This window comes from Dama dama, chromosome 25 (assembly GCF_033118175.1).
Source record: "Dama dama isolate Ldn47 chromosome 25, ASM3311817v1, whole genome shotgun sequence".
NCBI classification, from domain to species: Eukaryota; Metazoa; Chordata; class Mammalia; order Artiodactyla; family Cervidae; genus Dama; species Dama dama.
Genome location: NC_083705.1, coordinates 36758630 through 37335345, shown reverse-complemented (window position 1 = coordinate 37335345; position 576716 = coordinate 36758630). Strand labels below are relative to the sequence as shown.

Genomic DNA, 576716 nt, shown 5'->3' with positions numbered 1-576716 from the left:
GAAAAATGCCTTTGGTAGCTTGATAGGGATTGCATTGAATCTATAGATTGCTTTGGGTAGAATAGCCATTTTGACAATATTGATTCTTCCAATCCATGAACACGGTATGTTTCTCCATCTGTTTGTGTCCTCTTTGATTTCTTTCATCAGTGTTTTATAGTTTTCTATGTATAGGTCTTTTGTTTCTTTAGGTAGATGTACTCCTAAGTATTTTATTCTTTTTGTTGCAATGGTAAATGGTATTGTTTCCTTAATTTCTCTTTCTGTTTTTTCATTGTTAGTATATAGGAATGCAAGGGATTTCTGTGTGTTAATTTTATATCCTGCAACTTTACTATATTCAGTGATTAGCTCTAGTAATTTTCTGGTAGAGTCTTTAGGGTTTTCTATGTAGAGGATCATGTCATCTGCAAACAGTGAGAGTTTCACTTCTTCTTTTCCTATCTGGATTCCTTTTACTTCTTTTTCTGCTCTGATTGCTGTGGCCAAAACTTCCAACACTATGTTGAATAGTAGTGGTGAGAGTGGGCACCCTTGTCTTGTTCCTGATTTCAGGGGAAATGCTTTCAATTTTTCACCATTGAGGGTGATGCTTGCTGTGGGTTTGTCATATATAGCTTTTATTATGTTGAGGTATGTTCCTTCTATTCCTGCTTTTTGGAGAGTTTTAATCATAAATGAGTGTTGAATTTTGTCAAAGGCTTTCTCTGCATCTATTGAGATAATTATATGGTTTTTATCTTTCAATTTGTTAATGTGGTGTATTACATTAATTGATTTGCGGATATTAAAGAATCCTTGCATTCCTGGGATAAAGCCCACTTGGTCATGGTGTATGATTTTTTTAATATGTTGTTGGATTCTGTTTGCTAGAATTTTGTTAAGGATTTTTGCATCTATGTTCATCAGTGATATTGGCCTGTAGTTTTCTTTTTTTGTGGCATCTTTGTCTGGTTTTGGAATGAGGGTGATGGTGGCCTCATAGAATGAGTTTGGAAGCTTACCTTCATCTGCAATTTTCTGGAAGAGTTTGAGTAAGATAGGTGTTAGCTCTTCTCTAAATTTTTGGTAGAATTCAGCTGTGAAGCCATCTGGTCCTGGGCTTTTGTTTGCTGGAAGGTTTTTGATTACAGTTTCGATTTCCTTGCTTGTGATGGGTCTGTTAAGATCTTCAATTTCTTCCTGGTTCAGTTTTGGAAAGTTATACTTTTCTAAGAATTTGTCCATTTCATCCAAGTTGTCCATTTTATTGGCATAGAGCTGCTGGTAGTAGTCTCTTATGATCCTTTGTATTTCAGTGTTGTCTGTTGTGATCTCTCCATTTTCATTTCTAATTTTGTTAATTTGGTTCTTCTCTCTTTGTTTCCTAATGAGTCTTGCTAATGGTTTGTCAATTTTGTTTATTTTTTCAAAAAACCAGCTTTTAGCTTTGTTGATTTTTGCTAAGGTCTCTTTAGTTTCTATTGCATTTATTTCTGCCCTGATTTTTAAGATTTCTTTCCTTCTGCTAACCCTGGGGTTCTTCATTTCTTCCTTCTCTAATTGCTTTAGGTGTAGAGTTAGGTTATTTATTTGGCTTTTTTCTTGTTTCTTGATGTAAGCCTGTAATGCTATGAACCTTCCCCTTAGCACTGCTTTTACAGTGTCCCATAGGTTTTGGGTTGTTATGTTTTCATTTTCATTCGTTTCTATACATATTTTGATTTCTTTTTTGATTTCTTCTATGATTTGTTGGTTATTCAGAAGCGTGTTATTTAGCCTCCATATGTTTGAATTTTTAACAATTTTTTTCCTGTAATTGAGATCTAATCTTCCTGCACTGTGGTCAGAAAAGATGACTGGAATGATTTCAATTTTTTTGAATTTTCCAAGACCAGATTTATGGCCCAGGATATGATCTATTCTGGAGAAGGTTCCGTGTGCACTTGAGAAAAAGGTGAAGTTGATTGTTTTGGGGTGAAATGTCCTATAGATATCAATTAGGTCTAGCTGGTCCATTGTGTCATTTAAGGTTTGTGTTTCCTTGTTAATTTTCTGTTTAGTTGATTTATCCATAGTTGTGAGTGGGGTATTAAAGTCTCCCACTATTATTGTGTTACTATTAATTTCCTCTTTCATACACGTTAGTGTTTGCCGTACATATTGCGGTGCTCCTATGTTGGGTGCATATATATTTATAATTGTTATATCTTCTTCTTGGATTGATCCTTTGATCATTATGTAGTTTCCTTCTTTGTCTCTTTTCACATCCTTTATTTGAAAGTCTATTTTATCTGATATGAGTATTGCGACTCCTGCTTTCTTTTGGTCTCCGTTTGTGTGAAATATTTTTTCCCAGCCCTTCACTTTTAGTCTGTATGTGTCTCTTGTTTTGAGGTGGGTCTCTTGTAGACAGCATATATAGGGGTCTTGTTTTTGTATCCATTCAGCCAATCTTTGTCTTTTGGTTGGGGCATTCAACCCATTTACATTTAAGGTAATTATTGATAGGTGTGGTCCTGTTGCCATTTACTTTGTTGTTTTGGGTTCGCGTTTATACAACCTTTCTGCATTTCCTGTCTAGAGAAGATCCTTTAGCATTTGTTGAAGAGCTGGTTTGGTGGTGCTGAATTCTCTCAGCTTTTGCTTATCTGTAAAGCTTTTGAATTCTCCTTCATATCTGAATGAGATCCTTGCTGGATACAGTAATCTAGGTTGTAGGTTATTCTCTTTCATTACTTTCAGTATGTCCTGCCATTCCCTTCTGGCCTGGAGGGTTTCTATTGATAGATCAGCTGTTATCCTTATGGGAATCCTTTTGTGTGTTATTTGTTGTTTCTCCCTTGCTGCTTTTAATATTTGTTCTTTGTGTTTGATCTTTGTTAATTTGATTAATATGTGTCTTGGGGTGTTTCGCCTTGGGTTTATCCTGTTTGGGACTCTCTGGGTTTCTTGGACTTGGCTGGCTATTTCCTTCCCAATTTTAGAGAAGTTTTCAGCTATTATCTCCTCGAGTATTTTCTCATGGCCTTTCTTTTTGTCTTCTTCTTCTGGGACTCCTATGATTCGAATGTTGGGGCGTTTCACATTGTCCCAGAGGTCCCTGAGGTTGTCCTCATTTCTTTTGATCCTTTTTTCCTCTCTGCTTCATTTATTTCCACCATTTTATCTTCTACCTCACTTATCCTAATCTTCTGCCTCTGTTATTCTACTCTTAGTTCCCTCCAAAGTGTTTTTGATCTCACTCATTGCATCATTCATTTTTAATTGACTCTTTTTTATTTCTTCTAGGTCTTTATTAAACATTTCTTGTATCTTTTCAATCTTTGTCTCCAGGCTATTTATCTGTAACTCCATTTTGTTTTCAAGATTTTGGATCATTTTTATTATCATTATTCTAAATTCTTTTTCAGGTAGATTCCCTATCTCCTCCTCTTTTGTTTGACTTGGTGGGCATTTTTCATGTTCCTTTACCTGTTGGGTATTTCTTTGCCTTTTCATCTTGTTTAGATTGCTGTATCTGGAGTGAGCTTTCTGTATTCTGGAGGTCTGTGGTTCCTTTTTATTGTGGAGGATTTACCCAGTGGGTGGGGTTAGACAATTGGCTTGTCAAGGTTTCCTGGTTAGGGATGCTTGTGTCAGTGTTCTGGTGCATGGAACTTGATTTCTTCTCTTTGGAGAGCAATGGAGTGCCCAGTAATGAGTTTTGAGATGGGTCTATGTGTTAGGTGTGACCTTGGGCAGCCTGTATGTTGGCGTTCAGGGCTATGTTCCTGCGTTGCTGGAGAATTTGTGTGGTATGTCTTGCTCTAAAACTTATTGGCTCTTGGGTGGTGGTTGATTTCAGTGTAGGTATGGAGGCTTTTGCACAGTCACTTATTACTTAAAGTTCCATGTAGTCAGGAGTTTTCTGGTGTTCTCAGGTTTTGGGCTTAAGTCTCCTGCCTCTGGATTTCAGTTTTATTCTTCCTGTAGTCTCAGGACTTCTCCAACTATACAGCACTGATAATAAAACTTCTAGGTTAATGGTGAAAAGATTCTCCCCCGTTAGGGACACCCAGAGAGGTTCACAGAGTTACATGAAGAAGAGGAGAGGGAGGAGGGAGATAGAGATGAGCAGGAGGAGAAAAAGGGGGACTCAAGAGGAGAGAGACAGATCTACGCAGCTGTCTGTTCCCAGAGTGTTCTCCGTAGCCCAGACACCTACAAAGATTCACAGAATTGGATTGGGAAGAGAAGGGGAAAGGAGGAAATAGAGGTGTTCTGAGGTAGAAAACAGAGAGTCAAGATCGGGAGAGAATAATCTTCAGTTTAAAAATGGGCTTCTCTTCTTTCTTTTTTTTTTTGTAAGGTTATAGTATATTGAAAATGAAAATTAAAGAGTAGTAGAGGAGTACTAGAGGGCTTTAAAAGAAATAAGAGAAAAAGAAAAATAGAAGAGAAAAAGGAAAGAAAAAAAAGAAGAAAAAAGAAAAAAAAGAAAGAAAAAAAAAATTTTTTCCCCTAATTAAAAAAATCGTAAAAATCTATGAAAATGAAAGTTACAGAGTAATGGGGGAGTAATAGGGAATTTTAAAGGAAAATAAAAGAGAAAAAATAAAAAAATAAATTTTTTTTTTCTTACTTAAAAAAAAAAAAAAGTAAAAATATATCTAGGAATTTCTCTGGAGCTGTTGCGGTCAGTGTGGGTTCGGCTCAGTTTCAGATAGCTCCTCGTTCCAGCTTACACTTCTCGATGTCTACAGGCCCCTTCCGGTGTAGTCGGTGTTTTCTATAAGGATTTTAACCTGTTGCACCAGTCCCTTCTGAAGCGGTTCCCTTTGTTTATTTGGCTTCTGTTTGCCGGTCTCTTCAGAGCCTCATTTCCGCCCTGACACAGGTGGGCGGAGGAGGACTCTTATTCAGGTAGCTAGTTCCGTCGCTCTGCGGGGACAGGCTGGCGCTGCCGGGAGGGGCTGACGCTGCTTTCTCCGTCTGCGCTGCTCAGGCTCCCGGCTGCTCTATATGGAGCGCGCCCCACGGTGCGCGAGGTTCCAGCCCTCGGGTGTTCCACAAAAGCGTGGAACAAAAAGCTGCGCCTGCTCTCTGTGCCTTCCCCTTCAGAGCGGTCCAGGCAGCCAGGGGCTCGGTGGGCGCACTCTCCCCAGGTGTGGCGCGCCCCCTCCCTTCCACGGACCCAGTCTCAGTTTCCGCTGGCGCCAGTCGGGTGCGCGCGCCTTCTGCCCTCCGCGTCCCCAGCCCCAGTCCCTGCCCGGGCCCTTTGTCTTCCCCTCCCCCCTGCCTCCTGCCTCCGGCGGGGCTGGGCCGGTCCACAGCCTGCGAGCTCTTCTCTGGGCTTTCTCGGTCCCTTTGTTCTGCAAACGGCTGGCAGTGTGTTCGGGCCAGTTAATTTTCTCTCTCTCTTTCGGTCTCCCACAGTTCAAGTTGGCAACTCACAGAAGCTCCCTCCGATTGTCCTCAGGGCACTCAGGCCCGGATCCTACCCCAAGCAATGCCGCCTAAGACTCCCTTCCTGGGACGGATCTCCATCCTTAGCTCTTTTGTCTCACTTTTTATCTTTTATATTTTGTCCTACCTCCTTTCGAAGACAATGGGCTGCTTTTCTGGGCGCCTGATGACCTCAGCTAGCGATCAGAAGTTGTTTTGTGAAGTTTGCTCTGCGTTCAGTTATTCTTTTGATGAAATTGTAGGAGAGAAAGTGGTCTCCCCATCCTACTCCTCCGCCATCTTGGCTCCTCCCCTCTCTTTTTTTTTTTTAAATTGAGGTATAGTTGCTTTACAATGTTGTGTCCATTTCTGCTATACAACAAAGTGAATCGGCTATGAAAGTGAAAGTGTTAGTCAGTCCATTGTGCCGACTCTTGTAACCCCGTGGCTCTCTGTCCTTGGAGTTCTCCAGGCAAAAATACTAGAGTGGGTTGCCATTCCCTTCTTCAGGCGATCTCCCTGACCCAGGGATCAAACTCGGGTCTCCTGCATTACAGAAAGACTCTTTACTCTCTGAGCCATCACTTACATCTTCTTCTCCTCCCCCCCCCCCCCCCGCCCCCCGTTCTCCATGGGGGACCCTCTAGGTCCCTGCACTATACTGTAGCTTCCCACGAGCTATCTATTTTACACATGGTAGTGTATATATGTCCATGCTTATCTCCGAATTCATCCCACCTCCCCTCGCTCAGCCCCCATGTCCACATGGACGTTCTCTACCTTTGTGCCTCAATTCCTGCCATGCAAATAGGTTCATCTGTACCATTTTTCTAGATTCCAGTAATATGTGTTAATATATGATTTTGTTTTTCTTTTTCTGACTTAGCTTCACTTGTTGACTAATATTCCATTGTATATATGTAATGCATTTTATTTATCCATTCATCTTTAGATGGATATTTAAGTGTCTTCCATATCTTGGTTATTGTAAATAGTGCTGCAATGAATACTAGGATACATGTATCCTTTTGAACCACATTTTTCTCTGGATATATGCCCAGAAATGGGATTGCTGGATCGTATGGCTGCTCTATTTTTAGTTTTTCAAGAAACCTCCATACTGTTCTCCATAGTGGCTGTTAACTGATTTATGTTCCCACCAACATTGTAGGAGAGTTCCCTTTTCTCCACACCCTCTCCAGCATTTACTGTTTGCAGACTATTTGATGATGGCTGTTCTGACCGACATAAGGTGGTCTCATTGCAGTTCTGATTTGAATAATTATGGATGTTGAACATATTTTCATGTGCTTCTTGGTCATGTGTATGTCTTCTTTGGAGAAATGTCTATTTAAGTCTTCTGCCCAGTTTTTGATTGGGTTGTTTCTTTTGATGATATTGAGCTGCAAGAGCTATTTGTAAATTTTGGAGACTAATCCACTGTCGGTGGTATTGTTTGCAAATATCTTCTTCCATTCTGTGGGTTGTCTTTTTGTTTTATTATTTCCTTTGCTGTGCCAAAGATTTTGAGCTTAACTATGCCCTATTTGTTTATTATTTTTATTTCCATTACTCTGGGAGACAAGACAGATCAAGAAAGATATTGTTGTGATTTATGTCAGAGAGCATTCTGCCTATGTTTCCCTCTAAAAGTTTTATGTTTATAGTATCATCCTGCATTTAGGTCTCACAGACTCAGAGAAGGAACTTATGATTACCAGGGGAAGAAAATTGGGGGGAAGGATATACTGGGAGTTTGGGATTGACATGTACACACTGTTATATTTAAAATATTAATAGATAACCAATGAGGACCTACTGTATAGCACAAGGAACTCTGTTCAATATTCTCTAATAATCTAAATGGGAAAAGAATTTGAACAAGAACAGATATATATATATATATATATATATATATATATATATACACACACACACACACACATATACATATACATATACATACATATTAACATACATATGTGGTGGTGATGCAGTCATTAAGTCATGTCCATCCCTTGTGACCCCATGGACTGTAGCCCATCAGGCTCCTCTGTCCATGGGATTCTCCAGGCAAAAATACTGGAGTGGGTTGCCATTTCCTTCTCCAGGGGATCTTCCCAACCCAGGGATCAAACCCTGGTCTCCTGCATTGAAGGCAAATTCTTTACTGACTGAGCTATGAGGGAAGCCCCCATATATATATACTATCTATTCATAAAACTGAAATGATTCGGTTATATATATCACTTTGCTATATACCTGAAACTAACACATTATTAATCAACTATACTCCAATATAAAATAAAAATTTTAAAGAAAAAATTATAAAAAAAAAAAACAAAAACAAAAACATAGTCATTTTGGGGGCTAGGCTTCTGCCCATGAAATTTTCAGGGGACACAATTCAGCTCATAACATGTCCTACTCGTAAAACTTGCTCATTGATAAACACCTACCTGTAGATGTCTCACTGTTGTAATAAAAAAGCAAATCATGCGACTTGAATTCACTTTAAAGAGTCTTCAAGGATTATAGTATTCTTTGAAACAACCTGTACTGTGTGTTAATGGTAACTTTGGTCCTTTCTGTGACTATGTATCTGTGTGTGTCAGGGTTTTTAGCATATGTTGCAAAAAAGTGAAAATTTATTAGATATAAAAATAAGTGGACACTGCCAAGACATAGACTATTCTACAATTGCAATTTTTATTATAGATAAATAAAAATATAAAACAAAATTAAGAGATTTGGCAAGTGACCATTACATTTACATTAAAACAGAAGAAAAGAGAAAAAAATCAAACTCATAGAAACAGAGGAGAGTAGTGGTTGTCAGTGGCTGAGTGATGGGGGAAATTGGGAAATATTGATCCAAGGGTACAAACTTTTATTTATAAGTTGAATAAATTCCAGGGTCTAATGTACAGCACAGTGACTACAGTTAACAATATGGTATTGTATACTTGAAAGTTGCTTAGAGAATAGATCTTAAATGTTTTCACTAAACACATACACAAAGGTAACTGTATGAAGTGATGAATGCATAGCTAACTTTTATTGTGGTAATCATTTCATAATATACACATAAATCAAATGATCATCTAGTATACCTCAAATTTATTTATCAATTATACCTCAATAAAGCTAGGAAAACAGATATTACTTTGGAAAGATTATTTTTACATTCAATCTTATGAAAGGGATACACTTCTACTATGATGAAATCAATTGCGTACAAAATTTTATGTATCTACAGCCGTCACTGCTGCTTGTCATTTCCCGTAATTGCTGTTCTTGAACGCATTCTAATGTAACAGCAGCTCACTTCGTTTCTGTATCACATAGACATACTTCCACTTGGTTCTAATTAGCGAACAATCACTCCAAAGGTTTCTCATTAGTAATCAGAGAAAAATCTTCAACTTTATTCGGAGCTGTGTTTGAGATTTTAGAAGTGTAATTGGATTCCTCTGGATAATTGGTTTATCTTACAAGAATTGGGCTTTTCTCTAGCAGACGCTCATACAGCTCTAGCATGCTTACAATCACATCTTAGCCTCCTTAATTATTTAATTTTGCATGGATGTAGATTCATAGTAATTACATCAGATCAGATATACATGTTCGGTCATTTTTCACATGATTTAATAGTCATTGAACTGTCTAATCTTTGTGTTCCTACAGTTTTCAGAGTTGAAAAGCCAATTTAATTGGATAACATAGTCACTGTTTTTATACTTATGAAATAGTTTAGACATATAAAGAGGCAGAGAGCACATAAATTTAGCAAAACATGTCATATGTGAGTGGTGTGAGGGTTCTGTGATCTCGGCACAGTGAGGTTGAAAACTAATCCTTCAATTGTAGTAGCTTGAGCCTCATTTTTTTCTGTCTTTCTGCTGCAAAAGATGAGTCTTTTTCTATATTTCCAAAGAGGTCCCCTGGCTTTCATCATTCATCTTAAATTGATCACCCTCAGCCTAAACTTGTTTTTCTCCTATGACTTAATCATCTACATAGCCATCTAACTCCCTAGTATTTAAAGTGAATACTTTCACCAGTCTCCTCAGTTGTCTGGTATTTCTCAAATTATTCAATTATATCTTATTTTAATACCAATGAAAGTTTTAATAATTGCACTATTACAGTATTTCACATAGTATCTGTATTCTAAGTCAAATCACGGGCTAGAGGGTGATCTGATTCCAAAATCTGATTTTATAGTTTGCTTCTTAGAATCACTTCCGTTGCCAACTTTCTTTCTAGCTTTGGGGATTTTAAAACAGTTGTTTCTGTTTTTGTTTTTCCCCAGTCAAGTGATTCTGTAAAGGAAATATGTATGTAGGAGATTTATTAGTATATATTTTTGGAAACAAAACCTTTGAGGAAATGAGGGACTTGGGCTTGAAAGATAAGGTGAACTTTTGTAAAATTAAATAGAAGCAACCAATCCCTCAGGAAACTCTAGGACTGGAATGTCTCTTCATAGTGGTTCTAACTTGAGGGAAAGTGGATAGACCTTTTAACCAAACATCTCTCAGTTGTTGGATGTTGCCTTCACCAGAAAGGAAACATAATTTGTGGCAAGATGTCTCTCTAGCTGACAGAAATTCCTAGAGATAGACTCGATCTTGAACTATTACAAAGTATCATTCCTAGAAGTTGTGGAGACGAGTGACTTGACCTATAAGAAGTAATCTAAGTAGTGGATCACATTATCCACTATATATGGCTGCAGGGTAAAAAATATATATATATATTATATAAAAGGTCATATTTTTAACAAAGAATAAAATTACCTTGTTTGGGAAACAAAATATCTTGAGAACTGAAACCCTAAGACAGCTAGCTTTTATAGCTATGTGTAGCTGTTGTTGTGTATAATTACAAACTAGTAATTTTTTATTATAATGGAGTCTGCTTCAGCAATTGGAGAAAGCTGTATGTGAATGAAACTAATTTAGCATACATAATGCAACCACTACAGTCGTACTTTCGTGGCAATTTATTTGGCTTATCACATCACATATACTGTAAAGTAATATGCATATTAAAAGTCAGGCCAAATATCAAACATTCATGTAAGACATGCTTTTAAAAATTCAAGATAAATTGGCTCTAATAAAAAAATAACTGTGTGTGTACAAGTTTGCTAGAACTTCCACAATGAAATACCTCAGAGTGGGTGGCTAAACAACAGTAAATTATTTTCTCATAATTCTAGAGGCTGAAAATCCAAGATCAAAGTGTTGGCATATTTGATTTCTCCTGAGGCCTCTCTCCTTGGTTCACAGATGGCTTCTGTCTTGCTGTATCCTCACACCGAGTCTTCTCTGTGCATGTATACTCCTGGTGTCTATTCCTTCTCTTATAGAGGCAACAGTCTTCATTTATCCTTTAAAGTCTTAATCTACAAATATAGTCTTTATCTCCAAACTGGTTTTAGGCCTTTAAGATATGAACTTTGGGAAGACCTAATTCAGTCTATAGCATTGTAAGATTATACTAATGCATTCATTTTCCCCAGAGAGGCTTCTATACATGTTGGTAATCCTCTCACCCACAGAGATAAATTCTGGGTCCTTCTGGTAATATAATAAGAATGAAGAATTCCATTTCTCTTTGCTTTCCTATTCCACCACTGTGCTTTCTTGATATACTAACACATATTTTTTTAGGTCAAAAGCAGATTGAGAAGTGACAGTACAAAGTCATCAAAACTGGAAAAGAAAAGGGCAAAGAAAGAAATCAGGAACTGACTGGTCTCATTATACTACCAAACTAAGGCAATATAAGGAATTTATCTATCAGTCAGTCAGTCAGTTCAGTCGCTCAGTCATGTCTGCCTCTTTGCAACCCCATGTATCGCAGCACACCAGGCCTCCCTGTCCATCACCAACTCCTGGAGTTTACTCAAACTCATGCCTATCAAGTCGGTGATGCCATCCAGCCATCTCATCCTCTGTCATCCCCTTCTCCTCCTGCCCCCAATCCCTCCCAGCATCAGGGTCTTTTCCAATGAGTCAACTCTTCCCATGAGGTGGCCAAAGTATTGGAGTTTCAGCTTCAGCATCAGTCCTTCCAGTGAACACCCAGGACTGATCTCCTTTAGGATGGACTGGTTGGATCTCCTTGCAGTTCAAGGGACTCTCAAGAGTCTTCTCTAACACCACAGTTCAAAAGCATCAATTTTTCCGCACTCAACTTTCTTCACAGTCCAACTCTCACATCCATACATGACCACTGGAAAAACCATAGCCTTGACCAGACGGACCTTTGTTGGCAAAGTAATGTCTCTGCGTTTTAATATGCTATCTAGGTTGGTCATAACTTTCCTTTGAAGGAGTAAGCATCTTTTAATTTCATGGCTTCAATCACCATCTGCAGCGATTTTGGAGCCACTGTTTCTCCATCTATTTCCCATGAAGTGATGGGACCAGATGCCATGATCTTAGTTTTCTGAATGTGAGCTTTAAGCCAGCTTTTTCACTCTCCTCTTTCACTTTCATCAAGAGGCTTTTTAGCTCCTCTTCACTTTCTGCCATAAAGGTGGTGTCATCTGCAATTTATCTATAGCCCCTTGTCAATTATATAATTCTCAGAATTAAAGAAACAGTTTTCACACACTTAAATAGTAAGTCCCTGCCATGACTTAGGGATCTAAAGGGATGACACAGCTAGTTCCAAAAACATTTTGAAAAAAATCTCATTATAATTTATATTTTTTAAAAAATGGTGCTTCCAGTTCAAGATGGCAGAGTAGAAGGACATGTACTCATCTCCCCCTGAGAAAGCACCAAAATCACATCTAGCTATTGAACAACCATCAACAGGAGGACACTGGAACCTACCAAACAAAGATACCCCAATTCCAAAAACAAGAAGTCACAGTGAGATGGTAAGAAGGGCATAATCATGATAAAATCAAATTGCATACCCACTGAGTCATGACCCATGAACTGGAAAACAATAATACCAAAGAACTCCTCCCACTGTTGTGAAGGTTTGGAACCCCACGTCAGGCTTCCCAGCCTGGGGACCTGACAAAGGGACTGGGAATCCTCAAGGAATCTGACCTTAAAGGCCAGTGGGACTTGATTATAAGACTTCCACAGGACCAGGGAAAACAGAGACTCCAGTCTTGGAGGGCACAAACCCAACCTTGAGTGCACCAAGTCTCAGAGAAATAGAACAGTGAATCAAAGCTACCTGCTAGTGTTGGAGGATCTCTTGTGGAGGCGTGGGTCAGCAGGGTCTCACCACAGGGACCTGGGAACTGGCAGCAGTTGTCTGGGAAGGTCCCCTTTTGTATAAACCCTTTTGGAGGTGCCATTAACCCAGTCATAGAACTGATAGACTCTTGAGGGCCGAGTCACCTCAGGCCAAAAAACTACCAGGAAGGAAGTGCAACTCCACCCATCAGCTGATAATTGGATTAAAGTTTTCATGAGCAAGGCCCACCAAAGCAAGATCCAGTTTCTCCCACCACCAGTCCCTCCCATCAGGAAACTTACACAAGCCTCTTAGTCTTCTCCATCAGAGGGCAGACAGAAAAAGCAAGAAGAACCCACAGTCCCACAGGGACTAAAACAAAACCTCATTACAGAAAGTTAATCAGCATGAAAAAGCAGAAAGTTACATCCCAGATGAAGAGACAAGATAAAAACCCCAGAAAAACAACTTAATGAAGTAAAGATAGGCAACCTTCCAGAAAAAGAATTCAGAAAAATGATAGTGAATATGATTCAGGATCTTGGAAAAAGAATGGATGGAAAGATTGAGACGATGCAAGAAATGTTTGCTAAAGACCTATAAGAACTAAAGAACAAATGAACAGAAATGAATAATACACTGGAAGGAATCCATAGCAGAATAACTGAGGCAGAAGCATGGATAAATGACCTGGAGGACAGAATGGTGGAAATCACTGCCACAGAACAGAATATAGAAAAAAGGATGAAAAGAAACGAAGAGACCCTAAGATACCCCTGGGACAACACAAATGCAGGAACATTCACATTATAAGGGTCCCAGAAGTAGAAGAGAGAGAGAGAAAGGACCTGAGAAAATATTTGAAGATATAATAGTTGAAAACTTCCCCAACATGGGAAAGGAAATAATCAACCAAATCCAGAAAGCACAGAGAGTCCCAGGCAGGATAACCCCAAGGAAGAACACACCAAGACACATAATAATCAAACTGACAAAAATTAAAGACAGAGACAAAGTATTAAAAGCAACAAGGAAAAAAAATGACAAATAATATATAAGGGAACTCCCATCAGGCCATCAGCTGATTTCTCAACAGAAACTCTACAAGCCAGACGGGAACAGAATGATATATTTAAAGTGATAAAAGGGAAGCGCCTACAACCAAGAATACTCTACCTAACAGAACTCTCCTTCAGATTTGATGAAGAAACCAAAAGCTTTCCAGATATGCCAAAGTTTAGAGAATTCAGCACCACCAAACCAACTTTACGACAAATGGTAAAGTAACTTCTCTAGGCAGAAAACAAGGGAAAACATGAAAGCAAAAGAAAAAGAAAGAAAAAATAAGAAAGAAAGATAGTTAGAGAGCAAAAGAAAGCAAGCAAACAAGAAAGTTGCTCAATCGTGTCTGACACTTTGTGACTCCATGGACTGTAGCCAGCCAGGCTCCTCTGTCCATGGGATTTTCCAGGCAAGAATACTGGAGTGGGTTGCCATTTCCCTCTCCACAGGATCTTCCAGACCCAGGGATTGAACCTAGGTCTTCTGCACTGTAGGCAGACTCTTTACCATCTGAACCACCAGGGAAGCTCACCTACAGAAAATAAAGCCAAAACACTTAAGAAAGTGGTAATAGTATCATACTTATCGATAATTACCTTAAATGTAAATGAATTAAATGCACCAACCAAAAGACAATGACTGGCTGAGCAGATGAAAATGTGCAGGTATGCACTTCCACTTACCACATCACTCTGCTTGACCCCCCAACAATATAAAAAAATATAATAATTTTATATTGTTAGTTGAATCATGTTCCCATTATGGCTTGCAATTGTAACTATCTTTTATTTATTTTTTGTCTGGCTATTGATTGTGAAAACTGATAAATATCTTTTACTATTGTGATTATGTAACTATTACTCAATACCATTGTATCATGACTGGTCAACAAAAAATTATAGAATTCTATATTACCAAAACTACCACTTAATAGAAAAACCATAATCACTTTTTAAAATCCAGATGCATATCAGAATTATCATGGAATTTTTTGAAAAATACAAATGCCCAGGTATTTTGTTTGTTTGTTTGTTTTGGCCAGAGCTCCAGATATTTTTCTAACGAACAGTCATGTTTAAAAACAACTGGACTATATGAGGATCTTTTAATTTTATCTAGTTTCACTTTTTCTGTTTCATATTCAGTGCTTCCATTTCATTTAGCTTATGTTTTCCAACTTCTCCATCTCTTCTTTTTTTCTGATGTTCTCTCTTAAGCCTTTATCAAGAGTAGTAGAAAAAGCTTATATATACATATATATAAATAATATGTATAGTATACATATTTAGAAAACTTATGAATTTTGACCTAACTAAAAAATTTATGATTCTACTTGTTTGACTTTGTATGAATAGAATGCAAGATTTCTAATTTTTAAAAAATAGATATGCCACAAGCAACAGGCAATAAAGGTTTACTGTATAGTTTAACATACATAAAGTGAGAGTTGCTCAGTCATGTCCAACTCTTTGAAACCCCATGGTCTATATAGCTCATGGAATTCTCTAGGCCAGAATACTGGAGTGGGTAGTTGTTGCCTTCTCCAGGGGATCTTTCCAACCCAGGAGTCAAACCCAGGGATCAGATCTCCCACATTGCAGGTGGATTCTTTACCAGCTGAGCCACAAGGGAAGCCCTACTGTATGGCACAGGAAACTATAGTCAATACCTTGCAATAACATAGTGGAAGATAATTTCAAAAATAACACATGTATACATATAACTGAATCACACACAAAAAAGAATTCTACTTTTTGAAATTTAGTAATATTTATCCTTTTGCCAGCTTTTCTAAATGTCTTATGGATATCTAATAACAAAATTTTAAATATACTCATGTAGGATATGATTAATATAAATTAATAAACATATATCTCTCATATTTAAATTATTAATGACATCATCCAAGATGCTCTTTTTCTTTTTTTTTTCTGCACTTGATAAAATATTCTCAAATAAATATTTATATGTCTCATTATGATTATATATTATTTCTTTTCCCTTTTATTTCTTCTGATTTTTGCTTTATGTATTTTTGTTTCTTTGTTGTTAAGGTGCCTAATGGTTTATGATGCCTATCTTCTTTGTGAATTGTACCTCTTATCATTAAAAATATTTATCTTTGTTTCATTTAAAATAAATAAATTTTAAAACTGAATTTTGAAATACAATGTTAAAGTACTACAAAATCGATTAATTACCTACAAGAGCAATAAGTATAACTTTTAATGCAATCTTCTTTAATAGAAAGAAAAAGAAAATCACTGCATTTTACCACTTTTTTAATCCATTCTAGAGTTTAGAAATGTCTAGACAGTCAATAGTAAGTAGTATATTATACAAAGTTACAATTCCCTGAAGAGTAAGATGAACTGAGGTAGGCCAGTTACACAATACTGTAGGATGACATTAAACGTTTAAACAATTATTTTTTTCCTCATTTCCTATACTGGAATATTTGTTTATTTAATACTGTGGCATCATCTCTATGTAATCCAACCAAAATGTGGCCAAAATTACGGAGCAAGAAAACATCAAAATGTTCTTGTTTAATCTATTGTGATAGGCCTAGATTCTTATCTGGAGAAGAAAATGACAACCCACCCCATTATTCTTGCCTGGAGAATTCCATGGACAGGGGAGCCCGGTGGCTAGAGTCCATGGGGTCACAAGGAGTCAGACACAAATGAGTGACTAGCACTTAGATTCATATCATTGCCACCAAAGAGACTGTCATTACCTTGTAATTATAGCTGATTAATTTTGAAATAAATAGTTCAGCCATGTTTACATTGGTAGAACTGTATAATCTAAATATTCTTCCTCCACATTATACATACTGTTCCTACTGACAACAATATTGAATATATTATAATAACCATTAAGAATTAAGGGCATATGCACATCTATTTTACTGCTTTATAATGATTGAATTTAGCCCTGTAAAATATTGAAAGTAGATCACTGGAAAAAATCCCCACAACCAATTGAGTGCAGTATATTTTAAAAATTTAAGAAGTCATTGACCAGATGGCCTTCACATTTCCCTCAGCTTGACTAAACTTCAGATGGATTTCTTTCTGTCTCTAAGTAACTGATATCCCTCTCATCCTGGTTTTATAAGAATTCTGTAAGAATTCAGATGACTTACACACTGAGGCCCTTCTCCTCCCTTCACCTAGAAAATTGTTTTAGAAAGCTTATGATTTTGTTATTTCTCTGCCCCAACGAAAACTAAATATTTTTAAAAGCCTCTTACCAGTTTTCAACTAAAGGAATGTCTCTCCATGGCCAGGGAGCCATCACATTAAAATGTTATCAGCAAGGAAGAGAGCATCTATATCTCTCAGTCTTTGTGTAATACTAGGAGCCTATATGGGCTTCCCTGGCGGCTCAATGGTAAAGAATCTAATGCAATACAGAAGACATGGGTTTGATCCCTGGGTCAGAAAGATCCCTTGGAGGAGGGAGTGGCAACCCACCCTGGTACTCTTGCCTAGAGAATTCCGTGGACAGAAGAGCCTGATAAGCTGCAGTCCACAGGGGAAGTACAGAAAGTTGGACATGAGTGAAGCGAATAAAACAGCAGCAGCAGCAGCAAGAACCTTTTTTTTTTAATTTAGCTCCATAAACTGGGGCCCACCAGGCTCCTCTGTCCATGGGATTTCCAGGCAAGAATATTGGAGTGGGTTACCATTTTTCTTCTCCAGGAGATCTTCCTGATCCAGGAATTGAACCCAGGTCTCCTGCATTGCAGGCAGAGTCTTTACCAACTGAGCTACAAGGGAATCCCATATTTCATAGACCCTGATTAACAAACACAGATGGTATAATCACAGAGAAAAATGTTTGCAAATTCAGGAAATAACTCAATATACTCAACACATGCCTTTGATCAACTTCCTTTCTGACAACTTCCAATACTTTTCCATTAGCTCATCCCTGCCTGTGGAATCTCTCCCATGTTGTTGTTTTTTTTTTTTTTTTTTTTCAATGAATTCAGATTGAGTTCTTTCCTCTCTACCTATGACAATAGCTTTGCATAAAATTTTCCTTGCATATTTAATTTGGATGAAATTTTTGTTTTGACACTATTTTCTATGATGGCCTCCTCATTCCCCAAGTAACACATTTCTAATATTGCTCTGTAAGTTTTCTATCTCCCTTTCTGTAGACTAAATCAGAGTAAAATATTAAATCAACCTTTTCCCTTACCTTTTATTCATAGGAAAGAAAATCCTCTTGATGGGCTGGGTCAATGTTGTGATGCTTATTACTTGAGAAAAGTAACTTCTGAAGATGCATCTTTGATATTCTAACTCTAAAATGACAGGGGAAGGAAATTTTAAAGCTTATTTGAATCAGTTGATTCTTTAAGTTAAACTCACAAAGACAAAAACATATAGTATGGCAAAAAATTATTTTTCCATAATTTTAACTCAAAAATAAAGTAAATTTTTCACTTGATCTTTTTTTCCCCAGAGATTTTTGAAAGTAGCATGTTCCATTTAAAGATATACCAGATGATTGCAAGGTTATTAAATTTACAGTTGGTTGAATATTATAAAATAATAAATTTTCACCCTTGAAAATTAAGAGAATATATGTGATTTTAATGATTTTGCAAATTTTTGAAAGAAAGAGTAATGTCTAAAGAAAGAAATGCTGATGGTTCAGTTATTCATTCTTATGAAAAGTTAATAGACTTTACAGAAATTGCAATAAAAATGTTCAACATCACTAATCACCAGGGAAATGCAAATCAAGACCACAAAGAGATATGACTTCACACCTGTCAGAATTGCTATTATGAAAAAGAACATAAATAAGAAATGTTGGTGAGCATGTGGAACAAAAGGTATCCTCATACACTGATGGTGGGAATGCAAATTGGTGTAGCCAATGTGGAAAATAGTATGGAGTTTTCTTTTAAAACAAAAAATAGAACTATGTTATGACCCAGCAATTCCACTCCTGGGTATATATCTCAAAGAAAGAAAAATATTAATAAAAAAGATATAGTTTGTACAAAGTATCTTTGTAACAAAGATAAAGTTTGTAGCAATATTATCTGTAATTGCCAAGATATGAAAGCAACCTAAGTGCCCATAACAGATGAATGGAAAAATAAGATGTGGTATATATGTAAAATGATAAAATACTCAGCCATAACAAAGAATGAAATTTTGCCATTTGCAGAAATATGGCTGGACTTAGAAGATATTATGCTAAGTAAAATCAATCAGAGAAAGACAAATACTGTACAATATCATTTATATGTGGAATCTAAGTAACACAACAAACCCAGTGAATAAAGCAAAAAAGCTGACTCACAGATATGGAGAACAAACTTGTGGTTACCAGTGGGTAAGAGAGAAGGAGAGAGGGGAAATATAAGGCTTGGGAGTGAAGAATTACAAACAGTTAAGTTTAAAATAAGCTACTAGGATATATTGTACAACACAGGGAATAAAGCCAACATTTTATAATATCTATAAATGAAATATAATCCTTAAAATTGTTAAACTCTATATTGTACTCCTGCAACATATAATATTGTACATCAATTCACTTAAATTAAAAAAAGGTATTACCCATTTCATATCTTCTCCAATTCATGGCAAAAAGAAAAAAAGCTCAATGAATAGAATCAAGCTTCTCTATCATTAAAGTGGCAGATATGTTATTAAAACAACTGATTTGGAAAAATTGAACACTGACCATTTCATTACATTAAAAAGAACTCAAACCAGCAGGGATTCTTTAAATAGCATGTTCTTCTATTGTATTAAAAATGTTTACACATCATTAACTTCTTGAAAGAGAATAAGGCCTAGGGAAACTTAACATTTAAAAATTAAGAACCACTGCTATGTAGAGATAAAAGCGAGCAATTGGTCATATAATGCTTCTTAGTGTTAAAAAGAGTAAATTCACAGATAGTCCATTTATACCCAACTTTACAGACAGTAAAGTTGGTACAGTTTCTAATATTTTGGCATTAGCATTGATTTTGTGTCTCTGCTTTATAGTTAGTAAGTTTGTAGCAGGTAACCAGAGGCCATCACTTACATAATCTTTATAAAGTATTTCACTAGAATACTGGAAATTAGTTTTCTTTCATGTTCACCATGCTTCCCCATGAAAACAGACAAAGACTTGATCTCTATTTCATTCAACCACTTAATATATATTTATTGAATATCTACTATGTGTGAAGAATGTTCTGGAGAATCTATAGCAGTAAAAAAAGAAAGAGCAACATCCGTGTTATGCTTATATGCTATAGGTGATATCTATCACCTTTATATAGTGAAAATGAAGTCTCTCAGTCATGTCTTTGGGACCCCATGGACTATAGCCTATAGTCCTACAGACTATAGCCTATCTCCATCCATCCATGGGATTTTCCAGGCAAGAGTACTGGAGTGGGTTGCCATTTCCTTCTCCAGGGGGATCTTCCCAACCCGGGGATCAAACCCAGGTCTCCCACGTTGTAGGCAGATGCTTTTACCGTCTGAACCACCAGGGAAGTCAGTCAAAGTTAAGAAGAGATATAGAGCAAGGAAGTGTGAGATGGAGCTGCTATTTTAGGTCAGGTGATCAGAGGAAGCTTCTCTTACCAAGTGGTATTTGAGCAGAACTTTGAATGGAATGAGTGAGGAAGACCCCAGATAACTGGGGAAGAGTGTTCAGACAGAGGGAAGAAGTCCTAAAGAGGAGCCCAACATATTTGAGAAACAGAAAAGGAGTCAAGTCTTCCTAGAAGCTCATTATATTAGCTTCCTGTGGCTACTAAAATAAATTAACATCCATCTAAATATTATGTATTATTTGGGCAGTGTTGTATTGCTTCCCTTGTGGCTCAGCTGGTAAAGAATCTGCCTGCAATGCGGGAGACCTGAGTTTGATCCCTGGGTTGGGACGATCCCCTGGGGAAGGGGAGGCCACCCACTCCAGTATTCTGGCCTGGAGAATTCCATGGACTGTATAGTCCATGAGATCACAAAGAGTTGGACACGACTGAGTGACTTTCACTTGGGCGGTAAAAAATGGTATCTCTTCTCCAAAGTTGACATACACACTCGTGCCCCAGACATACATTATATATGATGCGTGTGTTCTTCACATAGTTAAAACTATGAAAGTTTGGATTTTCTTACTTGTGTATATTTGAGTTAAGCAAGTCAACGCAGAGTAATATTATTTTCTCTTAGTTCATAGCATGTCAAAAGTTGATAGAACCATTTTTTTTTCCAGAGGGGCAACATAAACAATGCTATGAGAGATTATTTATTACTCAAATAAATTTCCCCAAAGAAGTTTGAGATTTATTTCATTTCTAACAAGAATTTATCATGAAATATGTATAATTACCCCTTTTACTTGTAGTTTTAATCAGTAAAGAGAACACTAAGTACAACTTTAATACTAAAGGTAAGAATTCAGACTCAAGCAAGAGCAAGGGTTGGGGAGACTCAGGGAGGGTGGAAGCCTTGCCGATGTTCAGCCGACCCATGGTACAAAATGTCCTTTTGACAATTGCATGATAAAGTAGAAATACATGAAATTGTTTTTAGATTGTTTATTGAACTTTATGTATTCAATTTAACTGTATAAATATTAAACTGTGGCTCAAAGAATAAAAAATTGTAATTTTACAGGATTATAGGCTTAGGAAAGAAAAAAAAATGGACCTAAGATATACAGGTTAGTTAAACTTCAGAAGTCATGTTAATATGAATACATTTTCTTAATCTTAATTTCAGAAATTAAAAATAAATTTAAGTGTAAGTGAAAATCATCTTGAGCCCATTTGGTGCTAGCATATTCTTTCACAAAGTTATCTAAAAATTATTGCTAACAATCAATCTAAGTGGTCAATAGAGACAGGAAATATAGGAAAAGTAATAAAATATGCTTTTTCAATCAATAATTACTTATGAAACTTTGTCCAGAATGATGGCCAAAGCACTATGCTTCTTCCTATGGGATTCTGTAGTTCATATGCACTCAATAAAATTGAGTTTCTTTTTAAATGTAGGACTGTACATTAGCTGGACATATAAAGTATGTAAATAACTCTGAAGTTCTAGTAAAAAAGAGAGATCAAATGCAACAAAATGATACAAATGAATAAGGTATATGTGTTTCAGTGGCCAAAGCAATGTGAGTTAATAAAAAGAGAGAGGGAATCAGATACTTCCCTGAAATTTAGCAGCAGCAAATTATATTTCAAGACTTTAGAGAGATACAAAAATTTAGCAAAACTGTGTATTGCACCAGTGGACTATTGGATTTGCATATTTCTACATCTTAGGTAAGTTATGGAATGTCTCAGTATCTGAAAGAAAGCAGACTTTAAATTGCAGGTAGATCCAGCCTGGAGATAAAGGCAGAATACTTATAATTCTGCCATATATTTTTGGACTAACTCCCTCACAGTCCATTTTCAGAACTGGTTTATTTCAAATTTGTTCACCACTTTATTTCCATTAAGACAATGTGTGTGCACACAGTAGTATTCAACTGTGTGACCCTATGGACTGTAGCCCACCATACTCCTTTGTCCATGGAATTTTCCAGGCAAAATCATTGGAGTGGGTTGCCATTTCCTGCTCCAGGGGAGCTTCCCAATCCAGGGACTGAACCCACGTCTCTTGTGTCTCCTGCATTGGCAGGTGGATTCTTTACCAGCTGAGCCACCAGGGAAGCCCCTCCTTTAAGACCAAAAGAAGACAAAAGACATGTTGGACATAAGAGGAGAGATTCCATAGAATGTTGGTTAGTTTTCACAGGTTCTTTAGGTGGGCTTCCTTAAAAATTAAAATTATTAAAACTATGAAAACCAGAAGCAACCAAGATGTTCTTCAATAGTTGAATGGATAACAAACTTCTTGTCTCTGCTACCTGAGAGGGTCTTAGAAATAATACCTCCATAGCAACAAACACAGATCTCACTCAAATCTTTTTTCTAATATCACTTTCCAATAAAGTAAACGAAGGGTCTTTGAAGAAATGGCTGGTTCTAATGCTAGAGCAATAAATAAATAGGCTCGAAACATCAGACATTGTCTGAAAATATTGACATATTCAAAAAATTACATTGATGGGAGTATGTCAAAAGAACACAGGAATCAAATGTAAGAGCTCCCATTGGCCAATTGGCCAAGAAGGAATAATTTGAGCAACAAAATAAACATAGTGGCAGTAAATTATAAACCAGAGTATAAGTGTCAATTAGTTCAAACTTATATAAATGTGTGACTGAATAAATAAATAGAGAGACTAAACAAATCTCCCATGGAGAAGAATTCAAACAAATTTTTGTAAATGTTCTGTTCTCACAAAGGTGGAATGTAGCTACTCATCCCTTCAGTGTAGGCTATGCATACTGATTTCTTTCCATAGAGGATGGTATGAGAAAGGAGAAAAGAAATGGTGCAATACCCCAATGTTCATCACAGCACTGTTTATAATTGCCAGGACATGGAAGCAACCTAGATGCCCATCAGCAGACGAATGGATAAGGAAGCTGTGGTACATATACACCATGGAATATTAATCAGCCATTTAAAAGAATTCATTTGAATTAGTTCTAATGAGATGGATGAAACTGGAGCCCATTATACAGAGTGAAGTAAGCCAGAAAGATAAAGACCAATACAGTATACTAATGCACATATATGAAATTTTAAAAGATGGTGACGATAACCCTATATGCAAAACAGAAAAAGAGACACAGATATACAGAACAGACTTTTGGACTCTGTGGGAGAAGGCGAGGGTGGGATGTTCTGAGAGAATAGCATTGAAACAAGTATACTATCAAGGGTGAAACAGATCACCAGCCCAGGCCGGATGCATGAGACAAGTGCTTAGGGCTGGTACACTGGGAAGACCCAGAGGGATGGGATGGAGAGGGAGGCGGGAAGGGGGATCGGGATGGGGAACTCATGTAAATCCATGGCTGATTCATATCAATGTATGGCAAAAACCACTACAATATTGTAAAGTAATTAGCCTCCAACTAATAAAAATAAATGAAAAAAAAAAAAAAAAGAAAGAAAGAAATGGTGCAATAATCTGTCAAGTACCACCTCAAGCCATGTGATCAAAGTTCACATCAACAGTGATAAGTCATGTTGAAAATATATACCCTTGATGTGATATGATGAGAATGATACTTTATCTCTGTGGTCATCCACATGAACACATATAAACCCACTATAATCATGAGATAAATATCAGATAAATTCCAGTTAAGGGGCATTCTACAAAATACCTGACCAATATGGTTCAAAACTGTCAAGTTCATCAAAAACAAGAAAACTCAGAAACTGTCACAGTCAAGTGGAGTTTGAAGGAGTCGTGATGACAATACGTAATATGGTATCATTAAGTAAAGGGCACAGTAGATAAAAACAAAGGAAAGCATGGGCTTTAGTTAATAATAATATGTCATTATTGTTTCACTAGTTGTGACAAATATGTTGTTCAGTCACCCAGTCATGTCCGACTCTTTGGGACTCCATGGACTGCAGCATGCCAGGCCTCCCTATCCCTCATGATCTCCCGAAGTTTTCCCAAGTTCATGTCCATTGCATCAGTGATGTCATCCAGACATCTCATCCTCTGATGCTCTGTTCTCCTTCTGCCCTCAATCTTTCCCAGCACTGGGGACTTTTCAGATGAGTCTGTTTTTCGCATCAGATGACCAAAATACCGGAGTTTCAGCTTCAACATCAGTCCTTCCAAAGAGTATTGAGGGTTAATTTCCCTTAAGGTTGACTGGTTTGAATCCCTTCCTGTCTAAGGGACTCTGAGGAGTCTTCACCAGCACCACAGTTCAAAGGCATCAGTTCTTTGACACTCTGCCTTCTTTACAGTTCAGCTCTCACAACTGAACCTGACCACTAGAAAGACCATAGTGTTGACTATACAGACCTTTGTTGGTGGAGTAATGTCTCTGTTTTTCAATATACTGTCTAGGTTTATCGTAGCTTTCCTGCCAAGAAGCAAATGTCTTTTGATTTCATGGCTGCAGTCACCATCCGCAGTGATTTTAGAGCCCAAGAAGAAGAAATCTGTCAGTACTTCCACCTTTTCCCCCTCTATTTGCCATGCAGTAAATGGGGCCAGATGCCATGATCTTAGTTTTTTTAATATTTAGTCTTAAGCCGCCTCTTTACTCCTTCACCCTCATCAAGAGACTATTTAGTTTCTCTTTGCTTTCTGCCATTAGAGTGGTATCATTCACATATTGTAGGTTATTGATGCTTCTCCTGCCTATCTTATTTCCAGTTTGTAACTCATCCAGCCCAGCACTTCTGATGATGTGCTCCGCATATACATCAAATAAATAGGGTGACAGCAGACGACATTGTTCTGCTCTTTACTTAGTCTTAAACCAATCACTTGTTCCATACAGGGTTCTAAATATTGCTTCTTCACCCGCATAGAGGTTTCTCGGGAGACAGGTAAGATGGTCTGGTATTCCCATCTCTTTAAGAGCTTTCCACAGTTGATTATGATCCACACAGTCAAGGCTTTGGTGTAGTCAATGAAACAGAGGTAGATTGTTTTGTGGAATTCACTAGATTTCTCTACAATCCAGCATAGTATTAATAATATAAGATGTTAATAACAGGGGAAACTGGGTTTGAGGTATAAAGAATGTCTCAGTAACTTTTCTGTAGTCCTAAAACTTTTTAAATAAAAATGTATTAATAAATAAAACTGTGGTTATGCCCTATAAGGCTGTTTGTTTAAAAGTACAGAATAAAATTCCAAAAGTACTAGAAAATAATTATTATTTCCAACTTATTTAATATACAAGAATCTCTTAATATATATTTGATATTGAAAAGAACACCTGCTATATATGAAAAAGTCTCAATTATTTTTAACAAACGTATTGGAAATCTCAATAGAGAACAACAATAATTTTTGAGGATGACTAAATAAATAATGAAATCTCCAAACATCTCTAGTCATACATATTCATAATCTGTTCTTTATTCTGACCTGTGAGTGTAAAATTTAAATGCAAATGTCTTGACTTTCTGATTAAAGTATGCACAGTTCATGCTGTTTGGTTATTAAATAATTGCATTCCATCTTCTGGGTAAGTGCTAAACATGTTGCACCAAATTACCTTTAGACACTTAAAGTGGTGACTCTAGGGATCACTTAATTAGTGAAAACTCTTACAATCAATTCAAAAAGATTATTTTTTGCCCTGAGTAAGTAAAAAATGCTGACTTTACCCAGGGAAAATAAACTGAGGTAAGAGGTTGATTTACAGTAATTCAGTTTTCACCCAGTTGTCTAACTGTGTTGACAGGGTTGAAGAGGCCAAATTACTTGTCACACCACAACGATCCAGTGGGATTTCCTTTAATGAAGGGTGAAGCCCTCTCAAAGATTTCTGAGCAACTGCAAAATGGCAGTGAGAAGGCTGAGAAAATTTCCTTTTCATTTAATGATACATTTTATGATCCTCGAATAAAACATGTCTACTAAAAGTGTTCCCTATGAGTCTATTTCGCTCACTACAGTCTAAAGTAAAAGTTTCAGGTGTTTAAATATTTAAGTATTGAAACGTTTAGAAGATATCCTTGGTGAACTGCATCTAACTTTTGAGTTGGGAAGTCACTTGTGGTATAAGTTGTGCATTCTTTGCAGCCAAATTCAATTACCTAAACAAACATTTAACAAGGGCTTCCCTGGTGGCTTAGAGGGTAAAGTGTCCGCCTGCAATGCAGGAGACCTGGGTTCAATCCCTGAGTCGGGACGATCCCCTGGAGAAGGAAATGGCAACCCACTTTGTACTCTTGCCTGGAAAATCCCATGGACGGAGGAGCCTAGGAGGCTGCAGTCCATGGGGTCGCAAAGAGTCGGACATGACTGAGCGACTTCACTTTCACTTTCCTTTCCTTTCTGCTAGGCAGGAGCTATACACCTTCATGAACTAAGAAATCAACAAAGAAGATATGCAGATGGCAATGACACATGAAAGGATGCTTTACATCAAATGTCATCAAAAAAAATTCAATTTAAAACAACAATGAAATACCACTATACCCCTATTAGAATGGCCAAAAGCTAGGACACTGACAACTCCAAATGCTGGCAAGGATGTGAAGCAACAGGAAATTTCATTCATTGCTGGTGGGAATGCAAAATGGTACAGCTGCTTCAGAAGATAGTGTAATGCTTCTTATAAAAGTAAACATACTTTTATCATATAATCCAGCAATTTCACTCATTATTTAAATAAAGGAGTTAAAATCTTATCTCTACACAACAACCTGCACATATGTTTCTAGCAGCTTTATTCACAATGCTAAAACCTGGAAGCCACCACAGTGTCCTTAAGGAGGTGGATAGATAGATAAACCAAAACACATCCAGACAGCGGAATTTTATTCAGATATGAGCTATCAGGCCATGTAAAGACATGGAGGAAATTTAAATGCATATTACTAAGTGAAAGAGATCAACCTGAAAAGGTCTTTCACTGATTCTAACTATATGACTTTCTGGAACAGGCAAAACCTATGAAGACAGTAAAAAGTTCAGTAGTTGCCAGGAGTTAGGGGTGAAGGAAGGATATATAGGTGGAGCACAAAGGATTTTTAGGGCAGTGAAACAACTCTGTATGTTACTGTAATTGTAGATACAGGATTTCATATACTTATCCAAACCTGTAAAATATACAACATGAAGAATGAACCCTAGTGCAAACTATGGACTTGGGGTGATTATGATGTGTGAGGTAAGTTCATCTTTTGTAAAAATTATACCACTCTGATGGGGGATGTTGAGAAAAGGGTGAAATTATACAGGAATGATGTCAGGGCATATATGGAAAAATTCTACATCTTCCATTCAATTTGCTGTAAATCTAAAATTGCCCTAACAAATAAAGTCAAATTTGTAAAAAGAAAAGGAAAAAAAAATCTGCTAATTTTTGCTGTAAATATTTGGACTTACTGGCATGGGTAAACCATGGACTACATTACACCCTCTATGATATTGTTGACAAAAATTTCACAGGCCTTTTCTTTAAAAAGCAGCCCATAAATTTTTTGTTGCCATTAGTCCTTCCAGCCCCCTTATGAAACTATAAACTCTTTAACAATATATTAAAGGCATAAGTGGGTGTGAAATTCGCTCAGTTATGTCTGACTCTTTGAGACCCCGTGAACTATACAGTCCATGGAATTCTCCAAGCCAGAATACTGGAATGGCTTGCTATTCCAGTATATGCCCTCCTCCAAGGGATCTTTGGAGAAGGCAATGGCACCCCACTCCAGTACTCTTGCCTGGAAAATCCCATGGATGGAGGAGCCTGGTAGGCTGCAGTCCATGAGGCTGCTAAGAGTTGGACACGACTGAGCGACTTCACTTTCAATTTTCACTTTCATGCATTGGAGAAGGAAATGGCAACCCACTCCAGTGTTCTTGCCTGAAGAATCCCAGGGACAGAGGAGCCTGGTGGGCTGCATCTATGGGGTCGCACAGAGTCGGACAAGACTGAAGTACTTTAGCAGCAGTAGCAGCCAAGGGATCTTCCCAACCCAGGGATCAAACCCAGGTCTCCTTCATTACAAGCAGATTCTTTACCAACTGAGCCACCAGGGAAGCCTTAAAGGCATAAAGTCAAGAATACAAACCAATTATGGTGACATCATCATCAAAATATTTTAAGATATTTTTAACAGTAACATATATGCTATTTTTATTAAAACATAAATAGTAATACTTAGCAACAGACATAATACATACTTTAATTTTGAAGTAATGAGCATAAATATTATTTAAATGTAGCAGCAAAAACCATAATTTAATAGAAAACGGTGTTATTTCTAATGAAAACAAAATAAGACACTTCAAACAATCATTGCTGAAAATGATAGATTTCAGGTGTGCTGCCCTCCTTTTATTTGCTATGACAAAACAAGTTCTTCACCAGAAAACTGTACTCACTGCTCATCCTGCTTTGAATGCTCTTTCTCTAAAATCAGTAGAACTGATTCCCACTTGCCCTTCACATCTGAGCTTCAGCTTGTGTCCCTCAAAGAGGCTTTCCTTGACTCCAAAACTAAAGCAACAATTCAATTATTCCCTATACATGACCCGCCCTAAATCCTCTCCACTTACTCATTCCTCAGTGAGTTTGGTCTGTCTCTTTCACCTCTATAGCTCCAATACTTAGAAAGTTTCCTGGCATGTTGTAGTAACTCAGTGAATATTTGTTGAATGAATAAATGGACAGTTATCTTCCCATTGTGACCTAGAGTTCATAGCTGCCCCCTAAAATTATTACGTGATAATCTAAGAAGGCTAATGCATAGTGGGAGGAAAAGAGAAAAATCAGCATGCTCCCATCATGGTCTCCAGTAGAAAACACTCTTTTAGACACATGTATTTCATTTTTCTTTGCCGTTTACTCCAGCAGCACTGCCCTCTTCCAGGAGATCTCCCCAACCCAGGGATCGAACCCAGGTCTTCCACATTGCAGGCGGATTTTATTTACCAAGCCACCAGAGAATCCCAAGAATCCTGAAGTGGAGTGCCATTTTCTCCTCCAGGGAATCTTCCCAATCAAAAAATTGAACCAGCATCTCTTATGTCTCCTGAATTGGCAGGCAGGTTCTTTACCACTAGCACCACCTGGGAAGCACCTAGTTCACAAAGTTTATCTATGCATAATCTTTTTTTTTTTTTTTTTTTGACCTCACCATTTGGCACACAGGATCTTCCTCAACCAGGGATTGAACCCACAACTCCTGCACTGGGAGCACAGAGCCTTAACCACTGGACCACCAGGGAAACATCATTGACTATCCTGAAAACTTTTACTGTGGAACATTCTTAAAAAGATGAGAATACCAGACCATCTTACCTGCCTCCTAAGAAACCTGAAAGAAGGTCAAGAAGCAACAGTTAGAACCAGACATGGAACAATGGACTGGTTCCAAATTGGGAAAGGAGTACTTCAAGTCTGTATATTGTCACCCTGCTTATTTAACTTATATGAAGAGCACATCATGTGAAATTCTGGGCTGTATGAAGAACAAGCTGGAATCAAGATTGTCGGGAGAAGTATCAATAATCTCAGATATACAGATGACACCATACTTATGGCAGAAAACGAAGAACAAAAAAACCTCTTGATGAAGGTGACAGAGAAGAGTGAAAAAGCTGGTTTAAAACTCAACTTTAAAAAAACTAAGATCATGGCATCCAGTCCCATCACTTCATGGCAAATATGGAAACAGTGACAGACGTTATTTTTTTGAGCTCCTAAATCATTGCAGATGGTGACTGTAGCCATGAAATTAAAAGATGTTTGCCCCTTGGAAGAAAAGCAATGACAAACTTAGTTGGCCTATTAAGAAGCAGAGACATTATTTTGCCAACAGAGGTCTGCATAGTCAAATATACAGTTTTTCCAGTAGTCGTGTACAGATGTAAGAACTGGACAGTAAAAAAGGCTGAGCACTGAAGAATAGATGCCTTTGAATTGTGGTGTTGGAGAAGACTCTTAAGAGTCCCTTGGATAGAAAAGAGATCAAACCAGTCAATCCTAAAGGAAATCAACCCTGAATATTCATCGGAAGGACTAATGCTGAAGCTGAAGCTCCAACACTTTGGCCACCTGGTGCTAAGAGCTGGCTCACTGGAAAAGACCCTGAAACTGGGAAAATTGAAGGCAGAAAGAGATGGGGATGACAGAGGATGAGACGGTTGTATGGTAGCACCAACTCAATGGACATGCGTAAGCAAACTCCAGGAGATGTTGAAGGATAGGGAAGCCTGGTGTGCTGCAGTTCATGAGGTCTCAAAGAGTCAAACATGACTGAGAGACTGAACAACAAAATCCAAACAATTATATACTAAAAATAGAAATGCTATGGAATCCACATGTATCTCAACATGTGTTTTCTTTCTTTAATTTGCCTTTTCCTCAAGGGTTTGAAAGAACTACATCAAGAAATAGAAAAACATTAAAACTCATTGATACCATGATTCCACTTCTATAAAGTTAAAGAAATAATAGTTAATATAAGAAAAACTTTCTGTATGTATATGATGGCAGCAGTGTGAGTGATACCAGGAAGGATAAGGTGAATCTAGATAACAATTTGGAAATGGCTAAATAAATAAAGAATATGTACATAGCAAAATAAAAATACATGTGTGAGGGCTCAGTGACTCAGTCGTGTCTGACTCTTTGTGACCCCATGGACTCTAGCCCACCAGACACTTCTATCCATAGGATTCTCCAGGCAACAATCAAACTCACATGTCCTTCTTTGACAGGAGAATTGGAAACTCCTCACAACAGAACAATAAGCCTCACTCACAACAATAAGCACATCAAAATTTTAATTATCTTCGGTTGGTAGAAATACAGATGCTTTTATCTTTTACTTGCTCCTTTTTAGAACCCTTTGAATTTTCTGAGTCTACAGTGTATTATAGTGTAAAAATATATCTGTCAGAGGCAGTATTAAGATGTTTATGGGTCACATCCTTTTCCCTGATCCATTATTACTGTCATCTTGTTCTGAGATGGTGTGGCCTGAAAAAGATAATAGAAGTCTTGATTTTACATGTTAATTTATACATGGGATTGTTTGGAAGGAGCCCCTGAGGAAGAATGCCAGCAGAGAGTGGCTCTGAGTGGCCAAAAGATGACATCAAAGCAGCTGCTCCACCATGCGTATTAAAACTAAAAAGTGTGCCCAGGAGATTCAAGGACAAATGTGATTCTTGCGTTTATATCTTGAAGTTTCTAAACCCTTTTTATTATATCTATTTTATTCACTCTTTAGATCTTGGTTCCTGAAATTAAGGGGGGAAAAAAATCCCTACTTTTTCTCTCTTAGTCTATGTGTTTAGATGACAGAATCAAAAGTTATCAGAAATGATATTGAGCAATGCTGAAATCCTGGCCTCTCTGATCATGTCTGTGTCTTCTCTTGAGCTCATCTCCAATCATAACCCCAGAGCCCTTAAGCACTGAGACATATCTTTTGAAGATATCTTGCATTTAAGATGAGTTTGTCATTATTGACTCCTGGTGATTCCTAAGTAGGAAATGGAAAGATGGGAAACTTGAATCAATCCACTGTACTCATCTATGATGGGAAAGTATTAAGTCTATACCTAAAATGATACATAATTATAGACTTTATTTCTGTCTATAAAACTATCCTCAGTCACTGGCAAATGGAAGATGTCAAATTGAGTGAAAGGCTTACATATAAAACCTGAAAAGCTACAGCTCCGATATTTGTAAGATCATCTCTCAAATACCTTCTTCTGTGCATGCTAAGTCACTTCAGTCGTGTCCTGCTCTTTGCAACACTATGGACTGTAGCCTGCAAGCTCCTCTGTCCATGGAACTCTCCAGGCAAGAAGACTGAAATGGGCTGCCATTCCCTTCTCCAGGGGATCTTCCTGACCCAGGGATTGAACCCAGGTCTCTTGCATTGCAGGAAAATTCTTTACTGTCTGAACCACCTGCCTCTAGAAGTGAAGAAAGATGAGTTTTAGTTGATGGAATCAAGTCAATAGATCCCAGTGTAGACTCTGTCTTTAAATCACAGGAAAAAAATTTTTTAAACATAGAATTTTCAAATGTACTGAATCACTAGTACTCAGAAGATAGAACTATAACATATTTAATTTTTTAAGTCTCCACAGGGGATTCTGTTATGGTCCATTCAGAGACTGGTACTTGAGAATTACAGTTCAGTTCAGTCACTCAGTCATGTCTGACTCTTTGCGACTCCATGATGTAAAGAGAGCTGATACACTATGATACAATTCTAACCCCTGTGACTAAGTTTGGGTCAGAAAATTCTTAGACTTAAGACTGATGTGCAACTCTAAGAACATTTTGATAAAGTCAATAAGTTCTTGAGCCAAGGTTGGAGCCAAAGGAGCCCTATATTGCCTAGGAATCGGCCTGCCTTACTATCTCTTCCTGTTAGTTATTGAGAATTATCAGCCATTGAGAAAGGTAGACTTCTTGCAAACTCACTGATGAGTTTCTGAAAGAAAAGTATAGACACTTTCAGATACTCTCAAACAAAAATTTTCTAGGCAAGAGTACTGGAGTGGGTTGCCATTTCCTTCTCCAGGGGATCTTCCCGACCCAGGGATCGAACCAAGGTCTCCTGCATTGCGGGCAGACGCTTTACTGTCTGAGCCACCAGGTAATCCCCTGAAAACACCTATACCTATACATATAATCTGTATCTGTATATAGAAAGAGAGAGAGAAAGGGATTTATTATAAGGAGTCGTTTTGCATAATTATGGAGGCTGAGAAGCCCTAAGCTCTCCAGGCGATCAGTGAACTAAAGATCACGCATGTCAATGATGTAGTTCTCTTTGAGTCAAAGGCCTGAGAAGTAAAGCAGTTTATCTAAGTTCCAGTCTGAAAACCTGCACACTCTGAACCCCAGAAGTACCAGTGTTTCCATTTGAGACAAAAGGCAGGAAAGGACTAATATATCAGCTTTATCAGTCAGGCCTTTTGTTGATTAGTTGGGACCCACTCACACCAGGAAGGACAATCTTCTTTACTCAGTCTACTGACTCAAATGTTACTATCATCCAGAAACATCTTCACAGACACACCTAGACTAATGTTTTGCTAAATGTCTGGGCACTCCATGGCCCAGTCAAGTTAACACACAAAATTAAGCATTATGCATAGATTTAATTTACTGTTCTGCCTCTGTAGAATCTAAATGAATCCAAGAGAGTGACTATGGAATAAAAACTAGTATAGGCTTAACTAAGTAGAAGCCCTGGTTACATCTATTGCACTAAATGTGGTGTTATTGCCTAGAGTATACTCTTCTTAAGAAACAGTCCCTGGTGTATAACAGGACCCTGATAAAGAGAGAACACTTGACCCGTGTATGTGCAAGAAATTCACTATCACCTGGCTCTTATAAGCCCCTATTCTAACTGGGTGACTGTAGTGATGCTTTGGTTCTCTGTGTATCAGCTCAGACACCTGGTCTAATCATCTTGGGAATGTCTGGATATTCTTTCCCCAGGTAAAGTCACCTAAGTAAAGAACCATAGGGTCCTTTGATGAAGAACTGAGAGAATCATCACAGAATCTTTTTGCCATGGTGTTTTATGTTGCTTCCTCTTAGTGAAACAACCACCTCTTCTGTCAGTCAGTTCTGGACTTGAAAATTGGCTTAGTTCTATGGTCTAAGCAAGAGATTACCACTTTTTATCACTTCAGTCTCCTGTTCCTCCATTCTTGCATTTTTTTTTTTAAGTTACTGATGCTAACCTTAAAAAAAATACTTGGCCCTCTACAAGAAAGTAGGGACACCAAGTTCTACTGGGGGCTTCCCAGATGGCTCAGTTGTAAAGAATTCACCTACCAATGCAGGAGATAGACACAAGATACACAGGAGACTCAGGTTCGATCCCTGGGTCTGGAAGATCCCCTGGAATAGGAAATGGCAACTCACTCCAGTAGTCTTGTCTGAAAAATCCCATGGACAGATCAGCCTGGTGGGCTACAGTCCACAAGGTCACAAAGAGTCAGGCATGACTGAGCACATATGCACAACAAGAGCACATACACACAACTCTGTGTGAGTCAGCAAAGCCCACTGATGTCCTCTCAAACTTGTTGGTCATTACAGAAATTGTTAGAGAGTTATGCACCAACATTTGGCCTCCATTACTTTGGGGCCTCATCATCTCCGTGGATGTTAATGATCCCATGTCTGTAACTGCTTTCCGTACCATCAGCCCCGACCTGCAGAGCCACCACTAGATTTCTTAGTGCTGCTAATTTTCTCTTACACCAGGTCATTTCTGATGACATAGTGTGTCCTCTGAGCACTTCCATGGCACACAATCCTCTGGAAAATTTTCTTGATTTCTGTAATATTCTTGCCTACCCTCTTCATCAATCTCTTTATTCCTTCACTACCACCTTCCTGGGCAGCTCAGACTTCCTACTTTGCTCAGCATTGGCCCAGTCTTTCTTCAGACCTCTAAGAGCCACATTTCTGCAGGTTTTTGCCAGAATTTCTTTTAAAACTATTGCATCTTGAGAAGGCACCCTCAAGACAAGTATTGCTTATCCAGTCTTATATTCTGCCCTTTCACCCCAATGTATTTCCAGGGATATTCCCCTAGTTCCTATTAAGCAAACAAAAAACCATGAAATAGTTATATTGCCAGGGTTCAAATCTTAGTTCCATTACTTAGTTGTGTGGAATTGAGTGAGTTGCCTAATTTCCCTACATCTCAATTTCCTCACATGAAGATGATACTATCAGTACCTATCTCATGCACTAAAGCTAATAATACATGCAAAGGGCTTAGTGCTGTGTTTATACACAGTAAATACAGAAGAGATATTAAATGCTGGTGGTGTTATGGTTCCCATATAAAGGAGAAACCTTTATATATGTGGCCTTTCTATTGCCTACCATAAATGAGATACTGGGATTTGAAATGAATGGCTAATTCAACCACCTACCTAAATTACTGGACCACATACTAACCTATTAATAACTCCATTCTAAGAATTTGGTACCCACCTAAAACACTGGACTGCAAAATAATCTACTAATGACTGCATTCTGAGAACTTGGTGATGGTTAGTACAAAAAAATAAAAAAGCTGATATTTGTAATTTGCAGTCACTTTGAAAAACATCACAGAGTGGCACTGCTGCCATGGTGGCTCAGGCTTCTAACCCTTTGCAGCCAGTTCTCACTTTGAGGGAACATGATGTGTTTTAGAAGATTCTGTCAGTTTTCCTCAGGAGTTGGTGGGTTTTGCTCCATTCTAAGGCTGCAAACCATGAACTATCTGTCTCTTTGATCTCATGGCCAACTGATCTTTCCCATACAGTAGGGCCTTCCAGCTGTGTACTTCTGAAGATTACACTGAGAATTTGAGCAAGATAGATCTGTCAGGAAAAAAACATACAGATTGCATGTGAAATGACACAGCCCAAGAGCAGAGAATGCCAGGAAAAAATTATGTATCTCTAATACCAGACCACCTGACCTGCCTCTTGAGAAACCTGTATGCAGGTCAGGAAGCAACAGTTAGAACTGGACATGGAACAACAGACTGGCTCCAAATAGGAAAAGGAGTACATCAAGGCTGTATATTGTCATCCTGCTTATTTAACTTATATGCAGAGTACATCATGAGAAACGCTGGGCTGGATGAAGCACAAGCTCAAATCAAGATTGTCAGGAGAAATATCAATAGCCTCAGATATGCAGATGACACCACCCTTATGGCAGAGAGTGAAGAGGAACTGAAAAGCCTCTTGATGAAAGTGAAAGAGGAGAGTGAAAAAGTTGGCTTAAAGCTCAACATTCAGAAAACTAAGATCATGGCATCTGGTCCCATCACCTCATGGGAAATAGATGGGGAGACAGTGGAAACAGTGTCAGACTTTATTTTTCGGGGCTCCAAAATCACTGCAGATAGTGGCTGCAGCCATGAAATTAAAAGACGCTTACTCCTTGGAAGGAAAGTTATGACCAACCTAGATAGCATATTAAAAAGCAGAGACATTACTTTGCTAACAAAGGTCCATCTGGTCAAGGCTATGGTTTTTCCAGTGGTCATGTATGGATGTGAGAGTTGGACTGTGAGGAAAGTTGAGTGCGGAAAAATTGATGCTTTTGAACTGTGGTGTTAGAGAAGACTCTTGAGAGTCCCTTGGACTGCAAGGAGATCCAACCAGTCCATCCTAAAGGAAATCAGTCCTGGGTGTTCACTGGAAGGACTGATGCTGAAGCTGAAACTCCAATACTTTGACCACCTCATGCAAAGAGTTGACTCATTGGAAAAGACCCTGATGCTGGGAGGGATTGGGGGCAGAAGGAGAAGGGGACGACAGAGGATGAGATGGCTGGATGGCATCACCGACTTGATGGGCATGAGTTTGAGTAAACTCCGGGAGTTGGTGATGCACAGGGAGGCCTGGCATGCTGCGATTCATGGGGTCGCAAAGAGTCGGACATGACTGAGCAACTGAACTGAACTGAACAGAGTACAAGAAGAGGACATCCATAGAAACAGGAGTAACTAAGTGTTATGGTGCCTAAAGAACTATGGATGGAAGCTCATAACATTGTATTTGAGGCAGTGACCAAAACCATCCCCAAGAATAAAGAAATGCAAGAAGGCAAAGTGCTTGCCCCAGGAGGCTTTACAAGTAGCTGCAAAAAGAAGGGAAATGAAAGGCAAGAGAGAAAGGGAAAGATATATTCATCTGAATGCAGAGTTCCAGAGAATAGCAAGGAGAAATAGGCCTTCCTAAATGGAAAATGCAAAGAAATAGAGGAAAACAATGTGTGCTCAGTCACCCAGTCATGTTGAACTCTGCAACCCCATGGATTGTAGCCCACCAGGCTCCTCTGTACATGGAATTTCCCAAGCAAGAATACTGGAGTGGGTTGCCATTTCCTTCTCCAGGGGATCTTCCAGACCCAGGGACTGAACCTCCATCTTTTGTGTCTCCTGCATTGGCAGGTAGATTCTTTACCACCATGCCACCTGTGAACCCCCAAACAATAGAACAGGAAAGACTAAAGGGCTCTTCAAGAGAACTGGAGATATTGAGGGAACATTTCATGCAAGGATGGGCACACTAAAGGACAGAAATGGTAAGACCTAACAGAAGCAGAAGAGATTAAGAAGAGATAGCAAGAATACACAGATATATACAAGAAAGGTCTCAAAGACCTCGATAACAATGATGGCATAATCACTCACCTAGTGCCAGACATCCTGGAGTGTGAAGTCAAGTGGACCTTAGAAAGCATTACTAGGAACAAAAAGCTAGTGGAGGTGACAGAATTCTAGCTGAGCTATTTAAAATCCTGAAAGATGATGGTGTTAAAGTGCTGCATTCAATATGTCAGCAAATTTGGAAAACTCAGCAGTGGCCACAGGACTGGAAAAGATGTTTTTATTACAATCCCAAAGAAGGGCAATGCCAAAAAATTTTAAACTACTGTACAGTTGCACTCAGCTCACATGCTAGCGAGGTTATGCTCAAAATCCTTCAAGCTAGTTTCAGCAGTAGGTGAACCGAGAAATTCCAGATATACAAACTGTGTTTAGAATATGCAGAAGAACTAGAGATCAAATTGCCAACATTCGATGGATTATAGACAAAGCAAGGGAATTTCAGAAAAATGTCTACTTCTGCTTCATTGACTAAGCTAAAGCCTTTGACTGTGTGGATCACAACAAACTGTGGAAAATGCTAAAAGTGATGGGGTTACCAGACCACCTTACCTGTATCCTGAGAAACCTGTATGCAGGTCAAGAAGTAACAGAACCAAACATGAAACAACTGACTGGTTCAAAATTGGAAAGGAGTATAACAAAGCTGTGTATTGTCACCCTGCTTATTCAAATTCTATGCAGACTACATCATATGAAATGCCAGGCTGGATGAATAACAAACTGGAATCAAGATTGCCAACAGAAATATTAACAACCTCAGAAATGCAACACTACCACTCTAAGGCAGAAAGTGAAGAGGAACTAAAGAGCCTCTTGAAGAGGGTAAAAGAGAATAGTGAAAAAGCTGGCATGAAAATCAACATTCAAAAAACTAAGATCATGGCATCTGGTCCCATCACTTCATGGCAAATTGATGGGGGAAAAGTGTGGCAGCAGTGACAGATTTTCTTTTCTTGGGCTCCAAAATCACTGCACACAGTGACTGCAGCCAAAAAATTAAAAGATGCTTGCTTCTTGGAAGGAAAGCTATGACAAACCTAGATAGCATATTAAAAAGCAGAGATATCACCTTGCTGACAGAAGTTCGTATAATTAAAGGTACAGCTTTTCCAGTAGTCATGTACAGCTGTGAGAGCTGGACCATAAAGAAGGCTGAGCACAGAAGAATTGATGGTTTTGAACTGTGGTGCTGGAGAAGACTCTCGAGAGTCCCTCGGACAGAAAGGAGATCAAACCAGCCAATCCTAAAGGAGATCAACCCTGAATATTCATTGGAAGGACTGATGCTGAAGCTGAAGCTCCAATACCATGGCCACCTGATGCAAAGAGCTAGCTCACTGGAAAAGACACTGATGCTGGGGAAGATTTAAGGCAAGTGGAGAAGACCATGGCAGAGGATCAGGTGGTTAGATAGCATCACAGACTCAGTGGACCTGAATTTGAGCAAACTTGAGAAGACAGTGGAGGACAGAGGACCCTCGCCTGCTGCAGTTCATGGGGTCGCAAGGAGTTGGACCCAACTTAGCTACTGAAAAACAACAACAACAACAAATATTATGAATTAAGTTTCAAAAGATATGGGTGTAGGAAACACACAAAGGTGCACTAGAGCATATCTCCAGGCGCTCCAAATAGGACTTCTTCTTTGATAGATACAGTGGCACCAGCCAAACTGGACTGGCATGGACAAAATTGGATATAAACAGTGAGGCTTCTGGGAGGCTACTAGGAAAGACTTGCAATGAAAATGCTAGTAAAATAAACTGTGTGTATTTCCAGAATTACTTTGGAGGACTATGATCTTGTTGGCTACACTAAGCTCCCTAACAACTCTACACTCAACAGATAGCTGTGTATTTAGTAAATATTTGAGGGCATACTGCACACGCACTAGTAAGGAGTAACGAATGACTTTTACATGATTTTGTATCTCAACTCCACTATTTACTAACTGTGTGAATTAATTTCTCCACATTTCTGCTTCACCAATAAAAATATAACCATCCCTCATAGAACTGTTGTGAAGATTAAATGACCTAATATATGTCAAGTATCTAATATTTTACCCTGTATAATAAACTTTTGATAAACGCAGCAGTTAACATCATTATGATTATTCCTTTGGCACTAAATTCTGAATGATCCATCCCATTTGATAACCCATCAAAATGAATAACAATCTAATAGTTCAGTAAGGGCTATGGTACAACAGAACTCTTTAGAACTATTTTAGCCAGGGATAAACAGATGGCTTGTTAGATTGATTAGCTTGATGAGCAAGAATGGCTGTAAGAAGGGAAAATGTCAAGATAAACTTTGATAAGAAAAGTTGAAATTTTCTTTTTCTTGTACAAGAAGGAAATTATGGAAGGATCTGTCACATAAAGAGAAGGCAATGGCAACCCACTCCAGTACTCTTGCCTGGAAAATCCCATGGACAGAGGAGCCTGGTAGGCTGTAAGTCCACGGGGTCACTAAGAGTTGGACACGACTGAGCGACTTCACTTTCACTTTCCCCTTTCATGCACTGGAGAAGGAAATGGCAACCCACTCCAGTGTTCTTGCGTAGAGAATCCCAGGGATGGGGGAGTCTGGTGGGCTGCCGTCTATGGGGTCGCACAGTCGGACACAACTGCAATGCCTTAGCAGCAGCAGCAGCTGTCAAATAAAGCTGTCAGAAATTGGAACTTCTTTTCTTTTTTCCTAAAGAGGTCCAAAGAGAGATATCACTTTGCATACAGAGAGAGATGGTTAGATAGCTTCACCAACTCAATGGGCATGAATCTGAACAAACTCCAGGAGATAACAGAGGACAGAGAACCCTGGCATGCTGCAGTCCCTGGAGTCGTGAAGAGTTGGACATGACTTGGCAACTGAACAACACTACTTAGTTACTAGATACAAGTGTTGGTTTTTAAGTCAGCATCCTGAATTGTACTTTTCCTTATATTTTATTACTTATTGAGTGTGGGGAAAATTATTCCCCAAACTGTAGAGCCCAAAATTTAAGAACTGAGAAATGACTATAGAGAAACATTTTACTAACACTAAAGACACACTAAGTAAGCCAAAATCTAAGGAGCATCTGATAACTCAGTCTGGGTATGGTTCATAGCTTTTAATGGTACTTTGCAAAAAGAAGTATAACACTTCTCCCTGCACTGGGCACCCTGCCAGACCGTTGAGAGCATGTGTACATTTACATGTTGGACTAAATCAAGGAGCCCCTCCCGGAGGCTGGAGGGCAGTGTGGTGCCGCTGGGCTCTTAGGATCTTGGAAGCTGATCCTTTGTCCAAGGACCTCTGTGTGGTCCAGATTATCCACAGGAAGTCTGAATGGGTCCTGAAGTCACAGTCAATCTTTAAAAGACAGTTCAAGTCAGTGTTTATCATTGGGTTGGGAAAAAAAAACTTGTATCTCATGGAGCCTGCTCAAGGCCCTCTTCACACTGCTTCTATAGCTTTACAGAAGACAGAAAGTTATTTTTAAATTGGACCTTGAGATGGAAGACACTCTGGCAGGCCTTGCTGTTCCACTTAGCTGTGCCCTTTTGATGAGAAAATTATCATCCCCTCTGACCAAAAAGTTAAAATTGTGTCTCCAGTGAAATGAGGAGCAAATTGATTTTTTTTATAATTTTATTAAATTTCAAATTATCATCCAATAGGACACACTGGCTTTATATTTGATTTTGGGATCTAAGCTTTCTCATAATCTCATTTTTAATGATTAGAAGGAAAAGTCCACAGCTTTTCTCAAAACATCTACACAGTTATGCAAGAAAGTATAATAATAAGGCTGTCCCATTTGTTTATTTCTTTGGGGCGGCGGTTGATTTTCAGAGTTCTAATAAGAAAAACAAATTTTGACTGGTTGTCAAATTCATGCCTTCATTAATGCATTTATTCATTCAATAGATATTTAATTGAGTGCAGATTCTTTTTCAGGGGAGATGATCATACAAGCCAACGTTGATTTCTGTGCTTGTAGGTCCATGTGTGTGCTTATTATGATGAGATGGCTGGATGGCATCACCGACTCGATGGACATGAGTTTGAGTAGACTCCAGGAGTTGGTGATGGACAGGGAGGCCTGGCGTGCTGTGATTCATGGGGTTGCAAAGAGTCAGACACGACTGAGCAACTGAACTGAACTAAACTGAAGAAAACAAATGTGTATGACAAAGCAAACCATTATATTTTTCAGCCGTTTTTGTAATTCATCTCTCCAGCTAGGTCATTTACCTTTTATTCAGCAAATATTATTTAATGTCCACAGAGTTTGAGACACTGCTTTAGGCACTGGGATTGCAATAATAGATAAAACCCGAGTCCTTGCTCTTATTTTGAGGGAGAGGAGGATGGAGACAAACAGCTGAATAACAAAATATAGCATAATAGATCTGGTCATGAAAATACTAAGAACATTAAAGCAGAGTAAGGAGATAGAGAATCATATATCTACTTAGGTGATTAAAATAGAATATTTCATTGAAAGATAGTCTATTCTAGAATGGCTGACAAGGCAAGGTGACAAAGGTAAGTGACATAATCTAGAGTAGTGAGAATGGAATTAGAACCTCATCCACTGCCCAGAATTATTCCTGAGAGGGGAGGGGATCAACAAGGTTATGCATGGTTATCCTTTCCTGTCTGAGTTCTCAGGGACTTCACATGAGCAACGAGATCTCATTATTAATGTAGCATTATTCTGCTCAAGAATCTCCTCTTCCACCAGAGAAGTGAATGTTAATTCCTCTTGGGGAGGAAATACTGATGGTAGTCAGAGAAGCCAGCCCTGGCTAGCCTGTAGAGCCAAACAGGGGCGGAGTGAAGCTGTGCAAGCTTTGCAGAGGAAAAGTCATTCTTGAGAAATTCTAGTCTCTTCCAAACAGACTAAACTCGTTTATTATCTCAGTCTTCTGAGTCAAAGCTGTGAGAAGGGAACATGTCAAGATAGCAAAGGAACAAGATAATGGGTGTAAAATGACAAAGAACAGGAAACCTCTTCTTGAATGATTTCAAGTATTGTCACAAGGAAAAAGAAGTCTGTTAAGCATGGGAAAGGCAACTAAAACTGTGGTTCGGCACCTGTGAAATGATTCGTTAACTTTGCTTGGGTAAGAGTTCTGATGAGTTACTAGCACACAAAAAAGTGTTTACTGGCACAAATTGTATGCAATTAACACAATAGCAAGGTTGGGGGGACCAGCTCGACAAGCTGGGTTTCCGAAAGCGCGATAATGCGAGAGAACGAGAAACGAGACATAAGAATTCAGAGAAAAGCGAGGATCAGGGGACCAACACGGCTCCAAGGTGAAGGTGCCGAAACTGAATCCAAGCCAGCTTTATTATACTTTCAGCCGTGAATGAAAGAATATGCAGGGAGTTAAACTATAACTCATGCGGCCTTCAGGGCCAAAGAACAAAATGATCATTAACCATTGAGTGATTAGGAAACAGTAATCAATAACAAATCAGTAACAGAGTAATACTCTTATCTATAGATTTTCCACCAGATATGTAAAGCATGTGACTCTGAGACACCAGTTGAGAAACAGGGGTTGGTTTTCCGACCCCATGATCGTATCTTGTTTTCAAGATTATGAACTGTTCCCTCTGGACTTGTTCCAAGAGTCTTATGCCTTATAGCATCCAGTTTATCAATAATTATAAATTTCTTTTGCAGGCCTTGCCAGGGCCAGCTTTTCTTTTATTCTTCCTGTCTCCTACAGTGGTGGATATAATGAATCAGTGCCGTAGAACTTCAAATGACATACTTTTAGTTAATGATTATCTGGGAGGCACCTCTACCTACATTATCATAATCTTTATTTTAAACTAAGACAAAAATGGATTCTCAATGACAGAATGTTAGTGTTCTGTTCTAAACTATAAATCATTTTATACAGGATATATATTTTATAGAGCTTCCCTGTGACTCAGTGGTAAAGAATCTGCTTGCAATGCAGGAGATGCGGGTTCAACTTCTGGGTGGGGAAAAGCCCCTGGAGAAGGAAATGGCAACCCACTCTAGTATTTCTTGCCTGGAAAATCCCATGGACAGAGGAGCCTGGAGGGCTACATACAGTCCATGGGGTCGCAAAGAGTTGGACACAACTAAGCAATGAAGTAACAACAAATATATGTTATACAGGATTACTGATTGTCAGAGAATAAAAACATTGTCATTTTAATTCGTCTGGTGAGATTGAGGGTCAATAGTTGCATATTTAATGATATACAGGAACAAAATAATTCTCACTTCAACAAAGTAGACTCCATTGTGACAAGACAGACTAATAAGGATAGTTACATTTATCATGGGCATTCTCAAATTTTCCTGTCATTTTTGTTTAGCTTAGTGATAGCTGGAATATAACTTCTCATCTGTTCTCAAATTCAATAAGAAAACTGAGTGTGAAAAATAATGTGAAGAGCCTCTAACAATGAAATAAATTTTAATAAATAACTTTTAAGTGTTTCCAGAGGAAAATGTTTTCATATCCCTGGGATTATGCAAAATTCTTTTTCCTTTGAACTTCTCTCAAGTTTTCAAAATTTCTGCTGTATATAACTATTGGTTTTATTATTTTCAATGTTTATATTAGAAAACAATAAAATTTTTCCATATTATGATTCAAGTCTGTCCAATTAAATTCCTTCTGCTTGTTCAGATTCAAACTCAGGTATACAACTAATTCTTCTAGGCCACTTAAATATTTGAAGGGAATTCTCTATTTTCTCAAGTTTCCTCTGACTAATAATGGTTTATGAATCAGAATATTTTTAGTAACATAATTAGCACTTTGAAAAGACCCTGATGCTGGGAGAGATTGAAGGTGGAAGGAGAAGGGGATGACAGAGGATGAAATTATTGGATGGCATCACCAATTTGATGGACACAAGTTTGAGTAAGCTCTGGGAGTTGGTGATGGACAGGGAAGCCTGGTGTGCTGCAGTCCGTGGGGTTGCAAAGAGTCAGTTATAACTTAGGACTGAACTGAACTGATCTGAATTAGCACTTACTAATGATTGCCCTTGCAAGTGACATAACAACTTTAAAAATAGTAGTGGAGAATACCCACCCCATTTCTTAGGAGAAAATCAAAGCGTTAAGATATAAGATTGGTTCCAAATCTAGGTGTTCTGACCCCAATAGATTTTTAACTTCTGTCATCCATAGCTGTCAATGGTTTTTCCCCTTAATTCTGGCTTTGCATCATCAGATACCTCTGTTGCTTTGCTTCTTATCTTGCTTGTCCAGTTTCTTTCTCTTAAAACTGGTTTAGCTCCCATCCACTGCTTTGTAACTTTTCTATAAAAGACAAACATGTTAGGCTATTCTGAAAATGAGGTCATGTTGCAACATCTGTCCATCTTGATTTAGGAATTAAATATATTTGCATAAGACAAAGAACACGCTAGATTCAGTCAGAGCTCCCTGTTGAAGCTTCGTAACATTGAAATCTGTAGCTGCTGATCTGAGACATAAGGGAGAATAAAAACCATCTGGACAGAGTCCATATTGAAAAAATATCCACATAGAAAAATAACCAAGTAACCAGATCAGACACCTAGAGAATGAAAGTATTTGGAGTCTTCTGCTATCTGACTGGAGAAACAACCCAACACTGTTCAGTTAGCATACCTGGGAGACTGAGTGGAACAATTAGCTTTTGATAACAGTTGAAAAAGATGCTTCCAGCTGGTGCTAGAGAAGAGCATTTGCTCAATGCATCCCTTCACTTCTTTACCTGTTTCCAGAGTTCTTCAGAATCTTTCTGCCCCAAATCTCCAACCATAATCTCTGCCTCCGGGTTCTCCTCCAAACCACTCATTTCTGCACAGAAGTCACAGGAGTGGAAATGCATGGGAAGATGGATCAAACCAGGAAATCCAGGGCAGAAGCCAATTGACTACAGGGCAACAAGGATCACAGGAATCACACCTCATCAGTGAGAGTGCAGTGGATAACTTTGACATTCTTTTTAAAAAATGTAATGTTTTCAAAAATTCAGTCATGAATGAAACAGAATGTTTTTGTTTATGAGACAAATTTTATTTTTTTCAAGTTCATCCTTCATATTAATACCTGAAAATTTGACATCTTTCATATTAATACCTGAGATTTGATCATATATTGATGGTTGTGGTTTCAGATTCTGGATATTGATAAAGAAGTGAAGAAAAATATGTAAAAGGATATCTGTATTTAATACGCACATATGCCTTTGTCCATCAGTCCTGAGTATATTGAAGTCACACAAAAAAATTCCCAGAAGTGAAATAATGTCTCTGGGTCATCATCCTGCAGAAGTGCAAGCAGCCAAGCTGTATCCAAATTATTGACTCCGCCGTGTGATAACTAAGAGAGAGAGGAAAGGTCTTAGAGTATGCCATCAAACAGCTTATAGTTTCAGATCCCCCCCGGACACTAGAGTTCTCACATGTAAAGGCAGTGTATAGACATCACTATTACCACCATCTAGCCAGAAATTCACACTGTTATCTGAAGATTATCTATTCTGTCATATTGTACAGCCTCTATGGTAGGCAACAAGATCGAAGTGTCAGAATAGCTCACTGCCTCCTCCAATTTTTTGTAGGCTTCTGACTCATTCCCTCAACCCCACCCCTCTCTAGAAGTTCTGTGTTCTCCATTATGATGGTGAGATCCTTACCTGTCTTAACATTGCCTGGGGCTACTTGCCTTATTTAACAAACAAGCCTGTAGCTTATCAGAAGGTAAGGTCTATGGTCTCCCTCTCTGTGTCATAGTGCCCTGGACTGAGCCTCAACTCAGGATAGAAATACAGTCTCTGTTCTTACCTCCTTTGTGGCAATTTAATTAGCAAATTCATTCCCATATTTTTTTTCTTCAAGGAACTACATTCCAAACACTGAAAAAATGATGGGGGATATATTCTATATTATATATATATATATATATATATATAACTTCATTAAAATAGTTTTGAAATTTGGTATCCTGAGTAACATATTTAATGCTAATTTGAGACTTAGAAATTCAAGAAAGATGCTCTTAATCCTGATTTCACTTGATTGTCTCTTCCTTGGGACATGAATTCAAACAGTGCAGTAGAAATAAATACACCATGATCATCGTATTTATGTTTGTTTTCTGCGTAATTTAGTATGATGGGGAAAGACCCTTCTTTTTCCTTATATAGTTATGTTCTTTTGGCATTCCTGTTTAGACTAGTGATTTCCCTTAAGACTCACAAATAGTTAATTTTCATTTTTATACAGCTATCCTAATGTGATTGTCTATTTTCCCAAGATTGAGACTTTTCTTCTCTTGGCAGATATGCATCATATTAAACAGTTCTCCTAGCTTTTTTAAGGCATAAGCACACACATTTAACAAGAAGGAATTAAAAACAAAAAGTGTCAAATTAACTGCTTTCATTTCTGCAAACAATTTTCCCACACTACAAAGTCATATAATGTACTGTAAAGAGAAAATAGAAAAGATGAAACTACAAGTAATGTTGGAAATGTTTCATTATTAAACCAGTGACATCTTTTCCATTTTTCCTGCCATAATGGAAAGAAAGGATCATATTCAATTCTAATTTAAAATTTTTGAAAAATATGTTAAATTTTGTTTTACCAATTTTTTATTTGTAACAAATAATCTTACCTCAAGTTTTCTTTCAGTTTTGGAAACAAAGGAGAAACATGAGACTGTATTTATAATTTTTCTTCTCCACTCATCCTCCTCTTGTTATCCAATGAACAGTTATAACAAAAATACATGGGATAAGAAGAGGACTTAAAATATTATTTTTAATTTGGCTCATGGAAAAGGGCCCTATTGTTATTGGAAGCCTTAGCATCTCAAGTTAAGGAAAAGGGATACTCCTCACATAAATCTAAAGTGGAAGTGTGGAAATGATCTATGAAACCAGTTGAGTGCCTCCTCTACTTCCCTGCTTCCAGTTAGATAGAGTGGGAGATATGGAATGATCACTAGGTGTTCTGTGTTGCAGAAGGTTTTAGCAACATCTGCTCCATTTTCATCCCTGCTGCATAGCAGTTTGTTGTTTGGCTGAGAGGGACCCCAACATAAACTTTAGTGAGAGATATTTTAAGTAAGCCTAAGATAACAATAGTGCATGAACCGAGAACCCAGAACTTCCAGATGTTCAAGCTGGATTTAGAACAGGCAGAGGAACCAGAGATCAAATTGCCATCATCTGTTGGATCATCAAAAAAGCAAGAAAATTTCAGAAAAATATCTACTTTTGCTTCATTGACTACGCTAAAGCCTTTGACTGTGTAAATCACAACAAACTGTGGAAAATTCTTAAAGAGAATACCAGACCACCTTACCTGCCTCCTGAGAAATCTGTAAGCAAGTCAAGAAGCAACAGTTAGAACCTGACATGGAACAATGGACTGGTTCCAAATCAGGAAAGAAGAATATCAAGGCTGCATATTGTCACCTTGCTTATTTAACTTATATGCACAGTACGTCATGCAAGATGCCAGGCTATATAAAGCACAAACTAGAATCAAGATTGCTAGGAGATATAACAATAGCCTCAGATATGCAGATGTATCCATCCTTATGACAGAAAGTGAAGAAGTGCTAAAGAGCCTCTTGATGAAAGTGAAAGAGGAGAGTAAAAAAGTTGGCTGAAAACGCAACATTCAGAAAACTAAGATCATGGCATCTGGTCCCATCACTTCATGGAAAATAGACGGGGAAACACTGAGAGACTTTATTTTTTTGAACTCCAAAATCACTGCAGATGGTGACTGCAGCCATGAAATTAAAAGACACTTGCTCCTTGGAAGAAAAGCTATGACCAACCTAGACAGCATATTAAAAAGCAGAGACATTACTTTGCTGACAAAGTCCATCTAGTCAAAGTTATGGTTTTTCAAGTAGTCACATATGGATGTGAGAGATGGACCATAAAGAAAGTTGAGTGCTGAAAAATTTAAACTTTTGAACTCTGGTATTGTACAAAACTCCTGAGAGCCCCTTGGACAGCAAGGAAATTAAACCAGTCAATACTAAAGGAAATCAGTCCTGAATATTCATTGGAAGGACTGATGCTGAAGCTGAAGTGCCAATACTTTGGCCACCTGATGTGACGAATTGACTTACTAGAAAAGACCCTGATGCTAGGAAGGATTGAAGGCAGGAGGAGCAGGGGACAGCAGAGGATGAGATGGTTGGATGGCACCACTGACTCAATGGACATGAGTTTGAGCAAGCTCTGAAAGGAAGCCTGGTGTGCTGAAGTCCGTGGGGTCACAGAACCGGACACGACTGAGTGGCTGAACTGAACTGAAGACAACAAGTGTGTGCAATCATCTGGCTATATTGTCTGATTCAACGTGGAAATGTAATCTAAGTTGACCCAGAGTGAAGCATGAAGCTATTGCTTGATATTTAATGTATGGGATGTAATCTCTCCTGCAAGGTGAACAAACAAGAACAAAGTGAGTAGTGAGTCATGTTTACTGCTTGGAGATATTTTGCAAACATGTTAGTTAAAAAAATATATATACTATTTACAGTAAAGAAGAGAAACAGAAGAAGTTAGTTCATTGGATCAAGTCTTTTCCCCAAAATGGAAACTTCTTTTTATTTTCCCACCATCAGCTAAGATCCTCTTATTTTCCTTAATTTTATGTTTTATATTGGCATACCCTGGTTAGCAATGGTGTGATAGTTTCAGGTGAATAGCAAAGGGACTCAGAGCATACATACACATATATCTATTCTCCCCTAAATTCCTCTCCCATCAAAACCGTCACACAACATTGAGCACATTACTTGTGCTATAAAATAGGACCTTGTTGGTTACCCATTTTTAATAAAGCAGTGTGTACATGAAGATCCTCTGTTTTAAAACCAATTTTTATTGGTGTATAGTTGATTTACAAAACAGGGTTAGTTTCTGCTCAAGCTTCAGACTTATTTGAGTCAATAAATTCCGTTTTTTTTGTTGTTTAATCTGACTTGTGCTCTGTGTTGTTACTTGAAGACGCATGTATCTTTATTATACAATGGGCATAGACTACTGATCCCAGCTAGAAGACACTTCTCCAGAACAGTGGTCTTGACCTATCTTTATCTGTCTGTGGGGTCACCTCACCCTACAGAATTCTTACTTAAGAATCCCTTAACAAGTGAAGAGGTTTTTTAATTTGGTAATATAGCTGATATGATTCAGCTTACCATTAAAATTTTTTTTGATGTGGACCATTTTAAAATTCTTTATTGAATTTGTTACTGTTTATTGAATTGTTTCTGTTTTATGGTTTGGTTTTTTGGCTGCAAGGCATGTGGGATCTTAGCTTCCTGACTAGGGATCAAACTTGCACCCCTGCACTGGAAGGTAAAGTCTTAACCACCAGATCATCAGGAAAGTCCTGATTCAGCTTAATTTTAATTTTAATATCTTTAACCTATTTTTCAGACTCTATTTTATTAATTTGCAGAAGCATTATATGTATATGTATTAATATATAAAATGTATAATATGCAATATATTTAATACACTATATGACTACTATAATATACTATGTAATATATTATATAATATATATATACAAATATATAAACTTGGATATAAATTGGATATAGGCTGCTTTACTCTTTCTCTTAAGTAACAATAGTTCCTGTTATTGCTATTGTCCAGTTGTATGCCTAGCTTCAATTATTTCAGTAAATATTTTGTCCACTCCCCTATAACTAGCAGAAATCTGAAGGATAAGGCTTCTGAAAAATGTTGGGAACAATGTGAATTTCCAGAAAGTGTTTAAATAATCTATTGTACATCCACTCAATAGAATACAATGCTGCTCTGTAATGAAAAATGGTGCATTTCTATAAATAAATGGGAATAATTTCTAGGATATGTTTTAAAGTGAAAAACATAAAGATAAAAAAATACCAAAATAAGTCGTTTTGTAGAAGAAAAACATTATGAAAAAATAGAAATATCTCTTATCCTTTGTCCAAAATCTCAGAAAAGATAAACCACAAATTAATGAAATATGTTGTCCATAGACAGTAAGAATGAGGTGGAAAGAATGAAGGATGGATATAGGATAGAAAGAATAGGATGAGAGACACTTTTTTTTTCCATTTATTTTTATTAGTTGGAGGCTAATTACTTTACAATATTGTAGTGGTTTTTGCCATACATTGACATGAATCAGCCATGGATTTACATGTGTTCCCCACCCCGATCCCCGCCTCCCGCCTCCCACTTCCCTCTCCATCCCATCCCTCTGGGTCTTCCCAGTGCACCAGCCCTGAGCACTGAGAGACACTTTTTGTTTGTATTCCTTTTTGCACAGTATTGAGTTTTAGAAACATGCTACTTATCCACATACTCAAAAAATGTAAAAGAATTAGAGCAAACACAACTATTCAGGTTAGGAGAAAATCTGAAAATGAAAAACTGATGAATGAAATAATCTGTGCTTTAAAAATCATAACCTTCATTTAGATGGGAATTAAGTGAGTGAACTCTAGCAGATGAACTTGTGATAAGAAATAGGATATTTACCATCACACAGAATCTCTTCACAAAGTATTTATTAATCACAAAGAGTTATAACAATCTTGTGATTCATCCAGCCTGGCATTTCACATGACCAGGTGGTGCTAGTGGTAAAGAACCTGCCTGCCAGTGCAGGAGACATAAGAGACATGGGTTCGATCCCTGCGTTGGGAAGATACCCTGGAGGAGGAGATGGCAATCCACTTTAGTATCTTTTCCTGGAGAATCAGGTTGACAGAGGAGTCTAATGGGCTATATAGTCCATGCAGTTGTGAAGGGTCAGCCATGACCGAAGGCAAAATGTGAAGAGGGCGGCAGAAGATAAGATGGTTGGATAGCATCACCGACTCAATGGACATGAGTTTGAGCAGACTCTGGGAGTTAGTGAAGCCTGCTGTGCTGCCATCCATGGGGTTTCAAAGAGTTAGAAATGACTTAGTGACTGAAGAACAACAACATAACAATCTTACTGTGCACAAATCTGGTAGACACCACCTAACCAAGTGGTCAGAGTCACACAGTAATGAGACAATCAATGTGAGGCGCTGCCTGATATCATTCACTAAAAAGAACATGTTTCACTTGTGGGATACTCTTGCCCAAAATGCAAATACTGAATCAAATCATAAGAGAACTTCAAAACACACACCCCTAAGAGATAGTCTACATATAGTCTGGTCTGAACTCATCAAACATGTCAGGGAGGTTCAAGAGGGAGAGAATGTATGTGCACATATGGCTGATTCATGTTTATGTTTGATAGAAAACAACAAAATTCTGTAAAGCAATTATCCTTCAATTTAAAAATAAATTAAAAATTTTTATTTAAAAAAAAATTGTTGAGATCAAGTAACATCAAGGAAGATTTTTCCAGGTTAAAGATATGTAAATATTCATGACCTACAAATGCATTTTGTGATTTTAGATTTCAGATTGAAAATTGGACCAAGAATTCTTTTATTATAAAGGTGACTAGTAAGATAATCGGTGGAAATGTTAAATAAGGCTAATAAATTAGATAATAATGATGTATCAAGTAACTTCTTATTTTGTCATTGTAGTATCATGTTCAAGAATGTCCTTGTTTTTAAGAAATATACATTGAAGTATTTAGGAATTAAAAAGTCTGCCTCAGGTTTAGGAAATAAGGAATGGTCAGCATCTTTATTTCTACCTTGTTTATTCTCTACCTAAGAAACGGCCTTTGGCTCTACCAGGGATGAAACAGGAGAGGGGAATGATATTAGGGACAAATAATATCTTTTTAAATTGCTACCAGTGTAATCTGCATTCATGCTTTCTGGGTTTAGAGGATTCAAGAGAGAACAGATGCTTTTATCACTTCACTAGAAACCTTCCTCTAGGACCATGTGAGTGTGCTTCTGAAGAAGGGGGCTGTGCATTTTCATCCAGCTGACTAAGTACATTTCTTCTTTCAGTCCCTGAAATTTAGTACTTCAACACGTATACTGATGTTACATCCCACTTCCTAAGAGTACCATCAAGCGGGGTTTAAAGTCCCTCCATATTCTTCCGTGAAATGAAAGTCCTTGGTTTGTGGTCTTATAAACTATCTTCTGTCTTGTCTTTTATCAATACTGCATAAGATTTCTACTACCTCTCTCTGAAATGTGAGAATAGTTGCCATCTATTTGAGAAATAAGAGTATTTCCTGTCATTTCAGTAAACAATTACTTCACAGTCATCAGCAATTCCAGTGCTCCAAATGTGAGTTCCTGAGCCCTAAAGGCACTCAGCAAGAAAAAGAATACTTGCAGAATCTGGCAGCCATCAGGCACAGAGGAACTCAGGATGTGAAAAATGCAGGATACTGGCCCAAGATATCTGAGATGCACATGAAAGGAATGATTCACTGATTCATATCAATGTATGACAAAACCCACTGGAAAAAAAAAATAAAAAAAAAAAAAGAAAAGATACTTATTAACAAAAAAAAAAAGAAGGGAATGATTTCAGTGAGCCCAGACTCTTCCCATACATAGAAAACTGCTAAATTTCTCAGCTTGGGATATCTGGTTTTTGTTTAATTCACAAAGTATTTTGATGTTCAGACTACCTGCCCTTTGTTGCAAACCTCTATATAACCTGATTCCCCCCCCAAATTGCCTCAGAGCAGTTCTCCCTTAACTCTCTTGAGATGTTTTCTCTTGGGCTTGAAGTCTTAAAAATCCTCACTGAGTAAGCTGGGACTCTCATCTTTTAGGTTGTAACTGTTTTTTAAGTTGAGGTATTTTTGTTGGTTTAGCTTTCTCATACCTTGGCTAAACTGAGAAAAAAGTTCCATCTCAACATCTTACTGTGTGTGCTATAATAATGGTCATCAGAAAAAGCAGCAGAATCTCCTGGAAATTGAAGTTGTATGTACATTGAGAGATGGTCTAGAGCACATATTTGTTTCTTAAAATGCCTTAAATAGTAATTGTATCATGTCTCTTGGGATTTGGTGCTTTGTTCTACATAGTTTTTATGTGAAACACAGATGAAGATAGAGTGTCTAGTGGAGATAAATAACCATATTGTCTCAAATGAGACGATCTCCATTTTTATGGCTGAATAATATTCCATTGTCCTAGCATTCTCTTAATGGATACTTGAACAAATCTTTAAAGAATATTTAATGAATTCAAGTTTTCAGCTGCCCCAGGCACCAAAGTATTAGTCTGCTTGGAGTTTTTATTGTTTTGTCCCCTCCTTTGTTGTGATAAATTTCATCAGTCATCTTCCCTTCCAGGAATTAATTAAACTTAGGCTCTTTCTCCTTTCTCTTTACACACACACACACACACACACACACACACACACACATACACTTGTACATATTCCTTGTTAAATCTTGCTGGCAGCAAACAATAGCAGAAGAAAGGCTCTGATAAAGCAATTAACACCAGGGTGTAAATAGCTGACAAAACTTGAAATGTGTTAAGTAGTCAGACATATTGGCATGATAATAAAGGACAGAACATTTTCCCAAAAGACAGAAGTTTTAATGTAGAAATCTAAGAAGGAAAATAAGGACAATTTTGGAATTAACGTCTGTCTAGGTTATCCTTAGATCTGTTCGATCCAACAGATAAATACTGAGCAACAGGAAAATGACAGGTTTAGAAAATTCAGAGATCTGTACAACCCAGTTCCAGCTTCCAACAACTCATAATCTAATGGCAAAAGCAGCTATAACATAATATAATAATTGCCATAATGAGTAGAGAAGTATAAAAGACTGCTAAAGAATGGGGAAAAGGAAACTAATCAGCCTTGGAAATTAAAAAAAAAGAAAAAACTTCTATGACAAGGCAATATTTGTAGAATGAATATCAATTAGCAAATAGAACGAAAGTTGGAGAGCAAGAGAGAATTAGGATGGGGAAAACTACCTTGCATTCCTGGGATAAACCCTACTTGCCCATTATGTATTATTATTGGTACATATACACTTTTATAAAATATTCAATTTTATATTGGATTGCTTTTGCTAAAATTTTAAAAGTATCTTTCATGTATGTTCATGAAGGATATTGGCCTGAAGTATCTTCTCTGTAATATTTCTATCAGGTTTTGGGATCAGAGTGTTACCAGTCTCAAAGTGTTTGCTTCAGTGTTTGTGGTAAACAAACATTTAACCTATTGTGATAGTCTACCTTTAATATCAATACAACACTTCCAATATCAACTCCAGAGCTGGAGCAAGGATCAAATGCATTAATACTTGTAAAACATTAGAATATCTCTTGATGCATAATAAATGCTGTTTGTTTGCTAATATATACATACATTTTAAAATTGTTTGCCTTTCACCAGTAGATTATAAGCTTCAGGAAAGAGGCATTTTCTCTATTTTGCTCAATGTTGTATTCTGAATGCCTAGAACATTTTGCTGACAAATTTCATTTGTTTATTTGTTTATGTATTTATTATGTTGACTGCATCAGGCCTTGGTTGTGGCATACGGGGTCTTTGTTGCAGGCTTCTCTCTAGTTATGGTGTAAGGGCTTCATAGTTCACTGGTTCAGTAGTTGCAGTGAGCAGGCAAGGCATGTGAGATCTTAGTTCCCTGACCAGGGATCAAACTCATGTGTCTTGCATTGGAAGATGGATTCTTAATCACTGGACCACCAGACAAGTCCCTTTGTTGACTAATTATAATCAGTATTTTAGTTTCAAAGATATTGATTGAGCTCAAATGCTTAGGGAACAATCTGTTTTATAATTCTTCTCTTGAAATTCTTACTATCACTTGTCTCATAGTGATACAGTGAAAATGAATTTAGTTCAACCTACAATCTAAGAAACTGGTTGTCAGGAAAACTTAAAGCTGTAGATAAACTTTGAAAGGAGAAAAAATCCTTTGTGTTGGCATGCTTTTCCTTAAGCTTGTCTTTCCTTAGATTTAGCTTCCCTTGCCTGTAGATATAGAGCTTAAAAATGAGTATCTGCCTTTAGCAAGAGTTTTTTTTGTCTACTTCTTCAGTCTTTCTAATATAGGATAGAGGACCCTTGCATTATCATGTGAACAGTCTAGAAGACCCAATTTCTAGTTGATTTTAAAGGATTAATATTCCTTATCCTCCCTCGTTTCACCCCCTGCCTTCCCTTCAGCCTGCCAGTCAATATGTTATCTGTAATAAACCTTGCAAGAATTCAAAAACTAGACTAACTTTTGGAAAGTGATATACTTCATACCTTAGACTGACCAAAATATGAAATTGACACCCTAGTATATAAGGTAGTTTCAGTATAATTTTAATAACAAAAATTCATTCAAGCAATACCTCATAACTTGTATAGTAACCTACTTATTCTTTACTGGGCTTCTCTGATAGCTCAGTTGGTAAAGAATTTGCCTGCAATTCAGGAGACCATGGCTCGATTCCTGGGTAGGAAAGGTGGACACAAAGCCAAGTGACTGAGTTATCATTGTTATCACTCATAGCAGTGAGTTATTGATACTCATTGATAACTCAATATCATTGAGGAATCCTTATCAAGTCTCTTCAGTATTCCAATTCTAAAAAAAGCAGCAGTGAAAATAGTCCACAGCAACTCTAATTTACTTTCTAAATGAAGGAAAAGTTTTGCCTATGTTCTCCTCTAGGAGTTTTATAGTTTCTGGTCTTACATTTAGATCTTTAATCCATTTTGAGTTTATTTTTGTGTATAGTGTTAGAAGGTGTTCTAGTTTCATTGTTTTACAAGTGGTTGACCAGTTTTCCCAGCACCACTTGTTAAAGAGGTTGTCTTTTTTCCCTTGTATATCCTTGCCTCCTTTGTAGAAGATAAGGTGTCCATAGGTTCGTGGATTTATCTCTGGGCTTTCTATTCTGTTCCATTGATCTATATTTCTGTCTTTGTGCCAGTCCCATACTGTCTTGATGACTGTGGCTTTGAATCAGTTTTAATGAGATGGATGAAACTGGAACCCATTATACGGAGTGAAGTAAGCCAGAAAGATAAAGACCAATACAGTATACTAATGCACATATATGGAATTTAAAAAGATGGTAACGATAACCCTATATGCAAAACAGAAAAAGAGACACAGATGTACAGAACAGACTTTGGGACTCTGTGGGAGAAGGTGAGGGTGGGATGTTGAGAGAGAACAGTATTGAAACAAGTATACTATCAAGGGTGAAACAGATCACCAGCCCAGGTTGGATGCATGAGACAAGTGCTCAGGGCTGGTGCACTGGGAAGACCCAGAGGGATGGGATGGGGAGGGAGGTGGGAGAGGGGATCGGGATGGGGAACACATGTAAATCCACGGCTGATTCATGTCAACGTATGGCAAAAACCACTACAATATTGTAAAGTAATTAGCCTCCAACTAATAAAAATAAATGAAAAAAATAAAATAAATGAAGGAAATGGTAAGTTATAATCTTGGACATCCCTGCAGTTCAACCATTATTTATTTTTGAGTGCTTTGGGGTCCAAATATAGTTAACTGATAGGAGAATGTTAGCACATACAACTTTACTTTTAATCCTTCAACTTGTGCTTCTTCTTTCACTCCCCATATTTTAAAAATATTGTGCATAGGTAATAAGGAGAGTATGTTTGACCATACACAATGACATCTCCAAGGAGATCAAACAAGTGAATTTAGCACTCATCCAAAATTAAACTTTTATCATAGAGCTATAGTGCATCTGTGTGAATATGCATGTTACCACACTTTAAATCAATTTTCATTACCAAATATTACTTAAGCAATGATTATTTTTCATCACTCATCTCTCAGAATCCATAAACTAATATTGAGATTATGGCCCATGACCTTCTGGTAACTTGCTTTCTGTTCTGCCAGCATCCTGCATTTAGAACATCAGTCTCATTCATGCCACCTTCCTAAGCCAAGATTTCCATTAGGTCAAGATTAATGTAACTAATGAGCATTCCATGCCTGTGTATAAACCCCACTCCCCAACCCCAGCTCATCATTTGTACTCCCCCTTTGTGATCTGTCATTATGACACAGTCACCTTTGAGATAATGGATGTTGAGCCAAGTTTAGAAATCCTGTCACAGGCTTGATTCTCCTTTTTCTCCTCCACCTCACTTCATCAGCCACCACGCTCTAGCATTTATACTGTGACTTTTGATTAAAATAATAAATTCTCCTTTAAGAGCTCAGGATAAGATAAAGCATTTATTTAAATGTTACAAGCTTTGACCTTAATTTACCTGGTTTCCTGGTTATTTTCAAATCCTTCCTGCATATAGTAGGACATGCTAATGAAAACAACTACTGTACTCCCAAAATAAGTCTGACTAGTTGGGAAGTTTGCAAAATTAATTGCAAGGAATTTTCCCAAAAATTACTTGTCCTAGAAATGATCAGGAATTTAGTGACATAAATGCACAGTTTTGAATTTTAATCCATTGAGAGTGTAAAGCTACCACGTCCATTTCTTTAGTACATGTGGGCATACAATCCACTTTAGAAAGCAGTAAACTAGGCAGCGGCTGTACGTAGTTGAATTAATTGTATGATCTGATCTGATAAAGAGTAAGCGCTTCCTGAAAATGACATGTAAAGTACGGGAGCAAAATCATACAAACTAGCTTGCAAACATATAACACATTTATTCCTGGAAATAAACAATCTTAGATCTTGGCTTTTTTTCAGTCTTCCTTCAAAATGCCCTCCATCTCTTTAGGTGTTAAAAGGTTAATATAGAAATTGTGTCTGCTTTCTTCAAAATGAACAAATCCAGATGAAGGAAATAATTATCTTGAAATCTTCCTAGAAACTCCTTATTTCTAGTCTTGTTATTTCCCTTGAAGAACTCAGATGCTGCAATGATAGAAGATGAAGTGAGAGGGGAAGAGCAAAGTGGCCTTGTTGATCCTTACGCAACTCTCCCCATTTCTCACTTGCTTTCTGCCTCACTATAAAAGCACCTGGAATGGGAACTTGTCTGAAAGGCTTATCTGTGGATAACTTAAGTATGGAGGACATTCAATAATTAACCTAAAGCATCATTTCCATTAAGTATCTATTCCTGCAGGTGCATATCATTCTACTAAACCCCAAACCTTTTCACTTTTCTTCTTTTCCACTTACCTAAAATCCTGATGTGAATTGAGTGTCAGAAAATTAAAATTCAACACTTAAACCGATGCTGTATTGTATAGTTACCTAATTAATTCTTAGTTAAATGTATCATTGTTCTGAGTCTATTAAAGCTCATTGAGGGGAGGTTATACTGTCAATAGCACTGAGATAGTGTAGGTAATTAATAAATGCATGTATTCAATTGATTGAACAATATGGAGTAAAAGATATAATTTCTGTTTTCCCTTTTCAGGTCTTTACAAGTACTACTTTACTCTTATGAAGTAAAATACTTGTATCAGGAATTCACAGTGAAAAACCAGAAGAAAATAGAAATGTAGTGGATTTCTTTTCAGGCTCTAGAGCATTGAAACAGCATAAGGGTAGAAAGGAAAAAAAATGGTGGTGGGAAGCAAATCAAGTTATCCTGCTGTCTTTTAAGGTCGTAAAATATCTTCTATGGTTTTGTTTGTATATTACACCTATCAATTTAAATATTGCTCTCATTTTCAGAGTGGAAAGCAGTGAAATGAAAAATCCCTGACTTCAAATATTCCTTTAAGCCACTGAGTATAAGAGCAAATTACTGAGTTTAGGATGTCAATATTATAACACTTTTAACTCAAATGTGTAAATTCAAGTCTCATCAAACTATCTGCTAGGCCTCTGGCCAGACTTTCTTAGTGTCATCCATTTGCAGATCAATTAAGTTAACTGCTCAGAATAACTTATGAACATTCAGCAGCTCTTTAATGAATGCCCAGGCATAAATATTTCTTTAAACTATTTTCAGACACTACCCCATCAATAATTAGTGTAATATTAGAAAGCCTTCTCTTTAGCCTAAAAATATCAGGATATCAGGTCCACAGATCATGTATATTTTCATTTGGAAAATGAGAGGATGTAACCATTAAAAATTTCCCATCTGTCTTTTATGATTTAAGAATTGTTTGTATGTCAATGTAGACATTAATTAGTTCCATGTGTATAATTTCACACTGGTTTGATTTTCCCAAGGATTTTTTTTTCCCCTAGTTTCTACATGGATGTAAAACGATAGATTATATCTGATAAAAGATTGATAATGCCCCTCTAAACTATTTTGCCTGGTTAAAACAGGCTTCTCCTAGTTTACCCTTCTAATAGTTCAGAGGGCTCACAGGATTGCCTTGAGAGATTAGCCAAGCACACTTGCTAATGTTTTAGAAAGCAAGTTTTCTGTCAATCCAGGAATGAGACTCAAAATTCATTTGACTTTTCTATGACCACATGAAATGTTGAACCACACATAGAATCATAGTTATATACCTCCACCTGCTATCACACTGTTCTGATTAAGAGGTATTTCTGCCATTCTATCATTTTTGTCTTTGCTTTCTCCCCTAAATTCCCTTATTCAGTTTGCACATGTATTATCATGAATACTTTATTCTCCCTCAGACAATATTCTATTAAATATTTTTCAGTTTTATATCTCAGTGTCAGGAAACCAGTCCATGATCTAAAATCTTCATATGTGTATATATATTATGTATATTGCATGAGTAATTGATCTTCTATTTGTAAAGACAGTTCTGGTTTTTGACATTTATTCTTCCTTGGTGGGAGGGTCCTAGTGAAGGGTTCTTTATATGTCCAGATTCAGGCAATGAAGAAGGGTGGGAGACTGAGATGGGACAGCCTGTACCTTCTTTTTTTTTTTTTTCCATTTATTTTTATTAGTTGGAGGCTAATTACTTTACAATATTGTAGTGGTTTTTGCCATACATTGACATGAATCAGCCATGGATTTGCATGTGTTCCCCATCCCGATCCCCCCTCCTGCCTCCCTCCCCATCCCATCCCTCTTCTTTATCTTCAATCTCATTCTTTTTTTCCTCTTGCAAACTCCTGTGATTTCAGTATCACCTGTAAGCTTTCAAAACATAGATTTATCAGCTATTTCCCTGAAATTTCTGATTCAGTGAATTTGAAATGATGCTTGAAATCATCTTTTCAAGAAATAATCCTGACCTTAGGACTAATACTCTCTTAGATATGTTCAGGTTGATAATCTCAGTCCTTGGCACAGTGATTATTCAGTGAATGACTAAATTAGCTAGAAATTGAAGCATTACCTACTCCTCAATGCTATAACTACTTTTTGAGTGATTGAAAGTTTAAGGAAGCCTCCAGTCATCCATTCTGCTTAGTTGCTCAGTCATGTCTGACTCTGTGTGACCCCATACGCTGTTGCTTGCCCTGCACCTCTGTCCATGGGTTTCTCCAGGCAAGAATATCAGAATGGGTTACCATGCATTCCTCCAGGGGATCTTCCCAATCCAGGGATTGAACCCAGATCTCCCACATTGCAGGCGGATTCATTACTATCTGAGTCACCAGGGAAGCCTGCACTCATCCATTGTTAAGCACCTACTATGGGTGAAGCTAAGGGTTTCCCAGATGGGAAGCCTACCAGTGTAGGAGACGCGAGTTCCACCCCTTGGTCAGGAAGATCTTCTGGAGAAGGAAATGGCAATCCACTTGAATCGGTTCTGTACATGGGATTTCTAGCCTGGGAAATTTTATGGACAGAAGAGCCTGATGGGCTACAGTCCACGGGGTCAGAAAAGAGTGGGACACGACTCACTGACTAAACAGCAATGACCATCAGTGAATCTAGTTTTGGGGAATCTGGAAAGAATCAGACAAAAAGTCTAACTTTCAGAAATTCTTAGGCTAATACGAGATGAACATTTAAAGTAATAAATAATGCTATAATATCAGCAAAATTCTATGGGAAATTAGAGAAGGGAAAGATTATTTGTGTTTGTGGTGGCAGTTCCTTTCGTACTGTTCATGGACATTACTTTGCCAACAAATATCCATCTAGTCAAAGCTATGGTTTTTCCAGTGGTCGTGTATGGATGTGAGAGTTGGACTGCAAAGAAAACTGAGCACCAAAGTATTGATGCTTTTGAACTGCGGTGTTGGAGAAGACTCTTGAGAGTCCTTTGGACTGCAAGGAGATCGAACTAGTCAATCTTAAAGGAAATCAGTCCTGAATATTCTTTGGAAGGACTGATGGTGATGCTGAAACTCCAATATTTTGGCCACCTGACTGGAAGAACTGACTCATTAGAAAAGACCCTGATGCTGGCAAAGATTAAAGGCAGGAGGAGAAGGGGATGACAGAGGATGAGATGGTTGGATGGCATCACTGATTCGAGGAACATGAGTTTGAGCAAGCTCCAGGAGTTGGTGATGGACAGGGAATCTCACTGTGCTGCAGTCCATGGGGTTGCAAAGAGTCAGACATGACTGAGCAACTGAGCTGAACTGAACTATGGTGGTAGTGATGGAATTCAAGGATGGCTTCATAGGAGAGGCTGTAAGTGAATCACATTATTAAATTTTTAGAAGTACAGGGTCAATTGTGCTTCAGTACTACTAGTATTTCCTGGATAAATTTGCATGCAACCTTTCTCTACTTGAATTTGGGGAATCCCAAGGAGATAGTAGGTCATTTAAGCATCATTCCTGCCTTTACAGATTTAGAAATGTCAAGTGCTGAGGACTGATATTTCCAAACTCTTACACATATGTAAGTTTTTGTATCACCTCTAAAGACTACTTGAAATGTAGTTTCAAATCAGTTATAAACAAGATTATTCCATTTTGAAATGAATTTATAATGCTATTGTTAAGGTTGTAGATTAACACAATCCCAACCAATTGAGAAGGATCACAGATTATTCTGGCCAGTGAGTTATGTGGTAAACAGTAGTTATGAGGTGAGGACATATTCCAAGTTAAGAGTACATAATATAACTTAACAGGTTTTAAAGTAGTTAAAGGAAGATATATCATTCTACATAGGAAAGAACCTCTTTTTTTTTTTTTAGTTATTACAGCTATAGTTTAAGAATATTATTGTCAAGGTACTTAACCTATTAGTGTAAAAACTCAACCACTAAAAACTCCTCAGTCAGTCTAACATCTCCCACAGGGTTTCATGTGATGGAAGGGTTAATATAAGCATAGCTTGACAAGTGTAACACTGTTTGGGAGCTGGAGTGAAGAGGAAAAAGAGGAGGTTACCTTAGAAATAATAATATTTTCAAAATGGAGTCCGTTATGAAGGTATAAGCTTTATGTATGTGTGGGGAATTCTCTATGGAATAGTAATATTGCACTTTTGGGCAACTTTGGCATATTAATGAAATTGATATAGTCTGCTTTCTTCAAGACAGCTCACCCTGTCTTGAATGAAAGCAGAATTTTTTATAGAGCATTTTAGCTATGTGGTGATATAGCAGAAAGAAATTAAGCAAGATAAGAATGCTTAACAAGGACATAGGTTATCAAGAGAGGCTCTTTAATCTTATTTCTGAATATTTTTAAGAGTAAGATTGACTAGGGAGTAGGGAATGTAACAGAGAGATAAGACAGGTAGCCTAGGTCTAGTCACAGTATGGGAGACTTAAATACAGCTGAGAGGATTAACATTTTATTCTATAGGTAACTGGAGAGTGACTGCATGTTTCTGATCAGGGAAAATGATAGAATTGAAGCTGGACTTTACTTGTGTTATTTTATTAAGACAAGAATAACAATAAAATCTTTTCTGTGTTTTATTTAAGTAGCTCTTACAATAATGTTTAAGAAATTGTCACAATTAAATATTTAAGAAGCTCAATTATAGTCTTTTAAATATAGCCTTCCTGGCAGAGTTTAAGATTTAAAATTTTCAAATAGAATCTCTAAGATCTAAGCCTATAGATAACTGTATTTCTAAGATAATCAAAACTAGCCTAGAGAGAGAGTCTTGCTCTCTACTCGTTTTCTATGTAAGCTGACATTTCAGTTCAGGTTTAAATTAGGGTTTATTTTTCATATAAGTTGAATTTAAGTTATTCAGGACATAGAATAGGAGTGTTAATCGCTCAGTAGTGTCTGGCTCTTTGCAACCCCATGGACTGTAGCCTGCTAGGCTCTTCTGTCCATGGGATTCTCCAGGCAAGAACACTGGAGTGGGTAGTCATTGCCTTTTCAAGGGAATCTTTCCCACCCAGAGATTGAACCCAGGTCTCCTGCATTGTAAGCAGATGTTTTACTGTCTGAGCCACCAGTACTAGTGGGAAGAGAAGGAGTTAAATGTGAAACACTTTAAGGCTAAAAGGAAATATTGACAGCATTATTCAGTAACAATGTTTGATCTGCTGTTCAGCATTGGTAATGAGCTTTTTTTTTTTTAACCAAATATAGGCCATTTTTGTTTTATAAAATACAGCCTTGCAAGAACAAGAATTGCAGAAGCCGTAACAGGGAAATGGAATTCATTCATGGCTATAAAGTCACGATACTTCCTAGAGAAGCATCTTCAGAATGCATATCATGAGTTTGCTGACACAAGGGTTGTGTTTGTGCATCCAAAGCTGGTATGTTGTGAAATAATCAGGAAAATTACTTGCATCTGTGCAGCCACTTTTTAAATCAATATTTGCTTGACCCTTAACATGAAAACTTGAGGCAAGTAATTATTATCATTTTATTTTTCAAGTTAAAACTAGAGGAAAAAATGCTTTTAGTTAATTGTGGTGACCTGAGGCATATTTGAAGCATTGCGGCAGAGAGGACAGTTCCAGATTCTCTCTAAAATAAAGAAATTGTATTAAACATCCTTTGACTTAAGATGTCAAAGGATCAGGGGGCATCATCGCGTTACAGTAAGCATGATCCACAATAGCTGTCATCTCTTCAGCACATGCCTTTGGTTTCTTTCAATCTGGGGTCTTAGGGTAGAAGGTTGTGTGATGAGGAGAAGACGGTTATTAGAGCCATCATTTCAGGAAGTAAGGGAAGTGCCTGATAAATGGTCAGCAGTGAATACGTAAGGGATCATAGCAAAACATAGATAATCATAACTTGTCCAACCTGCATAACCTTTAATCTAATTTGGGAAAGGAAAATTGACAGGCTTAAGTTCAACAGACTTTGTATAATGTAGCTTTTAACAGGAATGCATCTTGTCTTTTCTCAGGGAAAGAGAAAGGATTTTTTTTTAATTTTCTATATAATTTTTAAGATTTCCCATGTTGTACAATACATCCTTGTAACCTATCTTCACCTAGAAGTTTTTGTACCTCCTACTCCCCAAACCCTATACAGCCCCTTCTCCTCCCCATCAGTAACCACCAGTTTGTTCTCTGTGTCTGTGATTCTGCTTATTTTATGTTACATTCAATAGTTTGTTGTAGTTTTTAGAATCCACATAAGTGGCACAGAGGGTAAAGAATCTACCTGAAATGCAGGAGACCCAGGTTCAATCCCTGGGCCAGAGATCCCCTGGAGAAGGGAATGGTTACCCATTCGAGTATTCTTGCCTGGAGAATTCCATGGATAGAGGATCCTGATGGGTTATGGTTCATGGGGTCCCAAAGAGTTGGACATGATGGAGAGACTAACACTTTCACTTTTCATAAGCAATATCTTATGGCATTTATCTGATAAAGAGAACTTTGACTTCAATTCCTAAATGATTTAAGTGAATGGAATGCACAAGAAAGGACATTCCTATATTTGGCACCAATACTTTGACCTTGGTATTGTCCAAAATAAATAGGTATAACTCAGGAGGTATCAATTTTAATTTTGTCTATGTGTGATCAGCTTCTTTTATAAAGACATTGATTAGATATTCATCAATTCGTAAGATATATCTCTGATATATCAAATTTCTCTTAAAAAATGCTTATAAATAGTTTGGCAATGCTCATTTTGGTAGACAGCAATTCATTGGTTATTTCTTTGTATTTCAAAGATAGCCTCATTCATATCAGCATTCTGTAACAAGGACAAGATAATTGAAGTAAATATGTAAAGACATTTTATTAACTGAGATGCTTAATAAACATCCTGAACTATAGAGAAATACAAACCCACCATTTTCCTATGAAAATATCAAAGCAAGCAAACAAAATCAAAACAAAAGCAATAGGTAAAAAGAAACACACCAACTTGAAATGTCAGAAAGTGAAAGTGAAATATCCTGAAGCTTGTCTGGAAGGGGTGCCAGACATCAGCCTATAACAACATATTTTGCCAGAAATGCAGTGGGTTTGCTGTAAAAGATGTTTTCAGCTCTCTAAAGCAACATTATTTCAAGAGTTCATTTGAGTACAACAAACATATTATTGACAAAAACATTAGGCACATAACTGCCTTTGACTGACGGTATTGTTCCGTACTTTGCTTTCAACTACAAAATATAGTCATTTATTTTACCCTCTGCCAGAAAACTGTCATGGTCAAGGAAGAAAAACTGAACGCAGACTCTGAGTTTAAATCTTTCCTTTTTCACTGGTATCTTTGGTCAAGTTTTAACCTTTTCATGCTTTGGTTTCCTCAATAGTGTAATAGAGAAAAGAATACTTTCTTTATTGTTATAATGATTAGATGAATTAATAACTGTGAAGGGCTTGCAACAGTGTTTGGCATGTGATAAATGCTCAAAAGTAGTCAACAGTAATTACTCATAAATCCGACATTACATGAGTGCGATATGCAAGTTAGATTGTAAAGATCTGTGCCAATTTATTAATGTAGCTAAAATCTATGTCCTTCATTTCTTAAATATGGATTCCAGTGTAATGGTCACTAGCCATTTATGGCTACTGAACACTTGCAATGTGACTAGTTCCAACAGAGATGCACTGTAAATATAAAATTCATGCCTGATTTTGAACATTTAAGTTACCCCTTCCAAAAAAGACTGTAAAAGATCTCAACAATTTTCAATACCGGTTTCATATTGAAGTAATAATATTTTGGCTGTATTAGCTAAATAAATATATTTTTATATTAATTTAATTTGTTTCTTTTTTACTTATATTAATATGGATACCAGATAATTTAAAATTACATGTGTGGCTCATCTTAAATTTCTATTGGACAGGACTGGTTTAGAGAATCTCAGGCTGTCTTTAGTATACCAGAACAGCCTGATTCCATTTCAACTTGACATATGAATTGCATATTTTCTAAACAAACCAGATAAATACAGATGGATAATGTAAATGCCTTTTACAATCATTCATAGGTCAAATTTTTATTCTAAAATTTCAAGAAATTAGGAAATTATGAAATCACCAGCCCATTCCTAAAGTGAGAAATGTTGGGTCAATTCAATTTCTCAAATCCTTCAACTTCATACTTCAAAGAGAGACATTTGTAAATCTTTTTATAAATGCAGTCAATTCTTTTGTTAGAAGAACATTAAATGCCTTCATACTATGTTTTCCTTAATGAAAAAGTTTATTTTTTATATGTATTTCACTGATATTATAAATTTCATTAGGAAAATTCAATCTGTTTGGTTCTACTTAGAGAAGGCATTATTTTGGAACCCTAATCGCTCACCTTCCAAGGCTAATTTAAGGTATTTTTTTTTTTTTTATTAGTTGGAGGCTAATTACTGGAGGGAGGTGGAGGTGGGGATCGGGATGGGGAATATGTGTGGATCTATGGCTGATTTGTGTCAATGTATGACAAAACCCACTGAAATGTTGTGAAGTAATTTAAGGTATTTTACAATGCAGACCCTAATAAATTCTAATATATGCTACATATTAGTGTATATTAGAAGTAAAAACTGAATCATTCTTTATAAGTGCTTAGCTTGTATGAAGGCTGAAAGTCACAGTGACCTGAAGATTACAGTGAAAATGGAATCAGTACTTCCAGCTGGCCCATTACCCATTCAGAGAGAGAATGCTCACTTGCTGTTTGAGAAAATACAATAATCCAACTCCAGGGTGAATCTTCAGCTAGCTAGAGAGTTAAGGCATTAATGGGACATACATGAAGAAGAGGGGCAAACCTTAGTGTATGCTACGTCTTTATTTATTTTTAATTGGAGCATAATTGCTTTACAACATTGTGTAGGTTTCTGCCATACATCCACATGAGTCAGCTGGGTGTATGTATATCCCCTCCCTCTGGAGCCTCCCTCCCTCCCACCTCCTCGTATGCTACTTCTGAATGCCCGTTTCCCTGTCAACCTAGCGAATTCTCTGATACTCCCAATACTCAGATGTAGCACTCATTCATTCCAAAGTTATTTACTAAGAAGCTACATATCAGATGATCTTTGTTACTTTCTCTCTCTGCCCTACTTCAACATCTAACTTTCAGCCAGTCCTGTAATTGTAAATTTTAAATACCTCTAAAACCCATCCTAAATCTGCTCTCTTCCCTCTATTTTAAGTCCCACTAACCTAGACCCAATCACCATTATTTAACATCTATATATTAAATAATATATATATCTACATACATATATCTATAGATACCTATAGATATATATCTCTCTATATATTAAATATATTTTTGTTAGAAGAACATTATTTAACATATAATTTATTTAATACATTTATTTTATATTTATATATTTATTAATATATATAAATTATTATATATAAATATTTAAAATATATTATATAAAAATATACTATTATGCATATTTTAGAAAATATATATGATATATAAATATAAATATATTATTTATAAATGTATCACTTATAAATATAAATATATAAATATCTATATATAAATAAATATAAAATATATATTATATTTAATATATTTCATATAGATATATATTTATATGAAATATATTAAATTTTTATATATTAAATAATATATGAAAATTACATATATAATAAATAGGAAATAATATATATCTAGATACATATATATAAATATCTATAAATTAACTCTTTCTGCTTTCACTATCCTTCTATATTCTCCATAACAAAACAGTAATAAAATCACTTAAAATGGAAACTAAATTATTTGCTCTCCTACCCAAAACTGCTGAGAATGAAGTCTCAGTTCCTAATTTTCTCTGGCTTTACATAGTCTAGCTCCTGCTTACTTTTTTGTCTTCATTATATGATACTCTCCTTTTTATACAAGTTTGGCTCCAACCTCAAAGGTCTTTCTTGGCTACATCTGTGGAGCTGTTTCTCAGTCCCTAAGACAAAACACTACTACATTTTAATTACAGAACTTAACACTAGTTGATATTTTGATTACTGTCTGACTATCCCAACGGAATTAAAACACCTGGAAATAAGAATCTGGTATTTTTTTTTAAATTTTAAGTCAATACCTAAAATAGTGCCTGACACATAACAGATACTTAATAAATATTGTTGAATAAATACTGAATGTAAGTCCAATCTTTGGTACCATGAGAGTCTTTTACACAACAGTTGTATCTAAAAAGAAGGTGTCTGATGTTAACACGCTTCTTCTTTTCAAAGCACTTTTACATGCATTAACTTATTTGATTATGAAAACCCTTGGAAACAAATAAACTATTGAACTGTTCTGGCCTTTGTAGATAATGAAAATGAATTACTGAAGGGAGTCTTAATTTTTAATTTATATATTCCATCATCTTAACTAAACTCAAATATTTATTATTTGTTATTGTTCACTCACAAATTCATGTCCAACTCTTTACAATTCCATGAACTACAGCACATCAGGCTTCCCCATCCTTAACTATTTCCTGGAGTTTGCTCAAACTCATTTTCATTGTGTCAATGGTGTCAATCAACCATCTCATCCTCTGTTGCCCCTTTGTCCTCCTGCCTTCAATCTTTCTCAGCATCAGGGTTTTTTCCAATGAGTTAGCTCTTCACATCAACTGGCCAAAGTATTGGAGTTTCAGCTTCAGCATCAGTCTTTCCAATGAATACTCAATGTTGATTTCCTTTGTGATGGACTGGTTTGATCTCCTTGCTGTCCAGGGGACTCACTAGAGTCTTCTTTAGCACCACAATTCAAAAGCATGAATTCTTCAGTGCTCAGCCTTCTTTATGGTCCAGCTCATCCATACATGACTACTGAAAAAAACATGGCTTTGAATATGGACCTTTGTTGGCAAAGTGATGTCTCTGCTTTTTAATAACCTTTCTAGGTTTTTCATAGCTTCTCATCCAAGGAGCAAATGTCTTTTAATTTCATGGCTGCCATCACCATCTGCAGTGATTTTGGAGCACAAGAAAATAAAATCCCTCACTGCTTCCACTTTTTCCCCATCTATTTGTATGAAGTGATGGGACCAGATGCCATGATCTTGGTTTTTTGAATGTTGTCTTATGCCAGCTTTTTCACTCTCCTCTTTCACCCTCCTCACGAGGCTCTTAAGTTCCCCTTCACCTTCTGCCATTACATTGGTGTCATCTGCATATCTGAGGTTATTAATATTTCTCTTAGTTATCTTGATCCCAGCTTGTGCTTCAAACAACCCAGCATTTCCCATGATGTACTCTGCATATAAGTTAAATAAGTAGGGTGACAATATACAGCCTTGACATACTCCTTTGCCAATTGTGAACCAGTCTGTTGTTCCATGCCCATTTCTAACTGTTGCTTCTTGACCTGAATATAGGTTTCTCAGGAGACAGGTAAGGTGGTCTGATATTCCCACTCTTTAAGAATTTTTCAGTTTATTTTGATCCAAACAATCAAAGCCTTTAGCAAAGTCAATGAAGCAGAAGTAGGTGTTTTTCTAGAATTCCCTTGCTTTTTCTATGATCCAGTAGATGTTGGCATTTTGATCTCTGGTTCCTCTGCCTTTTCTAAATTCAGCTCATACATTTGGAATTTCTTGGTTCACATACTGCTGAAGCCTAGGCTGAAAGATTTTGAGCATTAACTTGCTAGTATGTGAAATGAGTACAAATGTGTGGTAGTTTGAACATTTTCTGCCATTGCCCTTCTTTGGGATTGGAATGAAAACAGACCTTTTCCAGTCCTGCAGCCATTGCTGAGTTTTCTAAAGTTGGGTGCAGCCCTTTAACAGCATCATCTTTTAGAATTTTAAATAGCTCACCTGGAATTCCATCACCTCTACTAGCTTTGTTCACAGCAGTTCTTCCTAAGGTCCACCTGACTTCACCCTCCAGGATGTCTGGCTCTAGGTAAGTGACCACACCATCATGGTTATCTGAGTCATTAAGACCTTTGTTGTACAGTTCTGTGTATTCTTGATACCCAGTCTTATTCTCTTCTGTTTCTGTTAGTTCCTCACTGTTTCTGTCCTTTATTGTGCCCATCTTTGCATGAAATGTTCCCTTGGTATCTCCAATATTCTTTAAGCGATCTCTAGTCTGTCCCATTCTGTTGTTTTCCTCTATTTCTTTGCATGGTCCACTTAAGAAGGCTTTCTTATCTCTCCTTGCTCTTTTTTGGAGCTCTGCATTCAGTTGGGTATATCTTTCCCATTCTTCTTTGCCTTTTGCTCCTCTTCCTTTCTCAGCTACTTATAAGGCCTCCTCAGGCAACCACTTTGCCTTCTTGCATTTCTTTTTCTGTGGGATGGTTACTGCTAAGTTAATGATGCAGGAAAGAATAACTGCCTTCACTCACATGCCTTCACAACCAGAGAGTGTTATTTTTAGAATAGTACCAGTGGAACTTCCCCGGTGATCTAGTGGTTAAGAATCCACCTACCAAGAACTCGAAGGGGACATGAGTTCAATCCCTAGTCAAGGAAGATTACACATGCCATAACTACTTAGTCCCTGCCTGAGAGTCCGTGCTCTGCAACAAGAGAAGTCATGGCAAGGAGAAGCCTGCACACTGCAACTAGAGAATAGCACCCCCGCCACAACTAGAGAAAGCTTGCACGCAGCAATGAAGAGCCAGCATAGCCAATAAATAAATTAATAACAATTTAAATGCAGAACAATACTTAAAAAATAGAGTAGACGTGATTAAGAACTGAGAGAGAATTTAATGACATTTTCCTTAATCTTCCCACATGCAATCACTGAAATTGAAGTCCAAAGAAGGTAATTTACTTTTTCACATATGTTAGTGACAGTGAAGACTTGTTTTCCATGCTCCCTATTATTCCTTCCTCATTACCAATTAACCTATCTTAGAATTGATATCTGATTTTATGACAAAAATCATGCTCTGATTCTAATTTATTTTAAAATGCCTTCATGGATTGCATACACCAAAGCTCTTAGAAGTATCTGTAGCAGAAAGCACTAGATAAAACTTTGGTGTTTTTCAGTCTGTTTGAAATATTTCTACCCATTTTTAAAACAAAAACTTTCCAAAATAAATTCAGATTTTTTTTCTGTCATCCTGTATAGTCAAACTTATTGATTGGATTTTCCTAAATATCTTTTAAATCATCATTTCATCTTCACTGCCATAGAAGATGTTCTCATTCTTTTTTATGTAGAATCTTTCAATAGCTTGGTCTTCATTTTAAGTCCCTCAAATGCAAGTTTGATATCATTGCCAGACTCTCATTATAAAACAGCAATATTATGTTACTACTCTCTAACATATTTCAATAATGCTGCAATGCTTACAAGAAAAATTAAACTCCATTATATGGCACATAGTACATTTAAATACATTATTACCCTACTCAAATTCCTTTTATTTGTGGCCTGCTTGCAAACTTGTCATTTCTTCTCATATTTGGTACTTAAGTGCTTATGTTGATTTATGCCATCACAACTTTTTTGATACCTTTTGTAGATTTTTGTTTTATTTTTCTCTGATGCCATAGAATATTGTGGACAGTTCTGTGACATGATGATTGTGCATGGGTGCTAATTTGCTTCAGTTGTGTTCAACTCTTTGTGGCCCTATGGCTGTAGCCTTCGAGGTTCCTCTGTCCATGGGATCTCTAGGCAAGAATATTGGAGTGGGCTGCCATTTCCTACTCCAGGGGATCTTCCCAACCCAGGGATCAAACCCACATCTCTTATGTCTCCTGCATTGGCAGGCGGGTTCTTTACCACTAGAGCTGCTTGGGAAGCCCTCATGTGAATAATATATGATGGTTGTTTTATATAAAGTCTTATAACATTCAGGTTTCTCCGATGGCTCAGTCAGTAAAGAATCTGCCTGCAATGCAGGAGACATGGGTTCAATCCCTGGGCCAAGGAAGATCCCCCAGAGAAGGGACTGGCTACCCACTCCATTATTCTTGCCTGGAGAATCCCATAGACTGAGGAGCCTAGTGGGTTCCAGTGCATATGGTCAAAAAGTGTTGGACTCTACTGAAACGACTGAGCATGCATGCTTATATTATTCGTTAAGTTCAGTTGTGGATATTTGTTCGTAGTTTTATTTCACTTGCTAGAATATTGTCTCAAGGTCAAAGGCTATGTCTTCTGCTTTTTTGTAGACAACAAATTTTTAGTTTAGGGCTCTCCAGGTGGTAGAGTAGTAGAGAATCTGCCTGTCGAGGCAAGAGAAGCAAGACGTGTGCATCCCATCCCTGGGTCAGGAAGATCCAGTGGAGTAAGAAATGGCAACACACTCCAATATTGCTCCCTGGAAAATTCCATGGACAGAGGAGCCTGGATGGCTACAGTCCATGGGGCTGCACAACTGAGCATGCACAACCTTCCAAACTTTTAGTGTAGAAAGCTTAGGTTGTATTTTAATTCTAGACAAAAATGATCTGAATTTGTTTCAGTGCCAGTTGCTTCCAGTACACTCTTTGGTTTCTAAATCTGTTAGTTTCTTTTTTAATCTGAAAAACCGAGATGATATTTTATGATAGTGTTGAGAAAATTAAATAAGTGAGCAGATGTGAAATGTTTAGTGTAGTATGTGCGTGTGCTCAGTTGTGTCCGACTCTTTGCGACCCAATGGGCTGTAGTTCATGTAGATTCCCTACTTCCAGAGATCGAATCCGTGGTTCCTGCATTGGCAGGCAGATTTTTTTTACTGCTGCGCCACCAGGGAAGCCCGTTAGTGTAGTACATAGAATCAAATTTTGTTCTTTCCTTTGTTAATGGTGATTAACATGAATAACGCCTTAATAAGCAAAGGGTCGTTCTATTCCCATACAACTTGATTGAAATGTAATCGTATGAAAGCCTTGAAGTTGGGATTACATTTGCATGTTAGTGATAAATACTGATCAAGAGTTTTTTTCTTTTCCATTCCATATATCATGTTTATTGATCAATTTTACTACCAGTTGGTTTTCCGTGTATAAGCTTTCTCACTAATCTGCTACAATTTTCTCCACTGCAACATTTACAGCTTCCATCATTGACTTCTTTGGATCAAATGAGGCGTTGTCTTGCTTGAGGATGACTGATTACAGTGACTAAAGTACTTAAAACTAGAAAAAGATACCAAATAAAGTGATAAAATAGTATTCTTATTTTCTAAATTTAACTTCTATCAAAGGTAAAACATTTTCTCAATATTAAGAGAATGTACAATCACAAATTATTCTAAAGGGGAAATATACACTTTATATTTAAATATGTTTATTTTATAAATATTTATTTTTTGAATTTATTTTTGAATGTGCTGACTCTTCATTGCTCTGTGCGGGCTTTTTTCTAGTTGCAGCGAGGGGGGCCACACCTTGTTGAGGTGCACCGGCTTCTTATTGTGGTGGCTTCTCTTGCTGCAGAGCAGGGGCTCTAAGGCAATGGGGCTCAGTAACTGCGACGCAGGGGCTTAGTTGCCCCATGGCATATGGGATCTTCCTGGGCCAGGGATAGAATCCTTGTCTCCAACATTGGCAGATGTATTCTCAACACTGAACCACCAGGGAAGTCTGATTTTATAAATATTTCTTAAGGTGAAGTCTATCCTGGTTTATCAAATCAAGTTTTGCACTGTTTTTGACAGTTTCATGACTTTAGTATTAGAATATGTACTTTATATTATTCTCTGGTGGCTTAGCAGTAAAGAATCTGCTTGCCAATGCAGGAGATGTGGGTTGTGTCCCTGAATTAGGAAGATGCCCTGGTGAAGGAAGTGGCAACCCACTCCAGTATTCTTGCCTGGGAAATCCCATAGACAGAGGAGCCTGGAAGGCTACAGTCCACGGGGTCACAAAAAGACCACAACTTACAGACTGAACAGTAACAATAATACATACACTAACTGAGGTCTTTTAGACTTTGAAGGATGCCTCGCTACCCTTTTAATCCACTTAAAAGCTCAAATAATGGATTTTCTTGGGTACAGAGTGAATTTAGGAGTGGAAGGTTTATTTGTTTCTTTTAAGTTCATTTATTCCAAACTTGATCAAAACCAAAATAAACTTGGGAGTAAAAATAGAGAACATTTCTTCTGAGAGTTCTATATTTATTCTCCCTTTCAAATAAAGAAAATGCATTCTCTATATTGGTGATCCTAATTTGGTTATCATGCCCTTCCTAGACGTTCAGCTGAAATAGCTCTATACATATTTAGTTTCATCATTTTCTGTGTAATCTGACTCTTTTAGATAATGTGATGGTAGAAATAATTTTTCCACTCATCACAGAGTGCTCAAAAGTCTATTTCATGAAGCCTTAAAATGTTGGATCAACTTTTACCAACTTGCACACTTTGCAGACATAATCAGAGATGCTGATATTAACTCTGTGGCCTAGTGCCACCAAAGATCTATTAATCAGAATTTGCTCCTTATATGAAATGGCAGAGACTCCTTGTTATACTTGGATGGTCTACCAGCAAAACTTGTCTCCCTAAGAAACAAAATTCCAATCCATATAAAGTAGTTCCAGCTTCTGAAAATAAAATGGAGATGCAGGTTAGTTTATAAAGCATCACCAGTATTAGAGTTAAAGGGAACCCAGGAGCATGTAATCACATACTGACAAAAAGAGAGATGACGTACTGAGTGTGATGTAGTTCCAGCCTTTGACACCACTCAAATCTATAAGATGCCCCTACTAGCAATTAGCTCTACCATCTGGATCTACAGCATGTGCAGGCCAAAGTATTTCAAAACTAGATCTTCTTATTTTAGAATCCTGTTCTAAAAATAAGAATTTCAATACATCCAGCTGGAGAGATCTGGTGAACTTCAGTTTAAATGAGCAATTTGAAGATACTATGAAATAAGATAATTCAAAATGCGTTTTCCAATCTTTGATATATCAAATAGCCTTGACACTGGTAGAGTTATACATAGTGTGGATAGACAATGTCATATCACTTTTGAAGATGGATTCTCTTCAGTACATGCCTATTTTCATTTGCACGATTGCCCACAGATGGTCCCATGGAAACATGGCAAGCATGAAAAATACTCTGGCAGCAAATTCCCATCAGCACTGACTTTTTCCTTGTGCCTTTTTTTGGAAAATATTGTTCAGGGTCTTCTTCTCTTCTTTGAGTGAGCCAAAAAATTAGCTCATGGCCGATGATAAGTACACTAGAAAAAAAGTAATCTGACATATGGAAATGAAAGCCTCATTACTTCCTTAAAGTTTCCTGGGGTACATCTTTATAACGTACTCAGTGAGAAAGCCTGAAATTGAAATTCTGAAAGGATCACTCTTTTAATTACCCTCAAGGCTAGCCAAATATGGTTTCTAGAGCCATTATCATCCTAGAGAATTGTATTTCTTTCCATAGTAAATCAATGATCATTATTCACATTTGATGGAGGCTTTAGAAAAACAAACAATTTGATAATAGTATTATATATAATATGTTACATATAATATTAATAATGTAAGTAATATTTGAAACACACACCAAAAAATCTTATCTATTTTGCTTAAAAGACCAGTTTAAATTTTAAACTCTTCATTTGTAGGAAAGTTTCAAGTAAGGATATGAAGGCAAGTGGTGCTAACTGACTGCTATCATTATGTAACTTGATAATTTTCACATTGGTTAATAACACATAATAATGGTGGTAATCAGGCCCACAGATGGATACTTATCCACATCAGGAAACATAACCAATTTTAATTTAACTCTATGGGGAATGAGTGCAAGGGGAATCCATTCCCACAAGAGAGGCGGGTGGTAAGTAGATAAACTCTGTACAAGATTACTAAAATGCATCTATTATATCGGGTGGTTGTGCTCACTGTTTTTTAATATTTAATTACTGTATGTGACACAGGGAAATGTCCCTGTTTACTATTTTAACTTTGAAACTTATAGAAGCTATTCATCTCAGAGTGAACTTTTAGAGCCCATTGTGGAGACAAGGCATACTGACACAGTGTGAACGAAAATAATCTTTACTCCTCATACGTCCATTGCAGTTTGCATGGTTTCTGAGAAAAAAAGAAAACGAAACTAAGTATGGTATGCCTTTTTATTTCATTAAGAAATTTAGCAGGAGAGAAAGATGTAGAAATTATGTATTGTGTATTGAAGCTCCTTGCATGTCTCATACTGCTCTCTAAGGAAGCTTTCAACCTGGAAAATATTCATCACAAAAGACCTCTAAGTTTACTTACATAAGTGTGTACAGCTGAATATTAGTAATAGTGTATATTAATGCTCTTTTTACTGAATAGCACTAGTGGTAGCATGATATCTGAGGTGATAATATTATCTTTCCTACATTATTGCCTTTCTGCTACCATGTGAAACCTGTGGTCCAGGTAACCTAAACTGACACATTTGAGCCTGTCGCTTTCATGATTTATTTCCTGCTATTTCCTCCATAGATGGTTCACATCTACTCCCATATGCTAATTCTGTTCCTACCAATTCCTCAAATCTTTCACAAAGTTTATAAAGCCCTGCCGTAGCTTCCCAGTTCTTGGCACCCTGTCTCTAGAGACAAAAAAAAAAAAAGAAATAAATGAAAAATAAAGTCCAGCTATTAAAAGAACCAGTCACCATCCTTCCATTCCCTCAAAACAAACAAACAAACAAAAAACAACACAGCAATCATTAGAAAAAACAAAACCATAAATATACCAGGGTGATGTTAGTATTTTTTTTAAAAATAACAAACAGATATATCAGTCTCTTCATGTGATTATGCTGTATATATTTTTAAGAGCTGTATATCTTCAAAAATACATTGCAGAATTAAAGAACAGATTTGTTTTTACAAGGACATTATTACCTTTCAAGAAAAAAAAGGCTCAAACTTTCAGTAATTTAGGGGCTAGTTCTAGATAGGATGGCTCTGTTCCTGTTTGCTGATTTGCTTGTATTTATTTCAAAAATAAAGAGTACTACGTTTCTATTACTAAGCTGTTTTTTACTTTGGTATTGATGTGCTTAACTATAATGGGAGCAGAGAACAAGTCAGCTTTGCTTACTCAGTTTCTAGAGCTTTTATTATTGTAATAATCATTTGGAATAAAACTATGATTATTAGTATTATAATTGATGTTTTGTATTTTACGTGTTTTGCATTTTTACAATTGTAATAATACATTATATACTCTTTTATGTGCTTTTTTTTTTTTTTTTTTTGCTCACCATTGTGTCTGTGAGATGAATCCATAATGTTACTTATTGTATTGATCACTTTTAATTTAAGGGTGTCCCTCATTTATGTCTTAAATATATTTATTTTAAAATCCCTGTCAGGCTACTCCATAACATACATTTTATCAGGAATACTGAGTACATAATTCTGCATCAATTTGAATTTCTTACCATTACATTTCTTCAAGTGTTTGAGAATTTTGTTTCATGGTTAGTTTGAGAGAGAAATTTTCTTAGTTTATTCCTCTTTCTTCTCCTATTTAAAGGTGAGTTGGTTGTAAGAGGGCCTTAAGAAGATCTTTAAGCCTCCAGTTTGAATCTAAATCTCCCATAATGTTTTATCACTCCTACTCAGTGGAGTGATGGTTTTAACTAGTGATTTTGATCTTACAAAAATAATTGTTTCGTAACTTTACCACTGGTGACTCAGTGGTAGAATCTGCCTGCAATTCAGGAGATATGGATTCAATCCTTAGGTTGTGATGGTCCCGTTGAGGAAGAGATGGCAACCCACTCCAGTATTCTTGCCTGGAGAATCCCATGGACAGAGGAGCCTGGTGGGCTACAGTCCACGGGGTCGTAGAAAGATGGACACGATTTAATGACTAAACAACAAAAACAAGAACCCTGATGAGAGCTCTTGAAATGGTAGTATGGTGCTTTTTAAAAGGGTTATCTAAAGAGTTATTGGCCATATTTTGAATTCTGATATGTGTTAATGGGATGCCAAGCAAATGAGAGCTATTACTCAGTAGTAGGGCAACAATACTGAAAAAATAACGGCATGTACTGATATTAGGATGAGTCATATCATGTGAGTCTATACTCCAAAGAAGCAATGGTGATTAGACAATCTGATCAAAGCCACCAGAATTACCTTTTATGTTTGCTTTTTACCACTTCTCTCTGCTTCCCTCACCATAACTCAAGTGGTTGAATACTGCTTCCTTCTCCAAACATAGTGTTCATGACTTGTTAGAATAAATTTGCTAAGTAGAAATTCTCAGTATTAATTTGTATGTATGTACAAGATAAGAAATTTAATTCAATTTAACTTAATCTTTTTTTTTTTTCCTGTGGTTTAAAACAGTGAGATCAAGGTAAAAATTCTCTAGAGGAACCAAAGAATCATGAAGCTTTGCAAAACTTAAGGAAATAGAAATATCAAGCCAAGAGAAAGTAAGACAAGTTATTTAGAGGTAGTGAGAGCAATATAAACAGTAGACAGAGATAAGAGGACTGAGTTGTCCATGGAGGCAGCACATTGGAGTAAAGACCAACAGAATATTCTGATATATGACTTACATCCTTGGAAAATCTGAAAAGGAGGCCTGCTCTACAATATCTTTACTCACAAAAATATTCATATCAACTAAATAAAGTTGATCCTCTCGTCCCTGTTACCTGAAAGAGACTACAATAGGGAAGAACAAATCTGACTCCATATTAGATGTGTTCTATTACCTGTGATTTGTCATGCTGGCTTTGCATCTTTTATAAAAGAATGTTGCCTATAGCCTGAAGTATATATGACATTCCATTCTCAGTGCTCTGACCTTAAGGGTCCACTCATATAGAGATGAAAAGTTGCATAACAGAGAACAATTTTCTTGTTGGAGGTTTCTAGGCACATGGGCTGCTGCAAGAACAAAAGATTCTGATACCAAGAAATTTGCAACAACTAACCCTGCCCCTCCCTCACCTTGCTGTTAAAAGTGCTTTGTTGAAGCCCTTGAAGAGTTTGGGGCACTCAGCACCCATCTCCTTGCATGGCACTGCAATGAAACTTTATCTGCTTCAAACTCTGGTGTTTTTAGTTTGTTTCACTTCACTGTGGGCTTTCCTGGTGTCTCAGAGAGTAAAGAATCCACCTGCAAAGCAGAATCCCTTTGTCGGAAAGATCCCCTGGATAAGGAAATGGCAACCCACTCCAGTATTTTTGCCTGGATAATTCCATGGACAGAGGCTCCTGGAGTGCTACACTCCATGGGTTCGCCAAGAGTTGGACACAGCTGAGTGACAAACACTTTTCACTTCACAGTCAGGCATAGAAACTTGCTTCAGGTATCAAAATTATCACAGACCAAAAGTTAATTTCATCAAACATTAAAACTTTTTCATTGGGTCAGGAATGCTGCGACATCAGTCAGTATGCTTATTTAATGAACAGCTATTTGCTTACTGATTCAATTAAAACCTCAATGCTGAGAACAAATATAGGTTAAAAGTGTTAGTGTTTGTCATCAAAATGTATAAGACAGATAAGGAAACAAAGAAATATAGTGGGAAAGGGTAGTATGTTGAAAGTTGACATGGACTGGTATGGAAATACATAGAATGGATATTTAACTTCCTCTGAAGAGTGATGGAAGCATTTCTGGAGGAGATGACATCTGAACTGGTCCTAAAATGATGCAGAGTGGTCACATAGTTGCAGGGGAAAAGCACTTCTGACCACGTTAGAACTGCTGTTTGACTGGCTTTTTGTTGCTTTTGTTATTACAATTATACACAATGGCCTCCTTCATAGAATCCTGTTCCTCTGCTGGACTGTTAAATGAAAAGTGTCATTGTTCAGGATTCTGTTCACCTGTGGATATCAGGAAGGAAAAAATTAACACATTCCCTGCCTGAGGCTTGACATTCTAGGAGATAATCGCAAGACTAATGGCCTTTTTGTTCCCTTAACTCCTGGTCTTTATTCTATAAAAGAACCTGACATCCAGACCGCGTAAGATGGTTATTTTGAGACACTAGCCAGCCATCTTCTTGGTCAGCTGGCTTTCCAAATAGTTGTATTCCTTCCTGGTCTCAACACATCTACAATTCAGTTGGCGGGCAGAGGGAGCTTGGATTTGGTAACAACCTGTGAAGAAGGGGGCATTTCTTTAGTAAATTATTCATGCCATTTTTTAACACCAACTTTTCACAGGTACTATAGGGCAAGTATATTGCTTAACACTACAGAACTGCTACTCTAGTTAGAGAGCAATTTAGAAAGAAACAAAGTGCATTCTATTAATTTCAATTCTTCTGTAATCTATATCAGTCTCTTCTCATTTTCTTCTTGGTAAAAACAGGGACTTCGTCAGACCTGAAGAGAATGCAGCTTGCTTGGGAAGCACTGCTCATTTTCTTAAGTTTCAGAATTTCCCACAGTTTGTGGTGATCCGCACAGTCAAAAGCTTTGATATAGTCAATAAAGCAGAGATAGACATTTTTCTGAAATTCTCTTGCTTTTTCAGTGATCTAACGGATGTTGGCAATTTGATCTCTGGTTCTTCTGCCTTTTTAAAATCGAGCTTGAACATCTGGAAGTTCACGATTCACGTACTGCTGAAGCCTGGCTTGGAGAATTTTGAGCATTACTTTGCTAGCATGTGAGATGAGTGCAATTGTGCAATAGTTTGAACATTCTTTGGCATTGCCTTTCTTTGGGATTGGAATGAAAACTGACCTTTTCCAGTCCTGTGGCCACTGCTGAGTTTTCCAAATTTGCTGGCATATTGAGTGTAGCACTTCAACTGCATCAACTTCTAGGATTTTAAATAGCTCAAATGAAATTCCATCACCTCCACTAGTTTTATCGGAGAAGGCAATGTAACACTCCTAGATAGAAGATTCAGGCCCACAGTCTATCATCTGCATGTGTGAAATTAAAAAAGTTCTGAAATATTTTGGTCTCTCATTTAAGAGAAAGGACTTCCCTTGTGGCTCAGCTGGTAAAGAATCTGCCAGCAGAGCAGGAGACCTGGGTTTGAGTTTGATCCCTGGGCTGGGAAGATCCCCTGGACAAGGGAAAGGCCAACCACTCCAGTATTCTGGCCTGGAGAATTCCATGGACTATATATAGTCCATGGGGTCGCAAAGAGTCAGACACGACTAAACAAACAGCTTTCACTTTCACTTAAGAGAAAAACTTGACCTGACAGGAATTAATGGGAAGTTAATTATAATCTTTATTTATCCCATGTGTTATAATGTCGACATATTGGAAAGTTTTTGTTTTAAAAATGGGTAGAAATATTTCAAATAGACTGAAGAACACCAAAGTTTTATCTAGTGTTTTCTGCTACAGATACTTCTAAGAGCTTTGATGCATGCAATCCATGAAGGCATTTTAAAATAAATTAGAATCAGAGCATGATTTTTGTCATAAAATCAGATATCAATTCTAAGATAGGTTAATTGGTAATGAGGAAGGAATAATAGGGAGCATGGAAAACAAGTCTTCACTGTCACTAACATATGTGAAAAAGTAAATTACCTTCTTTGGACTTCAATTTCAGTGATTGCATGTGGGTAGATTAAGGAAAATGTCATTAAATTCTCTTTCAGTTCTTAATCATGTGTACTCTATTTTTTAAGTATTGTTCTGCATTTAAATTTTTAAAATTTTTATTAATTTATTTATTGGCTATGCTGGCTCTTCATTGCTGCGTGTAAGCTTTCTCTAGTTGTGGCGGGGGGGGGGGCTATTCTCTAGTTGCAGTGTTCAGGCTTCTCCTTGCCATGGCTTCTCTTGTTGCCATGCCTCTCAGGCAGGGACTAAGTAGTTATGGCACGTGTAATCTTCTTTGACTAGGGATCTAACTCATGTCCCCTTCGAGTTCTTGGTAGGTGGATTCTTAACCACTAGATCACCAGGGAAGTTCCACTGGTACTATTCTAAAAATAGCACTCTCTGGTTGTGAAGGCATGTGAGTGAAGGCAGTTATTCTTTCCTGCATCATTAACTTAGCAGTAACCATCTCACAGAAAAAGAAATGCAAGAAGGCAAAGTGCTTGCCTAAGGAGCCCTTGCAAGTAGCTGAGAAAGGAAGAGAAGCCAAAGGCAAAGAAGAATGGGAAAGATATACCCAACTGAATGCAGAGTTCCAAAAAAAGAGCAAGGAGAGATAAGAAAGCCTTCTTAAGTGGACCATGCAAAGAAATAGAGGAAAACAACAGAACGGGACAGACTAGAGATCCCTTCAAGAAAATTAGAGATACCAAGGGAACATTTCATGCAAAGATGGACACAATAAAGGACAGAAACGGTATGGACTTAACAGAAGCAGAAGATATTAAAGAAGAGGTGGCAAGAATACACAGAAGAACTATACCAAAAAAAAAAAAAATCTTAATGACCTAGATAACCACGATGCTGTGATCATTCACCTAGAGCCAGACATCCTAGAATGTGAAGTCAAGTGGGCCTTAGGAAGCACCACTATGAACAAAGCTAGTGAAGGTGATGGCATTATAGTTGAGCTATTTAAAATCCTAGAAGTTGATGCAGTTAAAGTGCTACACTCAATATGCCAGCAAATTTGGAAAATTCAGTAGTGGCCATAGGACTGGAAAAGGTCAATTTTCATTCCAATCCCAAAGAAAGGCAATGCCAAAGAATGCTCAAACTACCGCACAACTGTACTCATCTCACACGTTAGCAAAGTAATGCTCAAAATTCTCCAAGCCAGGCTTCAGCAGTACGTGAATCGTGAACTTCCAGATGTTCAAGCTCGATTTTAAAAAGGCAGAAGAACCAGAGATCAAATTGCCAACATCCGTTAGATCACTGAAAAAGCAAGAGAGTTTCAGAAGAACGTCTATCTCTGCTTTATTGACTATATCAAAGCTTTTGACTGTGTGGATCACAAAAACTGTGGGAAATTCTGAAAGAGGTGGGAATACCAGACCACCTGACCTGCCTCCTGAGAAATCTGTATGCAGGTCAAGAAGCAACAGTTAGAACTGGACTTGGCACAACACACTGGTTCCAAATTGGGAAAGGAGTATGTCAAGGCTGTATATTGTCACCCTGCTTATTTAACTTATATGCAGAGCACATCATGAGAAATGCCGGATGTGCTGGATGAAGCACAGCTGGAATCAAGGTTGCCAGGATATATATCAATAACCTCAGATAGGCAGATGACACCACCCTTATGACAGAAAGCAAAGAAGAACTAAAGAGCCTCCTGAAAAAAACTAAAGAGGAGAGTGAAAAAGTTGGCTTAATACTCAATATTCGGAAAACTAAGATCATGGCATCTGCTCCCATCACTTCATAGCAAAAGATGGGGAAACATTGGAAACACTGAGAGACTTTATTATTTTGGGCTCCAAAATCACTGCAGATGGTGACTGCAGCCATGAATTTAAAAGATGCTTGCTCCTTGGAAGATAAGCTATTGCCTACCTAGGCAGCATATTAAAAAGCAGAGGCATTACTTTGCCACCAAAGCTCCATCTAGTCAAAGCTATGCTTTTCCCAGCAGTCATGAACACATGTGAGAGTAGGACTATAAAGAGAGCTGAGCATTGAAGAATTGATGCTTTTGACCTGTGATGTTGGAGAAGACTCTTGTATTCCTTTGGACTGCAAGATCAAACCAGTTAATCCTAAAGGAAATCAGTCCTGAATATACATTGGAAGGACTGATGTTGAAGCTGAAACTCCAATATTTTGGCCACCTGATGTGAAGAACTGACTCATTTGAAAAGACCCTGATGCTGGGAAAGATTGAAGGCAGGAAGGAGAAGTGGATGACAGAGGATGAGATGGTTGGATGGCATCACCAACTTGATGGACATGAGTATAAGTACATTCTGGGAGTTGGTGATGGACAGGGAGGCCTGGCATGCTGCAGTCATGGGGTCGTAAAGAGTCTGTCACAACTGAGTGACAGAACTGAACTAATTACATTATTACCCATGGTCTTCTGGAATGTAATGCCATCAAGCACAAAACTTTAAGGTGACCAATCAATGCCTAAAGGGAAAAAAAATGACAAAAATGCAGGCTCTTGGATAGGCTGACTTCTTCTAATTGCTCTGTAAAGCTTGACAAAGGATAATAATCCGGAAATTTTCCTTACTTTTGGTTCAAGTCAAAGGTAAGTGTTGAATAAATGTCCATTAAGTGTATTAAATAACTTTTTTCATTTAAAACTAGAGGAATGAGGTAGCTCAAATCCAAGTGCAAAATTTAAATGTTATCTTACCTCATAACAACGTCAATTGAATTTACCATTTTCCTTGGCTTGTTTGGTTTTGTTTAATTTAAAGCAATAATTAGGAAATAAGAAGTCCTTGAAAATTGGAGTGGAAAATACATAGAAAAAATGAGAACAAATCTAACTATCCCAAATCTTTAATATATTGTCAACTAAAATCATTCTCTTACTTAAAATCTTGATTGAGATAATTATTTTGCAAGATAAGGTTATTTCCTATATGACCAAACTGCATCATCCATCAATATCTCAAGCTTTAAATACTAAATACTATTAGATCTCCAGTAGCATATTGAGTACCTACCAACCTGGGGAGTTCATCTTTCAGTGTCCTATCTTTTTGCCTTTTCATACTGTTCATGGGGCTCTCAAGGCAAGAATACTGAAGCGGTTTGCCATTCCCTTCTCCAGTGAACCACATTCTGTCAGATGCTTAAAATTCTCCAAACCAGGCTTCAGCAATACGTGAACCATGAACTTCCAGATGGTCAAGCTGGTTTTAGAAAAGGCAGAGCAACCAGAGATGAAATTGCCAACATCTGCTGGATCATCGAAAGGGCAAGAGAGTTCCAGAAAAACATCTATTTCTGCTTTATTGACTATGCTGAAGCCTTTGACTGTGTGGATCACAATAAACTATAGAAAATACTGAAAGAGATGGGAATGCCAGATCACCTGACCTGCCTCTTGAGAAATCTGTATGCAGGTCAGGAAGCAACAGTTAGAGCTGGACATGGAACAACAGACTGGTTCCAAACAGGAAAAAGAGTACATCAAGGCTGTATATTGTCACCCTGCTTATTTAACATATATGCAGAGTACATCATGAGAAACGCTGGGCTGGAAGAAGCATAAGCTGGAATCAAGAATGCCAGGGGAAATATCAATAACCTCAGATATGCAGATGACACCATCCTTATGGCAGAAAGTGAAGAAGAACTTAGATGAAAGGGAAAGAGGAGGATGAAAAAGTTGGCTTAAAGCTCAACATTCAGAAAACTAAGATCATGGCATCTGGTCCCATCACTTCATGGCAAATAGATGGGGAAACAGTGGAAACACTGGCTGATTTTATTTTTGGGGGCTCCAAAATCACTGCAGATGGTGACTGCAGCCATGAAATTAAAAGACGCTTACTCCTTGGAAGGAAAGTTATGACCAACCTAGATAGCATATTAAAAAGCAGAGATATTACTTTGCCAACAAAAGTCCATCTAGTCAAGGCTATGGTTTTTTTAGTGGTCATGTGTGGATGCGAGAGTTGGACTATAAAGAAAACAGTGCCGAAGAACTGATGCTTTTGAACTGTGGTGTTGGAGAAGACTCTTGAGAGTCCCTTGGACTGCAAAGAGATCCAACCAGTCTGTCCTAAAGGAAATCAGTCCTAGGTGTTCATTGGAAGGACTGATGTTGAAGTTGAAACTCCAATAATTTGGCCACCTGATGCGAAGAGCTGACTCATTGGAAAAGACCCTGATGCTGGGAAAGATTGAAGGCAGGAGGTCAAGGGGATGACAGAGGATGAGATGGCTGGATGTCATCACCAACTCAATGGACATGGGTTTGGGTGGACTCCAGGAGATGGACAGGGAGGCTTGGTGTGCTGTGGTTCACAGGGTCGCAAAGAGTTGGACACGACTGAGCAACTGAACTGAACTGACTATTAGATCTCCTTGTGGTGTGTGTGTGTGTGTTTGTGTGTGTGTGTGTGGTCAGTAAAGCCCACATCAGATGAAGAAGTATTCACATCAAAAAGAATCTAAGACATTGATAAAGAAAGTGAAAGTGAAGTCACTTAGTTGTGTCCTACTCTTTGCGACCCCATGGTCTGTAGCCTGTGAGGTTCCTCCATCCATGGAATTTTCCAGGCAAGAGTACTGGAGTGGGTTGCTGCTTCCTTTTGTAAAAATCAGGAAAATACATGTGTAACTTGCTCAGAAAGTATTATTTTTCAGTCACTCAGTCCTGTCCAACTCTTTGTGACCCCATGGACTGCAGCATGCCAGGTTTCCCTGTCCTTTACCATCTCCTGGAGTTTGCTCAAACTCATGTCCATTGAGTTGTTGATGCCATCCAACCATCTTGGCCTCTATTGTCCCCTTCTCCTCCTGCCTTGAATTTTTTCCAGCATCAGGGATTTTTCCAGTGAGTTGACTCTTCACATGAGATGGCCAAATATCAGAGCTTCAGCTTCAGCATCAGTCCTTCCAAAGAATATTCAGGACTGATTTCCTTTAGGAATGATTGGTTTGATCTCCTTGCAGTCCAAGGGATTCTCAAGAGTCTTCTCAATACCACAGTTCAAAAGTATCAATTCTTCAGCGCTCAGCCTTCTTTATGGTCTAGCTCTCACATCTGTCTATGACTACTGGAAAAACCATAGCTTTGGCTCTACAGATCTTTGATGGCAAAGTAATATCTCTCTCTCTCTCTTTTTTTAATATGCTAAGTTTGTCATAGCTTTTCTTCCAAGAAGCAAGTGTCTTTTAATTCATTTCAGAAAGTGTTGATCCTGGTGAAGGAGAATGCAATTGTCAAGTGAATTTTGCTTATTGAAATATTACCTGAGATTTTAGGTCAAATGATCAAATGATCTTTGCTAAGCAGTTTAAAGATATCTCTAATTTTCATCTTGATTGATTGATCAAAACCTGAATTCAGTAGTGACCTACTCTAAAAGAATTTGAAATGTCAGAAGTTTTGTTATATTCTGGAAACACAGATCTAAAAATTTTGATGCTAAGGCACAGCTATCCTGCATTGCTCTTCTCTCCATCTCCCAATCATGACCATGAGAAGTACCTTAATCAGACTAGGGAGCCTACCATCTGTGAAATACATTTTAGTGACTGTTCTCTAAACACCGGCACTCCTTTGTAGTTAAAACAGGTTGTCTCATTTATTGTTGTGATCTTAAATGAGTTTCTTATCCTCTTTGTGCTTCAGTTTGCTCATCTATAAAGTGGGTGGGTAGTAGTGGCTACCTCACAGGGGTGTCATGAGAATTATATAAATTAATATTTGCAAAACACATAAAAATGACTGACATATAGTAAGCAGTATAAGAGAGTTGATAAATAAAATAATATAGCTTTGGACTTCTGCTCCAGGTCAAGATGGAGTAACAAGTACCAAATACATCTGCTCACCTCAAATGATTAAAATATTGGGAAAACTATATGAGAGAAATCCCATTCAAGTCTCTGAACAGCAGGCAAGCAAGGACAGCAATCCCTGAGAAATAGGAAACAAAGGAGGTGAGACCTGTAATTACCCACTGTTATTGCCTGAGGAAAGTTTCCCAGTAAGGACCCTGGAAGGAGATCCCAGACAGAGCCAGGTGGAGCTCTTCAGTTTAGGAGATAGCGCTGTGAATCCGGGGATGACAGGGCGGCTAGAATTTATAGGTCAGAGTATTGGAGAGAAGGAAGATGCAACCAAAGACAACTGCAGACAACTGCCGTCACCCTCAAGCACTCAGATAAAGATCAGAGCTTGCAGGTGAGAAACTATTCTGGGCTGGGGATACATAGCTGAAAACACTAGAGGGAAAAGTACTAGAAGCTCTCATAGAAGGAAATTGATAAAAGATGAAAACCTAGATCTACATAAAAGTATAAAGAGAATCAGAAATAGTTAATACATACTGAATTACATTTTTTTCTTATTTTATCCCTTCCATAGATAATCAACTGTTCAGAGAAAAGACAGGAACAATGTATGGGAAGTTTATTGCATATATAGAAGTTAAAAGTATAAATAATAAGAGCACAAAGTCTTGGAGAAAAGAAATGAAAGTATTATGAGAGTTTTGAATACTCAGTATTATGAGAATATTATGAAATAATTATGTGAGTCCCCTACTGTATGTGAGGGGCTTCCTTGGTGGCTCAGATGGTAAAAAATCTGCCTGCAATGCAGGATACCCAGGTTGGATCTGTGAGTTGGGAAGATCCCCTGGAGAAGGGAATGGCAACCCACTCCAGTATTCTTGCTTAGAGGATTTCATGGACAGAGGAACCTGGTGGGCTGCAGTCCATGGGGTTGCAAGAGTCAGACACAACTGAGTGACTAACATTTTCACGTTTTTCACTTTTCACTATATGTGAAATAGTGTAATAAAACTTGAAAAGTGTAGGTGATTAGTTAAATATATATCATAAATACATAAATAAAAATCATAAAGCAACCACTTAAGTAGAGCAATAAAAAGATAAAGTTAGTAAGCCAAAAGAGGAGATGAAAGACAATCAGAGAGACTTAATCCAAAATAAAGCAATGAAAGGGGAAAATCAGTAAAACTACAAGAAATATCAGAAGCTCTCACTTTCTATCTTACTCCATTTTAGCTCCTTGGATAAACTTTTTTTCTATGTACTTTCTGTTTACTAGTTCAAAGTATTTAGAGTAGGTGGGCTCATGAAAATTTCTACAACAACTCCATTGTTTAGTGTTGATAGCTTCTTAAGAGTCTTTCTTGATCCTGGAGTAACAGAGCAGTGAAGTGAAAATTCATTCCTTGATATCCCAAGTCTCCTTGTCCTCACATTACTTTGTTGCTACTAATCCACACAAAGGGGACTTTTGACCTTGGTTATATTTCCAAGCCTTACTATTTTCACTTATAGTCTCTTCCTCAGGCAGGGTGCCTTTTACTTCAGCCACTTTACTGTGTGTGTGGTGTGCTCAGTCATATCACTCTTTGCAACCCAACGGACTGTACCCCTCCAGGGTCCTCTGTCCGTGGTATTTTCCAGGCAAGAATACTGGGGTGGGTTGCCATTTCCTACTCCAGGGGATTTCTTGATGCAGGAATGCACCTGCGTTGGCAGGCAGATTCTTTACCACTGTGCCACCTGGGAAGCCCTGGAGTGAAAGCAAATGAAAATAGAACCAAGTACAGATAAACAAATCTGAGACAGAGTGTTTGTTGTCAATTTTTTGGTGTTTTTTTTTAAATCTATCTTGTCCATTGCTAGTTCCCCCAAACCTATAGCATTCATGAAATGTTTAATTCTGCATAATTTTGAATAAATGAATGAATCTTAGATTACACAGTTTATATAGTTTCAATGTTGTAGTTTCTTTTTCATGCCCCATGAATTTGTAATCCTTACTCTAGTTCTTTTTTGGTAGAAATGAACAAAGATGAAATTTGTGCTTAAATATTGAAATTACATGTAGTAGCCACATGAACTTGAATGAACTGTTTAACTTAACTGAGTCTTAGATTCCTCATTGCAAATAGAAAACTATTTAAAAATAAGCTAATGCATATTACAAAGAAATTAAGAGTTTATTTGGGCAAAAATTATTGGAATTGGCTAACAGAGCCAAGGGGTTTCCTGGTAGCACAGACGGTAAAGAATTCACCTGCAATGCAAGAGACCTGGGTTTGATCCCTGGGTCAGGAAGATACCCTGCAGAAGGGAATGGCTATCCACTCCAGTATTCTTGCCTGGAGAATTCTTGCTCATGGACAAATGAGCCTGGCTGGCTATAGTCCATGGGGTCACAGAGTCAGACATGACTGAGCTACTAATGGTGTTAGTTTCAACAGAGCAAAACTGGAAGCAGTTAGGAGCACTTCCTGGACAGAAGCTAGTGAAAAGACTTATAGAGAGGAGGAGTAAGCAAAGCCAGGAAATAATCTGATTGGCTACATCTTCAACATTTGCCTTATTTCAAAAAGCCTAGCTGTCTGTGATTGTTTGTCTTTAGGTTTTGAATTTTAACCTTAAGTCATTGACATACTTAAGTTTCAGTTTGCTTGCTAGGCTGCTACAGTATTAGAACCAACTCTGTCTAATGACCTCCTTGTTTAATTAATTTAACAGACCATTATAATTACCTTAAAGAGTGGTTGGAAGGGTAAAAGTGGATTATGTACTTAAATGCAATGGCAACTATGAATGAAAACAACAATAAACACATTCCTTTTACAAATATTTCTTTTACTTTTCTTTTGTATCTGGTCCATGAAGGACTAAGAAAAAGAAATATATATATATATATATATATATATATATATATATATAGTGTCTTCATTCTCCTATGTCACTAAGACAAAATTAAGTCAATTTCTCACTCTCTAGAGTTTACAGTTTATGGAACACTTCAGTTAGCTTTTAATGCCCCAACTCCTCATATATTTTCCACTTGCCTCATTAATGTTCTGTCTTCTACCTTCTGACTCACAGAGAGCTTAATTAACTCAGTTCTGGGGTTACCTATTTGCTGACTCATTTTATCTTTTACAGTCCCCTAACCTTCAATCCTTTGACTTTGCACTTTGCTTCAGTTTATCTCTCTAGGTTTATTTTGTTTCCTTGAGGACGCATGTGGTATATTCTTCAGAAAGAAACATATATTCATGTTTAAGCATAAATTTATAAAATTTTAGGTGATCAGAGGTTGACTAAGAGAACCACTCCTCTTTAGAAACAAAAGTTAAAGTTTTCTCAATAGTGAAAATTAAAAAAAAAAATAGGAGTTCGTGTTATGAGGGAAGTTTGAGAGACAGAGAATGCCAGCAAGAAAACATGCTAAGAACATGGAGCAGAGAAAATGGGCTTGAAGAGTGTTCACTAGTAGAGAGAAGTCTGGAATTAAAGGAATAAAAAGAAGAAACTGTTGGAGTCATGGAAAAGTAGGTATTTCTGCATGACTTCTGATTCAGTTCTTGAATGTCTAAATAAAGCATATTTAACAGTTAAGGTGTGGGTTGTGTCCAACATGGAAAAGTTCTGCCAGACATAATTTGAGGTTCTGATTTGAAGACATATAGAAGCTATAAAGTGAAGTGAAGTGAAAGTTGCTCAGTCATGTCCGACTCTTTGCAACCCCATGGGCTATACAGTCAATGGAATTCTCCAGGCCAGAATACTGGAAGGGGTAGCCTTTCCCTTCTCCTGGGGATCTTCCCAACCCAGGAATTGAACCAAGGTCTCCTGCATTGCAGGCAGATTGTTTACTAACTGATCCACAAGGGAAGCCCAAGAATATAGGAGTGGGTAGCCTAGAGGATACCTATAGAATTATAGTCTAGGGGATACCTATAGAATATAGAATATGAGTGGGTATCCAGTGGCTCTTCCTGACACAGGAATTGAACTGGGTTCTTCTGCATTGCAGGTAGATTCTTTACCAACTGAACTATCAGGGAAGCCCTGTAGAAGCTATAGCTACAGGTTCTATATCTAAGGTTGAAGGGTAGCCATTTTAAATAATTTCTGTGATTGCACATAAGTACATCTTAAGTAATGTGGATTTTCTGCCATTACCACATTAAAAGATTAGCCTGGAAATGTCAATAGAACTTTTTAGTGGCTTTCCCATAGAGCATAATTAAGCCCAGAAAGTTTTAACTCAAATGAGAATGCACAATTCAAGAGAATCAATATCCAGAAACCAACTCCATTTTATTTCTCCTTAAGGCGTTGCTTCTCAGAGTGTTGTCTACCACCTACCTGCTACACCCTGGATGTTTGTTAAAGATGTGGATTTCTAAGCTCTACCTAAGTCTCACAGAATCACTGACCTAAAACATAAAAACAAACAAACAAAAAAAAGATTCCTCAATTAAGGTAGTAGCTCTATGAGTCTAATGCTCAAAGTACCCAAAGACATCTGACTGTTGAAATACTGATGATACACTTGGTTTAAGCTATTTTTAGTTTAGTAAATGAGCAAAACATCATATTCTAGCCATAATTATGCTAGCAGGTGTGCATCAGGTAATCAACTTGACTGAATATACATCTTGGCTTCATACAGGCTGTATGAAAATTACTAAGGGAAAACTGCTGGCCTTCCTATCATGATCATAGGGTTGGGGAGGGGACATCATAGAAAACAGTGTTCAATTAGAGAGTATTTGTTAGGGGAAGATCTGCTTGTCTCATTAGTTATATTTTAAGATGACACTTCATGGTCATAACGTAGGAACCTATGCTCAGATGTAGGTACAAAGTTTGATGTAAAAAGTCAGATCCCTAATAAGACAAAGAACATTACTAGATACTCTGAATGTGGGAGGATTATATATAGTTTAATAAAATGAATATTTAGTCATATAATTCTGCTATCTTGAGCCAGTGCAAGTAAACTTACTTCTTAGATACTTGTACTTTTGGTCCAGCTCTATGAGTGAAATGGTTCCAGTTATGATTAGCCTTTTTAATATCATATGATTTTCACTTCAACAAAAATTTTGGGGGTACTTGTTCTCTAGGCATTGGGGAAACTGGTGGATAAGAGAGAAAATTCTTAATGATTTAGTAAAGCTTGAATTGAATGGAAGACATATCATTCCTGGTTACTCCCTTCTCATACTCATCAGAAAATAATATGCTAGTGATAGCACTTCTGTTCTGGACAAACACATATATTAGGTTGTTAGCATCATTGGCAACCATAGCAGCCTTGTTCTGTTAATCTTATGGTCAGCTAATAACTCTGGTGGTCCAAGTTCAAAAATCAGAGGATCATTGATAGAGCAGCTAATGTAGTCTGGGAATTAGATTCTTCCCAAAGAGGGCAATAAAAACATTGAAGAGATTGATTGAGTACATACTGAAAAAGAATGCAGTCTACTTTGGATAGAATGGTTTCCAAAGTGTCTTAGTCAGGAGTCATTTTATTCTCAAGTAATAGAACTCATATTGGGTCCAAATGTTAAGAGATCAAGGTCTCTGATTTATACTTTGTTCATGTGGAAGATGCATTTATTCTTTCTGCTCATGCACAGTCTTCACTCTATTAAATAAAGGATTAATCCATCTCCAGCTTCATCTTGCCTTTTTAAAGCTTTATTAAGATATCATTGATACACAAGAAGTTGCATACATTTAATTTACACCTCTAGATGAGTTTGGATATACGCGTATATCCTTGACACCATCACTACAATCAAGGTACTAAACATAGCCAATACCTTCACAATTTTTCTTGTGTTCTTTGTTTGTTGTGTGTGTGTGTAGGTGGGTGGGTGGCATAAGAATACTTAATATGAGATCTATCTTCTTAACATTTTGAAGTGCACAAACATTATGTTAACTATAGATACTATGTTGTTTAGCAGATCTCTAGAACTTATTCATCTTGCAAAGCTGCAACTTTATACTCATTAAACAATAACTCCAAATCCCCTCTTCTTACCAACTCTATTTTCTGTCCCCTTGCATCTGATTATTTGAGAAACTCAATAAAAGTGGAATCATGATGTACTTATCCTATCAAATACCCAACAGAACTTATATAGCCAGTCTCAGGTGAGAAATCAGTCCAGTTGACAAGTGTTTACCCCTGAATCATCTAATTCAGGATGATCATAGTGACAAGGTGTAAACATTCCATACATCAACGATATTTGGCAAAATGCCAACCCTAGATAAGCCTTATTGTCTTGACTTCTCTATACCTACAGGTAGTAGTTGATATTTGCTGAGGAAAATGATACAACTATGCCAAATATTTTCTGATTGAAATATGTCATCAGAAAAGTCAAAAGACACTTGAATGTGACCAGTGTAATAATGGATCTTCTACAAGTCTTCCCTTTCTGCGTTCCAAGATTTCGTATATTCTCTCTCCATAAACAATCCTCTTTCCTTCTTCACCCTCACTTAGGAATGACAGGCTGGTCTCAAAGTTGATTATGGAAACAGAAATCATCTGCATCTCCAGGCCACCCTGGACATCACCATTAACATCATCATCATCGTCATCATCGTTGTCATCAATTATAATGCTAGTAATGGCATCAGCAATAACAACAGCAATTGTGCCTGTATCATTTTTTTTACATTTGTTACAATGGAAAATGTCACCTATCAATTCTACTATAACTTATGTTTCCATCTCCTTTCACTTTTTAAGATACCTTTTTCCTGCAGCTACACTCAATTGCTGTGAAAATATGAGATAATACAAATTCTTCTTAGATTCCCTGACCCAGAATATTTGGGAAACTACAGAGATTCATGGTTCACATAAGCATTTTAACAGGTCTAACACCATATACAAAAATAAACTCAAAATGGATTAAAGACCTAAATGTAGGACCAGATACTATATAATTCCTAGGAAAATAGAGGCAGAACACTCTTTGACATGAACTGCAGCAATAATTTTTTTTTAATCCATCTCCTAAAGTAAAAGAAAGAAAAACAAAAAATAAACAAATCAGACCTAAATAAACTTAAAAACTTTTGCACAACAAAAGAAACCATTGACAAAACAAAAAGACAACCTAATAAACAGGAAAGATACTTGCGAATGATATGACTAGTAAGGAGTTAGTATACAAAGTATGTAATCAGCTCAACAAATAAAACAGTTCATACAAGTCAATATCAAAAAACAAAATGAAACTCACATTTTAAAAAATGGACAGAATAATTGAATAGACATTTTTTTAAAGACAAAATGCAGATGGTCAACAAGCAAATGAAAAGATGCTCAACATCACTAATCATCAGGGAAATACAACTCAAAACCACATGAGATATCACCTTATGCCTATCAGAATGCCTACCATCAAATTAATACAAATAGCAAATTTGGGGGAGGATATGGACAAAAGGGAATCCTCTTATACTGTTGGCAGAAATGTAAATTGGTGTAGCTACTGTGAAAAACAGTATGGAGGGTTTTTTTTGTTTTTTGTTGTTTTTTTTTTAAAAGCTAGAAATGGAATTACGGTATGACCAAGCAGTTCCATTCCTGGGTATATATACCCAAAACAAAGGCAAAAATACTTAATCAGAAAGATACATGCACCCCAAACTTCATAGCAGCATTATCTAATTATCTACACTCACCAAGACACAGAAGCAACCTAAGTGTCCATCAACAGATGATTGGATAAAGATTTGGTGTGTGTGTGTGTGTGTGTGTGTGTGTGTGTGTGTGTGTGTGTGTGTGTGTGCACGCGCGTGCGCACACACACGTTCAGTAGCTCAGTTGTGTCTGACTCTTTGTGACTCCATGGACTATAGTCCACCAGGCTCCTCTGTCCATGGAATTTTCCAGGCAGGAATACTGGAATGTGTTGCCAGTCCCTTTTCCAGGGTCATTTACTTTCATTTAAGCTTTATTCCGTTTCACCTGCAAATGTTTTTCTCTGCACAGTTAGACACCTGGGTTTATATGTACTCATATGCTACCAATTTGACAATCTAAGACAAAGACAGTATCTTCCTCCCAGTTCCAGTTGAATATGTTCCAAGGAAGAACTTGTGCTGATCTGGCTTGGTCTAACCCATGTAATCAGTCACAGTAGCTGCGGAAGTGAGACTTTATCTATTAACTCTTGATGTAAAACAGTCAACCCCAAAAGTTAGTGGATTAAATTGCAGTCATTCATTTCTAATATAATTCTGTAGTGCAGTCATTTTGAATTGGGTTTACTGGGTAGTTTTTCTGGTCTTGGCTGGGCTTATGTGTATAGTTGGGGTCAGCTGCTGATCACTGGAAACTTGCTGGCCTACAGTGGCCTTAACTAACATGTGATGTCTCTGCTGAATGTGGTTTCTCATATTTTAGCAGGTTATTTTGGGCTTCATATATTGTAACTGGACAGGGCTCCAAAAGAGAGAGTAGAAATATGCAAGGATTCTTGAGGCCTCTGCTTGGATTTGGACTTTACCAAATTGTACTGTGTCTTACTAGTCAAAAATATCATAAGGCCAGGTCAGATGGAAGAGGGAGAAAGAGGTAGGTTTAATGGCAGGTTAATGGCAGAACTTGCAACTAGATAAGGGGAAAGGCAAAGGATGTCAACATCTATGCAGTCACCCACAGAGGTAGCGTGTTGAGAAGAAATAGCATAGCACGCACACAGCTCGTGAGATAATCCCTTTGGCTTCACTTTTATTTCTGTTTCTGTCACCTATCTTCTATGATGACTCATTGGAAAAGTCCCTGATGCTGGAAAAGATTGAGGGCAGGAGGAGAAGAGGGCATCAGAGGATGAGATGGCTGGATGGCATCACCGATACAATGAACATGAAGTTGGGCAAACTCCAGGAGATTGTGAGGGACAGGGAGGCCTGGCATGTTGCAGTACATGGGGTCACAAAGAGTCAGACACAACTGGGCAACTGAAAAACAAAAATAACAACATGCATTGCTCAACAAATATTGCTAGTGCTTTCCTGCCTTAGTACTGAGCTTTGGCTAACTGCCCATGGTTCTGATGTTCCTGACACCTCGCTGCATATCTTTTAGCTCTCTGGCCTTTAAACTCATTTCGAGTGGTGGTCTATGGAAAACCCACCACCTCTGGGAAACTTCATATGATTACTCCAGGTGAAGGAAACTTCTTCTCCTCAGGACCTGTAGCAGTGGCTCTCAGTTTCAGTGGCACATTAAAATTTTGTGGGAAAAAAATTAATGCCTAGGTTATTGCTGCTACTGCTGTTTATTTGCTAAGTCATGTCCAGCTCTTTGTGACTCTATGGACTGTATGTAGCCTACCAGGCTCCTCTGTCCATGGGATTCTCCAGGCAAGGATGTTGGAGTGGGTTGCCATTTCCTTCTCCAGGGGATCTTCCTGACCCAGGGATCGGAACCATGTTTCCTGTGTCTCCTGCATTGGCAAGCAGATTCTTTATGACTGAGCCACCTGGGAAGCCCCTATGTGACACCTTAGACCAATTAACCAGGATCTCTGGGAGAAGAGATCCTATCATCAGCTCCCCTGGTGATTCTAATGTACAACAAAGGTAAAGAGCCCCTTTTCCAGAATAATTTCTGATAAAGTTACTCATTTATTAATTGCCAATGCAGGATTACAGTGGTTTGTTTCCTTTTATACTGTGAGCTCTTTAGGGCAGGCATCTTGCTTGTTGCTTTGTACCTAGCTGGCACTCAATATGGGATTGCTGATAAAGTGAGCTAGAATTAAGATCCATTTTTATAATATAATTTAAAATGGTCATATAAATTTTAAATGAAGCCTCTTTTAAAAGCTCATACATATTCTTATTTTATAAAGTCAGTAGATGAATTAATTTCTCAGAATTATTTATAAAGTCAACCAAATTTTTAACATTAAGAAACTGATGTGTATTTTTAATATATTAGTTTGCAAATCTATTTTTTTTCACATAGATATACTTGATTTTTTCTTCCCAGCTACTATTACATTACAGGAAGTCTTTATTTTACGTTTCTTTTCAATGATTCCCCTCTGTGGCCCAGCATAGTGCTAAGTGATTGCTATATTTATTGGTATATTTTAAAAATAATTTTTAACTAGATTACAAATAATTCCTGTGTATATAAAACTTCCATAGAATTAAACATTGATTGTTGCAGTGGCAGCATGGATGACTAGAAAAACGTGAGTTATACTTGCCTCCAGACATTAGAAAACAATATTCAGCTAAGCAGGAAATCAATTCTAAAATACAAATGTTCCTTAACAGTAGCAGTAGATGAAGCAATGACTGACTTGAATTGCTAAGTCATTTCACACAATGATAGCAGGGTAAAATATTTCAAAATTGTTCTCACTGAATATTCTTCTATTCCTCCCACATACACGGAAGAAAAAGAAATCACTATACAGTCAAAGTAAATTTACATACATATATACAATCTGAACTCCCTCAGAGGAATGAGAACAAGAAAAATTGTCTTTATTTCTTTGGAATATATTTGCTTAAAGAACAGAGACCTTGTTCCTATTACACTGAGTACTCATTCTTCTGTAGCTGGAGTATAAAGGTGGATAAGATAATAAAGAGGAAGGGCAAATAGAAGATTTCTTTATGTAAGAGTGTCTGTAGGTGGAGTATGTGTTTACACATATTTGACCTACACTTTAAAAAGACATTAATTCATCACTCAGTAAACATTGTACTGTTTCAACTTCCCTCAAAGGAAAAAAGTAAAAAGCAGCAACAAAGACCAAGTTAGGTATATCTAACAAAAGGGCAGAGAAGGATTGATGTCCTTGAAAAGAAAAAATTGTCCTTACTCACAAAGGCCGTGAACTATAAGCAGCAGCTTTAACATGTGTCAAACTTGACTCACGACTTTCAGATTTCATAACCAAGAATGAAAAAGTTCTATCTAGACTCACCCACCTAGACTCAGAAAGAGATAGGCAAAGTGACTCAGCTATATTTACAACTATTTAACTTGCTGTTTGCTGGTATCGTTTGATTTTCCTATTATTTTGAACTAATTAGTGATCAACATGAAAAGAGCAGATTTGGGAAGACTAGTGGGGAGACACATCAGGAAAATTAAATACTTTATAAAAAACCCTGTTTTTCTTTATTTTGTGAGAGGGAGAAAATAAATATATAAATTATGAGTTTTTATAATCCCCTCCCTTTTCTCCCTCATAGAAGAGAGTTTGCTAGTACTTGATCACTCAGGTTTTAGTTATACAGAATCAAGTTAGTGGGTGATGGAGGAAAATACAAAAGATTAGTAGATTTCAATTTGGAAAGAGCTTTTGCTCAGAGAGGTTGTCTTGAAGTAGAGAAAGGGAATCCAAAAAACAGTAATAGAGTAGAACTGCTAATATTATACTAATGGAATTGTTGACTGTGTGAGGCCAAAGGAAAGGAAGTGTGGGTACGATTTTCAGATTCATGGGTTGGGCACCTATGGTATGTGTGTATGTGTGCGAAGTTGCTTCAGGCATGTACGACTCTTTGTAACACTATGGACTGTAGCCTGCCAGGCTCTTCTGTCCATGGGATTTCCCAGGCAAGAATACTGGAGTGGGTTGACATTTTCTTCTCCAGGGGATCTTCCCGACCCAGGGATCAAACCCATGTCTTTTGCATCTCCTACACTGGCAGGCATGTTCTTTACCACTATTGCTACCTGGGAAGCTATCATGGTATAGTAGTATTAAAATGAAAAATATAGGAAGAACAGTAGGTTTGAGCATAAAATATAGAGTTTAGTTTTGGATGTGTTTGGATAATTGTGGAATAAACATATGGAGAAAGCATTGGATGGGTGAGTCTGAAGTCAGAAAGAAGATTAAGTGGAGCTGGAGACTTGGGAGTCTTCAGTATCATAACAACTAACACTTGAATAGCGTGTGCTGTGTTTTAGATACTTCAGTAACATTCACATCAGAGATCCCGTCATTGCAGTACAGGAATCTTGTGAAGAAGATGCATCACTATTATCATCATCTCCATTTCAAAGATGACCAAATTTAGGCTCAGAGAGGTTGAGTAACTTGCTGTAAACTATTGAGGTAGGACATGGCAATGGGAATGGAAATTGTTGGGTAAAATTAATTTAAAAAAGGAAGATATGAATATGTCTATACAGAATAACTTAAAAGAGATTAACTCAATTAAGTTGGAGATCCCCTCCAACCTGGACATCAAAGTGACACAGTGGTATATGAGGAAGATTATGTGGAGTGTAAAGAGGTAGAATGGTGTAGGTCGAGGGAAAGTTTTACAGAAACTGAAGATGAAAAACCAGAGTTAGAGACAAGGGCTTTGATTTGGGAAAACAATAGTGAAAATGGAGTTGGCTGACTGAATATAAGACAATTTGGAGGATAAGAGTAAAAAAGGAAATGTGACAAATTGTATTTAGGCATAAAACCAGGAAGGGTAAAAAGAGTAATTGTAAACTTAGTTTCTAGCTTGGGTATCAGTAAAAATCTCGTACCACTAAAGAATGTAGGAATATTGAATAGGAAACTTGTGGTTTAAGAGAGTGAAATAATTCAACCTTTAATACTTTAAAATTGAAGGAGATAAAAGACAACAACAACAGAAAGGGTGCTTTAACTAACGTATTAGAAAATTGAATCATGGAAGTCAAGGGAGAAATCTCAAGAAAGAAGTGTATTGTTTTACTGGTGGAATAGAAGATAGCTTCAAAAGAAAAGAGAGATTGATAAAAATGTGAACTGTGAAAAAAGCTAAATGAGGCAATAAGTAAACTTTTGTAACATAATAGCGGTAGAATTTTAGAAAATGAGGCAAGAATAATGATGAAAATGCAAAGGAAACAGGTCTGAAATGAAATGAGAGAGAAAGGGACAGGACTGGATTGCAGCTACAATGTATAAAAGAAAAATTTTACCTGACCAGTGAACTGGTCAAGTTTAACTTTGATACTATTGTAGTAGAGAGAATGAACACAACTTTGCTGAAAGAATAGGTGGGAGCATTTTTAAATGCTAGGATAAGCTCCTGGAAAAGTAATATTGCAGAAAGTTTGGTCAATGTGATTAGGCCATCCGTGTGTTTGTTAGCTGGCATTTATTGAAATTAGGTTCCTACCCTTCCTCAGAGACTAGGAGGTAGGAGCTCTAATTTTCTTGATGATTATATTTCAAAAGAGATGACCTCTAGTTTTTTTGAGAAAGACATTCCAGGTTTATAGATTTACATCTCAAAAAAAGAGACAAAGAATTTACAAAGCAAGATTTCTAAAACAAAGCAATGCTCTTAGAAAAGAAAGTCAGGGGCCCACCATTAGGAAGAAGGCTAATTAAAGTTTAGTTAAGCTTAAGAAAGACATTGAGGATATCTTAGTCAATTGGGATCCACAGGTAGATTTGCTTTATTTAAGATGAAAAATATAACTTGATAGTTAACTTTGCATGGTGATGTCTGACTAATGATAATTTTCTTTGGCACAAAAATTTAGAAGCTATACTTCCATGAGATGATTCAACAGTTATTATTGTAGAAGTTCTCAAGTTATAGAAAGTTATTATTATTTTATATATAGCTGTTTTTGAAGCACTTAATTTCAGATTTACCCATTATTTTAGATTCAAGACACAATTTTTGGAAGCTAACTTATGTTGCCAAAAATGCTGAACATTAAAGGATTGTGCACTATCTTAAAGAATTTTGGTTTTATAGGTAATCTTACATGGCAATATTCCTCCAGTTATTCTTTAAGACAAAGAAGCAAAAATTTTTCATACAGATACCAAATATTTTTTAATTTCTTCTAATATGATATTTAGAATAGTTATCCTTCATTCATTCAATCAATCATTATATAAAGAGTAGCTACTATGTAGTTGACACAGGCTTCAGTTTTAAAAATTTGTGATTTATACAAATCACAATATCATTTGTATAAATCACTAACTTCATTGTAGTTCAAATCACAAATTGAACCTCATGTCAGGAGCTCTGCACAAATTTGTTAACTTTTCCATAATATTCAGGCCTCTGCCACCTAATTCATCCTTTACAGTCATCCCTTGGTATCTGTGGGAGATTTGTTCCAGGGATCCCCAGCAGAAACCAAAATTGGAAGATGCTGAAGTCTCTTGCATATAACCTATACAGTTTCCTTCTGTATACTTTAAATCATTTCTAGATTACCTTTAACACAACGTAACACCTAATACAATGTAAATGCTATGTACATAGTTGCCAGCATGTGGCAAATTCATTTTGCTTTATAGAACTTTCTGGATTGTTAAAAATATTTTAATCCAAATTTATGGAGTCCACAGATTTGGAAATCATGGATACAGAGGGCTGACTGTGGAATGACATTGCTTCTAAAAGGTTTTGGTTTTCTACTCAAAGGCCATCAGTGGCATTTGCCTACCAAGATTGAAAGTTTTCAGGGTTATAATGAAGTCTTTCCTTATTAGTCTAATACCTCTTCTCTATAAAATTTCTTCCCTCCAGTCAAATACACCTGGAGGAATTAAGAGCTAATTAACTCACTTTAAGTTTTTAGTGGTAGCAGATCTATTTTACTGCTGGTAAAAGTACTGAAAGACTGCAGAACAGTGGACTGCTACAGAACAGGGTAGTTTGATGATTCAGAGATGAATTCACTTTTATCATTTCTACACTAAAATATAAACTGTAGGTTTTGCTTATGCATGACAGGAAGGAACTTATCACTGAGGTAAGAAGTGTGCTAGCAAAAATGACTCAAGTGGTAATAATTGGCTAGGGCCAAGAGGAATCAGACATGATAAGAGCACAGGAAACATTTAAACTTGTCATGTCACGCTTAATGTCAAAATTCACACCTATAGGTTTTAGGTGATGCTGGGAGGGATTAGGGGCAGAAGGAGAAGGGGACGACAGAGGATGAGATGGCTGGATGGCATCACCGACTCGATGGGCATGAGTTTGAGTAAACTCCGGGAGTTTGTGATGGACAGGGAGGCCTGGCGTGCTGTGATTCATGGGGTTGCAAAGAGTTGGACACAACTGAGCGACTGAACTGAACTGAACTGAAACTGCTAGCCTGTACAAGCACCTTATTTTAAGACAAAAAAGGCAAAAAAAGTCACAATACTGTGATTGGTGTGTATAGTAAATTACCTCCCTTAAAAATAGCATGTCTCTTTCATAGTTTATAGTTACATAGTAACTAAATTTAATGTTTGGAAGTAAAGGTAAATTTACTTTCTTCTCTTTTTTGCCCTAACAGAGGTTCATTTTCCCCACCCTAATCTATTAAACCTTAATGTCTATTTTAGCAATAAACAGTCCATGAAGTGAACAGGTCTGGTCTTCTACCGACAGGTCAAGTATTTGATTCAATAAATGGAGCTAATTTGAAATTCCTAATAGTTTTGATTTTCTTTTTTTTTTTTTTAATAGTTTTGATTTTCAAATTTCATAATTCTTTGATAATTTTAGTTCTATACTTTTATCACCTATCTACAGATCTCTAACACAATGTTCACCCAATAACGCTAATGCATTCTGACATGAGATGGATATTTTCATATATATATATATCACAAAATAATAGTGAGAAGTTTAGATCTCAGCTCCTGCTGGGAACAAAGCTTTAAGGACTGAGTCCAGATAATTTCCTGCAGAGTTTCCTCGCTCAAAAGATGTTATGGTTTTGTAACTACAGTAGGAGATTTTAAAGTATCAGTTCTAAAAAATGGTCTTATAACTAACCCTGATGATCTTGCTGCCCAGCCAAGAGCCTGAATTTAAAGGAAAGGGCAGAACAAAAGGTCAGATTCTTAGGGGCAGGATGCTTGCCTTCTGCTGGATGAACTGAACTACACTTAGACACCTACAGAGCTCCAGTTCTACAGTTGTAATCTCTCCCAGAACATCAAATAGAAATAGGCACTAGATACTTTAACTGGATCTGTACTTCAAAGAGGAGAGTACTTGGGGTGTGATGTCTTTCAGAAACCTTCCTCTTCCTAAATACATCAAAAAAGACAAGGCTTTATATGTGTAACCAAACTCCTGTGTGTGTGTGTGTGTGTGTGTGTGTATGTACTCTCACATTCTGATCATCATCAACTTTAACAACAACATGGTGACTACTGGCATCATATTACAGTTTCTTCCTTTAAAGAGGTAAGATTATAATAATGCATAAAACATCTCATGTACCATCCATGCTGTCCCATCTGGAGCTTCTCCTTCCAGGCACCATGCCTACCTGGCAATCGGATGAATCCGACAGTCACAAGGTTTATGTTAGGATCAGGTTCATGCTACCATCTCTGCTTCATGTCTCATGGAGAATCTCTCTGGGACCAGTGTGACAGTGGAGGGTCACTGCCCTTCTGCTATATTACCCATTACAGGACAGATATAAGAAAGAAACCTAATCAGTAGTAGGATTGATTGATGTTGAAAACACTGGAGATATGGTTGTCAGCCGTTTACAGAGGGCATCTGAAAATTCCAGCTGCCTAAAACCTGGGTTTCCCTGGGAGCTCAGACGGTAAAGAATCCACCTGCAATGCGGGAGACCTGGGTTCAATCCCTGGATTGTAAGATCCCCTGGAGGAGGGCTTAGCAACCCAACCAGTATTCTTGCCTGGAGAATCCCCATGGGCAGAGGAGACTGGTGGGTTACAGTCCATGGGGTCGCAGAGAGTTGGACACACCTAAGCAACCAAGAACACACACACAATGCCTGCAAGTCTTGGGTCATGAGGAATGGTGTAGTAATTAGAAGCATGACTTCCCATAGAAAATTAAGATTGCATACATACGTAGTTCCTTCCTCTGGGAAAGCTGGGCACGAGATATCAGATTCATCTAGTTCATATTCCAAGTAGCCCAGCATGACTTAGAAAATTCTGTTCTTTGCAACTAGAATGTTTGATGTGAGTCAAGAGTTGGGAAAAACGTTTTTGAAAAGTTTATCTCATTTAATACTCCTAATCACCCCGGCAAGCAGAAAGTATTTCAATTCTTACTTGTCCAATTATGGAAACTGAAATATAACAGTTTATATAATTCTACCATGGCTCCACAGTGAGGACAGCCAGTTTTGTACCTGAAAACTGAAAAAGCACTGAAGATGCTTCATGAATCTTCAGTGAATAGAAGCTCATTTATAAAGCATTGTCCAAGTTTATTTATTTTTACAGTGTTAACATGGTATTGTTAGCATTAAAAATATTACAAAAAGCACTAAACATGTTGGATTAATGTGAGATCAAGAAACATGGCTGGCTATGGCACAAAAATTCATCTCAAAAAAGGAAATGGTAATATCGAACATGTATGAATTGCTTCCTATTTCTAACTAAGAAGTGCCAGGAGGCAGACGAGGAAAGTCAGTGTGACCAACAGTAAGTACATGGATCAGTTCAGTTCAGTTGCTCAGTCGTATCCCTGTCTTTGCGACCCCATGGATCACAGCACGCCAGGCCTCCCTGTCCATCACCAACTCCCAGAGTTTACCCAAAGTCATGTCCATTGAGTTGGTGATGCCATCCAACCATCTCATCCTCTGTCATCCCCTTCTCCTCCTGCCTTAAATCTTTCCCAGCATCAGGTCTTTTCAAATGAGTCAGCTCTTCGCATCAGGTGGTCAGAGTATTGGAGTTTCAGCTTCAACTTCAGTCCTTCCGATGAACACTTAGGACTGATCTCCTTTAGGATGGACTGGTTGGATCTCCTTGCAGTTCAAGGGACTCTCAAGAGTCTTCTTCAATACCACAGTTCAAAAGCATCAATTCTTTGGTGTTCAGCTTTCTTTATAGTCCAACTCTCACATCCATACATGACTACTGGAAAAGCCATAGCCTTGACTAGACAGACCTTTGTTGGCAAAGTAATGTCTCTGCTTTTTAATATGCTGTCTAAGTTGGTCATAACTTTCCTTTCAAGGAGTAAGTGTCTTTCAATTTCCTGGCTGCAGTCACCATCTGCAGTGATTTTGGAGCCCCCCCCAAATAAAGTCAGCCATTGTTTCCACTGTTTCCCCATCTATTTGCCATGAAGTGATGGGACCGGATGCCATGATCTTAGTTTTCTAAATGTTGAGTTTTAAGCCAACTTTTTTACTCTCCTCTTTCACTTTCATCAAGAAGTTCTTTAGTTCATCTTTGCTTTCTGCCATAAGGATGGTGTCATCTGCATATCTGAGGTTATTGATATATCTCCTGGTAACCTTGATTCCAGCTTGTGCTTCATCCAGCACATCCGACATTTCTCATGATGTACTCTGCATATAAGTTAAATAAGCAGGGTGACAATATACAGCCTTGACGTACTCCTTTCCCGATTTGGAACCAGTCTGCTGTTCCATGTCCAGTTGTAACTGTTGTTTCCTGACCTGCATACAGATTTCCCAAGAGGAAGGTCAGGGATAGTCATGGGTAAAATTATTAAATAGGGAGTTTGTCATCAGTTTCAATGTCTTCATAAAAAACTTCAAAATTCTTGCCATGGATGACTCTGTCCATCAACCTCCTAATCCTTCACACTGAGATTCAACTAAACTCTAGCGTGACTTCTCTTGGCCCAAGTTCATCTCCCTAGGATTCCAGGTCCTTTCAAAATATCTGCCTGAGAAAATTCAGCATTGCCAAAGGGATTTACTGTTTATTCCAGCCAAAACATGACTATGGGCCTCTCTCCTCCTTTTTCATAGAGTAGCTACTTCAAAAAACTTGCAACTATAAATCCTTTCTCTCCCCTTCGAGACATTAATGCTCTACCAAACCAGAAATATTTCCTCAAAGACTTAGAAGTCACCTCTTTAAAATGTAGGCATCTAGAGACATAACTCTCCTGTCTCCTAGTTCCTGGGAGAGGGTAAGAATGAATGAACCTACTTTAAGTAGCAAGGCACAGGAGGATGCCTAATTATACTGACTGATAAGTCCCTTTTGGCCAGAAAGGACTGATAAATCCCTTTTAAACTATGGTGCACATGGCTTCAATTGCAAAATTAAATTCTCTCCTAAAGATATAAAAGTTGTTTCTCTATCAAATAAGTGCCAATCAGCAAACTACATTGACTACCTCTACCCCTCTTAACATCCTTACTGTTTTTCTTTAGCAAGTATATGTATATGTACATGGCTCAGTTGCTTAATCATGTCCAACTCTTTGGGACCCCAAGATCTATAGTCCACCATGATCTGTAGTCCTCTGTCCACAGGATTATCCCAGCCAGAAAACCAGAATGGGTTGTCATTTCCTCCTCCAAGGGGTCTTCCCAACCCCAGGGATCAAATCCGTCCATGTCTCGTACATCTTCTGCATTGGTGGGCAGACTGTTTTCCATTGAGCCACCTGGGAAGCACACTTTGGCATTTAAAAAGGCTCCCACCTTTTTCTTTACCCCGGTGGAGTTTGAGTGAGCTCAGTTTACACTGAGTCTCTTTCTCTCCTACTCTATTTGTCTGAATGAAATTTGACTTACTGGCAGTTCTCTAAAATGCCCTTATAATTTATTTACCTCTTCTAAAACTTTATTTGCCCTGTACTTTTCAAATATTAATCCACATATGGATCACCTGGGGATCTTGTTAAAATTCTAAATCTTGCTTGTAGATACAGGGTAGGCATAGGATTCTATATGTCCTTCAATCTCCCACATGATACAGATGAATGAACCTACTTTAAGTAGCAAGACACAGGAGGATGCCTAATTATACAGACTGATAAATCCCTTTTGGCCATTGTTTAATATTCAACTCAATGATAATCTTGCTGAGCATGCTGCTTAAAATAGTAAACCCTCCCAAACTCCCATCCTGATGCTCCCTTCTCTCTTTCCTGCACTGTTTTTCTCTAAAGCTCTTTCACCATCTGAATTATTATGCATTTTCTTATTTATTTATGATGCATCCCCTCCCAGAAGGATATAAGCTTCACAAAGGAACACATTTATGTCCTTCTTGTCCACAGCCATACCACATTATCCAGAATATGTCTCACCACAGCATAGGTGCTCAGGGAATGATTTTGGTGAACTCATAGACCATCTAAATTATACATAGAACTAATGGCTTAGTATGATTGAACCACTAAGGCAACATGTATACAAAAAATGCAAGCAAATGGAGTGATTAAACAGCAAGGATTCTAAGCAACACGGGGGAAATATTATGGATAAAAGGACTAACAGATCTTCCTTAGGTGTCACCATCCAGGTAAGTCCTCTGGCTCTTCAAAGTATCAGCTGCTACTGGGCAGTTGCAAGGTAGAGTGGTTGATTGTTTAATTAATTATTGCAAAATAAGGCCCATGTTCCTTCTTTTTTTTAAAATGTAAACATGTTTACTCGATCCAGTTGTTCCTTCTATTTTTGGTTATTTTTAATAACTATATTCTGCTTTTTAAATTTTATAAATCTGAAAATAGGAAACCTGTAGGAAATAGAGTCCAATTCTTATTTTCAAATTAATCTGACAACTTTTCCTTTGCTGCTGCCTATGCTTACTCATATTTATTCTTCCTAATTCCAAATATCTACTAATACTTTCTATGATAAAATGCACAATTATATAAAAATTAGAAGTCCATTTAGCAGTGAGGCTATCACAGAGAATGCAGCACAAATCCCTGTGCATGCACACGTGCTTGCTTAATCATTTCAGTTGTGTCCGACCCTCTGCGATTCCATGGACTGTAGCCCGCCAGGCCCCTCGGTCCATCAGATTCTCCAGACAAAAATACTGGAGTGGGTTGCCATGCCCTCCTCCACAAATCCCTATACACATCAGTATTTAGGACAATGATTCTTAACCCTATCTATACTTTCTTTTTATAACTAGTATTTTGTAATAGCCCCATTACTCTTCTGAAATGAGTGTTATTGCTAGAATAGAAAAATTAAATGAACACATTTTTTGTGTGTAATGTGAATCAGACCTAATAAAAAGATGTTTGTAGTAAAAGAATTTTAAAATTAATGTATAAATACTAATACATAGTTAGGGCAGATTTTATATCTCTTTCTTCCTATACAAACCCATACACTCTAAGGGTTGATACCCATTAGATTGGAACTCTTTACAAAAAGAATTCTGCTGTTGTACGTACAGGTGATACATATCTTTGATAGTATGCAATTTTGTGTGAGTGTACTTAGGATTAGTGGATTTCTTGTGTTTAAATTCTGTAATCCCCTGACAACCTTTCACTCTTGAGTGCTCCAATAGTAGCAGATTCTGTGCATCCTGCCCTAATCTCCCAGAGTTCCCTTTCTGCTGAGTCATTACTTGTCCACCAGTGGGTTTGCTACTCTTTCAGTTGAAAGCTGCACTTTGGTTCTTTCCTATTTCTGAATAGACTGCATTTTCAGACCTTTTCACACTCATAGTTCAATCCACACCCTCTCCTTTCCAATAGTGACTTTTTTTTTGAAGTACCCAGTATTTATATTGATGCTATTCTTAATATCTCATAGATAAGAAGTAAGAGTAGTTCTGAAACATAGGCATAAAAATAACTCAATGTTTTTCAAAACTTTCCTCCTTCCTAATGTACCCTAGATTTTTAATATATTGAAACGGAATTCCTACAACCTGTGACTTCTCCCTTCACTTTCACCATTATAAGCTAACTAGCTCTGCTTCATAGTTGTATTTGTTACTTATAAAAGCTTTGTGACTTCTTTTGAAATGCACATCTTCACTTAAGGCATACATTTTTAGCTATATACACAAGAGCACATGATTATTTGAGATAATAATCATAAAAAAATGTCACTTGTCACAAAAAAATAAGATTACTAGGTGCTTTGTTAAAAAGGTCCATAGGAAATATCTTTAAAGAGACTGAGCCATCTATGAAAATATGACAGAGGGAAAGTAGGAAAAAATGTGGTACTAAATGAAGACAACAATCTCATAATGACCCAAATTCTATGCCACGTATTGTAAAGTAGATCTTCATGAGCTCTTCAATGTCACATTCCTTTTTGTTATTTAGAACTAAAAAGGTGACACTCTTCACTATCAAAATGAATATTTAAAACTCTTCTCATGTATATTTTTTATCTCCTTCAGTGTCATTTTTCCTCTTTTCATGCTCTGAACTTGAATTGCTTCTCCAATGTATATTGATGGCCAAGTTTGTTTCCTTGTGGATCCAAGGCCCTGTAGCCCCTTTGAATCTTAAAACAATATAAAGTGGGGATGTAGAAGTCTTGAATTGTGTTTATGTACAGAAGATTATATTAGGATAGCTTAAGAACTGAGATGTGAAGTGTTTTTGGCTGATGATCAATTCTAATTTTTCTTGCTCTCAGATCTAAAATAAATGAATAAAAGTCAGTTTTCAAAATTCCCAGTCATGATCTCCTTATATAACATAAGCCTTTGAGTCTGGCAAATACTTCAGAATCTGGAGAGATAAAGCATCTTTAGAAATATCACAACTTTTTTTTTTTGTTTTTTGGTTAAGAAACTTTGCTATTTTTGTCATCAGAGAAACACTTGTTTTGAGAAATAAGCTGAGACAATAGGTAGGAATTACTTATGGATTATTGCAGATGCTTAACATTTTGCAGCTATAAACCCACTGGGAAAAAAAAAAAAATAAAGACTTCTTCCTGGTTCTTGTGAAAAAAAAAACAAAAAACTAATTCCTTAGGTAGATATTATAGACTGAAGTCACTTTAAAGTGTGTGCAGACCCCAATGTTCATCTCAGCACTGTTTATGATAGCCAGGACATGGAAGCAACCTAGATGCCCATCGGCAGACGAATGGATAAGGAAGGTGTGGTACATATACACCATGGAATATTACTCAGCCATCAAAAAGAATTCATTTGAATTAGTTCTAATGAGATGGATGAAACTGGAGCCCATTATACAGAGTGAAGTAAGCCAGAAAGATAAAGATCATTACAGCATACTAACACATATATATGGAATTTAGAAAGATGGTAATGATAACCCTATATGCAAAACAGAAAAAGAGACACAGAAGTACAGAACAGACTTTTGGACTCTGTGGGAGAAGGCGAGGGTGGGATGTTTTGAGAGAACAGCATGTATATTATCTATAGTGAAACAGATCACCAGCCCAGGTGGGATGCATGAGACAAGTGCTCTGGCCTGGTGCACTGGGAATTCCCAGAGGAATCGGGTGGAGAGGGAGGTGGGAGGGGGATCGAGATGGGGAATACATGTAACTCCATGGCTGATTCATGTCAATGTATGACAAAACCCACTGAAATGTTGTGAAGTAATTAGCCTCCAACTAATAAAAATAAATGAAAAAAACAAACAAACAAACAAAAAAAATAAAGTGTGTGCAGAAAAGTTTATCATTTATTGTCATACAATGTATTTTACAAGTTAAATGAAAAAGATATTTCTCAAACCTACTTAGGTAAAGCCTGCCTGCAATGCAGGAGACACAGGTTCAATCCCTGGATCAGGAAGATCCCCTGGAGAAGGAAATGGCAACCCACTCCAGTACTTTTGCCTGGAGAATCCCATGGACAGAGGAGCCTGGTGGGCTCCATGGGGTCACAAAAAGTCAGACAGAACTGAGTGACTAACACTTAGGACCAAAACTTTTTCTGGGACGTATTTCACCGTCTTTCTGGAAAACAGTTAATATTCATGGTAAAATGAGCAATTTTCTAACAGACTTTCAAGAAATTAAGATCTTTACTGGGAATATGTCCTCACCCACTAGACTCAGACTTATAAAGGGGTTAATAACCTTTAACCAGGGGCTTCCTAGGTGGCTCCAGTGGTAAAGAATCTGCTTGCCAATGCAGGAGACATGAGACACAAGTTTGATCCCTGGGTCAGGAAGATTCCCCTGGAGGAGAGCATGGAAACCTTTTCCAGAATTCTTGCTTGGAGAATTCCATGGACAGAAGAGCCTGGTGTGTTACAGTCCATAGGGTCACAAAGAGTCAGACACAACTGAAGTGACTTAGCACACACACACACATACTCACTCTTTATTTAACCAGATAAGTTTCTAAACAAACTATTTTTGAAATTATATTTTAATTTTTACTTACAAAATAGTTCTATCTAGATGGAATCTTTGAACTGGCTTACCCAGAACTCTCTTGTCAAGTTTGAGCTAAATTTTTTACATACATTTGTTATTCATTTATGTGACAAATTATTTTAATAAAAATATAAAGTCTCAGAGCTTGTCAACATTCATATCTTGGGGTAATTAGCAAAATTATATAGTAGATTTCTGTTTATGTTGTTTACATAAAGGCTAATAATAAACTAACTTGGGAAAGACTAAGATTTCATTAGAGGTTTCAGTTTAAGAAGCTATTATCTGAGAGTTTCAAATATGGAGAAATTAAAATTTAATACCATTTATTCACAGAAATATATGATGTCATATGTATGGTAAATAATCATCCCTTCAAAAAGAACCATGCAAAACAAGCCCAAATGAATAGATTTGATCATTGTTTTTCTATTAGTGTAAAAACAGATGCTTATGCTGGATTTAAAGCTACAGTTGTTTAGTTGCTAAGTCATTCCAACTCTTTGAGACCCCAGACTTATAGCTGGCCAGGCTCCTCTATCCATGAGATTTTCCATGCAAGAATATTGAAGTGGCTGCCATTTCCTTCTCCAGGGGATCTTTCCAACCCGGGGATCGAACCTGTGTCTCTTATGTCTCTTGCATTGGCAGGCAGATTCTTTATCACTGAGCCACCAGGGAAGCAAACGTTTAGAATCTAGACAGTCTGAATTTGGGAAGCTATACACATTTAAAGGGTCATGGAACATGCCCAGGCGGCCTTCAAAGATCACTTATGAGCCACACACATAAAAGTAACCACAATTGTTTTTGATCACAAAAGTGATGCCAAACTAGGCGCTTTATTGTATTAAGAAAATTGAACTTCAAATGAGTTTTGACTGCTTTCCAAAATGGAATTTACTGTTACCAAGTAGAAGTAAACCACAGTTGGGGATATTTGCATCAACTTGCTACCAGTCCTTAGATTGTTCTGAACTGGGGGTCAAGCATATTTTGATTCGTTCTACTGGCTTTGTGATATATGTTTAGTGTTTTAAGGTAATTACTGTGAAAAGTACAATCACTGGAATCTTTCCATACGCTTGTTTACAAGCCAATATTGTTAATAAAGACTTGATTTTTGGCATGGAGTTATATGCAGACTATATGCTATATAGTGTATATAAGTTTTTCATCCATTTAATACTATTTAATATTTCTCAAATGAAATACTTCATTATGTTAAATACCTTAATATCACACTTTGAGCAACTCAGAACTATATGTACCTTCTCAATACAATTGAAGGAGTAATCAAGTCTGAAAAGCAATCAAGTATTACAAAATCACTAAGATTTTCTTCTAAAAAATTGTAATAAAATTATCTTCTGGGGGCAGATTTGTGAATATGCCATAAAATTTTTCCTGTAAAGAAAAGTTCATGATTTTCATACCCTAAAGCTATGAAGGAAATGATGAAGAACAAAATGACATATTAATGGAAATGTCAATTGTTCCCAGCTAAGGAAGGAATGTGGCCTCTGGTGAAAAACTCCAAAATGGGAGAAGGAGAAGAGAAATACAGCCAGTCTGTTTCTAAATCCTTCATGAATTTAGGCAAGGTATTTCCTGCTTTCTTTGTTCTCTTTTAAAAGCAGACATTCTCATCATTATTAACTTCACTGTTGGCCAGTATATAAATCATAGATGTTATTTTTATAAAAAGGAAAGAATCAAAATTATGTAAGAAAGTCACTGCTTTCAAGTGGCAGTAGCAGGTATACCTAACCCTGAATACAGCAAATCTTTGTTTCATTCTGTTTTCCTGGAAAAAGGACAGAGTGAATAAAGTTATAGAACAATTCAGTGCATGCAGCCAGTCACATTTTTTAAAATTTCTGACCATTCTTTTCAGCTATTGATGCTCAGCATCCAATTATCCTTTAAGTACCTCATTTCGTTCATATTGTACAATATAAGTAATTTTTCAAATAGAGCATGTAGTTACAAGCAAAATAATCACACCTGGGTTTCATGGCACATATTCTAGAAGGAGGGGAAGGAAATGGCAACCCACTCCAGTATTCCTGCCTGGAGACTCCTGTGGATGGAGGAGCCTGGTGGGCTCCTGTCCATGGGGTCTCACAGAGTTGGGCACGACTGGGGCAACTTGGCATGCATGGCATTCTCGAAGGATGGAGGCAGAAGGGAGAGAAACCTTGTTCAAAGAGCTTAATGTTGCAAATGATGATAGTGAGATCCACAGCAGCAAAGCAGCATAGTGAAATTAACACATATAAACACACAAGGTGAAAAAGGAGGTGTGTGGAGTCTTTAAAAATAGGCTTGAAAGATAGTACAGATCATTTGCATTTTGAAGCGTAAATAATTCAGGATTTGAAATAATACATCTAAAATTCAAAACACATCACATTGTTTAAATCACCCAAGTCCATTAATTTGACTGAGTACTTTGTAGTGTCTTGCAGATGTTACGTTCTTTTTTTTTGTAAATGGAAAAACAGCCACCTACGGAAAGGGAAGCAGCATTCACTTAAGGAGTGGTGACAGAGACGGGGAGACAGGCCATTTACTTGATAACTATAATCTATTTCCACTTCTGCTAATTTTGTTTAACACTTTTGAGAATCCTTCACTCATTGTAATATACTCTGTCTCAAGCTTTTAGGTCTGATTCAAAATTCATTCATTGCATACGGAGGTTCTGTCACTATCCAAAGTCTTTAGAAGGCTGATGGCTATCATAAAATAGGTTTGCATATGTAAATTATAGGGCAATGATTTCTCATCCCCATATCCAATAAAGCACAGAAATATTTGTGTTTTGAAATTGGATAAAACCACATGCTAAGAAAGTACAGCGTGAAGAAGAAAAAAAACTCAACTTGTACATTATAGAAGAGGAAAAAAACACAGGGATAGCTGGAAAATCCATGTTCTATTTAAGTTCTTTTCTTTCTATAGTGAGAGAATACCTATAATTAATTTTATGATGATTATCAAGTAAAAGCCTTCTTGGACATCTTATGACATAAAGACAGAAAGACAGGGGCAAATCTATACTCTTAAATAAAGTGTTTGACTAGTGTATATTGATAAAATAAAATATTCATGATTTTAGTTTATTTTTTGTTGAATTTATTAATAATCTTTATATATATTTATATATGTATGGCTTTGAGCAAAGACAAAAGAAATTCTCTAATTCATCCCTGATCATACAGTTGTTGTAAGAATCAGCTATTCTACTATTTTCCCAGCAGCAGAAAGATCAGTCTTTTCAGTAATACATTTCTTTCTGTACAATTTAAAACTCCATACTTATGGGCTTAACTATGTACAGAGAAAAGTGGTCACTTTTCAACTAGTAATGAACTTTTATGTTACAGGAATGTGAGTCAATTTTCTTCTTAACCTAAGTATATATATTCATACATATATATGTATATAATTTACCCTGTACCACTTTATTAGTTTAACATATAAACCTTAGGGTTTTTTTTTGTCCATTCTATTACAAAGTGAATAAAAACTTTATGGTTGCACTGAAAGACCATGCAATTCAATTTTGCTTATGTTTCTCAATAGTGCTCAAAATAAAAAACCAAACATTTATATATATAAAAATATTTCACTACCAAACCCATTGGTTCTATCAAATGTAAACCTTTAATAATTTAAAGGACCAATAATGATCTTAATAAATTGAAGTTAATTATCAGTATTTTAATAAAATAAAGGAGTTTTGTACTGATATGTAAATGGTCTTGCAGCTTCCCCATAGGTCCTAGGTAGACTAAACAAGCCCTTTCTTACACCACTCCTTACACTCCATCATAGGTCACCAGCATGTTCACAATTACACATTGTCTAGCACTGTTGATTCCTTTCACACAAGCTATAATTTGTTAGAAATTAAACATAACAACTCATTTTGGTATTATAAGTAGTATATCCATAAAAGGCATAACAGGCAGCATGGATCCGTTTTAGAGTTTTGCTTTTGTTTTCTGTCCTCAAGTCTATCTGGAGGCCCTGCCCCATTTCATGCATGATTTTTGTTAAGTTCTTCTTAAATGCATTGCCAGTGTCAGAGACACGGAAGACCTCCACTTTAGGTCATTCTCTTAACTTGGGTTATTTACAGAAGTCTGTTATTGGGAATCTTCCAATTGTGTTCCAGTCATCCACCATATCCGAGGGGTGTGTTAGGCACAAATGATTTCTAAGGGACTTCTTTGAGAAGGAGCAGATGTTCACAGATCATGAACAGAGTTAAGGAAACATACAAATAAACAAACAAAAATACCCAATGCTCGCAGACATTGACTTTGACCTCCTGCTTGATGTCACCAGGTCTGTACTTTTTTTCAGCACATTTAAAATAACAAACCTTGTTTCTAAGGACTATGTTAGTCACCACATTCCTTAAGATTTACTAACCATTTAGTTAACAATACACAAAGAGCAAAGTGTATGTTCCCAAACAGGTGATGCTATAGTGTATTTATTTTTTTAAATTAACACCACAGTAAACTACCAACTACAGTGAAAGACACAGAACACACTGGCAACTCCAAATCAAGCTGTAGTTTACAAATTGTCATTTAAATGATAAAGATAATAATAACATTAAATGAAAGTGAAAACCTCACTTCTAGACTTAAGTCAGAGATCCAAGTCAGCCTTATAGGAATTTTAAGATAGGCAATTAATGAATGGTTATACTTTTCTAGAAATGAGAAATACTGTAAGCTTTCCCCTACAATGACTGCTTTGAACCTACTTTTTTCCCCCCAAAGCATGCAGGGCCTATTTTCAGATGCTTGATTATGGCAAGAAAGAAGAAAAGTAATGATTTTTGGTATCATACAAGCAATTTGTAGAACCAAGCATACAATTTTGCATAAAACATTGCAGGTTAAAATAATATTGTAGGTTTCAAGCCATTGCATTACAGTTGAATAGTTGTCACAATTAGGTTTTGTAAAATTTAAAACTCTAAGTTTTGAAGTGAAGCAGTAAAACTAAATTCTTAAACAATGACTTTTACCTTCATACAGCACAGAAGAACTATTTTTATTTGGGTTGAAACAGTTATTTACAGCTAACATTGATTGAGTCTTGGTAAAAGTCTGATAACACTTGAAGAGAAATATCCCTTCAGCTTTCTGAAAGATCAGTGAACATGTTTGAGGTTAGAGATAGTCATATCTCTATGACTATAGAGATCATAGCCAATGCTAGTCTCCTACCATGGCCAAGCATATGGTGTGTTCTTTAACCTAATTTAAAATTCAAAGCACCAAAATACAATTTAGATTTAGAAAATGGGATCTGCTATTTAATCCTACATAATTAATGATTAACAATTTAGATGCAGAGACACAGCTAATGAGAAAAGTTTTGATTGGTGCTATTCAGCTCACTTGAGTTGCCTTTTTAAAATCAGAGTTTTGTTTCCACAGAATCCAAGAACTCTTCATAAAATAGAGAAATACATGTATCAAAGGAATTAAGTAAAAGTAGGTTAAAAATAAATAATCTTACAACAACATTTGAAATCCTTTAATGATTTAAAGAAAGGAAGACATATAACACTGAATGCTAAACAAGTCTTTTGAACTTCTCTTGAGATTTTCAGATATAGACTTAATAGCATATGTATATATATATATATATATATATATATTTTACATTTTGCATGTAGGCCAGAGCTGTCTAAAATATCTCTTCATAGTAGGCTAGAGGGATCTATCAGGAGATAGAATAAAATCAGATCTGAGAAGCGCCTCAGTTCGTTAGAGTATTTCTTTCTGCTTTGACAATCAGCAGGGATCATAAATTTGAAGCAAATCGTGGCTTTTCTGCCTCTGGGTCTGTCGTTAAGACTGAGGGCGCCTCCCTCGGATGAGCGGCTGCTGGTGGAGGGGGGGCCGGGGGGACTCCTCGGTTGGGGGGGATGGCGCCCGACGACATCTGTCGGAACAGGGTGACCCGCTGGGGGACGGTGCCCCTGCCCCCTGCCTGTAGGCCCGAGCCGTGGACCGTGGTCACGGGTTGAGGGATGGAGGCCAGGGACTCGCCCACAGTGGGATGCGGTCTGGAGATCAGGGTGGAGACCTCATGGGGCAGCGAGGGCTGCGAGGCAGAGAGGGGCCTGACTTCTCGGCTCAGGCTGGTGTTGTGGAGCGCCTGCGTGCTCTTGTGCACTTCGTTTTTCGGTGTGGAGCTGCCGGGGGTCTGTGGAGGCTGGGGCGGCTGCTGGGGCTGCGGTGGCTGCTGAACCTGCTGCTGCTGAATGAGGGACAACTGCGACGCCGTGGGGGAGGCATAGTGGAAAGTTCGAGTGGCTAGCGGGCTCTGGACAGGCGGGCTGCAGACAGCGGTGGTGTAGGAGCAGGGCGAGAGGACGGCTGACGGCTGGGGGGTCTGGGTGCTGGGGCTGGGGGAGTGCAGGTTGCTATGAGACAGGCTGGAGGCTGCGTACACCGGCGGCGACTGTGTCCTCACGCGAGAGGTCGGGGTAGTAGTTGAAGAGGTGGAATTCAGGGCGGTCATCTGAGGGTAACTGAGGGGAGGGATTGCCTGTACCATTTCCCTGTCGTGTTTCACGATCTGCTTCAGGATCTCGTTCTCCTGATTGTTGAAAACACCCGTGTTCAGATCCTTCTGGAACTTTTGCAGGAGAATTGAATTTTTCTTCCCTGTCAGCGAAAGGAAGATAGGCACTTAGAACATCTACAAATGACTGATGACAACTCCAAGCACCAGGGGCGCCTGCAAACAGGATGATGGCAGTGTTTCATTGAAGAGGCTTCAAAGTGGAGCACTTACCTTTAGACACCAAGTAGAAACGCGGCTCCTGCCTCTCATGCTTCCTGTCTCTTTCTGGTAAGGCTTACCTTTCCAGGAGTCAAGTTGAAAAGTCTGTAATATGGCGAAAGCCATCTTACTGAAGAAATGGAGAGATTAGCCCGAGGGCTACCCTGAGAGAAAAACAGGGCGCTTGGAGCAGGATGGGTCTGACATCAAGATTTCAGTTTCAAGTTCCTTTTTCAAGAAAGGTCAATGGAAAACATACTATGTGACAAGCACTCTACCCAAGGCTTTTGTTGTTGTCCAGTTGCCAAGTCCTGTCTGACTCTTTGTGATCCTGTGGAGTGCGGCACGCCAGCCTTCCCTGTCTTTAGGCAGATTTATTTTATTTAATCCTCAACTCTTTGAGGTAGGTGTGCTCACGATTCTACTTCATCTAAAAGGAGACTGTAACATAGAAAGGTTAAGACCAATGCCCAAGAAAACATGGTTCGTAAGTGACAGAGCTGGGCAAGGAAACCAGAAGATCTGATCATAGAGTGCCTACAGACTAGGAAGCAGCAGCACGTGAGTATTTGCTGGGAATGAAGTCTCCTGGGTCTCACCCACTTGTTGCACTGGTGCCGCCTTTCACTCTGATGTCTGGGGGACTGTTACATGCATGTTTGAGAAACAAAGGCCTTTGCTTTTGACCAGCGCCCTACTCCAGTGATTATCTGCTCTACCTGAATATTTATCTCATGGCTGGATTGATAAGAGTTACTGATTTCCAGCTGCATCCTAACAGCTAAATGAGAATAACCAGGCAAGGGTCCAGATTTTGGTACTTTATAATCAGATTTTGTCAGGGGATTCTTATGTGCAGCCAGATTGAGAACTTTTTCATAATCTTTCCTCTTCTGAGAGGTTGTTGTGAGGATCAAAGGGCACTGATGTATGGCAAGCGCTTAGCTCCCTCTAGAACCTCAATAAGCACTCTCTCTTCTTGCTATTGTCTCTGGTTTGCATTACAAGACATTCTTTGGAAAAATAACAATTAGCATCAATTGTAGGTTGATGAAAAGGGGGAAAATTAGTGATTTTTTAAATGACATCAATAAAATAATACCTTTGTAAATACGGTAACTGAAAAGTAAATCAATTTGCCATATCACTAAATAAAGTATCATATCTAAACTAACAAGGAATATCTTTGAATAGAAATGTGGTGTTATAATTTACTTGGCTGCTGGAAAGGCAATCATTTTAAATGAATGCCAATACGAAGTTACTTTTCTTTTTACAGAATTGTCCTAATTTCCCAAAGAACAAAGACTTCTATATTAGTCGAAAATATAAATTCTTACTTAGCATAGTCACTTTAACTAGAGTGTATGCATTTATAAGCAATGAGCCCAAAACTGAGAAGGATACTTTTTGTGGTCATGTGAACAGTCAACATTTCATAATCTGAGTATCTGGGCCCTTGTGGAAAAATATTATTAACTTTTAATGCACTGCTGGAATTTTGTGAAGATTAAAAATGCAAATATTGGTGCTTACTTGCAATTTTATTGCCTGCATTATGGAATGAAAATAACTTCATGCAAATTTTTCTTATAAAAATTAATTGTAGTAAATTATATGAGATGCTCTATCAGAGTAACAGAAAGTCTCTATTGAAATAATACCTTGATTTTGATGCTTTTCTAAATATGGTTAGTTGGCTTAGGAAAAAACTCATATGTTCAGAAATCAGTCTCTGATTCTACCATGAACACTCACATACCACAAAGAGGGAAGTTATTTTCAAATTAAGTAAAGATGCTTTCAGGAATACTCACGTCTTTCATGGGCACTGTCTCCTGGACACTCCGTTCTGTTACAGCCTCTAAGTTATCAATATGATTTTTAATATGTGTGTTGTGTCTAGTGTGCATGTGTGCTCAGTCATGTCTGACTCTTTCCAACCCCATGGACTGTAGCCCTCCCGGCTCCTCTGTCCATGGAACTTCCCTGGCAAGAATACTGGAGTGGGTTGCCATTTCCTTCTCCTGGGGATCTTCCTGACTCAGGGATTGCATTGACAGGTAGATTCTATTACTCATTACTAGTGTGCTACCTGGGAAGCCTTGTTGTGTCTAACTAATGGTAATGTACAAATACTACCTTTGCTTTTCCTAACCAAATTTCAGATCCTTATGAAGTCTTCTGTCCTACTAATATAGAGGAAAAGAAAGAGGTAAAGTGCAGAAGAAAAGCTAACATAACCATAACACCAATCAAAAGTCCTTACCTTTAATAAGAATGAAGCAGTTGAAGTACCTCTTTCTTTACTTTTCAGTGATCCCAACCCCATCTCCTTTGAGTTCATTGATTCCTTCATCCCTCCCTAACTCTCTTCAGCAATATTCATTGTGTACTAGGTACTGTGAATGTAATAGTGAATTAGACATGATCTCTTCCTTCATAAAGCTTAGCATCTCTAGAGAAATTTAAATAATAAAAGCTGTACTGTGATGGAGGAACGTCCCAGGGGTACGGGAGAACGTATCCAGGGTGCTCAAACTAATAAGGAGGAGTGGATGGTCATAGGTTTCTACAGGGAAATGATGTCTAAATTGAAATATGAAGGCTAGTAGAATTAAGCTTTTAATCATTAAGCTGGGAAAGGGAGCAGAGAAGGATCTGGTCGGGGAGGAGAATTTGGGTGTGGAAAAGGAATGCATACCACCTTCTGACATCAGAATGTTCCAGCATATCTTGGGAAGTTAACAGCAAGCCAATCTGATCTAATTTTACTATGGCAATTATTCAAATGTTTAAACTAGTGTAACTAGTAAGGCCTTATATATCAATATTTTAATTTGAGAGCAGAAAAAATTTTAAAATAAGTTGATGTTTGCAAAATAAAGCATCTATGTGGGCATTTCTATTAAGGCTTTTTCTGTTTGAGTCTATATTACAAACATTAAAATTTCTACTGTGACAAGTAAAATGCACAGGTTTTCAAATCTTAATGTAAGAATAAATGTAAAGTAGATCCTTAAGATTTAAAAAAAAAACAAAACTTGTGATAAAATATAGTTTGTAATGTAGACCCATACTATTGTATTTTTAGTTCTATTTTAATGCCATCTAGAATTTGTAATCATTGTTTTTACCTTTTGGTATCACTGAGGAAATCAGACTGTGTAGCTAGTAAAAACAGAGATGAATAAACAAACCTAGAATACTTAGAAGAGAAAGTTAGTGCCTCAGATCTTTCTAGAAATATGACTACAGCTAATTGCTATTTCTATGCTAGTTAATAAGCAGTCAGTAAACCAGCATTTGGGACTTATGACTGCAAATATATACTCAACCACTAGATTAAAAGTGAATTGTAAGTAAAGAAGAAAATAAACAGTACCTATTCTATCTAATCGGTCAATGGCAACCGTCTCAAAGGCTCTTCTCATCATTGGATATTCCTCCAGGACCTCATTGAAATTGTCCACAGAAAGTGAGTAAAGACGACAATATGTATCAGCTCGAACACTGGCAGTGCGCCGTCCCTTGGTCAGCAAGCAAATCTCTATAAAAACAAAGAAGAAAGATATGTTAGGTAATTTTCTTTAAAAGGTCATTAAGACCTACCTCAAAAAAAAGTCTCATGGTTTGAGAAACCAATGATTAGCAACATTTTATATTTTATCAGAAAATCCCTTTTGATAATTAAAAGTACACAATTGATAATACTTAATCTTAAAATATTCTTTTTTTTAAACAATTGAGAAAAGCCGAAACAAATTTATCTCCCCCAGCTCTCATTTCGATTCCCCCCAAATAACAAAAAGTTGCAGAAAAAAGAATAATAAATGTAAAATGGAGTTGAAAACAGGAAGAGACCATGCTCAGATAAAAGTGTTTATGAATTCTGGAAGGCAGAGAGGAGATGGTATGTTATAGACAGAAACCAAGTGCTCAAAGTTTTAGTTGCTCAGTCATGTCTGACCCTTTATAACCCCATGGACTGTAGCCCTCCAGGCTCCTCTGTCTATGGAATTCTCCAAGCAAGAATACTTGAGTGGGTTGCCATTCCCTTCTCCAGGGAATCTTCCCAACCCAGGGTTCGAACCTGGGTCTCTTACATTGCAGGCAGATTCTTTACCATCTGAGCCACCAGGGAACTGAGCACCAAATCATTGGCTTAGAAAGTCCTATGATCAAGCAAAGTTGGATCGCAGGGTCAGATGTATGCATTATAGGAATGCTTTAAGTAGTTCATATATTCCAAATAAGATCAATATAAAAATTATGTTCCAAATGCATAGAGGAATTTTTCAATTATGTAATTTCTAAGGAAAATCCTTTGTTGAAATTTTGATTCCCAATATATGGTAAGCAAATATTTGCAAATTTGGATTTTTGTATTAGGTAAAATCAATGATAGAAGTGATGATTTTTTATTTCATTTTCCAAAATTTATTTATTAAAATTCTGTAGATTTTACTTCTTTAAAAAATTTAAAATAATAGAAAAACATTGCTTCAAAATAATGTATTAGAAAAAAAAAGGAATGGGAGTATTTCTGAAATACACACTCCCAACAAAAGGAAATATAGCAAAATCATTATTGCAAAGGGCCTAAATTCACACTCCTCTGAACTTATTTAAAGAATTTCAGTTCATGTTGATAAACACCATAAGTAAATTATGTGGTAGGCATTATGTCCTTGATGTTAGAATTGGAAACATTAATCAAACAATATCTTCTTTTGTATTAATTATATGCTGGTAATAAAAAGAAAAAAATAATTTTAGTTAAGAATTCACTTAAACTCAATCTGGTAAGAATAATAATATGCAGGCACTGTGGGAGTACTAAAGATGTGCATCTGAACCAATCTGGCAATTGAGAAGATTTTAGGAAATGCCACCTAAGCCATCAGTTACACTGTTATTGTTCATACTGGTAGATGTTTCAAATTTAATAAACAATATTGTGGTGTGTGTGGCCAAGGTGTCAAAAGAGGAAGTCACTGAGGTCACCTCCTCCTTCAGGCACACCAAAATTACAACTGCTTACAGAGCAATTATTGATGTGAATGACCAGAAGACTAGCAGGAAAGATCTTCTACAACTAAAGATATAAAGAAGGAATTAGAGCAAGATGGGTAGAAGAGGCAGACACGCTGTGCAGTCAAGTCCCATAACCCTGGGTAGGTGACCCACAAACACGATAATCAAAATGGCAGAGATTCCTTTTAAGGAGAGAGAAGCCTGCACCTGATGGTAGGCTCCCCAGCCTGTGAGTCCTGAAATAGATCCCCAGAAAGTCTAGCCTTAAGGCCAGTGGAACTTGCATTCTGGAGAGTGGGGGTGCTGTGGGAAATAGACTCCAGTCTTTAAGAGTATCTGAAAAACCTCATACCCTCCAACATTGAGTGCAAAAGCAGTAATTTGAAGGATCCGGCGTCAAACCTACTAGCTGATCTTTTAGAGTCTCCTGGATTGGCAGGAGGCAACTGGGACATACCCTGAGGACACAGATACTGCTGGCATCCATTTTTGAGAGCTCATAATACCCTAAGGTCACTGGTGCTGGCAAGCGCCATTTTGGAATCCTCCTTATATCTTATCAACACTAGAACCCAGCCCCATCCACTAACTGGTCAGCACTAGCCCTGGGACTCTCTGGCCATGCAGCCAGCCATGCTGGGATCAAACCTAGACAAAGCAGCAGCCAGCAACCTCTATAGTAGCAGGAGTAAAAGGTACATTAGATGATACAGAGGCCTGAATCAGCAAACTGGAAAAAAGAGCAGTAAGACATAACTCAGTCTGAACAGAAAAAGGGAAAAAAAAAGTTTTTTTTTTTTTTAAAGTATAGTTTAAGAGACCTTTGGTACATCATTAAGCTTACTAACATTTGCATTATTAGAGTCCCAGAAGGAGAAGAGAGGAAAAGGGGGCAGAGACCACATTTGAAGAAATAATAGCTGAAAAATTCCCTAACTTGGGAAAGGAAATAGACAGTCCAGGTCCAGGAAGCACAGAGAGTTCCAGGGATGATCAACCCAAGGGGGACCACCCTGAGACACATTATAATTAAAAAGGCAAAAATTAAAGACAGAATATGAAAAGCAGCAAACTAAAAGCAACTAGTTACATACAAGGGAACTCCCATAAGATCATCAGCTGAGTTTTCAGCAAAACCTTTGCAGGGCAGAAGGGAGTAGCACAATATATATAAAGTGATGAAAGGAAGAAACCTACAACCAAGAATACTCTATCCAGCAAAGTTATCATTCAAATTAGAAAGAGACACAGAGATTTCTTCCAACAAGAAAAAGGTGAGAGTTCAGCACCACAAACCAGTTTTACAAGAAATGTTAAAGGGACTTCTCTAAGCAAAAAAGAAAAGGACAGAAAGATAAATACAAAAGCTATGAAAGAAAAAAATCTCATTCATAAAGGCAAATATACAATAAAGATAGTAGATCAACCAAATATAAATCTAGTAGAAATGTTAAAAGAATTGTGCATTTAGAAATAACATAGTGTTGTACGTTAATTGTACTTCAATTATTTAAAAAAAATGTGTAGACATGGAAGAAATGCATCAACACGCTAATGGTAGTTATTTCTGGAGGATGGGGCTTCTAGGTGATTGTCCTTTTTTTACATCATGCTTTTATGTAGTTCTATTTGTTTGCAATGAACATTCCTTACTTGTAAAATTAGAAAGAAATAAATGTGTTTAAATTGAAAAAAATAATATTGTGAACTGTTCACATTTGTGTGCATGTTTGTGTGTGTGTACCTTTGGTGTGTGTAGGAAGACAAATCTCTATTGGTCATTGTTTAAGTGTAAAGTATATTATTATACCATGGAATCTAGGCTTTTCTAATCTAAAAAATGTAATAAAAAGTATTTTAAACCCTATCTTAAAATTAAGCTCCTGTGTCACTATGGTGCTAGTGTTATATACAACATATGATTGCTAAATTATGTCAAACAAACTGATGAGAAATATTTTTATTGCTAAGTATTGCTTTCCAATCTGTATTAAGTTGTTGTATAGAATGATTATAAGCCTCATGGAAAATAACTCAATGACACATAACGAAGACCTTAGAGTGTATCCATACTCTAACCAGAAATTTCACTTGACAATCTAGCCTAAGGAAATAGTCTGTAATCAGAACACTGATATGGTGATATACATTATGTATTTATGAATGCATCTGAAAATATGGAATTGCCTTAAATAAACCAAGAATCAGAATCAACAATGTAGTAGTTATTAAAAGTAAAGCTTTTAAGGTCTCTGTTAATAATAGAATGGTCTTGAAAGCTGGAATGAGAAAATCAGGATACAACATTGTAATTATAGCATGATAAAAACGATCACATATAGTGCGAGTAATAAAATCTACCAATGACAAGAAAATCTACAATATGCACTGCTCTAGTTGGAAAATATTTCTTTATGTAGATATACTGTTTATATTTTTTCTTTTTTTGACTTTCCTTTATCTAAATTGGTTCTTTTTATTTTTTTTTATTGAAGGATAGTTGCTTTACATAATTTTGTTGTTTTCTGTCAAATCTCAACATGAATCAGCCATAGGTATACATATATCCCCTCCCTTTTGAAACACCCTCCCTCCCCATCCCATGAAATATTTATTTTTTAAATGTTACTTAAAAATTAATATCTAAGTGCACAGAATGGAAAAAGAAAACAAGATAGGAAGGAATAAAAACAAACCTAATAATGGTGAATTTCTAGTGTGGGAGATTTCCTCATTTTTACCTTTCATTATTTTTAATGTATTTTTATTTTGGCACTTACATTTTTATTTACAAATGCTTTTCATTTTCCTATGTCTGTGGCTTTTTCATTATATCTTCCTCTTTTGTTGGGGATGTAATACCATCTTATCTTCCAGTAGTTGTTAAGAGTTCTAGTTGATTTTTTTTTCCATTTATTTTTATTAGTTGGAGGCTAATTACTTTACAATACTGTCCATACATTGACATGAATCAGCCATGGATTTATATGTATTCCCCATCCCGATCCCTGCTCCCACCTCCCTCTCACCCGATCCCTCTGGGTCTTCCCAGGGCATCAGCCCCGAGTTCTAGTTTTTTTTTTTTTTTCCATTTATTTTTATTAGTTGGAGGCTAAGTACTTTACAATTTTTTTTTTTTTTTTCCAGTGGGTTTTGTCATACATTGATATGAATCAGCCATGGATTTACATGTATTCCCAATCCCGATCCCCCCTCCCACCTCCCTCTCCACCCGATTCCTCTGGGTCTTCCCAGTGCACCAGGCCGGAGCACTTGTCTCATGCATCCCACCTGGGCTGGTGATCTGTTTCACCATAGATAGCATACATGCTGTTCTTTTGAAATATCCCACCCTCACATTCTCCCACAAAGTTCAAAAGTCTGTTCTGTATTTCTGTGTCTCTTTTTCTGTTCTGCATATAGGGTTATCATTATCACCTTTGCTGGATTGCTGGGTCATATGGCAGTTCTATTTCCAGTTTTTTAAGAAATCTCCACACTGTTTTCCATAGCGGCTGTACTAGTTTGCATTCCCACCAACAGTGTAAGAGGGTTCCCTTTTCTCCACACCCTCTCCAGCATTTATTGCTTGTAGACTTTTGGATAGCAGCCATCCTGACTGGCGTGTAATGGTACCTCATTGTGGTTTTGATTTGCATTTCTCTAATAATGAGTGATGTTGAGCATCTTTTCATGTGTTTGTTAGCCATCTGTATGTCTTCTTTGGAGAAATGTCTGTTTAGTTCTTTGGCCCATTTTTTGATTGGGTCATTTATTTTTCTGGAATTGAGCTGCAGGAGTTGCTTGTATATTTTTGAGATTAATCCTTTGTCTGTTTCTTCATTTGCTATTATTTTCTCCCAATCTGAGGGCTGTCTTTTCACCTTACTTATAGTTTCCTTTGTAGTGCAAAAGCTTTTAAGTTTCATTAGGTCCCATTTGTTTAGTTTTGCTTTTATTTCCAATATTCTGGGAGGTGGGTCATAGAGGATCTTGCTTTGATTTATGTCGGAGAGTGTTTTGCCTATGTTCTCCTCTAGGAGTTTTATAGTTTCTGGTCTTACATTTAGATCTTTAATCCATTGACATGATCTTCTACATAGAAAACCCTAAAGACTCTACCAGAAAATTACTAGAGCTAATCAGTGAATATAGTAAAGTTGCAGGATATAAAATTAACACACAGAAATCCCTTGCATTCCTATATACTGACAATGAAAAAACAGACAGAGAAATTAAGGAAACAATACCATTCACCATTGCAACAAAAAGAATAAAATACTTAGGAGTATATCTACCTAAAGAAACAAAGGACCTATACATAGAAAACTATAAAACACTGATGAAAGAAATCAAAGAGGACACAAACAGATGGAGAAACATACCGTGTTCATGGATTGGAAGAATTAATATTGTCAAAATGGCTATTCTACCCAAAGCAGTCTATAGATTCAATGCAATCCCTATCAAGCTACCAACGGTATTTTTCACAGAACTAGACCAAAGAATTTCACAATTTGTATGGAAATACAAAAAACCTCGAATAGCCAAAGTAATCTTGAGAAAGAAGAATGGAGCTGGAGGAATCAACCTGCCTGACTTCAGACTCTACTACAAAGCCACAGTCATCAAGACAGTATGGTACTGGCACAAAGACAGAAATATAGATCAATGGAACAGAATAGAAAGCCCAGAGATAAATCCACGAACCTATGGACACCTTATCTTTGACAAAGGAGGCAAGGATATACAATGGAAAAAAGACAACCTCTTTAACAAGTGGTGCTGGGAAAACTGGTCAACCACTTGTAAAAGAATGAAACTAGAACACTTTCTAACACCGAGTTCTAGTTTTGAACAATGGACATATGCTACAATATGGATGAACCTCAGAATATTTCACAAACATAATGAAAGAAGCAAGACATGACAGTCCACATAGTACATGCTACCACTGATATAAATAGCAAATCTATAGGGACATATAACAGATTAATCCTGGAGAAGGAAAGGTCACCACACGCCAGTATTCTTGCCTGGAGAATTCCGTGGGCAGAGGAGCCTGGAGGGCTACAGTACATGGGGTCGCAAGAGTCGGACACGACTTAGTGACTAAATCAACAGATTAGTGGTTGCTTGGGGAAGTGGGTGGAAAAGGAGATTAACAGTAAGTGGGAAGGAAGAACATTATGGGGATGATAAAAACTTGAACCTGTTTGGTTTGCATAGTGTTGGCTTCTTAATTTGGGGAATTTCTAAAAAGATTGAATTGTTTACTATAAATGACTGAATTATATATGTAAAACATGTTGCAATAACAATGTAAAAGAAAAAAATCCAAAAAGTTTTAAAATATATTTTATCTTTGTTATATTTTATATTTAATTTCTGTTCTGTTTTCTGAATTCTTTCTTCTTACTCTAGAATCATTATTTCTGTCTCTGCGTTTAGATTTTCCCCTTATAATATATTGAATGCTTTTTTTAAGGAACCTATTGATGTTCATTTCTACTTGAGGATGAAAACTCCAGTGATGTGGCAGAATATGTGAATTTGGAGTTTTTCTTTAAGGGTGAAGTTTATTCTTACATTTCCCTAAATGCTACAATGAGGAAGGTTGTACTCCAAGGTTATCAATATCTCTCTTACTTGTTCTAGGTGTCTGCTTTGTTCAGTTGCTTTAGAGAAGAACCACTGGCTTTTTTCTCCACTCAGGAAAACAAATGCTTGGTTACAGGCTGTTTTGCAATGTGGAGGGAGGGACAGAGAGTCTGTTGTACCGTATATAGGCCTTCCATAAATCACTGTTGTCCGCTTCACTTTTCAGGTGGCCCTCTGTTTCTTGGTAGCGGCTTTTCTAGTGTTCTGCCAGGAGCTTTGCTCTCTCTTTGGTCACAGCTCTGAGCTTATATATTCCAAGCTCCCTCTACTTTTCCTTCAAGTTTCATCAGTAACCACCAGCATAATTAGAAAGAAAAAAAAATGTCCCCAACATCAGAAATTTATTTCTTCACAGTTCTGGAGGCTGGAGGTCCCAAATCAGGGTGACTGTATAGCTGAGTTCTGGTGAGAGCGCTCCTGGCTTGCAGATGGCCACGTTCATATTGTGTCCTCACATGGCAGAGAGGGGAGAGCTCCCATCTTTTCCTTGATGAATATGCTCATCAATCCCACCAGGAAGACACCATGCCTATCACTGCAACAAATACTCAATGTGCTCAGTCATGTCTGACTCTTTGTGACCTCATGAACTGCAGCCCACCAGGCTCCTCTGTCCATGGGATTTCCCACACAAGAATACTGGAGTGGGTTGCCATTTCCTTTTCCAGGGGATCTTCCTGACCCAGGGATCAAAACTCATGTCTCTGACATCTCCTGCATTGGCAGGCAGATTCTTTTCCACTGCACCACCTGAGAAGCCCCCATCACCTCATCTAACTCTCATTATTTAAGTTTCCACTTCCAAATTCCATCTCATTGCAGGGTAGGGGTTCAACTTAACTGAATTTGGATTTGGTTGGATGCATGGACACTGAGTTCATAACACCATTTCTCTTGTCCTGAAATACAATTTATATCCTTATTGTTCTTTAAAAAAAAAAAATCCAAATCCAGCTTTATTGAGGTATAATTGATATGCAAAAAAACCTGCACATATTTAATGCATACGGTGTGATGAGTTTGGACACCTACATGTACCTCTGAAAACTTCAGCATATCCTCTCACTTCCAAGTTTTCTTAACTGCATGTTACAGAATACCTGAATTATACTGGTTTACCAATGAAATATCTTAATTATATTACAAAGCAAAAATCTGGGAGTAGGTGGGGCTAGTGCTAAGTTAGCATCTCAGTGATGCCAATGCACTGTGCTGACATGACTTTATTTTTTTGGTTGACTTCTCATGATCACAGGCTGAAAGCAGCAGCTATAAGAATCTACATCTTCACATAAATGGCGTCCATACAGGGAGAGACTTCCTTCCCACATTTGTTTCTTTTAATTGTGAAGGTAAAACTTCACAATACTCTTTTGCTGCTTTTAATTTTGTTTCTAGAAAGGGAAGATATAAAGATATGGTAACAAGTAAGAAATGGATTTTTATTTACTTTTTTGTATGATGAAAAATTATTTGAATACTTTTTACAATGAGTATGTGTTTCTATATTTTGTGTTTTAAAAAATACATATAAAGATTAGAAAAAATATAGCTACTCAATACTTATACTCATTTTGGAGATACAGTAAAAATAGTTTTACTTCAGCAGAGATATAAATGTATTCATGATTTCTCTAAATTATTCTCTAATGATTGTTGGCCTCTATCATCTGGAGTTTTCATATAATGAATGTACAATATATGTAGCTAAATGAAGCAAAAGGACATGCATTACATGGTAAAGGTGCCCATTACTTACTGATGAATCAGATAAATACTGCCTTTGGTAAGAAAAGAAATCTTAATGGAGGATGCTTTTTAAATAAAAATGAATACATGTGTTATTATTAGACCTTACTGTTTTTATGACATTGTTCACAGTCTTTTTTCCCTGATTGCTCAAGTTGGTAAAGAATCTGCCTGAAATGCAGGACACCCCAGTTTGATTCCTAGATTGGGAAGACCCCCTGGAGAAGAAATAGGCTTCCTACTCCAGTATTCTTAAGCTTCCCTTGTGGCTCAGCTGGTAAAGAATTCGCCTGCAATGTGTGAGACCTGGGTTCGATCCCTGGGTTGGGAAGATCCCCAGGAGAAGGGAAAGGGTACTCACTCCAATATTCCGGCCTGGAGAACTGCATGGACTACAGTCCATGGGGTCACAAAGAGTTGGACATGACTGAGTGACTTTCACTTTTCAATCTCTTTTAACCCTAAAATTCCTATATTGCTATCTCAGTAAAACTTCAGAGATGTTATTGTCCAGCAAATCTTACCTCTTTAGTTCAGTCAGTTCAGTTCAGTTGCTCAGTCATGTCTGACTCATTGAGACCCCATGAACCACAGCACACCAGGCCTCCCTGTCCATCACCAACTCTCAGCGTTTACTCAAACTCATGTCCATAGAGTTGGTGATGCCATCCAACCATCTCATCCTCTGTCAACCCCTTCTTCTCCCACCTTCAATCTTTCCCAGCATCAGGGTCTTTTCAAATGAGTCAGTTCTCCTCATCAGGTGGCCAAAGTATTAGAGTTTCAGCTTCAACATCAGTCATTCCAATGAATATTCAGGTCTGATCTCCTTTAGGATGGACTGGCTGGATCTCCTTGCAGTCCAAAGGACTCTCAAGAGTCTTCTCCAACACCACAGTTCAAAAGCATCAATTCTTCAGTGCTCAGCTTTCTTTATAGTCCAACTCTCACATCCATACATGACCACTGGAAAAACCAAAGTTTGGACTAGACAGACTTTTGTTGGCAAAGTAATGTCTCTGCTTTTTAATATACTGTCTAGGTTGGTCATAACTTTTCTTCCAAGGAGCAAGTGTCTTAATTTCATGGCTGCAGTCACCATCTGCAGTGATTTGGAAGCCCCCCAAAATAAAGTCTGACACTGTTTCCACTGTCTCCCCATCTATTTGCCATTAAGTGATGGGACCAGATGCCATGATCTTAGTTTTCTGAATGTTGAGTTGTAAGCCAACTTTTTCACTCTCCTCTTTCACTTTCATCAAGAAGCTTTTTAGTTCCTCTCCAATTTCTGCCATAAGGATGGTATCATCTGCATGTCTGAGGTTATTGATATTTCTCCCAGCAATCTTGATTCCAGCTTGTGCTTCATCCAGCCCAGCATTTCTCATGATATACTCTGCATATAAGTTAAATAAGCAGGGTGTCAATATACAGCCTTGATGTACTCCTTTCCCGATTTGGAACCAGTCTGTTGTTCCATGTCTAGTTCTAACTGATGCTTCTTGACCTGCATACAGATTTCTCAGGAGGCAGGTCAGGTGGCCTGGTATTCCCATCTCTTTCAGAATTTTCCAGTTTATTGTAATCCACACAGTCAAAAGCTTTGGCATAGTCAATAAAGCAGAAATAGATGTTTTTCTGAAACTCTCTTACTTCTTCGATGACCTAAAGGATGTTGGCAATTTGATTGCTGGTTCCTCTCACTTCTTAATTAAATTTTATTGAAAATAAATGCAATTATGTAATTCTTTATCTTTTGTAATTTTTGAATCAAAACTAATTTTTCAGTTTGGTCGATTTCTTGCCAACTAATGAAGTAGAGTGCTTTCTTGGTGATTATCTGCAGCAGTGATGGTCACCTGCTGATTCAGCTATATGCATGCATGCTCAGTCATATTCATGTCCAACTCTTTGTGGATCCATGGATAGCTCACCAGGCTTCTCTGTCCATGAGATTTTCCAGGGAAGAATACAGGAGTGGGTTGCCATTTTCTCTGATAGGGATCTTCCTGACCCAGGATTTGAGCCTGCATCTCCTGCACTGAAAGTGGATTCTTTACCATGGAGCCACCAGGCAAGCCCCAGTTCAGCTATATACATGCGTTCAATTTCTTAGGTTATTTCAGAGTTTGTTTTTTTTTGGATGTAGTATAAAGAGTATTGGCTTGGGGGTTAGGAGTCCTGTGTTACTCTTTCAAACTGACTGATCTCGGGTGTGAAGATTTGAACAAATACTTATATTCTCTGGACCTTCATCTATTCATCTGTAAAATGTAAAATGCAATTGCATCTCTATAGTTAAATCAACATTTAATCTATAATTTCAGACTTCAGTCATATTTTATATCTAAAGTTCCATTGGTTTTTATATCTTTAGTTCCTCCATGGTATCTGGTAGGTGCTTAATGTTTGCTGAATTGAATCACTGAACCAACATACAACATGTTCTACAAAATGGATTTCAATTACCCATGGAAAAACTAAGGGCTAAAGATAGATTTATAGTAGCAAAGTCCTTTCAGAAGTTATCTAATGAGCTGTGTTCATTCCCAGCATAAAACTCCTTTGCCATTCTCTCTCAGCATCTCAATAATTTCTTAGTGAGAAACAGAACAAATTAGAGTATATTCATGAGGTATATTCTAGAAATAGTCACTGGTTAGTGTGGAAAAAAAAACAATTTAAATAGTTTTTTTTGTGTTTAATGCCTCCAAACACTTTGTTTCATGAACTGAAATAAACAATGCCACACATTTAGCAATGAGAAAAATTAAACTTGGTCTTAAAAGTCTTAGATTTCATGAACTGAATTTCCAGGTTCCATATGAATGGAGTAGGTCTTTTTTTTTTTAATTAATTTTCTCTTGATTTTAAGTTATTTTGGGTATCCACTTAATAAGTGAAGATGGTCCTGTTTAGATCCTTTGCCACTGAGCTACCAGGTAAGCAACATGATATATCTTTGGGGATTTTGTGCAGTGTGTATAATGGAGAAAGTATCTAGAAGGTTTGATAATGTTTTCTTCAATGTAGATATGGTCCTACTCACCAAGTGGAAAATTAACTTGCTTTTGTGTTCAGATTACTACACAAGGAAAATAAAACAAAATGGAATTGAAAAATGAAATAAAATTGAACTCCAAAAGAATAAGCAGAGTGTAGCTTACAGATGTAACCTTTTAAAACAGATTTTCTAGCATATTTTCTAGATCCTGTTGCTTGATTCAATCTTTCTGCTTATTTTCCTTGTTTGTTTACTCTCTGAGAACTCAGCTAGGAATTTCCTAGAAGTGTAATCACTGCTTTTAGAATTTCAGTGCAAACTTACTTGGAAATACATCCTTTCATCAGGATACACATTTCTAAATGATAATTAAGTGCACAAGTAATGGAAACTTGGAATATTAATTTTAATTCTGCATGATTTTCCTGTTTTTCTTTACAAAATAAGTTATTTTCTTCACACGTTAAGTTATTTCACTTATCTAAGAGAAAAACTGGGGCTTCCCTGGTGGCTCAGTTGGTAATGAATCCGTCTGCAATGCAGGAGACCTGGGTTTGATCCCTGGGTTGGGTAGATCCCCTGGAGGAGGGCAAGGCAACCCACTCCAGTATTCCTGCCTGGAGAATCCCCATGGACAGAGGAGCCTGGCGGGCTACAGTCCATGGGGTCACACAGAGTCAGACACGACAGCAACTAAGCACAGCAAAAGGGAAACTGAGAGTAATGCAACCATTACAGGAGTGTCAGAAATCTGTTTCCCATTTCAGTATCATAAGAAGTGTGTCCAGGCAGATTAAATCTGGCCTCCCACACTACACACACACACACATGCCTGCTAAGCCACTTCAGTCCCGTCCAACTCTTTGCAACCCTATGAACTGTAGCCCACCAGACTTCTTTGTCCATGGTGTTCTCCAGCCAGGAAGACTGGAGTGGGCTGCCATGCCCTCCTCCAAGGGATCTTCCTGACCCAACGATCAGACTCATGTCTCTTAAGTCTCCTATATTGCCAGGTGAGTTCTTTACCACTAGCGCCACCTGGGAAGCCCGTGTGTGTGTGTGTGTGTGTGTGTGTGTGTGTGTGTGTGTTATTCACTCAGTCGTGTCTGACTCTTTGCAACCCCATGGACTTAGCCCCCCCAAGCTCCTCTGTTCATGGGATTCTACAGTAAGAATACTGGAGTGGGTTGCCATTCACTTCTCCAGGGGATTGTCTCAACCCAGAGATTGAAACTGGATCTCCTGAACTGCAGCCTGATTCTTTACCCTCTGAGCCATATACCACATATATACATATGCATACTTTCAATGAGCTTCCCTGGTGGCTTAGATGGTAAAGAATCCACCTGCAATGCAGGAGACCTGGATTCAATCCCTGGGTTGGGAAGATCCCCTGGAGGAGGGCAAGGCAACCCACTCCAGTATTCTTGCCTGGAGAATCCCCCTGGACAGAGGAGTCTGGTGAGCATAGTCCATGGGGTCACACAGAGTCGGACATGACTGAGTGACTAAGCACAGCACAGCACACCTACTTTCAATAATCTTTAGGGTATGTATCAACCACCCAGTGCTATTTTTGCAGACATTAGTTAACCCTGATTATAAACATTTCAGTCCACCTGACATTACTATCACCTATATAAACAGTCATTTTATAAGGTAAGTCAAATGGCCTCAAATATTTTGCAATTCAGCACTATTTCTCTGATCTCTAAAACAGAACTTGACAACACTGTAAATAGAGTTAATCAGGAACTCATGACGGAAATTTCTAAGTCAATTAAAATTTTTCACCTGAGTTTCTAGAATTTATGGGAAAACCTGTACTTGGTTGATTATATTAACCTTATATTAACCTTTTATTAACCTAAGCAAGAGCTGCTTCCTTCTTTTGCACCCAATATGAGGAAATAAAAGTAATTCTGTTGTGTCTTAAAATACTAAGTTCCTAGAATTTACTTTGGTTTCTATTCCAGTGTCTCATAATAATGTGTGAGAGGAAATATCACTTCTTTGTTTTCTATTTGTGTTTATAATCTTTCCATATTCATACCAGTGAATTAGTAAATTGGCATAGGATACGGTAACATCTGGCTTAAATCAATTTGTATATAAAGCATGGTGATAGAAGCACTTTAAGTGTCAAATGGACCTGAATATAAGGAGCTAAAGAAATTTAGAGTAGGATAAAACATGGGGGTTCAATCCCTGGGCTGGGGAGATCCTCTAGAGAAGATGGAGTATTTTGGCCTGGGAAATTCTGGGACAGAGGAGCCTGGAGGGCTATAGTCCATGGGGTCACAAAGAACCAGACAAGACTGAGCGTGCATGCGTGTGAAAGCATAAAATAGATGTAAATTTTGTGGTATTTAATGTATTTTGAAAAATTTTACTTTTTATAATTTTCTGAAACAGAGACTAGATATAATGTATTTTGATATACAGATTGTATTATATGTAGATAGATTTTACAGCATGATAAATATCCTAAGAAACCGAACAACCAATTTTGCTTTTTTCTAAAGATCTGATTATTTTAATCCCGAAGACACAGTCATACTTGCACAGTTAATAGTGTCCTCTGCTGCTGCTTATTCTGTTATTTAGTCATTTAAAGTTATTGCCTTGTAATATGAGCTCTCCCCATATGTTTGGTCAATTTATTTCTTTTAAAAACTAGGAATAGGGTGATCACCTGGGGCTGTGAGTATTGACTCCAGTAGTGACACCGCAGACAAGTTATGCCTGGGCAAAATTATTATGAGGTTTACCTAAAACAATGTCTATAAAGTGCCTGGTACAAGCTTAGTACAGTATGGACCCTCTCACAACATGAGTTCCCTTCCTTTTTCTTTTAGGTTGCTTCTCCTATCTCTGAATTTTTTCCTGTGATTTTGTTTCTAAGTGCTAGAACCAGGAAGAAGTGATGCTTCATATATTCAATAACCTTCTAAATTGGTGAAAGATAATGACCATCTCCCACACCCACCAAATTGTTTATGAAGCAATTTGTTCACAATCTAATCATCCCAATTCTTTAGATTTGTCTCAAATAAGATGGCTTCATATGGATGGATATCTTTTTCTTAATTACCCAGGGAGAATTCACCTTTTTGCCTCCAAACAGTTTTGATCCTCTTGCAACATAGCCTTTACAGCACATTATTGCCCTTATTTGTTTATGTGATATTTCTCGATGCTAAACTATGAGGTATTTAAAGAAAAGTACACCAATCTAATTTGCAATGTCAAGCCCTTACCACATAATATCACACAATAGTCTAAGTCATGCAATATAACCTGGTTCACGAAATGAGGAATCAAAGAGTCAACTGATAAGGAGCAGGAAGTCTTAGACCAGGTTGGAAGCATTCTTCATAAAACAAGGTGCTCACATTTGAACACAACATCCCAAAGAGCCAGACTTTTTTGACAGGCATTGATGCTATTCACCAGATGCTACATTGCTCTTCTCTTTTATCTGGTTCCTATTGATTCCAAATACTTGAGAACATTATTATTTTATTCTGTTGGATACATGGAAGTTTCTATTAAGGTTTATAGTTTTCACTCCTTAACTCCTCTTCCCTTCCCCTTCCTTAGGATCAGTTCAGTTCAGTCACTCAGTTGTGTCCGACTCTTTGTGACCCTATGCCAGCATGCCAGGCCTCCCTATCCATGGCCACCTCCCAGAGTTTGCTCAAACTCCTGTCCAAGGAGTTGGTGATGCCATCCAACCATCTCATCCTCTGTTGTCCCCTTCTCCTCCTAACATCAATCTTTACCAGCATCAGGGTCTTTCTAAATGAGTAAGTTCTTCGCATCAGGTGGCCAAAGTTGTGGAGTTTCAGCTTCAGCATCAGTCCTTCCAATGAATATTCAGGACTGATTTCCTTTAAGATTGACTGGTTGGATCTCCTTGCAGTCCAAGGGACTCTCAAGCCTTCTCCAACACCACAGTTCAAAAGCATCAATTCTTTGGCACTGAGATTTCTTTATAGTCCAACTCTCACATCCATATTTAAGTACTGGAAAAACCATAGCCTTGACTAGATGGACCTTTGTTGGCAAAGTAATGTCTCTGCTTTTTAATATGCTGTCTAGGTTGGTCATAACTTTTCTCCCAAGGAGTAAGTGTCAAATAATTTCATGGCTGCAATCACCATCTGCAGTGATTTTGGAGCCCCCAAAAATAAAGTCTGTCACTGTTTCCTTTGTTTTCTCATCTATTTTCCATGAAGTGATGGGACCAGATGCCATGATCTTAGTTTTCTGCATGTTGAGTTGTAAGCCAACTTTTTCACTCTCCTCTTTCACTTTCATCAAGAGGCTCTTAAGTTCTCTTTCTCCCATAACATTGGTGTCATTTGCATATCTGAGGTTATTGATATTTCTCCTGGCAATCTTCATTCCATCTTGTGCTTCATCCAGCCCAGGGTTTCTCATGATGCACTCTGCATATAAGTTAAATAAGCAGGGTGACAATATACAGCCTTGACGTACTCCTTTCCCGATTTGGAACCAGTCTGTTGTTCCATGTCTAGTTCTAACTGTTGCTTCCTGACCTGCATACAGATTTCTCAGGAGGCAGGTAAGGTGGTCTGGTATTTCCATCTCTTTAAGAATTTTCCAGTTTGTTGTGATCCACGCAGTGAAAAGCTTTGATGTAGTCAATAAAGCAGAAGTAGATGTTTTTCTGGAACTCTTTTTCTTTTTTGATGATCCTATGGATGTTGGCAATTTGATCTCTGGTTCCTCTGCATTTTCTAAAACCAGCTTGAACATCTGGAAGTTCACAGTTCATGTACTGTTGAAGCCTGGCTTGGAGAATTTTGAGCATTACTTTGCTAGTGAGATGAGTGCAATTGTGCGGTAGTTTGAGCATTCTATGGCATTGCCTTTCTTTGGGATTGGAATGAAAACTGACCTTTTCCAGTCCTGTGGTCACTGCTGAGTTTTCCAAATTTGCTGGCATATTGAGTGTAGCACTTTCACAGTGTCATTTTTCAGGATTTGAAATAGTTCAACTGGAATTCCATCACCTCCACTAGCTTTGTTCGTAGTGATGCTTCCTAAGGCCCACTTGACTTCTCCTTCTAGGATGTCTGACTCTAGGTGAGTGATTACACCATCGTGATTATCTGGGTCATGAAGATCTTTTCTGTATGGTTCTTCTGTGTATTCTTGCCACTTCTTCTTAATATCTCTGCTTCTGTTAGGTCCATATCATTTCTGTCCTTTATAGAGCCCATCTGTGCATGAAATATTCCCTTGGTATCTCTAATTTTCTTGACGGGATCTCTAGTCTTTCCCATTCTATTGTTTTCCTCTATCTCTTTGCACTGAGGCAGGCTTTCTTATCTCTCCTTGCTTGCTATTCTTTGGAACTCTGCATTCAAATGGGTATATGTTTCCTTTTCCCCTTTGCTTTTCACTTCTCTTCTTTTTACAGCTATTTGTAAGGCCTCCTCAGACAGCCATTTTGCTTTTTTGAATTTCTTTTTCTTAGGGATGGTCTTGATCCCTGTCTCCTGTATAATGTTACAAACCTCCATCCATAGTTCATCAGGCATTCTGTCTGTCAGATCTAATCTCTTGAATCTACTTGTCACTTCCACTGTATAATTGTAAGGGATTTGATTTAGGTCATACCTGAATGGTCTAGTGGTTTTCCCTACTTTTTTCAATTTAAGTCTGAATTTGGCAATAAGGAGTTCATGATCTGAGCCACAGTCAGCTTCAGGTCTTGTTTTTGCTGACTGTATAGCGCTTCTTCATCTTTGGCACAAAGAATATAATCAATCTGATTTTGGTATTGACCATCTGGTGATGTCCATGTGTAGAGTCTTCTCTTGTGTTGTTGGAAGAGGGTGTTTGCTATGACCAGAAAACTCTATTATCCTTTGCCCTGCTTCATTCTGTACTCCAAGGCCAAATCTGTCTGCTACTCCAGGTGTTTCTTGGCTTCCTACTTTTGCATTCCAGTCCCCTATAATGAAAAGGACATCTTTTTTGGGTGTTAGTCCTAGAAGGTCTTGTAGGTCTTCATAGAACCATTAAACTTCAGCTTCTTCAGCATTACTGGTCGGGGCATAGACTTGGATTACCTAAGAATATCTGTCTTTTCATTGTGACTTCTTCAATTGCCTAATGTCTGCATAATTTTAGCTCTACACGATACTATTTATAAACTGATATATACTATACATTTATACCACTTGTCACTGGCAAGTTAAAATACTTTCTGAAGTATTGCAATGATTTTCAGTATATCTACTGGGTAGATAAGAAACCATCACTGGTATTCCTGTGGTAGCTCACATGATATACAGAAGATTAAAAGGAATGTGTTTTGTGATTGGAACAAAAATCACATAAAAATATCAAAGCTAAGAAGAGTAAGGCCACAGTTTTCCTGCTTCTATTCATCCTTAAAAATCTACCAGACCACTCCAAATCTTTCCTTTTGATTTTAAATCTACTAGCACTCAACTCTTTAAAAGTTAATCAAACACCTTGAATTATAAATGCCTTTAAAAAGCAGCCAGCTTTTAAAAAATTCATCAAATGATTTCTGCTCTTAGATATCTCAATTGTAATTTTTTTGAAGTAATATCTTGACAGCTCTGTTTTCCTATGTGGTTTAACAGAAAATGGGGGGAAAAAGTACAGCAGAAATAATAGTTTAAATAGAAAATATATTCACTAGATAATTATAAGGTGAGTCTACTAAAGCAAAAAAATGCTTAACCCCCAAATTTTCCCCTGGTTCTCTGTCTTCCTCACCTTTTCACACAACACACATATACATGTGCATGATAAAAAAGAGACATGATAAATACACATTTTCCTGGCTTATTGAATGTAGAAATCCAAGATCACTGATTCAGAATGAATTCTTTAGTGCAATGTTTCCAACTGACTCAGACTGGATTCTGTAGTGCAATGTTCCCACATTTTAATATGCATAAAAATCACTTTATGCATGCTAGTGTCTTGCTAAAAAGCATGTTAGGATATAATATGTCTAGAGTGGGGCCAGAGACCAACCACATTTCTAAAATGTCTTAGGTAATGGCAATGATGGACTTTTTTTGGGAAATTAATTCTTGAAGCAGTCAAATTTGCATATAAAATAGGGTTTTTTGTTTTAAGATAAGTTGGGAAAAAGTGGCAAAAAGAAAAGGAATTTCAGGGATAGAATAAATTCAGGTCAATGAATGATTTTCTTGTACCAGCACATTGGTGGAAACTTTAGGAACTATAAAAGAAATGAAGGACATTGATCCTGACTCAAAGGTTTTATAATTAATTAGAAATTCAAGTACAGTATGTAACAACAGCTTGAGAATAATCCCAAAGCTAAATCATCTGCTGGTTTATAAAAATCTAAAAAGTTCAGTTTGTACAGCTTTGGTGGCATTGAAGGTCTTAGGCAGGCTCCAAAAGAAGTATAGGAATTACAGTGCTTAGGCCATGAGGATGGAGAGGACAGGGAAAAGGGAATGGGAGGGGAAACAAAGGACACTGGAATGAAATAATCATGAGAACAGGTTCAGAGAAGAATTTATAAGGAGATTTTCTTGGAATTGAAAAAAATAGCAGTTTCATAGGATTATAGGATTTTGATTGGGCATAGAGAATATTCCTACTTAAATAAGAAGATTGGTCTTAATCCATAGTGGGATTGCAACGCTTTTAAGGAAGAAATTTGTTTATAAAATATTGTCTTGGAAAAGGAGATTATATAGAATAGTATGGGGAGAACTAACTCTCTAGATATCATGCCAAATTTTGGAAAGGCATTCAACCCCTTTTTCTCTTGAAGGCAAATTTATTCTTTTAAATTTTCTGGTTTATGACACAAGAATATAGATTTAGGTTTGTCTTACAAAATGAACAAAGGAGATTCTTACCAGTTAAAATAAAGAGTTGAAAAGAAGTTTTGACAATAATCAGGGGTATGAGATGATGGGAATCTGCATGAAATAAAGCTAGAGAACCAAGAAATGATCTCTTCTGAGAAGCCCTGTGAAATGAAGCTTCAAAAGAACTTGAAAGGTGATGAGGCACCCACAATTTTGAATGTAGATGTAAAGGGAAACCACAGAGGGGCAACTGTCCTCTAAGTGAACATAAGATGAAGGTTGTTTTGGGAAAAAAAATCAAGCAAAACTTTGGCATCTAGAGAAAACTTTCTGACATTAAACCTACTAGTAACTCATTTCTATCAAATTGGTTAGAAGCAGTATTTGTCAGGTATGACCTAAATCAATTCCCTTATGATTATACAGTGGAAGTGACAAACAGATTCAAAGGATTAGATCTGATAGAATGCTTGAACAACTATGGATGGAGGTTCATAACCCTGTACAGGAGGTGGTGATCAAAACCATCTCTCCAAAAAAGAAATTCAAGAAGGCAAAATGGCTTCCTGAGGAGGTCTTACAAATAACTGAGAAAAGAAGAGAAGCACAAGGCAAAGGAGAAAAGAGAGGACATGTATCTGAATGCAGAGTTCCAAAGAATAGCACAGAGAGATAAGAAAGCCTTCCTCAGTGATCAATGCAAAGAAATAGAGGAAAACAGTAGAATAGGAAAGACAAGAGATCACTTCAAGAAAATTAGAGATACCAACAGAACATTGCATGCAAAGATAGGAACAGTTATGGAATTACGGAAATGATATGGATCTAACAGACGATATTAAGAGAAGGTGGTAAGTTCTTCTGTCTTAATGACCCCATAACCATGATAGTGTGATCACTCACCTAGAGCCAGACATCCTGCAGTGTGAAGTCAGGTGGGACTTAGGAAGCAATACTATGAGCAAAGTTAGTGGAGGTGACAGTGTTCCAGCTGAGCTATTTCAACTCCTAAAAGATTATGCTATTAAAGTGCTGCACTCAATCTACCAGTAAATTTGGAAAACTGGGCAATGGCCACAGGACTGGTAAAGGTCACTTTTCATTCCAATCCCATAAGGGCAATGCTAAAGAATATTAACTACCACACAACTGCATTCATTTCACATGCTAGCAAGGTAATGATCAACATCCTCCAAGCTAGGCTTCAACAGTACATAAACCAAGAACTTCCCAGATGTACAAGCTGGATTTAGAAATGGCAGAAGAACCAGATATCAAATTGCCAACATCCACTGGATCATAGAAAAAGCAAAAAAAATTCCAGAAAAACATTTACTTTTGCTTCATTGACTATACTAAAGCCTTTGACTGTGTGGATCACAACAAACTGTGGAAAATTCTTAAAAAGATGGGAGTAGGGAGCACCTTTCTTAAGAAACCTGTTTGCAGGTCAAGAAGCAATAGTTATAACTTGACATGGAACAATGGACTGGTTCAAAATTGGGAAAGGAGCATGTCAAGGCTTTATATTGTTACCCTTCTTATTTAGCTTGTATGCAGAGTACATCATGCAAAATGCTGGGCTGGATAAAGCTTAAGCTAGAATCAAGACTGCTGAGAGAAATATCAATAAACTCAGATATGCAGATGGCATCATCCTAATGGCTGGAAGTGAAGAGGAATTAAAGAGCCTGTTGATGCAGGTGAAAGAGGAAGAGAAAACACACTGGTTTAAAGCTCAACATTCAAAAAAACTAAGATCATGGCATCAGTCCCATCATTTCATAGCAAATACATGGGGAAAAAATGAAAACAGTGAGAGACTTTATTTTCTTGGGCTCAAAAATTACTATGGAAGGTGACTGCAGCCATGAAGTTAAAAGATGCTTGCTCCTTCGAAGAAACGCTATGACAAACCTAGACAGAGTAGTAAAAAAGGAGAGACATCACTTTGCCAAAAAGGTCTGTATAGTCAAAGCTGTGGTTTTTCCAGGAGTCATGTACAGATATGAGAGCTGGACCACAGAAAAGGCTCAGTGCCGAAGAACTAATGCTTTCAAACTGTGGTACTGTAAAGGACTCTTGAGAGTCCCTTGGACTGCAAGGAGATCAAAACAGTCAACATTCAGGAAATCAACCCTGAATATTCATTGGAAGGACTGATGGTAAAGCTGAAGCACCAATACTTAGGCCATATGATGTGAAGAGTTGACTCATTGGAAAAGACCCTGATGCTGGGAAAGACTGAAGTCAGGAGGAAAAGGGGGCGACAGAGGATGAGATGGTTGGATGGCATCACTAACTCACTGGACATGAGTTTGAGCAAGCTCCAGGAGATTGTGAAGGACAGGGAAGCCTTTCATGTTGCAGTCCATGGGGTCATAAAGAGTTGGAGACGACTGAGCAACTGAAAAACAACAAAGTATTTATTTGTGTGTGCCAACTGGTAAACTTTTATCCTCTGACTGAAAATCTATAATAACTGATTCCAAGATTGATGCCTATCTGAAAGATGGTAATCTGTAATCCGGTTCGAAGCCGACAGGATGGCCTGGCTGGAAAGCTCTTCCTGATGGGAATGCTTTATATTGGATTGTGACTAACAGGCTTGATTATGTCTTCCTATGAGGAGACTGACAGTAACGAATGAACAGCTAGAAAAGTCAAGAGAGTGCATAAGTTACAGGACTGGTGTATCCCTACAGTGGTGCTTTGACCACTGGAATTACTGTTTCTTGACGGGTGTTCCCACTTGCCATCAAGTTGACTTCTGACTATCTGGAGGTAGTCTGCTGTTCTTCCTTTCTTCATGTGCTCACTTACAATAGACTCTGTCACCTCAGGTGACCTGAGCTTGACTTTGAGCCATTCAGCTCAAAAGTGCCTGACTCATATACACACGTCCATCTGTGACCTCTTTCTAGATGTGCACAGCCATCCATTTTGCTAAAAGCGTCTCCCTTTTCTTTTCTTTCCCTCTCTTGAGAGGCTACAGTGAATTCTGCAAGTCCAGTACATGAGTACCATGGAGAGGTCTTGAAGTGAGTTGAAAACTTATATCCTATTTGTGTGGAGTTTTCATTTTCTACTTCTGCATAATCCGAAGTATCAGTACACAAGTCAGCCGGAAAGCTCTTTGTGTGCAAGATAATAGCAAAAATTTATTAGGCAAAAATGCAATCCTACTAATATCTCCTCACCAAAAAGAAAACAAAATATATACAAAAACAAAAACTTAGGTACATTAAAAATTAATCCTAACAGAACTAAATATCTGTTTATCTTTTAACCAACCTAAGAAACATTACTCTATGTGACAATAAATGAGCAAATTTAAGGTAATAATTATAATCATAAAAATGACACGTTTTGAATTTAAAATTTTGTGTGTAGGCTCAAGTATGTATTATAGATGATAAAATATAACATACATCTAACCTAAATCTAATTAGTTGGTCTAGTTAGCAGTATGTATTACTTGATATACTTGGTAGAGCTAAAATGCATTAAAGTGATAATAGCAGGAAGTAAAATATAATTTATTGAATGATTTTACCTGTATTGTCTTATTTAGAATGATTTAAATTTGAAAGAAAAGCTAGTTTTAAAATGAGAGGTTGTATCTGGAGTCTTACAGGCAAATCCAACCATAATATTTTGTTTGCTAGTGAGCTAGGAATAGTTTTCACATTCTTAAAAGTTTGTAAAACAATATATGACAGAGACCACATGTGGCCCACAAAGCCGTAAATATTTACTATTTGGCTCTTCACAGGAAAAGTAACCCCTAATTGTCAACCCCTAATTTAAATATATATTTTTCCTATTCCTTTAAATAGATAGCTTTTCTTATATCTTTGCATGTGTGCATGCTTAGTCGTTCACTCATGTCTAACTCTTTGTGACCCCATGGACTGTAGCCTGCCAGGCTCCTCTATCCACAAGATTCTCCTGGCAAGAATACTGGAGTGGGTTGCCATTTCCTCCTCCAGGGGATCTTCCTGACCCAGGGATCGAACTTGATCAGATAACAAAATCTGGAAGGAGTAGAAATCAGTGGGCTAAAGATGTATGAACCACATTTCAGCTTGTTATTTTAAGCAAAGTGAACTGAAGAACTGGGTCAGATGCCCCAACAGTTTATCTGAACTACATTTTTAAAAATTCCTCCCTGACCTACTTGGTCAGTATGATAAATGGACATCAGGACAGTCTCCCACCAGAGATGGTCTGGTTCATTATGGAGAAAAGCTTTATATATTTTCAAATCATACCCAATAAAAGCTTCACTTAACCAGATACTCAGTCAACCAGTATTTTCTTCTCAGGTTTGTGGAAAAATTTGGAGCAGGGGAACGTGAAAGTGAAAGGGTTAGTCATGACTCTTTGCAACCCTACAGACTTTAACGTGCCAGGTTCCTCTGTCCATGGGATTCTCCAAGGCAAGAATACTGGAGTGGGTAGCCATTCCCTTCTTCAGGAAATCTTCCTGACTCAGGGATCAAAACTGGGTTTCCTGCATTGCAGGCAGATTCTTTATCATCTGAGCCACAAGGGAAGCCCCTTTGACAGGGGGAATACATCTAAAAAGACAAAATTATAAAAAGGGCTAATATTTTATCATTTTTATTGCTTTCATTGTAGAATATTTAAGTTGATAAAAGAACAGCATAATATTAAGTACTGTAGGATAGCAAAATATCATAGTCAAATGAACTTGTATAGTATAGTATAAATAATAACCGTAAAATAAATCCCCACATGTTCATTTTCCAGCTTAAACAATTACTGACTCAATTAAACTTGTTTCACCAATACTCGCATATTTCCCATCTCCTTTATTATTCTGAAGTAAACTGCAAATATATTAATTCAGCTTTAAATTTCTGTATGCATTACTAACATATAATCTTTCAATAAAAATCACCATAAAAGTTAACAGTTATTTCTTAATATTATCAAGCATTCAATTAGTATGGGGGCAATTTCTGTATTATGTCACAACTCTCTCTCCTTTCTGAGAAGCCTAAATAGAAATGTCCCCTAAACATTTACATGTATTTACATACATGTAAAATAATTAAAAATAAGTTTTGTAGGATGAAAGATATGCAATCCATTATAGTATTGCACCAGCACAAGAAAAGCCTATTAATGTGTTTCCAAAAATTATAATAACTTATTTTAAAAGAATATCAAATGAAAACAAATAGGGATTTTGTTGTTGTTAGATACCAGTAAAACATAACTAAGATAACTTAGATCTGGAATATCAACTTATCAAAGTATATCCTTATTTACTTTCTCTCTTTTTTTTTTTTTGCATCATCATTATCATCATTAGTGGAAATCCCTAAATAGAAGGATGGATGACAGGGGAAAATTCAGAGATCACATAAGAATGAAGAGTTGAAAGGATTGCAGGAGAAAAAGAAAACAAATGCAAGAAACCTACTTATTCTTGTTATTGAATGTGTATTAAATATTGGACCTGTTTTCCAAAATATCAAACTGAATGAGGCTCTTTAGACCAGGGTTTCTTTGCCCCTACTGTTATTTGGGTCTGGATAATTCTCAGATACCAGGACTGTCCTCCGTGTTGAACAATGTTTCCCGGCATCTTTGGCTTCTGTCTACGAGATGTCGGCAGCAAACCTCTCACACTAGAAGCGCCATCACTTTGGGGTGATGGTAGTATTGATGAGGACACATTTTTGGGCTCACGTCTCTGTAAATCCTGCTCGAAAAATCTAAGGTGGCAAACACAATATTGCTTTGTGTGTCTGTACAACTTTCACATCAACTCTACAACAGAAGTTTAAAATTATATTTTTGATATCAAAGCATTCATAATTAAACTCTTTGGGACATTTGCTTTCATTATGCAGTCTTTTTTGGTTAATCTTGGAACACTGTAACATGAATGCTAATCACTTTGTTGATGAGAGAAAGCCTATTTAAACATGTTAAAAATCCTTTTTTGAAAGCTCCATCGATTTTTCTCTGCCATTCAAGTCTCAGGTAACTCCAGTGGTTTACTACTTTAATTATTGAACAAAAAGGATAAAAGAGATCTGCAAAAGAATCCATGGACTTAGATACATTAAAAAAATGAGAAAAAAGAAAATAAAATTTATATTAGTGTCAATAAATAGCAACCAACGTGCAAATTGCTTATAACAGATAAAGTTTCATTAAGTTGTGACTTTCTGATAGTTGTGGGGACAAAAAACATCTGAAGGTATGGAAACAAAGAATAGAGGGAAGCTCTCTTATGCAGACAGAGTTCACATATGAAGGTGTTTCTTTACTGTTGGGATGTCTGGTTACATTTTATAGCATTTTCAGCAAAGGAGACACAGATGTAAAGAACAGACTTTTGGATTCAGTGGGAGAAGTAGAGGGTGGGATGATTTGAGAGAATAGCATTGAAACATATACATTGTCTTATGTAAAATAGATGACCAGTGCAAGTTTGATGCATGAAGCAGGGCACCCAAATCCAGTACTCGGTGACAACCCAGGGGGATAGGGTGGGAAGGGAAGTGGGAGGGGGGTTCAGGATCAGGGGGCACGTATACCTGGGACCAATTCATGTTGATGTATGTCAAAAACCATTACAATATTGTAAAGTAATTATTTTCCAATTAAAATAAATAAAAATTTTCATAGCATTTTATCTGATAAAAAGGCAGAAAGTTTTGTTGTGTATGTGTGTGTGTATGTTTTGAAGAAAAAAATGAATGAAATATGTCCAGTATGTGTCACATAGCACTATCACGTGACACCATGAGGAAGAGCCCAGCAACATGCTTATTGTCATGGTGATGACTGATTCCATGGAGTAGATGGCGGGGGGGTGGTAATCCATGTCAATCCAGTTAAAAATGGTGCAGTACTGGTGCAATACCTAGCTATGGAAAACACTTGCCAGAACTGTTTTGCTGTTGTTGTTCTCAATGCATTTACAACTATCTGGAATTATTTTATTTATTTCCCTTTTGTATTGTCCATCTCTCTTGATGAAGATGTAAGCGGCAGGAAAGCAGGCTATTGTTTCTCTTCCTCATGACTGTATTTTCATTACCTACAATAGTAACTGACACTTTGCAGTTGTTCAAACATATTTGTTGGGGAAAGAATGAATAATTTAATGAATGAAGTTATGCTACATTTCAATATTATGGATCAATAATGTTAAAAAGTGTTTAATTGGGACCAAGAAGTTGTCAGTACATTTTTTCTAGGTGTGGACACAGATAAAAAATAAGAAAAATAAATGAAATAATCATCCACCATCACCATCAGTGCATAAAAGAAAAAAAATTTAACATAGAAATAGCCAGAGTAATTTTAAAATAAAAATGAGGCATAGAATAAAGAACAAGACATTTATTTATTTTTTGGCCACACTAAATGGCATGTGGGATCTTCACTCCCCAACCAGGGATGGAACCTGTGACCCCTGCCTTGGAAGCATGGAGTCTTAACCACTGGACCATCAGGGAAGTCCCAGAACAAGACAGCTAAATAAACACATCCCTAAGGATAGCTCACTCCATTGCTGTTATATTACTTATTTCATCATAGATCAGTGACACACCAGTGTGTTCACTGGGTTTTAGGGAGACAGCTATAAAAAGTGGCTTTCCATCAGGAAACATGGAGATGAATAACTATTAATTGTTATTTTTATCATAAACTCATATGTTTCTCCTGAGCCCCAAATTACTTAGACTAACTATATATATATATATATATATAGTTATATATATATATATATACATATAGTAAGAATATTTGGTAATTGGTTTTAGGGTCAGAGGTTTGTCTTCATTCTCCTTGTTCTTAGAGTTGGAGACTTGTCTTTGTTCTTCTTGTCCTCATTGCCAAAGCCCTTCTTGCTGAATAACTTTCTTTAAGGTCTGGTATGTCTTCCCAGCTCCTTTCATTCTCCCACATAAAAGTTTACAGATGGCCTGTATCTTTCTACCATCTCAATGAATTGTCTTTTCTTCTGCAGAGACAGCTGGGGGTATTCTATCACATTTGTTTGTTTTCACAGACTAATTGACAAGTAGAATACTAGACAGCAGAACTGAACAGGGACCTCTGATCCTTCTCTCCTGTGTAAGAATTATGTAACTTCAGTATTTTGTATAAGAATTCTGGATATTGTAAAGTTCAGATACAGACTTGGCCTTTCTGAGAACAGACACATCTAGTAATATGTAGAATAGTTATAGAAAATGTGTTAAAAATGTGGATCCAGAAACTTATAAGAGGTGGGTAAGGAAACTGAATAGTAACCTGAGTGAGAGGTGTGTCAAAAGCTTCTTTTGTTTTCCCTGTCTGTAGCTCCGAACACTTTCTATGGGAACTGGTTGTTCTAGTGTTAAGTGGAGGAGGAGAGACTTTCTCAGTGAAGGCTTCTAATCTAAACCATATAACACAGAAAATTATTTCAGAGATTATTTTAAGAATTCTCACAAGTATAGTACATAAGTGGATACATAAGTGCTAAGTTAATTCATTACTTGTAATATATGCTTTAAGACAATAGGGCTTGATTCTGTCTAAGTTCTGGTTGAGAAGCACTGGAGGGTAGTAGACTAAATAGAAGTGACGTGAAGTGAAGTCGCTCAGTCGTGTCCGACTCTTTGCGACTCCATGGACTGTAGCCTACAAGGTTCCTCCGTCCATGGAATTTTCCAGGTAAGAGTACTGGAGTGGGTTGCCATTTCCTTCTCCAGGGGATCGTCCTGAGCCAGGGATCGAACCCGGATCGCCCGCATTGCAGGCAGACACTTTACCGTCTGAGCCACCAGGGAAGCCTAAATTGGGAGAGGAGTAAATAAGTTATAATAGGAACAATATACACTCATAATTTTGTGAGAATTCCTTATGTTTATGAGGCTAGTGATCACCTCTGTTCTCATGTTAGTGGCAGCTTTCAGCAGGGAAATTAATTGTCTTAATTTATTGTGAACCACATTCATCTTAATCTTCATTATATGATTTCAGGCCCGGGATACTGCAAACAGACTATTGATCCTCCTGGACATTTATAAGCTGCTTGTTCCACTCATTCATCTACTCACCAAATAGATATTAGGCAAACGCATGTATTACATAGTAGCAAACATGGCAGATTTTGGTATAGACTGTAAATACAATTCATTCTTTGAACAGGTAGTCCAGCAAGCTCAAAACCCAACTCATTTCTTACTTCCTCCCACCACAAACTCTGCAAACCTGCTTTATCTATATTCACTATCCCTGGTGGTTCAGTGGTAAAGAATCTGCCTGAGTGCAGGAAGGGCAGGTTCAATCCCTGGGTCGGGAAGATCCCCTAGAAGAGGAACTAGCAACCCACTCCAGTATTCTTGCCTGGAAAATCCCATGGACAGAGGAGACTGGCAGGCTACAGTTCATGGGGTCGCAAAGAGTCAGATACGACTTAGAGACTGATCTTGAGTATCATGGTGGCATCACCTTACCCAGTTATCAAACCAAAAATATGCTACCATTTGTGGATCTTCCCTTTATCTTATTCTTCATAGAAAGCAGGAATGTAAGTTCCATTAATTCTTTACTTTTTTCTTTAGTAGTTTTTCTAATCCTTTGTTGAAGATTAAATCCTCATAACTTCTTGTCTGAGTTATTTGAAGACCTTTCTAACTATCTGTTTAGTTGCCCAAGCACCTATGTCTATGAGGATACTCATTTCCAAAAGCAAATGTCATCATGCCAGTCCTCATGCTAAAAGCCTTCAACTCTTATCTATTACCTGTAGGATGAAATCCTAATTTCTTGCAAAGACACAGATCCACATTTACTCATCTCCTGTGGCTGCTTGCCTCCCACTCTGCATTCCCCAAATTTTGAATACTGTGCGTGCTTTTCTTCAAATGGCCATGCTCTCGCCAGCCTCTGCTTTTATAACTTGCTGCTCCTTCCACTTGGAATGCTCACTCCACAAACATCCTCTTAAATCCACCACCTCCTACTCAGCCTTTGGAACTCAATACCTCCTTCACAGAGAATTTTTAACAGATTCCTCCATTTTAAATTGTTATTTCATCTTATGCTTTTAATGTATTGAATTGTGTTGATTTGCATATTGTTTTGACTTCTTACATGTTTACTTTCTGAAAGACATACTGATTATAGGACACAGTGACTGGCATAACTGGAGTCTCCATAAAGCTTGTTGAACAAATGAATATTAGTCAAAGCATGAACTGTTAATATTTAGTGGATTATATTACTTAAAACAATCAATGTTTAATTTTAATGATTACTAGTGTGTAATAATAGATTGAAAATAATGTTATGATAATAAGTCAGTTAGGAAGATATTGATATGGAATGGGGAAGCAAATGATGAATGAGAAACAAAATATGCTTGTGTCCACATATGTATGAGTCTGTGGATGGCTATTTTGACACACATTATTGATGATCTACAAAAGCCAGAGTCAGAAAATGACATTACAAAGTTTAAAAGGATCTAGTCCAGTTGGCAAGCACAGATAACTTAATTGTAATATATTCAATAAAGAGATAGAAATACACTGAGAATACCATAGACCAGCTTAGAGGTTCACAGCAGGCTTGTTGGAGGAGTAAATATTTTGAAGAATAAATTCAAAGTAGACAAGTAAAGATGAGAAATGACAAGTTTGTGCCACATGTGAAAATGAAACTAGCTATATTATCTTTAATCATGAAATCTATCTGAAGAATTTCACTGGAAAATGATATTTTTTAGAGTTACTCAGACCTTGGGACAATGAAAAGACATTGAAAGAGAGGATCAATCACTGCAAGCACATCACGCTATGGCAAATAATTATTTTATAAAATGGATATACAGATACATGTGAATATGTATGGACTATTATAACAAATGAATGTTTCAATTTTACTTGTGTCCACTTGCATCCACTTTACCGAATCATGTCTGGTATGTTACACACATGTACACCCCTCAAACCCAGGTACATATAAATATTCCTTGCAACTGCCCTACAAAGTGAGTAGTATATCCTGATTTTATATAGTACCATACTCAGCTAAAAGAACTGAATAAAGCTACGTAAGGTCGAATGACCAGTTGGTAACAGATTCAACATTTGATTCTCTCTCTGTGTGAGGTCATTCCTGTTCTGTCATGCCACCTTGACAGATATTGCATTGAGCTGCTTAAAATGCTACTCTTAAGGAAAAAAGACTATTTAAATATATGGTCAGCTCTTTCTTTCCCAAAAAGCATGTTCTGAAATCTCAGAGGTAGACGATCACATTCATATAAATCACTGTAAAGATGAAAATTAAAAGAAACTGAAACAAAAATATATTTAGTTGATAGCTAAGAAGGAGCAAAGTGATCCAAAGCATAGTTCCAAAGAGACTTAGCATCTGTGCACTGAAACGCTTGTTTTAACAAGTCCAACTGTGTTTCCTAACTATGCCAATCCTTTCCCTTGGCTAATGCAGCATCCAGTTTACAGAATATATCAAACTGCAGCTTTCTTGCTGAGAGGAGCTGAATGCTGCTTTAATTTCCCAGCCGGGAGCTGGTATTTCATCATGAACCAGGCATATTAAATTGTTGTGTAAGTGGAAAGACCACAATGTCAGCCATATGGCAGTTTCTCTTTGCAGAAGAGGAGAGACCTTCAAATCAAACTGTTAAGTCTGATGTCAGTTATTAATCTGGAGATATGGACAAGTGATTTATTTCCCCTAAGGTATTTTTCCTCCCTCCTATGCCCCATAAAAGTGATGAGTACATTTTAAGTTGAAAAAACAGTGTAGGTTAACCCTAAATACATCACATTATGAATGTGACTTCCAGAAGTTTATATTCTATAACAGAGAGGAAAATGCTTCTTTACAATCAATTTTCCAAGTCTACATTTAGGGTTGTACTTCACTCTGGAATGAGCTGGATAGATTTCAGACCATCATATGTGGGTTTCTTGAGCTGAAAAAGCAGAAGTGGTTCCACATCATTTCCATCTCTAAAACAGGTCACCCTTCCTTTCAATGAGGTATCTCCACCCCAATTCTTCTTTGACTCAGCACACTATTGTCCAGTTTTTACAGAAATTGCTTCAATTGTCCATCCAAGAAATTTATATTATAGTCTAGTGGTGAATTTGAGCACTAGATAGATTCTGGGAGATAGCCGAGGACAGAGAAGCCTAGTGTGTTGCAGTCCATGGGATCACAAAGTTTGGACACAACCTAACAACTGAACAACAACTAGTGTGTATCAGATCTCATCCTACGTGTTTCAGGTATAAAACAAGTTCCTTATTCTCATAGAACTCACACTCTAAATAAATAAGTAGATGACTTGTAAAATACTGACTGCTATAGAAAAATAAAACAAGGTAATGTGATGGAGTGATAGTGCTTGTCTAAGAATGTGATCATCGCAGAACAGTGGGTGTTTTAGGACTTTTGATATCTCTATGAATAATTTTTGTTTGTTTTAACGATTAGGTTTTCCTTGCAAGATTTTCTTCTCTTCAGTTCAAAACATTTAGAAGTTTCTGAAGCTGTGATCTAGATTACAGGTTCTTCACTGACATGTTCACAATCTCATCTTCTCTCCCCACTGCTGCTGTAGCAAATTCTAGTACTAATCCCTGCAATGATGATGATGCTGTTACACTTACTGATGAGGATTTTTGAGAGAAGGAAAATCCACTCCTTCAGAGTCACGTGCAGAGTCAACCCCCTGAAGGTCATCACTTTCACAAAATAATCACTTCTCTCTCCTGTGGGGCTCCACCTCATGCCTCGTCCTGGCTCCTCTCAGAACCTCAGGCATTTGGTTCAGGCAGAAGTGGGCCAATGAAAACAGCAAATGCAAAGAACTGAGCATTAAATCCAAGATCTCTTTCTAAAAAGTTATCCTCTGGGCTGGAAATAAAATTTCACATTCCCTGGTGCCATTTGTTGCTCTCCTTTTTCACTCTTCTTATATCATTATAGAATTCTCACTCAGAAGCCAGTGGGAATTAGGTTTATTCTTCGGTATTCCTGAAGCCCTATAGACTTAGACTCTTTAAAAACAATAAATTTCATTAGGGAGGGAGTCCACTAAAACCTTTTTACTGAATCTTTTCAGCTTTCAGTTATTAAAGGTTTCTATGTTTTGATCTCTTATTTGTTGCCATGGTCTCTGAGCAAAATCTCAAGACAACAACCTGAAAATGTAGCCAAGAACAATTATCACTCCTCTTTTTTTTTTCTTCACACTTTTAGTGATAAAAGGACTTGGGTCCAAGAGGTTCAAATTAATGATGGCAGGGAGTTGATTTCTTCCCCCTAAAACAATACATACCTTCCAACAAAACTGCAAGGTATAAGGCTACATCCACTTAAACACACGGGAATTACGACAAATGCGTGATCTAGAAGTGCTCTGTAAAATAGAAACGACCTAGGATTTATTCAGCTGGATTCTGACTCCCTGATATATAAGATATCAGACACCATCCATTCCCAATTTTCTCTGATAAACTCTTTATTGTTTTGGGGAGAACTACAAAAGGAAAATTTAAGTTTTTTTTTTTTTTAAAAAAAAACACCTATTTTAGGGCTTTATAACAACTAAGGTTCTGGACAACAGCAAACTTTCACTGGATAAAGTTCCTATTTAAGGGAAAGAGTTTATGATTCAATTTAAAAATTTTCTTTCTTTATCACTGAAATAGGAATATATTCTTCAATAAAAGCCCAACATGCAAAATGATACTTTCACAATGCATTTGCTTAAGTATAGTTATTTTCCCTGATTTAACGTGCCTAAAATTTTCCATGTAAAATTATCTGTCTGGAGCATAAGCATTTTGAAATCCTGTTATATATTATTCTTTATGGTAACACTCTCTTGTTCTATCACAGATAATCTTACTGCAGCTCAAATAAGTCACATCTAGTAAGAAAATTAATCTCCATCTGTAATACAGTATCTTGGTAAAGCTGTGTCCACACAGTGCAAGGACGTGGGCTGGCAACTGTGTGTTTAATTTAACCCAAGGTAAAGTCAAGTCAGAAAATCAAGACTCTAGAATGAGCAAATGGCTTAGCTCAAGTCCTTTCTTTACTCTGAACTATACAGTTATAACCAGAATGCCCTGATAGTAAAGGCACTAAAACCAAAAAGCAAACTAGACCAGGTCAAGATTCTCAGAAACTTGGAACCACCTTTTCTTTAGAGCTTATCCCTTCTCCAGTGGATCTTCCTGACCAAGAAATTGAATTAGTGTCTCCTGCATTGCAGGCGGATTCTTTACCAACTGAACTATCTGGGAAGCCTATTTCTCTAGAGCACATACTTCGTAATCAGATAGGGAAAGGATAGATATATAGAGCACAATATATGGAAGTACTATTTTGGTTCTTTTCTCACTGGAAACTTCATAATGATAATAATAATGATACCTCTACCCATTTATGGGCTTCCCTGGTGGCTCAGGTGGTAAATAATCTGCCTGTAATGTGGGAGACCTGGGTTTGATCCCTGGGTTGGGAAGATCCCCTGGAGAAGGGAACAGCTACCCACTCCAGTATTCTGGCCTGGGGAATTCCATGAACTGTACAGTCCATTGGGTCACAAAGAGTTGGACACAACTGAGCTACTTTCACTTTCACCATTTATATTGTTTCTTTAAAAAGATAAACTGTTAAAAATTATGAGTCCAAGCATCTTTCTTCTTCAACTTACAACCAGACAGGCAAAAATATGCCTATTATTCACATAAAAATGATTTTGGTAGCAAATGTTTCCAGTTTCCTGTTGAGCAGAAAGCAGTGGTGATTGTTTTACAAGTATCTTGTAAACTCCAAGAAAGTGATAACTTTTAATGTACTCATATTAAATCCTTACAATAAGAGGATAAATATATATGAACTGAATTAATAAGTGTATTGTGCAATGGGCTCAATTAAGATTTCAAATGTTCCTCCTTTAAGGAGTCTAGACTTTAATTAATGTTCTCATTCATGTGCAGTGTGAATGTATAAGTGCGAGTCACTATTATTGACTTGCTAACATCAATAATATCTAGACACATCTTTGGAACCCACTATTCCTTTTGCTGGGGTGCACATACATATCTCAGAAAAGGGAACCACTCACTGCTTGTCACTAAAACATCCTGTTGTTAATGTGTTTCTCTTGTAATTTACAGTATGAAGTACAAAGAAACATTTTAAATACTTCTGGCATTTTAAATTTGCTAAGGGTACTAAAACATTTCAATAAATTTACTATACCTTGCAAAATAGGTGATGAAAAGCAATTTAAAGTGATTAAACTTTTCCTACTTCATTATCTTTCTGCTGAACTATTCTGACTGGTAATTTCAGTATTCCCTTTCAAGTAAATTCAACCATGGAGAAATGTCTCTATGGACAGCAGAAGCATGCTTAGACTTAGGAAACGCAGATTTTCTAGCAACAGGCTAGGAGGAAGCAATTGTAGGTGTGTGTGTATGTATGCAATGTATTTTATCATTCAGACTAATAGGAAAGGATCTTTGTTTTCTGAAATGCTATAACCTAATAACATTTTAATGACTTGCAGACAATGCACCTGTTACTGCGTGAGCAGTGGCCTAAAGTGAGTCCATCTCTGTCACTATCGGTCTCTGTGGCCCATGCACCGCTCAAGCTCTTCGATTGCACAAAAGAATGAAATAATGCCTCCTTCTTAATTCCAAATTTTACAGAAATGTTTCTGAATAATTTAACTTTTGAAAAATATATATGTCTTTTCTCCCATTTCCCTTCTAATGCATTTGGGAAATAGATATTGAAAATGATAAAGATTATGCACTTTTGTAGTTACATTAATCTAATGTGAAATTAGGTGATATACTTGAAATGAGTACAATGTGGGACACATTAAAGTCTATTTATTTGAAGAATTTGGATTTTATGAAATCTTAAGTGTTTTTCGTTGTGTGTGTGCATAAACATAAACACACATATGTATCCAATAAGGGTACTAGGATTTCCAGCGTTGAGGTGACCTTTAATTTTAAAGAGCTTTCAAGACTGTCTATTTCATCCTCACACCCCCACCCCCACCATACACACAAATTGATTTCTCATAAATTTCATTGCTATTGCATTAAGACTAACAGTGACTCGGGAGAATATACAAATTGATTATTAGATTCTCTGTTAACTCAACATGAGCACTGATTCAAGAATACTTCAGTAATGTCTTACACGTGTGCCTGCTTCTCCGTTTGATGCCAGCCAGTGGCATTTGTTACTACCTATCATCATAGCACAAATCTATAAGCATTTTGTATATGTTAAGCCATTTAGTCCTCTAAGCAAGCCTAATGAGGTAGAAATTATTATTATCCTGATGTTAACAATTTGGAAACAGGGGCAGAGAGAAGATAGTGACTTTCTCAAAACCCAATAGCATCTTAAAATCCAACTCTAACGCCTACACTCCTTAAGCAGCATCCTTCTGTCACATTTCAAAGAACTTCGCAACCAGCCCCTGACACTTTCTATTTTTCACTACTCATAAAAAAGAGTTGTAGTTAATTTTCATCCACTAGAACATGAATCATCACAAATATCACCTTCCGCCATTTTTTTCAATGCTGGGATCTTGTCCTAGAAAATATCCTCAATGGTAATACTTCAAAAATATTGTGAACTCTAGAATAAGCAGGAAGACATTTCAAATACTCAGAAAAATATTAAAACAAGCACACTGGCAAAAGAGAATATGTCCCCAAGAGTCCCATTCCGACAGCATCACAGACCTGGAAAAGTGCAGATAGTGTTTATTTTAATAGTCTCTTTTTACAGATATGAACCTAAGCCCTAAAATGTTAAACAGACTGCCTGGGGATATGCAGCTGGGTTGGGGTCTTATTGACAAAGAGGGGATTGGTTCCTGACTGTGGATGCTGAGTACTCTGCCATATCGTGTTGCTTCCTAATCCTCTTACAGTTTTGTTCCTAAAGATAGAATTTGTTAATTTAATTTGCAATATTATGAGAGTAGAACAACCATGCAATGAAATATGCTTAAGCTACTCAGACAACCTTTTAAATGGTTCATGGTACAAGGTTCAATAAGGCATGCCACTGTGAAGTTGCATAGTTTCAATGATATGGACCTTCAGATTTGAAAGCAGGATCTAAATTTAAGAGTAAGTAAAACATGGGCACAGAATAAAAAGCCTTTGTTATCAGCTTAAGTGGACAGCCACATGGACAAGAAGCATGCTAGAGATAGAGTTGAAATGAGGACACAGTGAGAACCTGTCCATCTGTCTACCAGCAATTATGCACACAAACTCACCACAGGACATCACTCCAAATGAACCTGTTCAAAGGGTGAATTTTTTAAGGCCATAAACACTATAGGTTGGGGGCATTTATCAAATAAGACCTTAATTATGTTTTATACTAAAATACTATATTATGGTAAAGAGCCTTGGCCTGTTTTATATGCATACCTGTTAACTCTTTTATAGGATAAAAATGTAACTTTGGTAGCATTATAAAAGTTTTAATTACTTTCAAATGTATGCCCAATGCCTCAAAAGGTAACACATATTTTCCACAGAAAGATGGTCTTACTTCACCTTATCCCACTCCGGGCTGATAGTATAGAATAGAAAATGTGAGAGGAAAACAAGCTAATATTAAAAATAAAAATTTGAACCTCCATCCTTCCCATGCAATTGCTATGCTTTTATACTTTATTGAAGTGTGCCTACTCAAAGACATACTTCTTCCTGCTTTTTGCACTGAGATTCCACAAGTATGATGAAGTATGATAATGATCCTTAAAGAAAGTGTCACGACAGAATAATAGTTTGCACAACTTTCATCCACAGAACTCAAAGTACTTTACTAATGTTAGCTCATTCATCGCACCTGCCTATGACAGGGGGTGAGCAGATCTACTGAAGTAGGGCAAGAAGATCTTAGTCAGCAATGTTGTACTGAGGCTCTGAAAGCTAAATGTGAGGCTGCAGAGCAAAATAAAAGAACAAAACCAAGAGCTTTAAAAGAAGCAACCAAGAAGGAATCTAGCTTCTCTATTCAGCACTAAGTAAAGTTACATTTATGACTTCTGTTAAAAACTTACAGGAGAAAAAAGAAGAGCAGTCATCATAATTTTATATTTGAAAAATTGAAAGGAAATATAAATAAAGATCATTTATTAAAAACTTGATCACTGACTTCATGATATAAAATATTATTTAATTAAAGATGACTTCAAATTAGATTCAATGCCACAAATATCTATTCAATAAAAAGGATATACCAGGAAATGTGCTAAGGATGAAGACACAAATAAAAACATAAAATGATTAGTATAATACAAATCTTTATGTCCCATAGTTTCTGTGCATCATTTATATAAATGTTCCAAATAAATCACAGAGAAAACTTAGGGATGAACAGAAAATAAGAAAATGAGTATAAATAATATAGGAGAGAAAGAAGTATTAAGAGTGTAATATTCATGAATTCTAGGGTTTTTATCTTCTTTGCTACTCTATGACAAATACTTAGAACCCTGTCTGGAACACTGAAGATTTTCAATAGCTGTATGTGGCATCACTGACTCAATGGACATGAGTTTGGGTAAACTCCGGGAGTTGGTGATGGACAGGGAGGCCCGGCGTGCTGTAGTCCATGGGGTCACAAAGAGTCGGACACGACTGAGCGACTGAACTGAACTGAACTGATGTGGAAGAAAAAAAAGGAAGGAAGGAAGGAAAACAATATAACTTGCTCCATTTATGGCATAAGTTGAAATAATGATTTTTTTGAAGATTGAAAAATTTCTAAGAAGGCAACAATAGGGGAGAGATAACAGCCCTCTATATTATTCCAGATACAATTGCCTTATAAAGCCCTTTCACCCCATTTTTTAATCTGCACCGTGTTTTTGTTTTTCATTAAAGTATAACTGATTTACAGTTTCAGGCATACAGCAAAGTGATTCAGTTATATATATATATATATGTGTGTGTGTGTGTATATATATATATATATTATATATATATATATATATATATATTCTTTTCCAGATTCTTTTCTATTATAGTTTATTGCAAGGTACAGTAAGTCCCCTACAGACGAACCTTCGAGTTGTGAAGTTTTAAGATGTGAATGTGTGTTCGCATGTCTAACCCCATAAGGTGTGAGTGAAGTTGCAGTTTGCCCTATGTCTCCTGTTGCTGACAGTCCTTCGCTCTACCATCTTCCACTTCCTCCCCCTCCTCCAGTCAACTCTTCTCACCTGTTCACTCGATGCCAGCCCCTGTGTGTCAGCTGCTGTACTGTATCTACTTACTTTTCAAGACACTGTACCACAAAAGATGTTTTCTTTATTTTTTGTTTGTTTTCCTGTATTGCTTGTGTGAAAAATATTATAAGCCTATTACAGTACAGTGCTATATAGCCCATTGTGCTAGCTAATTTTGTCAGCTAGGCTAAATTTGCTGGATTTACAAACGTGTTCTTGGAACAGAACATGTTCCTATGTAGGGGATTTACTGTATTGAATAAGATTCCCTGCTGGTAACATAAGCCTGTTTTCTATGTCTGAGGGTCTATTTCTGTTTTGTAAATATGTTATTTTGTATCACTTTTCTATCTTCCAATATACGCACAGTGTTTCTAACAATTGAGATAACTGACACTTGAGTCTTCACATCAAGATCTAGATCTGGTTTTCTAAGCAGATGGGAGGACTGGAAACACAGGGTCTCTTTAATGAGTGAGGGTCATGAGGGAGACCTGGGTAGCCGCCATCCCTCTCATTTGGGTTTAGAAGAGCCAATTCTTGTGTCTCCTTGACTCCAAGACAGAGCATTGGCTGCCATCAGTCACCATGTTTGTTCTAACGTTCACATCACACCGGGTTCACTTCACTGCTTTCCTGGCTCTGGGGCATTTGAGTCATCATGCTTGACAAGGTCCTGGTACTCCAACAGAGGGCCTGATGAGGTCCTCTCACCCTATTTCTACAGCAATCTAGAATAGTTTTATCCAGTAGGGTAGGCACTAGCCACATGTGGCTATTTACATTTAATCTAAAATAACTGTAATAGAATGACATTAAACACTCAATTACTCAGTCACACCAGCATCAAATGCTCAATAGCTACGTACAGCTAGTGTTTGGGCAGTATTAAATACAGAATATTTCCATCACCACAGAAAGTTCTAGTGAATGGCACTACACTAGATTCTGTTGGTTTTAAATTCTAGAACCATATTATTTGATTCTTAATATAGTGAGATTCATTTAAAATTAGATAGAAGGTAATTTAAATATTAGTACTGAGTTTCTCAGAAATAGGTAATGCTTTGTGTTTCATTTAGTGTAGTTTATAATTTATCATTATTATTTGCATTAGCTTCCTGTCTTGACAAACAGATAATGAGTTTAGCACAGTATAGTACCGAAGTGAATGGGTGTTTGGTTGCTTTTTTAATTTTAGAGCTGGAAAGAAAACAGAAGAGAGAGAATAAGGAGTAGCGATGAGGGAAAATATATCTGTTCATCCATTCACCCACTGACTCATTGTACGAGTTCTCCTTGAGTTTATGTAAGAATTCAAGTACTATTCTTTGGTGTTGCAGATTTAAACTGGAAAAAGTCATTGTGTCAAAGCTCAGAAATTTCATAGTCCATTATAGAATACTGACATATAAATGATAACAAAAACAGTTCAATAATAGGTTAAGTAGTAGGAAAGCAGAAAGAAAAAAAAAATCTGCCCGGGGGAGACTAAAAAAATTACATTTCAGTGATGTCTTCATATGGGAAGCAAAGTGTCAGTCTAAAGAATGGAGAGGATTTTTTGTTTTATTTTGTTTTCTTTTTTTTTAAACTAAAGGGATAAATCTTTATAAAGGCAACTTTCATTCTTTGCTAATGTAAGAGCTAGCAGCCTTGATTTAAGGATAAATCAAGGTTGATTTAAGGATATCTAGAGGGGAAGATATGCATTGAGATTAGGAAAATAAACTGGGCCAGATTGTATAGAGTTATCGAGATTTTGTTTGAAAATTTGGATATTATTCTTCTTCATACAAAGGGCAAGGGACACAATTCAGATGAGCCTTCCTAAAAGAGGAAGAGCTGCAAAAGGATGAAAACACAAAGCGTATATAGGTCTGGAGTCTCCTCTCCAGAATCCTGGGAAACAGGCATGAATGGGAAATGTTGGGCTTCAAAATAAGAGGCCCATTGGTCACTCTCAAACAACTAATGCACGTTTACTTTAAGGAGAACCCTCAAAGAAAACATGAGAGCTTTGCTGGTGCTCAGTGGTAAAGACTCCACCCGACAATGCAGGAGACATGGGTTTGGTCCCTGATCCGGAAAGATCCCATATGCCAAGCAGGGCAACTAAGCCTGTATGCCACAATTAATGACCCTGTGCTCTAGAACCCAGGAGTCACAATTACTGTGCCCACACTGCAGCTACTAAAGCCTGTGTGCCTTAGAACCCATGCTCCACCACAAGAGAAGACACTGCAATGAGAAGCCTCTGCCCAGCAACTACAGAGTAGGCCCAGCTCACTGTAACTAGAGAAAAACCTGCATAGCAACTAAGATCCAGCACATTCAAAAATAAATAAACAAAATAATTTTTTAAAAAAGATTTCTCTTTAAAAGAAAGAAGAAAAAAACATCAGTCCAGGAGATAGTTCTTTCTTAAGACTATCCTTATGGATGATGTATATTCTGCCTAAAAACCTTTTTCCTCCAGTTATGCTTGATGGAAAGTCATGCTTCTTTCTACCTTTGAGCTATGCATACAAAATGAAAAAAAAATTTTCCATCTGTTCTTTATTACCAGACATTCCCTTAATAGCATATACAGAGTTTATTGCTACAGAAGGTAGCATTTGAATAATACAAATAAAATGCAAATACCAATAATGCAAATAAAATATGAATACCAAACAAAGCTGGTAATCAAAATGTCTCAATTTTTGCTTTCAAGAGAATGAGAAAGAGTATGTCAAAATAGTCAAAACAATTGTACATTCTAAAGTGAATCATAAGCTGCTAGATTTGTTTTACCTTGCAACAGAACCCCATACATTTCATTAAAATCAATTACCTCAGTTTTTGATAGATAGTGAAACTTAGGAGCTAGGTAGAGGCACATTTTAGAAATTAAGTACGTGAATTAGAATGACACACTAGAAATTAGAATTAGAAAGTACATTTGCCTTAAGGAGTTTTTATTTGACTAGGTTCAAGATATGGCCTGGCCTCTCTAATTATAAATACTTCAAAAGTGGTGACTTGTGAACAATCACAGGAATACAAGAAGATCCAGAACTGTAATAAGGACATTTTTGTTTTTTCCTTTTCCTTCTTTAAAGAGAAGGAAACCTCTGCTTCTTTGTCTCTTTTACTAAAGAGGGGAAAACATCATGACTTCAAAGTAAAATGTCTTAATGTTCATCCTGATTTTCATAAGTGTCTCAGACATTTGGATATAATCCTTTATCCTGCATTGATGTATTTATACATGACACTACTGAATTGAAGAACTAGAAGGTGAAGATTTAGATGGGGATTAACACTTCTCTCAACTCAATGATTTAGCAAAGATTCATCCTGTGGTTGTACATTGTCTGGTATTTCTAGGTGGGACAGAACCTACAAAAAGATCCAATGGAGTTGTCCTCTTATCATAGAATCAAATATTTCATTAACCTGACCTAAGAAGAGAATGAATGAGGAAGCAAAGGAAAACAAAACAAAACAAAAAATCTTGAAGAAGATTGATTGTTTTTCCCTGTTGCCACCTCATCTTCTTTATATTTTGGGAGAATGTTTATATTAGTTAAATTAACATTGAACTAATCAAATTGTAACTTTATTATCAACAGATTCCTCACATCTCCTAGTAAATCAGTGTCAGCTTTTAGAAATGTACGATGGACTAGAAATGGAGTAAACTGTAAACCACGGATTGGCAGATGTTTTTAGTCCTCTTACAAACAACGAATAATCACCATGACAGGGACAGCCTGTGGTTTTTCTAACCTGCAGCTCTACATTTAAAAATGCCACATCATTGTAATCTGGCCAAATACAGTTTGGGCATAAAAATCATAAATATGCACTCTAGCTATATAAAGTGGCTGACAGTCTCCTTGAGGCTGTCAAAATGTTAGACATGATTAAGTAGCATTTAATACCAAATAATTTATCATGGCAACCATCATGGTAAGTATTTTCTTTCTTGTAGGTTTATTATACACAACTTTTTTTGAACTTCCCTTGTGGCTCAGCTGGTAAAAGAATCTGCCTGCAATGTGGGAGACTTGGGTTGGAGACCTGGGTTCAATCCCTGGGTTGGGAAGATCCCCTGGAGAAGGGAAAGACTACCCACTCCAGTATTCTGGCTTGGAGAATCCCATGGAGTGTATATATAGTCCATGGGGTCACAAAGAGTCAGACACGACTGAGTCAATTTCACTTCACTTCACTTCACTATGTTCTAAGAAGAACCTATGAGACAAACATTTTGAAAGATGTAAAGTCAAGGGATTCAATCAATAGAACATTTGGTGTGGAGAGACAACCACTACGAGGTGAGTGGACAGAAATATTAATAATGAAACATTATATTAGAAAAAAAGCTTTTCTTTAAAATCATGAACTATTGAATACAAAGATACAGTATTGGTAATTTTAATGAAGTTAACCTCTATGGACATATATGTATATCTAGAAACAGTCTTGTATTATTGTAGAAATATATCAAGTTAGGAAGTTAGGTACAGAACACAAAATTCTGAATTTGATCTTTTGAATGTCTCCATATCTCACTATTTTGTTTGTCATTTAGTTGGAGTGTTTTCTGTAAATTGATTATGCTTACTCACTTAAGACACTTTGGAAGAGTGGAAAGAACATAATGAAGTTGATCCCAGGCTCTTCTGCTTAAAAACACTGTGAACTTGCCATGTTCAGCTGATGCAAAATATAAAATTAACATACTACAAAAGTATGCTCTATCACTTTCAAAATTTCATGTTAGATACTTAAAGGGGTATAAACTTTAAACCCTTCCATGTTAAATAAGTACAAGTTCTTATTATTAGATTCTAACAGCCTTTCTTTATCTTATTTGGTGTTTAAATTGAACAAATGTCAACTGTATGTGTGAAGTAACTGAAAGTAATGCAGACCTACTTTTTTCCATAAACTGTAACCAAAGGACAGGCCCACTGACAGCCACTTCAAATCACTATAATGAAAATGTGAATGACAGTAAAAGCACTGAACCCAAACCAATTGCTATTTTGGAGAATTTCTTACTGAAGTGAGTTGGATTGAATAAGTAGACATTTGTTTCACAGGAATAAACTATAGGTGAAATATCTGTTAAATGGTTAAAGTGAGGGATAACTTAATCAGTAATTTTGTAAAACTATATTTAAAGATGATCATTTATGTCTTAAGAAATTTAGAAAAAGGATGGAGAAAATTTTTACTTTATGTAAAATTACATTTTGATGGTTATAACTAGGTTTAGTAATTGAAGATCACCTCATTCCTTTTTTAAAATAAATCTCATTTAATCTTATCTTTCTTACACATTACCTATTGCCAATACAATTTATTTAACATCTTACATATTCTGTAATTCTCCTATTCAAACATTATATGTGCTTTTTTTCTCTCTACCATTCTGTCCCCAAATGTTTCCATTTAAAATTTTTAAAGAGAATTTAAATAAAAGATAACTCATATACTATACAATGAATCCAGATGGAAAGTGCAATCTATTTCTATAAAGCAATATTGAAACTCTATATTAAAAATGCAGTGGAATTTAACCAAAGCAGTATAGACAGGTTTATGTGTACTATAAATTGCAGTCATCAAAGATGAAGAGTAGTTCAAAATAAATATACTAGCTTTTAAACTCAAGAAGCTAAAAGAAGTAAAACTAAAGTAAAAAGTAAAATGAAAGAACAGATTTTATACAGAAAAACTACAGAAATTAGTGAAATGAAAAGCAAAAACAAAAACTGCTTCTTTGAAGATACAACAAAAATAACAAATATTTAAGTAGTTCTGAAAAAAGTTAAGAAAATTAAAAAAAAACAATATCAGGGAGAGAAAAGGCATAGAGATTTAGCAGAGGTTAAACACATATTAGGAAATACAGGTGTCTCAGTGGTAAAGAATCCTTTTTCTAATGCAGGGGATACAGGAGACCGGGGTTTGATCCCTGGGTGGGAAAGATCGCCTTAGGAGGAAATGGTAACCTGCTTCAGTATTGTTGCCTGGAAAATCCCATGGATAGAGGAGCCTGGAGAACTATAATCCACGTGGCTGTAAAGAGTGGGACATGTCTGTGTGACTGAGCACACACATTCTGCATAATAACAACTTTCAGAAATTCCTTTCTAAACTTTTATGTATTTGTCACACTTGCACTAATTACCTCAAAAACCTTTTCCCCCAAACCACTTTCCCCCAAGGCTGGATTATACTTTTACTTTTTACTACCAGATTTTATTTATTTTCATCAACTGTCAATTTCTACTTTTTCTTCATGTGAACACTAATTCTCTGAGCTTACTAAGTAAGTAGATTTTTTTAAAGTTCTTAGCTTTCCCTAATTTCCTCTTTCTTTTATCTTAGCACAATCTGCACAATAGTAAGGGGCTGATGCAATGCAGAATCACGACAAGGAAGAAGAGTGGGAAGAAAGGGAAAGATGAAGAATTAAAAATCATCCTTAATGAATGGGGAGAAAGTCAAAGAAGCTAGTCATTGGGCTAACCGAAAACTGGCCAAATATTTTGAGCTGATAGGTTTTACTCAGTTGCAATAGGTTAATGAATGAGAACCTTATAGTTATTTTGGGCTTCCCTGGTGGCTCAGCTGGTAAAGAATCTCCCTGCAATGCTGGAGACCTGAGTTTGATCCCTGGGTTGGGAAGATCCCCTGGAAAAGGGAATGGCTACCCACTCCAGTATTCTGGCCTGGAGAATTCCATGGATTGTATAGTCTATGGGGTTGCAAAGAGTCGGACAGGAGTGTCCAACTTGCACTGAGTGACTTTCACTTTTCGTACCTATGGTTAATTTGATATATTCCAAATAAGCATTTAATAAAATTAAAACTTTTCCCAATAAAGCTTTATAGTTGTTATTGAAGAAAACTTCTTAAACTCAGCATATTATTGTTGCTTTTATAATCATTATTTTAAAATAAAAATGAATATATTGCCTAGTTTTCAGATTAGCCAACATCTCTAATTTGATTTGAATACTTTCTTTTTACTGATTTTCAGGGGCTCAAATATACTGGTTCTTTATTATCTAATTGAACAAACAAATAAAATATTATCCCTAGTCTGGATTTATTGAATTAGAGTCTCTGATAGGCAGAACCTGAACTTAAACAATTTCTTCAATGATTCTGATACATACATTTTTGCCATCTAATATCAGAAGACAGGTAACTAACTACAGTGTTTAATATGAGGCAGAAAGAATTCAGGACTCTGGAAAGCTGTGGGAAGTAGTGCGGACACACAGAGTTGGGAGACATTAATTCTGACAGAGAAAACTTCTAAAGGCATATTATAAAGTCTGTGAAGAATTAATACAAAGTAATAAGAGCCACTTATTGAATACCTCACTCATGATAAGAAAAAGTTTCCCTTGAATTTGTCTTATAGAATAAACCTGATATGTTAAGGCAGATTTCCTGACTTTTTCTAAAGAGAACATTTCAGTTTCCTACTGTTGAGTAATATTTAACTATTAAACTTGCCAATGTCTGACACTGTAGTATTAATCATTGTCATTAATGTCATATCAGAACTGGCACTAAGAGACGTTAATAGTCATTCCCCATCACTTGTTCTAACAAGTTAAAATTGTTATAACAATGTAGTGAAACGAAATAAAATAGAAGTAAATACGGAAAACATCTTCATAATTTTGAAGTGCAGAAAACCCACTTTAGAAACACAAATGCTCTAAGATTCAAATTGAATAGATAATAATGAAGATCAGAATGATAAAACAAAAAATTAGAAAGTTTTAAAAGAATAATTTTTGAGAAAACAGCTACAGTATACAAATAAACAAAACATTAGGGACATTTCTGTAAATTTGCTTTAAGAAGACAAACAACACTTTAAAAAATGCAAAATAGCAATAGAAAATCAAATAAAAATAATCCATATCTATGAAGAAATGCCTCAGTATCACTGTTACTAATGGAAGTACAAAGTAAATAATAAGGGGATGCCAATTTTACTTATTAGGAGGAAAAATGTAAAAATCAATGGGCAAAGCAAAGTAGAAATTGGCAGTTTCATCAAAGAAATGATTTGATGTTTATTTCAATTTAAATGTATACATAGACTTTGGCCCAGTAAATCAACTCATAGGCAAGTTTTGTACATTTGCACAAATATAAATATATACCTTATTACAGTAAAAAGCTGGAAATAACTCAAAATGTCAGAAATTTTAGCAAGGCAAATAGCCCCTTGTGATGGTTAATTTATATGTCAATTTGACTGGTCATAGGATGCCCAGAAAAATATTATTTGGGATATGTCTATGAGGGTGTTCCTAGATGAGATTAGTATATCCTATTGCTTCCATTTTTCTGGAAATCCCTGACTAATATATCACACAATTAGAAGCTACATTCCCCAGCCTTCCTTATACCTAGAGGTAGTCTTTTAACTAAATTCTGGCCAATCATGTGTGAATAGAGGTGAAATTGGCCATTCTGGGCACACATCTAAAGAGAAACTGCTCATTCTTCAATTCCTGTGCCCCCTTCTCCCTTCCTGTGGTCCTTATTGTGGAGAGGGACCAATTTGTCTTGTATAAATAAGGGAAATAGAGGATGGCAGAGCAGCAAAATAAATAAAATCTGCATGCCTAAAAACTGTCTTGGAGAGAGTCAGTAAGTCCTCTTGGAACTTCTGTGTGAGAGAAAAACATACTTTCTATCTGCTTGCTGCTGCTGCTACTGCTGCTGCTAAGTCGCTTCAGTCGTGTCTGACTCTGTGTGACCCCGAAGACGGCAGCCCACCAGGCTCCCTCATCCCTGGGATTCTCCAGGCAAGAATACTGGAGTGGGTTGCCATTTCCTTCTCCATTCTATCTGCTTAAGCCACTGTTATTTGGCTCTGGTTTAAGAGGCTGAAGCGATATTCTAACTAATACAATAGTAAATGCATATGCACTGAACACGTGACACTGCAATGTGAAAATATACCAGTTTTCAATGAAAAAATGTTGCCTGCCATATCAGTAAACAAATGATGTTCAGCCATCAATCCATCACATTACAGCCACACAATGGTGAGCCCAGAGCAAACTTAGGAGAGAAACAGGATGCCCACCACCTACCAGTCAACTGCTGCAGCCACCCCAGACGATGCACTAGAGGGGACTAAGGATGAGAAAGCACGGATACCAGCCCCAGATAACTGAAGTGCATATCAAAAGAATAATTTCAATGAGTCCAGACTCTTGTATCTTTTCATACAAAGAAAAGCACTAAATTCTTTAATTTGAGATATCTGGTTTTCTCTAACCAACAGTAATCATTCCGTGTTCCAACTACCTGGTCTTTGTTGCAAAAACTGCTATATACCCTGGCTCCTCCCTTACCTCTTGGAGCAGTCACTCAGAGCCATCTGAGATACTGTGTCCTGGGCTTAAGTCCTCAGTTTTGTTGCCAAATAAAACATAATTCTCAACTTTTAGGTTGTGCATTTTTTTCAGTCGACATACTATAGACACTTTTATCAGAATTCAAATACAAGTCCACATTCAAACCCAATAAATCAACATTCTGACATCTCCAAAATTCTGATAAAGATACATATTGCAAGCAAATTAGATTTCATCTGAGTTACATTTTCTTTTTTACTAACCTCCAAAGTATGAGCCATCTGTCAGCTTCATTTCTTTACTGGATTTTGTGATGACACCAGCAACACCATGTTGAATGAAATACATTTTTTTACCCACAGCTCCTTCTCGTATGATATAATCTCCAGGTTGAAACACCTCAAATCTCAACTTGCTCAGCATGGCAGTCACGAAATTAGGATCCGCATTAGCAAAAAGTGGCATTGTAGCCACTAGTTTTCGGCAGTTGAAGTTGACTATCTCCTAAAGATGGCAAGAGTAAAAAAAAAATTAAGAGAGATTAATCATATCAGGAAGCAAAACAGGTGCTTAAATTAAGATCTCTATATAGTATAACATTGTAATTTAAATTAAGAAACAAAAATACATAAATTCTAATAATCCACATATTTCTTCAAAGTCGGGGATTATGTTTTATTATTGCATTGAAATGTATTCCTAGCACATAGAGTAGTATAGGCAAGTATTAAACATCAATAAATATTAATTAAATATATACAAGTTTACCTTTTATAACTTCCCATTCCTTTATCATTCTTTATACAAAATTAGAATTAAAATGTGGAAGGGTTTTAGTCTCCCTTTTATCTGTTTTTATGAAGAAAAGAAGCCACATCACTTCCTATTAACCTTGATGTTATTGCTTCTGTGGCCCATTATGTTGAACAATCTAATTTGTACCTACTGGCTGGAGTTCTGAAACAAGAGCCCAGCTGCCAGTAAAATGCCAACAGCGTTCTGATGTTTTTTCTTAATGTCATTCATATTATGGGAAGGAGATTTGATATTGTTCACATTACACAAAGGAGACTCTAATTTGACTATAATCTATAATTATAAATTCAATTTGTTTCTGGGTTAGATCAGAAAATCACCCTTTCAAAACCTCCTGGGTTATCACTGGGAGTTTTGGACTGGACAGAGGCCATATTTTCCTTTTCCTAAATTGCTTTATGTATGGGATCGGGTCAGTTCTAAATTAGAAGATTTATATACCAGATTAGACACAGTGCTATCACTATGAACCAAAACAAGGATATGGGACCAACCAGTTTTAATGCTGAAAGTTAGATATGGAACAGAATAAACAATGGGAATCTAAATTTCACTTCAATGCCATTTCTCAGAAATACCTTCTCCAATGTCCCACCTCCACCCCAAAGAACAGGGTTGGACCTGAATTTGTGAGCATGCTTAAGAGACATATAAAAATGAAGTCACCTCTGCCAAGAGACGGAAAAAGGGAAAAAAGATTCAGAGGTATTAAAAGAGAAGGAGATCTGAATTCCTGCTTTAGGAATACTTCTAGATTCCAATATGGGGAAAGAAACTTTCCTCAATCTTCTTCATAAAATAATCTAATATTTGTTATTCCAGGATAGTTAAAAAATTCCAGTTGATGCAGAAGGCACAGAATTTTAAGTCCAACATAGAAAAGAAAGTGTTTCATCCTCAACAATATGCAGTGAATTCAGCAAAGCAGATAAGCATCTCTAATAGTGGAGTTTCATGGAAAGTGGTAAAATATTTAAAAATCAGCAGCAATAACCAGAAAGTGAACATAAAGACAAAAACAAGAGAAGGATATTACATGTGGTACTTGGTACAGCACCATCCAAGCTCTATAATGCACAGTAGACATTTGGGTGGCTATATCTAGGGGCATTTGTGATCAATTTTAACTGGTGTTGAAGAGCTGTGGTTGGAGTGGGGGACGACAGTAAGTTCAGCACATAGTAAGTGTTCAATCAATATGCATAATGTATGAGGAGACAGAAAGTGAAGTCACTCAGTTGTGTCCAGGCAAGAGTACTGGAGTGGGTTGCCATTTCCTTCTCCAGGGGATCTTCCTGACCCAGGGATTGAACCCGGGTCTCCCACATTGTAGACAGACGCTTTACCATCTGAGCCACCAGAAGGAAGGGATAAAAAAAAAGAAAAGAAGGAAGGAAGGAAGGGGGCTAAAAGGGAGAGAAGGAAGATGGAGTTTTGGCACTGGAAAAGAAAGTGCTCACAAAACTTGGTTTATATTCCAATTGGGAAGTGGGCATTTAAAATTCTTAGAATGCTTTCTCAAGTCAATAGCTTGAGAAACAAGCCTTATATATGAAAAAAATGTGGTTTTTCACTATTAAAAATAGAGTCTTCCATACAAAAAAACACATGAAGATAAAGATGAACCATTCAAGGTACCCAAGGTAACCACATGAATTAAAAGGAGACAGAAATATATTATTAAAATGATCAGATTGCTTGTTTGAAAGTTAATAATATTATGTATAAAATGACAAAAAAGTATCCTGCGTAGGAAATTGAAAATAAGCAGGCTCAGGCTGCAGAGAAAATAAGTTTTCAAACAAAATAATAAAATAATCTTTTCATCTATATTCTTTGATTTGAAGTATACAGATTTTTCTCTTCATTGTTTTTTCACTTTTATTTTAGAAAATAATTGAAAATATATTTTACAAGAAATTAAACTGGTCTTATATACATGAGCAATTCTTTTCTATGATGCATCCCATATTCAGGTGCACCACTGGAGCTGCCTTGATTATATTACTGTGGAAATAATTTCATATTATTGTTAATTCAAGGAATCCATTCATTTTCTCTGTCTCTGTGGAACTTTTACCTCCTTGTGAATTCCTTCTGATTTAAACAGTAAATTCTAATAGAACTTTGACAGAAAAAGACATAATGGGACAGAAAGTTATTGGCATTTAAAAGCTCTTCCTCTTCCCATGAAGTCTGTTTGCTTTGAGGGTATATAGTTTAATGGACTTCCCTGGTACAACTGATAAAGAATCTTCCTGCAATGCATGAGACCCCGGTTCGATTCCTGGGTTGGTAAGATTCCCTGGAGAAGGGATAGGCTACCCACTCCAGGATTCTGGCCTGCAGAATTCCATGGACTACAGTCCATGGGATTGCAAAGAGTTGGACACAACTAATCGACTTTCAATTTAATGGCAACAATCAAGTGAGTCGAGGTTAGCGAAAATTTGAAAAGCTCTTCTCCATCAATCATATTTCTTTATAGCACATTTTCTTAGAGAGAACATATTTAGTTAAGTTATTAATATCACTCTATTAGTAAAACAAAACTTTTAACACTCCTCCTCTTTAATCACAGGTCCTTATAGCACATTCACTTAAATAAAACACACAGTTAAGTTATTAATATCTCTACTCTCCATCCAGATTCTTTATGGCAGTTGTTCTAATGAGAGTTTTTAGCAACATGTCTGGCTTGAGTTAGGAGCACTGTCTATATGCAATATACTGAGGAACATTCACTCCCTAAGGGAATCGGACACATGGCCCTGACCTTGAGATAATAAAGTATGACCCCATGGACCCACCAGGCTCCTCTGTCCATGGAATTTTCCAGGCAATGGAGTGAGTAGCCATTCCCTTCTACAGAGGAAATTCACAACCCAGGGATCAAACTTGGGTCTCCCACATTGCAGGCAGATTCTTTACCACCTGAGCCACCAGTGAAAGTGTTAGTCGCTCAGTCATGTACGACTCTTTGTGATTCTATGGACTGTAGCCCACCAGGCTTTATCTACCAGTGATTCCTCTTTTGCTCTATCTCAGTGATTCTTCTGTCCATGGAATTCTCCAGGCAAGAATACTGGAGTAGGTTGCCATTCCCTTCACCAGGGGATCTTCCTTACACAGGGATCGTACCCAGGTCTCCTGCATTACAAGCAGATTCTTTACCAACTGAGCCACCAGGAAAGCCGCGAGGGAAATCCACAAGGGAATCAGACAGATGACCCTGACTTTGATGACAAAGTACTCCAGATTACTAAGTTTACTTCATAACTTAAAAAAAGGAAAATTATTTCTTCCCCAAGTATCTTATCATACCAGATAGTATGGGAGAGCTAGAAAACAAATAAACAAGCAAAAACATCAACAAAAAGCCCACACAATGAAAAGGATATTTCAAAGAGGCCAACTAAAAGAGCTACCAAGCTAGTGCTGTAACAACTTGAGTAACAAATCAAATACTGTAATATTGGTTTAACCTCAAATTGAAAGATAAATATGAGCCTGAAAAAAAAAAGTGAAAGAGTTAGTTACTCAGTCGTGTCTAACTCTTTGTGACCCCATGGACTGTAGCCACCAGGCTCCTCTGTCCATGGGATTCTCCAGGCAAGAATACTGGAGAGGGTTGCCACTCCCTTCTCCAGGGGATCTTCCCAACCCAGGGATGGAAGCTGGGTCTCCTGAATTGCAGGCAGATTCTATACTGTCTGAGCTACCAGGGAATCCCAAAGTATGAGCTTGTACATATATAAATAAATAACTTAGTAAGTTAAAAAGTAGAGGAAAACAGACAAATCTCCTTTTCAAATTCCAAATAAATCAATGTTTATATATTGAAAACACAGCATAATATAACAACAAGACAATGACAATGAAGAATCCTACATTTGATCTTACTTTGACATGTCAGTTTAAGATACTGAGGAACATTCAATCCCTAAGAGAATAGGACGCATGACCCTTTCTTTTTCTGCAGTCCATCCCAATATTTTGCTAAAGTACAACAGGATTATTCACGTTAATTGTTAGGGTAGAGAATACTTTTTTAACTATAATATGGATATTGTTAAAATGCATATCTTAAATATACACAAATCTTAGATGAATTTTTGAAATATATATGAACCCATATAACCTCCTGGATCCATGTACAGAACAATTTTTAGAAGGCTTCCTTTTTTCTTTTTCCAATCAAGCCCAGAGGTTCTCACTCTTCCGACTTTATCACTATAAGCAGTTGTACTTGAAATTCACACAAATGGCGTCACACACTGCAGAATCTCTAATGTCTTGCCTCTTTTGCTCATCATCATGTCAGTGTGATTCATCCATGCTGTTGTGTGGCAGCAGTTGTTTCTTTTTCTATTTCAGGCTGTATTTCATTTTATGACTATGCCACAATTTATTTCTCCATTCCACCTTTCATGACACTTGGGTTGTTTCCAGTTTCAGGCTAATAAAATCAGCCTGTTATGAACATTCTTGAAGTGCCTTATGCACTGATTTCTCTTGCCCATTTACCTATTGTTGGAACTGCTGGGTAATTGGATAATCATGTTTTTAACTTTGGTAGATACCGCCAAAATTTTTCTAAAATGATTATACTATTTTCCACATATACCTGCAGTAAGTATATTGAGTTGCCTTTTATCACTGGAAAAACTTGATGTTTTAACTCTTAATTTTAGCCATTAGCCATTAGGGCTCAGATGGTAAAGAACCTGCCTGAAGTGTGGGAGACCTGGGTTCGATCCCTGGGTGGGGGAGATCGCCTAGAGAAGGCAACTCACTCCAGTATTCTTGCCTGGAAAATTCCATGGACAGAGGAACCTGGTGGGCTGCAGTCCATGGAGTTGCAAAGAGTCAGACATGACTGACTAACACTTTCACTTTCATTAGCTATTAGGAGATATAGGGTTTTACTTTACATTCTGCCAGTGATTAATGTTGCTATGCACATTTTCATAGGTTCATTGGTCAGATGAATATTTTGTTTGGTGAAGTGTCCAGTCAATAGTTTTCCCTGATTTTTCTATTTAAGGAGTTCTTTTTATATTCTTGACAGGAGCTCTTTGTTGCGATATGCACTGCAAATAGCTTCTTCCCATCTGTGGTTTGCCTTTTCACTCTCAATGGTATCTTTTATTGTTGGTAATTTGATTTCTAGTTTAACTTTATGACAATAAGAAAACATGGGATTTGATATATTTAGATTGCTTCAAGGATTTATTTTAACCATAAATCTATGCTTTGGAATCACACATATTCTATAACCTTGGGAAATTTTATGCAATATCTTCTTTGTTATTAAAAATAAGAGCAATATTTTAAGGTTCCTTCTAGCACTACAATTCTTTATTGACAACTCAAGTATCATTCTGGAAAATTTTGTAAAACATTTTGTTCTCTTTCATTCTATATTATTTTATTTCACACAGTATAGCTCTAAAAAGTTTTAAGCGTGGTCGCTATAAATATAATTACCATCATTGCAATAATGAATCATAGAGTAATCTTAACAAAACAGAGTTGCTGCTGCATTGCTAAATTCCTACACCCAACACACTCTGTATTTTTAGACTGTATGAAGATCACAAGGTTTTCCTTCTAAGAACTTATGTTAGACAGACATTCAAATGGCATCCAATGTGCAGACTTTTATGTGAACTTTAGAAACAACTAAGTGCATATAGTCAAATCTGTATCAAATGATACTTTATCACCTAGAACATCCTATAAAATGGTGCTGCTGATGTTGTCCTAGTTTTTTTCTTTTCAATTCAGTTGCCTGGAATAGGCAGAATCAAAACAGAGTAACTGGGTATGTTAGGGGTTTCTTTAAAGTAGAAATAATTTTAAGGATGAACACAATAAAAATAAGAGATGATATTTATGGGGTTCTTCTTGGTTCCAGGTATTGATTTAAACAAAGCTATATAAGTACTGGATTTTCCCTGTAGCTCAGACAGTAAAGAATCTGCCTTCAATGCAGGAGACCTGGGTTCGAACCCTGGGTCAGGACAATCCTCTGGAGAAGGGAATGACAGTTCACTCCAGTATTCTTGCCTGGAGAATCCCATGGACTGGTGGATCCTGGAGGATCCTGGTGGATCACAGTCTATGGGGTCGCAAAGAGTCAGACATGACTGAGTGACTAAAACTATTTTAGGAGTGGAGTCTTTCTCCCACTACTACCACAAGTATTAAATTATTTTATCCTCACAAAATCCTACGCTTTAGGTACTATTACTACCCTACTTTATAGAAGACATTGAATAATATGTCAAAGACCACAAAATTTCAAGAAAAACTATGGTTTATTGGATAGCCCAGCTCCCTAACTTAGTATTTTGACCAATTCTAAGAAGTCATCTTGCACGCATGCTCAGTCATATCTGACTCTTTATGACACATGGACTGTAGCCTCAGGCTCTTCTGTCCATGGGATTTTCCAGGCAAGAATACTGGAGTGGGCTGTCTTTTCCTACTTGAGGAGATCTTCCCAACCCAGGGATCGAACTTATGTCTCCTATAGCTCTTGCATTGCAGGCAATTCTTTACCACTGAGCTACTGGGGAAGCTCATAAAAAGTCATCTTACCTTTGCACATAACTACAATTGCTACAAGCCAGAAGATTCTGATGTAAACTGTAAATTTCTTCTTTAGAACTTTACACATTTTGAGAACCTGACATGTGGGGTGGCAAACTGATGGCTAAACACTTGGCTGCTTTTATTTCCCCATGGCAATTATTTTTAAAGATCTGGATCTGCTGATCTTTACACTGGCATCTATGCTCCAGTTTGCCAGCTTTTAAATTTTTTATTATTATGATCATTTTTATGTTTTATTTATTTTGAATTAATTTTTATTGAAGTACAGTTGATTTACAGTGTGTTAGTTTCTGCTCTATAGCAAAGAGAATCAGATTTGCCACAGTTTTTAAAACATGCTACTTCATACAATTTGGCTATCTGACTGGCTTTGTAAATCAACAGATTCTGAGATCTTTGAACTGAAAAGCAAGAGACTGCAAGAAGACAGAGGGAGACCAGAGTTTCTTGTTATTGTTTGTGGGGGTACGTCTTGTGTTACAGGAGACAGTATCAATGTGTACCCTTTACATCTCCCTCTTAAGAAATGTTTCTTCAGTTATATCTCTGGTTCGCCCTACATACCCCACAAAGGAACACTGTAATTTGACAAGTTAAAGATAGTATGTAGAAGGGAAAGAAAGGGAATAATATATATTAGGCATCCATTTTAAGTAGGTACTTTACATATTATGCCTCATTTATTCCTGGAGAATAACAACCAAAGGATGAACTTGAATTTGATTGTATTTCCCCACATATATAAATAATGAAGATAGTGGAGCTGAGAGAGAAAATACATTGTCCAAGCCACAGAGCTAGAATACATCTAGGGAAACTCATCATTATTATTTGACTAGCCAACCATTGTTCATTCACTCCATTATGGGCCTCCCTATTACCTGGGTCAAAGTCACAAAAGCTGAGCAGTTAAAATTAACTCACACTCCTATATTTTGCAATTTTCTATGCTTAGGAACAAACAGTCACTTTTATTATTTCATAACTTTTTCAATCAAAAACTTTACCCATTTCAGATAAATGCCTATTCTTTTTTACTTCAATGTATTTCTACTTCTCCAATGTAGAAGAATGTAGTTTACATTTTAAACTAATTTGAATGCATTTAAACTAATTTTATGCAGTATACACATTTTCAGGGCAGATTATTACATGGCAATATATTTACTGTTACATAATTCTTCAAAACTAAAAAATTCTAGCTAATATATATATTAACTACACATATATATATGTAAAGGATCTTTGAGTCTATTATATGTGATCCAGTTGCTATGAAAATATAGCTGCTTGAACAATAATTATCAAAAGTTATTTTGAAAACTGAGAAAAATAATGTTTCTTTTACGTACTTATTTAATTTTATCTTTAATTATCAACATTTATTTATATATCTGGTAAATAAGAAGCATCTCCTCTGTCCAGAAATTAGTGCAAAATGTAAATATGCAAGAAGACAAATGAAATCTTGAAGCACAGCTAAATTATTTGAACTCATGAACTCATTTCCTCAAACATGAACTCATTTCCTCAAACAACCCCGTGACATAGTCACAAATGTTGAAGGGAAATAATGAGATATTGGTGTCAGAAATTATACAATAGTTAATTTAAAAATAAGCATCATAAACCTGGAGCCTAAAGATACTTAAAAAGGATGTTAGGCTTCAGGTGGTTGCTCTGAACCTGAAGTTTTATGAGAACAGATATATACCATATTAGTGTCTTATGGGATACAGATGGTGCTTTCATAGGATTTTGAAAGGAGCCATTACCCGTAAGAGGGTAAGTACCACTAGCCTAAATGTAGTATAATGACTTTGATGATGATTATAGTTAATATTTATTGAATGCTTGTGACAGAGGAGCTTGGCAGGCTATAGTCTATGGTGTTGTAAAGAGTTGGATATGACTGAACACTTGTCAGTCAGTCATTGAATGCTTTGGGTTTTCTCCTTTAATTACAACAACCTGATATAGCTATATTATTAACCCAGCAATACAGATGAACCAAAAATTTTCAAATAGGTTGTCATTTCACAAGAATCACGTAGCATGTAGGAACTGAGTCCAATATTTAAAAGTATACAGTCTGTTTCTACAGTAACCTTGTCTAACCTAGTAGTCATTGGCCACATTGAGTTACTGACCATTAGTAAATATTTATTTAATTTTAACCACTTACCAGCTTTAAGTTTAAAGCTGATATGAGTTATTAGAAAATATTAAATTGTTTGGAAAAACTTGGAAAGGTGACTATAATTTTTAAGTGTAAATTTTATGAAACCTATATACAGATCAAGCAGTATAAAAAATTAACATTCTAACTGAAATGTTCTGTCAGAATGGCTATCATCTAAAAGTCTACAAATAATAAATCATGGAGATGGTGTGGAGAAAATGGAACCCTCCTAAACTGTTGATGAGAATGTAATTTGTTCTTGCCACTATGGAGAACAATATGGAGGTTCCTTTAAAAAACTAAAAATAGAGCTACCATATTATCCAGCAATATTAATTCTGGGCATATATCTGCAGAAAACGATAATTCAAAAAGACATAGGCACCACAGTGTTCACTGCAGCACTGTTTACAACAGCCAAGATATGAAAGCAACCTAGATGTCCATCAACAGATTAATGGATAAAGAAGATGCAGTACATATATACAATGAAATATTACTCAGCCATAAAAAGAATGAAATTACGCCATTTGTAGCAACACAGATGGACCTAGAGACTGTCATAGTAAAGCAGACAAAGACAAATACCATATGATATTGCATAAATGTGGAATCTAAAAAAAGGATGCAAATGAACTCTCTTATGAAACAAAAACAGATCCACAGACATAGAAAACAAACTTATGGTTACTAAAGGGAAATGGGAGGGGGAGGGAGGAATTAGTGGTTTGGGGTTAACATACACACACTATTATATATAAAACAGATAACAGACAAGGATCAACTGTATAGCCCATAGAACTATATTCAATATTTTAAATAATCTATAAGCAAAAAGAATCTGAAATGAATATGTATATTTACATATGTGTGTATATATGTGTGTGTATATATATATATACATATAAAACTGAACTACTGTGCTGTGTACCTGAACAACATTGTAAATTAATTACACTTCAATTTAAGAAATAGAGCTGATTCTGGACTTAATCTAAAAAAATGAATGCAAACTATCTCATTAGGTATTTTAAAAATTGATTGTATTTTGAAATTATAATATGGTGAATATACCGAGTTAATAAAGTTTATACTACTTAGTTTCACACATTTATTTTTAAAATGTCACTGCTAGTGTGAAGTAAAGTGGGCCTTAGGAAGTATTACTATGGACAAAGATAATGGAGGTGATGGAATTCCAGCAGAACTATTTAAAATTCCAAAAGATTATGTTGTTAAAGTGCTGAACTCAGTATGTCAGCACATTTGGAAAATTCAGCAGTGGCACAGGACTGGAAAAGGTCAGCTTTCACTCCAATCCCAAAGAAGGGCAATGCCAAAGAATGTTCAAAATACTGTACAATTGTGCTCATTTCACAGGCTAGCAAGCTTATGCTTAAAATTGTTCAAGCTAGGCTTCAGCAAAACATGAAGCAAGAACTTCCAGATGTATGAGATGGGTTTAGAAAATGCAGAGGAACCAGAGATCAAATTGCAAATATTCGCTGGATCACTGGGAAAGCCAGGGAATTCCAGAAAAAAATCTACTTCTGCTTCACTGACTACACTAAAGCCTTTGACTATGGAGATCATAAGAAACTGGAAAATTTTTCTTAAAGGCATGGGAATACCAGATAGCTTACCTGCCTCCTGAGAAACCTGTATGCATGTCAAGAAGCAACAGTTAGAACTGGATACGGAACAGTGGACTGGCTCCAAATTGGGAAAAGAGTACGTCAAGGCTGTATACTGTCACCTTGAATATTTAACTTATATGCAGAGTACATTCTGTGAAATGCCAGGCTAGATGAATCACAAGCTGGAATCAAGATTGCCAGGAGAAATATCAATAATCTCAGATGTGCAGATGATACCACTCTAATTGCAGGAAGCAAAGAGGAACTAAAGAGCCTCTTTATAAGGGTGAGAGAGGAGAGTGAAAAAGCTGGCTTAAAACTCAAAATTCAAAAAACTAAGATCACGGCATCTGGTCCCATCACTCCATAGAAAAAAAATAGGGAAAAAGTGGAAACAGTAGCAGATTTTATTTTCTTGGGCTCCAAAATCACTGCTGATGGTGACATGAAATTAAACGATACTTGCTCCTTGGAAGGAAAGCTATGAAAAACCTAGACAGCATATTCAGAAGCAGAGATATCAGTTTGCTAACAAACATTCATATAGTCAAAGCTATGATTTTTTCCAAAGCTATGATTTTTCATGTAGGGGTACGCAAGTTGGACCATAAAGAAGGCTTAGTGTCAAAGAATTGAAGCTTTCAAATTGTGGTGCTTAGAAGACTCCTGAGAGTCCCTTGGACAGCAAGATCAAACGAGTCCATCCTAAAAGAAATCAACCCTGAATATTCATTGGAAGGACTGATGTGGAAGCTGAAATTCCAACACTTTGGCCAGCTGATATGAAGAGCCAACTCTTTGTAAAAGACTGTGATTCTGGGAAAGATTGAGGGCAAGAGGAGAAGGGGACAATAGAGGATGAAACGGTTGGTTAGTATCACTGACTCAATGAACATGAATATGAGCAAAGTCTGGGAGATAGTGAAGGACAGGGTAGCCTGGTGTGCTCAGGGTAGGATGTGACCGAGCGACTGAACAACAACTAGAAAATTTAAACTTACATATGTAATGTGATTCATCTTATATTTTGACTCAACAGAGAGCATTCTTGCAAAAAAAAGCAGGATATAATATGCATGAAACATAGATGCAGTTTTAGATTTTTTTAATCTTCACATAAAATATGTTACTTATTGAGGAAACCAACAAGACAAACATAAAGTATAATTTTTTGATATTTATTTCTACTTTGAAGAGAGAGGTGAAACTGAATGTAAAATTTTCATAGAAGAGTAAAACATTGTTCAGTTTGATTCTCGAAAAGATTAGATTTAGATCTGCTGATTTCTAAGAAGAGCAAATGAATATCTGGGAAAAGTTAACCAACATTTTTTTTTTTTTAAGAGACCTCACTGAAAAGCTCTAAGAAGTGATCTGCAGTCATTACCTTTAAAACCATTACATGAAGTTTGTGAGGCAATAAATAAATAAAAGTGTTCATATCAGCCTTCTGAGGAGTCCTTAGTGTCCTGGGAGAGGGCATTTCTGAAAAGACTATTGAAAATGTCCAACACAGTAGGGTTCATAGAGATTGCCCAGGGTGGGTAAAGTTTGGGTTCGCAGTATGATGTAGAACCATTCTTGGGAAATAACAGAATATATTCAGGATTAGTCTATGGGACTAATCATGGCTCTTATGAAGACAGCGTCAATAAGGGAAAAAATAAGCTTTGATGGCCTGCCAAAGATGGCATTTTCCTACTTGGATGTATTTATAATACTTTTTCTAAGATACAGTTTATCAGGCTCCAGTCCAGATTCAGAGAATCTGAATCTAAATCTTTAAGGGATATGACTCAAAAAATTCTTGTTTTTAATACCACATTTCAAGTCATAAGCAGTCAGATATGGAAACCATGGTCCCTAAAATAAAGAAGTATCTGCAAGTTGAGGAAGGAAGATATATATGTATATATTCAGTGTAAGATAATTGTAAAAAGTAAAATAAACATGGGTGAGACTCTGTGTGTCTCTTGCTACGTATGTATCTGAGCTTAGTCATTGATACCAAAACCAACTGACTCAGTGCCTGTACAAAGTGACTCATACCTTAAACTTTTCACTTGTAAGCAACTCTACCTAGATAACTGTAATGATTACATTAAACAATACAAGCAAAATATTTAATTTCACTGTGTTATCTATCATTTACCATTATAAGTAACAGTTGTATTATAAAACAAATGAATGTTAAAATCAAAGTAATGGTAGAGACTATATATTCTATAAAATTTCAGAGAAACAGGAGTTCAGAGTAATTTGGTAAGAAGAGCCTGCCAGGTTCCTCTGTCCATGGAATTTTCCAGGCAAGAATACTGGAGTAGATTGCCATACCCTTCTCCAGGGGATCTTTCCCACTCAGGGATTGACGGGTCTCCTGCATTGGCAGGTAGATTCTTTATTGTCTGAGCCATCAGGGAAGCCAAGAATATATTAGGTCAGATTTTTTTCTAAAAGTTGAGTTGAGTACTGGTTATTAAAGACAAAAGTCAAGATAGGAGCAGGGGTTCAGAAGATAAAAATGACAAGATAGTCTTTGAGCACAGTCAGTGATATTCCCTTTGGCCAAAGTAAAAATTCTTATAACTCCCTAATGATGTAGTAATTCAGAAATTGAATTGCAAATTAAATAGACAATCCATTTGTTTTTTTAAAGAAGCACATAGTTGAAATTAAAAAAAAAAACATTTCCCTCAGCATTTCCAACAGGCTTATAGTGATCTGGTGGACTGTATTTTAATTTGCGAGATGGTTGACTGAATGTATAAGTCAATCACCCCATACAAACCTTAATGCTTGAAAATGTTTTAAACACTTATGCAAACATTGACTAACAAGTTAGGTAACTGCTTCAATTTCTGAAAGTCAAAGCATTTCCCTTGATTTCTGTGTCCCCATTACAGAAAATTTATGAAGAGCTGTTTCGTCAGTTGGGATAATGTCTTTTTTTTTTTTTAAAGAGAGCATTTAACTATCTTTATAATTCCTAAATAATCTGAAAATTAAAAATATGTAATAAAATTCAAAGGTAAGAAATATATGTAATATTTATTTGGGGGAATTTAAAGGAGTTAGAGATAAGAAAGTGAGGTCTCTTAAAAAACTTTGGTTAGAGATGTGCTATGTGCTTAGTCACTCAGCTGTGTCTGACTCTTTGCCACCCCATGGTCTTAGCCCACCAGGTTCCTCCATCCATGGCAATTCCTAGGCAAGAATATTGGAGTGGGTTGCCATGCCATCCTCCAGGGGATCTTCCCAACCCAGGGATCGAACCCAGATCTCCTGCATCATGGGTGCATTCTTTACCATCTAGCCACCAGAGAAACCGAAGAATACTGGAGTGGGTAGCCTATCTCTTCTCCAAGGGATCTTTCCAACCCAGGAATCGAACCAGGGTCTCATGAATTGCAGGCAGATTCTTTACCCACTGAGCTGAGATGAATAACATTTATATGGGGGAAGTTAAAGGAGTTAGAGGTAAGATAAGGAGTTAGAGGATTGATGAATTAATGTATAGGATGCCTCAATTTTAGTTAACTGCAGTTTTACATCTTATTAAAAAAAATAAAAATTGTTATATTAGCAAGCAATTGTATTTTTAAAAATCTTTAAAATTAAAATGAATATACACATATCCCTTAAAATAATAACAGAAAAAAATCACCATATTTCCATCACTGAAAATAATTTATGTATTCTTTTAATGTGATTTCTTATTCACCTTAACTTAATTGAAATCATAATAACACTGAATATCTATTATTCCCCACATTTATAACATAATATGCTTACCATTTTGAGTTATGGTCTTCAATAACATTCTTTTTAATGGCCACACAATATTTCATCTTATGTTAACGGTAGTTATATTAAGAAAAACCCAATAGAGATAAAGAGAGAAATAGTCTGCAATGGACTCTTAAATACTGGCCAGCTTTAATATTTTTCACCGTTTCTTATTTTTAAATTTGGCTATAGCATTAATTGCTAGGTTCATAGCCTCTTCATTTTATGAGTTAAAAGGTAAATGGCCTAAAATCTCTGCATATACAAATGACAAATTATGATTAAGTGACTTAAATGAAATCTGCCTGCTTGTAAAGAATAGATCAGAACATGGTGAATTTTGAGAGATACAGATTCAAAAATTTAAATGTTTTCTGTAGTTACAGTTCTCATATGCATCTAATTTGGTTCTGAGATATTAAATCACATTTAAACTTTACCAAACGAATGCAAATGAAGCTTGAGATTAATTTGGTCTTTGCATACTCCTACTGTTTTGTCTTCCTAGAACACAGGAACATATTAGGTACCATACAGGATGTCAGCAGATGACATAAAATTCTCTTAACATTCACATAAATTTGATTGTACAGGAAAGAAAACAATGTAGAAACAGATCAAAAAGCCTAAATCAAAATATTGTATATTAAGACTTCCCTGGTGGTCCAATGGTTAAGAATCTGCCTGCCAATGCAGGGGACACAGGTTCGATCCCTGGTCCAGGAACTAAGATCCTACACGCAGCAGGGCAACTAAGCCTATGTGTCACAACTACTTAAGCCCGTGAGCTCTAAAGCCTGTACTCTGCAACAAGAGAAGCTGCCTCAATAAGATGCCCATGCGCCACAAACACAGAGTAGCTCCCACTTGCTACAACTAGAGAAAGCCTGCAAGGAGCAATGACAAGCCTGCGTGCTGCAACAAAGACCCAGGCCAGCCAAAAATAAATAAATTTTAAAAAACTGTATACTGACAATGACAGTGTTCATTAGAGACTGAGTATCACTGTCCCACTCTGGAATCCTAGGCTGAAGCTCAGTTAGGATTTGTGTAAACACGAGGGAGTGCAGCTCCAGTGGTCTGCAAACTGTGAGCAAGTTGTAGAGTGATTTACAGAACAGGAGTGAAGCCCACTTGGAAGGATAAAAACAGATTAATCTGAACTGTCAAATACAGTGAATACATCAAACAGCTAAACTAAAAAATATTATTCAAACAGGACCCGCGGATAGTACAATGAGTTAAAAAAAATCTGAGAAGGGGTTTGGAGAATTTGATAAAAACCTATTCATGAAACTTTATAATAAAATCCACATAAATTCTTTTTCACCATTAATAGGGCAGCAATAGAAATAACAGTATGTGTACGTATGCAAAGGACATGAGGAAATCAGGCCACTCCCTGAAACTAAGCAGGCATTCAAAGCTGCATTAAACATTTATTTGTCCTTACATTAGTTAGATTTAAGCATTGCACGTGTTGGCAAGCATTATGGGCTTAATGGTGACACCTCTACATTCATATGTTGAAGTCTTAACTCCCAGTACTTCAGAATGTGCCTGTGTTTGGAGACAGGACCATTAACGAGGAGATGAAGTTAAAATAAAGCTGTGAGAGTAGGTCATAATCCAGTCTGACTGCCATGAGAAGAAAAAACCTAGGCACATGAAAAGAAAGGTAGCCATCTGCAAGCAAAGGAGAGAAGCCTCAGAAGAACCAAAACCTGCTGACACTTGACCTTGGACTTCAGCCCTGAGAAATGTGAGATAATGATTGTATGTTGTTTAAGCCACCTTGGTATTTTGTGATTACAGCCCCAACAAATTAACATAGTGAGTTAGGCTGGCTAAAGTGTGGCAGGAAGGACGAAGCTGCCCCCTTGGAGTATCTGTCAAGACACAGCAGCACCTCAGCGCTGGAAGTATGGTGGTGGCAGGGATAATACGCATGATCCAGCTCAGACGGCTCTGAGAAGCTGTAGAATACAGCCCACACACATCAACAACTTCTGAGCTCTTCAGTCTGGGGTGAAATAAATTAAAAAACAGAAAACAAAAAAAAAGCTTTACTTACATGAAAAAGGATTTTGCTTTATTTTTGTATTGAGTGTGAAGTATCATGGGCATTTAGTTGACAGAGCTACAGGCAGATGGAAATGACTTTAGAGGCAGGACGAGAGTTATAATGATGGGTGCTATTTTATAAGATTCACTTTTTAGATGTTTATAAAATATATACAACAATATTTATAGTTTAAGCATTTCCATGTATACAATTCACAAGAACATTCATAATGTTGAGCGTTGCCACTAGTGATTGTGCGTGCTGAGTCACTTCAGTCGTGTCTGACTCTTGATACCCGACGGACTGTAGCCTGCCAGACTCCTCTGTCCATGGGATTCTCCAGGCAAGAATACTGGGGTGGGTTGTCATGCCGTCTTCCAGGGATCTTCTTGACCCAGGGATCGAACTGGCATCTCTTATGTCTCCTGCACTGGCAGGTGGGTTCTTTACCACTAGCGCCACCTGGGAAGTTCCTCTGTATCTATACCTAGAACACTCTCATCAATTTCAACCAAAGTTCTGTAACCTTTAAACTATAACTTTCTCCCTGCACTCAAATCACTGATAAATTCTACTCTCTGTTGCTATGAATGTGCTTATTTCACCAGCCTCATAAGTGGAATTATACAACACTAGCACAGGATTAATTTTTGAAGTCCTAAACACTGTCACCCAGAAAAATATTGGGGTAGGGGTGAGTATGGAAGTTCAGTTCAGTCACTCAGTCTTGCCCGACTCTTTGTGACCCCAGGGACTGCAGCATGCCAGGCCTCCCTGTCCATCACCAACTCCCAGAGTTTACCCAAACTCATGTCCATTGAGTCAGTGATGCCATCCAACCATCTCATCCTCTGTCGTCCCCTTCTCCTTGTACCTTCAATCTTTCCCAGCATCAGGGTCTTTTCCAAAGAGTCAGTTCTTTGCATCAGGTGGCCAAAGGATTGGAGTTTCAGCTTCAGCATCAGTCCCTCCAATGAGTATTCAGGACTGATTTCCTTTAGGATGGACTGGTTGGATCTCCTTGCAGTTCAAGGGACTCTCAAGAGTCTTCTCCAACACCACAGTTCAAAAGCATCAATTCTCTGGTGCTCAGCTGTCTTTATAGTCCAACTCTCACATCCATAGATGACTACTGGAAAAACCATAGCCTTGACTAGACAGACCTTTGTCAGCAAAGTAATGTCTCTGTTTTTTAATAGGCTGTCTAGGTTGGTCATCACTTTTCTTCCAAGGAGCAAGTGTCTTTTAATTTCATGGCTGCAGTCACCATCTGCAGTGATTTTGGAGTCCAAAAAAATAAAGTTTCTCACTGTTTCCACTGTTTCCCCATCTATTTGCCATGAACTGATGGGACCAGATGCCATGATCTTAGTTTTCTGAATGTTGAGCTTTAAGCCAACTTTTTCACTCTCCTCTTTCACTTTCATCAAGAAGCTCTTTAGTTCTTCTTAACTTTCTGCCATAAAGCTGGTGTCATTTGCATATCTGAGCTTACTGATATTTCTCCCGGCAATCTTGATTCCAGCTTGTGTTTCATCCAACTCAATGTTTCTCGTGATGTACTCTTCATGTAAGTTAAATAAGCAGGGTGACAATATTCAGCCTTGATGTATTCCTTTCCTGATTTAGAACCAGTCTGTTGTTTCATGTCCAGTTCTAACTGTTTCTTCCTGACCTGCATACAGATTTCTTGAGAAGCAGGTCAGGTGGTCTGGTATTCCCATCTCTTTAGGAGTTTTCCACAGGTTGTTGTGATCCACACAGTCAAAGGCTTTGGCATAATCAATAAAGCAGAGTACTGAAGGGATGTTAGGAAAAATCAAGGAAAAGGTACAGCGATCTGGCTCTTGCTCAGTGATACAAACTGTCTTCCTCCTGACCCTCCCAGTTTCCCTTTCCTCCATGTCCTCCCCAGTACTTGCTATATCTTGTCCTTTGATAACAGACATTCCAATAGGTGTGAGGTGATAGCTCCCTGTGGTTTTGATTTGCATTTTTCTAATAATCAGTTAAATTCAGCACATTTCAATATGTCTCAGGGCCATTTGAATGTCTTTTCTGGGGGGAAAAAAAGTCTATTCGGGTCCTTTGCCCACTTTTTAAATGGACTACTTGCTTTCCTCTTCTTGAGTTATGTCAGTTGTTTATGTATTTTGAATATTAACCTATCCTCAGATGTGTGGATTCCAAGTATTTTCTTCCAGTCCATGGGTTGTTTTTTATTGTGTTGATTGTTCTGCAGAAACTTTTTAGTTTTATGTAGTTTGACTAACAGTTTTTATTTTATTGCTTGTGTTTTAGGTCTCATCCAAAAAAATCATTTTCAGAACCCATGTCAAGAAGCATTTTTTCCTATGTTTTCTTCTAAGAGTTTTGTGATTTTAGGTCCATATGTTTAAGTCTTTCTTTGGGATTGGAATGAAAACTGACCTTTTCCAGTCCTGTGACCACTGCTGAGTTTTCCAAATTTGCTGGCATATTGAGTGCAGCACTTTCACAACATCATCTTTCAGGATTTGAAATAGCTCAACTGAAATTCCATCACCTCCACTAGCTTTGTTCATAGTGATGCTTCCTAAGGCCCACTTGACTTCACATTCCAGGATGCCTGGCTCTAGGTGACTGATCACAGCATCATGATTATCTGGTAGGTGAGTGATCACACCATCGTGCTTATCTGGTAGGTGAGTGATCATACCATCGTGATTATCTGGGTCATGAAGATCTTTTTTGTACAGTTCTTCTGTGTATTCTTGCCACCTCTTCTTAATATCTTCTGCTTCTGTTAGGTCCCTACCATTTCTGTCATTTATTGAGCCCATTTTTGCATGAAATGTTCCCTTGGTATCTCTAATTTTCTTGAAGAGATCTCTAGTCTTTCCCATTCTATTGTTTTCCTCTATTTCTTTGCACTGATCACTGAGGAAGGCTTTCTTATCTCTCCTTGCTATTCTTTGGAACTCCAATACTTTGGCAATCTGATGCGAAGAGCTGACTCATTTGAAAAGATCCTGATGCTGGTAAAGACTGAGGGCAGAAGGAGAAGGGGAAAACAGAGGATAAGATGGTTGGATGGCATCACCGACTCAATGGACATGGGTTTGGGTGAACTGTGGGAGTTGGTGATGGACAGTGAGGCCTGGCATGCTGCAGTTCATGGGGTCACAAAGAGTCGGACACGACTGAGCAACTGAACTGAGCTGAACTGATATTAAGTCTTTAATCCATTTCAAAGTTTAGTGAGTAATGTCTGCTTTGCTCTGGCAATTAACCATATGTAGCTTCCTACATTTCTTGTATTTTTAGTAATGTATTTTAACTTTTTCTTCATTTTTTTTTCATGTTTTTCTATCTTTTCTTGACAAACACACAGTAAAGCACTGTGGGACTAGAAACTACATTTTATAATTTACCTTCTCATCATGCTTGAATCAGTATCTTGTACACATTAAGAAATCAATAAATGCTTTTTGTCTGTTTGTTTTCTAAAAACTAGGGATACAAGGGAAAAGTTCTAAGATGAAAGTGGAAAGACTCAATTGCTTTCCTTGGTAGTGTGACCAAGATTAGATCACTTACATATATTTTCTAGCCTTTGGTTACTGTGCCTTTTATGTGAGTATATGACACACTATTCCTGTATAGCTTTATAATACTATGGGTCTGAAAGAAAGTGGAAGTGAAGTCACTGAGTCATGTCCGACTCTTTGCGACCCCATGGACGATAGCCTACCAGGCTCCTTCGTCCATGGGATTCTCCAGGCAAGGGTATTGGAGCGGGTTACCATTTCCTTCTCCAGGGGATCTTCCCGACCCAGGGATTGAACCCAGGTCTCCAGCATTGGAGGCAGACGCTTTAACCTCTGAGCCACCAGGGAAGTGTCTAGGCTATTTTAATTAATCTGAACTAAACACATTTTTAGGAGACATTCAAAAAACCCATAAGTATGTACTTTAAAAGTTTATTCTGAATTATACTAAATATATGCATGCAAATTAGGATTTTTTCCCTAACATTCTATTCAACAAATTAAAGGTCAGAAGGACTGTATTATACTCTCAGCCCAATTCATGTTCTGTGAAAATGAAATATACTGACGTCCTATATTCTGCTGGGACACATGATCTGTACCTATTTTCAGCCCACAGCTCTTCACTTGCCATTGTTTAAAAATAGATCAGTTCTGAACTTTGGAGACAGACTTAGAAGTGTATTAACCTCTTTCTCGACTGTTAAGTTTGCCATTTTGCTCTAATCAAATCAGTATAAATCTGATCATGATAAAAATAGACCTTCTTACTTTGTACACATTCCAACAGGCTCTCATAAGCAGAGGGGTATGGCTCACTGAATTTTTCTAATTAGTTTTTTGTTTTAAATATACTCCTGCATTAAAGTGTCATCAGTCTCTGATCCTAACATTCCAATGCCAAGTTTTGATGCTAAGATGCTGTCTCCAGAGGGCTGGTTGTTAAACTGGAGGGAGGGCTTGTTAGCAGATTGTTTGAATAAATTCCAAAAGAAATGAGACATACGATAAACCTGGAGTTAGTGTCCCTCTGAAGTATGGTCTAACACCCTCTATATGACCTCTCAGAGCACTAACACACAGTTGTAATTGCTGGCTTAAATTTCTGTCTCTCATCAAGTTGTAAGAGCCGTGTGGGCTGCGACTATATACTATTTTTCATGGAATCATAGTAATACTAAGAATCAAATTTTACTGTGTACTTACTATGTACCAGGCACTTTTCAAACTTTTAATGTTTCTTTTTCTCATTTAATTTTAAAACATCTTTGTTAGGTACTTATCATCATCATTTATATTTAAAGATGAAGAAAGTAAAATATGTACAAGTTGTGAAATAGCCCAAAGTCGTGCAGATACTAAGTTGTGGTGATGCATTTATATGAGGCTATTGGCACCATGGAGAACAGTGTGGGACTTACCATATGATCCAGCAATCCCACTGCTGGGCATGTACCTGGAGAAAATCATACTTCAAAAAGATACATGCACCCCAATGTTCATTTCAGAACTACTTACAACAGCTGAGACATGGAAGCAACCGAAATGTCCTTCCACAGATTAATGGATAAAGATGTGGTATGTGGGATTGCTGGATCATATGGTAAGTCCCACACTGTTCTCCATAGTGTCATTCAGCTCAGTTCAGTTCAGTCGCTCAGTTGTGTCCGACTTTTTGCGACCCCATGAATCGCAGCATGCCAGGCCACCCTGTCCATCACCAACTCCCGGAGTTTACTCAAACTCATGTCCATCGAGTTGGTGATGCTATCCAGCCATCTCATCCTCTGTGGTCCCCTTCTTCTCCTGCCCCCAATCCCTCCCAGCATCAGGGTCTTTTCCAATGAGTCAACTCTTCACATGAGGTGGCCAAAGTACTGGAGTTTCAGCTTCAGCATCAGTCCTTCCAGTGAACACCCAAGACTGATCTCCTTTAGGATGGACTGGATGGATCTCCTTGCAGTCCAAGGGACTCCCAAGAGTCTTCTCTAACACCACAGTTCAAAAGCATCATTTTTTCACCACTCAGCTTTCTTCACAGTCCAACTCTCACATCCATACATGACCACTGGAAAAACCATAGCCTTGACTAGATGGACCTTTGTTGACAAAGTAATGTCTCTGCTTTTTAATATGCTGTCTAGGTTGGTCATAACTTTCCTTCCAAGGAGTAAGCGTCTTTTAAATTCATGGCTGCAATCACCATCTGCAGTGATTTTGGAGCCCCCCAAAATAAAGTCTGACACTGTTTCCACTGTTTCCCCATATTTTTCCCATGAAGTGATGGGACCAGAAGCCATGATCTTAGTGCCATTAGCTTCATATAAATCCAGCACCACAACTTAGTATCTGCACAACTTTGGGCTATTTCATAACTTGCACATATTTTACTTTCTTCATCTTTAAATATAAATGGTGATGATAAGTACCTAACAGAGTACATACAATGGAATATTATTCAACCTTAAAATAAGTATACCACACATACGAATATTATTCAGCCTTCAAATAAGTATGAAATAATGCCATTTGCAGCAACATAAATGGGCCTAGAGATTATCACACTGAATTAAGTCACACAGAGAAACACAAATCTAAAAAATGATACAAGAAACTTATTTACAAAACAGAAAGACTCACAGCCTTAAAAATAAACTTGTGGTTACCAAAGGGGGATGGTGGGGAGGGGGGCTATAAATTAGGAAATTGGGATTAACAAATACACACTATTATATTAAAATAGATCATCAAAAAGGATCTACTGTATAGCACAGGGAACTCTACTTAGTATTCTGTAATAACCTATATGCGAAAAGAATCTGAAAAAGAATAGACATATGTATATGTATAACTAAATCACTTTGGTGTACACCTGAAATTAACATAACATTATAAATTAACTATTTGTTATTTGATTGATCAGTTGTGTCTGACCATTTGCGACCCCATGGACTGTAGACTGCCAGGCTCCTCTGTCCATGGGATTTTATAGGCAAGAATTCTGGAGTGTGTTGCCATTTCCTTCTCCAGGGGATTTTCCCGACCCAGATATCAAACCCCTACGTCCTGCATTGGCAGGGGGATTCTTTACCACTGAGCCACCAGTAAACTTCAGTATAAAATAAAAACAAACAAAAAATGAGGCCAGTGGAACCAGGGCCATATTCTACCCCTGACGCTGCATGGCTCCTCCATAGTTGGCTTTCACTCATACATGATGCTATTCAAAACACTGAGAATATCATAAAGGCAATTTAAACCATTCAAAACAATGAAACAGAAGACCTCTGAGCCCACAAGGCAAAACAGGTGCATATTTTAAGTGGATGGAAGAAGAACAGGAGCGCTCTTCAGGCAAACCAGGCCTGGGTACAACAGGGAGGGAGAGGAGGTTTCTGGAGATCACTGAAGTCCATCTTTGCAGACTCAGAATTTTAACCTACACAGTCGCAGACCAACCAGAGAGTGACGATCATAGATGACAGATAACTAATGCATCACTATAGTGGCTTTAATTTAAAATGCCAAGTTTCTAGGTACTATTCTAAGCAATTTTTTCAGAAAACTGTAGTTGTTCCTGTATTCTTGGGTCCATGTATATTAGTTGACAGTGAAACAAAGATAATTTTTTTAGATGACTTTCCAATCACTTTTCAGGATGCTGACAATGCCAGTGAGTGCTGTGGTCATATGGCCTAGCTCGAGGATGAAGAACACACAGATTTATGTGCCATTCTGAATTTTCTCCACCTTGAGTGGCTCACTGCGTAGGTTCAGACAGGGAATCTAGCAACTTTTGTTTTATGAACCACTGACATTACCCTAGGCACACCTGGCATAGAAATGTAAGAAAAATAGTATTTGTTTTCTATCTATCTCATGGATACTATTAATATTATAGAGTTTGGACAAAACACTCAGATACCTTTAAAAATTGTACTATATTGGCATACTCCCCAACTCCTCAGGTTTACTCAGAAATAAATCACTAATGTGTATAAACATTGAGAAAGTTAAAAAGAAAATAAAAACAACTGCATGCAAAATAGGACCTTCTGGGTTTTTAGTGTGTATATCAAAACAAACTCACAGAGGAGTCTAAAGATGCCAGCATCCTTTCATTATATGTTAGAAACCACATTCTCCATAGTATAATCTAAAGTGATACTAAGAATGTTAAGTGGCCACAGTACATCATAATTCTGGGTATCACTTTTCTTCATGCCAGCATCTCTATTGTGTCTCCAAAATGCTCCCTTCAAGTTCTAATCATCTAATAATCTCCAGCCTCTAACAATTTGACTTTATTTATCCAACAAGCAGTTATTAAAGATGTACTATGGAGGGGCTGGAGCTATGGTGGAAATCAAGAAGTCCTTACTTTTTTGGGTCCTGAGTTCCTATAGCAGATCAGACAATTAACAAATAAATAAAAAGAGACAAGACAACAAAGTGATATATACCAACAACAACGCTCATGTGATGGAGAATGCAAGGAAATTAACTCAGATGAACTTCTCAGTGGAGGCCCTGCTAAGGAGGTAACATTTTATTGAGACCTCAACAATGAGTCAGGTATTTGTTGAAGGCATTTCAGCAATTTGTTTCCAATGTATGAAAGAGAAAAATCACTTAGTTTCTGCACAGGAATTCTTTTAATAAAGTAGTGCTCTCGAAATATCTACTAGCTAAATTATTTTGCATATGCATGATATGAGTTTCTGGTAAGAACTTTCAAAGGTCACACAAATGAAATTCTTCCTGTCATTTTACATCTAAGAGATTCTTCATATTTAAAAATATTCAAACACATTGAAAAGAAAGGATGAAGAATAAAATAGATAAAACACAGATTTAATTGATTATGAGTAAGGAATAATTTCACATTCCTCTATTTTCAAACAATGGGTTTTTTTAATAAGCGTTTTAGAACCTAAAGTTTGACCTGACTTTCACTTTTGTACATTTGTGAGTACCCAGACTTGTGTTAGCAGAAATTGTTGCTCTAAAGTATATATCAGCATCTCAAATTATGCAAAATACTTTCATAAAAAAGAAGATTCTGGACAATGAAGCATTTTAAGTTAGAAGTCTTATTAAAATGTAAGATAATTGTTGGCTCAAACTTGAATATATGATTAACAGTTACATGTGGTATGTGTTTGTGCATACAATGCACATCTTATTTTTTACCTTTTATTAAAATATACATATCAAATAATCTAGTTTTCCCTTTCTAAGTATCTTGGTTTCATTCATTTTATATTTATAGTATCAATCATTCAATGTCTTCTGTATGCCAGGCACTTTCTGGACACAAGAGGCACAATAGGGACCAAAATACATCTTTGCATAAATTAACACCTCATCTTCTAAATTAGAATACAGCTTTTGAAAGACAGAATGATGTATTTTACTACTTTTAAAATGTTTCTTGTGATCTACCACTATGACCTAAATATAGCAGGTACATAATACTCCAAGTTAACAGAGAACAAGATATATTTCCCATTGTTCTTACTAAACTTTTCTTTGTAAAACATATCTGGCTTTTTTAGATCCAGGTTTCATTTGAATAATGACTTCTGTTACCTGCTGGCCAATGTCTTTGCTTACCTTCCTATGCTACTCTTCCTGTTTCTATAGTTTTAGTTCATGTTAAAGTCTGGCTTTTGTGTGACTCTGATGCCAGAAGAGCAAAAGTTGAAGAACAAAGGAACAAACATTGTTTTCACCTTTTTAAGGTGTTAAATATTTCAGCATTTCATGCTTCAACTTCTAAGATCTCTAATATGATTAAATATCCATATTTTTTTACCCTGCTTTTCACTCATAATTCAGTAAAAGACCATTTTTCTAATAAACATTTAATGAGCTCCTATCAAATACTAGTCATTAGAGACACCAAGATACTATGGCACAGTCTCTATCCTCAAGACGCTCACAGTCTTGAAAGAGACAAAGAGTAATCCGACAAATGAAAATACAGTGATAGAGAGTTTTCAGAGAAAATTTATGAAGAAACTCATGCCTGGTAAGACTGTTTGATGGAAAATTGAAGGAAAGTTGGGTAGAAAGGATTGAAGATAGAGAGGGTAGCATAAAGAAAGGCCAAGAGACAATCAGCAACATTTTTCCTCCCAGGGAAATTATCAACAATTTTCTGTCAGTGAGTCATGAATGTAAAGGTGGAGGCAGACCAGAGAGCTTCTCCAGTGCAATTCAAGCAGCTTGGCCTTTTTCTTAGAGGGGATAGGAGGCCATAGTTCGATTCCAAGAGAGTAACATTGGACTTGTATATCATTCAATGTGATAGCCAAGGGATGGGATGCATTTGAGCTAATTGAGATCAAAGGTAGGGAGGAAAGTGGTGGGTGCATGTCAGAAAGTGAAGTAAAAGATGCTGAAGCTCTGAACTATGCTGCTTCTGCTGCTGCTAAGTCTCTTCAGTCGTGTCCGACTGTGCAACCGCGTAGACGGCAGCCCACCAGGCTCCTCTGTCCCTGGGATTCTCCAGGCAAGAACATGGCATATGAAAATATAAGGGAAAAATTATTATAAGTGAATGACAGAATAGTTGTAGGAATTGAGGGAATTGGGGGCATGTGTATAGATGTGAGAGTTGGACGATAAAGAAAGCTGAGCACTGAAGAATTGATGCTTTTGAACTGTGGTGTTGGTAAATACTCTTGAGAGTCCCTTGGACTGCAAGGAGATCCAGTCAATCCTAAAGGAGATCAGTCCTGAATATTCACTGGAAGGACTGATGCTGAAACTCCAATATTTGGCCACTGATGCAAAGTACCGACTCATTGGAAAAGACCCTGATGCTGGGAAAGATTGAAGGCGGGAGAAGAAGGGGACAACAGAGGATGAGATGGTTGGATGTCATCACTGATGCAATGGACATGAGTTTGAGTAAGCTCTGGGAGGTGGTGATGGACAGGGAAGCCTGGCATGCTACAGTCCATGGGTCGCAAAGAGTCAGACACGACTGAGCAACTGAATTGAAGGGGATAAAAATGAAAAGTGGAATTTTTCCACTTAAGATCAGAGTCAAAGTGTGGCAGTAACTAATAACAAACACATGATTAAGAAAATTTTCTTGTTATCCTGATTTTATATTACATTAACCATTTTTAGCATGGAGAAATGTTTCTTATTTAATCATTCAGCTTTTTAGGGTTCATTTTTATTCTCACTTTCTGTTGGCTTTCTATAGTCCCTCAATGACATTTTCTGTTGGAATCCTTACTTTTCTGCTTCTTTCAAATAAATCATTAGCTTTATTGTATCCATCTGCCTATTAATTCCATCTTAATCCCTGATACTGTCTATTTAGCTACCTTTGTTTCTACACTATGGCCCATCCTACCTCACCTTTGAATCCTGCCTGGCCCTTGAGAACCTAACCTGGTATCAGTGTCCTGTTTGGCCCCTTAGTGAAGAGGATTTGTATTTAAAACAAAATCTATAATCCAACAAAGAGATAAAGCAAAACATTTTAATAGATTAAAAAACATGACATATAGCTTTTTAAAAAATACAAAGGTTTAATTCTATTCCTCAAAGCAAAAATATTTGCACGTTATTATTTGATTGAGGACTCTGTAGAGAAAATAAGTTAATCAATAGCAGATATTCAGCTCCTTCTGTTTCCAAAACTCCTAACTGATGTCTTAAGGCTTAAAAAATATAAATAACTTTAAAAAAATATATAAATAACTTTTAATGGATGTAGATACTTAGGGATAGTTATAAATGGTAAAGATGCTAGGTGAAATGGACATATTTATTGAGTATTTTATATTTGCTACATATAGTAGGAATTTCAAGAAAATTTAAAATATAGAGGAAGTGACCTTTGCTCTTAAGGAACTTTCAAGACAAAAGTGGAGGAAACTAATGTGGAAAAATTGTGATAATAGACAAAATGGAAAGTAGTACTCAACATTATGGACTCGGTGCCCTGGGGGTCAGGGAAAAAAGAGACCAGATCTAATCTGGACAATCAAAGGAAGTAAAAATAGAGAAGTATCATTTGAACTACATTTGCCAACAGATGAGAAACATATCTGGAAAACATATGATGCAAGTTGAGAAATCAGAATTGCTTTTTCCAAAACAGTAAGTTGCACAATTTGGCTACAGGCCACTTTGGAAAATATAGGGCAATAGGGAAAAATAAAGCTGGAAATTTAGCAAGGATCAGAGCATAGAAGGGCTTGAATATGAGCCCAAAGAGGCTCTATTTGATGTAATTGTAAACACAATGTTTCTGAGCAGAGACATGACTATCTCATACATGTAAAAGATTAATTTGGCATCATTGCTTTAAGTGGTAACTAAAGAAAACAGACCAAAGGTTGGAAGGTAAACTAAAGGGATAGTGCAAACAGCCCACATGACAGCAATAAGGTTAGGGTCATGAACTTGATAAAAGAGACAAGGACACAGGTGTAAGATACATTGTTACAGTGAATTGATAGCATTTGGTGATTGACTGGATGTGCAGAGCAGAGAAAGATTAAAAAAGATTAAAGTTTTACATTGTGTATGACTCAAAATAATAACTAAAATATTTACAGGGAGAGAGACTTCAAATGATAAATGGCTTAGTGATGGAAGATAATCACTTTAATACATAGCTTACTATATATGTATGGCAAATGGAAATCATGTAGCAATGGCAAAGGGAAATCATATAGCTTTTAAGAAAACAGAGATTATGTCAAGAATTTGGAGGTCAAATTTCCAGAACTAAAGAGTGAGATGAAATAAATAAGAAAATAAATCCAGAAATGGAAAGTGAAAAGCCAAAGGCAGTAATGGTTTAGTGTTAGAGGAGCTCCCCCAAAAGATTCAGAATATAGGTGTTATTAAGTGTTTACAAGAACTGCCTATGGATCCAAGACAAATGATGTCATGACTAAATGTTCACTGATAATTTTCAAGGAAACGATTTTGGTAAAGAAGTGGAGGTTGAACCACAGTGGAAGATAATTATAGAGTAATCTTTCTAGATTGGTAGTAAAAGAAAAGAGAAAGAGAAAACCAGTGTAAGAAACACAATCACAAGAATGTTCTTTTGATCTAGGGGTGACCTGAACATTCTAGTGGGCAGAGGGAAGACATCTAGGGAGGGAAGGAAGGGCCGCTTGAGAAAAGAGGTGGTTATAGATGCTGCAAAGTGTTTTAATGAGGTAACATTAAATGAATGACTCACAAGGGTCAAGTAGTCTGTGATCAGGGTCCAGGAGATGAACAGGGAAAACAAACATAGGAAAAAGGTAGAAATCACAAAGAAATTAATGAGACAGTTTAGGAGCAGGAGATGAGAGAGTGGAAGACTGGGAGGCTATGGACAATGAGGGCCAAAGAAAGGACATGTAACCAGGGATACAGGAAATAAATTGGCATCTTGAGAATCATAATTAGCAGAACAATTCTCCAGTCATTTTTTAAAAACACAGAGCCTGTAAATGTGAGAACATAAGGGTGAATAAAGGGAAAAATTGTTTTAACATTCAGTTTTAATTTTTTTTGAGTAATGTCAAAACATGGAATTGAAGATTTTCCAGGAAAAGAGAAAGTAAACGATGATCACACTCATGGAGACTGAGGACAATAAATCTTACCTCTCTCAGAGGATCATTGAGTTCATTGAGAATATTTTCCTCATCAAAGATTTTGCCTTGGTATCTGTGTTCATAATAATCATGTATCTTCTGACGCATATCAGCTGGTAACTTATGGAACGACATGTATTGTTCCACTTGCTTATACTGTAAGGAAAGGAAAAAACAGAAATTAGAAAACGTTGTTAGGCTGTATGAGAAACCATGATGTGATTTTGTTATGCTATATTCAACAACTTTTGAGTAACAGTAACAAAATGAAGAAAGTCTTTAAGATGAAGGAATTAATGTACTAGGTTGTAAAGTAGCTACTCGATGTCACATACTATAGACGGTATGTGTTTAGGTAAACATTTCCTATAAAGACCTGAAAAGTTACGGAGAGGAAACATGGAAGAAGTTCAGAGTGAACTGGGTGTAGCCCCAAAAATCCAGTGATGAGGCAAGAAAAAAAAAATGTAACGCTATTAAAAAAAAAAAAATAGCAGTTCTAAAAGAAGTATGCAGTTGCTGTTAAGGATTTGGAGAAAGAATCTCATAACTTTGGATAGAACAAAGGTTTTATCTTAGACCTTATAGCTAAAGATAAGACCTAATTAAAATTTTAATCTGGATGCACAAAGTTTGGCAACCGTGTGTAAGTCATATATACTCAAGCGACACTCATGCCCTATAAATTAAGGGACTATGTTTGACTTAAATTTACGATGTAGAAAAATATCAGAATGAGACTAGATCCACATAGTTTTATAGCTGAAACTTAATTTAGACACTTAATTTTATTTAAATAAGTACTTCTTAAACCTGACCGTTTATAAAACTTGGGCTGAGGTGGTCTTTGGGGAATGATTTGCATTCCTAACTCCAGATATTGATTCTGTTGAGGGACTTGCCTTTGTAAATTTACATACATACTCATATACATAAACACACACTTTAAAAAAAAGTCCTTGCAAATCAAACAGGAACCCAGAAGCACGTATATTACTTGGTAGCTTATTAGAGGAGAATTTCAGGCTTTAAAAAATCAGAATCTGCATCTTAAGAAAGATGCCCTGGATGACTCACACACATTTAAATTTGAGAAATATTCCCTTGATATTTTAAATGCAGGCAATCATAAGACTATACTTTGAAAAAAATTGGTTAGAACCCCCTAAATTAGTTCCACTGTGCAGATGATAAAGCTGAGTACAAATAAAAAGGTAGGTAATAAAATTGGATAAAGATAATGGAAAAAAATCTTTCCTTAAACATGACACATTTGGTGTATTATCTATGAATATTTTTGTTTCAAATCTTTTCCTGATAACAGAGCTCAAGCCAGAAGATCTAAAGGACTGGACTCCTTGCCCATATTTATTGTAAATATAACTGGTAATTGATAAGAAATATACATAATAGGAAACAGCAACCCATTGTATTGTGCTTCTTCAAATATTTTTAAGTACATTATTTACTCATAAAATTCATATTTTTTGGACATTCTCTTTTAGAGATTAGTGTTCTCAAAGGAAACACAACTTTGTCATGAGATCCCTTTATTTGGTCACCAAACTGTTCCTTAAAGTAAAGCCTGCTGGCCTAACTACTGTGGGTGTGTATGTGTATACCTACAGTAACCCTAGTAGGTTACACACACACACACACACACACACACACATTTACATATTAAAGTAAATCCTGCAGGCTTACTACTACTGTAGGCACACACACACATATATTGATGATTTTGAGCTCTTGTGCTTCACAATACTCTTGAGAGTCCCTTGGACAGCACAGAGAACAAACCAGTAAATCCTAAAGCAAATCAACTTTGAATATTCATTGGAAAGACTGATGCTAAAGCTGAAGCTCCAACATTTTGGCCACCTGATGTGAAGAGCCGACTCTTGGAAAAGACCCTGATGCTGGGAAAGATTGAGGGCAGGAGAAGTAGGGGGTGACAGAATGAGATGGTTGGATGGCATCACTGTCTCAATGGACATGAGCTTGAGCAAACTCCAGGAAACAGTGAAGGACACAATGAAGCCTGGTGTGCTGCAGTCCATGGGGTCACAGTCGAGATACTACTGAACAACAACAAATATATATGCATATGCATGTGTGTATGTTCAGTCGCTTCAGTAGTGTCTGACTCTTTGTAACCCTATGAACTGAAGGGATGGGATTTTCCATGCAAGAATGCTGGAGTGGGTTGCCATGCTCTCCTCTGGAGATCTTCCCGACCTAGGGATGGAACCTGGGTCTTCTGGGTTGCAGGCAGATTCTTTACTTGCTGAGCCATCTGGAAAGCCAATATGGGCTTCAGATATATATATATATGCACACACACACACACACACACACACACTTATATAAAGCAAATTGATTATGATTTCAGGCTCTGAATTTAGGTACCAATGCTGTCAGTGTCATTGTGTATAAATGGCTTATTGTATGTACTTGAGAAAGACTGGGTTAATTTTTCCTGAAGAAGTCAGAATCTGTGTGCCTACTTAACCTTGGTAGCCTACCCCTAGCTAGAGACCTGGGATTCAGCCTGCTTGATCCCATGGGCAGCTGGTTCTAAGGAAAGAAGTGTCAGCTTTTCTCTGTCCTACAAGATTGCTGTGTAGGATAAAGTTCATTTGCAACTGGACTGGAAAAGCTCTATCCTTATTTTTAGAGACATTTGTGTATCTGATTTTTACTTACAGCCAAGAAGAAGGCAGTGGGATATTTGATGTACTGTTTAGAATCTGAAATACCACTGGATACCCACAAGGCTAACTTATGCATGGTGATTAGCAACTAGCCTACTTGATTTGACTAGTTTGGGTGGACTATTTAAAGACCTACTGAGAGCTTTGTGGTGAGCGCTCCCCAAACTGACCCTTTTGTGACTTCAAGGACTACTGCCAACCAGGCTCCTGTGCCCATAGGATTTCTCAGGCAAGAATACTGAAATGGGTTGCCATTTCCTTCTCCAGAGGATCTTTCCAACCTAGGGATCAAATCTGAGTCTCCTGCATTGGCAAGCAGGTTCTTTACCACACTGAGTCACCAGGGAAACCTGAAGACTAGTCAGTTCTATCAAATATCCAAACTTGGGAAAACAATAAAGTAGCTTCAGACAACAGAGCTGCCACAGTTTGGACACTTACAGCACTGATGAAAGTCCTTTCGATTCTGGCCAAATGAAGAATTCTAACCTGCAGAATTCTTTCTGTAGGACCAGTATGTGTCAAGTAACCTCTACTCACGTTTCTCAACTGATTGCTTGCCCATACAGTGCTTGGGATGATGAGAATCTAAATGTTAACCGGCATACTGAGCTCTAGATTTCTCCCCTCTCTACATGCATCTCTGGGGTATGGAAGGCAGCATTAAAATTTAGCAGCATTTTAATCATTTTGGGAAATTTGTGCCTGTATACAAAAATCTGCACATCTAGAGAAAAAAAAATAATCTGCTGTATGAATAATCTGTGAAGTTAAAAAATTAATACTTGATTAGCTAAATAAAAATGTGACCTATAAAATTACTTGATTTTCATGGAAAAGTCGGGATGGGTTGAGTCTACTTATTTTTCCTTCTTTTCAATCCCTTTAGGCTTCAGTTTAATGATCTACAGTAAGAGGGTGTTATACCAATGGATCTTCCTTGTTTGTTCAGACAGAAGTTCTACGAATATTTTTTGTCATTTACTGAGTTCAGTTCATTACTGAGTTCAGTTGACTTTGAGCATATATTACACATTTTAGACATTCATTTGCTCATAGAAATGATTTATCTAACAAGTATTGATTGATTGCTATGTGCTAGTGGTTTTCAAGGTGTGGTTGCCAAAATGTCAGTATAACCTGGGAACTTAGAAATTCACATTTGTAGTCTCTACCCCAGGCCCACTGAATCAGAAACTCTGAATTAGAAAGTCTGGCAGTTTGTGTTTTAACAGGTCCTCCATACACTAAAATATCAGAACCACTTCTATATGCCAAGTACTGTGTTATCTTAGGACGTAAGGAAGTACATTTGAGGGAGTGTAGGGGAAAGAAAAAGAAATTCAGTTTCTGACAAGCTAAGTTTAAGATGCTCATGGCACATTCTAATGCTTATATGTAGGTCAGGCACTCAGAAGATAAAACATGCACAGAGTCAGTGACTAAGGGATCAGTAAGGATGCGTCAGATGAAGACATAAAAAGACAAAAAGTGGGGCCGATATTTTAAAAGCAGTTGAGTCATGGACCTTGAGCAAGTTAAGGGAACTCACATTAGCCAGCAAGATGTAAGAGCAGACAGAAAAGCTTGGTTAACAAAACCCAAAGAAGGATAAAGTTTCAAAGGATAAGGGGCCACTCAAAAGGAGTATATTCGGAGAGAAGAGATATTGAACCATGCTCTGAGAATTTGGGATTATGTTAGAACATGACACTTACTGAAAAGCTATTTATTATGAATAAAAATATCACTTTCATGTGAAGTGGAGAAATAAAAATAATAAATCTTTGAAGAAGATATCTAGCGGTAGATGGACAGGGAAATAAACTAGATGCTAAAATTATGCATAAGCTGGCAAAGTATTAATAAAAATGAAAAATGACAGTTTCTGTTAATTCTAGTGATGTATATATATATACACACATATACATATACACACAAAAGATAACCTGCATATAGATAACTAATCAATACATTTTTGAAAAGCAAAGATTCAAATACAATTATTTCTTGAACATATGAAATAAAAAATTCATTCGATCAGATTTACAAACTATAAAAGAGGTACCATCTAAAAGTGTAATGTACTTCTATTTTTTAAATGTTCTGTGCAATTAAAGTTATAAGAAGCTGAAGTTGACTGGTTCTATAAAGACCCACAACACCTTCCAGAACTAACACCAGAAAAAGATGTCCTTATCATTACAGGGGATTGGAATGCAAAAGTAGAAAATCAAGAATACAAGGGATAACAGGCAAGCTTAGCCTTGAAGTACAAAATGAAGCAAGGTAAAGGCTAACAGAGCCTTGTCAAGAAAACATACTGGTGATAGCGAATATCTTTTAAAACAACAATCCAAGAAACAGCTCTACACATGGACATCACCTGATGGTCAATACCAAAATCAGATTGATTATGTTCTCTGCAGCCAAAGATGGAGAAGCTCTGTACAGTCACCAAAAACAAAACCTGGTCCGGACTGGGGCTCAGATCATGAGCTCCTTATTGCAAAATTCAGGCTAAAATTGAAGAAAATAGGGAAAGCCACTAGGCCATTCAGGTATGATCTAAATAAAATCTCTTATGATAATACAGTAGAGGTGCCAAATAGAGGCAAGGGACTAGATTTGGTAGACAGAGTGCCTGAAGAACTATGGACAGAGGTTCTTAACATTGTACAGGAGGAAGTGGCCAAAACCATTTCAAAGAAAAAAGAAATGCAAGAAGGCAAAGTGGTTGTGTAAGGAGGCTTTACACATAGCTGAGCAAAGAAAAGCAAAAGGCAAGGCAGAAAGGAAAGATATACCCAACTGAATGCAGAGTTCCAAAGAATAGCAAGGAGAGGTAAGATGGCCTTCTGAAATGAACAATGCAAAGAAATAGAGGAAAATAATAGAATGGGTAAGACTAGAGATCTCTCCAATAAAACTGGAGATATAAAGGAACAATTTTATGCAAGGATGAACACAATAAAGGACAGAAATAGTAAGGACCTAACAGAAGCAGAAGAGATTGAGAAGAGGTGGCAAGAATATACAGAACTACGAAACATAGATCTTAATGACCCAGATAACCATGATGTCACTCACCTAGAGCCAGATGTCCTGGAGTGTGAAGTCAAGTGGGCCTTAGGAAGCATTACGGCGAACAAAGTAGAGGTGACAGAATTTCAGCTGAGCTATTTCAAACCTTAAAAGATGATGCTGCTAAAGTGCTGTACTCAATATGCCAGCAAATTTGGAAAACTCAGCAGTGGCCACAGGACTGGAAAAGGACAGCTTTCATTCAAATCTCAAAGAAGGGCTATGCCAAAGAATATTCAAACTACCATACAATTACTCTCATTTCACATGCTAGCAAAGATATGCTCAAAATCCTCCAAGATAGGCTTCAGCAGTATGTGAACCAAGAACTTTGAGATGTACAAGCTGGGTTTAAAAACGTCAGAGGAACAAGAGATCAAATTGCCAACATTCATTGGATCACGGAAAGCAAGGAAGTTCCAGACAAACATCTAATTCTTCTTTATTGACTATGCTAAATACTTTGACTGTATGGATCACAACAAAGTTAGAAAATTCTTAAAAGAGATGGGAGTATCAGACTACCTTACTTGTCTCTTGAGAAACCTGCATGAGAGTAAATAAACAGCAATTAGAACTAGACATGGAACAACGAACTGGTTCAGAATTGGGAAAGGAGTATAACAAGGCTATATATTGTCACCCTGTTTATTTAACTTATATGCAGAGTACATCATGAGAAATGCTGGGCTGGATGAAATACAAGCTGGAATCAAGATTGCAGGGAGAAATATCAATAACCTCAGATATGCAGATGTACCACCCTAATGGCAGAAAGCAAAGAGGAACTAAAGAACCTCTTGATGAAGGTGAAAGAGGAGAATGAAAAAGTTGGCTTAAAACTCAACATTCAAAATACTAAGATCATGTCACCCAGTCCCATCACTTCATGGCAAACAGATGAGGAAGAAGTGGAAACAGTGACAGACTTTATTATTTTGGGTTCCAAAATCACTGTGGATGGTGACTGCAGCCATAAAATTAAAAGATGCTTTCTCCTTGGAAGAAAAGCTTTGACAAACCTAGACAGCATAGAGACATCACTAAACAACCTCAGAGACACCACTTTGCTGACAAAGATCCATATAGTCAGAGCTATGGTTTCCAGTGGTCATGGATGGGTGTGAGAGTTAGATCCTAAAGAAGGCTGAGCACCAAAGAATCGATCCTTTCAAATTGTGGTGCTGAAAAGGATTCTTGAGAGTCCCTTAGACTGCATGGAGATCAAAATCCTAAAGGAAATCAACCTTGAATATGCATTGAAAGGACTGTTGCTGAAGGTGAAGCCCCAATACTTTGGCCACCTGATGGGAAGAACCAATTCATTGGAATAGACCTTTATGGTGGGAAAGACTGAGGGCAGGAGGAGGTGGGAGTGACAGAGTATGAGATGGACACGAATTTGAGCAAACTCTGACAGATAGTGGAGGACAGAGAAGCCTGGCATGCTAGAGTCCATGTTGTCACAAAGAGTTGGACAGGACTTGGTGAATGAAAAGCAGCAGCAACAATTATATAATACACATGTATATGACATATACAATGCATGTGCATGATATTATAGGGTTTCAGAAGAGGCATCTCCAATATGCACCACTTTTTCATGTTGACTACTTTTTTTGCTACAGGCAGTGGAGACCCTATCGGCTCAAGATAAACTATTACCCTTAGCTTAATTACCTAGGATAATTTAAATTGGGGAATTTTCCCAAGAAAGAGTTATTTCCAGAGATAAATTTTATCTAAGTGGCCCCATCTGTATGAGTGGATAAACATCTAACTACCCACCAGCTCTCTTCTTTTTTAATCATCCTGTGAGTTACCCTCCTGTCTTTGAGAGTTCCAGATCCTTCTCCCATTTCCAGGATAGTATACATACCTTAGTCTACCTCTTTTTCTCTGAACCTCCCCTGTATGTGGGGTCTCTGATCCTAGCAATTATGTGGGATTCATATACATAACAAAAATTAAATTTGGTTTTCACCTGTTAACTGGTTCAAGTTAATTTAGTTTAGACCAAAGGGAAGAACCTAGAACAATAGAGGAAATTTTCTTTCTCTCTGACAATAGTAGAAATAAGCTCAAATAGAGTATTTATAACAGTTACAAATATTCATTGTCAATTCCAGCAGTCTCACTTCTCCCATGTCATCATTTTTATTTACTTTTAGTTGGAGGATAATTGCTTTATAATGTTTTGTTGGTTTCTGCCACACAACAACACAAATCAGCTCTAACTATATATATCTATAGATAGATAGATAGATAGATGGATATAGATATATATGCGTATATGAGGAGGGCATAGCAACCCACTGCAGTATTCTTGCCTGGAGAATCCCCAGGGACAGAGGAGCCTGGCAGGCTACAGTCCATGGGGTTGCAAGGAATTGGACAAGACTGAGTGACTAAGCACACATACACATATGTGTATGTGTGTGTGTGTGTGTGTGTATACATCCCCTCCTTCTTGAGCTTTGGGCCTCTCTCCAATCCATCCTGAATGCCACCCCTCTAGGTTGTCTAGAGTGCCAGCTTGGGCTCCCTGTGTCATATAGCGGCTTCCCACTAGCTATCTATTTGGCACATGGCAGTGTATATATATGCATTCATCCCACCCCCTCCTTACCCCACTATGTATGTCCACTATGTCCCTGTATCCGAATCTCTATTCCTGTCCTGCGACCAAAGGTGTTTAGTCCATATCTCTAAGCAATATGTTTCTGTCTCTATTTCTCATATGGATTAATTATAGGTATCACTTATTGAATTTTTGCCATAGGAAAGAGGTTTAACTACTTACAGTCCCACATATCTTTTCAGTCCTTTTCTCATGCTAGAATTCTGTTACTAGTGCTAATTCTTCCCTGTATCTCTTTTATAACTTGACCTAATCTATTTATACCTTTATTTCTTGTTCAGAGAACTCTAGGCAAATTTACCAGATGGAAATAACAAACTTCCTCCTTCATCCTACTTTCTAACTTCAGTTGTCTCTACTTTTAAGATGTAACAGTGGATATAATTTTGTACTCACAATTGAACCTACCAAACCTATAAAGTGTCTGCATTACTCTGATCATGTGTCATGATGCTAAGTGGAACATTTGATAACATCTTCTTTTCTTTCATGGATTTCTAATGACTTTTATTTCTTACACAAATAGCTCTTATTTTAGTCTCATATTTTTCCAGCTTCCCTGTACTATCCAATATCTATTGAGTTTTCTTCAGGGATTTTCCTTTAGGATTTCCCTACAAGATCCCTGGTTGGGTTCACTGTTCCTAGATCCTATGTTTTTCCTTTGGTTTATGTATTCAGGTTGTTGGAACCAATCCCCAAGTAAACAACTAAGAACTATTGAGTGGGAATACAGGTTTTTGGAATGATTTTTATGTCTGAAAATATTTCTGTTAGACTCAGACTTGACTGATAACCTGAATACACGACAGAATTCTAGGTTGAACTCCTCTAGTTGGATGTGGAGCTTTGGGATAATGAATTCACTTAGCTGGATATGGTCCACGTTTCCTATCACTTATTTCATATATTCTTTCTCTGTGTTTACCCCTACATTTCCCTATAATCCCTACTTTTCCTCTACATTTTCCTGCACTCTTGAATATTTCCTGAAATTCCTAGAACTCATTTTAATTCCAAATTTTTTTTCATTTTCTTTGAGCTTTTACTTTCATAAGTTTATTGTGTTCAGATTAGAAATATATCAATATATGAAATTAATAAGTAATTTAAAGGCATCCTTTTATTCCTGAAAAATCTGGGATGCCTCAATAGAGGGGAACTGAAAAGTATCCACTGAGTTAGGTTCAGTAAAGTTTTTGGTGACTTTGCAGTTGGCGGTTTCATTGGACTCTGTGTATACAACAGGAGTGGGGACAATTCAAAACAAGTTGCAAATGATTTGAGAGTGACTGGAAATAAGACGTGAAGATTGAAATTGCAAATGTGATCATCTCTGACACGGTCTAGTTAAAAGCAGAGAGCTAGAATGATGGCTCGGTAGAGGTAAGCAATTCAGATTAAAAAAAAGAAGAAAAGGAAAAAAAAACCTTTAAATTACATTTATACTGTTTTTCTGTTCATGAAATAATACCCTTACCAGAAAATTGAATCACTCTTATTTTAATATTCCCCAGTCCTTTGTGGCTCAGCTGGTAAAGAATCTACCTGCAATGAGGGAGACCTGGGTTCGATCCCTGGGTTGAAAAGATCCCCTGGAAAAGGGAAGTAAAGTAAGTAAAGTCGCTCAGTGTCCGACTCTTTGAGACCCCATGGACTGTAGCCTACCAGGTTCCTCTGTCCATGGGGTTTTTCAGGCAAGATTACAAGGACAGTATAAATCCAGTATTCTGGCCTGGAGAATTCCCTTAGGGTCACAAAGAGTTGGACACAACTGAGTGACTTTTACTTTCACTCCTTCATCCTGGGCTTCCCTAGTGGCTCAATGGTGAAGGATATGTCTGCCAACACAGGAGATTCCAGTTCAGTCCCTAGGTTGGGAAGATCCCTTGGAGAAGGAAATGGCAACCCACTCCAGTATTCTTGCCTGGAAAATCTGATGGACAGAGGAGCAGTGACTAAACAAAAATAACTCCCTCATCCTAATCCTCAAGACATTGCCAAATTATGTAAATTTGACCTGCCAAAGTTTTAATAATTTGCCTTTCCCCTACATCACCATTATTATCATTCTAGTCAAAGTAACTTTATTTATCCTTTAAACTAATTTCTAGCTTTCTAACCACATTCTCTGTATCTATTTGCACATGCCTTCTTACAATCCTAATTCATTTTTCATAATCCAGACAGAGAAGTCTTTTTAAAATGTTAGGCTTATTGTCACCTCTTTCCTTAAAGCCTTTTAATAACCTCTCAGGATCAAGTCCAACTTCCTTGGCCTACATGGGCCAATCGTGCTCTGCGTCATGCATTCTCTTTTGTTCACTATGTCCCGGTACAGGAAGTGTCTTTCATATTTCATATGAAATCACTACCAGTTTTATGGCTAAGAATATATTTTGCTTAATTAATAGTAGTATATACAAACACTACATTCCTCAAGCTATTTATATGGAAATTTATTAGATAATAAATTTAGTTTTAGTTTAATAAAATGATTTGAAAATAATCAGTGCTTCAAATAATAAACTGACTATGGATAATCATCAATAGATATCTGTGAATATATATGTATATATAATATACATATATATGCATACATATATATAAAGTGAGTTTCAAAAACACATGCCAACCAAAATAAGTTATTCTTTTTAGCATGCACAAACATTGTTATTAAGGGCTTCCCAGGTGGTGCTAGTGGTAAAGAATATGCCTTCCAAGACAGGAGACACAAGAGACTTAGGTTCAATCCCTGCATTGGGAAAATCACTTGGAGAAGGAAATGGCAACCCACTCTAGTATTTTTGCCTGGAAAATCCATGGACAAGTAGCCTGGAGGGATACAGTCCACAGGATCTCAAAGAGCTGGATATGATTAAAGCAACTTAGCACGCTTGTTCTCTTCAGAATATATTTGATGACAGCTACTTTATGATACATTTCCAGAATATTCTGTTTTACTCACATAATTCATAAGGTTCATTTAATTGTCTTACAAATAGGCAAAAAAGAAAAGTATTACATAGATCATTATACCAAATATAGGCAAAATAAAAGACATTTAAAGTTTTTACTTATCATTACACATACTATGTATTATACATTTTCAGCATACACCAAAAATAAATTTTAATTCAAAAACAAACAAGAGGAAAAAAAAGGTGTAACTCACTAAACACCTTTAGTATTGCCTCTAAAACTCATTAAAGCATGAGGGCTTTTTACAGCCCTCACTTCCTGACATAAGTACAGGTTTGCTACAGAGATAGATATTATTAATACCATAAGATCCCTCTTAAAAATTCTACATTTATTGTGATATTCAAAATCACATGGCTGCAATTCTTATTTCTAAAAATGTATTTTTCACTGTGTTATCTTCAGAATAGTTTTATTTTGAAAAACAGAAGAATAAAACATCTTTGCAAAGGACAATAAAGGTCAATGAATAACAAAAAATGCATTACGTGTTAGTATAAACCATTGTATAATTTAGTCATGCTATTAAAACATTGTTCTATTTACATCTAATTGTTGGGAAAATCACTAAATAGCAAATAGTTTAAAAATCCAATTGAATTAAAATACATCTTATGTGCAATATAAATACAACATATAAAATGATGCTTTTCTTACAGAATAAAAATTAGTGTAAGTTTTATTTTCAAGTGATTAGATGTTATAAATTTTAAATATAATGAGAAAAATAATAGTCAATAAAAGTATTTAAAATTTCCCATTAAGACCAAGTTTTTTTGTTTTTTTAATGTTTAATTCAATCATTATTGGATTTATGACTAAGCTATCATAACTTTCCAAAGATATTTTCAACATTGTCATTTCTTTACATGGTAAATGAATCTATTTTGTTATTACATTTAAAAATACACCATGGAATATTACTCAGCCATTAAAAAGAATTCATTTGAACCAGTCCTAATGAGATGGATGAAACTGGAGCCCCTTATACAGAGTGAAGTAAGCCAGAAAGATAAAGAACATTACAGCATACTAACACATATATATGGAATTTAGAAAGATGGTAACGATAACCCTATATGCAAAACAGAAAAAGAGGCACAGAAATACAGAACAGACTTTTGAACTTTGTGGGAGAATGTGAGGGTGGGATGTTTCAAAAGAACAGCATGTATACTATCTATGGTGAAACAGATCACCAGCCCAGGTGGGATGCATGAGACAAGTGCTCGGACCTGGTGCACGGGGAAGACCCAGAGGAATCGGGTGGAGAGGGAGGTGGGAGGGGGGATCGGGATGGGGAATATGTGTAAATCTATGGCTGATTCATATCAATGTATGACAAAAAAAAAAATAATAATAATAATAAAAAAATAAAATAAAATAAAAAAGAAAAAATAAAAATAAAAGAATCTCTTTTTATATATACATTAAAAGCTAGGTTTCATGCAAGTGAGTTTACCAAGTACTATTTCTAAAATATTTACAGCAGATTGAATCATTTTCAAAAATAATGTTATAAACAGCAAAATGTTCAATTCATACTTACTAAAGAAAAGGTTTCTTTTAGCAAAAATGGATTCCTCGTTATTATGTGAAATCCTTTCAAGCAACATAATAGATTAAGTCATATGATAACAAATGAATCCAAGTAAACCTAAATTTGACTTTCAACATATTAAATGTAAACAAAATTAAAAGCTAATGGTACATTTTCCATGGTTGTAAAGTTTTGTTGTTTTTTTCCTGGAGAAATCTGTGTGAAATACTTCCTTTTTTTTTTTTTCTTCATTCTACTTTGTCTTTTTGGAAAGCTGGAAATCAAATATGGGTTTCTCTATAAGAGAGTGAATTCTTTAGCTGTAAGAATATGGGGAAAGATTTTTGTGATAATGAATATGTATCAATTTGACCTGGAAATCTATCAAATTTACCGCCTAACAGGTGATCTTAAAATTCTTACAGAAAATGTTACTAGTTAAAAATAGTTAGATCCTTTCACCCAGAATGATCTTCCATTACAAGCAGATACGTGACCTCTTGTGTATGAAAACTAGCACTATCTATGTAGATATTTCACAAAATGTATTTGAATATAAAAGGAAGATTTTTAAAAAATTGGAAATTGTATATCATACCTTTTCCTTCTTTCCTTTCTTCCTTCCACCCTCCCTTCTTCCTTTTCTCTCTCTTTCTTTCTTTTTGTATTTTTGGTTTGAAAATGGCCAGATTTCAAAAAAGTTTGACGAAAGTCAGAGAAAAACTGTTTAAGACTTAACTGAGCAAGTAATTGAAAATCATAGTAGTAATGAGAATTCAATGTATTTAGCAATTAGAAGAAAATGCGTAACTACAAAATAAATTGTTCATGTAAAACAATTTTAGAAAGTTAATTTTTAGCAATTATAGAATAGAGGCCAAGGGGGATAGATGACTGCCAGAAATTGAAACAGTCATTATTATCATTATAACAGTTAAAATACGTGCTTGGATACTTCAGAAATCCTTTAGAGTGCCTTCCTGCTCTGAATGCTTTGATCGCTATTACTGCAATCTTTCTCAGTCTGTGTGTTTGTGTGTCTCTCTTTGCGGGTGCATATAAGAAAATGATTTTGATCCTTAATTCAACAAGAGTACAGATTGACATACCATGATCATCTAATCACTCTTTCATTTTTCAATGTTGCTGTTCAATCTCTAAGTCATGTTCAACTATCTGCTACCCCACAGATTGTGGCTTGCCAGGCTCCTCTGTCCCCCACTATCGCAGAGTTTGCTCAAATTCATGTCCATTGAGTCAGTGATGCCAACCAGTCACCTCATCCTCTCTCACTGCCTTCTTCTCCTGTCCTCCGTCTTTCCCACCATCAACGTCTTTTCCAATTAGTTGGCTCTTCGCATCAGGTGGCCAAAGTATTGGAGATTCAGCTTCAGCAACAGTTCTTCCAATGAATATTCAGGATTGATTTCTTTTAGGACTGACTGGTGGGATCTTCTTGGTATCTAAGGGACTCTTAAGAGTCTTCTCCAGCACCACTATTTGAAAGTATCAATTCTTTGACACTCAGCCTTCTTTATCATCCAACTCTCACATCTTTTCATGAGTACTGGAAAAACTGTAGCTTTGACTATATGGACCTTTGTCAGCAAAGTGATGTTTCTGCTTTTCATTATGCTGTCTAGGGTTGCCAAAGCTCTCCTTCCAAGAATCAGGTGTCTTTAATTTCATGGCTATAGTCACTGTCTGCAGTGATTTGGGAGCCCAGGGAAATAAAATTTGTCCCTGCTTCCACTTTTTCCCTTCTGTTTGCCATGAAGTGATGAGACCCAATGTCATGATCTTTGTTTTTTTTTTTTTTTTTCATTTATTTATTTTTTCAGTGGGTTTTGTCATACATTGATATGAATCAGCCATAGATTTACACGTATTCCCCATCCCGATCCCCTCTCCCACCTCCCTCTCCACAAGACCCAGATGATCTTTGTTTTTTGAATGTTGCGTTTTAAGTGATCTTATTCACTGTACTCTTTCACCCTTATCAAGAAGCTTTTGAGTTCCTCTTCACTTTCTGCCATTAGAGTGATATCATGTATTTATCTGAGGTTGCTGATATTTCTCCAAGCAATCATAATTCCAGCTTGTGATTCATCTATCCCAGCATTTCACATGATGTACTCTGCATATAAGCTAAATAAGAAGGGTGACAATATACAGCCTTGACATACTCCTTTCCCAATTTTGAACCAGCCTGTTGTTTCATGCCCAGTTCTAACTGTTGCTTCTTGACCTGCAGACAGGTTTCTCAGGAGGCAGGTCAGGTGGTCTGGTACTCTCATATCTTGAATTTTCCACAGTTCACTGTGATCCATACAGTCAAAGGCTTTAACATAGTCAATGAAGAAGAAGGAGATGCTTGTCTGGAATTCCCTTGCTTTCCATGATCCAACGAATATTGGCAATTTGACCTATTGTTCCTCTGCCTTTTCTAAACCCAGCTTATACATAAAAAGTTCTCTGTTCATGTATTGTTGAAGCGTAGCTTGAAGGATTTCGAGCATAACTTTGCCAGCATGTGAAACGAGAGCAACTGTATGGTGGTCTGAACATTCTTTGGCATTGCCCTTCTTTGGAATTGAAGTGAAAACTGACTTTTTCCAGTCCTGTGGCCACTGCCGAGTTTTCCAAATGTGCTAGGATATTGAGCACACCAATTTAACAGCATACTCTTAGGATTTGAAAGAGTTCAGCTGGAATGCCATCACCTCCTCTAGCTTTGTTTGCAGCATTGCTTCCTAAGGCCCTCTTGACTTCACATTCCAGGATGTCTGGCTCTAGATGAGTAACATACTGTCATAGTCATCCAGGTCATTAGACCTTTTTTGTATAGTTCTTCTGTGTATTGTTGCATTTTCTTAATATCGTTTGCTTCCGTTAGGTCCTTATGTTTCTGTCCTTTATCATGCCCATGTTGTATGAAATGTTCCTTTGATTTCTCCAATTTCTTTGAAGAGATCTCCAGTCTTTCCTATTCTATTGTTTTTCTCTATTTCTTTGCATTGTTCATCTAAGAAATCCTTCTTATTTCTCCTTGTTATTCTTTGGAACTCTGCATTCACTTGGGTATATCTTTCCCTTTCTCCCTTGTCTTTCACTTCTTTCTTCAGTTATTTTTCATTTTTTAATAGGAAAATTTATAGCATTCTATGCTGTCAAAACACTTTCACTTCCCTCCCCTAACGAATTCTTTCATTTATAGATAATCACCTTACCTAAAATTTCACAGGAATAGCAGTGTTCACACAAGTACATCCATTAACTCATTTAGAAACTTACCTATACTTTCCCCTCTTTTCTTCTTCCTCTTGCCAATAGAGAAAAAGTGTCTTTTCTCTCATATGAAACTAATTGTTCAACTGTGTTTGGATATCATTTCCTCACCCATCCACAGAACCATTACCCTATCTGCTATACTTTCTATCTTGTATGTTCAGTGTTCTCTATGTATTGTTGGCTCCAGTCAAATAGCTTTTAAATAAACTCACCTCTCTACCATTTTAATGAACATGAGTTTGAGCAAACTCCAGGAGACAGTGAAGGACAGGGAAGCCTGGCATGCTATAGTCCATGGGCTTGCAAAGAGCTGGACACAAGTTAGTGACTAAACAACAACAACCTCTCCAGTTAATAGTAATAAAAATAATATCTAATCCTTGGATATTACAAATGATTTTCCAAGAACTCGACTGAACAGCACTCATGTTTACTTGTTTAATCCTTACAACAACTTTAGGAAAGTGAAAGTGTTAGTCACTCAGCTGTGTTTGACTCTTTGCCACCCCATGAACTGTATGGACTGTAGCCTGCCAGGCTTCTCTGACCGTGGAATTCTCCAGGCAAGAATACTGCAGTGGGTTGCCATTTAGTTATTCCCATTATGTTTATGTTACAGATGATGAAACTGAGGCACAGGTAATTTAAATAATATATGTAAAGTTACGCAGCTAGTTAGTATTGTAGCCAGAATTTGAACCCAGGCAATCTGGATCCAAAGTTCTTGCTCTTAATTCACTACATGATATTCTTGTCTTCAAAAAGTTCCTCTCAATTGAGCACAAGTAGCTCTCCATCTACTACTCTATTTTTCTCCTTCCTTTTCTCAATCAATGTATTGAAAGAGTGGTCTACACTCATCATTTCATTGTCTTCTTTTCATTGAAAGTTTACACAATGAAACTTTAAACTTTAAATAGCTTCCATTCCTTCTATTCCTTAATAATCCTCTTACATTTCCAAAATTTCCCAATGATTACCAATAATCCAATACTGTGCAAAGACTTTTTTATTATATGAACAGCATTGAAAATTAGTAGCAGACATGAATGATGCCCCATGCAACCCCTCTATTCCTGTAAGCTGGACAACTCTACCCTCACCTGTAACTATGGTGGAGAGTCCATCAAGATTTCTAACTCATGGCTTTCTGATAAGCATAGAAAACTTGCTCATCTCCAGCAAGAGTTGCATGGCAGTTTGGAGCTGGGGAAAGAAGTAGGTACTATTCAACCAATGAGGGACTTGAGTTTAATGATTATGTATATCGCCTCTTAACTTTTGAAAAGACAATTATAAGGAACATTCTGGATGGTTCTTCAGAGAGTCTCAGTAAGATTAAGTCACACTTGCCCACAATAGAAAACAACTCAATAAATACTCAACTCAGTTTTCACATTTGAAAACAACTCAATAAAATGTGGAGTTTCGCAGGTGGCTCAGTGGTAAAGAATCTGCCTGCCAATGCAGGAGATGAAGGAGACATGGGTTCAATCCTTGGATCAGGAAGATACCCTGGAAGATGAAATGGCAACCTATTACCAGTATTCCTGCTGGACACAATTAAGTGAATGAAAGCAATAAAATACATGTCATTGGTTTCCTTTTTTCCTTCAGCCTTACTCTCCCTGTATCCCCGTATTTTCCTCTTGAAATTACTACACATCCAAATCCTTTTCTTAGGCTTTTATAGGACAACCCAAACTAAGACATTACTATTTATTCCTTCCTTTTAGACGTATCTTATCTTTTAGTATCTCCATGTATCTTCTCTTCCTATTTTCTTTCTCCTCTCTGGCTTCCCTCTGAAGTCTTACTTGATATATTTTTCACTGTTGGTCTTTCAAGAATTGTGCCGAAGGCCTTTAAAAAATTTTTCACCTCACATATTTTCTTAAGCAAACTCTTTCTGCTCACATGATTCCAGTCACCATCAACATACTAATATCCAAATCAACAACTCCAGTAACGAACTAACTCCTGATCTCTAGACTTATAAGTCCACCTTTCCCTTAAGGATCTTCCTTCAAAAAATGGCTCAAAAGCATATCAGATACAACTTACTCAAAACTGAGAAAATACTTCTCTCTGCATGGTTGTTACTCAGAGGGTCTCAGTAAGACTAAGTCACACTTGCTCACATTAGAAAACAATAAATACTCAACTCAGTTTTCACATTAGAAAATGACAGAATAAAACTCAACTCAGTTTTCATACTGTTTTCAGTATGAAAACATACTCCCTTCTCTATGCCCACCTTCTCTATGTAACCAGTAGCCTAAGCTATAGATCTGGTTTACAGGACAATCATCTATCTCCAACACATTTCACCTTTCAGGTTAGATCAGTCACTCAGTTGAGTCCGACTCTTCATGACCCCATCAACTACAGCAAGCCAGGCTTCCCTGTCCATCACCAACTCCCAGAGCTTACTCAAACTCATGTCCATTGAGTCGGTGATGCCCTCCAACCATCTCATCCTCTGTCGTCCCCTTCTCATCCCACCTTGCCTTTAATCTTTCCCAGCATCAGGGTCTTTTCAAATGAGTTAGTTCTTTGCATCAGGTGGCCAAAGTATTGGAGTTTCAGCTTCAACATCAATCCTACCAATGAATATTCAAGACTGATCTCCTTTAGGATGGACTGGTTGGATCTCCTTGCAGTCCAAACGACTCTCAAGAGTCTTCTCCAACACCACAGTTCAAAAGTGTCAACTCTTCGGCACTTAGCTTTTTTAATAGTACAAATCTCACATTCATATATGACTACTGGAGAAACCAAAGCACTGACTAAATGGACCTTTGCTGGCAAAGTAATGTCTCTGCTTTCTAACATGCTATCTAGGTTGGTGACAGCTTTTCTTCCAAGGAGTAAGTGTCTTTTAATTTCATGGCTGCAGTCACCATCTGCAGTTACTTTGGAGCACAAGAAATTAAAGTTTCTCTCTGTTTCCATTGTTTCCCCATCTATCTGCCATGAAGTGATGGGACCAGATGCCATGATCTTAGTTTTATAAATGTTAAGGCGTAAGCCAACTTTTTCACTCTCCTCTTTCACTTTCATCAAGAGGATCTTTAGTTCTTCTTTGCTTTCTGCCATAAGGGTGGTGTCATCTGCATATCAGAGGTTATTGATATTTCTTCCAGCAATCTGGATTCCACCTTGTGCTTCATCCAGCCTGGCATTTCACATGATGTACTCTGCATATAAGTTAAATAGGCAGGGTGACAATACACAGCCTTGATGTATTCCTTTCCCAAGTTAAAACCAGTCTGTTGTTCTATGTCCAGTTCTAACTGATGCTTCTTTACCTACATACAGATTTCTCAGGAGACAGGTAAGGTGGTCTGGTATTCCCACTTCTTTAAGCACATTCCACAGTTTGTTGTGATCCACACAGTCAAAGGCTTTCTGCAGTCAATAAAGCAGAAATAGATATTTTTCTGGAACTTTCTTGCTTTTTCAATGATCCAATGAATGTTGGCAATTTGATCTCTGGTTCCTCTGCATTTTCTAAAACCAGCTTGAACATCTGGAAGTTCACGGTTCACATACTGTTGAAGCCTGGCTTGGAGAATTTTGAGCATTACTTTACTAAGTGTGAGATGAGTGCAATTGTGTGGTAGTTTGAGCATTCTTTGGGATTGCCTTTCTTTGGGGTTGGAATGAAAACTGACCTTTTCCAGTGCTGTGGCCACTGCTGAGTTTTCCAAATTTGCTGGCATATTGAGTGCAGCACTTTCACAGCATCATCTTTCAGGATTTGAAATAGCTCAACTGGAATTCCATCACATCCACTATCTTTGTTCCTAGTGATGCTTTCTAAGGCCCACTTGACTTCACATTCCAGGATGTCTGGCTCTAGGTGAGTGATCACACCATTGTGATTCCTCTATTTCTTTGCACTGATCTCTGAGGAAGGCTTTCTTATATCTCCTAGGTATTCTTTGGAACTTTGCATTTAAATGCAAATAGCTTTGCCTTTAGCATCTCTCCCTTTCTCAGCTATTTGTAAGGCCTCTCAGAGAACCATTTTGCCTTTTTGCATTTCTTTTTCTTGGGGATGGCCTTGATCCCTGCCTCCTGTACAATGTCAGGAACCTCCATCCATTGTTCTTCAGGCACTCTGTCTATCAGATCTAATCCCTTGAATCTATTTGTCCCTTCCACTGTATAATCGTAAGGGATTTGATTTAGGTCAGATTAAATTGTTTTCTTTACAGGACAATCATATCTCTGTTTCCAACACATTTTACTTTTATCCTTCACAAACTAATCATATTGACCCTTGGGAATTCATTTTTAATGTTACTTTCTCTGAGTACTTTTCCCTGATATCTGGCTCAAACTTGAATGTGCATTCAAATAATATGGGGATCTTGTTAACTAGAGATGAGCATTCAGTATGCATGGGGTTGGAACTGAGATTAGCTATTTCTAACAACGTCATTGAGTTTGTTATTTAGTTTCCAAGTCGTGTCCAGCTCTTTTGTGACCTGTGGAGAGAGGAGCTTGGTGGGCTGCTGTCCACGGGATTTCCCAGGGAAGAATACTGGAGTGAGTTGCCATTCCTTCTCCAGGGGATCTTCCCAAGCCAGGGATTGAACCCATGTCTCCTGCAAGTCTCCTGCATTGCAGGCAGATTTTTTACTGCTGAGCCACAAGGAAAGCCCCAACAATGTCATAGGGGATGCTTTTGATGGCTAACAGAAAATCACAGTAGTAAGAATCTAAATTTGACTAGATGGGCCATTTGTCCTCTGATAACACCAAGCCTTTAACCTGGTTCTTTTCCTACTATCAAAATTTCTTATTAAATGGTCTGTAGTCTCTACTAGACCATAAGCAGCTTGTGATATTTGCTTACTGCTGTATATCTGTTCTTATTGCACACTGTCTATATACAGTGATTCACATACAATAAGTGTTCAATATTGCTGAATTAATTAGTTACATATATTCTAAAATATTCTCTCTTTTTTGCAAAATATATTATTTAGTTCTCCTTGGTATCAGATTTGAAGTACTATTTTAAAGTACTAACAAAAGAGCTATTTTTATTTGGTAAGGCCAATGTATATTAAACATTCAAACTGTTTTACTTCTTTTTAAAATGCTAAAGATACATTGCAAAGGAAAAGCAAATATTTATTCACTGTGACAAAATGCCTAGTCTTTTGTATTTTTCCAGAGGATAACATGCCATATTTGAAAGAGTTGAAAGATCCGTAATATAGTTCTTCAACTTTTAATTTAAATGATCCATCATTTAATTTTTAAAAATTACATGGTGAAGGGCAAAGTGTTTCCTAAACTATGAAGCCTATTAGTCACAAATCTAGATGATGTATTTCACCCCAAGTTTGGACCTTATGGGCTTCCCTGGTGGCTCAGATGGTAAAGAATCTGTCTCTGAGGAAGACCTCAGTTCGATCCCTGGGTCAGGAAGATCCCCTAGAGAAAGTAATAGTTACCCACACAGTATTCTCACCTGGAGAATCCCATGGACAGAGGAGCCTGGCAGGCTACAGTCCATGGGGTCACAAAGAGTCAGACACAAATGAGCAACTTTCACTTGAACCTTACAGGTTACCCATGATTGCTGCTTTTAGACTAATAATTTGGGCTAAAGTTATTAAAATCATAAAAAATTAAAAATATTAGCTGCATTGATTGTTGCACATTATGTTCTATATATGTGTGTGTGCGTGTGTGTGTATGATTCTTCAATGGAATGATGCAGTTTTAGTTATGTTGTGCCTCCATGGGAAGATATTGTCACTCTGCAATGCAGAGTTGAACATTTCTTTTAATAGTGTATTTCCAATCTTCCAACCAAACCTTTAAGCTTTTACTGATGGGTAATAAATTATTTGGAGGTTTCCCTGGTGGCTCAAAGGTAAAAAATTTGCCTGCCAATGTAGGAAAAACTTGATCCCTGGGTGAGGAAGATCCCGTGGAGAAGAAAATGACAACCCACTCCAGTGTTCTTGGCTGGGAAATCCCAAGGCCAGAAGAGTCTGGTGGCCTATAGCCCAAGGGGTCAAAAAACTTGTACATGAGTTAGTGACTAAATAACAACAACAACAATGATTATTTACATAAGCTTTATATAAGTGCATTAAAAAAGATTAATAGTTTGAAATGAAGGACATTGTTAAATATCACTGATACTCTTCATTATTTCTGATCAAATATTTAGTATTAGTAATAGCTTGATTTATTTCTGCAAGTCTCTTTAGTTTGTTTTTAATACAGCTGTTTCCATTTCACTGTGCTTAGCTTTCCAAAAAAAAAACTGAATATCTGAGAATACACAACAATTACTAAGTGTAAATATCATTTGGAGAATAACTAAAAGAAGACAATGAATTAATGACTCACCAACAAATTACCATGGAGAAGCAACATATTTGGAGAAGGAGCTTTTACGATGGTTAAAACTTACACTCCTTTCGATTTATTTGCTTTTCAAAAGTGAACAGTTCTAACAAAGATATCATTCCTTCTATGCAAATTAGAAGTGTAATATAAAAGAAGATTGAAATAGATGTTATTGTAGTACTCAACTCCAACATCATGTGGCATTAAGAAGCAATGAGTCAGCGCACACATAAATTAAGCACAACCAGTCAAAACCCATGTTTCAGACCCAAGTATTGATATGTTGTCAGTTTTACCATGGACAGTTTAAGTATCTCTTTTAATATGATGGAGAAGTTACATTATATAACTACTATCATAATTTTTGGTAAATACCTACCAGAGAGCAGGGTACCTGCTCTGGTAGTATTGGTAGTTGGTAGTGCAGTCGGTAAAGAATCTTCCTGCTGTGCAGGAGACTTGAGTTTGATCCCTGGGTTTGGAAGATCCCCAGGAGAAGGAAATGGCAACCTACTCCAGTATTCTTGCCTGGAAAATCTCATGGACAGAAGAGCCAAGATAACAGTCTATGGGGTCGCAAGAGTTGGACACAACTTAGCGACTAAACCACCAGAGTAGGGAGATGTTATTAGAAAAAAATGTTAAGTAGAGCACTGCAGAATGAGAAAAAGTTTAGAGGTCTTATTTAAACAAGTCCCAGCCTTTAACAAAAGGTGAATACTGGTGACTGATATTAAAAGAAAATACACATACACATTCATGTTTGCATTCTGCATATACATATATATATACACACACACAGAACTAGATTTCTGAACATATATTTATATATGCAATTCACTTTGAACAACAGTAATCTGCACTTGCCATGACTTATTACCATCTATTGACCCTGCTTTAAATTTGATAGCAAACCAACATCATACATAATGGTATCAAGAGAAAGAAAACACTTTCAGAAAACCAGTCATGGGATTTATAAAAGAAAAGTATTAAAACTTTATAAACTCTAGCATTATGAAACTAATACTCTTTGGTTGATATAAAATTTGGTTAGCTTTCCAGAACCAAATTGACATCAAAATTTCCAAATTATTTCCTGAAATGGTGAGAGATGACAAAGACTTACATTCTAACTAGCAAAAGTGTCCTATTAAAGTGAACTATTTGACAGGAGAATACAAAGCACACTTGTCAGGGAAACATCTTAGCAGAAGATGAAAGTAACTGATTATTAAAATATTGGACCCCCCACAAGAACAGTGGCATCAGATACAGTATGAAGATGAGTCAAGACATATGAGTCAGCAGAGTCACCATTAGTCAAAGTGAAGAAGTAGATCCAATAATGGGATATCCACAATCAAAGACAGGTGAGCAGAGACCGTAAAATGAAGCAGCTTCCAGTTCTGTTCTATTCAGTCAAAAAGGGGCCAGGGTTTTACATTGTTCCTAATAATCAATAAGATTTTTTGTTAATTTATCCTGACAGGAGTAGATCTCATTTCATTTGGTAAGTTTTCATGGCCTCAAGTTGTAATTACTCAAAATCATCTGACACTTCAAGATGATGACACTAGTTTGATCTTTCTTCTTTTTCTTCTCAATGCTGGATGATCTTAAGGCAATACTTTCAATCAGTAGTCATTGCTAATGAGGATCTTTTTTAGCCAGGCATTTTCCTATAACTTAGCTGGCAGCTAGAGTGGGGGAAAGTATTCTAGTGCCCCTCTTCTCTCTGCATCAACATTCATTGATAGAGAATGTTGTCTCTAGTTTTCTGGCTCTGAATTATATATATAATTTATATATAGTGAAGTCCTCACTGTATATCTGCACACTAGGTTTTTTTCAATCCGTATTTATATATCCAATTGCTTAATTGGAATCTCTGCCTGGATGTGTAGTAAGGCTCTCACATTTAACATATCCAAAGCTGAAATTTCCCCCTCCCCATCTCATTTTACTATATAGCACAAATGATGACTTCCTACCAGTAGCTGAGACCAAAAACACTGCAGTTGGCTTCCTCATATTTCTTTCTCTAATACACCATTTTGGTAGGCAAACCTTATTTGATGCACATATTTTTTCTTTACTGCCTTTCTGGAGTATGTGTGCATGCTCAGTCGCTCAGTCACTCAGTCTTGTCTTGACTCTTTGTAACCCAATGGACTGTAGCTCACCAGGCTCCTCTGTCCTTGGAATTTTTCAGGAAAGAATACTGGAGTGTATTGCATTTCCTACTCCCAGGCATCTTCCTGACCCAGGGATCAAACCTGTGTCTCTTGCATCTCCTGAATTGGCAGGGGGATTCTTTACCACTGCACAATATCCTTATAAGAAGGGATAGTTTGGACACACAGACAGACTTGCACAAAAGAAAGATTATAGGAAGGAAGAGAGAGAGAACGCTGAGGCTGATAGAACTGATGAGACAGGTCTGTAGCAGATTCCCCATCAGAGTCCTCATAGGGAATCCCTTACTGGAGTATAATTTACATATAGTAAAATTCACACTAAGTGTACATTTTCATGAGCAGTCACTACTATACCCCAATTTTTGAACACTTCCAGAATCTCCCTCATTTTCCCTTGTGGTCATCCTAACACTCCCACCCCTGGTCCTAGAAAACTACCAATCTGTTCTCTGTCACTTAATTTGCCTTTTCTATAATTTTACACAGATGCAATGATATAATATGCAATCTTTTGCATCTGGCACTTTTTTCATAGTGTGATGTTTCCGAAGTACATTCATTTTGTTGAATATGTCAGTAAATGTTTTTAAAATCGCCAAGTAATAATCCTGGGTCTGCTTTTTAAATATGTTCACCCATTCATCCCTACCTAAACAAAGAGTCCAAGTCATCATTATCTCCTGTGTAGTTGATTTCAATAAACTTTTTTTTTCCAATAAACTTTTAATTGGTCTCTAAATAATAGTTAACTTTTGACTATATTCGTAAGCCAGTAACTAGTACTGTCCTTCTAAAACGTAAGTCTGTCCATGAATAAAACCTGGTTTGTTTTATAAAGTCTGGCCTTGGTTAAAATCCTTCAAGTATTCTGGTCTTAGAGTGGGAGCTGAAAGCTTTCAGTGACCTACAAGTTCCTGCTTCTCCTAGTACCATTCTCTTCGCTCACTGAACTGATCTGACTGGTACCTTAAGCCTAGAAATATAGGACAGAGTACAAGAGTATCAGAGAAGACATAGAATTATATATCATATATACCTGAATCATTAGTTTCCTTCAATGGTGAGACAATCTAAAATGAGATAAATTGTAGAATATATTATAAAATTTGAATTCAACAATAAATTTTCATATTGAGACAAGTGGCTTTAGTTTATACTCCAAAACATTCTAGTGTATGTGTTTAAGTTTCTCTATACTTTAATTGTACTTGGTAAAGAAGTGTAAAAATCATGGACTTAATTGATCATTCTGGAACATGAGCATAACAAAATTTAATTACAGCTTAAGCTGAACTAAGGTGACATAGGAGAACCTCCAGGAACAGACAATGTGAACTCTGAATGTTGCTAAATCAAGTTTCCAAGTTAGTAACAACAATGACAGCAAGTCAATATAATACTATGTTAGTGGATTCAATGTTTGATGAGAATTTTACTTTCATTGTGTAGAATTCAAACAAAATCAGCTAATTTTTATTTTAGAATAATAAAAATGGCATGAGATTTATCTTTCTTTCAAAAATTTAACACCATATTCATGTGGTTCTATTTCTCTACTAATAGAGTATGTTAAAATACTACAGTGTGAAAAACAACTACTCACATATTTATTTAATAACAAATATATTTCCCTAATATTATCAAATTAAAAAAAAAACAGAATGGAATAAAACCTTTGAAAATGGAAATAAATTTGGGATCTGCAAACTACCATAAAATAAAGTGTTATCTATAACACAACTCATTCAGATTCCCAATTTTCCAAACTTAAAAAAAAAAAAAAATTCCAGCACTTTAATATTTTTCTGTACTACTCCAGATATTTTTAGTGCTTCAGAAAACACTGAGGACATCTCCAATAGCATATTATAGTTCAGATGAGGAAAATTGTTGAAATATAAATTGTTTCACATATCTTTTGTACTTTAGCATCAAGTTTATGAAGAAGGAAAAGGAAACTGGAGCTTATAAATAAATGAAAACATGAATGCTTAAATAATAGAAACTACATAGATTTTTCTTGCTGTTCGAAGATTTTATGATTATAAATTGTTTTCCTAAAGCAGACTAATACTTACTATTTATTAAATTCATATGCCTTGTTATTCTTTTCCAAGTAATTTCTCTAGAACTCTGTTAAACTGTAGAAAATTGTTAGTGCAAGAGCAAAGACCAGAGAAATTTTCTCTTAATTTCAGAATATGTTCTTAGCCAAACACATAAAGATGCTAAAGATAACTCTTCTTCATGTGTATTTAAAAAGCTAAAAATTAGTAGGACAATGACTAAGCCAAGTAAGCCATTTAATAACTTAGATTCTCCTTTTTATTGACATTCCACAAATGTATATCTGTTGAGGAGTCCCATGGTTGTTTTATTTCATTCAAGTAAATAAGAAAGAGGGGAAGACTCTCTCAAGGCTAGAAAAGCCTGAAAAAGAAAGACTACAGAAGTCATACTGAGTCAGCAGACACTCGGACAAAATGAATTATTAGAAAGCAATCCATGTTTTTAAAATTTACTGGGTGATGATAATAATAGTGAATAACATTTTTATGATGATTTATAGTTTACAAAGAATATTTGTTCTTTCCATCTACCACAAGAGGTAAGCAGAGAAAACCTGGTTATGTTTCTATCTTCATGAAAATATTGAGGAGGTAAAAAGCATGTCTAAGGCCATACAATAATCTCCTTGAGGAGCTGAAACTCTGAATCACATCCTTCACACACAAAATATATGCTATGTTTTCTGTGGATTATGTGTCCCATAATGTTAATGAAGCCAGTGAAAATATTTTGTAGCTTCCTGATATTATTATTTTTGAAGGCTTCTGTTGATTCGAATGTGCAGCCCAGGTTGAGAATTACTGGTCTAAAATAGGAAGAAAGGAATCAGGAATTTGTAATGTGAGGAAAAAAATATACGTAGTAGGAGCTGTTGAGAAAAACAGGCCTCCTTTCCTGGAAAAGAAAAAAATTTTTTTTCCATTTATTTTTATTAGTTGGAGGCTAATTACTTTACAATATTGTAGTGGTTTTTGCCATACATTGACATGAATCAGCCATGGATTTACATGTGTTCCCCATCCCGACCCCCCCTCCCGCCTCCCTCTCCATCCCATCCCTCTGGGTCTTCCCAGTGCACCAGCCCTGAGCACTGAAAAGAAAGAGTTTGACTTCTTTGTTCAGCTGTCCCTGGCAGAACTAGGGACTGTGGTTAGGAGTTGAAAAGAGAGATGTCAAATTAATAGATGGCTTGATGTTCATAAAATTAAAACATTTCAGAAGAAATGTGTGCCTTGTGAAGTTGTAAACTCTCTGTCAACGAATGTGCTCAAGCAAAAATGAACCAATATAGATCAAGGGAAATGGCAGATACCAGTAAGGAATAAATTGAAAGATATAAAATCACTCAAAGACTCAAGGTTTTGAGATAGTTAAAGAGTTTCTCATTTTCTTAAACCTAACTTCCATTCTTCAGTTCATGATTAGTTGAAATTTTGTGCATTGGTTAATGTGTTAAAAACAAATGTGTTTGTTTAAAAACTGGCTTCTGAACTCAGTCATAAAATTTAAGGAAGAAATGTGTTCCCATGGATTGAAGAGAATGCCTCATGTCCAACCTAATTAGTAACAAGCTCCTGCACTGGCATAAACAAGGACACCATGAAATATGGCCAGTGAAGTTCAAACAATAAAAGGGCACAAAACTAAATTATTTACATAAACATACTAAAAGTTTAACTACAAAAGAACATGAAGATACTTCATTTACCCCCAAATCTCAAATTTAAAAATCTCTGCACAAATATTAAAACTCTGGGATTCTAAATCTTTCTCAAACCATTTACTTCCTGATCGGGAGTAAAACAGAACACACTGAACATAATTTAAATTGTTCCTGATGATTCGTGGCAATCATTATAAAAAATGCTTCCTATACTATACATAGTTTGGTAGTTACTGCCTGGATTTTTCCATATTTCTGGATGGCTTTTCCCCAGGGTGTCTGATTCCTTTCTCATCTCAGAGGTTCATTATGTAGTACTGTTGGCTTTCCATTAAATTGTCCTTACCTGCTGCTATTGGTGTTTTTCTACCTCCTTTCTCTGTGATCTAATCTATTTTAAACTGCAACTTTCCAAATAGTTAGGGGTCTGTATTGCACATAATCACATGCAAACTTTAAGGCCTAACTTGTCAGACTTCTTGCTCAAACTAACCTAGAAACAATGGCTTTTGGAAAAACAGATAAAGATTAAGAATTTGAGAAGGCAAGAAATTAAAACATTTCCTTTTCTTTTTAAAAAATATTTATATATTTATGTAATTGATGTATAGATGATTTACAATATTATGTAAGATTCAGGTGTACAGCCGAAGTGATTCAGTTATGCAAACACTACCTACATGTTGACACCTATTTCCCTAAGATTCAGGAGCATTTTAGCTTAATTATTTTTGGTTTTGTGAATGACCTACTTAAGACAGTTGGAAGTCAGGTAGCTGTGTGATTGGGTGTTACTATAAATGTGTAAAGCCGTAACAAACTAGGTTGCAGCTACAAACCCAAAACTAGTGGAAGAAAATCCCCCAAGAGGGGTATATCGAAATATAATATTTAATATTAAAAATGTTAGCATAAGTCCTGAAAGTCATTTACATAGAATAAAATTTAAGAAATAGAATTTACTCACCCTATATCCCCAAATATATTCCCCAATATATACTCCCAAACCATTACAAAGTATTAATGAATTACATTTATAAGGGTGACCCAACAGGCATTTAAAGCTCCTTTTGGGTCATCCAAGGAAAATTAACATAAATTTAGTACAAAAGGAGACACTCTGAGCTCAGGGCACATAGAGATAATAGCTTCCAATCCTGTCATTTCACAGATGAAGAAAAGAGGCCTAGGGTGGCAAATTCATTTATACTAGTTTAACATCTAGTTAGTAAATGTCAGGAATAAAACCAGGTCTCACAGTTCTTAAATTGTGCCTCTCTATTATCTCCATGGCCACCATACCATTCAGCATATTTTATTATTCTTTGGTACTTTGAAAACCAAATCATTCTTGAGTCAAATTCTTAAAGCTTTTGCTATGGTTTGAATATTTGTGTCTCCTCAAAATTCATGTTGAAACCTGACTCCAAGGTGATATTATTAGGAGATGGGGACTTTGGGAGGATGGAGTCCTTATGAATGACTCAGGTTCCACTCCTGGGTCAGGAAGATCCCCTGGAGAAAGGAATAGCTACTTTCTCCAGTATTCTTGCTTGGAGAACTCCATGGACAGAGGAGTCTGGTGGGCTACAATCCAAGAGTCACACATGACTGAGTGACTAACACTTACATTCTACAGATATATTTATACTTTATTTTGGAGTCAGATGATCATAATGGAAACTTTTTTGTTATTTACAACATAGGAAACCTTCTGGGACTAAGAGATTAAGACATCCTGTTGCTTGTTCAAATTAAGGTTAATTTCCTTATTCTTTGTAAAATTAGAAAATATTAAATGTTATTTCCTTTTCTAGAGAACATGGCACAGTCAAGAGAAGTGTGCTGTAAGCACAGTAATTATTACCAGCTATCTTCAGCTTCACTGAATCATACGTGTTTTCCTTTAGAAAGGAGCTGTTATGATACTACAAAGCTCTTTTCAAGGGAACAAAGCTAGATTCCTTACACAATTTCCTAAAATTAATTTCTTTAAGAATCTTATTAAGTATAGGATTATCAGATGCATACAAATAAGTAGTTTATTAATGGGATATAGTCTTCATAAAACTTGATACCTCTGAAAATAATTTAATATTTTTTCTGGAAAATTTCAAGAGAAAATTTCAGAACCCACAGAAGTCTAATCTATAACATAAGAATTTCAGATAAGTTTCTATAGAAGTAATAGATTCTAGGGTGCCCTTTCTATCACTGTAGAAACATTAGGGCCAAAATTATCACTCAAATATTCTAGTAAATTGTTAGAGATTACTATGCCATGATATATTTTGTATGTATAATGTCACTATGTCTTGTTTTAAATTATTATAAAATGTGGACTAATTTTCCTGAAAAATATTACTATTTGATAACATGAGTACATAAATTAAAAATCTGCAAACAAGTTTCAAATTCCATGAGGATATTAAAAAAAAAACATTAACTTTCACTCATTTACAATAATTGGCTATTTCCAGCTAATGTTAAAAATACTTAATATTTTAAAATACAAAATAGCAAAGTATTAACATAATATTTCACAGATTTCTCTAGATAAAAAAATCAGCTTACACAGTATCTCAGAAACATGTGCAATGTTGCTAGCAAAACTCATGAATTGACTTATTTACATTCTAAAACAGTGAAATGCCTGTGTCCTGATATGTTTTATAATCCATTTATACCACTGTTTCTCCAGCCATTAAAAAAGTAAAATAATTCTTCTATAGATTTGTTGGGAAATTCTATGATAAATGCTTAACAGCTACAGAAAACACTTTATCTTTTTAATCTATATATTACTTAGGGTTTTTGTAAAGCTATATACAGTGCCAAATACATCTTTTTTCAGATAAATCCAAGGTTTGTGTTTAAAATTTAATGACAAATGTAATAAGATATTAATAACCCTCACAGACATCTGAATGTATATGTTGCATCAAACTTGGCCGAAGAAAAACTTTGGAACATGATATCTGTGGGATATTATTTTATTGTCAATAAAAATCAGAAAACTGATTTCCTAAAGTGAAAATTAACTATGTCTAAGCTGACTGCACTGGCAAAATAATTTTTAAGTGGAAATTTATTTATGTTTGGTTTCAATGTTCACTTATATTCAAGTTCACCAAACACAAGGTCTGAACCAAGGAAGAATGTAATTAATCTGCTTATCAAATGTTTGACCTGAGCACTTCTGCCTTTTTCAAAAAAATTGTTTATACAAATGCTACAGTCTTAGAGTAGTAATTTTAGCTTACAGTGTGGTCTTCTTTGGATGTTATACTCTGCTTTTGGAGTTAGAAGAAAAGCACGGAGACCGAGCCGCAAAGTACTTCTGAAAATTGTATCCTCTTTAGTAACATTTACATCCCTTCAAAGCACAGTGAATTGAAAAATAAGAATGCTGTTTTTTGTTAATTAGATGTGTGAATATGAAATGTAACTTAACATCTCTCGATCTTCACCTTCTTATCTCTAAAACGTGAATTGATTGACAGTAAAATCATAATAAGGGCTTCCCTGGTAGCTCAGGCGGTAATGAATTCACCTGCAATGCGGGAGACCTGGGTTAGATCCCTGGGTCGGGAAGATGCTCTGGAGAAGGGAATGGCTACCGACTCCAGTATTTTTGCCTGGAGAATCCCATGGACAGAGGAGCCTGGCAAGCTATAGTCTACAGGGGTGCAAGAGTCGGTCAGGACTCTGAGTGACTAACACTTTGAGAACCATAATAAAGATATCTAACTAGAAAAATCTTCTTTCCAGTTAAAAGCAAATAAGTTAATTTAGCTTTTAAACTAAGAAAATGTTTATGCTAACTTCTCTAGATAGTACTAAGGATCTAGATGATAATTTAGCCATTTAAAAATGCAGATATGTCCTATTGATCAGAAACATCTAGACTGCCAGGTACTTCTCCAGCAAGGATGGGTTTATTGAGGATCAGCAGAAAACTGCAATTTGGAGTCTGCAACCAAGACGAGCCACATGCAAGCCCCTGCACAACAAGGGGAGGAAAAGGAAGGCGGGATGGCTAGGGCAAACAAAGAGCGCATGCTTTTCGTGGCTGATACATGGACAGCAAAGAAGAGCACTCTTCCTTTTGGAATCGGCTATTGCTCTGGACTGTGAGAGATCCCCTTTCTGGTCTCCCAACTTTATTTAATTAAGGTTTCTGTTTGTTAGTTTTTTAATAGCTCTGTTGTCACTGTTCAGTTGCTAAGTTGTGTCCAACTCTTTCGAGATCCTATGATCTGCAGCCTTCCAGGCTCCTCTGCCCATGGAACTTTCCAGGAAAGCATACTGGAGTGGGCTGCCATTTCCTCCTCCAGGGGATTGTCCCAGACCAGGGATTGTACCCCCATCTCCTGCATTGCAGGTAGATTCTTCACCACTGAACCACCATGGAAGTTCCAACAGTTCTCCTAGATATAGTCTAATACTGATGAGCCCCACTGCACACTCATTCTCAGAATACTATTTTCCTTGTTATGATTCATTAGAATTGTGTAGATTCACTTTCCAGTTATTAATATGTAAATCTGAGATAAGGGGATGCTATTTTATAATACATTTATAAAATATATATGATATAACATTCTTTATGCTAGATTTTTCACATTGCTAATTTCAATCCCTGTGACTGCATAAATACTTTATTAATGTTTCAAAGTTTGGAATCTAGTCATCTGATTCATTTATAAAAAGAACAGAGAACTGATTTGTAAATTTAACGTCTTAAATTTTGTGATTTCTCCAACATACAACTTCCTGGAGCGTGTATGACTAGAATGCTATAATATTATTGCCAAGAAGAGGGGAAGAATGAATCATTCAATCAGGGAACAATGTTTCAATAAAGAAAAGTTCCAGGATGATTAAGGCTTTATCCTTTCACCCTTTAAGAAGTTTAAACATATTTTAGAATAATTATTCTTTGTAAATTTTTCTGACATTTTAAGTAATGTTTGTTTGTGTGTGTTTGTGTGTGTGCTCAGTCACTCATTCGTGTCTGACTCTGTGATCCCACAGACTATATCCCACCAGGCTCCTCTGACCATGGGATTTTTCGCGGTAGGAATACTGGAGTGGATTGTCATTTCCTCCTTCAGAGGATCTTCCCTACCCAGGGATTGAACCCATGTCTCCTGCACTGGCAGGCAATAATTTTATTTACCACTGAGCCACCTGGGAATCCCAAGCAATGTTTGCCACCTTCAAAAAAGTGTCCTTCAGTTTTTGTTTTTTGTTTTGTTTTTTTTTTTTTTTTTGGTTTGTTTGTTTGTAGAATTTCTGGTTGGTTTTTAAGTACTAAATATTGTGGCTGAAAAATATGAATGGATTACATGGAAAATGCAGCTAAAAATAAAAAGGAAAGTTGGATAAACTAGAAAACAAAATGCCACAACTATCATCTTCCACTGAAGCTCCATGAGGCTGTCTGAGAATGTATACTCTATTGGGAGAAGTGTGAACTGTGTATTATTGTCTGGGTACTGACATTGTATGAGTTGGAAGCTCGTCACTTCTAACAACACCTATGACCCCAAATTCTCATGTCTGTAGGGCCAGCTGAGCTTTACAATCTGCATCAGATGCCAGCAAAACAGAAAGAACTCTCTTTGTGAAACACATTTTATGTGTGTGTGTGTTAGTCGCTCAGTTGTGTTCCACTCTTTGCGACCCCATGAACTGCAGTTCATGGCATCTGGTCCCATCACTTCATGGCAAATAGATGGGGAAACAATGGAAATAGTGACTGACTTTATTTTGGGGGGCTTCAAAATCACTGCATATAGTGACTGCATGAAATTAAAGGACGCTTGCTCCTTCGAAGAAAAGCTATGACCAACGTAGACAGCATATTAAAAAGCAGAGATATTGCATTGCCGACAAAGGTCCATCTAGTCAAAGCTATGGTTTTTCCTGTAGTCATGTATGGATGTGAGAGTTGGACTATAAAGAAAGCGAGAATTGATGCTTTTGAACTGTGGTGTTGGAGAAGACTCTTGAGAGTCCCTTGGACTGCAGGAAGATCAAACCAGTCAATCCTAAAGGAAGTCAGTCCTGAATTTGTTGGAAGGACTGTTGCTGAAGCTGAATCTCCAATACTTTGGTCACCTGATGCGAAGAACTAACTCACTGGAAAAGACCTTGATGCTGGGAAAGATTGAGGGCAGGAGGAGAAGGGGACGACAGAGGATGAGATGGTTGGATGGCATCACAGCCTCAGTGGACATGAATTTGAGCAAGCCCTGGGAATTGATGAAGGACAGGGAAGGCTGGTGTGCTGCAGTTCATGGGGTCACAGAGTCGGACATGACTAAGTGACTGAACTGAACTGAACTGTAGCTTGCCAGGCTCCTCTGTCCATGGAATTCTCCAGGCAAGAATACTGGAGTGGGTTGCCCTTTTCTTCTCAAGAGGGTCTTCCCAACCTAGGGCTCAAATCCAGGTCTCCTGTATTGCAGGCAGATTCTTTACCATCTGAGCCCCCAGGGAAGCATATTTTATAAACTGATCCAAATTTGGTGGAGCCCAGATACTGGATGGGAGTTCTCCAATCAGCCTGATCTAAATCAGTTGAAAGCAACCCTGGCAGACAGGCGAGTTTTGGTCCTACACTGCACTGTGACACAGGGCTGAACGTGGCTTTTATTTTTTCTTGTTCCTGATCTTGTTTACAGCTTTTGTCCCCCATTCCTCTCCATGCACCTACTTTTAGCAGCTCTTCATCTACTTTTAATGTGTTGCTTTTTCACTAAATTTGGGGCTGAAGCCTAATTCAGGAAGTCCTGATTACTATAAATTTGAGCTCCAAGTAAGTGAGATATTTCTGTTAATAAACAAAAAATAATTTGATGCTCTAATGATCATCTGACCCCTGGGAAAGTAAAGAAGAAATCATACCATTGAAATGAAATTCAGTATTTTATGTCCTCATTGGGAAAAAAGTTAAAATAATCTATTTCTGTCATTTAATAGACATCATAGATCCTCTTTAATTTTCAATTAATAAAAATACAATCCTAAAGTTGAAGATCATTTTTCATAAAATATGCTAATGCTAAGTATTTCAATAGTGACTTTTCCTCAATTGCTTAAAATAACTTTCAAAATTTTACTTCATTAATTTTAATAATAACTTGGTGAATTAGGAGAGCAAGAAATCTTTTAAAATGAATATACTGTTCTAAGATAATTTCACTTGGCAAAGCTGAAGTAGTGAATGTGGAACATAATCATCTATCTTATGCTATCATCTGAATTATATTATGTCTTATATTATTACCTGATAATGCTCAATATCTTATCATTATATATTAGGTTGAAAACATAAGATATACTTTAAGTAAAATTTTTGTTATTGTTAACAGTAGCATAACAATAAACACAATAATCATATTGCACTTTCTTCTTGGTAAATATTGTATAATTTAAATAAAATAATGTATCTTTTAAGTAAATATTCAGTTCAGTTCAGTTGCTCAGTCATGTCCAACTCTTTTTTGCATTAAAGTGGTTTATACTTGTTTTATCTGTATATCAAATGCTCTAACACTGTATTTCAGGTTCAGACTATCAGTATACTCAGTTCTAAATTCATGAGTTCTTATTTCATTGAATACATTCTTCAGACAGAAAAAAAAAATTCTGACTTTAGATAGAGAAGAGTGAATGCTATGTTATGACACATCTGGTGAAACCCTGTTTTATAAGAATTGTTTTTCATTGAAAATGAAAGAAAAATCCACATTGATAATTCAGTATGTATGATAATCAGACCACAATTGAAAAGCAAGAGTAAATAAAATGATTGGTACCTAATTTTTGATATAATAGATTTTTAACAGTAATACATCTGTTAATAAGAGTATACATTCCATTAATGTTTCATTTAAAGATACTTCATTACCCCTGGTAGATAAGTTACGGTGCATAAGAGGCATTCTAGATAACACATTCCAAGTTTACCAACAGACGGCTTAATGAAAGACATAAGTTCTTCCCTCCATTTTATTCTTCTTGTTCATCTCTTTATTCTTCTTTATCATCTCTTGTTCCATATATCTCCTCATTCTCTATCATCTGTCTTCTCATAGTGTCAGGACATATTCAAAATCTCAATGGCTCTCCATTACTTATCAAATCAGTACAAATGGCTTTAAGCCTTGGATCTATTTTTCAAGTACTTCATAACCCATCCAAAATGTATGCTTCCTAGAAAATCCCAAGCATCTTTCTGACTCCTCATTTTTACTCTAGTATCTGTGGCAGAGGCCATGAATTTCATACCTAAATCCATCTTCTGCCTCTTCCATATTATACAGAGTAGCTAATTGGTCACAAAGTTGCCCAGCTAGACAAAATGTCTCCTCTTCCTTGAAAAATTCTCATCAATTGAAAGTTTTCAACGAGATGTGAGTTGAAGTCATGTGTGTGTCCCTCTTTCCTCTTATAAGGTGGAAGGCAGACATGTCAAAGGCACAGCTTTAAACATACAAACTAGAACAATACCCTAAGGAAGTGGTTCTTGAAGGGTGGTCTCTGGACCAGAAGCAGCAGCCGAAATATTGTTGGAAATTAAACCTCTCAGGCTTCACCCTAGGCCTAATGAATCAGAAACTCTGGAAGTGGAGCCCACAAATCTGTTTTAACAAGCTCTCCAGGTAATGATGATTCATAGGAAATGCTGGGAAATACTGTCCAGATGATAGTGGAGGAACAACTTGGAAGAAAATGACCACCTGGAGCAGTGCCATCCCACTGACCCGGCCTCTCATCCCACAGAGCTTTTTAGCAAAATGATGCAGTTCCTTAGGTCACTAAATTGTTGGATCTTCTTCTTACAGCAGCTCAGCATTTTCCCCGAGTAGTATTTATTCAACGTGGAATGGCTTGTTTAGAATTTCCATCCCATTCGATACTTTTACCTGGAAATTTGAAATCCTACCTGGGTCTCTGCAAGATAGCACTGGTGAATTTACCTAATGACAAAGAAGGCTGGGATATGTTTGCTATCCTTTAATCTATTATGCACATTGAGGACTGAACACTCTTTTAGGAAAATAAATCTAATGTACCACTCTTCTGCTTCAAGGTTTTACCAGTCTCTCGTAGCATTTAGCTAAAATACAACATGGTTAAGTAGGCCTTTAAGGTGCCATCCACCCTGACCTAAGTCAGCCTTTCCAGTCTCGTCCAGAGCTGTTTCACTTATCTCTGAGGTCCACTCACACATTCCTTCTGTCTGTTCCTGATCCTGACAAGTTTTTTCACACTCAGTGGTTTTTCCCATGCTGTTTACTTCACTATCTTACTTCTATTCATTCTTTAGGTCTCTTCCTAAATATTATTTTTCTTCACTCCCACTACATCCCACATGAATCAAGCCAAAGACTTAAAATCTCTTAGCAGAGAGATTAATATACTTTTCCATTCTGAGTATTTAAATTTTTTATAATAATTGATTGCACTCAATGAATCTTGTTACTGTGTCATGCCCCTCCCCACCCCATTGTACTATGAGAAACATGATGAGAAGACACCACATATACTTGCTCACTTTGTATGCAAAACATCCAGCACCAGACCTGTCACACAGTAAGCATTCAATAAATACACATCAAATAGATAAAAACTGATCCTGTGAGACTCAACTCACATGACATCTTAACTCTGAAGACTTTCTGGGCCCTGCTTCTTTAGAAAAGACTGTTGTTTTCAGCAATTTTATTGACCCAAGTGTCCCTATCTACTTAAAAGGTTGGCATTCTTGTTCTGTTAATATGTTTGTGCTAGTGATTCTAACAGTAAGCATTTATGAAGTGATCTTGCTCTTGGACCCTTACAATCTCAGTTAGGAGTGCAGCATATTTCATGTACTATGGTATTTTATACTATGATACTAGTACATATTTCATGTACTGTGATTCACTTCCTTAAAAGACAGTTTCGATGACTACCTCCCATTGCTAAAATTTTGCAAGGGATAACTTTTTCCTAACACAACAGTCTCATCATTCCAGCCTTGAAAATTATTCTTAGGCAAAGCATAACCCAATCTTATTTCATACTTTGCCCATCAAGGTAGTTTTCACTTCATTCAAACTAGACACTTCAATATCTACCACACATAGCCACCTTTGGACTTTTGCACATTTTGTTCCTGTCTGTCAGGAATCTTCTCACGGTTAGTGCTCTTTTCTAGGACATTTCCCCCATGGTGACTACCTCTGTCTGCTGATTTCTTCTGCATTCTTCAAGGCACATTTCAAATGGATCTCAGTGATCTAATTAAACAAATGCAAATCCATGCAGTGATTCTTGTACATTGTGGGATCTTGGCAGATTAGTGAATCTTAGTGACAAGCTTTTGCCCTATAAAGATGCTTATCAATGTATTTATGTGTTATGACATATAAGGGACACGAATACAATACATCAAAATACTTGAAACACTGTCATACTGAGTGAAGTAAGTCAGAGAAAAACAAATATCATATGATATCCCTGACATGTGGAATATAAAAAACAAATGAGCTAATCTACAGAACAGAAGTAAAGTTACAGATGTAGAAATCAAATGTATGGTCTCTGGGGGTAAGGGGGAGAGGGAGGAATAAATTGGGAGATTGGGATGGACCCATACACACTACTATACATAAAGAGATAACTAATAAGGACCTACTGTATAGCACAGGGAACTCAACTCAAAACTCTGTAGTGGCCTATAAGGGAAAAAAATTTTAAAAAGAGTTGATATATACATATGTATAAAGCATTCACTTTGCTGTACATCTGAAATGAACATAGCACTGTAAATTAATTATACCCTAGTAATTTTTTTAAATTAAAAAAAAAAACTTAAAGGAGGACATTCAAATGAAAATTCATACATTTCTAAAATATCCATACATCAATCAATAAAAGAAAATAGTAGAAAATGCAACTCTACTTTACAGCCATTACAAGAAACTGTCAGATATCCTGCCAATGGTAAATGTTAACTGCAAAGAACTAAATGAAGGATTGGTGAGGACAAATTTTTAGCAATTTTACAGTCCTTATTCACAACAAAGATGCAGGAAATTTCAGCATTTAATATGGAGTTTCATACAGAAATTATCACTGAATGAAAGAGGTACCAGTGAGATATATTAAAATACAAAGATTGAAAATCAGTGGTAAAATAAAAATTTACCACTGACAAAATTCTATTTTTCTCCTCCATTAAATTAATAGCTTCAAACTCTCTTTCTCATTGATTTTGTTCAGTCACTAAATGATGTCCCCATGGACTGTAGCACATCAGGCTTCACTGTCCTTTACTACCTCCAGATATTTGCTCATACTCATGTTCATTGAGTGGATAATGCCATCCAACCATCTCATCCTCTGTCGCCCCCATTTCCGCCTGCCCTCAATCTTTCTCAGCATCAATGTCTTTTCCAATGAGCTGACTCTTCACATGAGATAACCAAAGTATTGGAGCTTCAACTTTAGCATCAGTCCTTCCAGTGAATATTCAGGGTTGATTTCCTTTAGCATTGACTGGTTTGATGTCCTTGCAGTCCAAGGGACTCTCAAGAGTCTTCTCCAGCACCATAGTTCAAAAGGACCAATTCCTCAGTGCTCAGCCTTCTTGATGGTCCAACTATCATATCTGTACATGGAAAAACCATGGTTTTGATGATACATACCTTTGTCAGCAAAGTGATGTCTATGCTTTTGAATATATTGTCTGGGTCTGTCATATCTTTCCTTCCAAGGAGCAAGTATTGTTTAATTTCATGGCCTCAGTCACCACCTGCAGTGATTTTGGAGCCCAAGAAAATAAAATTTGTCACTGCTTCTATTTTTTCCCCTTCTATTTGCCATGAAATTATAAGGCTAGATGCCATAATCTTAAGTTTTTTGAATGTTGAGTTTTAAGCCAGGTTTTTCACTCTCCTCTTTCACCCTCATCAAGAGGCTATTTAGTTCCTTTTTGCTTTCTGACACTAGAATGGTATCATCTGCATGTCTGAGGTTGTTGATATTTCTCCCAGCAATCTTGATTCCAGCTTGTGATTCATCTAGCTTGGAATTTTGCATAATGTAATCTGCATATAAGTTAAATAAATAGGATGACGATATATAGCCTTGACGCAATACTTCACCAATTTTGAACCACTCTTTTGTTCCATGTCCAGTTCTAACTGTTGCTTCTTGACCTGCATACAGGTTTCTCAGGAGATAAAGTGGTTTGGTATTCCCATCTCTTTGAGAATTTTCCAGTTTGTTGTGATCCAGAAAGTCAAAGTCTTTAGTGTAGTTAGTGAAGCAGACATAGATGCTTTTTGGGAATTCCTTTGCTTTCTCTATGATCCAACAAATGTTGGCAATTGATCTCTGGTTCCTCTGCTGTTTCTAAATTCAGCCTGTACATCTGGAAATTTTCGGTTCACATACTCATGAAGCCTAGCTTGAAGGATTTTGAGCATTAGTTTGCTAGCATGTGAAATGAGTGCAACTGTACGGTAGTTTGAATATTCTTCGGCTCTGACCTATCTTTAAAACAGTACTTATAGTTAATGTAAAAATATTTCTCCCAGTTGAACATGGAAAGTATTATTTGCCAGAAGCCCAATTTGTTAGCAGCTGAAGTGGCAACATGAAGCTAACCCAAGGGCTGTGGCACTGTTAGTTTTCTATGAGAAAATATCACAAATATTCACCGTCCCAGGACTGTCCTGGCCTGAGAATGTTTGGCAGTACTACCACTTTAACATATCTGAGTATAATAAATTCAGCTCCTGGGAAGCAAAAGTATATAGAATAGCTGACTTGGAGACTTTTCCAACTAATTAAGGAACCATGTGGGAGTTCTGCTCATAGCATTCTCTTTTGTAGTGGAAGAAGACATTCATTCACTAATAATGAAGAAAATCATATGAAACATTTTGCCAAATACACACACATTTTAGAGCTACCTCTTCCCACTAAGAATGCTTCCAATGAAAACGAGGGCATCAGTCAGTTTTCCTTTAAATACTGGGTCAGTTTGATTTTCCAAGTTCAAGATCATTATAACTTCAAAGACCTTTTGTTCTTCTGAATACAAATACTATCACAAGTCTACACAATGAGTAAATCAAATTAGAAGCTCAACTGACTAATTTCTTGACATAATGAAGATGGGGTGCAAAATAAGAGGCAACTTTTCTTGTTTTTAATGGAATAATAGTATTATTTATAAACCATCATGGCCAATGGCCATTACTCCAATTTTTTTTCCCTTTGATCTGCCATTACTCTAGTCATAGAATGCTTTTTCAAAATTGAAGACTCAGAATCACATGACAGTCCTGACAATCTCTCCTATCCTTCTTTCTGAAACAAAGGGTTTCATCATGGCTTAAAGCAGAGCACCCTCCTGATCAACCCAGGAATCAAGAAATGGCTTCAACCCCAATGAAAGACATTTTGATAATGTATCTTTTACTTATAGGAAATCAATCTCAGAATTCCAGAAGGGAAAGCATATTGAAAATTTAGTTTCCAAAACATGACCTGTGTGTAAGCCAAATGCATACATACATACATAAGTATCTGCTATAACAGCTGAAGCAATATGTTTACATACACATAAATAAACAACAGGATCAACATTTCGAAAAAGATGCTCTCGTGTATATTCAAGTGACAGAATTCAAAAATTTCGAAGGATAAACTCTTATTCCCATTTATTTGCTAGAAAACACAGTTGGACAACTATAAATATTCTTAATCCTTACTGTCCCCTCTGAGCATTGCAGCACTGAGGTTTCTGTTTATGGGGGAGGAAATACACAATAACAAAGACACAGATCTTCCTATCAGGGTATTATATTCCTCTGGAACAGATAGAATATACACAATAAACAATTATTATAGGTTAGGATAATCAGGGAAGGTGTCACAGTGTTACAAAGGGAAGGGTAAAACCTGTGTAAACAGGAAAAAGGGTAAAAGTATGTCAGGAGGAGGATGAAAGGCGTGGGGGCAGATCAGAATAATTTGGTTTGTTGTGAAAATGATAATTTTCTGGTTGGAAGAGAGATTTGGCTATGAGATCCATGAGTTTAAAAGTTTGTTTGGCACCATTCTTTTTCCAACAAATTATTTTTGAAGGGCATATTACCCATAATCAGTTCATTTTAAATGACCTGAAATTTGCTTTACTATAAATGGGATTTGATTAGTTAAAAAATGAGAGCAGGTCTTAGTGCCCAGTATTTTGTCTTTGTTCATAACATTATCCTATACAAATTTGGAAGACTAGATTGATTAAAAATATTTCTATGTAATAAGAAGCTTATGTGACAGTCCTGATTATAGTCTTTCATTACAAGAAAAAAATAGAATCTATGGATTATTCATTAAAACAAACAAACAAAAAAACACTTTCCTGAACTGACTAGGTTTAGAATATAATATTTTTGATATGATTACATAAAATTGCACAACTGCATGATTTCATTCAGGATTACATATAAGTCACCTGCATGGTTGAGAGACTACTTATGTTAAATATACCTTCTTATCCAAAGGGATCATAAACATTTGCTGACATGATAAAATTTTGTCCATTTGGATAAATTTAGAATGCTAAGTTTCTTATCATTATTAAACTAAGAATCAGTAGTTTTTACAATTTTAGGCAACATACACAATACCTGAAGCCCAGAGCAGCATTGGCTTACTGCTTTGTGCTCTATCATTAAATGAATGATTTAGACAAGTCATTCATTGCTGAACCTGCCTTAGATTAATACACACTTTGCTTCTTGGATTCAGAAGCTATTCAGTATATAAAGTTATTTCAATTTGATAATTTCCTCATAAAATTAAATACTTGCCATGTTCAAATTTCCACTAAAAATCAATCATGTACGTCAGGTACACCAAGGTGAGTTGAAAATTCCTTATTCTACATTCATAATGTGCTTTGTATTAAAATTCTTGCTTATTCCAAAGAAAAATTGCACACCTTAACATTTCTTTTACTAGAATTATTTGACAGGAAAGAGAGTGACAAGTTTAGAAATAACAGTAGGCTTCCCAGGGGTGCTGAAGTATAAGAACTGAGACACAACAGTATAAAGATACAGAGTGATCTAAAGCAATTTCATTTAAAAAGACGAGATGAACTGTGGATATATCTAGAAAAGGTAGTAACTACCCAAGGTCAACTTAAGAAAATGGAATGCTCACTGTGAGGAGTATATCTAGATAGGCATTTCCCAAGTGTTCATTAATCACTTAAAATACAAGGGAGTTTGGCACAGAGGGCAGACAAAATGTTAAATGTTCAGAGCACATACATTAATAGCAAAAATCTTTTCAGTTCATTGTTTCAATTAAGATGTACAAGCTTATTTGACCAGGAAACAATTAAATAGGTAATTCAACAATGAACCAGCTCTGTGACAAGCTAGAGGTATGGGATAGGGTGGCAGGTGAGAGGGAGCCTCAAGAGGGAGGAGACATATGTATATTTATGGCTGATCCATGGTGATATGTGACAGGCACCAACACAATATTGTAACTATCCTTCAATTAAAAATAAATAAATTAAAAAACAAACATATATACTCATATATATGTGTGTGTATGTTTATGATTTATTTATATCATCTGTGGAAGAAGTTTTGAGAAGAGCTGAGATTTTAAAATAAACGGTCTAAAAATCTGCTAGATTAGGATTTACTCTTCCTTCCTCATGTTTACTGAGCTGCTAACCTGAGATATCAGAATGCTGGTTATGTAAGAGGCTCTCTCCTACACAGGTTTACAATTGCAAGTGGGGATCCAATGATGAAGACTTCTGAAGGTGTCAATCTCGTTGAAGGTCTACAGAGGTCAGAGAGTAGAAAAAGAACTTTCCTGACAACAATAGTGAGTAGACTTCTTTGAAGGGAATGACTGCTCTTCTGTGAGTGCCTTCCCCAGCCTGCTTTGGGATAGGGCTGTGGGAGGCCTACCTTCTAACCCTTGACCTTTCAGAGGGACGTCAAGAAAATCGCTTGGGGATCTTTGAAATAAGTTCACATAGTTAAGAGACATGAGTCTGGAGTCCAGTTCACATCTGAGAACATGCAAATAGCCTGAGGACACTGGGGTGTGACTCTGCCAAGAAACTGAAGAAGGCGACACACAAGCTCTTCATTGCTTTGGTGGAGGAGGCAGTAGTGCTGAGAGAGGGGCTAAGAGATGGATGCCTGGGGCTTCTCTGTGGACCAGATCTGAGTGATACAGCAGGGCTAGCCTGACATCTTGGGTCTCATCCAAGAGCGCCTTCTGGCAGAGCACAGAGCTCTCAGCAGAAAGAGGCTGGTGATGACTGCCAGGTTCTCAAGGCCTCTTTTAGGGAGATGCAGGAGAGGGACTCAAAGCCGCTCACCTAAATGACCAGCTGTTTCTGACTAAAGTGCTTCAAATGTCAGAAAGTAACAAAAACTTATTCCAATATCCTTTATCCTCTACCAAGCCCTCATAAAATCAAGAATTCGATGATGAATTATGGCAAACATAAAGTGTTGAAAACTTCTGTAAATAAAGTCACAAATGAAATGATCTTTGGCTGTTTGGTGAAGAATTTATGAGTCTAAGCTGTTATTACTCATCAGGAGACATATTCTAGAACTGTTTGAACCACTACTTTCAGATACATTTTTTAGCAAGGTGCATATATATTATATTTCTGTTATGTTCAACAGAGCTCCCACACTAGAAATTCTTCCTTCAATTATAAAACATTCTTATCTGTAGGAAAGTTATTGATGTTTGTGAAGACTATAAGTACTGTCTGATTATCCAAGGTATGAAGTTAGTCACTCAGTCGTGTCCGACTCTTTGTGACCCCATGGACTGTAGCCCGACAGGCTCCTCTGTCCATGGAATTCTCCAGGCAAGAACTCTGGAGTGGGTTGCCATTTCCTTCTCCAGGCTAGTACCAACCAAATAATTCAGCATATTAAAACAAAATCCAATGAATAAATCAGTGCACAAATCTACTTTCTCTCTTTTGAGAAAAGTTTAGCACAGCAATCATTTCAATTAACACATTGTGCGTAAGAATGCATGATAGCAGCTGTTAGTATGCATTTTAAAGACTGGAGGGCGTGTGGTGACTTATCTAGATATAAGGGCAACATATGTTCAGCTATGCATATGGACTTAATATAAATTATGATTGCAACATACAGAGAGGCCAAGAGAGATGTGCAATGGCCATCTCACTGCGTTCAATCAGCTCCCATTTTTCTAACATGTACAAAAGAAGTCTTTATATTATCTTAACTGCTTAAAAATTATAGACCACAAACCATGACGTCACCTCAAATCAGCTTCATACATTTGAAACATGGAACTATTTTTTTGTGAATGAAAATTCAGATTTTCTTTTAAAGAAAATATAGTATTTAAGAGAGAAACTGGAAACAAAAGCTATGAGAACCATCTTGAAGAAACTTCAAAATATGGAAACAGATTGTGGTTTCCTCCTTTGAGCATTTTAGCTCATTGTAGTTTCAATACAGGACATAGTTTATTTATCTACTATTAATTAAACTGACAAACCAGCTGGTTGAATATATTAGAGATAAGACTAATTACCTTCTCTTGATATTGCCGCCTTGAGGAATCCAAAGACTGGATTAGAGCCGTGGCGTGGCCGACAAACATGGCGTAGCACGTGGCCCCGACGATCATGCTCAGCATGGTGATCCACAGGTCAGACATGCTCACTGGGGCTTGGGCTCCATAGCCGATGCACAGCATGTGACTCATTGCTTTGAAGAGTGCGTAGGAATACTGCTTTCCCCAAGAATCATTCTGCAACAGAAGAGAAAAGGGAAATAGAGTGAACCATTAGGATAGCAGAAGAAAAATGAGTATGACCGATACACAGAAGCACTATAACATTCTTGTAATAGAGCATTTACACAGATACTTCACCCCAATAGTTAATCAAAAGACCTGTTGTTTTTTAAAACTTTCTAAATATAATGAAACAGAAATAGTCTACAGTTAAAATATGCAATCCTAGTCAGTTTTGCATGTTTTTAAAACTAAAAATTCCTTTTGGGACGGTGGTGTGAATGCATGTTGATAAGCTAATTTTAAAATTTCCAGGAAATCTGTGTCACTCTCTAGTAATATATTAATATTTGCAAATTGAGAAATGCTGCTGATTGATATGAAGCACACAGGCCTAAGTATAGGAATTTTTAGCAAAGCTATGATATTAAAATTCTGAAAGTCCAAATGATATATTTGTATAGACCTCAATGAATGCCTCAATACCTTAAATGAAAAATTAACATAATTTGGAAATACAGATATGATAAATGAAAAGACTTCCTTGAAGCCTTTTCTGAGTCATGTATATTGAAATTCAAATGTCAAAGTTGATGATGGATGAATCTTACTGACTTTCTGTAGAATAATAAAATAAAATAAGCAAAATAATATCTTGGAAGACACTGAAAATAAAAAAAATGCTGACTTCTGAGATTAGTTATTAGATGCAATTTCTGATGCCATTTCAAAACTCTATCTTAAGCTCAACTCTACAAAAATAAGCTGTTCAATATATCTTATATATTGCCTGATAAAACTTAAAGAAATTTTTGATCAATGTATCAAACTGCCTAGTCCACGATTTACCTTGTTTATGAGAATCAGGGTAAAATAAAAATTTGAAGCCTTTTAGTTTAAAATGTAGGGGGGGGAAAGTATTATTGAAGATAATATATAAAGAATTTTCCTTATAATATTTTATTCATTATAAAACTTGGGATAATAGTGCTAGTTTAGTAACAACATAAACTTATACATTTCAAAAAGTGAAATTCTGGTATCATAATTATATATAATACAAGTAATACTACACTATTGTGGTATCTTTAATGATCATACAATTTTTATGGCTTTCTGAAAAATTCATTCCTTAGGTCATCAAAATTTATATGATTAATAATTTCATCTTCAATAATAAAACTGAAAATTACATCAGTCCCTTTTGGCTAATGCAAGATCACAAATAATTTCTGATACATTTTTAATTTGGGGGAAGATCTTTCTGTTGATGCAACCTTTGCTGGAACTGGAGTATTTTATAGCCTGGGGACAACATTAGGATGAATGTTTGATAAATTATTTTAATATATAAATTTTAGTACATCTGGAGCTGATGATTCTCATGGAATAATTTCTAATAAATGATTTAACTCTTCATGAAATCATAGTCATGAAACTGTGCCTTATTTTTAAATTACAGTTTTTAAGATAACCGTAAATGAACATGGACATTGTAAGAAATAATACAGAAATATCTCATGTACAATTCATCAGTTTTTCTTAAAGGTGAAATCTTGCAAACTATAAAGCAATGTTACAATAAGAAATGACATGAATATAATCCACTGATCTAATTCATATTTCACTAAATGTGTACTCATTTGTATACATAAATTAATTTTATTCAGTTTTATTACATGTATCGGTTCCTATATTCATCAACACTGTCAAGATACAGAACAATTCTATCACAACAAAAAACCATTACACTGATTTTCTATTGAACTTAATGTCAAATGTAAATGTATGCAATGGTATTTTAATGTTTCCTCTGACATTTCCTGTAGCTTTTAATTAAAGAAGGATCAATGCAAGAAGCCAAAAATAGTTTCATGATTTGTATATAACCCATAATGCTTGATTATGTTTTATCTTCCTGTATTTTCAATTACAAGGAAAATTTAATTTAAAAATTGTCTTCCTTGTTAATAACTGGCTCATTTAAAACTTCATATGAAAATAGTGTTATTTTCCACTATAAGTGATGATCTTTAAATTTCTTATTGCTAGGCTGGTGCATATTTGCATTGCAATGTTGCAGGAGTTGTCAAATCTAGACATTTTAAAATCAAGAATTCTAATAACTCCTTGATAACTTTTATTGAAATGGCTATATGAATTCCTTTATCATGTAATAATTTATTGACTAAGTTTACTGTTTGAGCTCCACAGGGTCTGTCTTGGAACTTAGGAGATTTAATATTTGTGTAGATACTTTGGGGATGGGTTCCTGGGTCTGATAGGGGAGTCTCACCATGGTCCTCTCCTGGTCAGCAGGGGAAGTCCTCTGTGTGTCTCTGTGGTCCAGGGTCTCACTACTGCTGCTTCTGTTGCTGCCCTTGCCACTGCTAACCTGGACCCAGTTCAGGCCTGTCCGCACCGGGGACACACAGCATCCAAGACTGCTGAGGCGTGCATATCTGTGCCTTGCTGCCAGGCCAAATGCTTGGCTCCGGTACTTCCTGCTGTGCCTGTAGGCTTGACCTGTGTGTGCACGGCTGCCACCTTGCAGCTCCAATGCTCATATTCATGGCTCCACGTCCCAGTGGACTTTGCTTATGAACATAAATTCAAAGATAACGCTATTGTGAATTTCAAGATGGCTGCAGCAGAGCATAAATTCAAGTGCAGAGTCCTTCCTAAAGTAGGTCCTTTTACAACTGCCAGATCATAAACTGCATACACATACAGTGTCTGTCAAATTAACTTGAGTCTGTCAAATTAACTCTTAAATTATCATAAATTTTAAAATAATGTATTAATATTACAGATATTTTGTTCATTGTTTTAATAGGGCTTTCTAAAGTTAAGTTTATAGATTAAAACAGAACATGATAAGTTTGAAAAACCCAACCTCATAGACTTTGGAACTGTTTGAGTCTGCAGACAAATAAAATATAACCAGTCTCATTTAGTTGAAAGAGTTAAAGTTCTTAAAGTGAAATTCATTTTATTTTTCTATGTAATAGGTCATGTTGCCATATTAAGCTACCCCTAGTCTCTGTCAGTATAAAATGAAATTCAATTTTAAGGAAAGAAAATTATTTATGATATTATACACGTCAAATTGTGTAATGAACTCATGCACAAGTTTGCATTTTGGGGAATGAACAGAGCTCATTCTCTCAGGCATACACCTAGGGTTCCCCAAATTCTAGATGCTTTATGAACAAGAAATGGAATATTTAATTAACAGAGCAATGTGCTCTATAAAAATCTTGAATGTACCTGTTATTTAAAATGATACTTAAATTTTGTTTGTTTTTCTGAATCAATTAACTTTTATCATAAATTTGTGCTCCAGAAAGATCTCTGTGACTCAGACATCATCAGACCTGACTGCACAAGCTTTGCAGAAAGTCTATGAGAATTAGAACCACATATTTAAGAATCTGGCCAGATTCAAGAGTGTCTGAGCTGGAAGGAGCCATAAGAGCATCCATTTCATTTTCCACATCTTCCTGATGAGGACTTCAGGCCTGCAGAGAGGGAGAACTTATAACTGTGATAAATTGTTATAATTTTTATTACGTGTTAAAGATGTGGTCATTATTTATAGAACAACTCTAAAAGTTATGCCAACATAACTTTTTTAATAGATAGAGCACGAAGTATAAAATGTCAGTGCTAAAATTTTCCTAAGGGTCCCCTCGTTCAGATTCCTTATTTTACTAACGAAGAAACTAGGGATATACTTTATTCTGTCTACTGCTGAGTCACAGCCTGTAGGTGAGTGTATCTAAGCAAGATTTGAGGTAGGAGACTGGTAAATGATAGTACAGCAGTCTTGAGTATTTTTTTCCAGAACAGTGTTGATAAACTGCTGCTCAAATATATTTCCTTTCCTTCCTTGACTGCCTGGTTTTATTTGTTGTAATTTTTTTTATGGAAAAAAAATTATTGAAATTTGACTCAGTTTCATACTGATAATACTAAAACTGGATACATTACAAACCAAACTATAAAATAAACGAAGATCTTTTATCCTGTGATCCATTCAAAGAATGGATAGAAAGAAAACAAGCCTGACTAGTTTCTTACTGGATTTAAATCTCTTTGGAGCTCCTAGAGAACTGCAGGTATTCACCTATCATGGTAACTTCTACCCTGTATATGATGATCATCTCATGCATTATATTTTCTCATAGAGTCTAAATAGCATAATTCAGTGGAGATACTCAACATTATTTATTACTGTCAAAAGGAGTGAATAAATAAATTTTGACTATAATTAGTTAAAACTAGCACAAAAATTTCTTCCTTTATGTGTTTAGGCATCTTGAAGTAATTAAATATAATGGAAATAATTTAAATGTTTAAAAAGGTGTCCACTGGTGGTTGCACTTTCTGTTCATGTTGTTGGTTTTTTAGGAGAAGCAGCATGAGGAGCTGGAGAGTAAAGTTTAAACCAATTTCTCTAAATAATGCAACTAGATAGCTGCCAAACTATTTTATATAAGAATGTGTGCTATGTTCACTTTCAGGTATCTCCTAAGGTACACACAACATACATACAGACATTCTCTTAAATGAGTTGAAATAAATGTCTATTATACATGCTTCATGATTCCTTTGAATCATGGAAAACTTTTCAACTCTTGTTTTAGCCATCCCTTTCTCCCTTTCTCTCCATTTCTACTTCCTAAATCAAGCATGGTTTTCTCTGTACCTTTTTCCATGTTTACATCAGTTCAGTTCAGTCGCTCAGTCATGTCCAACTCTTTGTGACCCCATGAATTGCAGCACGCCAGGCCTCCCTGGCCATCACCAACTCCCGGAGTTTACCCAAACTCATGTCCATCAAGTCAGTGATGCCATCCAGCCATCTCATCCTCTGTCGTCCCCTTCTCCTCCTGCCCCCAAACCCTCCCAGCATCATGGGCTTTTCCATTGAGTCAACTCTTCGCATGAGGTGGCCAAAGTATTGGAGTTTTAGCTTCAGCATAAGTCCGTCCAGTGAACACCCAGGACTGATCTCCTTTAGGATGGACTGGTTGGATCTCCTTGCAGTCCAAGAGTCTTCTCCAACACCACAGCTCAAAAGCATCAATTCTTTGGCACTCAGCTTTCTTCACAGTCCAACTCCCACATCCATACATGACTACTGGAAAAACCACAGCCTTGACTAGACAGACCTTTGTTGGCAAAGTAATGTCTCTGCTTTTTAATAGGCTGTCTAGGTTGGTCATAACTTCCCTTCCAAGGAGTAAGCGTCTTTTAATTTCATGGCTCCAATCACCATCTGCAGTGATTTTGGAGCCCCCCAAAATAAAGTCTGACACCTGTTTCCACTGTTTCCCCATCTATTTCCCATGAAGTGATGGGACCAGATGCCATGATCTTAGTCTTCTGAATGTTGAGCTTTAAGCCAACATTTTCACTCTCCTTTTTCACTTTCATTAAGAGGCTTTTTAGTTCCTCTTCACTTTCTGTCATAAATACATGCAAAACACACACACACACACACACACACACACACCTTCTGAGATTGTGGCTTTTTATCCTTCAAAAATGAATTATATTATATATATATTTTCTGTATATTGCTTTTCTCACAGAAATACCCCTCCAAAAATCTAGTGATGCCACATAGCTAATTCACCCATTTTCAATTGTTTCCTAGTTTTTTCCATGACAAATTATTCTATAATAAACAACCTAGTACATACAACCCTTATTTTGATCGATCAGATCCCAGAAAAGTGTTTACTGGGGCAAAAAGCAAAGTTTTAAATTTGATTTTAAAATATACGGCCACACTGAAAAAAACTGTGTCAGTTCAGTTGCTCAGTCATGTTCAACTCTTTGAGACCCCATTGACTGCAGCACACCAGGCTTCCCTGTTCATCACCAACTCCCAGAGCTTGCTCAAATTCATGTCCATCGAGTCAGTGATGCCATTCAACCAACTCATCCTCTGTTGTCCCCTTTCCCTCCTAATTCAATCTTTCCAAGCATCAGGGTCTTTTCCAGTGAGTGAGTTTTTTAGCATCAAGTGGCGAAAATATTGGAGTTTCAGCTTTGGCATCTGTCTTTCCAATGAATTTTTAGGGTTGATCTACTTTAGGATTGACTGGTTGGATCTCCTTGCAGTCCAAGGGATGCTCAAGAATCTTCTTTAACAACACAGTTCAAAAGCATCAATTATTCAGCACTCAGTTTTCTTTATATTACAACTCTCACATCCATACATGACTGCTGGACAAACAATAGCTTTGACGAGACGGCCCTTTGTCGGCAAAGTGATGTCTCTGCTTTTTAATATGCTGTCTAGGTTGGTCATAGCTTTTCTTCCAAGGAGTGTCTTTTAATTTCATGGCTGCAGTCACCATCTGCAGTGATTTTGGAGCCCAAGAAAATAAAATCTCTCACTGTTTCCATTGTGGCCCCATCTATTTGCCATGAAGTGATGGAACTGGATGCCATGATCTTTGTTTTCTAAATGTTGAGTTTTAAACCATCATTTTCACTCTCCTCTTTCACTTTCATCAAGAGGCTCTTTAGTTCTTCTTCACTTTGTACCATAAGGGTACTGTCATCTGCATATCCAGAGAAGGCAATGGCGACCCACTCCAGTACTCCTGCCTGGAAAATCCATGGATGGATGAGCCTGGTAGGCTGCAGTCCATGGGGTTGCTACGAGTAGGACACGACTGAGCGACTTCACTTTCACACATTGGAGAAGGAAATGGCAACCCACTCCAGTGTTCTTGCCTGGAGAATCCCAGGGATGGAGGAGCCTGGTGGGCTGCCGTCTATGGGGTCGCACAGATTCAGGCACGACTGAAGCGACTTAGCAGCAGCAGCATCTGCATATCTGAAGCTATTGATAGTTCTCCTGGCAATCTTGATTCCAGCATGTTCTTCATCCAGCCTGGGGTTTTGCCTGATGTACTTTGCATATAAGTTCAATAAGCAGGGTGACAATATACAGCCTTGATGTACTCCTTACCTTATTTGGAACCAGTCTGTTGTTCCATGTCCAGTTGTAACTGTTGCTTCTTGACCTGCATACAGATTTCTCAGGAGACAGGTCAGGTGGTCTGGTATTCCCATTTCTTTAAGAATTTGTGTTGTGATCCACACAAAGGCTTTGGCATAATCAATAAAGCAGAAGTAAATGTTTATCTGGAATTTTTTTTGCTTTTTTGATGACCCAACAGATATTGGCAATTTGATTTTTGGTTCTTCAGCCTTTTCTAAATTCAGCTTGAACATCTGGAGGTTTACAGTTCATGTACTGTTGAAGCCTGCCTTGGAGAATTTTGAGCATTACTTTGCTAGCATGCGACATGTGTGCAATTGTGCGGTAGTTTGAACATATTTTGGCATTGCCTTTCTTTGGGATTGGAATGAAAATTGACCTTTTCTAGTCTTGTGGCCATTGTTGAGATTTCCAAATTCGCTGGCATATTGAGTGTAGCACTTTCACAGCATCATCTTTTAGGATTTGAAATAGCTCAACTGGAATTCCATCACCTCCACTAGCTTTGTTCATAGTGATACTTCCTAAGACCCACTTGACTATGCATTCTAGGATGTCTGGCTCTAGGTGAGTGATCACACTATTATGGTTATCTGGATAATGAAGATTTTTTTTTTTTGTATAGTTCTTCTGTTCGTTCTTGCCACCTCATCTTAATATCTTCTGCTTCTGTTAGGTACATACCAATTCTTTCCTTTATTGTATCCATCTTTGCATGAAATGTCTTCTTGGTATCTCTAATTTTCTTGACAACATCTCTAGTCTTTCCCATTCTATTGTTTTCCTCTATTTCTTTGCACTGATCACTGAGGAAGGCTTTCTTATCTCTCCTTGATATTCTTTGGAACTCTGCTTTCAAATGGGTATATCTTTCCTTTTTGCCTTTGTCTTTTGCTTCTCTTTTTTTCTCAGCCATTTGTAAGGTCTCCTCAGAAAACCATTTCACTTTTTGCATTTTTTTTTTTCTTGGGGATGGTCTTGATCACTGCCTCCTACACAATGTCATGAACCTCCATCCATAGTTCTTCAGACACTTTGTCTATCAGATCTAACCCCTTGATCTATTCCTTGAATCTATTTGTCTCTTGATTTTAGGCCATAACTGAATGGTCTAGTGGTTTTCCCTACTTTCTTCAATTTAAGTCTGAGTTTGGCAATAAGGAGTTCATGATCTGAGCCATAGTCAGCGCCAGGTCTTGTTTTTGCTGACTGTATAGAGCTTCTCCATCTTTGGCTGCAAAGAATACAATCAATCTGATCTTGGTGTTGACCATGTGGGGATGTCCATGTGTAGAGTCTTCTCTTGTGTTTGAGATGACCAGGGTGTTCTCTTGGCAAAACTCTGTTAGCCTTTCCCCTGCCCTGTACTCCAAGGCCAAATTTGTCTGTTACTTCAGGTATCTCTTGACTTCCTACTTTTGCCTTCCAGTCCCTTATAATGAAAACGACATCTTTTTTAGGTGTTAGTTGTAGAAGATCTTGTAGTTCTTCATAGACCCATTCAACTTCAGCTTCTTCAGCATTACTGGTTGGGGCATAGACTTGGATTACTGTGATATTGAATGGTTTGCCTTGGAAATGAGCAGAGATCATTCTGTCATTATTGAGATTGCACCCAAGAACTGCATTTCAGACTTTTTTGTTGATTATGAGAGCTACTCCATTTCTTCTAAGGGATTCTTCCCCACAGTCGTAGATATAATGGTCATCTGCATTAAATTCGCTCATTTCAGTCCATTTTAGTTCACTGATTCCTAACATGTTGATGTTCACTCTTGCCATCTACTGTTTGACTACTTCTAATTTACCTGATTCATGGACCTGACATTCCAGGTTCCTATGCAATATTATTCTTTACAGCATTGGGCTGTACTTCTACTACCAGTTCCATCCACAACTGCGCATTGCTTTCACTTTGACTCTGTCTCTTCTTTCTTCCTGGAGTTATTTCCCAACTCTTCTCCAGTAGCATATTGGGCACCTACTGACCAGCGGAGTTCGTCATTGTCACCTCCTTTTGAATTTTCATACTGTTCATGGGGTTTACAAGGCAAGAATGCTGAAGTGGTTTGCCATTCCCTTCTCCAGGGGACCATGTTTTGTCAGAATTCTCCACTAAGACCCATCCCCGTCTTGGGTGGCCATGTTTCCCAAAACAAGTTTTCCAAACATGTTTTCCAAAAACAAGTAAAAATATACTCTTATCACTTTCTATAGTGAGAAAAGTGACCCATTATAACTCTTATTTTTATATTTCATTGAGTAGGGAATTTGAGAAGGTGTTCATACACTTATTAATTAATCAGACCTCTTTTCTGATGACGTTCTTTTTTTTTTTATTTTAAAATACTGTAATATTTTGGATATCAATTCTTTAACTATTTAGTTTAAATATTTACATCTAATTTACTCTTTGCCATACAAATTCATCATTTTATGTAGAAAAATAATTATAAGGAAATGGCAACCCACTCCAGTTCTTGCCTGGAAAATCCCATGGACAGAGGAGCCTGGTGGGCTATAGTTCATGGGGTCACAGAGAGTTGGACATGACTGAGTGACTCTACTTCTTTCACTTTGACAGCTACAAATTTCCTGTACTGGTTTACAAAACTTCTTAAATCAGAGATTATTCATATGTTCTAAATTTCTTGAGATTATGTTATTTTATGTTTACTTATATTTACATCTTTTATCTAAGTAAGGTTTTTTGCCTTTGGTATACAGAACAAAGTTCACATTTTCTTTCATTCTAAAAAGATACTCTCTTAAGACAGCATCAGACTTCTAACCTAATCCCCACTGACAGAAAAAAAATGTCTCCTTTGTTATATACTGACTTTACACTATGGGTGTTTGTTTCTGGGCTTCATATTTTGCTCCATTAACCTACTTGACTATTTCCATGTTGATAGAATATGGTTTTAAATTAAAGTAACTTTAGAATCTATTTATCTATCTATCTGTCTGTCTATCTACCTACCTATCCATAAAGCAAAGACTCCTCTCAATCCTAACAGGAGTTTAAACTGAGTTACTGAGTAAAGGAATTTGAGCAAGACCATGTTTTAAGCAGAAAAAGAAAATCTGGATAGATGATTGCAGATGTGGGACAGGATATTTGGGAGAAAACTCTTATAGGAACAGCCATTAAACCCAGAAAATTCATTATCTATCTGTCTATCAAAAGAGTTACTCATGAATTAGCCAGTCTAAAATATAGAATGATAAGTAAGAAAATAAGAAATACACTAGCAAACATATTGATGGCCAGATCTGAAGGCGTCACATTTTTTGTAGTATAATATGAAAAACTGAAGTTTCTCAACAGGGAATGATACAATCCAGAAGGACAAAATGTATACTTTAAGAAGACTGATCAGGAAGGATTGTTGCAGAGTCATTCTAAACTGAGGATGATTTTTTCTGCCTAAGGGACATGTGGCAACATAAGGAGATCTTTTTGTTTTTAGAGGGTAGAAGCTAGTGAAGCTGCTTAACATCCTAAATTCGCAGGAACGTTCTCCCACAGCATAGAATTATCTGGCCCCAAATGCCAACAAGGATGAGCTGAGAAATCCTAGCATGGAGGACAGACTTAACAATGGATTGTTGTTGCTGCTGCTGTTCAGTTGCTAAGTTGTGTCTAACTCTTTGCAGTCCCACGGACTGTAGCCTGTTAGGCTCCTTGTCCGTGGGATTTTCCAGGCAAGAATACTGAAGTCGGTTGCCATTTCCTTTTCCAAACAATGCATACAGAAGTCAATTTAAAAGCTATTACAAGCTCAGGAGAGGTGAAATGAGAGCTAAAATCGTATAAAGGTGTAAAGTATAAAACAACAACAGGTTTTTCATAATGGTAAAAGAAAGAGGGGTCCTTCCCTGGGGGCTCACTGGTAGAGAATCCCCCTGCCAATGTGGGAGATGTAGGTTTGATCCCTGTGTTGGGAAGATCACCTGGAGAAGGAAATGACAACCCGCTCCAGTAATCTTGCCTGGGAAATCCCGTGGACAGAGGTGCCTGGAGGGCTACCGTCCATGGGGTCACAATGAGTCAAACACAACTTCACAACTGAGCACGCCAGTGAAAGAAAGAGGATATTAGAATAACTCAGGGGGTTATGAAATTTTTAGAAAGATTCATACAATATATGCTTTTCTTTATGGAGGAGAGTGGATCCCACCACCTAAAGGCCTCCTCAGACAACCATTTTGCCTTTTTGCATTTCTTTTCCATGGGGATGGTCTTGATCCCTGTCTCCTGTACAATGTCACGAACCTCCGCCCATAGTTCATCAGGCTCTCTGTCTATCAGATCTAGTCCCTTAAATCTATTTCTCACTTCCACTGTATATTCATGAGGTTTGATTTAGGTCATACCTAAATGGTCTAGTGGTTATCGCTACTCTCTTCAGTTTAAGTCTGAATTTGGCAATAAGGAGTTCATGATCTGAGCCACAGTCAGCTCCAGATCTTGTTTTTCCTGACTGTGTAGAGCTTCTCCATCTTTGGCTGCAAAGAATATAATCAGTCTGATTTAGGTGTTGGCCATCTGGTGATGTCCATGTGTAGTCTTCTCTTGTGTTGTTGGAAGAGGGTGTTTGCTATGACCAGTGCGTTCTCTTGGCAAAACTATGTTAGCCTTTGCCCTGCTTCATTCTGTACTCCAAGGCCAAATTTGCCTGTTACTCCAGGTATCTCTTGACTTCCTACTTTTGTATTCCAGTCCCCTATAATGAAAAGGACATCTTTTTTGGGTGCTAGTTCTAAAAGGTCTTGTAGGTCTTCATAGAACTGTTCAACTTCGGCTTCTTCAGCGTTACTGGTTGGGGCATAGGCTTGGATTACCGTGATACTGAATGGTGTGCCTTGGAAACGAACAAAGATCATTCTGTCGTTTTTGAGATTGCATCCAAGTACTGAATTTCGGACTCTTTTGTTGACTATGATGGCTACTCCAATTCTTCTAAGGGATTCTTGCCCACAGTAGTAGATATAATGGTCATCTGAGTTAAATTCACCCATTCCAGTCCATTTTAGTTCACTGATTCCTAGAATGTTGACATTCACTCTTGCCATCTCCTGTTCGATCACTTCCAATTTGCCTTGATTCATGGACCTAACATTCCAGGTTCCTATGCAATATTGCTCTTTACAGCATCAGACCTTGCTTCTATCACCAGTCCCATCCACAACTGGGTATTGTTTTTGCTTTGGCTCCATCCCTTCATTCTTTCTGGAGTTATTTCTCCACTGATCTCCAGTAGCATATTGGGCACCTACCGACCTGGGGAGTTCCTCTTTCAGTATCCTATCATTTTGCCTTCTCATACTGTTCATGGGGTTCTCAAGGCAAGAATACTGAAGTGGTTTGCCATTCCCTTCTCCAGTGGACCACATTCTGTCAGAACCCAGGTAGAGAATCAGCTAGGTCACCAAATTTCTATCAGTGTGTTTAATTACTTTCATGATTATTGAATAAACTTATTACTTATACCAATTATAGCAATGCCAATCAGACCAAAATTTGTACTGAGTCTCCAAGATAAGGAACATAACACAATATGCCTGAAGTCATAACAAGTGTCAGTAAAACAGGTCACCAATTCCAAATATACTGTAATCACTTGAACATATTATGATTTTAGTTTATCTGTATTTACAAAAACAGAATTAGGGCAGTAAATTTGTTCTCCATCGATTTCACAGTGCTGAAGAATGATACCATCAATGTTTCCCCTATAGCATGGTGTGGTGCAAAGTAAACATTAACCCCAAAGTTCACAAGAAGATAGAGACCCTACCAACACTGTCCTTTTGTTAATTCTGTGACCTATCAACTTTGCTATGTAACATTAGCACTGTATTTTTAAAAGTACTGTGGGTTTCCCTCATACCTCAGTTGGTAAGGAATATGTCTGCAATGCAGGAGACCCCGGTTCGAATCCTGCATTGGGAAGATCCCCTGGAGAAGGGATAGGCTACCCACTCCAGTGTTCTTGGGCTTTCCTTGTGGCTCAGCTGGTAAAGAATCCGCCTGCAATGTGGGAGACCTGGGTTCAATCCCTGGGTTGGGAAGATCCCCTGGAGAAGGGAAAGGCTACCCACTCCAGTATTCTGGCCTGGAGAATTCCATGGACTGTATAGTCCATGGGGTCGCAAAGAGTCGGACACAACTGAGTGACTTTCAGTTTGAGGAAATGGTGGATTATTTCTCTTCCAGTCACATGATAGAGGCTCTTGAATTCTTGGAATATATATTTGTACTCTTGATAGTAATATTTCCAAATAAATCCAAAGCCATGAATTTTAGCAATGACATAAAAAAAAAAATCAGATATACAGTCACATGTATTATGTCAGTTGGGGAAATTTATTTTTCTTATTTGTAGTGTTATGATCTGCTTAACATTTGCACCTTTGGCATCAAACCTTTTGCATTACAGGAGAGTTTAAACACTTTATTTTTAGCAAAAAATATAAAGTAACTGAATAACTAAATTGTTGCTAACATAAACAGAATGATGGCTGATCATTTTAAGAGCTTGATTTAGGCATGTTCCCTGGTCAGTTAATCCTTTGAATTCTTTCTTGTTTCATTAGTGATAACAAAATACAAAGTCTGCATTAAGTAGGTTTATAAATTAAAGTTTAACAGTGATTTAGATTATGGATATTTTCCTCACATTTTTTAAATGTTGGTGCATTATTTTATTTTATTTATTTATTTTTCCATTTATTTTTATTAGTTGGAGGCTAATTACTTTACAATATTGTAGTGGTTTTTGTCATACATTGACATGAATCAGCCATGGATTTACATGTATTCCCCATCCCGATCCCCCCTCCCACCTCCCTCTCCACCTGATCCCTCTGGGTCTTCCCAGTGCACCAGCCCCAAGCACTTGTCTCATGCATCCAACCTGGGCTGGTGATCTGTTTCACCCTTGATAATATACATGTTTCGATGCTGTTCTCTCTAAACAGCCCACCCCTGCCTTTCTCCCACAGAGTCCAAAAATGTTGGTGCATTATTTTAAAATAAAAGTTAAACAAATCAATAAATTACTTTTAAATTTGGCATGTCTATTAACTCCCATTTTTGTACTAAGAATTCATTAACACTTATAGAAAGGCACTAACTGGACATTATTTCAAGATTTTAAATGTGATTTTTTTTATTAGAATTAGCATTTCAAGAAAAATATTTCATTGTACCTCTTTGCACAAGTAAATATAAGGAATTGTATTTTACATATTTTCTATAATAAATATTGGTAAATATATTTTATATACACATAAATATAAAGGAACAATGGAAGAGATTAGCATAAACAGAACATTTAACTCTGCAAGGTACTATTACATCATCTCAGGCTTCCTTGTAGCTAAGTTAGTAAAGAATCTGCCTGCATTGCAAAAGACCTGGATTCAATCCTGGGTCTGGAAAATCCTCTGGAGAAGGAAATAGCAACCCACTCCAGTGTTCTTGCCTGGAGAATCCCATGGAGAGAGGAGTCTGGTGGGCTACAGTCCATGGGGTCACAAGAGTCAGACATGCCTTAGTGACTAAACCACCAGCATTACATCATCTCATTGCTCCATATAAAATTCTTGAAACCTGATATTGTTATTACAGGGAGGGAATACAAAGCTTGGAAAAATTAAATTTCTTGAAAAAAGAAATTTTTTCAAAGTTACACACTTGTAGGCGACAAAGTTGGAATGCAATTACAAGTCTGCTGAAGCATAGTATGATCCTCTCCATTCCAAAGATCATAGCCATGTATTTCATAACCATTATATGAGTAAAATTCATGATAATTATAATGCAGATTTTTCAAGCACTTTGAGAACATAACTGTACCGAGAAATTCTTTACAGTATGTACATACTTTCATTGCAAAGGGAAAAGGAAATCTCTACTGCACCTTAAGGGAATTTAGAGGAAAAATTATCTCAGGTTTTCATCAGAGAAGACCTCTGAGGGAAAATTCCCTGAAGCATCTGAGGTCAATAAAGATGGCTTGGTTATATGGTTGTATTTCACTTTCATATTTTCCTATTGGCCAAGAACTCTCAAAGAGTTCTCCTCCTTTCCTCCTATCCCCATAGCCAAGGATGGAGCAAACTATCTTGGTGTCTAATAAGAAGGAGTCTTTTGAAAGGAAATCCTTGTCTGAGACTTAAGGTGTCTAATAGGAAGGAGTCTTGTGAAAGGAAATCCTTGTCTGAGACTTAATCCTTCAGAGAGTTGGAAGGTGCAGGTGACATCGGGAGGCAAATTCAACATGAAACAGTAACTGATGCTATGTACTGTCACTCAGCACCTGGCTGAAGTAAAATAAGCAATTGATGTCATTTTCTAAGTGCTTTTATTTAATATGCACGCAAAGAGTCAGACATGACTTAGTAACTGAACAACAAACGTGCGTTAAATTAATTGTATGGGTTTTAGCAAAGCAGCCCTGCACTGATTATTTCCAATTAGCAGATCATCTCCTGTTTATGGCATTCTCAAGTTGTTTAACTCTGCTAATTAGAGGTTTTAGCATCTTACTAATACTAAAAACGACTAAAATTAAAGTGAAATGAAGAATCATAATCTTTTTGCTAGGCTCAAACTTCTGCTCTTAATAGGAAAAGTAGCTACCTGAGACATAAAAGAAGCAGAGTGTAAAGAATATTTTTCCAGTCTTAGCATAGCCTTTGAGTGGTTATTATTAATTATTATATTATAAAATTTACTAAATATGCAATTTGTGTTGCCATATAAAAACAAGGAATTAGATTTTCTTTCTAGATAATTTGCACATATGTCAATTTGTATGGCAGATGGTGGACTGTAGAAAGAATCTGCTTTTTATGCAGGTTAAATCAATCTGTTTATACAAAAGACTGACGCATAAAGTGGCTGTATATAAAAAGGTGGATACGGAATAAGATGTTTATGTGTTTTCCACATAACATAGTCCTCTAAATTTATGAATAGGCTGTGTATGTGTGTGTGTCTTAATTTAACAAACCTGTTTATAGCATTTTCTATTGCTAGGTACAATTTTAACCTCTTTACAAACATGTAAGTCATGAAGAATTTTATTGAAATATAATGTTCAGAAACAAGTATAATTAAAATATAAAAAAATTTAGACCATAGAAAAAGAAATGTGTAAGCTGCCAAGAAGTTTACTTAATAATTGTTATTTATGTGGAAGTTAAAACAGAGCTTTTCCATTAACACAAACACAAAAGTCAGCTTTCATTTTTTACTCTGAATCCCACCTCAGTCATAGTAAAATTTGCTCTTAACATTTAACATATCTATGTAATTTGGATGGTATGGTAAATAAACTTCTCTGCTTTTTCTTTTTATATCTGGATTTGCTACTGGGCCAGGGATCCCACCACCACTTGTAAGAAGGGACAGTGAAATAAATAAAAACTTCAACCCATTAAACATATTTATGGTAGACTGACTTTTATCCATAGATTCATAGAAAGTTATAATTGTATGAGACTTGGGCAAAAATTTAGTCTATCCACTTATAAGCAAACTGAGTTTCAGAATCTCCATGGTGATAAGATAAAAATGTAAAAACATATAAGTAAATAAATAGTTACATAAATGAGAGTACTCAGGCTACCCAATTTCATTTTAATCTAACATGCAAGGAACAATATACCTAAGGTCTCAACTCATCTGTCTAAGAATTAAAAAACAAAATGAAGCTCTCATGTCTCTACATGCTTGCAAGTATCACTTCCACTATAGCTGCATAATTACAATAATAATCATAACATCACCACCATCAACAACAAAACCACTGAATTCAGCTTATATAGGTCTCTTACAATTAGAATTTAACTTGTCTTTGTGATTATCACAATAGTTTTATGGTAGATAGAGCAGCCTTCATTATATTCATTTTACTGTTGAGGATAAAGTTCAAAGTTTTGTTAACTTGCTCGTGGTCTCATGGTAAGAAGCAGTACCTCTCCATTTGCTCATTGCAAATACACTGTGTTTTAAGCTATAGTATAATAATTGCTATTCTGTACTCTGTTCATATTTAGGTATTTAAGAGGGAAAAAGTCAGCCATGATCTGGTTAAACTATTTCCATTCTGAAAGCGATAGTACAAGTCAAGTTATTATTACAATATATCTAGGTAAAATGATAAAACCAGCCACTATAATCTGTATTGCTTAGCATTGCCCTCAAGTTATCTATTTCAGGGAAATATACTTTTATTAGATCAATGTCTAATTAAATTATACAGAGAAACATTTCCCTATGCTCAGGCTATTTCAATCACAACTTTGAAAGATAAATGACATCAGTTAAAATTATTGTGTTACTTCAGAAAAATATTTTAAAAATTCATCTTATTTATAGCAAAGTAGTAATTACATAAATCAGCAACAGTACATCTTATTTAATTCTAAACAGAAGACCTTAAATTGCAGACAAACAAATAAAGCCTTCAATTACAATCAATGCTAGAACTCGGTGTATTGATTATGCAATCTAATAAAATAAGCCTAGGAAATCCTCTGCTGTTGTAAGGCTGTGCAAAAGGCAGAAGGTATTGAGCACTTAGAGTTATTTTTAGAAGTCTAACCCACAACTTAAAGCTCTTTTTTTTAAAAAAAAGCTTTTTATTTTATATTGCAATATAGACAATTGAGAATGTTGTGATAGTTTTAGGTGGACCTATACATATAAATGTATTCATTCTCCCCCAAGATCCCCTCCCATCCAGGCTGCCACAGAACATTGAGCAGAGTTCCCTGTGCTACATAGTAGGTCCATTTAAATATAGCAGTGTGTACATGTTGATCCCAAATGTCTAACTATCCCTTACCCCCATCCTTCCTGGCTGGTTACTATAAGCTCCTTCTATAAGTCTGTGAGTCTGTTTCTGTTTTGTAAATAAGTTCATTTGTATCATTTCTTTGTAGATTCCGCATAAAAGGGATATCATACTACAATATTTCTCTTTCTCTGTTCGACTTACTTTACTCAGTATGACGATCTTCACTTAGTATGACAATCTCTAGGTCCACAACTTAAAGCTCTTATCCAATGACATGCATTTCTGTAGTGTTTTCGTAGCATGTATGGCTTGTGCATCAGGGTTACTGATCTGAGAGAATACTCTTGCTCTGGCTTCTAAATCTACACAAGCCTTATACAAATGTAAGTTTTACAACATGTGGACTGCTTGATCTTACCTACAACTTCACATAAAATTCAAATATCAAATAGTACTTAAGGTGAAACATATTTCTTGATTAGTAGAAACAAACCAAATATACTTTTTACTAGTACTAGAATGGTTAAATGCTAGAGTCTCAGTTCTGTATAATAAATCAATTCTCCAATCACATTACATTTCATTGTGAGTATGTGTGTGTGTGTGTGCGCACGCGCGTGTGTGTGTGTGTGTGTCTATGTATATTAGACAGAGAAAGGGAGGGCATGTGAGAGGGAGAGAGACAAGAGTTTCTTCTTTTCAAGGCTCAGACTATCTTCCTTCAGCCATATCCCTGAATTCACATACAGACTGACTTGGAAATCTGTAAGCAAACAAACTATAAAACAGACCAAAAAAAGAGAGAGTTTGAAACAGCTTGTTTTACTTTCTCTTTTTCTTTTTTTCTCCAGCTCTTGGTTCTACCAGCTTACAAAAAGACTAGGAAAATGGTGATTCAGACATAATTCCCATCTGTGATAAGCTCCTTTCAATTCTATAAATCAGAAAAAAAATACATGCACGATCATCCCATATTCAACATGGCATTACTATCCAAAGAAAATGTTGATGTGAAATAAGTTCTTGTTGAACTTCAGGAGATTCCTTTGAAAAATATGCTAATGAGCATATTCTAGCTATTTTCCTATGGCATGGAGAAGAAAACTAAGGTTATCTTAGTTTTAGGAAAGAAGCAGTTTTTACTCTAGTTCTGCACAATAAAAAAATATCATAATAAAAAGGCAAATGCTACAAGAAATGAAGTGTCCTTAAATTTTTTTGGTAGAATTCTTACCTATTTCCAATTCTAAAATTACCTAATGCCAATGCAACCCACAATTTTAACCACTATGGGCGTGGGACATGATAATCAGTGCTTCCTAAGAAACACTGCTTAGTACAATTCATGATGAAGACTGATCTATATCATCTTAACCAAATTTGCCAAATTTGTTACAAACTGGTCGACTTGAAGGAACACAGCCAGACAGTTCACGTATATGTCCTCTTAAACTTCCTCTGATATGGAAGGAAACAACTCCACGACTTACTAGCACAGCTAGAGAAGGCCTTAACAATTAATAGCATGTATTTCTCAGTCTATAGGGACTGTTCAGGAAAAAAAAAAGAAGTAAATATTCAAAGCTTAATGATTTCTCTTGTGCCTCACTTCCATGACTGATGCCAAATTTTCCCAAGCTAGTTCTAAAACGGTTAATCTGCTCTGATGAGTAAACAATCTTTCACGTTCAACTGGTTTGGGCACTAGTGCCATGGGTTAACAAAACCATCTGTGTGAGTTTGGCTGTGGGTATAGGTGTCCGTGGACCCAAGGCTTGCCTAGAAAGGGTGTAACAGTGTGCAACCTGTGTGCTGTCCCAGGGAGTACTGCGCCACTAGGTTCTCTAGACAGTGGAGAAGCAGTGGTAAACCTCAGTGGTACCAACTTCCATCAGACTGCAGATGAGGTTTGGAAGGAGAGTCCCAAATTCTCCAACCAGAGAATCAAGACAAGAAATGGCCTACTCAAAAGTCTCTCACACATCTTCTAAGATGCTAGAAATTATCTTGAGTCTCTCTATTTTAGGTAAGAAAGTAAAATCAGTGACATTTTCTGGATGGGCATGATTTAAATGCCTATACACTACACTACCTGTATACCAGGGCTTCCCTGGTGGCTCAGATGGTAAAGAATTTGCCGGCAATGCAGAAGACCTGGGTTTGATCTCTGAGTTGGGAAGATCCCCTGGAGAAGTGAAAGGCTACTCACTCCAGTATTTTGACTTGGAGAATTCCATGGACTGTATTGTCCATGGGGTCACAAAGAGCTGGACACAACTGAGTGATTTTCACACTACCCAAAGTCAGTATAACCTCCTTCTGTGGCCTGAGGTTCCCTTGACTGGCTCCAATAAGGTTCAGGCTTGACTCTCAAACTCTGGAACTGCATGAGTTTTAGATAGCCCCAAGCAGAGAAGGCAGGAGGAGCATCCCAAGATGATTTCTTTAGAGAAAGATAGGTGGCTCAGAGGTTAAAGCGTCTGCCTGCAATGCAGGAGACCTGGGTTCGATCCCTGGGTCAGGAAGATCCTTTGGAGAAGGAAATGGCAACCCACTCCAGTATTCTTGCCTGGAGAATCCCATGGACGGAGGAGCCTGGTGGGCTGCAGTCCATGGGGTCGCAAAGAGTCGGACACGACTGAGCGACTTAACTTAAAATTTGAATGCCATAAAATTGAAAGCAAATGTCAGAAGTAGACTCTCTCAACTGAAAAGATATAGGACTGGAGTCAGGTATGAATGATGAGGTGCAAACAGATTGCTGTTGCTTTGGAATGGTTCATGGCTTGCCTTTGGCTATCATTGGAAATGTATTATTGGTTAGAAAGTAATGGTTCAAAGGATTTTTTGTATCCTTTATTTTTTTTTTTTAGAGTGAGGTGGCATGCTGGGTTAGTGAAGAGTCACCCTTGAAGGTTGGAAAAGGATAAAAAATAAAAAATATATGTCTCCATATAAGGAATGGATCTTTGCGACACCATGGACTGTAGCCTGCCAGGTTCCTCCATCCATGGGATTTTCCAGGCAAGAATACTGGAGTGGGTTGCCATTTCCTTCTCCTGGGGATCTTCCCAACCCAGGGATTGAACCTGGGTCTCCTGCGTTGCATGCAGACTCCTTACCATCTCCATATAAGGATTAGAAAAGTTTATAGAAACTTGGGGTAGAAAAGAATAGCACTCAAAAAAGTAAATCCCAGAGCATCATTTATGATAAAGGTGGAATCTGAGCAATGGGTAGGGAGAGTAGCAATAGAAGTCATAAGGGAAAAAATATTAATTTTAATTATGTTTATAATGACATTAATACCATAGAGACATAAGGTAGCTTTATGAGAAGACATAAAATGTATTGACATTCTTTGTAAACAATAGGTGCCATGAAAATATAAATGATAGTGTTAGTGTTATTATTATTATTAGTCAGCACTACACATTGATAATGGCATGGTTGCATGAGGATCTCAATTATATATGCCAATCTGAATATATTCAAAGTTGATTCTAGTTATATGTTTTTCTCCATATTTTGTTAGCCACATTATGCAGGAGTAAATTGCACAAGTAAAACTGATCAATATTTTGACAAAGTATAAATACAGAACTTTCAGAGGTAGACAATAAAGGTGAAGAAAAATTAGTATTCAGAATGGTAATACAATCACAGGAATAAGAAGGGACAGGAAATTTTGGTTAAACTACTGATCTTGATAACATTATTGATACAGGAAAAATTTTATCTCAGAATTAAGTAAGACATTTCTAAAGACAAATTCCATAGTGAACTAAGAGATTTTCAAAGGCAATGGTCTACCCTGAAATTTAAAGAAATGATATGTACCCGTGAACACAAAACGAGGGATTAAAGCTAAACTAGAAACAGAATTCACATATCTCAAAGCCAACAGGTTGTCCCGAAAGTTTAAGAAAAACAACTGAGCCTTGTCATGTACTCCAGATGTTAACAAAGTGGACCATTTGAAAAGGAAAGAAGTTCCAGAAAACAAATATTCATGAGCAATGGACATTTGTTATCCTAACAACATATAAATAACAACATATCAATCACAGGGGCACTGATGCCATTTACTAGACCAAGCAGGAGTTTCACTTCACATATTTTTATTCACGAGTAAAACATGACAGGTTTCACTTCAATCAAGAACTTATTTATTTGTTAACCTATTTCTCTCTTCCATGATGCCTTTTCCCGTAAAATAAGCAACAAACTCCAAACAAATCTAGTTTACTCTCAATACTTAGGTGAACAGAGTTGAATATGATTTATCAAAATAAGAGACCACTCCCCTTTCCTCTAGCCCTAACTATTTACATGGATGCCCTCTACTTGGCTTTAAACAGATGTCCCAAATTCTGTGTTTCCAAACAGAACTCATCTAAACCAAGCCTACCAACATGGAAACCCACTGTTTCCAAATCCCCCAGCTCAGTTTACTGACTTCATATTGTAGTTCCCTTCTGTCCACTAGGTGGACCCAAAGCATCCATGCAGAAGGGCAGCTAAGAGGCTTCCCTGGTGCTCTAGTGGTTAAGACTCTGCCTTCCAATGCAGGCGACCTTGTTCGATCCCTGGTCCGGGAACTGGGATTCCACATGCTGTGGGGCATGCTGTGCCACACCTATTACCACAACTAAGACCTGATGATGCCAAATAAATATTAAAAAGAGAGAGCAGCTAAGCAGTACCTGTTTCCACTTTATCATCCACTCTACCATAGTTCTCAGGCCAGCAGGCTTGAAAGTACATATTTATAACAGAAAAAGTGAAAGTGAAAGTATTAGTCGCTCAGTCATGTCCACCTCTTTGCAACTCCATGGACTGTATGTAGCCTGCCAGGTTCCTCTGTCCATGGAATTCTCCAGGCAAGAATACTGGAATGGGTTGCCATTCCCTTCTCCAGGGACATTTCCTGACCCAGGGACTGAACCAGGGTATCCTGAATTGCAGGCAGATTCTTTACCATCTGAGCCACTAGGGAGGCCCATTTATTATAGAACAATCAACCAAACATACATAAACAACAATTTTTAAAAATCCTTTTTTTAATCATGTTTTTACAATATGGAAAACAACTTGACATTGCTAATACATACTATTATCGTTCATAGTCATGCTTCTGTGTACTTCTTACAGGATCATGACCCTGGCCAGTTGTTTCCCTTCCTAAGTTTTTGAAAATCAAATTATACTTCTGTGATGGACATTATGTCATAATTAGGTGCTATCATCTTGCAAGTGGTGGTTGATGCTAAACCGACCCTTCTGTTCTTTTACCATCCTTAGACTTTGATTCTGCTGCTTTATTCCTAAAGCTGGTTAGGGTCTGTTTTATTGTCTACTTTCTCTCTTGAACAGAACATAAAGCTCCTTTCTTTTTATTCTAGCTTTATTGAGATAAAGGGCTTCCCTGGTGGCTCAGCAATAAAGACTCCACCTGCCAATGCAGGGGATATGGATTCGACCCCTGGTTTGGGAAGATTCTCTGGAGAAGGAAATGGCAACCCACTCCAGTATTGTTGCCTGGGAAATCCCATGGACAGAGGAGACTGGTGGCTACAGTCCATGGGTTTGCAAAAGAGTTAGACACAAGTTAGGGACTAAACAATACCAAATTTGATAATTGATAAATAACATTGCATTGATTTAAGGTGTACAATATAATAATATATGTATCTATTGTGAAGTGATTATCACAATAAGTTAGTTAACATCCACCACCCCACACAGTTGCAAAAATATAGAATGCTTCAGAAATGTGCATGTCACCCTTGTGAAGGGGCCATGCTAATATCTGTATCCTTCTAATTTTATGTGTGTGCTACAGAAGTGAACACTAAAGCTCCTTTTCTTCACCTCAATGAAAGAATGTTTCATTTTACTTGCATTTTTATTGTCTGGATTATTACAAATTAAGACACAAATGTGGAGAAGGAAATGGCAACCCAGTCCTGTATTTTTGCCTGGAGAATTCCACGGACAGAGGAACCTGGCAGGCTACAGTCCATGGAGTCGCAAAGAGTTGGACACAACTGAGCAACTAACATATACACACACACCCACACACGACACAAATGACTACTTATTATCTCTATTTTAACTCCCTTCTAGTCCATTCTTTAGCAGCACATTCAATCTATGTACACACATGCTTAAAGCTTTCTCATAGCCTCAAAATTAAGTCAAATGTACCAAGGGGATCACACAAAGCTGACATCACTCCTATCTCTCTTTTCAGTCCCACTCCTTAACTTTGTTACCCCCTACACCAAAACCCAGACAGCTCTTGCCACCCTAAACTACTTGCAGTTGCCAATTCTCTCTCCTCCATGCCTTTACATAGGTAGTTTTCTCTGACTCAGTATGTGCTCTGGCTTCCTTCCCCTTTGGCTAGCCATTCCTATAGTCTTTCAAGATGCAGTTCATTTTCAAACATTCTCAAAGATCTACCTTTATCTCTGCAAATCAGCTTCTCATCTGTATAACCCATCACTTATCATGTGATTGCACTCTGCCACCTGTTTTTCTGGAAGCCTTCACCAGTATAACCAAAGCTTCCTAACCATCTTTGTATCACAAACACCTAGCAGTGGTTGATACTAATGGAATCTAGGAAAAATACCTAACTGACTTCAAAACAGTACTGGAATAGTATTCTACTCTACAATGTTATCATGCATGTGTGTGCTAAGTCACTTCAGTCATATTGGACTCTGCGACCCTATGGACTGTAGCCTCCCAAGCACCTCTGTCCACAGGATTTTCCAGGCAAGAATACTGGGGTGGGTTGCTATGCCCTTCTCCAGGGGATCTTCCTGACGCAGGGACTGAACCCACATCTCTTAAGTCTCCTGCATTGGCAGATGGGTTCTTTACCACTAACGCCCCCTGAGAGGCCCTAATGGTATCATAACTACCTTGAATTGTGCTGGAAGTTGAAAAGCCAGATGCTTTCACCTGAACCACAAGAAAACCAAAATCTCTCTTTAAGATTTAGGGTATTTCCACTGTGATTGAAATGTGAACTTTAAACTTAATGAAATCAAACAGATGCTCTTAGCAGTTTGATCAACTATTCTTCCAACAGATATCTGTATAGCAGATGGCATAAACAATTCAGCATATATTTAAAACTGATATAAAATTAAAATAACATAAAATCTTTCAAATTTATTAGGAATTTTTTCTTTCATGAGTGCCTTTTCAGGGGGCTGGCATCCCTGACTAATTTTCAGACATGCTCTTACAGATTTCTCCCCTCTTCACTTTCTTCCTTCTACTAGGAAGAAGGCAAATGCCCCTTTGCAATGTTGTTATTGTCCAGTCACTCGGCTGTGTCACACTTTGCGATCCCATGGACTGCAGCATGCCAGACCTCTCCATCCTTCACCATCTCCCGGAGCTCAAATTGATATCCATTGAGTCAGTGATGCCATCCAACCACCTCATCCTCTGTTGTGCCCTTATCCTCCTGCCTTCAACCTGTCCCAGCATCAGGGTATTTTCTAATGTAATGCAATGTTACATTTATGCTTTTCTGGACTCAACTTGAAGCACCACTTTAAGAATGTAAGTATCATCCTTTATATATTTTTTTCAGGAAATAAAGTTGGCACACATACTCAGTATATATAAACTGACAAGAAACCTCACAGAGACTACTTTTGGTTTCCTCAGATGAGGATGACGCACCTAGCACTGACAAAGGAGGAAAAATTGTTGTCCATTATTCAAATGTGGAAATGTCACCTGTGTAGTGAAGACAGTCCCTATAGGTCTTATGAGACAAGCATGAGAGGCATAAATATGAATATGCAGTATTGTTTATGTGGTGTTATCTTTTAGCTTCCAATCATCCTTGTGCATAAAAAAACACTAAATACAAAAAAACCCCACTATTTTTACTTTCTTAGTTCAGTTCAGTCGTTCATTCATGTTCAACTCTTTGTGACCCCATGGATTGCAGCACAACAGGCTTCCCAGTCCATCACCAGCTCCCAGAGCCTAGTCAAACTCATGTCCATCGCATTGGTGATGCCATCCAACCATTTCATCCTCTGTCGTCCCCTTCTCCTCCCACCTTCAATCTTTCCCAGCTTCAGGGTCTTTTCATAGGAAGAGTCAGTTCTTTGCATCAGATGGCCAAAGTATTAGAGTTTCAGCTTCAGCATCAGTCCTTGCAATGAATATTCAGGACTGATCTCCTTTAGGATGGACTGGTTGGATCTCCTTGCAGTCCAAGGGACTCTCAAGAGTCTTCTCCAACACCACAGTTCAAAAGCATCAATTCTTCAGTGCTCAGCTTTCTTTATAATCCGCCTCTCACACTCATACATGACTACTGGAAAAACCATAGCTTTGACTGGATGGACCTTTTTTGGTAATGTCTCTGCTTTTTAATATGCTGTCTAGGTTGGTCATAACTTTTCTTCTGAGGAGCAAGTGTCTTTTAATTTCATGGCTACACTCGCCATCTGCAGTGATTTTGGAGCCCAAGAAAATAAAGTCTCTTACTGTTTCCATTGTTTCTCCATCTATCTGCCGTGAAGTGATAGGACCGGATGCCATGACCTTAGTTTTCTGAATGTTGAAGTTTAAGCCAACTTTTTCACTCTCCTCTAGAATATAATTAATCAGATATAATTGTTCTCAATATGCTCTGATTGTCTCTTGAGGGTAGATAAAATGGCAGAGGCTTTTTTCCATACAAGAATAAACCATGAGTCTTTGGTGAACAAGGGCACTGAATTTTATCCCGTCCTTTATTATCTCCCATTAGTTGGCTGGTCGCTAAGTGTGTCTGACTCTTGAGACCCTATGGAGTGTAGCTTGCTAGGCTCACAGTCCATGGGATTTCCCAGGCAAGAATACTGGAGTGGGTTGCCATTTTCCTTCTCCAGGGTATCTTTCCGACACAGAGATGGAACCCTGGTCTCTTGCATTACATGCAGATATTGTCTGAGCCACCAAGGAAGTCCCACTATTCCCCATTACTCCCCCAACATATTTTAGGACAAAAGCAATTCAAACAGTCTATATTGCCTAATCTTAGAACTCCCTTGGCCTTGCCAGAATCATTCCCCATGTATGGACCAAGTAGCAGAGAATGCACTTGATTACACTAAAGTTTTTAAGGTGCTTTGCCAGTATCCCTGAATTAGTTTGACATTCTATACAACTCAAGACTCAAATGCAGTTTTCTCTCAGTGCAGTGTCAGGCACATAATCATTAAGTTTCAGTATACTGACTATTTTTAGTGGGTGGTCAGAGGTATTCGGTAGCTACTTATAATTTAGTATTAAGAAAATTGCCATTAATAATTTACTTTTCTGCCTAGTATGTTAAGGCAATATTTCTGTAATATATTGTTCTCGGAGAAAGACAAAGCAATTACCGGGGGAACCGTTTCTATCAGCTTTTGGCACTATTAGATCAAGGTCAGAGTTAGGTGCAGAATCTATAGTTTGAGTTTACCAAGTCATGTAGTATTTGACCTTTAAATTGCTGTTTTGTCGTGCCATAGCTATTGCAGAGAAAGTGATCCTGTTATATCCAGTTTCATTGCTAAAATAAATGCAAGGTCATTGCCTCCAGCAGGTGACTGGAAAGCTTACAGTATAATCTTCTTGATCTTGACACCCAAAACACAACTAAGAGTTTTTCTCAAGGCCTTTTGAATGCACTGAGAGATAAAAATAAATAAAACAATACGTTACTCATAGTCAGCTACGATCAATTTAATTTGGCCAAGCATACAAAAGCAGCTTCCTTAAATAAGAGCTACCCAGGGTCTCATTAGTGCAGATGAAAAAAAAAAAATCAAGGGCATGCTAAAGGTGTATGACTTCATGGTGGAAAATTTCAATCCTCCAAACACCTCCGGGTAAGAAACCGAAAAGCAAGAGGAACAACAACTGTCAGGCAGATTTCAAATTCTCGTTCAGACCATTGGACAAATACTAAGTTAGGAAAAAAGTTGAAATTCTAAATATACTGAGGTATATATTTTTACAAAGTAAGGTTGACATGGCTGAAGGCGGGTGTCGAATGTCTCTTATCATAATGAGTAGAACTTAGCATTATCTCCACACAAATGTGAAAGTGGAAGAGTGGGCACCTCAGAATTCTAAAATGACCTTTTCATGTGAATTACATCTTAGGGAAAAAAAAGTGATTTGTGAATTATTCTTATGAGTAGATAAAAATGCATTTTTCTGTTTATCTTTTAATCCTGTCCTGCCATATTCTGAATGATAGAAGAAAAGTGATTATAATGTTGAAATGCAAGCAAAGACGAGAAAACATATTAATTAAACTACATTTATTGAATAATAAATGTAAATATTAAACATATCTGCCCCATTAAACATGCATCTATCTACTTTAATACATACTTAACTATATATCATATATATTATACCTGAATATATAAAACGAGGATAGTTACCTATCAGAGCTCATCTGAGCTAAAAATTAATGCTGATAGCATTAATGGACTTGTGATCTATTTAATACCGCAGCTTTTAAAACCAAGAAGGCTGATCTTTTCTAATGATGTTATGGTAGGAAAAAGGTTATGAGTGTAGACTGGCAAGTCCATAGGAAAATAGTAGTAAGTTTCAAGTTAGATTCTGATGCTAATGAGTCAATACAATTGTCAACAGCTGGGTCCTAAGATAAACGCAGATGTGTAAAGAGAAAGCAAACAATCGTGGAAATGGAAGCAAACATGGTGCTTAAGGACATCAGCCATCTGGGAACTGCTCCTTTGAGGAGAAGCTGTAAATCAAGTCAGATTGCCTTCTCTATAAAAGTGTTTTATTTTAATTTGGAGATTTATCTAATTCTATAAGTCACTGGCATAACCCAACCCAGAAGTATTACCAAAGCATAAATTGCACATTCACACTGGAGTTACTTGTCTTCATCACAAAATATTAGGAGATCAATAGCAGTGTCCTTGGGCTCCTCAGGCAAGTGTCCCTTTGTGTCATGAAGCCCCAGCGATGCACAATATATTTTTGCCTGGTATCTCCTTGGACACTTTAAGGAATTTAAAAGGAATATCATATTGTGGTAGTCTGGGTTTGCTTTAAGGTAGCAAATATCTTGTGCCTTATTTGGGGGAGCTTAGAGTGTGGTTCACTATGACACTATACAGGCTTCCTTTGATAGACAAACTTAAAGACTGTGAACTATTATTTCATATCCTGAAAGAACTATGGCATAGTTACTAGGATGGAAAACTCTCATGGAAACACTGGGACAGTTTACCAAGTGGCTATTTATCCAGTACCTACAAATAGTTATTGGGAGGTACCTTGAATGCAAGAAATCCTCACCCCTTGGGAGAGGTTGATACCCCCATATCATGGGAAATGAGCTAGGAAGAAGGCAATAGTTGGATGTCACCCAGAAACCCAAAGGAGTGCTGATAATCAGGCTGCTGGAAAAATCAAGAGCCAGAAGTTCCCTAAGATATTTGAGTAGATAAGCAAGTGTTTCTATTAGAGATCTCAGAATAAGCTTTCCTGCTGGGAATTTGTTTACCCTTCCATATATGTCCTTCAGCTCTCTCTGTCCTAGCCTTTGCCCAGAAAACTGACTCGTTTGGATAACATAGTAACATGTGCTGACTTCCAGTTGGATTAAGTTAATGAGAAACCTTGACAGATGATCAGACAGAAGAATGTGGTCAGTATTTTGGACTTACACTTCAAAGAGAGTGAGTGGGCTATGTTTTCTGTTAAAGGTAAATTCTGTCAAAGCAGCCCCATCTACAAGACTTTGTCTTCTGGGTTTTAGTGTTGGGAGCAGTTCTCTGATTACCATCCTGGGCACTCTGCTATCTCTTGTGGTCTCTAAATTCCATTTACAACTTAATAAATAGTCTCCTTTCAAAAACTTCCTTCAGTTTTGTAACTTGAGAATGCCAAGTATACTTTGTGTGGACCCTGGCTATGTAGAATTTCAGGTAGAAAGGGCAGAAATACTAATACACCAGGAAAGAGAAATAAACTTGCCCAAGAGTCAAGACATGTAGGCTTAAGATATCAGTCACTAGTGATTCTGTGAACTGATTAGTCATTTCCCTTCTCTGGGCACCTTTCATTTTTAAAAACTAAATTTGAACTTCTGGGATGAAAATTTTATCTTTGCCTCTAAAATTCTTTCTCTTATTCTAGACACAGAAACAATTTGTTTGATTATAAGACCACAAATGCCTATTTAATACTCTTGCTGCATCCCAGGGCACATTGCTGATCACTTTATCAATATCCATTCCCCATTCCCTACAGAACCCTGTATGATTTGGGGTGACAATATGCCCAGCTTTATAAAAGACATTATTTATACTTCTTAGGGGAGGATGGGACAGCCAAGTGATTCACTACTGGTCAATGAGGTGAAAGTCCAGGTTACTGGGCAGAATTTCTGGAAATATAAGAGGCTGATACTTTGGCCACCTGATGCGAAGAGCTGACTCATTTGAAAAGACCTTGATGCTGGGAAAGATTGAGGGCAGGAGGAGAAGGGGACAACAGAGGATGAGATGGCTCAATGGACATGGGTTTGGGTGGACTCCGGGAGTTGGTGATGGACAGGGAGGCCTGGCGTGCTGTGGTTCATGGGGTCGCAAAGAGTCAGACACAACTGAGTGACTGGACTGAAGAGGCCATCTTACTGGAGTTACCCTTTTCTGCCCTTTGCCCTTTCTCTTCTTGCCTGAAGTGACTGATGACTGGGGTAGGGAAGTCGTCCCTAGAGTGACAGCACAGGCTTACTCCACGGCAGATGGAGGCTGGGAGCTGACAGCATCATGGAAGTGGCAACACAGCTATGAACACTACTTTTCTACCTACGTGGTGTGTGCTAAATTGCCTCAGTCATGTCCAGCTCTTTTCAACTTCATGGACTATAGCCTGCCAAGCTCACAGGATTGTCCATGGAATTCTCCAGGCGAGAATACTGGAATGGGTAGCCATTCCCTTCTCCAGGGCATCCTCCCAACCCAAGGATCGAAACTGGGTCTCTTACATTGAAGGCAGATTATTTACCACTGAGCCATGGTAGAGCTTCCTTAATCTAGTCTCATGTTTCTGTAATGTAAAGTCTTCTATATTTCTCTAACTCAGAAAACAATCAAGTTACATACAAACCATGTAGTCCTAGATAACTCAGGTCAGAGCTCTAGTTGGTGCCCCAGTAAACCCTTGCTTCCTCTTTCCTTATCCTGTATTCAACTTAATCCCTCAAACTTTACAAGGACTGTGCTAAAATCACATGTGGCTCTAATTTCTAAATCCAGAAGTGACAGCTAACTTAATTCCTGTGATTCACTTATTTTACAATTCCTCAGTTCCACTTACAGTTAGATACCCAAGAGGAACTCCTGCACAGATCAGCGTATAAAGAAGAAAGTTCGCAGCACCATGGCTTTTAACAGGAAAGATCTAGAAGCAGTACATGCATATTGCGGAATATCATACTGCATTGAAAATAAGCGAGTTACAGTAACATGCAATCACAGGGATGGATATGTCAACAAAATAATGAGTGAAGGAAGCATATCCAACAAGATATATAGCTTATTAACTTTTCCATAAAGTTAAACAAAACAACTAAAACCAAATAGTATATTTTGAAAAATATAACATCACTGAGCAAGACCCTCTGAATAGCCCCCTACCTATGTCCTCTGCCTGCCTTTTGTTTGTAGAGAAACTTGAGTCAAAGAATAAATTTAATGAGATAACTGAAAAAATACAGAGAGAGAAAAAAAGTCAAGCAAGACAAAACAATAATACTTTAGCCATTAAACAAAGTCAAGGACCTTTAGTTTTTCCTCAGGGATTATAGTTAATTGATGCCATGTCCTTTGAACAGTTTTACAGATACTGAAACCCCCAGCAGGTGGAAGACGTTAACTCTATGCTGCTTACAAGCATGTAGACTGCAGACTGGTTGGAAACCAAAGGCTGATGAAGCCAACTCCGTTTACTTCACTACCAACCAATCAAAAAAGGTCCACAAGCTGATCATGTCCTCTCACTCATACCCTTAGACTCCTCAATACCTACTCCAGGGTGGGTCACAGTTTTGAGGGCTTAGCCTGCTATGACCCTCTTCGGCTGGCAAAGCAATACAAGTTACTTTTGTCTACTATAAACAAAACTCTGCCTGAGTTTCCATTTAGCACCAGTAAACAGAGGTCGAGTTTTGGCAACAGTACAGCTTAGATATGCACATGTTTTTACAACTGTAGTTTAAAGGCAAGGGACTGAAAAATACAGAATTCAATATTGAATGTACATTTTCTAATTTACAATTATTAAATAATTATAACTATAGGTATGTATGTGTAGATAGATAGCTTCCATATCAGTTTGAGATGTATATATATGGTATGAGTTAAACAGGCAATAAGTCGAATAGCTATTTCATAAATATTTTTTAGGCTCACTTTTTTTTTAAATTGTTTTTATTGTGTTAAAAGTCACATAATATAAAACATACTATCTTAACCATATTTAACTATACATTTCAATGGTACTAGGGCTTCCCTGAGGGCTCAGACAGTGAAGAGTCTCTGCCTGCAATGTGGGAGGCCTGGGTTTGACTCCTGGGTTTGGAAGATCCTTTGGAGAAGGGAATTGCGAACCCAATCCAGTATTCTTGCCTGGAGATTCCATGGATAGAGGAACCTGGCGGTCATGGGGTCACAAAGAGTGGCAAAGAGTTGGACATAACTGAGCTACTAACACTCTCAGTGCACTGAGCACATTCACATTTGTTGCAGGCTGGGTGGGGAGGGTTGGGGGCTTAGGCTCACTTTTTAAACTACTCAAACTACTCTAGATAACCTTCCAATGTGAGCAAATTGTCCTCTCACTTGCCATAATTTATCAACCTGAAAATATATGTATTAATCAACTATCCCACCCCTTTCATAATTCTGCCACACATTTAACTTGCAACCACTCTGCATTGCTGAGATGCTGAGAAGAAATATTGTGCTCAAACGGGGACTGAAAGTAAAGAGTTAGTTGCTCAGCCACGTCTGACTCTTTGCAACCCCATGGACTGTAGTCCACCAGGCTCCTGTGTCCATGACATTCTCCAGGCAAGAATACTGCCTTAGGTAGCTGTTCCCTTCTCCAGGGGACCTTCCTGATCTAGGGGTTGAAAGTGGGTCTCCTATATTGCAGGCAGATTCTTTACCACCTGAGCCACCAGGGAAGCCCCTAAAGAGGGACTAGGCATTGATTATTGCCTGCAGTTTAAGAGACACAAAATCTTTCAGTGATTGTCTCCTAAACTCAGCTTCCTTCAGATCAGCATTTAAGCCCCACCCACCCAGGCCTCAGCCTACTTTTCTGCCTTCTCTAAGTTTATCTCCATGCTTCTCTACAACTCTCCACTGCAGCTGAATTCCTTCTCACTCCCAAATAACCTGACGACTTTCCTAAATCAGAATTCCACTCAAGGAATCTTTTTGTTCACTATATTCTGGGTGTCTGGAAAGATCTCCTCCTCACTTTCTATAGATTTGAAATCTATCCATCCTTCAAAATTCAGCTCAATTTTTGCCTCTTCTGTGGCAATATTTCCTAAGAATCACTATGACAGTTTTCCTTGGTAAAACACTCACTAACACACCCACACTCCATCTTCTTCCGCTCCTGTCTCTCTTGCTCACCATCATAGCCCGGGAATTATCCCAGGGTCTGGCCTGTGATGGAGGTTGAATAAAGAGCTTCTGAATGTAAGAACTTGAAAATATCTTCAATCACTCTCTTGGGATATTCTTTATTATTTTTTTTTATTATTTTTTTTTATTATTATTATTTTTTTTTCCAGTGGGTTTTGTCATACATTGATATGAATCAGCCATGGATTTACATGTATTCCCAATCCCGATCCCCCCTCCCACCTCCCTCTCCACCCGATTCCTCCGGGTCTTCCCAGTGCACCAGGCCGGAGCACTTGTCTCGTGCATCCCACCTGGGCTGGTGATCTGTTTCACCATAGATAGTATACATGCTGTTCTTTTGAAATATCCCACCCTCACATTCTCCCACAAAGTTCAAAAGTCTGTTCTGTATTTCTGTGTCTCTTTTTCTGTTCTGCATATAGGGTTATCGTTATCACCTTTCTAAATTCCATATACATGTGTCAGTATGCTGTAATGTTCTTTATCTTTCTGGCTTACTTCACTCTGTATAAGGGGCTCCAGCTTCATCCATCTCATTAGGACTGGTTCAAATGAACTCTTTTTAATGGCTGAGTAATATTCCATGGTGTATATGTACCACAGCTTCCTTATCCATTCATCTGCTGATGGGCATCTAGGTTGCTTCCATGTCCTGGCTATTATAAACAGTGCTGCGATGAACATTGGGGTGCATGTGTCTCTTTCAGATCTGGTTTCCTCAGTGTGTATGCCCAGAAGTGGGATTGCTGGGTCATATGGCAGTTCTATTTCCAGTTTTTTAAGAAATCTCCACACTGTTTTCCATAGCAGCTGTACTAGTTTGCATTCCCACCAACAGTGTAAGAGGGTTCCCTTTTCTCCACACCCTCTCCAGCATTTATTGCTTGTAGACTTTTGGATAGCAGCCATCCTGACTGGCGTGTAATGGTACCTCATTGTGGTTTTGATTTGCATTTCTCTAATAATGAGTGATGTTGAGCATCTTTTCATGTGTTTGTTAGCCATCTGTATGTCTTCTTTGGAGAAATGTCTGTTTAGTTCTTTGGCCCATTTTTTGATTGGGTCATTTATTTTTCTGGAATTGAGCTGCAGGAGTTGCTTGTATATTTTTGAGATTAATCCTTTGTCTGTTTCTTCATTTGCTATTATTTTCTCCCAATCTGAGGGCTGTCTTTTCACCTTACTTATAGTTTCCTTTGTAGTGCAAAAGCTTTTAAGTTTCATTAGGTCCCATTTGTTTAGTTTTGCTTTTATTTCCAATATTCTGGGAGGTGGGTCATAGAGGATCTTGCTTTGATTTATGTCGGAGAGTGTTTTGCCTATGTTCTCCTCTAGGAGTTTTATAGTTTCTGGTCTTACATTTAGATCTTTAATCCATTGACATGATCCTCTACATAGAAAACCCTAAAGACTCTACCAGAAAATTACTAGAGCTAATCAATGAATATAGTAAAGTTGCAGGATATAAAATTAACACACAGAAATCCCTTGCATTCCTATATACTGACAATGAAAAAACAGACAGAGAAATTAAGGAAACAATACCATTCACCATTGCAACAAAAAGAATAAAATACTTAGGAGTATATCTACCTAAAGAAACAAAGGACCTATACATAGAAAACTATAAAACACTGATGAAAGAAATCAAAGAGGACACAAACAGATGGAGAAACATACCGTGTTCATGGATTGGAAGAATTAATATTGTCAAAATGGCTATTCTACCCAAAGCAGTCTATAGATTCAATGCAATCCCTATCAAGCTACCAACGGTATTTTTCACAGAACTAGACCAAAGAATTTCACAATTTGTATGGAAATACAAAAAACCTCGAATAGCCAAAGTAATCTTGAGAAAGAAGAATGGAACTGGAGGAATCAACCTGCCTGACTTCAGACTCTACTACAAAGCCACAGTCATCAAGACAGTATGGTACTGGCACAAAGACAGAAATATAGATCAATGGAACAGAATAGAAAGCCCAGAGATAAATCCACGAACCTATGGACACCTTATCTGTGACAAAGGAGGCAAGGATATACAATGGAAAAAAGACAACCTCTTTAACAAGTGGTGCTGGGAAAACTGGTCAACCACTTGTAAAAGAATGAAACTAGAACACTTTCTAACACCATACACAAAAATAAACTCAAAATGGGATATTCTTTAAATTACATGTTTTTTTTTTTTTTTTTTCTTTCTTTCTCTTTTCTTCTCAGCTGAACTTCTTGGAGAGTGAGAACTATGTCAATTCCATGCTTCCCCTGATCGTGCCAATTTGATTGCTTATAAAACGTACTTCTTAAAAATTTGATTTACTTCAAAAGAATAAACAAAAATAGAATTGGGATTGAATTTATATTAATTGCTCCATTAAAATAATATAAAAACCAAGTGCTAATAACTTCTATAGAAATTAGAGAATTAATATTTATCTTCTGAGTAAGGCATCTAAGGTTCAGAATCAAAAGTTACAGGGACAAAAAACAACTCTTTATAACAAACTTACCAAAATTTTCCAAAGATTTTGGAGAAAATATTACTTTCACTAATAGATGGGGTGGAATGACACTGTTAAATTACAAATACTATTAAGTTATATTATAAAGTGCATTTGGGGATTTCTTTTCTTTAATAAACTGTAACATATTATTTTCACTTTGCATATTGCTGGCAATGTTGAAAATTTATCCAAATGTAGAGTGCAATCTCAGTATTTTAAGTCTTCATTAGCAAACACATTTATTGAAACAAATGACAGCAAAGAGTGATTTCTTTACATAATGTTTACTATTTATTTTGGGGTATGCTGGTTCTTTGTTGCTGCGCAGGCCTTTTCTTTTTTTTCTTGGTCGTGTTAAGTGGGGGCTACTCTCTAGTCGTGCTGTGCAGACTTCTCATTGCGGTGGCTCCTTTGTTGCAGAGCATGGGCTCCAGGGTACACGGGCTTCAGTAGTTGTGGCATGTTGCTCAGGAGTTGTGACTCCCTGGTTCTAGAGCACAGGCTCAATGGTTGTGGCGCATGGACTTAGTTGCTCCATGGCATGTGGGATCTCCCCAGTTCAAGGACTGAATCCGTGTCTCCTGCATTGGCAGGCTGACTCTCCACCACTGAGCTACTAGAGAAGCCCTCTATTGCTACTGTTTATCATGGAAAACATGCCCACTTTTAAAATACTGTGCATATTTTATACATTATATCAATATAAAGTATATATTATATATGCAGATATACACATATATGTGGCAGATGTGTTACTCATAAGATATTATCTGCATCATCGCTAATGATAAAGATGTTTTAAATCAAGGAGTCATTGCTTATAATTCTCATTAACAGTCTTTAGTGTTTACTATGTAAACATAATGAAATCACGAAAGATGGCATTGATATTTTATTATAATTACTAGCATATAATTTCTTGCATGCAGTGAGAAATTAATAATGGATGCATGGTGTTTTGAGCTTTTCTTGCCCCTTGTTGATTGGAATAGCATGAGATTATTATCATAAATACAAATGCAGTGATGTATGCTCACAATTAACAGCTTGTACCTTCTTACCTTGTGCACCATATAATAAAGCACTTATACAATTTATATTCATGTAATAGTAATTAACACCCTCTGTGTGGTATTTCATTTAATACTAAGTAATCCAATTATTGGGTCATTTGACAAACTCAAAAATCATGCATTAAATCCTTGGAGATAAAGGACACAAATGCATGAAATAACTATAAGCTAATTTCTGGAAACAAATTAGTAATGATGTCAAGCAATATTTTCAAGTACTACAGAGTGATTTAGTAATTTTAGCTGAGAATATGGCAGAAGATATTTCATATATAGATGGTAGTGATGAAAGGGGAAAGCAAGAAGGCCTACTCGGAGAAGAGAATATTCTAATTCCATGTAAGAGAGAGCAAAGGGATAACAAAGCAGATAAAGGACTAAGTAATGGACCAGTGAGACATGACTTGTTTAAAGCATTTGGGAGAGAGCTTTGAATCAATTCCATGCTGTAGAGTTTGAAATGAATTAGAATCACTAGGATTCTGGACTGGGAAAGTGATTGTTTTCTGTTGATTGATTCATGAATTGATTAAGAGATTTTACCAGGAGGAGGATATGGAATCATCCCAAGAGAGAGGGAGACACTGGCAGATTTCACCTATAATTTAAAAATGAAATCATGATGACATGAAGCAGACCTCTGCTTGGAAATGGCAGAAGGAACACACACAAAGCAAATGACAAACTGAGATTTAGAACTTGATGATGTGGAATCCGAAATGAGTGATGAATAGTGTTGCTGTGATTCCGTAGGAATGAGATAAAAATAGTATACATTTACTTTCCAGAGCCTGGACAAGCGAGATTCCTCCATTCCTCCTCATCTAAAGAATAGCTTCATCTCTCCCTACAGTTAACTCTATTTAACAGTTTGAAAAGGGAAAATTTGCTTAGAATAAAGTGCAATGGATCTAATGAGTGTGATGGATCTAATGGGTGTGATTCTTCACTGAAACATTTACATGTATTCTGAATGCCATTCCACTCCATCTCCTTTAAGGAGTATTAATTTGGCACCAGACAAACAAATCGATTATGAAGCAAATGAGAGTGATTGGCCATGTCAAGCTCCCCGTTCTCTTCATGGGAGCACACACTTTAATATGATCTACTCCCTAAAGAGAATTCAAAAACTCTTAAATCTGCTCACCATATGAACCTAAAAAGGTTCATGTGTTTTTGTATTAACTACAGAGGGGGAAAAATATTTCTTCTTCAATCACCTACTAACTGATGGAAAAGGAATTTTTTTAAACTACAGAGCATATAAAAGGAAAATATAATATAAATTCACAAAATAACAAAACCTTAGCAGTGTATATGCCTAGTTTATGAAAGTCATATTCTCATTTTCATGCTGTGCCTCATATTACATGTCTATAATTCATTTTATATGCCTGTAGTTTATAATGTGAATTATGCTATAATATGAAAGGCATATTCATGTATTCTTGCTGTGCTGCAAATGAAATAAGATTAAATTGCTTTGGCATATCGGTATTTTCTATGAATTGACTCCTACACAGCTAACTGACACTGGCCAGCTTTATACTTTTAAAAATGCTTACTTCCTAAGGTGTTTTTTACAGCTGCCCGTTTCTAAGATACCAAGAGTTGAGTACATTGCAATTTCCTACCTTTAGATGTCAAAGAACAACAACAAAAGCCTAATGACTCTTGCTTGAATTCAGTTCACTGGTTTATTTTTTTAAAAAAATGTTTCTGTGACCAATGGTCTAAAAACCCAGCTTTTAGTTTATTAAAAACACTAAAATAAATAAAGAAAAAAAAGATCTCCACCCTCCACAGTTTTCCATGTTTAGGGTTAACATTTAAGCCTTAAACTTACTCTGCTGAAATTCTTTTGCTTTTTAAAAAATATCTAAATATTTATCTTTGCTCCAAAATCTACTCAGTCTTTTCTTTTAGATAGCCTTAGCTTCTCTTGCAAATTAGCTTGCAAATATATGGGTATTTTATTAGGTTTGACCAAGCTGTAGATTTTGATGTCATCATCTGTGAAGAAAATTTACTGTTTAAATGTTGTATTGTTCCAGTTAGTGCTGGAAAACATGTGATATTCCTAATACATGGACACATATATCAAAAGCATAGTTCCACTAAATTACTTTTATTTTCACTTGTGCTTATTGGCTATAAGTTATTTTTAAAAATCTTTACAATTAAAACAAAGTGTAAAATACTTATAGATAATAAAAGTTACCTTGGAGTTTGATATATAAACTAGAAAAACACTTTCAACTTAAGAATTAATCCATAAAAACTTTTATTATTTAGCAATGATGAAATTACCTGATTGGATTTATGGTACAATATGTAATGACATTGTTTCTAAGTCATTTAAAGTACAAGGGAGTGTTTCATGTCCTTGCTTAACTAATCTTTGGTTCTGGGAACAAATCCTACTTCACTAAGATTATATGGAGGTAATTCTTGATTACTTTCCATTTTCATAATTTCAGGGCATTATCTGAGGGAGAACATTTTGTCTTTAGCTGGTTAACTCTGCAGTATGGTAGAAAGATGCAGCATAATTTAAAATGAGATGGTCTTAAAATGTGTGTTTGGCTTCTCACTAGCTGTTTTACATTAAAGAGGCTGCTGAATCTCTCTGAGCCTGTATTATCTTGTATAGACATGCAGATTAAACTTGCAGAATCACTACAAGGATTAAATGAGATAATGAATGTAAAGCACTTGGCACACTGGAAAAAAAACAGTAGATACTTTAAAAAATCTACACATCCTTACTATGTGTAAATTAAGTAACACTGCACAATTTGATTTTAGACATGATTTTAATCAGTTTCAAATTTTTTACTATGAGTTCATTTCTGCTTTGAATTTTCTCCTAAAATTTTGATTATTCATGTTAAGGGTCATTTAGGTGTCTATTTTTCCTTCCTCTCTATCAGGATATCTGGTTTAGATCATTTTAGCACTAACTTGAAGCAATACAGAAACATTCATTAAAAAAAAAAATTCAAGTCACTAATTTAGCTTTCATACTTTATGAATCTATAAAAATGAATTATATTAGTAAACTTTATATTTAAGTGGTTAATAGCTAATTTATACATATATTTAATTATTAATTTTGATTTACTAGAGATAAAAGCTATTGCACATTTTTATGTTAAACCTTTTTTCTGACTTGTAATGATTTAACATATTTCATGTATTATTAAACTCATACATTATTACCACTCTACAGCTTTAAAAATCAAATCTGGCCTTGGTCCAATACAGAAGAAAGATAGGAAGGCAGGAATGAGTAAAATTGTCCATTAAAATGAAAGAGAAAAGCTGGATTAGAAACGAAATGATAGGAAGGACCAAAAAAAGCTTAAAACATATTAATAAAATATGGACATATAATACAATGGACTTCCCAGGTGGTGCTAGTGGCAAAGAACCCACCTGCCAATTGCTGTTCAGTCACCAAGTCGTGTCCGACTCTGAACCCCATGGACTGCAGCTCTCCAAGTTCATCTGCCCTTCACCATCTCGCAGAGTTTGCTCAAATTCATGTTCATTAAGTCGGCCATACACATGAGTATTGACTAAAACACGTCTTCGTAGCATCTAGGCCCTGCCACCACTGTGTGTGGCTGACTTCACAAAGCTGTTGTAATCAGTAGCTTTCCTCTCACCTCTCTGACTCTCTTCTCCTGCTAAGCTTTGTTTCCTGGCAGTAGTTAAAACCTTCTGCCACTGTTGTAGCTACTGCTGCTGCTGGAAGCATCATAGCCGCCTTGGTTTCGTCGTGTGGCAAACTATTGGCCTCCACTACCATATGGGCCAGAACTTCTGCCTCCAAAGTTTCCGCCTTTCACGGGTCCAAAATTTGAAGATAGACTGCTGTAACTGCCAAAAATCACTGTCGCTTCCACCACCTCCCAAACTGCTCCTATCACTACCAAATCTCTCATGGCCATCTACACTGTCACTACATCCACCTGCCAATGCAGGAGACATAAGAGACGTGAGTTTGATCCCTGAATTGGCAAGATCCCCTGGAGGAGGAAATGGCAACCCACTCCAGTGTTTCTGCCTGGAAAATCCCATGGACAGAAGAGCCTGGTGGGCTACAGTCTATAGGGTCACAAAGAGTCTGACACGACTGAACCGACTTAGCACGCGTGCATGCACACATATAGTATTTTACATATAATCTGAAAAGGAGAGAGAAAGGAATAGAGGATTGAGCAAAAAAGATTGGAAACAAGAATATTTTATACCCTAAAGGAAATACTTATTATACAAAGTAATAATAATTACCAAAAATTAATGAGAAATTATCATAAGCTCAATGATTATTCTAAGAACTTTAAATGCCCTATCTCATTTAACTCTCAAAATAACCTTAAGAGATTGGGATTATAGCTGTCTTTGTTTCCAGATGATGAAAAGCTTGAAGAGGCTAAATGGCACTCCAAAGGTCACAGGATTTCTAAGAAATGACAGCAATTACATTATCAAGATTTTGTCCCTATAATCATCTGTGATATCATGTATTATCACTTAACAAGTCATTGTAAAACTTACTGGTTTAAAATACAACAATCATTTATTTTGCTCAGGGACCTAAAATGCAAGCAGGGATCAGAAAGAATGGCTCATCTCTGGTCTATGCAGCTTTATTTGAGGTCTTTCAATCAGGACTAGATAATGCACTTCTTGATTGTCACACACATATAGCTGACAATTTGGTGCTGTTTGTCCACTAAAACATCACCTGGTGCTGATGACTTGGGAAAGATAACTCTTAGTTTGGAGGGAGAATGAGGATATGAGTTGCATGAAAGATAAGGGAAAGAAGGTACAATCAATTAACTGATTATAGGTCCACTGATTTTACAGTGGATTGTAAAAACTGTTGGCATTTTTACAATTGTAGAAAATGCAGTGAGCTGGAAAGCTATGAGGTAGTGGTCAGAGAGCAGGATGTTTGCAGTCAAGATTCTCAAAGGGATGTAGGTTGGCAATGGAAATGTCTGCCTAACGACTAGCTCTGAGAGGAAATTCCCTGTTTGTTCAGTGGTTAGTGCCCTGAGCTTCTACTGCAGGGGTCATGGGTTCAATCTCAGGGAACTGAGATTCTGCAAGATGGGCAACCAGAAAAAAAAGAAAAGAAAAAAAAAGACTATGTGTGAAGACTAGCTGTGGTAGAGTGGAGGATAATTTCACTGGAGATGACTCTGAGCCGGCTGGAAGAGTCATCAATTTGGATATTGAGATCCACAAGAAAAGTATCAGGACTACTAGTAGACACAGGATAGTGAGTATGAAGCTGAATCCTTCAAGGAACACAGGAAATAGTTTACATGGGAAGGAGAGGCAGTGGGGACAGACTAACAAGAAGCGGTAGTTAATGACACAAGGACACTGAAGCTGGATGTGTCAGGAAAAGGGCAAAAGAATGAACTGTAAACAGCGATACAAACAAGAATTGAGCCAATTATAAGTGCAAAGTATATATATTTTTACCCGTGTGTGCATGCTCAGTCAACCAAAAACAAATACATACATACAAAGATACTGTTTCTTGTAAATCTCTGGATAATTAAATGAGTATAGAAGAGAACATTCAATATTCATTAAATACTCTGGTTTATAATTAGGGAAATTTTACAAAAAGCATAGATAACAATGACATCGGCTATCCAGAACAAATTGCTTATTTGTGATCATGTTTTAGTCAGTGTTTTCTTTCCAGGTAGTAAGATAGCTGCTTATGTTTCTTTCTGTTCCTTTCTCCTATTTCTCCTATTTTGTGGCTAGTCTGGTAAAATGTGCAAACTTAATGTGCTTTTCTGAAGGCTAAAATGCTCAGGATACATACCTTTTTCAGATTAGCTGGTTTCCTTTCTTGAGATGAACCCAAAATGTAAAACATATCTTTCTTCACTGTGCCAGCAAGACTTAGGGAATGCCTGATTGATTTACAGTAGGTGTTCAATTAATGTTTGATAAATGAATGACTTCAAACTGATAAAATATCACACGTGGAAAAAATACAAAAATACAAAAAATTACATTGATACAAAAATGAATGTAATCTGAGAGGGAGGATTAATTCACGCACAGTGCACTAGTCAATCAAATGGGAGCGGCATCCCAGGTTAGAGAAACATGAAGGTGAATCACTGGCTCCCTACAAGGTGTATTCAGTAGAGGTGATTTAATAGCAGTGTCAGTTACAGCTCAGAGTGTTTTTCATTTCTCTGGAGAGAGTAAAAAGAAATGCATTTAAGTTGGTTATGAAGGATTTATAGACTTATTATTTGAGTCTTGTGATACAAGGTAAGGATTTACAGAGAAAGTGGTAAAGTTTTCATTTTTATAAAGGTTTATAAAATGGTGGATTCCTAGCTATTGATAATATCCCTGGAGAGACACTTGAGGTCTTCCCTCAAACATCTGCCCTAGAAGTATTTCAGTCCAAAGTCCACACTACTGAAATGAACATCCCCAGGCAGCCTTCTGAAATGAAACAAAGACTGTTATTCTTTGCACACTGGATAAACCTTAGTCAGTAGGACTCTAGAAAGAAAGTAGAACTGAAGAATTCCAAAAACCAAAAAACAGAAATTAAAGTAGATACAACCTGAAGGGATAAATTTGACATCTTCCTGAGACTAAATTAAATGAGAATTAGATCATCAGTATCAAAAGGCTGAGAAGGTATTTGGTCAAAGCCTGAATAATGATGAAGAATATGGATAAATTTAAAATAGTTTTGCAAAATTTGGGGGCTAAATCCCTAATGGCTAGTATTTTTGAGTGCGGATTATATTCTGCATATGCTAAGCATTTTGTAGACAGTGTTTATAAATCTTACAAGAATCCAATGGAAAGGGCATTGCTGGGTCTTTTGACTTTGAAAAGGAAAATATAGATAAATCAAAATAAAATTTAGTTTTAGTAATATGTAAATTTTCTAAAACAGTTATAATCTTTATCATCAAAAGAGCCAACAGACCATTTAAAACTATTCTAATTACAGATCACAGTTATTTCTCTTAAAATAGGACTTGCTATATTATTTTTAGGTTAAAACTAACGCAAGAGGGTCCAAAATGAAGGTTAATGAAAAATATCCATCATATTAGACAGGAACAGCATTAACCATATTTTTTTTTTCAAGATATAAGCAAATAAATAATTTGATATACAACTTACATTATGAATTTATAAAGTATATAATGAAATCACTAATTTGTGTATTGAAAAGGGGAAATTTATTACTGCAGAAAAATTTTAAAAGAGATGAATTTGATGGCTGAAGCTTAAATATTATTAAGGCATTTTATTACTCTGATGTATCTTTTGAAGAAAAGAACAAGTAAAAATATATTTTTTCACTTTAAAAAGTTTTTAAAAGTTTTCTAACTTCTTTGAAAAGTTATTCATCCCATTATATAATACTTCTATTTTTTCAGTAAAATGAAATATAAAGAAAGAAGATGAGACAGATTTGGCTGTTTGGTAAATAGAAAGTGAAAGTGAAAGTGAAGTCGCTTAGTCGTGTCCAACTCTTTGTGACCCTGTGGGCTGTAGCCCGCCAGGCTCCTCCGTCCATGGGATTCTCCAGGCAAGAATACTGAAGTGGGTTGCCATTTCCTTCTCCAGGGGATCTTCCCGACCCAGGGATCGAACCTAGGTCTCCCGCATTGCAGGCAGACACTAACCTCTGAGCCACCAGGGAAAGAACTAGAAAAATCTGTCAATAAAGTAATGTCATAATTATACTCTAGAAAAGGCTCAGGCAACTAGGTTATATTAATGACATGAACTACATTTAAAAAAAATCAAAAGGATCAGTTAGACATAAAAAAGAATAAACTGTTTATAACACTTTTGGAGATGGGATGTGGGTTTAAAAATCCATGAAGAGAATAAAAGAAATTATATGAGACTTTGGCAATCTGGAATCTACAACAGTAGTCAAAATGCTCAATGACATTTCCTAGTAACATTCTTTAAAGTAATGTCAATTCACACCAACCTCCTCCCCCAAAAAGATAAAAGAAAAAAAAAAGTCACCCAAACATGATAAAATGAATAAATATTAGAGCTACTATTTTCTTCAATAGAAGATTTAAGGAAACTCAGTCTGTGAAAATGAAATATTGACATGTTTTTAAGAGAATGTGCATTTCAGATTTGCTTTACATGACCCTGCCCCTCCAGAAACCAAAATGAAGTTCTTGCTCATTAGAAAACTTAATTATACTGAAGATTCCATCATTTGAGCATTTTATCTGGACTTCCCAAATTATCTCATGCATGCTAACAAAAAAGACTAAGCTTCAATTTCCTCTATGTTTACAAATATTTAACATTTATGTGCATACAAATACATGACTCGAAGCATACTGTGACACTACTTGTTCTAACATGTTGCATGGCTTCTGTGAATGTCAGTGGATATGTCCTCCTTATGGCACAGATCTGCTCATTCCCACAGTTTTCATTTTATTTTGGCAAGTAGATTACTTATAGTTTAGGGTTTGTCCAATGGGCTTTAAACCCAGCACACAGTCAGTATCAAATTTGTTACCTAAACCCAACAAACTATATGAGATGCTGCAGATATTCTTCTTAGCACAAACATCTGATGTTGAAGGCAGAGAGGAGATTCTGCATTTTACCAACCTGAGGTACTTGTTGCATTTATTTATTTCATACGAGAGGCTGTTTAAACCCACTGAATTCTTATATGGGCCTACGTATAGAGGACACTAATTATGATATAATGATAATAAAATGGTAATATTTATTTGGACTTGAGAAGGTGATGGCGATCTATTCTAGTATTATTGCCTGGGAAAGCCCATGGGCAGAGGAGCCTGTAGACTACAGCCCATAGGGTTGCAAAGAAGCAGACACGGCTTAGCCACTAAACAACCGTAACAACAAAAATTTACATATGAGCTAGTAAAAAGTGTTTATGAGTTGACAAGAGCTCCAAAAGAAAAGCACTTTATTCAAATTTCATTTTTCATGGAAGGTAACATAACTGTTGGAGAAAGAAATGGCAACCCATTCCTGTATCCTTGCCTTGAGAATCCCATGGACAGAGGAGCCTGGTGGGCAGCTGTCCATGGGGGGTCGCACAGAGTCGGACGTGACCGACGCGACTTAGGATGCATGCGTGCATTGGAGAAGGCAATGGCAACCCACTCCAGTAGTCTTGCCTGGAGAATCCCAGGGATGGAGGAGCCTGCTTGGCTGCTGTCTGTGGGGTCGCACAGAGTCGGACACGACTGAAGTGATTTAGCAGTGGCAGCAGCAGTAGCAACATAACTGTTAAGTGGGTTCTACTGAATAAAATTTTTGAATATTATAAATACAATAGCTCTAGAGAGCATCCAATCCATTGGGATGTCACACCATGTTTTCACCAACACTGACAGAGTCTTTGAAGGATGTGGGGAGATGAAAGTCTGGATTCCAGGGTCCTACCCCTAGTTTAGTCAGATTAGCAACATTTTTTTTAATACATATTCATTTACTTAACATATTGGTCCTCAGTTTTTCACTGAATACTAAGAATTCTAAGGCTAACAACTAATAGTCCAACTTCCTCATTTTACAGATATGTAAAGAGAACTCATGGAAAATAAGTTCTGTTTATAAGATTAAACAATGCAGAAAGGGAAAACTTGGATTAAAGCCTAGTGCTTCTAATTTTCTATCTAGTACCCTGCCTGGCATGATGTTGTCTTCTTAATGTTGAAACAGCAAATATCCCTGCTCTAGACACAGGTGAGTATATTCAGCAGTTTGGTGTTAACAGATATATACTACTACATATAAAATATACAAAAACTTACTACATAGCACAGAGACACAGGAACTATATTCCTTATTTTGTAGTAAACTATAATGTAAAAGAACCTGAGGGAAAATGTATATATAGATATATATATGTATATATTTTTTCTTTTTTTAAACATATACATGCTGCTGCTGCTGCTAAGTCGCTTCAGTCGTGTCCACCTCTGTGCGACCCCATAGACGGCAGGCCGCCAGGCCCCCCTGTCCCTGGGATTCTCCAGGCAAGAACACTGGAGTGGGTTGCCATTTCCTTCTCCATAAATATATACATATATTTTGGTCAACCCAGTACATACACATGTATAACTGAATCACTCTGCTATACACATGAAACTAACACAGCATTGTAAATAAACTATACACAAATTTTAAAAAATTGGTGGTAAGTCAGGATCAGTGTATTACAGAAAGAAATGCAGTTTTGAGGCCAGTTTAAGTATCAATTGGGGATTACACTAGCAAAGATATGCTAATGTAATGCATTTTGTAGATGTAAATAAATAGGATATGCTCAAGTCACATAGGAAAATCAATTTTATTGTGTTGTAACCATTAATGTGAATAAATGTAAACATGATTACATGTTCATAAATTATGAAATGTTTTTACTTAATATATTTAAATTTATTTTTACATATGCATGCTTTTTTAATTTACTTAGCAATACTTTCTTCAAAGTAGTGAAAAGACAAACTTTATTTTGATTCCAAGTAACCACAAATTCTTAATTTATACTGAAGGCACTGTATTATTTCCAAGAATATTTCCTAATGACCTCCATTCACATTCATGGTATGCATATGACAAATTTGTCATAACATGCACTTAACGCAGAACACAACTTTAAAGTCTGAGAGTAGCAAAGTGAATGAAAACTTTCATAAAGAATGCAGTTTTAAGGGATGCTCTAGTGGAGAAGAGAAATGGCTTGAAAGCTACTTCAGCTAGATTAGCATAAAATTAAAAAAATATAATGCCAAGATTATCAGTATTCTATTGTGGTGCAGCAAATTGTTCAAAAACTGAACAGCTTAAAGTAACCAACACCTCTATCCTCATAGTCTCTGAGAATCAGGGATTAGGGAGCTCCTTATCTGGGTAACTCTGGCTCAGGATCTCTCCTGAGAGGGTCAGTCCAAAAATAAGACAGGCACACATGGTCCAAAGGACTACAGGAGGACCCACTTTCTCTTCCTCATATGTCTGCTGGCAGGACGCTTTACTGCCTTTCCACAGGGCAGCTCACACATGGCAGCTGGCTTCCCATACCCCTCCTTCTCTCCCAACCCCCTGCAATGGATGAGACACAGGGAGACAGAAAATAGGAGATGCACTTCTACCGCGTGTGTGTGTGTGTGTGTGTGTATTTGATAACACAGACCAACCCTGGTACAATGTGGAAAGTGTGAGTCTCAGGGGACAGGATCATCAGCAACTGGCTGCCACACCAGGTGAAATATTAGCATGCTGCTGCATCCAATTTTGATACCTGAAAAATGTGCCAGGTTGGGGTTAAGCTGGAATTAAGAATTAAAACAGGCTAGATGCTATGTACAAAATTGTGTCTTCTTGCCCCTCACACATACACTTTGTCCATTTGTATGTTGAAGCCCTAACTCCCAACGTGATGGTATTTGGAGATGGAGCTTTGGGAGGCAATTAGCTTAAATGAAGTCACGAGGATGAGGTCTTCATGGTGGGATTAGTCATGAGACCTTATAATAAGAGACCAGAGGGTTTGGTCTCTCTACTCCAAGTCAGGACAGTGAGAAAACGGTCATCTGGGTCATCTGAAAGCCTGAGAGAGAGCTTTCATAAGGAACCAAACTGAGAGACACCTTGGTTTTGGACTTCCTATCCTTTAGAAGAGTAAGAAATAAATATCTATTGTTTAAGCCATCTAGTCTGTGGTATTATTTTTTATGGTAGCGTGAGCTAAGACACTAATCGATTAAGTCCTAGATGTTAAGACAGAATGACTAAGCTATTAAAGAGCTTTTGCGGCTCAGAATTAGACAAACTTGAGTTAAATCTCAGCTCTACCACTTACAATAGAGATATTAAGGACTCAGAACTCCAGTGTCTTCATATAAAACTGAGACTAGCAATTCACAGTTTAGAGTTGAGGATTATTAAATGAGATGGTGTGAACATCGGGGTTCCTAATATATAGTGAGCACAGATATTAAGTAGAAGGCCAAGTAAAATGAGAAATTCCCTGTTTCCTCCACAATAGTGCTGAGTATCTCTTATAGCCCTAGCTACAGAAAGAATATGCACTTAAATTATGTTTTCATAGAAAATCTGTGAAAATAATCATGGACAGCCTATTACATGCCTAATATGACAGCAACTGCCCTGAAAGAATTTTGTGATATTCTGAATACTCTTTCAGTTCAGTTCAGTTCAGTCACTCAGTTGTGTCTGACTCTTTGCAACCCCATGAATCGCAGCACGCCAGGCCTCCCTGTCCATCACAAACTCCAGGAGTTTACTCAGACTCATGCCCATCGGTGATGCCATCCAGCCATCTCATCCTGCCCTTCTCCTCCTGCCCCCCAATCCCTCCCAGCATCAGGGTCTTTCCCAATGAGTCAGCTCTTCGCATTAGGTGGCCAAAGTATTGGAGTTTCAGCTTTAGTATCAGTCCTTCCAATGAACACCCAGGACTGATCTCCTAGGCCCCATGAATAGCTTTCTTTCATTAAAAGAAAATTTGTGACTCTCATACAGGACTAGACGATATAATTCAATGAATGCTCTGCATGCATTCTCACTTTTTTTTTCTACAAATCCCTATCTCCATTTAATAAATTGATTATTTTATGTTTTCAACCACCAGTAATCAATTAAAATTTCACTGGAAGGTCACTAAGAAATAGTTTCCCTATGAGTTGAAGTGTAGTTTGAAGTGTTAGGTAATGGAGTGAGGAGAGAAAAACAAATAGGAGCCTGAGTGTAACTTTTTCTCTTAAATTGAAGTACACAAATCGGAGAAAATCTCTCTCTCTTTGTCTCTAATATCATTCCATATATGCTTCAGAGTGGCTATTGTTCAAATTTGATAAAATCAAATTTCAGATAAGAAAACTATATCATTATCAGGGAAACATCATGAACCAACTGATATCTTAGCCTTCACATTAAATACACAGAATAATTTAATAGTTCTGGTAAGATTTTTCCTCTAGGAAAAGAAAACAATGAAGTATAGTGATAGGTTAAAGTGATAAATATTGTAAATATGTTACTTTTGTCTTTTTTAGAAGGAAATATAAATATGTTACTTTTGTCTTTTTTAGAAGGAAATATTCAAATTTCTCTTTTAGTTATTGATTCATTTTTAATTTTTTATTTCATATTGGACGGTAGTTGATTAAGAATGTTGTGTTCATTTCAGGTGTATAGCAAAGTGATTCATTTATACATATACATGTGTACTTATCATTCAGTTGTGTCTGGTTTTTTGTGACCCTTTGGACTGTAGCCCACCAGGCTCCTCTGACCATGGGATTTTTCAGGCAAGAGTATTGAAGTGGGTCACTATTTTCTCCTCCAGGGGATCTTCTTGACCCAGGGATCGAACCTGCGTCTCCTGTGTCTCCTGCCTTGTAGGTGGATTCTTTACCCACTGAGCCATTGGTGAAACCCACATGTATACATGTACCTATTCTTTTTCAAATTCTTTTCCCATTTAGGTTGTTACATAATACTGTACAGAATTCCTTGTGCTATATAGTATGTCCTTGTTGTTTATCCATTTTTAAATATAGCAGTGTATACATGTCAATCACAAATTTCCTAATTATCCCTTCCCTCCACCCTTCCCTTCACCCTTCCCCCCGGCGGCCATAAGTTTGCTGTCTAAGTCTATGAGTCTGTTTCTGTTTTGTAAATAAGTCCATATATATCATTTATTTTTAGATTTGGCATATAATCCATATTATAGGATACTTCTCTGACTTACTTCACTCAGTTTGACAATTTCTGGATCCATCCATAATGCTGCAAATGGCACTATTTTGTTCTTTTTAATGGGTGAGTAATGTTCCATTTGTATATGTGTACTATGTCTTTTTTATCCATTCCTCTGTCAATCGACATTTAGGCTGCATCCATGTCTTGACTACTGTAAAAAGGGCTACAGTTAACATTGGGGTGCATGTGTCCTTTCAGATGATATTTTTCTCTGGATATATGTCTAGGGATGAGATTGCGGGACTATGTGGTAGCTCTATTTCTAGTTTTTTAAGGAACCTCCAAGCTATTCTTCATAGTGGCTGTACTAATCTGTATTCTCAATGGTATAGGAGGATTCCCATCTCACCATACGCTCTTCAGCATCACTGTTTGTGAATTTTTGGATGATAACCATTTTGACTGCTGTGAGGTGATACCTCATTGTAGTTTTGATTTGCATTTCTCTAAGAATTAGCAATGCTGACATCTTTTCATGGGCCTCTTAGCCATCTATACATCTTAAATGTCTATCTAGGTCTTCTGTTCATTTTTTGATGGGTTGTTTGTTTTGATGATACTAAGTCACATGAGTGTTTGTACATTTTGGAGACTAATCCCTTGTTGGTCACATCATTTGCAAATATTTTCTCCCATTCTGTGGGCTGTCTTTTCATTTTGTTTATTGTTTCCTTTGCTGTGCAAAAACTTCTGAATTTAATTAGGTCCCATTTGTTTATTTTTATTTCCATTACTCTGGGAGACAGATTGAAAAAGATATTCATATGAATTATGTCAAAGTGCCCATGTTTTCCTCTAAGAGCTTTATAGTGTCTGATCTCACATTTAGGTCTTTAAACCATTCATCAAAACAGTAAGGTACTGGCACAAAAGTAGAAATATAGATCAATGGAGCAGAATAGAAAACCCAGAAATAAACCCATGCACTTATGGTGAATTGATCAACAAAAGAGGCAAGACTATTCAGTGGTGGAAAAACAGTCTTTTCAATAAATGGTGCTGGGGAAAATGTACAGCAACATGTAAAAAACAAAATTAGAACAGTCTCTAACACCATACACAACTTTCCCTTTTATTCCAAGAGAGTTTGGCTACCATTAAGTTATTCCAGTCACCCTGTGTCACTACATAAGTTGAGTGAAATAGAGCAAATGGCTCATTTGGAGATGAAAAAAAAAAATGCTCCTCAGAGTTAAAGACAGCAAGTGGACAAACAGTATATTACTTTTACAAGTGTAGCCTAAGCATTTTAAAATGGATCCCTATTGATTTTATTTGATATAAATGCAACTACACGGAGTACTTTTACAAAGACTTCTTAGTAGTAGTGATATTAAAGGAGATTAAAGGGATGACAAAAAAGAACAAAACATAATAGTTGTTACAGTACACATCAACAAAGCATCAGCTTAAATTTGTGCTTGAGAGTCTTGCAAATAATGAAGTCAGAAAGAAATCAAAGAGGGACTTCCCTGGTGGTCCAGTGGTTAAGAATCCACCATGCAATTCAAGGGAGGATGGTTAAGCCCCCATGCCACAACTAGAGAGTCCGTGGGCCACAATGAAACATCCCATGTGCTGCAGTGAAGAGTCTATGTGCCCCAACTAAGACCTGATCCAGCCTAAATAAATAAATAAAACAAAAAACAACAATCAAAGAACTCAAGCATCACAAAAGGTCCGAGACTGCCAGAAATCAAACCTTTGTTTTGGTTTCTCATCCTTGAACATGATACTTGAAGAAATCAAGCTTAGTCCCAATTATTCCTTGTATAGTAACAAGTTCAATTCAGATGTAGAACTCCCAAGGCAGGAATAACAGTACCATCAACAGTGCCTGGCACAGAGCAGACAATCAATAAATACTCATTGACTGACTGACATAACAAAAGAACAAGTCTAACCAAATTATCTCTCATTAGAAAAACATGAGGTCAGCTTAGTATTTATACCTAAATTAAGTTGTTAGCCTCTCCCACCCATGTGACTGAAGAAACTCGGGCCCCCTCTTCCATCTGAAACACTAAGGAACATGTCACATGTTTCAGATCAGTCTGATCTATTTATGTAGGCCACTGTGCTCCTTGGCTCTCCCCGGAGGGAGGGTAGCTGCCGCCCCATGGCCGGACCTCACTAATCAGGTCACGCTTCTTTGCTGCTGGCTTTGCCCTGCTTCACTGTCTGGAGCTTTCATTACACACAGCTGACCTCTGCACCGCTCTGGACTCCGCTGCCCCGACCTCTGTCACCTTACTTAGACATGCACTCACACCCTTGCCCCTTAGCACCCAGGGCGGTAACTTTTTCTGTAAAATGAGAAGGTTGGACTCCCTCCTCTGCTTTCTGCCCTGGAAGGGCTTCTCACAGCACAGAGCTTCTCACTAGGTCTCATTCATTTTCTTCTCATTACAGAGAAGAAAACCTCCCATCTTCGTGCAGTTTACAAGACGCTTTGTGATTTGGCTAGACCCTGCCTATCTTTCCAACATCATTTTTGCGTCCCTCTCGCATGCCACTCTAGCCATACCAGTCAGCTGTCCCTTCGTCCAGGACTGCTCGCCTTTAAATAGATCTGCTTGACCCAGGTCACTGTACTGTGTTCTCTCTTCAGATTTCTTAGTAGGATTTGTGCTGCCTGAGATTATCTTCTACAGCTGTTTATTTTGTACATCCCTGGGTAAAAATAGACTATTAGGGCAAGATTTTGTTTTATCAGTCTATTTTCCCTCTAGGGTATATGAATAGCCACTCAATAAATAAATAGGTAAGAAGGTAGCTAAGTAGAGAGAGAGAGAGAAAATAGATAAAAAATGCTACTAAGGCATCCTTTAATCTCATGCAAATAAGTGGATGCAAATAGATATTGTGGTTTAGGGAGAGGAAGTCTTATATTTAATTACATGTATGATATTCTTCCAAATCATTTTTAGTCCAGCCAAGACACTTTATACTTAAAACTGAAAAACATCTCTAGTGATAAATTTAAGATGCTGGATATGTTTTTGATTTTATCACTACCATAAGGCTGAGTCACTAATGTGGTCAAATTCCCTTTCTCCCATGTTCCTCAGGGCCCTTTTACATTAACTGATTTTTTTTTTCCCTTTTGTAAATGGAGTAGAGAGGAGAAATTCTATTAGGGCCTGAGTCTGCAAAGAAAAGGCCAATGAAGGCAGGCAGGAAGCCTATAATTCTAGTTTTAACTCTATGAACTAAATGATTAATTTCAGAAGCTGGAAACTCATGGCCTATTGGATCTAAATCAAGCTTGTTGGTATTTTTTTCTTTTGGCACATCATTTTCAAAAAACAATAATTATGTAAAATTATATATATATAATTAAATAATAGATAGTTCATATATATCCATGTATCCTTGTGTGTGTATATATATCTTTTGTGTTTACAGGCATACCTCAGCAATGTTATGGGCTTGGTTTTCAATTACTGAAATAAATCTAGTATCACAAAATGAAGTCAGTCATAGGGATATTTTGTTTCCCAGTACATATAAAGTGTGTGCAGTATTATGTCTAAAAAAATGTGTATACCTTAATTTAAAAAATACTTTATTGCTGAAAAGCACCAACCATCATCTGAGCCTTGAGTGAGCTGTAACCCTTTTGCAATAGTAACATCAAAAATAACTGATCATATCACCATAACAAATATAGTGACAATTTTAAAAGTTTGAAATATTGCAAGAATTACCTAAATGTGACACAGAGACACAAAGTGAGCAAATAAAGCTGCAAAAAGGGTGCCTATAGACTTGTTCCATACAGGGCAGCCACAAACTTGCAATTTGTAAAAAAAAAAAAAAAAAAAAAAACCAAAATGCAAAATGTAATAAACTGAAGCAAAATAAAATGAGGTATGCTGTGTATGTGTGTATCTGTGTGCAAGTCTGTATGTGTGTCTGTATGTATATTAGTTGCTATATCTAAAAGATTATGGCATTTCCCATAAAAATCTGAATATCCAGCTTTCCGTGATCATTCTGGGCAACACTAGATATAATTTTTATGTGATTATTATCAGATGAAATGGAGGAGCAGCTGTGTTCCTTAAACAAGGTAAGATTTCCCTAGTTGACCAGAGGAGAGTGGCTGCTTTTTATTTTACACCTGGTCTAATACAGGCATCTATATTATTGGATTGGCTGGTATAGACATTTAAGCTTGTGACTCATTTGAAGTCAGTTTGATTAGATCAGATAATGTCTGGGTAACACTTTACAAAGGAACTGTGTTTTCCTTTTTATTTATTTTTAACATGCTTGCAAGTTAATTTGATAGCCTTAAGTTGTTATGCAATTGTTACTTTCTATGTGCAAATTCATTTATTAAATTGTATTTTTAGAAAGCAAAGATTCCTGCTTATTTATTGATTTAGTTGACTCTTATCAGCTCAGTTCAGTTCATTTGCATAGTCGTGTGTGACTCTTTGTGACCCCATAGACTGCAGCATGACAGGCTTCCATGTCAATCACCAACTCTCAGAGTTGACTCAAACTCATGTCCATCGAGTTGGTGATGCCATCCAACCATCTCATGCTCTGTCATCCCCTAATCCTCCCGCCTTCAAGCTTTCCCAGCATCAGGGTCGTTTCCAATGATTCAGTTCTTTGCATCAGGTGGCGAAAATACTGGAGTTCAGCATCAGTCCATCCAATGAATATTCAGGACTGATTTCCTTTAGGATGGACTGGTTGGATCTCCTTGCAATCCAAGGGACTCTCAAGAGTCTTCTCCAACACCACAGTTAAAAAGCTTCGTTCTTTGTAACTCAGCTTTCTTTATAGTCCAACTCTCACATCCATACATGACTACAGGAAAAACCATTGCTTTGACTAGATGGACCTTTGTTGGCAAAGGAATGTCTCTGCTTTTTCATATGCTATCTAGTTTGATCATAGCTTTTATTCCAAGGAGAAAGTGTCTTTTAATTTCATGGCTGCAGTCACCATTTGCAGTGATTTTGGAGCCCCCCAAAATAAATTCTCTTACTGTTTCCATTGTTTCCCCATCTATTTGCCACGAAGTGATGGGACCGCATGCCATGATCTTAATTTTTTGAATGTTTAGTGTTAAGCCAACTTTTTTTACTACTCCTCTTCTTTCACTTTCATCAAGAGACTCTTTAGTTCCTCTTTGCTTTCTGCCATAATGGTGGTGTCATCTGTATATATGAGGTTATTGATATTTCTCCTGGCAATCTTGATTTCAGCTTATGCTTCATCCAGCCTGGCATTTTGCATGATGTATTCTGCATAGAAGTTAAATAAGCAGAGTGACAATATATAGCCTTGACGTGCTCCTTTCCCAATTTGGAACCGGTTTGTGGTCCCATGTCCAGTTCTAACTCTTGGTTCTTGACCTGAATACAGATTTCTCAGGAGGAAGATAAGGTGGTCTGGTATTCCCATCTCTTTAATAATTTTCCACAGTTTATTGTGATCCACACAGTCGAAGGCTTTGGCATAATCAATAAGGCAGAAGTAGATATTTTTCTGGAATTCTCTTTCTTTTTTGATGATCCAGTGGATGGTGGCAATTTGATCTCTGGTTCCTCTGCCTTTTCTAAATCCAGCTTGGACAGCTGGAAGTTCATGGTTCAGAAACTGTTGAAGCCTGCCTTGGAGAATTTTGAGCATTACTTCACTAGTGTGTGAGATGAGTACAGATGTGTGTTAGTTTGAACATTCTTTGGCATTGCCTTTGTTGGGAGCTTCCGTGGTGGCTCAGATGGTAAAATCATCTGCTTGCAATGCTAGAGACCCAAGTTCAATCCCTGGGTCAGGAAGATTCCCCTGAAGAAGGAAACAGCAGCCCACTCCAGTATTCTTACCTGGAAATTTCCATGAATGGAGGAACCTCGTAGGCTATAGTCCATGGGGTCACAAAGAGTTTGGCACAAATGAGCGACTTCACTTTCACTTCACTTTTCACGTTCTTTGGGACTGGAATGCAAACTGGAATTTCCAGTCCTGTGGCCACCACTGAGTTTTCCAAATTTGCTGGCATATTGAGTGCAGCACTTTCACAGTCTCTTCTTTTAGGATTTGAAATAGCTCAACTGGAATTCCATCACCTCCACTAGCTTTGTTCACAGTGATGCTTCTAAGGCCCACGTCACTTCACACTCCAGGATGTCTGGCTCTAGGTGAGTGCTCACACCATCGTGGTTATCTGGGTCATGAGCATCTTTTCTGTATAGTTCTGTGTATTCTTGCCACCTCTTCATAATATCTACTGCTTCTGTTAGGTCCATACCATTTCTGTCCTTTATTGTGCCCATCTTTGCAAGAAATGTTCTCTTGGTATCTCTAATTTTCTTCAAGAGATCTCTAGTCTTTCCCATTCTGTTGTTTTCCTCTATTTCTTTGCACTGACCACTGAGGAAGGCTTTCTTATCTCTCCTTGCTATTCTTTGGAACTCTGCATTCAAATGGGTATATCTTTCCTTTTCTCATTTGCTTTAGCTTCTCTTCTTTTCTCAGCTATTAGTAAGGTCTCTTCAGACAACCATTTTGCCTTTTTCACTTCTTTTTCTTAGGGATGATCTTGGTCACTGCCTCCTGTACAATGTCATGAACCTCTGTCCATAGTTCTTCAGACACTGTCTATCAGATCTAATCCCTTGAATCTATTTGTCACTTCCACTCTATAATCATAAGGGATTTGATTTAGATCATACCTGAATGGTCTAGTGGTTTTCACTACTTTCTTCAATTTAAGTCTGAATTTGGCAATAAGGAGTTTATGATCTGAGCCACAGTCAGCTCCCAGTCTTGTTTTTACCCTTGTTTTTACCTTGTTTGGCAAGGTTAGACTTGTCTAACTCAATGAAACTATGAGCCATGCCATGTAGTACCACCAAGACAGGCGGGTCATGGTGGAGACTTCTGACAAAGCGTGGTCAACTAGAGAAGGGAATGGGAAGCCACTTCAGTATTCTTGCCTTGAGAACCCCATGAACAGTATAAAAAGGCAAAAAGATAGGACACTGAAAGATGAACTCCCCAGGTCAATAGGTGCCCAATATGCTACTGGAGAACAGTGGAGAAATACTCCAGAAAGAATGAAGAGACATAGCCAAAGCAAAAACAACACCCAGTTGTGGATGTTACTGGTGATAAAAGTAAAGTCCTATGTTGTAAAGAACAACATTGCATAGGAACCTGGAATGTTAGGTCCATGAATCAAGGTAAATTGGAAGTTGTCAAACAGGAGATGGCAAGAGTGAACATTGACATTTTAGGAATCAGTGAACTAAAATGGACTGGAATGGGTGAATTTAACTCAGATGATCATTGTATCTACTACTGTGGGAAAGAATCCCTTAGAAGAAATGTAGTAGCCCCCACAGTCAATGAAAGAATCTGGAATGCAGCACTTGGATGCAGTCTCAAAAATGACAGAATGATCTCTGTTTGTTTCTAAGCAAACCATGCAATATCACAATAATCTAAGTCTATGTCCCAACCAGTAATGCTGAAGAGGCTGAAGTTGAACAGTTCTATGAGGACCTACAAGACCTTCTAGAACTAACACCCAAAAAAGAGGTCCTTTTCATTATAGGGGACTGAAATGCAAAAGTAGGAAGTTAAGAGCTACCTGGAGTAACAGGCAAATTTGGCCTTGGAGTACAGAATGAAGCAGGGCAAAGAATAAAAGAGTTTTGCCGAGAGGACACTGCTCATACCAAACATCCTCCTCTAACAACACAAGAGAAGATTCTACACATGGAGATCACCAGATGGTCAATACTGAAATCAGATTAATTATATTCTTTGTAGCCGAGGATAGAGTTGACTCTTATAGTAATATGCAATTGTTGGTTTCTAAAGTTGGTGAACTATTTTCTATTCCTATCATTTTAAACAGAATATTACAGAATATATTAAATTACTGTTTGATAATCAAACTTTTTTGGATTATGTTGTATATTCAACTGTGGCATGCTATGATGTGTAGTATGGGACACTATATGCTAAATTGGATTGAACTTTCATTAATTCCAATGGAGTCAAGAATGGTTTTTTAAAATAACTTTCAGATATTATCCCCATTTTCTCTTACCATTGAACTCTTGACCAAATTATTGGGAAATAAGTGAAAATAAGCTATATAAAGGCTTTAATTAATTGTGTTCTATTTATACTGATGGATTTAATTACAGGTGTTTGGTTGATTGGTTATTTATTTTATAACCCTTCTCCTGTGTTTGCTCTGAATTCTCTAAAGAAATGCAATTTCAGAAATGAAAAATTTATAGAGGAGTTAACTTATAATCTATTATCTCTTTTATCTGTTAATAAAGAGATAAGCAATTTTAAGACACTTTTAAGTTCAGTTTTCCATAACTTGGTTGTGATGAAAACAATTAATGAAGCCAACAAGCAGATGCATTACAATTATATTTGGGATAGCATTATTTTTGGTGAAGTCAAATGTGAAATGTACAGCTTCTGACTTTCTTGCAACTTAATAAGTAATCTTTTGCTCTGACTGTGCTCCAAATGGAAACTGGCAAAAGACTAATTTAATCTAGGGGAATATTTCATTACAATTTTAGAGATTTTTCATATTACAAGTAATAAAGGAAAATAGAACTAATGAGACAAGATGTTAATGGTTTGTGGAAGCAGAGCCACATTACTTCTAAGTTTCTCAGTCAAGGATTCATCGGAGTGATCTGTCAAAATGAGTGATAGTAATTTATGAACTAAATTCAGCTACACAGTGAGTGATGCACTACAAAGAAAAACACTGCACAACAAGAAGCCTTTATTTCCTGTTTACATATTAATAATTGAAAAGATACTGTAAAAATAATGAACTCTCCTTTGTTCATTTTTATGTAATTCCATTTCTGATCTGCACTCTCACTAGGTTTTTACAATATGTAAGTGGGCTTTAATGCTTTCTTAATACCAAAATACTCTGCTAAATAATCAAGTGAGTTATCTGAGAAAAGTGGTTACTGAAAAAAATCAAAGTTAATTATTAATGTGTCATGATGTCCTTAATTTATCTTACATACAAATGAACTTATAAATGGATCAAAATTAGTTTTAAAAGTGTAATTTCAGGTATAAAAGTAGATAACCAGTGAGCATTTACATTTCCAAGAGATAATTAACTGTGTATCTTCAGGTCAGAAAATAATTGCCTATAGAATTACCAGATCTTAGAATCTGATGTCCAAAATTAAATTAAGTATTTTTCTTATAAAATTATTGTCAGTTAGAATTTTTAAATTTATTTAACACAGGCAATATCTCAATTATTGACACATACTGAAATTACAGTCATCAAATTCCTATGCATTTTTCACATCCTTGATTCAGCCATGTTTGATTCCTGTACCTTTCCTCTTTTTGATTATTATTATAAGACCTTATATTTTGTCATATAAGGAATCCATTCTATTAGCCTCAGTTCTTTTTCCTATATAACAAGATCTTCTTGAATAGTAATCTATAATATTGTATACTAGCCATTTCTTTTTTGTTTTGTGTTGGCTGCATCTTTGGAGGCTTCAACCAGGCTATTGCTAATATGCTGAAAACACCTCGGATCACATCAATATGTTAAAAAGACTTCATATCTTACAGACATCCACTAAACATTTTCTATATTGACATCAAGCTATTAATCTGCATTTTAGTGTATGAGAGCAGAAAACATGCCCTGTCCAATTCTATTTTTGTTAATCAAAATATTTCATAAAATGTCATGAAGAACATGACAGAAAACTTGCAGAAAATGCTATACAAACTGTATATACCAGTCTAAAGCCCATCTCAAAGAGCAAAGAGTGGACTTTCATATGTCCTTAGCAATGTTTTCAAGAAACCGTTTTTTTTTTTTTTTCTTTTATATATCATACATACAAAAGAAGAAAAATGAGAAAAAGTCTGTGTTATTATGACTTGCTTTCATTAAATGTTTCTCTAACCAAACATAACCTTTTCTCAGTGCTCACAAACAATTTATTTTATAATTTAGTGCGGAGTTTTACTTGAAATTAACATGAAATATTGTTGTTATTGTTGTTTAGTTGCTAAGTCGTGTCCAACTCTTTTGGGACCCCATGGGCTGTAGCCTGTGAGGCTCTTCTGTCCACGGGATTTCCCAGGCAAGAATACTGAAGTGGGTTGCCATTTTCTTCTCCAGGGGATCTTCCTGACCCAAAGATCAAACTAGCATCTCCTGTGTCTCCTGCTTTGGCAGGTGAATTCTTAATCACTGAAACATCAGGCTGTCTTTAGCAGCATTTTTCTGCATTCTCTTTCTCAATTCACACATTATTTACATATACCATGGGTAATCAGTGCTTTGCCCATTTTGTGGTTTATGAAAAAAACCTATTCAATCAGTCCATCATTTCTTCTCAAATATATCACCATTTTAAGGAGCAATTCACATGGATCATGGGTCCAGTCCATGTGGAGTGCCAAAGTATTGACTTGGAGTTCAATTTTCCTAGTGTACTCCATCTATTCAGTGTAAAATACTTTCCTCCACAAACTGAATTATTAAACAAAATTGAAAACATCCCATGCATGACTACTGTAAAATTATGACCAATCTAGACAGCATATTAAAAAGCAGAGACATTACTTTGCCAACAAAGGTCCGTCTAGTCAAGGCTATGGTTTTTCCAGTGGTCATGTATGGATGTGAGAGTTGGACTATAAAGAAAGCTCAGTACCAAAGAATGGATGCTTTTGAACTGTGGTGTTGGGGAAGACTCTTGAGAGTCCCTTGGACTGCAAGGAGATCCAACCAGTCCATCCTAAAGGAGATCAGCTCTGAGTGTTCATTGGAAGGACTGATGTTGAAGCTGAAACTCTAATACTTTGGCCATCTGATGCGAAGAACTGAGTTGACTGGGAAAGACCCTGATGCTGGGAAAGATTGAAGGTGGGAGGAGAAGGGGACGACAGAGGATGAGATGGTTGGATGGCATCACCGACTCAACGGACATGAGTTTGGGTAAACTCGGGAGTCGATGATGGACAGGGAAGCTTGGCGTGCTGCAGTCCATGGGGCTGCAACAAGTCGGACATGACTGAGTGACTGAACTGAACTGAAAATGTTCCATATTTTGTCATTTATTAATATTACCATTCCATGAATCCCAGGTGAAGGGGACATCTATTTCCTGGTCTTTGGTCCAAGTATTAATAAATGTCATTAGTGTTTCTCTTATTTTAAATTTTATTTACAGTTATCATTGCAGGTTCAAACCACTTTCCTTAGTATTTCTGTAGGTGGTAGGAAAACAAAAGCAAGGTATTACTCAGATCCTTTTTGTTTTTTTCTTTACCCAGTCTTATGTATTACAAACATTTTTCTTTCCATGCCATTTAATATTTCTAGGTATATGGTATATCAGCTTCTACTTCAAGCTTTCATATCATCCTTTTTTTTTTAATGGGAGGATTATATATAAATTTATAGAAAGAAAATCGACTCTAGTTCACATGCAACTACAACTATAAATACTGTGTACTGAGCTGTGAAACGTAAAAAGAACTGTTCTAAATATTTGGCACGTATAAGTTCCTTCATTCACTTCAAACTCTGTGAAGTAAATATAATCGCCATCCCCATATTGTGTGTGTGCTCAGTCACGTCCGACTTTTTGTGACACCCTGGACTGTAGCTCTCCAGGCTCCTATGTTCACGGAATTTTGCAGGCAAGAATACTGGAGTGGGTTGCCATTTCCCTCTCCAATAACCCCCACGTTTCCTTCTCCTGTAATTCCCACATTACAGATGAGAAAACCAAGGTACAAATAGGCTAAATCTCTTTTCCAAGGTCACAAGCTAAGTATGAGAGAACCAAAAGATGAATCTAATCAATCTATTTCCAGAGCTTAAGCATGCTTAGCCACTTTACAATCATACCATTTCTCATAGTTAGTTCAAGATTACTTGCATTCTTCCTTTCAGATTCTTATCACTTCGCCTTAACCAACAATTTTAAAGTAAACTTTCATCACTTTTATTATGCTTTGCAAAATGATTTTGTCCATTAGGTAAGCCAAGAATTTGTCATTATTCTGCTTTATGGAGAGTAAGTGTGTACCTCCAGCACTGATATCCTTTCCCAGTGCTGTGATTTGCCACAAACCCACCTCCATTTAACTAGTTCAGTACCTTCTAGTATATCCTTTAACAATACCATTTTATTAATGTTTTCTCTGTACCTCTTTGTTTCAATCTTCTCTAACACACTACATTTCCAGTAGATGGGCACATACCTGACACACGGTCTATTCCAATTCCAATTGGGTGAAATTCATATTAAAAAAAAAATTCAACTGCAAATCTTAGTCCAAACCTGATAATATTTTAGAATTTGCATCATTATGCCCATGTTTATGCATTAGAATATTCAAAATCCAAGCCCATATGTTTTACTTATATCCTTCAAACTAATTCCTTTAGAGAGGTCCTGGGACAGGAATTTATTTTACTGAATCATCTGGACATATGATTTCTTCAAAGTTTTCAGCCAGTCTTCATTCATACATTAATGAAAATCAAGGGCGAGTGCAAGTCAGGATCCTGCTGCCTTAGATCTTATTCTGTCTCAACTTTCTGCATGAACTTTGACAGATCTTCTCAATGTCTCCTTCTTTAGTCATAATATATTCATAACATTGCTTATTGCATGTAAAAGTATCTTTAAAAGGTAAAGAAGTACTGCAGGCTAGGACACTGCAATTAACCAGCTCTTTATTCATCACTGAATATAGACAATTTGCTGAGCATGGTTGTGAATGAATGTCACAAAACCAACAGATGCATAAAGAACCAAATAATAATAATATTTGATTGCATATACTAAATGTTAGATACCGTATACAAGTTGTAACTCTTATAATACTTTATTAGAAAGAAGTTGGTAGAAATATGCCTATAAACATATTGTTTACTTACTAGATGAGAAATAAAAGATCTTAATCAGACTATATCAGCAAAAGAAACCAGTTATCTTAAACAACAGCTGCTGATGATAAAGGCATACATTTCCTTTCCTTTGACTAAGAACAGGCTTCAAAGACATCTAGTGACAATGGCAGATGGCCTCAGTGGTGAACGGAAAGCCCAAAAGAGAAAAGGTAATCTATGTTTTACTGCTTTAGCTATTTGCTTCTTATCTCCTACTTCTATTTTGTATGTTTTATTCTCATGTAAAATAAAGGGTTGGGCTGCTCTGGTGGCTCAGTGGTAAAGAATCCACCTATCCATACAGGAGACATGGGTTTGATCCCTGGTCAGGAAGATCCCCTGGAGAATGAAATAGCAGCTGACTTTGGTATTCTTGCATGGAAAATTCCATGGACAGAGGGGCAATAGTGGGCTACAGTCCATGGGGTCACAAGAGTTTGACATGGCTTAATGACTAAACAACAACAAAATAATGGGTTTAGCTTCCTCTTTCTCTTTCAAATTTTGTGATCATTTAATTTTCTTAGTTCAGTTCAGTTCAGTTGCTCAGTCATGTCCGACTTTTTGTGACCCTATGGAGTACAGCACGCCAGGCCTCCTTGTCCATTAACAACTCCTGGAGCTTACTCAAACTCAAGTCCATTGAGTCGGTGATGCCATCCAACCATCTCATCCTCTGTCATCCCCTTCTCCTCTTGCTTTCAATCTTTCCCAGCATCAGGGTCTTTTCCAGTGAATCAGTTCTTCATATCATGTGGCCAAAGTATTGGAGCTTCAGCTTCAGCATTAGTCTTTTCAATGAATTCATGACTTAGTTCCTTTAGAGTTGACTGGTTTGATCTCCTTGCACTCCAAGGGATTCTCAAGTCTTCTCCAATGGCATAGTTCAAAACCATCAATTCTTTGGCTTTTATTTCTTTCTTTCTTAATTAATTAATTTTTAGAGAACACTAAACCACTATAATTTGTTCACACAATGCATTATGATACAAATTAAATGATAGAGAAATACATTAGAAGACATTAGAAAGTCATTCTCATAAGTTTTTGTATACAAATGGCATTCAGATCTATCATCTATAAGATTTTCTTGTTTATATAGCTCGTTATATAAAAATTAATGTATGGAATCTTTTCCAAACTTTTCTAAAGAGCTATTTTTTTAAAAAAAACTTCTGACTTCCTGGTAAAATAATAACAAAAACTTAGAGACAAAATATAATCTCCATGAGTGAAATGGAATGTTATCCTCAGGAGAATGACTTTCATAATTGCTATAGAATAATATCAACTTTAACTTGATTTACTGATTACATATTTCTGCCAAATTTCTTTTTGCTTTTTCTTCTTCCTTAAGAATCGACAACCCAATTGAGAGCATAATTACAAAAGTGCTAGACAGAATGTAATCATTTAATGGAGTATTAATGCTTTACTTTTAGCTTGGGAGTAGTAGTGAGCTGGTAATGGGTACCACCTGAAGTGGTATTTTTCCCAATCATGTTATAATTGTATCTAAATATTTTTTAAAATATGGATCAATAGCTGACCTTAGAACAAATACATAAATTTAAAAACCATCTAAAGGACAAAAACATAGTTCAGAACTAATTAAAATGGTGAAACTGAATTACATCCTCATATTATACAACTGAAATTATTATTACTATTTTTTTACTAGAAGGTCTTTCCAAACTTGTATGAGTCAGGATCTTAGATTATCACCTTGACCACAATGGCAAAGGCTAGCACAAAATGTTCTGTGTATATAAATCAATTGCTTTGGTGGGTAGCATAAATAGATATAATCAATTTACTTCTATCTTTAGAATGTATTTAAAGAAAAATTCTGTTGACTTCATGTTACACTCTGGAAAACGCTACTGGATTATACAGACTATAAGATGGTTTGTTGTTATATATATATATTTTTTGTTGTTGTTGTTGTTGTTATATATCTTTTTATAAATTACAAAGATGTGGTAGTGAATTCTCAAATCTTCCTATGTGATTTTTCATCATTATCAGACCTATTCAGTTAGGATAAATGGTTGCAATCCAGAGATGAATGTGCTTACAACTCTATGCATGGAGTATGAGTCAGCAGGTTGTAGAGTTGAGCCAGGTGTTAATTAACTCACTTTGTTGGAGCAATGATTCTGAGGCTCCTGGCTGGTAGTCCTGGAAAAGTATTTAAGTGCTGATTACACTGCACCCATCTTTATAGTCCCAAAACATAAAGAAGACCAGCCAATGATTCTAGCACAAATTCTTAATATCTTATTTGACAAAATGCCTATGATTTTTGGCATACTGTAAGAATATATATAACTGAAATAAACTAAAGATTCACAAGCCAAATTCAATTTTTCATAGGGACTACTCATTTCCAGAATATACTGCATCTTTAAAAATAAGACAATACTTCTCAGAAATAATGGAGTATATAGTGGGACTATGAAATTGTTCATTCTAACACTCAGAAAATGTTCCCACTGTTGTTTTTTTATATCCTTCACATATCACATGGCTTTCTTCATGTCATGTAAAACTTTGGTAAATGAGGAAGTCAGAATAAATGGGGAGTTAAAATGTCTTTCTTTGCCAGATTCTTTTAGCTTTATGAAAGTAGTAAAACAATACACCTTAAAAACCAACAGACACAAACAAAATGCAATGAGTTTCTCAAATATTTTCATATATATTCCGAGGTCTCCCACCGGTGCAATCGATTTATAGTTGTTTTCTTCAAACCTGAATTGACAATTAATAATGGATGAAGCTCTTTTGGGCCCATGAAGTGAGATAAATAAGATGCTATGGTAAGTTCAGTATTAATTCAAGGGAAAAATCTGATCAGCTCCCATACTGTCATACATCAGTGCCCATACCTCAGCTCTCATACTGTCTGCTTCTGGCTTCATATAAACCTAATAACAATTCTCTCAGTTAGACTATTCATCTGCAAAACAGGAATGAATGTTTTTTCCTTTTATTCAGAAAAATGAGATGATGTGTTACGTGTACTATTACATTTCATCTGTGAAAGTCTCCACAGTATTCATACAAATATAATAGATAGAGATGGAGAATAAAGGTTAGTAAATTAATCTTCTTGGAGAAAATACTGAACAGTAAGATATTTTCCAATTTTAATAGGTATCACTTGTTAGATAAGTTAATTTCATAAATGGTGCTTCACCTAGCCATTGGTCATTCAAAATTTAAAATCTAGTCTATCTAAGAAAAAAATTTTGGAACTTACAGATTGGATTTGTCATCACTGAGGCATCTTGACATCCCTGGTGGCTCAGAAGGTAAAAAATTTGCCTGCAATGCCAGAAACCCGGAGTCAATCCCTGGATCAGGAATATCCCCTGAAGAAGGGAATGGCTACTCATTCCGGTATTCTTGCCTGGAGAAATCCATGGACAGAGGAGTCTGGTGGACTACAGTCCATGGGGTTGCAAAGAGTTGGACATAACTGAGCAACTATCACATCTTACTATAGTCATAGCTAATATATAATTTAAGTAATATCCTTTATTCTTTTCTACTAGGGGACTATAATTCATACTAAAAATTTTCTAAAATGTACATTGCATTTGAAAATAATACATCACATTATAAGTTATTTCCATATGTTGGTTCCAATAAAAGAATACACATCTGACAAGGAAGAAGACAGCATGTGAATTATTTCACTTCTGTGACGAGCCTGTCTTTCCATAAAATAGGGAAGAGTCACCAGGCTGGCTTTCCTAATAGGCAGAATGAGGATGGCAAAGGAGAATCAGAGCACTCAGCAGTCTGCTGACCTACTTTGTTATTATAACTCATTAGAGCTATGAATGTTGTTTTTTTTTTTTTTTTCAGTAAAGCTACATAGTGACTTGTCAGCAAATTAGGTAACTTTTGATAGGACTTTAAAAAACTCTGTTAAGGCAGCACATCTTGTTTTAGAAAAAAAAATCAGTAACCTAATAATATAATTTCTAATTTATAGAATTCAAATCTAAAATACACTGCTAGACCTCGAGAGGATAAATATATTTTTAATTGAGATGTTTAGTTTCATTTCTTAGTTATATTATTTCAATCAATCACCGTCTAATTACTTTTATGGCCTTTGCAAAACAAAATGTGAATCTATTTTAATTTTATCTTTATACATTTGCTAGAATATCAAGAGATAATAATATACTCATGCTGTTTCAATATTAACTTATATATGGGGGCTTGCATATGAATAATATGTATTCCTTATTTTTTCAAATTATTCTCTTAAAATTAAAAAACAGCTGTTTCCACTGTAGCCCCTAAGCACGTATTTATTTTGACTACTACAATTTTTGAGCTAGAAGTGACTGAAAAGCCTCAATCCCCACACTTTGTTGAAGGTTCCTGGCTCAAAGGAAATCAATCCTGAATAGTCATTGGAAGGACTGATGCTGATGATGGAGCTGAAGCTTCAATACTTTGGCAACCTGAAATGAAGAACCAACTCACTGGAATTTACTGATACTGCAAAGATTGAAGGTAGGAGGGGAAGGGGGTGATAGGGAATGAGATGGTTGAATGTCATCATCAACTCAATGGACACGAGTTTGAGCAAACTCCAGGAGACAGTGAAGGACAGGGAAGGCTGGTGTGTTGTAGTCCATGGGGTTGCAAAGAGTTGGAACAACTGAAGAACAATGACGCTGTCACTCAATGTCTAGGGACCATCCCTCCCAAAGGGTTCCACCCAATTGGAAGGGAGCGGGCAAATATGCACAGTGTGTGGCTTCTTGGTTCTTGTACTGTGTCCCATATTATTTCAAATGAAAATAAAATTTTTAAGTAATTATAATTTTTCAATCAAATCTCATATTTTCTCCACATAAATTTTATTAATTAGACTCTTTCAGACACTTTATATCTCTTTTTTGCCTCTTATAATCTTAATATTGTTCGTGCATCCTAATTTTTCTCTGAAGGCATTGTTATTTATATAGCTATGAAAGGCACTAAAAGGTCATTGATTTGGATTGTATGACTTTTGAGTACATTATATTGCCCACAAATTGGTCAAGTGAGTACTTATCTTTTAAGAAATAATTTGATGTACAAATTATTATATAATACAAACGCCAAGGAATAACATTCAAAATGCAAAATAGACTCCTTTACACACACTTTTCAAATGCTGTTGTTAATTTCCTGTTTGGTTATAAATAATTAATATTTACTTAGCAATATGCACAGGATGGGTATAGGACATGTGGGGTACACAGATACTCAGAAGCATATTGCTTGTCCTTTAGAACAGCATCTCTCAAAATGAAATAATACAGACTCCCTCAAATAACAAAACAAAGTATTATAAGGAATGATTTTTGAGTTGGCTTAAATCATTTTGATTATGATTATTACTCAAATACAAGTATAAAAACTAGATATAAGTTTCTTGTCCTTAAAGTTCTTGTAAAAATGTTTTAAAAAAGTTAATAAGTGCAATTTAAATTTATTGTGATGGATGATTTTTATTTTTCTGTACCCTAATAGTTGTATACAAGGTAAATATAGTGCTGACTATTACATATCACTGGGCTTCCCTGGTGGCTCGGTGGAAGAGAATGCATCTGTGATGCAGGAGATGTGAGTTCGATCCCTGGGTGGGGAACTTTTCCTGGAGAAGAAAATGGCAACCCACTCCAGTATTCTTGCCAGGGAAATTCCATGGAGAGAGGAGCCTGGTGGCCTATAGTCTATCGGGTCACAAAAGAGTCAGACAGGACTTAGTAATTAAACAGCAACAATTAGAGCACTGGTTTTTCTACAGTATGTAGTTTAAAGGGGTCCCTGATAGCTCAGTTGGTAAAGAATCCGCCTGAAAAGCAGGAAACCCTGGTTCTCTTCCTGGGTTGGGAAGATCCGCTGGAGAAGGGACAGGCTACCCACTCCAGTATTCTTGGGCTTCCCGTGTGGTTCAGCTGGTAAAGAATCTGCCCATAATGCAGGAGACCTGTGTTTGATCCCTGAGTTGGGAAGATCCCCTGAAGAAGGGAAAGGCTACCCGGATAGGACTTAACAACTAAAAACCAATTATAACACTAGCTTTTCTAGAGTATGTAGTTTAATATATAAATTATGTGTCTTGTGATTAGTGACTTAGTCTTCAAACCTAATTCTCCATTTTGTCTATGGTGATGAATCTGTATAATGTCTAATTTTATGTCATTTAGCCTTCACCCACTATAAATGGATCATTTACTTATTAAACCTATATGCTATAATTATTATATATAGCAACTCATGACACAATTCACTTCAACCACAAAAGTAAATCTAGAGGTTGATTTAGGGCAGGCAATACTAAACTGGTAATATGTTAATACTGAAACATTTCAAACTGTTGCCAACATGTATCCATATATTTATTTACAAGATTGCTAGGAGAAAACCTGTATACTCTCTGAGATTAAACCTTAAGATTTTAGAGAAACATTGCTCTAAGAATGTATTTCTTAGCTGCAAATTCTTGTTTATTCTGTAAAATCATTTCCTAAATTATGTCATGATTAATATGCAAGTTCAAATGTATTGTATTTTTTATTTTCTTCATTAGATTCTCAAATAAATATTTTATAATATTTCATATTTTAACCCCAAAACCCATTGCCTCTGATCCCTTTAAAAATCAACTGTTACAATATTAGTATAACTGATACCTAAAACATAGTCACAAAGTACCATGGGAATGACAAGATTTTCAAAATTAATCTTATCAAACATTAAGTACCTGGCAAATCTAAGATCTTCATCCAGACAAAAATCAAACATTTTTGTTTGATTCAAGCAAAAATAATTTCTTGAATGAAACAAAAGCAAATATTACAAATGAGCAGCAAGATTAATCCCTGTTCAGGTTGGTTTTTGTAAGTCAGTATCTCTTACCTCATCAGTTCAAGTAGCCCTGGATGCTTAGCAGTTGGCTTTTTAAAAAATAGCATTTAAGGAATAATTTTAGTGGAATTTATAAGGACTGGAAAGGAACTGGCTAAAAGAAATTAATGTAACAATAAATTTACTGAACAAATTACCAGTTAGGGATGTAGTATAGTTATGGCAGTGCCTCTGAATTTCTCATCACAGCACATATGGATAAGTAGCTAGAGATGTATAAATAAGGATATAAATTAAAATGCAAACATCATTTGTTGTGTTGATTCACTAAGTCTTATCCGACTCTTTTGTGACCCCATGGACTGTAACTTCTAGGCTCTTCTGTCCATGGGATTTCCCATGCAAAAACACTGAAGTGGGTTTCCTTTTCCATTTCCTTCTCTAGGAGATATTCCAGACCCAGGGATCCAACCCACATCTCCTGTTTGGCAGGCAGATTCTTACCATTGAGCCACGTGGGAAGCCTGCAAACATCATTAAGGAAGATTTAAATATATATGTAGAGAAGGGTACAGATATATTAATACATGTTTATGTGTTTAAGCAAGACTTAATACATATGCATTATACATATGTAAATAAGAACATAGATATAAATGCAAAAGTGGCTAAGGAGGATTCAAAATAGTATTTAAAATATAATTCATTTAAGAACATGACATGGAAAAGAAAGAAGATATAAGGAATTCACTCAACATTCTACATAATCATTATCTTAAATTGTTTAGTACCAATGTCAAATGTTAAAGCACAGCTGTTAATCCCAGACCCCAAAATGACTAGTATCAGTCATGTCTTGCATCCTCCTAATCTGGTTTCTCACTTTTGGCCTTCGCAATTTAACTTCTGTTTTTCTACAGCTATGCCTCTTATCAGTCTTGCCACTTTTTAGTGTCAGAGTTCAAATACTCTGATTTATAAATGACTTTTCACTTTAATTGGCATGCTGTGACTATAGGTCTCTTTTCCTTGGAATTTCTCTTCCCTGTTTTCTATAATCTATATACCATAAGGTATTAAAACGTGGTTTAGAACAGAAATTACAGAGTCAAATAGATATGCAGCCTAACCTTGATTGTACAATCTACTAAAGGTGTGAGAATGATTAATTGGTTTAACCACTAAAGATTTCAGTTTTCTGAACTGCAAAATGGAGAACAATGTTTACTTCATTCTTATGCTGCAAGAAATAAATAAGATAGCATTTCTCAAAGTGCTAGGGCTTGTATACTATAAGCATGTATACTATAAGCATGATAATGTAGACATAGGGCGCTTTTTTCTTATAATGGCTTCTCACTTCTTTATAACTTTCTTTGTATGTAAATATACTTTTCTTTGTTTTGTTGAGATGGATGAAAGTTTTTCGAGAACTTTAACATTGTTGTTCAGCTTCTCAGTCATGTCCGATCCTTCGTGACCCCATGGACTGCAGCACAACAGGCTTCCCTGTCCTTAACCATCTCCCAGAGCTTGCTCAAACTCATGTCTATTAAGCCAGTGATGCCATCAAGCCATCTCATCCTCTGTTGTCCCCTTCTCCTCCTGCTTTCAATCTTTCTCAGCATCGGGGACTTTTCTAATGAGTTGGCTCTTTGCATCAGGCGGTCAAAGTATTGGAGCTTCAGCTTCAGTATCAGTCCTTCCAATGAATATTCAAAGTTGATTTCATTTAGATTTGGCTGGTTAGATCTCCTTGCAGTCCAACGGACTCTCAAGAGTCTTCTCCAACACCACAGTTCAAAAGCATCAGTTCTTCAGCACTCAGTCTTCTTTGTGCTCCAGCTCTCACATCCATACACGACTACTAGAAAAACCATAGCTTTGACTATATGAACCTTTGTCAGCAAAGTAATGTCTCTGTTTTTTAATATGCTATGTTTCTCACAGCTTTTCTTCCAAGGAGCGAGTGTCTTTTAATTTCATGGCTGCAGTCACCATCTGCAGTAATTTTGGAGCCCAAAAAATAAAGTCTCTCACCGTTTCCATTTTTTTCCCCATCTATTTGCCATGAACTTATGGGACCAGATGTCATGATCTTAGCTTTTTAAATGTTGAATTTTAAGCCAGCTTTTTCACTCTCTTATTTCACTTTCATTGAGAGGCTCTTTAGTTCTTCTCTTTCTGCCATAAGCATGGTATCAACTGCATATCTGAGATTATTGGTATTTCTTCCAGCAATTTTGATTCCAGCTTGTGCTTCATCTAGTGCAGCATTTTGCACAATGTACTCTGCATGTAAGTTAAATAAGCAGGGTGACAATATATAGCCTTGATGTCCTCCTTTCCCAATTTGCAACCAGTCTGTTGTTCCATGTCCAGTTCTAACTATTGCTTCTTGACCTGCATAAAGATTTCTCAGGAGGCAGGTCAAGTGGTCTGGTATTCCCATCTCTGTAAGGATTTTCCACAGTTTGTTGTGATCCACACAGTCAAAGGCTTTGGAGTAGTCAAGGAAGTAGAAGTACGTATTTTTCTGGAACTCTCTTGTTTCTTTGATGATCCAATGGATCTCTGGTTCCTCTGCCTTTTCTAAATCCAGTTTGAACATCTGGCAGTTCTTGTTTCACCTACTGTTGAAGCCTAACTTGGAGAATTTCACGCATTACTTTGCTAGCATGTGAAATGAGTGCAATTGTGCAGTTGTTTGAACATTCTTTAACTTTGCCCTTCTTTGGAACTGGAATGAAAACTGACCTTTTCCAGTCCTGAGGCCACTGTTGAATTTTCCAAATTTACTGGCATATTGAGTGTAGCACTTTCATAGCATTATCTTTCATATCTTCAAGGTCAAATGACACTGTTGAGATTCCCTATTGACTAAGGATTATCTTTTATGGTTGCTATCTCTTTATATCATTTATATTCATAATATAGAAAAATTTATCATCTTTATAGTTGAACATAAGACTTATTTTCTATGCTCTACATTAGAGTTAAACATGGAAAAATATTAAATAAATGTGAAAGAAAACAGGAGCCAATTTTATAAGCAAAAGTGTAGCCAAAAAGAAAAAAAAAAAAAAACTAGAAGAGGCAAATTGCAAATGAAGGAGAGGATTTTTCAAATTTTAATAATTTATTTATTTGGCTGCATTGGGTTTACTTGCAGCATGTGGGATCTAGTTCCCTGACAAGCGATAGAACCCAGACCTCTGACATTAAAAGCTCAGCGTCTTAGCCAATGGGCCACCAAGGATGTCCCAGGAAAGATATTTTGTTCAACATTATAATGTAACAAGTTTGACTTTGATAGATTAAATACACACACAGAACCAAACCAGTACATCCAGTGGTATTTAAAGAAAAATGAGTAAGATGTTACAATTTTTCTTCATTAAATGTGCTTAGCACTACACATATTAAGTAGTATATTTCCTATCATTATAATTATACAATTATATTCCATTTATGGATACCTAAAAATAATCCCTTTACTCTTTTAATAATGACAACTGCTATTTTTGGAAGATACCTAGAGAGAATTTAAAATAAAAATTATTTGCAAACTTAAATAATAGTTGGCACCAATGATGAATCATATTTTGGCAGCAGTGTTATTTAGTGCTTTTTATAACTATTCACTCAGTCAGTAGTGAGTTTATATGAGCTTCTGTTTTTTTTCTTCACCCCTAATATCTTTGTATTGTGTTTATGTTTTGCTTCTTCAGTGATAAGAAAAGTGACATCTATAATCAATGAGAATACATAGATTTAAAAAGTGAGTTGATCAAACTCCTTGATTTATTTTTAGATATCAGAAGTTCCATCTAGAACATTTCTCAAAATTTTGATGATAAGTAGTTAGGTTACAACAAATTATTGTGTCTGGTCTGTTCAAGGCACCAGAAATAAAGTATAGAACAAAATCCAGACAAATTTGTTGACCTAATGGCATTGGCATTTACATTCCAGTGGGGAAAACAGAAAAATAATAAGTGACAAATGTATGTGTGTTTGTGTGTGTGTGCGGGCCCATGTGTGTGTGTGTGTGTGTGTGTGTCTGCTGTTAAATTCTTTAAAGATAAAATATAAACCAATTGAGTAATATATTAGGGTGGTGAGGGAAGGCTTCTGTGAGGCAGAAACCTTTAAGCCAGTATAAATGAAATGAAGGACAGATCCAGGTGAAAACTAAGTCTCAAAGAAAAGAGTGAAAAGAATAAAGAATGGAGCAAGGAAGGGAGGGAAGAAAGTATGGAGGAAAACACATAGGAATAAACCACAAAGGATAGAAGAAAAGACATTCTTCTTAACATAGGCTATAAACCCCTCTAGCCTTCAAACACAAAGCCTGAGCTTCAGTTATTAGGAGATAAAAATGTATATTAAGATGTCAATGTCATTTCCACAATAATAAACTATGGTTAATAACAGAACAGTCTGGGAAAGAGGAGGGTATTTGATTTATGCCAAAGTTAAAGTTTTGTGAAAGTCTCATAAAATTTGCCTCTTACAAAATGTGAAACATAAGAGAAGGCAACTCTAATGCACAGTTAACTAATACTTTATTAAAAAGAAAATATGAGAACTTAAAAAGCAAATCTTTGTCAATATATATGCTAAAAATATTCACCATTGTTTCAGTTCTTTGTGAGTGCAGAATTATGTATTTATATCAAAATGTATGCTTTTAAAATTAAAATAAAGCTAAGTACACTTAACTTTGGAAATCAAAACTTCTATTTCACAGATTTTTATTTTATATTTACATCTTTCTATGGTAAAGTTTAAAGGGCTATCTTTTCCATGATCTTTTCACTAGATGGAAGTACTATCTGAAATAACACTGCATGTCATACATATCTCATTTGCATTCATATTCATGTAACATGTCTTCATGTTTAACCACACCTAAAATTGCATGTCTTGAACACAGTAAATGTTAAAATCATGTTGAAAGGGAGAAGAAGTTATCCTAAGTAACAGGCATATTTAAAAGAACATAGTACTGTGATTTGTGTGTGTGTATTTGGATGTGTACCTTTGAAATAAAATGTCTCAATATACACCGAGTAAGATCTAAAAATAGATGCTATAACATATACACCACCACCACCACCCCCTCCCCCGCAGAACATTTCCTGTAAATAAAATTTAGTTGTAGAAACAGGAACATAACATCTGATTTTATATCCACAGAAGCAAAATTTTCTCTTACCAGTTAAGGAGGATAATTAGATCATTCTAACATAAATATTTAGAACTTTTTTGGCAAAACGTGGGAAACACAGTGTAAAGTAGTATGAATGACTTACAACCATCTCATTTAGAGACACCCAGCAATCTGGTGGGAAGTCCTGCAGCAGTGGTACCAGGAACTGAAGACAGCCGTCCCAGTGGCAGAGGAGCAGCATCATGCCAATGAGGTTAAAAATTCTCACCACAGCGCTGGCAAGATCATAGGTCATGTGGAAAATCTGTTGACCAAAATAAAATCAATTCTTATAATCAATGTTTTAAAAGTTAAGAATACTACCAAGGTCAGTAGACTATCTGTGCTAGATTTATACACTAACTCTATTATATGGTGCTCAGAGTCAATTTCATAAACTGTCTCCCTTTTGGACCTTTAACATTGTGTTTTCTAAAGTGATCTCACTTTTTGGAGCTATCTCAAAATCTAACATGGGAAGAAACACAGAAATTTGGCTATTTTGACACCAGCTAATATCAGAAGCTAATTACAAATAGTCAGATCCATGTAGCTCCATCCTGATTTATCTATCTGATTAAAAAAACCACCATAATGTACGCAGTATTACTTTTGATGTATACAGGACTGTGTGTAGTTGGCTGGGCCCAACTGGATTGTCTGTTGAGCTCTTATAATTACTATACCTCAGCAAGCATAAACTTCACATGTGAACGGTTGCTGAGATAGTTATTTATTTAATATTTATTTTTTATTGAGATAACACTGGCTAGTAACATATGTTTCATATATGTGACATTATACGTCTACTTCTGTATACATTACAGCTATAACCTTCTGTGACTTTGAGAGTGTAAAGTTTTTGTTTTTGTCTTTTAAGACAGGAAATTTTTTAAAAAATTCATAATTTGCCAAGTAATCTGAATTTGAAATTGATTTGATTTCCAGGGTTGTAGCTAACAGAAAGACCATTCTGACCCACTAGCAATATGTTTTAAGTGGTACTTATGAGTCAGCAGAATAAAAAATAATCAAAATATGTTTTAAAGGTAGTGCTTTAATATTATTTTCACCAAACTAAACTACAAAATAAGTCAGTGGAAGGCTACTGTGCTTTACATTTGCCCAGATCAGAACATTATGTTGTTCATATGACTTCATGGTAAGGAATGAGCTGGTTACAAATACTCACTGAATTCTTTTTTATAATATTATAGTTCTAGAATTCTGTCCAGTTGGAGTCTAATAACTCTAGAGAGAATAGCTGGAAGAATATTTGATTAAGATAAGTTGATTCAGAATACCAAATCCTGCCCTAATATTTGCATAATTGTCCACCAGAAGTACAATTTTTTTAATATTTTCCCCAGGAGCAATGCATAATCCACCCTGCTCTTAAAAAGGTCAAATCCTAGACTGTGCTATGTGAATATATCCATAAATTAGCAGAGTAATTCCACAGTGCTTCCACATTCATACTTGATAAGTTGAATTCAAGGTCCTCTCAATCTAATAATCATCTATGAAATCAGTGAGCCTTAACCTATCCTTAAGTATTTGGTTTTCTTTACTATGGTTTACTTAACCAAAAAATCATCTAGAGTAATTCAAGACTTCTCATGGAATATATTGATCTGTTCTTTTTGGTTTCACAGATGGGAATCATTTAGAGGTTAGGTTGCTTCTATGATCTCAGTTATCAATTGAAGGTTTCAAATATGCTTTCAGAATTCTTATTATTGTAACATTAAGAAAATCAAATGGGCCAGAAGAGGCTCTCTTGACACAGAACATTCTTATTTTTAAGGTATTAAAATAAGGTCAGGTTCTTTGGTTTATCTTTATATATTTGTACTTGCATAACCTGTCATGTCTTTTAAGATGGGAGTATCTCTATGTCATGTTGACACAGAATATAAGAACACAAATAATTAGCTACTCAGTTCATTTCCCACCTAACATATATCCAGAATTCAATATGTGCTAGTCCTAATCAGGGGTAAAATAAGAATTTTAAGAGTCCTTTTGCACCTTTGGTAATTCTTACCTTGAAAGTTATCCAGATTAGCCTACCATACTTTAGGCAAAGTGCAGAAGGTTCCATCTGGTGTATGTGAGAAGACTATGCTTCACAGAGGTCTTTTTGAACACTGACAATGACTACAGTCATTGGAGTGATTTTATCAGTTCCTACTCTAACCAGGAACTTATTTGAATGGCCAGCCCATAATCTTCAGAAGAGTCTACCAATTGGCCTCTCATCTTTATTGGTCTGTATCCATAGTCAAAATGCAGTTACCTACTCCTCAGTTTCCCATACCTATTACCAGATCCTCATGCTCTTGAGTGTTTGGGGGGGTGGTGGTGGTGTTTTCTTCTTTCCACTGTTACTTCCAAACTCCTACACTGTCCATGAATTCTCTTGTACCCTCAGCCTCATTATAGAATTCTTCCTCTCCTTCTCTACTTTTCCTGAGATGTGTGACTGCACCTCATCATCATCTTAAAAACTCAGCTCCTTTGGTAACTTTCTCAAATACAGTTGATTCAGCTCTTTCATACTCCATAAGCCTTAGATTTTGATGACAATGCCCTCATTTTCTCAGGTCTCCTTCACCACTTTCAGATGTCTAGGCATAGCAAAAAAAAAATTCCTTCTCTTCAGTGCCCACTCTATCTAGCTGTTCCACCTGTACCTTTCCCTCATTTCTAGCATCTTAACAACCTCTCAGTCTCTACTCTCCACACATCTCCATTTATTAAAGGCTGTGTTTTTCCACTGTCTTTTTTCTGCAAAATGTTAATTTCTGAATAATCAAAACGGGCACTTTCTATACCTAAGCCAATGAAAATTACTGGGTAGGAAACTGTAGATTCTGTTTAATATTTTTTTAGAGGATAGTAACCCTATTTGAAGACTTCAGCTATGGTTATGCACTTCTTTATTCTTAGCATCTATGTTTTTCCCTCTTAGCACCAAAATATCCTATTTTTTCCCCTCTTTTCTTAGGTTCCCAAAGACCATGGCCATGCTGCTGGATTTCAGCTTAAATGTTACCTTTCCGAAGGAGACACATTCTTATGCCTCAGTTCCCTCACCTCTGATCCCTCATGCTTTCCAACAGACATATATACACAGTTTTTCTTACTGACTTTTTCCTAGTATCAAAAGATGTGTCTTTTGATATTAATCTGACCTTCTTTTCTTCTTCAGGAACCTAAATAATTAGTTCAAAGCTCTTAATCTATGAGTGCACACTTTTTGTAAAACGCTGAAAAAAATGAATTAATGTAAAAATTAAAATTTAAAAGCAAATACATCTGTAATAACAGTCAACTGCAAAGCCTCTTGGATGTCTCAGGAATATCAAATTACTATAATTACTAGATTATGCTTTCTTCAGAATTGCTAACTTCTACATTGATTATACTCCACATATTTAGAAATAATAAAATTTCTCATCTCAAAAATGTTTTAAACTGAAAGTGAATCTTCACTTCCCAGGTACTTTCCTACTTTTTTTTTTTTCCTTTATAACCTTCTTTGTTCACCTTCTCAAAAAAGTCTCTTCACTGAAACTTCGAGACAGAAAGAGATCTGGCCTGCTCTAGAGTGGATAAACTGGTTTTCTTTCCATAGTTACACATGCAAATTACCACCTGGTGCAAAATCTGATTTCCTGAAGGACATATTTGTCATAGCTACACGGTGCTTCTTCCCTCTCCCTCTTCCCTACATATTAGGGGAACGTAGAGATATTTAAAGCTAACTCCATTTCCCTACATGTGGAATTGAAACTTTAAAAAAGTATGTGCATCTATTTAAGCATTCTTTTTGAAGTTGTACGGATATCCTATCATTGCAGCTATAGAGAAGGTTATCTCTTACCACGTGACTTCACAGTGAACTAAATAGTACTTATATAGTCAGAACAACTACATACTTACAGAAGTATAGTTATGGAATAGACTGTATTAGTCATCAGTCATTGTCACTAAAAATACACAGCTGACTCTGCATGTCTTATTTTGATCATATCCATGTAGTTCTTTAACAAATATAGTGAAGTCGCTCAGTCGTGTCCGACTCTTTGCGACCCCATGGACTGTAGTCTATCAGGCTTTTCTGTCCATGGGATTTTCCAGGCAATAGTACTGGAGTGGGTTGCCATTTCCTTCTCCGGGGTATCTTCCCTACCCAGGGATCAAACCCGGGTCTCCCTCATTGCAGACAGACACTTTACCATCTGAGCCCACCAGGGAAGATTTAACATATATATATATATATATATGTGTGTGTGTGTGTGTGTGTTTCTCATTATATACAATGAAAAAGAAATAAATTTTAGTCATTGCTGTTGTAAAAAAATTGTCATGTTTCCTAACTATGTTTTATCTTGACTAAGGTAAACTTGACTATCACTATCGAAGTCTTATCTTGACTAGATTGTAGAAATTTGTTTCATTTCTTTGATACTGTAAAATATATCAGCCATTTCCTATTGTACATATTTTTACACAGGATTTTAATTCCTTTAACCCAAAATTTAGAAAAAGTATTTCTTCATGAAAAAATTGTTCTTTGTTAGCCTTACTAGCCCGAGGAAGAGCAGAGATTATGAATTATGAAGAAAATATGGGGAAAGTAATATAATAATATGAATTCTTTTGACGATTTTTGGTGGGAAACAAAGAAATAGTTACAGTGTAAATCATGAAAGTACAAACCTTGAAAATGGAAGCACAATGTCTAGTGGTACAGAGTTTTGCTCAGCAAAAATTTTCTTTTCTCCCACAGAGGTTACTCATCTAACAATGAATTTGCATAATTGGGTCAGTGTTAATGAGTACCTAACTGAGACGAAGCATTTCTTCTATGATCGCTCATTTTCCTTGGAATTTAAACTCAATATAATCTCACAAATGGAAATAGGTCAGAAACAAAAATGCTTATGATAGGTTACATTTTGTTAATTGAATATACCCAAATCTTCACATTTTTAAAACTCCTTAGGAAAAAATGGTACCTCTTTTTAACTTACATGAGGACTGCATAGTGTAACAGAACATCTAATTATTGGACAGGGCCCTAGAGAAATGAAAGAGCAAGCATAATCCCCATTTGCATAATTTACTTTAATAAGAAGTAGCTTACACATTGGGAAAATAAAATTACGAATGAATATTGAAAATGACCCTATTAAGAAGAGAGTTGAATGGATTAGTACTACAGAAAAAAAAATGAAATTAATTAAAATTAAACAATTTAAGATCATTATTCCTCTTTTACAAATTTCAAATGACTGTAAATGTAGACAATATATACAAATTGTGCAACTACTAAAATACATAGATGAAGAAAATAAAAACAAACACATATTGTATGATGGACCTTTAAACCTTATTTTAATGATGGTTGTGTGAAGGCTATCTTCTGCTTAATATACCTTTATTTCATTAAGTCAGGACTTATTTTCATGAAGTTAGCACTAACATATTGATTTAATGAAATATGTTTAATATTCTTCTGAACTTTTTTCCTGTAAAATTAAAGATTTATAGTTATTTTTAATAAAAATTTTAATAATCCCTTTTTATTGTCTAGTATATGGGTATAACAAAAATCAAGAAAATCATTAAGTGGCTATGTAAGTGTGTGTATGTGTCTTTTTATGTGTAGAGAATGAAGGTGAAAAAAGTCAGACTAATTGGAATATTCTATCAAGTCTGCATAGCTCTTGTGAATTAATTTAAATGATATTTCCCTAACATTGTGTTTTTGGGAGAGGTTTAGGGAATACTTCATTTAAAAACTAACATAATGCTAGTAACAATCCCATATATTTTTTTATAATTTCTCATCAGTCTTTTGTTTGCTCTCTCTCTTTTTTGTCTGTCTTACCAAACTCGTAGTATCTTACATGCTTCAATAAGTACAAATGTAGTTATCTCTGCATTTTGAGCTACAGTTAAAAGTATTCTACTTTTTATTACCATGTAGCTAATTTCCTCAGCATACAAAATCCATCGCATGAATTTATGTTTTTTGAAGGGTAAAAATATACCATAAAAAGAAATGGAGAAATGTACCTAATACTGGTAAGAACAAACGCTTTATTTTGAAGGCTTCAAATCAGTAATTTGTGTTTTAAAATTCATCTATTTAAGGAACACACTTAAAACAGAGAGAAGACCACTGCAGTGTACAATCTCTGGTAACTTAACAATAAAAGCAAATGAAGCAAGGGATGTTTCAACTCATTTTATATACTCTGTAAGCTGTTTCCCCATAGATAGTTATTCTATAAATATTACATAGTCAATAAACAGCTACTGAAATGCTTAAAAATTACGAAGTAAGGAGGTGACATATTTTTCCATTCTACTCATTTATCATCCAGAAAGAATTTTTGTATTAATCCCCAGTTAAATAAATTCTATTAAATTGTCCACCTGACATGTATAAAATTCATAATATATTTCAGTGGTCTCTTGCTAACATATTTTAAGTATACTCCCAAATAATATTATATATTGTTATAGCTTCCATCTTCTATACATTCTGTGAGAAAGAATCTACTTCAATATTTTTGGCCTCACAATCATGAAATTTGTTAAATTCACAAGTGATGATGAGTGTTTGGCATCTCAAACAACTTTTTTGGCTTAAAATATTGAAAACTGTAGTGTTCATAGTGTGATAAAAAAAATCTTTAAAATTTGTCATGTACATTTGCATGGAATGTTAAATTTCTTGGTATATAATATATGCTTTTCAAATCTTTTAGCAATTATTTTATTAAATAACAAAGTTAATATGAAATCAAATTACACTTACTAGCCAAAAGTTTTGCCAAGTAAAGGACTTAAAGAACTTGTCTATTGGGCAAATGCATAACTTCATAAGACTGAAGTTCTGCATTAATCAGTTTCTAAAAATTTGCCTTGACTTTTCCATTAAAAAAATGGGGTAAAAGAGTTCTGAAATACATAGTACATGCAAAATTCCACAAACTTTTACTTTACAAATTAAAAAGTACATTTTTTAAAAAAGTGAAACACACAGGAAAGTCAACATCTCACACACACACACACACACACACACACACACACACACGTCACATCAAAGAGAAGCCAGAGGTAAAATACTATTTTATGTAAGTACTTTGTTGATTAAACAAATAAAATAAAATATAATAAAACTAATTGTAACAAATATATGGTAAAATAAGACAAGGTAGAAGCCATTATATTTAGATAAATTGCATAATGTGCTTCTCGACATCTGCAGCCTCCATTCATCAATCATAGTCTAGACAGTTCATGTGCAACCAGCACATACCCCCATTTGCCAGAAGTCAACAGGGGAAGCAACATAAAGGGAAGCTAGCTTCTGGGGGAAAAAAAAAACTGTTAAGTTGAAAATAATGCTTCTTCATAATATTTTAATGGTGGCCATCAGTTACATCATGCATTGGTATGTCATCTAGGTAATTAGATGAGCCAGCTAAGTTCAAATTACTAATTTATTTGAGTGGATTTGTGTCAGTGATGATGTGGAAAAGAAAGTGGTGCTGGTTCACTGTCTTGGCAAATGCCTTGGAAAGAAATCACTAAATCACTAAATACATGATTTGTGGCATGAAGCCAATAAAATAAAACTATGAATCTTAGTGAATAAACCACACCTTGTGCCATTTGATGAAACCTAATAAGTGAGAAGGGGCTTCCCTTGTGGCTTATCTTCCCAGTGGTGAAGACTCCTCCTGCCAATGCAAGAGCTGCAGGAGATGTGCATTTGACTCCTGGGGCAGGAATATCCTCTGGAAAAGGAAATAGCAACCCACTCCACATTTCTTGCTTGAGAAACTCCATGGACAGAGAAGTCTGGCAGGCTAGAGTCCATGGGGTTGCAAAATGTTGGACACAACAGAGCAACTAAGCAAAAACACAATAAATAAGAAAGATATATTATTACTGCAACTTCCTAAAAAGAAACTAAAACTTTATTATTATTTTTTCGTCATGCTACATGGCTTGTGGGATCTTAGTTCCCTGACCAGGAATCAAACTTAGTCACCCCTGCGGTGGAAGTGTTGAGTCCTAACCACTGGATCACCAGACAATTCTCAGAAACTAAAACTAAAAATAAACAAGAGTTGGCAAAGTTGTTAGCAACTACAAGAAACATTTGAGTAAGATTTGATCTATTGGAAAATAGCATGATGTCATATTAACTAGTTGGACAACTTTCAGAACTAAATATGCATTATAATGCTTCATCAATTCACAGGATACTACATCATGATATCTGGTAGACCACATGAAGTGTTGAAAATATTTAAGTATCAGATTTATTGTAAGAATCACATAAATTGATATATGTGGCATGCTTAGTCACTTCAGTCGTGTTTGACTTTTTGCGATCTTATGGATTATAGCCCACTAGGCTCATCTGTCCATGGAATATTCCAGGCAAGAATACTGGAGTGGGTTGCCATGCCCTCCTCCAGGGAATCTTCCCAGATCAGGGATCAATCCCATGTCTCCCCTGTTTCCTGCACTACAGGCCAATTCTTTACCATTGAGCCACCAGGAAAGCCCAATATATGAAGAAATAACCTTAAAAGCAATAAGCTATTTTTGTATAAATTTGATTTTTCTTATAACCCAAAAACCACCTATCAAATAATGGCCCTATGCAGAAAACTATGCTAAGCTCAGGATTCTCTGTTGCTCATCGATCACCTCCACCACACACTCACACACACCTGTTTTGTCCCCCGCCACCACCCAGACTTCTCCCACCTGTTTTAAGAAGGACTCATTTTTCTCTAGACCTACTGAATTATTGTTTCCTTTAATTATATTAGTATTACTATTATTGTTTCCTTTAATGCATCTTCCAGTATTCATACTTAATCTCAGTTTTTACATTTATTTGGAGAGGGAAATGGCAACCCACTCCAGTATTCTCGCCTGGAAAATTCCATGGACTGAGGAGCCTGGTGGGCCACAGTCCATGGGGTTACAAAGAGTCAGCCATGACTGAGTAACTGAGCACATACCTTTATTTGGGGTGGGAATGTGGTAAGGTCAGTAAGCACATGGGTGAGTCTATCTTTCTCTCTTACTCTGTTGAGAATAGCTTGTCTGGGTATAGAATTCTAGATTGAAAGGCACTTCCTTCACTTTATTTGAAGACTTGACTCCATTCCTTCTAGTCTAGTGAAACTGTATCTTTCTCCAATTATAAGTTTAATCTCTTGAGTGAAAAGATGATCATTTTTTATGAGGATAAATGAAAACTTCCCCAATTCTTTACATGTGTGTGTGTGTGGGGCGGGGGGGGGGGGGTGGCGTGCACATTGTGAGAGATGGGTTAGGCCTTAAATACATTCTGAAGTGACACGACTGAAGTGACTTTGCTTAGAAAGCAAAGACATCCCTTGCTTTCTAAATCCAACTATAAACGTCTCAAAGCTTTCACAGTACAGACTGGTTCTCATGTCCTTTGCAGACTCTTTTGCAGCACATTCCAGAATGCAATTTTCTCTCCTTGTGCCATCTCTCATTCTGCTCCCTTTGGTTTTCAATCTTTTAAAATCTTTGAGTATTTTCTCTTCTCAATAAGAGTCTTCGGCTCTTGTTCCCTTCTGTGTTATACGTGCATTTCCTTTTTTCATTTTGATTCTTCGATTGTCTTGGAGTTTAAGACAGGCAGAAGGCCCAGCTATGTGTCTTATCTATCTTCTGGAATCAGGATTCTTTATTTTATAATGTGCCTTTCTGTGAACCTCTAATATAAAATAACTTGTTTCAGTCACTAAATTGTATCTGACTCTTTTATGACCCTTTGATCTGCAGCCAACAGGCTCCTCTATCCATGTGATTTCCCAGGCAAGAATACTGGAGTGGGTTGCCATCTCCTATTCCAGATAAAAGAACTTACACAAACCAAGTCATAATTGCATATTCTTTTTGGATTGACTGATTTGTTCTAATGATCTCTCAATCTAATCAAATGCCAAAAAATTACTGACTAGTTTATCTTTGTAGCATATTTTTCAGCCTAAGTTGCCATCTATCAATAAGTATCCTTGTAAATAATTTGTATTTCACACACTTATATTTAAACATATACTTAGAATCACTTTGTCAAGTCCCTCTTCCACTCACAAAATCATGTTAGGCTTTGTTGTAATTGATTGAATTTGTGTTTCTCATTGTTTTTTCAATATTACTTACCTCATATCGCCAACTCTAGTCTCATTGTCTTTGAAAATATAGTCTACTTGGTATCTAGACTTAGCATTTTATTGTTCGAACTTGATCATAGAAGTTCCCTGCTTGAACTTTTGCAAGAAATCCAGAGAAGCTTCATGATGTTCAAACTCTAAAGGTTCCTTTTGATCTGCCCTCTGTCTACCATTTCACTGTCATCTCTCACCCTTCCTCTGAAAGTATTTCATGCTTTGGGCAGACAAAAATGTTATAGTAGTACTGGCACTAGTGGTAAAGAACCTACCTATCAAGGCAGTAGATGTAAGGGACACAGGTTCTATCCCTGTGGCAGGAAGATCCCCTAGAGGAGGGCATGGCAACCCACTCCAGTATTCTTGCTTGGAGAATCCCTTGGACAGAAGAGCCTGGAGGGCTATAGTCCATATGGTCACAAGTAGTTGGACACGACTGAAGTGACTTAGTATGCATGCACACTTTCCACAACATGATTGCATCCCTTGACATAATATTCTCTCCTGGTATAGTTTTTTTCATTCTATCGCTTTTCTGACTGATGAACATATTCATACTTCAAAACTTGGCTCAAACATCACTTCCTCAGGAAAGACTTGTTTGATCTCTCCAGGGAAAGAATTAAGAGTTTCCTCCCACAGGATCTAGTCCACAACTCTTGAAGTTGTTTAACACTTGACTATAATTATGTGTTTATATATTTGTGTCCTCACTAGACTGTGAGCCCCTAGAGGTCAAGGACTGTATTCACAAAGCAAAAACTTAATACATGTTTACAAAGTAGAAGGAAGTGAATAAGAGAGGAAAAAAGGAAGGAAAAGAAGGATGGATGGTAGGGAGGAAGGAAGGAAAGGTGGAAAGGATGGAGAGAAGGAGGGACAGAGGGGAGAAAAAAGGAAGGTGTTACCAGTTTAGAAATAAGTGGCTCATTTTACTACATGGGAACCTTAGGATTATTATATATTTTTCCAATTTGTGTGTGTGTGTATATGACACAATGGAGATTTTTATTTGAAGAGAATCATCATGTACTTGTAATGAAATAAATTGATATACAAATTCATTTTTAACTTTGTACCCAGTAATTCCAGAATATCTCTCAACCTTTGTCACATCCTGGTTACACAATCAATGTCCATACAGACATTTTCATCATTGTAGCCTGTCCTTCATTCAAGCTTTAATTACCAAAATTTACTTCTTTAATGACATTTTTCTATCTAGTTTTTTCCCCTCACTGTATTACTCTCACTGAACTTTCTTTCAATTGTTTGAGATAAGCAGTCTTGGAAAAGTTCTATTTTCTTTCATTCTCTACCTGTTCATCATCACTTCCATCATTATACAGTCTGACACAAAAATCTATTATTTCAACCAATGTCTTATCAAAATAGTCAATTCTCTTCTCCTCCACTCTGTTCTCATGGTAATACACTGTTTCAAAATTAAATGACTGTCCACAAGATCACTCTTGTATATGAGCTTCTATATATGATAGAGAGAAGTCCCCAAATGTATAGCTAGCTCATGGTTTTAATATCAATAAGGTTGTCAAGGTTGTTTAGTGATATTGGCATGTTCTAGACCACACATGTCTGATTCTCAAACTTTACCAAGTCTCCCGAAGTCTACCATATCTTGCCTGTTCTTCTCATCACAAGAAAATGTTTAACTTCCAATTTTACTGAGAAATATTGTCATTTAAAAACATGTGACATCCATTATACTTTTTGTTTTACAGTATGGTATGTCTCTTTCTCTCTCTCTTTTTCCTATCTTTCTTATTTTACCATATGCTCAGTAAATATGCTTCATTAATTATCCCCTCTCTTCCTTCACAGATTCTTATCTACATTTATCTTCATCAACATTTAAGAATGTTTGTCTCCTACAAGTATTTTAAAAATTGTACATTGCAACTATAGTATCTTTTATAATATCTACTTCTCAAATACAATAAAAACATGTTAACACATTCTTTACTTTTTATCTTTATATTCAACTTATAAACACTTTGTAGGTGGCACAGAAGTAAATAATTCACCTGTCAACGCAGGAGATGCAAGAAATGAAGGTTGAATCCCTCAGTCAGGAAGATCCCCTAGCATAGGAAATGGTAACACATTCCAGTATTTTTGCCTGGGAAATCCCCATGGACAGAGGAGCCTGGCAGGCTACAGTCCATAGGACCACAAAGCGTCAGACATTATTGAGTGAAAGCATGCACACGCACGTCACATGTCTGGCAACCAAAAACATACAAGGTAAAATTGGCATAGATCGTTGTCGCAATGCATTAAAAAACTTCCAAATCTCATTTGCTTAACTTCACTTCATATTCACTAGGTTATATCTACTCCTTCTTGACACTGTTTTCTCTGATTTTGAGAATGCAATGTTCCTTACTACTCCTTGTTTACTCCCATTTATCTGATCAATTGTATTCAATGTCCTTAAGCTACACATTCCATTCTCTCACTGTGTGTTTGTATGTTTAGTGGCTCTGTCACGTCCAACTCTTTGTGACCCTTTGGACTGTAACCCACCAGGCTCCTCTGTCCATGGGATTTTCCAGGCAAGAATACTAGCGTGGGTTGCGATTTCCTCCTCCAGGGGATCTTCCGGACCCAGAGATCGAACTCATGTCTCCTGTGTCCTCCTGCATTTCAGGCAGATTCTTTACCTGCTGAGCCATAATTGAAATTACTATAAGTTTCCACTCCACACATTCTCTCTGAGGAATGCTTGTGTGTCCATAACATTATCTATCGGTTATAATCAGGGGAATCCATTCCTTGACCTCTACTGAAGACAGCACTCTTAATTTTAAAACTCACCACCCAGTTACTCTGAAGATGTCCAAAATGATATCTCCCACCGTCCACATTCCAGGCACATTCTCTGTAGGAACTAATACATATACAGCTTCAAAGTAGCTTTTTATCACAGTTATGCCAGATTTACTGTTTCCTCACCTTCTACATTCAACTGGTTACTATGTTCTTTAAGTCTCACCTTAGAAGTTCTTAAATTACAAATTCCTTAATTTATACAGTCTTCCTCTTTCACATGGGTTATTTAAAATCTTCCTAAATTATTTCCAACTCTTTAGATTTGCCCTCCTGTACATTGCAACCAGAATTTTTTCCTGAAACAAAAATATGATGCCATCACTTTCCTGGTTAGAAATCTTCAACAATCCTGCAATAAATCTGACTTAAAGGCTAAAGTCCTAAGTGTAGCATATACAGTCCTTTATGATCTGGTCACAGCTTACTTCTCAAGACTCATGTATCCCTTTCTCAGCCTCCACATCATTTACTTCTGATTATCATATTTAAACATACCCCTGTCTCTATTAAAAGGGAAATTTGATGGGAAGGGTTATATCTTAGAATCTCAAATGTCTTAGTATCTCAAATGCTTTGGCACACTATTAGTTAAAATAAACATACTGAATTACAGAATAGATGAGTGAAATTTACCACATGTTAACATTAATTCAGTTTCAGGTCTATATAAAATAAATAGCACACAAAGACTGCAATAAAGGTGTCATTAAAAAATGATTTGTATCATTTTAAAACATCTGAATGATTTCAGGCTGATGTTTCAGTTAAGTCCAGCTCAGTTCAGTCACTCAGTCATGTCCACCTTCTTGCAATCCCATGGACACTGTCCATTACCAACTCCTGGACTTTACTCAAATTCATGTCCATTGAGTCAGTGATGCCATCCAACCATCTCATCCTCTATCGTCTCTATGTCCTCCCACCTTCAATCTTTCCCAGCATCAGGGAACCCAGTGATTCAGTTCTTCACATTAGATGGCCAAAATACTGGAGAGCCAGCTTCAGCATCAGTACTTCCAATGAACACCAAGGACTAATCTCCTTTAGGATGGACTGGTTGGATATTCTTGCTGTCCAAGGGACTCTCAAGAGTCTCCTCCAAAACCACAGTTCAAAAGCATCAATTCTTCAGCACTCACCTTCCTTTATAGTTCAACTCTTATAACCATACATGACTACTGGAAAAACCATAGCTTGGACTAGACGGACCTTTGTTGGCAAAGTATGTCTCTGCTTTTTAACATGCTGTCTAGGTTGGTCATAGCTTTTCTTCCAAGGAGAAAACATCTTTAAAATTCATGGCTTCAAGCATCTTTTAATTTCATAGCTGCAGTCACTGTCTGCAGTGATTTTGGAGCTCAAAAAAATAAAGTCTCTCACTGTTTCCATTGTTTCCCCATCTATTTGCCATGAACTGATGGGACCAGATGCCATGATCTTAGTTTTCTTAATGATGAGTTTTAAGCCAACTTTTTCATTCTCCTCTTTCTCTTTCATCAAGAGGCTCTTTAGTTCTTCACTTTCTACCATTAGGGTGGTGTCATCTTCATATCTGAGGTTACTGATATTTCTCCCGACAAACTGGATTCCAGCTTGAGCTTCATGCAGTCCAGCATTTCCCATGATATACTCTGCATAGATGTTAAATAAGCAGGGTGATGATATACAGCCTTGGCATACTCCTTTCCTGATGTGGAACCAGTCTGTTGTTCCATGTCCAGTTCTAACTGTTGCTTCTTGACCTGCATACAGATTTCTCAGGAAGCAGGTCAGGTGGTCTGGTATTCCCATCTGTTCAAGAATTTTCCACAGTTTATTGTGACCCACATAGTCAAAGGCTTTGGCATAGTCAATCAAACAGAAGTAGATATTTTTCTGGAATGCTCTGTTTCAATGATCCAAAGGATGTTGGCAATTTGTTCTCTGGTTCCTCTGCTTTTTATAAATCCAGCTTGAACATCTGGAAGTTCACGTTTCACTTACTATTAAAGCCTGGCTTGGAGAATTTTGAGTATTACTTGGCTAGCCTGTTAGATTAATGCAATTGTGCAGTAGTTTGAACATTCTTTGGCATTGCCTTTCTTTGGATTGGAATGAAAACTGACCTTTTCCAGTCCTGTGGCTACTGCTGATTTTTCCAAATTTGCTGGCATTTTGCATGCAGAACTTTCACATCATTATCTTTCAGGATTTGAAATAGCTCAGCTGGAATTCCATCACCTCCACTAGCTTTGTTTATAGTGATGCTTCCTAAGGCCCACTTGACTTCACATTCCAGGATGTCTGGCTCTAGGTGAGTGATCACACCATCGTGATTATATGGGTCATGAAGATCTTTATTATATAGTTCTTCTGTGTATTCTTGCCACCTCTTCCAAATACCTTCTGCTTCTGTTAGGTCCATACCATGTCTGTCCTTTATTGTGCCCATATTTGCAAGAAATGCTCCCTTGGCATTTGTATGGAAATACAAAAAAACCTCAAATAGCCAAAGTAATCTTGAGAAAGAAGAATGGAACTGGAGGAATCAACCTGCCTGACTTCAGACTCTACTACAAAGCCACAGTCATCAAGACAGTATGGTACTGGCACAAAGACAGAAATATAGATCAATGGAACAGAATAGAAAGCCCAGAGATAAATCCACGTACCTATGGACACCTTATCTTCGACAAAGGAGGCAAGAATATACAATGGAAAAAAGACAACCTCTTTAACAAGTGGTGCTGGGAAAACTGGTCAACCACTTGTAAAAGAATGAAACTAGAACACTTTCTAACACTATACACAAAAATAAACTCAAAATGGATGAAAGATCTAAATGTAAGACCAGAAAATACAAAACTCCTAGAGGAAAACATAGGCAAAACACTCTCTGACATAAATCACAGCAGGATCCTCTATGACCCACCTCCCAGAATATTGGAAATAAAGGCAAAAATAAACAAATGGGACCTAATGAAACTTAAAAGCTTTTGCACAACAAAGGAAACTATAAGCAAGGTGAAAAGACAGCCCTCAGAATGGGAGGAAATAATAGCAAACGAAGCAACAGACAAAGGATTAATCTCAAAAATATACAAGCAACTCCTGCAGCTCAATTCCAGAAAAATAAATAACCCAGTCAAAAAATGGGCCAAAGAACTAAACAGACATTTCTCCAAAGAAGACATACAGATGGCTAACAAACACATGGAAAGATGCTCAACATCACTCATTATCAGAGAAAGGCATCTCTAATTTTCTTAAAGAGATCTCTAGTCTTTCTCATTCTGTTGTTTTCCTCTATTTCTTTGCATTGATCACTGAGGAAGGCTTTCTTATCTCTCCTGGCTATTCTTTGGAACTCTGTATTCAAATGGGTATATCTTTCCCTTTCTCCTTTGCCTTCAGTTTCTCTTCTTTTCTCAGCTATTTGTAAGGCCTCCTCAGACAACCATTTTGCCTTTTTGCACTTCTTTTTCTTGGAGATGGCCTTGGTCACTGCCTCCTGTACAATGTCATGAACTTCTGTCCATAGTTCAGGCACTCTGTCTATCAGATCTAATTCCTTTAATCTATTTGTCATTTCCACTCTATAATCCTAAGAGATTTGATTTAGGTCATACCTGAATGGTCTAGTGGTTTATTTTCCTATTAATTTTGTAAAACTAAGTCAAATCTATGATCTTTTGTTGCTTGAGTGTCAATAATGCAATATTGGTCCACATAAAGAGGGTGTAAAATAAAATAGTGATTAACCAAATTTTGATTCCACATAATAAGTGTGTGAAAACAGTTTAATTACTTTCATGGTCATTTTCATATGTTATATAATAAGTGCTCTTAAACAGAAGAACTTTGTTTCTGTGTTCTGAATGCATGATATGTTAGAAGAATTTTTAAAATATTGCAGGATTGTCAATATTCTCTTTATGACGGTACAGACTATTTTGAGTTTTTGAGACTGTTTTGAATTAACCAAAAATATTGTTCACCTGTGATATTGGATCCAACAACATCAATTTCACTGTGTTTTAAGGCATTCCAGAATCATTATGAATTTGAGCTAATGGGCTAATCCTATAACAGTCAACTAGACTGAGCCAAAATTCACTCTAAAAAATTGCAGATGTGGATGTATTCCTACTGAGTTGGCACAAGTTAAATTCAACAGAATTCAGTATTTCTGACAAATTCTAAATGGAAGAGTCCAAAAGGTTACTATCATTATTATCTGGGCTTTCACCCAGCATTGAAACTCACAAATCACTCTCATGTTTTCTGCTGAAATCAGCATCGATTCTGGACTCCACTTTATTTGATTCACTTGGTGTGTTTATGTAGTACAAGAGTTTATAGAATATTTTTGTATTATGCCCAGTAGTTTATTTAGAAACAAAAACATGCATTTTCATTTTAGACTAACAAGAGTGAAAAGATGTAATATGTCTACCTCTGTTTTTACATTTCTGTAACCCCTTTTCCTAATGTTCTTCACAAAGAATCAGAATTTCCTAATAGAGATGCAGATGTAGAGAGCAGACTTGTGGACACAGTGGGGGAAGGAGAGAGTGGGACAAATTGAGGGAGAATCACACTGAAATATATACCATATATAAGGACTCTACCCTCACAGTAATTAACTCCCAAAGGTTCAATACCCTTACCATATATAAGGTAGATAGCTAGTGGCAAGTTGTTGTATGATACAGGTAGCTCAACCTGGTGCTCTGTGACAAGCTAGAGGGGTGGGATGGTGCAGTGGGTAGGAAGAAGGGTCAAGAGGGAGGGGACATCTGTATACTTAAGGCTGATTTCATGTTGTTTTATGACAGAAAACAACACAACACTGCAAAGCAATTATCCTCCAATTTTTAAAAAATAATCTGAAAAAGAAAAGAAAAATCAGCATTTTCTAAAGGATATAGGTATATATTCAAGGGCCCTGTTTCAATGAGACAAATCCTAGAATTAAATTTAAATGAAAATATCTAGAAAGCATTTCTTAGCTGAGGAACAGAAGCTTATGTAGGAGCATTTTTATCCTGAAGTAAGACAAAAGCATCATCAAGATTCCCATGGATGCAGTCAGTACCACAAAGCTCTTCCTTGGTTACCCATCAACCAAATTTACACATAACCATGCTTTCAAATGAAATGCTTTGGAAGGGACTTTGTCCTCCCAAAATCTATTTTGAAGCTCTACCCCCGGATGTGATAGTATTTGGAGATGGAACCTTTGGGAGTTAATTACTGTGAGGGTAGAGTCCTTATGAACACATGGGTGTTCTTATATCAAGAGACCAGAGAGCTTGCTTTCTCTCTGTGCCATACAAGGATACAGCAAGAAGGCTAACATCTGGGAACAAGGAAGAGGACCTTCACTAGACTTCAAATCTGCCTGCATTTTGATCTTGGACTTCCTAGCCTCTAGAAGTATGAGAAATGTATGTCTTGTTTAAGCCACTCAGTCTATGGCATTTTGTTTTAGCAACCCAAGCTGAGTAGGATGTGGAGGTATTAGTTTTACTGTTAACCTGCAGATCAGAAAAGTCACATTCATTTAGTAAATTTAAATAAGCAAGTTAAATATGTGAAAAAAATCATACATCTTGAAAAATTTAGCTATCATATTATCAATGGGAATTCATACTGAAATCACTACTGTACGTAGTAAACCTAGCTTTAACTGAATGTTATGCATTAGTGTGGAATATGTGTGTTTTTAAGTATATACAAAAATATTTGAATTTTATGGTCAAACAGACTTGTGTCCTAGGAAACCACAGAGCCTAGGAAACAAGTTCAGGTCCAAACTCTGGACTAGTGAAGTCCACAAGACTTGCAAGATCAGAAGTTAACACTGAGTAAAACTGTCATTGCTAGAGTAATAGAGAAATTGGAGAAAGAATAGATAAGTGTTAGATAAATTTGAAAGTAGACTCAATGTCAAAAATTCAGAGAGAAGAGGACTTAGCATCTAAGAGGAACATAAGAGCCAGACACTCCCAAGTGTGGCAGGACCAGAGACCAGCTTCACACACTCAGGGAGTTCACTGTTTCAAAAAGACTGGAAAAGATGCTTAGAGACTCATAATCATTCAATTAGTCAGCAACCAATGGATTTATTCTCTTTTCCCATTCCTTCTGCTTTATTTATATTCTGAACCTATATAATTCTTGATTGGGTGGGAGTAACTGCTTTCTAGATAGCTTCCCTGGCCCTTAGCTGGCTTTTTCACCATTTAATTCTTCTTGAGGGCTTCCCTGGTGCTTCAGACAGTAAAAATTCCACCTGCAATGCACCAGACCCAGCTTCAGTTCTTAGGTTGGGAAGGTCCCCTGGAGAAAGGAATGGCTATTTTTTTGCCTGGAGAATTCCAGGTGTGTGTCAAGACTTCAGATTTTATGCTACCCAAGCCCCAAGCCAAGCACTATTTGGCAGGGGGTGTGGGGGGGAAAGGGTGGGGGGAAACAAAGGAAATTTAATCACATGTGATATCCTCTTCTATTTTTTTCCCTTAATTTGAAGAATTTCTGCAGTTTAGGTTATGAACCTATTTATGTTTTAGTCATCCTTCAAAAAATAAAATTAAAGAGAAATAACAACAAAAATAAAATTGGAAAGAACTTCACTCAAATTCTCATCTGGATATCATTCTTTTCCTCTCACAAATCTATGGAAAACTCTGCTCGTATTGACTATTTATACTTCCTTATTTGGTTGGATGGCGTCACCAACTCTATGGACATGAGTTTGAGCAAGCTCAGGGAGTTGGTGATGGACAGGGAAGCCTGCCATGCTGCAGTCCATGGGGTTACAGAGTCGGACAGGACTGAGCAACTAAACGGAACTGAATTTTCCACTCACTGCCTTATCCTGTAGTCTAGTTTTTGGGCCCATCACCTTTTCCTGATGCAGTCTACATCAATAACCTCTGTTATAACCAATTTATGCTTTGCAGTCCATAATTTCCTTTAACATCTCTATTGCTTTTTACACTTTTGATTTTTGTCTTTCTGGAACTTTCTATTCCCTTGGTTTTTAAGACATCTACTCTATAATACTATTTATTCTAGCCTCATTAATAGATTTTATTGTTATTATGGTTGCCCTTTAATGAAAATTCATTTCCCTAGTTAACTTCTTTCATTCAGCCCCTGCAAAAGCCCCTCTTATTGGTCACATCTTCTCTATTTTATTTTTAAAATATTTTTGTTGAGGTATATCTGCTCTCTATATTTATGAGTCTGTTCCTTTTTTCTTATATACATTCACCTGGGTACCTTTTTAGATTCTACATATAAGTAACAACGGATTATTTGTCTTTCTCTATCTGACATTTCACTAAGCACAATGCTGTCTAGGCCCATCCATTCTGTTGCAAATGGCATAATTTAATTATATGATTGAGTAATATTCCATCATATATATGTGTGTATACACACACACACACCACAACTGTTTCCATGCATCTAATGGTGGACATAGATTTTTTCCATGCCTTGGCTATTATAAACAGTGCTCCTCTCTGATGATGATTAATAGCGTTGAGCATCTTTTCATGTACCTGTTGACCACTGTATGTCTTCTCTGGAAAACTGTCTATTCAATTCTGCTGTCCATGTTTTAATATGTTATTTGTTTTTTGTATATTGAGTTATATGAGCTGTTTATATATCTTGGATATCAACCCCTTATCAGTCATATAATTTTTAAATATTTTCTCCCATTCATTATATTGCCTTTTCATTTTGTTGATGGTTTCCTTTGCTGTGCAAAAGCTTTTAAGTTTAATTAGGTTCCCTTTGGTTATTTTTGCTTTTATTTATTTTGCTTTAACTAAGAGATAGATTCAAAAAATTATTGCTCAGACTTATGTCAAAGAGTAATCTGTTTATATTCTCTTCTAGGGGTTTTATGGTTTCAGGTCTGAAATTTAAGTGTTTAACCATTTTAAGCTTATTTTTGTATATGATGTTAGAGAATGTTCTAACTCATTCAATTACATGTAGATGTCCAGATTTCCCAGCACTACATATTGAAGAGGCTATTTTCTCTTTATTGTTTATTTTTGCCTCCTTTGGTGTAGATTAATTGACTCTGAGGGCATGGATTTAATTCTGGGCTCTCTATTCTGTTCTGTTCATCTAGGTGTCTGTTTCTTGTGCCAGCACCATGCTGTTTTGATTCCTGTAGCTTTGTCTGATCAGTGAGCATAACACCTCCAGTTTTGTTCTTTTTTCTCAACATTGTTTTGGCAATTTCTGGTAGCCACAGAGAATAAATACCTTGACCATCACAATTATAAAAATCAAGAACTAGTATTTCCACTGCCTTAAATGATTTTCTTATCACTATGATGAACTTCTCTGACTCTGCAACTGGCTTTTATTTTCAAAATACTCCAAGAGATGTGTCTGCATATGTATTTTTGTCTTTAATTTGAAATATATCTGTTTATCTTTGACATCCTCATCATCCAGAATAACAGAGAAATTTGGGGATTTATATTTTGTCTAAAAGAGTTTTAATTAATATAATCTTCTAGTTAAATTTCTTACAGTGCCCTTACACTGATATGTATATATCTTTCTTAGTAAGGTAGTAAATTGCATAAGGGAAAAGCATATTAACACATTTTGGCTAATGTACACTTTTTTAAAGTTGAAACCTAGGTTGAGAAAGAATTTATTCACTCCTTGAAGTATTAAAATTAAAAAGTACAAACCCTAAGGTCTGTCAAATTGTTCATCATGATCTATAAAAATATTTTAGACATTTATTCATTGAAGTTAATAGAAAAAGACTTATCTTCCCGGCAATTAAAGCAGATGATGTATTTTTGACAGAGAATTCATGTTCTATTTCTCATTACGAAAGATTAAAAAAATATGTTTTCCACTGTGACAGAATTGTAATGATATTATAAAATATACACACCAGAATTTACTGCAAAGTATGATTCTGTTTAATTCTAAATGGAATCAACATTCTTTCAGATAAAGATAATGTAATTTGCACTTTAAAATATTTCTTGTTCTTTATTAAGTTTGTCTTAATTTATAATCTTTTAAATTTATTATATAAACTTGTCCTTAAATCTCTCATATCATCTTTACTGAAACTAGGACACAATAACAGAAATGGTTTGTGATGCATTCCTTTTATTACATTTTAGATTTTTATATCTATAATATATATAAAACATTTTATATATAATACTATATATAGATTTCCCTAAAGACAGGAAACAATAGTTATAAATTAGAATGTGTAGAAACCTTAATTATATTTTTCAGCAAGATATATTTTTCTTTACTCAAAGAAAAGAATTTATATTTATATAAAAATATAAGCTAGAAAAACAAAGTGGCTTTTTACTATACTTAATTATGTAGAGCTGTATTCTTTCTAATAGACTTATTTATTAATAATGAAAAGTGAACACGGGGCTAATCTGTAATATTAGCAAACAGAAACGTAAATTTCCAAATGACATATCCATGCATATAGAATGAGCTCAAAAATAAAAACAATAGTGTTTACCATGAATCATATTTGCACCACTATTATTTTTTTTTAATTTCTTTAAAATAGTTCATTATTTCACCATTTAAACAAACAGCTTTAGAGTGGCCGTGATGGCCTGTGAATTTCTTGCCTTTGTTTTCATCTTCTCTACAATTTTAACTCCCTTACAAACTTGGTCTCAGCATAGGCTTACTTCCCCTAAATAATCTTCCCTGAGTCCCTTGGAATTATATTGGAAAACCATTATGCGTTTCACAGCACCCTGAAGCTTTATTTTAGCACTTATCATGGGCTTCCCCGCTGGATGGCTCAGCGGGTAAAGAACTGCCTGCAGTGCGAGACACAAGGGATGCGGGTTTGATCCCTATGTGGGGAAGATCCCCTGGAGAAGTAAATGACAAGCCACTCCAGTATAACTGCCTGGAAAATCCCATAGACAGAGGAGCCTGGCAGGTTACAGTCCATGAGGTCCAAAGAGTCAGACACTACTGAACACAAGGCACATGAAGAGGCATATTTGACTTTGTCTATCCTCTTCATAAGTCCACGTGCTCACGTACAGAAGGGCTATGGTTTGCTTTTCATTTTATTTCTAGTATTTTATATGTTGCTTTGCATATAGTTGAATAACATTTAGCTTTGCATATAGTTGAGTAACATTTGTTGAATTTAAATTCTTAGAATTTAAACAAACTTAGCTGATTTCACTGCATGTTATTTCCAGAAAACATTTTTACCACTTTAAGACGTACTCAAAGAAGCCATTATAAACACACCAGGACATGACATTCAACCTAATTTCAAAATCTCACCACATAGTGTAAATCTGCACTGTATCAGTGACAACACTTTGCATTATACCATCATTCCCAAAGTCAACTAAATCATTCTTTCCAGAAACAGAAAACTTTCATTTCATCGCTTTATTGAGAAGATCTGGAATCAACAAAGTGATGAAATAAGTAGACTATGCTATCAAACCAATATTGTTCAAGGTTATGGGCACAGCACGTTGTTCATGGAGTGATTCTTGAGGAAGACATCTATCATTCAGAATGGTGATCCAAAGTTCATCTACAGAAGAAACATGACAAAAGGAGTACCTAGACAGTGTTTTGAGAAATAACAGGCAAAGCCAAGACTAATTCTTTTAGAATCAAAAGCAGATTTTGTACAAAAGAACAATAGAAAGAAGAAGTCAAAGAGAAAAGATATACCCTTTGTTTTGTTGGTGAGGTCAGTAAACTTGGTAAAAAGTGTTTATGAAGCTAGAATAGGCAATAAACAAAAATAGGCAGAAGACAAATTATGAGAAAAAGAGCAATGAATTTTTAGTCAAATATTTTTAAGTTAAAGGGATGGTGTAATTAATGTGCACAAATATATTACAAAGATACAAGAAAAATGCTAATATTCAAATAGAAAATTATGCAAAGCTTATAATTATACAATTTTTTTGTAAAGAAAAATAAATTTCTTGGATGAAAAATATAAATAATGTTCAATCTCTGAATCTTCCCTAATAGCTCAGCCGGTAAAAAATCTGCCTGCAATGCGGGAGATCTGGGTTTGATCGCTGGGTTGGGAAGGTCCCCTGGAGGAGAGCATGGCTACCCATTCCAGTTTTCTGACCTGGAGAATTCCATGGACTGTATAGTTCATGGGGTTACAAAGAGTTAGACACAACTGAGCAACTTTCACTCAATCTCTGAATAATATAAAGTTATAAAACAATTTTGAAATAAAAAGTCATTTCTCAACAGTAATATAGGTTAATCCAGAATTTTCTTCTATTGATGATTTGGAAAAATGGATTCATTGACTTCTTTTTGGTGTATAAACTGGTATAACACCTATGCAAAACATTGAAAACAATGCATCAATATTTCAAAATACTCCATGTACTTTGAAATGATAACTAAATATGTAAGGGTCAGCTGTGTGAAAATATACAGCCTTGTGTTAAAATACTTACCTGTGGCTCTCATGATACATTCATGAACAAAACAAAGATGTCCATACTCCTGAAGCTTACATTCTAATGGTGAACTAGGAGGTACACACACAAGAAAAATAAACAAAAAAAAAATATTTAAACCATATAGTATATTAGAAAGGAGATTATAAGTTTTACTGCCACGTAGGAAAAGAAGAGCCACATCCAAGAGATCAGTAAAGGGAAGTGACTTGGCTGGAATGGAGCAAGAGTGGGCAATTGCAATTTAACTGGGATCATCAGGGTAGGCGGGTCTCAAGATAAAATTCTTGAAAGGCATGGCAGAATAAGTCAGTTCTGGAAGAAAACAATCACCGTGAGAGACCTCAACCAATGAATGGAAAATTCCTAAAGTGGCGGCATATCTGGCATGTTAAAATTGCGAGGTGACCCAGTGGGTCAGTGGTAAAAGAATCCATCTGCAATGTAGGAGATCCACGGGCCATGGATTCGATCCCTGGGTTAGGAAGAACCCCTGGAGAAGGAAATGGCAACCCACTCCAGCATTCTCGCCTGGGAATTGCCATGGACAGAGGAACCTGGTGGGTTACAGTCCATGAGGTCTCAAAAAGGTTACAGCTGAGTGGGTGTGTATGCGCGCGTGCACACACACACACACACACACACACACACACACACACACACACACACACAATGTGGCTATAACAGAGGGGGTAGAAGAGCTTTCCTATGAAATAAATTCAAAGAACTAATGCTTGTGGAGTGCATATGTGTGTTGATTTTGTGGAGGAAAAAAAGAACCTGACTGCAATCCACAAGTTTGCTAAATCAAATGGTGATGGGAATGGACACTGAGGAAAAATGAGCTAAGCAGAGAGATGAGCTGGGAAAGAGCCTGGAAGTGAGAGACCCTGGTATGCATGAAACTTTTAAAAAGACATTCAGTATAAAGCACCAAAATGCAGAGCAATGAAAAGGAGAGAAAATTGGGATGGAAAGGATGGGTTGTGATGAAAGATGATATTGAAAGCTTCAAATATAAGTGACCATAAGCCTTATTTAGGAAAGTAAGAATGTTATCTATTAGTTTTTTAAAAAGGGGACGAAATGACTGGGTACAAGCTTTTTTAAAATAGCACTCTGGGAACTATATTGGAGAACGGCTTGTAAAGGAGAAAATATAACTAAAATGAAATCAGTTTCTAACTGTTGTTGGACTAACTCAAGCTTAAGATGCAGTCCAAATCAGTGGCACAGGGATTAAAAACAATTTATGAAGGAGAACTAACAGTGCTTGATGATGAATTGGATGGATGCAGAAGACAGAGGAGGAAAGAAACAAGATTACTCTAGTGTGGGTATTGAGGTAAGTGGAAGTATCTAACATAGAAAATATAGAGCAGTTTTCAGAGTGAAAATAACAGAATTTCAGTTCTGTACAATCTGACAATCAATTGCCCATAGCTTACCACTGGAAATATCCAAGGCAGCTGGAAGTGTGGATATGACATTCAGAAAAGGGATTTGGCAAGAGGTAAGAATTTGGAAGGCAGTGGAGTTTCTGTGGTCAAGATCTCTGGTAGTCTAAAATTCATAATTAAAGTATGACATTTCCGGACAACGAGACAAAGTCACCCCTCAATGAGGTCTCAGCCTCACAGACATGAGATTTGGAATCTGCAGACATATTTGCACAAAGAAAACAGTCTGCCTCCTCTTTGGCTGAGGGAAACTATAACAAGGCTCATGACTTTGGAAATGGAAGAGGCTGGATTTTACTACCATCACTGACACCCAGCACCTGTCATGTAGTTTGTGGGACCCAGTGAATAATGAAAATACAAGGCCCCTTGGTCAAACATTTTTAAGACTTTCAAGATGGTGTCAACTGGACATTAAGCCAAGCATGCTGCTAAGTCACTTCAGTTGTGTCTGACTCTGTGCAACCCCATAGACGTCAACCTACCAGGCTCCCCCATCCCTGGGATTCTCCCACCAAGAACACTGGAGAGGGTTGCCATTTCCTTCTCCAATGCGTGAAGGTGAAAAGTGAAAGTGAAGTTACTCAGTCGTGTCCAACTCTTAGCGACCCCATGGACTGCAGCCTACCAGGCTCCTCCGTCCATGGGATTTTCCAGGCAAGAGTACTGGAGTGGAGTGCCATTGCCTCCTCCAAGCCAAGCATAGGGCCCCTCAAAGCCTGGGGGACTAAAGACATACTCTATGAAACCTGACTTCCAACTTCCCACTCAATCCTAAAGTTGTGAGAATTAATGAGGAGATATCCATGAGGAGAGCGTAGAATGAGAAAAGGTAACCTAAGACATATCCCTGAAGACTAGCAATGTGATGTAAAAATATAAATGGATTTCTAGAACAAAAGACTGGAAAATACAAAAAATGAATATGATGATCATGATTAGAATGAGAATAACACTTACTTTTCTTTATAGTATTTTTCTATTTCTGTAGAATATCAAATGCTTTTAATGCTTTATCAGTCCGTTCAGTTCAGTCCTCAGTCATGTCCGACTCTTTTCGACCCAATGGACTGCAGCATGCCAGGCTTCCCTGTCCATCACCAACTCCCAGAGCTTGCTCAAACTCATGTCCATTGAGTCAGTGATGCCATCCAGCCATCTTATCCTGTCGTCTCCTTCTCCTCCTTCCTTCAGTCTTTCCCAGCATCAGGGTCTTTTCCAATGAGTCAGCTCTTCACATAAGGTGGCCAAAGTATTGGAGCTTCAGTTTCAGCATCAGTCCTTCCAATGAATATTCAGGACTGATTTCCTTTAGGATGGACTGGTTGGATCTCCTTGCAGTCCAAGAGACTCTCAAGAGTTATCTCTAACACCACAGTTCAAAAGCATCAATTCTTTGGCACTCACCTTTCTTTATAGTACAACTCTCACATCCATACATGACTACTGGAAAAATGTTCTATAGTTTATAATAAAAAATCAATAAAGTTTTTTTTAAATTATCTATCTCTTTTATTTTAGGGAAAATTTTAGAATTGAAGTAGCATCAATGCAATAAACTTATAAACCAAAAGGCTTAGTTTATCATATTTCTCAGAAAGCTGAAATGAGGGTAAGATTATCAAAATGAGAATCTAACAAAAGGGACATTTTCCCCCTCAGGTAACACAGCAGTATAGTTTTAGTTCTGTGGTTATTTAAATTATGAATCAATTTTATACATTAAAAAAAATACTCAAGGTAGGCTGAAATGTGTGACAAAGTATCAAAGTAAGCTACAATGGCATGGTAATGATTATCTTTAGCCTGTACTATCCTGCTTGAAGAATTGAAAAAAATAAGACAATTCAACTCTGCCCTTCCAGATAATGCTAGACTATCTTCTAAAATACAAAGTGGACAATTGGTACATTCATCGTGAATAAAACTTAAGGCATTCTAAAATCATCCTTCTTAAAAGCAAAATGAATTACCATAAGAAGAATATTTTTTTAACCACCACTTCCCCATATTGGCTTTGTTTCACCCAAGTTTTCATTTTTCAGAGTCTGTTTCCTCAGGAAAGAATATTGTCCTGACCATATAGAGGAATCTTCAAGTAAAGACTATGTGGTGCTAAGTGAAACTGCCAAACACTCCCCAAAAGCTATAATGACAACCATCACAAAAGGGAAAACAGTCCATCACCCATAAAAATATTTATCTTTAGAAGGTAAAGACAGAAGATAATCTAAAAATGCAAAAAGTTCAATGTTTGATGGAGCTTACAGAAATTTATTTTGCTAAATGTAAACCAAGTGTTTGTTTATAACAGGAGTTAGATTGATGGCTGGCTTGTATCCTGTAAGTACATCATATTCCAGGAACAATTTTAACATTAGTAACATTTTAACATTAGTAATTGATTTAAGTATGGTAATATAAGTGTGAATGGTTTAAAGATAAAGAAAAAAGGTAATAATTTCATGTTTTTTAGCTGTCATGCTGTTCTGTTTGATTCACCCCTTTTATCCCCAATTTAAGTCTTTGTTGAGACTACGCTCTCACCTTGGTCTCATCCCAGCCTCCATTAGTTCTCCCCAGGGAAGATCTATGGTATTCTGTCCTTTGCCCTCACCCCTTGTTCCATTCTTTGCTGCCTGACACCTCACCACATTATTCATAACTCACACATTCTTCACCTAAGTATTTGTCAATAATAACTTTAAAGATCTTTAGGATATGCTATATATCAAAGTTCCTTGTTTAAACTATAAAATGCCTATCCCAATACACCTAAAGACCAATGATCTCATCCTATGGAAAACTTTGATAAAAATCTATTTCAATCTCCAAACCATCTCTTTCTCCTAATTTCCATAACTGTCACTAGAATGATATTTCACTAATGAGTTGAACCTAAACAGAAGACAAAATACATGTAAATTCTTGGTTTGGCATGCATTTGAATGTGTGAAAAGCTTGCTGGTTGCTGGTTTAGACGATAAGATGTGTCTGACTCTTGCAACCCCATGAACTATAGCCCACCAGACTCCTCTGTCCATGAGATTCTCCAGGTAAGAATACTGGAGTCGGTTGCCATTTCCTTCTCCAGGGCATCTTCCTGATCCAGGGATCGAACCTGGGTCTCCTGCATTGCAGGCAGATTCTCTACTGACTTGGCTACAAGGGAAGCCCAAAACAAGCAAATGAAAAGCTTGTTCAACATCAAAAATGTTCCTACCTTGCCACAATAAAAGTGCCTCTTACATATTTACTAGACTAAAGACACTTTAAACTCGGCTTTTTAAAAGTGTGGTCAACAAACTGCTTACATTAGAATCATTGTGATTCATGTTAAAGTGAACACAGGTGTGATTCACACAATTAACACTTCACTGGAATCTCTAGGAAAAACTCTTGGGCATCTGCAGATCTAATAAGCCTCTCTTTGCATGCTAGAGTTTGATAATCTCTATATATCTGATTTATTTATATATTTAGTTATTTAATATTGCACTCATCCTAAAAAGTTTAAAGTGGTTTACAACACAAGGTAAGTGATAATGAACTGATTTAGGGAAAAAGGGGAAGTAGAAAAAAAACAGCAAGAAAAATGTAAAAAGTGATGAGGGCAGGGCATAAGACATCATATTCCATGAAGGGAGGAGCTTTGCTAGATGAACCACACAAATGGATACACATTTTTAATTACAATTTATGACAGGAAATGAAAAAGAACAATGCAAAATCTCTGAAATGAATTTTCAGTTAGCTCTATAATGAAGGGAGTTTTCACAGCTACCTATGATTTGCTAAGAAGCCAGTCTCATAGCCTACTCCTTTTTTCAATGTCCACTCATGGTTTTTAAAATTAAAGTTATCCAAATACCATTTGTATTTTTAATTTCATTCTGTGATAACTCTTTAACCATTATTGGGTTGAAAATCACTGAGATCACTGTGAAATTTGTTTTATTGTTCATTTTGTTTTTCTTTTAGGTCTACTAAACTTTGGCATTGTGAAATAATACACAAACACTTTTTCTCTTTATGAAAGTTCAGACAATACCATGGTGGCCTAAATGAGAAGGAAATCCAAAAAGAGGGGATATATGTATACACGTAGCTGATTTGCTTTGCTCTATAGTAGAAACTAATACAACATTATAAAGCAACCAGCTCCAATAAAAATTATTTTAAAACTAAAGAAACATGTAGAATAAAAAGCAAATGTTTTCTTCCTCCTTTATAGCTGTCTTATATTTCTAACTAGTCAATTCATACACTCATACATTTTACCTCAGTATATTCTGGAAATCCGTGACAAGATCAACGATAGATCAAACTTCCAAAAACACATCTGTGGTCGACTGATGCCCTAAGTCCCATCATTTAGCATTCTCTTCTGGAGTAAGTACATTGTCCTAGCCTATCAATTAAGGCACTCATGTCTCAACTGGCAAAATGCCAAAATAAACTTTTAGATGTCCTCTTTGCTTATGACTAATTGAGTTATTTGTTTTCTCACAAAAATGTTTACACCGTCCCACATATTTACACTTTCCTATAGTTTATACCATTCTTAGTAAAACCACATCACCAAACCTTACTTACTAAAAGGCTACTCATTCTTCTAGGTCTAGAAATCTCTTCCCTAAAGCCAACTATAATAGAAAGATCATCAGTGGTTTCCCTCTTGACTCCGTGAACTTTTATTCTATAGTTTTCATATGCTGACTTGGAATCCAATTTTTAAATAAAAATCCTATACATATCTCTAAATTTTAATCACTTGGCATACATCTAGTTCTTAATACATATTTGTTAAATAATGAACTGTATAAAGAGGTTAGACCTAGGCATCCATTGAAAACTCTGATAAGTTCTTTAAGCATGCAAGAGTCCACTGGAGAGACAGCATTTACAAGCCAAGCATCAGAGAAAGAGAAGATGGACATGTCAAAACTGGTGATCTGTTCCAGGACAGAGTATAAAATGAGAAGAAGGAATAGAGATCATGCCTTAACTCTTGGACAGTGCCTTTAACGGACATAAAATTCTCTGAAAAGTCAAGAATAAAAGTCCAAGGATGAAGTGCAATAAGTTTTTAAACCTGAGTGTGATACTATCCAATGTCATTAACAGCATTTTTCTTAACTCACTCTTGAGGGAAATTGCCCCTGACATTTTTCCCCACAATTAGTGGGCTACAAGAGAGTTAAAAAGGAAGATAATTAAGAAAGACCTGCAATATTAGGGACATTGGATTCTATGCCACTATTGGAAGTATGCTAAGAAATTACACAATTGAATTGAGGAGACTTCTTGCATTATAACTTGAATTTTTCAAACATTGTCAGATAGGTTTTGAGAATTATTTTTCTACATATTCAGGATACTCCAAAGTTCAGTTTTTTAATATTAAGTTGTTTGAAGATAAGGCTTAGAATTTACTGTCCACAAATGTATGTAGTTAGTTAATGGCAGAGAAAAAAATTGAATAATCACAATATCCTGCCTTACAGAGCAGCAAAGCATAACCTGGTATTGACCCATCCCATTAGGAGACCAAGAGAAGAACAATGCAGGTGACATAGTGGCAGAAAAGTAACTAACACTAATGACTGCTGACATCTATCAGGACACCAACAAGGATAAATACATCAACTTCTCTTCCTGTCAGAAAAATAAGGGATTTGAGTCAGTTGTGTTTCAAAGACTCTTCTAATAAAGTTTTAAAATTAGATATTAATCTGCTTCTGTACATATCACTTATTTGTATCTTCTCATATTTCAGTCAGATGGAAAATAGGGAAGCAGATGATGAAACAAGATAGGATTCAATCAGACAGGGTTTAGTGAGAAGGTGACAGTTTGAAGAGGAAAGAGGATTGATTTCAGACATGACTGAAGACTGGCTGGGCTGATGCCTGGAAGATGGATGGATGAGAAGGAATTCAATCTCTGACATTGTAGCTGAGGACAAAAGGAAATAATCTGGAATACTGAGGAAGGATCTGGAGTAAAGAGTGAAACAAGACCTCTCCTGGGGAGGTATGTTTTTGACACATTGGCTTTCCTATCTTGCCTCTTGCCATATGCATCTACTTCATTCTCCTTTTACATTATGCTAATTAATCAGGAGGTGGACACAATCTAGTTAAGGTAGAGAGAGGGGGGATCATCAGATGGTTTTTTTTGTCTCTTTCCTTTTCTCATAAAGGAATCAGTATAGCAGAATAAGGGCTTCCCTGGTGGCTCAGATGGTGAAGAATCTGACTGCAGTACAGGAGATATGGGTTCAATCCCTGGGTCAAGAAGATCCCCTGGAGAAGGAAATGGCATCCACTCCAGTATTCTTGCCTGGAAAGTTCCATGGACAGAGAAGCTTGGCAGGCTACAGTTCATGGGATTGCAAAGGTCAGACAGAACTGATCGACTTTCAGTTTCATGGTGGAGTCAAAGGAACATGGCTTTGAAGTTTGTTCATTCATCCAGGTATGAATCTTTTTCTGTTAACAACTGTAATTTTGAATAGCTAGTTTACTCTTTGGGTCTCTGTCTCCTAATTTATAGAACAGAGTCGATAAACTGTCTGTTTTGAAAGGCTGTAATTGAGGATTAAGACCCTGATGCTGGGAGGGGTTGGGGGCAGGAGGAGAAGGGGACGACAGAGGATGAGATGGCTGGATGGCATCACCGACTCGATGGACATGAGTGTGAGTAATCTCCGGGAGTTGGTGATGGACAGGGAGGCCAGGTGTGCTGCAATTCGTGGGGTTGCAAAGAGTCGGACACGACTGAGCGACTGTACTGAACTGATGTCTTCAAAAACAAACAAGCACTGAAGATTAGCATTTGATAGGCACTCAAAAAAAGATCTTGATTAGTTTTTTAAATTGCTTTCCTTTTCTCTTCAGTTTGCTTCTTCTTCTTTTGCTAACATCTGATAAATTAAAATCTGACGCCACTAGTATTAACAACCTGGTAAAGATGAAAAAAAGAGGACAAACGCTGAGTCTGAAGCATTTCCAAGATTTATTGATCTTCCACGTGCTGCAATGTCTGGAACAGAAGGTAAGCAGGTTCACAAACAGTGGCAGCACCAAACAGCAGAGAAAGGAACTTCATGCTCCCGACTCACAAACAGGGTCTGCCCCATTTTCTGATATAGACTAGAGGCAGGTCTCCACTTTATGTAAAAGGTTTTGCCTCTGTAGCTGCCAACACTCTGTACTTCTTCAGCCCCCTTAAAAAGATTCCCACCCTTAATCTCCAAAAGTAATCTTGGATCTATTACCACTGAAAAAATTTAAAAAGAAGACTTTCTATAGCAACACAGATGGGGGCCATCAACAACTCTAAGATGGTTCCAGGACCTCCAAAGAGATTGCTGAGCATCACCAGCCCTGTGGACCAGAACCTCGGCAAGCTGTGCCCTCATGTAAACTAAACTTTGAACATTACTGTTATACATGTATTGTCCCTAAGCTAAAGTCAAAAGTTAAAGTGTGAGTAGCTCAGTCATGTCTGACTTTGTAGCCCTCCAAGCTCCTCTATCCAAAGAATTCTCCAGGCAAGAATACTAGAGTGGGTAGTCATTCTTTCTCCAGGGTGTTTTCCCAACCCAGGGATTGAATCAGGTCTCACACATTGCAGGTATATTCTTTACTATCTGAACCACAAGGGAAGCTCACCCTCAAGCTAGGGCATGAGTATATAGAAGTTCCTGGGTGTGTGTGTGTTCAGTTGTGTCCAACTCTTTGAGATCCCATGGACTGTAACCCACCAGGCTCCTCTGTCAAAAGGATTTTTCAGGCAAGAATACTGGAGTGGGTTGCCATTTCCTCCTCCAGGGGATCTTCCCAACCCAGGGAATGAACATGCATATCTTTCATCTCCTGCCAGGCAGATTCTTTACCACTTAGCTACCTGGGAAACCCATAGAAGCTCCTATGGGTACCTATTTGCTGAAATGTTTTTAGATACGTGATCTAGCTTAAACATAAACAAATAAATTTATACATGAAATCAAAACAGATTCACAGACACAGAAAACAAATTTATAGTTACCAAAGGAGTAAGGGATGGGGGAAGGACAAGTTAGAGGTATGGGATTAACAGATACAAAATATAAAATAGATAATCAACAAGGATATACTGTATAGCACAGGTAATTATATTCAACATCTTGTAATAATCTATAGTGAAAAAGAATCTGAAAATGTATATGTGTGTGTGTGTATATATATATATATATACATGTATATTTATATATATATATATATATATATATATATATGTATAAAACTGAATCACTTTGCTGTATCCCTGAAACTAACACAATATTATATCAATAAATCAATGATATTTCAGTTAAAAGAAAAAGAAAGGGTATGGTACAGATTCTTGATTTTCTATCTAAGAGCCCTTAATACTTTCTTCCTTAAAATAACTTCATTTTGAAAGTGTCAGAAAGGTTTCTAGTTATAAATAACATTGTTCAGGTTCCCTCATAGATAGAAGTAGGCAATAAAATGTAAACAGAAGTACTTCCTTGGGGCTTTCCGAAAAGGTCTTTAAGAAGGAAGTGACTCCGAGAGGGCTCATCTCTCCACCTTCCTCTTCTCCTTTTACAGTGAGGACAAGAAGATGAGGGGTCCAGCAGTCATGTTGTGATTATAATGTGACCTTAATCATGGAAACCACAGAGTAGGTTGGCGGAACAGAGAGAGAGAAATGGCCTGGGTCCCTGAGGACCACAGAGCTCTCATATAACCCTTGGACTCTAGTGTTATTTTGGATCTCTGATAATAATCCCTGAACCTGTTCCTAACTGATAAAGAGCTTATACTTTTATCATGTTAGAACTTTTTAAAAAGAGATTAGAAAATGTTTAGAGTCAAGGTGAAAGTCAGTGTTTGGTCCCGAAGTGAGTACGGATTCCATGATGAGCTGGTGCCGGGTGTATGGGAGCACGGCTGGCCCAGAAGTCATTAGAGAGCGAAGCTGCTCTGACGATCTGAACACCTTGTTATATAGGGCACAGGTGGCAGTCTGGCAACTGCAAGCCTGGCCTTTTGAGTCATGGCCAAAACTCCATTTGGGTAAACTCATTCCCTGTACATCTGCCCTAATTTCCTGGTAGATTTCTCTCATTTATGGTAGTTTTCTGCATAGTGTCCTTTACCACTTACTACATTTGTCAGTGGAAAACATGTTCTAAGAAAATATTCAAAAGCAATTGATTGGTGTGTATGTCAATGCGGGCTCTAAAAGAATTTGTTTAATTCAAGTAAGTGATGATTTTCTGCCCTATGAATATCTCCTACGCACACTTGATTCCAGTCCTTCTTACTTAAGCAAATGACTATCAATATTATTAAACTTGGAATGAAAACCATGTTCTTTTTCCTCTCCTCCTCTCTTCCAGGGTTTTCAGATTTATCTCCTCTTTCTTTTGGATGTACAACAAAAATCAGGGGAGATTACTACAACAAAAAAGCAAGTAGGGACAATGATAACAAAATAAAATTTTAGTCTTACTGTTTCCTTTGTGGCTTAGATGGTAAAGAATCTGTCTGCAACACAGTAGATGTGGGTTCAATCCCTGGGTGGGGAAGATCCCCTGGAGAAGGGAATGGCAACCCACTCCAGTATTCTTGCCTGGAGAATCTCATGGACAGAAGAACCTGGTAGCTAACCAGTCCACGGGGTCACAAAGAGTTGGACACAACTGAGAGACTAACACTTTCACACGTTCACACTTTCACTGCTTATTAAGAAATAAAACTGCATTCATCTTGTTTCAATCATTACAAATGGTTTCTATTTTATAAATTTCCAATAACATTTTCAGTAAAGAAATATTAATATATTTTAACGAAGCCAGTATTCAATGGCACCTTAGACTAAAGAGTAATTTGTAATTTATTTTTTATGAAAGTTATTACCTCTTTTTCTCTGAAGATGAGTCAAAAGAAAATCTATTCACATATTTAGAAAAAAATAAAATTCAGGGTTAGAAAAGAAAATGTGCAAAAGATGATAGTGCTGTGATTTACAGCTTTACATACTAGGGAATATTCAAAGGGTCAAAACATGTATTTCTGAGTAATGAATCTATTTTCTTCTGTGTGGTGCAGGGGTGAAAGTTAGTAATAGAAGTAGCATGGGTAGATGATATCAACCATGGTAATTCCATGTGTTCAGAAATAGGTTGGGAAATTATCCTCCATCATGGATTTTGCAATAGGAGGAAGCATAGCTATTTCACATTTTTTAATTGTCAGGGCTTATACGTTTAACCCTCAAACATGCTTCAAGATTTATATCATCCAACTATCTCCATTTCACAGATAAGCAAACACTAGGTCATGGAAATTGGGTAATTTCTCAAATTTTACCAAGAACGGGGTCGCAAGGAATCAGATAAAACTTAGTGACTGGAAACAACAATAAAGAATTGGTGAAGCATTTTTCAAATCCATTCTATCTATTGCTAAAAACTTGTTTTTTAACCAATACCTCAGGGAGAAAGAACTATTTTTTTTCTAAGAGTAATATGAAGGAGAAATATTACATGCAATGTTAATTAAAACATAAGACAAACCACTCAGGGATGTATCCAGAATTATATACCATCATTTATTGTTGTACCAGTTATATCTCAATCCTTTACATAGGAGTCATTCATTCTTCATCATTTATGACACATATTTCATGGTGAATTTGTAAGCCACTTAACAGAATGAATAAATAAAATTCATTTTAATAAAATTATTAAAAAATAAAATGAAGCACTAACAAATAGATGATGAAAAATTATCTCACTATACTTTCACAGCTCAGCCTAACTACAGGGAGTAGACGTGTCTCCATGTACAAGAATAATTTCTCATCAAAATCTTTAATGTGTAATTTAAGTGAAATGTTTTAGGAATATTATAAAGGAAAATAACTATAAGAAATATTATAGGAATATAGATACATATATAAACTGCATGTATATATAAAATAAAAATTTTACATTTTTTAAATTAAGAGATAATTAATATATATCTTCAAATATGTAAGGGGCTTACTGTAATAATCAAACAAACCACCTATTTCAGTTGCTAAAGTAGATACAATTATCCTAGTTGTATAAATTTTAATCCCGATTGTCTACTTTTAAGAAGCATCTCATCTACATTTCCATTAAGGTCGCCTATAATTCATCAGAAGTTTTATGTCCCCTCTGGCAGTAATTACTTTTTACATTCTTAAACAGAACAATTGTAACCAATATATTAAAACTGAACATTCTTCTACCTAATGCCAAACGGAGTTGAAACAGTAAAATCACTGCATTAATAATTTCAGGTCCTTAATATTCATGGCATATTTAGTAATAATTTGGGGTCCTGGAAATATTTCTGATTAATACACTTAAACTGAAAATCCAGTCATAATATCAGTTCTATAAAGAATATCAAATTCTATAAAGAATTTGAAAATGGTAAGCACATATCTTTTGCCATTTTCCGCACTTGGTGAGTTTACACAGGAAGAATACAAGTTCTATGTGGTGACACAAACTGAGGTTTTCTTAAATATCTTTCTTGTTCAATATTAACTACATTTTTGAGAACAGCACTGTAGATTTAAAAGATCAGTAAGATGATGGAAATTGTGCAGAATCAGCTCTATATATTCTTTTGGTTAGAGCAATGTACGGTGGACCTATCACTATTTTTGATATATCTAGGCCATTTCAAAATTAAAAGACATATTCTATCAGAGCTTTGCCCGAGTGCAAGCATCACAAATATGAAAATCTGTTATCATATATGACTTTTTAAAGACATATGTGCATACACAAGGACTTCCTTGTGATTTTTTTATTCCTCCTAAGAAAACAGGCAAAACAGTTTTACCAATTTCTATGACTTGAATGTTTTTTAATCTTTTAAAAATAATTTATATCTAAGAATATTATTGTTATAAAGTAGCATTTTATGTATATCAAGATTTGAAGAAAAATTGACTGAAAACTTAATTAAATGATTTCTTCCAGATGTACATGTCTAGATAGACAAATAAAATAAAATTAACATATTCAGGCCAAGTTCTTAGAAAATAAAAGGTTGATATGTGTACCATGTGGGTGAATTAATCCTGGAAGCCTGGATTAAATAAAGTCATAGACCCTAAAGGCTGAGGGAGAGAGGAGAAAAGCGGGTTTTTGAACTGGAAATATTGATTTCACTTTTTCTATTATATTTTTAAAAGACAGAACACAAATGATTTTCACACTCAAATGAGAAGCTGGACTACACTGAAAATATAGTAACCTTGACTGGAGACTGTGCAACATATATTAAATTAAGATTGTCTAAATTTGGATGAATGTACACAGGACTTACCATCAACATCTGCCAATATTCCTTGTTTAAGTCTTAGCTCAAATTTTACATTTCACTGAGGCCTTCCCTGACCATCTGGTTTACTACTGCAACCTGCTTTCTCCCAACACTTCCCAGCAACCCTCTTCCCGCTACTCTTGATCTTTTTAACTTTTTACAATTTTTACCTAAAACTTTTTGAGTTCATAAAACCATGTCATTTACTTTTTATTAGGTTTATTTAGTATTGTATGCCTCTCTGTTAAAATAAAAACTTCATAAGAAAGGGAATATTTTTTTCTATTTTTTTCACTAATAAATCTCAAGCACTTAAACTCTAAAAGGCACTTCATTACAGCTTAATAAATATTTGTTAGAAGACTAATAATACTTGGTATTGAGAAACATTGGACAAAAATACTTTTCTGTTACAGAAATCCATAACTATCAAAGAACAGACTGCTTATATTCACTGTAATACAAAAATAATAGCACAAGTCAGTTTTACTTTCACTACATTCAAAATAATATTGTTTGAAAAATATATGGCATTTCCATATTGTCATAAAATATACTAAAATATCCTTGGAGCTACCAGAGTTCAGAAAGCCACTCTTTTGAATCTGCTGTAACGATCTTTATGCTGGGGGAAAAAAGGAAGCAATTCAGAAACTCCAAAGTTTGCAGTCCTAGAGGGCTTTCAGGCATGTAGTAGGTAAGTCTTAGAATATAAGACACCCAGAACTATTTAACTGCAGTAAATAATAACACAGCAACTTCTATTCCCCCCTCCATTCCTATGGTTAATGCTTACGTACGTTTATTTAGTCTATGATTTCATAGTATATGTTGTAACCACAATTATCTCAAGAAATTAAGAAACCAGAAGCCTTTAAAGCTCATCTCAAAGGCAACAATGTTTGTGTTATGACAAGTTCTAGCCCTAACGACTTGGCTATACAATTCACTGGGTAAAACATTTACTGCATGTCTGCCATAAAAACAAATCAGATCACATCTCTGTCTTCAAATAGTTATTGAGAAAGCCTGGCATGTACCTAATCCATTGTAACACAGGTAAGGCCTCAAAAAATTCCCAAATAGAGATGAAGGACAATGTGCACGGACATCACAGAATGTATGCTGCTTTGCTGGAATTGCAGTTTGGAGTAGGATTTCTGAAGAAAAAAGGAAGAAGAGTTATAGCATAAAGTTGTTGGGATGTAAAGTTTCACTGTGCTGTGGGGAAGAATTAATAGTTTTGTCTGATGAGAAGTCACACATATAGGGAAAAAAAAAAGCACTGTGGATGAAAAGAAAAGTTGAGATGAAGAGCCATGAAATACATGTAATAGAATTTAGATTTTATTCTGGAATCCCTAAAGGCATTTAACAAGAAAATCAAATCATATTTGGAACAATTACAGGGGAAAAAAAACTGTTTTTCCAATAATAAGCAGTTTGACAAATATATAAGAACCACAGGAATACAGAAGATTAGTGATTCTTCAGAAATGCCATATATCGCTATTGTCATTGTTCAGTCATTAAGTCATGTCCAGCTCTTTTTAACCCCATGGATTGCAGCACTCCAGGCTTCCTTGCCCTTCACTATCTCCCAGAGTTTGCTCAAACTCATGTCCATTGAGTTTGTGATGCCATCCAACCATCTCATGCTCTATAACATGTTCCCCACACTCTAATCCACCCAGAGGACAAAGGCATCCTCTGCCCCTAAAATTGTTGACCAAAAGTATGGTCAGCTGTACCCTGGTTGCTTTTTAGTTAAGCCCACAGCACTAAGACAGCCAGCTTGAATTTCTCCAATGAAGGCACTAAACTATTTAGCATGACGAGCCTATGATAAATCAACCTATGATACATCAGGCATTGTCTACGTGATGAGTCCAGCAAATGTTTCCCTAGTCTAAAGAAATTTGATCATACTTGACAGTATGATATAGGCTATTATAGTGGGTGATACGTTATTAACAGAACATAAAGAACAACTAACCTAGTCTATCTGGGGCTCATGATTGAGGTTGTCAAGTTTAGCAAATCCAAATACAGTTCATTCAATTATATTTGAATTTCAGATACACAATGAATTATAGTTTTACTGTAAGTATAATCCCAAATATTCAAATGTAAGTGGGGATCTTACCCGCAACCCTACTGATAACACTTCTTAAAAAATGTTTCTGTGATAGTATCTTAAAGGATAGGAACTAATCAGATAAAACATCATAAAAAGAAAATTTGAAACGTAGAGAGCAGAATGGCAACTTGGGTAACATATGGTAGCATGAGGGAGAATCACTCATTTGGGAAATCGCAAGGAAATACAAACATGACTAGATCACAAAATTCCAACAGTGCATGGCAAAGAAATAATTTAGATAATTTACTAATACAAGGACAGTCAGGGGTCTGATCATGTTGGAATTGGCCTTGCTGATAGATAATTATGAAGTCATGCTTTCCTGAATTGATTGGTCCCTCAGTGATGTCTCACAAATGTATTGGTCATGGGCTCTTTGCTTAATATATCTAAAAATACTATTACTGTTTTTGAAACAGTTATTTCAAACTTCTGCATTTTCTTCCAGCTTCCTTTTGTGCTCCTCCATCTCAGAATTCTAACCAAAAAGACTTTGCTTCTTTCTTCCCAGAAATAAATTGTGATGCTACAGTTCCCAGTCTGCCCCTATCCATTACCCCTCCTCCCAATCTCACCCCCACACAGTGGCCATTGCTGCTGCAGACACAGCATAACCATCATTACTGAATTGTTTGACCAACTTTGCTTCTTTCTGACCACACCAAATGGTTTGCAGAATCTTAGTTTCTTGACCAAGGATTGAACCCAGGCCTCTGCAGTGAAGTGCCCTGTCCTATCCACTGGATTGCCAGGGAATTCCTGAGGAATCTTTCCTTTTATCTAACATATACTTTGCTCTAGAACTGACCTCATCCTTTACCAATCACACTTGACCCTTTCCCACCAATATCATCCCTGCCCACCCTGTTATTCAACTTCTCCTTCTCAAGTGCCTCTCTATTCCGTATAAGGACTTGTTCAAGGATCTTCCATCTTAACAGAATCTTCCTTCTTAAACAGAAAACCCTTCTTCATATTGCCCACCTTACCCACCTAGTGGCTTCCCTACCTTATAAATCTTTTCTCTATAAGCCCGTTCTCATTTGAACTCACTGAGACCAGGTTTCTGCCAATTCTTCTCTATAATGAGCCATCTTTCAGCAAGATAATAAGTGAATAAGACTAAGAGTCTGCATATGAAAATTTAAAATTTGCATGTACTGCCCCAGAACTCTAAAATATCACACGTATTTTGGAAATAAATTTTTGTTTCCATAGAGATACACGCAAGCTAACTCATATTTGATAAGCCTTGTCATGTCAAACCCTACCCAAAATCAGCCTGAAGTTCATAGATCCTACAGTATAGCACAGAGAACACAATATCTTGTGATAACTATATATATATATATGTATATATATATTGTATTCTTGCCTGGAATATCCCATGAACAGAGGATCCTCGTGGTGATAGTTCATGGGGCCTCAAAGAGTCAGACACAACTGAGCAACTAAGATTATAACTAAATCACTTTGTTGTATAGGAGAAATTAATGCAACATTGTAAGTCAATTATACTGCAATAAATAAAAAATCATCCCTTAATCTCTTCCAAGGTTTACACAAAATGTTATCAGTGCTCTAAATAATATATAATACTTTGGGAAACCTATTGTCATTTTAGGCAATCCTTTGAGATACTCAAAAGCAGAATTTGGGATTTCTTTCCTGGGGTGTTTAACCTCACTTCTGGTGCCCAGGTCTTCACACTGTCCAAACCTTTGCCACTTCCTCACAGATTCTCCAGTCTCATGCTGAGTCCCTTGGTAAATTGCTTAACCTCCCTGAATGTTTTTGACTCCCTGTATGCTCAAGCATTTATTCTGCCCATACAGTGCCCTTTGGTATAAGACATGTCTTATGGTATGGAATATCAGATTATCTTAATTTGAATAATGTGGTTCTGACCCTCAGGGTCACTCATTTTAGCTGGGAAAATCAAAGGAGTATTATAAGAAAAACAATGGAACAAATAAGAAAAATAATGTATGCAAATATTTTTTTGGAATAAAATTGTATTTCTTACAGAAATGATACAGAGTTTCTTAAAGAAGGTAAGGAAGTAGGCTCAAACTCATTACTTTTCATGAATTCAAGATCTGCCATAGACTTATTAGATAATTAATAAGCACTACCTACCTATAAAATCTGTCTGACACTTAGGACATTTTTTTCATAACACAAATAACAGTTAAACAAACAAAAGCACTTCCATTGATTTCACTTTTTCACCTGAGAATTTTAGAGAACCACTGAATTTCTGGGCGCCTAGTATCACACTGCACAAGCAACAGATTACTCACACCTATCAATGTGCCATAGTGAGTGTCAGACCAGTGGCTCTCTCATACCGTAAGTAATCACCACACATATACAGCATTTAACAGGTATTTAACCACAAAGCATTTCTTAGAAGACTCCTTTCAGCACAGAAAAAAAGCACAGGGACAAGGAGCTACTTTTACCCTTCCAAATTAAAAAAAAAAGTCTTCAGTAATTTTGACAAATAAGTCAACCCAGATCCTTAGACTTCTTTAAATGAAAGAAGATTATGTGTTTCTAAGTAAAACCCTATCTAAGTATGCCAGGGTCCTTTGCTAAAATTACGTGAGATTCTGGAGCTGGCAACAATTGCGCTCTACTTTTTAAATAATAATATTACATTTTAGTATATTTCTGTTTAGGTTATAAGTATTGTCCATAATCCTCGTATTTTGAATTTAATTCTCAGAACAACCATTTGAGGAATTAGAAAGAACTAGACACATCCAAAAAGTCAATGGATTGGCAAAGCTATGACTGTTATTTGACTTTATATAACTTCTAACCCCAGTAGAATTTATAAATTGTTTCACATTTTATATTTGATATGGAAAATAGAATTTTTTCTTTCTTATGTGTCAGAACAAAATAATTGTGGACTAGTTATAGAGATTTTTGTAAAAGATTTTGTTAGACCATTCTACAAATAAATTGAGGCTAAACATGGACTATAGAAACTTTATACTTCAGTTGATTCTGTGTTTTAAATATTAAATTTCACCTGTATAATTATATAAATCTGCAATGACAGATAGATATATGAACAGACAGACAGATAGATAGAAGGAAGTAGATATGATTTTAGTTACCCAGAAAAAAAAAAATGAGGCTTCATGAGGAACTGAAAATTAAAAAATATTTTTAAATGGCATTGGAATGCACACATCTTCATTGGAAATCACAAACATAGAAATAAGAACTAATTTCTTATCCAGACTTAAACTCATATAAACCAAAATTTTGAAGTCCACATTTATTCTACCCTTTCTCTTCTACTCTATATGCAAGGCACTTAAGGCTCTAACATTAAAATAAGCTCAGCCTCTTTTCCTGCCTCTTCCTGGAACACACTAGCCTGACTATCCTCATCTCTCAGCTGAATCACAAGAGTAACCAAGGCATCTGTCCACTTGTACACCATTATCAACTTAGCAGCCAAACCACTGAAACCTAAGTTATATCCCATCATTCTTCTGCTAAACCTTTCAAATAATTTCCCAACACCAGTTAGAAGACAGTCTTTACAATGGTTTATTAGGTACTACATCTCCACATGTGGCTCCTGAGCAATTGAAATTATACAATCAGAATTGAGATGTGCTGTAATTTATGAAGCACACACTGAAATTCAAATACTTAGAAAAAAGAATACAACAGATTCCATTAATAATTTTATATTGATTATAACTGAAAATAAGCTTGCATATTTTGGAGTAAATAAAATTTAAAAATTTATTATATCTGCTTATTTTTATATTTTTATCATGGCTTCTAAAAAATAAACTTATGTGGTTCACATTATTTTTTCTTCTTGAAAAGCACTGTACTAGAACGTCTGGTACCAGTTACTTCTTTGACTGTGTCTCCTAATTCCTATCGCACCTCTGGCTAATCTATGGCCACTCAGGCTTCCTTGTTAATTCATTCAATATCAGGCTCATACTTGCTTTAGGGTCTCTCTCAATTCAAGAATAATATCAAATTTTCTATGTCTTACAGCTTATAAACTATGGAGTCAATCAGTGAACAAACTTATATTAAGCATCAACAATGTCAGATAGCCTTTTAGCCACTGAATTTTTATGATTAACAATATGCACATATTTTCTGTACCCAAGAAGACCGCCTTCCATTTGGGATTTGTTATAATGCTTGTAAAATGCAAACTGAAAGGATCTGCATGCAGTCAACATAACGACTGATTAAACATCTGAAGCTCTGCAAAGTGAAGTCTAATCTATTGTGATAAAAATGTAGAGAATTTTGCTCCAGAAAATATCATTGCTATGGAAGCGAGGATAAACAATTTAGACAGACTCAACAAAAATCAGTCTCTCTCTCTCTCTCTCTGCTTATCTCTCTTAACTATACATAAACATTACCCAGTTTTTATTTTTTCTGCAGCTCTTCTTTTCACCAAACATTATACTTTAGTATTGCTAATTTGCATATCTCATTTTTCCACAAACAAATGTAGGATATAGTTTATCATGACACGTGGTAAGCACTCAATACATATTCATATATGTCAGGTGCTCAGTCGTGTCCGACTCTTTGCGACCCCATGGACTGTAGTCCACCAGGCTGCTATGTCCTACAGAATTCTTCAGGCAAGAATACTGAAGTGGGGTGTCATTTCCTTCTCCAGGGGATCTTCCCAACCCAGGGATCGAACCTGGGTCTCCTGCATTGCAAGCAGATTCTTTACCATCTGAGCCACCTGGGAAGCCCCGTTACATATTTATAAGTGAACATATTAATTAAATGTCAAATATGCTGCAGTTGTTACTCTGTTTTCTGAAATAAAATTAGTATCCTAATTGAAAGTGACATTTGGCTTTTTGAAAGAGTAAATGAATATTGCAAATTTTTAAATCTATTTTGATTAATTTTTTTAATTACTCTGTACTTTAAACCAAGTGAATTTAACAGAACTGCTTATCTATTACAGAAAATACTTGATAATAAATTAATGAGAAAAATGATATTTAAAGGACAGTTGATTGTTAATACATTATAATACATATATAAATATTTTGCATAATATACTTGTAAAAGCTTTTTTATATCAAATGTAATTATTATGTTAAATAGTATAATTAAACAATAAAGTTTATTATTATATCAAAGGATTCTTTTGGTGAAACTTTGAACATCTTATTTTAAAAGAATAATATTGCATTTATATTCCTAAGAATATTACTAACCAGCAAACAAAACTAGTATGTGTTGCTTTGAGATTTTGAATAATTTTTAGAGACATCAAATAATGAAATACCTAGGAATTAAACTGAAAGTTGGCAAATTACAGGGACTCCTAGATCATTTTATCTTATACAAGTACACATAGTATAGGACCATAGAATTGTATTTTTCACAGCTCATTAAGAAATATATGTATATTCCCATTAAGATCAGTCATAATAACAAGTTAAAAATACATTAGCCCCAAACAGGAGAAGGCAATGGCACCCCACTCCAGTACTCTTGCCTGGAAAATCCCATGGACGGAGGAGCCTGGTAGGCTGCAGTCCGTGGGGTCATGAAGAGTCCGACATGACTGAGCGACTTCACTTTCACTTTTCACTTTCCTGCACTGGAGAAGGAAATGGCAACCCACTCCAGTGTTCTTGCCTGGAGAATCCCTGGTGGGCTGCCGTCTATGGGGTCGCACAGAGTCGGACACGACTGAAGTGACTTAGCAGCAGCAGCAGCCCCAAACATATCTTTGTCTCTACATCAATAACATAGTTTCCATAAAACACATATTTCAAATGCCTTAAATCTCTTCTGATTACACGATGTTAGACTGTACTTTTATGATGAAATAATGATAGCACATGATTTAAAAACAGTTCGAATGTTTGTATCTTTTTTTTTTTTTAATTTTTTTATTAGTTGGAGGCTAATTACTTCACAACATTTCAGTGGGTTTTGTCATACATTGATATGAATCAGCCATGGATTTACAAAGGTAACTCTAAAGTCATTTCCCAGAGCTAACCATTGCCAATAGTTCATGTTTTCAGAATTTTTTATGCATATACACATACACACAAGCACATACAAGCATACACATCTTTTTAAAATAAACATAAACAAGAATACTTTCATGTGAGTTAATGATCTTGTTGTCTCTATTATTTTGTCTTGAAAGGTTTTCTTTATTAACACACAGAATATGCCTCAATCAAGTTTTAACATTTTCATAGTGTTTTACTATGTATGTCCTAACATTCATTTCACCAGTATTTTGTAGATGAACATAATTTTTAGTTTAAAACAATGGGCTTCCCTGGTAGCTCAGCTGGTAAAGAATCTGCCTGCAATGCAGGAGACTCCGATTTGATTCCTGGGTCAGAAAGATATGCAGGAGCAGGGATAGGTTACCCACTCCAGTATTACTGGGCTTTCCTTTCCAGTATTCTTAGGGTTCCCTGGCGGCTCAGCTGGTGATGAATCTGCCTTCAATGTGGGAGACCAGCGTTTGATCCCTGGGTTGGGAAGATCCCCTGGAGAAGGGTGAGGCTACCCACTCCAGCATTCTGGTCTGGAGAGCTCCACAGACTGTCTAGTCCATGGGGTTGCAAAGAGTCAGACACGACTGAGCGACTTTCACTTCACAATGCAATATCAGAAAACCATTTTGAAAATATAAATCTAATGAAAGAAGAAAGTAAGACACTGAACTACACACATATTTCCATCTTCAAGTATTCACTCACAGTTACCATTCTAATATATGACCTTACAATATTTTTATAGTAATGTAAGGAAATTACCATAAGATAAAATTATTCATGTATTATTAAAATCAGTTCAGTTCAATTTCATTTACTTTGTTTTAACAAATAGTACAATCCTGGAGAGAAAATCATATCTTATTCATCACCTCTCCAGGGTTTAGGACAGAAGGAATATTCAGAAAATAAATTTGACATAGCTTTTATTTTATTTCATTGCTTTTATTTTAAATAGCTAAGAGTTAATTTAATGCTAGATTCCCATTATGTTTATTTTCCTACAAAGGTACTAAAATATTTAAAAACTCTTCTGAAATGCAAAAATTCATATTTTTTTAGTACAGTTACATTATGCACCACATTACCTAAACTGTGATTATATGCTCCTTTAAATTGCTCTCGAATTTCATTTGTATTGAAATTGCCTGCACAAACATATTGTAAATTTTAGGATAGAAACAAAGTTTTATTAGCCTCCTGTTTTTTCCATATTATGTGCCACAGTGGTGAAAACACGTAGTTAGCTTAGACCTATAATAAGTTTAAATTACAATATATGTTTGTATTATATTAAAGGTAATTTCAATCTTGGACTATTTTACAACAGCTACAATTGTTTTAGTCGCTAAGTAGTGTCTGACTCTTTTTGTAACCCTGTGGACTGCCAGGCTCATCTATCCATTAGATTTTCCAAGAAAGTGTACTGGAGTGGATTGCCTTTTTCTTTTTCAGGGGATTTTCCTGACCTAAGGATCAAACCAGCATCTCCTGCTTTTGCAGGCAGATTCTTTACAACTGAGTCCTCAGGGAAGCCCCCAAAGCTACAATACCATTTAGCACTTAACAATCACATTCAAGGAATAGTCTCTAAGATTCAGAAAGATATGATCTCACAAAATAAAATTCAAATACATAGAAAGGATTTTAGTACAACTACACTCTTATTCAATATTTATATCCTTAAGAATGGCAAAATTACTTCTGGTAAACAGATGGACTGAGGTTAATGTTAGCTGATGTATAAATGAATATAATCTAAGAAGGGGAAAAAAGGTAAAGGATATGAACAGACAAATATCAAAGAACAAATCAGAATGGCCAATAAATATATGAAGTGAGGTTCAATATCAGCAGTAACCAAAGAATGCATTCCCTACTGTTTAATGCTTAAGGCAATCCTGAGTCAAGTAATTTTGATTCTACTCCTTACTAGCTATGTACAAGTTATTTAATATCTGTGCCTTTATTTTCCACTTGTAAACTAAGAATAATTATCTACTTAATAAAATTGCTATAAAATTAAACAAGATTATGCTATCAAAATATCTAAAATTAGAACTTAATATAGTAATCACTCAGAAAATGTTAGCCAATAATAATGACAAATTATTATTGACAAGTGACCCATGAAATTAAGAAGAAGAAGAAGAATGAACATTTCATAAATCAGTAAATTAATTAAAGACTAAACTGAGAGAATGTTGGGTCACGAGAGACTTTTACATTCTGCATGTGAGAAAAATTTGGAAATATTAAAGTAAGAATTATCAAAAGGTATTAGCATTTACATGGCAGTATTGTTTAAATCTATAAAAATTGGAAACAATGCTAATGTTACTATGATATAATACATTGTAATAGTTGAAATGAAATATGTAAATAAATAGAAACAATCCTCTTCTTTCCTACATGAAACTTACAGTAGGTTAACACAATATCTGATAAGATGTTAGATATTCAGCAAATAAGTAGAGTACTTGAATTAGAATATCACTGCTTTGAAACCTTTATTGAAAGAATGAATTTAGGCAATGGCTGCTAACTTCACAAAGAGAGAGACAGTATGTTCCTTCTGAAGTAAGTACCCACCACCACCTGTGATTTAGTCTTTCCAAAAAAAAAAAAACCTGAATCTCACTACCAATTTGAAGAAAATAAAGAGAAAAAAAGAACATTTTTAAATTAGCAAACTCTAGACCTTTAGAAAACTCTAAAGGTAAATGAGTAGGTTTCTCCCACAAACAAACAGTTATGGAAAGCAAGAGACAGCAACAAAGACAGAGACTGATTTCATATCTAATTCATATTAAAAAATATTTAGGTGACATCTTTATTTGGATTCTGATTAGAAAAAAAGTTTTCTATGAAAAAAAGGAAGACAGTGTGGAAAATTTGAGCAGTAAATATTTAATGAAAATAAATATTGATTTGCTAAGCATGATAGCATTTTATATTTTCTAAAATCTCAATTTTTAACAGTTGTGTGTTGAAATGTTTATAAAGTGAATGGAATTATATATGGGATTTTCTTCATAATCATGGACAGAGAGCTTTGCCTACAGATGATACAAGACTATGCAAGTCTTGAAAATTGTTAGAACTGGGATGGGATAAATTAAAGTTAATTATACCATTTATTTTTAACATGTTTAAAATTTCTCTAATAAAAAAGTTTTTTTATAAATGGATGGATGCATATGTCTGTAGCAAAAAACATTAAAACACCAATTTGAAAAGTACACATGTGAAAAGTTAAATTATTTTCTATACTTTCCACATTAAAATGTGCATTAATGTATATTAATTATATCTATATAATTCATATGTATAAGCAAATACATAATAATATTTTACCATTCTCAAATGATAATTTGATTTTTCATCAATACAATATGACTATAGCTGAGCACATAGTAGAAACAAGGAATGCTGGTTAACAGAGCTTGGTCAATACATCATCATCTTGAACTAAAGAGTGTTATTATGTCTTAGCAATTTTAAGTAACCTATTGTAAATAACACAAAGTGCAATTTTTGGGTTACCTACAATAGGTTAATAACCCTGTTAATGTCTTCATTTTGTTGAAGTAACAAGGATAGTATAATTATGTATGTCAGAACAAAATAAAATGGGTATTTCTTCACCCTCCTAGATAGAAAATAATTGCAGTTCATACACAAAGAAACAAAGTCTATTACACCTATTTTACCTACTAAAATATAGTTTAGACAGTAAGATTGCCATTTTCTATGTGAAAATGGAAATTTTTTGGAAAAAAATCATTTTATTATTCTCAAGTCAAGTGATACATTTTAGTTCTAGGAATCAATGTATAAACAACCACATTTTCATGTTTGCTAAGTAAATCAAAGGTGCCGGTTATCAACTGACTGATACCAGTCTACAGGAAACAAAATCCCTCTCAAATTTGATCTTCAATTTAAAGAAATAAAATAGTATTGGAATAGAAATGATAATTGAAAATATTACATGTTTGTATCTGGTTTTGATATTTTCTCATTTTAATAAAGAGAAAAATTAAAGCAATACCAAATATAAGTTGTGATTTATTAATAAGAAATTATAGCTCAAATATATTTTATTTTCATCTTTAACATGAGTAGGAAAGGTTTTAACACCTCTCCCCTAGAACTATTTACTTAAAAGTATAGCTGTCTTTAGAGATCTGTTTTTTATTACTAAATCAACTGTTACTCTTCCTTTCCATTTCCATTCATTTAATATTAATCTTATTACATCAGAAAGCTCTTTGAGAATAGAAAACCCTTATTAACTCTAAAGAAACATCTCTAAAAATACTTAGAACATGTTATATATTTAGCAGCTATAAAGCTACAAACTAATGGTGATATTGCCTAGTAAAAAGAAATATCCTCAGTGTCGCTATCAACAATAAACAGATATATTATTAATATATGATTATTAACATAATGATCAAGAGATCATTAGTCGTAAGACTGAGATAAGTAAAAAATCAATTTGTAGAGGAAACGTTTCAGCAAGTCTATTAGAAGTTTTATCATGAAGTTTTGTTTTTTTTTAAGAGTATAGACATTAGCATGTTTCACATCAATTAGAAAAAAAAACTAGGAAATCTAGATTTTGCATTAACGTGGACATCCTCAAGTGAACAATTACTCAGCTTATGTGATGTTCCATGGTTTCTGCCCTTTGCCTTCTCTTCCCATCTTGCTTATCTATTGGAGAGGAGCACAGCCAAGTTCAATCCATCACGGCTACACGCAGCGTCCCCGCAACGCTGCCAGGGGCGCCCACTCCCTCCATCTGGCCCGAGTCTGAGCATGCCTTCCCCTACAACTATTGCCAGTCTGTTGCCATAGCAGCAGCTAAGAGGGCTGTGACAGTATGGGGAAAGAAGGGAAGCACACTTTATTCCATGCTCCTTGGTGAGACTGAAATGGTTCCAAGGACCCACTGAGAATGTGACAGGGAAAAAACAAACAAACAAACAAACAAAAACAGCTTTACAAAAGATATCCATGATAGAGAAACACCTTTTCCAAAGGGAACTAAACGTGTACTAGTGAGAAATGTTTTAATCCTGCAAACTGAGAGTTAAGGAAAACCCTCACATGTTCAAAACGTGAACCATGGATTATATGATGAAGGGGTGAAAGTGATAAAGGAGAGTTTCTAAGCTTTAATTAATGGAAGAGTAGAAAGACAAGCTACAAGCAAAAGTGTCAGATCAATGTTTGGACATCTCTTTTTAACTAAAATCATGCACTGACTTTTCAAATTGCTATGTCAAAATCTGAATAATATATGGTAAACACTTTCTAGCTACTATATTATAATTCCATGTTAAAAATCACTATCATCATATTTAATTCCTGGTTTTAGAGGAGAAATAGTATAGCCTCAGTTTCCAGAAAATTATGTCTTATCAGAATTTCACCAAAAATCTATTATATTTACTTTACAGATTCTAAGGGTGGTTAAAGGAATATACAAACATTGTGTGCAGAAAGGTAACATGTCATAAAAATCAAGCACTGAAAACTAAAAGGACAATAAAAATCAATGAATTCTAATCTTAGCTTTAGAAAACTTTGCTGTGAAAGCTTTTGACAAGTAGGAATATTACTAACACTTAGGTTCATGTGATGATTACTGAGTTGAAAATCTGTCTTGAAAGGTCATCTTGTTTATCTCCTCCCTCCAAAAGACTAGAGAAAAGCCCCAGAAAGGGTCTCCCTGTTCTACTTCTGAAAGTCACAGGGAGTCAGATTATGCCACCTGTTTTACAACCCATATTATTCTCCATGTTTGCGGTTTTCACATTTTTTGTAATTTAAATAACAGAAGTAGATGGCCAATTTTTCCTTAAACAGTCAACATTACTTCTGTTTCTATAATCAAACCTGTGCATTATCTTTTCTGGGAAGAATTAGAAAAAGAGAAAGATAAGGACCTTGTATAATCTAAGAATCAGAGCACTGACTGAACAGCTCCAGTCCACAAGGCAGCCTCAATGAAAAGACTGACATTTTCAAGCATTCTCATTAAAGGTCAGACTTTCCTATATAGATTTAATATTAGCCAATGATGTAACTTTACTAACAAAAGAAGTAATGGTTTTACTGACAATGAGTAAATCTGAGACATTCAAACAATACAAGTGGGCTGAATTTCAGTAATAGAGAAACTTACAAATAAACCACAAAGCTCATTTACAAGGCTAAAGCAATTCCTTCCAGATTTAAGCCTTTCAAAAGTCAAAGTCAAAATTCCTATGGCTGGTGAACAAATAATCTACATCATTATCTCATTGTATATAATTTTATCTGAGTGTTCAGCCTGTTTTTTTTTTTTTAATGCCACTACTCTGTTCTGTCAATCCTGCAAATATTCACTAAATGTCCATCCTGCCTAAGGCACCTGGATAAAAAAGAAAATTTCCTTACTTTCAAGGTTATCAACACACAACACATTTCTTTTTTGAGTCTTATAAATTACTATCAATGCTAGTATTTAATATGTTCTTAACACTGTGTCATTTTCTGATAAATTGATCTTTTGCATTTGTAACTATGAGGGTACCTCCACACAAACAAGAACCACCAATGAGATTACCACTCAATGAATGTAATATCCCAGAAATTAAAGTAACCCAAGTGATTCGACTTGGTTGTTCAGGGAAGTGAGACACATTTAGGCTATTTTGGTAATATAATGCTGCATGACAGAGTACATTCCGTGGATATTAAACTTAACAATTTCAAGTATGTATGTTCACAAGCTTGGAAAGAAAGACAGATAAAGAGTGAAGAAAGAAAAAAATGGAAGGGAAGGAGGAAGAAAGAAAAGGAGGAAGGAAAGGAAGAAAGAAAGGGAAAGAGAGAGGGGGGAGGAAGGAAAGAAGGAAGAAACAGGGAAGGAAGGTATGGGGAAAGAGGAAGGGGGAGGATGAAGGAAAGGAGGGAAGTTGGGAAGAGAGGAAGAAACAGCAGCAGAAACCATTGGAACAGTTGAGAAGACCCCAGTCATTTCTGCACTCCAGGCCTGTATACTGCAGTGTGAGCATGTAAAACACTCAGAAACATCCAGGCTCCTTCTTCTCAGTTTATATGTGCCTCTCACAATACGAGCATCTCAGTGGGTCAAACGTGGTTCCAATGTTTAAAGATAGGACTTCATCTAATATGGCCCCCAAATCCAGGTCAATTATTTCAACTTATGTTCAACTAAGATAAAGTGTTCTATTCTAATTTGCATGAGAAAGTTGGCTGTGTTAAAGTTATTGGCAAATACTATCTATGCGGCTGTTTTGAGGGATTTTCAAGTTTGTTTATTTTTTTCACTATAATGACATATAACTTGGAATCTAAAAGAGATGTTCCTTGCAATGTATCTTTTTGTGGACAGTAACTGTTCTTCAGAGTTCGTCATGTCCTGGTTCCAACACCTACCAAGCCATACAGGAAAGCTGTATTTTGATTCTAAAATCATCATGCAAACTTCTGGCCATTAATGTAATCTTCCTGCCACCTAGATAAGGAAGAGGGAATTCCCTGAATAGTGCAGTAGATATTAATATTACCGTCTTTCAAATGGAATGTCATCTATTGTAAATTAATAAAGTTGAATTACACCAGTATCATTCATCTCCCAGAATTTTGTCAGATGACAATAATGCTTAAAAGAAAACATGCAAGACTCTTTGGAGAAATCAGGGGAGATTTTTCTGAAGAGGATGCTTCTGTTTAGTCTTAACAATTAGGAGGTTTTCATGCAATCTCACAGGCTTCCCTCATGGCTCAGATGGTAAAGAATCCCTCTACAATGTGGGAGACCAGGGTTCATTTCTGGGGTTGGGAAGACCCCCTGGAGGAGGGCATGGCAACCCACTCCAGTATTCTTGACTGAAAAGTCCCCATAGACAGAAGAGTCTGACGTCTGACGGGTCTCAAGGAGTCGGACACGACTGAGCGATTAAATACATCACACACATAAAATCTCACCAAGTGAAAGGCATCACAAGTAGAAGCCTGTATACAAAGAGGACATAAGAACTGATCCGTGTGTTCAGGAAACTTCTTATCACATAACTAGACTACAGCCTCCATAGGGCAATGACTCTTTAATTTGTTCATTTAAAAATTTCTTCTTACCCTTTACTACAGAGCCTGGTTCACAGAAGGTGTTTATTAATCTTTATTTAATAAGACATAAGTAGCTAGAACACATAATCATCTGAAGTGGGAAGCTATTGGGCAACAGACCAAGATGTATTCAAGATCATATCATAAAAATATGATATACCAAATATAATTAGTATTAGGTTAGAGTGTGAATGAGAGGAAGCTGCAAATAACAAGGGAGTAAAAGAGAAATTTTTATGTCTCTGGCTTTTTTTTTTTTTTTGGCATCCCAGAGATTGTATGAAGACTACACAGAACAGGGTCCTGACACTTCCTATCATGTCATCATACTTAACACGGCTGCTCTTTTCTCTCACCATCATATGAACATTCCAGCTATGCAAATAAAGAGACAGAAGGGTATGCCTCCTCAGTTTAAGGACAAGAGGATACATAAAGATTTCAGGTTCATCCGTCTTCAATAACTGTATAAAACCACACCCAACTGCAAGAGGCCCTAGAAATGTAGGATTTATTTTTGATGTCTAGATCTAGTTAAAATTTAGGAGTTCTATTAAAAAGAACAAAATAGAAAATAAATATTGGGTTTGCCAAAAAGTTAGTCTGGATCTTTCTGTTATACCATATGGAAAAACCCAAATGAATTTTTTGGCCAACCCAACATTAGCAGACAACCAACAGACTCTGCCACCCATTCAATGGAGTTTGGATTTTAACATACGAGAAATATATTTTAATCCGTTGCCTGTGCTGTGTCTCTCAGTCGTGTTCGACTCTTTGCAACCCCATAGACTGTTGCCCTCCAGACTTTGCTCTGTCCAAGGGATTCTCCAGGCAAGAATACTGGTGTGGGTTGCCATGCCCTCCTCCAGGGGATCTTCCTGACTCAGGGATTGAACCCAGGTATCCTGCATTGCAAAAAGTTTGGTGAAAATTTTTGAAGTATAAAAATGTTAAGTACACCACTGTTACAATGATCACATCCAGTGCCTAGATGTTGGTTTCTAATATCATTTTCCATGAGTTTTCAATTACAAAAAAATGGAACAATTTAAGCAACAAAATAAATAGCATAATATGAGACTAAGTTGTTGTTGTTCTCGCCCAGTAGTGTCTGACTCTTTGTGACCCTATGGACTGCAGCATGTCAGGCCTCCCTGTCCCTCACCTTCTCCTGAAGTTTGCCCAAGTTCATGTCCCTTGCATCAGTGATGCCATCCAGCCATCTCATCCTCTGGCACCCTCTTCTCCTTCTGCCCTCAATCTTTCACAGCATCAGGGACTTTTCCAATGAGTCCGCTGTTGGCATCAGATGACCAGAATACTGGAGCTTCAGCATCAGTCCTTCCAGTGAATATTCAGGGCTGATCTCCCTTAAAATTGACTGGTTTGATCTCCCTGTTGTCCAAGGAACTTTTAAGAGTCTTCTCCAGCACCACAGTTCTAAGACATCAATTCTTTGGCACTCTGCCTTCTTTACAATCCAGCTCTCACAACCGTACCTGACCACAGGGAAGACCATGGCCTTGATTATATGGACCTTTGTTGGCAGAGTAATGTCTCTGCCTTTCAACACACTGTTTAGGTTTGTCATCATTTTCCTGCCAAGAAGCAATTGTCTTCTGATTTCACGGCTGCAGTCACCCTCTGCAGTGATGTTAGAGCCCAAGAAGAGGAAATCTGTCACTACTTCCAACTTTTCCCCTTCTATTTGCCATGCAGTAATGGGGCTGGATGCCAAGACCTTAGTTTTTTTAATATTTAATATGGGACTATAATCCAAAATACAAAATAAATATCCATGAGTCCTTAATAATATAAATGAATAATTAAATCAATAAACAAATGTCAGACAAGAGAAAACTCTTCTTTGCAGAAGACTTATAGATAATTTATATAAATAAATTTTATATACATTCCCCTGAAAAAAAATAGAGCATAACTTCCCACTCCTTAAGTGGGCTATACCGAGTGATTTTCTTTCAAAGAGCACAGCATAGTAAGGGGGGAAAAAAAGAAACTTTATAGAGGAAAGACCCGAAAAATGCTTCCTCAGCCAAGTGATCAAAGTTAACACACCAGGGATAAGTTATATTAATGACATGTACTTTTGATATAAATGTACCATCAGAGAATAGTGTCTTACCTCTGTGGTCTTCTTTCCTGAAACTTGTAATCCTTATCATAAGAAAAATATCATACAGTCTATTTAATATTATCCTTAAAACTGTCAAAACTGTCATTAAAAACAAGGAAAGTCTAAGAATATGTCACAGTCCAGAGGAACCTAAGGAGACATGAGGGCTTAATGTGGATTTTGCTTGACATCTTAGAACAGAAGAAATTTTTAAAATCAAGAAAATCTAAAAAAATAAAAATTAAAAAAAAAAGAAAATCTGAATAAAACTATAGACTTTGGTTAATAATAATGTATCAATATTAGCCCATTAGTTTGACAAATGTATCATACAATATAAAATGTTAAGAAGCAGGGAGACTTAGTGTGGGACATACGGAAACTTTCTCTATCTTTGGAAATTTTTTGTAAATATAAAACTATTATAAAATTAAGTTTACTTTAAAAGTCTTGAGGCTGAGTTTAACAAGTTACACAAAAAGAAGCCAAATTTAATTTGTGACCTGAAATGTTAAGGATAAGGTCTTCATCTTCACACCAGGTACTAACATCTGCTGAGTGTATAACAATGAGCTGACTTTCCTAGGTGAATTCCTAATCACTCCACTCTATTTACAAAACCCTATTTTATTTTTCTCATTGGCTTCAGACCAAAATTATTTCAATCATATGTAATTTGTTTTGTATATTCCACTGTGTTCAGTCGCCCAGTCCTGTCCAACTCCTTGCGACTCAATGGACAGCAGCACACCAGGCCTCCCTGTTCCTCACCATCTCCCAGAGTTTGCCCAAGTTCATGTCCATTGCATCAGAGATGCCATCCAGCCATCTCATCCTCTGGCATCCTCTTCTCTTTCTGGCATCAGTCTTTCCCAGCATCAGGGACTTTTCCAATGAGTCGGCTATTGGCATCAAATGACCAAAATACCAGAGCTTCAGTTTCAGCATCATTCCAATGAGTTGGCTATTCGTATCAGATCACCAAAACACTAGAGCTTCAGTTTCAGCATCAGTCCTTCCAATGAGTATTCTGGTTTGATTTCTCTTAAGATTGAGTGGTTTGGTCTTCCTGCTGTCCAAGGGACTCTCCTGAGTCTTCTCTAGCACCACAGTTCAAAGGCATCAATTCTTTGGTGTTCTACCCTCTTTACGTTCCAGCTCTCACAATCGTACATGACTACAGGGAAGACCATCACCTTGATTATAGAAACCTTTGTCGGCAGAGTAATGTCTGCTTTTCAACACATGGTCTAGGTTTGTCATAGCTTTCTTGCTAAGAAGCAAACATCTGATTTCATGGCTGCAGTCATCATCTGCAGTGATTTTAGAGCCCAAGAAGGGCAAATCTGCCACTACTTCCACTTTTTCCCCTTCTATTTGCCTTAAAGTAGTGGGGTCAGATGTCATGATCTTAGTTTTTTTTTTTCAATATTTAGTCTTAAGCTGGCTCTTTCACTCTCTTCCTTCACACTCATCAAGAGGCTCTTTAGATCCTCTTCGCTTTCTGCTGTTAGAGTGGTATCATCTGCATATCTGAGGTTGTTGATATTTCTCCCACCTACCTTGATTCCAACTTGTAACTCATCCAGCCCGGCATTTCTCATGATGTGCTCAGTGTATAGATTAAACAAACAGGGTGACAGCAGACAGCCTTGCCCTGCTCCTCTCTCAACCTTGAACCCATCTATTGTTCCATATGGGGTTCTAACTGTTGCTTCTTGACCTGAATACAGGTTTCTCAGGAGACAGGTAAGATTGACCTGGTATTCCCATCTCTTTAAGAGCTTTCCACAGTTTATTATGATCCACACAGTCAAAGGCTTTGTCATAGTCGATGAAAGAGAGATACAGGGTTTCTTGGAATTCCCTAGCTTTCTCTATGATCTGAATGTTGGCAATTTGATCTCTGGTTCCTCTGCCATTTCTAAACCTAGCTTGGACAGCTGGAGTTTCTTGGTTTGCATAACGCTGAAGCCTAGCATGCAATATTTTAAGCACGACCTTACTAGCATGGGAGATGAATGCAATTGTCAAATGATTAGCATGTTCTTTAGAACTATCTCTCTTGAATTAGGATGAGGACTGACCTTTTCCAATCCTGTGGCCACTGCTGGGTCTTCCAGATTTGCTGACATATTGAATGCAACACCTTGATGGCATCATCCTTTAGGGTTTTGAATAGTTCTACTGGAATTCCATTGTATCCTCTAGCTTTATTAACAGCAGTGCTTCCTAAGGCCCACTTGACTTCCCTCTCCAGACTGTCTGGCTCTGGGTGACTGACCATACCATTGGAGTAATCTGGTTCATTTAGATCTTTTTTGTACAGCTCTTTTGTGTATTCTTTCCATCTCTTCTTTACCTCTTCAGCATCTACTAGGTCTCTACCATTTCTGTCCTTTATTGTGCCCATATTTTGGCCAAATATTCCCTTGATATCTCCAATTTCCCTGAAGAGATCTTTAGTCTTTCCCTTCTGTTGTTTTCTTCTAGGTTTATACACTATTCATGGAAGAAGGCATTCTTGCCTCTCAGTACTATTTTCTGGAAATCTGCATTTAGTTTCATACACCTTTCCCTTTCTCTCTTGCTTTTCACTTCTCTTCTTTCTTTAGCTATTTGTAAGGCCTCCTTAGATAACCACTTTGCCTTTTTGCTATTCTTTATCTTTGGGATGGTTTTGTTCACTGACTCCTATACAATATTATGGACCTCCACCCATAGTTCTTCAAGCACACTGTTTAGAAGTTCTAATCCCTTGACTCTCCTCACTACCCTCACTGCATATTCATAGGGGATTTGATTTGTACCTGGCTGCCTTAATGGTTTTCCCCATTTTCTTTAGTTTAAAGCTGAATTTTGCTGAGAAGCTGATGATCAGGGACACAAGTCAGCTCCAGGTCTTGTTTTTGCTGACTGTATACAGCTCCACCATCTTGGGCTACAAAAAAATATAATCAATTTGACTTCAGTACTGACCATTTGGTGATGTCCATGTGTAAAGTCATCTCTTGTGTTGCTGAAAAGGGTATTTGGTATGACCAGTGCATTCTCTTAGCAGAATTCAGTTAGCCTTTGCCCTGCTTCATTTTGTTCTGCAAGACCAAACTTGCTTGTTACTCCAGGTATCTCTTGACTTCCTTGACTTCCTACTTTTGCATTCCAATCCCCAATGATGAACAGAACATCTTGTGTGTGTGTGTGTGTGTGTGTGTGTGTGTGTGTGTGTGTGTGTTAGTGCTAGGAGGTTTTCATAGAACTGATCAGTTTCAGCTACTTTGGCATCCGTGGTAGGGGCACAGACTTGGATTACTGTGATGCTGAATGGCTTGCCTTGAAGCAAGATCATTCTGTCACTTTTGGCGTTGCACCCAGGTATTGTATATTCCACTGGTCAAAGTCAATTTTTTTGGCAAAATGCTACTTTCTCAGAGTACCTAAATGTTTTCTGAAGACTCAAAAACCATGACATCTAGAAAATGATATGGCTGATGTGACTGAAAACTCTAGAAAATTGTTGAACAGCACTTGTGTCAGATGTAATCTATCTCTTTTGTCTTTTCCCAGTTTATGGTTCAAGATCTGACTTCAAGCTAAAATATGAGAAAGCTAGCTTCATATGGCTATTTCAGACCCAACTTAGTCTAATACTAATACAATACTATAATACAACTAATACAATAATACAATTCTGCTGATCTCTATTAGCCAGTAATTTAGATTAAATGTAGAGTTATATAATCTAATTTTCTATATAAGACTCAACATTTTTAGAAAAGCTATGTCCCAGGCATGCTTTTATATTTTTTGTTGTCACTCTTAAAAAAAAAAATACTACTCTAGAGGACAAATGCTCTAGTATTGAATCCCACAGTAGAAACTGTCACTTTGATATAAAGGATTCTATGAAACATACTCTGAATCTTACAAAGGAATTTAGAAGACTTGAGATGAACTAGAAGAAGATATTGAAGAAGCTATAAATTGTACCAAGTTGCAGTAAAGCAATCTTGATTTGCCAAAATATAGACAAGTATCTTCCTAGGTGGCTCAGTGGTAAAGAATCTGCCTGCCAATGCAGGAGACAAAAGAGGCATGGGTTTGATATTTGGGTCGGGAAGGTTCCTGAGAGGAGGAAAGAGTAATCCACTCCAGTGTTCTTGTCTGGAAAACTCCATGGAGAGAGGAGCACAGGGCTACAGTCCCTGCGGTCACAAACAGTCAAACGTGACTGAGTTTCTGAGCACACACAGACAGCAAGTACACCTGACTGATACAGAAGGTGAATGTGAGGTTTTATACAGAGTGAAGTAACATTTAATAGAATACAAACATTTTTTATTTAGCAATACTTATTTACTCTATTCCAACTCATGCCCCACAGTGACATAGACTTAAAAGATGGATACTGTACAGCCCAATCTTTCAAAAAAACTTACTCTTCCCGTGAAATATAAAGATGTAAATATAACATTACAATGGAATAGACTGTGGATTACATTTGAGAAAAGTCCACAGTTAAACATATTAAGAAAACATATGGCAGAGTGACAGTACTCAAAACAGGTGTCTTAGCGTTTGGCGTCACCAATGAGACATGAATGCATCAAGAAAATGACTGGAGATTAAATTTTGAAAAGGAGTCAAGAACCAAGTACATCACCTACATCTACTTTAGAAAACAAGAAGTACAATTATAATGTAAATAATTCAGAAGAAGCCTGGAATGAAGGCTCATGGGAGGGTACATTAACTTTTTTAAAGGAAGGAAGGAGTGTAGTGGAAACGTGAGAAAGAAATATGTAAAAACTACATTTCCTACATGATTAAATTGCAGAATCAAAATAATCCCCACCTCCATTAAAAAATACTTCTTTCAAATATAGAAAAGCATTCAGGTTTGAATAAACAATTATACAGACTATGTTGTTGTTGTTTAGTCGCTAAGTCATGTCCAACTCCTTGCAACCTCATGGACTGCAGCCCGGCAGGTTCCTCTGTCTGTGGGATTTCCCAGGCAAGAATACTGGAGTAGATTGCCATTCTCTTCTCTAGGGGATCTTTCTGACCCATGGATCAAATTCAAGCCTCCTGCCTGGCAGGCATATTCTTTACCACTGCTTCAACTGGGAAGTCCCTCACCATCTAAAAATCTCTGTATAATTAGGATCGCATAAAGGAAATACATAAATATAAAAAACTTGCAAGTCTCTCCACAGGATAAATATTTTAAGGGGACACAAATTCTCTGGGGCTAAAGGGACACCAAGAGACAAGAAAACATCCAGCATATTCATCAACTTCCTTGTTTTCTTTGCTAGTAGCTTTTTACCTACAAAGTTGTTCTCAGAAAAGGACAAGTGAGGATTTTTATTACTTAACGGCCAACAATAGGGCCATCTTAAGCCCAACAGATAAAATATTAGAACACTGAGTAAAATTTTACAAAATTATGTATCCTCCTCACCTTCTAAGTTCAAGAAACAAAATCCTATATCTACTCATACAGATATATACATATCCTGTGACATCTGCTCAAATATCTTATGCTACTACTCAACATTGTTAGGAATCAATATGTTAAGTTTTAAAAATTTTACCTCAAATACTCTGCCCTGTCTTGCCTTCATTTTCCTGACTACCTCTTATCATCCTTTATTTGGATCATGAAAACAGCCTCCTAAACTCCTCTTCACATCCACTATACCTGCTTCAATCCAACACTCATATGGCAACCAGAATGACCTCACTATAAAACACTAACTTGATCATGTAATTCAAAACCTTCAAGGAGTATGCTTCAAAAAAGAATTAAGTCTAAATTTCTTCCTGATTTCAAGTCAATATAAGTTGCTTCAATTTTTTTTTTCCAAGGATATTTCTCCCTCAATATTTAATCATTAGTTATCAGGACACAATCCTTCCCCCAGTTATTTCCTTATTCTTAATGAGACAGGTTGAAATGACCTTTGCCTCATCTCTCCCTAGCTGCTGTATTTCTTCCCATTTTTCAACATCCAATTAGGAAGGATGCCATCAATAAAGCCTTGAACGGAATACACATTTCATGAATACTTGTGCCCAGTCGCTCAGTTGTGTCCAACTCCTTGTGACCCCATGGACTGAAGCACACCAGGCTCCTCTGTCCATGGAATTTTCTTTTTTTTTTTTATTTTTTTAAATTTTTTTAATTAATTAATTATTTATTTATTTATTTTTCCTGTGGAATTTTCTAGGCAAGAATACTGGAGTGGGCCACCAGGGATCGAACTGTGTCTCTTGCATCTCCTGCGTTGGCAAGCAGATTCTTTACCACTGGACCCACCTGGGAAGCCCCTTTTGAAAGTCTGTAGAATTTATTTAAAACCTGTTCCCTCTATTCATGTAAAAAACTCCTGGCCAAAAATTCAGCCTTTACTTGTGCATGTTACTCACTCAGTCATGTCTTATTCTTTGCGACCCCATAGACTGTAGCTCTCCAGGCTTCTCTGTTCACGGAATTCTCCAGGCAAGAATACTGGAGTGGGTTGCTATTCCCTTCTCCAGGAGATCTTCCCAATCCAGGGATTGAACCTGGGTCTCCTGCATTGCGGGTGGATTCTTTACCATCTGAGCCACCAATTTCAGCCTCTACTTGAATATTTCAAGAATAAGTCATTGTTTCATGAAGAATTCAATGATAAGTATTCTTCTTTACTTTTTATTGAATTGAAATGTGTCTTTTTGAAATTTCCATCCAATTTTCCTGAAATTTTTGCTTAGATTGTTTTTAAATGTTCTTCGTTTTATGTGTTATCGGTAATAAAATCCCTCATTTATTTTCTGTTTATCCAGTGATAGCTTAGAGATAAGAACTATTCACAGATGTATGCCTACAAAACCTTATTATGGTATATAGGCCATATGTGCTTTCAATTTAACATATGGAGGGCATAAGGAAAATCACAGTTGATGTCAAAACACATGACAACTGCTGTTATATTCTGTGAAGTCCATCATGCTGTATTAAGTTCTAGGACTTTTTTTCTTGTTGAAAACCTAGTTAGTTGTCCAAAGATATTCTAATTATCAAGAAGACAACAAAATTCTATAAAGCAATTACCATTCAATTAAAATATAAATTAATTAAAAGAAAATAATAATGGGAGCTACCTAGTTGCATGGTGTCAGACTAAGGGATTTCAAGAACTTGCCAAAAGCTATCAGCAGAGTCATTGTTAAAACTACTGAGGTCCGTTAATTTATCCATTCAACAAAGAATAGACCCGAGTATCTGTTGATGTCTTATAGAAATGTAAACAAAATACTGTAACAATATATAGCATTCAATTCAAGAAAAATGTATTGAGCTTCTCCTCTACACAAATCACTTTCTTGCTTAAAATGATATCATTTGTCTTCATGGTTCTTATCACATACCAGGTAAGCTAAATACGAAAATTATTATAACAGCTAGGATTGTATAATGTATAAATAGATACAATATCCATTCAATGATACCATAGTGAGTGAGGTACAGTTCTACTAAAGTCTCACATGGAGTGGATGAAAAGAAAGAGTTCACCAGTCCAGCCAGATACTAGATACTCAACCATGCTATGAAATATCATGTTCTTTCAGATTCTAATAATATCTGCTACTGGTTTCAAATAGTAAATATATACACTTTGAAATGTAACTTTTAAAAAAGTAATGTTAAAATGTATTCCCCATGATAAAATATGAATCCATAAGATATTTTATTAAATTGACTACCAAACATTGCTCTTTCTTTCTTCTAAGACAAATACAAAACATGAAGGCAGGTGTCTTTCCATGATATACAAATGCAAGTCAACTTTTTATTCATGACTCTTAAGTTGAGAACTTCCAAGTAGTTATTTTGTTAATTTCTCAGCACTACTTATTTGATATAAGTGTCCATCAATCATACCTCAGCCAATGAGATTTACTTTCACTACATAAACACACAGAAAATTCCCATGCGTGCCCTTCTGTGAGCTGTCTCCTCTTTGGAGTTGACTTCTCTAAATCTGACCCATTCTTTCAGGCTAAGTTCACATCTTTTCTCCTTAATGCAGCCTTTCATAGGCATTACAACACTGAAAATTTTCATCTGTTTACATTTTGAAAATAGTTGAAATTGGAAAAAAAAATGGCATTTGATTAAATATAGTATACCATCCATATACCCAGAAGAATGGTTCATGGAAAGTAACACATGTGTTAAATCTGTTTTTTAAAAAGGAATAAAAACTGAGAAGTGACATTACTTTTTTTGCTTCTTTTCTAGTCATTTAAGCATTTCTTGAGATGCAAAGATAAGATGGCTAAGAATTCACAAGTAAAACCTCCTCCAACTGGAGAAAGTCATAGTCTGAATTTAGCAAGTGAGTTTATGGTAACAGAGATTTTTATGTAACTGTATTTTCATGTATTATAAACTGCTCTAAACTTTGTCACTTCCAGGGTGATTTGCAACTATGTTCCATGGAATACTCCATCATAGAGTAATTTGATTAATAAGCTCAAGCTAATAATGCCTCTGGGGAATGAGTATTGTCTTGAGAATTACTGTAGCCCCCTTCCCTTACACTGTGATTTTTTTTTTCATATTATCAAATTAGGATTCAATCTTATTAGAGTCAAAGTTTATTATGTATTTAAAATTCTCCACATCATGTCCCATATTACAGATTCATTAACTTATTAGTTATCTCATCTAAGATGTAAATAAATTTCTACTTGTGAAATTTATCAGGATATAACACTGGAGAGTAGAAGTATGTGGGGTTTAGACACACATCTTCCATTTCTAAATTACTCTAAAGAGAACTTTATGGCCTTCTGCAAACCTATGTTAGGAACAAAAGTATAAGACTTCTTGGAATTTCTATTAACATATTCTGAGCCTCTGTGAATTTCGATATATGTATGCTTCTGTGGAGGTAGAGTGGAGATTAAAGGAAATGCATGCAACCAACTCATCCAAAAATACTATAGATGAATCACTATAGAACTACCCAAAAATAAGCCATGGGCATGTATGATCTCAATACAGACTCTGGGATATTTATGGTTAATAAAAACCTGCATCAAGAATCAACCATGATAATCAGAATTAGCAGGAATAGCCTCTAAATAATATAATTTGTATTGGGGTAAAATGAGGATATATTCAGATAATCCCTTTATTCTTAATTCTATAGTGATGAGTAGATATTTTTGAATAAGTTGTTTGCATGCATTTTTTCTAAGCATCACCTTCAGTTCAGTTCAGTTGCTCAGTCGTGTCCAACTCTTAGCGACCTCATGAACTGCAGCATGCCAGGCTTCCCAGTCCATCACCAATGCCCGGAGCTTACTCAAAGTCATGTCCATCGAGTCGGTGATGCCATCCAACCATCTCATCCTCTGTCGTCCCCTTCTCCTCCCACCTTCAATCTTTCGCAGCCTAGGATCTTTTCCAATGAGGCAGTTCTTCACATCGGGTGGCCAAAGTATTGGAGCTTCAGCTTCAGCATGAGTCCTTCAAACGAATATTCAGGACTGATTTCCTTCAGGATGGACTGGTTGGAACTCCCTGTAGTCCAAGGGACTCTCAAGAATCTTCTCCAAAACCACAGTTCAAAAGCGTCAATTCCTTGGCACTCAGCATTCTTTGTATTCCAAATCTCATATCAAAATATGACTACTGAAAAAAACCATAGCTTTGCAAGACGGATCTTTGTTGGCAAAATAATGTCTCTGCTTTTTAATATGCTGTCTAGGTTTGTCATAGCTTCTATTCCAAGGAACAAGTGTCTCTTAATTTCACGGCTGCAGTCACCATCTGCAGTGATTTTGGAGCCCAGAAAAATAAAGGCAGCCACTGTTTCCATTGTTTCCCCATCTATTTGCCATGAACTGATGGGATCTGATGCCATGGTCTTAGTTTTCTGAATGTTGAGTTTTAAGCCAACTTTTTCACTCTCCTCCTTCAATTTCATCAGGAGGCTCTTTAGTTCTTCTACACTTTCTACCATTAGGGTGGTGTCATCTGCATATCTGAGGTTATTGATGTTTCTTCTAGCAATCTTGATTTTAGCTTGTGCTTCTTCCAGCCCAGCATTTCACATGTTGTACTCTGCATATAAGTTAAATAAGCAGGATGACAATATGCAGCCTTCACGTACTCCTTTGCAGATTTGGAATGAGTCTGTTGTTCCATGTTCAGTTCTAACTGTTGCATCTTGACCTGCATACAGATTTCTCAGGAGGCAGGTCAAGTGGTCTGGTATTCCCATCTCTTTCAGAATTTTCCACACTTTATTGTGATCCACACAGTCAAAGGCTTTGGCATAGTCAATAAAGCAGAAGTAGATGTTTTTTTAGAACTCTTGCTTTTTCGATGATCCAGTGGATATTGGCAGTTTGATCTCTCTAAATTAAGCTTGAACATTTGAAAGTTCACCTACTGTTGAAGCCTAGCTTGGAGAATTTTGAGCATTACTTTCCTAGCATGTGAGATGAGTGCAATTGTGTGGTAGTTTGAACATTCTTTGGCATTGCCTTTCTTTGGACTGGAATGAAAACTGACCTATTCCAGTCCTGTGGCCACTGCTGAGATTCCCAAATTTGCTGGCATATTGATTGCAGAACTATCACAACATCATCTTTTAGGATCTGAAATAGCTCAACTGGAATTCCATCACCTCCACTAGCTTTGTTCGAAGTGATGCTTCCTAAGGTTCACTTGACTTCTCATTCCAAGATGTCTGGCTCTAGGTGAGTGATCACACCATCCTGGTTATCTGGGTCATGAAAATCTTTTTTGTATAGTTCTTCTGTATATTCTTGCCACCTCTTCTTAATATCTTCTGCTTCTGTTAGGTCCATGCCATTTCTCTACTTTATTGTGCCTATATATGCATGAAATGTTCCTTTGGTATCTCTAATTTTCTTGAAGAGAACTCTAGTCTTTTGCATTCTATTGTTCTCCACAATTTCTTTGCATTGATCACTGAGGTAGGCTTTCTTATCTTTCCTTGCTATTCTTTGGAACTCTGCATTCAAAGGGTATCTTTCCTTTTCTCCTTTGCCTTTTGTGTCTTTTCTCAGCTAATGTAAGGCCTCCTTGGACAACCATTTTGCCTTTTTGCATTTCATTTTCTTGGGGATGGCCTTGATCACTGCCTCCTGTACAATATTGCAAACCTCCGTCCATAGTTCTTCAGGCACTCTGGCTATGAGATCTAATCCCTTGAATCTATTTCTCACTTCCACTGTATAATCGGAAGGGATTTGATTTAGATCACACATGAATGGCCTAGTGGTTTTCACCACTTTCTTCAATTTAAGTCTGAGTTCAGCATATGGAGTTCATGATCTGAGCCACAGTCAGCTCCCAGTCTTATTTTAGCAGACTGTATAGAGCTTCTCCATCTTTGGCTGCAAAGTATATAATCAATCTGATTTTGGTGTTGACCATCTGGTGATGTCCATGTGTAGTCTTCTCTTGTGTTGTTGGAAGAAGGTGTTTGCTATGACCAATGCATTCTCTTGGCTAAACTCTGTTAGCCTTTGCCCTGCTTTGTTTTGTGCTCCAAGGCCAAATTTACCTGTTACTCCAGGTATCTCTTCACTTCCTACTTTTGCATTCCAGTCCCCTATATTGAAAAGAACATCTTTTTTGCATGTTAGTTCTAGAAGGTCTTGTAGGTCTTCTTAGAACCATTCAACTTCAGCTTCTTCAGCATTACTGGTTGGGGCATGATTTGGATTACTGTGATACTGAATGGTTTGCCTTGGAAACGAACAGAGTTCATGCTGTCATTTTTGAGATTGTACCCAAATACTGCTTTTTGGACTCTTTTACTGCCTATGAGGGCTACTCCATTTCTTGTAAGGGATTCTTGCCCACAGTACTAGATATAATGGTCATCTGAGTTAAATTCACCCATTCCAGTCCATTTTAGTTCACTGATTTCTAGAATGTCAATAATCGCTCTTGCCATCTCCTGTTTGACAACTTCCAATTTACCTTGATTCCAGGACCTAACATTCCAGGTTCCTATATAATATTACTCTTTACAGCACTGGACTTTACTTGCATCACGAGTCACATCCACAACTGGGTATTGTTTTTTGCTTTGGCTCAGTCTCTTCATTCTTTCTGGAGTTATTTCTCCATTGTTTTCCAGTAGCGTATTGTTCACCTACCGATCTGGGGATTCATCTTTTGGTGTCTATCTTTTTGCCTTTTCATGCTGTTCATGGGGTTCTCAAGGCAAGAATACTGAAGCAGTTTGCCATTCCCTTCTCCAGTGGACCACATTTTGTCAGAACTCTCCATCATGACCTGTCTGTCTTGGGTGGCCCTACATGGCATGGCTCATGGTTTCATTGAATGAGAAAAGGCTGTGGTCCATGTGATCAGATTGATTAGTTTTCTGTGACTATGGTTTTCATTCTGTCTGCTTTCTGATGAATAAGGATAAGCAGCTTATGGGAGCTTCCTGATGGAGAGACTGACTGAGGGGGAAACTGGTCTTGTACTACTGGGTGGGGCCATGCTCAGTAAATCTTTAATCCAATTTTCCGTTGATGGGTGGGGCTGTGTTCCTGTGGGCCTCCCTGTTGTTTGACCAGAGGCCAAACTATTGTAATGAAAATAATGGTGAGCTCCTTCAAAAGGTCCCATGCACACACTGCTAGACTCAGTGCCCCCGGCCCTGTAGCGGGCCACCATCGACCCACACCTCCACCGGAGATTCCTGGACACTCTCGGGCAAGTCTGGGTCAGTCTCTTGTGGTATCACTTCTTCTTTCTCCTGGGTTCTGGTACACACAAGATTTTGTTTGTGCCCTCCAAGAGTCTGTTTCCCCCGTCCTGTGTGAGTTCTGGTGGCTCTATGGTGGGGTCAATGGTGACCTCCTCCAAGAAGGCTTATACCACACTGAGGTCTGCTGCACCCAGAGCCTCTGCCCCTGTGGCAGGCCACTGCTGACCCCTGCCTCCACAGGAGACACTCAAACACAGTTCTGACTCAGTCTCTGTGGAGTCTCCTGGTGTGCACAAGGTTTTGTTTGAGCCCTCTGTGCATTTCTGATGGGTATGGGGGTTTGATTCTAAATGAGATTTTTTCCCCTCCTACCATCTTTCTGGGTCTTCCCCTTTGCCCTTGGACATGGGGTATCTGTTTTTGGTGGGATCCAACATTCTCCTGTTGATGGTTGTTCAGCAGCAATTTGTACTTTTGGAGTTCTCGCAGGAGAAAATGATCACAAGTCCTTCTACTCCACCATTCTTAGGTTTTGGTGAGGTAATGAAGATAATGGCGACCTCCTTCAAAAGGTCCCATGCACGCACTACCGCATTTCTGCACTCAGTACCCCCAACCCTGCAGCAGGTCACCCTATCCCCCACACAAACAAACATATATGCAAATTCACATGTATCTATACTGTGGAAAACAAAGAGATATTTTCCCTACACACAGATTATCATATAGCCTCAAATGCTATTTGTGGCTCTGTGGCAGATACTATTCCCAACTGGCCCCTTTTTTAAAAACAGAACAATGATTTTTGTTAGGGATTCACTTATTGCCCAGGTATATTTAACGCTAATTCTGATAAACAGACATATCTATGTAATAATGTAAGTCAAAGTGTCAGCACTGAGGTTTCCAGGGAACTGACTCAAGTGGTCTGCATGTTATTACCACCGGCTCTTTAGCTATTTTTAAAAGGAAAAAATGGTGTGGGGCATAATGGTTTGAGTTCCAAATATCTTGTATGCTTGAGGACAAAAAAACCACACCTGGAGATGGTGGCTCATTTGGCTGAAAGAAGATCAATGTTTCTCTAGTGAAATTGTGTTGTTATCATACCAGGTATTTACTGCTTATCTTTGGACTTGTCTCAGCATGGTGATGGTGGGGGTTTAGTCACTAAATCATGTCCAATTCTTGTGATCCCATGGACTGTAGCCTGCCAGGATCCTCTGTCCATAGGATTCTCCAGGCAAGAATACTGGAGTAGGCTCCCATTTCCTTCTCCAGAGGATGGGGAACAAACAAAAACAATCTTTCACCTACTGTAATCTGGATATTTTTCTATATGTAGTCTAATGCAATCCTTACTGATATACTCTCATAAGTATTACCAGAAATAAGTACTTTTTTTTGCTGATGACACAGCATTTAATTGGTTCATCACTAAAAGGCTCATACCACAAATTAACTAATTCAGTTGCCACAAGTGACAAAGAGACAAGTTAATCTTAGAGGGTTTACCAGGAGAATACATCCCTTTAAATTAGGGCCTTTCTAGGCACTTGATTAACACTTTATTTGGATAACTAGTACATTTGATAAAATCTCTTAAATATTTTCCAGGCTAAAATATATAATCTACAATGCTGAAGATTTGGCACTTTAATCATTCATTTCTCATTGCATTAAAGCAGATCTGAGGTTCTTGTGGACAAAAATCTCAATTGTGTTTGTAGATATCCCATTCTTCCACATCTACAAAGCACTTGAAGAGCCTTCTTTTCAAGCTCAAGTGCATGTTGATGTCCTCACATTGTTCAAGAAGTCAGCCCCTGGGTGCAGGCATGCTGGCATGGCAAGTCAATCACAGAACTGGCAGAATTACACTGGCTGCTGGTGCCACCGAGATCACCAGGGGGCTGAGCAAAATAAACACATGGAGGAGGTCACATTGAAAGTAGAGTTAACCTAAGATACATACTGCTTGAGGAAAAGGCCCAAGAAAGGAAGTGCTATGACACTACCAGTGTGAAAGAAGTGGCAGGAAGGGACAGTTCTGTGGACATTTCCTTCAAGAGATAAAGAACTGCTAGTAAGGATAGATTAGGGAATAGGGAAAATTCAACCTGATGGCCATTATTCACCAACAAACAACAAAAATAACCATATGGTAATACACTTTGAGCAAAAAGAGAAGCAAAATGTACACTGAAGATGTGTGAAGTTTCCTAAACTAAGAAAAATCAAGAAAATGCCTTCATATAAGATGGTGAGTGGCCCAAATGTGGACATAAGTACTGATGTTTACAAAAAATAATATACATATAAATTTCAATATAACTTTCACAGAGAGTGCTAAGAACATCCTGGTGGTTGTGTAGTAGATAGGACAAGAAGTCATCAAAATCAAAGTGTACTCCCATATATCATAGCCATGTTAATCACAGGCAGTATAATTAATTTTATTACAAGGAGTTTAATGCTTCCACAGGGATAAACAATAGTCAAAGCCTGGATCCTGAGGCTGAACGACATTGGAAAGTCAGATTTTGAGTTTTCCCTTTCTAATTTATCAAGATATTAATATAAAAGTAAGACTACTGATCATTGGCATTATGAAAAGTATAAGCTGCCCAGCTGAGACTAAGGAAAATTATTGGATCCTGAAAAAAAGTTTTCATTTTTTTCTTTGTCAAGTATAGGCCATACTATAAATCAAGGGTGCACACACATATGTGCGTGCGCGCGCGCACACACACACACACACACACACACACACACACACACACACACACACACTCTTCAGCATGGGCCTGCTAATCTGTAAGTCAACAGTTCCAAATACTGGGCCACGGTAGTTCTACATTTTATGTGCTAAGATTTGTTAGCCTTGGATTTGTAATGTTTTAAAAGGAAGCAACATGCAGTTTTCTAACTGAGGACATGCAATCAGCATTATGTGAACTTCTCCCTTATATGTTTCAATCCAGAACAGCAAAAAGAAATACATATGTAGTGTGAGTTTTCATCACATAGACTTTATAAAGATTATTTATTCAATAATATTTTTTACCTCATATAACTTGATTCAGGGCTCAACATCTCATTAACCATTGAAACCTATTTTGGAAAATGTAAGAAGGACAAAAGGGAAAATTATATTTTCTGACTTTTACACACTTGCTGTATTCATTCATTTTGATACGTATTTCTATTTTTATCACTTTTATCTCTTACTTTATTTGTTAAATACAAAGTCAACTTAACCAGGTGATTGAAAATATTTATAAGCAGTTTTGAACTCATAGCCAAGCTTTCTGTAAAAATACAGGTTCATCTATAACAGTTACTGTTGTTCAGTTGCTGAGACGTGTCCGACTCTTTGTGGACCCAATGGACTGCAGCATGCCAGGCTCCCCTATCCTTAACTATCTCCTGAAGTTTGCTCAAATTCATATCCACTGTGTCAGTGATACTTCTAACCATCTCATCCTCTGCCACCCCTTTCTCCTTTTGCCTTCAGTCTTTCCCAGAATCAGGGTCAAAGTACCTGTAAGACTTAAATTCATCACTGCAAAGTATTTATAGAAATAATAATAAAAATAATATTATGTGTAAAGTTTATGATACAGATATTTTGGGCATGAATCATAATGTTATCAAAACTATAGGCAGTTCATATATTCTAGGTCTTCTGAATGTATACTTAGATTAAACCCTTCTGTCAGGGCACCTAATTAATATTGCTTTGCTTAGCCCACTTTATTGGAATTGTCCTTACTGAGCATTATTGAGCATTATACCATTGGTCACAAGAGAGCATGGTACAAAAATATCCTTATGAAACTCATTTTCCAATTATCTGAAGGAGAATATTGAAGCCATTGTTCACTACATGACATGCTGGGTTGTTCCTGAAGAGTCACTGGAGATTAGTATTTGCATAAGTCTCAGTATTTGCAGTATGTGCGTATTGTGTAACTGAATAGTTTGTATTTGACTTATGGACATTGTGCTTCATGTAACTGGTCTTCTGCTTCCATATTATCTATTAGAAAACACAAAAACATACGTGTTATCTACTTCTTGCAAGTATATAGCATATTATGACCTTTCATGCGTGTGTGTGTGAAGTTGCTTCAGCCATGCCCTATTCTTTGTGATTCTATGGGCCATAGCCCACCAGGCTTCTCTGTCCGTGGGATTCTCTAGGCAAGAATACTAGAGTGGCTTCCCATGTCATCCTCCAGGGGATCTTCACAACCCAGGGATTGAACCCATATCTCTTATGTCGCATAGCAATGGCATGCTGGTTTTTACCACTAGCACCACCTGGGAAGCCCATGACTTTTCATATATTAATCTCTATTTTCTAACCTTATTATCCTTTAGTAATAATTTCTTCACCTATGAAATCTTAATATTATATGATGCTCATTTTTGCTAGCCACCTAAAGTCTCCTTTTTTGTGGACAAGATAGGAAATGCTAACATCTTAAAACATTCATGTATGCATTTATTCAGTAAGTATATTTTGAGGACTTAAATTATGACAGAACCTGTGTAAGGTGTTGGTTTTCAAATAAAGAATAAATAGCTCCAGGGAACTTCTCTTTTAGATGGAAATATTTATTCAAACAAAGAATTATAATACGCTAAGTGTTATCATATGTACTATGGACAGAAAGCAGTATAAAGCAAGAAGACGAGGTACTGAATTAGTTCAAGGTTGTGCCAAGATAAAGCTATCACATCCAAAGCAGATGTTTTTATAAGAGTTTAATAAAAGAATTATTTCAAAGTATGTGGGAAAGATTTTGGTGCACAGAGATGATACCTGGGTCTGGGCCTTGCAGCATCAAGGAGCCCTTTGAACATATGAACATGAAGGGGCAAGGAGGGAGGGCAGCTTCAGAAATCCAGAGGGTAACTGTGTGGAGAGAGTACCCTAAAGGAAAGGACAGCCAACCCAGGGCTCTGTAGAGAGGGAGCCTGGAGAACCAATGCCCTGACCTGGCTGGCTTCATCCTCTCCTCCCATCTTCTGATGCCTCCCATTGGCAGAACTTAACAGGAAGTCAGAGGGCAGTGGGTCAGTTTCCAAGGGCTGTGGTTACAAAGTGCCCAAAACTGGAGGCTTAGAACAATGGTCATGTGATGTCTCGTAGTTCTAGAAGCTCGAACTCTAAAATCAAGATGTCCTCAGGGCTGGTTTCCTCTGAGGACTGTGATGGGGAAACTGCTGCAGACCTGTCTCCTTAGTTCTATCAGCCTCAGCACCCTCTCTGTTTCCTCCTACCATTCTTACCTTTGTGCAACTCTGTCTCTGTGTCCAAACCCTCCCTTTTTAAAGGGTATCAGTCATTGGATTAGGGCTCATGCTCACTTCAACGTGATTTCCTAGTAATGACCCAATTCCACACAAGGCCACATTCTCAGATACCAGGGCACAGTACTTCAACATATTTTAAAAGAGACACAATTCAGTCATTCACAGCAAGTAATTTCACTAAAGTGGTCTAGACATTAAATGATTTTTGTAATTTAACTTACTAATTGTCAGCAAAGATACAACCCAGTTTTCAATAATCAACCATATTATTAAAAAAGGAAACTGCTACCTTTGGCAGAAAAATATTACAAAGTACTGGAGACTTTTAAAATATAACTAAAACTCAGATTATTTTAAGACCATTCTAGAGTCTAGCTGTTAATGGATTAGACTTATTTAACTCAACTTATTCTTAAACTTTAAAAGTTTATAAATTAAATGACTTTGAAATTTCATTCAACTGTATTTTCCTATCTTACATAATGGTCATACAGCTAAAAACCTTGATCTTATTCCAATACTTTAAAATACAGAAATTTATTTTCTTAACAGAAATTTATTTTCTTAATTTAATTCCCTTAAAGTATTACAAAAGTCATCTGTCCAGTCATCTATCCAGAAATTGTTTTGCTTTTATTACCTTCAGCTTCATTTTAGTCCACATTACAACTTCACTATATAAATAATTAAATATCTATGACGATTTTAACAGGTTAAAGAAATTATCTTGAAAATCTTTGGCAAAACTCCTACTGTCTTAAAAAGTAATGTTATATTTGCTCATTTGGATTAAATCATGCATGGATTTTCAAATTTGTGTACAGTGAACCACAGTGTGGCCTTCAGCAATAATCTCAAATTACAGGCATTAATCAGTACAATTCTCCTACCACCATGATTTAGAAGGAAATGTAACTTGAAGGGATAATTCTTTTGCTGACATTGCCAACAGTTTTACCCAGAAGATTCTTTGATTTAGGGGAAATCCTTTAAAATGTGAGACTCTTTTGCCTCCATGTTAGAGAGTATTGACCATCTGCCTCAAGTAAATGTAATGATGTGACAATGATGAAGATAAAGAAGTATTCTTTCACACAGTAGTAAACAGATGAAGTCCTGTACAAATCCAACTGCTTTTTTAAATCCTATTTTTAAATGGCCAGAAAAAATATTAGCAAGTAATTAAAAAGTAAATGAAATATGTTTAAAAAATCATTATTAAGTCCTCCAAACAAGTTCAAATGCACATAAGGAGTATGAAAATAAGAAAGGCTATCTGATTTGTCAAAGTCACAGAACTACTCACAAGCACAAGGTAGGGTTTAAAGTCCTCTGTTTAGTTGACATTGGCTGTAAGTGCCCCAGTTTCTACAACTGCGCCCCCTGCATTATGTCAAACTTTTCATCATAATAACATGTCTGTTGCCTTCTAGGTCCTTGACTCCACCTTTCTCTTGCCTGTTACAGTTCTTCATGGCAAATAGATGGGGAAACAATGGAAACATGGATAGACTTTATTTTCTTGGGTTCTAAAATCACTGCAGATGGTGACTGCAGCCATGAAATTAAAAGATGCTTGCTCCTTGGAAGAAAAGCTATGCCAAACCTAAACAATATATTAAAAAGCAGAGACATTACTTTGCCGACAAAGGTCTATCTAGTCAAAGCTACAGTTTTTCCAGTAGTCATGTATCGATATGAGAGTTGGATCATAAAGAAAGCTGAGTGCCAAAGAATTGATGCTTTTGAACTGTGGTGTTCGAGAAGACTCTTGAGAGTCCTTTGGACTGCAAGGAGATCCAACCAGTCCATCCTAAAGGAGATCAGTCCTGGGTGTTCTTTGGAAGGACTGATGCTGAAGCTGAAGCTCCAATGCTTTGGCCACCTGAGGCGAAGAACTGACTCATTGGAAAAGACCCTGATGCTGGGAAAGGTTGAAGGCAGGAGGAAAAGGGGACAACAGAGGATGAGATGGTTGGATGGCATCACCAACTCGATGGACATGAGATTGAGCAAGGTCGAGGAGTTGATGCTGGACAGGGAAGCCAGGTGTGCTGCAGTCCATGGGGTCACAAAGAGTCAGACATGACTGAACAACTGAACTGAACTGAACTGAACTGAACTGTTCCATTCTACCATTCCTTCTGCCCAAAAGCTAGACACTGCTAGTCCTTTATCCAAGCCTGATGACTCTGAGTTTCCCAACCTGCTCTTCTGTAGATTACCATTTTATCTGATCCCTTGGTCTTGGAAAAATTCTTTCTCCTAGAGATAGCCTTCTTTTGGTTTTCCCATTGCCCCTGTCTTTCAGGTACCTTGACTCATCTAATGGACTAAATTTCTATCTTCCCAGGGCCCAGAGCTGGGGAGTTTGTACCAGCATCCCTTTGATTGCCATTCTATACAAGCCTTACTTCCCAGTTCTCCATCTTCTTACTGTAGGCCTTGGTTTAGTTTCTAACCTCTTCCAAGACAAACTGTCAAGCTCAGTCAGATAGGTTTCCAGTGTATTATCATGTTTAACCCTCCTAGTCCCTTAGAGTAGTACCCTTAGAGCTTTCTCTTCCAAATTATAACAAATTATTACAATTTTATTAGTGTGGAATCCAAATTTCACGGAGGTCAGGTAACCTTCCAAAACCTCATGCTGTGTAATAAATTTAAAAGTAAGCAAAGATCTCCAGAAAGAGGAAATGGAAAGACACCAAAGAAAACAGTCTCTTTTCAAATCTTGCCTTAGGGCAAGATCTGTGAACTAAGACAAGATAACTCTTCTGAAATGTCTTTGCTTGTGATTTTGAGTCTCAATAATAAGAAAACTATAGACCATGTCACTAAAACTGAAAGCAAATTTATTGAAGGCAAATTTAATTGGCATGGTAAATAAAGATTACAGACATGATTATGAAAGTAAAGCCAAGTAAAAGTTAGCGAAGGTGCCATTAGCCATACAGAATCTAAAAGTTTACAGAGTCAAATGAGGAAAGAAATATCCTACTCTTAAATAAATTCAAGCACAACAAAGAATGATATATACCTTTAAGCTTTAAAATAAAAACAGATCATTTGTAAGTCATTATTCTCTCTTCATTAGTGCTTAAAGCTCCTTAAAATTTTTCTTAACTCTTCAAGTTCTCAAGATCTTTTTGCATTCGGCAGAAAGGAGAATGAGAAGTTCATCATTACACATTAATATTATATTTTTTCTCTGGTTTGATGAATTCAAAGACCCCTCTCCCAAACGTTTCCTTCATTTACTAGACACTCATTGTAAGAAAGCAAAATGCACTTTTTCTCACTTCACTATGAACATAAACATTAGATTTTACTTTACTCTTTCAACATGTATGAGCTAACTAGTCACTAATTAGGTAGATAATGAATAATGAGTGCAACCCAGAGATCAGATAAAGCCAATTTTCATGATTTCCTAAGACAACTGAGAGATGAAGGTGAGTACAAAGGTCTTTGTGGAGGTTTATTCTAATAGTGAGGCTGACCTATGTATTTCATTTGAGACACAGACTCCCAGTCATCTAAAATGTGTCAAAGTAAAGAAGGAAATTCTGTGAAGTTTGGGAGAAAACAGCATGTAATTGATGGTGACTGGAAAAATCCAGAAATGAGGAGTGTACTGAAATCAAGTCATTGTGATCAGATCCAAATGGTATCTTGGGCAGAACACCAAACAGAAACAGGCAAAATCAAAAGTACTCATTTGAATGATAAAACAGCTGAAGATAAACATTTTCTCATAAAATAACTCTTAAGAAAATCTAGTATTCTCCACAGTTGCCAAATCACTTTTTTATGTTTTATTAAGACGTGGTTTGCAATTTTACAGCTTCATTAACTGCAACTAAGCAATTATAAATGTTTCCATATTTAAAATTGAATTAACCTTTAGTATTTTCTACAAAATGGCCAAATCTTCATAGATCAATGTGAAAAATTATAGATGTGACAATTTTATAGTATCATGTAGACAGTCTAGATTCATTAAAAAAAAAATAAATAAATATACACAGAGCCAAGTAAGGCAAATTTCTGGACTTTCTTATCTCTTTGCATATTTACCCTCCTATACTGTTGGTGGGAATATAAATTGGTGCAGCCACTATAGAGAAGAGTATGAAAGTTCCTTAAAAAAATCTACAAATAGAGTTACCATATGATCTAGTAATCCCACTCCTGGGCCTATATCTGGAGAAAATTCTATTTCAAAAAGATGCATGCACTCCAGTGTTCACAGCAGCACCATTTCCAATAGCCAAGGCATGGAAGTTTTCCCTCATATCTCAGTGTTGGTAAAGAATCTGCTTGCAGTGCAGGAAATGGCAAGCTACTCCAGTATTTTTGCCTGGAGAATCCCATGGAAAGAGGAGCCTGGCATACAGTCCATGAGGTCACAAGAGCTGAACACAATTTAGCGACTAAACAACCAACCAAGGCATGGCAGCAACCTGGCTGTTCAACAACAGATGAATGGATAAAGAAGATATGGGGTATATCTTCTGTGTATACATACATATATATAAATATATATACAAACACACACATACACACACACATATATACACACACACATAATAGAATACTACTCAATTGTAAAAAAAAAAATGAAAAGATGTCATTTGCAGCAACATGGATGGGCCTAGAGATTATCGAATTAAATGAGGTCAGACAAAGACAAATATCATATGACAATGTTTATATGTAGAGTCTGGAAAAATGATGCAAATAAGCTTATTTATGGGAAAACAGATAGACTCACAGACATTAGAAACAAACTTATGGTTACCAGAGAGGATGGGAGCAGGAAAACAAATTAGGAGCTTTGAATTAACACATACATAAAACTATACACAAAATAGACAAACAATAAGGAACTACTGCATAACACAGGAAACTATATTCAGTATTTTATAATAATCTATAATGGAATACCAGACCACCTGACCTGCCTCCTGAGAAATCTGTATGCAGGTGAGGAAGCAACAGTTAGAACTGGACATGGAACAACAGACTGGTTCCAAATAGGAAAAGGAGTACGTCAAGGCTGTATACTGTCACCCTGCTCATTTAACTTATATGCAGAGTACATCATGAGAAACGCTGGGCTGGAGGAAGCACAAGCTGGAATCAAGACTGCCGAGAGAAATATCAATAACCTCAGATATGCAGATGACACCACCCTTATGGCAGAAAGTGAAGAGGAACTAAAGAGCCTCTTGATGAAAGTGAAAGAGGAGAGTGAAAAAGTTGGCTGAAAGCTCAACATTCAGAAAACTAAGATCATGGCATCTGGTCCCATCACTTCATGGCAAATAGATGGGGAAACAGTGGAAACAGTGGCTGACTTTATTTTGGGGGGCTCCAAAATCACTGCAGATGGTGACTGCAGCCATGAAATTAAAAGAGGCTTGCTCCTTGGAAGGAAAGTTATGACCAACCTAGACAGCATATTAAAAAGCAGAGACATTACTTTGCTAACAAGGGCCCATCTAGTCAAGGCTATGGTTTTTCCAGTGGTCATGTATGGATGTGAGAGTTGGACTATAAAGAAAGTTGAGATTTGAAGAATTGATGCTTTTGAACTTTGGTGTTGGAGAAGACTCTTGAGAGTCCCTTGGACTGCATGGAGATCCAACCAGTCCATCCTAAAGGAGATCAGTCCTGGGTGTTCACTGGAAGGACTGATGTTGAAGCTGAAACTCCAATACTCTGGCCACCTGATGCGAACAGTTGACTCATTGGAAAAGACCCTGATGCTGGGAAAGATTGAGGGCAGAAGAAGAGGAGACGACAGAGGATGAGGTGGTTGGATGGTATCACTGACTCGATGGACATGGGATTGGGTGGACTCCAGGAGTTGGTGATGGACAGGGAGACCTGGTGTGCTGCAGTTCATGGGGTCGCAAAGAGTCAGACATAACTGAGCAACTGAACTGAACTGAATAATGGAAAAGAATCTGAAAAAGGATGTGTATGTGTATGACTGAGTCATTTTGCTGTACATCTGAAACTAACACAACATTGTAAATTAACTATACTTCAGCTACTAAATTTGATACTATAAAGTAAAGCCACTAAAATATAAGCAAGAATAATTTTCACTCAACTGTATTTAAAAAAAGCTAGATTGAGAAAAATTACATTTATAAATCATGACTCTAGGTATTAATTCTATCTATCACCTTTTCTGAGAATGAGAGAAAATCTACCCTTGAATTAAAACAAATAACCAGAGTGCTATAAGTTTTATTTTTATCCCAACATATGGTACTCAGGCACTTCTCAACTGAGTATTAAGAGATTATCCTACAGTATTTGTTGTCCTTCAGTCAAGGTGGTCAGAATCTCTCTACTATGTTCATTTGGACCAGTGTACAGTATTCTGAGCTGAATTTTTAAAGAAAGGATATTTTTACTGTGCACCATTTATTTAGACAGTGGTTAACCTGCACTTTTCCTTGCAAATGTAAGTTTGTAAAGAAAAATTTATGTAATTCCCTGGAATATAACACATTCTAATGCATAGGTTCTCTTTTTTTCTTGAAAACTCATCTTACTCAAAGTGGCTGTGAGACAAAGCAGCCTGGCATGAACTGCCTCTTGAGAGCATGTCACTGGCAGAGACAAACGAGCCCTAATGAGTTTAGGGGAAGTTTGACAGCTAAGATTTTGAGCTCCAAGGGATGAGCTACTGCACTGAGGAGACAATTCTAAATGGTGTCAGGTTCAGAACCAGCTTCAGAGAATCGGTGCTCTTGGCATAAGGGGTGCCTTTTTGTGCATGAAGTGTTTTTGTTTTTTAGTAAACATTGTACATTTGCTCAATGAGAACGGTTTAGAAAAATAAAAACCCTTACTTGTTCAAGGCAACTCAAAATACAGGCAATAAACAAAAGCAAAACCATTTCACTAAAAGATTGCACGTCAGTTCCTTCAAACGTAGGCTTATTTCAGTGAAATGCCTTATTAAAATGTCATTTCAAGTTTCTCTAAGCCAAGGAATATGGTAAAGCCCTTGCTTTGCAGACTGAAGAGAAAATCTCACATGGACTGATTTGCCTTTTATGGTGGGTGATAACTGTCTGATTCATATCCTCATCAATGTATTGCACTATTGAAAGCAATAGGCAGAATTTTCATTACACCAAAAGTTCACACGTACCCTATGATATGTGCACAGCTATAGAAACAGAGCAAAAGTTGGAGAGAAACTCCCACTCCCCACCAGTAGATGTAGAAGAAACAAAAAAGCCTTCGCTTTGGGCAGCTTGCCAAGTGAATAAAACTTGGGGAACAGAACCTGATCTAGAATTCAGCTCCTACTCACCACTCCAAGGGCCATTGTGTACTGTGCAAACTACAGGATTCCTCAGAAGATAAAGAGTGCAGACAATAGGGTTATTAATGGCTGTGGAGCTCACAGTTCTGTCGGCTTGAAGCCATCTGCTAAGTGACCAGCAGAGGCGAAAAGAGAGAAGAAGCAATGACAAAATGCTAACATCCTTTTAAGATGCGCTATCTAAAAGTGTGAAATTTATAAGAAGATTCAGTTCTGCTGAGCAGAGATTTTTGCTCTCAGCCCACCAATGAATTACTAAAAAGTATGCACATTATATGTTCTGAGATGCTTATTTAAATGGGAAGTAATAAATCAATGACTCTGGATGAAACTGGTGCACTTTCCAGGGGTGTGCTTCTGCTTGATATTTTAGGGCAGTCCTGAGATGCTCCAGAAAGGAAGAAAGAAATCAGATATGTAAGAAATTGACAGGAGTTTCTCAAGGAAGATGGAGATGTGGGTGGAGATGCTTTTCTAAGCAAGGAAAAAAAAAAAAGCAAGAATCAGGCTCCACATGCATGCATCAATTGGTTTGCCAAAATTAGTTGGGAAGAATGATTTTGGAAATTACAGAACTAATCTTATGCTTTGAATTAATTTACTAAATAGCCCATTTTAATGGTTAGTAACACATGGTTTCTTTTCAGAGCAAAGAGAAGGAAAGGTATCAGTCTAAATTAAACATTTCTTCCAAAGTGTAAAATTCAAAATGTGAAAACCCATTTTAGGCATAAATGCATATTTTAACATACACATACATAAATTATATGCTTGACTTGAAAGCTATTAAAACACTAAGACCTAGCAATCCCATCTTTTCAAAAGAAAATATACATGTTCTGTTCAGTGCCACAATTTACCTGCTGTGAAACTAAACCATGTACTACAAAACAGAAAACAAAAGCATCATGCCCTTTGTGTAAAAGAATGCAAATCAGCTACACTATGAATAAAGAAAATAATCTTAACCTAAAACAAAAAGATGAATGATGTTTACACAAAAAATGATGTTCACATTAACATATGAAACAGCAGACTATATAGTATAAACATAAGAACCTTGTTTGGCCCTCATCCGTACTATGGATACAAATATCGTAACTCCTTAACGATATCCTCCTAATGAGAAAGAAAATAGGGAAGCAAAACTCATCATTCAAGCATGTTACATATAATTCAATTAATGCCATTGTTTTACATTAAATATTAAAATTTTAACATTAAAGCATTTCCATCATCAACTTTTCAGTGTTAAAATTGAAAATATACAGTCTGCTATATGAATATATATGTATATACATTGATTGCATCTGGTAGTCTTACTCCTTCTTGTAGATTTGGTTTCCATCTGGTGCCATTTCCCTTTGGATTTAAGAACTTACTTTTCAATATCCTACAGTACAGACAGCTTAATGATGAAATATCTGTTTTTATCTATCAAAAATTGTTTATTAATATTCATTTCTGAAGGACAGCATCTCCATACACAGAATTCTGATTAACAGTTATTTTTGTTTCTTATTTATCATATTCCCTACATAATTATAAAAATTTTAACTTTACATTTCAGCAGTTTGACTATGATGTGCCCAAGATGTGGTTTTCTTCCTTTTATTCATCACTCTTGGCATTCACTACATTTCTTGGATCTATAAATTGATGTCCTTGGGGAAATTTTCACCATTATTTCTTCAGTTTTTCTCCTGCCATAATTATTGTCTCATTTTATTCTGGAATTCCAATAACATTATGTTATACCACAGGAATTGTCTGTAAGGCTCTGTCAATTTTTCCTTAATCTTTGTTTTTTTTCCCTGTTCTTCAGATTCAATAAATTCCATCTTCAAGTTAACTGACAATTTGTTTCTGTCACCTTCTCCAATTTTCTGTTAAGCCTACCTAGTGATTTTTTTTTTCAATGTAGCTAATGAATTTTAAGCTTTAGAATTTCCATGTCATTCTTTTTATAAAATACCATCCGGTATCCATTCATTATGTGCTTATTTTTCTTTAAGTTCTTGAAAATGTAATAGCTGCTCTGAAATTTTATCAACTAATTGAGACAACTTAACCCTGCCAGTGTCAGTCATGGTCTTATAACTGCTTATATTCTTGACTCTCATTTTCCTGTTTCTTCAAATTGACTGAGTTTTGTTTAGATGCTGAGTGTTTAAAACGATAAGTTGAAGAAAATCTGGATTTTGTTACATTTTTTTGAGAATCTTCTTTTTTTTTTCCTACAAAATAGTCAACTTATCTGAACTTAAACCTTCCCTGAGGCTGACAGGAGCTAAATCCCCAATTTTTTCAGGTACTAACTGCTGCTTTTTCTTAAACAACATGCATAATTTATAAGTCAGACAAGGTTTTAGGTAGAGGTTGTACTAAGATTTGGGTGTTTCATCTCTTCTGAAGAAATACCTCCCTTTGAGGATTTCCCCTTACGTTTAGTCTCAAATTCTGTCCCTGGACAGCTGAGGCTCATCAGTTGCAACTTCTGTTCTGAAGGCTCTATTAGAGTAGAATATCCTGAGGCATAAAAAAAAACAAATGTAAAAATCTCCTGAAGTACAATTCTTGTCTTTTAAAAGTAGACCTTGTCTCTTACTAATCTCTAGTACTTCCATACAATTAAAGATATATTTTCCCCAGATTTTATGCTTTTTATTTGTTGAAGTTTTACCAAATGATGCAAGCTTCACTATTATTTTAAATTGCTGTCTTAATGCTCATGTGACCAATTCAGACAAAAGGATATTATCTGTAAGGGACATGAACAGTACCCCTCTCTGAATACACTTGTCAAATATGTTGGAAAATGATTTATTGACAAAACATTGGCATTTCATCGTTGTTTTATTGAATTAAAGTACCATGAGATCCCATGGTCCCTTTATTCCTTCCCACCCGCTTCCCTTTTGACCTGAATGTTTTGGTTTCCTCCAGAGTTTCTTGCCTTTTCACCTTTTGCCCTTTGTGCTCTTGGCCATTTGAAGATAATCAGGTAAACAATGTCCCTATGGTCAGCTACAAAACTGGACATGTCAGCTCTAAAGAGTAGCGCTAACTTTGTAACTTTGACATTGTACAGGAGGCAGTGATTAAGAAATGAAATGCAAAAATGCAAAATGGTTGTCCAAGGAGGCCTTACAATAGCTGAGAAAAGAAAAGACACAAAGGCAATGGAGAAAAGGAAAGATATACCCATTTGAATGCAGAGTTCCAAAGAATAGCAAGGAGAGATAAGAAAGTCTTCCTCCGAGATCAGTGCAAAGAAATAGAGGAGAACAATAGAATATTTCATGCAAAGATGGGCACAATAAAGGACAGAAATGGTATGGACCTAACAGAAGCAGAAGCAGAAGATATCAAGAGGTGACAAGAATACACAGAAGAACTATACAAAAAAGATCTTCATGATCCAGATAACGACAATGATGTGATCACTCACCTAGATCCAGACATCCTAGAATGCAAAGTCAAGTGGGCCTTAGGAAGTTATCACTACAAACAAAGCTAGTGGAGGTGACAGAATTCCAGTTGAGCTATTTCAAATCCTAAAAGATGATGCTGTGAAAGTGCTGCACTCAATATGCCAGCAAATTTAGTTAACTCAGCAGTGGCCACAGGAGTGGAAAAGGTCAGTTTGAATTACAACCCCAAAGAAAGTCAATGCCAAAGAACTGGTATTGCAAACTACCACACAGTTGCACTCATCTCACATGCTAGCAAAGTTATGCTCAAAATTTTCTGAGGCAGGCTTCAACAGTATGGGAACTGTGAATTTTCCAGATGTTCAGGCTGGATTTAGAAAAAGCAGAGGAACCAGAGGTCAAATTGCCAACATCGGTTGGTTCATAGAAAAAGCAAGAGTTTCAGAAAAACATCTACTTCTGCTTTATTGACTATGCCAAAGCCTTTCACTGTGTGGATCACAATAAACTATGAAAAATTCTGAAAGACATGGGAATACCAGACCACATTACCTGCCTCATGAGAAATCTATATGTAGGTCAAGAAGCAACAGTTAGAACTGGACATGGAACAACAGACTGGTTCCAAATAGGAAAAGGAGTATGTCAAGGCTGTATATTGTCACTCTGTTTATTTAACTTATATGCAGAGTACATCATGAGAAACACTGGGCTGGAGGAAGCACAAGCTGGATCAAGACTGCTAGGAGAAATATCAATAACCTCTTATATGAAGAGGACCCCATCCTTATGGCAGAAAGTGAAGAAGAATTAAAGAGCCTCTTGATGAAAGTGAAAGAGGAGAGTGAAAAAGTTGGCTTAAAGCTCAACATTCAGAAAACTAAGATCATGGCATCTGGTCCCATCACTTCATGGCAAATAAATGGGAAAGCAGTGGAAACAGTGGCTGACTTTATTTTTGGCGGGTCCAAAATCACTGCAGATGGTGACTTAAAGCCATGAAATTAAAAGATGCTTACTCCTTGGAAGGAAAGTTATGACCAACCTAGACAGCATATTAAAAAGCAGAGACATTACTTTGCTAACAAATGTCCATCTAGTCAAAGCTATGCTTTTTCCAGTGGTCATGTATGGATGTGAGAGTTGGACTATAAAGAGAGCTGAGCTTTGAAGAATTGATGCTTTTGAACTGTGTTGTTGGAGAAGACTCTTGAGAGTCTCTTGAACTGCATGGAGATCCAACCAGTCCATCCTAAAGGAAATCAGTCCTGAATATTCATTGAAAGGACTGATGTTGAAGCTGAAACTCTAATACTTTTCCAACCCCAGGATCGAACCCAGGTCTCCCATACTGCAGCCAGACTCTTTACCATCTGAGCCACCATGGAGGCCCACCTGATGTGAAGAGATAACTCACTGGAAAAGACCCTGATGCTGGGAAAAGACTGAAGGCAGGAGGAGAAGGGGACGACAGAGGATGAGATGGTTGGATGGCATCACCAACTCAATGGACATGAGTTTAAGTAAACTCCAGGAGTTGGTGATGGACAGGGAGGCCTGGCGTGCTGCAGTCCATGGGGTCGCAAAGAGTCGGATACGACTGAGCGACTGAACTGAACTCAACTGAACTGAAGGGGATGAGAGAGGATGAGATGGTTGGATGGCATTGCTGACTGGATGGACATGAGTTTGAGTAAGCTCCAGGAGTTGGTGATCGACAGGGAATCCTGGCGTGCTGCAGTCCATGGGGTCACAAAGAGTTCAACATGACTGTGTGACTGAATTGAACTTCGTTAAGAGTTTCTAAGGTCAAAAGACCTTTGAAATAGTCAAAATACCCTCCTTTAGCTGTGATATGAAAATAGAGCTACTGAATAATGCCATTTAATAATCAATAGTCCTGCTAGAGTTTATACTTTAATTCCCGTATGCAGTATTAGTAAAAATCAAATTACACAGTTAAATTAGTGTTTACTTGAGGAAAAGTAATACTGTAGTTAACAGTTAAATGAACACTATGTTAATTTAACAGCATAAAGTGTGTTAATTCTTGGTGGGGCTTGGTCTGCCCAAATGAACTAAATGGAACTGACCTTGTCATTCCAAGTCTTATCTTAACTGCATTTAGAAGTAGTGAATTCACACTTTAACAGTAACCACTGAGTTTCTTCACATTGGAAATAAGAATTTACTAGTTTCCATGAAGTAATATTTTATTTTATTTATTATAAAATCAAAAATACTAACCATGTATTAAATATTACTAAGAAGAAAATATCTAAGATGCTCCACAAATTAATTATAATTTATCCAACAACCCTATGTGATAAAATCTATCATAATATTGCTTATTTATAAGGTAAGCTTCATGAATCTAAATCATTTGTTCAGTTACATAGGAGGCAAGTAGCAGCACCAGGATCTAGTATCCAATGCTTCCTTCTAAATGCCCAATAAAAAGGGTTAGCCTGAATTTATCTACTACTAATGCAATATTAGGTTAATATTTTTGAAAGAGCAAAGATTAAAAATGCAGTACCAAATTGATATCAAGAAGTCAGGTAATACTTTAATGTCATTATAAATAAAATGAACTAGTACTTAGAGAAAACAGACATACACACAAATTTAAAATCTTCATGTAGCAATTTGAAGAAACAAAGAAAATCAAGGTTATTAAATACCCTCAGAAACAATTTTTAAAAAGGGCCTAAACCTGGAGTTGCTGTTGTTCAGTCACTAATTTGTGTTTGACTCTTTGCGACCTCATGGACTTTAGTCCTCCAGGCTCCTCTGCCCATGGGGTTTTTCAGGCAAGAATACTGAAGTAGGTTGCCACTTACTTCTCCAGGGGATCTTCCTGGACCAGTGACTGAACTCGTCCGTGTCGCCCACATTGGCAGGCAGATTCTTTACCACTGAGTCACTGGGAAAGCCCAGACCTAGACTACTTAGATCCTATTGCTAGTTTCCAAGTTCCAGATACCATGAAAAGGATTCCATAGTACCATATTAATTTTGTGCCAATGGGCTTTCTTTTCCTCCTGTATACAATAAATAATATTCTCTCCCCATCCTCTGACTTCACGGAGAGGCAAATATGGAAAGAGAAAGCATATTTAATCCACAGGTTGGGGTTTAAAAGCCAGGCCCAATTCTTTCTACTTGTAATGAAGGGCCAGTCTCAGAAATCTCAAATTCTTCTAAATCCCTCTAAACATTAGTATCTTCATCTATCAAGTGAAGATAATAATATCCCTATCTGGATTTAAATATTAAATCACATAGAGAGGTATTCCGGTTATTTTCTTTTCCCTTTTTGTATGTTTTCTATCTGCAAGTCTTTTTAATTTCAAAATATAAAATGAACTTACACATAATAGAAAATATGGAAAACACACAAAAGTATAGGCACAATTCTATCATTTGAAGATAATTTTTCACACACACACACCCTGGTGGCTCTGTCTGTAAAGAATCCGCCTGCAATGCGGGAGACCTGGGTTTGATCCCTGGGTTGGGTAGATCCCCTGGAGGAGGGCATGGCAACCCACTCCAGTATTCTTGCCTGGAGAGTCCCATGGACAGAGGAGCCTAGTGGGCTGAAGTCCAAGAGGATGCAAAGAGTCATACATGACTGAGTGACTAAGCGCAGCACATACTTTTTGCATAATTTCAAGTGAACTCAATGTATAATTTCTCTATTTACTTTAACAGTATATATATTTTAAATCCCAATGTTTTTAATTGGCATACAATTATATTTGAAGATTCAAAAGTATTTCATTGTCAGACTAGGCCCTAAGTTACTTAATTATTCTCTTATTTTATGATATTCAGATTATTTCTAGTTCTAAATAACAATAAGGAAACTTGCAACAAATGCTTTTCCAAATAGAGTTTTTTAATACATTTTGCTTGTTCATCCAGCTATGATTCAAATATTGAAGTCAGACAATATAAATTTTTAAAACTTTAGGTAGAATTATCTAATGACTTTTAAAGGAGTTCTTGCCAACATATACAACAACAAAAAAATGCATGGTGGTGAATTTCTCCAAAAAAAGTATCTTTGCAATGATTTTCATATTTGTTAAAATAGCAAAATGTGCAATGTCACTATTTTATCGGATTTTTTAAAATTATTATTCTGTTTTTATAATTTACCATGTGTTTGTAATTTCTATAGGTGGCCCTAGCAGTATAGAAACCTCCTGCCAATGCAGGCGATTTAAGAGACCTGGTTTGATCTCTGTTTCAGGAAGATCCCCTTGAGGAAGGCATGGAAATCCACTCCAGTATTCCTGCTTAGAGAATCCCATGGGCACAGCGGCCTGGGGCTATAAGCCATAACTTCACAAAGAGTCAGACATGACTGAGCAACTAATATTTTCACTTTCACTTTTCAACTTTTATTTTATACATTTTGCTACTGGTGTTTTTATTTTCTCTTATCAAGCTGTTCAAACTCTACCTATACTAATGGCAGTAATCTGAAAATAATACTGATATGTTCTGCTTGATGAAAATATTTTACTTTATATTTTACCTTTCAGTTCTAGTAGTCATTTCTAACTTCACATGATCTTAAGTTTCAAAAAGGAAAATAGACGTATGCCTATTACATGAAGTAATAAAATGTATTCCAACTATTGGTCTCCTTTCAATATAAAAAAACAAAATTAGAACCCTAAAGCAATTATGTATATAACTGATTTGCTCTGGCAAAACACATAATTTTTTGCTAATATACTTTAGTTAGTGCATACCACAATTATTTCATTAGATCCATAAAGAAAAAAATGTTAATCTAAGAGGATAAAATCTAAAATAATGCTCTATTACAAATTGAATAAAACATATGGGCTGTGCTCCACATATATTGCTACAAAATGTCTGTTATACAAATGAATCTATATAAAGTAATTGATGGCAGTGGGACACTGTATTGATAAAGACTCTGTAAGTGCTATCCTAATTCTGTACAACATGCAATAACTTCTTGATTATCTAAACTTATCAATCACTTTCAGATGTACAAGCTAGTCTTAGAAAAGGCAGACAAATCAGAGGTCAAATTGGCTACATTTCTTGGGTCACAGAAAAAGCAAGAGAATTCCAGAAAAATGTCTACTTCTTTCTTTGACTACACTAAAGCCTTTGACTGTGTGGATCACAACAAACTGTGGAAAATTCTTAACGGACTGGGAATACCACACCATTTTACCTGCCTCCTGAGAAATCTGTATGCAGGTCAAGAAGCTACAATTAGAACTGAACATGGAACAACAGACTGCTTCCAAATTGGGAAAAGAGTACATCTAGGCTGCAGAATGTCACCTGGCTTATTTAACTTATATGTAGAGTAAATCGTGCAAAATTCCTGGCTGGATGAAGCACAAGCTAGAATCAAGGTTGCCGGGAGAAATATCAATAACCTCAGATATGCAGATGACATCACCCTTACGGCAGAAAGTGAAGAGGAACTAAAGAGCCTCTTGATGATGAGGGTGAAAGAGAAGAGTGAAAAAGCTATCTTGAAATGCAACATGCAAAAAACTAAGGTCATGGTATCCGGTCCCATCACTTCATGGCAAATAGATGGGGAAACAGTGGAAACAGAGACAGAATCTATTTTGGGGGCTCCAAAATCACTGCAGACAGTGACTGCAGCCATGAAGTTAAAAGACACATGCTCCTTGGAAGGAAAGCTATGATCAACCTAGACAGCATATTAAAAGCAGAGACATTACTTTGCCAACAAAGGTCCATTTAGTCAAAGCTATGGTTTTTCCAGTAGTCATGTATCAACGTGAGAGTTAGACCATAAAGAAAGCTGAGCACCGAAGAACTGATGCTTTTGAACTGTGGTGTTGGAGAAGATCTCTTGAGAGTCCCTTGGACTGCAAGGAGATCAAATCAGTCAATCCAAAAGGAAATCAACCCTGAATATTTATTGGAAAGACAGATGCTGAAGCAGAAGCTCCAGTACTTTGGCCACCTGATGAGAACTGACTCACTGGAAAAGACCCTGATGTTGGGAAAGATTGAAAGCAGGAAGAGAAGGGGACAACAGAGGATGAGATGGTTGGATGGAATCACGGACATGAGTCTGTTCAAATTCCGGGAGATAGTGAAAGGCAGGGAAGCTTGGTGTGCTACAGTCCATGGGGTCGCAATGAGTCAGACACAACTGAATGACTGCACAAGAATAGTCTATCACCAGATCTCCCAGGCTATGACCTAGTGGCATCCTCTACACTCCGCCCTCCAGCTGTCCTGAATGTGACTTCCCATTTGCTGACGAGGGTCAGCCCATCTCTGCACATGCCTAGAACACCCAACACCATCTCTGCTTTAGTCTAGCAATCTTCAAATCAGTTTAATGTTTTTAACCTTAAAGACATCTTCATTGATCCTTTTAGACTTGGCTAAATAGGGCAGCTGTAATTTTTCATTGAATCTTAATTTAAAACCATTACATTTATCACACTTTATTTTACTTGTTTTTTTGCCTGTCATACCCAATAGAAAGTGGGTTCAACAACAGCATAAAACATATAGAATGCTCAATAGGACTGCAAAATTTAAATGATGTTATGTTAATTTAACATCACAATTCTCAATGTTTTAAATAAAACTGGTATTTTTAAAAAGGAATTCTGTGGGGCTTATCTTCTTGTCTTTTATTTTCCACTGGGGAGAAGCTCAGTAATAAATGAATGAAGGATAAAGTGTACAGAATTTACAAAATTTAAATTCAAATACAGAATAAAAATGAATAACTATATTGTAAATAGTTTTCAATCTCTTTCTTGAACAGTTATGGCTGTGAAACAAGAAATGGACTCCTGAATTGACACATTGTAACATATACACACCTGTAGACAAAAAATATCAAAGAAGCATAGTATGTTTAAGCCTTAATTATCCATAAGCAAAAGGAGTTAATTTATATTAATTCAATTCAAGTGAAAGAGGCAGATAACTAGAAATGGAATACAAATTAGAGGTTTAGTCAAATACCAATGAAGAAATAGTATGCCGTTAAGTTCAAGTCACATTTAATCAAAACTCTTTCACATTTTCTACCTCAAGGTACTAAGTCACTTCAGTCATATCCAACACTTTGTGACCCTATGAACCATAGCCCGCCAGGTTCCTCTGTCCATGAGGATTCTCCATGCAAGAATACAGTAGTGGTTTGCCATTTCCTCCTCCAGAGGATCTTCGCAACCCAGGGATCGAACCTGCATCTCTTAAATCTCCTGCCGTGGTAGGCAGGTTCTTTGCCACTAGCACCACCTGGGAAGCCCTCTACCCCATCAGTACATAAAACCTTAACCGACAGACTGATAGCACTTACAGGGTACAGGAGTTTGAATCACCAAAGAAGGATTACTTAATGTTCACCAAATACCACTGCCTTTATTGAAACATGAAATAGAATATAGGAGGTATGTGTATAAGAGAGAAAGAGAAAAGAAAAAGAGGAAAAACATACAAAGAAAAGCAAGATCATATATAAAATCTAGTTTAAGATAAAGGCTACCTCCAATTAAATGGTAAAACAATCTCAGGTAATAAAATTACAAATAACACAATTGCAGAGGGTCTTCAAAGTTGATGACACGGTTCTATTTCTTAAGCTTATGTGGATACCTAGATATTTATCAGTATTATTTAAAGAATGGTACAATGTGGACATTTTGTAAACTATATTATAATAACACACTCAACATGAAATTTCAAAGAAGTTTAAAAATGAATATTTTCTACTGAAGAGCCAGGTAAGTCATGAAAATTAATTCTTTTCCTGAGTATTACTGTTTCATAACCCTGGACATAAATATGCAGAACCATGAGAAGTTGTCATCAAAGTTTTATGGTTTAACACACATTTTTCCTTACTTAAACAAGAACATGCATAGTCTTAATTGGTAAAAAAAAAAAAATTAGTATGTTTGATTATAGAATACAGCTTCATCTTTTCCTCTCTAATTATTCACATGGAGACTAGAACTCTGAAGATTAAATCTACACAGAGGCAATGTTAAAATAACCAGTTACTATAAAATACAATCAATTTTGTTCTACACTATTCATAATGGCCTAAATTCATTTTGCTAAATAACTTCCCATAAGTTGATTAATGCCTTTCTTTGTATTTTAGCCTAGGGTACATACATCACATCATATCCCAATATCTGACTCTGTTGCGTGTTGGAATTTTTTTTTCAAGTGCATATCTTTTCTTCTTACAGTATCTGTTGACATAATTTTAATGTTTTTTTAGCCAAGGGAAAAAGAAGTTTAAAAAAAAAGACTTTTTTCATATTATCAGTTCTTTGGGGACACCGCTGTCCTTTCTCTGAGGTGTTATTTTGATGACTACTACAGTGCTGACAGAGGGAAGAAGAGCACCTAAGTGCCCTCTAATAAAGTTAGCTAAGAACTATGACAAGCAATAAGCAGGGGAAAGTCACTTGAGAGGTCAGAGCTGTCCTGTATATTTTTTCAGTGACAGAATTTCTGCTGTTTTTGTTAGGCTTGTGTTTTCAACAGAGCTTAGCTGAAATCAGATCTTGATGAAGTTGGGAGAAGCTATTACACTGAGATATGAAGAGCATCACTTCAAAAAAAGAATGTTCTGGCCATTTAGAGTACAGTGTATGTTCAGGCAACTGGAGACTTGTTCCAAACAGAAGAGAGCTGGGCTCTCTCACATCCTGTTTTCAGGATATGTTTGATTGGATAAGAATGTGTACAATAGAAAAAGGCAAACGTTCTCATCCCTATGTCTTTGCATTATAATTATTGTTTACCTCAACATGTACCTAAGTGAAATAACTCCAGTCGAACTAGTTTTGTGACACAAATTAAATTAACTTGATTCTAAAGTATCATGATGTTTTCAACAAAAGCCAAATATGATTACATTATAAATAGATAGTCGCCAAAGTTGCTACATGACATATTTCTCTCCTTCTCTGAACAGTAATAGTACTCTTCTAATTTTAGATTCTTCTTATTCCCATAAGGAAAAACTTTTTGAGTTTAGATGTATATTCAGAATGATTGTTGATTGCACTGTATCTGGTAAATTAATAAGAAACCATTTCAAAATTTTAAAAAATGACAATCAAAACTGATGTATCCCAAACCAAAAAGTTCACTTTTTACAAAGATTCTATTAAAAGACAGGTATTGTTTTGAAATAAACTCAGAAGAAAACATTGGGGAAAATTCTATGGAAGTGTGCTACTTTTCTAGCTAATGATAAACAAATGTCTTGCTCTAGAAATCATTTAAACTGTTACTATCATTTTATTTATATATATACATCTCTTGTCACTTAAAATTTCTACACTTTATTCCAATTCTGTTAACATTTTTAATCTCTTTACTGGGGATATACACCATTGAAAATACAGTTTTGTAGCCTGTATTTGGTAACCATTTTTTCAATTTTTAGATGAAGGAATGAATGAGTAAACAAATAAATGAATAAATATCATTCTTTTTGCTCAGTTCCAAATCAGCTCTATATAACTCCAACTGTATTGACAGAATACACTGGACCTACTGAATAATCATATGAAGGGACTGCAAAAGTGGAAGCTGACTCCTAAGCTTCCTGTATAAGTAAATGAGAAAGCAGGAGCTTCCAGAATAGTAAAAGTAGAAAGGTGGAAAACTTGGGGTGATGAATTTCTGGCTTCTACATGTTGATATGAGTTAACTATTGATATTACAAGAACAATATAAGCTATAGAATAGAAAAAATATACTAGTTAGAGTATACATTCATTACAGCAGCTTTGTTGAGATCAAATTAGCAGTTTCCCTACTCAGTCAGGGTGAAAATTCAGGCAGAACTTAACTGCTTACTGAGTATTCTTCATATGGTTTCACATTCGTATATATGAGTATACCTATATTGCTTATCTATATTTTAATACTTTGAGTATGTGCTGAACACTGGTACAGAAAACACATCCTTGTTTATTAAAATCTATCTGATTTGAGTTGATGGATCATTCTTGGTCGCTGCAATGTTTGAGGCCCTGATTCTTGCGTCAAGTCACCTTTCAATATGCCAAGTATCTTCATTTACAAATTTGGTCAATAAATAGTTAATGTCTTCATCAAAGAAATTACAAAACATTTTGACAGCTAGGACATTGAAAAGACTCTTTCCAGAAATTGTCTTTCAAATTTTTTTTTAAAAGCAAAGAAATTGTCTTTCAAGTTGATACGTTATGTGAATCCAATATTTTATCAATCATCTCCCCATATCTCACTTTCTTGTCCAAAGAAACTCTATAAAACAGACTTCTAGACTTAGAAAACAAACTTATGGTTACCAAAGAGAAAAAGTAGGGGGAGAATTCATAGGTTAGGATAAACATATACACACTAGTATATATAAAATAATCAACAAGGACCTACTGTATAGCACAGGGAATTCTACTCAATATTCTGCAATAACCTATGTGGGAAAAGAATATGAAAAAAAAAAATAGGTGTATGCATATGTATAACTGAACCACTTTGTATACCACAAACTAACACTATATCATAAATCAATTATACTCCAACATAAAATTAAAAGTTAAAATAAAGAAGCTTTGTAAAATGCTTAAATGTATTCTAGACACAATACATTTTCTATATTTTTTGCTCAAACAGAATAGAAATGTTCTCAAAGAAAAAAATAGGGTTATTTGAATGATATGTTCACAGAGTACGGTGTCATACTCATCTACTTTTATCTCTTTTCTCCAGCATTCAAAAATCACATACTTAATAAATGGTTTTAGAATTGCCTAGTCTATCATCAGTCTTCTAATATGTATCTCTTATCTTCCCAAGAACTTTATAAACTTAAAAAAGCCATGTTTACTAGATTATTTTGATTTTACACCAAGACTACTAAACAACTATCCCCTGCATAGAGTAAAAATTTAAATAATACAATTTTTATAAATAAATTTTATAAGACTAGATTTGACCAAAGAAATAAGTTACGATCATCATGCATCATTAAGAGATAATATGAGACTTATTAGTTTGCATGAATAAGGTAAAAAAGCCAATGACAGTTTGCTTTATTTTTTAAAAAACAAGTAAATAGTGTATTAAATGAGCTTTTCATTTTAATAGAAAGCATCCATTGCTAAAACACTTACATTTATTCATTCCATAAGGATTTCCAAAGCTTTATTTAAACATTACATTGAACTTGAAAAATATGACCATCATCTTCAAAAAATATACTTAATGTATTTTGAATTCACAATCTCCCATCTGCACGTGCTTAGAAGAGCAGTAAAAAACTCATTTGTGGATTGAAGCTTCCTTCAATGTGGTTTCTAGGAAACCATTCATAAAATCACAGCTGCAGCTAATTTTTATTTCTATGGCTTTTGCATTTGTTAGAAAAAGAGAAAAGGAATCAAACTACTTTTGAAAGCAATGCACAGAAAACTAAATTACATCATCTTTGGCTTACAGATCTTAATAATTCACAAAATGGCAACTCATTATCCCTATTCTTAAGCAAAACTTTGATACACACTGGCATCCTATAATAGCCATTACATCTATCTTCTTCACTAGCCTAAATTCAGGGAGGTCACTTTGTATTCTGTGATATGCATGTCTAACTGTCATAATTTTCTGCTCAAATGCCTGGTTGGTTATTGTGATGAAGAAATGGCTAGTGAACAATAATGAACAACTAATCTATAACCAAATGGTAAAAAATGTACCATGCTATTAGTATTACACATCTAATTCATATCAAACACACAACAAAATGCTACCACCGATTTTTAGTAAAATCTTGCTAACAATTTTTTATTCCATGAAAAAAATGGATATAAATTCAAGTCTAGATTAAAAAAGAATAATATCCCAAGATACTAATAGAACTCTCAGATGTCACAACTAAATGTTACCTCTGAACAATCATCAAGAATTGGAAAGTAGTAGAAAGCTGGAAATAGGTAAAAGTTTTCTTTATTTTCCAAAAAATGGCAACCACTACCCACAAAAGGCATTGTTGATTCAGATTACAGTCAACATGATATGAAACGTCATTAATTACTAAAGGACATCCACCTTATATGCATCTCAGCAGTAATACTCATTTCTGGCAATTATCTTTTGCTTTTTGGCCAGTGCAGCTTAGTAACTGGAAGAGGACTCTAAGTAATGCCATCAAGAGTTTATAATACCCCTTTCATTAAAGACCGGATGGTGATGGGGGAAAAAAAAAAGAAATATAATAAAAGATAATTTGGAAATTAGTGAAGAAAAAATTTTAAGAGAGGACTATTTCTCAGTTATGTATAAGGCATAACAACTGGCTATGTTTGAGAAGTAATTTTATCATACATGAGTAGCCAAAAGGGTAACAGATTAAGAAGCATAAAGGTTTTAGTTGTATATTAGAATATGTCCAAATTCCAAAATAAATTTAGAATATATATATAGTGATCACTAACTTGCTCTCTGACACTTTTGCCCAAATTTTAATTACACCTCAAGAGCATCTTACATTCTTCAAGAGAAATCCATGAACAAGACGGTGGTTAACAGAAGCAGATTCCTCCTGAAATTCTGCATCTGAGCTTCAGCTGAGGAAAAGGCTGTTCTATAAATAACATCTTCAGTGAAATCTATCACATTTCTCTGAAGAACTACAAAGGCTTCATTATATCTGACTTCTCCATTAACTTCCACAGTGGTGCATTCCCACTTTAACGTTTGAGCAGTACTCCCCTTCTCAACCGAGAATTTATTATGTTGTTGTCGTTGACACAGTTCAGCTTTAGAAAAAGCAGCACTGAACCAACAAAAGAAAGAAAAACAGTAGTAGCAGCTTGTGAACTCTTAGCTGCAGCATGTGGGATCTAGTTCCCTGATCAGGTAGGGATCGAACCCGGGCCCTCTGCTTTGGGAGCGAGGAGTCTTAGCCACTGATATTCTGCGTGTTGCAACAAAGATCTGTGTGCTGTAACTAAAGATCCCTCATGCTGCAACTAAAAATCCTGCATGCCTCAACAAAGATCAAAGTGCCATGTGCCACAACTAAAACCTGGTGCAGCCAAACAAATAATAAAATAAGTATTTCAGGAATATAGTAGTCAACAAATTTTCACAGCATTTTATTTTACCTGGCAATTGGAAGTGTTCTTTGCAGTATAGTTACATCTTGCAACCTTGCAACCAAGAAACCTACCATGTCCACGGTATTTTATACTACTTAAGTATTTCTACCCATAAATATAATCAAGAGCCTTGAAATATGCTCCTTGAACAAACAGTGCAGACTTCCATGACAAAGATATAATTGCATTTAATTTCATTGGAAATGCCATGTCCAAAACAGTTTTTATTCATGACATCTTTCCTTTAAGGAGGAATTGAAGGTAAGCACTTACAAAGACACGAAGGATTGGAAAAGTTTAGAAATATGCTGTTTTCCTCATCTACTCATTTATCTGACAGAAGTAAAATCTCAGGAAGGTCACGATAACAAATGAAAAAGATTTTCTTGTTGACCAAATCCTAGTGGGGAGTCTCTGAACTTATTTCTCAAGTAGGCCCTTACTTTTGGACTTGCGTGTTCCTTTTCTCATTGTCCAACTTCAGCAAAAATCCCACTAAATCAAGTTAGCCAGAATTCCCACCTTCAATATCTGACCACCTTTGGTATCTGATCAAAGTCCCCTTCTTCCAACACCTCCAGATGGTGTCTCATTACCTCGGCCTGTCTTCAATAAGATTCCTGTCAGGTCTATTTGGCCAGCATCCCCTCTTAGCCTTAATGTTTCCTCTTAGTAATTTTTCACCCACTGACCCTCCAAACTAATCTTTTGCTATATTTCCCAATAAGTCCTCATCTTACTAGGAATTGAGCTCCATCTCTCTTCTCTACTGCAAAATCTCATTTCAGTAGTCCTTATACCTTTGGTGGCTGTCCTCCTGGATAAAGTCTGCATTAATGCATTAACAAGTGTCATGAATAACTTTTTCTTTAAAACTAACTGCAAAGTTTTACAGATCTGTCTTCATAATAGTACCTATGAATAGACATTAAAGAGAGGTGGATTGGGTTCATTTCAAGGATAAATGTATTCTGCATGATATAATGTATATGAAAAGTGGAAAGCACTGCCAATGTAGATTCTCTTAACAACAGATGGAGGCATACATATTGGGATATGATTTTAAAAGAAGATCACATAAGAATGATAAAACTAATCACAGTCACAGATACACCTGAAAGTACACTGCAACGATTCTATCTTTAAGAATGACAAAGGAGAAATATCAACTGACATCACTTATATGCAGAAGCAAAAAAGAAATAATACAAAAGAACTTATTTACAAAACAGAAACAGATTCATAGGCTTAAAAAATTATTTCCATTGGGGAAAGATGGGAGGAAGGAATAGATAGGAGTTTGGGATAGACATGTACACACTGCTATATTTAAAATGAATAACCAACAAGGACCTACTATATAGCACACAGAATTCTGCTCAATGTTATGTGGTGGATTGGATGGGAGGAGTGTTTGGGGGAGAATAGATACATGTATATGTAATGCTCAGTTGCTAAGTCATGTCTGACTCTGTGATTCCATGGTGTGCAGCCCACCAGACTCTCTGTCCATGGGATTTTCCTGGCAAGAATACTGGAAAGGGTCGCTATTTCCTACTTCAGGGGATCTTCCCAACCCTGGGAAGAAACTCATGTCTTCTGTGTCTCCTGAATCACAAGTAAGGTGGATTCCTTCCCAACGAACCACTGTGGAAGCCCATGTATACGTGGGCTGAGTCCCCTTGTTATCTATCTGAAACTAGCACGACATTGTTGATCAGCTATACTCCAATACAAAATAAAAGGTTTAAAAAAAGAATGCAAGAGTGATATATTCTGTCACTTCTATTCATTCACTGTAGTTGATACCTCTGCTTTTCCCCATCTACCTCAAATTCTTACTAGACCCAAACATCCATGTTAGTTATAGGATGCCTGACTTGGCCTCAGCCCTTTCCCTAGACACATGGTCTATCCTGAATTTCAACTTTTCCTACTCCATCTGACTCATACCTCATAGCAACCAAGCCCAGCACAGTCTTGATAGGGCAATAAGAAGTCTGCAACTTTGGAGGACTAAATAAGAAGCTGTTGTTTACTATCATTAACACACAGACCCACTGAAATGTGGAATAGGCAATCCTCATGAATTGTGACTCCCTGGCAGTGAGTATATAAAATTAGAGGTCAGAGTATTTGTAAAGGGGGTTTTCAAGTTAGGAGGAAGGTTGCTCTGGAAGACCTCTAGGTTTCCTTTCAATTTTAATGTTCTGTTTTTTCACAATATTGATAAAATTTAATACAGAAGGTTCTTTTTAATCAAATGCAATACTCTCTTACATACAGTCTTTGAACTTAATGAAGTTCAGGCTTAATCTAAAAGAAGGGTCTCAGTCCATGGTTACCAGATTGATTATTTCCTACAGATCGTAAAACCAGGTTAACACAATAAACAAATGCTATTTAGCTGGACACACTACAGCCTAATACACTTTGTGGGGATTCAGAACAATCCTGAAAGCAACTGGCATAAAATCAAATAGACCAGTAACACTGGGCAAGGAGCTAATAAACTGCCGACTTATCAATGTGCATTTTGCTACAGTCAACTTTTCTTAAAACGTGATCCTTGGTCTGACAAAATGTTTAACTCTTCTTAATAATATGTACATGGACATCTCATTCTTTTCCCTAAATCTAATGGAGGCTCAGAGATGGAGCTGAAGCTCAAGCATGAAATATAGATAAGAGATTTTGAAAGAAATATTTTTTTTTACATTTTTATAATTCCTTTGATGAGCCTCCTTCAAAGTGTCCCTAAGGTAAAACACCTAAATTAAAACACTCTGATTTGAAATAAACAAGTCTATACTTTTAAATCTTCACAATTACTATCCTTTAAAAATCTTACAAAATGTTCACCTGGGTCACTTAAGAAATTCTGAAATTCTCATTTTCTTTTTCTTAAAGAAACAACAGAAAACTTCACAAACATTGGTATAATCATGTAACTAAAACTAATATTGACTTATTTGATTCAGACTTTGGAATTCTTTCTCTTCTCCTACTATAGCAATTATACTACGCATCATGTTATATTTCTTTAATCACTAGTAAACAGACTTATTTCAGCATCTGGCAACTGTCTCCTTCTTGGCAGGAGCTACAAGGCCAAGTGGGGAACAGTGGTTTCACTGGTCTGCAGAGGTTCCCTTCCTTTCTGTGTGGAGAGTCCTCCCTGTTTGAGTCCTGCTGTTGGCACTTCTTCCCACATTGCTACAGATGGCAGAGTAAAAGGACATGCACTCATCTTCTCCTGTGAGAACTCCAAAATTACAACTCGCTGCTGAACAACCATCGACAGGAGAATGCTGGATGCCACCAAAAAGAGATACCCCATGCCCAGGGACAAAGTAGAAGCCCAATCAAGAGGGTAGGAGGGGTGAAATCACATTTAGAATCAAACCCCATGCCCACCAGAGATGTTCAGAGAGCTCACCAAACCTTGTGCACACCAGGACCCAGAGAACCCACAAAGACTGAGCCAGAACTATGTTTGAGTGTCTCCTGCAGTGGTATGGGTCAGCAGTGGCCTGACACAGGTTAGGGGCTCTGGGTGCAGCAGACCTGGGTATGGCATGAGCCCTCTTGAAGGAGGTTACCATTAACCCCACCACAGACCCATCAGAACTTACACAGGACTGGGGAAAGAAACTCTTGAAAGCCACAAACAAAACCTTGTGTGCACCAGGACCCAGGAGAAAGAAGCAGTGACCCCACAAGAGACTGACCCAGACTTGCCCACGAGTGTCTAGGAGTCTCTGGCGGAGGCCTGCGGTAGCCTGCTGTAGGGTCCGGGGCACTGAATACAGTAGTGTGTACATGGGACCTTTTGAAGGAGGTCACAATTATCCTCATTACATCCACCATAGTTTGGCCTCTGGTCAAACAACAAGGCGGGAACACAGCCCCGCCCATCAACAGAAAATTGGATTAATGATTTACTGAGCATGGCCCCACCCATGAGGACAAGACCAGTTCCCCCCTCAGTCAGTCTCTCCCATCAGGAAGCTTCCATAAGCCTCTTACCCTTATCCATCAGAGGGCAGACTGAAAACCACAGTAAAAAAAAACTAACCAAACTGATCACATGGATCACAGTCTTGTCTAACTCAGTGAAACTATGAGCCGTGCCATATAGGGCGACCCAAGACAGACAGATATGGTGGAGAGTTCTGACAAAACGTGGCCTACTAGAGAAGGGAATGACAAACCACTTCAGTATTCTTGCCTTGAGAACCCCATGAACAGCATGAAAAGGCAAAAAAGATAAAGGACACTGAATAATGAACTCCCCATGTCGGTAAGTGACCAATATGCTACTGGAGAACAGTGGAGAAATAACTCCACAAAAAATGAAAAGACCAGGCCAAAGCAAAAACAACACCCAGCTGTGGATGTGACTGGTGATGGAAGTAAAGTCTAATGCTGTAAAGAGCAATATTGCATAGGAATCTGGAATGTTAGATCCAGGAATCAAGGTAAATTGTATGTTGTCAAACAGGAGATGGCAAGCATGAACACTGACATTTTAGGCATCAGTAAACTACAGTGGACTGGAATGGGTGAATTTAACTAAGATGACCATTATATCTAGTACTGTGAGTAAGACTCCCTTAGAAGAAATGTAGTAGCCATCACAGTCAACAAAAGACTCTGAAATGCAGTACTTCGGTGCAATTTCAAAAACAACAGAATGATCTCTGTTCATTTCCAAGGCAAACCATTTAATATCATAGTAATCCAAGTCTATGTCCCAACCAGTAACGCTGAAGAAGCTGAAGTTAAATGGTTCTATGAAGACCTACAAGACTGTCTAGAACTAACACCCAAAAAAGATGTCCTTTTCAATATAGGGGGCTGGAATGCAAAAGTAAAAAGTCAAGAGATACTTGGAATGACAGGTAAATTTGGCCTTGGAGTACAAAGTGAAGCAGGTCAAAGGCTAACTGAGTTTTGCCAAGAGAATGCACAGGTCATAGCAAACACCATCTTCCAAAAACACAAGAGAAGACTCTACACATGGGCATCACCAAATGGTCAATACCAAAATCAGATTGACTACATTTTTTGCAGCCAAAGATGGAGAAGTTCTATACAGTCAGCAAAATAAGACCGGGAGTTGACTGTGGCTTAGATCAAGAACCCTTTATTGCCAAATACAGACTTAAATTGAAGAAAGAAGGGAAAACCATCAGACCATTTGGGTATGACCTAAATCGAATCCCTTACAATTATACAGTGGAAGTGAGAAATAGAGTCAAGGGATTAGGTCTGATAAACAGAGTGCCTGAAGAACTATGGATGGAGATTCGTAACACTGAACAGGAGGCAGGGATCAAGATCATCCCCAAGAAAAAGCAATGTAAAAAGACAAAATGGTTGTTTGAGGAGGCCTTACAGATAGCTGAGAAAAGAAGAGAAGCTAAAGGAAAAGAAGAAAAGGAAAGATACACCCATTTGAGTGCAGAGTTCCAAAGAATAGCAAGGAGAAATAAGAAAGCCTTCCTCAGTGATCAATGCAAAGAAATGGAAGAGAACAATAGAATGTGAAAGACTAGAGATCTCTTCAAGAAAATCAGAGATACCAAGGGAACATTTTGTGCAAAGTTGGGCACAATAAAAGACAGAAATGGTATGGACCTAACAGGAGCAAAAGAGATTAAGAAGAGGTGGCAAGAATACACAGAAAAACTATACAAAAAAAAATATATATATATCTTCAGGACCCAGATAATCACAATGGTGTGATCACTCACCTAGAGCCAGACATCCTGGAATGCAAAGTCAAGTGGACATTAGGAAACACTACAAACAAAGCTAGTGGAAGGGATGGAATTCTAGTTAAACTAATTCAAATCCTAAAAGATGATGCTGTGAAAGTGCTTCACTCAATATGCCAGCAAATTTGAAAAACTCAGCAGTGGCCTCAGGACTGGAAAAGGTCCATCGTCATTCCAATCCCAAAGAAAGGCAATGCCAAAGAATGTTCAAACTACCACACAATCGCACTCATCTCACAAGCTAGCAAAGTAATGCTCAAAATTCTCCAAACGAGGCTTCAACAGTAGGTGAACTTTCAGATGTTCAAGCTGGATTTAGAAAAAACAGAGGAACCAGAGATCAAACTTCCAATATCCATTGGATCATCAAAAAAGCAAGAGAGTTCCAGAAAAAAAAAAATCTACTTCTCCTTTATTGACTATGCCAAAGTCTTTGACTGTGTGGATCACAACAAACTGTGGAAAATTCTGAAAGAGATGGGAATACCAGAGCACCTGACCTGCCTCCTGAGAAATCTGTATGCAGGCCAAGATGCAACTGTTAGAACTGGACATGGAACAACAGACTTGTTCCAAATCGGGAAAGGAGTATGTCAAGGCTGTATATTGTCATCCTGCTTATTTAACTTATATGGAATGTACATCATGTGAAATGCTGGGCTGGATGAAGCACAAGCTGGAGTCAAGATTGCCAGAGGAAATATCAATAACCTCAGATATGCAGATGACACCACCCTAAAGGTAGAAAGTGTAAAAGAACTAAAGAGCCTCTTGATGAAATTAAAGGAGGAGAGTAAAAATGTTGGCTTAAAATTCAACATTCAGAAAATAAGATCATGAAATATGGTCCCATCAGTTCATAGCAAATAGATGGGGAAACAATGAAAACAGTGAGAGACTTTATTTTGGGGGGGCTCCAAAATCACTGCAGATTGTGACTGCAGCCATGAAATTAAAAGACGCTTGCTCCTTAGAAGAAAATCTATAATCAACTTAGCATACTAAAAAGCAGAGACATTACTTTGCCAACAAAGTTCCATCCAGTCAAAGCTATGGTTTTTCCCATAGTCATGGAGAGATGTGAGAGTTGGACTATAAAGAAAGCTGAGCACTGAAGAATTGATGCTTTTGAACTGTGGTGTTGGAGAAGACTCTTGAGAGTCCGTTGGACTGCAAGGAGATCCAACCAGTCTATCCTAATGGAAATCAGTCTTGAATATTCATTGAAAGTACTGTAGCTGAAGCTGAAGCTCAAAGTCCAATACTTTGGCCACATGATGCAAAGAACTGACTCACTAGAAAAGACCCTGGTGATAGGAAAGATTGAAGGCAGGAGGAGAAGGGGACGACAGAGGATGAGATGGTTGGATGGCATCGTTGACTCGATGGACATGAGTTTGAGTAAACTCTGGGAGTTGGTGATGGACAGGGAAGCCTGGTGTGCGTAGTCCATGGGGTCGCAAAAAGTTGGACATGACTGAGCGACTCGACTGAACTGGACTGAAAGACACTCTGCAATAGAAATCCAACTAATCCCCTGTGTTTCTGCTGAAACCTTAACCCTGATTTATCTTTCCTTTCTTTATTAACACATTTCCAAGTAATTCCAAATGTCAGCATAGAAGGTGGGAACTTCTGATAATGTCCTATCTTTCTTCACAGTAAAATGAGTTGACAAGGCTATTGTTCTGTGTCTGCAGTTCAATATCCTTTTCCAATTCTTTCGTTATATTAGTCCTATTTCACTATGCCTCTGTGTTAGCTTTCACAGAGCCTGTGCTTTCTCTAGTCCAAAATCCCTAGGAAAACACTGTACTACCATAGTATTCCTTCCTTGCTCTTCTGGTTTCCTTCTGCTTACTCTATTCCTGTTCAATAATGTGAGAATCACTGAAGATATAGAAATAAATATCTCAGTCTCTCTGTCCCCAGATACGTACTCACTTCAATTATCTTTTACCTGTTTCAGAAGTTCCTCTTCAAACTCTAACCTCTAATATAGACTATCCACAAAATTCACTTTTCAGTATGTCTTTCCATCAGTTTCCATCATTCTTACTGATTCTCATAAAATTCTTTGATGATCACATACATTTCCCACCCTGATCTCTTCTCTGGATTGCCAACCAGCTGCAGAAGTTCATCTTTTGGAGATTTCATGTATACTTCAAAAATTACATGTCTAAAGCAGGACTCATCTCTTGAACTTTCTTTCTACCCACTCCTAATTTGTATTTTTCTTAACAACTTCATTTTCCAATTTCTTCCCATCTCTGTCAGTCATCTCTATTTCTGTTGCCACGGGTCTATCACATCCTTCCCATGGACTTAGCACAACCTCCAATATCACTGAAAGTTTAGAGCCTTGTTTTTTTAAACACCATTAAGCTAGTGATATCAAATCTTTCTGATGTCCCTCAATGTTCATTTCCAGAATTTGAGGATTTTTTGTTTTTTCATTCTTGATTTGCCTTTTCAAGTTCATTCTGTTTTTTCAATACAATCCACAGTGATCTAGAAACCCAAATTCTCCAACTGGTCCTCATGGAGCCACTTGAATTTTTCAACAGGATAGAATTGCAGCTTTTAAATCTTTTACTGTCAACTAACTGGATTTTTGGTGTTGCTGACTTTCTCTACTTGTTCTACATTACAGAAGTTTTAATCTATTGCATACTTCTTGCAAATTGCTTGAAATGCCTTATCATTTCTACTGAGTCAGGAATATAGGACTTTCTATTTATTACTGTTATTTATTATTATGCTAATTCCTTAGTAAGAAACTGAAATATTATGCCTATGATTTCATGTATATTTGCATAATATTGGAAGTGACAACACAAAGAAAACTCCCACTTTAATATGATTTGTAAAATTACTGCATGGATGAAATAATATTGGGTAAAATAACACTGGATATAATTTTTCATTAAGTGCAGTATCTGAATTTATCAGGGTTGACTTTCTGCAAGTCCTCTATAGTCATTAAGAGCACAGACTCTAGAGACAGACGGCCTAGAATTCAAATCCCTGCTCCTTTCAGTTACTAACCATGTGACCTTAACCAAGCTACTTAACCTTCTTGTGCCCTGGGTTCTGCCTCAATAAATCAAATATACTAACTATATCTATTTTATACAGTTGTTATGAGGCTAGTTGAGTTGATATATGTTATAGACTTCAATTCATATATTGAAGTCCTAGTCTCCAGTAAGTCAGAATATAACTGCATTTGGTGATAAAATCTTCAAAGAGGTAATTAAGTTAAAATGAGGTTATTAGTGTGGGCCCTATTCCAATATGACTTATAAGGAGAGAAGTTAGAACACCGGAGGGAAGCCTATGTGTAGACAAAGGGAAATCTAGTGATCCAAAGCCAAGAAGAGTTGCAAGAAGAAACCAACCATAGTCTCCAGAACTGTAAGAAAACTAATTTCTGTTATTTAAGTCATCTAGTTGGTGGTATTTGTTACAGCTGCCCTAGCATAATATAGCAAAAGTAAAATATACTTAAGCACCCAGTAACTGCTACGTAAGTGCATGATTTTATTCCAGAATTTATGTTTTCATGTGTTCAGTGTTTAATATCCACTTAGTCTATGGTCTCAAGCAAAAATAACACAAACATACAAATGTGTTCGTAGCACTTCTTATATCCAAATTTAGGAAAGGGGCCACTTGAAAATTTTAACATTGAAAAAACCATCTGAAGTTGTTCACAGCACACACCTTAATGCTATAGGATCTTTGGAACACTGGCCCTGAATTTGAACCGGGTCCAGAGAACAATCTTCCAAAGTACCTCTGGTACTCTAGTCAGTCTAAACTTTGAACACCTATTGAGAGTGTGATACACTTAAGAAAAATAAGTGGGTTCTCTTTTCAGTGGCATCCATTTCTTTCTAAGATGACTGAGTGATGTTGTTAAATACAACAAAACCAAATAATCTGTATTCTAGCCTTACCACCTGGAAAAATCAAGCAGGATACAGCACCCATCATGATAGCAATGATAATCTTTTCCTGATAATTGTATGACAATCTTTTTTAAAATATATACCAGGAGACTATTTCCAAATTACATTATGTTTCAGTGATTGCTGAAATGAAAGATAAAATAATAAATGCAATGTGTTTAAAAGATCAAAAGTGATATAACTTATAGGTAAAAGACATTCTCTTTAATAATACACTTGAACAAATAATCTACAATAAGATAGAAAAATCGCTGTTAGAACTATTGTTTGATAGAAGGGACTAAATTATTTCAACAAAAATCTGTTGAGTTTATAATCACAATAACCATGCCACAAGAAACACTGTCATATTAAAGTATATTAGGAAAATGAATGCCTATAATTTATAGTCATATTTAATAACCAACCATTATATAGCTAATTGCAAACATGCATTTATAGGTAGGAGAACCATTCAATCTTTTTTTCCAAACCAAAAAGAAAAAAAAATGAAAGTGAACTATAGAAACAATGAAAATTATCTATTTTTGAAATATTTACATACTAGTAATAAATTAGTTTTATTATATTGATGGAACTAAAAATAATCTGACCAAATTGTTTTCAAAACTAAAATTATTTCTAACAAATAAAATGGGATTCTCTAGGCAAGAATACTGGACAGGCTTGCCATTTCCTTCCCCCGGGGATCTTCCCAACCCAGAGACCGAACCCATATCTCTTAAGTCTCCTGCATTGGCAGGCGGATTTTTACCACTAGTGCCACCTGGTAAGCCCAACAAATAAAAACAATGCATGTACATTAATAAAGAAATTAAAATGTCTGACAGAAAAAAAAAAGTAGAATAATAATTCTTGGTATATTTACATACTCTAATTACTTTCTGTATCTGAGCCTCATATTGCATATCTAAGTATTACTCTGAAGAGTTTGTTATTTAATACAGTCATATTGTTTTTATATTTTTTCTTCAAGGATTCATTTTATTTATTTATTTTTTTTTAGTGTTTTTCATTTTTTTTTTTTATTATTATTTTTTTTTTTTCCAGTGGGTTTTGTCATACATTGATATGAATCAGCCATGGATTTACATGTATTCCCAATCCCGATCCCCCCTCCCACCTCCCTCTCCACCCGATTCCTCTGGGTCTTCCCAGTGCACCAGGCCGGAGCACTTGTCTCGTGCATCCCACCTGGGCTGGTGATCTGTTTCACCATAGATAGTATACATGCTGTTCTTTTGAAATATCCCACCCTCACATTCTCCCACAAATGAAAAAAAAGTGCTTGTACTTTTCATTAACCTTTCCCGATAGACTACAGGTATTTTAACTGAGAAAAGAAGCACTTTTATAGGTGCTTAAGGAACCTGTTAAGCTCATATAAAGTTCTGATAAGTTTAGAATATTCTGAGTTTTTCATATCAAAAATGTATAACTCTTTCAACCCAAATATTTCTGCAAGTCCTATCTCTCTGCTTCTACTCAGAGTGCCCTTTCTTCAACAAATATTTTTAAAAGAGAAAACAAATCATTTGTCTGTTAATGATTTGTTGAGTGTTCAGCAAATATACATTTTACAAAAATTTAAACCTCATTTTCATTCCACTCTGGTTTGAAAAAAAATAATCTAAGTAAACAAAGAAATTTCATTCGAATCTATTCCCACAATGCAAGATATTCCAAGGCTTTTGATCTATCTTCATTTAATTTGTTTAGTTACACTTGATTTTATAGAAAATCTTAAGATGTTCCTCTTTGCATGTTTATCTTTAATTATTTTTAACTGAAAGTTTTCAAATGAGATTTTTGGCAAATCATTTGTCAAGTTATTTGATTAAATTTCCAACTTATTTTAAACAAAATGCAAATGAAATTTAGAAGACATATTAGCAAAACACTTAATACCATAATAACACATCATTTTCGAAAGTCATTCTCAAAGGTTAATATATTTTGTAAACCAGACCTCTAGCAGGAAGTAAGAAAAAGAATACGTGTATTACCAAGATTTTATATATATATATATATATATGTATGTATATATATATATATACATATACATATATATACTTCTATAAATAATATCAGATTCTTCACTATTGTAAAATAAAGACTGGCTTTTGTCCCAGGTTCCTGGGAGAGAACCCAAGTGATAGGAGTGTCTTTGTTATTTATGAACACATTGGATCACACCTGAGTTTATTCTAAGGCTATTTCTCAGGACTGGAACTAGTCATCAGAAAGATGAATCAGGTCATAAAAAGGATGGGGAATTTAAGCCAGTTTGACCCCCAGGGAGGGAAGGGGGTGCTGAAAATTAAGTTCAATCATATGGACAATGATTCAGTATTTTAATCATTCAGGTCTAACTGATGAAACTCAATAAAAACTTTGAACACCAAAACTTACTGGTAGGTGACCACATCAATGTACCTAAGGGTGATGCTACCTGATTCCATGAAGATGCAGAGGAAACCTCTTTGTTTGGGACACACTCAGACTTTCTTCTTTGTGTTTCTTCCTTTAGCTGTACCTGATTTGCATCCTTTGTCATAAAACTGTAATCATAAGCATAGTGCTTTCATGAATTCTATGAGTCATCCTAATGAATTATCAAATCTGAGGGGCATCATGGAAACCCCTGGACTTGTGGCCAGTTGGTCACAGGTATTTGTGAACTAAGGGTGTCCAGATTTGTGACTGACATCTGAAGTTACAGAAGGCTTCTTGGGTTTCATGTTCTTAAACCTATGAAGTCTGACACCAACTCCAGGTGGTTAGCTAGTATCAAAAATGTATTAGAATATACCCAATAACACACCTTTTGTAGTTTTATTTTCTTATTATCTCTGTATGTATACATGTCATAGCTTCCTAATCTACCAGAGTGCATTTCCCAAACTGCTCTCTCCGACTATCCAACAGCAGAGGGATATCAGAGAAAAATGTCCTGGAAAAGTCTGTTGACTTAAAATTTAAGCAAATTTTACACATACACACACACACACATGCACACATCATAAGCAGAAGCTATGAATGAGTATCTCAGTAAAAAAAAAAAAAAAAAAACACAGAGTCAAAAAGGTAATTGCTTTGAGATAAAGCCTGTGATTTAGAATATTAAGTGAGAAACGTCAAAATGAAAGTAATAGAAAGATCAAAAGGAGAATGATCACATTTCCTTCCTACAGATTCCCTCAGAGTAAGAATAGCTTATGAAATGAAACACACTCTTGTGTAGATCACACTTAATATAAATTTAATGATTTCCTAACACCAATGGTAACATTTGCTTTTTGGATGGACAAATAATAATAAAAGGTAACAGTAATTTGCCTGTGAAACTAGCTCAGTCGTGTCTGACTCTCTGCGACCCCATGGACTATATAGTCCATGGAATTCTCCAAAGGCCAGAATACTTGGAGTGGGTAGCTGTTCCCTTCCCCAGGGGATCTCCCCAGCCCAGAGATGGAACCCAGGTCTCCCATATTGCAGGTGGATTCTTTATCAGCTGAGTCACAAGGGAAGCCCGAGAATACTAGAGTGGGTAACCTATCCCTTTCCAGCAGATCTTCCCAACCCAGGAATCGAACTGGGGTCTCCTGCATTGCAGGCAGATTCTTTACCAACTGAGCTATAAGGTATGTGATGGATCATGCATTAATAAAAGTAGAACTTGAAGAAGAGAAGAATATACTGTATTATAGCATAATATAGAAGAATACTGTATTGTAAGTACTATAAGAGTTTAGCTCATAGAGAAAAATTCATAGGAATAAAATTAAATATTTTGATGGATTTTCCTCAAACTACTTTAATCAACCTAGGCTAAATAATTTAACATACATAGATTTATTTTTTATATAGTGAATTCATGTAGTAAATTTATGATATGTAGTAAAATCCCTACATCACTGCACTTATCAGTCGAACATATGATGAAAATAATATAAAATTTACAAAGAAAAGAATTCCTTCATTTTTAAGAAGCCAAACTTCAGGCTAAGTCGCTTCATTTGCAACCCTTTTGCAACCCAGTTGCAGTCCAACTCTTTGCAACCCTATGGACTGCAGCCCACCAGGTTTCTCTGCCCATGGGATTCTCCAGGCAAGAATGATGAAGTGGGTTGCCATGCCCTCCTCCAGGTGATCTTCCCAACCAAGGGACTGAAACTGCATCTTTTACATCTCCTGCACTGGCAGGTGGGTTCTTTACCACTAGAGCCAGATGGGAAGCCCAGGAGCCAGATTTAAGAATTCTTAAATCAGAAGAGCATATAAATCAATCCTGCAAAAATTCCAATGACTTTTCACATAAATTCATAAACAAAAGTCTGACAAAATTATAATTTTTAGGAAACTTTACAATGACTGCTTATGAACACCCATCATATGCCAGACACTTTTTATGAGGTTTCTTATAAACATTATCTCTAATCCTACCAATAATCCTTCAAGGTAAGCCTTCTGATTTCTGCTTTATACATGAATAACTGAATCTCAGAAAAGGGAGGAGACTAACAAGGAATATATAGCTCTGGAATAACAAAAAGGGAGATTTTAATCCAGGTCTCTTGGCCTTCAAAACTATAGTCCTTTAAGTTAATTATATAGGTTTTTTCCTAGTTTCTATAAATTTTGTTCCAATATATTCCTAGGTTAGTTTAATTTTTATTTGGTATAAGGGGTTCTTCCATCTTTGCCTCTGGGTTAGAGCAACTTTTTAGTTGTAATTGTACAAACACATAAGGAACCTAGGAGAAAGTATCAAACTCACCATTGACCATTTGGGTCCTCAGACTCACTCATGTATGTAGTAAAATTCTTCTTATCTGACAGAAGGTAATTTGTTAATTAATTAATCAAAGGTTAAACACTCAGTTAATTCTGCTTCATTCTTGCTCCACACTGACATTTTCAATGATTAATCCCATTCTGGTATCTCACAAATGTATCTCCCACTCAGTATAAGTAATCTGAACAAGGAAATTAAGTGCAGACACAACCACAGGAAATGGTTACCTCCAACTCCAAATGTCTATTCTACTAAGTGTCATGTTCACATTAAAACAAAGTCAATATTTTTCTCTGCTGTCTTAATAGTATATTCTTAAAATAGCAATTAATTAAGTCTGACTATACATTCCTTTAAGTCTCATTTTATACCAAATATGCCAAGCATTATTTTTATTCTTTATAAAGGATTATATGTCACAATATGATTTTAAAACAGCCTTCTATAATTACCAGTAGGAAGGAATATGAGATGATAAAAAGGAATCATCTCAGATAAACAAGGGACAGTTGGCAGCTTGAGTTACATCTGGTATTAATCTGTTTCAGAGGGAAAGGAAAGAAAGACAGCAGGAGAAAATCATAAAGGGATTTGTAAGGCACACTGGAGCTACACATTTGTATCTGTTAAAAGCTTCCTTTCTTTCTCTGCCCTGTAAACTAAAAATACCTTATAAAATAGCCCAGAGTAATTATCTTGTCAGAAGAATCTTGTGTGTATTGTAGTCAAAGAAAATTGAACTGAAATTCATCATGAGAAGAAGATACCGGGCTGGGGGTGGTGGCAGGGGGGTGACAATGAAAACATAAATTAAAATTGAACTGTCATATTTAAGCATCAACCCAATAGAAGTGAAAAATAGACTCATGAGTTATGATACACAGAATAGGTATTTTCTTCTTTGATCCCTTGAATCCTCTGCTACATTAACTAATGTTATATTTGGGGGATGTTATCAAATTCATTATAGATTTTTTTTTTTTTAATCTGAGAAACCAATGGAAATAATGAATGGAGGAAGTGTCATCACTAAGTGACATCTTTCCAGGGCATATTCATTCTGTACCCTTGGGTGGCCTCACAAAATCAACCCAAATAAAACATGATTTTCTCCATAGAATATATTTGTATGAATAATGATGCCTCTTTCATCATCTCTAAACAATGTTTTAATGCATAAGATACTTTTCTTGAGAAGTAATATTTTGCATGCAAAGGAATCAACTTATTATAAGATTGTTAAGAGTCATAAAAATAATAAGTAAGCATTCTATTTGATAAGATCACTAAATTTAAAGATTGTGTCAATTAAACAGGATTTAAAGCCTTGAGACAAATTACTTTGAAGGATATTCTCATACTGGCAACAAAATACAATTGAATTGCATCCTTGGCATAACTTGATATGGTGTGGAATGAGCTGTGGATAAGCAGCAGAACCTGAATGCTGCTATTTCATTGTGGTTCTGTTAAATCAAAAAGTTCTCATAACAGGTCAGTATTATTCTCTTGCCAACAGATGCCAGTATTGATTATATCATCCTAACAATGGAATTTCTATAATTTTTCTGCATCCCTCCTAATCTGACATTCTCTTACCACCAATCAGTATAATACCTCCTTAATCCTACACATGTATGACCCTCCTTCTATGACCTCTGTACCTACTCACACTGTTTTCAAGAATGAAATAGGCCTAATAATTAGGGGAAGGTGATTATTTTAAACAATAATTCCCTCACCATTACTCTCCCACATTTACAAAGTCTATAAAGTTCATCTGTATGCAGGTCAGAAAACAACAGTTAGAACTGGATGGAACAACAAACTGGTTCCAAACCAGGAAAGGAGTACGTCAAGGCTGTATGTTGTCACCCTGCTCATTTAACATATTTGCATAGGACATCATGAGAAACGCTGGGCTGGATGAAGCACAGGCTGGAATCAAGATTGCCGGGAGAAATATCAATAACCTCAGATATGCAGATGACACCACCCTTATGGCAGAAAGTAAAGAGGAACTAAAGAGCCTCTTGATGAAAGTGAAAGAGAGAGTGAAAAAGTTGGCTTAACACTCAACATTCAGAAAGCTAAGATCATGGCATCTAGTCCCATCACTTCATGGCAAATAGATAGGGAAACAGTGGAAATAGTGGCTGTGTCTATTTTGGGGGGCTCCAAAATCACTGCAGATGGTGACTATAGCCATGAAATTAAAAGAAGCTTGCTCTTGCAAGGAAAGTTATGACCAATCTAGACAGCATATTAAAAAGCAAAGACATTACTTTGCCAACAAAGGTCTGTCTAGTCAACGTTATGGTTTTTCCAGTGGTCATGTATGGATATTAGAGCTGGATTGTAAAGAAAGCTAAGCACTGAAGAATTGATGCTTTTGAACTGTAGTGTTGGAGAAGACTCTTGAGAGTCCCTTTGACTGAAAGGAGGTCCAACCAGTCCATCCTAAAGGAGATCAGTCCTGAGTGTTCATTGGAAGGACTGATGTTGAAGCTGAAACTCCAATGCTTTGGCCACCTGATGTGAAGAGCTGACTAATTTGAAAAGACCCTGATGCTGGGAAAGATTGAAGACAGGAAGAGAAGGGGACGACGGAGGATGAGATGGGTGGATGGCATCACTGACTCAATGGACATGAGTTTGGGTAGACTCCAGGAGTTGGTGATGGACAGGGAGCCCTGGCATGCTGTGGCCATGGGGTTGCAAAGAGTCGAACGCAACTGAACTGAAATGAACTGAAAAAGTTAATATTCAAATGCTCAGTTTTCATCATTCAACAATTTTCTGCTACTAGATACTTCGATACTTCAGTATACAGAGAATTTTTCTACTTATACAAGGATGTCATGTTATATTTCCATATATCTTTAATTACAATATTAAATTTTGCATCATGTTTTTAAATAGCCTTGTCATAAAGGACAACCACAAATTTACAAATCAAAATCCAGAATTAAAAAAAAGAAGTATTTATTGACACAATTCAAATCAGTAATCAGAAGGTAGAAATTGATAGTATTCACCCTCCCCCCAAAAAATAAGAATAAAAAGCAGAATTCAGGGACAGATTAAAATAAAGGATGCTTTTGATTCCAGGCTCTATGCTTAAGTGTAATTTTCCCATCATAATGGCTTTCTGTAAGCTCAAGCCTTCTGTACTCTGGGGTAGGTTTCTCCCTATGAGGGAAAATGCCTGAGGAAGAACTCTCAGGTCATTTACTGTGTAACTAACAGGAGCTTTACAAAAGCAGAAACCCTTTGAATAAGGACACATCAAAATTGGGTTTAGCCATAGACACCAATAGTAAAATGGTCAGTCTGTCTCTTCATTGTTATTTCTCTGATGCAGGTCAAGAATACCAAAGAACTTGGACACACCCTCCAAGGAAATTGAGTTGCTACTGAAGATTTGTCCTCTTGAAGCTCAAGAAATGTTCCAGGATTTGATACTATATTTTTTTTGTAAATTAATTAATTTATTTTAATTGGAGGCTAATTACTTTACAATATTGTAGTGGTTTTTGCCATACATTCACATGAGTCAGCCATGGGTGTACAGGTGTCCCCCATCCTGAAACCCCCTACTACCTCCCTCTCCATCCCATCTCTCAGGGTCATCCCTGTGCACCAGCCCTGAGCACCCTGTCTCATGCATCAAACCTGGATTGGCGATCTGTTTCACATATGATGATATACATGTTTCAATGCCATTCTCTCGAATCATCCCACTCTAGCCTTCTCCCACAGAGTCCAAAAGTCTGTTCTTTACATCTGTGTCTCTTTTGCTGTCTCACATATAGGGTCAACGTTACCATCTTTCTAAATTCCATATATATGTGTTATTATACTATATTGGTGTTTTTCTTTCTGACTTACCTCACTCTGTGTAATAGACTGCTGGGCATACACACTGAGGGAACCAGAATTGAAAGAGACACATGTACCCTAATGTTCATCGCAGCACTGTTTACAATAGCTAGGGCATGGAAGCAACCTAGATGTCCATCATCAGATGAATGGATAAGAAAGCTGTGGTACTGATACTATGTTTTAATTCATAAGGTAATGTCACTTAATTGCTTTAGAAATTATGTACAGCATACAAAAGAATTAAGACAATCAAGATAATTGCATTAAATGGATTAAGACATTTTGAATTGAAATGTAATTCTGGTTTTCCTAGGTGGCGTAGTGGTTCAAGAATCCACCTGCCAATGCAGGAGATGCAGGAAACATGGGTTCAGTCCCTGGGTCAGGAAGATCAACATGGAGGAGGAAATGGCAACCCGCTCCAGTATTCTTGCCTGGAAAATTCCTTGGACAGTGGAGCCTAGTAGGCTCCAGTCCACGGGGTCACAAAGAGTTGGACATGACTGAGCACTGAGAATACACATACCAGGTAACACTCATCTGCCTGCCTTACAAAAATTTCTTCCTCTTTTTTTATTTTTCTCTCTCAGTTTTCCCTTTCTTCTTCAAAAATTATTCAGTAACCTACTATGTGCTAGAAACTGTTCTGGCTCTGTGAATACAAAGTCAAATAAAGAAGGTTCCTTTCTCCTATAAAGGTGAAGAGATCTGGTAATAGATCAGTCTTGTAAGGTGAAAGTACTGTGATGAATATCCACAGAAGGGAAAGAACTGGGGGAGGAAGGGCCAGGTAGCTCTGAGCTGTCCTCAGAACGAAGCATTGGAATGGAGAACTAAATCTCAAGGGTTAACAGAGGTTATCTAGACATGGAAGGTGAGGGAAAAGAGAGCATTTATTTTAGGAAAAAGAAAGAAAAAAAGTGCAAAAAGCATGATGACACAAAAGACCACTTCTCAAAAGAATTGATTTGGAAAAGTGTTCCGTGGGAAATATTGACTAAACAAGAGTTCTCAACCAGCTGAGGGTAAAACTGAGTTCTAACTCCGAACTCCACTGAAGCAGCCGTTTGTACTTACCTTGACATGCTTTTAGAACAAAACTGGATTCTGGATTCAGTCTTCTTGGCGTGATTCTTAAAAGCCTGTTCCACTTGCTTGCATTCAATAACCCTATGTATTTATACCTATGCCATCTCTATATTACTTTAATAAATAATCAGAAAATGATTATGGTACCTAAATGCTCACTAAAAGACTTGCCCAAAATTATACTGTCAGTAAAGACTTAAAACCAGTATTATACTAATACATGACAGATCTTTCTTTCCACTACACTCACATATAGCCAGGGCTATTGTTATCTCTACAAGTCTGCTTTTACTGTCATTTTAATTGTACATTGAAAAAAATCATTGTAGAGACTTTTTTCCTTAAACTACTTTTGAACCAAAATAGTACTAGTCTAGAATGACCCCCCCCATGCCTCAATTTCTTCATCATTTAACAGGCATGCTACACTAATAGTGCCCAATGTTCAGTTATTGTGAGAAATTATTTAATATGTGTAGTGTATAACATTTTTTAGAAGTACACAGAGTAAGTATATATTAAATGTTAGTAATTATTCCATTCTTATTATTTAAAACAAATCCAGTAAGTATTCTACTATTCACTAAATTGGTAAGCAAAACAAACAAACAAACAAAAATCCTCATTAAATTTTAAAGTATGCTTTAAAACCTTAGAGGAATTAGGACAACCAAAGATATTTTGGTTGTTCTAAAAAAAGAAATTTTATTCAAAACACTGTTTTTGAAAAAGTAACTTTATCTTTAAATTATGTAATTCTGAAGTGTTTGCCCATGTGGAAAGATAGACTGATGCTTTGGAAATTCAGAGATGCTGGTAAGACTGTTACATACAATTCAGTCTGTTTGACATGTGAAACCTCAAGTTTATGTGAGTTTACAAATTGGACCTTCAGTGTATAACTTTTCACCATGTTAACCCTTACATTTAATTTATTTTTTTGATTGTCTCATATTTTTGTCTTGGTTGTTAATATTTTACAACAGAATAAAAACTACTCACTATAAAGCTCTTCAGTATTATGTGATTTGTCTAAATTTCAGTCTTTTTATCTGTTCTTATAAAATTAAAATATTCAGTTTTTACACTGATATAAGATTATAACTAATGTCTTACTATTGTCAATGAAAGCTTAAGAGTAACAAGTACAATTTTAATTTGTATTTTTTTCAAGTTGGTTATAAAGACTTTTTATTGTTAATTATTTGTTTTGGGGCCAAAAATAAAGCTTATCTTCTTACGACAGTATATTTTCTTCTTAAGACATAGGATGACCAATTCATATAACTTGATGGTAATATGCATCTTTTTAACTGACAAATCTTCCAGAGAGATTTGACTAGTAGCAACCCACTGACTGAAGTAAGGAATTTTCAGTGCTTGTCATATGAATTATCTAAAGTTGTGCAATAAAGTATTAGTGCAAATTAAAGTTCTATCACTATTTTAAATTATCAAAATTATATTTTATTTTTAATTATGTGACCATAACCTTGTTTTATCCATGTTTAATTCAATCTAATAATTCTTTCTTTCCCTCCCTCCATTGCCAAACTCTCCCTTTCTCCATTTCCCTACCCCCAAGCAAAGTTTATTACATTTTTAAAGCTGACATGTTCTTCTGCTGTCTCTGTGTTTCTTTCTTTTACATTTTCCTAGATTCTATGTCATCAAGAGCATAGAATCCACTGACATAATCATTTTTCATCTTATGTCTATGTTTGGCAGGAAGGTTAATCTATTATTAAAAGACTTTCAGTAATAGTCTTTTCATCAGCATACTAGCTCTTTATAGAAACTTCAGAGAAGCAAAAATTAAAATAGAGATAAGGCAATCTATTGTTGCTCTCTTGATTCACATCAGCAGACCAAATATCTTCCACACCAGATGTCTGAAGCATTACTTAGATCATTCAACTAACTCTTGCCTACATCCTATCAACTCTAAACTGTAAACTGGATAGCTGAACTGACCCAGCTATAAGCAAAATAAAACAAAACAAAACAAAACCCCAAATACATGACATTATTACTGCTTCCATTGTAAAAAAGAGTAAAACATTCAGAAATCCAAAGACAAATTGGAGATTAAGTCTTTGAGGGTTTTGTTACCTTTATCCTAGAATTATTTACCGTTTCTAGCATAAATGTACAAAGAAATTTAATATCTAAAAAACCACTAAGGCTATTTCAAATTCTTGTGTAATAATTTGTCCTTGTGGCAAGCACCCTCTTCTCTCATGCTCAGATTTTATACTCTAGGAATTATAATACTGCTGAGGATTATAGGCAACCTTGCCCACTCGATAATCTAAATATCTGCTCTGCTTGTATCGCTGAAGAAAATAGTGCAGAGGTCTATTTGTGTATTTCATCTTTCAATGTGGTCTTTATCAACACATTTAATCAAACAGTCCTGAGTTCTAGTGCTTCTCTCTTCCTATAGCAGGCACAATTTTTTGTCCAATTACAGCCAATTTCTCAGTGTTTCCTAAGCACATAGAGAAGTTGATTCTACTGATGCGTACACAGGTCCTTGAGCATCCATATGAATCCAGATTAGCAAACAAATCTGGTACTCATTCCCCTTGCCAATAACTGGTATAAAATTGTGCATGTGGCAAACTTTTCATGGGTGCATCTCGAAAATATCTCTAGATTCTGTAGAGAAAACCAGAGAAGCTTCTTCATTGGCTACTGTGGCATTTGAACCAACCAGACCAGAGAAGCTGGCTTAAGCAGTGACATATCTTCCACTCTCCCTTCCATTCACCTGTGGAGACAATACCCATTGTTATCTTTCACTCAAATGTTCCTCACTCTATACATTGTTTTGATAACTAATTAATATTGAAGGCTAAGTAATAAATACACACTCTTCAAGAGGCATTTCCTTTCCAACAATGTACTTTAAATCAGACCTTAACTGAGAGGAATGGAGTTATCTAATCAACAAATTATAGGAACTATGAAAGATCTTGGAAGGACTTTTATTGTCCCTTAATATACTCCCAATGGTATCTATCTACATATTTAGTCCAGTCGTTGGCCTTAAAACTTTGTTCTGTCAAGAATGCTCAATATATTTAAAGAGAATGAATTTGGATATCTTACAGTCTATTCATGTTGCTCAGTCACTAAGTCCTGTGTGATGCTTTGCAACCCTATGGACTGCAGCACGCCAGGCTTCCCTGTCCTTCACTATCTCTCAGAGTTTGCTCAAACTCACATCCATTCAGTCAGTGATGCCATCCAACTGTCTCATCCTCTACCGCTCCCTTCTCTTCCTGCCCTCAATCTTTCCCAGCATCAGGGTGTTTTCCAATGAATCAGCTCTTCGTATCAAGTAGCCAAAGTATTGGAGCTTCAGCATCAGTCCTTCCAATGAATATTCAGGGTTGATTTCCTTTAGGATGGACTGGTTGGATCTCCTTGCAGTCCAAGGGACTCTCAAGAGTCTTCTCCAACACCACAGTTCGAAAGCATCAATTCTTCAGCTCAAACTTTTTTGTGGGCCAACTCTAACATCTGTACATGACCACTGGAAAAACCACAGCTTTGACTAGAGAGACCTTTGTCAGCAAATTGATGTCTCTGCTTTGGAATATGCTATCTAGTTTTGTCATGGTTTTTCTTCCAAGGAGTAAGCATCTTTTAATTTCATGGCTGCAGTCACCATCCACAGTGACTTGGGAGGCCAAGAAAATAAAATCTGTCACTGTTTCCACTATTTCCCCATCTATTTGCCATGAAGTGATGGGACCAGATGCCACGATCTTGGTTTTTTGAATGTTGAGTTCTAAACCAGTATTTTCACCCTCCTCTTTCACCCTCATCAAGGAGCCCTTTAGTTCCTCTTCACTTTCCGCCATTAAAGCGGTATCTTCTGCTTGTCTGAGGTGGTCTGTGTGCATGCTTACTCACTCAGTCATGCCCGACTCCTTGTGAACCTATGGCGTGTACTCAGGCCTACTGCATTAAGGAGCCATTCATTTGGAATATATCTGCAAATATTTCTCACAAAAAAACATGGCCTGTCATTTTTGTATTGGGGGATGTACAATTGTTGCACTTCAACCGATGTACAGCCAATGTTGAGGGTGATATAATCATATTGTTTAATTGGAGAAACATATTTATTCACTTTTAATGGTGAAATAGTCTTACCACATGTAAAGAGTATTTATAAAGAATTTCAAGAACTAATAATTGACTCAGAATTTATTGATTCATTCAACAAAATGATGAGCACATGTTATGTGTCTGGCACAAATCTAGCTGCTCAGGATATAGCACTGAACTCAAGTCACTGCCTTCGTGGAGGGACTATATAATGATGTGGGTTGAGGAAGAGATTTATAAAAAAGTGCAATATACAAAATGTCAAGTAGTGATTAGTTATATGGAGAAAAATGCAGAAAAGTAGAATATGGAGTGTGGAGATAAGGAAAAGGGCTGTCTTTTTTTTTTTTTTTTAAATAAAAAGAGGTCAGGAAAGGCCTATATGAAAAGGATATTTGAGTAAACACCTGCATTAGCAATTGCTATGGCACATTGGGCAAAATATTTTGGCACACAGAAACTCATGCTTGAGAGTTTGATGATAGGAGTTCATTAGCTTTTGAAAATTGCTGTGTACATAATTGAGACTATGCATATAAAGGTCTCTATTCAAATTTCCCAACAAAACCTCAGCTTCAAAACATTTAAAACGAAAGTCATCTTCCAAATCGATTTCTCCTTCCTCTCCTCTTACAACTTAGTATTGTACACAACCACTCATGCATTTTGGTTAAAAAATCTGGACATCATTAAGAAAGCCTTCCTCTAACTGAAGTCCCAGACAGACAAAGGTATTATCTCATCGGGGTGATGCATTTTCTACTACCAAAATCCCATTGCTGACATTATCTGTGAACTTCCTTTATATTTTGTTTATAAATTTGCGTATCATGTCACAGAACTAAAATCAATAGAAGAGGAAGAAAGTCATTTTGTAAGCTACTAAGAGGAATAGTGCTTTCCAGAAATAGGCTTGCAAATTGCTCCCTGAGTGTCATTCCATTCACCATACTCTTTTTCAGAAAAAACCTATGTGGACTGAAAAATGTTAAGATGATTGATTTAACATGTCTATTATTTCTGACTGCTAACATTTAGCCTTGGGAAATTACATTCTGAATCATGTTTTAAGAGCTATCAAGTGAAGTTTCTGGGAAAAAAAAATGTATTTATAGGAAATGTTTTTAGGATTTGCGATTTTAAAAACCATTTAAAGAGGCTTCTGAACAACAAAAGCATAAGAAATATTTTTAAGATCTCTTATAAAAGTAAAATGTATAAGTATTACTTAAATTTCAGTAGATGCTCAGTAGCACACACTCAATGGTACAGCTTACACTGATCATTAAATGTAATATTCCATTGGAAAATGCCATTAAATGACAAGAATGACTGTTTCTCATTTATGATGCCATGAGGATACATAGCTTTTACAGCTGAAAAAGATTTACATAAATTCTTTCAAACTCTTCAATTAGTCCATCCACCAGATTTTTTAATCACCTTAAACTTAATCCTTCACCTCACTACCCTGAAGGAAATATGCTAAGGCATTTATTCTTGTATTTTAACCTGAAGTATTCTTAATGTTACAAGTCATGTTTTCAGGTGCCTTGTATCAGATGCACAACTGACATCGTATTCTCACCCTGAACCTACATCTTTATTTTGACTAGGTTGGAGTATCACTAAACTGTTTACTGACAGGTACCCTCATTTCAAAGACAGTTAATTGACAAATATTATTAGCAATAATATATTTTAATTATACTTTTGTGGAAGATAAATAAAATGAATAAATTACTCTTCCTTTCAATGTTATTACAATCTATTATATGAAAAAAGCACACATAGAAATTATAGCAACATAAATGGTACATGAAAGAACTGCTAGAGGTCAGAGGAAGATGAAATTCTTCTGACTGGGACCATCCAGAAAGTTTAATAAAGGAGGTAACATCTGTGCTGGGCCTTGAAGGTTAGATATTATTTTAAAATGTTAAGATGGGAAATTAGCTATGCTATATCATACTGCATTTGGCTAAATGTACCTAAAACTAATTTCACAAATTACCGTTTACTTGCTTTGCAAAACATCTTATAATTTTAAATATATTCACATAAAAGTGTTGAAACTATAAAACTATAGGCCTGGCATAGATCTATTATAATGATTACTTATAAATATCATTCAATTTTACAAAAGATTTTGCCTCCAGTCATTAAGTAACAAATCTTCACGTGGAGAAAAAGTCATTTAAAATATAATTAACATAACTTTCTATTTATATTAAAATTTATATTGACAACTAATACACAAATTATAAAATGAGCTTTATGAAAAACTTTCTGACAACGCACACCTTATTTATGAAATATTTTCATCTTTATGTCTGAGATCTAATTTCCTTAGGAATATGAAGAAATGTATCTGCCCTTTGAAATGAATTTGAATGGAAAAAAAAACTTACAAATTCAGAAAAAAATATTGTTTTCTGGATTGACATCAAATGTTAGAAATCCTCAAAGTCACACTGACCAGGAATCAGCCTGGTTGGAATGGTGCAGCTGCTCTTTTATATCTCACCTCAAACTCACGGTATGGGAACAAAATGTTTGTAACTCATTGCAGCGAGGAGATGCACAAACATTGCATACTATGGTTGGTTACAGTAGAGTTAAACAGACTTAAACCCCTGGAAGGAAGGACTCCTCTCTCAAGTGTGGTAAGGGAAGATTTGGTTGTTTTCACTGTTACTGTTTTTTCCCTCTTGTCCTTTTATGACTCGCCATTGGGTCCTGAGAATCCAAACGGGATAAACAGGTTCTAAAGGAAGCACAGATTAATACAGCACGCCTGTCTTACAGGACTCACACAAGGACATCAGAGACGCCAACAGCAGGCTCCGAGAGCCTTCCAGGCAGCGATTAGGTGGTCTCTTCTTGGCAGTGGATATAAACTGACTTTAGATTCAAGCTCGACAGTAAAATATCTGAAGCCTTTTGACCTCAAACACAGTACATGTTGTTCCTTCCTTGTTGCCACAGAGAAAAAAGAAACGACAATGCACCCAGTAGTCAAGCCTACTTCAGTGTGTTCACAATTGTACTCCAGTGTTTCTGGGAAGCATTAGGTAAGAGTGGGAGGCGGCAAGGCAAACTCCACAGTGCCACGCTGTCTTGAAGGCCACACTGTCTCTAAGCCAAGTTTAGAGACTGCCTGAGTCCTCAATCATAACATTTCATCAGTACTGAGGTATCTGCTTTTCTAAACAGGCAGTGTTCTAAGTTCTTTTCATGTACTAACTCACTTAAATTCTCCCAGTACTCTACAAGGTAGACTATTAATATCCCCATTTCACAGATGAGAATATGGAGGCACAGATAAAATAACTTAGCCAATGCCACACAGATAAAAACAATAGGACTGAGATTCACACATGCCAGCTTTGCTCTAGCAAAAAGAGGAAATTAGATTTTTTATTCTGAGATGGAAGGAAAGATACACAAAATAAAAATAACATTTGAGTTACATGTCCACTATACTCTGTTGCCATTCAAGGCTAATTAGTATGCACAACTGATTTTCTGCAGATGTCATCACTGTTATTTCATGACTTCAAACTTCCTAAAGTAGCCTCTCATGTCAAAAAGGATGTCTTAAAGCCAAGCTTTATTATTTGTGTATTGTATAAAAATATATGTTTATAAAGGCTAGTCGACATTGTTGTTGTTCAGGCACTAAGTTATGTTCAACTCCTTGCGATCCCATGGACTATAGCCTACCAGGCTCCTCTAATTCTAAAACTAATTGTAAAACTTGAAGATATCCTAAAAAATGAGTCTACACCTCAGAGTTGACAAATGAAAAACAGAAACACTGTGATGGTCAAATAAACTCATAGCTGATCTGGGTCAGTCTTTTTCCCTCTATACCAAGCTGTGGGGTACAAAGTCATATTTTTCCTATAGTCACCAAGTTCTAGGTTGTACACTACCTCATAAGTTGGGTCCCTTTAACACCAACTCAGACAATCTCCCATGTCCTGTCTCAAGGAACACACAGGGAGTGAGCCCCTTCCCTTCCTCCTTTTGTTCATGCTTCTATCTCCTACAAGTACCTGCCAGGGTCCCTCAAAAATCCTGCAAAGAAATTAACAAAGAGTAAAATCATCAAGGGGGGAATTTAGCTGTGAAGAGTACTCAGTTAAAACAAAAAGAGTACACACTTCAAAAGAAAGAAGTTAAATAATTGTTGATTTTAAAATGAGATTTTAATTGTTCATATTACAAGTCAACGTTTAGATATCAGATACAGAAAGGAAAACAATATATTTTCATATTTTGGAGGAAGGAAAGGAATATCACATCAACCTGAATGATAAATTCAAAATAACTGTTGAGTTATATATGTATCGATAAAAGAGGAGAGAAAGGAAACACGATGGTTTTTGTTTTTAAAACAGTGCAGCTACAGGGTAGAATAAGTGAGAGAATGTCTCATTTTGGTAAAGAATTAATGTATCTGAGATAATGTACCTCCATGGGCTCCCCAGGTGACACGAGTGCTAAAGAACCCAGCAGCCAATTCAGGAGACATAAGAGATGCAGGTTCAATCTCTGGGTCAGGAAGATCCCCTGGAGGAGGGCATGGCAACCCACTCCAATATTCTTGCTTGGAGAGTTTCATGGGCCAGAGGAGCCTGGTGAGCTACAGTTTGTGGGGTTGCAAAGAGTCAGACACAGCTGAGCTACTTAGCACGCAAGCATGCATTCAATGTACCTCTTTAGGTCGACAGTTTGCCTTCTGGATAAAATGTACATATGCTAGTAGTCAGGAGAGTAGGTAGTCCTTATGACCACATTCCTCTGAAATATTACTTGAAAGGTATCCTAGTTAAAGCCAGGGTCCTGCTGACAGTTTAAGGATTCAATCCACACAATGACATGAAAGATGTGAAAGGCTGAATAATGGCTTTGAAAAGATTCCCATGTCCAAATTCCTGGAACTATGAATATATTAGGTCACATTGTTAAAGGAGAATTAAGTTTGTAGGATGGCTGTTAATCAGTGGATCTTAAAATATGAAGACTATACTAGACTATCCAGATAGGCTCAATGTAATCACAGGGGTCTTTAAAAGTGAAAGAGGGAAGAAGAGAGTAAACAAAGAGATATGACTAAGGAGTTATACCAAAGCAATTCAAATTGAGAAGGATGCAACACTCCACTGCTGGCTTTAAAAATGCTAGAGAGCCACAAGCCAAGGAATTTAGGCAGCCTTCAGTAACCTGAAAGGCAAAGAAACAAATTCTCCCCTGAAGTCTCCAGAAAAAAACACAGCCTGTCAACACATTGATATTGACTTAGTGAGCCCACATCAGACTTCTGATCCACACAACTATGATATCTGCTGCTCCTATAAGCCACTAAATTTGTGGTAACCTGTTACAACAGCAAAACAAAAGTAACACACAGGCCCAGCACAGTTGTTTAGCGTTTAGCCGTGTCTGACTCTGCGACCCCATGGACTACAGCACTGCCAGGCTCCTCTGTGGTCCAGTATCTCCCAGACTTTGCTCAAATTCATGACTATCGAGTCAGCAATACTATCTAACCATCTCATCCTTTGCCGTCCCCTCCTCTTTTTGCCTTTAATCTTTCCCAGCATCATGGTCTTTTCCAATGAGTCAACTCTAAAATACTGGAGCTTCAGCTTCAGCATCATTCCTTCCAATGAATATTCAGGGTTGATTTCCTTTAGCACAATTAACAGAAAATACATCAGTAAACATATCTGATCTCCTAAGCTTACATGGTTTTGCTATATGTAGCAGAATATCTTGATAAACATTTTGAATCTTTTATGTTTTAAAAAGTAAATTTCAAAATCAAAAGAAAGAAAAAAAACAAAAAACAGACATTTCAATTCCACTGGCCATCGATAGCCAAAGTTAACTACAGTCTTCCCATTGTACCTTCAAAATGGTTATAGCTCAATGACTTTCAAATCTATAAAATCAACAACTTCTATTTGTAAGAAATATTAGCATCATTTTTATAACTTAAAATTGAAAGGAATAGACTATTTAAGCTACCTATACACATATATTTTAAAATACATAATCCTTTATAGGTTAATATGTAGGATAAACACAAGAAAATAAGATTAATGATGGGCTTCCCTGGTGGCTCAGACAGTAAAAAAAATCTGCCTGCAGTGGAAGAGACCCAGGTTCAGTCCCTGGGTTGGGAAGATCCCCTGGAGAAGGAAATGGCAACCCTCTCCAGTATCCTTGCCTGGAGAAGTCCATGGACAGAGGAGACTGGCAGGCTGGAGGGCTCACAAAGAGTCAGACACAATAGAGTGACTAACATGTATACACGGTAACTGTATATATTACAAGATTAATGGAATAATGTGCATTTATGCACAGGCAAGGCTACACTAGAAGACTAGTTAAACCTTTGGCCCACAGGTAGAATCACCAACACAACAGCACACTAAGTCAGATCTGTTGTACTGGTCACTCAAACACTGAGTGGAGTGATTTTGTGTGATACTGAACAATATTGTTTAAGTTCCAAACCAAATGTTATGTAATCTCTTCTTGATTTGCACAGCAATTATTTTACTAAAAAGCAGTGTATTATAGCCCCCTTTTTAATTGTGTTGCATTTACAAGATGGATAGACCTGGTCAGCCAGATGGTCAGCCCTGGTCTGCAGGTATCAGTCCCATTCCCCTCAACTCCCATCAGTCATTCAAATAATAAGAAAAGGCCCAGGATTCCATTTTCAAGCCTTTGATCTATTGACTACTTTCTGTTCATCCTGTTCATCCAGATTCAACTCAGAGGTCATTTCCTCCAGAAGAACTCACTGTCTGCCTGGGAGGCTAGTTTAAGCTTTTGTAACCTTTTTACACCCCCAAACAGGCAGAGGAACAGGATTCTATGAGGCAGGCCATTATGCATGATTGTAATAACCTGTATGCTAAGTGGCTTCAGTTGTGTCCGACTCTTTGCAACCCGATGCGTTCCATCCATGGGATTCTCCAGGCAAGAATACTGGAGTGGATTGCCATTTCCTCCTCCAGGGGATCACCCTTTGAACTACATTAGTCAAATTTCCTGCCATATTAAGTAAAATAATACATTCTGAACAGGGACCCCTGTAAAACTGAACAGTTTTAAATATATAACTTTTAAAATCTTAAAGTGTTTAGGATTTATAAAGAAAATAAAAGAATGAAGGAATCCTTAAGTGGAAATGTAATAACTGAAAATACTTCACAAATGAGACAGATCATAGAACATCAATGGGAGTCATCATTTGACTGACTTAGAATAATAGCATAATCTTTCATTTTTCACAGGGGCCAAAAATATCTTAGAGAAAAAAATAAATAATAGAGGATTTCAATTAAATGTTGATTTTCAATTGTCTACATAATCTTCTTTTCACACATTTCAATGGCTTTAATACATTTTATTTATTATATCATATTTTCTAGATGCTAATGTTTGGTTTTGCTTAGGAACTTTTCTTTTTCTGAAGTGGAATTTTTTTTTTTTTGGATTCTGTTTTTTTGTTGTTAATTTTCTTCTACTTCACTCAGTACATATAACTGGATTTAAAGAAATGTAGTTAATTTTAGTAAAACTATACAAATGCAAACAATCAATTATTTTCTAATACCTTAGAGGAATCTGTATTTGCATGCCATAAAATAAGACTTTACAAACCACCCTAGGTAGTCTCCAGCTCCATGTAAGTGCAAAAGAAAGGTTATTGAAGATTTAGAAACAAGGTGGATTTTCTTGTTTCTCTAGATACCTTCATTTAGGCATTGTCTGAAAATTCAGGCTACTTCTTTAAGAAATTTATCATCAATCAAACTATTTAAATTTTGGAAATTTTAAGGAGATAAAATGTGTCTGAAAACATCCTAATGCTTTCATTTTAAATATTATTTAACAAAATCACTTTTTTTAATTTTCAGAAAACTAATTTTAAAATAATAGATTTTTACTTCAAACCCTTTGGATTACCAATTTTCTTTTTCATTTACCCTATACATCCTTTTCTTATTTTCAGAATAATGACTTTATTAGTCCTTACACACACAAACACACACACACACACACACACACACACACACACGAGTAGAGACAGCCAGACTAAGACACAGACCTACACACGCACACGCACATATATATTACATATAGGACAGTGTGCAATGTACTTATTGGCAAACCACAAGTTCAGTCTCCTCATGGCAAACTTACTTATCCCTGACTGTGAGCCATATTTAGCAAGACAGTAAAGCTGGTAAATCTCTGTAACACCTGGGCAGAGCTCCAATGGGAATACCCACACATTTAACAGTCAGGCAAGAAACCTCATTTAACCTTGCTACTGCCACCACAAAGATGAAGAGGAGCAAAACAAATGTATTCCAGGCTTTCTAAAAGGCTACAAAAGGTATCGATATTCGTTATTGTTGTTGTTTGGTTGCTAAGTCATCTTCAACTCTTTTGTAAGCTCTGGACTCCTCTGTTGTGGGATTTCCCAGCCCTTTCTCAAAAGGCAAGAATACAGGAACAAGTTGCCATTTCCTTCTCCAAGGGGTCTTCTCTACCCAGGGATCAAAGCTGTGCCTCTTGCATTGCCAGGCAGATTCTTTAACACTGAGCCACCAGGAAATCCCATTTTTATTATCATTCCCTAATTTTTCCTAAATTTAGAGTATCTTGGTTCTGCCCTGATCCTGAGCCAGACACCTTGGGAAGTATACTAATACTTGCAGAGTTCTCAGGAACTCTAATAAGAGTATCTGGTACTAAACGGCTTCCTTTAGTGAAAGGAAAGTGACATTATGCCTCTCTCCCCAAGTGCCTCAGCATCCCAAGACTCAGGAAAAACGTGTTTCCTCTGCTGTCGGATAATGATGCACCTTCTTTGCTTTCAAGTGGCCAACGATGCATCAAGATGTCATGATTTATGATTCTGTTATTTTGAATTCAGATAAATTGCTGCTTCTGGCATCCTCTCTTTGAGATGAAAGAAGAGGCAACAGTTTTACTGAATCAGTCAATCAGTCACAGATAATAGGAATTCTAGTCAAACCAGCCCACTGAGGCATTCCTGACTTGTCTATTGAACATGAGGAGCCCTGGAAACTAGCTCAAAAATGTGTACCATCGCCTAACTTTTCCGGGTCCTAGGTTTCTCAACTGAAAAGCAAAATCAGCAGATGAATGATTGCTAAGGCAAATTCTAGCTGTAGCATGAGCTGACTTTCAGGCAATGAAACCCCATCATTAGCAATGCTACAAGGGAGTCTGACAGAGAGAGAGGGATGGAGGCAGGAAGAGAGAAAGAAAGAGGGGAAGGAAAGGAAAGGAGAAAGGAAGAAGAGAAAAGAAAGAAGATAAAGAAAGTAGGTAGGGATAAATAAAATATAAATAGATAACACGTTCCATACATACATTCTCTATTTCTCTAACCTATAGCTTTATCTAATACAAAATTCATCTCTTTACTCCAACTGCATATTAGAGATATCTTCTTACATTAATCACATTCATCATCTCTCTCACCCCCAGAAAACCTCACCTCTACCCCCTCCTCCCTGCCTGCCTTCTCTGGTTTGAATAATGACAGAAGGCTAGAAGTCACATCAGGGAAGGTGTAGAGAATGGAATTAGAAACGGGCAGGAAAGTTACCTAGAAATTCTGGCCTGTAGAATGCCTAAGTCAAAACATCTGAAAATAATCTGGAATTGGTGCTCAGGGCAGAAACTGGAGGTGAAATATATATGTGGGAATCTTGATTATGGTAAGTTATAAATGTGGAATGAGATTTCCAGAGAGAGAAATGCAAATAACAAAACAGGCAATACTGGGGGAGGGGAGGATTTGTTTTAAAGTAATAGAGTCCAAAAGGCACTGAAATGCAGATAAATCCAAACTTATAAAAGCTAAAAGCCAGAAGCCTTCTAACATCCTAGCTGCCAGGACCAGTTAGGCATAAGGAAAAATTCAACATTACCAAACCTGGTTAGTTCACTCATGTTCTGGTCTAGTTGGGGGCTGTAAGGATAATTAAAGTGATATATAACTTAAGAAAGAGATGTCCAAACATCCTATGGAGCTTTAATTGTTTCATATAATTATGTTAAATCAAATATGCTTACCTCTTGATTATTCCACATTTAAATTTCAACAAATCATTGTGCAACTCTCAAGATGTGTTTAAAGTACAACTTTGTGGAATGAGTATACACTTTGAGATCCTTTAGTCTAGCATCTTATTCTGGTTCTATCACTGAATAAGTCAGATAATTTTAGTTTTTATTTGACTTCATTTGAAACACTTAACAATTAAAGGCATTCCGTGTCTCAGTGTCTTATGGATAATCATGGCATTTGCCTGACGGAGGTTACTGAGAATTAAATAATTCAGTGCACGAACAGAGCCTTGCCTATAGTAGGTGATCAAAATTATTAACTATTCTAAGTTGCCATATCATAGGAGTTATACAGTGTGGCAACGCCTTACAGAGATTGCCATCTATGAACAATGCATTCAATCTGACTACCTATTCAAGAGAAATTCAGCTGACCAAATAGGAGTATCAAGGAACAAATAGTTTATGTACACAATCATGAGTGGATCAGCAGTACACACGGAGACAGACATGAAACACGTCAATGGCTTAAACTCCAGCTGCTGCTTTTTCAGAACAAGGGATTAGAACATGGGCCAGCAGGGTGAAGTTGTGTTTTCTCCCTGTCAAATGACCATATAAAGACAGTTTTTAAACAAGAACCTCTAGCTGGGGTTGAAGTTGATCATGAGTCATATAAAACTTCGTGCACAGTCCTACGTTCTGTTACACACATTATTTTTTTCATGGAGGGGAGTCCATAATTTGTAAGAGAATTAATATTGAAGGAAAAGTTGCTGACTGGATAAACTAAATTAGAATAACTCTGGAACTTTTGAGTCATCCAAAATAAAACTAGAAAAATATTTAAACTAAGAAAGTGCTAGAAACAGAAAAAGTGTTTAAAATTTCCATCAAAGCACATAGTACTTTGACCTGCTTGGATGCTAATGATTTGTTTCTTTATCTTAAAAGAGAAAGTTACTTCTCAGGGGCTCAGATAAAAACTGCTTAAGTTCCATTTAAAACAAAAGACAGTTCCTTTATACCTGCGGTTTAGGAGAGTTTGACGTTCCTGTGATATCCGATCGTACTTAGAAAAACTATAGTAAGTTGCTTTATCACCGTTGGGAAAAAAAGTTTTGTAATATCTTAGATTCTAGTAATGGTTTCTATGCTGGCAACAGGTATCAGTGGCTGAGTAGACTCTGTGGGCAGGCTGCACAGTATCACTTTTTATTTTTTAAAAATAATGGAAGCAACCTAGATGCCCATCAGCAGATGAATGGATAAGGAAGCTGTGGTACATATACACCATGGAATATTACTCAGCCATTAAAAAGAATTCATTTGAACCAGTCCTAATGAGATGGATGAAGCTGGAGCCCCTTATACAGAGTGAAGTAAGCCAGAAAGATAAAGAACATTACAGCATACTAACACATATATATGGAATTTAGAAAGATGGTAACGATAACCCTATATGCAAAACAGGAAAAGAGACACAGAAATACAGAACAGACTTTTGAACTCTGTGGGAGAAGGTGAGGGTGGGATATTTCAAAAGAACAGCATGTATACTATCTATGGTGAAACAGATCACCAGCCCAGGTGGGATGCATGAGACAAGTGCTCCGGCCTGGTGCACTGGGAAGACCCAGAGGAATCGGGTGGAGAGGGAGGTGGGAGCGGGGATTGGGATGGGGAAGACGTGTAAATCTATGGCTGATTCATATCAATGTATGACAAAACCCACTGAAATGTTGTGAAGTGATTGGCCTCCAACTAATAAAAAAAGAAAAAAGAAAAAAAAAAAACCTTCTTATTTTCTGTGCTATTTATTTCACCGAAGCAAAAGTGAGACTGAACCCACTGCAGAACTTAACAAGGAACTTTCTTGTCTCTCTAATAAAGGACACACAAACAATAAGCTTATTAGAAATGAAAATTAGATCATTACCATTTGTTCAGGCCTGCTCACAACTCAACACCTACTGGCTTCAGGAGAGAGACAAGAAACATCATGCTGGCAAGGGTAGTTACAATAATTTGTTTAGATTGTGTGGCCATGTCATTTTACAAGAAGGACAGATTAAGTAAATACTCTGATTTGCTGGGTAAAAATAGGAAGAGTTATAAGAACAATTTTCCATCATGCAGTCTTTGTCTCCCCCTTTTTCATTCTCGCTTCACCCGTGTGTTGTATGTGTATGTGTGTGTGTGCGTGTGTGTGTGTGTGTATTATGTTTCCCCCATTCAGTGACATCAACAGAACAGCTTTAAGAAACAGGTGAGTTCTCAGCAAAAATTTTTAACTGAACCAAAAATATTTGTCCTACTCTCCCCTCTCTTACCAAAAATTCTATATACCCTGGGTCAAATATGTTAAATTACATTCTTAAAATCATGGTATGTTTCAATAAAATTAATGACTAATGTAGAATCATTGGAATTCTCACTTATGATGAAATGTTTTAGTAACTATAAGAAACTGAAAGTTTATGGAAATATTCTTCTCCATGTAACATTATACTAAAAAAATGATAATATCCATTAGCAGATCCTACCAAAAATCTACAGGTTGGCTCCAAAGGAAGAAGAGGTCATAACGGCATCTCGCTTTGAAGTTATTAGACTGGAAATAGTTGGAGACAGGATGCACTCTGTTGGCAGTTCTTGACCTGAGAAACAGCAAATTCATAAGGATATTGAACAGACTTCCTGCTGCCGAGAGGTCTGCAGTCCGTTTAAGGAAAATGGCACACACCACCCAAGATGAGTGCCAAGTGAAGTGTTCCAGCCAGAGGGTATTACTTAGGACTGTAGAGAAGAGCTCTGTGGGTTAGAGAAGTTAGGAAACACTTCACGGGGAAATGGTATTTAAACATACTCTAAATAGTCTAAATTTCTGTCTGCAAAGAAAAGCAAGACTGGAAAGCAAAATGGGAATAAGAAGAAAAATAAAGTTGAAGTACTTCACTTCTCTCCTATTGTTAAGTAGATAACACAAATAATAAAGGGCATAGGAAATGGGTACAGGGTTGTCAAAACAGAGTTATTTTCCCTATTTAATATTTCTAATATCTGTCCCCTGATAAGAAAGAGCTAAAAATGAATAACACTTCTGGGAATTGGAGCAGGGAAGGAGTCACGTGGATTAGTCCATCCTGGGCGATGGGTGAGTGTCTGACCTTTGTTACATATCTCTCTGGCATTTGACTTAATCTCACTGAGTAGATTTCTCTTCTATGGTTCAGAAAATAACAACAAAAAATGTAATGAAGTCTCTGTTCCACTCTGGGTAGGTAATCTCAGCAGTATTCAATAAGGAATAACTTCTAGAACCTGAGATGATGGAATCCAATTCAAAATTGGCAAGCAGCTCATCTGAGAGCTCTAGATATGCAGCCAGTAAGACAGGTTAAGAGTCTTTCTGTAATTCAGGAAACCCATGTTTAATCCCTGGGCCAGAAGATCCCCTGGAGAAGGAGATGTCTACCCACTCCAGTGTTCTTGGGACCCTTCTGGCAGCTCAGGCGGTAAGGAATCTGCCTGCAATGCAGAAGACCCAGGTTTGATCCCTGAGTCAGGAAAATCCCCTGGAGAAGACAACGGCTACTACCCACTCCAGTATTCTTGCCTGGAGAATCCCATGGACAGAGAAGCCTGATGGGCTACAGTCCACGGGGTTGCACAGAGTGGACATGACTCAAGGCAAGTTTTAATGTAGACTCTGCCACTGACCTTTGGAGTCTGTGTTTCTCACTTGTAAAATCAGCAGCTGGGAGATGACAGTGAAAATCAACTTCCTTCTCACCCTAATTAATCCCTTTCTAATGCTACAATTCCAGGAAACCAGATTATCATTTTTCTTACAAATATGTATAAATTTAAAATAAATCAGATCTGTGTTGGAGCCTAAAATATGTTCCGGAGTCAAGCAGATGATCTTTTGCACATGGATTTCATGATATCTGTTTTGGCTGCGAGGCAACTTTTAACAAATGGTGGTAGAATTGCAGTTATTTACTTATAATATCCAGGGATTCTTAATACTGCCTAATATTTTTGTATAAAATGAAAAAGAAAACCCTTTATCTACATGTTCTGATAATGTATCTATATTTTTCAAAGAGAAAGTAAGAAGGAATGGGATGTGTGTCATCATGGGCTTATTTCTGTTCTCCCGAAACTCGTAAGTTCAAGTCCTAAACCCCAGTTTCTCAGAATGCAATTGTATTTGGGGTTAAGGTCTTTAAAAGGTCATTGTTACTGTTGTTGTTTAGTTGCTAAGTCATGTCCAGCTCTTTGTGACCCCATGGACTGAAGCCCCCAGGCTCCTCTGTCCATGGGATTTCCCAGGCAAGAATATTGGAGCGAGTTGTCATTTGCTTCTCCAGGGGATCTTCCTGAACCAGGGATCGAACCCATGTTTCCTGCATTGCAGATGAATTCTTTACTGGTGAACCACCAGGTAAGCCCTTTAAAAGTAAATTCAGTTTAAATTAGGCCACAGGGTGGGTTCTAATCCAATATGACTGGTGTCCTGCTATAGGAAGGGGAAATCTAGACAATCAGTGACATTGGGGAAGCAAATGCAGAGGCAAGGAGGTGTGAGGAAACAGAACACAGTGGCCATGTGCAAACCAAGGAGCAAAGCCTCAACAGACACCAAGTCTGCAGATACTTTGACCATGGACCTTCAGACTCCAGAACCATGAAAAAATAAAAGTTCTGTTGTATAAGACTTCAATTCCATGATATTTTGTAGGGTAGCCCAAGTGAACTAATACACTTGTCTTCCTCAATTTCTACTTACCTAAAATGGTTAAAAATTTTTGGCTGCTTCTTATTGAATACTTTTGTGATTGCTGACTGGGAAAACAGTGCCAGAGTTTCTCTTTCTTTCTCCTGTGATTAAGATAGAAGATGTATTTATAACTTCGTAATCCTCTCTTCAGATTCAAGTGTCTGAGAAGCACTCTCTCTGAGTGTTCATTACATTACTGGCAAATACACATACACACAGCTTTGGCACAGTGGCACAAAAAGCTTGGATGTTTTGTGATCAGATTTCATTTCTATTCTCATTAACAATCACTGAAAGTAGATGCATGTTTAAGCTCTTTTTTTCCTATTGTTTAGAGGCAATCAGTGCCCACAAATATCAACACAAATATCTGTCCAACTCAGTGGAGGAAAATCATCAAAGTGATTTTACAGAAAAGAGGAATTTTAAAAATCTGTTTGGATGGATCCTAATTATTTTTTCATAGGTGGTGCAGGATTCCTACCTCTCATCCTTTAGGAAGTTTAGGAAGACAGGGACACATAACTGATAATATTATAAATGATACATCCATGTTGTCACAGTATCTGATGTACTCTCAGTCCATTTCCTTTTCTAGTGTTGCCAAAAATATATTTTCGAACCAGTTATCTGTTTTCAGGTATCTTTTCAAGCAGATGCTTTTTCATATGGATCATAGATACTTTCATGGCTAGAATAATTACCAATTTGTTTCCAGTAGTTTTCAGAATAAAATATATAAAAAATCATAAAATGTTATGCAACAATAAATATGAACAAGACAATTTGGCCTAGAAAAGCATTTAAAACGTGATGTAATCTTGCTTCTTACAGATGAATACTGGATGCAAGTCAGTAACAACACGTCTTCCAGGTAGTTTTTTAATGTAACAATTATTTTATGTTCTCTGTATAAATGGATTCTAAATATAGCATTAAATGATTAAATTTATTATAAGAGAAAAACAGATATATAGCTTCCTGCATGCAATTTACAGCTAAAAGCCTTGCCAACAAATCTCTACTACCATTAAAGTGATAATCGATGGTGGAGGACCATGCCCAAAGGAATAGCAGAAGACAAAATGAAACCTAGCCAGTTATGAAACACTGCCAATATGGATTTTTAAAATATGACTAGTTGTATGACAAACTTTTGATATTAGTTACTGCTTGAAGCTACAAAGCTAAGCCTTTTTAAAGAAAATAAATGGTCTCTGGTTTACCTTTTTATTACTGCAATAAATCTTATGTTTGTTATTGAACTTTTTTTTCTTCGTTTTCCAAAATCACTTTTGGATTGTTGCTACATGTTTAAAGAAGTGGATAATTAAGATTGCTATTCTGATAATGTAAAAATAAAACATTTAATGTCATCATTCCTGGATAATTCCAGGTAAAAGTTTTTGGAGAAAGTATAGCCATAGATTGGGGGCTTCTCAGATGGCACAAGAGGTAAAGAACACATCTGCCAATGCAGGAAGCATAAGAGACACAGGTTTGATCCCTGGGTCGAGATGCCTTTGAAGGAGGGCATGCAACCCAGTCCAGTATTCTTGTCTGGAGAGTCCCATCAACAGAGAAGCCTGGCAGACTACAGTCCACAGTGTTGCACAGAGTCAGACACAACTAAAATGACTTAGGACAGATAGCCATAGGGATCAATATCACCTTTCTCGCTCTCTCACACTGTCAATAAGACAGAGTCTGACTTAGTCTGGGGAGAGCAATGAGTGCAATGAAACATTAAGATCCCGTCTATTAATAGTTTAAAAAAAATAATTGATGAAGACAATCTTATATAATTATTTTTTCTTAAAGGGGAAAGGATGTATTTCAATATAGCTGGGATTTTTGTTTTTCCTGGTTGGTGGGGCAGGGGTGAGGTGGGGGGCTTCCCTGGTATCTCAACTGATAAAGAATCTGCCTGCAATGAAGGAGACCCCAGTGTGACTCCTGGGTTAGGGCTCCTGGAGAAGGGACAGGTTACCCATGCCAGTATTCCTGGGCTTCCCTGGTGGCTCAGATGGTAAAGAATCTGCCTGCAATGCGGGAGACCTGGGTTTGATCCCGTGGTTGAGAAGATTCCCATGGAGGAGGGCATGGCAACCCACTCCAGTATTTTTGCCTGGAGAATCCCCATGAACAGAGGAGACTGGCGGGTTACAGTTCATGTGGTCACAAAGAGCCAGACAGGACTGACCGACTAAGCACAACACAGGGTTTTGTTTTGGTTTTTTTTTTTTTTTTTTGCATGTAATAACCCTACTTTGAAGTTTCAGTATCATAACGGGTGTTTCTTCAATTTTGGCTCTTTTGTGCTAATACGCTATATCAATAGTACATATTCAATTGTCAACTACAATATGATGAAGAAAGCCAATTTTTTGCCTTCCATCCCAGATACCACACTCACCCTGGTTTTATTTTCTTCTATGCACCTCACCTTTATTAAGGTTCCAGCACCTGTCAATATTAACATGGATGATATAAAAACAGATCTCCCCCTCTTTCTCACAGAAAGAAAAAAAAAAAAAAACAGATCTCCTACCCACTCAGATTTTTAAGTACAGCGTGTTCTTTGTTTCTCAATTTTGGTAAAAGATTTCTTTTGGGGACTCTTCAAACAAATATTTTGGAGCTATTTTCCTTCCCTGAGCTATTTTTCTTATAGATTTTTCTATTAAAACAAGTTTTCAAACTCTCTCATACTTGAAAAGCAACACCAGCAAGCAATGCCAGCTCCACCAATCTAAAATATATTTAAGTTTTGAATTTATTTCTGTGTTGTTGTGAATGATTGTTTTAGGGTTCAGGGAAAACCACAAGCCCTGAGCCCTAAAACAATCATTCACAACAACACAGAAATGAATTCAAAACTTAAATGAAGTGATTTATTTATATATAATATATATACAGAATCAAATGATTAACAGTAGATTGTTACAAACAATCCAACTATCAATACTTTTCTAAGTGGTTTAATCAAATTCCCTCCCTCCCTCCATCCCTCCCTTCCTTCTTTCCTTCCTTTCTTCCTCTTCATAACAACAGAATGAGGAAGATATTACCCTTGCTCCCATTTCACAGATGCCATTACCCAGAGGAGATAAGGATGTCGCCCGTCTGAGATGGCATTGCCAGCTAAACGCCAAGGTTCCAACACACTCAGTCTGGCTGGCAATCACACATTCTTACCTGCTGTGCTAGTAATGTCATTATTCAAGTTAGGAACATTAGAAAAATATCTGTGCTTTTGACACAGTAAAAAGGTCCTATCAATAAAGAGTGGCGTTGTAAGAAATTAGTGAGCCAGTCACACAGGTGACAAAATATCTATCAACTAGTGTTCTGTGGTCTGCTGATAAATGACCTTTCAAAACGTATTAATAATAAAGGGACAGAAATTGCATGTCATATGTTCACAGAAGCTAAATATATCAAATTTTTAAAAAATGATACATTTGAGTTAATGAATGCTTTAACATTAAGAACTGGTAAGTAAATGTAAGTGGACAGTCTTCTCAGATAAGACGTTTGCAGAATACTTGTAAAAGCAATAACAATAAAACCAAAGATACAACTTCAAAATAACAATGACTTTCATAATTCACAAATATGGGCAAAGAGGCTATAGCTTTATAATTAGCAAATTACCCAAATCTTACATCTATTCAGCAATTTACTTTAATTACAATATATCAAGCAACACTACTATGTCATTGAGTTGGACACAAAAATAAAAGGAGTTAGTCATGTCCTGACAAATACATAAAACTTTATTTTGCCTTGCTGTATTTTCTGATTTATTTTCTGCTATATTTTCATAGAAATAAAAAGTGAACATGAACACTGAAACTTTTTACATTTAAGGCTTATCAAGAGCTATTGAAAATGAAAACAGCATGCTATCTTACCATGTAAGTATATAATCTAAATCAAACAGCCAATAAAGGCAAGGTAAATATTTGCCTATTAGTTGGCATATATTTGAGACAGATGCTTGAGATGTGCAAATGGTTGAAATTAAATGGGTACCTCTATTCATCTGTGACTATAACCCAACATTTAATGATTTTATATCTCATTTGAATGGTATCTCTTCAAAATTGAAAACACTTATGCCTTTAACTCAGTAATTCTTCTTCTAGAACTTATTCTACAAAAAAGAATTGTAGAACTCATCAATGAACTGTGTATGAGAATATTTTCTCTAGCATTGTTACTAATAGAATGAAATGAAATCAATCTAAATATACCTTAGTTAAGAACAAATTATATCGTATAGAAACGAAAACAATTCTGTGCCATTATTTAAAATATTAGCACCGAAAAGATATACAGGATATATTTTAATTAAATAAAACTAGTTTCAGAATAATATGGGCAGCATGGTGAATTTTTTAAATGCACAGATTGTATAAAGCTTTTATATTTGTAATAACTGCATCAATACAGGATCTAGGGATTATACATATTAATTATATGTTAATTATACACAGTAATGTATACATATTAATTATATGTTAATTGTGCATATTAATGTATACCTATTAAAATATGAAGTTTTTTTTACTTAGTAGCATATTTATGATTTCTGTTAACCTTTTAAGAAAATAAGATAGCTGCATCACTCTTGTAATATTGTTTTAAAAGTGAATAGAATTTCAAAAAAAAAAGAATTAAATTCACCTGTGAAGACTACAGGAAAATTTTTTGAAAGATTTTTTAAAAGAGAGAAATCAATACATTCAAGGAAAGAACACAGTTCACATTTCTAACATGTGTGAACAATGAAAATTATAAGAAGTAAAATCAAATTCACAGATAAGAATCATTGATGAGAAAAATTAGCTTAATGTCTTTTAATTTTTTAATATAAAACTTCTGCCTCAAATTCTTATGGAGGCAAAGTTAGAAGTGGTAAGTCGGCAAGTCCTTCCAGTTATGGTCCTGCAGTAAAATACACCACTACTCTTCCGCAATTAAAACATCCATTGCCAGAAAAATCGTCTCACTAGCTATACCTTAATAAATTTTCATTTGTTTTAAGCTAACGAAAAATAGAAATAGAACAAACTGACTTTTGTTTTGTAAAATATGACAAAGTGCATGTACAGAGAATCCCCACTTAGTATAGATTATATGTGGAGCAGGGGTTGGTGATACACACATTTATGTATGTGAGTGTACACTCAGTGGCATCTGACTGTTTGCAACCCTATGCATTGTAGCCCACCAGGCTCCTCTCTCCATGGGATTATCCAGGCAAGGAACTGGATAGGGCTGCCATTTCCTCCTCCTGGGGACTTACAACACAGGGATCGAACTTGCATTGCCCTGTGTCTCTTGCATTGGCAGGTGGACTTTTTACCACAGAGACACCTGGGAAGCTATATATATGCACACATACATATATATACACATAAAATCTGATGAAAAAGGAAAAAATAATTAAAAGATAGGAACAATAAGAAAATATGATTTTACAGTGGCAACCGTAGGAGCTGGAATTCATCCTGAGGAATTAAGCCACATTCTGTGGGCCTAGAATATGTCCAAAAGGATTATATATACTTAGAGAAAAAAGTGGGTGAATGCAAACTAGTACAGCCGCTATGGAAAACAGTGTGGAGATTTCTTAAAAAACTGGAAATAGAACTGCCATATGACCCAGCAATCCCACTTCTGGGCATACACACTGAGGAAACCAGATCTGAAAGAGACACGTGCACCCCAATGTTCATCGCAGCACTGTTTATAATAGCCAGGACATGGAAGCAACCTAGATGCCCATCAGCAGATGAATGGATAAGGAAGCTGTGGTACATATACACCATGGAATACTACTCAGCCATTAAAAAGAATTCATTTGAACCAGTCCTAATGAGATGGATGAAACTGGAGCCCATTATACAGAGTGAAGTAAGCCAGAAAGATAAAGAACATTACAGCATACTAACACATATATATGGAATTTAGAAAGATGGTAACGATAACCCTATATGCAAAACAGAAAAAGAGACACAGAAATACAGAAGAGATTTTTGAACTCTGTGGGAGAATGTGAGGGTGGGATATTTCAAAAGAACAGCATGTATACTATCTATGGTGAAACAGATCACCAGCCCAGGTGGGATGCACGAGACAAGTGCTCTGGCCTGGTGCACTGGGAAGACCCAGAGGAATCGGGTGGAGAGGGAGGTGGGAGGGGGGATCGGGATGGGGAATACGTGTAAATCTATGGCTAATTCATATCAATGTATGACAAAACCCACTGAAATGTTGTGAAGTAATTAGCCTCCAACTAATAAAAAAAAAAGAAAAAAAAAGGTAAAAAAATAAATAAATAAACATGAGCTTTTTTTTAGGAAAAAAAACTCATGTTTTTTAGAAACATGAGTTTCTAAACATGAGTATATTTGTAAAATAAAATAAAATAAAAATGGGAATGACATGTAAAAAAAAAAAAAAAAAGTGGGTGAGCTGAAAGGAAGTCCAGGCCTCCTCTGTTATTGCTGTTCAGTCCCTAAGTCTTTAGCAGGTGACAGCTGGATTGGAGATGCTGATATCCCAAAATACAGTACAAGAGCCCCATTTCCAGTTGACAAATCAGAATAAAACCCATCCCACAAAGGCCTGGGTTTAGAATAAAATCAGGTAAAATGACTAAATGATTAGTTATGTAGTAGTGAATGGGGGGAGGGGATATAAAGGGAAAAAAAGATGGACTAAAATCCAGGAGCAACAAAGTTTTAAAAGATATTAAAATAAAACAGCTGCAAAAAGGGAAATAAAATAAATTGTTGGGAATGAATCTATGAATAATCTAAAAACTGAAGATAATCTTTATCTCCAGATAATAAATGTAAAACTAGGCAATAATGAAGCCTCTATATATGAAACTTATCAGTTGTACTAAAGTGGTACTTAGAAGTGTGTGTGCATATATGCATGTACATAATTTTATATATTAGGAAAAAACACAAAATTAATGAACTAAGCATCTAACCTGTCAAAAAATAAACAGAATAAAACCAAAGAAAGTAGGAAGAAAAGATGCAATGATTAAGAACAGATATTAAAATGATTATATGAAATGACTTGTGCCCTCACATTTAAAAACTTATGTAAAGTCATATTTTGGAAAATAATTATAAATGACCAGAAGTGATTTAAGTAGAAACAGAAAACTTGAATAACAATTTGGAAACTGAATCATTATTAAAAAATATTGCCAAAAAATATCTCAGGGTCAGATGCCTAAAGGGAAGCTGCACTAAACATTCAAGGAAAAGACATATTCAATTAAACCAACTTTTTAAAGATAACAGAACAAAACAGGTAGCCTAGTTTATATGGTTTCTGAAATCTTGATTACAAAACTAGAGAAGATCATTTTGAGAAAAGAAGCTTCAAATATAAAATAGCTGCAAATATACTAAGCAAAATAATAGTAAACCAAAATAAAGTTAAAAAAGCCTAAGATATCAAGAGCAAATTGAATTTATTCCAGAAATAAGTTGGTTCAGCACTAGATATCCCCCATATAATTAATTCAACATATTAAAAAGGAACTACATAGACATTATAAATACTATACATTATATAATATATAAAATATAAAATTATATTCTACATAATTATATTCAGTTCAATATTATTTCTATCTAGGCTGGTAAGAATGCATTTGGTGAATGATGACAGAGTCCCTGTCTGTGTCACACTATATACCAGTTCCAGGGCATGCCTAGGTAAATAATGGAGCCTGTGCCCTCTGAGATCCTTTAGTCTAGTGATAGGGAGAAACTTCTAAACAAAATTTAACCACACAGTCTTAATATTACACTTTGGAAAAGGAGCAGAGAAGAGCTAAGTAACTCCACCTAAGTAACTCCACTTCACTATCCCTTACTCCACTAAGTAAGGGATAGTGAAATGCCATGGCTCTTTTGAGAAATGGAGAATAACTGTGTGAAACTTGAATAAAAAGACTTTGACAGGAGATGGCAGCAAGTTTCCTCCAATGAAACCTGAGGTCTGATCAAAAAGAGTCTTGTATGTGATGCTAAAAAGTCAGAATTTCATCTTGCAGAAGATGGGGAGTCAGGAAAGGAGTTAAGTAAGGAAGTAAGAGGATAAGGCCTGTGTTATAGGAAGATTTGATGGTGGTGCAGAGGATATAATAAAAGGAGCCATGACTTTCAGATAGAAATGTCCTCTCCAGTGATTAGTCTCTACAGCTTGAACTCTTTTTTTTTTTTTTTTAAATGGGTTTGATATTCTGGCAGCAAATAAACCTGAGAATGTAGGAAATATATAACAAGGAACACTAAAGGAATTATCTCCCTATGAATTTATCTGTGAAAATATAAAATCATGAATCTACATAGCAACGTAATTGTGAATGTAGAAAGAACAGATTAAAAATATGAAATGTGATACTGGAATATATGTTGGCTCTTTATTCTGAAATGAAGACTGAAAGTCCATTTAAATTTTATTCATTATATTTCAAGAAGATAAACTGATACACACACACACACACATATATATTGACTAATATATGTTCTAGGCTTCCCAAATGGTTCAGTGGTAAAGAATCTGCCTGTCAATGCAGGAGACACAGGTTCGATTCCTAGGTCAGGAAGATATACTGGAGAACAAAATGGCAACACACTCCAGTATTCTTGCCTGGGAAATCCTATGGACAAAGGAGCCTGGCAGGCTGCAGTTCATGGGGTCACAAAGAGTCAGACAAGACTTATTGACTTGGCGTGCACACACAATACAACATCTAACTCCAAGCTTCTTATGATAAAACATTTTAAGACTTTTATGTTATTACATTTAATAATTGACTTTTCATTAATTAAGATATTAACTTGTACTTTCATAAAACATAGTTAGTTTAACAACTTAATGGGTAATAAAGAGAATGCTAGATGAATAGGGAACTTGGAATATTCTTTAAATTGCATGGCTACTTTGTTTTGTAATAATTAAATTACTTCTGCATAGATAAAAGATCAGTTCAGTTCAGTTCAGTGGCTCGTCATGTCTGACTCTTTGTGACCCCATGGACTGAAGCACGCCACACCTCCCTGTCCATCACCAGCTCCCAGAGTTTACTCAAACTCATGTCCATTGAGTCTGCGATACCATCCAATCATCTCATCCTCTGTCGTCCCCTTCTCCTCCTGCCTTCAATCCTTCCCAGCATCAGGGTTTTTTCAAATGAGCCAGTTTTTCCCATCAGGTGGCCAAAATATTGGACTTTCAGCTTCAGCATCAGTCCTTCCAATGAATATTCAGGACTGATTTCCTTTAGGATGGACTGGTATGTGTCTATAAAAAATTACTATAAAAATAATTGTTATATTCTTTAAGATTGTTTTTATCTAGAGAAGCATTTCTGTTCAAGAAGCTGGCGTTTTTTGGCTCTGTTTAATGATTATAAAATATAACTTGTAGAAGATGACCAAAAAGTACAATGAACATATTAGGGTTGTTACCTTAGATTTGTCACTAAAATTTAATTGTGAAAAGGTCCCTTTCTTCCCATATGGAAGAAAGCTCTGAACACAGAACAGAGGTTTCCATCCTTTAAGGAAAGTTAGACCCCTTTATGAAGCTGGCAAAAATTATGGACCTGAAGTACTTCCTATAAACATTTATGTGTATGGGTAACATTCTTAATGTTTCAGAATTTTACTTGAAGCTTATTCTCAGATTAAAAACCTTTGACATGTAACTAACAAACTCTATTACTGCACTCACAACTGCAGTTACTAATCTTCTCATAAATAAATATCACTATATTATTTCTGGTGTTTTGACTTATTTTTCTCAGTCTCCTCTCTTTTATCTAAATAACATTTTTATTTTCATGTAGTAGATAAAGCCCTGACTCCTTTAGGAAATCATCTTTGATGGTGACTTCCAATCTTTAATAGCAATTGTTATCTGCACCAGTAATATACTTATTTACCTTTTAGCCTATAAAAGACATTGTTCTAAGTTTCTGACTGAATGGCCTATAAGCCTCTTGAAGGCAGGCTGTGTGTATTATAACACTTTCATTTCCAGTGCAGAGCTTAAAGGATACTGCAATCATAATTGAAGTTAACACATATTTATTAAAATTTAAATAATTTTATTATCTCATTTTCAATAACTACAATTTATATAATTCTAAATACTATGATGTAATCCAAATAAAAACTTGTTTTCAGAGACCTAAGTACATACAATTTGCACTCTATTGATTTGTGTCATGTTATTTTGTGAGTTTTTACACCCCTTTGGTTTGTGTGTATTTACTAATCTCCCAACATTGATGAACACTGAATACAGAGATTGCATGTTTCAAACCCAATAGGCATCAGTTAATGTCATTGACAATTGACAATCTTGATTACATTACCTTTGCCTCAATCTGTTTTAATAGGTTAAATGAAAATGACCTTGGAAAACAGAGGGGTACTTAGCTTTATACGCTGAGTATGTTCCAGAAGAAAAAAAGAGAGAGAAATAAAATGTTGATAGACGCATATTTTTATTTTAGGCTATTTTCAGTTGGCCACTAGCCCTAATGATTATTTTCAAGTAGTTAATTATTTAGAAAGACAAATAATGTTTGGTAGAAGAATCCATTACTTGATGTGATTTAATTTTAACTTCTAATTCCCTGATTGCAGGGGTAGGGGTGGGGAACTCCTGCTACATCAATAGTCAGTAGCAAATTAGCAAGTTTTGCACTCAGGTAGAAATTTTCTCAAGTATGATCCATGGTATTGTGGATAATACAATCTATGGGCCCACCAAATCCAAGTGTAAGGAAACATGATTATTGTATTAAAATGTTTCAGTAATGTATTTTTTTTTTAAATTTAGGCTGTTTGGACTCAGGTTTATTCTTCTCAAGTAGAGCAGGCAGGAGAAAATATACTAACGGCATGCCACATCCTGTTTTTTCCCTATAGCTTAGATGGATAGTAGTAATAGGCATCTCCTGCTCATTTATAATCAGGAATACTCAATTAACCCAAACTGCCATTTCCAAATATCCCTCTCTCAATGTCTTAGTTTGAGGATCAAAAAAAACAAAACCTCTACATTTTCGTTTCGGCCTTAAGGCATTTCTCACATTTATTCATGTCATAGTGTCACATGTAACTACTCATCCATCTATCTCTTAGTTTCCTAGGGAAATATAAATCCATTATTTTTAATAAAATCAGTGATAAACATTCATGAAGAAAATAGGGATTTGTTTGTAAAATAAATGTCTCGAAACAAGCTAGGATTATCCTGGGTTTTTTTGTTTGTTTGTTTTTAATGCTGGGGGCATGGGTATGGCCATGATGTTCAGGCACAAAAGTTGCCAAGGTGAGAAAGGAGAAATTTGAAGTAGATCACTTCCCTCTGCTAACAATGGTCAGAGGTTTAAGGTTACCTTAAGGTTTCTTGCTATTGATAAGCCTTTCAAATCTAATTGTCTCTCAATTATTTAAGGGCAGATTACTCAAGCAGTACCTAAATATGTCTCCTGTTTTTCTGCCTCTTTTTTACTTTGGCTGTTTCCCTTTTAGTGCTAAATGAGCTAGACAAAAACAGGTAAGAAACCAAAGCACTAAAATCCAGTACACATAATGGGCACCATTCAAGAATTGCAGTTGTGCCCATATGGTTTTGGATTTTCAATTTTCTGTGTTATATTATTTCCATTTTACACATTCCAAATGATCTCACTCCATTCCCAACAGTTATCTTCACACAGAATGTGCAAAATTTAACTAATATCAAGGTGTTTTCATTGCCTCTTTCAGTCCTTTTATTTGTAGTAATTTAAACAGCAAATATTCATGATCATTGCTGGAAGTAGGAGCTATCAATGCTATTCTAAAATAAAATCAAAATTGTCTCTAAAAGTTAGTTAACCCTTAATATGCAAAACAATTGTTAAGCTAGGATGAATTAACAGCACATGGGATTTGTGTGCTAAAAGCAAACTGGTACAGCCACTGTGGGAAACAGTATGGAGGTTCCTAAAAAAAAATTAAAACTAAAATTGTCCCATGATTCAGAAATTCCAAAGCTGAGTATACATCCAAAGGAAACAAAATTACTATGTTGAAGAGATATCTGCACCCCTCAAGTTCACTAAAGCTTCATTTATAACGATCAAAACATGGAAATTTCCTAAGTATATGTATGTGTGTGTCCCTGTGATTTTGTATCTGTATACTATTCACCCATTAAAAAAGAAGAAAATGCTGCCATTTGTGTCAAAATGGATGGATTTTCAGAGCATTATGCTAAGTGAAGTAAGTCAGATAGAGAAAGAGAAATACTGTATGACCTCATATATGTGGAATTAAAAAAAAAAAAAAAAACATGAAAAGAGATCAGATCAGTGGTTACCACTGTCGGGATGGGTCTATGGAGTATGGGAATTGAATGAAGGTGATCCAAAGTTACCAACTTTCTGTTATAAGATAAGGTACTGGGGGTGTAATGTATAAGATGATGATTCCAGTTAACATAACATGCTTGCATGCGTGTATGTATACTAAGTCACATCAGTCATGTCTGACTACCTGTGACCCTAGAGAGTGTAACCTACATGGCAGGATGGTGAAAGTTGCTAAGGGAGCAACTTCTAAAAGTTTTCATCACAGGTAAAAAAATTGAGGGGATTAACTATATGAGGAGATGAATGTTAACTAAATTTATTTTGACAATTGTTTCACAATATATTATGTCAAGTCATGTGGTCTATCACAAACTTATACAGAACTGTATGTCAATTATATCTCAATAAAAATGAGAAATAAAAGAAATAAACAGATGAAATAATGCTGTTTTTAAATGTAAGGAAATAAACATTTGTGCACAGCATATATAACTACAATTAACATTTGAGTTTTACAATTTCCATTTGTTGGGAGTTGTCTTATTATTGATTCAGTTTCATTTCCGGTAATTAGTCTGTTCATATTTTCTATTTGTTTCTGGCTCAATCTTCAGTGATTGTACATATCTAAAGATTCATCCACTTCTTCTACATCCATTTCTACGTCCATTTTACTGGTGTATGATTGTCCATAGTAACTCTTATTATTCTCTGTATTTCTGAGGTATAGGTTGTAAATTTTGACTTTTAACCTTCCTACTAGCTTTGTATGTGCCTTATTTACCACCTTTACTACACATCTGCCTTTAGCAATGAGACATTATCTATCATAATTTTCATATTCTAGTTGTGACTTTTTCTGCTTAGATAAATCCCTTAAACACCTCTTATAAAACTACTTTGGTGTTGCTGAACTCTTAGCTTTTGCTTGTCTGTACAAATTTCAAAGAATTTTCATATACACTACCTCACCTTTTTCCTCATAAAAATGTTATGATGATAATGGGTAAGGGTACTGTGGTGATTTTAAATAACTTCTATCACTTTACATGGCCAGGAATTATGAGAGTCAAACTTCACACCACGGTCTCCTCTTCTTAAATAATATATCTACAGATATATAACAGTAGCTTGACATACAGACATGACACAAGTTAAATAACCACTTTTCACCTCTGCATAGCTGATGATAGTCTCTGTGATAACCACTAAATTTTAAATCTTGGGCTTTTAACAAAATATAAGTTCATGATGCTCACTGAAAGTCAAAGGGTGTTTCTCATTAACAAGTGTCTACTCCAGGTAGAAAATTCCGGGATTCAGACTCCTTCCATTGTGTGGTTCCACTGTCTTCCACAAAGCAGAGACCATGGCTCAAGCCAGAAAAAGGAAAGGAGAATGGAAGAGAGTGTGGGAAGGTTTTCTGTACCAGGCTTAAAAATGAAGTGCATTATTTTCACTTGCATTTCACTGGTAAGAACTCAGCCTTGACACTTCATTGCCCACCTTATAGGCAGAATAGAAAAAATGGTATATGAGCCCAAGAAGATGTTTTAACAAACTCTGCCACTGCCTTAATTTCCTCATTTGTAAAAGTGGGAAGAAAAGCCATTTTATGGTGTTTTTTAATGAAGGTTAATTGAGAAAATGCATGTAACAAGTTTAAAAGTATTTTAAATATTCACTAAGGAACAACTAGCGATGGTTTTTGTACTAGTTCTCATCCATTCCATCTTAGTAGCAAACATAATGAATTTCTAGAAATAGAATTCAAGAAAGGACATTCTAAGAAGACTATAATTGTCCTCGCTCCACACCAGTCTGCTCCAGCCTACTCATCCATTCACTCCAAAAGATACTACAGACCTACCATCCACCAGAAACTGCTTATCATTGATGCTAAAACAAAGGGAAGGTCTAGTGCATTCCTCAGTTGCTCACTCCACTAGAGAAGGTAGAAACAAATGGGGAATTATGATACAATAATTAAAGAGAGATGAAAAAGATAAAGTAGCTAAGTAGATTGCTTGGCATTTTTAAGCAAACAATAATGACAATAATGACAAAAATGCAGGTAGCAACAACTGCACTGAAAATCCACTAAACCACCCAGAAAATGAAGTCAGAGAAGGAATTCTGATAAGGATTATGTGTTTGTGTGCACGTATGTTGTCATGAGGGGTAGGGACTGGTGCAAAAGGAAGAGACAGGGAGGCATCCTTCTTACTCAGAGGATGCAACTAGCAAAAAACACGAAGTCACAAAGAAACACAAGCCACGACCTGAATGTTAAGTATTCAGTGACTGTGGGAACAATGAGGTTTAGAACACTTTGTATGTTTTACGGAGCTGGACTTATTTCAGTAAATAAATTTCATTTAAGACTCATTTGAGAGGATTTAAGCAGAGAAGTAGGCTTTCCTGTTAGCTCAGCGGTAAAGAATCCTCCTTCGAATATAGGAGACACAGGTTTAATCTCTAGGTCAAGAAGATCCCCTGGAGAAGGAAACAGCTACCCACTCCAGTATTCTTGCCTGGAAAATTTCATGGTCAGAGAAGTCTGGCAGGCTAACAGTCCATGGGGTCTCAAAAGAGTCAGACACAACTGACCAACTAAACAAAAACAAGCAGAGAAGTAACAGGATAAGATTTTTGCTAGAGCAGGGAGAAGAATCAATATAGGAAAAAGGTTACATAAACAAGACCAGTTAGGGAACAGGTACAACTCACCTAGTGAAAGGCAATGAATTTCTGAGCTAGAACAATATTAGGAGGAGAAGAGAGGAAGGGAGACAAGCGGAAGGAAAGGACCTTGATTATATTGAGAAAGTAGGATCAGCAGGACTTAGTCATTGATTAGATTAAGTGAGATGATGACGAGTCTAACTTAATAGCTGCCATTAAGATATATAAAAATGAGAGAGTAAGCTTATAGATGTGTGAAGAATGCACCTTTCATCATACTGAATTTAAGATACCATGTAGATTTTCAAGTAGGAACACCCAACAAGGGGCTGGACACATAAATCTGAAACTCAGAAGTGAGTCAGTGTACAATTTTGGGAATCATGACTTTGAAATCTTACTCTTGCTGATATTTACTTTATTTTTTAAAATATTTAATTAGTAGAAAAACATGGGGAATCTATAATCAATCATATTAAAGTCTTCAAGTGACAGGTATAATGAAAAGTGGTAGAAAGCAAGCATCCAAAGAAGTGTTTTCATATAAAGACACGTCTGGGTTAAAACTGCTTCTATGGTCTGACTGCTAAGATGGCCTAGAAGCCATGATACTTTGGTGGCAATAAGCCCAACTGAGGCTCAGATCTTAATTTCTAAATAGCATTTCAATAAAACATCTAGGGCTCCTTGAAGAAATTACAGATTTAAAGGCTAGAGAAAGGAAATACAAGATGAATCCAGAGCATCAAGAAATGTCAGAAAGCAATGTTGGGGAAAACATGGTTAGGGTATCTCGAAAGGATACAGGAGCCACCCCAAAAGAGCTGACTACAGCTGGAACAATCTCAACAACAACAACAACAAAAAAGCATTGGATGAGAACCCAAAGAATAAAATACATACTCATGAGACTATACTGATATAAACAAATGATTAAATAAGTAAATATAGAAGAATGGGCAAATTGTCCTTATAGAAGAATTTCAAATATAATAAATGTTGACGAAATTGCATTAGAACACCACAGTAATAGCTGCTACAACCAAACTCCACTAAAGGCTGATAAAAATAAGTGAAACAAACTCTAAGTAAACAGGCTAGTCACATAGCCTAAAGCTATTTCCCCTTAAATACTATTAATTATCAAGATGATTTTAACCCATTTCCACAGAATCGTCAATATTGCATATCCCTCCCTCCAGGTGGCCAAAATCTCTCTCTTTCCCCTTGAGTATGGGCTGTACTTAGGGTCTTGCTTCTAAAAAAGAGTGTGGAAAGGTAAAATACTAGCTTTACACTGGAGAAACTTGGCAAACAGTACCTTAATCACATGATTAAGGTCAACACCACCAGTGATAGGTCATCATGATGTCATATACCCCTAAAAGATGAAGAGAACATTTCACTTCACTGATATCCTTTCTTTACTCAAGTCTAATCATGAGAAAACTTCAGAAAAAAGATTCTACGAAATAGTTACCAGTACTTTTCTAAGTGGGGCTCCCCAGCTAGCTCAGTGGTAAGGAATCTGCCTGCCAACACAGGAGATATGGGTTTGATGCCTGGGTCTGGAAGATCCCCTGCAGAAGGTAATGGCAACCCATTCTAGTATTCTTGCCTTGGAGAATCCCATGGACAGAGGAGGGTGGCAGGCTACAGTCCATGGGGTCATAAAAGTCAGACTTGACTTATCAATTAAACAACAACAATTCTTCAAAGTATCAGGGTCATGAAAAACAAGAAAAGACTGAAGAACATTACATTTCTTTAAGGAGACATGATAACTAAATGGAATGTGGTATCTCAGAAACCTAGAATATGAAAAAAACATGAGTGGAAAACCTGGTACAATCAAAATAAAGCCTGTAGTTTAATTACCAGTGCCATACCAATGTCCAATGCACCAAAACTAATTTCTCATTTTTAATAAATGTACCTTAGTTGTGTTAAATTTAAACATTAGGGAAATCTGGGTAAAAGGGATATAGCAACTCTGTCCACTATCTTTACAATTTTTCTGTAAATCTAAAATTACTTCAAAAGAAAGTTTAAAGAAACAACTAGTATCAGAACACAAATATTGGGAGCATTAAGAGACTAAATTATGTGAGGAAATCAAACAAGACATACTTGCATGATTATTATACTATAGCCAGTTTTGTACTATATAAATCACAGATTTACAGAGGGTTAGGGTCAGAAACACAAATACACACAATAAATGACCTAGATGACAAAACAAATTTCACCAAATTTCCAGAAATCTAACCTGCTTTTGTGAGCAGAGAAGAAAACTCATTCAATTCATTCGCACATTTCCCCCATAGTACTGCTCCCTCATAGCTTTCCTTGAAGTTTCTCTGACACACCTATAGCACCTCAAGCAGTAAAGCAAACTAAGGAAGTATAATGACTCATTCATTCACTCATTCATTCCACCTACTATTTATTGAGTTGCTATTATGTGCCAAGCATTATTCCGGAAGACTGAAATACACTGATGTTATTTAAAGTTGAACTAGATAAACCATCCCTGATTATTCAAATAAGTAACCTGAGTTTAAATGACTTAATCAATGTCACACAGTTGGTTAAAAACACAAGCAGACTAGAAATTAGGCTCTTCAGCAACTTTCTTCTTATCCAAAGGATGGTTCTCAGTAGCGGAAAAACCCTGGGAAAGGTACAAAAAATGTCTGTTTCCTTTATGATTAGTAAAAAAAATTCTCTAAACATTAAGGGTGATTTGAGCTCATCATAAAGATATGCAAAGAGCTCTAGTTTCTAGTAATCTTTATTCCAGGAATAGGAAATTCACACAGTTTAATCTTCGGAAAAGCTTTGTTAGATAAATCTCATAATTGTTCTACTTCTTTTTTTTCTTCAGAAGTAGAAAGTCAGGCTTCAAAAGGTTAAATGCTTTTCTGAGTTCATTTCATGAGATAGTGACAAAGCTGCAAATAGAAGTCCCTGATTCCTCACGTTTGCCGTATTTCACCTCACGTTATCTCACTGAATTAAATTCTATTTTTCTGTAGCACTCTCACTATCACTGTAAGGTGTCTGTTTCACTGTAATGGATAGAAAATGGAGATCTCAACATAGCATTAATATACTCAGTGAAACTCACAATATGTATATCATCAAACACTTTTCATTTAAAGAACAATTTCACTGATTTCCTCTCAGTTTCTCTGAAACCGAGTTTCCTCACTTGTGAAAAGGATAACTAATACCTACCTTTGTAATTACTGTGTGGATTATTTAATATAACATATGTGAAGTGCCAGCATTATATCTATACACCCTATTAATAAATTTGTTTTCTATTTTCCCATCAATTTTAGCCCCACAAATCAAATTTAGAATGTAAGTTAACTGAGAAAGAGTTATGTGTATAGCTACAATGTGAATAAAGGGAAAATGAAATCTCTGGTAAATAAAGATTTTGGAAATATTCTGAATATCACATAAGTATAGATGCTGAGCCTCCATGAAACATAAAGTATCAAACAACCTAAATCTTTAATTTGATCTACATAGGTCAAAATGTGTTATCTGAGACAATATAAGTGGAATTTTGTAAACAGGTTAACCTAATATAAATATTTAAACATTAATATCTGATAAGCTGATCAGATGTTTCATTTACTAATTAGTATAGTTCACTAATTAGGACAAATTTTAGAAGATCCATATAGTATACTAGGATAAATTATTTCTTATGTTCAATAACACAGAACAAAGTATTTTACAAATACTTTGTAAAATTTGTACATTACAAATGTCTTAACTTCATATTTTTCTTATTATTCATCCAAGACTTCCATATGGTAAGTCTTATAAGCCTTTTTCTTAAGTAGGTTAAATCATCTCCCTTTCAACATTTAAACAATGAATTTACTTGGAAATTTTGTGTCATGGATAACAAAGAGAAAATTCAAATGACTTTTCATTACTTTCAAAATGTAATTTCTTAGTTTAGTTGTATTATTATTTTAAACCACATTTCCTTTGGGTGGAAAAAAATGTGTGATAATTTTGAGTTAATCTAAAATTTCTGAAAAGGAAAGAACTCATCAAGCAACAAATAAAAATCATGTAGATGGAATTTTTAAAAAATATTAGTGGGTGTGATGGGTAGCTTGTGATAGGATAGTTCAACATCTTATTGGTCACCATGATGAAAGGTAAAAGATGCTAATCATCTTCCATAGCTTCAGAATTCACCATTAAACTAGCTGTGTCCATTTATAGACACTCATATTTCCCTAATTTTAAAAAGTGCACCTGGAGCAGAATTTTTTCTCCAAAAGACAGAGCCAGCTGTAGAGAGAGAGACAATTAAGCTTGATTGGATGACTCAGCAATAAAAATAGGAAACTAGCTGGATGAGAAAAGATGAGCTACAAAGAACTAGATTGTCAGGAGAGGGCTCTTTGAAAGAAAGAATGAGGAAGTGAAAATAACTTCATCAACACAAACAACTGGAGAGGTGAACTTTTCAGTTAATGGCAAACGCATTCCTAAAATGGAAAGAGAAGGCAAAGGAATGCTTTATTTGTAGTTAAGTTGTGTATAAGGCTATATATGTCTCAATGGCTATTATGCTTTAATAAGCAGTTAATATAATACTGAATCAGGAGTAGCACTATCAAAGGTCACCTAAGCCTTTCCACCATCAGGTGACACCACTGTGCTCCTTCCTGCCTCTTCCAGGAACAGAGGTCTGATCTTTTTGCCAGAAAAACAATCAGTTCCTCTTCCTCTTGCTAGCTCCTCCTCATCCCTCAAAAGTCCATTCCTTTCATGATTACACTTACCCAGGGAAGGGTCACTTTATCCTTCAGATTGGGTCAGTCTCCCTTCATAAATGTATCACTTTTTAGATGCTGCCTCCTCCAAGAATGTACCTGTTTAACTTCAATATTTTTAACATTAATCTCCTTTGCTACTTTAAGACCCATCAGAGGAGATCTTGTGTCTGTTTCCTTGAACACAGCATACCCTCAGTAGGAGTTCAGTGAATATTCACTGTTGAGTGAATGGATTCTGAATAGAAAATAATGAGGCAGAGATGCAACCCCGCCTGACAACTGATTAGTTCCATTATTCTGGACAAGTTCACTTTGCCTCTTTATGTCTTACTTTCCTCTAAGATTACATCCATTTATAAACCTCCAAGCTCTGATAAATAGGTTATATAATGTCTTTCTCTTGAGTTAAATGCAAAATTTTCATGAAAATTTCATCTTAACTACTATGATATTACTATCTATATTCATTTTCTGCCCATCCTCTGTTATTTCATTAGAACTCGGTGAAGTTAGCTATTCTTTGAAAGTAGGAGAGACATCTCCTAGTGATGAAAATGAAGAATACCATCCTCTTTAATTCAGAAGAGTGATGAGACAATTTAAACATTCATTCAACAAATAATGAATATAAATCAACTAGATCCTAAAAATCGCTCTAGGTGAACAGGACAAAATAATAAGTAAAAAAAAACAAAGTCTCCTTTCTCCTAGAGCTTTCATTTTAGGGCAACTGAGGTAAATAAATATATAATATAGGGAGTTGTAATAAGTTTTATGTAGAAAAATTAGATCAGGATGGATAAAGAACAGAGAACACTGATGCTTTACACACAGTAGTCAAAAGAGCTCACTCATAACTTGACCTTCTACCCATAACTTGAGTAGAACCTGAAAGAAGAAAAAACAAGAGACTTATCTGGTTAAAGAGCTTTCCTGATAGAGGAAAGAGCTGGTCCAAAAGCCATGAAGGATATTCTTGGCAAAGTTCTAGATATAGAAGGGGTACAGTGAGGCTAGAAGGATGTAAAAAGAGCCTTTCAATAAAAGATGAGATTACAGGGGTAATCAAGGAGTCAGACAATGAAGGAGGACCTTATGGGCCTCTTCATGGGACTGAAAACCATTGCATTGTTTGGAGCTGTGAAGTGACATGGTTTGCTTAGGTTTTCAAAAGAATGCACTGACAGCGATATGAAAAATTAGCCCAAAGGATGCAAGGGTAGAAATAAAGAAAACATTTAGGAGGTGTTACAATAACTCCAGTGGGGGATGAGGATAGCTTGAAACAGAATGGTAAAGGTGGCAGTGGTTCAGAAATGGTCACATTCCAGATCTATTTTGAAATGGACTCAGTAGATCGGATACGGATATGGTGGGCAAGAGGAGTCAAGTAAGCAGCTGGCTAGAGGGAGGGGAGTGGGGTGGGACTGAGGAGGGTCAACACCCTCTCTCACTTGCAGGGCCCAAAAATAAGCAGAAGAAAAGAGAAAAATCGCCACTTCCATGGGCTACAGGAGAAACAGTGTCTTCAAGCGAAAACTAGGTTTCAGTTTGAGAAAACAAAAGGTGAATGGAGGAATTTTGTTGAAAGGGTTCTGGATACCTACGACCCAGTGGACAGTTCCAGGGATGGAGGTGGAGAGGGTCATGAGAGGGTTAGGGTAGTACATGCATGGAACCACACGGGGTGGAGAAAATGTGGTAATCTGAGAATTCTTGCATTTACAGAGGCAAACTGGGATCCAGGATATCCTGGCATTAGTCTGGATGACGTTTCAGGCAGACTGTGGTGATGAGGCTATGAGTCAGTCCTGTAGGAAGGAGGCCTCTTTCTGCTAGAAACCTGTCATGCTCTTAGATAATAAAGAAGTATTAAACACAAAATCTGTTTTCTGAGTCCTCAGGTTCTGGGCTAAAACATCAACCTTGATTTTTCTCTCATGGAAATGCTTGATCAAATAGCATATAGTACTGTCATGTGAGAGGACAGATGCACTATATTCAATATTTACAACGCTCCCATGAGTTATCTATTATTCCTACTATGTAGATTGGGAAATGAAAACTTAGCAAAGTTACATATCTCAGAAGAAGTCAAACAGAATTTCGACCCAATCATGTACATCAGCCACATGACATTGTTGTCATTTATTAATTTTATGATAACTGTGAAAGACTATTCATGTCAACTGCAAATAAACATCCAATAATGCTTTTTTGTTGAAAATAATTACATGACCATCTAGACCAGCAGTTCTGAATATTGATGTGGAAATCATTTCAATATCACCATCAGTAGTGATTGCTCTCATGAAATATACCTCAACAATCACTACTGTGTTCTCTGTGTACCAGGAACTACTGAAGCACTGGGAATTCAACACTAACAGAGAAAGCTGAAGTTTATACTCTCAACCAACATCCTGGTGGAAACACACAGAGCAATAAGTCATGAAACACATAAAACCATTCTTTTTTTTGGCTGCGCCAGGTCTTAGTTGCAGCACACAGGATCTTCAATTTTCATTGCAGCATGCGGGATCCTTTTTAGTTGGACACATGGGATCTAACCAGGGATGGGACCTGGAGCCTCTGCATTGGAAGCATGGAGTCCTAGCCACTGGACCACCCGGGAAGTCCCAACAAAACCATTCTAAGTGCCAAGAAGCAAAGACCCACGATATTGTGAAGGTGAATATAGAGGAATAACAACTTGAGCTAAATGTGTTCACAAAATATCACTCTGAAAAGATAACGTTCAAGTTGTTTAGGAAGGCAGAGAGTACAGCCAATACAAAAATTCCTAATGAAGGATCCAGCTTCAAGAAGAAGTCTAATGAAGCCAGTGAACAGTCTGCAAAGGAGACAGTAGAAAGAAAAGAAAGAAAGTGAAGTGACTCAGTCGTGTCCAACTCTTTGCGACCCCATGGACTGTAGCCTACCACGCTCCTCCATCCATGGGATTTTCCAGGTAAGAATACTGGAGTGGGTTGCCATTTCCTTCTCCAAAGGTTCTTCCTAACCCAGGGATCGAACCTGGGTCTCCTGCATTGTAGGCAGACACTTTACCGTCTGAGCCACCAGGGAAGTTTTTAAAGGAGGGAGTGATACAAGCTAATTTTGGAGAGAGAGGCAGGGAGTCAGATCATGCAAGGTCCTAGAGGTCATGGTAAGGCATATTCAGACTTTATTTTAATAAAGTCACTGGAAGGTTTTAATCAGAGGACTCAGAGGAGTTACAAGATCCAATTTGGAAAAGAAAGTTAAAACAACCTATCAGAAAAGACATTACTATGTACACAAAATATAAACATATGCCTGTATATGCCATATGCCATGTATGCACATAACATATATATATATATATACATATATATATATGTTATGTGCATAAATGACAAACAGGGTCTATCTATTTGCCTACACTTCTACTTCAAATAGATTTCTCAAAGTCAAATGCTTAAGAACTGATGCTAAATAAGAGGACTGTGCCTTCAGGCAGGAGGAATACAATTCTGTAATTCTAGTAATTCTGATTTCATTTTATTCTTCCTCTCTAAATGACAGGTTTCTTTTTGGTAACTGACATTGAAATGTAGAACCTGCAAAATCAGCCATTTATTATTCCGAGTCACTAGATGGAATGTCTTCTCTTACTAAGTTACACATGTGTCATTTCTTTCCCAAAATAATTGGGATATTATTGCATATGATAGTTTCCATCATGTGAAAAGGATGCATAAAGTTGCCTCTCATCCTCTTGATGATTCACTTTAGACTGAGCCATCACTCCAAAGGTTCCTCTGTGGACCAGGAGGAGCCATGGTGACTATTTTCACTGACCTGGGGAAGCAAGAATTTTTTGTCAACTATTCATCATGGCTTCTTATATTTCTAGTGTAACGAGAAATTGTAGTAATAGTAGATTGTAGATTTTTTAAGTCACTTATTGTCAAAATAAAAACTAACATGACTACTTTTACCACACACATGCTCTGAGAAAAAATAGATTGTCTATGAAATAAAATCTAGAACCACCAGTTTTAGGGTGCACAGTCAAGACAGATATAGTCTTTCATGTATACTTTTATCTATGACTATAATGTGTAACTTTAGGTAAAATGGACATGACAGAAAACTTACATTTACTTTGAGTGGCAAAGAAGGTATTATAATTTCCTGATTTCCATTTCCCAAGAGTATGTGTACAGATTAAGGTCGTAACATAAGGCCAAATGTAATATTTACTGAAAGCATTATCATTCCTTGGTTTTATAAACCATTTATAGCCAAAGCAGTATTCTCAGTTTATTTGTGAAATTTTAAATACCTTTATCTAAGTATATCACACTTTATTTATAGAACGTATAAAAGTACTGAGGAAAAAAGAATAATATATGGGTTGTCATATTACAATAGAGAATGGGCAGAGTAGCAACTTCTTGGACACTTCAGTCAATAAGCACTAGAACCCTGTTGGTATAAATATGCAATAAAATGCCAGACAACTTGTGTTTTCAAAGTTAGTTTTTTACTTGACTTGATGAAATAAAAGTTGGCCCTATACTGTTAAGAATGGACTGAACTTGACCTTGTTAAATAAACAACAAAAACTGAACAGGTTAGTGTCTTCTTAACATAAGTGACTATTTTATACATGGCACACATGTGCTTGCAGACCACTGAAAGCTCACACTTGAATAACAGAGGCCATGGCACTACTTACTGAGAATATCTGTTACTTTGCTGTGTGTTTTGCTTAGTCACTTAGTCGTGTCCGAACTTCTGAGACCCCATGGACTGTAGCCTGCCGGACTCCTCTGTCCATAGGGATTCTCTAGGAAAGAATACTGGAGTAGGTTGTCATGCCCTCCTCCAGAGGCTCTTCCCAAGCCAGGGATTGAACCCAGGTCTCCCAGATTGTGGGCAGATTCTTTACTGTCTGAGTCATCAGGGAAGCCCAAGAATACTGGAGTGGGTAGCCTATCCCTTCTCCAGGGGATCTTACCAACCCAGGAATCGAACTGGGGTCTTCCCATTGCAGGTGGATTCTTTATCAGCTGAGCTACTAGGGAAGCCCTATTTGTTACTACTAGTGTTTTATTTTCTACACTGTGAACCTTTCACATGCTGTCAATAAATCACCTACTCTGAAAAAAGTCACAAAAGGGAAAGCAAATTTTTTTTAAGCTATAGAAAAGTCATAAGTTTTTTCTGTATTTTTGTAAACATATTTGGTGAATAGAAATGTGTTAATAAGCAAGCAATAAATGTTTACTAGTAGAAAATCATTTTCTTGCTACCCCTCCTCAAACTACATTTTGAATACAGCCATAAAGAATACTAGTTTGAAAAATCTTCAAATTATTTGCTTTTACAAATCATAGCAGGGTGCATCTGACAAGTTGGGAGAAGTATGAGGGTCAGGGAATTCCAGGCCTAAAAAAGATATTCATGAGCACCCAATTTAACCTCTTCTTTCCAGAGGGGAAATAACCAAGACCAAAAGGATGCTAAGAATATGTTCCAATCTAAAGACAGTCTCACTAATTTAATCATAAAAATCACTAAAGATTAAAGAAACTAAAGGCATTAAAAGTATGATATTTGTTAGGTAAACACAATCATGGTGGAACCATTGTTACTAAAATGCGTATTTGAACTTTTTAAGGTTACTTAATGTTCATGGTATTATTTACATTATCTGATCATTTTTACTTTTGTTATGCTATAAACTATATCAGAAAAAGCATTCTATATGTCACAGTACATGCACAAAATTCAGAGCTTAAAGATGGAGCATTTGATGCATGCTAAAATATTTGGAGGAAGACTGAAAAACTGTAGTTTGCAGTTTCCTTTGAAATAGATCAAAAGAAAAAAAAATGGCATGTGAATAGAAGAATAGATATGTGGTACAGAAAATGTACTAAGATGTTAAAGAATCTAGGTAGTGAATATTGTTAGTATTCACTGTGAAATTCTTTCAAAGTTTGTACCTTTGAAAATGTCCATAATACTTTTTCAGGAAACGTTTAATGCTTAAGAAGATCTGCTACTCTAGAAGAAAGTAACCAAACCAATTGTTAATGGATAAATCTGTAATAATTGCAGGAATGAAGTCTCATATACTTTAACTTTTCAGAGTTCATCATTTGTTTTTCTACATAGAGGCACAAAATGTGTATGCACATTTCCACCTATATCCATAAAAACATACTGTTAATGATGGAAGAAGGATGACTCTTTGCAAGCTTATGGACCATAGCCCACCAAGCTCCTCTGTCCATGGGATTCTCCAGGCAAGAGTACTGATGGGAAAGAACCCGCCTGCCAATGCAGGAAACTTAAGAGATACAGGTTCCATCCCTGGGTCAGGAAAATCCCCTGAAGAAGGAAACAGCAACCCACTCCAGTACTCTTGCCTGGAGAATCCCATGGACAGAGGAGCTTGGCGGGCTATGGTCCGTAGGGTCGCAGTCAGATACGACTGAAGCGTCTTAGCACACACACATATCATACCCATCTCTGAAATCAAAAATCTCTCTATAAAATATGATTTTTTCAATTCTGAAGCAAAGCATATCATCCTGTTTTTGACCAAAATGGAATAATAGGGACCAGTTTCCCTTCCTGCTTTAACCAACTACTAAACCTGACAAACTATGAGAAATGATGGTTTTCAGATACTGGATCACAGACAATGCAGAAGAATAGCTCCTGGAAGAGGGGAAGCACCAGCTCCCTGCATAGAGTGAGTTCTAGGGGAGAGTACAGATAAAAGAAACCAAGATAGAGCTTAGCGGTCTTGTTGGAGTTGAGAGACAAAATATAGAGATAGGAACATTATGGTAGCTGGAACTTATGAGTCAAAATACCGAAGACAAGGGAGCTGTACAGAGCAAGAGAGCCAAGATCTGCAGAAGGACCCTTCAATGAGTCTTTGAGAACAGGACATGCATGTGAAGTCACCACAAAAACCAAGAAATATTATCAAAAAAGGGTAGAGGAAACAGAAACTATATGAAGAAATAATGGCCAGCATTTTTACAAATTTATGAAAACTGTAAACACACAGATCAAAGGCACTCAACAAATATCAAGCAGAAGAAACATGAGGAAAACCATATTAAATCACTTAAAAATAAAATTGTTGCAAAGCAATGCTAAAGAGAAAATCTTAAAACCAGCCAGAGGAAAAAGTCTTATTACATACAGTAGAACAGAGAAAAAAGTAACATCAGGCTTCTCATCAGAAACAATGTATGCAGGAAAAGAAATAAAATCATATCTTCAGAGTACTAAGAGAAAAAAAAAATCTCCTTAGACTCCTTTATGCAGAAGAAATACTTTTCAAAAATCAAGACAAATAATGACTGTCAGGCATATGAAAGTTAAGAAAATTCATCAATGGTAGACGAGCACTACAAGAAATGTTTAAGGAAGTTCTGCAGAGAGAAGGAAAATGATACCAGATGGAAATTTGGATCTACACAAGGAAATGGCAACAGAAATCATAAAAAAGCATTTTAAATTCATTTTAAAAACATTTTAAAATACAATTATCTGTTTGGAGCAAAAATAATTATAATATATTTGGGTATTTATAACAAACATAGAGATAAATTATATGACAAAAATAGCACAAAGGCCTGCAAGGAGACAATGAAAATATACTGTTTTAAATTTTTCAGATCAAATGTAAAAATGTATAATATTTCGTGAATGTAGATTGTGATAATCTAAAGATGCATACTGCAAACCTCAGAGCAAGTATTGGGAAAAATACTGAAGTATAGTTACTAATTCTGATGGAGGGAATGGCAACCCACTCCAGTATTCTTTCCTGGAAAACTCCCTGGACAGAGGAACCTGGTGGGCTACAGTTCATGGGGTCTCAGAGTCGGACACGACTGAGAAACTAACATTAACACACAATAGTTACTAATTCAGTAGCTGAGTCATACAAAATAATAAATATAAAAAGGGGAGAGAATTGGGGAAAATAACAAAATACACAGGGATAAATAGAAAACAAATATCAATATGGTATACTTAAACTCAACTGTAGGATTTACATTACATGTAAATAGTTTAAATTAAATGTAAGAGGTTGTCAGATGTGAAAATAAAAAAAAAACAAGATTCAAAATTGCACACAAAACATTCACTTTAAAATAAAAACAGATTGAAAATAAAACATGTAAAAATATATACCATACAAATACTAATCATATAAAGATGGAATGGCTATATTAATGTCAAAGTATATATCAGAGATTAAAAGGGTCATTTTATGGTGCTTAAGAGAATAATTCATCATGAGGACATAACAATCCTACTATGTACATCTGAAAGTTCTCCAGATCAAATACTGCTAAAGCCTAGCTTGAAGGATTTTGAGCATAACCTGGTTAGCATGTGAAATAAGCACAATTGTACAGTATTTGGAACATTTTTTGGCATTTCTTTTCTTTGGGATTGGAATGAAAACTGTTTCAAGTACTGTGGCCACTGCTGAGTTTTCCAAATTTGCTGACATACTGAGTGCAGCACTTTAACAGCATCATCTTTTAGGATTTGAAATAGCTCAACTGGAATTCCATCACCTCCGCTAGTTTTGTTTTTGTTTGTAGTAATACTTCCTAATGCTCACTTAACTTCACACTCCAGGATGTCTGGCTGTAGGTGAGTGACCACACAACGTGTTTTCTCCTTAATGGCATTATTCACTACCTAAAAGGTTGTTTATCTAAGACCAGAAATATTGTTGAAAGAAAAACATTGGATGATCAAGTAGACTCACAATTTTATTCTTAATATAATAGATCCAAGTTTATATGCAAGTTAGCCATAGGCCAACTTACTGATCCATTCCAGACAACTCTGTCTCTATCTCTCAGCTATTCCAACTCCTTAAGTAATACTAATATACAAATAGCTCCAGCTCATTGCCTCCCATGTGCATAGTAAGATTGCTCTTCTTGACTTCTGGTGACTAGGTTAGGTCATGTGACAGATTTTGGCCAAAGAGTCATAGAAAGTAATATATATATATATATCACTTTGAGGCAGATCATTGAATTGTCCACTAAGACCCTATGAGAAGCTGCTAAGATATCTTGGGCCAAGTGATAACATCTCAACATTAAAAAAACAAAAACAAAATTTTGTCTCCATAAAACCATCAGAGACCACATGCTGGGTAATACGGAATATGATTTCTAAAATCTCAGAGCATGAGGGAAACACTTCTAAGGAAATTCTCTCCCAAATCTGAGGACATCTTGATTGTTTTTTGCTAATGATAACATGTTTGCATGACTGAACCATAAGAAAATTATTATATTTCTTTCCTTTAAGAAACCTTTAGCAGCATGATTTGGGAGAAAATGTTTATAAATAGCTGTGAAATTTTATCACATTTAAATTGTATTTTTAACTTGAAGCATTTCCTCTCCACATCAAATAAAATAACTGAATAAAATTATCATATGAAGATCCATATGGAATTTTAAAAAATTAATTTTGATATGTTGGGTCTTGCAAATTAACATTTTCTGGTTAGGAGTCTTGTGCAAAAGCATCCATACTATAGAAAAGAGAACAAGAGAGTAAATGAGTGAGAAACTAGGTTCCTTCTGCTAAATTCTCTCACTAATTACAGAGTTTATAATGCTATGTATAAAATTTAAGTATAATGTTCTTTCTGCTTCCTAAAAAGTTCTCTAAATTTATAAATCTTTCATAAATATGTATGATTTGAATGTTATGAAAATGTTTCATAGTCCAGTAGTGGGAGGTAATTTTGGAATCTCAACACAGTATTGATATTATTTTATTAATAAATAAAATTGCTTTTACTATTTGTAAAACCCAACAAATTTTACACTTTTGTGAAGCATGGAATTTTACAGCTTTATTTCCATTTATTAATCAAAGGAGGATAAATATCTAACTCAGACACCAACACTCCCCACTCCTGCTCCTTTCGCAGACTTAGTGAATTGACTGCAGAGTTCTTTGTGCCTGAGATGTAGTCTTACAATGATACTCAGAATATCCCGTTCAATAATTTCTAATAGATATCTGTTACAATTGTTTATTCCCTTTTCTAATTCTTCCACTAGATTACAAAATCTTGTTTAGCAAAAGTTGTTGATTATCCATCTTTGCATTCCTGTATATAGTACAGTACTCAGCATCTGGTTGGTAGCCAATTGATTTATATTACATACTACATCTGATAATAATATAAAGATATGAAGTTCACAAATGAGGAATCAGCAATGCATTTAATTACATAGTCTCTTAATTTTTGTTAGAATGGTTAGTTTGTGATTACACTCACAATGTTTAATTGGAGGTACAGAATCATACACTTAAGAAATGTGCTACTAAATAGAATTCTTTCAAAAACAGTAGAATTTTTCTAGGACATGTGCTAACTAGAAATCTTTTCATCTGAAACCACAGAGTCATCTTCTAATTTCAAGACACAGGAGGTTTTTGGAACATCAGAAGTAACAATTCAACTAAATGGAAAGGGGGATGGATGATTTAGTTGGTAAAATTCCCAGCAATAAGACTTGGAAACATTAACACATTTATCTCCGACATTAGGCCAAAACTGGTAATTTGGCAACAAGGAAAGACTTCAGCAAAACTGTGTTGTTTTTTTTTTCAATCACTTTCTGTTGTCTTTCTCCCCTCAGCCCAACTCAACATCTCACATGAGGCAGAACCCCTCTCACGCAAATGCACCACATTGCAAAACTCATATTCATATACCTACTTTTTTCGTTCAAGAATTACTCAACTACTTGAGAATTTTTCTTACTACCTGACAACCAAGAGCCTACTAAAATATTACCTGGTAATGGTTTAAAATACTTATTTGAAGTTCTAGAAAATATTCTTGAAGGAACAAAAATGAATCATTCTCCAATGGTTAAATTTTAGTCTTTAATGTCACAATTCCCAAAGTATGTCTGGAAACAGAAAACTAGTCACTTAGAATTTGCAGACTTCTCTATACATAACTTGGCTTTGCATGTCACAGTAATAAATACACATATAACTTTTGAATCCATTCATGTTCTAGTATTATTCTAATATATATATATTATAAATCTATTGGCAGAAGTTCTTCAATAACTCTTTTCTAACAAATACCGGGGAGCCTGACATTCTGCAGTCCATAGGATTGCAGAGTCGGACATGACTTAGTGACTGCACAACAACTAATTATTATCATTAGAAAATTATTCTGCTTCTACAACGAACATGCCAGGGAGAAGGGGAGAGATAATCCTCCACCAGATTAAGGACTATCTAAGTTTGTATTTCATATTGAATAAAAATGGGGAAGCATTTTTAATTTTACAGTATTATTAAAATCTATGAAATTGAATGCTTGTGATTCAGTGTCAATCAGTTGGAAGGAATTGCTCTGAACATTTATCTGTATCATAAGATTAATATTTTTACACAGTGGAGAACAGCTTCCCATACTAAAAAGAGTACAGCCTCCACAAAATTAGTTGATTCCCCAAACACTTCGATTAGATATTATTAGGGAGTTAACAACTCTTGGATCCTCAGTCTACCTATATTAGATTTTACACACTATCACAATTCCAATTCCCCCCTTACACTCTGGTATGATGTCAAATATTGAGGAAGATAGGAATTTCTTTTTTTTTTAAGAGAGTCTATGAAAAAAAATAGTAAAATAATTTGACTGTCTAGTTATATAGTACATTACTATTCTCTTCACACTTTCAGTTTTAGAGTTTACAAAGCATTTTCACATGAATTTTCTTTTTGATTATTAAAACAACCATATAACCTAAGTAGAAGCTGTCATCCTCATTTTTTCCCCCTGATATAAAAGTGTCTAGAAACGACTTGTGCAAGGTAATCATGATTTTATTTCAATTCAGCTGAATTTCTTTTGTTTCATATGTTTACCCAGCTCATATCCCACACCAGCAACAACAAAAAATGTAGCACATTGAAATAATCAGCATATCACTGCAAATATTCCCACTGATGACCAACCTTGATGTCGATGATATGAAGTCGCTCAATTGTGTCCGACTCTTTGCTACCCCATAGACTATAGCCTACCAGGCTCCTCCGTCCATGGGAATTTCCAGGCAAGAATACTGGAGTGGGTTGCCATTTCCTTCTCCAGGGGATCTTCCCAACCCAGGGATCGAACCCGGGTCTCCCGCATTATAGGCAGACGCTTTACCGTCTGAGCCACCAGGGAAGCAGCACCAACCTTAATGGAAACCATTTTGATTCCACCACTCCTGACAGATAAGATTATCTCAAAATAGCTGGTATTTTCTTCCTTTACAACTGCTTTAAATAATATGAATCCTGGGACTAGTTTCTAGAAGCCTTACTCAATGTCTACTTTCACTTTAAGATGTAATAAGAAAAACATTTTGTCTTTTTTTTTTAATATGGCCTAAATGGCAGACTTAACTCAAAATAGCCACCAGAATTATATAACCAACCAAATGTATTTCCCTATCACACTAAGACATGACTTCTCTAACACAAAATCTAAAGTGCATACATCAGCAAGATAGAAAGAAAAGTCAAAGTAGGTCTTGCTCATCCATTGCTCAGTACAATTCAAGGGGTCTAATTTTATTTATTCTGGAGTTTTCATAACACAGTAATAATATCTTATAAAGCTGACTTTCTGTTACAATTTCTCATATATTTCAATACTATGGTTTGTCCAATGAAATCTGAATCAACTACTACGTTTGACATAATGTGAGAATAACTTTGTTTTCTAAAATATTTCAAATTAATAAAAAACACTTTGACGTTGTGTCTGACTAAAGTAAAAGACTGACTTGTCAGAAGCTGACAATAAAAAGCACATATTTTCTGTCTATGAGTAGACAATTACATTTAACATTCCCTTTAGAGATCAGCTTAATTTCACCTCATTATTTGTAACAACAAAATATTCTCGGGTTTCACTGTACCATTTTCCAATTATGTCATGTCTTTTCACATCTCCCCTTTTGTAGATATGTGCATCACAGAATACAAGGCTAAGCAAAGTGACCTGTTCAGCTAAGATCATTACCCAGATAATTAAAGTAACACAATCTACAGCAAGGTGTTTTTATGAAACACTCTGGCAGTTGAACTAGAATTCAAGTTTAAAACAGAATCGCATTACAAATTTTGGATCCACTACTCGGGAAACAACCGCATCCCAGTTTGCACTCTGACAGCACCCAGATGAGTCTAAAATAGCAGGAGAAGTAATATATGCTGTGTCGACATACACAGTGAAACAGAAAACTGAGACTGTTCTCCAGCAATTCTGGAGAAATGAAAGGCTGAATGTGCTTTGTCCTAAATTAGCCTGATTCATTTACTGCTGCAAATTTTTACTAGGTATATATTGGAAAGAAATAATGCATAATAGTATTTATAGTGCTTCCTGTACTTGGAAAAGTAGTAAGCACACTACTGAACTTTCTGTTGAAATTTTACTTACTTTAAACTAGTGGGGACTTTTATAACAAAAATGCATATTTCTATAAACCTTAGAGTCTCTAAGTGTGTTCAACAGTAACATATCATTTGAACCTCAAAGCCCTTCTGAGAGACTGAGCAGAAAATCATTATTATCCCCATAAATGATGAGCTAGATTGAATTCATCCACGATTTCTCAATTCTCTTGGAATATTTCCCAGGCCTACCCCATTTGGAAGGACATATACTCTCAAGCTGGGTTTTCAAAGTGGCCAATTTTATCAGGATGCCCTATTTAATTTAGAGCTTCTCCTCTACCCTCTATCACACTCTCATAGCACATCGTCAGTTTTGTTTTTCTTCTATACTATAAAAATCTCCGGTTTTAGATTTAAGACACTCTACTGTTTTTCTTATGTTTGTTTACATTTGCTGAATTGAAATTCCCTTGAGGTCATAATTTAACTCATTTAGTAAGTACTCTTGTGCCCCATTATTTTCCAGACACGAAGCCAGCAGCTAAAAACACATGAAGTCTATGGTTTCTGCCCTTCTGGAGTTTAATAAATAGTTGGGAAGGCAAAGTTTAAGAGAAATTATGAAGGTGAAGAATGTTACAAAGCAAAAAGCACGGGGGTATGCCAGCACATTACAGATGGAACTAACATTACCTGAGAGATTCACTAATTCCACCCTAGGGTATCTTAAGTCAAAGCCAAAGTCAAAGGAACAAAATGTGATGGATGAATTGGGGTTGGCCAAAGGAACAAAGTTCTAGAAAAAGTGAACAACACTTGTAAAGGCCTTAAAAAAGCATATATGACAAACATAAATATGTTTAGACTAGTTAAAAATTAATGAGAAAGTAGTTTTCCAGGCTGACGTGGGGAAGATTCAGATTTCAAAGGACCTTGATTATGGAATTTGTCCTTATGATAATGAAATGTCATAGAAATATTTTCAGCAAGTGGAAGATATGGTAAAATTTGCTTTTCAAAAATATCGCTTTTGAGGCCCCTGGAGGACAAGCAAGAGAGAATTTTTAAACCTAGTAATGACTCTACTATGAAAATGCAAATAAGAAATGACTGATGATGGCTTGGACTAGGATGGTGACAGAGAGGACTGAGTGAAGGAATATTAGAATTCAGACCACATTCCAAGAAGCAGAACCAGTAGAACTTGGTTACTGTTAACTATGGAGACTGAAAGCAGAGAAGTCAAGGATACCTCTTGGAGTTCTGAATTGAGTAACAAGAAATGAACGAAGGAGGAGACCTGAAGCAGAAATGAACATACTGAGCTTGAGGAGCTCATGAGATGTTTTTATAGCAATGTCATGTAAATTTTGAAGCTTAGGGATACCTAATTTGGAAGTTTGGGTTACAAGTCTAGTTATCAACATATAGCAATGGGAGCATATAAACACATGCAAAACAGGAACACAGATTGGGCAATGATGGGGCATTGATATTTTAATCTTAAAATAGGACCCTGGACATTTCTAAATTAATCTTATATTTTAGCATTAAACTGATAGTTCCATATCAAAATCATCAGTATTATACATATTAGCTTCAGGGTTCTAGCCAAAAAGCATTCATAAAAGTATATATCTTACCCTTAACATACACACATATACATACACCAACACATTCTTCGTCAACTTCTTTTAATTGTCTAGACTTAATAATACTGCCTATCCAAACAGAACTCATCACACAGTACTTTAGAACTCCAGAGGATCTGCTGAAATATCCTCTTAAAAAATATATGGTAATGTTGAAAACAATTCTCTTGAAATAAAGAATTATTTTTAGAGAACAAACAAACTCTTTCTTTAACCTGAGGAGAAAGTATAAATACAGAGAAATCATCTTTACATATGTGAATATCCACTGCCATACACTTTATCTAAACATAGATAGACAAGAAATTAGGTGATTTTAAGAGAGTATAAATGAATAATTTCAAGAGAAGATAGTTTTGCTATTTCCAAATATAGAACCCTGAAGTAAAACAACCAATAGAGGACACCTAGTGGTCTTCAGCAGAATCAATATCTGCCTGCAAAAAATATTTGGCAACTCACACAAACACAATAATATTTTTGTTAGTTGATGCACTAATTTGAGAAAGATGACATAATGAATCTCATATTTGTAAATATTATAGGCATACATCAATTTAAATATTTCAAATAGTTTCCATGTATCTCATTTCCTAAGATTAAAATATTAGAATTTAAGGTTGTAGGCACAAGTAAGTCACTTTGAGTATTTCTCCCTAGAATAAATAGAAAATAGAAGGTACAATTTGAATAAGCATCCATAAGTGCTAATTTTGAGCATAAGATCCATTTTACACCACCATGTTTCTGGTGGTATGAAATAAAAATCTCAAGTATAATTGTATCAATAATAAAATTATATAAGCATACTGTGAATATATTATTATATTAATGATTATTAACTATATAAAATATTAATACTTAAATTGTAGAACACTACAACTCATATAAGGTCTTTTCATATTTTATTTGATATAAATATTTCAATGGCAAGAATACTCGGCAAAGATAAACCTCCTTTTAGCTATCTAAAAAACATCCTGCCTGATGCTGGCTATATATAAAAAATGCAACTGTGTGACAAATCTCTCTCTTAACTGATATTATTAGTTCTATCCTCAGTTGTCTCCAATCCTCTTCACTCTGCAGCATTTCAAAATGCAAACTCCCTGCCTCTAAAGCCTCAGTGACACCTTACTGGTTGAGTCAGTCCTCAGCCCAAATTCCTGCCTATACCTCCAAACTCACTGCCTTTGCAGCCCAGGCTCTGGAGAGGCAGAACTGTGCTGACTGCTTGGGTTTCATGTCTCACTGACTGCGCTCCTCTGTCCCATGTTTCTCATCTTGGTAATCCAGGCTCCAGCTTCAAAACTCAGTTTTGAGTATCCCTGAAGCTTTCTTCTGCAAAAAAATAAGCTCTAATTGTTCACTCCCTCTTTTATGCCATCACTTACCACACCATCTGTGATTATTTTCTCACATGTCTCTTTTTCCTACAAAGCTGGGGTATGCTTTGTATTCTCATGTGTAGCATCTGCACATAGAAGCACTCAGTATATGCTTGGGAGGGAAGAATTAATTTTCCTTTGCAATTATTTAATGGATTTAGACCATGGAGGACTACCATGTCTTCAGCGGAGAGGTATGCCTGGACAACCGATTGTGTTTAGAACTCTGGACCACGGTACAAGGAGATTCAAAGGCAAAAAGTTGACACTGATGTTCCCTACAGACGTTTATGCCCAGGTAAAGAAAAGAAATGCATACAGGAGAATTCACAACCAGACTATGAGCATGAACAAATGCAAGCAGAGATAGTAGAACTGTTCAGAGTAAAAGTACTGACCATTATGGCATAGTCCCTCAATGTAGAATATTTTCAGAGGTGTTTGAGCATTAAATGAAGAATGGAAAAGGAAGGCCTTCCAAACCTGAGCTGTGGCACATGCAAAATTAGCAGATGCAGGGGAAAAAAAAATCCATTCTCTGCCAGAAGCATTATAAAATTAAAAATCAAATAGAAAAGAGCTGTTTGGTGCAAATAGGAAGTGACAGTGGTGAGATGGGGAAATGGTTCGCCGAGGGCCTTGAAGGCAAGCAAAGAAACACAGATCTGATACCACAAACAGGGAGCCTCCCTAGATTCTAGCAGAGGGAAGGCTTATCGAAACAATGGTGTTTGCCTATGGCAAGTCTTAGAATTCTGTGTGCTTTCTAAATAATGGAAGTGGTTATAACATGCATGGTATAATTATAAATAGGCAATTTATAACAAGAGTTAGTTTCTAATCTATACCAATTAGAATGCTAAAATTAACGAAAGACAGAAACCACAGTCTGTATTAGCTCCCTGTGGAATACATTTCCTTATTAATGTCCTGTTGTTAAACATAATTTGTACATATATCTGCCTCTAAGCCAACATAAAAATCTAATACTGATTGCTATAAGAGCATTGCAATATTCCAGATACATTATTCAACTGAAATTTCTATAGACATACATGAAAATCAGAACCACAGCCCTCTTTTCTTGCCTCAAAATTGGCATGTTGCTTGTGATAGGTCTAAAATCTACACCTAAATGATTGATAGGATAGTGAATGAGGAATAAAAAATAAAATATTATAGGTATGTATTCCAAAGCCATAGTTACTACAGGAGTTTCGTGTGTTTACCATACCTGTATTATACTGCCCATGAAGAATTTCTACTTTCTTTGACATTGAATCCTACAAACAGATAACCACTGCAGACTAATATTTCTCTTTTCAATTACTGTTTCCAAAATATCTAATAATTTCAAGGATCATCTGCTTTTGATAAAACAACAGGGATCAGCAGCTGTAACATTCAAGTTTCCTGGAACTCTTCACCTTTTCTAACCAAATAATCTCCTATTTACTAAGCTCTTAATCTACCCTTTATCTCTTCAGTGGCTGGTGATTGTCAAAATTGTTAATAACATTCCATTTAATTTCTGAGGATTTCCTCACCATATGTCTCTTTTAGGAGGACCACAGAGAATGGGTTCTTTCTGTGATAGGTTGCAAACCAGCACTCTGGACTGGGTCACTGACTTCACTTGAAATACAACAATAACAACAACAATGCTGAATTAAAGGGATGCTTTTTTTAAGTCAAAATACAAAACTGAGAGAGATTCCATTTTCTGGAGATTATAGGAAAAGGAATTTTCTGACCTGATTTATCTAAACAATCACCCCAGATCTTCACCTCACATGGCCATACATATAAAGTTTCAGTACAGTGTCAGAGAGCTTTAATTTTGCATCCTAAAGCCACTGATCTTATCATTGCTTCTGGAAGACAACTCCCCATGCTCCCTAACACCATGCTTCATAAATTAGTTGGCCAAATCAGCCCCTTCCTTCAATATTAGCCACTATGTTCAACTTTAGCAGGCTAGTAACATAAGGGCTAAAATGTGACACTTCTCTATTTCATTCACAATATTTCTTGAATTTATCTGGCTTTGGCACTTCTTGCTGCTTTTCAGTTGAACTAATTCAGACCAGGGGGAAAAAAAATTTCATTGAAGATGGAAGCAGTTTCCTATAGAAGGCAGCCACTTTCCTTGGGAATGATTCATTTAGAACTGTGGCAGCTTCCAGACTTCACACATTACTTCCCCAAATTTGCTGAATTTAGCATGAGCCAGCTTGGTACTAAAACGCTCAGAACTCAAAGACATGTGGGTGAACCAACATCTTCCTCTGCACTCTTATTCCAAATGCTCACAGAGAAACCTGATTACTTGTTGTGTTTCTACCTGTAAACACATCCCGGTGGCATTTATAAAACTGAGGTAGAGATATACTAATTTGGAACTATTAACATTTTTTCATGACTTTGGTTTCAATCATGCAGGTATTGCAATCATGAAATAATAAACCCATAATAAATTTGGGGTTAATTACTACTGTTTTTTCCTCTAACAGTATTACAAACAGATATTAAATAGCCATGATATATGTGATATCATATGGGGGTATCATATAATCAAGAAAACATTCTTCATGAAATGAGCTTACGGTTCATTTACTATCAATGTCATTTATTTATAAGTAAGATTACGCCAACTCACAACTCGAGCCTGAATGGGTTTGGTTACCAAATGTCTGTAATGGCATATTAAATTTCATTTTACAGTGATGATGGCGATGAGCCAATGCTCCTGAATTCTATCATGGCATCTGTAAAACACCATCGAATTACACACACCTAAGTGCCTCTGACCGCTGCCAGGAGCCAGAGGACAACAGTGCTCAGGAGCGTGCTCTTCTATGACCACGTAGCCTGGCATTTTATCTGATAGAATGCCATCTGTTCATCCTTCTGCCATTCTCGAGGGTAATTGGGTTCAAACTACAAGACACTGAAAATAGTCACATTGTCCACTGTATTTTTAATTGTCTGGGTATTTATATCAGTGACTTTTCTTCTCACAGGCTACTCATTAAAATAATTTTATGACCATGTTTCAAGAGGCAAATATTCAAATCATATTGCTTGCACCACAAAGCTCAGTTAAGAAAAGTTTCCCACATATTTTATTATACATATAAAATGGTATAATATTAAATCATTTATCACTAAAAGAATATATGTTATAGTGAGAAGCTATATAGTTTTGTGATTAAGAGCTTGGGATCTGGAGTCAGGTTGCCAAGGTCAGACTCCCAGTTCCATCTACTACTCTGTGAATCTGGGTAAATTAGGAAGCTTGGATGAACGAATCCAAGTAAAGAATCAAATATATTACTTGACATATAATAAGCCATCAATAAATATTAGCTATTTTATCAATAATTACCTCGCCTTGATATTAACATTAGCATAACAATGTTTGAGAACCAAACATTTATTACATGTTAGATGGAATGTGCTACATAGAGATACATTACAAGATGAATCAGTTTCTCAAATGAGCTTCATCTGATTTTAAATATAATTTGTATCCATATTTTAAGAATGATCTATTTTTATGCCTTTTAGCAGTGTCTTATACTGGGTTTTATTGCTGCATGTCATTTCCTGAAATCCTAGGAACCAAAATGCCATCAACAAGCACACACAAAACACTGCCACAGTCTCACAGAAAGCAGAGCTAATGTTCATAGAAGTTTCATTTTATGACTTGTTAAACCTAAATTCCAAAATATAATTCATCCTAAAAAGCATTTCTGTAGCTAGTAAAGTGGCAATTAATCCCTGGTCAGTGTGTTGTTTTCTTTAGTGTAGGTTTAGTCAACTCTGGAGGCCTTTTTGACCCTTATTTTTATGCAGACAATAAAGTTCAAGTTATAATTAATTTTTAAGGTGTGTTTAGAAGGAAAAGAAAATAAAAAAACTAATATGCAGATTCTGAAATTAGAGACTTAACCTCCCTTGCTTGGTGATGGTACATTTGACTCAGATCTTTAGAAACTCCAGTTTCCAAAGCCCTTTCAGGTCCCACCCAGTTTCTAAGCCCTTTCAAGTTCCACCTGCTGCCTAAGAACAATGGATGCCCTACTCAGCAAAACACTGGCCAGATTCACTGTTTTTATTCACTGTATTATTTGTGTTTTCTATGTAATAATTTCCCTTCAGGATATGCTGCTTTTCAGTATTATGAAATGACCTAGTACAGATAATCTACAATAAATAACTATAACACAAATAACAAAGAGCAAAATTATTACACTAAAATGTCTTTATATATACAAGTTGGAAATACTCAAAAGAATCATTTTTCTTCAAGCATGATTCTCTGAAATTTCAATATGAGGAAACATATTCCACATTATTTCACAGAACTAATGACACAAACTAGCAATCGGACCCTACAATTTTGTCAAAGATGGCACTTGATGTGTTAGATATAACAAATTAATATTACACAGTAGATAAAAACAGCCTCCCATGGTGAAGGAGCAGTTGCATTGTTTAAGATAAAAGTTTGCTGATTAAAGTAGATTTGCTTTTGAAAAGACTGAATTGGCATAAGACAATTACTTTACAATCGCTATCTTTTTCACTTTGCTCAAATTCAATTTTCGACCATATCTTTTAAAGTTGCAAATGTATCACTTATGTACCAAAAAGAAAAAAAAAGAATTTTTTCTTTTTGAACTTCATAAAACTAATTATACATAGCATAGCTGTTCATTTTAAAACCACTATAGTTTAAAATATCATGATATAGAAACTTTATACAAAGGAAAAGATATGTCTTACCTCTTCCCACTGATGTATGTATCTAATTAACCTTGAAAGTCGTAATAAACGCAAGAGACTGAGAATTTTTGTAAACCTCACAATGCGAAGTGCCCTGGCTGTCTTGTAAACTTCCGAATCCATTCCTTTTTCTACAATGAGAAAGATATAATCCACTGGGATTGATGAGATGAAGTCAACCACAAACCAGCTTTTTAAATAATTCATCTTTATCACTTTAGGGTCCAGGATGATTTCAGAACTGTCTTCATTGACAGTCCCAGTCCTGAAATTCATGATCAAGTCCAAAAGGAAAACTGTATCTGAAGCCACATTGAAAATAATCCATGGTGTTGTTGTCTGTTCTGTAAAGAATGTGATTCCAACTGGTATGATGACCAGATTTCCAACCATCATTATAAGCATGATTAAATCCCAATAAAACCTACAATAAATAAAAAAAAAAATCAGATTTTAAGATGTAGACAATAATCAGTCCTCCCTCCCACCACCATAAAAGTTGTTACAGAGTCAGACACAACTGAGCACAAGCACAAAGTTAAATAAATGAACAAACTGCTTGTTTTGTAAATAACATAGCTTTTTCAATGGCCATAAAGTTAAATCTAAGTAAAATAAATATATTCCTAAAGCAAGGCAGTGTGACTACAGAATTCTAAAAATTATTTGAGATAAAGTGCTATAGAAATAAGTTCATGAACACCCATATCCCCATTTATCTGATAAAGAAGTAAAAATAAACTCCCTTTATAGTTACAATATGGATGAAAACAGGGAAATCTATATTATAAAGAACTACTTTAAAGAAGACTCTTTGGAGGTGCTTTGAAGTATTTTATATATAAAATCCTCAATCATAGAGTAGAATAAACAATAATAAATAGGGCACATAAAAACTATTGGTACTGCAAATTTATAACTACAGATTAGGTCAATCACAAATTCTAGAACTGCCACAGCTTCTTAGCACTCCAAATATTTATGCTGTATTCTTCTTAATTTGAAAAGAGAAAACATTATCAATTTTGTTCTGAGGCTAAAAATATTTGAACAGACACTAGGTTTGAAATCAGAACCTACCTAAAATTTGCACTTTTATCACTGCTTAATTGAACAACTACTTTAAATAGATTGCCACTATTTTTCCAAACAATTATTTGTTTAAAATTTCTGATTTCATTTTCAACACAGCTGTGATTATTAGCTTTTGAAACATTCTTATCCCACATTATGTTAAAATTAGGAAGTTTATTCCAGGTTAATATTGTACTAATATAGAGTTAAAATTATTAATATATGACAAATTCATCAAAGATTATTTTAATATTGCTTTCATTTGATTTCTTTAAAGTCTACTGACACTGTAGTTAGACTAGGTAATAGACCATACTTGGTTACAGTATAGACTTGTAAAGAAACAAATCAATTAATACAACTCTATGGTCGTAAGACAGTCTACAGAAACATGAGCTACTGCATTCTGGTTGAAGATGTAGTCTCTAAGCAGTTATTTTTTACAAAAATTATATAAATTTTCATGCCAGACATTTCTGTTAACCAAGAAATTTTTATTTTACATTAGTTCTCCTACTTAGATTATTTGGGCTACATTTTTTTTAAGGCATACATTTGCATGAACCTTTCAAAGTTATTATCATTACTAATTATGAGTGACTTGGGTTAAAAGTAGTAGTACAAGAAAGAACTATAATAGTCCCACTCTGCCCTTGTTTCTACTCTCACCTCAGAATTTTATAAAAGATTAATGCTTCTCATTTTGAAGATTTCACCAGTCTTTCTGTCAAAACTTACCTATAGATTTATGAACAAGTATACAAATACCCATGTCAATTATACATCATGCACTGGTAATTAACAACGAAATCCTTTCTCTTTTTTTTTTTTTTTTCCTCTCCTAATGGAAGTGCAAAATACACTAAGGACAGAGGAGAGATATAGATAACATGTAATACTGTAATAGCTGTTTCACAAAAAAGTGACATCACTGAACTCTAAAATGAAATCATGTGTGCCCTGAGGATTTTCACTCTACTGGACACTTATCATCTCTTCTCGGGGCTCCACTCTGCTTTTCCTTGAAAGGCTGCTGTTCCCTTGGGTGTCACACATAGCCCTTTTATCTTCTATTCTACACATGCTCTTTGGGCAATATTATACACTCATCCATGTCTTTAATGATTAATTCATAACTGATGACTACAAAATGACTATCTCCAGTCTACTCCTGTCTTCTAAGCCTCCTAATCCTTATAATCAACAGTCTAATTAAATCTGTCCCCTTGCATATCTCATAGTCATGTCAAACAGCACACCCAAGCTCAATCTCATCACCTTCCCTCCCACAAACATCCCTCAGATGTTCCCTATGCCAGAAAATGGTACAATATTATACCTCATTTGGAACCATCCTAGATAGTTGAAACCAGCCTAGGTAACCCCTGGCCAAAAATCTACTCAATTTCATTATTCAATCAATTACCAAGGCTGTTTGGTTCCAACATGTAGATGTAAGTTGAATTCATCCATTTGACCTTTACCATTCCCACTGCAGCTGTCTTCAACCAGAAATTCTCACCAACTGTTTAATTCAGAAAGAAGTTACTTAAATTATCTAACCCTAAATTTTCTTATCTGTAATAAAGATTATTATAGAACCAAATGTTGTTTTTTTCTTACGTACTATATGCAAATCACAGATGCTAGCATATAACAAGCTGTGGCATGCAACGCTGGAGTTATACTTAGTATTCATGTACCTTCCCTGTTTACCAAAAGAAAGCCAATTTTGGGAGAGCAGTCAGGAGCCTTTTGAAAAATACTCACTTTTAAAAACATGCTTGTATTTCTGCTTTTTTTTTTTTTAAGGGAAAATCATATTCTACCCTTCTTAGTCAACAGAAATGAAAAGGATAAAGTGTCATCCACTCTTTATTATAGCAATAATGTTTACCACACCATGGCTTTTTATTAGTGGTGCTTAGTAAGGATTGAAGCCCTTAGATATCTCAATATCAATATGATGCTCGATTAAACCTTATAGTTTCCTTTTAAAGTATCATTGACCCTACTTTGCAGTCATAAACACAATTCTGTAGACTTTGCATAATATAACACTTCTTTGGTTAACATGGATTCATTCCTTAGATAGCAAGGAAAATATAGTTATCACTCACTCTAGAAGTTGCTTTAAAAAACAGCAATGAAGTGCACCCCAATGTTCATCGCAGCACTGTTTATAATAGCCAGGACATGGAAGCAACCTAGATGCCCATCAGCAGATGAATGGATAAGGAAGCTGTGGTACATATACACCATGGAATATTACTCAGCCGTTAAAAAGAATTCATTTGAATCAGTCCTAATGAGATGGATGAAACTGGAGCCCATTATACAGAGTGAAATAAGCCAGAAAGATAAAGAACATTACAGCATACTAACACATATATATGGAATTTAGAAAGATGGTAACGATAACCCTATACGCAAAACAGAAAAAGAGACACAGAAATACAGAACAGACTTTTGAACTCTGTGGGAGAAGGTGAGGGTGGGATGTTTCAAAAGAACAGCATGTATACTATCTAAGGTGAAACAGATCACCAGCCCAGGTGGGATGCATGAGACAAGTGCTCGGGCCTGGTGCAATGGGAAGACCCAGAGGAATCTGGTGGAGAGGGAGGTGGGAGCGGGGATCGGGATGGGGAATACGTGTAAATCTATGGCTGATTCATATCAATGTATGACAAAACCCACTGAAATGTTGTGAAGTAATTAGCCTCCAACTAATAAAAAAAAAAAAAAAAAGAAACTCTGGAAAAAAAAAAAAACAGCAATGAAGATGTTCCTGAAAACTGACCTCATGAGACTCACACCTCCCTGGCCACGAGTTTCTTTTCTCAACTCTTTGCTCAGAAAGTTTCTTTTCCCCTTAACTCAATTTCTATGTCTTGTACATTTTATTACAGAATTACAGAATTGTCTTTCCTACCCACTCCCTTTTTGCATACCCACTTTTGTGTCTCGACTTGAGGCAAAGCTAGCTCTTGCTTGGAATATCTCAAAAAGTCTCCTGTCTATGTTATCTGATCAATTCTACCCACAAGTTCCAGAGTAACCATCTAACATGTAACATACAGGTGAAAAACCAACATGGACCCTCTCATTTAAGTAAAAACACTAAGGCACTCCCTAATATAGCTTTCTCCTCCCTTCTTATCTCTTCTTTAACATTTTATGGTAAGTACCTCATAGCTCAAGCAAGATAGTCCTTACTTTTAATTGCCATCATCATGTCTAGGTACGTATGTAGGAGACATGGTTACTTCCATTCTACTAGTTCCTTTTCCTATCAGCATTCTACTGTCCTTCAAGTCCTGTTCTGGTAATTAATTTTAGTTGTGCTGTTGTTGTTTTTTTCTTTACAACCCCCAGAACATTTATTTTCAGTATATTTCTTATTTCACTTTTGCTCTTGTTACTAATTATTTGAAGTTCAAAACTATCCTATCCTTACATGTATATGTATGGCTGAGTTCCTTTTCTGTTCATATGAAACTAACATAACACTGTTAATTGGCTAGTCCCTGATATGAAATAAAAAGTTTAAAAAAAACTATTTTGCCTTCTGTTTAACTTCTGTAGTAATGCAAACAGTATCCAGGACAGCAAATGCTAAGAAAATACATTAATTAAATTTTAAGTAGAAACATATACTTCATGAAGATATTTAAAGAAATCCTTTTTTAATAAGTCAAAGGTCATTAATGTAGTAAATACTTTCCTAATATACCTTTTGGGCTTCCCAGGTGACCCTAGTGATAAAGAACCCACTTGCCAATGCAGGAGACATAAAAGACACAGGCTCGATCCCTGGGTCAGGAAGATCCCCTGGAGAAGGGAATAGCAACACACTCCAGTGTTCTTGCCTGGATAATTCCATGGACAGAGGAGCCTGGCGGGCTACAGTCCATGGGGTCACAAAGAGTCAGACATGACTGGGCAACTAACATTTTAACTATATTTTTACATTATATAACTCTAGATTTTATTGATTGAGGACTTTTATAATACAGGACACATTAAAATAAGCAGAAAAATAAGAAATTAAAAATATATTCTTAGATCAGACAGCCTGCAAGCAAACAGTTTTGGATTTGACATTTGGTTTTGAATGTTATAAAACCCGTCTCTTATTCATCCTGCTCTTAGAGATAGTAGTTGTCAAAGATAATGATTAGACTTTGAAGGGTCTAGGGTTCAAATCCTAGTAGCGTTAGCTGTCAGAGAAGGCAACGGCAACCCACTCCAGTCGTCTTGCCTGGAAAATCCTATGGACAGAGGAGCCTGGTAGGCTAAAGCCCATGGGGTTGCAAAGAGACGGACATGACTGAGCGACTTCACTTTCACTTTTCACTTTCATGCATTGGAGAAGGAAATGGCAACCCACTCCAGTGTTCTTGCCTGGAGAATCCCAGGGACGGGGGAGCCTAGTGGGCTGCTGTCTGTGGGGTCGCCCAGAGTTGGACACGACTGACGCGACTTAGCAGCAGTAGCACTGACATTAGCTGTATGGTTTCAGGCACGGTATTGCTGTGACCTTCAATTTTCTCCTATTCTCAGAGCTTCTCTGCCAGGAGGACTGCATAAAATCATGTATGCAAAGTCTATAGAACTTGTGTTATAGAAAGCTAACTTTCTCTATAAATCCAACACTCACCAGAAAACCAAATCTTGACAATTACAATAGAATAATAACCTAGGTAATCATTTTTACCTTATACTAAAAGTAGATAAAATGCACAAACTAAAATGGTATTTCAATGATAATTAATATATCACTAAAAACTATGATCACTTTAATTACTAATAAATGATATTAATAGACAAATTATATTTATGTTAGTCAATTTCCCTCTGTAAGCATTTAGGGAAAAAACTTCTCGTTAAACCCTTCAAATGGTACCAGATGTACACATGGCTATATGGTTTTTCCAGTAGTCTTGTACGGATGTGAGAGTTGGACCATAATTCTTTGGCTGAGTGCCAAAGAATTGCTGCTTTTGAATTGAGGTGCTAGAGAAAACTTTTGAGAGTCCCTTGGACAGCAAAGAAATCAAAGTCGTCAATCCTAAAGGAAATCAACCCTGAATATTCATTGGAAGGACTGAGGCTGAAGCTGAAGCTTCAATACGTTGGCGACCTGATGCGAAGAGCCGCATCTTTTTCATTGAAAAAGGCTCTGATGCTGGTTCTTTTCCTGATCCCTGATGCTAGGAAAGATTGAGGACAGGAGGAGAAGTGGGTGACAGAGGATGAGATGGTTAGAAGGCATCACCGACTCAGTGAACATGAATTTGAACAAACTTCAGGGGACAGTGAAGGACAGGGAAGCCTGGCATACTGCAGTCCACGGGGTTGCAAGGAGTCAGATAGGACTTAGCAACTGAGCAACATCTCTTTTACCTATTGTTGAAGTCAACTGATACGATAAACTAGTCCCCCTACTCACACTTAAAAGTCACTCCTAACAATTATATCTTTAGATGTCAAACATAAATTGGGCATACACTTGTAAACCAACTTATTTATCAACCTAAACAAATAAATAAACAAAGGTCCAGCTGGATTTACTTTTTTATAAAACACATAGTCTTTGCAACTATGTTTCAAATTTTATATAAAACTGAGTCAATTTTCAAAAGTCCAATTAACAGCCTGATTATTGGGCATATATCTCTTGAATAACAGGATGTCTTCTCTTAAATGTTATGTCCCCTTCCTAGTACTATCAGTGGCAATTCACCCCCACCAAGTCTTAGCAGCCAATACCTGAGCTTTGATCTGACAGGTTCTCAGACATCCTCTGTCACCTTACAAATCTCATTACTTACACACAGAATATTCACACTGGGGTTAATGTTTTGTAGGACATATGCCTATCCTAAGCCTTGCAAAGAAGTTTTCCAGGTCAGCCCTATTATGCAGTCTAATGCCTTGTTGTTTCACAGGGACAAATTCATGTCAAAACAGGGTGGGGAATGAAGGTATCAAGAAAACACAGACAAATATAGGTATTTTGAAGTGAAAATACGCTAGCTTTCTCAGTACAGTAAATATCCCAATTTGTAGGAAAGTTTAGCTTAACTTATGGATAAAATTAATTTAAACCATATTTGAAAACAGATGCTTTCCAGTAAACAGCAATTTACCCAATAAGAACTTGAGTTGGATGGGAGGTACATTATGTTTTAGCTAATCTTATTTATTAAAATGAGCTAATGGGACAGAAATGTAATCCCTAAGAAGGTATTGGATCTGTCCCAGTCCAGGAAAAAGTAAACATGTTTGTTCTGCTTCCCCCTTCCTCTGAAACTGCAGTTTTTTCTTTGTGTGTTAATTTTCTTCCATAATGGCCTTATTGGTCCATATCCTCTCGTTTGTGGCATTTTAAAATTCTGTTCACTCCTCCCCCAAACCTTCAGTTTCTATGACTCTGCATTTTCATAATTCTTCACTCATATTTATATATTAGCAGAAATTAACTTTCCTCAAGCTTAACCTGACATCCCTTTTTCCACCATTAAAGTGGGCATTCCATAAGATTAGGTCATCCCATATTTCATCCCTCTATTCACTCTCTCATTGGTCTCATCAGCCACAACATGCTCACCTGATATGGTAATGTGAATGGTTATCACTGGCCTTAACCTCTGAGATAAACTGATGCATTTCTAATTACATCCTGCATAGTTAGTGGCCTCTGAGTATCCCAGTGGAACAGCCATCTCAAAGACTGAAATCCAAACCAATGAACCTTACAGCCTTAAAATAATTCTCCTGATATTATATCTGCTTATTGCAGCATAACTTCTTTTTCTTTCTGTTAGCCAGCCACTGAGCAGAAAATTTTTAAATTATCCTTGATCCCTCTGTCATCCCAATTTTAGCCTTTGGTCATTTGCCCAGGCTTACATTCCTTCTAATACAATAATTTTCATATTCAGCTTTTTACTTTGTTCCAATGCCATCATCCTCTATGAAGTTTATATTACATCATTATTCTGCTTACTAATTTTTCTGTTTCTACCTGCCCCAGGAAATTACTTCCTATTTATATCTACCAGACTTTTCCTATTGCTTGCAAAATGAAATGTAATCATTCAAAATCCTCTAGAGTATGCACCAATCCTATATCCTGAAGCTTATCTTTTGGTACACAGATGATCCTCAACTAAATTCACAGTGGGGGAAGGAGAGGGTAAGATGGGCTGAGACTAGCATTGACATGTATATATTTATACAATCCCATGTGTAAAACAGGTAGCTAGTGGGAAGCTGCTGTGTATACTTATAGCTGGTTAACGTTGTTCTACAGTAGAAACCAATACAACATTGTAAACCAATACAACATTGTAAAGCATTACCAAAAAAAAAGACTTGTTTTTCAGACTCTGTCTTTGCCATTGCCAAACAAGTGTCTGGGATTTTCTTTTCCCAAAACCGAAACTCTACCTCTCCATTAATGGTCAGCTTAAATACCAGTTTCTTCAGATTACCTTCTTTTAGTCCATTCCCAGATGAGCTGGGGCTTTGTCTTCTCCCTGCCCCAAACTCTTATCTCAAGTTCTTTCTGTGAATTCCACCAGGGCACCAACTAGTGAACACTGAATACCACACTGTAATGAGATGTCAGCAATAATTTGATAAAGACCATTTAATAAAAGATGTCTGAAAATACTGCTTTTGTGCTTATTCCAAGACAAACTCTATGCCAGTTTTCTTTACACTTACATTGCCTAGCAAATAGTATGTATGTTTATGATTTCCCAATGATCAAATTTCAAATAAATCAAATTTATGTTAGAGTGTTAATTACAATATTATAAGATTTTAATTAAAATACATATGATCACTTGTTCTTTTGTATGGTTTGGAAATTAATAGCTATGTATTTATTTTTCACTTCTTCTTGAGTGGTATGTCATATTTTTACACATATTTTCTTGCTTTAAAAAACAGGAAAAAAGATGTAATTCAAGGATACTTTCATTATGTTATTCAAATGAACTTCACAACTTTTATTCCTCTGAACCAAAACATCTGCTTATCCTTAAATTTCCCATATGAAATACATTTTTATAAGTCAGAAGTTACAGAATGAAGAACTCCCTGAGAATTAAGTAGTCCTATGCTGTGGTATTCTCTTTATGATGACATATAGATATTACATAAAAATAAAAATCCTAAATGTATAAAAGGTGAGTAGAAAATGTATAAAATAGTTCCTACTCTTTTTTTAGAGTCCCTTAAAAAGTCCAATCTAAAACTATTTCTTAGCTTCTTAGTATTTTTTTTAATCAAGTGATTTTCTTAAACTTTACTCTCCTTGACTCTCAGCATTTAATTCTTTAAGGAAAGCAAAAATATTGTCAGAAGTCGTGTCAACCAAAATGTATTCTAGTACTATTTATTCCAGGATAAGATTCACTAAGTTGAGTCTATTCCTTAACTGTTTCCAGGGACAGACTAAAGGACATAAGGTGATGTCCTTTATATCCACACTGATGGATGGTCCCATGACATAGACAGTGAACACAACTTTATTTTGAAGCTCAGTTAAATGACTATCAGTTGCAAAGGGCTTTATACTTGATGATATACTTTCATCTGACCAATCTGAAACTTTGAAAAGAAGAAAGGTGACTGATTTCTCCCTGTCTAAATGCATGGCTAGCTTAAGGTGTATTCAGATTTGGAGTTTCCACTCCAAAATAATTCTTCCCTCATTGCTAACATAATCTTCTCATGACACTGCTTATTTTCAGATCATCCATTTTATCTCTCTTGTTGCTGATAATGCAAGTCACTTCCCCTGTGTTGCTCATTACTCAATAGATCTCAGTAAGCCTTCATCTTCTTTGTTCACTCTAACCTGCTGATGCCACATAGTTTTTTGCATCATTGCTTCAGTTTGAGGATGTGATTTAGGTTCAGAATGAATATCCTAAAACACTATTGTGTCTGGAATTCTGCAAAATGTCTACATTTTATGGATGTTTTGGAATGTGCCAACGATCCTCATTTTTATATATAGTAATACCTCATTGAATTTTGAAAAAGAACATCAAGGCACTGACATGTAAGTAATATTCATTAGATAACAGGCATTTTGTAAACAATTTTGATTACAAAATTTGATACTCAAAAGAACCACAGACATTGGTAGCATAATCTAAATTTAACAAGAGGAAACAATCTCATCCAGCAAAAGACCTTTCTTAAATTCTTGTATCAGGAAATGAGAAAACGGCCTTGAACCCATGACCAATTCCCATGTTTACACTCCTACAAAATTCAAAGCCTGAATAAATGATTCAAGGATTTTAAGTGGTGTTTAAAAAAAAAAAACAACAAAAAAAAACTTTCTCACAATATAGCAACACATTCACCTGTCCTTATCAGTCACCATCTGAAATGAGAACAAAATTGTTTTCACAGGAAATGTAAGCCCTAACAGGGAGCAGACTGAGGTGCTACATATCTACAGAGATGGGCTTTGGTTTCTGTGCCTTTCCATGCAGAAGCCATTGAGAGTTTACCTCCATTTCCAGAGAATCAACATGACAGCTCATCTGTCCCTATGCCCAGTAGCACACATCAAATAAAAAAGCTATGGGATTACCTGTTTCAAACCCTTTTTGCCTTGGCCTGCAAAGAAACCTCACTAGTGTATAAAGCAAAGTCAGTTCAGAAGCTCTATAGGTAAAAAACACTTGGAAAGCTAGAGTCAAATTTAGTACCAAGCAAATATTTTCTCCAAATATATTATAGTAACTCCAACAAGTATCTTCCACATAGCAGGAATACATTCTAAGAAATGGAAACATAAATGACATACAAATTCTATACTTAAGAACTTCCATCTTAATGGAAAAAGGAAAACTTGTACTTATTAATAAGACTAGAAGAAAATTTAAGACCCGGTCATAAATAGTACACTGCAGGTACTATGGGTTTTCAAAAGAGAAAAATAATTGGTCATCTGTTTAAAGAAACTACTATTATTAAAGAAACTCAAAGACAGCATTTGCTGAGGACTTCCTAAGGTCGCCTTTTACTCGTGGCACAAACATTAATTTATGAACATGTATACTCTGCTTCCTGAGTTTGTCCTTATGCACACAAATAAAATTAGACACAGCCATAGTCCTCAAGAAAATAAGGACTAGGAAAGACAATCAATAGTGTTTCTAAAACAGAAAAAGCCTTCCTAAGGCACACAAAAGAGAGAATGATCAAGTCTTCCTTGGGGGAAGGAGAGGTGGGCAGGGTTCACAGAGTCAGTTAGTTTATACCTTCCCTATACAACTGCAAAAACTTGTCTGGCCTAGACAGTTCAGTTCAGTTCAGTTGCTCAGTCGTGTCTGACTCTTTGATACTCCATGAACTGCAGCACTCCAGGCCTCCCTGTCCATCACCAACTCCCAGAGCCTACCCAAACTCATGTTCACTGAGTCGGTGATGCCAGCCAACCGTCTCATCCTCTGTCATCCCCTTCTCCTCCTGCCTTCAATCTTTCCCAGCATCAGGCTCTTTTCAAATGAGTCAGCTCTTCGCATCAGGTGACCAAAGAACTGGAGTTTCAGTTTCAACATCAGTCCTTCCAATGAACACCCAGGACTGATCTCCTTTAGGATGGACTGGTTGGATCTCCTTGCAGTCCAAGGGACTCTCAAGAGTCTTCTCCAACACCACAATTCAAAAGCATCAATTCTTTGGCACTCAACTTTCTTTATAGTCCAACTCTCACATCCATACATGACCACTAGAAAAACCACAGCCTTGACTAGACGGTCCTTTGTTAACAAAGGAATGTCTCTGCTTTTTAATGTGCTGTCTAGGTTAGACATAACTTTCCTTCCAAGGAGTGTCTTTTAATTTCATGGCAGCAATCACCACCTGCAGTGATTTCGGAGCCCAAAAAAATAAAGTCAGCCACTGTTTCCCCATCTATTTGCCATGAAGTGATGGGAGCAGATGCCATGATGTTAGTTTTCTGAATGTTGAGCTTTAAGCCAACTTTTTCACTCTCCTCTTTCACTTTCATCAAGAGGCTCTTTAGTTCTTCTTCACTTTCTGCCATAAGGGTGGTGTCATCTGCACTATACTGCAAACATTTATAGAACAACAAAATCATTAGTCTCTAGGTTGACACTAGGCAGTTGCTAGATTTGTCACTAGGAATGCCAAGAGAAATAGTTACCAAAAAGGCAGATAAAGGGAATAAATGCCATGGAAATGTTAAAAGGCCTGGTGATGTATTTAATCCCTTAGTTAATGCTTTAGCTCTAAGGCAGTACCAAGTGTTTTCTCTTCATAAATTTTAAAACTTGGCTTTCCCAGTTACAATGAAAGATCATGATCAAGGATAGCCAAGAATGTGATCAAATCAAAGCTCAATTAAAAAATGCTAAGTTCTGTTTACAGTTATAAATTTTACAGTACCATATTTTTTCCTCAAAATGCTTTTAAAAATAATATCCATTTAACCGTCAACTTCTGAAGGTAAAGATTGATTTCCACAGATTCCAGGTTCTATGTGGATAAATAGGAGTAATACTTCCATTTATTTGACATTTTCCCCTAAAAAAATGATACTAAAAGATGTTATTCCCTACTTGAATTGCACTGAGATTTTCACCCACTTACAGCTGCATGTTATCTGAGGAGCAGAAGGAGTGATGTGTTGAGGAAGAAAATGCTTCTACCAGGAGCATATACTGCCAGGTCTGTAACAAGTTATCAGGGTGTGTGGGCAGACTAGCATTTGTTGTGGAATACTTAAGAATCGAGGACCAAATTTCTTTAATAGTCTGGGCAACTCACACAAACAAGCACATATTAAGCAGAATTGCCAGGATAATGAGAAATTTCAGTCACCTACAAAGGAATCGAATGAAATATACTTCAATCCACTTCAGTCCCCACGAACAACTCATATGTGTACTTTTCTGCATAGCTGTAACTAGAAATGTTTGGCCTCTCTTCATTCACCTCACCCTTCTACATTCAATGGTACTTACCAAACCTTTTTTTTTTTTTTTCCTTCAAAAAGAAGCAATAGGAGGTTGCTCAGCAGATAACTGAATACCATTAACATGTTGAAGATACATGTGCTTTTCCTGTAGCCTAGTGACTTGAAGGAAAATGTTACAATTATTAAAAATTTACTAAATTCTGCAAGAAGATTTTGTGATTTGTACATTTTGTACATTTCAGTTCACTTTAAAAGACATGGCTTCCACCTTCAGGTAGAAGTGATAGATTGGGTGTTTCATTTCTTCAACAGCTAAAAAGCAAATACAAAACAAGAAACTTGTAAAGAAATAAAATCTCAGATTTGTCTTGGTAGCAGAGAGATAACTAAAAAAAAAACAGTGAAGATTCAAGAACTGATCTTATATATGTATCAAAGATAGCAATTCTAGGAATAATTATTTTGTTGTGTTTTGCAATTACTAACTCAAAAGTCTTTATTTGAAAACCAATATGGTATATATGACAATATAAAGATTAAAAGAAAATATTAACCTACAGAATACTTTTATGAGAATTAAATCATGCCAAAACTGTTGGCAGTTTAAAATTTGTATAAATGTCTTAATTTACATTTCTACCTGTCTCTGACCTTTTCTTTCACTAATCCTCAACCTGATCACAGAGCTTCAGACAAGCTAATCTAATTACTAATCCTCCGTGCCTCCTTTTCTTGATTTCTTCTGCATAATTCCTCCCTGCAAGTGCTTGGAATACACTTCAGCACCTTACTTCTCTTCTTAACCTTCTCCATCCTCAAATGGACCAGCAATTCCTCCAATCCAGTCCTAAATTCTCTAAGCCAGTCTCTCTTCTTTTTCTTCTACTTGTGTGGCACATGAACCTTCATTTCAGTTCAGTTCATTCACTCAGTCGTGTCCAACTCTTTGCAACCCCATGGACTGCAGGCCGCCCTGTCCATCACCGACTCCCAGAGCTTACTCAAACTCATGTCCATTGGGTTAGTGATGCCATCCAACCATCTCATTCTCTTTGTCCCCTTCTTCTCCTGCCTTCAATCTTTCCCAGCATCAGGCTCTTTTCAAATGAGTCAGCTCTTCGCATCAGGTGACCAAAGAACTGGAGTTTCAGTTTCAACATCAGTCCTTCCAATGAACACCCAGGACTGATCTCCTTTAGGATGGATTGGTTGGATCTCCTTGCAGTCCAAGGGACTCTCAAGAGTCTTCTCCAACACCACAGTTCAAAAACATCAATTATTCAATGCTCAGCTTTCTTTAGAGTCCAACTCTCACATCCATACATGACCACTGGAAAAACCATAGCCTTGACTCAACAGACCTTTGTTGGCAAGTCTCTGCTTTTTAACATGCTGAATGTATTAACCCTAATCTAGCAAGCAATAGCATCCCCAAAATACCTTTATGGATCGTAAGCTGGGGGGCAAGTTTTCAATGTGGGAAAGGGATTTAAGAGGAATCTGAAGTAAAACTATTTCCTTAGCCAGCACACTCTTTTTGCTTAATTAATTATGGGTCAATAAAAAAATAATATATCCCAAAGAGACTTATTCACACATCATATAAGATTGCAAACATCATTTATTTGGGTGGGCATAAACTCTCACAAGCCATGTCTTGATATTTTTTTGGAAGGTAAGGATCATGTATTCTTCTATTACATTTAAAGAAAATCTACAACACTGCAGTGCACCCAGTAAGCCCTGGAGAAGCGGTCATGGACTGAATAAAGAAACTACCTCCAGGCATGGCCAGGTGCCCCAGGCATACAATCCTTAAGTACCTTTGCTTTTCTTTCACACAGAAAAAAATGCTTTGTATTTTTTATGTAGGAACAATTTTTAAAAGTCTATTTCTCCAACTGCAATGGGTGTACCATGGTCAGGAACCACATCTGTTTCTCCTTTCCACTATGTGCCCACTGTCTAATTCAATGCCTGCAATTAGAGTGACTTCTCTAAACATCTATTGAATAAATGATGCACGAATACTCAGGGCTTTAAGAAATAAAGGCACAGTATCGGAATTTCAATCTACAAGTATCTGTTCCTTGAACATTTCGTTCTTAATGTCAGGAAAACATGGACAAGCTAGAAGATATCCATAAGAGAATAAGGGGAAAAGAAAATTAAAGAAATGAAAACCTTCCTTGTGAGGAAAGACTTAAAAAGCTGACCACACAAAATTGGACTAGATTAAAACTCTGAAGAAATGTGAACAGATTCCACACATTTTTTAAAGTAAAGAAGGACTTAGTATAAACAGTAGGGTGAAAGCATAGAGGAGGAGCCAAGGAACTCCTAGTGGCTGGTCTCACAAACCCCAACAGCTTCCAAGAAATCAGTCACAGAGGGCAAAGTAAGAAAGTGTGTTGTGCTTGGAAGAATATTTTTCGAACACCTTGGGCCCCTGAGGCATCCAAGTGGTTTGGTCTTGAGATCAGAACCCAAGGATTGTTTGGTCTTCAACCTATCCAGAGATCTATGATGGTTTCTAGTGAGTGGAAACTTGTCATTCTCACATTGCTTGTGGTAAAACAAACACCCAAGGGAAACGCTTTGTTTCTTATACTATAGTATAAGACAAATTTTTTGTCTTATACTATTTCTCCTTTGAGTAGAAACTATAGGTCAGATTTTAAAAGAATTTTTAAAATGTATGTCATTTTAGAATGACAAACCCATTCACATTAAAAACTATCAGGTTTTCCAAAAAGTCATGATGTAAGACTAAAAGAATCTTGTGTTAGTTATCAGAAAATCTGGCTTCAAGCTTCAGATGCCTCTGACTAGCCATGCAATCTTGGTTAAGACACCATTTTGTTTCAGATTTCTCATCTGTAAATGTAGAACTAATACAACATTTTATGTATGTCCCACAGAACTGTTGAGTAAATACAATGAAAATGATTACTGTGAAATTACTTTGTGAATACTAAGTTGTTTCATAGCAACTGGGAAATAGCTATTGTCTGACAAACTCCTAGTATCCCAGTAGTTTGACAGCCAGTTTGAAAGGTAACAAAGTAGTTCTGTAATGGTGATTCCCCTTACTAGTGTTAGTTCCTAGAATTTCATCAAGTTACTAATACAATTCAGAGAATTCTAGAATGTTCAGGTTGATAACCTGTAAAAAATTTCATGTTGATATTGGACATAGTTTTTTTTTCAATATGTGTTTTACAATATAATGTAAATTTGTTGAGGACACCAGTCTAATATTTTTTTCAGCATGTTTGACACTGTACTAGTACTTAAAGTGCCCCAACATATGGTTATTTATCTTGGAGTTTTTTGGAAAACCTAAAAGCAATATTGTTTATGCCATAGCCATAGCACAATTTTCCTTATAGCACAGGAATGACTTACTGAAAAATAGTTAGTATTATCAAAATAGACACAAATGCAAAATTATGTATTTCTCTCTGGCTCCATCCCAAACATGTTCTACTGAAAATGCACCCTAGATAGTAGAGTCATAAATTGGACTTAAATATCCATTTCTTAAATTCCTACCTTTATGGATATTAGTAGACAGGTAAGCATTCTATTGAGAAACAGAAGTCTTATTTAATAAGCATAATGTTTGTTTTTTGCTTTAATATTTTCCAACTTAACTGCTCTTTCTTTTAAAATAAATGTATAGAAAAATAATAGTTATGTCTTTTAGCCAAAAATAGTAGTCTATTATCTTGTCAGTGGTATTTTTCTTATTGATCAAGACAAATTTATTGGTGCTAAGAAAAAAAAATAAACAAAACAAAACTACTTAAGAATAAGCCTATTAGAATAATCCAATCAGAAAGAAGACTGGATTAGATACAGGAATGCTGAAATTCTGATATTTAATATTATCACACCCTTATAATTTTGAGAAAAATCCCCTCACTATGGGTGTCTATCTTCTCCCTATAGAAAGTAAACCTAGATGGGCACCAACAATCTTCTCAAATCTAAGAATTTTTAGGACTTATCTGTGTATCAGAGCAAGAAACTGAGAGAACTGATGCCATCTTTAAGAAATTTAATATGAAAACTAACTGGAAAGGGAGAGAATAAAAGAAAGAGCAGTGGGGGTGGAGGAAAGAAAGACTGGGAGATTGGGATTGGTAGACGAAAACTATTATGATAGCTCAGTTAGTAAAGAATCTGCCGGTGATGCAGGAGACCCCGGTTGGATTCCTGGGTCGGGAAGATGCACTGCAGAAGGGAAAGGCTACCCACTCCTGTATTCTTGGGCTTCCCTTGTGGCTCAGCTGGTAAAGAATACACCTGCAATGTGGGAGACCTGGGTTCATTCCCTGGGTTGGAAAGATCCCCTAAAGAAGGGAAAGGCTACCCACTCCAGTATTCTGGCCTGGAGAATTCCATGGACTGTATAATCCATGGACCAGTAAAGAGTCAGACAGGAATGAGCCACTTTCAATTTCATAGAATGGATAAACAATAAGGTCCTATTGTATAGGATAGGGAACTATATTCAATACCCTGGGATAACCATAATGGAAAGAATATAAAAGGATGTAGATATGTATATAAACTGAGTCACTTTACTGTACAGGGGAAATTAACACAACACTGTAAACCAGCTATATTTCAATGAAAAATAAATTAAGAAAAAAAGACAGAGTAAACAATCCTTATTGAGAGAAAATAAAATATGACTAGGTTTGTGGAGAAGGAAGTGAAAGAAGTCAAATATGCCAGAGAAACTTATGCATCTTATGCCAGAGAAACTAGAAAATGACAACATGAAAACTTGGAGAGGAGAGGTGGGAAAGATTATCAGATCAGTTTTAGAGATAATGAATTGAGCATGGTTTATATTTACATGGCAGAAGACAGGGAACTGTAATATTCTAGAACTCAGAAGGGGTGTCAGAGCTCGGGAAACAACTTAAGAATCTTTGTGTAGATTTGAAAACAGAAACCATGGTAGAACATGAGTCTTTCCAGAGGACATTTTGATAGGAAGGAGGAAACAGCGAAAGTGATGGTCATGAGCCAAGTCCCTTCTTGGGCAATAAGAATATGAACCAGAAAATGAGGCTGAGATGGAATCTCTGAGAGGAAGCAGTGTTTGGCATGGGGATACAAAGAGACATCTTTCCAAGAATGATGGAGTAACTTACCACAGAGAGCTAACTTTAGTTCTTACATCTCTTTACAAATCTTTACAACTAATATATTTCCCTGCCACTTATTTGCACCATTGTGACAGGAAAGTTTTTCTAAACTGAAAGCTGAATATTTTATATGGTTCAGTTTTAGGAATAAATATATAGTTACATAAGTCTGTCATTAGGCTAGATTTCAATAATATATGCCAACAAAAGTCAAGTAATCATGTATTAATAATCATAATGATCAGTGTGAAATGCTATCTTGGAATAGTTCTCTAAATTTAGTATTAGTAGTGGCATATTTTGACTTCAATCCAACTAAATTTTATTTCAATTCAATGAAAATTTTGATGTCTTATACTTTGCAAGGAATCATGACAAGTGTAAGAGGAATGAAAGTCACTAATATACAAGATACAACATGATCAACTTGGATGACAATTAACAGAATATAAACAAAGCCACTCTGGAAATTCAGGAGAAAGAGAAAGTACTTTAGTTAGTTCAGGGGACTGGAAGAAGCTGCAGAGAAGTGACATTTAGCTGACTCAGAGATTTGATAGGTGAAGACTATGTCGGGGCTAAAGACAACATTTCAGATGGAAAAAGAAATGAATTAGGAAAGGCCCAAGGAAGTAAATACAGAGACTGTAACTTCAGAATTTGATTTATTCTTGGAAGAATAGGTGATCAAATATATTTGTTGTATTGATGAATGAGTAAATTAATGAATCAGCAGGCAAGTTTTGTCAATTAGGATGTAGATGGCATAAAAATAAATGGATGCAGTTTTGGTTATTAATACTTTTGTTCTCTGCCCACATAGAAGAGTTAAGAAGAATCACTGTCTTCACTGAAAAACCTGCACTCAAACTGCAGAAGCCTGACTTTAAAAATTAAGAAAATTATTAAAAACTGTGCATAAAATACTTGGTCTGAAATTTCATAATTTCTTATCTGTGACACTACAGACACTTCAACAGCTATAGTATCAGAAAAATCTTGAAAATTTGCATATTGACCATCTAAATATTTCCAAAGTTTTACTGTTGTTTTCACAGTAAGTGTGTATAAGGACTACATTCCTCTTCATGTGCACAGATTAGTTCCTCATCCAACAACAGGCTCATGGGCAGTGATGCCAGTTGAAGATTCATAAACACAGACGTAAAATGAGTGAAGAAATGAGTAAGAATAACTGACCTTAACAGCTGGCTGATTTTTCTAGACTCAGCCAATAACTACTACTGGTTGCTCAGACAGTGAAGAATCTGTCTGCAAATCAAACTTGGATTTGATCCCTGGGTTGGGAAGATCCCCTGCAGAAGGGAATGGCTATCCACTCTAGTATTCTTGCCTGGAAAATTCCATGGATAGAGGAGCCTGGTGGGCTACAGTCATGGGGGTCACAAAGAGTCGGCCATGACTGAGTGACTAACACTTTGTGTTATGAATTCCTAGAATACACCTGGCTGGAAGAGAGAAAGAAGGGGTTGATGCAGCTAGATCTGACAGATGGGATTTGGACAGGCAAAATGAAAGGGGCAGGGGAAATAAAATATGCCACTATGGTAGAAGAGTGGAAATATTTGAAAGACTGTGCAGAAAACAACCCTTGCAAAGCCAAAGAGTAAATCCTGGAAAGAAGCTGGAATTAGAGAGAAATACATACAATGGAGCACAATGCATTAGAAAGCAACTTAAAAGTAGCTGAAAGAATTTGGAGTCAATACGCAATACAATAAGAAAATTTGGAAATTCTTGAATAACTAAGTGGCATAATGAAATATGAGCTATTCTTTTGCAAAATTGCATTGAAAGTAATGCAAATGATAAATTGGAATGGAAAACAGTTCAGTGAGAAGGAAGATACAGTATTACTATGTAGTACTGGATTAATACGATGGTGTGGTTAGTCACCCAGAGCCTGACATTCTGGAGTGTGAAGTCAAGGGGGCCTTAAGAAGCACTACTGTTAGTAAAGCTAGTGGATGTGATGAAATTCCAGCAGAATTATTCAAATCCCTAAAGGATGATGCCATCAAGATTTTGCACTCATTGTGTCAGCAAATCTGGAAGACCCAGCAGTGGCCACAGGACTGGAAAAGGTCACTCCTCATCCCAAATCCTGACCGGAACAGAACCAGAATTTGAGTTCTCTGACAAGAGGAGGTGATCAGCCTCCAATCCTCAGCTCAGGCTGAAGCCCTTTGACCAGATTCCTGCATTCAGGACTGGTGGACTAGATAAAAGGGGAAGGGTAGGAAGGGTTAAGGAGAGGAAAGAGAGTGGAGGAGAGAGAGGTCAATAAAGTCTCTTGTTCCTTACCGGTCGGAGAACTCTGGCCAGTTGTCCGCGTCAGGAGGAGACCAAGGACAACAGGGTCCCAGCTGTGGCTGCTGGGTCTGGTCCATTGGCAGGCAAGCTGGCCCCTGAGTACCCCGAGTGGTCGGGATGTCAGTTGCACTGAAGAAGAGTCCCCGCCAGAGGCGCCATTTGTTGCAGGAAGAGGGACCCCCTTCCAGGGCCCAAAACTGGGCTTTTGTCTAACACTTGGAAATTATTTGCCCAAGGAGACACATGTATTGACAAAGCAAGAGATTTTATTGGGAAACGGGCACCCGGGTGGAGAGCAGTAGGATAAGGGAACCCAGGAGAATAGCTCTTCCACAGTTTTACGGTGATGGGATTAGTTTCCAGGTTGTCTTTAGCCAATCATCTGACCCAGAGTCCTTCCTGGTGGTGCATGCCTTGTTCAGCCAAGATGGATGCCAGAGAGAAGGATTCTGGGAGGTGGTCGGACATGTGGTGTCTCCTTTTGACCTTTCCTGAACTCTTCCAGTTGGTGGTGGCTTATTAGTTCTGTGTTCGTTACCAGGACCTCCTGTCGTAAAACAACTCATGCAAGTGGTTACTATGGTGCCTGGCCAGGGTGGGTGGTTTCAGTCAGTGTGCTTCCCCTAACAGTAACAAAGAATGTGCTAACCACTGAACAATCACATTCATCTCCCATGCTAGTAAGGTCATGCTTAAAAACCTGCATGCTAGGCTTTAGCATTATTCAAATCAAGAACTTCCAGATGTCCAAGCTGGGTTTAGAAAAGAAGAACTAGAGATCAAATTTGCTGGATTACAGAGAAAGCAAGGGAATTTCAGAAAAACATCTATCGCTGTTTCATAGACTACGCTAAAGTCTTTGTGTGGATCATGACAAACTGTGGAAAGCTCTTGGAGAGATGGGAATACCAGACCATCTTACCTGTCTCCTAAGAACCTGTATGTGGGTCAAGAAGCAACAGTTAGAAGCCTGTATGGAACAAATGACTGGTTCAAGATCGAGAAAGGAGTACGACAGGGCAGTCTGCTGTCACCTTTTTCCTTAACCTATACGCTGCGCAAATCATGAGAAATGTCAGGCTGGATGAGTTACAAGCTAGAATCAGGATAGGTGGGAGAAAGATCAACAACCTCAGAAATGAAGATGATACCACTCTAATTGCAGAAAGTAAAGAGGAACTGAAGAGCCTTTTGATGAGGGTGAAGGAGAAAAGTAAAAGAGCTTGCTTAAAACCAAGCATTAAAAAAACTAGGATCATGGCATCCAGCCCCATTACTGCATGGCAAATAGAAAGGGGAAAGGTGGAAGTTGTGACAGATTTCCTCTTCTTGGGCTCCAAAATCACTGTGGACAGTGACTGCAGCCATGAAATCAGAAGATAATTGTTTCTTGACAGGAAAGTGATGACAAACCTAGACAGTGTGTTGAAAAGCAGAAGCATTACTCTGCCAACAAAGATCTGTATAGTCAAGGCTATGGTCTTCCCAGTGGTCATGTATGGTAGTGAGAGCTGGACCATAAAGAAGGCAGAATGCCAAAGAATTGATGCCTTCAAACTATGGTGCTAAGACTCCTGAAAGTCCCTTGGACAGCAAGGAGATCAAACCAGTCAATCTTAAGGGAGATCAACCCTGAATATTCATTGGAAGGACTGATGCTAAAGCTGAAGTTCCAGTATTTGGTCATCTGATGCAAATAGATGACTCATTGGAAAAGTCCCTGATGCTAGGAAAGATTTAGGGCAGAAGGAAAAAGGGTGTCAGAGGATGAGGTGGCTGGACGGCAACACTGATGCAATGAACATGAACTTGGGCAAACCCCGGAAGATGGTGAGGGACAGGGAGGGCTGGCATGCTGCAGTCCATGGGGTCGCAAAGAGTCGGGCATGACTAGGTGACTGAACAACAACAATGGTATTGTGAGGGATGAGGATGATGAGAGTTTGACTTGGTTGAAGACAGTGGGAATAAAGGAAAAAGGGAGAAAGTTCTGCTTTTTGCCAATATCAAGTGTAAAAAATGGAAGAAAAGATGGAAAGAGAAGCTGATTCTAAGATTTCCAGCCAGAGAACATTGAATAAATATGATAATAGGTACATGCATGCTAAGTTGCTTCAGTTGTGTTCGACTCTTTGTGACTCTATGGATTGTAGCCCACCAGGCTCCTCTGTCCATGACATTCTCCAGATAAGAATACTGGAGTGGGCTGCTATGGCCTTCTCCAGGTGATCTTCCTGACCCAGGGACCGAATGCATGTCTCTTATGTCTCCTGCATTGGCAGATGGGTTCTGTACCACTAGCACCACCTGGGAAGCCCAGTAACAGGTACAGAAATGAGCAACTGGGAAGATCTAGTTTTATGGTAAGATGTGGACATGTTCATTTTAAGGTGGCTGAAAGAATACTCTGGGAAAAATATTCTATTTCAGTTGGAAAAAAAAAAATTTTTGTGTATAAAGTAAGACTGGGGTCTGGAGTGGAAGTGCTGGTTTAGGCATCATGTGAGTAGGGAGGATGTATAGTGAGTGCAGGGGAGATGAATGGAGCTTAGGTTAAGGATAGAGAGCAGAAAGTTCAAGATCGAGAAGCACAGAAAAACTAGGAAGTACGCACAAGGAATGAGGCTCAAGATTTGAGAAAGAGAGAGATGGAGAAGAAATTTTTTGGATTATTCATGCAAAGACCAACATAAAAGTAATGGTAGTAAGATATTATGAAGAGCAAATTACAAATTGTTCATTCTTTTTCTTATCTAGATAAATAGTGATACCTCCCTCTGTGATTGGAGTGAGGGGTAGTGTATGTTTGTTCACTGTTTTTCAAGACTAGGAGAAATCTAATTATACTTGAAAGTTGATTGTATAGAATCCATTAATTTTAAAAATTAATATGAAGAGTAAATATACAGGAAATGAGGTTGTCAATGAGGGATAAAAATGGGATACAGACCACATGGGAAGAAATTTGCTTTGAGTCATCAATGTGATATATTCAGTCCACACAGATTGAAGCAAAAGGAGGAAAGGCAAATTTAAGAACACAGCAAAAAATAAACAAAAACCCTGAATCTTCAAATTATGCTTTATCGAAGCTTATTTTTTTCCTGAAAAAAAGAAAGTTAATTGAAACATTCTAAATATAACACATGCTATATATTTTTGAGTTAAATCACATAATCGAGGAGAGAATTTTAATTCCTAGTGCACGCCCTGGGCTTCTTTGGCTTCCTTAAAATATTACTCCCAAAGGAGCTTATAAACACAGCAGTGCATTTTCCTTAAGAGATGTAGATGGAGGTCGCTAACAGGGAATCATCTTCCATCAGAATATGATATAATTCTGGACCATGCATTTGAATAGGAATACCTTGTTAAACTCTCAGGTTCTTATACTACTGAAATCCAAGGAAACCTCTATAGTTACTACAGTAATAACCTGCAAATTTGTTTGATCTATGTCAAGCATAAACTCTATTACCTCAGGATTTATCTAGTGGTGAAAAACATCTCTTTTTTTTTTTTTAGAAAATTGTTAAATCCTCCTTTTAATGCATATTTTTCAAAGGATATGAGCAACCTATATAATTACAAAATTCTACAAGGTAATTAATTACAATGCATTTATCAATAAGGAGTCTCCTCCAAAAAAAATCAGTTATCATTGGAAAAATGCCAAGTGAATAACATATGACACAATAGGTTCAAATAAATATTCCTAAATCTCACTTTACAAGAGTAAGTAACACATATATATGCATGACACAAGAAATGTAATTACCCTAAATTACACTTGAAGTCATTCAATCAAATTATTTTTAATATAATTCCAAATGGTTCAATTCCTTGGAAAAATGACAATACATGTATTTAAAACATTAATTTAAGTGCATTCTCAATCAGAAAACCAAACCCACTCCTCCATCATTTTTGAGAAAAAATTATTTTCCATATACCTTCCTCGATATCTCGATATCTCCCACAACAATTTTTAGAAAAAAATTGTTTTCAGTATCTCTTCCTTGATATCTCCTACGACCCTTTCCTTCTATTCTGTTGTTATCACTCATGTTGGACCATGTGCCTTAAACACTTGCTCTCTCCTCTCTGTCTCCACCACCCAAATCCTACTTCTCATCAAGGTCTAACTTAAATGCCACCTTCCTCCATGAGCTCTTCAGAACCTCCCAGTTTTAATTGATTATTAATTCTAAACTTTATTACCAGAAAACTATTTTCAATACACATTAGTTTATCAGATGGTATGTATGATATTGGGCTTCCCAGGTGGTGCTAGTGGTAAAGAACCCATTTGCAAGAGAGTTAAGAGACACGGGGTTTGATCCCTGGGTTGGGGAGATCCCCTGGAGGAGGACATGGCAACCCACCCCAGTATTCTTGCCTAGAGAATCCCATGGACAGAGGAGCCTGGCGGGCTACATTCCATAGGGTCACAAAGTGTCAGACATGACTGAGCATGCACACACAAATGTATGATATACATTAAAAAGTACCTTATATAAATGCACCTTATAAAAAGTACCTTATATAAATGCTACATTCCTCACACCTATCTCATTAGACTATAAGGTCCCTGAGAGCAAGATTCATATCTAAGTCTTTGAATATATTTCAGTACCTAGTACATGATTATACATAACTCCCATGCTTGTATGTTGAGTAACTTTTGATTATTCTCTGATAATTACCACATAGAAAAAAAACTATGAAGGTGGAATCAATTCCAATTGTCACATAATTATTCAATATATTCACCTTCAGTAGTAAAGCTTGGAATGAAATATTCCACTATACACATTAGTTAAATATTAAGACTGTGTCTCTACGAGACTGGAGGGGTCTCAGTTCTGAGTTACCACTAATATAAATGAGTCAGAGGGAGCAGAGAACCTTTAAGAATTTTACATTTAAGAATTTCCTTTCCGCAAAATCATTAAATCTGACTGAAGAGATAATACATTTTTTTTTAGTTTAAAATGTGTAAACTATATAAGAAACATGTTTACACTGAGTTAATATGGTCTAATTAAAGCCTATATTTTAAAATTATTTTTCTCTTTCATTTCAAAAATGTCATGAGGAAATGGGTCAAGGAGAGAGAAAGTTAAAGATTGCTACGGGATAGATGTCATCCAATGCTGCATCCATTTGGATAAACTGCTTTGACTACTGGAATGCACTTGACCAGTCACAAAACACCAAAGAACTATGGATCACAAAGTTTGCGTCACAAGCCTCAAACTACATATGAGTGACCTATCAGAGCACATTATCTGCTGTGGATAGTACAGAGATCTCTTTTACCCAATGTCCAATTTCCCCTATTTTTACACCTGACATTGGTCATAAGGAATGAACCAATATTGATATATTACAATTACTCAAAGTCTCTAATTTATTCAGAGGCCACTATTATTTACCTAATGTCTCTTTTCTGTTCCAGGGTCCTATCCAGGATTCTACATTATAGCTTACTTATGTCTCAGCTCCTCTTGGTTGTGAAAGTTTCTCAGACTATTCTCAATTTTGATGACTTTGATATTTTAGGGAAGTACAAGTCATATATTTTATAAAACAGGCCTCAAAATTAGATTTGTCTGATGTTTTTCTCATGATTAGAACGGAATCATGAGTCTGGAGAAGAAAGAGATAGAAACCACACCATGTCAAGAGCACATAACTAGCAACATAACTTATTTATATTAATCCTGATTACCTAGTCATGTTGGTCACGTTTCTCAGCTGTAAATTTACTCCTGTTTTCACTCTCACTGTGAAAGAAGTCACTACTAACAGCCCACAATTAAGGAATGAGAAGGAACAGTGCACTTCCTTAAGGGATTAGGAGCTACATAAATTATTTGGAACTCTTTGACAGAGAGATTTGTCTCTTCTCCATTTATGTATTGATTCAGTTATTTATTTACACCAGTAGGGACTCACAGACACTTATTTTACACTTTGGGTTATAATTCAATACTACTTTATTTATTTAGTTGTTCAATTTGTTCCATCTTTGGCTGCCGGGACCTCTTTAGATTATCTTTTCAAATTCCACCAGACAACACTAGTCATTAGAGGATTTTTCCAGTAGCTCGATTCTTCGCTTATATCAGCGTCACAAGTCGGGGGTTAGAGGTGATAGAGAAATGTGTTTGTCTTCAAATAAAGTTTTAGCTACAATCAACTGATAAGACATTCTAAAATAGACTCCTAAGCAACGGTCACAAATTTGACCTTATGCTTTCCACCACAAGAAAGGCACAGCTGAATCACTCAAGTACTAGCTTTTATGTCATTACTCATAATTTCAAGTATGAACAAATACATTCCCCCAAGTCACTGTCCATTATTTATTTTCACTTTTTAAGTTAGATTTCTTTAACGTGTAGGGTACAATACTGTTCTTCTCTTTGATGAAACAACAAACCAGTATATTTCAATAATAATTAAAAACCTTTGAGGTATTATATGAAGCTTTCCATGAGACAGTTATGCTTGCAATTTAAATATGACGTTAATTTTCATTGACTTTTAGTCTGTACACATACACAAATGTGTCTTAAATTAAGCTGCTCATTATGATTATGAAAATTAGCTCCTTGGGATACATACTCAAAAATCTTTAGTATCTCCAGTTAGAATCTAATTATTTATAACTATTTCATGATGAGAACTTAAAGGCCTATATTTTTTAAATGCCACAGGACTCTTTGAGAAGGCAATTATTAACACCATTCAATAAAAGAATAATGAATAAGAAGATGAAAATATAGATCCTACAAAGAATATATTTCTTCAGAGTATTTTCTATCTACATAATTTACCATATTTGTTCACTATTTTATGTCAAGCTTACATTATGAACTTTAACAAAGTTTTGTAAAGAAGAAATAGAGAATATTTATTTTGTGACATACCAGGACTAACAGTAATGCATTTTTATTAGATAAAAGTTAACGTTTGTGTCCTCTTCCACTTCTTAGGATTAATTTAGTATTACCTTTTGGACTTCCCTGGTGGCTCAGACGGTAAAGCATCTGCCTACAATGCGGGAGACCCAGGTTTGATCCCTGGGTCTGGAAGATCTCTTGGAGAAGGAAACGGCAACCCACTCCAGTATTCTTGCCTGGAAAATCCCATGGACAGAGGAACCTGGTAGGCTACAGTTCACGGGGTCACAAAGAGTCAGACACGACTGAGTGACTTCACTTTCACTTTCACTTTCGGTGTATTTTTAGGCATTACATGTAAATCAGGAAATGATGCTAAAACTGACAAGATTCTTCAATATTCTTCAATTTTCAATATGAAAATTAACTGCTTTTTTTAGTATATTTTAGAGTAAAAGTAAAAGAACTTGTGGGATTTAAAATAAGAAATGGAATACATTTTCAGTAAGAGATATGTGGATATAGAAGCACTTACTTTAATTGATATAAGTAGCCAATAAATTCTGAATTCCCAAACATTTATTATCACTTGGATACAAATAAGTGGCTAAATAATTTCTGGAAAAATATGTTTCACTAACCTTTCTGGAATCAAGAGCTCTCACTAATACTCTGAATTTTATAAGATATATCTTGGGAGAGATCAAACCAGTCAACTATAAAGGAAATCAACCCTAAATATTCATTGGAAGGACTGATGCTGAAGCTCCAACACTTTGGCCACCTGATATGAAGAAGTGACTCACTGGAAAAGACCATGATGCTGGGAAAGATTGAAGGTGGGAGAAGAAGGGGATGACGGAGGATGAGATGGTTGGATGGCATAACCAACTCAGTGGACATGAGTTTTAATAAACACTGGGAGTAGGTGATGGAAAGGAAGGCCTGGCATGCTGCAGTCCATGGGGTTGCAAAGAGTCGGACACAGCTGAGCTACTGAACGGAACTGAACTGAACTCCCAAACTAGAGCTTGTGAATACTAGAATACTCACCTCCAGAATTCATTCTCTAGCCCACTGAGTCACTATCAATCATTTAAACACATTCACCAGCCAAACCCAAATGCGGATCTAGGCTACAATCTGAATTCTCTATGTATACAAAGAGATGCTGAATTGTTAGAGAAAATCCAGACAACCATATCAAGGATGGCACTATAAATTTATGTTCCTCAACCTCAGCCCCATTTGTTACACTCAACTGTACTTTCTGACCTTTCCCTGGATCAGTCCAAAGCATTAAATCAGCTTTACCTTCAGGAAGAGCCAAGTAAGCCCAATATGATTTAAGGGTCATCTCTGTACAGCTCCTATCATCCACCCACATCCAAGTAATTTGCTTACTTCCTTTCACTGTGAAAAATTTCTTGTGTACCATTAGATAAAAAAATATAAGTACAAAAACAGGATAAAGTCACATCAGTGTTCATACACTTAAGTCTCAACATAATTAGTAATGGTTGATGTCAGAGACATTCTGTTTTAATGGGAAAGAGGCTCAAGTGTAAAAAGGGAAAATGTTGTCGAAAAAGACACATTATTCATAGTTCATGACTTGCCCAGACTCTGCCATGTTGGTCCCAAAACAGACCAAGACAAATAGCTCTCTACTGCAGTTCCATGTGTGGTTCTATGCTTCACATATTTTATAAAACACGCATGTGCATGAATGTGAAAGTGTGAGGATCTTAACATGGCTGGAGTTGATGAACACAAGCTCTACTCCCAGAAGATGTGTTTCTTGAGGTATCACTTTATTTCAAACTCTCATATATTAATACATTTAGTTACTTAACTTTTTCCAGTATAATCTGCTTATTATCAGGAATATTAGTCAGATTGCCTATGAAATCTTCAGAAAAACTATCACATTCTTTTAATCTTTTATTTTGTATTGCAGTATAGCCAATTAACAATCTTGTATTAAGTTCTGGTGGATTTCATCATACATATACATGTATCTATTCTCCCCCACACTCCCCGCCTACCCAGGCTGACACATAACATAATAATACACATCTTATCATTACATAAAGAGTAACAGGGGTAAAACGTGCTCTAGAAAAACACACAAACACAAGCAAGTCTATATAAATCTATATAGTTTTATTCACCAACCAGATACATTAGAAGTCATTAAATAAAGTAAAACCATAACTGTACTATTAAAATATTTTTGGTATCTGTTTCTCAATAAGAGAGAAGAATTTTAACATGTTTGCAGTTAACATATGTTTGGATTACATTTTAGAACAAGACATTCAGGTTATTCAGATAAATGATAGGAGAGAGAACAAAACTAAAAAAAGGTGAAAGACATAAATGCTCCGGAAGGAATTTGAAAAAAAAAAAAAAAGAGGAAAGAATAGAATGGCTAAAATAAACAGAAAATGCATGGAGTCTCAAGATAATGAAATATGAATTATAAATAAATTCTAAGAGAATGCAGAGTAAAGGAATGGTCATTTATGTGTTGAAAGATTTGTGGGAAATCTGAACCTTGAATGACAGTATATTCAAATATTTTCCTGGTAGCTTAGTCAGTAAGAATCTGCCTGCAATTTAGGAGACCCAGGTTAGATCCCTGGGTCAGGAATATTCCCCTGGAGAAGGAAATGACAACCCACTCCAGTATCCTTGCCTAGAAAATCCTATGGACAGAGAAGCCTGGTGGGCTACAGTCCATGTGGTCACAAGAGTTGGACACAACCTAGGGACAAAAACACCACCACTAGAGGAAACAATGGGCAAAGGCTGTAATGACACATTACAAAAGAAATAAATATGCAGCGTGAGACTTAAGAGGTACTTAAATATTAGCTATCAACTTTTTTATCTTATCTATCCAAATAATACTGGTGGAAAATAACTCAAAATATTACCAGCAGTTATTTCTTTACATGTCATTTATTGGGCTTTTAGTTCTAGCCTCACCTACACCTGAAACTACTGGTTTACCTACTAATTCCTATCTGTCTTCGAATTCTAAGCTCAGTTGTCACATTTTCATGAAGACTTTTCCTAACCTTCTGGATTAGACTAAACCCTTTGCTCTATACTTTCATATATTACCCTGTAGTTTGTTACAGTGATCATCTCAACTCATTCAATGCAAGTCTTTCACACAAGACGGTAAGCTCAGAAAAGGCAAGTGTGATGTCTCCTTCTTTAAAGCTCTATCCTGGGTCTAGCTTAGTGGCTGGCACATCCTAGGTGATTAGCAAATCAGTATAAAGTGAACGGCAGAGCTGTGGGGTTTCAGAGCATTTCTCCAGAGCCCTGCTTCTTGAATTTCACTGCCTGTCTGTCTCTGGTTTATTATATCTCGTTTAACTCAGCACTATTTTTCTGCCTAACTGCAAAGAATAGATAACTAGATAAGTTGTCTATTTAGCTTTTAATTTTGATTTTGTCCTTAGACACGTGTTAAATAGTTGGGAAAATGTGAAAAAAAAAATAGAGAGACGTGAAAGACCATTCTATGTATGCTGAGCAAGAAGCAAAATGTAGTAGGTACAACATGATATTAGTTTGGAAGACAGAAGTGGAGTCACACTAAAAGCCAATGGATGAGTCACAATAGAAAAATAAGGGAGGAGAAGAACATGACTGGGGGTAGTGGTAGGCATACGCAGGAGATATTTAGGAGGTAGAATAAGTAAGGCATGGTGAGTCATGCGTGTATGTGTGTATACATGCCGAGATGCACACCCGTGCACCAGAGGCTGAGTGCCAGGGAAGAACAAGTAGGAGCTCAGAATAATAATGAGATTCAGGGTTAAGCATGACTGTTAATCCTCCATCCATAAGGAAACATAAGTTGAAGAACACTTTTGGACAACAGGTCAAAAGTAACATAATAAATCAAAGAGGCAGTTGAGTATGTGGTCTGATGCTATGGAATACACTCTGGGCTGGACTACATCAAGAGAATCCTTAGCATATAGGCAGTGGTAGTTCAGAGCAGGGCAATGGATAACATTTCCCAAGGAAAACATGTACAGAGAGGAGAGAAGGAGCTTTGAGGCTAGACCTTTAGACTCAGTAACATTTAAGTTAAGGGTGAAAGAGCTAGAGCCTGACAGGGACCTGCAGAAGCACAGGGCAGAGATGGAGGAAGACAATCAGAGGGGAGAAGGGTCAGAGAAGTCAAGGAGTGTCAAGTGCCAATAAGGGCTGAAGTTAAATGAGGGCTGGGAAGTGTTTACTAGATTTAGAAACAAGGAGGTTAAATGACATTTACAAGATTTGCTGTTTGGTTGTTGGTTGGTTTTGTCAGCGCACTGCTCAAATGGAAGGCCAGGTAATGCAGGGTCAAGTAATGATAAACAAGTGGGAGACAGTGAATATAAATCAACGCCTATAAAAGTCTGTAAAGGTAAGTGGTAAACTACGGGTCTGCTTTGTTTTGCGTTGTTTAAAGTGGTACATCAAGGGTTTGTTTTGTTTTGTGTTGTTGAAAGTGCTTTGAACACGTTTCTTACAGACAGATAATCTAAATTTACTTAGGGAGGACAAATGATGAAACCTATTTTTGAATATCCATTATTACCCATGAAATTCTGATCTTGATGACTGGTGATAATATCACATCTCATTTTTTCAAAAATTTTAAATTACTTATATTTTTAAGCAGATAAGCTTCAGAAGGATTTTTTCCTAATTCTCCAGTAACTCTTTTTTTAGTTCTAATTCTGTCAGGGATTTAGTTTCTCAGGTTACTGCTATAGCTCTTCAGGAAGTAATGGTGAGTTATGAAAGAACTGTTTTTGGAAACCATGACTCCATTAGGTGGACTACCCTGTCAGTCAGACTTCAGGAAACCTGAAGAAATCATTTCAGACACATAGGAGGACTATGCATGCATATGTGCTAAATCGCTGCAGTCATGTCCAAGTCTGTGTGACACCATGGACTGTAGCCTGCCAGGTTCCTCTGCCCACGGGATTCTCCAGACAAGGATACCGGAGTAGACTGCCGTGCCCTCCTCCCTCCTGACGCAGGGATCGAACCCGTGTCTCTTACATCTCCTGCATTGACACTCAGGTTCTTTACCACCAGTACCACCTGGGAAGCCCACAGCAGGACTATAGTTCAGGGGAATTTCTGGGGAAACTGTCACCTAAAACCTTACACACTGCTCCTTGCCTTTATTAGTTGCCTTTTTTTCAGTAGATTCAAAGCCTAATAAAAACCATCCTAAATTTTCCCAAACAATTGCAGTCCATTATTCTTCTAATGAACTCCAATTTGTAAGCTATCTAATATATAACATTTATATGATGGTAGATTGTAATCTAATGGCAAACATTGACCTTTTAGTGTAATAACTATATCTCTTCAAGAGTATCTGTAACTAACGTTTTATAGCTTCTTTCTATTTCCAAATACCTCTCAATGCCTTCATTATTAGTATAGCTCTTTGTGGCTATTTCCACTTGAATAGTCTATTCGGTTTGGTATATAAGCACTATCATTTAAAAGAAGGCAAATAAATATAATGAAAGGAAATTAGAAGTATTTTAGGAAGTAGAATTGATTTCACATGTTGTTATATTTTCTGGAGTATTAAACTTAAGTAGAGTCAAAAGAATCATTATAGTTTTATTTCAATTTTATTTGCCTGCCTGGATAAGAACATTTCAATTTTCAAGATTTATCCTTAACTCTTTACTGTCAAATATTTAGCTTTTTAGAAAAATAAATGAGCATCTGAAATAATTAGGTACTGACACATAGGATCTAATTCAACATGATGAACTAGAAATGAAGCTCTCAGAAAACTGCAGCCAATCTTTGGCTAAAGGGGCACATTTCCCACTCAAGACTATCTGCTAAATAACTAAGATTCTTATAGCCAGAAAAAGAATATATAAATTCTAACAGTACATTTTTTATATAATGTCAGAGAAAAAGACTGAATCACTGGATCAGGATATGACTGAAGTCCTCTGGGACAAAAGAGGACAAATTCCTCTGGGTTAATATCCTGAGCTCTCACACAGATCCTTAGGTTCAAATCCCAGCTTCTCCATTTAGAAACTGACCACTTACCTTCTCCCTAATCTGGTTTTCTAAGCTCTAGAATGACACAAATAGTACCTGTTGGGCTGTTCTAAGGACTCAGTGAGATAATATATATAAAGATGTTTACAACTGTGGCCCACAATTTTACTAGGCAGGTAAGTCTGCATTTTGACCATCATTCACAGAAAAAAACTCTTTTCCCATATGTGACCAGTTAAAACATTTCAACAATAATCTCACCTCCACTAAGTTAACATAGAAAGAACAGTGGCAGATAATGCTTAATTTCTTGATTTACTCTGGACATTTAAGTCAACATAATAGCATGCTTTGTGAAGAAAACAATGGATGGTATTTCTAGGCACACAGATTGCATACTTTGTGAACTTTATTCTAATTCAGATAAAGTGGAGGTCTAGTTATTTGACTGTGGTGCTAGAGAAGACTCTTGAGAGTCCCTTGGACTGCAAGAAGATCAAACCAGTCAATTCTAAATGAAATCAACCCAGAAGATTCATTGGAAGGACTGTTGCTGAAGCTTCAATACTTTGGCCACTTGTTGAGAAGAGCTGACTCATGATGAGGGGAAGGATTGGCAGCAAAAAGAGAAGGGGGCAGCAGAGGATGAGATGGTTAGACGGGATCACCAACTCAGTGGACATGAATTTGAGCAAACTCTGGGAGATGGGAGACAGTGGAGGACAGAGGAGCCTGGTGTGCTGCAGTCCACGTGGTTGCTATGAGTCAGACATGACATAGTGATTGAACAACAAACTTACTGATTATGAAAAGAATTTGAGGCTGTGTGAGTATTCAGCTTGTTTAAATACTTGATAAGAGAAATAAAATGTATAAAACTACAAAATTATATATTTAAAACATCACAGTGATGTTTCTAGGAAGAAGTCCTATTTTCAAACATTACTGGCTTCTAAGTATTACCTTATTTAATTGTATTTCGTAGTCATGAAACGTTTATTTCATTGTGCTTGTGGCATCCTGGCACTGATTTAAGGAGACATTTTGGTCATTACTATCTCTTGCTGTTTGCCTACAGTGAACTCTCACATAATTAGGGCTGAATACACTGCACTTTTAAAATTAAACCAAGCCTCTGGGAAAGAATCATGGAAATAGATGGTTAAAGGACACCCAGGCAATTAACAAGCATGATAAAGTTAAAAATTGAAGATAGGAAAGTAGGTTAAGAGCTTTTCTCTCTCTTTCCAACATGATTTGTTAATACAGAAGGATAGCCATTAGCTTTATTTTCACACAGGAAAGAGATACAGAGGGAGTCCAGAGTCAATAAATAAACTCCTTTGCTACATTCCAAATGGATTTTTCTCTCTTTTAAGCACACAGTTCTGAAATAATTCTTGACTTGCCTGACTTTTAAGACAAACCTGAAAATATGTTATGCTTTTTGGAATACAACAGTGTAACAATGAACTAATAAAGATTTAATTGTTACAAATTTGAGAGGATTTTACTTCTCAAGTAGGTAAGCACCAGGGTAATTGCTTTTACAGGAAAAAAAATATATATATACATGCAAAACTACTGATTATTTGTAATGGCTTACCAAAAAGAAATCTGAGAAATAAATAGTGAAAAAATTCTAAAATTTAGTTGATGATTAAATATTATGGCATTAAAGCATCATGATTTTCTCCACTGGTATATTATTTTATACAATTTTCCTACTGGCATTCTTTCCTTCCATTAAAATTACATCCTTATGTATACACTGTCTTTTTACTAGACAAAAAGCCTTTCAAAGGCTATGACTTAGCGTCATTCTTTTTTGCATCTAGAATACTTAATAGTCTTTGAAAACATACTCAGCTTTCAATAAATCTTTACTGTGTGAGCTCATGTGTTTTAGAAAAACCACTATAATTTATATATTTGTACCTATATAATATTAACAGAATAACAAAAGGAAGTGAAAGGAAATTTAATATTTATCACACATGGGCTATGTGTCAGGCATTTTTCACATATTATTATCGTAACATTCATAAGGGTATAGATATTATTTTCTTGAATTTTATAGATTAGTTTCAAAGAGGTTGAATATCTCCTCAAATCAAGTTAAAAGGTTCTGACTTTTCTGAGATTACGTCTGGGTCATTTTCTTACCATAAAGTTGCATCCCATTGCTTTGCCTTAGCATTATTAGGATTTTGTTGCAAATACAAAACAGGTCTGTGAGTAAAACAGAGAGATAAACAGTAAGAGTCGACTTCTTTTCATTATATCCTGACCTTTCTTTTTGAAAATTAAGACCTCTTACCTTTTTTCCTTTCACTCTTTATTATAAAACAAAACAGATATAGAAAACTAGAGAAAACAGTGACTTGCATAAGCCAAAAACCTTGAAATCACCACCCAGGACATGAAATAAAACTTTTCTACCTACCCAAGAAGCTCATCCATCCATGTTCACGGTCCCAATCACAGGCCCCTCCCACCCTCCAAAATAACAGCTCTGCTTCACTTGTTGCTTCCTTAAATATATCTATAATTTCATCACAACTGTACATGCCTAGACTGTATACTTGGCTCTGCCCAAGCCTCCATTTCCAGAATGTCTCTTAATTTAGAAATTCCCCTCCATCCCGTTCTTATTACAGACCTGTCAGTTCTCCAACACTGGATTTTGCTGATGACACGCTCCAGGTGAAAGTTCAGCACCTTCCCCCACCCTTTGTATTTGATACCTACTGATACAACATCTAGATGTATTCACTGAATGGTCTAAATGTATCATAAGCTTTTCATGTATTAGCATTAATGATTTTATAAGAACACTTTTCCTCCTCTACTATTTGGTTATACATTGGTTCAGGTAACTGAGGAAAAGCAGGGTCAGTATTTGATTCTTCCCTTTTATTCACTTAGGTTTCAAGGTAATGAATCGGGCCCCTCTGAGTTTCAGTAGGTAATGATTTCTTATATTATTATGAACTTAAATTTAAACATCTAATAAGCTTGAATTCATTGAAATTCTTATGCTTTCTGAAGCCCATCTGGCTTCTGCAAGCTGACTCTTAAGTACTTTTTTTATATTATCCTGGTTCTCTTTGACAACTTCTCTACTATCTGAGGTTTTCAGTTGTTCCAGGCCCTTAACCTACATTTCCTGCCCCAAACCTGGGACATCATTTATCCTCTTCAAATGACTGCAGACTTCCTGCTACTGGATTTTGCAAATCTCATCTGAGTTTCAGCAGCTCTTCCAGCAAATACTTGGGGGTTATATGGAAGGGACGCCTGCTCTCAGGTCTACCAGATGAACTTGCTTCCCATTACTTGCTTCCTTTGACCTACATGGAGGTTCACAAAACACCGATCTTGCAGCTGTCACACAGGTCAGTCCCAATCACTTATCTTTTAGGTTCATGGGGACAGTTTTGCTATGAAAGTTGTCAGAGGTTTTTTTCGTTTCACTCTCTATGTGCAAAAACTAAACTACCAGTGTCTTCTAAGATTCAGGTTCCCTTTCCGTCTCAAAATTATGTCAACTTCAATCTTCTTGTATCAAGATCTATGATCTCCTTTCCATTAACTATATAAGAACCAATTTAACAGTGTTTTATCAGAAATTTTTGCTTGAATTTTTGTTTTTTGTCAAACACGGAAAAGTATCTACTTAGCACAGAGTTAAAATTCAAAATTAATCCTCTTTCAAAACATTGACTCAAGGCTTCCCTGGTGGCTCAGTGGGAAAGAGTCTGCCTGTCAATGCCAAAACATTGACTCAACCTTTATTAGGTATACCTATAGATAGTACTAATTTTCCACCTCTGTACTACTGGGCTTGAAATGAAATGCTTACTACTGTTATACCAAGCAGTACAATTTGGCAAAAGCAAAAATGAAAAGAAAAATGATATAAGTAAATGTGCCATTCTTCCTTAATATCACTGCCCAGAGAGATGCATTTTCAAATCTATTTCAATGAAGAGAACATTGATTCCAAAGGCAATGACATTTAAATAGTTGTATAAGCCTGTGAAACAAGAGCTATCCCCAAAGTTCCACAATATATATTCCCAAAATTCTTTTAAACAACATAAAAACAAGCATTACAGCAAACAGAATTAATACAAGTATGTATTATATTAAGCGACATAAAATCTTATTCCTAAATATATGTTTCTCTGTATCAGATTAAGATATCCACACTAAATTAAAATAGTCAGTTTTTTGTAGCAAATATTGGGGAAAATACCATTTGGTTGTTGGAAATTAAGTACAAAAACTAAAACTAAGCATAGTGTTCCTAGAATTTCTTCATTCGTTCATATTTATTAAGCATGTACTTTGTGTCACACACACATGTATCCTGAGACTAAAATGGTTAAAACAATAAAAAACCCTCATCCTAAGTAAGGTTTAAATTATAGATGAGGGTTGATAATAAAATGAAGTAAACAAAACATTTAGCATAAATAAATTATGTGAAGTACTATGAAGAAAAGGCAAGTCAGAGATATAGAGAAAAACTGATAATAAGGGGTATAGAATAGAGTTGAAATTTTACTCAGGTTATATTTGTTTATAATTTTCTATTATTATGAAAAATATTTATAGGAATCATTCTTATATGCATGTATTCACATGTATCATTTTTTTAATAAAATAACATGCTGGCCTATAAGTTTTCAAAAACTTTTTATATAGTGTCAAACTGACATTTAGAAAAGTTGCAACAATTTACATGGTCTTTGGAGCCATATGCTGGAAATCTCTCCCCCAAAGCAACATTAGTAAATAATTTACTAATATGTTTTAGGAACTCTGATTTATTTTTACCTTTAATAAAGTTAAACCTATTTGGATTTAATTTTGCTATAAACTGGTCACAATGGATTTTACTCAATTATTTCTGTCGATTAATAGTATTTATTGTAAAACTCATTTTTTATATATAGTTTATATTTTTGGTTTTCATAGGCACTGATTTTTCTATTAACTATCCTCAGAGTTGCTAATATATAGGAAAGTTACTGACATTTTAAAATATATTTGTCTTATAATAAGTTCTCAGTGAATTGTGAAGTTAATTCTATCACTTATCAGTTGGTTCTTTAAGCTCTATAAGGCAGATAAACATATCTGCAAAAAAAATAATTTAGCCTCTTCTCACCCCAAATATAATTCTGTGCCTGATTATACTGACTGACCCAACAACATAATGATCTTTGCTCAATCCCTGTGGACAAGGTGTGTGTGTGGTAAGTCACTCAGTCGTGTCCGACTCTTTACAACCTTATGGACTGTAGCCCTCCAGACCCCTCTGTCCATGGGATTCTCCAGGCAAGAATACTGGAGTGGGTTGCCATGCCCTCCTCCAGGGGATCTTCCCAACCCAGGGATCAAACAGTGTCTCTTATGTCTTCTGCATTGGCAGACGGGTTCTTCAACAAAAGCGCCACATCTAGCCTCAAAATTAACTAACTTGGCTGATGGAATTCTGTCCCTCTCAAGGCAAATTTTTCTAACTGTAGCTCTAACAACTAAATGTCCAAGCAGAACTCTATCTCCCTGTGTCTTCCATGCATTGTTCCTAGTATCATACATCTGTGTTAAAATATTAAATAGTTTAAGAAGTCTTAACTTGGAGTCCAAAAATAAATGTGCTTGAAGGGAACCAAAAACTTCTTAAAATTACAGACAAAAATTTTGAGAATACATGTACTTTTCCAGGCAGAGAATCCACAGATTTCATTTGTTTCTTAAAGTATTCTCTGAGCCTGAAATTTAAGTGTCACTAACATAAATGGTTAGTCAAGGAACAATTAATATAAACAGTAATTAATTTCATAGGATTTGGGGGTTATTTATATTATTCAATATGTGTACAACCATAACTAGGTAATTGCTATTCTATATCTCTGCTACATTATATACTTTAAAAATGCATCTAAATCCTGGACAATATGTTTCTAATCTTTATCCTAATTCACTTACATAATTTTCCAAGACAAATACCAAATTTTATGCTCAGAACAAAAACCTTAAAAAAAAAACTATTTAAACAGTTAATGACTCTTCTACAGAAAAAAGGAATACTCATTCTCCCAATAAGTATACTCATATAACCCTCAATAGTCGTTTTCTCAATCTCCGCTCATGTCTCTCAAACAATCAAGACTGCATAATTTTTAATAAAATATACTCTTTTAAAAAAATAATAAGGCTAACACATTCTGCAAGGGCAATAAATGACATATGTTGAAAAATGATGTAAAAAAAGATTTTTTCTTAAACTATATTTCTAAATAACCATTTTTCACAGACTATTTAATTTGACAATAAATAATAAATATACTGACAGGGATTAAGAGATGCAAACTTCCAGTTACAAAATAAATAAGTCATGAGGATATAACATACAACATGGGGAATATAACTAATAATATTGCAATAAATTTGTATAGTGACAGATGATAACTAGACTAATCATAATGAGCATTTTATAATGAATAAATATATTGGCTCATTATATGGTACACCTGAAACTAATATAATATTGTACATCAATTATACTCCAAAGGAAAATAATTGACAATTTAAAAGAAAAATGAAAGAATTTAGCAAGTTATGAATCATCTTATTTGGCTCATAGATAACATTTAACTGATTTGAAATAAGGCCCCAAATGGTTTATGCCATTTTTTGATGAAAATAAAGATTAATGGGAAGTATACAACTCAATGCCATTAAAATTTTCCCCAAAAGCTATTTCTAAAGTGTTCAACACTGTAGCATTCTATAGTAACTTAGAAGATAATACTATTATATCTAGAAAATTTTGTGGATAGAAGCTGTATTAGAAGTTATCCAATGCTCATTGTCTCATGAGTGAACTTAAGTCACAGAGCACACACAAAAACTGCCACCGCACATCACGGTTTCTGCTGCCCAGTCTTCCCTGAAGATAAAAAGAAAGCAGAACAGCACATCATTTACACGGCCCTCCCTTCACAGACACATCCACTGGGGGAATTTTGAAGACTGACAAGCATATAGTTCACACTTCTTAATTCCGTTTCAATTTGACTTTCATAATAGCTAACACAGAGCGTTAAGAAGCAGAGGATACTACGACTAAGCCCACATAGCTGTGCTTAGTCATCAGTCGTCCGACTCTTTGCAACCCCATGGACCGCGGCCCACCAGGCTCCTCTGTCCATGGGGATTCTCCAGGCAGGAATACTGAAGTCGAGTGCCATGCCCTTCTCCAGGGGGATTTTCCCAACCCGGCGAATGAACCCACGTCCCCACATTGCAGGCAGATTCTTTACATTCTGAGCCACTACATCTAGACACTATATAGTCATGACAGAAAAATACGCATCTTTCCAACAACCCAATACTTTTCGCTCATTTTTATAACTAAGGAAACTGAGGCCCAGATACTGAGGTGGTGGAATTCGGATTCTAACCCTAACAGGCTGGCTCCAGAATCTGTGTTCTTAACAAAACTATGTCACCTCAAAACATACCCATAATCTTTTTTTAACAACTAAAATAGTATTAAAGGATTATAAGAAGATTATAAACTCCATTCTTTTCACTCTACACACCTACTTCCTTAATTCAAACATCCTAATTGTTTCTTCTGACATTAAATTAAAAAAGACATTAAATTTAAAAAAAGAAACTGATACATCAACTTTAAACCCTGATCATTTTCAATCATACAGCTTTTTTAGAACACCCAATCTTCATCTACCTTTCTCTTTCCTTCCAGAATAACAGGACCATAATCTTTGTGTAAATCATCCTTATTTACTTTACAATGGCCAGGTAACTGTTATTCATTGCTGATCCAAGTAATGTAATTTTTTTGTTTTCCTTTTAAATACGTGGCTATCCACTTGTGTATTCTTGCCTGGAGAACCCACAGACAGAGGAGCCTAGTGGGCTACAGCCCATGGGATAGCAAAGAGCAGGACATGACTGAGCAGCTAACACTTTCTTCCTGGAGTTGATAAAGGTCTTTTGTTTATTTGCTTGTATTAAGTGCCTGCTAAGTCCCTTCAGTCGTGTCCTACTCTTTGTGAACTGTAGCCCACCTGGCTCCTCTGTCCATGGAATTCTCCAGGCAAGAATAGTGGACCGGGTTGTCATGCCCTCCTCCAGGTGATCTTCTGGATACAGGGATCAAGCCTGTGTCTCTCGTGTCTCCTGCATTGGCAGAGGGGTTCGTATTCAACATACCCAGCAAGTATTCCTGTGACAGTCATAGATACCTTGTTCCAAAGGATCTGCCTAGTAACATTACTTTTCAAATGCTGATTACCGTTTTTCTCTCCCCTGAAAGCCTTTGTCCAGGGCCCTCTGCTTTCTGGCCCCTGTTTAGATGGGTGTCCTTCAAGACCACCCAGTTACTCAGAACTCCTGGGACTTTCTTTCAAGGTTCTTCTCTGTCAGATTCCATATCCCATCTTTTGTCTTCACACTATTTGATGTGATTCTTTTACTGGAGCACATCATTCAGTAACTTTGTAAGAAAGGATACATGGGTGATTAACATTAGAGTTCTTGAATTCTGATTGGTTTTATTAAATCTTCCTATTAGGAAGGGTTTAGAATTTTTTAGAGGTCACTTGCTCTCACAATTTTGTAGACTTTATCACACTATCAGTTAGCTTACAGTATTTTCTCACTTCTTGAGAAATACTATGTTTGTAACTTTCTCTTTGGAAAGCTTTAGGGTTTTGTTTTTCGTTGCTGCTTTTTTTCTTTTTTTCTCTGATTCAGAGGAGTTCTGAGGTATGTGACGACCCTTGGTGGGGTCTTTTCCTTTCATGGTGCTGAGCACCCTGAGAGTTTCTCAGAAATGCTATTTCACATCCTACTACCTGGAAAATTTTATTTAAAATGTCTCTGTTAATTCCATATGCCCATTTTCACTCTGTGTTTTCATCCTGCAACTCCTTTTATAAAATTTGACCTTATAAGTTATTTTTGTATTTATACAAAAATATAAACTTTATATTTTAACTTTATATTGTAAACTTTATTTTTGCTTATATTATCTATTCTCTCTTTTTCTTTTGGCCCAATTATGAGGGGTTTGCTAGACCTTATGTGCCAACTTATTACATCCTGGCTATTCTCTTCATAGCATATTGTTCTTACTGTACAGATGAAATACCCTGCTGAAGATATGATTTTTAGAGTATTTTAAAATAATGTTGAGTTTTCCCTTATCCCAAATGCTTCTCTGTTCTTGGGACTTTCTTTTGCTGTTTGACTTAGTTTTTCTATTTTATGATGAAGATGTTTCTCAAAAGTCTCATAATCTTTTTCTTCTAGATCATATTAGATGATTTAGTACCAAAATATACATACAGTCTGACTCTGTATACAAATGTAAGGCTTTCTGCAAGGTTATTAGGTAATAAATAAGAAATTTTACTGGAAGACCGTGAAGTATCTTCCATGAAGGCAATTTTCCTGTTTCCTTCCTGGGGAGAATTAACCAAGCCTGACACAGCCTTCTATATTAGGATGAACAGTTCTGCATTCACCAAGGAGACCCTTAATTAATCCTCCTGGTTTCAGAATGGTTTTCCTGGAAACTATTTCTTAACTGGTCTCTTCATGTCCTGAATACTTCTGGAGTTCAGTGGTGAAGGATTGGGTAAGTGTTAACAGAGTAACTTCATTAGCTTTCTTTCTATTTCCCAGAATGTTTCCAGATCCCTTGTTCTCTGCTTTCTCCTTTTTATTCTAGTTGTCTGTGTTTCTTCATGTTTTTTTCATATTATTTTGAGATGGTTTTAAGAATGAGGGAGAATAAATGGTTAGCTTTAACATAATGTTTTCCTGAAGATGTGGAGAATTATTTATACTGGCAGCCTTGTTTCTTTGTGGTAAAAGAGCTGGAGTGACAGAATCAAGATTCCAAAGCGGGACTTCCCTGGTGGTCCAGGGGCTAAGACTCTGCATTTCCATTTCAGCATGGGTTCTATCCCTGTTTAGGGAACTAAGAATCCACATGTCATGCAGTCAAAAAAAAAAAAAAAAAGACAACATACTTGCTGAAAAATAAAGGTTATTAAAAAAAAAAAAAAGATTCCAGAGAGCTAAACTTCTGGCCCAGTTCTCATCATCCATCCATGTCACCAGGTTCATGGTGCTTAACCTCCTTCAGTTTCATTTAGTCCTCTCTAAACTGGGCAGGAAAATGTAACGGCTGGGACATGTACTTACAGGTGCTAACAGGGAAAGGATGCCAAGTATTGCTGTAGGAAAAGAAAGAGATTTCTTTAACTGGATTTATTAATGGAAAGAATAAATGTGGCACACCCTAGTTGGAGTGTGCATTCATTCAAAAAAATTTTTTTTTATAAACTGGGCCAGAAATTTCCCTTCTAAGACAAACAGAAATATATCTCTGCACACACACACACAAAAACTACATTAGCATTCATACCAGCAGTAATCATAAAGACCAAAAACAAAGGTATCCATCAACTGATGAATCAACAAAATTTGGTGGACGTGTCTGCGTGTTGTTTGCTCAGTCGTGTCCGACTCTTTGCAATCCCATGCACTGTAGCCCACCAGGCTCCTCTGTCCATAGGGATTCTCCATGCAAGAATACTGGAGTGGGTAGCCATTTCCTTCTCCAGGAGACCTCCTGCACTGCAGGCAGATTCTTTCCCATCTGAGCCACCAGGGAAATCCAAAATTTGGTATATCCATACCAAAATAAAGAACTGAAATATGCTAGAGCACAGATAAAACATGAAAACATTATGCTAAGTGAAAGAAACCAGTAGCAAAACATTATATATTGTATGATTCCATTGATACAAGATTTCCAGAATAAGAAAAAAAAAAAAAATCTACAGAGGCAGAAGGTAGATTAGTGGTTGGATAGAGCTGTGTGGGGGGAGGAAGGGAAGGAAAGAAGAGAATTGAGTGCTAATGGATACAGCATTCCTTCTTAGAGTGATAAAAATTTTCTAGAATTGATTGTGGTAATGGCTGCACAATTCTGTGAACGGATTAGAAATATCCAATCATTCCCTTTAAACGAGTGAATTGTATTGTAGATAAATACTATCTCAAAAACTTGTTAAAAACTAAAGCATCTGAGAAAGCTTAGCAGGAAAAATGTCTATTATGTACATTCTTATGGCATGAGGAGTATAAAATGGAATAATACTGATGACATGAGGGAGCTTAAATTCTAGTAGAAAAAGATACATGAACTATAAATTCTGATGAAACAAAAAGCCCAGATAGAAAAAGAAAGTGGAGGGGGGAGGTGTTGAAGGTGATCACAGTGATTAAACTGAAATCCACATGAGGAGGAGAAACTAGTTATAATGCAGAATGACAAAGTGAAAAGAGAATTTCAGGCAACGGGGTTAAATGTCACATCAAAATCTGTGGCAGGAGAGAACTCAGCTGGTTCTGGGAGCTGAAAACTTACCCAGGTGGCTGAGGACATGAGGGAGCGAATGTTGTGTGATGAGGTTGCCCAGATAAGTTGAAATTATGCAAGTCTTGTAGCTCGTTTGTCAAATATATTCAAGAGTAATGGGAAGCCCTCAAAGGATTTTAAGTAGTGTGATAACTTCATTAGACATAAGATAACATGGCATAAGATCATTCTTGCCACTCCTCGTACTCTGTGATGAATAGAATGGAGGACAATTCTGACTTTCTGTCCTAAAACTGCCTGTGACTATCTAAACAAGAACATCAACACTGGTGTACCCACGTCACTTAAAATTTTAAGAAAAGTCTTAGTTGGTAGCAGTATTACTTGATAAGATCAGTATGTACAGAATATAATGAAGACTAACGGACAAAGATGTTTGCTGCAGCACTGCTGATAATAGTGAAATACTTGAAAGAAACCTGAACATACAAAATTTGTAAACAGTTGCTAACTCTACGTGTGTGTGATTAGCCTTACTTCTTTTTTCAATTAATTTTTATTGGAGTATAGTTGCTTTACAACATTGAGGTAGTTTCTGCAGTACAGCAAAATGAATCAGCTATATGTACACATAAATCCATTCTATTTTAGATTTAATTAGCCTTACTTCTTTAGAGCTATAACATCTTGAAAAGAAAAACAAGTCTATGTAAATAAGATTGTTAAATTGTAAATCTGAGGCATGCATAATTTTGATACTTTAACTGAGTGGTCGTTATTAAATGAAACATAATATTACCAGGAACTTAACGAATAAACTTGAAAAGGGTCATGAAATCAATTTTTATCACTCATACTTGAGTGAGGTGTGTCTGATAAACGAGCATTTATCAGATGTGCTTATATACAAATGTCCCTTGAACAGTTTCTCTCTTGCATGTTTATGCGGGCACGTGCATGCACACACACACAGAATTAACACAGCCAGGAGGTTTATTTCGCAAAAACATAGAAAACTCCAAGTGAACCAAGGAGCATCACCATTTCCCCCTGATTTTTCTCTTCTGGGAAAATAATGCTAACTTGTACATCAAGATGCCTTCACACACACACACACAAATTAATTTTGGAAGAAAAGTACTTAGTGAAAGTATACATAGTTTTTTATCCTAGTGCATGCAGACTTTTTCTTCATCACCACTAACTCTCCTCCTAAAATATATTGTGTCAGCCTAATTCATAGCTTGCTACTTCTTTACCCAAAATGATGAAATGAAAATTTGTCACAGACCCTGAACTTGTTCAGTACTCTTCCTGCAGTACTGATGGTCTACCATAATTTTGCATTATACCTATAAGAAAATCTATTTGGAAGTCTTCATCCTAAATCCAATTTTTGTCTCCAAGTGAGGAAGTAAACGGGCTCAGCAGGTAAAGAATCCATCTGCAATGCAGGAGCTGCAGGAGACACAGGTTTAATCCCTGGGTTGGGAAGATCCCCTGGCAACACAGGCCAGTATTCTTCCTTGGAAAAAAAATCCCATTGGCAAAGGAGCCTGGCAGGCTACAGACCATGGGGTTGCAAAGAGTCAGAGAGGACTGAGGGACTAAGCGTGAGTGAGCACAAGTGAATAATCTGTTAAACATAAGAATTACACTTGGGATGGCAAAAAGATCACACCCAAACCACAGATTTACCTTGCTAGCCTCATACTCACTTGGGGACACAGGTTCATTGAGTGGAATAATGCAAAATTACAAATACTATCTAAATTGTTTTCTGATGTTGGTGTTGTTTTGGTTTGTGGTTTTTGATCAAGCAGATAGAGTCTAAATTCTGTTAAATGAGCCTATCCTAACAATGGTCAGTAATATATAGTTCCAATGCATTTGAAATTCTTTCATTATTATTCAAGATGCAAGTTCATCAATACAAGCCCACATAATAAAATGTGAATTGGTAAAAGTGCTTCTACCTGACACTCAATTTACATAATAAACCCCAAAAGTAGGTTTAAAGGCAAAGTTGCTTGGGAAAAAATGGAAAATATCTTGTAATATTTTAATGGTATAATCACTATATCTATTAAATGCAATTAAATAGTGAACTATTTAGCAAAATTTAAAGTTTTATAACTTACATGTATACTAAGAAAACGTAACTGAATAAATTGATACCTCCACATTTTTTCAAATAGTTTCACTATAATTGGGCTGAACAGTTGCTAGAGCCACTATGAAGAACTTAATTGAATTTATAAGATAGAAAAAGGTTCACCTAACAGAGGAAAAAAATAATTAATTTTGGCTGTATTGATACAGAAAGCAAATAAAAGGAGCATTGCTGGGGAAAACACAGTGCATTCTGCACAAAGATAACATAACAGTAGGCTAATTAGTCCTTAAACCCCAGAAGGTTGAATTGTTTTCCTGGGAGGAGCTCCTAGAAACAAGCAGTCTCTCTCTGACTAACTGTTATACAGAGGAAGCCTCCCTTCCCCAATGAACACATCAGTGACCTCTGACATCAGCACAGTTGTGGATGCAGCCTGAGGCAGAGAGGCAAAGCCAGATATGGCAATACCTTCAGGAAGTGACTCGGTCTCTAGAGTCCTTGTGTACTTACCACACAATAAGCTTTTCACAGTTGTTCACACTAATTGATGAAGTGGAAGAAATAATGAGTCAAGATAGAAAATCTCCTCCCTTACCAGAGGCAAGATGTTTCCTGGCAGTCTATATGGAATGGAGCATTATTTTTTTAAAAAGGCACTTATGTAAGCATGATCCAACAAAATAATGTCAGAATTCTTCAACTGACAAATAATCTGTTGATAAATTCTTCTAAGGCAAATTACTCACGTAATAGCAACCATCCACAAGAGTCCCCTAGCTATTCTTTCAATGCATTTGAATGATTATATCATAAATGGAGTGGCTATGAAATGACAACGCTTGCCCAGTATCACTTTTTTATTAAGTGAATGAAAAGTAAAGTTTTAGCTAATAAATATGCAATCACTGTTAGTAACCTCAAAATCATGTTTAACCTTCAAATTATTTGTGTATGTGTGCTATTCACATGAAACTCAAGAAGACTGAAACCAAGTCCTCATTACACAAAAATCAGTGTGATTCTATTTTTTAACTATGTTTTCCCTAGTTTGGATGAAGTTAGGGTGATTCTATACCATGGTATAAACAAAAACATACTTTTTTTTTTTTTTTAACTGAATTCTGTAGCTCCCACCCAGTTATTTCCAACAGTATTGACGGTATTTGAGTCCTCTGCAGTCCCTGAAGGTTTCTAACACCATCCTCCCCTGAGAAGAAAGGGAAATACAGTGCATCTGCCCTACTTACACGGAGGCAGAGAAAACTACTCGCCAGACACGGCAACAGCACTCCTGGGCCCAGGCGGGTGAGAGCGCCTGGAGGAGCTGGCTCTCTGGAGTCTCGGTGGGGGAGCCCAGCCCCGCAGCCTGAAGGAAGAAGGGAGCCTGCCCTGGAAATCAACCGTCCTGGCCAGGGACTAGATCACCAGCTGCAGTGTCTGAGTCCTGACATGCCCTGGAGCGCGGGCTCACGCTACACTCAGGAGTGTGGGCTGACCAAAGAACTGACTGACCAAACTTCCCTGGATCTGCCAAGGCTTAGGATGGTGAAGGGGGTTAAAAAAAAAAAAAAAACTGGCATCTCCCCCATTTCTGGCATCTCCCCCATTCTCCGCAGAAAAGTATTCTTAAGTCTCACTTTCTCAGTCACTAAATGACCACTGAACTTAACTTTGGTATTGTACGAAACACAGCAAACGCTTCCCTTAAAGTGTCTTCATCAGGAAAGGGCCTGAGGTGAACCGCTCATGACTATAACATATCTATATTTTGTTGATTATTCCCACACTGCTTTTCCTTTAGAGAAAGAAAAATGCCAACAGAATTATCCTTTTTTATTTTTGCTTTTTTCATTACAGTATCCTGACATGTTACATATTTTTAAGAAATCTTATATTGGTAGTGAGACGATATAAAGACATCAAGGAAATAATAATGACTTAAAATATGCAAGCAAGTATTTACATTCCTTCCTTAGTTTATTGTTTTATTGATAAGACCAGTGTATATAGTAATTGTGAGTTTTAAAATCTATTTTTTTCAGATTTCTTCCAGTTAAAAATCTAAATTATAATATTTACCTCTACCATTTTCTTTTTCCAGGTATGCAAGGGAAAATCAAATATTCCAAACTGTTCCACAGTAGTTGGTTTAGAGTATTAACTCACTTTTTAATTATCTCTCATTTCTTTTAAATGCATGATAAAGTCAAACTATCATCTGATTTCCATTTCTTCCTCCTGTTTAGTAACAAATTTATTTTGTTTGTTTTAAAGAGATACCCTGTCTCATATGACTTACTTAGGAAAATGTGGAGAATCTCTAATTTCATGAACTTCATTCATTCAAAAGATTTTGGCACACTATGCCAGTTCCTGAAAGGTGGCCCTATGTTTTTTACCTAATAAATAAGTTTAGTTATATGCCACCATTTTGAAAAAGTATACTCTCTTTTCACACTGCTTGAGAAATAAAAGTGTCATAAGTAGCCATTTAATTGAGTGTAAAATTAAACAAACAGAATGTAGCATTTTATTTGCAAGCAGATATTGAACTACATATATTTCTGGAAAGACCATGCTTAGTTTCGTTATTAAGACTAAAGGCAGTTTCTGTAACGTTCTTTCATGAAGAAAAAACAATATGGGTTGAAATACATTTCCACTGAAGACTGAGGTAGAAACAGTATTCTACATCTGATTTCAACTTAAAATTCTAAAGAATATGACAATGTTATATACCTTAGAATAAGGCCATTCACAGTTTGCTTCTATAAGTATTAGCCTACTGAAGGAAATATGTTTGATTATTTAGTAGATTACTTTAATGTGAACATTTTTTCAATCAAACTCTTAATTTTCCATACACTGTAAATGTTGTTATGTTTTATAAGTCCTCCTTTGGAATTTGTTATGTGTTTTTCCATATAAGAACCTTAACATTCCACACTTCCTAAAGTACATTCATCCTATGCATAAATAATATGGTTACTTATTTCTGAGAATGTATGTATTTTTACGTATATCTCAGAGAAGGTGAAGACAGTTGCTCCAAGGCTTTGTGCGGCATAAGTGTGTTTTCCACTAAATGTCATTCAGAACTCTGGACAGCTCCCATCAAGGCGTGGAGTTGAAGGCAACTGTCCCTTAGTTTCTACAAGCAACTCAAAGTAATGCTGCTTTTTATTGCTGTATTTGTTTGCTATTTAACAGCCGCCTATTACAATTGATTAGTTTACACCACATTCTTTTTCTTCTTTTTCTTTTCCGAACGATTTCAGCAGTAAATGGATACATACATACATACATACATATCTACATACATATCTACATACATAAATGCCATTCCTGGCTTTTGCTTATTGGGTTTTGTTGTTTTTTAATTAAAAGCTCAGCCTTCCTCAGGCGCTAATATAACGTGACCGCAGGGTGTTCGTACACTAATAAGAGGATCTACTTCACGACCTTCATTTGATAATCTCTAAACACGCTTATAACCCAGTGAAAACTTGGGCGACAAATAAGATCAGGAAACCTCTTAACGTTAATTCACCGAAGCAGAGTTTCCCTGACAGCTGACAGCTCTCCTGCCCTTGTTCCCCGAGTTGGGAAACAGGAAACAGATTTTGGAAATAGACTAGTAGCCAAGGTCAAGAAAGGGTGCCCCTCTGTTTCAGGAGGGGGCTCTGCAAACGCCCCCTGTCTCCTTTTCGGGAACTCGAGGCTTCCTGCCAGGTTCCGGCCCCACCAGGCAGCGCCAGCTCCACTGAAATCTCAAGTCAGGGGCAATCCAAGCGCAAATTACCCTTCCTCCGCCTGCCAGCCACTCTCCTGAAGAAAGGCATAAGCGGATGAAAAACAGATTAACACCCCCTATGGGCGAGAGAGGCTGGACCGGCCAGGACCCGTGAGTCACTGTCTCGGGTCGCCTCTTCCTCTCCCCAAACTCAGGAGCGCCTTTTGCCCCTTCGGGACGGACCCACTTCTTGGGGGAACAGCGCGAGGGAAGGTGGCACCCCCAACGACTTTCTGGCCACTTTCTTACACTCTCATCTCTCCGAAGTGAAAGTTTCCCTGCACAACTTAGCATCCTCTCATCCGGGGGTCACCGTGGCCTTCTTCCTCGATCTGGCCCCAAAGTTCCCGAGGCAAAGGAGGAGAACCTTCCCCGGGGTTCCCCGGGCAACAGGAACTCATCAGTCAACCCCCTCCTGGGTGGAAACTAGTAGCCGAGTCGAGCCTGCCGCCCGGGTAGAAGCCACGGCGGCTCCTCCCGCGGCCGGCCGGGCGCCCCCTCCCCGCCAGTCCCGGGGCGACCCCTCCCAGGAGCCGGGAGCGCGAGGGAGGGCGCGCCCGGAAGGGAGGGTGGGGCGGCGAGCGCGAGTCCTCACCTGAAATCACTGTAAGGGTGGATAATCCAGAAGCCTGCAGTTTTAACCCTTTCCTGCTCCTTCTCCACCGCCTTCTGGCTCCCGAACATGCGGAGGGAGAATTTGTTGACCCCGGGCTGCAGCATGGAGGTGAACTGCCGCTGCATGAAGCCGTACTGCCGCCGGGGCCCCTCGGCGTCCTCGAAGCCCCCGGCCGATTCCTCGCCGCCGCCGCCGCCGCCGTCCACCTTGAAGCACACGGAGTTGCCTTGCTCCTTCGCGCCGGTCCCGCCGCCCCCCGGCGGGGTGCCCAGGCGCTTCTCGGCCGCGGCCGGCCCCGCGCCCGTCGCGGGCGCCTTGGTGGGGAAGACGCTGTTGCCATCGTCCCGGCTGTTGGACGAGGAGTTGGGCTTGCCGCCTCCTTCCATGCCCGGGGGACGCGGCCGGCGACGGCGCGGGCTCCAGACTCGCCGGCCGCCCGGCGCCGGGGACACGAGGCGGAGGGGGCAGGGGCCCGATCCGGCGGCCGCCGAGCCCGGCTGCCCGTCGCGGCGGCGGCGGCGGCGGCGGCGCCTTCTGCTTCCCGCCCGCGCCGCTGCTCGCTGCGCGCCTCGCTCCCGCCGCCGCCGCTGCCCTGAGTGGCTGCGCTCCGGGCTCCGGCGCGGCTGGTGCTCAGGCTGAGGCTGCCCGCGCGAGGCGAGGCTCGGCTCAGCCCTCGCGCGCCAGCGCCTCCCCTCGGCTGCCCTCTGCTGGCCGGAGAGGGACTCTACCCGCCTGCACGCGACACGCTGTCGCTCCGCTCTCGCTCCACTTCTGCCCAGCGTGACGTTGAACTCGGGAGCCCTCGGAGACATTCATTTGTACATGTTGTGAGAGACTCGGCGTGTGTTTGCACGAAAAGGAGAGAGGCAACGAGAGAGTGGGAGAAAGACTGGGCCAGCGGATATATATTCATCCAAAAGAGACAAACATCCTTGAACTCCTTGAGACCTTGTCACGTTGAACTCCTGTTTAAATGATGTTACAGATCAGGAAAGGGGGAAAGGGTGGCTCTGCATGCAGAAAATTCAGCGTACAGCTAGGTGTGCATTAGAAAGTAACGGCTGACATTAGATGCTAAATTTCGTGAATACAGGGAGTGTGTGTGTGTGTGTGTGTGTGTGTAGTTGAAGGACAGAGGCAGACTGGGAAAGAGACTAGGTTCTTTGTAACCCAGGGTAATCAGTTGGGGCTTTGCAGATGAAGCTTTGCACCTAGGGACAGACAGCTGACCTCCTTACACTTATCCTTGTTTTTTCTCTGGAGCTTCGTATGCAGAAGATGAGATTTCTTCCTTCCCAAGACCACTTACATCAATTTACTGGTCTTCCAGCAGCCAATACTGAGAGAAAAGTGTGTTAGGGAAACCTCACCAGAGCTGACCTAACTTTTCAAGTTATATAATCTATAGAACATACTGAGAGCCTTGCATGTTGGTCAGTTTTCTATGATGCCTCACCAGAAAGCCAAGATGCCTTGGAATCTAGACAGAATGTAATGACCCTTTCAGATGGGGAACGTATTCTCAAGTGAAACTTACAGCTTGCTGCTGATGCTGAAGAAAGCATTCTGAGATTCCTCTTATTCCCTTCCAAACCCACTGTATTAGCTGAAGGATGCAAGATGTGCTGCCAAACTCACCAGTCACTCAGCAGCGCAGCCCCAAAGTCTGAAGAGCTTTAGGACTCCCAAATGTCCCAAAACATCTGTTCCAGTTACACGCATTGCCTCCCTGCCTGCAGCCTCGGTAAAGGAATCCCTGCCTGGCCAGGAGTCCCTAATCTCATGGGTCCTGTTGGCGACGCCACATTTCAGAATGAGAGGAGTGGGCATCTCGGGAAGGAAATCTACCACAAGCTGGCAACCAGTGACTTAGCGTGAAAAATGATTGGGACCAGTCAAAGTGTTTTCCTGGAAAAATAAAATGAAACTGAACAGGGAGGAGGTCAATTGAGAATAGGAGAGGCAGGGATAAAGACAGAGGAAGGCAACTAGAAGCCCTCATGTAGGGTTAACAGAGGCTGAAAAAGAAAGCAGAGAACAGAGGGGAAAAGAAGAGAGAAGCAGAAATGAGACTCCCTTAGGCCTAGCTGTGTTCTAATTCTGTACAAGTCCCCTTTCCATTCTACTTACCAGAGTCTATGCTACATCTCCTTGTTCAGCACGCTCCACCCTGACTCAGACACCATCTGTTTTTAGCTAATCAAAAACCAGAACCTTAAGAAATAAGTATAGGTGGCCAAATTTCAATGGTAAGAAATAAGGAAAATAGGAACAACATACTGCTCCCATTTATCAGAGTAGGGACTCTGAAAACCCAGGAGGTCAGGTGAGGATACCAGGTGCTGAGGGAAGAAGGAAACCAAGGAGATGGATAAAAACCAACTCTGCTTAAAGCACAGTTCTTCCGAAGAAAGGCCCGATTACTCAGGCAGCTTCTCTTTATTGAAGATGTTCCCTACTTTTCTCCCATCCTGCAGGCTTCTCCAATCCCTCTATTTTCAGTCGAGAGTGTGACAATGTATATTTTAACATAAATTTTATAATAATTTAAAAATACACCAACCAAAACGTTATGCTAACTGAGTTTAAGTCACTTTCTCTTTTCTTCAAGCCAATCCTTCTTTTTGTTCTTTTTCGACTTAATCTTAATTATGATCAAGGCAGTTATTTTTGTCAGAATTTTTTCTGTTTCAGTGTCTGAACTAAGCTAATATGACAGAATTACTGAAAAATAAATTTTCAAAATAGAACAAAGAAGTGTTTAAATATGGTCACAAATTATTCAGTGGTTGTTCCAAATAGAGCTTTTAGGCCACTCTTCATTCATTTAAATTCTCAAAAAGAATACTATTTTTTTTTAAATTTGAAGAATATGCATATTATATTCACTCATTAACAAAGTTGCCAACAATAGAAAAAGTCAAGTTTCTCCATTTTCCTTTCAGACTGTTGACTTAAATTCATTTATAATGTGGACTGACAAAAAGCTTCTTTTAAAAAAAAAGGGAGAAATTGCAGAAAGATTAGGACAGAGTGAAAGCTATGAAAGAATGAAAGCAATCAGGGACAGAATTACCAAATGTGTTTTAGAATGTAACTCAATCATGAAACTTCTGTGGCTAACACAGATTTCTTTCATTATTTAGTTGTTCTATTCTATTTCTCAGTTCACTGAATGAATTAGAGAAGTGTTTGACCAAGGAAGATATTAAGGACTGATTATTCACTCAGAGTGATTTGAGGAAATCAGAGCAAGTTAGACTCTGCTCTTCTCCCTCTTCCCATTCTCCAGCCTCAGGCCTATGTTTTACTTTCCTAATGGTAAAGAGTAAGCTCCTAGAGTTGGTGATGGACAGGGAAGCTTGGTGTGCTGCAGTCCGTGGAGTCGCAAAGAGTCAGACACCACTGAGCATCTGAACTGAACTGAACTGAATAGTAAAGAATCTACCAGCCAATGCAGGAGACTCAGGAAACACAGGTTCTGCCCCTGGGTCAAGAAGATCTCCTGTGGAAGGAAATGGCAACCCACTGCAGTAGTCTAGCCTGAGAAATCCCATGGACAGAGGAGCCTGGAGTGCTACAGTCCACTGGGTCGCAAAAGAGTTAAATATGACTTAGTAACTAAAAAACATTTTAACCTCCTTTTCACATCATCCTATCCTTCCTCTAATCAATCCAGAAACACTTGTATCATATACAGAACAGGCCTGAATTTTGAACCTTTCCTCAGCATGTTACCATGTCTGTCATGAAAAAACCATCATGTCTGTTCATGATAAACCATCTCAGGCTGAAGTCCATAGAGCTAAATTAGAGTGCTTTTCCTTTTTTTTCAGTCATCTTAAAAGTAAGACTACTATCATGTTTCACTCCATGTCATTAGATGTGGATGATGTCAAAGTACCATGTATTTCAAAGGAATCTGATTTCTGAGGTCTCATCAGACAGTATCAGTTATGACCTCATTTCAGAGAATGTCCCATCAGTAGTTAAATGAGTATTGTTCAGGATATACAAAGATCATGCATCTTTTTTAAATGTTCCATGTTCCTTTAATACTCTGCTTGAGATCAAATTGCAGGCAACAGCCAAAGATTGATAGGAAACTAAAATAAAATCTCCATGCAGCAGACGCAAGCACATGTGAAATGAGACCAAAATAAGATAGATGGGCAACATGAAGTTTGACAACATATTGGAAAAATCTCAGTGTAATTTAAAGATTTAAGGGATAAAACATTTTAGTCCTCTTGTTAAAATAAAAGAATATACATTTCACATGTAAGGAAGTAAAGTCAGATCTTCCCCTGTTGAAGGCAATGGTAAGGAACAGTGAAAACAATATAGGTCCAAAGGCAGTCTCACAACCTCTCTGTCTTATGTACAGGCAAACTTGAGTATCTGTTTGGAAAGCAAACACCAGTATCATGCTTAATGTGAAACACTGGCACTATTAAAGTTAGAACAAGGCACTCAGTTTCAGCACATCTATAATGCATAGTATTTTCAGTTGATAATATTGCTTCCTTAAAAAGCCATCAGAATCAACTGCATAACCATCACAATTGATAATAGGATTTAGAATAAACAGAATTTTAAAAGTTGATACAAAGTAAACGTGGAAAGTTTATCAATGGTGAAAGGATGGAAAAAGATATTCCATGCAATTGTAGCTAAAAGAGCAGAGCTGTCTGTATTAATATCAGACAAGACAGACTTTAAATAGAAAAGTTACAAGACAAAAAATGACATTGTATTATAATAGAAAGTACAATACAGCAAAGAGATAAACAATTATAAATGCACACTTAGTGACAAGCCATCAATATATATTGTGATTGCATATCCACGAATGCATATATGCACACATATATGAAGCAAAAATTGACGGAATTGAGGGGAGCAGTGGACAGTTCCACAAATAATAGGTGGGGTCTTCAATGCTCTGCTCTCCACAATGGATAGAACAACCAGAAGATAAGTAAGGAAACAGATGGCATAACACAATAAACCAATCAGATCTAACAGATATGTACAGAACATTTGCTACAACAATAGCATACACATTCTTCTCAGGTGCACGGAGGATGTTTTCCAGGATACACCACATGCTACTCCACAAATTAAGCCTCAACAGATTTTAAAAGATAGACATCATGCATAGTCTTAACTGAACACAGTGGCATGCCATTAAAAATGAATAATGAAAATTGAAACAATTCATAAATTTGTGGAAATTATTTTTTAAAAAACTCTTAACCAATGGATCAAAGAATAAATCACAAAAATAATTAGAAAATACTTAAGATGAGTGGAAACAAAAATACAGCATGCCAGAAATTATGGGACATAATCAAAGCGCCAATACTTTGGCCACCAGATGCAAAGAGTTGACTCACTGAAAAAGACCCCAATGCTGGTGAAGATTGAAGACAAAAGGAGAAAGGGCAGCAGAGGATGAGATGGCTAAATAGCATCATCAACTCAATGGACACAAATTTGAGCAAACTCCAGGAGTTAACGAAGGACAGAGGAGCCTGGTGTGTTGCAGCCCATGAGGTCGCAAAGAGTCAGACAGGACTTAGTGACTGAACAACAAGAAGGAGGGAATTTATAGCCACAAATGTTTACATTAAAAAATAAGAGATATCTCAAATCAGCAACCTAACTTTAAAAAGTAAGAAACTAGAAATAGAAAAACAAGAGTTAGCAGAAGGAAGGAAATAATAAAGATTAGAGCAGAAATAAATGAAATAGAGAATGAAAAACAATAGAGAATATAAATGAAATCAATATCAGTTCAGTTCAGTCGCTCAGTCGTGTCTGACTCTTTGCGACCCCATGAATCGCAGCACGCCAGGCCTCCCTGTCCATCACCAACTCCCGGAGTTTACTCAAACTCAAGTCCATCGAGTTGGTGATGCCATCCAGCCATCACATCCTCTGTCGTCCCCTTCTCCTCCTGCCCCCAATCCCTCCCAGCATCAGGGTCTTTTCCAATGAGTCAACTCTTTGCATGAGGTGGCCAAAGTATTGGAGTTGCAGCTTCAGCATCAGTCCTTCCAATGAACACCCAGGACTGATCTCCTTTAGGATGGACTGGTTGGATCTCCTTGCAGTCCAAGGGACTCTCAAGAGTCTTCTCCAACACCACAGTTCAAAAGCATCAATTTTTCGGCACTCAGCTTTCTTCACAGTCCAAATCTCACATCCATACATGACCACTGGAAAAACCATAGCCTTGACCAGATGGACCTTTGTTGGCAAATTAATGTCTCTGCTTTTTAATATGCTCTCTAGGTTGGTCATAACTTTCCTTCCAAGGAGTAAGCGTCTTTTAATTTCATTGCTGCAGTCACCATCTGCAGTGATTTTGGAGCCCCAAAAAATAAAGTCTGACACTGTTTCTACTGTCTCCCCATCTATTTCCCATGAGGTGATGTGACCAGATGCCATGATCTTAGTTTTCTGAATGTTGAGCTTTAAGCCAACTTTTTCACTCTCCTCTTTCACTTTCATCAAGAGGCTCTTTAGTTCTTCTTCACTCTTTGCCATAAGGGTGGTGTCATCTGCATATCTGAGGTTATTGATATTTCTCCTGGCAATCTTGATTCCAACTTGTGCTTCCTCCAGTCCGTTTCTCATGATGTACTCTGCATATAAGTTGAATAAGCAGGGTGACAATATACAGCCTTGACGTACTCCTTTTCCTATTTGGAACCAGTCTGTTGTTCCATGTCCAGTTCTAGCTGTTGCTTCCTGACCTGCATACAGGTTTCTCAAGGGGCAGGTCAGGAAATCAATATAAATGAATATAAATGAAATCAAAAGTTAATGCATGAGACAGGGTGCTCAGGGCTGGTGCACTGGGCTGACCCAGAGGGATGGGATGGGGAGGGAAGTGGGAGGGGGGTTCAGGATGGGGGACACATGTGCACCCATGGCTGATTCATGTAATGTATGGCAAAAAACACCACAATTTTGTAAAGCAATTAGCCTCCAGTTAAAATAAATAAATTTTTTAAAAAGTCAATTACTTGAAAAGATCACAAAACTAACAAACCTTTATCTAGATAGACTAAGAATAAAAGAGAAAAAATTAAATTATTAAAATCAAAAATTAAAATGGGGATATTGCATTACTACTGATTCTGCAGATATAAAAAGGATTATAAGAGAGTGCTAAGAACAATTGTACACCACCAAATTGGATAACCTAAATGAAATGGACAAATTCTTAGAAATACAAAATCTACCAACACTAAAATACAAAGAAACAAAATACATACATAGATGTACATACATACATACATACATAGATGTACATATGTACATACATCTAAATAGATGTATAACTAGTAAGACAATTGAATCATTAATAAACTAGCAAATCAAATTCAGCAGCATTTTAAAAGAATTATACACTGGTCAAGTGGGATTTATTCCTGAGTGAAGTTCTCACCACAAGAAAATCATTCACTATAATACCTCACAGTAACAAAATGAAGTAAAAAACTCACATGGTCATTTCAATTGATGAAGAAGAGGCATTTTTACATCAGCAAGCTCTCCATCCCATCACGTTATAAAATGGAGACAATCTTTGCCTTATGAACTTAAAGTGAGATAGATATCTCTAAAGCACATTGCATACAGCCCAGCCCAGAGTAAGCTGGTGTTATATTGCTCGTACTCTGGGTAAAAGATACAAATTGATGAGTATAGTCTACTGTGATCATCCTTATAGCATGAAATGCATAGCGATATATAAAATGAATTAATAGCCAAATTTTATCCAAACAAAACAAAAGTACTATGTTAAATAATCGTCGTAAAAGCAAGCGTTCTTGTCTTGTTCTTGATCTTGGAGGAAGAACTTTCAGCCTTTCCCCATTGACGTGATGTTTTCTATGGGTTTTTCATACACGGTTTTTATTTTGTTGAGGTGGTTTCCTTCCATCCTACTTTGTTCAAAGATTTTAATCACATAAAAATTTGACCTTTCTCATATGTGACAGAGATACCTCTTGATCATGGTCCATCTAACTCCAATGCTGCCCACGCCCCTAACTGAAATGATGCACTTCTTATCCTAATAATACATAGATAGATGATAGATAGATAGATCATGTTTCTTAGTTTTAAAAATTATTAACTATCACCAGATGAATGAATAAGCCAGTAAATGAACAAGACAAAATGGGGTTAATTATTTGCCATGGCTGAACTGATGGATTTTGCTTCCCCTTTTAAAGTATTTTCTTTTAACCTTTCATTTCCAAGGCCAATCCTCATGACCCATTGTCTGAGAGAGAGGAGGTGGTACCCTCACTAACAAAGAGGCCATTGATCAAATGGAGTCTCAGAGCTGACTTTCTCCACCTCTTTAGCAAGAAATTTCAGAGGATGTCTGGATACGAAGTTGCATATTATTATAAATGAGACTACTATTGTTTTTACCTCTGAATTCATTAGAATGCAGAAATTGGGTTAAAGAAGGTTAATTTTTGTGATTCTTGTCTCTAGCAAACCTACATTTTGAGTTTTATTACCTATTTTGTCCCTTACCCCTCACATCCCAGTGGTGGCAATTTCTACACTATTCCATTCATGTGCCCTCTTCTTAAGATTTTTGTAAGCAAAAGATTTTTATTTTAAAAGACATTACTTAGAATTAAGGATAAAGTTTTAGCTGGAAAAAAAAGAGGGTAAAGAATCCCACAAAAGGACAAATCTTTGATCTTATTGGAATTGAGAAATGAATTAAACAATATCCCAGTGTTCTGAAATTTTGGTGTCCATTTGGAGAAACTTCCTTTCGGTAAAAAAATATATATATTGGTTGTAAATATTTTAATATTGAAAGAGAGCCTTCTACTGACTTTCTTTGTCTATAATCCCTTTCTTTGAATTGGATCTCTTTGCAAATTTCACATGGTTAGGATTGTGCTCCAGAAACAGGACCCTGCTACCCCTTCCTCCCATCACAACTGTAGATGCTTTACTCAAGCCAGGTCAGGGACATTAATCCCCCAGAATCTGAGCTCCTCAACACAGACTAAGAGAAAGTGAGCAGTTGGAGCTGAGTTTTCCACAATAACAAAGAAGAGATGAAATCCATAGATTCTCCTACAGGAATTCCACGGAGCTGCCCTCTTTCGGGTCACACTTTTCAGATCTTATTTACATCATGTGAAACTCTGTGTTGTATTTTCTTTATTTTCCCTCCAGATTTGATCTCTGTCCCCTTCTTAGCTCTCTGTGCACCAGAGGCTGGTACCCATGGCCTCCTCATCACCAGGATGCCACATACGCTAACCTCTCGAGGCAAATAGGAAGAACAACCAGAAAACAGAAGGCAAGAGGAGAAAAATTCTCCTTATGCCATGTTCCTTCCTTCTTACCATGGTGCTGTCCTAGGCAGATTTATTCTGTGGCCATAGCTCCTCCTGCCTTCTCAGTGTCTATAACTTGTTAGTAATAATCACCACTTTAGGAGCAGTGATGCTTTCCTGCTGTTTCAGTTCCCGTGTGGCTGCTCCACCATCCTTGTGGGTAACTCTGCCCCTATCTCTGTTTGCCATATGTTCTCTCATTAAACATATTCAGTGAAATCTGCTGAGTCCACCACCTTTTTCTTGCCAGGATCTTGACTGGTTAAGCTTCCTGTCCTTGTTGCTGTTCAGTCACTCAGTTGTGTCCAACTCTGCGACCCCACGGACTGTAGCCCACTTGGCTCCTCTGGCATATGGGTTTTACCAGGGAAGAATACTGGAGCAGTTGCCATCTCCTCCTCCAGGGGACCTTTCTGACCCAGGAATCCGTGGCTCCTGCCACGTATCCTGCATTGCAGGTGGGTTGTTTACTGCTGAGCCACCAGGCAAACTTCCTATTATATGTCTAACAAATTCTTTCAAATTGCTTCATCAGAGTTGGCAGCTGTCTTTTTTTTTTTTTTTTTTGGTGCTCAAGATCTTAGTTACTTATCCAGGGGTCGAACCCTTGCCCCCACAGTGGAAGCTCAGAGTGCTAACCATTGGACTGTGAGGGAATTCCGAGAGTTGGCATCTGTTTCCCACACCAGAGGATTCATAGATCCATTAGCCTATATTTTTGTCTCCATATTCATCAAAGTTGTTTAGTTTTATTATGTGTATATGTGAAATTACTAACTATATATATATATATATATAATAATATGGGGCTTCACATGTAGTGATAGTAGTAAAGAACCCACCTGCCAATGCAGAAGACTTAAGAGATTCAGGTTTGATCCCTGGGGCAGGAAGGTCCGCTGGAGGAGGGCATGGCAACCCACTCCAATATTTTTGCCTGGAGAATCCAATGGACAGAGGAGTCTGGCAGGCTACTGTCCACAGGGTCACAGAGAGTCAGATATGACTGAAGAGACTTAGCACTCGTGCACACACATGCATAATAATATCTTCTAATAATATTATTCAGCAACAATTGTTTTTGGAAAAATTTCTAAACCTATGTTGTCTTTTGTTAACAATCTTTGTGAAACGTCAACTATAAATTTATACATTCTACATTAAATTCTGTTCAGACTTTTTAAATTGATTTTAACATTGATATCTGTTTCACATCCACCTTATATCCAATCTGTCAACCATTCTTATTTTCTCTACATTCTGAAGCAGACCTCTTCTCACTACTTTAAGTCTATAATTTAAATTCAGACTCTGCAGCCAGAGTGAGTCATTTACAACAGAAGCCAGGCCCGGTCATTCCCCTAATCCCAATCCTCTCAGGGGATGACTCTCCCAGTAAAAGTCACAGTGTTGACCATGGTCTCCTAAGTCCTGTCACCTCTCTGACCCCATTGCCACCACTCCCTCCCTCAAACTCAGCGCCAGCCACACAAATCTCCTTGGGCGCCTGCCTGCATGCTTAGTCGTGGCCAATTTTTGCAACACCATGGACTGCAGTCTACCAGGCTCCTCTGTCTGTGGAATGCTTCTCTGTTGCCATTTCCTCTTCCAGGATATCTTCCCCACTCAGGGATCAAACCCACATCTCCTGTGTCTCCTGCATTGGCAGGTGGATTCTTTACCACTGAGCCACCTGGGACACCCTCACACATGTCCTTGTAGTTGTTATTCAGTCACCTAGTTGTGTCTGACCCTTTGTGAACCCATAAACTGAAGCACACCAGGCCTTCCGGTACCTTACCATCTCCCAAGGTTTGCCCAAGTTCATATCCATTGCATTGGTGATGCCATCCAGCCATCTCATCCTCTAACGCCCTCTTCTCTTTCTGCCCTCAATCTTTCCCAGCATCAGGGACTTTTCCAATGAGTCAGCTGTTCACATCAGAAGACCAAAATACCGGAGTTTCAGCTTCAGCATCGGTCCTTCCAATGACTATTCAGGATTTATTTCCCTTAAGACTGACTGCTTTGATCTTCTTGCTGTCCAAGGGGCTCTCGGGAGTCTTCTCCAGAATCAGTGTTCGAAGGCATCAGTTCTTCCGCACTCTGCCTTCTTTATGGGTAGCTCTCACAATCATACAAGACCACTGGGAAAACCACAGCCTTGATTATACAAAGCTTTGTCATCAGAGTAATGTTTCTGCTTTTCAACACCACTGTCTACTTTTGTCATAGCTTTCCTGCCAAGAAGAAAACCTCTTCTGATTTCATGGCTGCAGTCACCATCTGCAGTGATTTTAGAGCCCAAGAAGAGGAAATCCGTCACTACTTCCACCTTTTCCCCCTCTATTTGCCATGAAGTAATGGGGCTGGATGCCATGATCTTAGTCTTTTTGGTATTTAGTTCTCAACAGGCTCTTTCGCTCTCCTCCTTCACCCTCATCAAGAGGCTCTTTAGTTCCTCTTCACTTTTTGCCATTAGAATGGTATCATCCACAAATCTGTGGTTGTTGATGTTTCTCCTAAAAGGTCAATCCTTATCCCTATTCCCAAGAAGGGTAGTACTAAAGAATGTGTTAACCATCAGACAATTGCAGTCATCTCCCATGCTAGTAAGGTAATGCTTAAAATCTTACATGCTAGGCTTCAGCATTATGGAAACCAAGAACTTCCAGATGTCCATCCAAGCTGGGTTTAGAAAAAGAAGAGGAATCAGAGATCAAATTGCCACCATTGGCTGGATCACAGAGAAAGCTAAGGAGTTCCAGAAAAACATCTACCTCTGTTTCATCGACTACACCAAAGCCTTTGACTGTGGGAATCATAATAAACTGTGGAAGGCTCTTAAAAAGATGGGAATATCAGACCATGTTACCTGTCTCCTGAGAAACCTGTATGCGGGTCAAGAGGCAACAGTTAGAACCCTGTATGGAACAATTGATTAGTTCACACATGTCCTTACTTTTCTTCAAACTTCCAGGCACACTTCTGCCTCAGGACTGGAAGATGCTGTTGCCTCTGCCTGCAGTGTTTTTCTCATGCCAGAAATAGATGTTTGCTTGAGGTGATCTTCTCAGTAAATCCTCCCTGAACGTTTTACATAAAAGGCAATCCTTACTGCTTTTTCCTATCTCTTTCTTGCCTTATTTTTCTGCTCTGCTCTTGACACCAAATGACATGCTCAATATTTCACCTCTTTATTTATTGATTGCCTGTCTCTCCAATCAGGATGTGAGTCTATAGGCTTTATTAACTGCTGTGTCCCCTCCCCAGTGTTTAGAACAATTGACTGGCACCTATGGTTATTCAATAAATTGTTTTAGAAAAAAATGAAGTAATAGATGTATTTTCTCCCTTCAAGGTAAGAAGTTTATAATCAGATACAATTAATTATGTATTAGTAACTGCATAATTATTACATTCTTATTTTTAACACAACTGACTAAACGCTTAAGAAGATTCTCTTATAAGGTGGAATAAAATTCACAGACTACTCCTCTACTATCATCTGTATTTTCTGTGGAAATATCACATTACAGAAGCAGGATCACTGTATGCCAACTAATATAATAGGAGTAAAATTATTGAGTCAGTATTATAATTGAAAACAATTCAGGTGACTTAATACAAAGGAGAACTGACTCTAAACTTTAGATTTAACAATGTTTTTTCTAGAAAAAAGGAGAAGAAATATTAGTATATTATTACACAGACACTATAGAATTTGAGAAAGAAAGCACTATTTATGAATAATACCTTGAAAAATTATATTTTCTGTAGAAATAGAAGTTGGCAGCTTATTACAGCATATGTTAGAAGTTGAAGGAATTAGTAGTACATTATATTAAGGTCTTCAAATATGTAGTAAATGAATGAAAGGGGTTTATTCATCAGCAGCCTTATGGTACATACTGAATCACTCATCCTGGACCATTGCTTGATCAAACTTCTCAGGAATAGAAAGGCTTGAAAATAAAACAAAGTAATCATCCCAAGGGTGGTCCAAAGAGTCAGAAACTCACAGAGTATCAGGGCCTGAAGTAGCTTTAGGCAACCTGAGTACTGGCCCTAGAATTCAACTGAAGTAATTGGTACTATGGGTTTTGAATTAAGGAAAAATAATTTTTATTTCTGTGGGTTGACTTTGGTTGGAAATTGGCAGGGTTAGTAAGCAGTGCATGGAAAGTTGGTGAATGAGCCACCATGACTACTTGTCTGAAGCCTGAGAAGCTTCAAAGGGAAACTCATTGTAAGGAAAGAAGCAGGTGTCATAAACCTAAAACACTAAAACAGTGATGAAGGATGCAGTGATTCTGAGTCAGTGTTAGTCCCTGTTGTTCAGCTGTACCCCTACCCAACTTCATACAAACAGTTACACAGTTCAGTCACTCAGTCGTGTACGACTCTTTGCGACGCCATGGACTGAAGCACACCAGGTTTCCCTGTTCCTCACCAACCCCCAGAGCTTACTCAAACTCATGTCCATCAAGTAGGTGATGACATCCAATCATCTCATCCTCTGCCATTCCCTTCTCATGCCTTCAAATATTTCCCAGCATCAGGGTCTTTTCCAGTGAGTCAGTTCTTCACATCAGGTGGCCAAAGTACTGAAGCTTCAGCTCCAACATCAACCTTCCAATGAATATTCAGGACCAATTTCCTTTAGGATTAACTGGTTTCATATCCCTGCAGTCCAAGGGACTCTCAAGAGTCTTCTCTAACACCACAGTTCAAAAATTCTTCTGTGCTCAGTTTTCTTGATGGTTCAACTCTCCACATCCATATACGACCACTGGAAAAACCATAGCTTTGACTAGATGGACATTTTTTGGCAAAGTAATGTCTCTGCTTTTTAATATGCTCTCTAGGTTGGTCATACGTTTTCTTCCAAGGAGCAAATGTCTTTTAATTTCATGGTTGCTGTCACCATCTGCAGTGATTTGGGAGCCCAAGAAAATTAAGTCTGTCACTGTTTCCATTGTTTCCCCATCTATTTGCCATGAAGTGATGGGACCAGATGCCATGATCTTAGTTTTCTGAATGTTGAGTTTTAAGCCAACTTTTTCAGTCTCCTCTTTGACTTTCATCAAGAGGCTCTTTAGTTCCTCTTTGCTTTCTGCCATAAGGGTGGTGTCATCTGTACATCTGAGGTTATTGATATTTCTCCCGGCAATCTTGATTCCAGCTTGTATTTCATCCAGCTTGGCAATTTACATGATGAACTCTGCATATATGTTAAATAAGCAGGGTGACAATATACAGCCTTGATGTACTGTTTTCCCCATATGGAACCAGTCCATTGTTCCATATCCAGTTCTAACTGTTGCTTCTTGACCTGCATACAGACTTCTCAGGAGGCAGGTCAGGGGATCTGGTGTTTCCATCTCTTTAAGAATTTTCCCCTGTTTGTTGTGATCCACACAGTCATTAGCATAGTCAATGAAGCAGAAGTAGATGTTTTTCTGGAATTCTCTTGTTTTTTTCTATGATCCAATGGATGTTGCCAATTTGATCTATGGTTCCTCTGCCTTTTCTAAATCCAGCTTGAACATCTGGAAGTTCTCAGTTCACATACTTTTGAAACCTGGCGTATAGAATTTGGAGCATTACTTTGCTAGCGTGTGAGATGAGTGCAATTGTCCAGTAGTTTGAATATTCTTTGGCATTGCCTTTCTTTGAGATTTGAATAAAAACTGACCTTTTCCAGTCCTGTGGCCACTGCCAAGTTTCCCAAATTTGCTGGCATATTGAGTACAGCACTTTCACAACATCATCTTTTAGGATTTGAAATAACTCAGCTGCCATTCCATTACTTCCACTAGCTTTGTCTGTAGTGATGCTTCCTAAGGCCCACTTGACTTCACACTCTAGGATTTCTAGCTCTAGGTGAGTGATCACACCATTGTGGTTATCTGTCATAAAGATCTTTTTGTATAGTTCTTCTGTATATTCTTGCCACCTTCATAGTTAGCTGAATATCCCAGAGAGAGGAAATGAAGGGATTGTTCCACTAACAAACATGAAACAGAGGGAAATAGATTTGGGGATGCTTATATCAAAATATAATGTTAATGGGGAGAAGATGATCCTCTCTAGTCTATAGCGACTCACACATACTCAAATATACCCTTGTTACATGCACAGCACAAGCATTTTTGACAACATAACAATCCCTAGCTTTAGAGCTGTGTCCTCTAAAAGGAGAAAGGAGAAGGTAAAGACTATGGGATCCAACCAGAGATGTCCTGTCTTCCACGCACAAGCAGCTCATGGCAAGGTCTTCCTTGCTTAGGTTCCATAGAACAGCAGCACCACTGAGCAGGAACTTATGCTTCAACATGAAGGCAACATTTTAGGGACTCCCAGAAAAATGCAGTCAGGAGGAAGGTGGGTAGGAACAAAGAGCGTTTAAGTTATTTTTCAGATTTACTTGTGCGTGCACGCTGTCACTTCAGTCATGTCTGACTCTGCGACCTCATGGACTGTAGCCAGCCAGGCTCCTCTGTCCATGGCCAGGTGCTAAATTACACGGATTTTTGGGTTACATAAGGATTGTTTTTACCTCCTGTCAAAAATCAGGCCTTTCAAGACAGTGATTCTCTATGTGAAGAATAGTGAATAAAACATAATTATAGAGATTTATGGCTATTTTTAACATCATGGGACATGTGTATCTTCAATCAAATGTGTATACGTGTAGGTGTGATAGAGAATGGAATGGCGACTCACTCCAGTATTCTTGCCTGGAGAATTCCATGGACAGAGGAGCCTGATGGGCTATAGTCCATGGGGTCGAAAAGAATCAGATACAACTGAGCAACTAACACTTACTTTTCAGTTCGTAGGTGTATAAGAAAAATCTGGGGCAAACAGAATAGCATAGCAATTCTGACCTTTAATTATCTTACTTAATTAAGACGATAGCAAAACTCTCCTTTGAATTATTGTGAATGAATTCTAAAGTAATATCAAGTCTTTCATCATTGTTCAGCAGCTAAGTCTGACTCATTTGCAACCCCATGGACTGCAGCCTGTCTGGCTCCCTGTCCATGGAATTTTCCAGGCAAGAATACAAGAGTGGGTTCCTTCTCCAGGGCATCTTCCCAGACCAAGGATCAATCTTGCATTTTCTGTGTCTCCTGCTTTGGCAGGTGGATTCTTTACCACTGAATCACCAGGAAAGCCTTGATATTAAGTCAGCTCTAGCCTATTTGGATGAATAGGAGACAGCAGCTAAATGGTGAAGTTGACTTCTGTGATTTTTTTTTTTCACTTCTTGGCATCCAATTCTCATCCCTATCAACTTTCCAATTTCCTTTTGAGAAGTGGCCTCCCTAATTATGAGGTATCTTGGTGGTACACTGCATTGTTTCTCTTACGTCCCCTGTGAAATATAAAATAAGGCAGAGCTGTTTAAGAGACAAATTTCTCTTCTCATCATTCCAGAACTTTCAAAGGAAGAACACATGACCTGGGCTCTTTCTCTCTTGAAATTTTTGAATCCTAAGCAGCATGCCATAAGGACAGAAAAAAATACACAAGATTTTGCCTACATATTCCAGCAATGGCAAATGAGTGAGACTTTTAAGCTCTTCCTGTCTCAAAATACCCTGGATATACTTGGTTTCTGTACTCTTCAAGCTGATTTCCTCAGCTTTCTTTTCAATCTTATGGGGTTTTCTTTTTGATAAAGTTAGTTTCTGTGCATGCCTGCTAAGTCACTGCAGTTGTGTCCAACTGTGTGGGACCCTGTGGGCAGAAGTCTGCCAGGTTCCTCTGTCCATGGGGATTCTCCAGGCAAGAATACTGGAGTGGGTTGCCATGCCCTCCTCCAGGGGATCTTCCCAACCCAGGGATTGAACCCACATCTCTTATGTCTCCTGCATTGGCGTGTGGGTCTTTACCACTAGTGCCACCTGGAAAGCCCTAGTTTCTGTAACTTGTAACCAATTATCTTGATACAGACACTGAGTAGTATCAGAAGTAGGTGGCACCAGAATGGGGTGAAAATACAAACTTCTTGGTTTGAGTGTTTGTCTTCCCAAAATTCATGTGTTGAAATCCTAATCCCAAGGTAATGGAATTAGGAAGTGGTTTCCGGGAGGTGACTAGTTCATGAGGGTGAAGCCCATAAATGGAGTGTGTGCCTTCTAAAAGAGGACAGAGAACAAAGGACACCTCGTAGTCTATACTGACTCATATAACTCCCTAGATCTTCTGCCATAGAAGGTCACAGCCAGGAAGTCAGCAGGCTGCAGCCTGGAAGAGGGTTTTCACCAGAACCCTATTGTGCTTGCATCCTGATCTTGGATTCCCAGTGATCTTTCTCCAACAGTGGGAAAGAAATAGCTTGTTTATCAACCAGGATATACACAGTATACAGCAGTATAGTCAACTCTTGGGGTTCACAGCACAGTGGTCCAGATCACTTCCCATGTGGATGACAGAATCCAAGGATCAGTTCAGATCAATTCAGGCTCTCAGTCATGTCTGACTCTTTGCAACCCCATGAATCGCAGCATGCCAGGCCTCCCTGTCCATCACCAACTCCCAGAGTTTACTCAAGCTCATGTTCATTGAGTCAGTGATGCCATCCAACCATCTCGTCCTTTGTCGCCTCCTTCTCCTCCCACCTTCAATCTTTCCCAGCATCAGGGTCTTTTCAAATAAGTCAGTTCTTCACATCAGGTGGCCAAAGTATTGGAGTTTCAGCTTCAGCATCAGTCCTTCCAATGAATATTCAGGACTGATCTCCTTTAGGATGGACTGGTTGGATCTCCTTGCCGTCCAAGGGACTCTCAAGAGTCTTTTCCAACACCACAGTTCAAAAGCATTGGTTCTTTGGTGCTCAGTTTTTTTTATAGTCCAACTCCCACATCCATACATGACCACTGGAAAAACCATAGCCTTGACTAGATGGACCTTTGTTGGCAAAGTAATGTCTCTGCTTTTTAATATGCTCTCTAGGTTGGTCATAACTTTTCTTCCAAGGAGTAAGTGTCTTTTTAATTCCATGCCTGCAGTCACCATCGGCAGTGATTTTGGAGCCCTCAAAATTAAAATCTGCCACTGTTTCCCCATCTATTTGCCATGAAGTGATGGGACCAGATGCCATGATCTTAGTTTTCTGAATGTTGAGTTTTAAGCCAACTTTTTCATTTTCCTCTTTCACTTTCATCAAGAGGCTCTTTAGTTCTTTGCTTTTCTGATTCCAACTTGTGCTTCATCCAGCCCAGCATTTCTCATGATGTACTCTGCATATAAGTTAAATAAGCAGGGGGACAATATACAGCCTTGACGTACTCCTTTTCCTATTTGGAACAAGTCTGTTGTTCCATGTCCAGTTCTAACTGTTGCTTCCTGACGTGCATACAGATTTCTCAAGAGGCAGATCAGGTGGTCTGGTATTCCCATCTCTTTCAGAATTTTCCACAGATCATGTGATCCACACAGTCAAAGTCTTTAGCATAGTCAATAAAGCAGAAGTAGATGTTTTTCTGGAACTCTCTTTCTTTTTCAATTATCCAATGGATGTTGGCAATTTGATCTCTTGTTTGTCTCTTCTAAAACCAGCTTAAACATCCAAGGATGCCTTATATAAAATGGCTCTCCTTAAACAGTCAGAGGGTTCCACATCCTCTGACTCTGCGAAGTGCAGACCCAAATCATTTGCAGTCGGTTGAATCCGTAAATGGAGAACCTATGTGTCCAGAGGGTTGACTGTGTTTTACTATAGCAGCCTGGACAGGTAAAGACATAGATTAACAGAAAGGTACAAGGTATTTGAAACTGATTAAATGCCTGAGATAGAACTAAAAGCAACAGAACTCCATTCATAGCCTTGTAATGGAATCAAGATCCTCACAGTACCAGGTGAAGTGGCCAAACAGCTAATTAAGTGCTCACGTGGGCTTCCCTGGTGGCTCAGACGGTAAAGTGTCCGTCCGCAATGCTGGAGACCTGGGTTCAATCCCTGGGTTGGGAAGATCCCCTGGAGAAGGAAATAGCAACCCACTCCAGTACTCTTGCCTGGAAAATCCCATGGACAGAAGAGCCTGGTAGGCTACAGTCCATTGAGTCACAAAGAGTCGGATATGACTGAGCGACTTTACTTACTTTTGTGCCCACTTAGAACCAGTTGCCCGTTGAGAGCAAGCCACCAGATTACCAAGTAACTAGGTTGCTATGACACAATATAAATAGCATATGAAGTTTCTAATTTTGTTGTTTTTGCAACCCTTATTGGAAATGTTATTTTTATTTGTCAAAACTGCTGTTTTTGGCCTCTCCCCACTGGAATATAAACTCCAGGAAGACAGAGAGTCAACTCATTTTGTTCACCACTCTAATCTCTAGAGTTCCTTATATAAGGTAAGTATTAGAGAATATATGCAGAGGAATAAAATAATTCTAGAGCAATGATATATGTCTATTACTGATGATGTGTTCGTCATTAAGCCATTGTCACTCAGATATAAACTGGCCCTTCTTTGCTTATATCTGGGATTCCACAAAACTCATTTCTCTTTTGCCAGCCAAATCTCTGCTAGAGTCTCTCAAAAGGGAGGCTGTATGCGTCTGTGTGCTCATTCACTTGGTCAGGTTGGATGCTTTGCGGCACTATGGACTTATCTGTGGAGGTCTTCAGGCAAACATACTGGAGTGGGTTGCCGTTTCCCGCTCCAGGGTACCTTCCCAACCCAGGATTGAACCTAAGTGTCCTGCGTTGCAGGTGGACTCTTTACCAAAAGGACTAGAAATCTGGAAGGGGGAAAGGAAGCACATTTGCATGTTTCCCATTCCTGTCACCATCACATGCAATGGTTCTTCACTGTGACACTGACTGTGTTTCTAGTAGCAGTTTTTACACCCCGGGACCTTCTAGCATGCTCTGTCAGAGGTTCCAGCACCAGTGGAGCACCTACCCTTCCTCACAGGTTAGAATCCCAGCATCATAGAAATGTGAAAGAGAAGAAGGGCATCTTCAGTCCTTACTTTCCACAGTTCCAGTGTGCAAGAATCTTAGTTACTGAAGCACAACTATAGGTCTGCAAAGCATAGACTTGATTTAAGCCAGCACAATAGAGTCACATGCAATTCTCAGACACCAGCCAATTCCCAGACCTTGAGGTCCCTGAATGGAGGTGAGAAAGCATCCATTTAAGGAAGGACTAAATTATGGAGCTAACTAGATAGTCTGGGACTTGATCTCCTTGGTTTTTCAGCTAGCTTGTTTTCTCCCTTACTCACAAAATGGTCCTCTTCTCATTTCTCTACTTTGTCCTTCACTGACCCCTGTTCTTCTCTTGTGCCCATCATCTCCAAGCAAACCCGTTCTTGGGGATTTAGACACCCCATAGTGTCACCTGGTCAGCCTGGGGTTGAAGGTAGCAAAAGGATCACAGATTTACCATGATCTTGACAAGCTTCAGGGCCCTTACCTGGCCCAGCCTTGGGAGGACCCCCAGCAATGTGTCACAATATTTTAAAATTTGTAAACATGAAGTATTTTCATCTTCTTTTGGAGAAGGCAGTTTATATTGTCTTTTCATACTTTCCACAGAGTTCTCAAGGCAAGAATACTAGAGTGGTTTGCCATTCCCTTCTTCAGTGATGACAAACCTAGACAGCATATTAAAAAGCAGAGACATCACTTTACTGACAAGGTCTGTATAGTCAAAGCTGTGGTTTTTCCAGTAGTCATGTATGGATGGGAGAATTGAGCCAAAAAAAAAGGCTGAGTGCTGAAAATTGATGTTTTCAAACTGTAGTGCTGGAGAAGACTCTTGAAAGTCCCTTGGACTGCAAGGAGACCCAACCAGTCCATCCTAAAGGAAATCAACCCTGAATACTCATTGGAAGGACTGATGCTGAAGCTGAAGCTCTGATACTTTGGCCACCTGATGCAAAGAGCTGACTCATTGGAAAAGACCCAATGCTGGGAAAGACTGAGGGCATGAGAAGAAGGGGGAAAGACAGGATGAGATGGTTGGGTGGCATCAGTGACTCAACGGCCATGAGTCTGAGCAAACTCCAGGAAATAGTGAAGGACAAGGAAGCCTGGCATGCTGCAGCCCACCGAGTCACAGAGAGTCAGACATGACTTAGCGACTGAATAACCTTTGTATCATATAACCTTCAGGCCCCACCAAACATGGATTTTCCCCTGAAAAGTTGGTAAACAGAGTTTTAAAGCAAGTCCTTATAACAGTAGGCACAATGGAAACATGAACCTGATCATTCCCACCTCCTAACTGTTGCCGAATTTTCTGTTGGCAGAAGACAATTGTTCACACTTATTGCCCCAGTGTGCTCTTAGATTCAGAATTTGTCTTGAATTTTTCACTTACACAGTATGGAGCACATTATTAACAGTTTCAGCTGAGTCAATTGGGAAGTGTGTGTTAGATCTGTCTCATCTAGTATCATGTGAAACATGTGCAGCGAGTTAAGTTCTTACTGCAGTGCATGGTTGAATCTGCCGGATGACCTGGAACGATGTGCCCCTTTACTCCAGCATGTTTCAGAGATGATGCATCTGACACCTCCCTTTCAGGGACAGCATGAAGGCATTCACTGATAAAAGAAGTTTACTTAGACATGAGAGCCTAGGAACATCCAACACCTTCAAATCTCCAGCAAGAGTAGAAGCAGGCCATGATGCTGCTATAAACAGCCCCTTGCACAGGGCAGTGCACCTCAGACCATCCAGGAAACTGCAAGATGCAGGAAACCACCACGCTGCACTTGGTGAAGTCAGAGTCATAAGATGCAACATTTTTTTGTTATGAATGTGATGGTGAACACAAATGAAATTAAATTGAGAGGTTTTGTGGTGCTGTAGCATCTAAAATTGGGTGAAACAGAACATTAAGAACATAAAAATAATTAAACATAAGTAAGTCATAAGTACAGACAGTATTAATGAGTTTCAGCTTGTGAAATATTAAGTGAAAATGATATGCTGGCATGGTTAAAATATAGAACTTTCAAGAATATTTGAGAAGTATTTACATATCAGGTGGCGCTAGTGGTGAAGAACCTGCCTGTCAGTGTAGGAGACACAAGAGATGTAGGTTCAGTTCCTGGGTGGAGAAGATTCTCTGGGGAAGGAAATGGCACTCCACTGCAGTATTATTGCCTGGAGCATCCCACGAGCAGAAGAGCCTGGCAGGCCAGAAAGTCAGACACGACTGAGTAACTGAATGCACACACATACACACACATTTACATATCAAATCGATAAAATCCTCCCCAAATAAGTATTGTT

At 36.8% G+C, this 576716-nt stretch overlaps 1 protein-coding gene and 3 non-coding genes across 4 annotated transcripts; all 4 read right to left on the bottom strand.

Moving 5' to 3' along the window:
• Positions 1 to 117922: 117922 nt before the first annotated feature.
• On the bottom strand, positions 117923 to 554437 carry HCN1 (hyperpolarization activated cyclic nucleotide gated potassium channel 1). Its single transcript, XM_061129721.1, has 8 exons — positions 554031 to 554437; positions 502551 to 502974; positions 323825 to 323986; positions 247439 to 247657; positions 201232 to 201378; positions 171220 to 171460; positions 122295 to 122459; positions 117923 to 118791 (listed from the first exon to the last, which is right to left on the bottom strand). The coding sequence occupies exons 1-8, from the start codon at positions 554435 to 554437 to the stop codon at positions 117923 to 117925; spliced, it is 2634 nt and encodes an 877-aa protein (XP_060985704.1).
• Positions 271239 to 271341, bottom strand: LOC133046880 (U6 spliceosomal RNA). Its single transcript, XR_009690584.1, has one exon. It is a non-coding gene; the product is annotated as a U6 spliceosomal RNA (small nuclear RNA).
• TRNAC-ACA (transfer RNA cysteine (anticodon ACA)) lies at positions 484234 to 484306 on the bottom strand. Its single transcript has one exon. It is a non-coding gene; the product is annotated as a tRNA-Cys (tRNA).
• Positions 493425 to 493496, bottom strand: TRNAY-AUA (transfer RNA tyrosine (anticodon AUA)). The gene has a single exon. It is a non-coding gene; the product is annotated as a tRNA-Tyr (tRNA).
• Positions 554438 to 576716: the final 22279 nt, after the last annotated feature.

What these genes read in the sequence shown, in the direction of transcription:
- HCN1 (XM_061129721.1), bottom strand. Translation starts at nt 554,437, where the DNA reads ATGGAAGGAGGCGGCAAGCCCAACTCCTCGTCCAACAGCCGGGACGAT. An exon ending in ACATACATCAGTGGGAAGAG is followed by an intron (nt 323,987 to 502,550) that starts GTAAGACATATC and finishes TTTGGTCAACAG; the next exon opens with ATTTTCCACATGACCTATGA. An exon ending in GGCGGCAATATCAAGAGAAG is followed by an intron (nt 201,379 to 247,438) that starts GTAATTAGTCTT and finishes CTTTCCTTACAG; the next exon opens with TATAAGCAAGTGGAACAATA.